Source organism: Lagenorhynchus albirostris, chromosome 8 (genome assembly GCF_949774975.1).
Source record: "Lagenorhynchus albirostris chromosome 8, mLagAlb1.1, whole genome shotgun sequence".
In the NCBI taxonomy this organism is placed as follows: domain Eukaryota; kingdom Metazoa; phylum Chordata; class Mammalia; order Artiodactyla; family Delphinidae; genus Lagenorhynchus; species Lagenorhynchus albirostris.
Window position 1 is genome coordinate 1,825,076 of NC_083102.1, and position 576,716 is coordinate 2,401,791.

The 576,716-nt window shown below is 49.9% G+C and overlaps 1 protein-coding gene and 1 pseudogene across 1 annotated transcript; one reads left to right on the forward strand and one right to left on the reverse strand.

The window, feature by feature from the left end:
• Positions 1-473,507: 473,507 nt before the first annotated feature.
• On the reverse strand, positions 473,508-474,510 carry LOC132524047 (actin-related protein 3-like; annotated as a pseudogene).
• An 86,862-nt stretch (positions 474,511-561,372) lies between these two features.
• On the forward strand, positions 561,373-570,573 carry SHH (sonic hedgehog signaling molecule). The gene is made up of 3 exons (XM_060155870.1): positions 561,373-561,681; positions 566,841-567,102; positions 569,759-570,573. The coding sequence occupies exons 1-3, from the start codon at positions 561,373-561,375 to the stop codon at positions 570,571-570,573; spliced, it is 1,386 nt and encodes a 461-aa protein (XP_060011853.1).
• Positions 570,574-576,716: the final 6,143 nt, after the last annotated feature.

The following is a 576,716-nucleotide window of genomic DNA, read 5'->3' on the forward strand; positions in this document are numbered from 1 at the left end:
CATGAATGGGATTAGCACCGCTATAAAAAAAGCACCACAGAGCTCACTTCCTCCTTCTTCCATGTGAACACACAGGGAAAAGGCACCAGCTATGAACCAGGAAGCGGGTCCTCACCAGACACTGAGTGTGCTGACGCCTTGGTGTTAGATTTCCAGCCTCTAAAACCACGAGCAATACATTTCTGTTCTTTATAAGCTGCCCAGTCTGTGGTATTTCATTACAGCAACCTGCTATATTAGACTTTGTTTGATGTTCAAGTTTTAATTTTGTGGGTAGGGCCAGAACATTCTCTTCAGAAAGGGCTTGACTCCAGGGAGGCAGGACAGAGGTGTCTGCACTGGAGGTAGACTGAGGTATGTCTTGGAAGACTCCCAAAGACCTGCCGAACTTCCTGTGAGAGACTTTGAAATTCCAGCATTAGATACATTGGAAGTTTTCCATAATTTGCTATTGAAATGTAAAAAAAGAAAAAGAAAAACCTCAGAGAAATAGCACTGACATCTGCTAGGACCTCCAGAGGGACTAGAGCAGACAGAGGGGTGGGGATATCAGCTACTGGAGGGGAAGGACAGAGAGCCCACATAGACCTGTTTTACACCTCCCTCTCCATCTGAAGGGCATAGAGAGTCTTAAGCCACTTCTAAACTGAGAATATCACGCATGGGAGCTGTAAAATCAGAGACTTGGCTAGCTCTGTCTTTTTTTGGAGAAGTTAGAAGTCTTTCCTAGGTTAATTTCAGTTGTCTCTGTAATGTATGTAGGAAGTAGACTGTCATGGTGTGTTCACCCCATTCTATAGTTGAGAAAATCAAGACAAAAAAATGAAATGACCCTGACGTATCTTGACTTCTCCGACATTCTCTCCACTAGGTGACGCTGTCTCGTCACATGTTCAAAATCTAGTGCCTCAAAAGAAAACAACAGTAGAAAAAAGAATAAAGCACCCAGGGAAAGGAGAAATACTAAGGTGTTTTGGAGTACAGCGTAATGCATTTTGGGCAGATTAGGAGAATTACCTGCTAATGAGGGGAATTCCAGTCCTGCCCAGGAAACATCTTTCACAACCTACGTTTATGTTTGGTCTCGGATGAAGTTTTGTTTTGTTGTCAGAGCGTGTTATAATGCCATTGCCAACTGTAACGAGGTTAGCTCGTGATCTGCAAACTTTGATGGTGGATGAGTCTTTCTGATGGGAGGACAAAGAAAAAGAAATTCAGAAAATCGTCAGCACACATGATGAAGGTCAATGGCATAGCATTCCCTAAATGGCTCAAGAGGATTTGGAGCAGAAATATCTTGGTAGGTCTTAAATGATTCATAAAGAGTTCATAGGAAAATCAGAAATTTGAGACTCATTGCTTTAAATGAAAATCTCTTTTCCTACTAAATCAACTGCTGGAGAGTTTTTTCTCTAGACTATTTTTAGCTCCTAGAAGTAGTGAATTCTTTATTTCACCCTGTTATTAGGTTGTTTGATTTTTAAAAAAATGCATTTTCCAGTTTTTTAAAATCAAATCACAACTGACTTCTTACTGTCTCTAGCCTTATGTAGAAAAGGCTGTTCGGGTGGCCCTGGTTTTGTGAATGCTGGGCTATTAGGAGCTCCTTAAATTGAGTTGAAGGCAGGGAGGTCCAGTTGGAGGCCGGGCTGCCGTTATTTTTGTCTGCTCTTCCTAAGAGGATGTGGTGTCATTCCACGTAATGGAAACCACGTGGTGGCGTGGCAGTGGAGGAAGCAGGCTCCCAGGGGCTGTTTGCCCTTGCTGACCCCCTTTCCCAGGGTGTGGCTGCACGGCCGGCGTGTCTGAGAGTCCTGTGTGACAGACGCGTCGCCGTGCTGAGGACATCATGATGGAAGGGTGACCGTGCGGGGGACCCTGGGTGCCTGAGGTGAGCCATTGGAAGACGTTAGACTGTGGCAGTGACGGCTTCATCGTCTTGGGTTCGGGTTAGTAAGGCCTGTGGTGCTACGTCTTTAAATATTGAAACCGTCTTATCTGCAGTGAAGTGCTGAGAACACGGTCGATTGTTTGATGAAACCTCTTCCTTATTTCCCTCATCAGCCTCTTGCGGGCTGGGGTCCTGGCAGAAGCAGGATGCAAATGCAGAGACGTCAATGAATGGGTTAGTGAAGTGGGGCTGAGTTCAGGGGACAAACCCGGGACGTTGTAGCACCCAGAGACCTGTCCCAGCAGGGAGCCGGTAGCCAGGGCCAGGAGGGGCGCTGGCTGTCTGGGGGAGGCGCCTTCCCGCGGCTACTTCGGCATCTGTCTCCCGAGTCTCCCAGGACTCAGCCAGAAGCCAGAAGCCACAAGCCACGAGGGCGGGGGATGCATTTCTGTGATGTCGTGGACGGCACAGAGTGGAGCAGAGGAGGGTGGAGGGCTGCTGGGCAGTGTGGGAGAGAGTGTCCAAGGTTACGGAGCCGACGGGTGCCGACAGTGTCACGGATGGCATGCTGCACAGTGTGGACGGCTGTCTGGGACCCTGTGTGGTCGCATCCTTTGTATATTTCCCTCCACCGTCTAACCACTTCTGTTCTGCCTGCAGAAGCAGTTCTCAACTTCAAAAGACTTTACCTGAGCTTTGAGACCTCTTCCTGCTCTGAAATCTATGACATTCTGAAACTCCAGTCCCAAAGCACTTAAAAATAAGGTCTCTCTAGGGGATTAAGAGGTACAAACTATTAGGTATAAAATAAGCTACAAGGATACATTGTGGAACGTGAGGGAGATAGCTAATATTGTCTAATAACTATAAATGGAGCCCTTCAAAAATTTTTTTCTTTTCTTTTTTTCTTTTCTTTCACATCTTTATTGGAGTAGACATGCTTTTACAATGTTATGTTAGTTTCTACTGTACAACGAAGTGAATCAGCTATATGTATACATAGATCCCCATATCTCCTCCCTCTCGAGTCTCCCTCCCACCCTTCCTATCCCACCCCTCCAGGTGGTCACAAAGCACCGAGCTGATCTCCTTGTGCTATGCGGCTGCTTCCCACTAGCCATCTATTTTACACTTGGTAGTGTATATATGTCCATGCCACTGTCTCAATTCATTCCAGCTTCCCCTTCCCCCACTGTGCCCTCAAGTCCATTCTCTATGTCTGCGTCTTTGTTCCTGCCCTGCCACTAGGTTCATCAGTACCGCTTTTTAAAATTCTGTACGTATGTGTTAGCATACGGTATTTGTTTTTCTCTTTCTGACTGACTTCACTCTGTATGACAGATTCTAGGTCCATCCACCTCACTACAAATAACTCAATTTCGTTTCTTTTTATGGCTGAGTAATATCCCATTGTATATATGTGCCACATCTTCTTTATCCATTAATCTGTCGAGGGACACTTAGGTTGCTTCCATGTCCTGGCTATTGTAAATAGTGCTGCAATGAACATTGTGGTACATGACCCTTTTTGAGTTATGGTTTTCTCAGGGTATATGCCCAGTAGTGGGATTGCTGGGTTGTATGGTAGTTCTATTTTTAGTTTTTTAAGGAACCTCCATACTGTTCTCCATAGTGGCTGTATCAATTTACATTCCCACCAACAGTGCAAGAGGGTTCCCTTTTCTTCACACCCTATCCAACATTTATTCTTTGTAGATTTTTTGATGGTGGCCATTCTGACTGGTGTGAGGTGATACCTCATTGTTGTTTTGATTTGCATTTCTCTAATGATTAGAGATGTTGAGCATCCTTTCATGTGTTTGTTGGCCATCTGTACGTCTTCTTTGGAGAAATGTCTAATTAGGTCTTCTGCCCATTTTTGGATTGGGTTGTTTTTTTGATATTGAGCTGCATGAGCTGCTTGTATATTTTGTTTAAAGGATTAAACAAAAGATTAATCCTTTGTCAGTTGCTTCATTTGCAAATATTTTCTCCCATTCTGAGGGTTGTCTTTTCATCTTGTTTATGGTTTCCTTTGCTGTGCAAAAGCTTTTAAGTTTCATTAGGTCCCATTTGTTTATTTTTGTTTTTATTTCCCTTACTCTAGGAGGTGGGTCAAAAAGGATCTTGCTGTGATTTATGTCATAGAGTGTTCTGCCTATGTTTTCCTCTAAGAGTTTTATAGTGTCTGGCCTTACATTTAGGTATTTAATCCATTTTGAGTTTATTTTTTATGTATCGTGTTAGGGTGTGTTCTAATTTCATTCTTTTACATGTTGCTGTCCACTTTTTCCCGGCACCACTTATTGAAGAGCCTGTCTTTTCTCCATTGTATATTCTTGCCTCCTTTGTCAAAGATAAGGTGACCATATGTGTGTGGGTTTATCTCTGGGCTTTCTATCCTGTTCCATTGATCTCTATTTCTGTTTCTGTGCCAGTACCATACTGTCTTGATGACTGTAACTTTGTAGTATAATCTGAAGTCAGGGAACCTGATTCCTCCAGCTCTGTTTTTCTTTCTCAAGATTTTTTTGTGTTTCCATACAAATTGTAAAATTTCTTGTTCTAGTTCTGTGAAAAATGCCATTGGTAATTTGATAGGGGTTGCATTGAAGCTGTAGATTGCTTTGGGTAATATAGTCATTTTCACAATATTGATTCTTCCAATCCAGGAGCATGGTATATCTCTCCATCTGTTTATGTTATCTTTGATTTCTTTCATCAGTGTTTTATAGTTTTCTGAGTTCAGGTCTTTTTGCCTCCTTAGGTAGGTTTATTCCTAGGTATTTTATTCTTTTTGCTGCAAGGGTAAATGGGATTGTTTCCTTAATTTCTTTCTGATCTTTCATTGTTAGTGTATAGGAATGGAAGCCCTTAAAAATTATGAATCACTCACTCTACTGTACACCTGTAACTTACATAATAAAAAAATAAGGTCTATCATGTCATTGGTCTGAAAGGCACACGTGCTCAGTGTTGACTCTTTGCATGGCAATCAGATGAATAGAGTCTTCATGTGGCTTGTGGCCACTCTCAACACTGCCTTCTGAAACCAAGATGGCAGCAAAGATCATTAAAGAGGAAATTATTCCCATCTAGAAAACTGTCAGGATTTTTTTTTTCTTAAGGGCTGAATTATTGAGACATGAAAATTAAAATTATAGTTTATTTTGGAAGTATTGAAAAATTTTTTGTTCTCTCATGAACTTAGGAGTATTAATCAGAAGAGAATCTCTTACAAGTACCTCTAATGAGAGGAGAGAGTGAATTCAACCTGATAATTTAAAAATCTAGAAAGTCCTTGGAGAGAGCCTGATTGGTGAAGGTGGGAATGGGGACCCTCGGTCAGCAAAGCCCAGGCCCTGGCTCACAGGGTCCGTTTTGGGTAAGTTTGTCCAGTGCAGCACGTGGTGCGGGATGGCCCCCTCTTCCCAGTCCCCTCCTTCCGTCTCCAGTGTCTGAGGCCCCACGCTATTTGCTGACTTGGGCTGTGGCTGTTTGCTTTCAGACATGGACAGTGTCATTTGGTCATTTGGTCGGGATAGGAGAACTTGTTTTCCGGCACATTTTGGAGGAGAGCAGACAGAGATTTCTGCCCCTTGGGGGTGGTGGGGAGTGTGCTAAGGACTTAGTGGAGATGCCCGCCCACACGTTCCTGACTACAGCTTTATGTAGAAACACTCATTTTCCCAGTGTGACCTCCTCTGTAAACAGCAGGGTCTTCCTCGACCACTCCTTTTCCCTCATCAGCTCCTGTTCCAGAATCCCAGGAGCAGAAGCCCAGCTTCCGAGTCTCACCATGAAGTCCTGTCCTATCCAGCACTTGGGCACACACATCCCAATCCACCCACTGTAGTGCAGTGTTTACTGACAATTTTTTCTGCTTTTCCACCTTTATCACTAACCCAGTGAGCTGTGAATGATTCCTGGACCTGTGGTTCAAACCCTACTCTCAAGAATCCAGAGCTTTCTGTGTCCCAGTTTCCCTCTAGGGAAGAGAAGTTCAGCTGGCCCACATCAGCCTGTTACGGCTGAACGGTGCCCCCAGATGCAGACGCTGGGTCCTGGCCCCAGTACTTCATGATGCGATTCCACTTGGAGACAGGCCTTCACAGAGATGCTTAAGTGCCATGAGGCGAATCCCCTGTGACTGGTGTCCTCGAAGAAGAGGACATGACAGCTGGGCTGGACGTGCGAAGAGGCGGCCGTGTGGAGAGGCAGCAGGAAGGTAGCCATCTGCAAGCCACAGAGAGAGGCCTCTGAGGAGCCCTCTCCTGCCCTGGCCTCCAGAACAGTGAGAAACGAGGTTCAGGTACATACACGGCCCAGCCCAGTCTGTGGTGATTGGGGAGGGTGGGGGGCCCAAGCAGACTGACCGCCAGCATGAGTGATGTGGCGTGTGGACCCTGGCAACTGGCCATTCTTGGGACGTACCCAAGCCCATTCATTTACTCATTCTTTCCACAAGTGTCTGCTGTACCCAGCACAGGGTACATGCAGTGACCATCACAGCATGTAGACCTTCCTGGGACTGAAACAAAGGAAACACATTTTTAAACTCAGTATTTTTAGTGATTCAGTCACCTCAGGTAGCATATAATATGGACTCGTAATTAACCATATTTCATGAAAAAGAAATTGATCTTAAGTCATCCATTATTACTGTTTAAAATTACTATTTTATATGGAGGTTCCTTAAGAAACTAAAAACGGAGCTATCATGTGATCCAGCAATCCCACTTCTGGGCATAAATCCAGAGAAAAACATGGTTTGAAAGGATACATGCACCCCCATGTTCATAGCAGCACTGTTTACAATAGCCAGGACATGGAAGCAACCTGAATGTCCATTGACAGGTGAACGGATCAAGGAGATGCAGTGCACATGTACAGTGGAATATCACTCAGCCATAAAAAGGAATGAAATAATGCCATTTTCAGCAACACGGATGGACCTAGAGACTATCATACTAAGTGAAGTAAGTCAAACAGAGAAAGACAAATATTATATGGGGACTCTAAAAAAAATGATACAAATGAACTTATTTACAAAACAGAAACAGACTCACAGACTTAGAGAACGAACTTACGGTTACCAAGGGGGAAGGGTGGGAGGAGGGATAGTTAGGGAGTTTGGGATTGACATGTACTCACTGCTACATTTAAAATGGGTAACCACCGGGGACCTACTGTATAGCACAGGGAAAAACAGTAAAATGAAATTACTGTTTAAAAAATAAAATGGCATACAGCTGTATACATATATTCTTCACTTTAAACCAGTAAAGACAAAGGTAATGGGTCTCTTTTTCTTGGTCACCGGTCGTAAGCATAAATAGTAACAAGTAAGTATGAGAAGGCAGCAGAAGCTTCTAGCGCTCTTCCTGCTCCCAGTTACCCCCCGGCGCCGCTCTGGCCCAGGCGGGGAGAGGCGCCAGGCCTGCTGCCTGTGCGCACGCGCCACACAGCACCGCCGCAGAGCACACGCAGCACAGCCACGCCCTTCGTACACACACTCGCACGCACGCGCACCGTGGCCTTTTGCTCGATGAGGCAGTAGCTTCAGGCGGAGATGGACCTGGGGCGTGCGTCTGCAGCCAGCGGCGGGGAGCTCTGGGTGTGTCCCTGGGATCGCGAACTGCTAAGCGGGCAGGACACTAGTGTCCCGGAGCGGTTGTGGTTCCTGCCGCCCGTGTTGCGTGGAGTTTTCCGGTTAGTCCCTTGGGTGGAGCAGGCAGCGAGGCCGAGACGACGCGAACCCTGGTTCTCAGCGGCTTCGTCAGGCAGCGGCAGCGCCTGCGGATGGGCTTGTGCAGCCGGGGGCCCAGAGCGGAGCGGGAAACGAGGGGAGGCCGTGGCGAGTCTGAGGTTAAGAGTGAAAGTTTTGAACAAGCAGGGAAGGCAGAGGCTGTGGCCGGAGGGCAAGGCTGGCCCTGTTTGCCTTGGCAGCCCCTCTGAGAGCTGCTGGCATGTCAGCCTCAAGGGCAGGCCTTTGTCTGGTTGGACGGGCTGCTTCCTCAAGGCAGGGGTGGCCAGCGGAGGCGCTGTTCTATCTGGACCCCAGCGGCATTGTTCTTCGTTTCTCCTGCAACGCATTGAGTACTGATAACGTAGGGAACTTAGACGCGTGCGTTTTCCTTCCTGCCGCCCAGCAAACACTACGAAGTTCACTAGGTCTTGGGATCCACTTCCATGGTTTATACGTAATGATACCTGGAGGATGTGTGCGAATTAAACATTATGAATGGCTTACTTTATTTTTTGTTGTATTTATCATAAAAAATTCCAAGTATAAAAAAGAATACTAGGGTAATGGAAATGCCTGGACGGCCACCACCTACTTTCAGCAGTTGTTAACATGTTGACGTAACATTTTTGCTGAAGCATCGTAAGGTAAATTATAGATGCTCTGGACATCAGGGCACTTAATCCTCCAGAGCCTCAGCGTATATCCTTCCAAAACAAGGCTATTTTCCTGTGTAAACACAATGCCATTATCACGCCAAACAAGATTAACCATCACCATCAGATATTCAGGCTGTGTTCGCACTTGCCAACTGCCCCCTCAATCTGACGGATCACTTTCGCTCTGTCTCTAGCAGTCTGGGCCTCATTTTTTCCCTTTTACTTGCTAAATAATTATAATGATACCCGTATTTCCTATCTTAAAGGGAACATTGTGAGAATATGAGAAAACAGTTATGAGTCCCCTTGAAAACTGAATGCACTTTACTGACTTCAGGCGTTATTTTTATGTGGAAATGGGGTTCCTCAGAGGTAAAGAAGGTAGGGCTGTCCACATGAATCCTCACTCCATCAGATTTCATATAATTTGAGAGAAGCCTTTGTGTTTGGGGGTCGAACAGGCACCCCCGTGATCTCACAGAAAGCGGTCCCCAGTGTAGGAAGGGCATAGAAATGGAAGCCGGGGAGAAAAGTCACACCTTATGGACGCTGGCTGGAGGTGTGGTCTGGTAACCGTTACCCTCAATGAGCCCCTGGTTCTGGGGGGCGTCAGAGCCCCCCACGGCCCTCCCGGTCCCCCCAGTTTTGCCTCCATCACTTCTCGAGCCCACAGTGACCCCTTCAGCTTAGCTCCAGTTTCTGTGGCTTAACTCAGAAATGCGACATTTGCTGGAACCATTTTTCTTGTGAAATCTGGTACACCTCGAATGCTGTATTTTGACATGTTCTGGGCTTCTGATCTCTGCAACTAAATTTTAGCCCCCAAAGGCGAGAGGTAGTGTCGTACGCCCTTTTTATGGCACAGAAAGCTGACGTAATGCTTGGAATATCTGGTAGTCGCAGATCATAATTGTTGCTCAATAACTGAGAAAACCTTCTTCTTCCCTTTTGAATAGTAAGTAAGGCATCAGGAGGAATGCCAGTTGATAATTTTGATTAATTTACTGCTTAAAAGGAAGTCTGGGGCTTTTTCAGGGTAAAATTTATGGCATAAGGCACCTGGCTTCTCCTGCTGCTGTTTTTCTGGGAAATATCTTGCATCCTTTACTTCCTTGAAGAATTTGACGTTAGATCAAAAATCAGAGACATTAAGGCCAGGGGACAGCAGTCTTCGGGGAACACCTCCCACTGGCATAATTTCAGAGGAAGAGGAGCCCAGCCGGGTAGAAAGGCAATATTCAGGACAAAACCAAGGGCTTTTAATGATTAGCTCAGCCTTGCCGTGCACTTAAGACAAAATGAACACACCTCCACACCTTGGTAACACCTTTTCCTTGTTTCTAACACCCTTTCCTGATGCTTTAATCTTGTGTCACTCATCACCCGCTATCATTAACGTTTATTGAGTGCTAAACCCGAGAGGCAGTCTCTCTCTGTGTGTGTGTGTGTGTGTGTGTGTGTGTGTGTGTGTGTGTGTGTGTGTGTGGTGATTAAGGGCATGGGTTGGGTTTGAATCTCTGTCTGCTGCTTTCTTACTGACCTTGGGCAGTCTTAAGGCTCACTTTCCTAGCTTGGAAAATGGGGATGATAGTAGTCCTTCTGTCGTAGAAACGTTTAGTGCGGTGCCGGCCACATAGTAAGCGCTCAGTAAGCCACAGCAGTTTTTGATGTGAATAGATGGGTGATTGATACGGTGCCTCCAGGATTTCAGTAAGTGTGGCAGTAAAGAGGCTATGTACGGAGACTACTTATACACAGTTAATTCTGTGTCCAGAAATAATGATAAAATACACGTGGCTCAGTGGAGACTGCAAGGCACACTGTTTAAGGAGGACCAGATGGGGAAGCAGGAGACCTGCCCTCCAGCCCTGGGACTGCCACAGATACCCCGTTCCTTGCTCCATCTCAGTGGAGACAGATTCCACTTGATGAGGGGTTCCCAACTGTCTCCTTTAAAGCATCAAGCCTTTAAGATGCTCCACGGAAAAGGAATCTCAAATAAATTTGGGAAACAGTGAACATTTTATCTCCCACTTGGAGAAGCACAGTGTCTTTAATGCTCTGAATTACCGTTAATTTGGTTAAACTCAGAATTTCCTGTAATGATTTGTCTATTGATCCCCCCCCCCACTTTTTAGTTTTTATGATGTCCTTTAACATTCTGTGAACCTAATGTTTCAGAAAAATGCTTAGAAAATGTTGTATTAGATGATCCTCCAGGTGCCTTTGAAAAGTCTATTTTTAGGTGTAATACAAGGTTGACATTTACCCTTCATCTCTGTAATAGTTCCTTTTCTGACTTTCTCATGCTTGAATACCCTTCTCACTGCTACTCCTCCTCTGTAACCTCAGACTAAGCTGTTTCTAGAAACATGGAGTTGTACCATCCTTCAATCTACCATTCAGATTTTGCAAAAGTATTGTACTGTCAGGCCCTCTAAGTCAAACTGTGTATAATAAAGTAGAATTTTGAAGCTATTATGATAAATACATGGAATTATTAATATTCCATGAAGGAGGTGAAATTGGGACACAAAACTAGCACCAGTAAACCAAGCCTGTCAATTGAAAACCCACTTGTAAAGCCTGGTACATGGCCATTTAGAGCAACAGTGGGTGATGATGAGTAATAAGTAATACTTATTTTGTTTTTAAGAGTCAGAATTTCAAGGGGGAAAAAGGCAACAAATCTAGTTATTAATAACTTCCTTTAGTTGGAGACACAGTTTTTAATGTCAAGATTCAACCTTATTTAGTCATCTGGAGAGATTCAGGGGCCACCAGAGCCTATTTGGGATCAGAATGATCCACATTTTTACAAAACGTAAAGCGAGGGGAGCTGACATAAGGAAGCTTAACCATGGAGTCCAGTGTTGCCATAAAACCTTGTTTATCCAGAGCTTGGGGGTGTGCCCCTCCCCACCTGCTGGTGGCGCAGGCACTGACCAGGCCCTGTATTCTTTTTCTTCCTTAGTTTTGAAAGTCCTTGTCAGACATATGAACTCTGCTGTTATTTTTGTTAAAGGAATCAGTAGCTGGTGGGGGAGATTCAATCTTTCTTGTGTGACTAAAAATCTTGCCGTTTGTCCGGGTCATGATTCTGAAAGCAGATTTCGTTTTGTGCGTGAGGTTGCCATAGAGGCTGGACAGTCGGGCCATGGGGACAGAGTCCTCATTCGGCCACTAAGTGGGTGAGTGACCCAAAGCTCCATTTGCCTGAATGGAAGATGGAGAGCATAAAAGGACCCATTTAATAGTGTCGCTGAGAGTCTCTATGGGGCAGGCAGGTAAAGCTCTTACCTCAACGTTTAGCACATGGTACTTGGGAAAGGTTAGTTCTACTTCTTATTATGAACTCAGATATTATGATGTCCGTACATTCCAAAGCACTTGAGAGATTCAATGCAGTCTCTATCAAAATTCCAGTGGCATTCTTCACAGAAATAGAACAGAGAACCCTAAACTTTGTATGAAACCACAAAGGATTCTGAATAGCCAAAGCAATCTTGAGAAAGAAAAACAAAGCTGGAGGCATCACATTCCCTGATTTCAGACAATATTACAAAGCCACAGTAATTAAAACAGAATGGTATTGGCATAAAAACAGACATGTAGATCACTGGAACAGAACAGAGCCCAGAAACGAACCCATGCGTATACGGTCAGTTAATTTACAACAAAGGAGTCAATAACATACAATGGGGGTAAAGATGGTCTCTTCAATAAATAGTATTGGGAAAACTTGAAGCCACATGTAGAAGAATGAAACTGGACCACTGTCTTACACCATACATAAAAATTAACTCAAAATGGGTTAAAGACTTGAATGTAAGACCTGAAACTGTTTAAAACTCTTAGAAGAAAGCATAGGTGGTAAACTCCTTGACATTGGTGTCATTAGGGTGACCCTGATCCAACATGACTGTTGCCCTTATAAAAAGGACACAGAGGCAGCCCTGCAGAGAGGACACCACATGGTGATGAGGATGTTCCCCTACAAGCCAGGGAGAGAGCTGGGAGCAGATGGTCCCCTTGGTGTCAGGGGACCAAGCCCCTGGCACCTGGCCTCCGGGACCAGGAGACAATCGGTTTCTGTTGTTTGAGCTACGAAGTTCGTGGCATTTAGTGATGGCGGCCTTACAGTCACCTAACATCCTCTGCATTTCTATGTGGAGTTTTGGTTTCCGTGGCTCCTGATGTGACTTGCTTTCCCGGCCGCTTGCCGAGTCCTCTTCATCCCCCTGTGGTTTTGCCTTTGGTGTTTCTGCTGCAGGGTTGCCCTCCCTTTGCTTCTTCACCAATCCAAGCGCTGTTCAACCTGGGTCTCAGTGCAAGAGCCACTTTCTCTGTGCAGCTGCTCTTCACACTGCTACCTCATCCATCCATCCATCCGTCCGTCCATCCATCCATCCGTCCGTCCATCCATCCATCCAGTGTTTCCCTTGGTTGCCACCCGGCCGCAGCCCTGCAGAGTTCGGGCTCAGCCCTTCCTTCCCTCTTTTTGTTGGGGGTCTGCTCTGTGTGGTGCAGGGAGCCCCACTCCTTGTGTTCACTGGTTGCCCCCCGACCCGACGTATAGTCAGTGAAACACGTAACAAATGGCTCGAATGGAATAGAGGAGTTCGCTAATGACAAGAAACGAGGGGCATTATTTTAGAAGAAAATACATACTGCCTAATTTACGTGTTGTCGGGTTACGTGCTTTCTGCTTCACGTGTCGGGTTGACCTTAAAGCAAGCTCTTTAGGCATGGTGCCTAGAAAAGGCAGGCCACTGACTGTGTGTTCCTAACTTCTGATTCTGTACCTGCAGGTGGTGGGATGGTGTCTCCATCATTTCCATGCAGGTTTACCTGGAGAGGTGAAGTGTAGTGAGTCAGCAGTGAGAGGCCCCGGCTTTATCTTTCTAAGGTGTGACATAAACTGTTGTGATCATTGTTGACGTCACCGTAACAGGGTCTGGTCTCTTCCCTTTTCTGTGGCACTGCTGTGACCACATCTCCCCCACCTCTGACATTTTTATTACAGAAAATAGGTCACTGGCTCTTTCTACTTATAGGGGATTTGCTACTAATACTGCTAGGAGACGGGCAGTAGGATCACACAGTTGATGTGTTTGTGGCTGTCTCACAATGACAGTGACGCCTCACAATGTCTGATGTTATGCTTCTCTGTGTGTCCTTAGCAGATGTGTTTTCTTTGGGGGCCTTTGCTTCTCCATTTTTGAGGAGGAAGCGCATGTCTCCTGTCTTTTCTTCCACCATATTTGCATCTTTCTCATTTTCTCTGCTCTTCCTTCTAATTTACTCAAGTTGAGGAGGTCCTGAGTAGTTGCTGGGTGTGAGCCAGGCGCTCTCTGAGGCTTTTATAAGATTCTTATGACTATTTGTGATTAAGCTGAGCCAGACACATATAAATGAACTAATTAATGGAAAGTGCGTGAAATGCTATAATCCAGCCCTAAAACTGCACGGTGTCACCTCCACTGAAACCAGGAAGGCAGAAAGTGGTGAGAACTTTCTGGTAATAGAAGAAATAAACAAGAATGCTTAAATTCAGCTTCTCTCATTTTGGCCCTGGAGTTTGGATGTGGGGAGAAGATTGTTATCGTTGTAATTTACATTCCCCCATCCTGGTGGGGAGAAGGCAAATCCAGGTGGGGTTCGTCCAGGTCTCGTGAGGCTGTTTGCTGTGTACCACGGAGGGGGCGTGGCTTCCAGGGCTCCACGTGGACCTGCCTCTGCTGGAGCCGCGTTGACAGGAGGTGCTAGCAGTCCACGGGCTGCGCCTGGTGCTCTCCGCCTCTGCCTCGTGGTGACGGTCTCCTCGGCCGTCAGGCACTTGCCCAGGCGGGGCTCAGGCACAGGTGTAAATGCCGAGCAGCATTTAAGCTGGATGTGCACGATTTTACTTCACGCGTTCACAGCCCGCCGTGGCTGTGTGTAGAGACGGCCTTGTCCTTGGAAGAGCCCTTGCAAATCACCCTGTCTCTCGGGGCCTCTTTTCCTCACCTGGGAAAAGCCCTTCTTTGCATTTTCCATGTTATTTTGTAATATTTTTTTTACACGCCCATCTTTTCCACTGGGGTGTGAGCACCTTGAAGGCATAGTGCGTGTGCCTGGCACAGCACCTTGCACGGAAGAGATGCTGAGAAACGTTTCTTAAAAGGATGCATTGAGGCATTTGACCAACCGCAAAGCATCATCTGAAGGTCAAATGAGATAACGTGTTTGAAGGCATTTGAAATTTTAAAGACGTTTACGACTCACTGGTGTTTATTGAGCACTTACTGTGTGCCACATCCTGTCCCAAACACTGTACATTATTCATTCGCTAAGATTTATTAATACAGTGACCACCTATTTCACTTTGAAAAGAAATAGCAAAAACGCAAGGAGTAATTTTTTTTTTGGAAATTCTAACTTTCTACAAATGCGATTGTCATAAGTAATGATACCTAAACCCTGTCAGGGTTGAATGAGGTCCTGAGAGATTTGGCGCAGCTGTCTTTATTGTAATACATATTTTGCATATTTGTTAACTTTTCTCAATTTATACTTTCTTGCTCTTTGCAGTATTTATTCCTCCTGGAAATAATTTTTATTTGACAGTCTTTGCTAAAGTAATGGATTTGTTAGTGGACTTCTTTCCATCTTTATTTCTTGAGATTAAAAAAAATACTTAAAGAACCTTCATGGTTGTTGATTCCTTGGAAAGTCAGTGCTGTCAAAAGGTTAAGGCATATTGTTGGATATTGGGCGGGGGAAGCACAAGTTGAACAATAGGTACAAGGTAAAGAGATGCTCCTGCGAGGAGCCAACAGGCTTTATTCGAATAGTCTCCGTCCCTGTTCCCCGACAAGCTGTCTTGAAGGGATGGGACAATTAATAGCACAGGGAATGAAATTCTACTTCCCAACAGAATGATTTACTGGTGTCAAGATACTTTACAAGGGCACAGAACTGCTTTTATTTATAACCCTATCACTTGGCAGATAATAAACACTGCTGATATATTTCTGCTCTTAGATTGACATTTTTGTTTTTAACTAGGATGGAGAAGAATGAGTTTGTCTAAAGATAGGACTGTATAGTATTAGCGGTCATATCTTTGCGTTTTCCTCCAGTATAAACTATTTGGTACTTGTAGCTTTGTGTCTGACTTCTGGCTTTTCTTTAGTGACACCATTTGGCCAGTTATCAAAGAAAACTCTGCTATGATTTCTTTTTTAAAGGTGAATGTAATGAGGACTTTGATTTTGAATATAAGGTCAAAAAATGTCAAGTACAGATCATCAAATTAAAAGTAACTAAATCAATAGCATTAGGAGGCTAAAAATACTTGTACTCAATACTGGAAAACTAATAGGCCTGTGAAGGCATAAGATTAAAAAAAGGTAACATAATGGAATAAATTTCAAGTAATTCAAGGCACAGATAGAAGGGGAAGGAGCGAAGAGGAGGCAAATCTTGCATTTAAGATAGAAGCTAAATAAGGGCAATGTGTCAGCACACCCTAACTTTTCTTTGTGACAAGGCTGGGACATGTATCAGAGGAAGTTATCAGTGTAAGTAGCGAACACTGAAACTTTTTTCTGTATCGTTAATAGTAGGCAACTTAACAACCTCATTCCCCAAACTGAGTGTGATTTCCATCAGAGCTCCTCTGTAGAGGTCAGCTATTGTCTGACCCATAATGCTTTCTAGGTCCAGATGGAATTCTCTCTCTCTCTCTCTCTCTCTCTCTCTCTCTCTCTCTCCCTCTCTCTCTCTCTCTCACACACACACACACACACACACACACACACACACACACACACACACACACACACACACATATTTTGTCGTGGGAGAGTCAGCCCTCCCTTCTCTCACCCTAGCCTCTTCGGGCCAAGGGCTTGAGAGCCTGTAGTGAATGTTTAGGAGCGGTCTCTGGGTCTACACATGAGTGCAGCCCAGCTCTTAGTCTTCCTTTCCTCATCTGTAAAATGGGAATGTTACTTCCCCGGGTTGTGTTTTCTTTCCTTTTATTCTTTCTCTCTCCCTTCCTCCCTCCCTTTCCTCCTTCCTTGCTTCTGCTCTAGGCCTTTATTTAATTAAATTAATTGATTAATTAATTGAGATATAGTTGATTTACAATATTATTTTAGTTTCAGGTATACAACATGGTGATTCAAAATTTTTATAGATTATATTCCATTTAAAGTTATTATAAAATATTGGCTAGATATCCTTGTGCTATACAATAGATCCTTGTAGCTTATTTCTTCTGTACCTAGTAGTTTGTACTACTTAATCCCTTACCCCTCTCATGTCCTTCCCCGCTTCCCTCTCCCATCTGGTAACCACTAGTTTGTTCTCTATATCCGTGAATGTGTTTGTTTTGTTATACTCATTCATTTGTTTTATTTTTAAAATTCCACATATAGGTGATAACGTACAGTGTTTGTCTTTCTCTGTCTGACTTATTTCACTTAGCATAATACCCTTCAAGTCCATCCATGTTGTTGCAAATGGCAGAATCTTCCTTTTTTATGGCTGAGTAGTATTCCACCGTGCTTGCGTGCATGTGTGTATCACATCTTTGTTGTCTGTTGACGAACATGTATTTTCTTCATTGAGGTGAAATTCACGTGACATAAAAGTGCCCATTTTAAAGTGCACAATCCAGTGACATTTACTATATTCATGTGGTTTTACAACCATCACCTCTATCTAGTTCCAGAATATTTTCATCACTGCGAAAGGAAACTCTGTATCCACTAAGGAGTCACTCCCTGTTCCCGCAACTCTCAGCCCCTGGCAACCACCACCATTTCTGCTTTGGAGTCATACAATATGTGACCTTTTGTGCCTGGCTTCTTTCAGTTAGCATACTGTTTTCATCCATGTTGTACCGTGTCAGTACTTCATTCTTTTCTGTGGCCGAGTAATACTCCATTGTATGGGTGTAGCACATTTTGTTTGTGCCTTCATCAGTTGGTGGACATTTGGGTCATTTCCACCTTTTGGCTGTCGTGAATGGTGTGGCTGTGAACTGGTGTACAAGGATTTTATTTGAGTCCCTGTTTTCAGTTCTTTTGGGTACATACCTAGGAAGAGAATTGCTGAGGCACATGGTAACTCTATATTTAGCTTTGGGAAATTGCTAACTGACTTTCTACAGCAGCTGAACCATTTTACATCTTCTCCAGCAATGCGTGAGGGTGCTTTCAAAGATTTTTGAATGGAAGTTTGAGATAATTACATCTGTTTTGGGGACAGATTCAGAGGAAAAAAGGCTGGAGAGAGGGAATTTGAAGGTGATCTACTAGCTGGGGTGCTTCTGCTTGGGGTTCATTCCTTTTAAAGGCTCCCACCCATGTCTGTGGAACAAGAAGAAAAGAATTGCCCAGGAAGAGGGTTAATTTTAACTAAATTACCTCCTACTGAGCAAGGGTGAGTGTCCTTCCCTCAAGCCGTTGTCCTGGCTGTCGCTCCCCAGCCCGTCTCTTCTGAGGATTCACCTCCACTCGTTTTCTGTCCGGCTGCTGCAGCGAGCTCGCCAGTGGCCACCTTCCTGTGCTCTGTCCTTGTGGATCCCCAGGAGTCTGTTTGCATTTCTGCCTCTCCACCCTGGGACTCCTGGTGGTCGGTAACTCAGTGGCCACTGACCTGTTGTCCCGACTCTGGGCTCTCCTCTGCGTGTGCTCTGCTCTCCAGGGCAGTAACTGTTGGGAATGGACTGTAGTGGACTCAGCCTGGGTCCAAAGAACAAGAGGTGTGTGTGTGCTTGACTAAGGCAGTGGCGGCAGTGGAGGGGAGGAGGGGTTCGGGGGTGTGGAGAGCCACAGAAAATGTCTGCTTTAGTTCGTCTTTATCTCTAGGGCACAAAATGGACATAATCCTGGGGTGATAGCCACAGCTGTGTGGGGTCATCCTGGCCCATCTTGTCACAGTCTCAGAGACAGTGCTTACCCCCCCAATGGAGATGGCCAACTAAGGGGTAGAGTTTGGTAACACACACACCATGCATCCTACATATCACAGTGCCCTCGTGGGGAGGGACGGCGTGGCCTGGTGAGCGAGCAAACGTTGGATCGTTCATGGTAACGGGCACTCAGCCTCAAACCATTGTGTGAGCCAAGGTTCTTAGTTGACAACGAAACTATGACTATTTAAGATTAAAAAAAAAGGATTTATTGGAAGGATATGGAAGTTCCCAAGTTTGACTGAAGGTTGAAAAGCAGACTTGGAAGGGACAGAGGCCCAGGGGCCCAGGGGTCTGAGCAGAGGAGCCCCAGAGCAGCCCCAGGCAGGGCCCGCCTCAGTGGTAACTGGGCTGGCTGGGCTGGGACGCGGCCCCTGTCTTACCCACACGCAGAACTCCCAGAAAGAGCGCTCAGCTGGCCGGCCAGCAGGGGTGGTCACACACCCAGCCTCTGCCTGGACTGGAGTGGGAAGGGGGCGTCTAGCCCTCCTGTCTACATCGTCCTCCAGGTGCCAGAGGAGGTGGGGTGCGTAGAGCAGGGCAGGAAGGTAGACAGGGAAACATGACGACTGTCCACTGTGTGAGATTTACAATTTCCTTACAACGTGCTGCACTTCGGAGATTAGTCCGCCCGAGCGTCTGGCGGCTCCCCTTTGCGAGAGGTAACAGTCTTGATTTATGAAATGGGCACAGATCACTCCCCTTTCAATGACCTCTCACGAAGATTGACACTTTGGTCGGATAGAGAGGACAATTACAGGTCTTGGTTTTAAAGTTCTGTCGGTGGATATAGATTTGTAGGAAAAAGCAAGTTAGGAAGTGGGGATGGTTTTTAAAAATAGGATCCTGTAATTGAGACTGCTTGGTAATGTCAGTGTCAGTTCTGGTAGTCTACCCTAAGGCAGTGTCGAATAGAATTATAAACAAAATGTGTTAATGATAAAAAGTGAAACGAACAACAGATGGACAAAAATAAGGATTCAGAGTTTGGTTGTTCAGACCCTAAATGGCTTAATGTTATGCTTAGTAAATTGATGCTAAGAGAAAAGTCTTGTTAAGATGACACTCTCTGCGGGGTTCTGCTTATCTAGCTGTTACAGCAAAAGGCCTCAGGACGCATCTGGTTCAGATAGCTGCCGGTGACGGTGACAGTGCCAGGGGGTGACGACACGGAACGTGGTGAAGGCGCCGAAGGGCTGGGTGGGAACGAGGAGCCTGCACAGGGGAAGGAGAGCAGCAGGTGTTAATGGAAGAGCACAAATAATAATAACCACGTTATTAGCGGGGCATTTACTGAGCACGTGCTGTGTGCCAGGCACTGCTCTAAACCTTTCCCGTGTATTATAACACATAAGTACTATTACTGTCCCCATTTCTTAGAGGGAGACTGAGGCAGGGACCGAGTAACTTCCTGAGGTTATACAACTAGGAGGTGTAAGAGCTGCAGTTTGTGGGCACCCAGGGCTTGCGACCTGAGCCGCTAGCCTGCCCCTCCACCAGACGTAGCACGTCCACTGTGGGTTCTAAGGGACCTCCTGCACGCGTGGTCTGGCGGGAGCGTCTCTCAGGGTAAGAGGATGCTCTTGGGTTGAGCCTGTCTGATTCTTTCTGGGTTACTGAGTTTCTCCTTGTCTGGTGTGGCTGCTGACCCCGCCGGCGTTTTTATTGGTGGGCTCGCCCTCGGGGACTCACGCCCGTTCTTCCCATTGCTCATGGTGGCTTTTGTGGGGCACGAGCTCTAATAATCATCAGACCCCTTTCAGCACTCAGGTGTTTGAAGACTTGAACTCGCTTTTCAGTTTCCTAAACCGGCTGTGTCAAGCATTTGCACTAGCTTTTCTTCCTCTAAATCATTTCATAAACAAAAATAATACCCTGGCATCTATTTCTTGGGAAAACAAATGTGATGGAAACAAAATTGTTGTTAATTCTGGGAAAACATCTGAGGTCCCACCTTAATGAAAGTTGCATGGAAGAGGCAGAGTGGGGAGATCTGAGGAACCTACTTCTGTGTTCTCAACGCTGTTCATCTACGTTCTCCTTGTCTTTGGAGACCACAACAGTCTTTTAATTTGATGCAGTAGGTCCTCCCTATTTTGTCTTGAAGACTGTGCTGGGAGCTGTAAGGGCTACACACTTAAGCACTGCCCTCCTCTTCAAGGACTTTATAATCTTCTTAGAAGTAGAAAATTCTCGTGCCTGAGATATTCACGTGTGTGAGAAGAGTAGTAGAGACAGTAAATGTCTGGACTTTGAGAGGATGGGAAAGCACCCTAATGGAGGGAGGTATTGATCTGGCCCTTGCAGGATGGGAACGGTTTGGAGAGTGAGCGAGCAGGCAGATGGACAGCACAGGAAAGGAGCCGCATGGGGGGAGGGGTGCCGAGGATACCTGGAAAAACCCCAAGTGAGGACACATCCTGCCTTATAGGAAAAGGGCTTTCCAGGCTCCGAAGATTGATAGGACGTATGACTCTAGCGTTAATGGGTTGAATGGGAGGCCAGCTGCTAAACAAGGGAAGCAGCATGTGCACGATAGTCTGCCGCTGTGATTCACAGATGAGACACACCAGAGAGGCGGCAGCAGGCGTGGGAGGAGAGGAAGCAGCAAACAGAAGAGACACAGCACAGGGTCACCGGCCACAGAGGTGAAGGTGAGGCACTTTCACTCAGAAACGGTGGTTGTTTGCTTTCGGTGTGTATAGAACTGTCTTCGTGATGCTGAGATGTGAAAAAGTGAGTAAGATGGACCTCATGTGTCTTTGCAGCCGCATCTTTGGGGTGAGGTAAATACACAGGAAGTGTGAGTTTCCGGCTGTGGGTGACCAGCTGGTAGAGGTGGCGAAGACGGTTGATGCAGATGGCTTGGGAGGGAGGATGCTGTCGAGTGCTGGCCGTTCTAAGCTCCGTGTGATCGGGGCTAGGAAATGGATGGAGATGTAAGGCTGAAGGGTGGGTGCTGTGAAACTGTGAGTGGGTCAGTTCTTTGATCAAAAATTCATAGGAAGCCAAGCTGAAAGGCTGAACACTGCGCAGGTTCCAGCTCTGGGCTGGAGCAGAAAGTGGGCCAGAAGCAGAGGGAAGGAAGTTTGGAGAGGCTGGAGGTGTCTCAGGAATGAACGTGGCCATCAGGGTCATGCTGGTCAAGGGGAAGGGGGCTGAGAAAAGACCTTGAACTTTGACAGCTAGGAGGTCAATCATAACCAGCTTATGGGAGCTTTCGGAGGGGAAGCAGATGACAAAATGAACATTTGTTTACCAGCTACCATGTTAGCTGAAGGTTTATAAATTTTATTGATATTTTCAAAGAATCATTTCTTGGTTTCATTGATTTTTATCCATCACTTGACTGTTTTCCATTACATTGATTTCTGCACAATCTTAGTATCTCTTTCTTTCGTAAGAAACCCAAAGTAATTTGCGTTTTATTTGTTCTTATTTTTCTAGCTTCTTAAAGTGGAATTTCATGTCACTAATTATAGACTTTATTACAGACTTTCTTATTTTCTAATATAAACTTCTAGTGATGAATTTCCCTGTAAGCACTACATTAGCTACATCTCACAAATTTTGATCTGTTGTGTTTTCGTTTTCATTCTGTTTAAGCTACATTTTTCCTTATGATTTCTTCTTTGACCTGTTGGTTATTTATAAGTATCTTGTATACTTTCTACATGTTTGGGGATTTACCAGAATATTTTTCTATTATCAATTTAAGATATAATTCCACTGTGGTCAGAGAACAAATTCTTTATGATTTTGGTCTTTTAAAATTTGTTGAGACCTGCTTTATGGCTCAGCATATGGTCTGTCCTGGTGAATGTTCTGTGAGTGTTTGAAACAAATGTGTATTTTGCTGTTGCTGGGTGGGAGTGTTTTATAGTTGTCAGTTGTTTGATAGTGTTGTTTAAATCTTCTATATCCTTACTGTTTTTCTGCTACTTGATCTATGAATTATAGAGAAAAAACTAATAAAATCTTTAGTTGTGACCTATCTCTTCTTTCATTCCTGTTAGTTTTTGTTTCGTGTGTTTTGGAGCTCTATTGCTAGGTGCATATATACCTAAATTACTATGTATTTCTTTTGTATTGAGCATCTCATCATTATGAAATGTGCTTCTTTGTCTTGAGTAATATTCTTTTTTAAAAAAAGTTTTTTAATTAATTTTTTTTTTTGTCTGCTTTGGGTCTTTGTTGTGGCATGCGGGATCTTTGTTGTGGTGTGTGGGCTTCTCTCTAGTTGTGGCACATGGGCTCCAGAGTGCGTGGGCTTTGTAGTTTGTGGCACACGGGCTCTCTAGCTGAGGCGTGCGGGCTCAGTAGTTGTGGCGCACGGGCTTAGTTGCCCCGTGGCATGTGGGATCTTACTTCCCCAGTCAGGGATCGAACCCTCGTCCCCTGCATCACAAGGCGGATTCTTTACCACTGGACCACGAGGGAAGTCCCTTGAGTAATGTTCTTTAGTTTTAAAACTATTTGGTATGAACACAGTCGCTCCAGCTCTCTCACGTGTAAAGTTTGCATATTTTTTTCACTTTTACCGTCTTTGTATCTCTGAATCTAAAGTGTGTCTCACGTAGACAGTGTATCATTAGATTTTGCTTTTAAATCCAATCTGGACATAGCTGCCTTTTTATTGGAGTGATCAGTAAATTTATATTTAATGTAATTATTGATATGGTTGGATCATGTCCGCCATTTTGTTCTCCTGTTCTTCCTTCTTTTGTGTTAAATATTTAAATAGAGCACTTTAATATACTTATTGATTTCTTACCTATATTTCTTTGTGTGCTTTTCCTTCTTTTTTATTATTTTGTGGTTGCTCTAGGGGTTACATGGTTATCTTAAACTTATTACAGTCTACTTCAAATTAACAATGACTTTCTTCTGGTAAAGTATAGGTACTTTGCATTGGTATAACATATAGAATTAAATATATATATACACGTATATACACATACATATAAACCTACCCACACATTCTATATGTTAAAGTCTATCAACACATATTATAATTTTTGCTTTAAACACTCTTCAAAAATAATGAATGAAAGAAAAAATGTTTTTGTATATTTATACACATATTTGCCATTTCTGATGTGCATCATTCTTTCCTGTGGATCTGAGTTACCGTCTGGTGTCATTTTCTTTCATCCCAGAGGACTTCCTTTATCACTGCTTGTAGTGCTGTTTTTTTTCTTTTTGTTTGTTTTGCTTTGTTTTGTTTTTTGGCCGTGCTGTGCGGCATGCAGGATATTAGTTCCCCAACCATCCAGGGATCGAACCTGCGCCCCCTACATTGGGAGCATGGAATCTTAACCACTGGACCACCAGGGAAGTCCCTGTAGTGCAGTTTCGATAACAACAAATTCTTTTGGTTTTGTATACCTGGAAACATCTTTATTTCAACACCATTTGTGAAAGATAGTTTAACTGGGTATAGAACTCTCAGTTGAGAGTTTTATTCTATTTGTACTTTGAATATCATTCCAGTATCTTCTGGCCTCCATCGTTTGTGATGAGAAATTGGCTTTAAATTGTATCTTTACTCTTCTGTGTGTGGTGTACCATTTTTCTTTTGTTGCTCTCAAGATTTTCCTTTTATCTTTGGCTTTCAGCAGTTTGACTATTGTGTGTCTAGGTTTTCTTGTTGTTTATTCTACTTGGGTTTGATGAACTTCTTGGATCTCTAAGTTAATGTTTTCACCAAATTTGGGAAGTTTTTGTACAATATTTTAAGTAAATTTTCTTCCTTTTCTCTCTCTACTTCTGGAACTCCAAATGCATGTATGTTGGTACACATAGTATTGTTCCACAGGCTGTGAGGTGTTATTCATTTGTCTTCCGTCTTTTTTCTATCTGTTCTTTGGATTGAATAATTCCTACTGATCTGTCTTCAAGTTTACTGAATATTTTCTTCTGCCACCTCATATCTGCTATTGAGTCTCTCTGGTGAAACTTTACTTTTAGTTATTGTAATTTTCAGCTCAAGCATTTCTGTTTGGCTCTATTTTATAGTTTCCAACTTTTTTTCCCATTCCTTCTCTATTCACTCATGCTTAGCACGTTTTCCTTCAGTTTTTTGAACCTGTTTTCCTTTGATTCTTTGAACATATTTATAGCTTCTTAAAAGATCTTAGTTAAATTACACTTCTGGTCCCCTGGGAGTCTACTTTCTGTTGATTGCTCTTTTTCTACCTTGAGTATGGGTTATGTTTTTTTATTTTTTGCATATATTGTAATTTGTATTTGAAAACCGGAAGTTTAGATAGTATCTTGGCGTGACAGTGGTTCTGGTTTGTTCTCTGAGGGTGCAGGCAAGTAGCCTGCCTGGGCTCACACTGCAGAATGTCTCCCTTGCAATGTACAGCCGCGAATATCTCTAGTCAGCTTTTTGTTTTGTTTTGTTTTTTATACTTTTTTAAAAAAAATTATTTATTTTATTTATTTATTTTTGGGTGCATTGGGTCTTCGTTGCTGCATGTGGGCTTTCTCTAGTTGCAGCAAGCGGGGGCCACTCTTTGTTGTGGTGTGCGGGCCTCTCATTGGGGTGGCCTTTCTTGTTGCAGAGCACGGGCTCTAGGCACGCGGGCTTCGGTAGTTGTAGCCCGCGGGCTTCAGCAGTTGTAGCCCGCAGGCTCAGTAATTGTGGCTCGCAGGCTCTAGAGTGCAGGCTCAGTAGTTGTGGCGCATGGGCTTAGTTGCTCCATGGCAGGTGGGATCTTCCTGGACCAGGGCTTGAACCTGTCTCCCCCATATTGGCAGGTGGATTCTTAACCACGGCGCCACCAGGGAAGTCTTGTTTTGTTTTTGTTTTTCTGGCCTGGCTCCCTAGAGGTCTCCCTGTGCCTGCATGGTTTAGCAATCAGTGACCATCTGAGTGGAGGCTGTGCTCTGCCGTTCAGGACACTGGGGATTCGTGTCTCTGCCACCTGGACTGCATATGGATTGCAGAATGCATGCAAAGGCACAGCAGCTCACAGAGGTCCCACGTGTGTGATTTTTACAGGTGCCCCTGGGACCTCCCACCTGCATGTTTATTTTATTTTATCTTAATTTAATTTAATTCAATTCAATTCAATTCTATTCTATTTTTGTTTTTTTCCTCAGGCTCTGTGGAAGGAGCACAGACTCTATTTTCTTCAATATATTTTTTTAATTGAAGTACAGTTGATTTACAGTGTTGTGTTAATTTTTGCTGTATAGCAAAGTGATTCAGTTATACATATATATACATCTTCCTTCATATTCTTTGCCGTTATGGTTATTGAATACTGAATGTAGGATACAGGGTGTTGAATATAGCTCCCTGTGCTCTACAGTAGGACCTTGTTGTTTATCCATCCTCTTTCTACTAGTTTACATCTGCTGACCCCAACCTCCCACGCCGTCCCTCCCCGCCTCCCCCTGCATCTGTAGTTTAACAGTCAGCTTGTGTGAGTGTATCTCAGCTGTCTCCTGGCTTGTTTGCTTCCACAGTACCCCACCCCTGCCCCGCCCCTTGCTTTTCTAGCTGCTTTGCCACACACCTGCACCAAGTCCACCCCTTCTGACCATGAAGCTGCAGGTCTTCCCCACCTGATCTGGGGAGGAGGAGGGGTGGGAATGCCCCAGGGCAGGAAGGCCACAGACTCACCATCCTCACCTGCTGCAGGTAGGTTTCTCCAAGTAAACAGCCCCCAGGTAGTCACTCACCCTGGGTTGTTTTCAGCGTCCTGGTGCTAGAAGGGGACAGTGGGATCTGGAAGAGAGTTCAGAGCAGGAGAGAACAGGTGGGAGGGATGTAGTTGGTAGTTGAGCTCACGGGACAGCTGAGACTCACAGAAACTCCCAACTGAGTTGTTACAAATTAAAAAGGTGACGCTGGGGGACTTCCCTGGTGTCGCGGTGGTTAAGAATCTGCCTGCCAGTGCAGGTGACACGGGTAAGAGTCCTGGTCCGGGAAGATCCCACATGCCGTGGAGCAACTAAGCCTGTGCACCACAACTACTGAGCCTGTGCTGTAGAGCCCGCGAGCCACAGCTACTGAGCCCATGTGCCATAACTGCTGAAGTCCGTGCGCCTAGAGCCCGTGCTCTGCAACAAGAGAAGCCACCGCAATGAGAAGCCCGCGCACGGCAATGAAGAGTAGCCCCCGCTCGCCGCAACTAGAGAAAAGCCCACACAGCAGTGAAGACCCAACGCGGCAATCAATCAATCAATCAATTAATAAAAAATAAAGATAAAAAGGTGGCTCCAGGAGAGCAATAACAGTAGCTGTTGGGGCAGAGGGGCAGCTTGCGTATTGTTGAGGATGGCGAGCTGTGTGCGCAGTGTTGCAGGCAGAGAGGAGGGTTCCTGCGGAGGGTTCCTGCATATGGGAAGACAGTCCTGAGTCATGTCCGGGTTTCCTGAATATTATTCCATCTGCGGCTCAGCAGCTTTTGTTCTGGGTGGATCCTGGCCACAGAGGAGATCCTCCAAGCGCTGCCTGGGCTCACACCTTGCTGCCCTGGTGCAGGGAACTGGCGTGCTGCGGTGTGTAGGGATGAGCACGTTGGCGCTCCCCCCTCTGTGAAAGCTGGTTTTTTTTTTTTAATGTTTTTGATTAAGTTTTTTTTTTTTTTTTTCTGGCTGCACCATGTGGTATGCGGGAGCTTAGTTCCCTGACCAGGGATCGAACCCGAGCCCCCTGCAGTGGAAGCGTGGAGTCTTAACCACTGGACCGCCAGGGAAGTCCCAAGCTCACTTTTCTCTTGAAAGGAGGAGGGGAGACTGGGTATTAGTTTTTTTTCCTAAGTCTCTGGATGTAGCTGTGTAGACAGTGGACAAGGAAGAATGTGATTGGCCCAACTGGACCTGTTGAGCTGGAGTAGGAAACCACATGGCATGGTACAGCAGTAGAAAAGTGAACTATTACGAGGGTGTCGATGGTGATGACACACACACTTGCGTGCAGGTGGGTGAGTTTGTGAGCCGGTGGGCAGTGAAGGAGGTGGCCACCAGCCACGTGACCTTGGGTCAGTCATTCTCATCTCAGCCCAGCAGTTTCCTCATCGCCCCAAAGAGACCAGACTTGAAATACCTAAAGACCTGTGTCGATACGTACTTAGTAATGATTCTAGCGGTCTGGTTGGGAATATTTATTTGAACATACTTCTAGATTCTTGTACTAATAGCCTCTTTGATGTATGTGCAAAGGAAAGGCTGCCTCAGCCTTAGATATTTTTGTTACATTTGTGATCAAAGCTTGAGATTTAAGCGAAGCCTTTTGGCAGTGTTCAAGATGCCGCCTTCTTAGGCTCCCTTCCTGCCTCTAATGATGGGCATTATACTACTGTTGTGGTTCAGTCCCAGCCAAGCTTATCTGGAGGTGGCCGCAGTCACCAGGTGGGAGGACTTGAAAGGCTCACCTGCTCAAAGTTACCTTCCACTTGTCTGTGCTCTGGTGCCTGGAATTCCACCCTGAAGAGCTGCTTCCATAGGGTTAAGGGGTTATATTTTCAGGATTCGTTTTTAAAAACTTGAATGCTTCCTGGAAGTGATGACGAATTGCACCCCTGGCACTGTAACGGGGATTCTTTCCTTTCACACCTTTTTGCCCCCTGGGGTGAGGACAGGGGCAGGTGCAGGAGGACGTCTGTCTGTCAGAGCAACTGCCAAGGTCTTACAGCTGGTGCAGCTGCGTCCCGGGACCCTTCCCTGGACTCGCCCCAGATACACTTGCCGGCTCAGTCTTCTTTTTATAGTCAGTGATCTTTCAGCTACAGACACCAGAAGCCCATTCAAGCTAGCTTTTGTTAAAATGGGAAGGGTGCTTATTTTCAGGAACTGGAGAAGCCAGAGATGGGACATGAAGAACAGTGGGGTCTCGGGTCAGCTGGGAGTGGAGACCAAATGAGCAATCCGGGGTTAAGCCACTGCTGCTGTTGTCGCGTCTTGGTTGCATCCCTGTCATTTCATGTACTGGCTTCCCCGGCTTAAACATGGGTCAGGTGTGGCCGGCCACCTCCAGTCCGGAAGCTCTCCCGGTGCCCTTCACTCCCTGCCTGATTCCTTCTTTATCTCTTGGCTCAAATTTCTGAGAAATCTCCTGACTGACTCAGCTCGGCTTGGTTTGGGAAGCGCGTCTGCACCAGGTGATGCTTTCAGTAGCTGTGCCAGGGAGGATGGGGTCCCGGGATCCGTTGCCCTCCCGCCCCTCCCCCCAGACTAGGAGGGGATTCCCAGAGATGCAGGAGGGGGGCGCAGGCAGTAGTGGGTGTCTCTAATGCCCGTTGAGACTGTTCTGATCATGGCATTCATTTGCACAAAAACTTCAAAAAAAGTCCCCATTTCTTCCAAGACTCTCCACGATCTGGCCCTCTGTCTGTCTAAGCTCATTTTCCCAGTTTCCTCTTTCACACAGCACTGTGTCCGCCACCCTGGCCCCTCTGCTGCTCCCATCACGCCCAGCCCGTTCCTGCACAGGACATTTGCACCTGCCGTTTCCCACGCTTGGCTCTCTTCCCTCTGTTACCTGTGTGCGTCCTGTCCCCAGATAGGATGTGATGGGAAGGGCACATCACCTCTGGGGCAGTCTTCTCAAAACGCATGAGCCCAGCCTGATCCACGAGGGTGAGATCAGACAACTCCCGCTGAGGCCACGAGGATCCAGGAGCCGTGCTGAGGGTGCAGTGCGGGTGCCGCGTGGGGTCCTGGGACAGAGGAGGACACTGCTGGGAAAACCAAGGACACCTGAACCAGAGTCCGGAGTCTACTGGCGAGAGCAACGCTGGATTCTTAGCTGTGGCAGATGCCCCCCTGCTAACGGAGAGGAAGCCGGGCAGAGGGTCCCTGTGTTAGCTGTGCAACTTATCTCTAAATCTAAAACTAATCTAAAGTTCTGTTTTAGAAAAGTACAAGTTTCCACTTCCTTGGCATTCCTTTTGCCTCCCCCCTCCTATCTGTTTTTCTACAGCATTTATCCTAATCTGAGTCTGATCTGTTTCACTAGTTTCATCACTGTCTCACCCTGTTAGAATGTGAGCTCCTGAGGAAGGGGCTTTGCCAGTGCTGGGTCCCCAGGATAGGAGCAGTGCCTGGTGTGTAATCAGTGCTCAGGAAATACAGGTTGAATGCACGAGTCAAGTCTGCGTTTCTTCGTCTGGTGTCGGGGCTCTCAGCTCGCTCACCCACCCGCGTTTCCAGGCGTGTTTGCCGCTGCCGCGTGCTGGACTGTTGTCCCCAGATGCTCGTCCTGTCCACCTTGTCCGGCAACTTGCTGCTTCTGCCAGCAGAGCCCTCTTTCCTCACGTCAGCTCATCCAATTGTCTCGTCCATTTCTGGATCAGATGTCACCTCCAGGGAAGCTGCCCATAGCCCCCGGACACAGAAGGGTTCCTGTCCTCTTGGGCTCGCAGCACCTCACCTGGGTGCCCTGGCGCTCACCCCATCCCCCCGCCTGGTGCGCCTCCTGCTGCCCAACTTCCTCCGCTGGGCGAGCCGAGGGCAGCGATGCTCTCACTCACTCTGTGTCCCCGTGGCCTGGACACGTGGTGAGCAGCCAGTGGGCATCTGCTGAGTGGAGAGAGCCGGGGGCTGACTGACTAAAGATGGAAGGACTGGGAGAGTCCATGACAGAGGCACCTGTGCTGGTCAGTTACCACGGGGCTTCTGGGGAGAGACGGCCAAGGGCAGGTTGGCAAGTGGTCTGTGTGTTGAACGTTAAACATTCGTAAATAGTGGATACTCACTGAAAACCTAGGAATCTGGATAAGCATTTAAAAAAGAGAAGGTAATACAGGTTACCGCATGCCTTGAAGAGGCCAGAGAGCAGGGTGCTAAAGAAGGTGCAAGGTGAGGGAGGGTCGGGGCGAGAAGCACCCGGGGCACCTGGCTTTCTTTCCGAGGCTGTGCCACACGTGTGGAAACGTGGCAGCAGAAGGTGCACAGTGAGGCCGGGGCCACAGGCTGCCTGCAGCGCCGGGGCCACGTCCGTGTCCACGGGTGATGGCCACACACAGTCTCTGCAGAGCACACGGGCCACGCCAGCTCTGAGCGTCACACGACTGTCCCAGGCGCGGGTCCTGCCTGCAAGGGGAGCACCTGAGTGGAGTGGGGAGCAGCCTGCTGCCCAGCCATGTGGAGACCCCTGTTCCTCCCCAGATCCAGGCCAGTGAGGGTGGGAGACAAGGAGAGGCATGGAGGGGCCGGTCCAGGTGGCCTTGTCGTGAGAGTGTGAACGTGGAGGCGGCTTCGCATTTTGGTGGCAGGAGGCTCTGCTTTGCGGGCGCAGCTGCCGGGACAGAGGTGGAGGGAAAGCCCGCCCGTGTGCCCAGCGCCCCGCAGGCCCCTGGAGCCCCTCAAATCTGCGCCTGTAGCGGAATCGAGAGGAACAAGAACTGTTGGAGGGACACAGAATTGCTGAAGAAATGCAAGCTTTGGACCAGGGGCCAGGCTGCTGCAGACTGAGCCCACCGCCTGGCCCTGGAACGGGGGCCCGTGAGCCCCACCGGCACAGCACAGATTCGGGGCGTGGAGATGCTCCTGGCGTTGTTTGAATGAAGGGCCAGCGGCAGGGACAGAGAGGGGACCTGGCGATGTGACCTCCACTCCGAGTGCTGGCCACACGGCCTGCAGTGGTCATAGGTGTTTGTCCCAGTCCCTTTGCCCTCCATGACCCCGGGAGCCCCCGCGGTAACCAGGGAGGGAAACACAGAGGATGTGGCTGGTCAGATTCCAGGTTGGCTAGAATTAGGGCTGCCGGGTAAAATCCACGATGCCCGCTTATATTTGAGTTTCAGATTCAGCTGATAACACCTTCAGTGTAGGTACATTGATGAAATATTGGGAACACACTTACAGCAAAAAGCGGCGCCATTGGGGGCTTGTATTAACCCCAGGGAGAAGGTGGCTCTCGAGAACTCGGAATGTGGTCGGATCCCACATGCACTAGTTGTCTCACACGGATGGATTCCTTTTCCCTGGTTAAAGATGCGAACCCTCACCTTCAGCTAGTCTTCCCGCCAGCGCTAGCTGCTGGGCACTGGTTAAGGGAGCTGGGAGCACGGCTGACCCACTAGGGCAGTGCCTCTCTCTGTGGGGGGATTGGCCGGGTTAGGGTGACCCAGGTGGTGGCAGAAGACAAAAAATGCCAGGGACAGGGTGTCTGGACCTCGGTTCCCATTGTTTCTGGTCATCTCGTCAGTTCCAGCCACGGTGCCCCACGAAGTTCCGGCTTCTGACCTGGAGCCTTTTGAGAATTGTTGAGCAGAGAGAGGACCAGTGATTCAGGCCCTCCTCATGACCCCTGCATCTTCCATGCTGGAAGGAAGCCTGCGATGGCACTGAGCCCCCTTCTCTGCAGGCGGGCAGTTGAGGCCGAGGAGGTCAAATGAAGACCTTGGTTAAGAAGCTCCCCCTCCTTCTCTGCCCCTTCCCATCTCCTTGCTTCTAGCGACGGGTCAGTGCTTGAAGGCTTGGAGCTCTGTGAGCACAGCCAGAGTCTAGCTTCCTTGGGGGCTGGGAGCTCCATTCATAAACATACCTGTAGCAAAAAACTGTTGCTTCAGAAAGGTATAAGGCAGTGTGGGCAACAGGAGAAACTCGGGGGCGCCTGCAGCTGCAGCTGACGTTTGAAAAAAGGGTGTGGCTTTTGTTATAACACGAAGTGTTGATATCGCCTTGGGCAATAGAGGGCCAAAGAAATTAGCTCCTTGGAAGTTACTAAGTTAGACAAAGGTAAACAAATTAATTGGGCCCTGACCTTCCCACTTCCCCACTCCTGAGGAGCTGACAACTACGTGGGGAGCCTGTAAGATTCATAAGTCTCCTAAGATCTCAGGGTAGGCAAGGCCTCAGAGGAAGAGGCACGTGGTCTGACCTCGAGTCTGCCTTTGCTCGGGCGTTTCTTTTGATGGGAATCTGGAATCCGTCCTTCACTTTCCAGAGCAGCCCTGTTGGTTCCCAGGCTGTAGTAGGAGATCAGCTGAATTCCGTTCAGGGGCAGCTCACTCATTGCTGGCAAGTCAGGTGAGGAAACATCATTACCTGATCCATTCTTCATTCACACGTAGTCTGAGCTGACAGATTCTGCAAATTCCTGTTGTTGGCAGTAAAGCATCCCTTTCGTATCTGCAGGAACCCAAACTGGCGCGTCTCTGGTGTGCTCCCTAAGATTTCACCCAGAAAAGCCATTTGGTAGGACTTTGCTTCATCGCGTCTTTTTCCTCTTTTAACACCATAGTTGAAAACGTAGGGGCGACGTGCGTGAGGCTTTTTGCTGGGAAGGAGAACCCGTGGTTGATGGGATGGCACAGACTAAGAAGGGCTGTGTTCTTTATTTATTTTTTAAATTCAAGGCATTTTCTGTATTTTTAAAGTTGAAGAATAGTTGATATACTATGTTGTGTTAATTTTTGCTGTACAGCAAAGTGATATATATATATATATAGTTTTTTATATCCTTTTCCATTATGGTTTATCCCACGACATTGAATTTAGCTGCCCACGCTCTACAGTAGCATCTTGTTCTTTGTTCATTCTCTATGTAATAGTTCGCGTCTGCTGACCCCAGACTCCCAGTCCATCACCCCCACCCACGCCGCCCGCCGGGGCTGTGCTATCTTGGATGTGTTGCCTGTTTGAAAAATAAAAGCATATTTTCTCCAGCCTGCCGCTGTTTGCGTATGCATTTCCTTGACAAAATAACAGGATTATTGGAAACACCATCTCTTTGCATTGTTTGCTTGCTTCGCTCAGAAAGGTGGGGAGTCCGTGGGATCTGGACCACAGATCCAGATCCAGCCGGAAGACACAGTTCTGTTTACTGGACACATTTGCTTTGACTTGGGAAGGGTCACTCTTCCTCAGGAGCCTTGCAGTTGGGCACCTAGCATGGGGCATAAACCCGGGGTCAGAAATAACAGAAATAGAAAAGATGGCTGATGGGCTCCAGGGGAGATACAGAAAAGGTCAACATTTATAGAAGTTTTGACTCTGACATGGGGAGTGTGGGCCTTGGGGACCAGCTTGAGGCCAAGATTTATCCAATAGCCACGACTCTCTGCTCTCTTCATTAACTGTGAGATGAAAACTAAATTCTCACCTTGGAGCAGATGCTTTCTAGAGGCCGGGAAGCAGCCGTCCTCTCTGGTGGCCTCGTGCATTGACATCACCCTTAACCTCCAGGTGTCAGAAAGCTAGCTCACATCAATTCTTTTTTATCGATTGATAGAAATGAAAGCAGTCAGAATGCACCTGGAGTTTTAGAAGCTTCCAAACTGTTCTGACACAAGGAGGGAATACATTCTTTCCATCTTCCTCCCAAATGATCTTCAGGAAAAATTGACAGTTTTTTGAGCTTCCTGTCATATGAGGAGTCAACCTTATTAACTTCTTACTTATTCATTTTGGTACAGTTGGGGTTTCTTTTTGAAATCAGAGTTAATCTGAGAGTTTAATTGGGATGTTTTACGGGCAACACACAAGATGTGAAGCCGGCATTACCGAGTGTCAGTTTCCTTTTCACAGTTGACCCTTTGGAGCCAGTGAGCACGTTGGTAAAGTGTGCACTGACCACTCTACACGGTGGGATGGGCAGGCAGAGGGCGCTGCTTGCTCTGAGCTCTTCCATCTCTGAAGAGGCGGCAGGACGTTCTGGCGGAGGGGAGCCGGTGGGCCCCCCAGGGCCTGCCATTCACAGCAGAAGACGGTTCATCCATGGAGGGGGACGCCGGGCACTTTCAAACAGTGCAGCTTTTCTAACGGTAGTTGAAAATGATAATACAGTGCTGTAACGTAGTGCTGTAGCATCTTTTTATTAAAATCACTGTGCTCTTTCGGAATGAAGGAAGCTTCATCAGGGAAATATTAATGGGAAATGGGTTAGGTCTGGAAATTTTGGGTAAACACTCTCTACTTTTGAAACGACCTTAGGAATCATCATGATTGGAATGTTGGTGGAGAAGAAAGTCAAGCAGACACCTTTCTGTTTGTTCAGCAGAGTCTTTGGATTTGATATGTGTGTATATGGAAATGATCACCCCAGTAAGTCAACATTGATCACCTCTCAGTTATGGGGTTTTCTTGGGATGACAACTTCTCAGGTTTACCCTGTTAGCAAGTTTCAAATAGACAATCCAGTGTTGCTGTGGTGTCCAAAGACCTTATGTTTAGATGTAGTGAAATCCCATGCAAACCTGTGTTGTTTGGGACAGCGTTTCCAGAAGATTGGCAAGCAGTTAAAAATATATGGAAAGGGTCACAGACTAGAGAACAAACGTACGGGCACCAGTGGGGAAGGGTCGGGGGGAGGGATAGTTAGGGAGTGTGGGATTGACAGGTACACACTGCTCTATTTAAAAGGATAACCAACAAGGACCTACTGTACAGCACAGGGAACTCTGCTCAGTATCACGTAACAACCTAAATGGGAGAAGAATTTGAAAAAGCATAGATACATGTATATGTATAACTGAATCACTTTGCTGTACACCTGAAACTGACATGACATTGTTAATCACCTATACTCCACTATAAAATAAAAATTTACAAAACACACGTAAAGAATTATGAGTAAGGCGCAGACGCTGTGTGTGTGTGTGTGTGTGTGTGTGTGTGTGTGTGTGTGTGTGTGTGTGTGTGTGTGTGTGTGTGTGTGTGTGTGTGTGTGTGTGTGTGTGTGTGCATGTGCGCGCGCGCGCGTGTGTTTCCCGGCGGGCATGCCCTGCACTTTCCAGGCAGGATATCGCGCCCGTGCGTGATCTGGGGCGAGAGAGCCGGCAGACGTACCAGCAAGCGTCCACCTGCTCTGTCCGGGATGTCTTTCTCAAGTGAGTTCAGCTTACCTCTTCTCCTCGTCGTTTCCCTTTGCTTAATTGCAGGTGATGATTCAAAAAAGCCTTCACCTGTTTTTCACCCGGCTTTCATCTTTCACAGACAAAGCAGGCTGGGGCTTGGGCCTTGATCTGTGGCGTGCTTAGGGCCTGGGTATTAAAGGGGCTGCATCACCCTCAGGCTTTTAAGGTTTTTTTTCCTGGGTTAAATTGATGAGCATGTATAATAAATTGAAGCTTTGTTGTTTGGCAGATTTTTAAAAATTTGTTATTCTTTTATCAGTTCAGAGACTGGGGAGGGGGTGTAGCATCTTGCCTCCCACTTCTCAGATCTGCCTTGAGATTTGTAATTGACTCAGATGGGCTTTGATATTACAAATATTTTTGTATGTTTCTGCTCTCAAATAATAACCCTAAATCCAAGTATCGGAGTGTCTGGGTAAGTGACGTTTAAAGTCATAGCAGAGTCTGTGCTGGGTCTAGCGGACCTTTTCTGCGTCTCTCTGCAGAGCTGTCAGACCCCAAAGTGAGCGGTCAGACCTACCTGTGCTGACCTTCTCATGTGACCCTCTGGGCACATGGGATACACCCGATAAATTCTCTGCTGGATATTGGGAGTTCACTTATCCCAGTCTGCACTTTCCTTCTGTTTGTTAGTTTCTTTGGAGTTTCATTTTGTTCGAAGAAGGAGGGGAAGAATTCCGTGAATATCTATATCCTTAGGCCCGCCTGCCTTTGAGAAGCGCTGCAGATCAGAAGGGCAGAACATACATGACACCCAAACTGTTAGGTCTGCGAACCGTCAGTTTCAGACAAGCTTGTCTGGGATTGTAAACATACTGTGTAAGCACAGGTTGTGTAGCTCCTGGGCTCTCTGTGAAAATGGGGTCATTTAAAGGGTGCTGTTAAATATCACTGCCACGGCATGGCCAAGCACAAGGTAACGTGTGAGTGTGTGTGTGTGTGTGTGTGTGTGTGTTGATATATTCATTGCGGGGTGGGAGGAGGGAGCAGACAGCAGACACTTTCTTCTTCCTTTTATTCCGACGGGGTGCCGTGCTCGGCAGTGGGTGGGGAGGTCACAGAACACACGCGGGGGTGGTGTTGGCGTGGTGTTCAGTCTCGCTGTTTTCCTGGGGTTCAGGTGATTGAACTCTGCCTGTACTTGCTGAAGCGCTCAGCTCCTGCCTCATTCTTTGTAAACACAGCCGAGCTCCCTCGCCCCCGCCCTGTGGCTCACTTCTAGTTTCATTCACTACTACAGTTCAGCCTAATCGTACCTCTTGGAAAGAATATGAGAAAGTTATGCTGTGTTACTCCATCAGATTTAATAAGTTTGGATGCTTTCCAAGTACTAGGCATTAATCACACTTAAACCCAGGCCTCAATAGTTCATCCACCCGGAGTATTCATGTCAGAGACATAAAACAATCTGCTTTAATGCCCACAGTTTTCTTTAAAATTGAGCACTTGCCTTGTGTTAATGAAACTTGCTTTGTATTGAGGGGCTGGGACGAGGACGGGGGTGGGGATTTTTATGTCGTGTAAAGCATTTCATGGCAAATTTTCCTTCCCTGTCTCAAAGCTTTGCAGGAATGATTATGTGTATATATATATACACACACACGTGTAAACGAAGCTTAGCCGTGTCCAGAGTGTGGTTTCCATCAAAGAGATGGAGAGCAGCGTGGTCCTTACCATTACGCAGCCCTCCCTGATCTCAGGGTTTCCGTTCCGGGATTACGATGGAACTGGACACAGATATTTGCTTGCTAGCAGGTGGGTGTGATGCTCGTTGACCGGACCGCTTGCCGTGAGAGTAGGGGGACTGCAGGGAGACAAACGAAAGTAAGAGAACTTCCTTCATCACCACCGTGTATTTGGTCTGTTTCTGCGGTTGCTTTGGCTGGAGTCCGTGTAGTCTACTGACTCTCCTCCACCCTGATGACGAGGACGCTTTCTAATGGCTGGAGTCCGTGTAGTCTACTGTGTCTCCTCCACCCTGATGACGAGGACGCTTTCTAAACCATCTTTCCTCGCTTGTTTTGGCGTGGAAGTCTTCGTGCTGTAGCAGAGTTATTTTAGTATTGAATCAGCGACAGAAGTTTTCATTTGTTGGTATTTCGCTGATGATTCTGCCATGTCCTTAGGAGAGATTGGCCCCAGTGGACCAAGTACACCTAGGAGCCTAAAGTCCGCCGGGGGGCGGCCCTTATTGGTATTGGGTGGGCTCCTCAGTTGCGTTTGATTCTCAGTCTATAGAGGGTGGTCACTGTGGAGTGTCTGCAGGCTTTGAAGCAGAAACACCTGTCAGCCAACACGTGTATCTAGACCGTGTGCTCGGTGCTTGATTACTTCAGGAAATGCAGGAGGAATCACCCCTGTGCAGGCTCTGCTCCCGATGGTTTAAAGTCTCCGTATGGAGAGAAGGCCCGTGTGTTCCCCATCACACAACACGGAGGGGGCAGCTAATGCCAGAGTCGTGTGATGCAGACAATGGTTTCAGAGATGTTCTGAGAAGGGGCCGACCCGCTCACCAGGCGATGCTGGCTGCCAGCGGGTGAGGGAAGGAAGCTGGGCCTCAGCCCTGTCTGACGCAACAGGCCCCATTCCTTCTACTTGGTTCAGGATTGCCTGACCCCTGCACACATCTCACGATGGTCCTCAACTGGAGGATATTTTGGAAGCCTGTGTGTGCATATGGTATTTCATTGGGTGAAAACTACACATGCAAGATGTTTCAGCTTCAATCTGACAACAGAATAAACTTTCTGGACTAAAGCAAAACAGAACAAGCAAGCAAACACCCACACAACAAATTAAAAAATCCTAGTGTAATAGGAGACAGTTTATAATTGCATAGCAAGTAATTACCTTGAGACAGATGAGATAGCTGGGGAGTTGCTCTTGTCTGTCTTTGTCATAGTCTGTGCTGACAAGGAGTCTGTATTTAGAAAATGGGGCTCCCATCTCAATGGAACTTGTTGGTTTCAAATTGTGTGAACATCCGAAATTAACACCAGCCTTGGTTTTAATGTTCAGAGTTTAGAATATGTTTAATTGGGGTTGACTTTATCTGCTGCTCATGTATAAATACATCCCTACGTGTTTGTATGTTTACAAATTCAGCATTTATTTGGGGTATCTACGCAGTCAGCATTGCAACGCTGATGTTGGCAGGTAGCACTTGTTTCTTAGGAAGTTTATAATTTCATGTGGCACTTGTGACCTTTCCTGGAAAATATCTTAATCCATATGACATCATACTGTGAAATAAGCTGTATTATGACTCATTCCTTAAACAGTACTTAGCAAAATGCTGATAGAATGCCTGTTAGGATCCAGGCCCTCTTGTGGGTGTTAGGGACAGAGCAGAGAGGGGGACAGACCGAGTTCCTGCTCTCACAGAGCTTGCGTGTTCCTGGGGAGGGGAAGACAGAAGAGGGGAACACAGGAGGAATCACTGTAGGTCAGGATGGACGGGAAGAAATGCACGTCGGGTAAGAAGACAGGAACCGTGGTTGGGGGGGGTCAGAGAAGACCCCGCTGGTACAGGGCACTAGAGCAGAGACCTGAACGCAGTGAGGGAGCGAGCCTTGGAGATGTCTGAGGAAAAGAAGTTTCTAGAAAAAACAGCAGGTGCAAAAGCCTCGACGTCAGAATGTGCTTGATGTATTCGGGGAACATCCCTTGTCCTCTCACAGCACCATCTGTATAAAAGCATTTTAGCTTAATCAAGGTTTTCAAGTAAAAATAGATTGCTTCCCTAACCAGACTTATAACTATTTGAGAGCTGAAACTATATCTTAAATACATCTTGGGGATTCCCTGGTGGCGCAGTGGTTAAGAAGCCACCTGTCAATGCAGGGGACACGGGTTCGAGCCCTGGTCCAGGAAGATCCCACATGCTACGGAGTAGCTAAGCCCATGCACCACAACTACCGAGCCTGTGCTCTAGAGCCTGCGAGCCACAACTACTGAGCCCACGTGCCACAACTACTGAAACCTGTGTGCCTAGAGCCTGTGCTCTGCAACAAGAGAAGCCACCACAATGAGAAGCCCGTGCCCTGCAACAGAGAGTAGCCCCCGCTCACCACAACTAGAGAAAAGCCCACACGCAGCAATGAAGACCCAACACAGCCCTGCCCAAAACAAACAAACAAACAAACAAACAAAATATATATATCTCGTACCTTCATCGTGTTTAGCCCAGTGGTGAACCCATAACAAGTGCTTGACAAATGCATGTTAGATTTAATGGACTCGGTGATTAAAATATTAATATTAATATTAGCTGAAATGTAAGGGATATTTAGTCGATATGGAACATTTTTCCAAGAAAGAGAAAAAATTCAGCTCTCTCAACCTTTCTTCTTCAGTCGCCTTTCCATTAAGATGTTATGTAGCCTCATCAGGCTCAAATTAATAATTGAACGCTGTCCCAGGAAGTGGCCCAGTCCTGGATATTGGGTAGAATGTTTCTTCCTGTAGAATGTCTGCCCTTTGAGACTCTGCAGTGAAGTGGAGTTGAATGGGCTGCTACAGCTTCCTCATGCGGCACAGGGACACGGTACGGATTTCGGAAGTTAATTCTGAGTTCACTGTCATTTCTATCAAAGGCACATTTGGCTTTATCCCAGAGGTGTGCTCCAGCAACAGTGCATCTGATGATTGGGGCGAACTCAAGGTGCTTCACATGCATTTGGGGAGTTTGTGTTTAGAGGACGTCTACGGTAAATCATTGGTAAAGCAAAGAATGCTCGTGTGACTATCACAGCCCTCGTTATGTAGGTGCAGTCCCGGCGCACGCGTGCGTGTGTTTCTCTGTATTACACAGTTAAAACGTGTAGAAGAATATTCCAGAAGGGCAGTCAGTGCAAAGGCCCTGACGTGGAGGGTCCTTGGAACGATCCGTGAATGCCAGGAAGACCCTGTATCGTATTCACTATTGTAGTCAACGTACAGCAGACGCTGTCGGCACAGATCTCTAGTGCCTGAAGCTGGGCCCTGAGTGATGGGAGGACCGGAGCTGAGTCACAGAACTTGACACTATCGTGATGTGTCGTGCTGTTCCCGGGATTGAAGGACACGTGGGGGACGCAGGTCACTGAGGAGGAGAACAAGAAAAGGCACAGGGAGTCGTCTTCTGTCCTTGTCTGAGTTCCCCTGAGTGCAGCCGTGAGACGAGGATTTGGACGTGGAGGATGAGAGGACCCTTGCGAGGGAGGAGGCCACCAAGCTGGACCAGCCTCGTCATTTGCCGGGCCTGGCACGAAACGGAAACGCAGAGCCCCTTGTTCAAAAGGGATGGAAAATTCAAGACAGTCACAGCAGAGCATGAAGCCAGGGGCCCATCTGAGTGAGGGGCTGTGCGCAAGGCTGGGGCACAGACGGTGCAGCCACGGAGAAGCTGGCCTCGCGCGGGTCGTGTTTGCGGGTGGGCGTCCGCCGTTGGCAGCTGGGCACGTGGTGTGGACGCCTCAGGGCCGTCTCCTGAGGAGCGGCTATGTTCACAGCTCCGCTTCCACAGGGGCTGAGGTTGTCTCGGGGGTGTCGTCCCACTGCGTTCCTGGCCTACCCCGTGGACATGGGCGAGCACAGTCAGGGGCTAAGGAGCGTCATCAGACAGACAGCTGCAGGCAGGGCTCTCGGGGGTGGGCGGACGGTGGCACCCAAAGCGCCTGCTGTGCAGGCTTGGCTCCACCAGCCGCCGAAGAGGCAGCTTTCACAGAGGATGTGCTCACGACGCCCTTCTTCTCCAGGACCAGCCTTCAGGCTGAGGGCACATGTGGCCAGTGTGGCACTGGGGGCGCAGGGTGGGCTCTGCCGGAGGGTGAGCCGCAGGAGGACCTGTACTTCAGCCCAGACGCCGCGGAGGCCGTGGTGATGGCGAGGATGCTCACGTGGATCCAGGTCGCTGAGGAAAGCCTTGGAAGGGAAAGTCTGTACGGACAGAACAAGCTCACCACGTGAGCGGGAGATAGACTGCTGCGGTCCTGGTCCCCGGGTGTGGTCCTCTTGGGGACATTATAAATGCCCCGCTCCCAGTTTCATTAACATACAACCGCTATTGAATAGCGTTCGCATAGTACTTAGGAAATTTGTAACCCAGTCCCGCCAGGCCTCCAGGACCTCCGCTCGGAATGTTCGTTGCCTCTGTCTCTCCTGATTCCCCTGGGGGCTGGGCCAGTGCTGCGTGTCCCCACCGATCCGTCCCTGGGCTCCCAGGAAGAGATGGTCTCCAAGGTCCCTCCCTCATCGCAGCCCTGTGGCTGAGCTGTACAAAGGGCGCTGCGAGCAGAGCTCCGCGTCCCTCCAGGTGAGGCGCTCAGGAACAGGTGTGCTCATCCCTGGTGTCCTCCCTCCACGCGCCCTGGAACCGGGTTATAGAACCCGTGTACCAAACCCTCTCTCAGGTGTGAAGCCTCTCTCGTAGGGCTCTTAATACCTAAGCTGCCCTGTCCCTTTATTAGCATCAAAGATTCCACACACGTGCTCTACACAAGTGTTTGGTGTCCATTCACCAAACACTTACCGAGACCCCCCAGGTGCCAGGCATTGCTCCCGGCGGCAGGGATTCTGGGATGAACGCGACAGAGCACACCAGCCCTCACGGAACTCGTATTCCACCGGGGAGACAGATAATCAGCAAATGAACAACAGACGGACTGCTGAGGACCAGGAGCGGTGCCGTGGGGGAGGCGAAAGGCGCGCTGGGGAGACGGAGCTATTCGGGCTGATTTAGGTGGGAGGTTTAGGGAGCCCGTGTGGTGAGACACCGTGTGAACTTAGATCTCAGTGGCGGGAAGGAGTGAGCCGTGCCAAGGCCAGGGGCGGAGTGGTCAGGTGCAGATGGAAACATTTGCATGTCTGAAGGATGGGACACAGCCAGTGTGTCTTGTAGTGTGGAGGGAAAGAAAGGAACCAAGGATGTTCTTGGTTTTTTGCCCTTGAGCCCCTGGGTGGGTGGTCGTGTTGACTACGGATGGGGAATATTGAGGGAAGAACATTGAAGCCAAGGGATTGGGTGGGAGAAAGTGGGGACAGATATGGGTAAATGACGACGCTCTTAATGGAATTTCCACTGGGACTCATTAGTCTGTAGGTTTAATAAGTACATTTGGGAACATCACTGATGATTACCCAAATCAGAAGTACAATTCAGAAGTACAGTTCTCGGGACTTCCCTGGTGGCACAGTGGTTAAGAATCCGCCTGCCAATACAGGGGATACGGGTTCGAGCCCCGGTCCAGGAGGATCTCACATGCCGCAGAGTAACTAAACCCGTGCGCCACAACTACTGAGCCTGGGCTCTAGAGCCTGTGAACCACAACTACTGAGCCCACATGCCACAACTACTGAAGCCCGTGTGCCTAGAGCCCGTGCTCCACAACAAGAGAAGCCACCGCAATGAGAAGCCCGCACACCGCAACTAGAGAAATCCTGCGTGCAGCAACAAAGACCCAATGCGGCCAAAATAAATAAAAAAATAAATAAATTTATTTAAAAAAAAAGTACAATTCTGAACAAAGGGAAAATTTGCTTTTGGGGAGAAAATGTTTTATGCTGTCTTAGGCCCAAATTCTATACTAGAGCAGCATTCACAGTTTTCTAATTTCTAAAGACTTAGGAAAAGTCTTTATTTTCTTGGAGGCAGCTGTGTGATACATACACTTAGGTAGGAAGCATAAACTTTTAAATTTGTGCAATTGATGGAAAAGTTACACATTCAGAGTTGCTGTTTTAAAATATAGCCTGTAACCATTACCTAGGAAGGCACCCTTGCTTCACTTCAGTGTAAATTTACAACTGTTCCGTGTACTCAATAAAATGACATCTTTTTTAAAATAATCCTGCATGTGAAGATATGTTACAGCCTGAAGACAAGATATTCTTACTAATCTTGGCCAGAGTCAGATTTTCCCAGTGAGCGGCTTAAATTTGGTAAGAACGTTAAAACAGGACTAAGAAAAACAGAGGATAACCAGCCCCATGACCTAGAGCAAGGGCTGGCCGTCCAGGCTGCATGAGTGAAGAAACTGTAAATGTCGGTGTGAGTCTCCTTTTCTACACACTTGCAGCCTCTGTAGAAGATACGGGAGACTGATGCTTCCTTTGGGGAACAGCGAGGTGTGGGGAGAGGATGGCATCTCCAGAGCTCGCACTTAGCAGCCAAGACTCATTTGGATACCTTGACATATATCCCCTGCAAGTGGTACCGTCATGGCCCAGGGTCCCAAATTGTGTTGGCCACTAGGCTTGTCTGTCCTTTAAAGCCTGTCTTGGGTCATTTCTCCTTCTCTTACATCACTGTTCCCTTCTGATTCGTTGTTCTAACACCGATTGCTTCAACTAATAGAAAAAAACTGTCAAGAATCTTTTAAGACATTTCATAGAATTTATGTATCCACCATCAACCTTTGACCTGATAGACAGAAATTGTTAACTGGGCAAGTTGAATGTTCTTAATATTGATTTAAGCTTTTAAATGGTTTTTCAGATGTTTTATCCTAATGCCATCGTGAGAATCAGGAGGGCAAAATGATTTTCTAATTTATCAAATCCCTGTATTAAATGGTGTGAACCAATGTTGAGACCTAGCCCCTTTTATATTTCACTCGCATTTTAATATCTGTACTTTTAGACAAATTGGGTGCCTTTCCTGTATGCTGATGATCAGAGACCTCGATTCATTTTCTGGAGTGGTGTCAAGAAGCCCTGGATTTGGCAAATTATGGCCAACAGTATCATCTAAATTATAATTTTGCCCAAACTCAAATAACCATTTTTGATAGTTTTCCTTTGGCACTTACATGGATGATATCAGATACTTCTATTGAAAGATACATGTGACTTATTCAGTGGTTCATTTTTAATGTAATCTGTTGGTACCTACAATACAAGAAGGGATTAAAGTTACACAGTGGAATATATGGGAATTTGGTAATACCAAGGCAAATAACCCAGATCATGGCTTGTTTGGTGTAGAACTCCATGGCTTCAGGAAAGCACTCAGGCAGAGACAAATCCTGCGTCTGCCTAGGGTTCTTCCTCCCTCTCACATCCCTGCGTTATTCGCCAGTGGACAGGTTAGCTTCCTTTGCCTCTTCAAGAAAACAGCCTTTGCTAGCTACATGGCTAAAACTCTCTCAGTTTCCACAGCCTTCCCTCCAGCCCTTAGGGAAGTGCTTGTCACGTGCACTAGCCCCACTGTTAGCGCCACTTTTAAAAATAGATAAGGCGACGTGGCCTGAACCACATCAACTGGACTCTTAGAGAAGGAAATGTGCAGAATTGTGCTTCCACGTTGTGCCCACAAGGCCAATAAAGACACAGCCACATGTAACTTAAATCTGCATTTTAAAGAAAATGTTCGTTGATGGCGTTGTTTAGAATCACATTGGTTGGGACCAGGAAAAGCTCTATTTTCACATGAATTGCTGTATTGATATTAAATAAGGATAATGTAACTCAGCTCTGGCTTGACAGACAGGAAGTCCATCCATCCATCCATCCTCCCATCCATCCATCTATCCATCCATCCATCCATCCACCCACCCATCTATCCACCCATCCATCCACCCATCCATCCACCCATCTATCCACCCATCCATCCACCCAACCATCTACCCACCCATCTATCCATCCATCCATTCATCCACCCACCCATCTATCCACCCATCCATCCACCCATCCATCCACCCACCCATCTATCCACCCACCCATCCATCCCCCCATCTATCCATCCATCCATCCATCATCCATCCACCCATCTATCCACCCATCCATCCACCCATCCATCCACCCATCCATCCATCCATCCATCCATCCATCCATTTATCCATCTACCCACCCACCCACCCATCTATCCATCCATCCATGTAGGTAGGTAGATATATAGTGACCACTCTTACCTACTGCCAGTCTTTACTACTTGACTTTCATCTTTTTCTCAGTGTTGGTGGATTTTGGTTTTATTATGTCTGTACTGTTGTAAACCGTCTGAAATCCTATTTGGAGATAGTCTATATGTGAAAGAGAACCCATTAGTGCTAAGCGTTTAAGGTTGGTAAGGGTACAATATGCTAATACGCTCCATGAAAATATATTTGAATTTTGGTTTAAGCCTCTAATGTGTTAAATTCAAGTGAATGACTAATGTTGGGAATTTCAAGCCCTGATGGTAAGTGGTGGGCCGTAGGGGAAGGAGTCCTGCCTTTCTCCGTGTGGATAACCTACTATAAGTAAGGCTAGTCATGTATGTTCGTGGGTCATGCATGATTTTAGTTACCTAGATATAACTAGTTAAAGCTGGGCTGCTGATACAAGTATGTGGTACCTGATAAAAGAGTTTCTAAATTAAATCCCAAATCCAGCCTTTGTGAGCCTGTTACTGTGTGAAACTTTACTCTCGTTACCGTCTCACTGATTTGACCCGTAAAGGATTGACAGGCACGTCCTTCGTTTTTATTCAGACAATATTTATTGAGTCTGTACTGTGTGCATAACACTTAGCATGTGGTAGGAATATAGCTGCAAACAAAATGTATGCTGCCCTTGCCCTCCTGCGCCTACAGAAGTAATTAAGAGAAAGCTTCACTCGTTCCTATCACTATGGAGACGGGAAGGATGCTGTGTAGCAGTGCCAGGTGCCTTCCTAGCCTCAGAGGCCTGTTGAGGAAGCGCAGATCTGGGTGGTGTTTGTGTCGACTCTGGACTGACCCTCTGTGCAGTGAGACGCCGGGAGGGCTGTGTTCCAGGAAGGGCTCTCGGGGCCCCTCCCTGCAGTCCTTCTCGGCGGCGTGGTTGTCCTCCCACGTGGAGAGCCCCCTGCCCAGCCTCTCCACCCCGACCCCCTCCTTCAGGCCCAGCACCGTCCCATCTCCCGGGAACCTTGGCTGCAGCGTCAGCCCCACGTGAGCATCACCATGGCTTTCCCTGCTAACATTCCCTACTAGCATTTTCTCTTCAAGTAAACAGTTATTTTCTTGATATTTGGAGTAAAGATCTAAAAACAGGGCCCTAAAATATTCCATAAATACTTACCTAAGGAAAACTCTCATTATTTGAAAAAAATGGTACTTATGTAGCACAACTTCTTGGCAGAAAATCCAGATAAGCAAATAAGAGAAAATAAAATTCACCCCCAACTCCATTATCAAGATATGAATTCTTTAATGTTTAGATGTAATAAAAACCTAAATAACCTTCCAGGCTTTTGTCTCTCACCTAACTATTACTATAATTATTATATATATAATATGAAATTATATATATATAAATGTGTGTTTATACATATGCATATATATCCCCACATAACACATTATAAACTACAGCACTTTAAAAAATTTTGCTTAATAACATATGATTAGCACTTTTGCACGTTAATTGTATTTTTCTACAGCATTGTAGAGTTTGTTTCTTGTTTATCTTCCGGCTTCACTGAGATGTAACTGACACACAGTGCTGTGTAAGTGTGAGGTGTGCAGCATGACGATTCGACTCACATACGTCATGAAATGGTGACCGCAGTAAGTGTAGTGAGCATCTATCATCTCAAATAGAATCAAAATTAAGACATAGAAAGAAATTTTTTCCTTGTGATGAGAAGTGTCAGGATTTACCCCCTTAACAATTCTCCTCTATAACACACAGCAGTGTTAATTCTGTTTCTCATGTTGTGTATCACATCCCTGTGACACTCAGTATCCCAGGACTCATTTATGTTATAACTGGAAGTTTGTACCTTTGGACGGCCTTCATCCAATTTCCTCTCCCCACACCCCCTGCCTCTGGTTACCACAAATCTGATTTTTTTTCTATGAGTTTGTTTTTGAAGTATAATTGACCTGCAACACTATGTTGTTTCAGTTACACAACGTAGTGATTCAGTATTTCTGTATATTTTAAAATGATCACCACGATATTTACCATTTTGTTTCTTTTGATGATAAACATGCCTATGGAAAATTTTCTGAAGATTAAGAAGTTTTAAGAAGGAAATCAAGAGCGTTCATTATTTGACCATATTCATGCGTAGTTTTTAATATCCAAGTAGTATTTATTTCACCTCATGACTAGACCGTGATTTAGCCAAACAGTTACCTATTGATGGACATCAGCATTGTTTTCATTTTTATCTATAAAAAACAATGCAGAGGTGAACAGCCTTGTGGTTAAATCTTCACATGCATCCTAAACTATTTCCCGAAAACAAATTCTTGGAAGTAAAGATGCAATGTTAAAGAATGTGCCCCGGTGCTTTGTGACCACCTAGAAGGGGTGGGATAGGGAGGGTGGGAGGGAGACGCAAGAGGGAGGGGATATGGGGATATATGTATATGTATGGCTGATTCCCTTTGTTATAAAGCAGAAACTAACACACCATTGTAAAGCAATTATACTCCAATAAAGATGTTTAAAAAAAAAAGAATGTGCCCAACATAAATGCTCATTTTGAAACATTTCAAATTTCCTCTGTCAGGTTTTCCATCAGACCGTTTCGTCAATGCACATTCTCATCAGTACTTTACGAGCATTCTTATACTCTACACCGTTGGGGTTGTCTTTTTTAAAAAAACTATTATTATTTTTTTCTGATTACCAAAAAACATATTTATAAAAAACTCATTTGCTCTCCCAGCTCAGTACCTTGGAGGGTCCAAGGCACAAAGATGTTCAACTCTTGGGACCGGGTAGATGGATGTGGGTGGAGCCTGGCTCCACACACAGCTGGTTCTGGAAGGACAGATAACCTTGCCACGTGTGAGTGCCCTGCTTTCCGGCCTTCTTACTGAGAACCCCAGGTACTGAGTATCCTGGATGAAGGGACGTATTTTATGAGTCTCTCTCCTCCTTCAAGCACAGTAGAGACCCTGAGTTTCAAATATCAGTTCAGATTCATCCGACAAGTGCAGAGCCATCTGTACTTCTTGGTATCCCCGATGTCACCTGGCTCTCCGTGGGCCCTGCCCAGCGAGGTCCACACTGAGACACAGCCATGGCACCAACAGCTGGCCCTTGCGGAGAAGCAGCATCTTGGTTCCATCAGTGTGAGGGATGCTGGGTCAGTAACTCGTCTCAGGGCTACTCGACTGTCAATATCGAAGTCGAGATTTTAATCCAACTCGTAGCTGAAAACAACTACCTGTGTCTGTGGATTGAGGAGCCCGTCAACCTGATCCTGCCCAGGTAGGTGGAGGGGTCACAGCACAGTTAGTGATGCAGCATGTGCACTGCAGGCATGCTTCTCAGGTGCCTTAGTCAAGTAGAAGGAAACTTGAAGGACCTATCACACCAGGAGGCCTGCACATTCTGAGTAGATTGATGAGAGAGGAACACTGAATTATTTGCACAGTGGGAAATGTGCTTGAAGAAAAGGAATGGAAATAGGATTATATTCTTAACTGGTTGGACCCCAGTGTTCCTATAGGACCGACACCTCTTCTCTCCTTGGTTACAATGCTGTAAACATAAGAAGAAAGTGACTTTGAATCAGATTGACCTGCATCTCGTTCATTTGGTTTTCTTGTCATATGTCTTTTTCTCCATTGTGCTTCCTGACTTTTGACAACTCAGTGGTTCTCAATCGTAGCTGCAGTTAGAACCATTTGGGATTTTTCTTGAAATTCCAAAACTGAGGTTGCACCCCTGTCCCACGAAATCAGACCTGCTGGGGGTAGGACTCTGGCATCAGCATTTAAAACCCCTCAGATGATTCGAATCTAGCCAGGATCGAGAACAGCTGGCCTCCACACTTTCCTTATTTTACTGAGTCAGTGTGTTCCAGCAAAGTTGGTCGTAATGTGAATTTTGGGAAAAAAGCCTCTAACCTTTTTATTATGAAACTCAGCTTGTGTAGCTACAAAAAATAGCACCCACTAAACTGAGGTGACCATCTTTGGTAAATTAAGGGGTAAATTTGGTGATGTTCTAAATGTTTTCACTGTACTTTGCGACCTTAGAGGCGTCACCCATACCTGGGATTTTCTGTTACCATCCACCTCTTGTGTTTCTCAACCACAGAGTTTTCTCTTAGTTAAGTATTTACTGACAGGCATCGGAAGCCCTGTGTTTTCCCTCCTTCTTTTATCTCCTGTGCTTCCATGGAATAAAGCCACAATGTCCTGCCTCATTGGCTTCTACTGTCTTACCCTTAGGCATGATTTACGGTAGCCTGAATTCTGGATCTAAGAGTCCATGAAATGGATCGGTGGTGTCTCAGTCATCAATCCATTGGCAGTTGACCTTTGAGATCCCTTTAGCAGCCCTCCTGCCTGTGGGATGGAGGAAAGGTGATGGGAATTGCTGGGGTACCTTGGCCCTGGAGCAGCTGCTGGGGTCATCTGCATGGTCTCTGCGCTTGGTAACTGCGGACACCAAGGTCTAGAGAGGCCAAAAAACTTGTCCAACTTCATAAATCAGCCAATTTTGTTACTTGAGAGTGGATATAATAAAGTATTGATGGCAGAAGGTTTTGAAATTGAACTGAAATGAGGTTTCTGGATTACCTGTGGACTTCAATTACCTGATGCATCTCTTTCTCACTGTGGGACAGGTATTCTGTGATTGTATATAATAAAGGCTCTTTCTGAAATGGGCTTGACCCAGAGAAAAATGGCAAAAATGAGTAGCACAGTAATGAACTTTCTGTTTTTTATAGATCAAAATCCAATTTTAGACTTTGGTATCACTATAGCAACATGCTATTTCTAGCTTATTATTATTGCATTTTTGCTCTAATTTTAAGCCTCAGTTTGGAGAAGAAATTTGATAAATTGGAAATTTTAGGCTTGAAAGGAGGAGCTTGAATGAGACAGAATAGCGATTTACAAGTAGTAACCTCAATCACCTGAGGGGGAATCAGCAATGCAACGAGGGGGAAAATAAATACGGAAGCGATTATTCATGTTATAAAATGACTCTTGACTTTACTGAAGGGTAGCCATCTGTGCTTCCCAGACTGGGGTACCTTGTATGCCGGGGGCACTTAGCGAATCCGAAGGAGGAGGTAGCTGACATTTATTGACGCATACTGTGGAAGGCTCTGCTCCATCTCATCTCAACTCCCTCTTTTAGTGTCTTCCCAGCCTCCTGGGGGCGCTCTCAGGCTCCCTGATGTTTTTGAGTCGAGCGTACCCTGCCTCAGCTGTGTGTGTGGTCTTTCACGCATTTCCTTGGGGTTTTTCCTCTTCTTTGCAGAGTGCTTGTCTCACCACTGTATCTAGAGTCACCTTGTGCCCACTCCTTCCAACACTTCTCCTGTGCTCACGTCTCCAGGAGTGACATCACCAGCCAGGTGCACGAGCCTGAAGCCCAGGGCTCCTCCCTGACACGCCCCGTAGCTGAGACGTTCCCAAGTCCTCTTCCTCTCACTCCCAAAGACCCACAGATCTGTCCACCTCTGACCATTACCTTAGTCTGAGCTCTTAGCATCTCTTACTTAACCCCGTTACCTCCCAGCTGCCTGGCCCACTTGTATCCTGATGGCTCTTGGAATGAGAAGGAGACTTCGTTGTTACTGCAGTTAGCTGCTGTCTACTCATTTTCATAGCTGCATGATATTCCTTTGTGTGAATTTGTCACTATTTATTCTCCAGGTGAGGACATTTGAGTTGTTTCTAGTCTTGTGAACTGTTCTGCTATTAACATTTTTGTATATTTTTCTTCAGGTACATGCATGAGGGTTTCTCTGGGATAGACGCCCAGGAGGGGAATTGCTGGGTTGTAGTGTGTCCAAATGCTCAATTTCACAAAATAATAGCAGATTGCTTTCCAAAGAGGTGTGTCAGTTTGTACTCTGTGACCCCTTGATCCATAGGCTGTCTGAGCTGTGGTGGTGTCAGAATTCTTAAATTTTATTAATGCAGTGGGCATAGAACGGTATCTCACTGTGTTCTTAGTTTACACTGAGCCGATTACTAGTGAGATGAAATATCTTTTCAAGTGTTTATTGGATTTTCTTTGTATCTCTTCTTTGGTTAATAATGGCTTTGTTTCTTCCTTTCCAATTCTTGTGACTTTAATGTACTTTAACTTCCTTACGGTGCTGGCTCTAATCACCAATACAGAGTTGAATTAAAGCAGCAGTTGGTGGCCATCCTACTCTTCATCAGGTTTTAAGGGAATGCTTCTTCCAGTGCTTTCCGATGAAGAATTATGTTCATGGTAGATATTTTATACACGACCTTGACCAGATTAAAGAAGTTTCCTTCTGTTCCTAGCTTGGATGGTGTTTAATTATATCAAATGTGTTTTCTCTAACTTCTGAGATAACCATATGATATTCTGATGATATAGTGTATGAAGTGTATGGGTTTTCTAATATTAAAATACTCTTCCATTTCTGAAATAAATCAAACTTGGCCATGACATGCTGTATTTCCTTATTCAGTGTTGGATCTGGTTTACTGAAATTCTGTTCGGGATTTGGGTTATATATTCGTGAATGAGGTTGGTCTTGTCTAAATTTGACTTTAAGTTTATACCACCCTCAGGAAGTAAGATGGGGGTGTCCTGCTCTTTCATTCCCTGGAAGAATAAAATTGCATGCAAATGGATTGATCCGTTTCCCGAAATTTTTTTAGAACTCACTTGGAAAAACCACCTTGTTTTGTGTTTTCTTTCTGGGAAAATCCTTAACTACTGCTTTGGTTTCCTTTATAATAAAAAGATTCTTCAGGAATTCTGTTTATTTTTGAGTTATTGTACGTTATAAAGCATTTATCCATTTGTCCACGTTTTCACATTTTTTGGTATTAAGTTATCTTAATAATTATATCTGGCATCATGCCCCCCCCTTTATGACTAATATTACTTAGTTGTGTGTTTGTCTTTTTTCTTGATCAATTTCTCCAGAAGTTTGCCTATTACTCTCCCCAAAGAACCAAATTTTAGCTTTGTGGATGGTCTTCAGATTTCTGGGTTTGGGAACGAAGCCCCATGAGTGATTAGAACCTTTATGGGGTCTGCTGGGTTTTCACGCAGTGGCAGAGAGCGTGTGCTGAGTGGCTTTGAAGGGACAGAAATAAAAACGCTTCCTTTCACACGCTGTGCGTCCTTCTTGTTCAGTCCGCAGTCACGAGGGCCTCCTCGCCGGCTCACAAAGCAGCAGGATCACGAGATGTATTGAAACATGGGGTTTCCTTAGAAGGAGCGCGTACTGCAGGGCAGTGAACTTACGGGATGTCTTAGCTTCTAGGTGAGATCCAGTCTGGAAACACCAGCAGGTTATTCAGAATTTACAGTGGTCAGTATGTGGGGGTGTTGGAGCGGGTTAAGGTATCGTTAAGGGGGTGGGGAGGTGACAGGTAACCTTTTGAGGCTGACGGTGGCGTTGACAGTCTTTCTCATACCATATCCTGAAGGCAAAGACGAGGCTTAAATGGGTCGTCTGTATGCTTAACATGCTGTTTCGTCTTGTCTTGTCCATTAAATAAGTTGAGTTCACTAAGTATCCTCTCTCCCCGCCGCCTTCATTTCTAAGGGAGCTTTCACTATGGTGTCTATTATCAGAAACTTAGCTCAGCATTGAGAGAGTATCGTGAGTCCAAATGGTTGGGGATCCTAGACTTATGCACGCACAGTGGAAAACTGTGTAACCTTTTAGCTACATACAGCCCAAGTTGATTTCAAAAGCCTCCCATCATGACTTCATTCCCTAAGTTAGGAGAGTTTGGAACTGCTGAGTAAATGACAGCGAGAGGTTGTGAGGGGAGCCGCCCAGGGCATCCTCCGTGCTCTGAGGACATCGCCAGGTAGTCACGCAGGTTCTGTTTACCTTGGAGTGTCTTATTGCCTAGAGGTTTCTCCTCTGGCTTCTTATACGATTATTTGTAAGGATACTTTGCCAGAGAGTGAATTAGCCAACATGTAACTAGACTCTTCTTCACCTTTCTTGGAGCCTCGTGTCCTGGGACAGGTATGTGGGCTGTTCCGTTTCGTTTGGGATTTCCCTTTTGAGCAATTCTTCAAGCCTGGCAACTTTCAGAATAACATCTCCTAGACACACGTGCACACACACACACACACACACACACACACACACATTTTTGTGACATTGCAAGTGCTCAGTGTTTGGCCACGTACTCAGTGATCTCATACGTGTTTCAGGAAACCAGTTCCTTCCTCCCTCTTCCTTCCTTCCTTGTTTTCCTTCTTCTCTGTCTTTTTCTCCTTCTTTCCTCCCCATCTCCGTTTCCCCTTCTCTTTCTCTTTAAGTGGACCTGCCATTATGCCTCTACTTGCCCAGACAGTCTCATTTAAAATATCGTCAGTAATGCCTGCACATCATTATTTAATCTTGGGCGATGTTGCTAAATCTTCTGCTCCATGGAAGATGTTAGCTGATGTTATAATGCTAATGACACAGGCTGCCTCTCTTAAAAACAATTATAGATCAATAAATTATGGGGTGAATTAGAAAATAATTGACTACAGTGTTCCTTTAAGTATTGATGAGAATTGATTTAATTTATAGGACTGTTTTTTTCCTCTTTTCATAACTATTGAGTAAAGCATCAGTACCAGTCATGAAGGCATGTGCTCCATTCTGTTTGGGGGGGTGTTGTGAAGTGCACCCTGTTTGCCAGGCACCATTCCTGGTCTGGAAGGGGCGGCTGGAGGGTCGTTGCATCCGTTTCAGTGTTCTGACCAGTTCGGTGATCGCTGCTAGACCAGGCACACACCAAGGCCCCAGAACAGGAAAAACACAGCGTTCACGTCACAGGACAGCGGGCAAATGTAGCCAACATCTAGAGTCAGAGCCCAGCCCAGAGCAGACTCGTTGATATCAGTACATGCAAAGGTTCTTTTTGGAAGATACAGCACCTCTAGTTTAAAGAAACGCACTTATTCTCCGTAGGAAGGTGAGAGCAGACTTTCTCCCTTGGAGTTTAGCGCTCACTGGCCTCTGCTGATGCGAGTGGGAGGAAGCGGGGCCAGTGCAGGACCAGAGCCCCCCTCCTTCCAGAGCATCAAAGCCGAGACCCCGAAGCCCTCACCCTTCCCCGAGGGCAGCTTGCTCGCCGCGGGCGTCTCTTCCCGGAGGAGAGAGGCCCCGTGTTCTGCAGGCCTGGGCTTTGAGGGCGGTCTGGGCCCCTGTCCCACCCCCAGTGCACGGGACAGGCCACTGGGGTTTGGGCGCAATAACCCAGGCTGGGTCTGTACTGTGTGTATGACTTGTAACTAGCGTGCGTGATTAGGTTTTCACACGTCTATTTGGCATTGACATTGTGGGGTGACTACACTAATGACATCTTCTGTGTAGCACGGGGAGTGTCTCCCCTCAGGGCAGTTCTGGAGGGGCTCTAGGGAGCTGACCACCTGATGGGTGCTCTGAACTTGATGAAATCCCTGAATTCCCAAGCACAGGCTGTAAGAAGAAGGCTGGATTATGTCTAGCCCTCATCCGTTACAAACTAAATACATTTTTCCTTTTTTATGTCTTCACATGACATAACACTCATCATCTTAAAGTGAATAATTCAGTGACATTTAGTACATTCACGCTATCGTACGACCATCACCTCTATCTAGTTCTGAAACATTTTCTTCATCCCCAAAGGAAAGCCCGAACCCACAGGCACTCACTGCTCCCTCATCCCCCCTCCCAGACCCTGGGAACCAGCGACCTGCTTTCTGTCTCTAGACATTACCCGTTCTGGACACTTCACATAAGTGGCTTCATACTGTATGGGACCTCGTGGGTGGCTTCTTTCACCTGGAGAATGTTGTGAAGATTCCCCCATGCTTTGGTAGGAGTCCTTCATTCCTTTTTTTTTTTTTTTTTTTTTTTTTTTTCGCGGTACGTGGGCCTCTCACTGTTGTAGCCTCTCCTGTTGCGGAGCACAGGCTCCGGCCGCGCAGGCTCAGCGGCCATGGCTCACGGGCCCAGCCGCTCCGCGGCATGTGGGATCTTCCCGGACCGGGGCACGAACCCGTGTCCCCTGCATCGGCAGGCGGACTCTCAACCACTGCGCCACCAGGGAAGCCCCTTCATTCCTTTTTATGGCCGAATAATATTCCATTGTACGGATAGACCACATCTGTATAAGGTCAGCTGTTGATGGACATTTAGGTGGTTTGCCAGACTTTTGGCTACTGTGAATAATGCTGCTATGAGCATATGTGTGCAAACATTTGTTTGAGTCTCTGTTTTCACTGCTTTTGGGTTCATACCTAGAAGTGGGATTGATGAGTCATACGGTCATTCTATGTTTAACTTTCTGAGGAACCGTCAGACTTTTCCAGAGCAGCTGCACCATCTTATATCCCCACCAGCAGTGTATAAAGGTTCCAGTTTCTCTGCATCCCTCCTGGAGGTCACCTGCGTCCAAGGCCGGGCGGTGGTTGGGCTCCCAGTCGGGAGACCAAGGGCCTGCGGCCCGAGTGCTGGCCTGGCCGGGATGTGGGCAAAGCGCCAAGATCTCAGTGAGCCTTAAAATCTTCTCCCACTTTCTGAAATCTATGAATTCATCATTTAAAGGGTTGCCGCCAAATCTGAGATATTCTCATCCTTTGTGTTGTCCTCATTTCCATTCTAGAGAAAGTTCATCCCGACCCGACTCTTCCTTCACAGAAGATAACTGTAGCCGGAATTTAGAGTTGGATAAAATGGGATCAGTTTCTAGATTGATTCATAATTAAGATCAAAAAAGCAGTAATTGCTCACCCATCCTGTCTGTGGATTTGGTTAGGTTTCTCAAAAGGGAGGGTGAGACGCGTTTCTCAGACAAGGCGGGGCAAGCCGTCTAGGCCACGGGGCAGAATTTCTGGGGCTGGAGACCCCTCAGCTCCTTCCCCGAGCTGTTCTTCAGACCCTCGGAGAGGCATGTCGACTGCAGGCCCACCGCTGGATGGAGCTTTAAGTCACAGAGAAGCACAAGGGATGCAAAGTTAAACATGAGGTCGTCTTACCGCTGGGTTGGGTGGAGTTCGGGAACTCTCCACGGTGGCCACGGTGAACCTTCCTCCCGTCGGTGCCTTTTCTTAATAAGTCGCTCTGCGGGCGAAGGGGGGAAGAGGGATAAGTGGTCTTTACTGAAAGCAGCGCGTCCTGTCACTCCCCTGCCGCCCACCGCTCACTCGTGGGGCGATGCTGGGGGAGGAGACTGGCCTCTGGGGAGGGCAGACCTGGGTTGCTCTCCCCAGAGGAGAGCCTGGGTTTCCGCGCTGCCAGGCGCCCTTCAGAGTCAGACCTCATTTCCCCTCCTTGTGCACCTCGTCTAGCGAAACGGGGCAGTGCGAGCAGTGAAGCTGGGACAGGGCTTCTTGGAGAGGAAGGGGGGGTCAGGATGCTTCCGTCTTCGGGGGGTGGTGACGGGCCCCGGAGGACACGAGGCCTGCACGTGGGCGGTGGGGGCCGTGGCCGTGGCCGGAGTGGGCGTCCTGAGATCGGCACCACCCCCCTGCCTGCCCTCCCCTGCCCTGGCCCTTCTCATGGTCCCCGCCTCTGTGCGCACGTCCTTCCCTGTCTCTCCTTTCCCCGTCCATCAGCGTTTCCAGAGCCCGGGCCGGCACAGTGCCCTGCCCCTGCCCTTGGAGCCTGCGGCCCAGGTGGGGACACAGCAGCAAGGCCACCATGTGATGGGGGTGGAGGAGGGGCTGCAGGGGGCGGGGCGGGGCCCGCTGAGGGGCTTGGAGGCTTCGGGAGGAGCCGCTCTCGTCCCAGATGAGTCTGCCCAGAAGGGCCAGTGGAGTAAGGGGACAGGCATTCCAGAAAGACAGTACAAAGCCAGGGAAACAGGGACGGCCCCGTCATGTCCTGAGGACATCAAGTCTGCTTTTCTCCTAAGGGTGTCCCAAGAGACAGCTGAGCTTGGGAGGCGGCAGGTGGGAGGTGATGCCCCTGCCGAGAGTTTGGGCTGCGGCCACACGGAGACAGCAGACGTGCTGGGGGAAGCGCAGAAGGGCTTCCTTTGCTTGCTTTATCCCCATTTCTGAGTCTGTGTTTGACCATGACCCTGCTAGTGCAGTGACCCATCGCCACGGGGGGGGGGGTGTCAGCGTGGCTCGCTTGAGTGGTCTGACCACTGTCTCCCAGGGAGCGTGAGCTGGGATGGCCGAGCACCAGGACGGCTCCGTGGTCGGCGCATTTCCCTGGAGGGATGTTTACGTTCTGGGAAGCAGAGGTGAACTCAACTCTGAGGTCTTTGCACTTTTCTTTCCCGGATTATTTTGACTCTCCAAGTCCATTGTAGATCTATGACTTCAAATTTTCCTCCCAGGAGGAGGAAGAGGAAAATACTCCCTCAGTAGCAGTGTTTGATTGAGAAAGCGCCAATTTGCGCTTTGCATTTCACGACGAAGACACCTCACCAGCATCCCCACTTGGAAAACGCCTTTATTCCTTAAAAACAGACGCATATGGAAAGAGTTAGTAAAAGTTATATATTGCAAGAACTCATTCAGTGCTGATGTTAACCGAACTTAACGTATACCCGCTCAAAATGAGATCATTGTCAACGGAATAATTTCCAAGTTTATTTTCAGACTGTATTTGTTTTTAGTAGCACTTTAGGATTTAATGTGATGAAAGACAACTGTCGTGTGTTTTAAATTTTCATCCTTCTAGCTAACAAAGGGAATGCCTACTACACGTTTGATTGAGCCGTCTTTCTCTCTGTCGACACCAGATGGCGCCATGGTGCAGGGCCTTAAAACGAATTTATTTGAAAAATGAATTTGGGAATTACAGCTGCTAGTATTCTAGGTTCAATAGATTTTGTTTAGTGTTTCAAACTGTGCATAAGAGAGTCAAAGACTGTATTTCGTATTTTTGTCAGTCTCCATTCTCATCTGTTGTTATAGTAGAAAGACTCTTCCCTCCCAGATCTTGATTTTCACGGGAGGTGTGGGGAAAGCAGCTTTACACACAGGCTGTGCTGGGCAGAATTCCGATGGCTTTGCCCCTCCGCCTTTCCATTTTTCTCTTCTGTTCTTCCCTTCTACCTGTAGAAAAGTGATCTACTAAGAGTAACTTATACTACAATTTCAGTGGCTTATTTCACTAGAGGAATAGGTGCAAAGAATAATGTTTGCAGCAAAGGATTGAATTGCTAAGGAAGTTCGGGCTCTCAGTGACAAACCAGTTCAGAAAATTTGGTCAGGATTCACGTGCTCTCACCCCAACCTTACCAGTGTTCTTTTTATCTGGATACAGAATCAGAATGAAAACGTATGTCATTTAGCGTGATAAGTACATTTTGCCCAAGGCATCTTATTTCACAAGAACACTATAACTAAGAATGGCCCCCATGACTTTACAATGAATGAAAAACGTTTTGAAGCATTGATTTGAAGTCTGCGAGGAACCGTGTAAAAAATGGAACAGGAAAAGACATCTGAATATCCAGGAACGCTATAATTGATGTATTTAAATCTTAAAACACTATTTATCATTGTCACTAATGCGGATATAATATATACCGCTGATGCTTCAAACGAACAGGGTAAATTCCACCGCTGAAATTACAGCTTCTAGTGCGCGCGTTCTTTCAGCTTATCCTTTATTTTTATAAAAATATTCCTCTTGCTGAACATATATTTTGAGATTAAGAAGCGCCTTTTCTCTCTCATAGGAGACTGTTTCTCACCCCTCAGTTCTTAAAGCAGATGCGCTTCAGAAAGATTATTCTGCGGCACGCGGGGAACGGGGTGACGGAGAGGCAGGGGGGACCGGGAGGCAGCTCCCTCCCTCCAGCCGTTCATTCAGGGGATGTCTAATGAGCACCTACTATGCGCCAGACAATGGGGTGCAGCAGTCAACAATGAGGAAGGGGAGACCCCTCCATTCATGGGTGCTGAAGGGCTGAATTAGGGGCAGAGAAGAGGCAAGGGAGACTTCGGAGGTAGGTGTACAGAACGCGATGGTCTTCGGGGGACAGAGGGCAGGGAGGTCCCCATGGGTTTCTCTCTTCCATAGGGTTTACAGCCCTAAAGAAAAAGGTGAGTCACATGTACGTGGGTGGAGCCCTTCTAATTCTCTTCATTTCTTCCCATCTCAACTCCTGGCACCATTGGACACAGGTGTTTCCGGGATGCCCTGCACCCACCCTCATCTCGAAGTTAGTCAAGGGTAGGATTACTATTAATAATTTTAAAAATTGCAGGCAGGCACTGGAATTAAGAGTCAAGAAAAGCGAGTTCAAATACTGATGGGTTTCCACAATGGGAATATTATGTAAATGAACTTGTATATTAATTACGTTCATATAGACACCGTATCTTTAACATGACAAAGCCTTAAGGCATTAATTTCTGGTGCCTCTTCTCCCTCCAATTACAGTGGGATAAAGGCCTGCATTTTTCGTGGTATGGGGAGGGAAGTAAGCTCCCTATTATGTTACTTGATGTTTAGTGACGCTGTCAGTCATTCAGGGAGTATTGATGGTGGCCGTGTTTGTACTGAGGTCTCCTCTGCGTGGCACAGTCCCTACCCTAAGGGATCTTGTCACCTGTGCTGCCTGCCAGCTCTGAGACCTTGCCAGTCCCTACGCCCTGCACCTCATCCGTAGAGATACGTGAGGACCTTGAGGGGCTCTGGGCACATAGTAGGAACTTAATTCGTATTAGTTCCCTTCACTCATAAGCAGGTCACAGGCCAGTTACGGACAAAAGACAAATACCAGTGACAGAGGCTTGCACTCCGTTCCCACCTGTCAGGGTGAGAACAGCTCCTGGAAGGGCATCCCAAGTCAGGTTTCAGCTTCTTTTCGGCGTTGTCCTTTCTTGCAGGCCTCTGAGGACACGGGTGTTGGTTTGTAAAGCTTCTGACACTGAGAGCCAGCTCGTCCTGGCTCTAGGGGCCGGCAGTGATGAGTGATGGCCAAAGAGGGTTGGCTTTTTCTCAGTGAAGTGCAGAGGTGAAGGGGAGAAGACAGAAACGGCCTCGCATCGCAGGAGGAATTTGGCCGTCCTGTGTTTATGGTGTCCTGAGTTGGTGTTTTCCTAAGTTTTGGGGAAGGAGAGAGAGCAGGCTGCGTGCTCCGGCCCCTCCTCTGCGTTCTCCCGTCCCGCTGCCCCGCTCTGTCCCTAGTCTCCTAGTTCAGGTGTGCAGATGAATCTCTGAGAAACGTTATCGCGGGGCTGACTTCCAGCCCGAGCGCGTGGTCCTGTGACCTCAGGGTGACAAAGATTCTGGACTTTGATTCAGGCATCCTGGAGGCTCGTTTTCTGTTCATTTCCACCCCAAAACCACAGAAGACAGAGTAAGTCAGGACGTGAGTCTTCTCAGCAGAAGCTCACCCTCCTTTTGCGAAGCCAGGGGCAGGACAGAGCTGTGCACGTGTGGGCGGTGCACGCAGTGAGTGCTGCGGGGTTGCAGGGTAGGACCTCCAGGCGCCGGGAGCGGGACTCAGGGACGGGCCCTTTGACTCGCCTGTGACCGGGCAGGCCTGGGGTCGTCTTTCATGACTTAGCCCATCTGTTGAGTCCTGGGTTATGAAATGGATTTTGTGTTGGGTCACGTGGGCGGTGTTGTGTCAGACGTGTCCCCTGGCTGGGAGGCTGCGCGGAGGGCGCAAGAGCCTCGTCCTCACGGCTGCTCTTGTCCAGCACGCACTGACAGACAGGCTCTGTAAGGTGCATGTGGCGACGGGAATGCAATCAGGCCGCGATGGAGAGGACGCTTCGGGGTGGTCCTGCAGATTCTCACCGTCGCGGCGGTTCGCTGGGACCTATGTTTTAGGCGTCACTCCATCCCTAGGAAAAGGTTTCCTATAGTGGCGCGAACCTGTGTCTTAGTAAACAGTCCATCTCGGGTGATCCCAAGGCAAACTGCTTCGTCTCGATCAGGAAGGACTCAGCTTTGAGAGTCAGCCTTCATCTTTGTTCCCTTTGTGTGCTGGGAGGGGCGGGAGAATGGCCGATTGTTGCTGAGTTCCGAGATTCTTCTCTTTGAGCATCAGTGACGCCTGACTTTGCCCAGCCTCTTGCCACTTCAAGAATTCCAACCATTCCAGGCAGGAAAACCCACTTCAACTCCTAAGCTACAAACAACAAAGACACACAAAAAGCTGCCCTCGGAACTTAGAGAAAGAAGGTATTTGCGTGATGCCCTTCTTTCCCTCCTCGGGGTATGAAGTATTTAATTTTGATTACTAATCGATGGTCGGCACTTAGGGACCAGTTTCATCTCTTGCCTTGTAGACCAGGCAGCAGCAGTTCATTTGTCATAATAAAATTTCATCGTAGGAGAAACTGTAGAATGTTTTTTTGTTTGATTCACGTAGGGGATTTAGTCCATATAATGAGTCTCGTTATGAACGGGCTTAGATAACATACGCAGTGGCCGCTTTTTGTCTCAGAGATGGTAGGAATAGTAAAACGTGGTCACCACTAAATTATGTCACGGACTGAAGTCGACTTTTACCATTAATTGGATCTAGGCCCTCTGACCTTTCTGCAGGAAGCAAACTAAAGGTATAATTTTTATAAGGGTGAGCTTTCTGTACTTCTAGTAATTTTTTCCAAAAACACTGAAATAATTTCTGGACAGTGAAAGAACTCTGACTTTACTGCTCGTGAAATAGATACAGTTTGGCTTTCAGGGTTGTCACCTTCTCTTTCTCTCACTGTCACTCCCCTGCCCTGCCCCGTTCTCCAGCTGAGGATCATACAGGTAAATGAACTCAAAGCTAACTCACATTTAGGAACGAACATCTAATTCAGTCAAATTTAGATTTCAGCCAATATAGTTTTTAAAATGATCTCATTCAGATACTTTCCTCAGATGTCAAGCCAAATAGAAGGCAAACCAACATTTGACAAAACTGAGAGTGTATCTTCAATGGTATTTTTTTTTCTTCTGAGACTAAATACTTTATATCAGATTTATAAAAACGCTGGAACTGAAATATTGAAAGCAGGCTAAAAAAATCAAAAGCTCCCAATGGGCTTTTGAGCTCACGCAGCCTGGATTAGGCAGGAGGAAGCGGCACACAGGGCTAAGCCTGTTTGCTTCATTATTGTTATTGTTTGGGTTCTGTTTTTCATGGTCTTTTCTCCACATATTGGTTGGGCCACTATTGTTCTTACCAGCTCTACTAAACACTGTGAGTTGGTTCAAGATTTTTTTTTTATCATTTTCTAATTGATGTTTGTAAGTCAACTGATAGATAGTTTGCTTCATACCTGCCACCATCATGATATAAAGACCAGGCCAACTTTTCTGAGTCTAAAAATCTGATGACCTGGTCAAATGCTACATATATAAGAAGTGCTCAGTTAAGTATTGGTGATGGGTTAAGACCAACGAGTATGTGGAAGCTGAGATCTGCAGAACACCTGGTGTTCCCTAGCCTCTCGCCACTTTGGGAATTCCAGCGGCTCCAGGTTGGAACGTAGGAAGAGTAGACGCCTTCCAGGTGCCCTGAGCCACATCCTACGCTATGGGAACAGCCTGGCAACACGGATCAGTTAATTGTTCAGTTATCTTTAGTATTTATAAATTTAGATGAAATCACCAAATAGTTTGACCTTCAGATATGAAATCAGTGTCTTGAGATAATAGCGTAGAATCCTCTCGCTTAGGACGGCTGCGTCGATGGTTGGAGATAATCACTTTGTTTTGCAGTTAAATAATATACAGAAAAGTATGTGCCTCTATACACTGATCTACATGTATTTTATGAAGTAATTTCAAAGACACAGATGCATCTTCTTATATGCCCTACTTGTGCAGCCGTGGAAAGATAATTAGCAACAAATATGAAGTATTTTGTAAGTAAAGACACGAGATAAGCAATTACTCATGCTTCTGCTGAACTGTCAGAGGTTGTTTGGAAGTAAGGTCAGCACGATGCTGGCTACGTGGCTGAGTGGTTTATTTGAAGCAGAGATGTGTGATCTTTGAATGAAGTTATTAATGATGTGACAGAAATCTTGAAAAAACACCCATTACAATGAGAAACTATCATCAAAGCCTTGTACTAACAAGTTGGCTGCCGAGACGAAGCTTTGGGGAACATATTATGCTTGTATATTATGCTTTTGCCAGTATTCGCTGCAACAATAAAAAACGGGAAAAGCAATCACTTCGTTAACCATCTCTGTTGTTTCTGCTAGAACTTTATCGCGATAATGTATTCCACAGCTAGTGGTTTTCCTAATTAGGTTAGAACTTGGTTTTCTTAGTTTGCGTTGAATAGGTATACATACGGATCGTGCTAGCGAATTAGCAAAGGATTTCATCTAACGCTCACTTTCACTCCTACCACCTGGATAACACGGGGGCCCTGATGGGGAGGGAGCGGCCAGGGGCGTGGGGCTGGCCTGAGGACCCGGAAGGTCAGGGCAACTTATGCAAGTACGCGGTGGGGAAGGCCGCGCTCGGGGAAGGCGACAGTTCTCGCGGTCCTGGTGCGCTTCAGCAGTATCCTGGCTCCTACGTCTCCCCAAATGAATAGATTCTGGGCAGTTTACGAAGGAAGGGGCCACCCTTTTTAACAAAGAGAAAGCCGTCTCGCAGGAGCTGAAGCCAAACTCCGTCATCACAGTCATGGGCCACAGTGAAGAGCCGGTGGGCAGTTGGCTAACAGGCTGGTTCTGGGGAGGTGTCCGCCTTGGTCCTTGGGGCTCAGGGGGAGTCATGGCTCCACCTCCTGCAGACACCAAGTCCCGGGCCAAGAGCCACTGTTCTTATGTTCTCAGATAATCAGATTATGCAGGTAATAAAAGCTTTGCTCCTTTGGAAAACAATTTGAGAGCAGTGTTTTTCGTAGCAGATTGGAATGAAGTGCTGTCCTGTTGTTTTCAGTTTACTGCATGGAAACCACTTCTTGGCTCTGCGAGTCTCCAGTGATCGAGAGCCGTGTTGTGAGGGGAGCTTCCTCGTGCTCTGTGTCTCCCGGTTAATTTTGGTTGCCAGATACTTACCTGTGCTCCTCGGACTGAGTGAGCTGATGTTCTGTTCCCCATCAACTTAGAACGAAGAAGCCTGGGGAAGCAAAATTCCGACTTGGCCACATCCGTTTACCTCCCCGAATATAAATACCCAGAAACGAGGCACTTCTGGGCAAAAAGACACTGCTCTTTTGTGGGTTTTTTTGCAGCACGTTGTGCTCCCTGAAGCTACGAAATATTCCCCCATTGTCTGTGTGAAGCTCTGTCTGTCTCCTGGGTGTCTACCTGTGTCTGTCCCGCATCACGTGTGGAAAAGAAGCAGGGTCCCCCAGACTGTCAACGTGATAAAGCAGCAGCCTGGGTCTGAAGGGAGATCATCGGAGCTTATTCTGATTAAAAGGAAACAAAGTATTTTAAGTGGCTGGTGGGCGAGGGGAGTCAGGGACGCCAGGGTATCTGATAGGTGGGGCCTCAGCCGGCGCTGACAGCTGAGGTTTTAGCAGAAAATGCTGCAGAGTAAAGAATGCTCTTCTCTCCCAAACATCAGCTATTGTTTGAATATTATCGACTTTTCAAGAGGGGTTTTCGAATGTGTGCAGACTTCAAATATGTAGTGCTTCTGAGCTCAGCTTTTTGAAGCCGGTGAAATCTAGTGCGACAACCAGAGTTGGACATTTTATTACAAAAATAACCTACAGGGAAAGTGTAAAGTGAAGGTGGTGTTCTTACAACCACTGCTAAATGGAAAATTTGTTAAAGCCTCTTTAGCAGATGCACACGCACACGTGCACACGCACTCAGACACGTGGACACACACACACACGCATTTCTGATAAAGTCATTGTGATACAGAAATTTATAGTAAGTATGGTGAATAGAGATTGAGTTGTGTAAAGCTGATTTCTGCCTAGTTTTCTCTGTGCTTTATACTCACATAGACCATATGGAATTTTTTAAACATCATCTTCGCATAAAGGAAGAAAATGGGTATACCCACATTTAGAGTTTTAGAAAGAGCTGATAGTTTAAGAAAAGGACTTCTCAAGCTTGACCCATTCGTTCATTCACTCACCCAGATACAAGAGGTGGGTGTGTTCAGGCACTGTTCTGGGCTTTGGGGACAAAAGAGAAGAGACCAGATCTATGCCTTAATGGGATTTAAATTCTCATTTGAGGAGAAAGATAATGAATAAGCAAATAAGTAGAATATGTCAGAGGTGCTAAGTGCTGTGGAGAAAATGAAGAGGGTGTGTGTGCTGGTTGGGTGGGTGGGGTCTCGGCGGTGGGTGGGGTCTCAGAGGTGGGTCGGGTCTCGGCAGTGGGTGGGGTCACGGTGGTGGTGGTGGGGTCTTGGCAGCGGGCGGGGTCTTGGCGGTTGGTGGGGGCATGCAGAGTGGAGTCCTGGGCTGCACGCTGGCCTCTGCTGAGGTGACAGGCCCTGGGGCACCTGGGCCGGGGACAGCAGGGTGGCCGTGGGGGACGATGGGGAGTGACTTGGGGCACAAAGTTGTGAGATGACGAGATGGGAGCCATTGGAGGGTTTTGTGCAGAGGACAGGCACCCTGTGATTCATGTTTGAAAACCGTTACTCTGTCTTCTCTTTTTTTATTGTGGTCAAACACACATAACATAAATTTACCTTTTTAGCCGTGTTTACGTGGACACTGGCATTGAGCACGTTTACACTGTTGAGCAGCCATCGCCACCATCATCCCCAGAACTTCTCATCTTTCCCAACTGAGACTCTGTCCCCGTTAAGGCTCCCGCCCTCCCGCAGCCCCTGGCCCCCGCACCCTACTCTGTCTCTATGAACGTGACAGCTCCGCCCCTCCTATGAGGGAAATCACACAGTACTTGTCTTTTTGGCTTATTTCACTGAGCATGATGTCCTCAGGTTCCTCCATGTGTAGCCGTGACAGGATGTCCTTCCTGTTTGGGGCTGCGTGATAGCCCTCTGCGTGTGGCCCGCATGTTGTCCATCCCTTAGTCTGAGGCTGGATGTCGGCATTGTTTCCACCTTCTGGCGGCTGTTGTGAATAACTCGGCTGTGAACGTGGTTGTGCAAAGACCCGACTGTCTCTGTGCTTTCAGTTTTTCCGTATCTATACTCAGAGGGGAGTGCTTGGGTCACAGGGTAATTCTATGTTTAGTCCTTGATGGGCTGTTTCCACCAGCAGAGCCCCAGGGTTCCAACTTCTCTGCATCCTCACCAGCACTTGTTATTTTCTGTTTCTTGGTAACCTGACTTCTCTTTGAGTCTAGATCGCAGAGCCCAGGGCAGAAGCATACACATACCCAGGGGAGCGCTGACAGTGGCTGCACCAGCATGGCTGCACAGTGACTGTATCCAGGTGTGCTTTGCAGGTAAAGTCACATGTGTTGCTGATGGATTAGATGTTGGGTGTGAGAGAAAGAGGGATGTCACGGAGGACCCTGATGTTTTTGGCCTGAGCAGCCGGCAGGAGGGCATTTCCCTTTGCTGAGATGGCTGTCAGAGGTGTTTCAGGGTGGAGAAAGAAATGGGGTGTAAGTCATCTTCTTGTATGCACACGACTAGGAAAAGCCATGGCGTGATTTGTGTATTTCTGATCAAATCCTGAGCTGTCAGATGTAACGCTGACGTCTAGAAGGTACCGTGTGCAACACAACACGGAAACGTTGGAGTTGTCACCCAGCAGTGGCTCAGAAAAGGGCCCTGACCTGGAACCGCAGCCTGCCTTTCACCACCCTTGTTCCCTGGAGCCTGTCCCCTTCTCCTGCCAGTCTCTCCCATCCCTGGGGTGGCCCATGGCTCCCTGAGGCCAGGGTCTGCCTCTGTGGGTAGCACTCCTTTCTCTGTAGTCGTCATGGTTTCCCACCCACCCGCGGTGATTTCTGTCTCATCATCTCAGCTTTCCGCCGGTAGCCATTGATACTTGGTTATTTAAGCTCTTAGCCTAAGGATGTGATGAATGTTACTGTGTTGCCCTTTCAGATCTGAAGTTTATCTCCAGCCCCAGAGTGTTAGGTGTCAGTATCATGGGAATAGTAGGGACCAGTGGAGGGCACAGGTACCTGTCCAAAGGCTCTTGTCCTCCTGCAGTCTGGGTTCTCCTATTGCCAGAGCCATACCCCTCCCCCGACCCCAACTTCCCCGCCCTCCCCCATCCACGCTCCAGTCTGGTTTCGGCTGTGTTCTGGTTTAGACGACATCGTGACAAAACCCAGTTGTCGGCCGCTTATTCCCCTTCCACCTGTGAAACTCTCTGCAGTCCTCGAGGAGCCTTGCAGGACCTGCCCCTCCGTAACATCTTATCTGGTCACTGCAACCTGTATTAATTTCCTCCTTTTCTTAAACCTCATAGCATTTTATTTTTGCCGGTTTCAAGCCATTTGGGCACATAATCATATTTCTGTGCGGGAATGTCTTGATCTCAACTGAACGGTCAAAGCATCTGGGGACGGGCACAGTTTCTCTGGTTTGTTTTGTCTCCCTGTCATTTTCCAGCTCAGTGGGGGGCAGATTAGGACGTGCCCAGTAAATACTTGAGGGGATAAAGGGTCTCCTTCCGCACACATCACACACTAGGTGTCTCAGACTTTCTTTCACATAAATATATGGTTTATTGTGAGATGAGTGATACAAGGAGCTAGCTGACTCGGCACCATGGCCTGTTATGTTTGGTGACGGTGGTCCCTGTCTCTGTAAGTAGATCAGTCTGATATCAGTAGGAGTGTTTGAATTTGGAGACACAGAACTCAAGCCGGGATGTTCTGATTTGGTCACGTGCTCGTGTGGACGTCTAGCCATGGACTAGACCTCAGAGCGATCTAAATTTGTTAGAATATACACAAAACGCCATTGTCCCAGGTGCCTTGAACACAGGCACGTTGTAAGCCGTCTGTATTCAAGACGATCCCAGACATTTCCATGTCGACGTCTCCTCTCACGCTGCACGTGGCACCGTCCAGACCTTCTCTTTGTGGGAAGTGCTCTCAGGATCCCGATGGTGCCGTCCTGTCTCATCGTGGGGTTGAGCACTGTTGTGTCGTGTTTACTCTCAACGTTCTAGTTCAGGGTTTGGGCTTTTCTTAATTCATCTGATGACGTTCAATCAGCTAGAAGAATATCGAAACACTTGTTTCATTACAGTCTAAGTCCTTGAAGGTGGCAAAGCCATTTTCTATACCATAGGACCCAGCATAGAGCTGAGTTCGTAACAGGCACCGTCCTGTTTCCTGAAAGAGTAAAGGAATGCTGTTGGTGTCAGGCTGCCCCAAAACTCCCAGCCTGGAGCTTGGCAGGTAGAAATGTCTTCTGTGGTTACCAAGGCAGGTAACTACTCAGGAGGAATTTCTTTCAAACGTCTTCTAGTCTCCTGGAAATTCTATACACTCATAGTCACCCGCCAGGGATCACATTCAAGCCAAAAGTCATCCTATGCGGCTGAATAGAATTCCGCAAGTTTTATTTAGTAACCTCCCTTTACAAAGCGATTTTTTTTTCTAAGTGGGAAACAAAACCAGAATTCTAACTCTGCGTTAAACCTAAGCAAACAGTGGGGAACACAATGGGTTACGCAGCTGTAACTGGAGAGAGGCCCCGCCCTGAGCAAACGCGGAGGAGAGGCCGTCTTTGATGCCCTCTCCTCCGTGGGCCCCGCCCCGCCGGGATGCCGGCTCCTCCGCGCCGCGCCCGCCGCATCTGTGAACTTCAAAGCTGAGCCCGCACCTCCAGCCCAGCCCCGCCCAGACCCCGGGAGCGGGCGAGCGCGCGCCCAGCCGCGTTCGCGCCCGAGATGCAGCAGCAATTTGTCCCTGCTGCTGTGACTTTGAACTCGGTATCTCAGGTTTCTCTCTGTGTCACTGGCTTTGAACTTCAATTCCTCACTGCCTGAATTATCTCTTTACAACTGCACCTCGATACCTGCCAGAGGGCCTCACATTCCAGGCCCTCACCTGCCTGGGCTCAGCCGCCACCTCCCGCTCTGAGCCTCGTCTGTTCTCGTCACCTCCATCAAGACCTGGGGTCTTGCCGTGTTTGGAGCACTTGCTAACAGTCCCCGTGCATCTCCGCTGCCTTGGAGGCGTCTTTCGGTTGAAGACGTGCGGGCAGGGCAGAAGCAGGAAAAGATGGAGCCGGGGAAGCCGGCAGCATCCCTGGGGCTTTGCTGGAACTCCGGGTCCCCTCTTGAACCATCCCCCGGAGGAGGACGCCAGGTCCCTCCCTTTCGAGCCCCAGTGCTTTTCCATCACTGCCTGTTCGCTCCTTTCCTGACCGACCTCCAGTCATCTGACCAGCTGGTTAGTGGCCGACCACCACTTCCGTAACCTGAGCGCTTCCTAAGTTGCAGTGTGCTTTCAGGCCTGGCGCTTCGTCTAGCGACAGCTCTGGCCACAGAGATTCCAGGACGGAAAATCATTTTGGTGGCCTTTGGTCCTTTCAGATCGCAGGCACACAGGGCCCACCTGCGTTTCCTCTGTGATGAGATGCACTCATCTATGTCGAGAGCTTTAATTACCAAAATGAGAGAGATAAGCGTCACTACAGCTTGTGCATGAAACCAGAATGAACAGATATCTAGATTTTTCTCCTGAGAACCCCAGAAATTTTACCTGCAAACCAAGAGGTAACCACGATCATAGAAGTCTTGAGTGAGATGTGGTCCTGGCCCTCATTGTACAGATGAGGAAGGTGAACGCCCAGGGCCAGAGCCAGGCCCTGCGTGTTTCTAGTTGTGACCTCAGCCCTTGTGAGCGAACAGGTCTGGGGCCCCCGCGGATGGGGGGGGGGTGCCACTCTGCCCTTAACCTCCTCTCACCCCCGGCCATTTCATCTCCTCTGTGGACCTTACTCTGGGCATGTGGTCACTAGAATGTGATCTGCCCCAGGGTGGAGGCCTTGTCTTGTCCACTGAGGTCCCTGGGCCTTTGGGTCACACCTGCCCCGTCCCGTCCTCAGCTCTCTGTGTGTGTGTCGGATGCCTGACTGGGTTCTCTGAACACATTCTGAGCTTTCTGACTCCGTGGCTTTAAATGGGATATTTTCTTGCTAAGAATTCTTACTTCTACCCAACTTTCCAAAACCTATCCCATTCTTGAAGTTCCAGCTCAGATTTTCTTTTGTGAAATCTTTCTGAAATGTTCCTCTCCTTCCTCTGAATTCCTATGGTGTCTCTGCGTATTGTTATTGAAATGTGGTTTCCTTAGTTTTCTAAGCATATTATGAGCATCCGCAAAAATGTCTCTTGTTCCGGCTCAATGATTGGTCTTGTCAATGGAGGTTTAAACAAGTGTCTTTGTGTGTGTGTTTTTTTTTAAACATCTTTATTGGAGTATAATTGCTTTACAATGGTGCGTTAGTTTCTGCTTTATAACAAAGTGAATCAGTTATACATATACATATGTTCCCATATCTCTTCCCTCTTGCGTCTCCCTCCCTTCCACCCTCCCTATCCCACCCCTCTAGGTGGTCACAAAGCACAGAGCTGATCTCCCTGTGCTATGCGGCTGCTTCCCACTAGCTGCCTATTTTACGTTTGGTAGTGTGTATATGTCCATGCCACTCTCTCACTTTGTCACAGCAGTGTCTTTGTGTTGGAGGCCGTAGGGTCTAGTTTCAGGGTGGATGTCCTGATGTCCTGAGTCATTGGTCCACAAAATAGACACTTTCCCCAGTGGGGCAGGTGCTTGGCTTGGGGACAGACCCAGTGGCAGCCGTCGCCGGAATTTGGGCAGGCAGAGAGGACTAATTCAGTTCCTGAAAGGCAGTAATTATGAGGCTAGGGGCCGGCAGACGTCTCAGCATTGGTGGCTTTGGCAAACAGTGGTACGATGCCGAGAAAGGGCGTCATTACGAAGAAGAGGCAGGACGGGCATCTCAGGGGCCACCAGGAGCAGAACCACGATGCTCTCGGCAGCCAGGCTGGAGGTGCACGGAGGGCAGCTAAACGCCCTGAGCCGTGGCACAGTGGGACTTGGGATGGTGAGCCAGTCAGATCATTGTGCAACAATTTTCTGATTCTTCTATTTGTAATATTGTAATTTCGGTCCTCATGCATTTTGCAACCATCTCTTTCTTAAAAGACATGGGCTCTTGGATTAAACTCTTAGAGCAACATGGACGTTGTCTGTGGCATGTCAGCTTTATTTGCAGGTCACCACACAGAATTCTGGTTGGATGGTTAGTGGCTCCGCGGGCCCCAGGTCCTGGGAGGGAGGGGCTGTCTGGCACCCCCTGAACTCACAGCTGAAGGTCCAGTGGGCTCCTCTCGCTTCTGTGGGAAGACCGGGGCCTTGGGAGGGTCGGAGCGTTGTCCGAGATCTCAACTAATGCTTATTAATTTGCTGATGGATTTCCATGGTCCGGCTCCACGTTCCCATTCACGCTTCTCTCCCACTCTTGCTTCCTCTGCCCTCCCCGCCTACAGCCCCCTCTCAGGTCCCCCCTCCCCCTCCCCCCTCTTCCCCTCCCCCTCCCTCCTGCCACGTAAGCTTGGCTTCCAGATTCCCCAGCTCCCCAGACCCGTTTCTTCTTTCCCCTCCAAGTCTTCATTTGCGCTGTCTCCTGTCTCAGAATGCCTCTCCTCCTCCCGTCCAGATCTCCATCATTCCTTAAAGGTCTGGTTCATGTCACCTGCCCCCTACATTAAGTTTTGTTTCATCCCGCATGGACCTAGCGCTTTTTGTCCCTCCTCCGGCTCCTACGGTGAGGACCGCGCAGTTGTTCCTGCACTTTCCAGCGAAAACACCTCCTTCTCGAGGCGGAGACCACATCTTCCTCTGCACCTCGCCCCGCGCTCCCACCCGTGGCCGACTAGCCCTGCGGGGCGACCTGCTCTGTAAAGTACAAGATTCAGACTTGTAGTTTCACGTCCCCTTGCAAAAGGGACAGGGCAGCCCATCTCTTTTTGAGACTCCTGAATCTTTTTGGCCGCGTTCTTACGTACAGGCACCCCCAGCCTCGTCCGGGCAGCACCCCTCGGGCTCGCTGGGCGATTCGGCGGCTCCTCTTCCGTTCCCTCTTCACTCCTTGGCCTCCTGTCGAACTGTGCGTCTGTGGGCTCAGCCCTCACTGCCACTAGTGATGTGGGTTTGTGACATGGAACCGAGAGCACAGCGCCATCTAAGCTGATAATACATGGCACGTGTGAGCCCGTAGCTAACCCAGGAGCTGATGAGGTTTCCGCCATCGTGAACCAGGATCTAAAGCAGGAGCGTGTGGGAGCTCAGACTGGAGACCTCTAGCTTTGGTGTTTGTTACGTTGAAGGGAAGGTTCTTGACGGGCACTCAGCCCCACCAGCACCGTCTTGCCTGTCGTGTTCTGTGTGTTTAAAAGCCGTTTCTCAGTTTCGGTTTAGTCCTCAGTGCCACCTGCTGTTGTGGGCAGGACGGCTGTGACTGTCCCAGCTCCAGGAGGGCGGGGAGCTCGGCTTGAGGGCGCGAGCTTGCGCCAGGTGGCCCTGGGGCCAGAGCTGGGAGCCAGGCTTTCGGGGTGGTTGGCCTTCCAGAACCTGCAGGAGGGGCACAGGCCCTGGCACCCAGCCTCGGCTGCTGTCACCAGGGCAGCCTGACCCGCCCCCGTCGGTCACTCGGCAGCGTGGGATAGCCACACAGGCCCAGGGTCGTGATCGTAGTGGGGACCACAGACGACCCCATCTCTCCCATTTGGGGAGCCACTTCACACGCTCCGCGGGGCGGACGGCCCTGCTCGGACTGACTCACAAGGTTTCCGTTTCAGCCTCTGGATCGTGCTGTTGCCGTTGTTATGCCCCCAACACCCCCACGGCATTTAAAGCACTTCACACGCGTTTAAGCGTCACCACACGTGCATATATACACACAGAGCCCCCGCGGACACGCAGTCGTATCGAGAACGTTCTGCTCGGGTTTCCACCGCCTCGCGTTAGCTACTCTTCCATGTTTGTGAAGGGATAACACAGTGTATAAGCTGTAATTCCTCCGGGTCATTCCCCTGTCCTGCGTGTAGATCGGCAGTGGCAGCGCTGTCCTCCCTGATGGGTCTGTTTCCCCAAATAGATCTTTAAAATCTGTGGCTGAATCTTTCTGTCAAGCAGGGGACCTCACAGCAGCTCGCTCAGTTGTACAGCACTTTAATGTGACCCGAAGTACAGGACGTCAGAGCACGAGGCTTCTCCCTCATGTTTATTTCATCATCGTGACCGTTAGGAGACGGATTTGTTTTCGGCGCCTGAGCGCACACACACGGGGCCAGCTGTGCCCTCACCGCCCTGTTGGTGGCGGGAAGGCGCGGTGCCGGGTGCACTGAGAACGCAGAGCGGGGCCGGAGGGAGGAGGCCCAGTGGGTGAGGACGGACCTCTGGGAGAGACGGATGGGGGGCGGATTCTGAGCCCTGCCATCAGTCAGCCTGCTCTTGCCCTCGGCAGGGCGCTTTCCCACACTAAGCCTCAGTTTCCCCGCCTGTGCCGTGGGACAACAGGGCCACCCGCGTGCCTTCCGCAGGGCGGGCACCCCTGAGCCAAGTGGGTGACAGGGCTGCCCCGTCCTTCCCCTGCACAGCAGGCTCCCCGGGTGCACGGCGGCCGCTCTGTTCAGCCACGTCCCCGCTGGGGCCTCGTGAGACTTTTCTAGGGCAAATGTAGTTGTCAGTCCTTTCACCTGCTTTACTCACTGACGTCTGGACCCAGGGCCCCTGAAAGTGTGTTTCCAGATCCTCAGATTCTGGAGCACTGTGGATTCATTTTAGGATTTCTGAAGTGATTTTCTTGGATCCAGTGAGATCTGAGTCACAGTCCAAAGGAGAGTCTGATCCTGAGTTGTCTGCAGTTAAAGAAGAGCTCGAGGACCATATGATCCTGCAGTCCCACTCCTGGGCGTATATCCAGAGAAAACGATAATATTCAAGAAGATACATGCCCCCCAGTGTTCATAGCAGCACTGTTTACAATAGCCACGACGTGGAAGCAACCTGAATTTCCATTGACAGATGAATGGATAAAGGAGATGTGGTGCATATATACAACGGAATGTTACTCAGCCATAGAAAGGAATGAAATTGTGCCATTTGCAGCAACGTGGATGGACCTAGAGACTGTCATACAGAGTGAAGTGAGTCAGACAGAGAACGACAAATATCATATGATATTGCCTTATATGTGGAATCTAAAAAACGGCTACAGGGGCTTCCCCGGTGGCTCAGTGGTTAGGACTCCGCCTGACAATGCAGGGGACATGGGTTCGAGCCCTGGCCCGGGAAGATCTCACATGCCGTGGAATGGCTAGGCCCACGTGCCACAGCTGCTGAGCCTGCGTGCCTAGAGCCCGTGCTCCACAACAAGAGAACCCACCGCAATGAGAAGCCCGCTCGCCACAGCTAGAGAAAAGACCGTGTGCAGCAACAAAGACCCAGTGCAACCAAAATTAAAATAAATAAAATAAATAAATTTATAAAAGTTTACTTTAAAAAAAAGTTTTAAAGGGCTACAAATGAACTTGTCTACAAAACAGAAAGAGAGTCACGGATGTAGAAAATAAACTTATGGTTACCGGGGGATAGGTGGGGGGAAGGGATGAATTGGGAGATTGGGATTGACATATACACACGACTATATATAAAATAGATAACTAACAAGGACCTACTGTGTAGCACAGGGAACTCTACTCAATACTCTGTAATGACCTACATGGGAAAAGAATCTAAACAATAGCGGATATGTGTATATGTCTAACTGATTCACTTTGCTGCACAGCAGAAACTAACACAACATTGTAAAGCAACCATACTCCAATAAAAAGTAAAAAAAAAAAAAGAAGACCCTGAGGAATGTGCTTGACCACCGCTTCAATCTGCTGGGAAGGACTGAGGCCTTCCGTCCAGCGCTGGGCCGTCCAGGGGGTCAGCAAAACCGAGGCTCCATGATTGAGAAAGAAAACACTGTCTTGGGAAGAAGTGGGTTTTTTTAAGCTTTGAAGTAACTGTCGTGAGAACAACCAGAACTTGCTGAACTTCTTTATTTTGCAGAATAATAGTGTTTTGATTGAATGAAATATGGGGGCACAGCTATCTTTCTGGGAGCTTACGGCCCCCGAAGGTCTTCATTTGGTCCTGAGTTAACACCGTCCTTAAAAATCAGCCCAAGTGAGGCTGTCTCCACATATGCAACACAGAAGAAAGGAAATTCTGGACACATGAGGGTGGACGTGACTGTTTGACCTTTTCACCCTGATGACAGCATAAGGTAATAGAGCACAGAGGGGTGTTAAAAAGGGTCCCCAGCTAGGGAAGCAGAGAACAGAAGAAGCGGTGTGGGGAAGGAACAGCATCTGAGCACAGACCCCGCGGCCTGGCCCCCGTCTGCTCTCGCATCGACTCACTTCTCGCCCTTCAGGGCTGGGGGGAGAAGACCTTCCACACACACCTTACGAGCTGAACTAAGGATAAACGCGAGGGAAACACGGATATGGTGGAGTTTCTACTCTGTGCAAATTAAGGATACACTTTCTAAAATCACAAGAAGTTGTAGAACTAAAAAAGAAACTAGCCTGAATTTGAGTTCATTCTTGCCTTCAAAAAACCATACCATCTGTTGCTAAATAAATAGATAACATAATCTGAGCCATAACGACGGTCACAGAGTACTGGATAAAGGAGGAAGTGATCCACGTTCACATGACTGAAAGGCCATCAGCGTTTTCGCAAAATCTCGGTGTCTGTGGGAAGCTCACAAAATATGGAGGTGTGAGAGGTTTTCCTATGGTGTGAGGGGCTCGACGTTTAGTTGGGCAAGTTGATAACCAACAACCAACAACCGCTCGTTCATTTAGGCGACTGCCAATGGAAACTGAGTGTCCGTGGTTCTCGACGGACGTGGCGACTTCTGCCCCTCCCCTGAGCCAGGGACTGCGTTGGTCACAGGAGCTCCTTGCTACCTGGTCCCTTTCGTGCTTCTGGAAGAAGGTCCGCGTCAGGAATGACGGAGCGCGAGGCTTTTCCAGCCGCTTTGGCGTTCGTCTAAGCGACTGGCCCACGTTAAGACCTTGACCTCTTAGATGATGCCCTTTGGGGCTCTTGCACCCAAGGGAGGGTCCCCGCTCTCACCTGCATTTGCGTGGCTGCAGTGTTTCTCGTGGATGGCGCACAGACGGCGCATGGGAAATGCTCCAGACACAGACCGTCTCCCCAGACCGTACAGATCTACTGCTGTGGTGACAAACACTGGCCAACGAGAGAAATACCTGCAGCCTTAGGTAAGCCGGCTCGGCGCATCTTCCATCCTCCCTCCGCCTCCCTCTTCCTCGGGAGGTCCGCTCGGCGAAGGATGCTCTCCCACTTGGGGCTGTCTGGAGGATGGGCAGGACGATCCTCTCTCAGTTGCCCGCAGCTTCCAGTGAACAGTCCCAATTGTTTCTGACTTGAGGCCTTCCTTTCACGCTTCTCTCTTGGCCAAGGGGCCTGCCCCACCCCTTCCGACCACCCAGCCCAGGAGCTGCTCTGGGTGCTTCCTGGACACCCCCCAACCCATACCCCAAGTTTCCTCTCCCGTCAGTTACTGGGACCGTTACACACTCCCCTTGCGCCGCCACGTGGCTGTTGGCTGGCCACACCTTCCCCATTGTCATTCTAGCTCCTGGAGTTCGGTTTATGCCTCTGCTTCAGTGTTCACTGTGTGCAGAGCAAGGGCTCAAAAACCTGTGCTCATGGTTGTTTCTAGAAGGATTCTCCAAGATTTATTTAGTGACATGTGCTAGAAACAGATGTCAGGGAATCTGTGCACAGGCCTGTGATCTCTCTCTCTCTCTCTCTCTCTCTCTCTCCCTCCCTCTCCCTCTCCTTTTCTCTCCTCTGTCCCTCTCCCTCGTCCCTGAGTGTATATTCGTTTAGCCTTTTAAGGGAGTTTTAGGTAATCAGAAATTCCCCTTGTCCACCGGCATCGCTCATGCTTCAAACTACTTAAAATGCCAGCGCACTGAGTCCCCACCACTGCTCCGCAACGTAATATTTATTGGTGGTTGTGTTCCAGCGTGTCTGGGCAGTGAGGACCAGAAGCCCATAGGGCAGAGAAGGGCTGTTCTCTGGCTATGTATCTACTATCGGGAGAGCTCAGCAGTCATTGAGGAGGCAGGTCAGGGAGCACTTTGCGTGGTGGAATGTGGTGGAGGGTCCCTGGGGGAGCTTCGGGGGTTGGGGGAGCCTCCAACAGGTGAAGACGGGACCTGTGGGTCGAGACCAGTGTCCAGTAGGACCCACGTGTGTGAGACCAGGGCGGAGAGACCAAGTGCAGGAGCCTCTGGGGGAGCTTCAGAGACCTGAGGACTGGAACCTAACACACGTACGTGAGGCGCCCTGGAGGAGTCATGGTTTACGTAGTCCCGTGGAGAATTCAGAATGCATCATGACCAAGCACACCTTCTCCCAGGAGAGCGGGGGTGTCTCATCAGTAGAAATTTCTCCTCTTACTTCACTACACAGTAGACCAATGGAGAAGAATCATTTGATGACTGCAGTTGCTGCAGAAACACATTTGATGAAGTTCGACGTCTACTTATGAAGACACTTCTCAGAAACAAGGAACATATATAAAGAAACTCCCTTAGCTTTACAAGGTCTGTACAGACAGACGTGGACAGCAAGCGTGTGGCTCGTGGAGGAGGGTAGATTATTGTGATTAGGATCTAGACGTGGATGACTGTCATCCCTGTTAACTTCCAGCATCTCCCCAATCAAAGAAATAGGACAAGTCAAATAAATACAAGGATATACGGTATAGAGTGTGAGAAGAGAGACAAAACTGTCATTTTTTCATATGATATGATTATCTATACAGAAAACCTAGCAGAATCAATGAATGAATTATTAAAACCATACAGGGTCTAGTAAAGAAGCTGGATTCAGAATTAACCTACGGTTCTCAGTTGTGTTTTTCCTCATCAACAGCGAACAGCTGGATTATATAATATACATAAGGCACCGTTCAGAATAGCAGCACAGCTATTCAGGATCTAGAAGTTAACCTGACAGAGAATGCATAAGACCTTTATAAGACAATTTAAAAACTCTATCATGGAACACAAAAGGGGATTTTAATTAATGGAAAGATGTTCTGGTTTCATGGATGGGACAAGTTAACATTGTCGAGATGTCAGTTCGTCCCAAAGTAATCATTAATTTCAATGTAACTCCAATAAAAAGTCCAGCAAGGTTTCTTTCAGGAACACAAGAAATGGATTTATTTGGGAATATAAAGGTCCTTGAATATCCTAGAAACTTTTGTGAAAGAAGATCCAAAGGTGGAAAATCCCTTACCGCATATTGAGGGCACTAAAGGGCCAGAGCAGACACAGGACAGAAGCAAACCTAATGCAAGAAAAACCAGGAAAGTGACCAGAGGCGACGGCCAGCAGAGCATCAGGAAGTCTCACTGATGGTGAGAAATGACGGTACCTGGCGTGGGTGGGCGGGGCCTTGGCGGCACAACGCTGTGGTCAGTGTCTCGGGGGCCCGGGGTACGTGAGGGCCTGATCTCCCCTGAGGGACGGAGCCCTTCGCCCTCCTGTCCAGGCTCCCGGGAAAGAACGTAGAGATTGGGGTGGGCGCACGGTGCTACGGGCTGAGCCCATGCTTCCAGGTCATTCCCCGTGTGTTTTAGTGTGAACGTGGCCTGTCCCTCTGCAAATGGAGGGGGTGCCCCTCCTCAGCCACTTTAATTCCTGGGAGAGGGGCGGGCACAGCGCCGTCAATTTCAGCTGAAGTTCATTCCCAAGTCCCCGAGGGAGCCAAGTCTTCCTGTAGCTCTTTATGACAGTTTACAACGTGTTGCATAAATTGAAAATCTCATCTAAATAATCCCCTTCTATCCTCGCTGCTTCTACCCTTTAAATATCTGATGATGTGTATCTTGTCTTCACTTAGTCCACGATTAGGAAAGCTGTACAACACTTAGTGGCCTTAATCTTTCTTCCTAAATCAATCCTTGAAACCAGCCTCTTAATAGTGTTGTTGCTCTGTTCTTCTCTGAACCTCTTCCAAATGGTCTTTCTTGTAGCAAGCTGCCTGGCTGAGTGAGCTGGAAGCAGCGTCGTTCAGAGCGCAGACTCACTCGCGTACCCCGCCAGCCTGATGATGCTTGGGCCCACGCCTCCTAAAACAGCCTTCTCCGCCTGCCCCATCTCTAGCTGTAGCTGCAGCTGCAGCTAGACCCGCTCTTCTCTGTCAACTCTATTTTCTCATGCAGGGTTATCGCTTTCTAAATACCTTCCCAGCATGCTAGAGGCTGACATTCAAATCAGGAGGAGGAAAAGTTCAGGCATTACAAAGGGAAACTTCCTTCACTTTCTTTCCGGTGTCTGAGAATGTAGCGTCCTTTCTCTTTTTCCCTGACAGTAACTGTGTTTTACATGAAGATATCCCTTTGTATTTTCCCAAGAGTTTTCACATAAGATCCTCCCAATACCTCTGCAAGATGGGCAGTGTCCGACAGTCCCCTCTGATAGGTGTTGTAACCCGAGGCCCAGAAGGAGGATGGGTTGGCTGCTTCCGGTCACCTGCTGTCCTGTCTGACCGCGCGTCTCACGGGGTTGTCTGCTTTCAAGTTTGCAGCAGCGCTCAGCTTGGACCTCCTTCCCGTTTGAGTCTGTTCTTAGGCTCTCTCCTTAAAAGAAACCTTAAAATCATGCCTGTGGTAGACACACTACAGTTTGACAACCTTTCATCGTGTCGCCATCTACCTTGTCACTGCAGGCTTTCTGCACAGCTGCTACATACACAGCTCGTTTACATGTTATAAATGCGAGCGTGGGTTACCACGTGGGTTGCCACGCCAGCTTTTACCACACGCGTTATGCTGATTAGTTCTGACGTGCGACCAGGGCTAGCTTCCAGTTCCCAAGCAGCTGACTGCAGAAATCCGCCCTGCATACAAAGAGCTGTTGGGCGGGAAGCGAAAGTAAAGGTCGGACCGCCCTGGACCATTGCGTTGTTGAACGCTGCACAAATCCAGGGGGCACTCTTCTCCCAGACCGCTACGTGAGTGGCAGCCCCTGGAGTGCCGCCGCACTGCGCAGCCTGCACCTTTGTGAGCAGAAATGCTGGCAAGGGCAGGGGTCCTCCCCAACCCCAGGAGGTGGAGGAACTTTACAGCCCCCACTGCCTACAGGGTAGAATTTCAGAGAGTGGCATTTGAGGCAACGTCCAGACGAGCTTCAGTTTGCATTTTAAGCGTTGTCTTCTTCCGCCTTCCGTTCCAACAGAAACGTGGGCGATCCCCCAGTCGTTCTCACAAGCTTGTCTTTTGTTCTAAATGTCCCCTCCCTCTGCAGCCCAGGGCCACTTCCTCTGAAACATCCCTCCACCCCCCACTGCCGTCCCATTGGAGTCTTCGTGGAGTGAGTTGCTTTCGTCCTTCTTTTCTGTTCACTCACAGCTGTATCATTGCACGAATCACTGGTGTCAGTGGTGAGCTGTCTGTGTGTTTGTCTTCCCAACAGGGCCTTGAGCTGCTCGAGGACCCGCCCAGCTTTCATCCTCCTCTTTTCAGTGCGGGGTGTGTGCAGGGCGGGCCCGCAGCACCTTGTGGAATGGACATTTGGAAAGATGATAGCTCTTCTCTTATCCCTCTGAGCTCTTCTCTCTTACCTTTGCTCCACATTCACGAAATCCGATCTTGGGGAAATAATGCAACTAACTCCAAACTATTACAAGAAAAATTTCAAACGTTGAGTCCCTAATATATGCCCATTCCATGGGGAAAAACCCCCTTTATTTCTTGTTCTCCAGGCGTTTGGAGAGGCAAGACCGGCCTGCTCTGCAGGAACAGTGGGTCAGCAGTAATGTTATCTGTCAGTGGCTGTGACTGGACGCCGGTCAAGGGGATTGCCATTTTGTTAGGCTCCTTGAAAGATACAAAAGACACAGCGGTAAAGGCTCTGAAGCTTTTAAGGATCCCGAGAAAGAGTCTTGTGGGTTGAACGGGGCTCCTGCCCACCCAGAAGCTGTGATGGGACCTTATTTGGAAAAAAAGGTTTTTGTAGATGTCATTAAGTTCAGAACCTCAAGGTGCGATCATCCTGGGTTAACCGGGTGGGCTTTAAACCCAAGGGCACAGGCACAGAGGCGCCAGAGGAGGGCCCTGTGAAGACAGAGGCAGAGGTTAGACGGCTGAGTCTGCGAGCCCAGGAGCGGCCACGGGAAGGAGGCGAGGCCTGGGGCAGATTCTCCCCTGGGTCCTCCAGAAGGAACCAGCCCTGCTGACGCCTTGATTTCAGAGTTCTGTGCTCCAGAACTGGGAGAGAGTAAAGTCTGGTTGTTAAGCCCTCCAGTCTGCACTACTTTGTCACAGCAGCCCTGGGACGCTAATCCAGTGTGGCTCCACGATAGGATGACGGGACGCGTGCTTCTCCGAGAGGTGCCCTAACTCGCTTCAGTCCAGTCCGGGGGACGTGGAAGGGCTCCTTCTGGCCATTGCCTGATCTGTTTCTGCTGTTGTTATCAGCCACGAGCAGTTTAATTGTAGGCAGGAGCGGGGAGGGAAGAGCACGGGGCACTCCTTGCTGGGGAACCAGCTTTGTGTGAAGCGCACGCCGGCGGCCGTGGGCAAGGGGAGTGTGCATCCTGGCCACCCCGGAAAGAGCGGGGTGCTAACACCACGTCCCTCACAAGTTTTGGTCCACTGGACCCTCATTGTGTTGAGTGGTTCTAGCTCAGATAATTGTCCTCCACCTTTGACTGGATCCTGGAGCGTCTCTGAGACAGAAGGTAGAAGCAGCGTCTACCTTCCAGTTACCGTGGCTGTTACGTGCCCTGTTGGAAGCCCTGGGGTGTCTATTAGGATAAAAACTCTCTTCGGACCGTCACAGTCCCGTCTGAAGAGCTCTGACTCTGTCCCCGTCCGCTGACGGAGTAAGATGAAGGCGCCGAGGCTGCTTATGTGGCACCTTGGGGTCTCTACGTGACGAGGGGACTCGACGCCTAGTTCTGACGCCGGAGCTCTTTCCCACCACGCGCTACGTTCGCTGCAGGTTTCAACGTGGTGACTATGAGCGGCCTTGGAATCAGTCGTCCTGTGACCGTTGAGCAGAATGAACACAGACGCATCTTTTCAGCTCGCACGATCTAGATCACAGTGGGGATTCGCCGGTGCGCACACGCCCGCCGGTTCTAGGATGCTCCGCCGTCGCGGTATTTTGTTAGTTTCATCATCCAGACGAAGTGCATTTCTGAGCCTGAACCTTGACCGCGTCACGCTTCACGGAGGGACACAAACCAGGCAGGTCATTCTTGCAGCCTCTGGAAGCCCCTGGATCAGGACTCATTAGTCATTATGGTTTTTGAGATTGTTCATTTTTCTGTTTTTTTTTTTTTTGCGGTACGCGGGCCTCTCACTGCTGTGGCCCCTCCCGTTGCGGGGCACAGGCTCCGGACGCGCAGGCTCAGCGGCCATGGCTCACGGGCCCAGCCGCTCCGCGGCGTGTGGGATCCTCCCGGACCGGGGCACGAACCCGTGTCCCCTGCATCGGCAGGCGGACTCTCAACCACTGCAACACCAGGGAAGCCCCCTTTTTCTGTATTACTAAGGATAAGGTTCATTTAGTTGTGACTGTCAGGATCATGTTCTTCTCCTCTCTGTGTACCGTTGTTTTCTGATCTAACACATCGAGATCTCGGGGTAGGACGGATATTACTATCCCAGTTATTGTGAAGAAATTCGGATTGAGTTTCAGAACATGAAGCGGTACTGGAAGTACGCGCTGGCTGGGGAGATGCCATGGGTTCCGGCGGGGAGCAGAGGCCGGATGGATGTGACCCCAGCGGCCCCACGGCAGCCCGCGGGCCACGCCTGCCTTCTCCCTGGGGTGTGGAGGTGGCTTGGGGAGAGGAGGGGTACCAAGGGGAGTTGGCGATAGGACCTGGCTTTAACGGGACTCACGGCGTAATGAACGAGCAGGGGCACAATTGCAATTGTAATACAAGTTCAAATGCGGCGACTTTCATGGAGGAGATAGAAATAAAAATAAATAAAAATAAAGTACCCAGGGCTTCCCTGAGCCGTGGCCGCTGAGCCTGCGCGTCCGGAGCCTGTGCTCCGCAACGGGAGAGGCCACAACAGTGAGAGGCCCGCGTACCGGAAAAAAAAAAAAAAAAAAAAAAAGTACAGTGGGAGCTAAGTCGGGGGAGCGACTCCTTCCGTGGGGAGGACCCAGAAGCCTCTGCTGCGCGGCTTTGAGCTGCGGCTTTGTTACTGACTTCCAGAAGCCAATAAATTTCATAATCTTAATTTTCTAGATGTTTTCAAAGCATGGAGCCTGTTCAACTCCCTCAGAGTTTAACTTAAAAAGCAATTAGCAAATTAAGATTTAGAAACTCCTTGCGTGTGACACAGCGAACTGCATGGGGCTGTTTGTTTTGTTTCCCTCTGGCAGTGGTGGAGCTCGGTAAAGGTTATGCTGTCTCTTCACACAAAAACTGAGGAAAAAAGACAAAAAGCTTTTTGCCTTGTGTTGCTGTAATAAGCTCCCTGTCTTTTTAATTGCTTGGCATTTGTAACCACTGCTTATAGTGCTACAGAGGAAAATACTATGATTGCTAAGAACGTGTGAGGGAAAGAAAGGAAGGAAGGGAGGGAGGGAAAAGAAGAGAAGAAAAAGAAAAGAAAAGAAAAAGAAAGGAAAAGGAAAACAAAGGGCAAGCAAGCTAAGAGAGCCATCTTAGAAATGAGATCATCTCTTCACATGTGCAACTGAATGATTTCTTTCGTTTGAAGTGATGTAAAAGCAAGTAATTATTGTTATTCCTAATATCCTAACAGCAATTTTAAAGCAGGGGCTCTGGAGAAGTAAATGGGGTGCTAGTACTTAAGGAGCCCGTGTGTGATAGGTCACTGGTGATAAGCTATATTGGGGCCGTTACATAATTTGATCAGGTGGCCGGGAAATGTGTCAGCGACGTCACTTGCATTTCTGTGTTTGTTTGCTTGGTGCTTGAGTTCCTCACCCTGGGAAATGGAAGCAGTTTGCAGAAAGGCACATGGCTGTGGGAGAGCTTCACCCGGGTGTTCTGGAAGGCTCCATCACAGGAGCGAGAATCAGAGGTTTCCCCTGCAGCCAATGAGGCTGCACCTCTGCTCAGGCCCTGGAAATGCTAAGCGGGTAATTAACAAATCATAAGGCACAGGTGTGCCGGGTGAAGTTTGGTAAATTGCTTTTGATCTAAATTGAGCTGCTTTGGGGATTTAACTTCTTAGACAAAAAGGGCATAAATAAATAATCAGGATTTTGAGGTTGGAGCTTGCCAGCAAGTTCTAAAATGCCTCAGTGCACTTGAGGAGGTGAGGCGGCGTGGGGGGAGGCTTGGAGGCCAGCCCCTAGCTCGCCTGTCGGGCTGTGATGTCCATTCACCTGATGAGCTTAGAGCTGCGGCCTGGCAGCACGTCCGGGGTGATTGTAGACGGAGCGTTCGCAGCAGGAGTTGCTCTCAAGTGGCTGCAGTTTCACTGCTAGTCGCCCAAGAGAGGAAAAGGCAAGAGACGCGGGCTTCTCAGCGGTCGGCCGGGGGTCCCGCTGATTACGGGGTGGTGGTGGGGTGTGCACCAGCCGGAGGGAGGCCCTCGTCCCGAGCACCAGGCATGAGGCCCGTGTCTGCACGGCTCACACCGCCCCGCTGCAGGGTTGGGAAGGGCGAGGCCTCGGCCCTCTGGGGCAGGACCTTGGCGGGACACAGACTTCCGCCTTCCGGACATTCGCAGACTTTTCTCCTCCCTTTGCCGGGCCCGGGGGCTGCCCTCGGTGGGCTCTGACTTCTCCTGAGCTCGAGCAGTGGTGGAGCTGGAAAGGGACCAGTGGCAGATACGGGCTCCCTCCCTGCCAGGCTGTGGCTGTTGGGATCCGCTGTCCTCCCAGGGCCAGTGGTCTTTGGTAGTGGGCCTGCCCCACCCTTAGACCCCAACAACCAGACGGCCCCCCTGTGTGAATCCGTGGGTGCTTCAACGCCACGGTCGGGGACCCCATGGCCGCGAGGCTGCAGGGCTCCGGTGCCCCCTGTGCTCGGCCGCTCCTTTCACCGTGGGATCTTCTCCTCGCTGCGGCTGCGTTGACACCACAGGCGGCCTTATCGAGGCTGTCGTGAATTGTCCTAGAAAAGTCTAAACCCCCGGTGCTGCTGCAGTGGCCTTCGTGGTCCTAGTTAGAAAACACAGGAGCTTTTCGAGGTAGTAATAACTCCCTTTGCTTCAGCTCGCTGGGGTTGGATGTAACGTGGGGTTAGGTATCGATCCCCTTGGTGGGTTTGTTTGCTCATTCCCCCGCTGGGCCCTTCAGCAGGAAGTGGAGCCGTGCTCAGCAGAGAGGATGCAAAGGGCTGAGACAGACATTCCCGCCAGTGACTAGACACTAATCAAATAATCTCACTAGAATGTAAGCACAGCCTGTGTTACCTGCCGTGATGGAGGGGCAGGGCACGTGAGGGCATAGAGAAGGGGCGTGAACAGGAGCTCAGGGCGAGCAGTCTGCGGGGTAGGAGCAGTCTGTGCAAAGGCCCTGAGGCGCAAGTCTGTGCTGGAGGACGGAGGCCAGCGCATCTGGACCGTGGAGGGTCGGGAGACACGGGCTGTGGGGTCTGTGGAGGCTCACGCAGGAGCGGGGCGGGTGTGGAACTGACCTGGGCGGTCTTGGAAAGACCTTAGAGGGCTTGGGCATGAGGGTGGCCGGCTCGGATCGTAGTGGTAAGATCACTGTGGTTACTGGGTGGAGAATGGGAGTGTGGGTGGGTGTCTCGGATCGGGGTGGGGGAGGGGGGCTGATGGGAAATGTACGGCCGTGGAGACCTTTACTGGGAAAATCTGGCAGACCTTTGATGGCAGCTTGAATTTCAGTTTGGGCTGCAGTGGAGGGGTGGTCGGGGAGGGGCACCAGTGTCGTCAGCTGAGGCAGGGTCTTCGGAGGAGGCCAGGGTGGGCAGGAGTCGTCACTTATTTCCGGAGCCTTCCGGATGCCCCCTCCGTCACTGTTGATGCTGACCCTGAAATTGTGGGTAGTTCCGCTGAGCTGGGAGCTGCGGGCATGCAGAACTGGTCTGGGGATCTTACTGAGTTGTTCATAAGCGTTTTCAGACGTGAAACAATAGGCAGAAATACGACCAGATAAGGCCTGTCATTGCTAGACCTGCACCAGTGACTGTTGAGGGAGGTCAGGAAAGGAGAAAGCGGCGTGAACCCCAGTGTCCGAGCAGGCACCCTTTCTGTGGGGAGGAGATCTCCCTGCTGTGGGCGTGGTGTCACTAGGGCCCCGGGCTCTTCCTCCTTCTCCAGGGGACAGCAGAGGGCGGCAGGGGTGAGGCTCAGGGGCAGGGCTTGTGACAGCCCCATGGTTAATTCCCAGAGCCAGCATCACTGGGCGACAGTGGTCAGGTACCCCCCCTAATGTTTAGAGGGCTGGACATGTTATTTTATTTTTATATCTTTATTGGAGTACAACTGCTTTACAATGGTGTGTTAGTCTCTGCTGTATAACAAAGTGAATCAGCTATACATATACATATGTTCCCATATCTCTTCCTTCTTGTGTCTCCCTCCCACCCTCCCTATCCCACCCCCCTAGGCGGTCAGAAAGCACTGAGCTGACCTCCCTGTGCTATGCTGCTGCTTCCCACTAGCTGTCTGTTTTACGTTTGGTCGTGTATATATGTCTATGCCTCTCTCTCGCTTCGCCCCAGCTTCCCCTTCCCCTACCCCGTGTCCTCAAGTCCATTCTCTATGTCTGCGGAGAGCTGGACATTTTAATCAGCAATTTTTGTTTGTTTTCTTCCCCAACTATGTCTGGGGAAGGGGAGCACACTTTCCCTTCAGCTGACTGGGGGATGGGACACTTGGGGAGGCACTGAGACAGTTCCCTCCAGCGGGGGTTTCCATGTGCCAAGACCCCCATTCCTCTCTCCGTTTCCCTCCTGTCACCCGTCGTCCAGCGTGAGGACTTGCACGCGGCTGACAGTTGACCCCACTGCTGCCCCTCGGCCCCTGAGGTCACTATGGCGGGTCGCCCATTGTCAGCCTTTCCGTCTCCACCTTTATCTCCAGCCGGTCAGCAGGCCTGACCTCCACCCAATGTCCAGCTTTGGCTCGGGAAAGCAGCTCTGCTGATGTGTGCCATGGCTGGTACCCGAGGCCTGCACCAGGTGGCCGGGCTCGGGCCAGAGAATGGGGAGGAAGGATGCTCTAGCCTGTGGTTCCCGGGGTCTGCTGCACTGGGATAAGGAACGGTCGGCTGTCGGGGGACCCAGGTGGGTGGCCTGGGGAGGGCTCTCACGCCAGCTGAGTGAGCAGTGTGGGAGGAGAGTCCTGACCTGGTGGCAGGGCTGAGCCCAGAGGTCGGGAAGCAAGAACGCGCCAACCGGGAGTCAGGAAAGCCGGAGCTGTGACCCCAGAGGTTCTCACGCCGCGTCTGCTCCCTCTGGACTCTCAGGTCCGCACAGAGCGTTCTTACCTTTTAAAAAACCCACTACCTGTGCGCCAGTTACGCCTGGATAGAGCGTTGGGAAGTGCCGTGGCAGGTGGGGAGGTGCTGCCAGGAGCCCTGGACGGAACCACTCAGGTGTCCATCTCACAGGCTGGTTCCTAGTGACTCCGTCTCTCCAGAGCCTGCGAGGTGCTTGCTCCTGTCCAGCCTTCCCCTGCGGGGGCCGCGCTTGGAACCCTGCCTTCTTCAGCCTTATCCATTTTCTCTGAGTTTTGTCAAGAAGTACCTGCTATATAGACCAAGGCTTCAATGCATCTGAAAGTTTAGTGGTCGAAAGAACTTACCAGCAACTTCTTTAACGTAAAGAATCTTTTTCCAAAATGGATGACCCCTGCTTTTCAGCATTTCCCTTCTTCATATGATTTGTTTCATGAATGTATATTATGCTGACATTATATACTATATATTTATGGATTATTATATTTTATAGTTACTATTACATGTATTTCAAAGCAAAGCAGAGGATGGTTACAGTGTTATAATTTTCAAGCAATACTGAGAGCTAATGTAATGGGCTTACGGCAGAGCTGTGTGCTTTTGAGGCAGGTAAACCTTAGACGGTTGTCTAAACGGACCTGAGTTGCTGTTCTACACACTCAGGCACTTGAAGGTCCCATGGAAGGTCAGGGGGACTCATTGTGTGATTTTTAAGGATTGATGTACCTTATATTTTGTTTTAAATTTCAGGGAACTCTGCACTGACTCCTGAAAGTGTGATGTCTGTATGTTTACATTTCAAGGCATTTTGTTTTAGGAACTTTAATCCAATCCCTGAATTTCTGTATCTCAAATGTACCGGGAATCAGCCAGGTAAAGTTACTTTTCCTTAAATAACGGTTAAAAGATAGTGTCAGTCGTGAGCGTGGTGAGCGCTCATCATCCACCTTTTCTTCCCTTGCACGGCACTCACAGGCAGAGCTCTTTTGTTTGATCATTACCTGGGCACGTTTGCTGTACGATGAAAACAAATGATGCCTGATCCCCATCCAGATGGCGTCAGGAGAAGAGGTTCATTTTCATCTTCTGTTTCCCAAATGAAGCTCTAAATCTAATTCGATCTTGGAAGGAAGTAACTGTGATACGGTTTCTGTAAGCGAAGGGCCTCTCGTTTAAATAACGTTCGTATTTGTCTACATGTGTGATTTACAGTAAGTGATGAAATGCTTTGTGGCTGCCACGCTGCACGCCTAAGGGATCCTTTGCATGGAGCACTTTGAGCAAGATCTAAACCATTCTAGACACAGAAAAACGTAATCGTTATCACATTTAATCGTGTAATAGCAAACCCCATAGCACAGGACCCTGCGTGGGCTGCCGTTCACGTAATGGAGGCTCGAGAAGTATTTGCAGAATAAAGGAGCTCATGCTCACCCGTCACCTGCATCACGATAGAGCAGCTGTTTCATGAAAGTTCAGCTTCTTCATGTTGGTTTTCAGGGGGGAGTCTTGAAGGGAAAACTCCTAGCTGTTACCCGTGTCAGTCTCTGAAAAAGAAGGGTCCACCCAGACCAGTGCGGGATATGGGAAGGTGGCTGTTGTGATGGGCGTGGCCTGAAGGGATGGAGGGCGTGGCTGGCCGGTGGGAAGTGACTCAGGCTGCTGGAATGTCACACTTGTCTGTTCCCCAGTCGTGTCTGAAGGATTTTTCTACTTTTAATGGAATGAGTTACCTCACTCAGGGCCTCACGCTACACCTTCGGATGGATTTACAGAACATCCGGCATCCTGAAACAAGACGTCTGCCTGAGCAGTTTCTCCATGAATGTGTGTATATATTTATTTATAAATGTAAAAACAGATTTCCGTGAAATTTTCTGTGTAATGAGAAGTTCAGATGTTAACGCAGGCGCACACGAAGAGGTCCACCGTCCAAGCAGCTGGTTCCACTGGCCATGGCGATGGTGGGCCTCATTCGATGTGCTCTGAGCTCTCAGGAGGGAGTGTGTGTGTGTGTGTGTGTGTGTGTGTGTGTGTCTGTGTGTGTGTGTGTGTGTGTGTGTGTGTGTGTGTGTGTGGCTGATTACGAATGATTAAGGTGGCAACATGGTGACAAATATTGAGCAACTGTCACTGCGTTTAAAGACAGTAACCGTCTCTCAGACATCTCAGAACTAAGCCTTCTTGTTTGTCAGGAGTGCCCCGCTTCCTCTCCTTCCACTTCTCCAAGTGGCCAGACTGAACCCTCTTACCCAATGACTTCTCTGCTCTGAGGTCGTTTGTAAATATTTGAGAGAGTCAGACTGAAGACCAAAAATACAACTTAGTCCTGCTCTCGGGTTTTTCTGAGCTCCCTGCCTTTGGGGGATGGCACGGTAATTAGGACAAAGGGATATTTGAGATTACACCTTAAATAAACTGGGGCAGAACTCCTTTAAGCGTCGCCAGTTATTTTTATCTCCGAGGCAGAACGCACCAATATCAGTGTTGAGCCTAAGTAGGCTTTTACCTAATGTAGGAAAAAGAAAGGTGGGGAGACAGCTTGCCCAGAGGCCAAGTCAGGAGAGGGCTACAGGTGTCCCCTGCACCCTGGGGACATAGAACAGTGACCACGCTCAACTGAGGACTCTGGGGACATCAGAGGATTGGGTTTCTCCTGTGTTGAGAGGCCCCTGACCTCTTAGGGGCCCCATCCCTATTTGCTCACTTCCCCCCCCCCCCGCTTTCAGGGTGAATGGAACTGTTGGGTCCAGGATGGTGGAAAGAAGACCCATCTGGGAATTAAGCTGCTGGGTGTGTGCCCCTAGGTCCCTGGAACCCCCTGTGTGAACCTGAGTGATACCTTTTCTCTTCCCGGCTTTCGGTCCCCACATCCTCCCTCCCTGAGTTCAGGTGGGAGGCCTGTGCCGCCTCCGGGCTTACGGGAGAATGGCCGCATCCTATGCTCCTGGGTTCCCAGGGTCTTGCCTACAAAACTTCTTTGAGCTGAAGGAGAAGATGTTCTAGAACAGCAAGATTTCTCGGGGATGCTGAGTTAGATTTTTTTCTGGAAGGGAGCACCTAGTCTGGGCGATGGCCTGTAAGGATGGCCTTTGTAGGGGTTTTGCTCACTCGAGAAAAGCAAAACAGAGCAAAACAGAAAAAGGAGGTAAGGATGGAACCGGAGAACTGAATATGGGTCTTTTTTTTCCTTGTTTCAAAAATGAAATTTTAATAGGTGTTGGCGCCGATCTGTAGATTACTCACAGCTTTGTCACCTTGAGCACGTTAGACAGCCTTCTGACTCCCAGTTTCCTCATCTATAAAAAGGGACGATGATTATCCCTCATTTCCAGCAGGTTATTATGTCCGAGGCACCGAATGTAGCCCTAGTTCACGGTGAACACGCACGACCTGGTCACTATTCGTTTTTTTTTTTAAATTGAAGTATAGTTGCTTTACAGTGTTGTGTTTCAGGTGTACAGCGAAGTGATTCAGTTATACATGCGTGTGCGCGCGCGCGCACACACACACACACACACACACACATCTTCTTTCTGAGAGTCTTTTATTATAGGTTATTACAAGATACTGAATATAGTCCCCTGTGCTCTACAGTAGGTCTTTGTTGGTTATCTATTTTATATGTAGTGTGTGTATCTGCTAATCCAAACTCCTGATTTATCCCTCCCTCTCCCTTCCCCTTTGGTAACCATAGGTTGTCTTCTATGTCTGTGAGTCTGTTTCTGTTTTGTAAATAAGTTCATTTTTTTTAGATTCCACATAAAAGTGATGTCATATAATTTTGGTCTTTGTCTGACTTACTTCACTCAGTATGATCACGTCTAGTCCATCCGTGTTGCTGCAAATGGCATTTCATTCTATTTTTTATCAGTGAGTAATATTCCATTGTATGTATGTACCACACCTTCTTTATCCATTCCTCTGTCGATGGACACTTAGGTTGCTTCCATGTCCTGGCTATTGTGAATAGAGCTGCAGTGAACCTTGGGGTGCATGTGTCTTTTCAAATGAGAGTTTTGCCTTTTCTGGATATATACACCCAGGAGTAGGATTGCAGTATCATATGGTAGGTCTATTTTCAGTTTTTTAAGGAACCCCCATACTGTTCTCCACAGTGGCTGCACCAATTTACATTCTCACCAACGGTGTAGGAGGGCTCCCTTTTCTCCACCGTATCCAGCATTTATTATTTGCAGACTTTTTCTGACTGGAGTGAGGTGATACCTCACTCTAGTTTTTTTTTTTTTGTTTTTTTTTTTGCGGTACACGGGCCTCTCACTGTTGTGGCCTCTCCTGTTGCGGAGCACAGGCTCCGGACGCTCAGGCTCAGCGGCCATGGCTCACGGGCCCAGCCGCTCCGTGGCATATGGGATCTTTCCGGACGGGGGCACGAACCCGCATCCCCTGTATCGGCAGGCGGACTCTCAACCGCTGTGCCAACAGGGAAGCCCCCTCACTGTAGTTTTGATTTGCATTTCTCTGATAATTAGTGATGTTGAGCACCTTTTCATGTGCCTGTTGCCATTTGTACGTCTTCTTTGGAGAAATGTCTATTTAGGTCTTCTGCCCAATTTATGATTGGGTTGTTTGTTTTTTTGATATTGAGTTGTATGAGCTGTTTGTGTATTTTGGAAATTAAGCCCTTGCTGGTTGTATTGTTTGCAGATATTTTCTCCCAGTCCATAGGTTGTCTTTTTGTATTCTTTTGCTGTGCAAAAGCTTATAAGTTTTTTTTAAAATTAATTTTTATTGGAGTATAATTACTTTACAATGTTGTGTTAGTTTCTACTGTACAGCAAAATGCATCAGCTATACATATACATATATCCCCTCTTTTTTGGATTTCCTTCCCATTTAGGCCACCACAGTGCATTAAGTAGGGTTCCCTGTGCTAAACAGTAGGTTCTGATTTGATACCATGTGTAAAATAGAGAACTAATCAAAAGCTTTTAAGTTTGATTAGGTCCCATTTGTTTATTTTTTCTTTTATTTCTTTTGCCTTGGTCACTATTAGTTTTTATTGTTGTAACGATATCCTAAAGGGGTAGCAGTCTCTTTTTTTGTTTTATGTTTAATTTTTTAAAAATGTTTATTGGGATATAGTTGATTTATGTTGTGTTAGTTTCTGCTGTACAGCAAAGTGAATCAGTTGTACGTATACTTGTATCCACTCTTTCTAAAATTCTTTTCCCATATAGGTCTTTACAAGAGTATTGAGAAGAGCTCCCTGCGCTATACAGTAGGGCCTTATTAGCCATCTGTATTATATATCTAGTAGTCTCTTAATTAACTTTTCTCTTAAATATTTTTGCAAGACAGTGATGAAGATGATGGAATTTTGAAGGCAATTATCTTCCTGGCAAACACGTGTCACATTTTGCTCTGACTTGGAGCTAAGAGTTAAGGGCTGCATATAATCTAATGTAACTCTCCTCCTCTCTAGTGAAATACCTGGTTGTTCATCTCTAACTGGCTTTTGCTCTGAGATGTTATTTTTTCCTCCCGATTGTTATTTTAAGGTTGGGCTAAGGTATGCTAGGCCACTTCTGCCATTAGTTATCTACTATGAAAACAGAAAATAATTTCAGGCACGTGGTAGTTCTAGATGATGTGTGTGTACATGCGTGTGCATGTGTTAACGTGTGTGTTTAAGTGTGTCTGTGTGTGTTTGGCTGATTACGAATGATTGTAAAAGCCAGAAGTGCCCTGTTTCCATCCATCCACCCATCACCCACGTGTCCATCTATCCACCATCCGCATCGCCCACCCGTCCCTACGTCAGCCCTCACATTCCCCGTGTCTCTGCCTTGCCCGTGGGCCTTGGATTAGGTTACCCCCTCCACCAGGAAGACCCCACGCTGCTTCCCGGCCCCGGAACTGCACATCATTAACGCCTCACACTTTGGATCTCACTCAGACATCACTTCCTCAGGGAAGCCTTCCAGATCCCAGACCATAATTTCACCTGGTAACGTGGAGTTGTCAACCAGCCAGACACTGTCTTCTCCAAACCTGCCCTCCACCACCTCTGTACCTGCACAGCACCGTTAGCATCAGGGGATGAGCTCCACGACTGAACTCCGGTCTAGAATGATTTTAACTTTTCTCTTGGCTCTGAGCAGCTGTGTGGTGCCCAGGCCTCTCCCACTCAGGCCAGCAGCTAATGAGCTGCCGTGTGGCCTCACGATGTTGGCGTCTCTTCTCTGTGGGACGCTCAGTCATCGACCCTGATTGACCTTGGGCTTTGCAGACTGTTTCCTCTGCCAGGAATGACCTGTCCTCCCACCCCACCCCCGACTGACCGTGTCTGCTCCTCCAAAGGTTACCCATCCCGGAAGGCCCAGCCCGGATGCTGCGTGAGGCCGTCCTGCCTCCCCGCAGCCAGGCTCCTCTCCCTTTCTGAGCCGCGTCTGACGTGGCCCATCCGTTCCTAGTGGCGCTCGCCCTCGTCTTGCTGCACCTCTAGGACAGCGACCCGCTGCAGGGAACCGATGGTCTTACTCATCTTTAGGTGCTGAACTTCGTCCCTAATTGAATTTTTGAGTTCAGTGCATGTTTTTCTGTTCTTTTCCCATTTAGTTATGTTTGGAGTCACTGTATTATCTCCTGTGTTGGGTTAGGTTTTGTATCCCACGTGGACCAGTCACCTGATTCCTCACTGCTTTGCAGCCAGGCCCACCCTGCACAGCCATGAGCAGGGGTAGGGAGTGGCCTGAGCGGCCCTGACGCCCTGACAGGCGTTCCCCTCGCAGTGCCCCTTAACAGACAGGCGTTCCCCTCGCGGTGCCCCTTAACAGACAGGCGTTCCCCTCGCGGTGCCCCTTAACAGACAGGCGTTCCCCTCGCGGTGCCCCTTAACAGACAGGCGTTCCCCTCGCGGTGCCCCTTAACAGACAGGCGTTCCCCTCGCGGTGCCCCTTAACAGACAGGCGTTCCCCTCGCGGTGCCCCTTAACAGACAGGCGTTCCCCTCGCGGTGCCCCTTAACAGACAGGCGTTCCCCTCGCGGTGCCCCTTAACAGACAGGCGTTCCCCTCGCGGTGCCCCTTAACAGACAGGCGTTCCCCTCGCGGTGCCCCTTAACAGACAGGCGTTCCGTGGAGCTGCCACAGTAAACCTCCCGCCCCCGTCTTGGCAATTAACCTGGGATGTTGATCGGTTTGCTAGTAAGCCCCTCAGTGATTTCAGCCTTTTCTCAGCGACAGGGAGGAGAGAGGGACCATTTTGGAGCAAGGGCCAATTTGGGATCAACCCACAGCCCGGGGGCAGCGTGGGGTGCCGGCCAGGAAAGGTCCCTGGGGAGAGAGGACCCCGCAGACACTGGGAGGGGGCGTCAGAGGGCCGTCCGTCCGCCCTGGCCGGCGCCCAGCTTGGCGGCCACTTGGAGCACCTGTTGATCGCTGCGCGTTTACGTAGCGTGCTGCCGTCCCGACGAGGGGCCAGCACGTGGCTCGGCGTGCGCGAGGAGCTCCGCGTTGCTCTGGGGCTGCAGGGACGGGCTGCAGGCGCTTGCTGCTGGGGGGTCAGGAGAGCGGGCACACATGGGGCTGCTGGCCTGGACCCGGGAGGCGGCCCATCGCTCGGCGAGCCTGTCTTAACGAGTGATGGCTGTGTCCGGAGCTGCGCTGGGTTTGCTCCGACACACAAGAGGCGAAGGTGCCCGGAAAGGAGCTGGGCGTGGCCTCCAGAGGCCGGGGAGGAAAGAGCAAACCCTCTTCAAGGCGGGCTTGAGGCCCCTGTGCCAGGGGAGCCGCACGGCGGCTGCGGGGCTGGGGTGCCCGAGCGGCCCTGTTCTCCTCCCCGGCACGTGCTCCCACCTTCTGCGTGAGGCGCGGCATCAGCCGCCGCCTGGCCATCCTCGCTTCTCATCAGAGGACCCACCCTTCCCCCAGGGAACGGCGCCGCCGGCCTGTCCCGGGCGCCCTCCCCGCCCCCCTCCAGAGGGGCTGCTTCCTGCCCCCGCCTGCAGCCACTTCCCTTATGGGACGGTCTCCTTCTTGCTCTCTCTGAAGGTTTCTCCTCTTCTCTGATGCTTCTGACCACACTTCAAAGTGCACCATCTCAGATGGCCTCTGCTTCGCCCCGGGTCCCCGTCACCTGCACGTCCATGTCTCCGTGGGCTCCCACCACCCAGTTCCCCACGTGGTCTGCCGTTGCTGAGCTGTCCCTCGCTGCTGGGACACTCCCAGGCCACTCTGACCAGCTCCGCCCCGCTTCCCCGGGAGTCGGTCCTCGTCCCGTCCTGTGTGGCCATTGCCCCCTCCTGAGACCTGAGCTCCGTCCCCTCCCCTCCACCCAGTGGCTCTGCTTTGGGAATAGCTTTGGTCTCTTTCAGCTCCTTCCTGCACGTCAGGGTTCCCAGCTTCTGTTCTGGGCTTTTGGCTGTCCCTCCGTACAGGCTGTCTCAAGGCCACACCGTCACTTCTGACACCTCCCGGGTGGGTGTCCCCAGCTGGACCTCTCTCTGCGCCCAGACTCACCTGTCGTCTGATGGACACCTTTCTTTGGATATCCCACAGGTGTCAAACCTCCCAAAGTGAACCGCTTCCTTGTGTTCCGCTGTGTAGTCACCCGTCCCAGTGACTGGGGTGTCTGCCCAGCTCCAGGAGCGGACAGGGGCAGCCCCTATCAGTGACCAGCCCCGTGCGCCCTGGGGAGGGGAACTGGTTCCCACATCAGGGCACCGTGGCAGGAGCACGTGTGAGGGCAGAAGAGGGCTGGGGGCGCTGCCGGGGGCCTCGGAAGCTAGGCCAGGGGCTGGAGAGAGGGGGTGTAACACGGTGCACGCTTTAGAAGGACCCCTCTGGCTTTTGACTGGCGAGGCCACTGCGGTGGCCTGTGGCGGGGACAGTCTTCTGCAGGACGTGGCAGGGCCGGGGGCGGGGGAGACAGCAGTGCAAGCTGAGTGTCAAGGCGGGCTGTGCAGGGTGGCCGTTTGTCCCTCCCAGCCGGTGCTGTCATAGAGGACGTGGGCCCTTATTCCATGCTGCCCGTCTGCCAGCGTGGTCAGCAGAGGGCACTGGGGAGGCTGGGGGTGATGGGGTGGGACGTCCTGACGCGGGAGTGACCCAGCAGGGTCTGGCAGCACCGGAAATGCCTCCAGTGCGCGTGGCGTGTGGGCAGCTTTCCTGGCGCCGGTTTCCTGCAGCGCGGACAGCTCCTCCGTGCCGCCTTCTGCGGACCCGGGGCTTCGCCGGGGCCTGGCCCTGCAGGGCACCAGCAGCCTCCCTTGGTGCCCTCCTTGGCCAGTTTTGCGGCCGAGCTCCCCCAGGAGACCCCTTGCTGTGATCAGCTTCCTGGGCGCCCTGCACGGGGGCTCTCTGCAACTAACTTCTGCCAGCGGGGCATCACAGAGGCTGGGCTGAGTGAGCCGCGGGCGGCCTCTGCAGGCGCGTCGGGATCCCAGCCCCGGGGAGGGGCTGCTCCTGGGCTGCTCGTTTCCTGTGTGCTTTGGGGTTCTTCTGAGCGTTCGTTGGCAAGTCCCTCATCACCCCGATTCCCTGTTAGAGCAGGCTGCTTCAGGCTGGGCTTTCCCTGCGGAGATGACTGTAGGTCTTCTCTCCTGCTCAGACCCTGACTGTTCGTATTGTTCCTGCTGTTCTCTGTTGGTGGAAGCGGCCTTGAGCCCTCCTCCCCTTTGCGGGGGGCCAGATGTTCGCACCCACCTGCTGACACCACCCCGGGCTCGAGGCAGGCATTCTCAGGCTTAATCTGAGCACTGGAGAGGCTGCGATATCCTGTGCCTGTAAGAAGGTGGGAAGTCAGAAAAGCCCTAAGTCAACATGTGCTCATTACTAGGCGTCTTCTGGAAGTTTTCGTTTTGTAGCTAACGTAATAGTGGCTTTAATTTTGGAAATTTCGGGTCATGGACGGGAAGATGTACCATGGCAGACAGCTGTGGAGCACATTATTTGTCAAGAAGACCTTTTAGCAAACCTCAGATTTCACCGTGGTCGACAAGACAAGAGTTGTCTCTGATTTCAGTCCGTAAATCTCTTTGCGGGTACTGGCTTCGGAATCCTGCTCTGTTAGAGCTGATTAGTCTAGGTATTAATAAGATACTAATAGCCGTTCTTTTCCGAGCATCTTCCTGTGTGCCAAGGACTGTGAGCCCCGTTTTCATGAATGGTCTTGAGAGGTTACCCCACACGGGGTGAGGCTGCCCCAGGTCTCAGACGAGGAAGCCTGGGATCACGCGGCCAGCGATGGCCAGAGGCGGGATTCGCACTCAGAGTCCAGCAGCCGAATCATCGGCTCCCTCGCCTTCCATCCAAGGGACCTGGAGGGTTTCTCTTGCCCCGCGTAACCCTGCAGGTGTCTTGGGACAGCAGTCACATCCTCTCCAAGTCTGCCCTTGTCTGCCCTTGGTTCAGTGGTTCCCGGAATGGCGGTTTCTAGCGCTTTACCCTTCTGATTATCCTTTTATGGTGAATTCTGGCTTGTCAATGCTTTTCATCCATGGTGCCCATTGGACAGAATGCTTCGAAACAGTCTGGGTGCTGTGAAGTTATTGAAATAGTTCTTAAGGAGATATGTATGTATTTCATCAGAGAGCTGAAATACAGGCAATACAGACAGTTGATCCGTCTATGGCATCTGGAGATACACGGGCAGACAGTTAGCCGTGTTAGAGAATCACCTTCCCTTCCTGTGGGTAGTGGTCTTGGTTTGGGGGCTGTAACTAAAATATCATGGGCTGGGCAGCTTAAACAGAAAACCATGTTCCTCACAGTTCTGGAAGCTGGGCAGTCCAGGATCAAGACACCAGCAGCTTCGGAGCCTGGAGGGAGCCCCCCTCCCGGTTCGTAGATGGCCGTTTTCTCACCTTTTCCTCGTGTGGTAGAGAGACTTTCTTAGAAGCGCCCTAACGCCATCAGGAGGCCTCCACCCTGGTGACCTAATCAGCCGTGAAAGGCCCTACCTCCTAACGCTGCCACATTGAGGATTAGGGTTTCAGCATATGAATTCGGAGCGCGCGCGCGCGCGTGTGTGTGTGTGTGTATGTGTGTGTGTGTGTGACAGAAATTCAGCTCGTGGCCGTCACCTCTGATAAAGAATAAAGAAGATAATAAAATCTAATGCAAATGCTGATTAGCACTTTTAACACAAGCGAAGGGCAGTTAATTATTGTGCTTTTGTCCTCAGTTTACACATTAGCTCTAGTAATGCTTGGGAAATACTCTTCATCCTGCTGTGTTAGGATGCTGGTTTGGGCAGCTGCGGTGTCTCGTGTGTGCTAGTTGACCACGAGTGCCTTGGACCACGGGTCTCTGTTTTATGATCTCTAAGTGGTGCAGTGTTGCTATGATCGTGACGTCAGATTCCTCTCATCCTCTTCCCCTTTGCCCTCCTATTTCCAAGAGTTTGCAGTCCGCACACCACCACCACACGTGAAATACAGCTGTGAGCCTTGAAGGTGCTGTCTAATAGGAACTGCAGAATGGTTCTGGTTGAACGCGGCAGAGTTGATTCTGGTCGTGGGAGAGAGCTGGCCCGGGCTGGGATGAGTGGGCATCTCCACAGGACAGGAACATGGAGCTTACCAAAAAGCTCTGCCCACTGAAAGCGATTTGTAATTATCCACCTTCCTGGGATGTCGAAACTTTCCCACAATGAAGCACCCAGACCATCTGGGTTTAGCCTTTGCTTCCAGAAGAGTTCTGTAGAATTCACGGGTGTTCTTTGGTATATTACCTCCTTAATCCAGAGTCACTGTCACACTAGTTTGTCACTCTAATTGACTGCTTCTTAATTAGGTCCTAAAAAAGGGTGCGTGTAAGTCAGTCACTTTCTGACCAGGCAGCGGCCCCCGGGCGTGAGGAGGGTTGTGATGTTGGAGGGGAGGCTGGGGGTAGTCATCGCTTGTAATACACTGCAGCCCTAGCCTTGGCTGGGGATGTAGGTTTCATACAGATGTACACACGCGTAAGAGCACACGCGTGCACACGCGCACACACGTGTGCGCACACAGCGCTTCTGAACTCATGCTACGGAAGACTTCCGGCACCAGGAGACTTACAACAGCAACGGACACGGAAACAGGAGGAAACCAGGCTTCGGAAGAGCACTGAGTTCAGCTGTGATCATGCCGAGTTTCTGTGGCAGGGGGACACCCAGTGGAGCTGTCCAGAGGCTGCTGTGTGTCTGGGATGCTCAGGAGGGAGACCTGGGTGCGGGCTTACATCCGAGCAGCTCGGGGTGGAGATGGCAGTCAATGCCTTGGTGTAGTTGAGGAGAGAGTCCCGTATGGAGGGATAAAGATGGGAAAGTATCAGCTCAGCCTGCAGACGAGGGCTTGAGAAGAGCAGAGAGGAAGACAGGCGGCCTGAGTGACATCAGATCACGTGTCCCCTGAGACCACCCAGTTCTGCCATTCTCAGTATTTGGGGACATTAAATCTCTCACTCAGAGCTTCCGTGAGAAAAGAGATGAGATCCAGCCAATTTGAGAGGGTCGGGGGGCTGAGGCCCGGACCCCTGGACTTTTGGTCTCCCCATCACCCCCGTGGGCCCTGAGAACCCATCTCCCATCTCCGGTCCCCCCTGGACAGGGTGTGCACCCCTCCCTGCCCTGGGGACGGCTGACTGCGCTCTGCTTCGCTAGCAAGCCGTCCTCGCGGGGAGCTGGCCTCCCTCTCGTGGGAGATGCTGCTTGTGGGCGGATTCGGTTCAGCCTCACGGGAAGGTCTGTGAACTCCATCGTCGGTGGGTAGCACGATCCCAGCAGTTGTCATGGTTTCATTTCAGGTTAATTTCTCGTAGGCATATCTGAGATGTGGGAGCGACAAAAGCGCATCCGACTCCCAGCTGTGCAGGTGACCGTGTGGCAGATACCTGGTGTGCTGCAAACTGTGCCTGGTTCCTTCTTCCCACGAGGGACTTTATCGTCACCTCTCTGTAGCCTTGCACTCCTTGGAAAGTGGGAGTGAGGTGGTCCCCAGCTGGGGAGGACAGTGTCCCCGGGAGGGAGCGCAAAACATTCCCGGGAGGTGTTGAAGACCCCGCGTTTCTAAGGACGGTCACTTTAAAACGGGACTCAGACCTCGTCATTCTTCTTCGTAAAAGACCTAAGGGCGGTTCCGTGGCGCTTACAGCGAAATCCCAGCCCCCAGTACCGTCTGTGCTCTGAGCTGCCCTCTGCCACTCTGCTGCCTCAGCGTGTCCTGTTCCCTCTTCTGTGGCCTTTCTTTTCTATTTTATTTTACTGTGGTAAGGACACTGCCCTCTTAACACATGTGAAGTGTCCACACGCTGCTGTCGGCGTGGGTGCCGGGCTGGGCAGCAGGTCTCTGTTCCTGCTGGACAGACACGTGCTGCCTCTGCCTCTGTCCCGGCCCCTGGCCCCCCAACTCCACCGCTTGGTTCTGTGAGCGTGACCATTTTAGGCACCTCAAATAAGTGGAATCACGCAGTATTTGTTTTTCTGTGGCTGCCTTATTTCAGTGAGCTTCACATGCTCAACTTTCATCCATGTTGTTGCCTATATAGCAGGATTTCTTTCTGTTTAAAGGCTGAGTAATAGTCCATTGTATACGTACAGCACGTTCTCTTTATTCATTAATTCATCGACGGGCGTTTAGGTTGTTTCCGTATCTTGGCTACTGTGAATAGTGCTGCAATGAACACGAGAGAGCAGATAACTTTTTAGGATCCCAGTGTCAGTTCTTTTGGGTGAATATCCGGAAGTGGGATTGCTGGATCCTGTGGTAGCTCTGTTTTTAAATTGTTGAGGAACCGCCACACTGTTCTCCACGGTGACTGTGCCCTTTTGCATTCCCGCCAGCAGTGTTTGAGTGTTGTCTTTTCTCCACACTCTTGCCAACCCTTCTGCCTTGTTTTCTGTGTTCTGACCAGCAGATGCATCTCACCCTTCCCTGCACTTTCTGTTCCCCGGGTCAGCTCTCTTCCCTGTTTCTTTGTGCTGTTAATTTCCTTTCCTCCTTTGAGTCACTTTCTCAGGAAGGACTTTTCTGAAACCCTGTCTGTCATGGTCTCCACCCCTTCTTTGTCTTTGATATCTACGACAATACCTCTAGCAAAGTATTCCCGGCCTGATTCCTAGAAAGGATTCAACGAATATGTTTTGGATGAACTAGTTAATCAGACATTTTGCGCTTCGAAGTTGGAATAGGTTCTGTCATTAGCTGCATGGGTGGCCTCGCTGTAGATTCCGAGATCACGGGCTGGTTGATTCTCTACAGGGGCGTCCGAGGACTTGTAATTCTTCATTTGAAACTTTAATAATAATAAAAAATAGTTTAATCTTCATTGCCAGAGGTGGCAGGCAAGGGGATAGTCCTCACGATGAAGTGGTGGATACCTTAAGTAGTCACTGCTTGGACAGAAATCTGTCTTTGCAATGGACAAGCTTAAATTGTAGGTAGCCATTTATATTAATGGAATTCAAGGATAAGTATATTAAATAAACTGGCCTGCAGCTCCCTGGGATGACCCTGCTGGGGCTCCTAGATTGATGGAGAGACAGGAAGGCAAACGTCTACACAGTGTTTGGATCACTCGGCCAGGCCTGAATTTCGAGAAGGGCTTGGCGGGATTCCTTTTGCAGCTACAGCTCTCTAAGTGCAGGGCTGCCTCGGCCCCCGCTGTGAGCGTTCTGGGTGAAATCCAAGTGTCTGCACGTCCATCTGAGTCGGTCCATGGGGACTCTGCGAGGCAGGAGAGAAATTTTAAGAAAAGATTATCTTTAGCTACCAGTAGATCACAGACGTCTATCTCAGCGTTAGTGGAATTCATAGCCAGCTGACGTTTGCTGTTGTTGGTTAAGGCCTGTGTTTCTTACAGTGTAATTCTTGACTGAGTGAAACCACTTAGTTGACGCATCCGTGTTGGTCCAAAGCTGCTTAGGTTTTTGGATAAATTGAAGTTTTATTGTACCACTACTAGTAGATGGATGAAGAGGACCTGTGAGCATTCGAGTTTTACTTGTTCAATTCGGGGAGCAGGGATTGCCAGGGATGGGGAGGATATTGTGATCTGTAAAGTTCGGGCAAGGCTCTTGGGTATCTAGCCTAAGATTAATAAGGAAAGTGGAGGCTGTGTAATAAAATGAGCACAGACTAATTTTTCAGAGATCTGGGCTCCAATTCTAGGTCCACCCAGGTTTTGTTACCCTGGACCCATCACCCATCATGTGTATGATTAATTTCTTTGTCTACAAATTGAAGATATTTGATAGACAGCCTCATAGTCATAAATAGACCCAAAGCTGCCAAACGCTGTCGTATCTCAGCTTCACGTTTGACACTGAGCTTCCTGGAATGCAAGATAAAAATGAAGACAGGGTGAGAATCAAAATTCCCCTCACCAGAAAGGAAGAAACAGTTGAGTTCCTGGGGAGAAACAAACCTTTTCCGAGAACTGGATGTGAAAAATAGTTACCCTGGACTTCTTGTGTCAGGCCCTGAGGGTTAGCTCTCAGCATCCTCCACCACAAATGCAGCAAGAAGTTTCTTAATTATTTATACCCTTACTTGCTCTGCGAAGGATTTGGAGTGACAGTTTTCATAAAGCAGTTTCTTGTAGTGACCCTTGGAAAAACACACTGCTCTGGGAGCCGGGTCTGTGAGACACCAAGTGACAAGGCCCAAACACCCCATCTTCTGGGGCCCGAGTCCTCGGAGGGGAAAATCCTGCTCCCCCCGCCCCCCGACCCCATGGGGTGACCTGTGACTCACAAAGTGGAATTATAAAGTGCTAAAAAATGTCCCTGGTCACTATTGTTTATCCACTAAGTTGTGACACAACAACAAAAATAATATGAAAACTATCTTACGACTTTTCCTACAAATACCTACTTCTTGAGTTTTATGAAAAGAGATGAAGATGTGACAAATCTTGCCACAGTTCCTGAAGCCACTGAGAGAACCAAAAGTGTGGCATTCCCTTCCCACCACTTCCTATTATTGATCCTGGGAATTCCGTGCAAAATTCCAGGATCTGGAATTCCAGGGACTGTCTCTGCTGAAATGAGACTGGGAGCATATTTCCCCGATATTCCACTTATTGTCACTTTCTACGTTTGAAGAAGGGAGAAAATTCTATTTACGATATTTTATTTTCAAGGTCTGTGATCAGGATGTAACTCCCTCTAGGAAGTAAGCATCAGGACGGCAGGGTTATTTGTTCAGTTTTCCGTCAGCACATAGAACAGAGCTCAGTCAATGCTTGTAGAACAAGTGAGTGACAAAATCTGTAACGCAGAGTAAACACCAGTGGAGTATTTGAGAGAAGGGTCGTCAGAGACCTGTGATTAGCATTATTATGAGAGCAGAGATGCCAAGGTGAAAACCAAAGGAAATGGTGAAGGGGTAACTTACTTAAATCCTACCTGGGGCCCCCAGAAAGCTGGTACCACGCAGCTACTGACACCTGGGGTTAATGTTACTTCCCAGTTTTGCAGGAATACCGTCATAAAATTTTAACGTTTTGGTAAATGTCTCAGGAAGACTGTCTTTACAAGTATGGAAACTTAAAATTCATGCTTTTGTAAAAACCATTTCAGTCCTTCAGGTGCCGCTTTGGGTGACGGGTGAGTGACCGTTCGCCCAATGTTTTGTCACCGACTTAGCTCGATGCCAGTGGCCTCGGATGTGACTGCCCCCCCTTCCTAGCTCCGGCCAGCGTCTGGCGGGGACAGTGAGTTGGTGCTGACGCCAGGCGCCGCCCCTCTTCAGATTCAGCCCCAAGTCTGCCTCAGTGGCTGCATCCGAGACCTCTGTAGGGAACGGGATGCTTTTCGGAGTGACATTGCTGTCGAGCTCTGCCTGCAGGAGCACCTGTGGGTGGGGACCCGTGTGTGTGCCGTCGGCCCTGCGTCGAGGCAGCTGTCGCCCGCTGTCAGGAGGCCGTGTCCCAGGCCCACCTGTGCCCACCGAGTGTCATCTTGGCCTGTCCGCTCAGTCCGGACCTCAGTTTCCCGGTCTGCAGCCCGGCAGTAAGTGGGGCGTCACGCAAACAGTCCGTGTGCTGAAGGCTGCGTTTCTCAAGCCTTCCCAGCGGCTGGTTGCCGCGTGGTGAACTCAGATCGCACGCGTTTGGGAAACATTTGACTAAACGCAGCGAAGTCGCAGGCCGTCCCGGAAACGGCAGCCTGTTCACGCGTGTCCTGACCCCGAAGGAGGACTAGTTCCTGTCCCCAGCACACCTGCCAGGGGGCCTCATCTCCCCGATGCCGGTGATGCTGACACCTGCGAGCCTGCTCGTCTCAGGCACCCCGTTGGCTTCGATGTTCGCACGTGTGCGGCGAGGCCGTTCCGCTTCTCAGGGGTGAACAGCTTTGCACGGCCAGCCGCTCTTGGTGAGTTTCTTCCCACCCCGGGCACGTTTGGGAAGAGCTGGTCTACACCGTGTGCTGCGCTTGTGGTGACGCGTGAGGGCCGAGCGTCAGGCCTTCTGCTCTGAGGGGCACTCAGTTTGCTCCCTTTGTTCCCGTCAGGGTCTTCAAGGTGGGGATCGCGTGACCGAATGGTCTCGCACGGGCTGTTTCCTGGGGGTAGGCTTGTCCATGAGGGGGTGGGCTCGTGCGTGTGTGGCCTACGGGACTGGCCCTGCCATCCAGGGATGCTGGCCGTGGCTCCTGGGGGGTTTCTAGACAACTGAGAGCCAGCAGATGGGATTTGCATTTGGCCTTCTGGGTGAGTGTGGCCCTTCCATGATGGGTGCTGTCCAGGCGTGACCTCAGGTGGCACCTTTGTGGCTCTGTTACCAGCTGGTCTGGAGGCTGTTCTACACAGAGTGGAGGTGATGGGCACCGGCGTTACCTGCAGATGCAGTGGGGCCCGTGGACGCACCCCTGTCCACTTTCTTGGGAGATTCTGAACTGTTCAGTGCCTTGGACCTGGGGCTGTCTGCGTGGGCCAGAGCCACCTGGGGAGACGTCATGGCCTCGTCACCTCCAGCTTGCTACCTCGACACAGATGAGCGCCCATGTGAGCTCCCGAGGGCTTCTCCACTGCCCCCTCCCCCGGCCTGTCCTTGGGGACACCAGGCACACGGGAGGTGCCCTCCGTGGGGAGCAGGGGAGCAGGGCAGGGGAGGTCCTCTCTCAGCAGCCCAGATGGGAGGTCATGGCGGCTCCTTGCTAAGTCCAGTGATGGAGAGAGGATTGCGTCCGGGCCAGTGTGTGCCCGATGGCCGGGCAGTGCCAGGTTTGGACCAAGTTCCTTCCCACCGTAGCTACGTGGGCCTCCCTGTAGGTCAGCCCTTGGCCCTGGTTCTGAACTCGCGTCCCGCAGGGAGCGTAGCCTTTCTGCCTGATGGGCCTTCAGAGTCGAGAACGTGGTCATCGTGCCTGCCTTGGTTTGCGCTTGGTTTGAATTTTTCACACTATTAACATTTACAGCTTCCTCACCAGTTTTATATATTTTTTTAAAGACTCAGTATTTTTAGAGCGGTTTTAGGTTCCCAGCAAAATTGAAAGGAATGTACAGTAGCTCCCGCCTGCCACGGCCAAGCCTCCCCATGAGCAGCATCCCCTCCGGATGGTCCATTTGCTACATCAGTGGAGCCGCACGGACACGTGGTTGCCACTCGGAGCCTGTTTGCGTCAGGGTCACTCTTGGTGCTGCACGGTCTGCGGGTTTGGACCAGTGTGCGATGACCTGTGTCCACCACTGTGACATCGTATGGAGCTGTTTGCGTCAGGGTCACTCTTGGTGCTGCACGGTCTGCGGGTTTGGACCAGTGTGGGATGACCCGTGTCCACCACTGTGGCATCACATGGAGTATTTACCCTGCTCTAAAACTCCGCGTTGTTCTTACAGCACGGTTTCAAAACCCCTGGATAGCTCAGTGACCTCCTTTGCACTTTCGACGCTGACACTGTTGCACAGTCTGGACCAAACGGGGCTCCTGGTGGAGGTGGCCAGTGACAGCCCCGGGGCCATGCCCGTCCTGGTCTGCACAGAGCAGTGCGTGCGTACACGCCAGCCAGCCGCTTCTTTGCGGCCACTTTGCATCCTGCTTTGTCCGTTGATCCGCTCAGCCCGCATTTGTTAAGTGCCTCCTGCGTGTTAGTTGCTGAGGATTTGATGCTAAGCAGAAAAAGCCCCGCCTCGAGGTGAAGGAAGGTTCCAGTCTGTCATCTAATGGACCGTGTTTAAATGCTGTCATTCAAAATCTTCTCAGTTGGTATTGTTATTTTTTTAAACACAAACTGCTATCCTCAGTTTTTCCTAATTCTGCAGTTGAGCTTTTGAAGTAGAGGACTTTTTATATGAAGTTAGTTTCAGCTGTTTAGCTCTTTTCTTTTAAAGCCTGTCAAGTATTTATAACTTACGTATTGTATCTCCTCAGTTTTTTCACGTGGACACTTGATGGACACAGTTTCTAAGAGTTTCCTCAGATTGTTGGTGCAGGTGTCCATCCGGACAGGGTCACCTCCAGAGCCCTGTGTCAGGCCACTGGAGACTTCCTTCCAAGAGGACGTTAGTCAACACGGGAATCTTTCACATGGTTCAGTCCAGTATTTACGTATTGTATGGGATTTCTTCCCAGGAGCTTGGTTTAGAGTAGGAATTGATCTGATGGTGGTTTACTATAGTTAGAAGCCCAGTTTTTTGTGCAAATTGCTCTTCTGGTTAGTATATTGTGATAAGATTTCGGTCTAATCAGTGGTCCTCTTAAGCGTCTTTCAATAAATATACCATGTTTTGCTCAAGAAAGAGGAGGGAGGCTGTGCTCACTGTTAATGGCCATGAAGGCGGTGACTTTTGCTCTCTCCCTGCAAAGCCCTCCCTTCTTTCATACAGTCTGAAATTTGTAGGAAACCAGAAATCCTTAAATGTGGCATGTTGAGAAACCAGAATTAGGTGTCCGAAGGGGGATTCTCTTATACGAGATTAATTCCAAAGATGCAGATGTTAATGGGGAAACGAAATCACTGAGACAAAGTTTAGATACTTTCCAGTTACAACTGAGCTGGGGAAATGAAGACCTGGGTGCAATGTGAAGGCACATGATCTATGCATTTTCGCAGCCTCAGGGCTGGATTTGGGAATACGCCCAGAGAAGTTAGTAGGGAATTGAAAATGATTTCAGGGTCTGACAAGGCCCCACCCTTGTTGGGTCTGCGTGGCTGGGCCTTGGACCAGGAACAGCTCAGACAATGAGACTGGCTCATACGTTTCTTAATGAAAAGCGTTCAGCTGAACAGAAGTACAGACTCACGACGTTCTCACCTTGCCTGACCTGTGTGTGTATACAGTCCTGAACTGCACGGCTTCATTTTCTGAGCTGACTTCCAAGGCTGTGTGCACGTGAGGGACGGGGGGAAGGAAGCAGAAAAAATACTCAAAAGCCTGGAGCAAGGCCCTCGGTGGGGCTGAGTCTTATATTTTAGAGGTAAAGAGGCTCTTATGTATTTTCCCCCCTAGCTTTAGTTGAGAATTACGGCTGCACAGTTTGCCAGAAGTAGTATTACTCTGCATTAAGGTTAACTTACAGCTCAGAGATGGCCTTTGAGCTTTATAATAAGTATATTCGTGCAGAGTCGCTCCCTCCGGGCCAGTTGCCCTTTGCACTGTTCGTTTCCTTCACTAACATGTATGATATTTACAATCATATATTTACTTATGTGTTTACTTTGTTCATCTTTCTTCCCCATTAGACTATGAATTTCTTTTTTTTAAAAAAATATTTATGTATTTATTTATGTGGCTGTGCTCTGTCCTAGTTGCGTCAGGCAGGATCTAGTTCCCCAGGGATGGAACCCACTCCCTCTGCATTGTAAGAGCGGAGTCTTACCCACTGGACCACCAGGGAAGTCCCTAGACTGTGAATTTCTTGATATCAGGGATTATCCCTAGTTTCATACGTCTTGGCCCCCAGCAGAGGGGCGGACACATAGTAGGCACTTAGCTTTAAAAAATATATATAAACACGTATCTTTTATTTTATTATTTATTTATTTATTTATTTGCGGTACGCGGGCCTCTCACTGTTGTGGCCTCTCCCGCTGCGGAGCACAGGCTCCGGACGCGCAGGCTCAGCGGCCATGGCTCACGGGCCCAGCCGCTCCGCGGCATGTGGGATCTTCCCGGACTGGGGCACAAACCCGCGTCCCCTGCATTGGCAGGCGGACTCTCAACCACTGCGCCACCAGGGAAGCCCCAATTTTTTTAAATTAATTTTTTTTGGCGTATCGTTGCTTTACAGTGTTGTGTTAGTTTCTTCTGTACAGCAAAGTGAATCATTTATACGTGCACATATATCCCTTCTTTTTTAGATTTCCTTCCCATTTGGGTCACCACAGAGCACTGAGTAGAGTTCCCTGTGCTGTGGCGTAGGTTCTCATTAGCTATCTATTTTATACATAGTAGAGCATATATGTCAGTCCCAATCTCCCAGTTCAGCCCCCCCTCCCTTCCCCCCTTGGTATCCATAAGTTTGTTCTCTACATCTGTGTCTCTGTTTCTGCTTTGCAAATAAGTAGGCCCTTAACTTTAAGCCAACGTTGAAATTAAAGTCATGTGAAGATGTGAAGTTTAAACTTCTTGTCCTGTCTCCAAAATGATGCCAAGAAGTCATCCTTATGTATCCCCTGGGGGGCTGGATTGGGTCCTCTTTAGGTCCCTACACTGGATAGTCTAAAACCAGCATGGGTTCAGGACTTAGGACCTCGCTTGTGGTCCTCGGTGCTGTGGAGACCACAGGAGAAGACGGGGTCCCATCGGGAAGGAGCTGTGGTCTAGTTTTGAAGGGTCCAGACCTACTCCTACAAGCTGATGAGTGATCATTACTAGACAGTGCATGCCCCCCAGGACAGCAGGACTTGAGGAGAGAGAAGAGATCATTTTGACTTGGGAGATGGTTGGTTATAAACCGGCCCCAGACAAGCCCGATTTCCGGGCGTGTGCCCAGTCACCCTCCTCGTCAGTGCTGTCTTCAGATGGCTTGCAGAAGGCACGCAGTGAAGGGCGTGTTGACAGGGTTTAGGTGCACTTGGTCGGGAGGGTGGGACCACGTAGGAAAGGAGCCACACGCTCCGTGTGTTCAGATCAGCTGCGGCCCTGCTGGCAGTGCTTGGCTCACTGCCCAGCTTTGGGCCCCCCTTTCGAAGAAGAATAAACGTGGATCACAGGAGCAAACAGTCTTTTGAACTTCAGCTTTGTATTTCTGTGCTTCCCTCACAAGTCCAGGACAGTATGGCTTTAGTGACAGATAGTGGCTGCTCGGTGCCCACGGGTCCTGGGGGGACCCTTTAGCTCGTGCATTTGCCTGGGGCCATTATGGTCTATGCTCCAGAGCCCGTGGGAGGCCCTGCTGGCCCACCTGCCTTACACACAGACTTGACTTTCTTGGCAGTGGCCTGTCAGTGGAGCATCATGTCGTCATAGGTCCTGAGTCTCCAGGCAGCAGTGGCTGGCGTGTCACACACACACACATACAGACACCTATACAAGATTCCCCAACTCTCTCTTCATTTCTATCAGAATCTTCATTCCTACTGAAATGTTTATACTATATTCTGTGGCTGTGGCTGCATCTTCTGATTAGCTGCACCTAAACCAGACAGACTGGGATTGATTGGAATTTGGAAAGACCAGAACTGACGGTGGCTGGAGAGGCTGGCAGGTAAGCAGCTTCGAGGAGGTCAGTCGCAGATAGAAGGACAGTCACTGGGCTGCCTTAGCCCCCGGGAGGATTTGCAAGGATGCGGTAAGATTCCATCAGAGAGCGGGCCAGCGGGCAGGTGCATGACAGAGCCAGGCAAGACCCCGTTACTAGGACTGGGGCTCCTGACAGGGGCGCGACATCAGGAGCAAGACACAGGAGGAGCCCGTCTCCCTGAGCCAAGCTGCCAGGCTGGCCCGGGCCGGGTCGTGAGCCCCAGGCAGTCTGTGCTAAGCCAGGTGAGGTCAGACTGTCCCAGTTCCCTGGGCTGCAGGTGGGGTCCACGTGGCTGCAGCCAGGAAGGAAGTGCATTAGGGCCAGAGGACACCGTGTCCCCAGTGTTAGTGACGAGAATCAGTTTAAAGTGTTAGCGGCTTTAGGCGTATTTGCAGTTCCAAAGGGAATGGCTTTTAAGTTAAAGGGATAAATCCAGGGCCAGAGGAGGCCGTTTTGGATGGTGTGGTGTCCCCCACCTAGGGCCCGTAACAGGGTCTCATTCTGCCCAGTCACAGCGCTGCCCGACATTGGGGGCACAAATTCCTCTAAAGCATTGGTCCAAAATTACAGTCGCCTGCAAGTAAAAATGCTCACCCTGGTCCGGTTTTTGTGAAGTTGGTGAAATGAGCCTGTGCTCCCACAGCGGCAGTGGCTCCTTGTTCGTTGAGGGAATGATTATTAGTGAACACTGGGACAGTTTCCTTGTTCTAGGGGGATACAAATAATACAGGATATTCAAAGGTTTGTCCTTTTATAGTTGAGGAGACATATGAAAAGTGAAAAGAAGACAGCCAACGATTAGTCAGAGACTGGAGGTTTACGAAGCATCTACTGTGCTGTTCTAGGCACTCACACAAGAGTGAAGCGTAAAGCACGGTCCCTGGACTCTGCCCCCCCGGAGGAGGAGACAGGCAGGGAGCCAGGTGCGCACTGGCAGCCGCTCACGCACGTGTGCAGCGGCTCGTCAGCTTGAGTCGGTTTATTCATTGCTTCGCCAGTGTCACAAATATTTATTGAGCACCTACTGTGTACTGGGCATTGGGAACACAGCAGTGGACAAGCCAGGAAAATTCTCCTCCTGGAGAATTTGTTGTCATGTAATGAGGAACATGTACATGTCATGTACATTTGTTGTCATGTAATGAGGAAGACAGTCAACGAAAGAATAAGTAAAGGGTGTGTTAGGTGCTGTTTAAAGTTAGGGTGTGTTTGGGAGCTGCGGGTGCAGTTTGAAACAGGCACTATTTTTCTGTGAAGTCAAAGATGAGGTTGTTCCCTGAAAGCTTGGATTGAGAAAGGATTTCCGTCGAGAGGGTGAGGTAGGGAAGAGCCATCGATGAAAATGCGAGAGGGACTGTCCCGGGGGAGCTGAGTAGGACTGCGGCGGCCCTGAGCATTCATCAGAGGCCAGCGGTCGCGCGTTTGGAATGGGCGGTGTTGGCCACCCTGAGGGCTTTTCTGCAGCCCCTTTCAGCCGCTCTGGGGCAGGTACAGCATAAGCAGAGAGCTGGACTCACCCCGAGTCAGGGATTTTCCAGGTGAGCACAATTTGAATTAATTAATTAAAAGAGAAGGACAAGAGAGGTGAGGGTATTAGTGAAAGTTGTGCTAAAGCTCGGACTCAAAGCTGGGAAAGGTGGGATTGGGGACACGCACAGGGACAAGGGTCAACACGCAGGTTGGAGAGTCGTGGAGCCTGAGAGCAGGAGGAGCGGGCGGACAGTAGGTGCCGAGGCTCATGGACAGAATGTTTGAAGCTGAGACGTGGGAGGTGGCACTGTCCTTGGTGACAGCGAGGTCTAGACTGTGACCTCTTGAGGGGGGTCTAGCACTGGTGGAGGACGTGATGGTTAGAGCTAAGAGGGTCAAGGAAGTAAAAGTTCAGAATGTTAGGTGGATCGCTTAAAGCAAGAATTCTTTACTGGGGGGTTGCCTCTCTCCCCCACCCGCGCCCTGGGATGTCAATAACGTCTGGGGGCGTTTTTGGTCGTCAGTGCCGGGAGGTCGAAGCTAGGGAGGCTGCTCGACAGCCCACATAGGACCGCCTTCCAGCGAAGTACTGGCCCCAAATGTCAGCGTGCGTGGCTGCCGAGAAGTTGTGGCCTCAGGTGGCACTGAAGTGCCCAGGCCTGAGTCTGGGGCCATGGCAGGTGGGGAGGCCCGAGGTGGGTGTGGAATCAACCTTGAAAGAGGGAGAGGGGCTGCAAGGGCAGGAAAGGATCACAAAGTTTGATCCTGAGTCCCTGAATCAGTCTTTTTTGCTTTTTTAAAGAAGAGAGGAGAGGGACTTCCCTGGTGGTCCAGTGGTCAAGAATCCACCTTCCAGGGGATGTGGGTTTGATCCCTGGTCGGGGAACTAAGATCCCTGTTGCCGTGGGGCAACTAAGCCCACGTGGGGCAACTAAGCCCGTGCGCCACAACTACTGAGCTCGCACACCTCAACCAGAGCCCATGTGCCGCAAACTACAGAGCCCACGTGCTCTGGAGCCCACGCGCCACAACTAGACAAGAGAAAACCTGCACGCCACAACTAGAGAGAATCCTGCGCTCCACAGTGAAGACCCTGTACTGCAATGAAAGCTCCTGCATACTGCAGCTAAGACCCGACGCAGCCAAAAAATAAATAAAATAAATATTTTTTTTAAAAAAAAGAGAGGAGAGCAGTTTGGAGGTGGCAGTGAGGGCAGGAGGGTTGCGTGAGGGGTGGGGCATGAGCAGTCCAGGGGCCCAGCCAGGTGTGATCAGAGCAGGAAGACACGTCCAGGGCGGGTGGGGAGCCTGTGACGCCGAGGAGGACCCCCCGGGGACGGGAGGGAAGAGGTTGGGAGGAGGGGTGGGCATGTGGGGTCAGACCCGAGGAGGCCCTGGGTCTCGGGGGAGAAGCACCCACTGGGACTTACTGTTAGAAAACGATGACTCGGGTGAAGCCAAAGCACGATGAGATGGGTCCCGAGATCTTGGAGGCTGTGGGGATGGGGACCTTGGGCAGCTGGTTTATTCCCAGAGGATGGAGTGACCTCAGGCTCGGGGGTGGTCTCACCCCGCACAGAAGTGCTGTGTCAACCTGCAGTAGATGATCCGATGGTGGCTTTGAGGGAGAATGCTTCCCCTCTGAACCAACTTTGAAAACCTAATGGACTTCTCATAACTGCCTCCACTGTTTCTCGTGAGCCACTTATGACACGCCTTTGGAGAAGACATTCTAATGTATACATATGTAGAATAGTGACTCTCTGGAATCCCTGAGCAGTGGGAAAAGCATGGTGGTGCTGGCAGAGGTAGGTGATGATGGCAAAACAGGTGTTTTTAAAGCTTTCTTAAAGTACTAAAGCACCAGACATTTAGAGGTCCTCAGGGCCCTCACTATTCCCTTAACTTTATTATATTTTAAAGACATTATTGTGAAATATACATAGGGAAAAATGCATTAAGTGTGAACGTAATTTAATAGATAATTATGAACAAAAACATGGGTATCCACCATCCCTCCCAGACTGCCTCCCTCCCCTCCCAAGTACTTTAGCATTTGTGGTTATAATTTTCTTGCTTTTCTTGATAGTTTCACCACCTCTGTGTACATCCCTAAACCGTGTAGTATAAACAGGTCTGTTTTCCACTTTGCAGTAATTGGGTCACGAGGTCTCTATTCTTCATATCTTGCTTCTCTTGCCCACCGTTATTTAGTGAAGCTCACCCATACATTGCATGTCATTATAGTTTGTTTATTTTCATTTCTGTGTAGTTTTATTCTCATTTCTGTGTACTTTTCCATTGTCTACACACAACGAAATATATTTATCCATCCTTCTGTTGATTGCTGTTTGGTCGTTTCTGGGTTTTGGCTAGTACACAGAAACGCTGCAGTGAACATTCTTTTACATGGGTCTTGCTGCAAAACGCGTGAGATTATTTAAGGAATAAATAAAGAATGGATTGTGGGATTGAAGAATCTCTATACATTCAACATTATAGGTTGAATATATATTTATTTCCCTAAATGCTGTAGCAGTTTTCACGTCCCAGCAGTGATGAAAGTTTCAAATACTCCACGTGTCCCCAACACATCATATTGTCCATCTGGTGGTATTTCATCCTGTTTCTTTTTCTTCTGTATTTTCCTGAATTGTTACTATATTATTTTCATCCAGATACACGGCAATGATAGCTAGCTTCCTTTTAAATCTCAGAATGAAATTTAAGCATTTTCCCCTCATTTTAAGTTTATATTACCCTACAGGGAAAAAAAGGAAGGCCGACCTTCTATGAAGTGTGGACACTCTTCCATGATCAGCTGGGCCAGAAAGTGGTCAGCTCTCTCCCAAGTCTAGGCACTAGGAAAGATACCAGGTTACCATACTGTTAATACAGTAGGGCAGTAAAAGGGGTGGCTGGTTCTAATCCAGCTAAGGAAAGGCAGCAAGGAAGGGACATTTTGTTCCAGAAACAGATTTTCTGAAGTTCGTCAGTTTTTTAATTTTCCCAAGCGAATTTTAGGAGGGGAAACAATCTTAATACCAGCTTAATATGTAGCTTAATGCCTATGGGAGGTGATTGTGGTCACCTTCTGAGGAGGGGAGTGGCAAGTTTAAATGAATTCTCAGGTGGTACTTTTCAATTTACTGCTCTGCTTGGCTCCAGAGTCCGAGAGAAACTCTCCATATGCAATCCCGACACGGTCCGGTCAGCTGGGCTTCCTCAAAGTGCTGTAGGAACGTCTGCTGGGGAACTTAAGGTAGAGAACTATCTCAGGCTGGTTCAGGTCAGAGTTACCAGGTTTATCATAAGGCAAGACTCAAAATACAATGTGTGGAAGTTCAAGTTTGTGGTGATGGCAGAGTAGCTTATCCGATTAACTCTCCCACAGATAATCGTTACAAAAGCCGAACAAAATATACTAATAAAAACTTTTGATGTCAATGGAGGGAAACCGATAACAGGCAGAAGCTGGAGAGGAGTCTGCTCTTAAAATGCAGGCCCCAGAGGTGGCAGAATTTTTGAGTTCACACCTCTTTGCCTCGGGGTCCTCCCCAGCCCCCAGTATGTGGTGAGGACAGCAGGAACCTGCAGGTTTCTGGGCTGAGGGACTCTCGGCTGGCAGATATCTGGAAAGTTAGACGGGAAACGGTGAAAGAGAGGTGCCCCACACTGGTGTACACAGCCCACCCCATCAGCAGCTGGCTGCTGAACTGTGCTGTGTGTCGTGGGCCCCGCAGACACTGGTGAAAAAGAAGCATCTGGAATCCAATATAATTAAACGGAGATTTTATGGAGTTTGAGCCCTGCCAAATTAACTGCTTGCTGAAATAAAAATTGTATGCTCTCCAGAGGAGCATACAATAATCCAGAGACTCTACAGTGTTTCATCTGTAATGACTTGTGTTTAATAATAATTTTTAAAAAACTAGACATGTGAAGAAATAAGACAGTGTGACTCATACTTAAGAAAAAAGAAGTGGCAAATAACAACCAACCCCAAGTGAACCGTACGTTGCAGTGAGCATACAAACACTTTAAAGCACCTAAGTGTGGAAAAGAAAGGAAAATAAATGCATCATAGATAAATAGTTGGGAGCTGGTAAGTAGAAGGTATAGGCCTTTAATATTCAGTAATGGAATTGAAATATTCACAGAGTTGACTTAACAGAAGAATGAAGATGGCAGAAGAATCAGTGAACTTGAAAATAGATCAATAGAAACGATCAATTCTGAAGAACAGAAAAAGCATTGAAGAAAATGAACAGAGTCTCCAAAGCCTATCGTTAGCTATCAGGTAGTCTAATATATCTGTAATTAGAGTCCCAAAAAAGACAAGAAAGATATTGGAACAGAAAAATATATTTGAAGAAGTAATAGTTAACAGCGTCCTGAATTTCATTAGAGACATCAAGTTACAAATCCCAGAAACTCAAAGATTCCAAGTAGGAATAAAAGAAAAAAGAAAGAAAAAAAAAAAAACCCCAAACCACACATCGAGGCACATCATAGTAAAGTTGCTGAAATCCAAATATATGAAACTTGAAAAAGCAGTTAGTGAAAAATGGCATGTTACAGAAGGCAAACGACTATACTAATTACAGAGATTTCTTCCCAGAGACAGTAGAGACCAGAGACAATGGAATGACGAGGCAGTGAGGGCTTCCCTGGTGGCGCAGTGGTTGAGAGTCCGCCTGCCGATGCAGGGGACACGGGTTCGTGCCCCGGTCCGGGAAGCTCCCACGTGCCGCAGAGCGGCTGGGCCCGTGAGCCATGGCTGCTGAGCCGGCGCGTCTGGAGCCTGCGCTCCGCAACGGGAGAGGCCACAACAGTGAGAGGCCTGCATACCGCAAAAAAAAAAAAAAAAAAAAAAAAAAAAAAAGAGGTAGTGAGAAAAGTCTGTCAACCTAGAATTCTATATCCAGGAAACTAGTCTTCAACACAGAGCAAAGAGGCATTCCAGGCTGGGCTTCCCTGTTCAGTGGCCACTGGTAGAAGCTATTGAACACTTGAATATGATTAGTCTGAGATATATATATCTCACATTGTAAATAGATGTATATTATATAAATAGATGTATATTATGTGAATAGATGTATATTATATATACCTATATACCAATAATATAGGTGTATTATATAGGTGTATATTATATAGGTATATAATATATAGAGATATAAGATAATATATAATATATATAAACAGACTTTGAGACAAAGCATACTAATGAAGGGCTGTCAGCAAGACATAATCATGAACAATTTGTCTAAGCTTAGTAACAGAGATTCAAAATACCTGCATCAAAAAGTGGGAGAAGAGAGATAAATACACAATAGTAAAACTGTGTTGTCACTAATCTATAAAGCAACTAGACAAAAAGAGTCAGTAAAGACATAGTATCTCAATTATAAATCATGATTATAAATCTATGTATTTATAAATTTATCCATTTAAATAATAAATCTAAATTATAGGATCTAAGTGACTTAATTGAAATTTATGGAAACTCTACTCAACACTGCAGAATTTACATTATTTTCAAGCATACATGGAATGCTTATCACAATAATTCATATGCTGGACCATAAAACAACACTTAATCAACTTTAAAAGATTGAAATATTACAGAATGTGTCTTATGGCAACAGTGGAATTGCATTTGAAATCAATAAGAATAAGAGCTCCTGAAAAGCCCCAAATATTTTTATGTTAAATGATGAACTTAAGAAAAAATATATGTCAAAGAAGAAATCACAATGAAAAAGAGGAGTAATTCAAACTGAATGAAAATAAAAATAGTATGTATCAAATTTTATGAAATGTAGTTAAAGCAGTGCTCAGAGGGAAATTTATAACTCCAAAATGCTTATTTTAGAAAGGGAGTGATTTAAATCAATGATCTAATTTTCCACTTCAAGAAACTAGAAAAAAAATGGGCACATGAAACCAAAAGTAACTGGAAGGAAATGATAGAGCAAGAAGCAGAAATAAATAAATCAGGAACAGCCCATAACAACTGGGAACATAACAATGCCCCATTAGGTCTTTTGAAAATGTTAACAAAATCCATAAACCCCTGGCAAAAATAGTTCAGCAAAAAAGAAAACATAAATGAATAATATCAGTAATGAAAGGAGGGAGATCATTACAGAACCTATAGGCATCAAAAGCATAATAAGGAAATACTATAAACAAGTTTATGTAATAAATTTGATAGATTCATTGTCAGTTTGTCAGTAAATGAAAACGGACAAATTTCTCAGCTTATCAAAAATGACACAAGGTGAAAGGAAAAATTCAAGTAAGTTTAATCTATTGAAGACCTTAAACTTTCTATCAAAATAACTTCCCACAAAGAAAACTCTAGGCCCAGATGGCTTCACTGAAGAATTCTTTCAAATATATAAGGAAGAAAAATTACCAATCCTATAATCATCTTTTAGAAAATAAAGAAAGGAAAAATTTCAACTCATTTAATGAGGGCAGCATAATTGTGATACCCAAACCTGACAAAGGAGTCACAGAAAAAGAAAATTATAGACCAATATCTTTTAAGAACGTCAATGCTGAAATCTTTAACAAAATGTTAGCACGTTGAATCCAACAACACATGAAAAGGATACATCATGACCAAGTGGGCTTTATCCTTGAATGTAAAGTTGGTTTAACGTTTGAAAATCATAGACCATAGAAATTGAAAATCATAGAAATTGAATAAAAAATAAAGTAATTGGTTCATTTCCATAGACGCAGAAAAAGCATTTGGTATAAATTAAGAGCTGTTCTAGACAAAAACTCTCAGGAAACTAGTTATAGAAGGGAACTTCCTCAATCTGATAAAAGGCATCTACTAAAACCTTCAGGGAACATAATACTTAATGTTGAGACACTGAATGCTTTTTTCTAAGATTGGGAACAAGGCAAGGATACCTGTTATCATCACTTCCATTCAACTTTGTACTAGAGGTCCTACCCAGTGCAGAAAGATAAGAAGAAGAAATAGAGATGAAGAAGTAAAACTGCCCCGTCCCAGACAACCTGATTATTTACCCAGAAAATCCGAAGTTATTGACAACAACCACCACAACAGTAGCGTATTAGGACAAATATGTACGTTTAACAAAGTCTCAGGGTAAAGGGCAATGTTCAGAAATACAGTTGAATGTCTATATATCAGCAGCAATCAGTTGAAAAGTAAAATAAAAAATTCACGTGTAATAGCATCAAAAAAGCATAAAATACTTAGAAATAAAGTTAACAAAAGACATACAACATATGTACACTGAAACTACAGAACTTTGCTGAGAGAAGATAGGGAGTACTTCAATAAATGAAGAGATGTATACCATGTTCATGAAAGGTTGCAAGGCTCAGTGTTGTTAAGTTGTCTCTCATCTCCAACTTGATCTATATTTTCAGCACAATCCCAATCTTATACCATAAAAATTTAAATAGTTGATTCTAACATTGGTATAGAAGCATAAGAAAGATAGACCAGCCCCAAAATTGTGAGAGAGCTTATGATACTTGACATCATGACTTATTAGAAAGTCCAGCAATCAAACATTATAGATGTTTGATTCAATCAAACAATATTCAAAGGGAAAATTTTGATTAGACTTCATTTAAAAAAACTCCTTCCTGTTCATTAAAAATATAGCTTAAAAAAGGGAATGAGCAGATTTAGACTGGGAGAAAATATGCTCAATACATGTAAGGTGACAAAGGACTTGTACCAAGAATATAATTCTTATACTCAATAACAAAAAGAAAACAACTTATTTTTAAAAATAGGCAAAAGACTTGAACAGTCACTTCACCAAGGAAGATAGACACTGGTCAAATGAGCCCTTAAAGAAGCACTCGACATCGCAGTCATCAGAAAGATGCAAATTAAAATCACGAGGATACAACACGACATACTCATTAGCATGACTACGATTAAAAGAGAACAACTGGAATTCCAGTTTGTTTCTGGTTGGTAAGTAAAGTGGTAAAACCACTTTGGAAAATGTTTAACAGTTCCTTATAAAATTAAACATGTAACCTTTGATTTGGTAACTGCATTCATGTTTTTATAAAAAATAAAAAAATAAGGCTTCCCAGGTGGCGCAGTGGTTAAGAGTCCACCTGCTAATGCAGGGGGCACGGGTTTGAGCCCTGGTCCGGGAAGATCCCATGTGCCGTGGAGCAACTAAGCCCGTGTGCCACAACTACTGAGCCTGCGCTCTAGAGCCCGCGAGCCACAGCTGCTGAGACCGCATGCCACAACTACTGAAGCCCACATGCCTAGAGCCCGTGCTCCGCAGCAAGAGAAGCCACCACAATGAGAAGACTGCGCACCGCAGCGAAGAGTAGCCCCCGCTCGCTGCAACTAGAGAAAGCCCGTGTGCAGCAACAAAGACCCAATGCAGCCAAAAATAAAAAATAAATAAAACTTAAAACAACAACAACAACAAACCAACCAAACAAGAAAAGAAAACATACATCTGAAAGATTTGCATCCTTGTGTTCATAGAACTGCTCACGATTGTCAAAAACTGGAAACGACTCAAATGGCCACCAGGGGGTGAAAGGACAAGCAGATTGTGGTATATTCACCCAGTGGGATGCCACCGGCCAGCAAGGAGGAATAAGCCATGGCCAAGTCAACCACGTGGGTGACTCTCACAGACGTTAAGCTGAAAAAAGAAGCCACCCCTCACCCCCTCCAACACAACACATTCTGTATGTCTCCATTTGTGTGATGTCCACATCCTGGCTACACTAATGCATGGTGAGCTACGTTGGAACCCTGACTGATTACCTCTGGGAGGTGGGACAGGAGGCAACCTTCTGACAAGGTGGAGGTGTTCTTTATCCTGATAGGGTGTGGGCTTCACAGGTGCATCAATTTGCCAACATTATTCAGTTAAGATTCGTGCATTTCAGTATATTTAAATGTATGCCCCACAGAGCTGTTAAAATGTGCTAAGAATTGAGTGGGGTCTTGAGAGCGGGTGGAGGTCAGTGAAACAAGGACGGTGGATGTTGGTAATTGTTGAACTGGGTGATGGGGTCTCGAGAGTCTGACACACAGTCCTGCATGCGTGTCTGCAGTGGTCCAGGCAGGAGGTGGTGATGTCGCTGGCCTCCCAGTCTCTTTGTTCAGGTTTGATCGCTACCAGATCTTGGTGGTAGTGTTAAGGCAGGTCCTGGGAGGTACCCAGAGTGTGGGATCACAGCCTGCACCTGCACACGTGGGGCGCTGAGAGAGAAAGCCTCACAGTAGGCGGGGCAGCCCTGAGCACCCTGACAGAGAACCGTGGACGGACGTGTGGAACTTCTGCTCCACCTCCAGCTCTGGGCCAGCTCACCGAGAAGCTTGCATCTCCAGTGACAGTGTGGAGTCAAGACAACATAGGTCCTGACGTAGGTGCTGAGTGAAGAGGAGGGTAGAGTTCCAGGCCTGCCGGCGTCCCGGAGCCGATGGGGTTTTAACAGTCCCCTTTCTACAGCCCCACACTCAGGCCATGCAAAAGGAAAAGAAACAGGCCCAAAGGTGCTGGGTGTCTATGCCCAGATGTCCGTATTGTGACCCGTGGATGTGGCATGTGGGGAAGCAGTGGGCAGTTTGATTGGCAGCAGCACAGTGGCCGTGTACTGTCATTGCGGTGCATGAATTAAGAGCAAAGGCCGACCGCAGCTGCTGAGAAGGGGGCTGTTTGCTCCATTGTCTTTTAAAAGAGTTTTTATTGAATTATAGTTGATTTACAATGTCGTGTCAGTTTAAGATGTACAGCAGTCTTTCAGATATATCTATGATATGTTCTTTTATACCTTCTCTTCCAATATAGGTTATTCCAAGATATTGAGTAGAGCTCACTGTGCTGTACAGAAGGTCCTTGTTGTTTATCTACGCTCCATTGTCTTTTGATTTCTAAAACTTCAGGGATGCTGACAGCCAGAGGGGCAATGCTATATAATAGGAAGAATCCCCGGTTCACAGTCTGGAGAATTGTGTTGGAGCTCCGCTCCACTGTTGATTAGCTAAGTTGTGGTTCTTTTTTAACTGTACTTACCGATGCCATCATGACCCCAATTGCTGACATGACGTGATTTGTTAAGTTGGATCTTTGTGTTCACTGGAGTAATTGCTGAGTGTCTGTTAGGCAGCTGAAAAGATCGCCAAAGCCTCGTGGTGGTCATTTTTGAAAACAGACTTTTATTGGCTAGAAAGTTCAGACGATGAGTCCGCCTGTACACCGGACTCAGGTGGGCCCCAGGAGATCCTGCATCTGCACAAATCCGAGTTTCAGAAACGTTCAGATAATTGACACTTGTCATTCTAACTCTCTGGGTCTTTGCTCAAGTCTGTCTCTGCTTGGCCTCTCTGATCCACTGTTCTCACCTGTATTCTGTTCTTTCTTAAATGCCAAGTTCAGATTCTGCCCCCTCTGTGCAGGCCTCACTGGTGATCTGGTGTAAAATAAATAATAATTATAGATATAATAAAACTACAGTAACACTTTAAAATGCGTGTGAATGTGCCATTCTTCTTGGCCGTTCCTTTCTGTGATCTCTCCCCAGTTCTTCAAGGGATACATACCTTTTTGGTTGGAGGCCTGGGATTGTTCCAGCAGGAGTGGAAAGAAACAAAGGACGTTGACTGTCAACTGGTGACGTCCCAAATGGATTTTTATGATGTCAAAATAATCATGAATCCTAGGCTTTGTTAAGAAAGGAAATCTTTCCTAAGGTCCCTTATTCGCACTAACCTACTGAGAGCTAGGTCTGTGGGGAGGACTTCGTGTCCGAGGCAGAGAAAACCCAGGGCAGGTGGCAAGGAGGTGAACAGCTGACTCCTTCTGACCTTGTGGGAAGAAGAGAGAGAGGGGGTGATGGTGAGAGCAGGCAGAAGACGTTCCATCCTGACTCGTCCCCACAGAGCGAAGGTCACAGAAGGACGGTGTGGGGAGGAAAGGTCGAGAGCTGGGCGTCCACCGCACCCTCTCCTAGGAGGCCTGGCGCCGCAGCCCAGATGGGTCCTGCTGAAGCCATGCAGAGGTGCTGGCTGGGCCAGTGTGTGGGCAGAGGCCAGGGCTTGGGACAAAGGGGACCTGTTTGCCTGGGGATTCCATGCCTGGGGTCTGACGGCCAGCCCCGGGGCCCCTGACGGCACTGGTCACAGCTCAGCAGTGGCCAGCCCAGCACGCAGGCTGGAGCATCTGCAGGACGGGGCCAGCAGTGGTCCAGAGAGGGCCCAAGCGACCAGCAGCCTTTAATTCGCGTCACCGTCAGGTCACAGAAACCCCAGACACCTTGGCAATAAGATTTACGCCCAAGAGACAATTAACACGGATCAGACTGAGGTGAGACGTCTCGGACTGCTTTAACCTGCTGTCCTCCTCTCACCCCTTCCCCGGCCGGAGCCCAGGCGCCCACCTCCCCCCACCTGCTCCTTCCCACAGGGATGAGCGGATTCCCAGGGAAGCGCAGCCAGAGCCTGACGTCGGTGTCGGCCTCCTCGGGATTCAGTTCGTGCTTGTTTACCCGCGTGTTCTCATCACGCCCCACGTTTCCCTGCAGGATGTGCAGGCTTCTCGGGGTGCGGCATTTTCCTGTGTCTAGTGGGCGCACCCCAGCAATTGGCATGATGCCACACGAATAAATGCCCAGTGGTATAGTAGCTGATGGAAGCGCCGCGCAGGGAGGTGGCTCAGCTCCGTGTGTCTGAGGGGTCTGCCCCAACCTGGACCCCGCTGCTCTCTCAGAAGTGCGGCCCATTAAACCATGCCGGGTTTGTAGTTCTTTCATACATTGTTCATTGTTTAATGAAGGAACAGTATTTGTCTTTAATGATGCTGATGTGCAGTGTGTCTCTCCTCGTTTTCATGAAGCAGCTGATTTATTTAAATATTTCCAGGTGTCTTGTATTCTAAATATATCTCTGTCACATTTTAGATACGAAACACATCTATGAAACAGAAACAGACTCACAGACGTAGAGAACAGACTTGTGGTTGCCAAGGAGGGGGGCCGTGGGGAGGGAAGGAGTGGGAGTTTGGGGTGAGCAGATGCGAGCTATCATACATGCGATGGACAGACGATGGGGTCCCACTGTACAGCACAGGGAACTATATTCAATATCCTGGGATAAACCATATGGAAAAGGATATGAAAAAGAATATATGTAGGTATAACTGAGTCACTTTGCGGTGCAGCAGAAGTTAAGCACAGCATTGTAAATCAACTATACGTCAATAAAATTTAAAAGATAACTAAATAACTAAATAAAAAAAACCAAAATAGATCTCTGAAGCAAACCGCTGTCGCAGTATTCGATGACGTTTGAAATGGAGAGGCCATTTCAGTGAAATAGCTCGTGCATCCGTCTGCTGGAAAAGGCTCAGGGCTTTAAATGCTCACCCTTCTCAATGGAAAGTGGACCGTCATATCCAGAAGATGTCGGCATTCTTCTTTTGGAAGTCGAAGCCATTTCAGAGAGGCATTTCTGTAATTAAGAAATGAAATAAGCATGAGTGGGGCTCTTTCAGAGGTTCTAGGTACAATTAGAAGACACCTAATCGTCCATCACTCACCCTGATTAAAGCCATTGTCGCTGTGCCCTTCCTCGCCAGGGTGAGAAACAGGTGCTGGGCCCAGATGCAGCCGCACTGCTCCCCGCTGAGGCTCCTTGCCGAGGCCACGTTCACCACCAACCAGCGGGAAACAGCTGCTGGCCTGCGTCTGGGGGGCCCACTGCCTCCCATCCCCGGGACCTGCAGGAAAAAAGTTCCGGCATCCGGTATCACTTACCCAGGAGTGCGGATCCTCAACTTGCACTACGCAGGTTGAAACGTACCAAGTCACCCCTTTTAAAGTTACAACCCTTCAGAAAAGGAGACAAAAAATTTGAAATGTGTTCACTGGAACAAAAATGGTCCCTTTAAAAATTTATTTGCAGCTGTGCCCAGATATGATGGGTTTATCACATCACCGTGGGGCTGGTAAACACCGCACCCTGTAGAGAGCCAGACACGCCCTCGCTGGCCGCATCACTTCGTGGCAGGGCTTCTGTCAAAGCCCCATAAACTGAATCACCGACCACAGGTGAGGCTCTGTGTTTTACATGGCGCCTTGGTCCTTGTTTTTCCACCTGTTAAAATGAAAGATTCTTGGAATATCATAGGTGTAAGATTTGTTTATGATGCAAATAGAAGGATGCCCTTTCATCTCTCAACGGCTTTGATGTCGTGATACAAAGCTTTTAGTGCCACCTCCTCCCAGACATGCACCCAAGATGTTATCTGGTCCACAAACTTGGGCGCCTAGTATAAATACGCGGGAACCAATTACAAGACATTTCTGCTTTCAGTACTTTTTATGAGGAATTTGTCCACTTCTAAATTAATAGAAAGATGAAAAGAGTTTGTTGATACGTTTTTCTTGAAGGTTTTAGAATTAAGGGAAGCTTGTTAAGATGGGAAAATAAAAGCACCTCAGCGTTTATTTACTACTGAGACTTTACGGTGGTCAAGCCCTCAGTAATCTGGGGTACCTACCTGAGTAGTCCTCCGCTGCATGTAGGCATCTCTGCACATAGAAATGTGAGTTTCTTTCTCTTCGGTTTGGATAAGACAGGTATTTCTCATTTTAATAAATATTGAATTAAGAAGCCCGGTTTTTCTCTCTTCCACAGTCTTGGGTTTTAACTTTGGTTAGAATCTCCCCAAATTTTAAAAGTGTGGGTGCCTGGACCCCACCCCAGTCTACTTAAATGAAAAAAAATCTCTCAGGCTTGGGCTTGGGATGGCCTTTTCTAAGGCTCCTGGGTCAACCTAATGTATAACCAGGACAGATCCACTGAGTCCCATTATGTTTTAATGTTATTTTATTCATTTAAAAATATGCTCATTATTCAAATACATCTGAGCACATAAGCATCAAGAAACCTGAATTTCCCAAGCTAGAAAAATTGGAAACAGTAGCTGTTGTATTCGCTTTTGTTCATTAGAGAAACTTTGAATAAGAAACTTAAAGTTGTGTGAAAACTGTACACATACACTGAAATGTACTTCAGTCTCTGTTGAAATGGCTGGTAACATGTATGACCAAAAGAAGGATTTTTAGAGAGAGAATATTGCAAGACAGACAGAATCCCGAGACTGGGCAAAGCCCATAACATTCAAACTCCCAGGAAATCTGCTCTCAAACTTTCTTCTCATTCATTTTAAAAATCTAGAAATAATCTTCTTTAAATGTTCGTTTCTCCAGAATTAAAACAGGCAGGAGGTTCACGTAGCTAGTTAAAGTCTAAGTTATTGAAAATAATGCCGATACTAGAACATCCAGAACGGGTGTCTCATGGCTACTTTGGGGGTCAGGAGAGACGTAAGCTTCTCCCTTAAACTTGCTGAATTTGTGAGATCACAGATCTTTCTCTGCAGACTGCTGCCCCCGCACACACCGCGCCAGACCCAAGAGGGGTCTTTCAGATCATTTCCGAATGATGCAGTTACATCGTTGGGTGTAATTTCCGTGCCGAGTATATCTTATTATATTCTCATTTTGTAAAAGCTGGCCTTCTGCATATATATGTTCTTTTTTTACTGACCAGAATGTTTAATTAATTAGAATACCCCATCTTACCATCCTCCTGCATAATGAGAGTTTACTGTACAGCTATTTTTGGTCGCCTGAAACAGTGGAAAGCTATTCACAGTGATGAGTACCTGAATCTGCTGATTGTAGACATGAGTAATTCACAATATCCCATCAGTGGTGATGGGGAGAAGACAAGCTAATTGGCCCACTTGAAGGCTAGAGCTCCCCAAAGAGGGCTGTCTTTCATGGCTCAAGTTCCATTAATCAGCGGGTCCTCGTTGAGCTCCTGCTGTGTGCCGCGCATGCAGTTGGAGATGAGGGGCGCAAGGCAGAAATCAAGGCCCACGGCCTGGGCATCTTTTGATTCAGTTGGAGGCAAGACGCTTCCAGTAAAAAAGATTGCGTTTTTGAAAATGATCGCATTATATCCTCATGAAAGGAAGGGCTCACTTGCCTAGGGTGGGCAAAATGAATAGAAGAATAAGGAATAAGATACAACTGCGTGCGCTGAACCCCGAACAGAGAATGACAAGGTGCAGGGCTGATCAAAGCGTTGCTAACACAGACGGTGAGATGGGCCTTCAGGAACAGGCACCTGAGAGGTGCTGGTGTCTCTGGTGAGGTGGAGGCTGCCAGGGCCTGGTTTCAAGCTCCTGGGCTCTTGTCCTGTGTTTGTCTGGGTTTCCTGTTTGCACTGAGACTTTGCTCCAGGAACACGGAACGGCTGAGTTAGGAAAACGGACCTTTCAGCCCCGCGAGATTTGCATCCCGAAGTCAGACACCATCGAAGGTCAGGGTCTGGCTGGGGCCCGCGCCGAGGGTGCTAGCTGCTTCAGTTGGAGGAGCTGTGACCGCAGCTGGGGAGACTGGCTGCTGGGCAGACCCGTCACGTTCCAAACGTGCGACTTTATTTGCGTTTTTGTCCACTTACAGGTCCCGCTAAAGTCAAAATAATGTCCTTTATTGAGTTTCTCCTGTCACCGTCTGAGATGCGTTTCTCTGACCCCTGGGCGGGCAGTGTGCCGTGGGCATGCACGGACAGGGTGCCGGGGGCAGGCGGCATGGGAGGTACCCGGGCGACCAGGGTGCGTCCCCCAGGCTCGCACCTGACTGCCTTCATGACCCAGAAGCTTCACAAAGCCTGAGGCCTGACCAGGACTCGAAGGCGGGAGAGAGGAGGAGACGTCGGGGGCCTCGTTTGGACATCGCCTGAGGAACGTGGTGTCCGCTGGCGTTTGTGCAAACAGCTCTCTTTAGAGGTGCATCTGCATGGCATCAGTGTCCGTCCACAAACGTGACAACGAGAAGTCCACACCTGCAGCGTGTGTGTGGTTTGTGTTGTGTACCCTTCAAGGTTTTGGCGGGGAGAAAGGGACTGGAGCAAGCCTGGGGAGGGGTCGGTGGTACCCTCACCCCTAATCACGGTCTATGGGGTCGCCTCTGACTACGTGTCCTAGGTTCCCGAATCCTGTTTGCACCGACTTTGCACTAAAGCAGTAAGAGTTGGACTCAACCTAATGGCAGGTTTTAAGAAGATCAGAATAAAGGCAACATGAGGCAGAGACGGTTTCAAATAACCCTGGGCAGTCCACACGGGAGCTTCCACTGGGAGGAAACGGTTCTGCCGAAAAGGGCTCCGCCGGCTCCGCGAGGGCCTCTCATTTTTGAATTCAGCATCACAGTGCGATATGTCACTCCTTCTTTTATTTCATCCCCACTTAGCTCTCCCACTCGGGCTCGGTTCACATACTTTGATTTGATTAACAAATTTTGCTCTTGGATTTTAGAGGCATTATTGAATCCATGCTGGTGCCAAAATAGCCATCCTAGGTTTCTCTGTTGGGTTTTTGGTGTCACTTCAGCTCTCTCTTGTCATCTTATATTCCTACTGGGACAGCACCTGAGCTGTCACCAACACTGCCCTTGCAGGGGCTTAGCTTGCAGCAGGCGAGACTTGAGTTAGACCCACGCAGTACAGGCAGCCCTTTTATCTTAGATACACGGTGTCCCTGAGAACCTGTCAAGGTGCCGGGCGGTCCAGAGAGAAACGTACCTGCTCTCACGGACAGTTTAGAATTTAGCGTGAGATTTTGTCTGTCTGATTTTGCCCGTTCAGGCAAACTGCCGAGGGTCACACGTAGAAGCATCAGATAATCATGAGAAAGACTTACAGGCAGTGTTGGATCAAAAGTGAAAAGTGTAGCCGAAAGCAGGTACTGCTTGTGCTGTGGCATAAAATAGCGTTGTTAGAAATGAATGCTTCCTCTGGGATACTGTTGGAGGGGCAGGTGGGCCTCCATGATGTAGGATACTCCGTCTGTTTGCTAATATTGGACATTACATCTGTAAGCATCTTTTGACTCATTTTCTGGGTTTGGGGGCGGGGCGCCAGCAGAGAACACTGTCTCACCTGAGAGATCAAAGTGCTTCATATTTTGAAAGCTTTTACTACAGTTTCCAAAGTGACCTTCAGAACGGCTACACCTAGACTCACAGCGTGTGACACTTTCTGTTTCCCCAAACACCTGACAAAGGTGGGTTTTAATCTTTGCCACCTTGATAGGGAAAAAGGCAATCTTGTTGTCTTAATTTTTTCTTTGAATTAACCTGTCTCAGAATATTAGATTGGATATTATATCTCTTCTTGTTAAAGTATTTCTTTGTGCCAATTGCCACTTTGGCCATAGTTTTCCTATTGGTTATAGTTGCACGTATTTTAAAATTTTTAATTTTTTAAAATCAAAATTTTAAATGTTGATAGTTTTCCTTTTCATTGTATTTATGATGTCTTTCAATTTGCAGAAATTGTAAGCTGTCATGTAATAACATCTACCAAGGTTTTCCCTTATGATTTTTTTCTCTTGCTGCTCTGCTTATATAAGTAACCTTTACCTCAAGGTTAAAAACAGGTTTAAAAAAACAAAATATGGTTTCTTTTAGTTTATTTTTAATTATATCTTCTTTATTTTAGCTTAGTCTTTCTAGTTTATTTCTCTTTTAGTTTATTTAGTCTAGTATTGTACAGTTTATTTTTATGCAAAGTTTAAAATGAGGTCCTAACTTTATTTCTTTCCAAATAGTTAATGAGTTTTCTCTGTATCATGTTTAAAACTCTCTCCTTTCCCCAGTGATTCTGAACACCACCCTGGTCAGAGCCTATGTTCTTATTCCCACGAGGACTGCATTGCCCAAAGCATGCTCCTCAGGCCATGGTTGTGAGAGGTTTTAAGAGAAGTTATGTTTGTAAAAAGCATGCCCATTCGAATAGTTTTTGGAAGCTCTGTTTAAGCGACATTCACCAGACTTCTTTATGGTAGGAGTTCTCAGAACGTTAATGTGCTCACGTGTACTGGGTGACAGCAGCTGCTGCTGAGAACTCACTGACTGATCACTGTGCACGGGTTCTGACTCCCTGTGTGTTGATTTATGTAATTCATCGTGCTGTGAAGTTGGTGCAATTGTTACCCCGAGTGACAGACCAGAAACAAGCTCCGACTTTCCGATGGCAGCGACGTTTCTAAAACGGGCCGAGCATCAGACCCCCCACGTGTTCACTCATGTCTCGAGCGGTGCCTTTGTGGACTCGTTCTGGCCACTCTTCTTCCTGTCGGCTCCTGTCTGCATCATCCTGCCACTGTGTTCTTTTTAGCTCTGGCCGTGCAAGTTTTACCTTGAAGTTTTCAGTTAGATTAATTCTTTTTGCCAGATTATGCTTTAATATAACGGTTAGACTCATTTGTCTAATTGTACAAATAGCAAGCAAGCAAACTGATAAAACTCTTTAAAGTTGTGAATAAAATGGCAAGAGGCTCGCGAGTTAATCTGAGGAAAGGCGATAGTGTTACAGTCCTCGGTTTAACAGATGTGATGCAGATGCTTTTCTTTCCATTTCTTCAAGTCTCCTGTTTCTCGGGTTTTAAAATTTTCTTCATATGTGTCTGGGACATTTCCCAAGATTTTGTGTGTTTCTAGATAATTTCTATTTTGATACAGTTTTTTGTTAAGTGAGACCTTTTCTCCATTATATTTTTTTAAAGTACAGAAAACAAAGATGCAAAAAGCAGCCATAAATGGAACTGGCAAATACGAGAGTGATCAAATACCAGTTATGACAATAAATACAAATGGGTTAAAATTTTGAATGAAAAGTCAAACCTCTTATCCTGGTTCAGAAAGAAAAACAAACAATATGATACATGTGAAACACAGACCTAAACAAAAAGTCAGAGGGGGTGGGCAAAGACACGTCAAGAGAACACACACACACAGAGGGTAGGCATGACGTTAATACTGAAAGGTCATTAAAAGCAAAAATCATTATGTGAGACTGAAGTGTTTGTCCTATATTTATAAAAGTGCAATAATTAACACTGTTTTAGTAATCACCTTTAATGCCTGATAAAATAGTGAAGGATATACAATAAATATGTAAGCAGAATATAAGAATATACATAGAACATAAGTAGAAAGAGTAGAAATTTTTTCTTATATTATCTTTAACAAGCTTTCTTGTTTTACTTTTTGTGGTTAGTTCTACAATCTCTATGTAACTAATTTATATACACAGTGTGAAGTAATAATCAAGGCTTTTAAAAAATAGGTCTGATTGTCCGAACTCTTTCTATTAGGGAGAATAACTTCTCACTGTTTAGCAGCACATTTGTATTAAACAAAGCGACTCAATTTAGGGGTCTATTTCTGGCTCTCATTTCTGTTCTAATCATCAATTTGTTTATAGTTTCACCAATACTACCCCATTAATTACTGTAACTTTCAAAGATCTTATATTTAGTAGAACATGTCTCCTGCCTTCAAGAGTATCTTGGCTATTCTTGCCTATTTGAGTTTTCATAAAGTTTTAGAATCAGCTTGCCAAGGTTCTTTAAAAAAAAGTCTCTTGATTTTGATTAGGACTGCACTTACTGTATAGATTAATTTTGGTGAATTAGTATCTTTACCGTATATAATCTTTCAATCCATGAATACTTTATATACTTCCATTTATTTAGTTCTCCTCTTACTTATAATAATGTTTTATATTTTTCTGCAGAGAGGTCTTGCATATCTCCTGTAAGATTCATTCATAGTTACAGATATTATTTGATGCTATTGTAAATGGTTTTCGTTTATACTCTCCTAAAGTAGAGCCTGAGACGAGAATATGAGCATAGGTAGTTAGAAGGGAATTCTGAGAATCAGACCAGCAAGAGTGGGGCAGGAGAGAGAGGAAAGCCCCTAGAGTAGGTGTTAGTGGGTGGCTAGGACTCAGTCTCACAGAAGAGAGGACAGGTCCTGTCCTTCCCACTGAAGAACAGGCTGGGGCATTTGCCAACAGTTCAGTGGTCGAGGGTCGCCTCCAGGGGTGTTACCGCTCCTGCGCGTCTGAGTGTCTGTTCACAGACTGAAAAGACTTCTGCGGCTGGCTTCAGACCCCACAGTGTGTGCCTGACGTGGGACCTGGGGATGTGCATGGAACTGTCCACCACAGCTGTGCTGAAATCAGGCTGGCCCGAAGGATGCATCCCAGGGCACTGCAAAATCTGCCGTATTATTATTTTTTAAAATGATTTCTGTTTGCTGTTGGCGGAAAGATATCCAGTTGATTTTTATATAGTGACCACAATCTCGTAACCCTCCTAAATTCACTTTTTAAAAAAAATTTAATTATTTTTGTGTTGGGTCTTCGTTGCTGCACGTGGGCTTTCTCTAGTTGCAGTGAGCAGGGGCCACTCTTCGTGGGGTGCCCGGGCTTCTCGTTGCGGTGGCTTCTGTTGTTGTGGAGCATGGGCTCTAGGCGCACGGGCTTCAGTAGCTGTGGCTCACGGGCTCAGTAGTTGTGGCTCGTGGGCTTTAGAGCGCAGGCTCAGTAGCTGTGGTGCACGGGCTTAGTTGCTCTGCGGCATGTGGGATCTTCCCGGACTAGAGCTCAAACCCGTGTCCTCTGCATTGGCAGGTGGGTTCTTAACCACTGTGCCACCAGGTAAGTCCAGATTCACTTATTAATGCTAATAATTTGTCTATCGATTCTCTTGGATTTTATACTTACAAATTTGCATCATCTGTGAATAACGACAATTTTATTTCTTGTATACCAATCCTTACACCGTTTACTTCTTTTTATTGCAGTATCTAGGCCTTCCAGTGCAGTGCTGAACAGAAGCTATGAGGCCAGGTAGCATCCCCTATCTTGTAGAGAAAACTTGAAGATTTCACAGTTAAAAGTAGGGCGTCTGGGGTACATTTCTTGAAGATATTCTTTATCAGACGGAGAGCATAGTTTTCTAGAAGGTTTTGATCGTAAGTGAATATTGAATTTTACCATTTTTTAATTCTATAGAGATACTTTTTCTCGTTTCCTACTTTTTGTGGTGAATTACTTCGGAATACATTGCTATTCAGTTATTACCAAAAGGTCTTTGCAAGAAATGGCATTGATGGAGAAATCAAATACTTTGTGCATCCATTACACTAAAGAATGCTGAGGACCATGGTTTTAAGGAAGAGGTTCTTAATTTTACTGTTATTTTTCTTATTGGTTGATTGCTGGATTGCCCACAGGCCTCTGGTAAAGCCTCTGGGCCCCTTCTCAGAATAAAGTTTCTCAGTGCATAAAAATAAAATATCCAGGATTTCAGGGGAAACAAATTATGTTGAAATATGTTGTTTCAAAGGAAACAAGTAGTAAAAATGTAAAACAAATTGGTGGCGTAGTAATGTATGTACTTTTCGAGCAACATGTTAAATTACCAGACCTAGGGGCAGGCTTCATAACCACTACGGTTCTGAAGTCGCACTGAGCCTGAATGGCATTCTGCGATGTCTTCAGCAGTGGTCACGGGATGTGAATTTTTCTGTGATTTCGCTGGTAATTGGTTTGCTTGCCTAAGAGGTCAGTAAAACAGAAGACGTAGTTTTTCCATAAGTTTGCATGCCCTGACTTCTCCCTGGGGACCCTGTGGGCACTGTTAGCCCCAGGTGAAGAATTCCTGCCCTGGAGTACAAATCCTGCCCGGGTGGCGCCCGGCCGCGGGAGAGCCGTGCTGTGACGCTTCCCCCTGGAAGCCCTCGCACCCACTCCCACCGCATCCTCGGGAAAGCTGTGCTCCATCCCAGCGTGAGCGGCTCCCCTCACCCTTCACCGCTGCTGCTCCGCCCCGAGCCCCTGCCATCCTCTGTCAGCAGACGTGCTCACGGTTCCTTACACACCAGTTGCATTTTGCCCATGTATACTGGCTTGCGGATCTGCCAGCCGCCTCCCCTGCTGGACTGTCAGGCTGTTCTGTTCTCTGGTGTGTATCCATTGCTAGCCTGGTACCGATACATGGGAAGGGGCCATCCATGTGTGTAGAAGGAATAAAGCGGCTCCTTTCTGAGTGCACTTTAGCAACGGAGGCCAGTGCAAGAGGAAGCCCAGCAAACTCAAGGTTGAGAGGCTGTCGCCAGTCGTGTGGTCTGCACCCCTGTCTGGATGGGTCCTGCAGGAGGTAGGTCTCCGACTCAGGGCCTGAAGAGCCGAGCTGCACTGCATCTTGTTCGTCTCCGCTGTGCTTTCGTTCTGACACCAGGAACCACAACCATTGCTGCCTGTTCACTTCATCTGCTAGAAAACCAGACCCCGAGCGCGGCCCCATCAGAGCCCACGCGGGACTTGGGTGCGTGCTGAACGTTGCAGGGATAGTTCTCGTTTGTCTTGTTTTCCTGTCTCCCTTCTTCTTCAGTCTAATGGTAGCACTCACTGAGAAAAATTACGTTATTGTATTGTGCTCACTTCTTTTTTTATTTTTTTTTTTGCGGTACGCGGGCCTCTCACTGCCGGGGCCCCTCCCGCTGCGGATCACAGGCTCCAGACGCGCAGGCTCAGCGGCCATGGCTCACGGGCCCAGCCGCTCGGCGGCACGTGGGATCTTCCCGGACCGGGGCACGAACCCGTGTCCCCTGCATCGGCAGGTGGACTCTCAACCACTGCGCCACCAAGGAAGCCCTGTGCTCACTTCTAAAAGCTCCATCTAATCATTTTCTTTTTAAGTAATGTGTGTTTTTCTGTGTCTAATTGGGATGGAGAGTAGGGGAAACAGACAGGTGGGCCCTTCTTTTCCTGCCTGGCAGGACCACACCCTCTGCCAGGCCCTCTGCGGCCCACCCTGACCCTGATGATAACAGGCAGAAGTGGTCACGTGGCTGCACAGTCCACAGTGGACGGGATCAGGGCAGCCCCAGGACGGAGGCCGGGAGGCGGGCAGCGTGTCTGTGCAGAGCCCTCATTGCCGGGGGGGCAGCCCCTCCCGCTGGTTCCAGTGGAGCCCGGCGCTTCATCTTCTGGGAGCATGGAGGCCTGAGGCGGGCTGGCTGGTGCCCCCTGCGGTGAAAGCCACTCCTTGTGCAGGCGGATCAGTTAAACACATCCCAGGTTTTAAGGGAAGGTGGGTGCAGAGTCCATGAAGCCGCCTGCTGGCCGATGGCCTGCTGACTTCTGTTTCTGACCATGGACTCCACTCTCTGCACCCTGTGTCCCATTCGTAAGTTCTGCTGGGTGGCAGCTTTTATAAAGGCGGTTTTGGGGGGAAGCTTTTCATGAGATCTCAGAGCCTCTGGGCCCTGCCTTTCAGCTTCCAGGTTGGAAACCGGCTCCCCTGTTAATGATCACAGATGGGATTTTCTTGGGCCAGACCTCACTGCATGGGGTAAGCCCCGTGCTCGGTGAACAGGATGGATGTGAACGTGTTCTGTGGTCCTTAGAGGATCTGGTTCTCTTCTGCAGAGGAGATAGAGAATAGCATACAGTTTTTGTGATTTCTTTGGTAGAAGAATTACACATTTTTTGGTGCCGTCTCTGTAATAAGGTATGTTACCGTTCAAGCACAGCGTTGCTTTGGCACAGTTAACATCGTACGTAAGTAGCTGTGATGTTTTCTGAGGCAGCTGCTTTAAACGTGCTTCACAATTCCTTCCACATGAAGAAAAAGAAAGCGATTTTTGCCCCCCGTTTTAGAATTTCATTCCGTTGCAGAGGACTTTGGGCTTGGAGTGAGACACACGCCAAAACCTCTGTAGTCCATTTGAATTCCGAACATGCTTGTAGATCCCCAGGTCTTCTGAAAACTGGGGCTCTCACCTCGGAAGCACCCGGCTGTTGTCTCAGATGCGAACGCCAGAGCTCACCTTACATTCATCCTTTCATTTGGCCCAAGCAAAAGGAGACTCGTGTCTGATAGCGGGTACTTCCTGGTTCAGATGGGCACTTCCGTTGCGAGTTACAAAACCATTTTGATTTTGTGAAAGTCCGTTAAGTGCTGGCAACTGATAAATATTGCTTGATGTCATTACCGTCGACACCTGCTGTCGGTGGGGGGTCAGTCTGCCGAGAAGGGACACATTCGTCCAAATTAATCGGAGGGAAGGAATGAAAGGCAGCTGCTCGCAGTGCGGGGGCCCCTGGATGAGCTACACTTGGCTATCGTCCATCCCTCCCTCTCCTGCCCCCAGCAGTGCACAGCCCTGAGCCTCTGAGACCACCTGGCCCCGGGCAGGTAGAGAGCATCAGGGCAGGTGTGCTGACGGTCACGCAGCTGTTGTCACCGACGGTGACGACTGACCTCTGCTGAGGCATTGGGGTTTACTGAAGGGAGACATTGGTCTTCTTCTATAGCTTTCAACATCACCTAGACATTTTCTTGAGAAGTTGATGGAAAAGTAGCCACCTCCCAGTCCTTGCAATGGGGGCTTGGGTCCAGCCGACTCCAAGGGTCAGATCTGGGGAGGAGGCCGGAGTCATGGCGTCAGACATCCTGTGGGCTGGGTTCTCTGCTTTGCTCCCTTTCAGAAAGCTTGGCATCTGCAGAGGATGGGGAGAACCAGATATGTATTCTAACTTCTGGGAAAAAGTCATTCACAGGACATGACCCGGTAGGGCAGAGGTAGCACTGACCTTTATTCAAAAACAGAGCCAGTTGGGCTGTTGGGAATAAGAGAAGCACAGTCCTACGTACAAAATAAATAACAAACGAGTACCTACCGCACAGCACAGGGAAGTATACTCCATATTCTGTAATAACCAATAAGGGAAAAGAATCTGAAAAAGAATATACATATATATATATATATATATATATGTATAACTGAACCACTGTGCTATAACCTGAAACTAACATGACATTGTAAATCAACTGTACTTCAATTAAAAAAAAAAACAGCCGCTATTAGAGATGAGTTCCAATAAAATTAAAATATTAGGGGTGAGAACGAACTTAGAAATCATCTGGTTCAAGTGTCCCCGAGACCCACAGGAGTCCAGACAGGCAGGAGCTCACATTGTTCCCAGCGCAGCAGGACGGCCAAGCACCTGCTCCCCCGAGCCAGGTGTCTTGGAAGCTGCCGCTGGGCAAGCTGGCTGGGCTTGCTGCCAGCGTGGAGACCCAGGAAATCCCGTAAGAAGCCCCGGAGCCTCACACTGACCCTGTGGATCGGAGCCAGGAGAGTGGGCCAGGGATGAGCGTCAGAGACAGAGCTGGGGGACCTTTCCTGTTAGGAGGGGGATGGGCACCGCGTAGCCAGTGATGCGGAGTGAGATATGCACGGATAGATAGCAAACCGGGACTCTGTCCAGCACCCAGACCAGGGTCTGCTCGCGGCCACAAAGCCGAGCTCCTCTCTCCAGGCTGCGCGGCACGAGGCCACTACGTGAGCCAATTGACAAGCTCCCTGAGACCCCAAGGACACGGGCCCCCAGGAACGAACACTGTCGACTGGCTGGGGGCCCCGCGCTGAGGTCAGAGAGACCCTGGCTGTGCGTCCCAGCGCTCTCTCTCATTTGCTGTTCACATATTCGATTTAACCTCCCTACGCTTGTTTGTCCTTATTCCTTATCTAAAATGTGGGGATAATCACAGTATCTTGTATAACATTATACCAGGTAGTTCCTGGAAAATGCTTATTAGCACAATACCTGGCATCTTATTTGCAGCAACTGTTAGCTGTGATGAAGTGAATAACGGGGAAGGTAACCACACGAGCAGTACGATGGTCTAAGGATGTGACCCACAGCGGCGTAACCACAGCCCCACTGAGTGGCAGCATCTGCTCCGTGCACAGCCAGCTCCGGGCTGTCTTAGCCTTCCTCAGTATTTCATGCTTATGGGATTGGCGTGCCAGGCATTTCCACACCACCTAAAGCTGAGTGCCAGACGAAACGTAAGCACAGGGACGAGGAGGGGGGACCTCAGGCCGCGGGGGCTGAGGCAGGCTGGGGTCTTGCCTCCCTCTGCTCCACAGGCTCTGGAGGAGAGGGGCTGGGGGCTCCCGGAGGTGGCAGTGAGTGGGGTGGGCCCCGGAGCTGCTCTGGCTTTCACAGGGGAGTCTCTCCTGCAGACGTGTGTCAGCACCGTGTGAGGCAGAGTAGGGCCTCTGACTTCCGGAGGCCACTAGCCGGGAGCTGGTGGCTTGTGGTCTGAGCACAGGCTCCCGTGAGCAAAGGATGTCCCCTGGGCCGCCAGCACCACCGCACTGCCTTGGCCAGATGAGTCCATTCTGTGGTTTCATCGGTAGGTCCAGTGTTTGGTGCTGAAACGTACTTACAAAACTAGAGTACCGAAGGTGGTGACAGTGGGCGAAGTTTTTTTTTTTTTAATTTTACTGGAGTACAGTTGCTCTACAATGTTGTGATTGTTTCAGGTGTACAGCAAAGTGCTTCGCTTATACCTGTATGTATGTCCACTCTTTTCCAGCTTCTTTACCCGTATAGGTTATTACAGGGTACTGAGTAGGGTTCCCTGTGCTAAACCGACAGTATATTCCAGCTGTGCCACATCCCCAAGCACAAGTGGATTCAGAGCTCGCCCCTCGGCCTGCCGGGAGCACACGGTGGCCTAGGGGCCTCTGGTCCCTGTGTGTCTCTGCCGGTGTGCTGGGCGGGGACGAGCCGGGAGTTGCTCCCATGGGGCCTGCGGGTGGATTTCTCCATGTCGTCATCACGGAAAGGTGGTCGTCGGTCGGCGGCGACGTCTAAGGGAAGCAGGTGATTGCAGGACAAATGACCTTTCGTAGATCATGGGCTACGATGAACAGTGGCTCCTCAGAGAGGAGCCCGACACGCCGGGCCTGTCGCCTCCCGGGCAAGGTGACAGCTGAGGGCGTCTGGAAGGGCAGCTCGGTCAGTTCTGAGCGTTTTCTGTTCAAGTGGTTCAGAAGGCCAGTGCATATGCCTTATTCCCGAGAATGAGAAATCCACCTCCTCTCCTCCTGGAATGCGCAGCAGGGGCCCCCCAGACCCCCCCCACTCTCCTCTGCTCCCGAACACGTCTTACAGCCGGTTTGCAGGGAGAGACACTTGTAACGAGAGCCAGGCCGTTGCTTGTGAAGATGCCCACTTGGTAGTTTCATTTCATGAAATACTCGACTTTCTTTGTTGTCCTGGGAACCCCAGATCATCCGGGATCTAGGACTCAAGGTATGAGAAAATGCCCGTGCAGGGAGGGGTGGGATTCGCTGGACGGAGAGCTTGGGACCGCTTCCTGAGTGACCTCAGCACCTCCGAGCACCTCAGAACACTCGGCGGCAGGTCCTTTACATCGTCCAGACCATCAGATATCTTGCCAGGGAATTTTACAGTCCTTAACCATTCTCCTTCTGAAGGCGGCTGGTGGGTTAAAGGATCCCTCTGGCTTTGGGGGCGTCTTTTAAAAGCACGAGCAAATTGCATGGTTATTATTGGTAAGATTTTTCTTCCAGAGTTTAGCCTCATTCCTGGAATGCTGGATAGAAAGCTGAAGTGCTTTTTCTCTGATGATGATTAAACACAACTTAGGGGAACACAGGGCACAAAAGACGCGGGGCTCTGACTCACCCTGCGTCCTGTTGAGCGGCCTGGGCCATCCTGGCGCTCTCCTGCCTCTTCCCTTAGGATCGAATACTTTCTGCTCATTTGAAGAATGGTGGTGTCACCTCAACTTGTTCAGATGTCTGAGAGCTAAAAGCTACCTCTTGAACCTGCAGTCCTTTAAAATTTACGGAGGAACATGCTACGTCAGGCTCAACGAGACTGGCCCCACGTAAAGTCAATACTTGCCTAAAAGCAAACACAATCTTCGAATACAAGGTTGAAGCAAAAGAATGCCATCCCCCAGCCCCTCCCCCGACCACTTGTCTCCCTTCGGAGCCTGTGATGGTGCCCGGCCACGCTCCCCCTGCCCGGTGCGGGTCAGAGGTGTGTCATAGCAGACACCGGAGTTAATATTAAACTCCAAATTAATAGCTTAGAATAACTATTACATGCTTCTAGTGCCAATTCATTTGATAGCCGTTTCTCTCCCTCCTTTTACAAGGCGGGGAAATGCAGTGCATAGTTTCCTGTGGCGAGTTCTCAGGGGGGGCCTTTGTGCGCTCCAGTCGCCACCGACTGACTGTCCTGACACGTGTGATCCCCTCGAATTCTGCCCTGGGACGATGTCGGGGGGAGCCCTGCAAGCAGGGCTGTTAGACAGTGCGTTGAACATGCTCCTCGTTGTAAGATTTATGCTAGCTTATGCTAGAATAACAATGATGCCATGGTATTTGTTTGAAAATGAAAGGATTATATGGTCTTTGTAAAATGAGGAATTTAGTTTTGGGGAGAGGCAGTGAAAGGGTGATTTATTTTTTGTTGATGTTCCTGTGAATCCTTTGATATGTCGACTTCTGTCACTGAGTATTAGGACACTTGTAATTTCTTGAATCAGCCAAGATGAAATACACACGGCCTCAAATAATCTATGTCAAAAACTCAACCGCGCAACATAAATGCCGGCGCTTATTGTACGGTTAGAACGGGTATGGGCTATTTGGTCTCTAAAAACCTGCAGGTAATTAAATTTTGTGTTTTAGCGGGGGAAAGAGCCACAGTTCTCCCTGTGTTGTCCAGTGGTGAGAGACCTGTTTCCCTTACGTACAGTTTTTTTTCAGGAAGAGACAATAAAAGAAGTTACTCCTCTGAGTTTTGATCAGTTTCCTGGGAAGCTGGTCCTGCTTCCAGGACGACAGGCACCCTCTCCAATCCGTGCTTGCAAGTCTGGAATTTTCATCTGGGATCATTTGCAAGGAGAGGGATGGCTTGGGTTTCGGGGTGTGATAACAGTGGCCTCATCCGCGTTTGCTTTCCTCCTGACCTATCCATGGGAGACGGCCTGGGACCCTGCACATGTGAACCGTGTGTTTCCTCTTCCACGTCTGGCCACTGCTGCACTGAGTTCCCGAGAGCAGGGCCGCTGGCTCTGTTTCCCTCATCACTTTATCCCCCTGTATGTGCCTGGGTCTTCGTGGACCATTAGATGTATGAATGCAAACCACGCCCGTACAGATGAGGATTCTTGGCCTGAGAGGGGAGATGACTTCCCAGAGGCCACCCAGCTGCCCAGCAGCGGACCTGGGTCTCAGACTCAGATTTCTGGACTCTGGGTTCAAAATCTTTAAAGAATGTGGTATATTTATACTCGCTGATGGCTTGCTGACGCCATCGCTTTTCCTTCAACAAGTAAACAAACTACTTCAAAACAAAACCCAACTTGGCTGTAATTCCCACTGGTAACAACAACTCAGGTTCCCTGGGAAACTTAGTGTGTATACTTTTTTATTACTGATGGTGTCAATTGGCATTTCTCTCTTATACGTCGTATTTTCTCTTTCTCTTCTTGTCTGTGGTGCTGTCACGTGACAAACTGACTTCAAAGAATGCTTTCTATGAAAAATTAGAAACAAAACCATGTTGTTATACGTTCAGCTGAAAGAATAATAGCTAGTTTAGAAGCTAAGGAAGGCCCTGGCTCTTGTTAATAGAAAGCCTGGGGTGCGTGGAGAGCGTGCGAGGGCAGCGGGTGGCAGGGGTGAGTGACCCGGCGCTGCCCGGTCACTGTCCCCGCAGGACCCTGGCTGGTCCTGGCTCTGGTCCGTAGTGGCTCACGAGAGCCGTGCTGGGTCCGGGAGCGCTTTGTTCTTGGAAGCCGCGTGGTCTCACATCATTCCCGACTCGGGGGTCCTTCCCTGCAGCCTTGAAGGCCTGGCCTGGCTTTACTCAAAGGTGAAGCTGGGGGCCCGGCTCCGTGTTAGGACAACATCTCTCTCAGAGATGCGTATTGTCGTTGGAAACGGAAGTGCATTACTGAACCATCTGGGAATCGGAGACGACAGGAAGTGGGGTCCTGTGTTTCCCGCTATTAATTATGCATCGGATCGGCTGGCGTGGCCGGGCTGGGACGAGCACGGGGAGAGGAGAGCCCGGGTCCCCTTCCCTGGCCCGGGGGCAACAGCTGCGTGGTTTTGTGGGTTCCTGGTCTCGGTTTACTCATCTCTAAATGGAGGGTGCTGGTGGACACGGGGAGAGTTAGGGAAGGAGTGAGAAAGTGGCGTGAACTCTTGAAAACCTCCAGGAGCTGAGCCACGTGGGGTGTTTTCTCTTTAAAGTGATGGTCTAAACTCTTCACTTTCTGGTCCCCAGCCCCTTCATTCCTGCGTCCCACGCGACTCTGTGTCCCCAGCCCCTTCACCCAAAAGCTGCTTCTCCTCCATGGAACCACCCGTGTCCTAACCACGCTTGTCCTGCAGAGCAAAGTGGAGGTCAGGGAGTGACCGGTCCAGTCTTGAAAGGACAGCTGTGTCAGTAGGCAGAGTCCTTTCCGTCATCTGTCTCTTGTGCAGACACATGCGCACACACACACTCTCAGACACACATACACAGACACACAAAGACACACACACACAGACACAGACACAAGCACACACAGACACAGACACAGACACAAGCACACACGTATACAGAGACAGACACGCAGACACACACTCAGACACATAGACATACACACACTCACAGACACATACAACCAGACACACATACACACATAAACACACACACACACTCACAGACACACACAGATACACTCACAGACACACACACAGACACACATGCATGCACATGTACACACACATGCATGCACTCACACATACACAGATATACACCTCACACACTCAGACTCACAGACATACACATACAGAGACATGCACACAGACACACACACTCACATACACACACTCACACACAGATACACACATTCACAGACACAGACACACTCAGACACATACACAGACACATAGGCATACACACATACATAGACACACAGACATACACACACTCAGACACAGACACATTCACACAGATATACACTCAGACACACTGACGTACACACATACATAGACACACACAGGCACACAGACACACACAGATACACACACAGAGTCACACGCATGTGTGCCCCTTTCATTTATTTTAGGTGTTTTCCTGAACCCAGCCATTCTCTCCTCTTCACCTTTTTCCGTCTGGCCTGATTGTGGACAAAATGAAGCAGAAAGTATTTTTATTTTCCTCTGAGTAAGCTGAGAGAGGCTGTAATTTATTTATAAGAGGGACTTCACTCAAAAGGAAAAAGGAAGGCAGAGAAAAGTTCAAAATGCAGACGCCTGCTGTCACAGTGACGCTGACACCTGGGTGCCGAGGACACACATCCCAGAGCGTAGCCGGTGGGAAGACGCTCCGCACGCTCACACTGATATCTTGCTTTCGTCCTGTGAGAGTGCCGTTTCTAGTTTCTTGGGTGAGATCATCGGAGCACGCTTTAAAGCCCTCGAGGGGCTGCACTTGATCTCCAAAGAGCTGCGGGGCCTTGAACGCGGGTCCCTGGGGGGGAAGCCTTTTCCTGAGCTCACCCACCAGGCATCTGCCTGTGTGCTCCCAAGGCAGGCGCGGCCTCAGACCTCCGGGCTCATACTGTTCGCCTCTTCCCTCTTTGCACTTAAAAATTTACTCAGAATTTATTAAGAGATTCCAGTTTAGAATTAGCTATGGAAAGATGGCATTTTTCCATCTCAGTCTCTTAAAAATCACCGCAAAGATGCAAGAAGAATAAGAATAAAAATGCAAATGCCCTCCTTACAATAAAATGAGGAGACATCTATAAGCCTGAAACACAATATGTGGGGGAAGGTTGCCAAGGAGAGAGAAGGTCAGAGAGAGGCCCAGGAGGACTTCTGGGGGGGGCACCCAGCTGCAGGCATCGGGACGTGCAGACAGAGCCCCTCTCCAGGGGGAGGGTCCTCTCCCCTGGGGAAAACCAACAATCAGATGATGAGCTGGCAGCAGGAGCTCCCTGGGTTCAGTGTGGCATGAAGGCTCGAGAATCAGAGAAGCCAGAGCTGGATTCAGGAGTTACGCAGTCAGCTGTATTTGTGAAAGAAGTGTGTGTGTGTGTGTGTGTGTGTGTGTGTGTGTGTGTGTGTGTGTGTGTGTGTGTGTCAGTGTGTTGCTGAGCCTGAGGCAGGGTGGAGAGAAACTCTGCATCAGGAGCTGCCCTGCACTGCTGCCTTCATTGGCTGGAGCAAAGTAAACCTAAATGAATCTATTCATACAGGTAACACTGGACAAAAGGAGAATTCCCGTTTGCTTAGAGCATGACCTTGGATTCTCCACCAGTGTAACTTCATCAAATGGCTCAGAGGAAGAAACCTCCTCATTCAGTGACAAATGATCATTTAAAAGGTCTATTTTAAAATGCCAAAGGGAAACGTATTAAATTAACAGGATGAACAGATGGCAAATGAAAGCTCCTGTTTGAAATATATTGCCTAGAGGTAAGCGACAATCATGACCAAATCTACCATCATGAATTTTTAAAACCGATAAGGCAGTTTACCTCAATAAAACAAGAGCACAAATACAAACTATAAGAGCTCATGAAAAAAAAAGGTCTAGGGCTTCCCTGGTGGCGCAGTGGTTGAGAGTCCGCCTGCCGACGCAGGGGACACGGGTTCATGCCCCGGTCCGGGAGGATCCCACATGCTGCGGAGCGGCTGGGCCCGTGAGCCATGGCCGCTGAGCCTGCACGTCCGAAGCCTGTGCTCCGCAATGGGAGAGGCCACAACAGTGAGAGGCCCGCGTACCAGAAAAAAAAGAAAAGGTCTAACAGTGAGCAGGTAAAGGTCACTGTAGGTTGCCAGACTTAGGAAAGACTTGAGTAAAACTACCATATGGTCCAGCAGGCCCACTTCTGGGTGTGTGTCCAAAGGAAATTAAATAGGACACCACAGGAGTGCCCACACCACCATGTTCACGGCAGCACTATTCACAGTAGCCACAGAGAAACACCCTAAGCGTCCCCTGGGAGATGAACAGACCAAGAGGATTCAGCATATACACAACTGTCATCATCTTTTTTTTTTTTTAACACCTTTATTGGAGTATAATTGCTTTACAATGGTGTGTTAGTTTCTGCTTTATAACAAAATGAATCAGTTATATATATACACATATGTTCCCATATCTCTTCCCTCTTGCGTCTCCCTCCCTCCCACCCTCCCTATCCCACCCCTCCAGGCGGTCACAAAGCACTGAGCTGATCTCCCTGTGCTATGCGGCTGTTCCCACTAGCTATCTACCTTACGTTTGGTCGTGTATATATGTCCATGCCTCTCTCTCGCTTTGTCACAGCTTTCCCTTCCCCCTCCCCATATCCTCAAGTCCATTCTCTAGTAGGTCTGTGTCTTTATTCCTGTCTTACCCCTAGGTTCTTCATGACATTTTTTTTTCTTAGATTCCATATATATGTGTTAGCATACGGTATTTGTCTTTCTCTTTCTGACTTACTTCACTCTGTATGACAGACTCTAGGTCTATCCACCTCATTACAAATAGCTCAATTTCGTTTCTTTTTATGGCTGAGTAATATTCCATTGTATATATGTGCCACATCTTCTTTATCCATTCATCCGATGATGGGCACTTAGGTTGTTTCCATCTCCTGGCTATTGTAAATAGAGCTGCAATGAACATTGTGGTACATGACTCTTTTTGAATTATGGTTTTCTCAGGGTATATGCCCAGTAGTGGGATTGCTGGGTCATATGGTAGTTCTATTTGTAGTTTTTAAGGAACCTCCATACTGTTCTCCACAGTGGCTGTACCAATTCACATTCCCACCAGCAGTGCAAGAGGGTTCCCTTTTCTCCACACCCTCTCCAGCATTTATTGTTTCTAGATTTTTTGATGATGGCCATTCTGACTGGTGTGATGTGATACCTCATTGTACTTTTGATTTGCATTTCTCTAACGATTAGTGATGTTGAGCATTCTTTCATGTATTTGTTGGCAGACTGTATATCTTCTTTGGAGAAATGTCTATTTAGGTCTTCTGCCCATTTTTGGATTGAGTTGTTTGTTTTTGTGATATTGAGCTGCATGAGCTGCTTATAAATTTTGGAGATTAATCCTTTGTCCGTTGCTTCATTTGCAAATATTTTCTCCCATTCTGAGGGCTGTCTTTTGGTCTTGTTTATGGTTTCCTTTGCTGTGCAAAAGCTTTGAAGTTTCATTGGGTCCCATTTGTTTATTTTTGTTTTTATTTCCATAACTGTCATCATCTTGATTCATTGGGAACTGGGGCTGTGTCTTCCGTCACCTCTGTCCCTCTGAACGGGGCACACACAGGGTTCCACAAGTCCCTTACATTGTCTCTAAATGGATTCAAAGCCTAGGGTTTTACAAAGGTGGTTATGTCCCTTTTCTCCTTCTGTTTAACTCCGAAGTCCTGCTTCACCGATGAAGACGCACCGTCACCAGCATCGTGATCTCTGCTTCGTCACGACCCCGGCAGCCTCTCTTCCACGCGGCTCACGCCTGCCCTGCCCCTGTACTCGCGCTGTCTTCCGCTGCGTGACGTGTCGCTGCCTTATCTTAGGTGACGCAGATTTTACACCTCTTCCCAGCATCAGCTGACGTCTCGTGCCCTTTTTGTTTTTGCTCCTCTACGTCTTTCAGTGACTTTGCCAAATCCTAATCTCTTCTTTTTCAGATTTCCTATTTAGGACATTGATCTCCAAATCCTTTTGATTTTGATAATGATGAATTCCAGTATCTCTTCTGATGTATTCTAAACCACACCTGAAGTCAGGCTGAGTAGAGTTAGGGCTCAGTAACTGTCTTTTTATTCATTGATTGACACACTGGAGGGTATTGCAAAGGGGCAAGCAGGAAGCACCGTTGCCTAGCTTGTCAATAATACGTGCTAATGTGATCTGTGCATAACTGTGTGTAATTACTTTGCAGGTGTTTAACAATCTGTACTGTGGGTGCATTTCCAGAATTGCTGCAGTGTGCCCGTAATTGATTTAGGGGATCTGCAGGTTAAAATATTGGTGGTTTAAGAAGGATGGAAACTTGAGTGGTAGTAGATTAATAATTGCTGTACAAATGAAAGCAGAGATGAGTTTTTAAGCTTTTGGTAAGGGGAACGGTAATGATTCTCTGTGAAGTATAGTCCCGAGAAAAGAGGGGTCACCTTCCCTGAAACACCCTTTCCATCCTTAATGCTTTATGCCTTTTCTCTGTAAAACAGTCACCTCGTGGCGGCGTCTCTTCCACAGACATGGGGTTGTTTTCCCAAAAGCTGAGCCAATCTCTGCCTAACTGATAAATTACAACAGAAAATTAAGATGGAGAGGAAAGAACTTAGTTTGGCAATTGAAATTATTACCTAATGCAGACTACCGTCCTTCTGACGCCCCATCCCCTCTGCCTGCTGGCTCTGCCTGGGCATCCTGCATGACGCCCCTAGCGCTAGACTGGAGATGAGAGGAAGGTTTTTTAAAGCAGAAGCAACAAAGATGTTAGAGATTTTCTTATATTGTTCAGGGAAAAGATGCCTGATGTCGGCAAAAGTGGATTCAAAGTCTGGGGTTTTCCAACAGCTGTCGCGTCCCTTTTCTCCTCCTAGTAACTCCTGGTCCACCTCGTCAATAAAGACTTCCTCAGGGTCACTAAGACCCAGGAGAGACTTTATTAAGGAATTAAAACTCCTTAGTTTTCTCGAAGAAGGAATTGAGGCCTTGGGAAAGGTTACTGGAACTGCCCGAGGCCTACAGCCAATACCTATCATCCTCTTCCTGCCTGGCCACCTGTCTGGATACTCAGTTCATCTGCGCCTTTAACTGCCACTTGCCTGCCTTTGGCCACTTCATGTGTTTTTATTTCCGCCATTACATCCGCATCGTGGTGTGCTGCTGGATAGCAAATGGGGCTCGATGCTGGTGGAATGTCCAAGAATATGAGTGAAGTACCAGTCGGCGAACAGCCCTCGGGTTTAGCTCTCCGAGGGAGGCCCAGTTACAGCTGCGACCGTGGGCTGCTGCGTTCGCAACTTGCCCTTGGGCCCTTTCCTTTTCTTTGTATCAGTAAACATGGTCTTTAGCTTGGAGTTACTGGGAACGTCAGGCTTGGGAAGCGCTCTGCGTGTCTGTTTTTATCGTGCCCGTGAAGTCACTTCTCCGTGTGTAGGACCAGGAGGCTGCCTCTCCGGGGCGGGCTAGACGGCGGTCCCCTGCTGAGCCTCAGGGAGCGCCGCAGTGACAATTAGGGGAGATCATCGAAGCTCTCCCGGGCTCTGCTTTCTCTGTACGTTGAAGAAATGGGCCCAGACATCTGCAGTGGCCCTTCCAGGTCCGACATATGGCCCTTACCCTTTAGGAAAGGACCATTACACCTTCGTTCTATGCTTGGACCCAGAACACACGGGGGGGATCGCGTGAAGGTTTGGTGAAGGGCCTGCGGGGCTGCCATCCCCTCCCTTGTGAGAGGCCCCCGACCCTCAAGGGTGTAGCTGGGAGGGGTCGCCACAGTCACCGTGGGGAGCAGACCTCTTGTGGGAGCATTTCTGCCGGGCTCTGCAGCCAGGGGCTTAGGCTGCCCGGGGTCATCTGAATGAAGGGTCTTGCGGGCAGCTCCTCACCCAGAAAAGCACCCTTGGAGAAGGCTGCCCTGCGGGTGTCGGCACCCCGGGCTTCCCCGGCTCCCTCTGGAGGCTCGCCACTAAATGGGTGCTTTCTCAGGCTGCAGTGCCCTCTGGGGCACGCATGTCAGGGGAAGGGGCGGCTGCAGGAGTGAGGGGGCCTGACCTGTGCGGGCATCCCGGGGGTGGGGGACGCAGGAAGGCCTGCAGCTGCCCCGTGGGGATTTGGTCACCTGGACCTCCTGCCGCCTGGGGCCAGCGGGGATGGAGCTATCCGCTTCGGGAACTTCCTTCTCTGGGAACTAACACCCTATTTGTCATTCAACCTTGGTTTCTTAGCTCAGCGCAGAGAACATTAGGACTTAGCTGTCCACACCTGCGGTTCCTAAGACGTGGGTGTCCATCTGGTTCCTGGCCGTTGCCCTGTCCACACCTCTCAGCCCACAGACGGGAGGCGAAGCCCAGAGAGATGGCGTATCGGCTGGGGCCTGGGCTCCTGTCGCTCCAGTGCCTCCTGTCCTAATAGACGTCTTTCCCCACCTGCTCTGCCACCCGCTGCTTTGCCCAGAATCTGTAGAAGTGGAGGGGTTCAGCTTCATCTACAGTCTTACGGATCCCTGAGGGGACCCGTGGTCACAGGCCAGCGCTGGTGTCGGCCGGGGTCCAGGGCTTTGGTCCTCACTCCGCCACCATCGGTTACACGACCTCAGGGACTTGTCTTAATTGCTCTGTGTGTCAGCTTCCTCATCAGTGATGTGTGAAAAATACCCACCTGAGGGGGTTACTTGTAAGGATGGAGTTGGAAAGATGTGAAGCTGGTGGCCCAGGGACAGCTGTGGTCCCCGCTCAGGGGCGCTCGCCCATTTCACTGTGGCTGCTACAGGGGTCCTTTCGGAGGGAAGCCTGGGCACCGCACTGAGACCGGGGTGGAAAGTCAGAGAAGAATCCCAGTGTAGACAAGGAGATCAGTTCAATCACACACTTGTTCACGGGCACCAACCGTGCGCCCAGGACTCTCGGCAGAGCTGGGGGAGTCGAGAATCGGCGTGGTCCTCGCCCCGAGAGGTTCGCCAAGGCTGGCCTGGTGAAGCCAGGTGGGAGGGGCCTGGGGGGGCAGGGCAGGAGTGAAAGCTCGGCAGACCCCCGTTTGGCGGCGACCTTTCCTGTGGGAGCGAGGGGGCTGTCGCGTGAAGGTGCCGATGACGCGTCTCTTCCAGGAGGGGCTGTGACGCCCGGATGTGCGGGTCTTCTGTGCCCGGCGAGGCACCTCGGGCCGCCTGGTCTCCGGGCAGGTCCCCTAGGCTTCCTGGCATCAAAGTTGGGCGGGAGGGGCCGGCCAGACGGCGGTAAGCACCGCCCCTCCAACCCCGTGCTTTGTAAGTGCCACGTCCTGCCTGCCGAGGACCTGGTAGCTGAAGTGACCACGTGCTCCGGTGGCTCTGCGCCTTCAGCGGCCCTCGTGGGAGGGTCTGCAGGGGCTGGTGACTCGTCTGGGAGGGCTGGCCTGAGTGTGATTTACTTCATTGGTCTGCACTGAATTTGCATGCCTGAGAGGGGTCCATTCCCGTGTGTAATTGTGAAATTCTCTGGGAAGTACCATCTGCCGATGGTTAGCAGACACTCCCTTTCTCTGGGCACATAATTCCACGTCTGAACACAGCCCCTAGCGCCGGGCGTGAGGAAAAGAACCAGCGGTTACCCAGCACTGACGGGTGCAAGGTCTGCTCAGATGCACCTGTGATGCCGGTCAACCTTCACGCTCTGTCAAGAGTCTTTAGTTTTTCCAACTATTAATGAAGAAATTGATATTCTTAACTTGCAAAACAATGACTCCAACACAAATGATCCCAAATCCAGGCCCTGCCCGTCTCCATGCGGTCGGGTGACCTCCAGATCTCGGCTCGGACTGGGCTACCTCTGTACCTTGACTCTCTCCATCCACCACTTCCTAAACCGCCCTGCCCCCAGGGCTCGTTTCTGGGGGTCCTCGCCTTCTCCCTGTCCCATTCCCTCGTCCCATTGGGAAACCAAAGTGCATGGCTCCAGGCTGGGGCCACTTCCAGACATCCTCCTGCAGTGCCCACGCCCAGACTTGCCGTAATAGTGGTACTCACACCTCACACCTGAGCGGTGCTTTCTGGTTCACAAAAGCCCTGTCGATGCTCTTACCTAATTTGAGTCTCGCAACAATCCCAAGACAGGCATTTTATCCTCATTTTACAGCAAGGAAACCGAAGCGGGTGGCGGCCGGTGGGAGGGGAGCCCATATCTTGGCTCCGAGCTCAGAGCTCTTTCCCTGGGATCCTCGGGGACACCCTTGGGAGAAGCCCCGCGCCGCCACAGCCTTCCTGGACGGTCCTCCCCCAGATGTGAGCAAGGGGACAGGTGTTTCTCAGACTCCACGAGACGCATCGCAGGAGAACCTGGGATGACCTGCGGCCAGCTAGGGCTGGGGCTGGGGGCAGGCCCCGGGGGGAGACGCGGGATGGATTCTCTCCATCCCCAGCTCCTCCCTGCTGCTGCTGATTCCTGTCTCCGCTCTGCCCAGGGCTCCTGAAACCAAATACTTCCTGATGTGTTTCCTTAAATAGTAACGCATCACATAAGGTTCTAATGTGCTTCCCCAAGGAGCTCACACGTTCCCAGGGATGACTTGCTATTAGGAACGATTCCCCTGTTAGGGAATTTTTCCTTTCCCTTCGAGCCTTCTGGGATAAAATGCATAGAATAATGCCTGGCAACCGAGCAAGCACTTAATTAAAATAGTTGTGGGGTGCTTGATTAATTAATTAGTAATGTAGCCACACACATTTGAGAAAAATGGCAGTGCTGTTGGAGGTCTGATACAAAGGGGTTCAGGTACTGCTTTCCTTTTCGGAGCTCTCTTGCAGGTGGCAAAGCAGAGCGGGAGAGGTAGGTCAGTGGAACAATATTTTGGGACTGCCACTGGGAACGTTTTTGCTTGTTGCTTTTTCCTTGCTATAGTAGTTCAAGTGGACGAGCGTATTATTGGAAAACCTCTTAATAATGCCTGAGCCGATTCAAAGAAATGGAGAAAAGCGATGAATGCAAAAGTGATGCAGAAACATCTATTGTTAACTGAGGTGTGTGCGCTGGCTCAGGGGCCAGTCCCAGGGTCTCTGGCCTCGGTAGGATGTGTGGGTCAGTGGCTCTGACCAAAGGTGACGAATCTTAAGCTGGTGATGCCACGAGCAGCGGCTCGGGGGACGGTCACCTCCGTCTGATGGAGGCTGGCCTGTCACTGGGAGGTCCAGGCGGCAGAGGAGATCGGGAAGCGCAAGTCTCAGTCTGAGGGTCAGAGCAGCATCTGAAAACGGCAGCAGGGTCAGGGGCCGGGGCTGGACAGCTCGTGCAGCTGCGGTTCTAGGACCCGGGAGAGGTCCAGCCCCAACCCCTGACCCTGCTGCCGTTTTCAGATGCTGCTCTGACCCTCGGGCTGAGGCTTGCGCTTCCCGGTGGGGAAGGGGCGGGGTTTCCTCCTCATCTGAGTCGTCAGAATTCACCGGGGAAGGAAACTGCGCCAGGTGGAAGTAGGACGCCCGGGACTTACTGAAAGACACGTTAGGGATTTGTGTCCTGAGCCCGGGCCTTATTCATGTTGTCACCCTTACGGCCAGAGCACCTCTTAGTCTGACCTCATTCCCACGAGAGCTAATGGCTCCAAAGAGAGTCTCACTAAAGAGACTGAAGTTGTGTTCACGCAAGTTCTTGCCAAAGGGCCTGATGTTGGTTGGAAAGGAGCCGTTGTGGTATTCAGAAGTGTCCTTTCTATATTGCCACATATTTTAATCCATAAAAGTCGAATTCCTTGTTAAAGTAGTGGAATTGAAATAAAGACATGTACTTCCCACGTGGGTCAAGCCTTATTTTCCCACCAAAACCAAGCTTTGCCTTTGAACTGGGAGAAAACAAATCAATCAGAGCAAACCACCACCACCACCAGCGGCGTCAAGAACAAGGGCAGCAGTGACACCAGTGACCGCTGACGGGCCGTATATGCTTCCGTCTGTGGGGTTTAGGGCTAAACTGCGAAGTGATGCAGGAGACCCCAAACTGGACCCAGAGTCCCGCGTTTTTCCACCTTGTGTCCAGGGAGCTGCTCCCGGCCTCTGTGCTGTGGCCCACGAGGACGACACGGGACGCTCCAGCGGCCCTGCTGTGTTCCCAGCAGCGTCTGTGCTTCCCACCCGGCCATCAGGATGGGCCCAACGACAGTCGCCGTGACGGATCCTTCCGCTGACGCCTTTTGATGTCTCTGCCGCGGCTGCTGTCACTTCTCATGCTGTAGCCTCCCTCAGCAGTACAGCTGAGCGAGCTGTACGTGGGATTGCCTGAACCCAGGGGCCACGGACCCCACATTCCTCACGGCTCGTGACCCGCCGGACCGCTTGATGGTGTCGGTGGCTCCGGAAAGTGTGTGCAGGCGTGGCGTCGCTCCCAGGTCCCTGGGGCTCTGTGGCCGCTTTGTGGACAGTGGGGACTGCTCTTCCCCGGGAGGCCCCTTCATCGTGGGTCATTTCTCTGTTCGGAAGCCCCCATCCTGGGACTCTGGCAGCAGAATTAACAGCACGTGGCACTTTACTCCAGCAGGGAGGCTTCCTGTTATTTTTAAAGATTTATTTTACTGAAGTAGAGTTGATTTATAGTGTCGTGTTAATTTCCGCTGTACAGCAGAGTGACTCAGTGATACGTGTACATACATTCTTTTTATATACGTATATATGTTTATACCTTTACATATATATGTATACTTTCTTTCGCATATTCTTTTCCACTGTGGTTCATCACAGGACACTGAATATAGTTCCCTGTGTTACACAGTGGGACCTTGCTGTTTATCCGTCCATTCTGTGTATAAGTTTTAGGACCGGCACAGCTACCGTGTCTGAGATGCACATAGTTAGAGACAGAAGCGTGGCAGGAGACACATCCGACGTTCCTGCCATGGCTTTTCTGCACCTGCGCTTCAGCCTGTCCCTCTCTTGGTGACCGACGATGGTGGCCAGCCCCCGTGCCTCTTCAGGTTCTGCCCGTCCTTGGAGGCTTCCCTCCCTCCAGCCCTGGGACACCTCCTCCGGGGTCCTCAGCCCTCAAGCTTTTCTTCCCAACTCCAGGCACTCCTAGAGTCTGGACGTTTCCTAGGATAAGGCTGGAGTACGTCATGCATTACCTTTCTGGACATAATCATCAGGGAAATGCAAATCAAAACCACAACGAGATCTCACCTCACACCTGTTGGGGTGGCCGTTATTTTAAAAGGTTAAGTGTTGGTGAGGGTGCGGAGAAAAGGAAATCTTCGTGCACACCTGTTGGTGGGAATGTAAATTGGTGCAGTCACTATGGAAAACAGTATGGAGGTTCCTCAAAAAGTTAAAAATAGAACTGCCATATGATCCGGCCGTCTCTCTCCTGAGTATTTACCCAAAGGAAATGAAATCAGAACCTCAGAGAGATACCTGCTCTGCTTTGCTCACCGCAGCCTTGTTCACGATAGTCGAGATATGGAAACAACCTGTGTGTCCGTCCATCAGCAGATGCATGGATAAAGACATTGTGTTTGCACTGAATGATGAAGGACTTCATTCTTCATCAGGGTATCTGGAAAATGAAGCTGCATTTGGGGTACATTACAGATAGGAAATTATCCATCCATGGTGTGTACAAAGCTCATTTAGAGAACTTTTCCCCAGCTATTACCAGATACTCCAAATGACCAGTGTTTAGTGCTTTACCACTCTAAAAGGCTAGATGTGAAATCTGACAGAATCTATCTATATATGCCAAATAATATTCCATTATATATCTTATGTGTATCTAAAATGGAATATTATTCAGCTTTTAAAATGGAAAGAGATTCTGCCATTAGTGGCAACATGCACGAACCTGCAGGACATGATGCTGAGCGAAACAAACCGGACGGAGAAAGACAGAACCTGCACGACCTCGCTTCCATTTGGGATCCAAAGACGTCAAAGACACAGAGGCAGAGAGTAGAGCAGTGGTTGCCAGGGGTGGGGGGCGTGGAAGTGGGGAGAGACTGGCCTCGGGGTTACGGGGTCCGGGGGGCTGACGCGGAGCCTGGGGACTGCAGTGAGTGACACCGTGCTGATGCTGGGAACTGGGTGAAGGGGTGCGTTTCGTGCGCTCGCATCCCACGCGCAAGGTAACTGTGTGAGGAGACGGGTGTGTCAGTCGCCTTGACTGCAGTCATCATTTCACAAATCATCGTGTTGTACACCTTCAATATATACAATTCTTATAAAAAGAAATTCCGGTGAAATGAACCAAATGGCATCCTTGATCCCATCGCCGTGGGAGCGTGGTGCCCGCCAAGTCAGGGTCGCGTGAGCACGAGTTGGTGGCTGGCCTGCTTGGCCGCCCGCCCTGAGCTGCCCCCGCTTCAGTGCAGGGAGTGGGGACCAAGGCTGACTTTGTGGATGGGCAGGAGGCGGGAACACACACGTGCGCCCGCTCCGTTTCGCGGCTTAGCCGCGGGGGCTCCGATGGGGGCCGGCCAAGGCTGGGCCGTGGAGGAGGCAGGGCTCCCCCCCCCCGAGACCCGCACTGCACACCTGCTGCCCCCGGGCCTGGCGCCCAGCGTCCTCCGGGTTGGAGGCCTTGCTGACCGGGGCCCCTGGGCTGGAAGGAGGCTGGGAAGGCTGGCTGGGCCGTGGAGATTTTCCACTGCAGCGTTCGGTGGTGATTGTGTTTGCTCTAGAAATAACCTTGTATCCTGCTCCCGCCTGAGGAGATGTGGGTAAAGCCCTGACCGAGCTGGAGGCTCGGCAGAGGCTTTTCTATTTTTAGGTGCTATTTTATGACTCAGGTTTTGACTTCCTGGAAATGATGTCATCTGAAAAGTTGCCCGAAATTGGAATCTTCCAATTCTCAACCCATTTGTTTATTGACTGATGGAATAGTCTCAGGGCAGGAAATCCTACCCTAATTTATGATTGATCTTCAATCAACATCAGCTCCTAACACATTAGAAATCTCTCTGCCTGGTCCCTTTGACAAGTAATTAACAAACGATAGCAAAGGCTCATTCTCAAAAGTCATTTAAAGGAAACGCGGAGAGAGGCATTTTGTAAGCAGAGTTCTTAGCCTGTTTAGCAGGGCTCCTGGAGGAAGGGTCCCACAGATGTAGCTTTTCAAATCAAGTTCAATGAATAAATAATCAGCACGTTTCTGCGGTGTTCTCTCTAGTCCTGGAGTTGCAGTCGCTCGTTCCATGGTTTAGTGGGTACCTCAGCAAGTCCCCTGTCCCCATCCACTCTGGGCTGCAGTCTCTGGTTTCTTCTTGCAAGCCCAGCCGCATGGAGTTCCCCAGACCCTCTTCGGGGGCAGGAGGCGTGTGCGAGAGGCTTCAGCGCCCCTGGTCTTTGTCCTGCAACCCCCCAGCTTGCACCTGTCCCCGTCTCCCGATGCCCAGGCCTGCTCCCCGAAGCCCGCCTGGGTGCAGGGGGGTGAGTATTTCTCTGTCACTAGCTGTCGGGGCCGGTTCTTTTCCTGAGCATTTTGTAGTAGGATGATTGGTCACCCGGCGTCTCTGGCTGTTTGGGATTTTGGTGGTACCTCCTCCCTGGTGGGTCATCCCTGAGTGTTGATGACGGCTTAAGCCACACCTGAATTCCGTACAAGGCACGGGTATCCGCCGCTTTTCCAAAGTTCGCCTTATGCTGCTTTGCTTTTGCGAAAAGGCCCACATTCGTACCAGTTTTCACTAACCAAAAGAAATCTGAAGATTTTCACTTTTACAAAAAAAAAAAAAAGGAAAATCTTGTTCAGCTCAGCGTGTTTGGCAGCGAGCGTGACAGGCGCAGCGCCCACCGCAGCAGTGAGAGCGGCCCCGCCAGGCTCCTTCCCAGAACCACACTCAGCATCTCAGCGTCAAGCCGCCACTGTGAGCTGTGAGCCGTGTCTGTGAGCCTCTGGGCTTCGTCTCGATTGATTTTGTGCGTCCACGAGCAGGATGGTTTCCTAGGATGCTCTGCTTTCGTGGAGCGGGGGAACCTGTACTCCCCCCAGGGTGATGTTTTCAGCTGGGTCCTTTCCCCATCGGCCCACGATGCTGGGATCTTGGAGAGTCGGCGTGTGTCTTCCCTGCGTCCCGCGGGTGGAGGGAGGTGTTGGGTGTAGCCCACCTTCCCCCACCAGGGGTTCCACCTCCAGGCTGCCCCCCTGACCCCCTGCCCCCCCCTCTTGTCCAGGAAGTCCCACCGCCCGGGAACAAGGGAAACCCGGGGTTGGCGAGAGGAGGCGTCTTGCTCTGCCTCCTCCTGGCTGGAAAGCAGCATGGGGACAGAGTGAGGGTCCACTTTGGCCTGGTTTTCAAGATCCAGTTTCCACTTCTTCAATGTGAAGCGTTAGGTAGGGGGTTAATGTCTCTGGGCTCGCACTTGCCGAGGCCTCAAACACGTGAGTGGCTGTAATCGGCATCAGTATTTCCATCGTAGGTGTTATCTCTTAAGGCGCCTTATCCTTGACGCCTTCCTCCCCGTCCCCCCCGGTCTGGGTGGCCTTCTCTCTGCGGTCCCACAGCACCTCTGCCATCGTGGACATCTCGCCCAATGAAACCATCGCGTACACGTGTCTGTCTCCCGGGCGAGTGGAGGACAGGGGCCCCTCCTGCCTGCCTGTGAGATCGTAGAACTTGGGAAAGTGTCTGGTGCATAGCGGGTTCTCAGTAGATATTGAAGAGTTAGAGGAGATGTGATTAATACGGGCACTGCGCACGCGCACCCAGCTGCCCTTTGTTTGCAGGGAATGCTCTTCCCTCGGCTTGAATCTCGAGCGCTGAAGGCATCCCTGTAACCTCTCTGCATTGCACCAGTATCTTGTTATCTTTTTATCTTAAGTGTAACCCCCTCTGCTGTTTGAAGTAACAGACACATCTGTCACTAAAACCTGGGTGTGGCTATAAAGAGCGGACGTTTACGGCGCTAGCCCTCCATTTTCAGATCTCAGGTCTCATTACCTTTGATGATTAGGAAAGTCGTCCGTAGCGATATTTTAATTTGATTAAAGGTGCCGTGCCGTCTCCCCCAGGGTCTCCTGAGAAAACTCGTAGGCAGATGGGAAGTAATGGAGTCACTTCCTCTCGCCCCCCCTCGCACTCCCCTCGCCCGGAGTTCGCCCTCTGGATCTTCAGCCCTTGCACGTCTGCAGGGCACCCCTTCCTGACTTGGGGGATCGGCAGTGCAGGCGGCAGCGGGATGAAGTGAGAGAGGGGCCCGCGGGGCAGGTCTGTCCACGAGTGATGGGCAGGATGGGGGGCAGTCGGAGAGGAAGCAGAATGGTCAAGTGGAGCGACTGGCCCCCATCCAGGCCCCGTTGCTTTCTCACGTCTCAGGACCCCAAGCCAGGCACACACAGCCCGCCTGGTTCTCTTATCTGCCGTCAGAATCCCGGGGGCTGCTCTCCTTTTGTGGGAGCACCGACCCAGTCCATCTGTCCTGGGGACTCTTCCTGCCAAAGTCTGATTAGTTCTTTCCCAGAACCAATCAAAGGGAAACATAAAGTGAGGCCAACATACAATTTAATAAAAAAAATAGCAGTGGTTAACTCAGAGGAGGAGGTGCCTCACAGAATGCCAGGCCTAAGAACATGGTTAAAGGAGAAGCATGACTTTCAAAAAGAAAAACAGAAATGGCATTACTACTATTTCTCTTTTAAAAAATCTATAAAATAACATTGTACAAAAAACTGCTTCCTTTAGGAATGCGTGAACAGTCCCCATGGATAAAAAGTCTTATTTCCAGGCGTCCAGTTTATTAGTTAATTTCAAAATGACCCAATTACACGCCCGTTAGATTCAAGGCCGTGAGCTGGCCTCATGCAGGTGAAAAAGACACCATTTCTCATAGACTGAAATTTGGGGTAAATCAGGAGAGTGAGAGGATCTCCAAGTCATATGGTCAGTGTCCCATGCGATGCAGGGTCACTTCTGTGATAACTTAGGCAAGTGGCCACGTCTCCTTCCCCCCCCTCCATCCCTGCTGGGCACTGACCACTTGGTAATGGACTCATTGCCTCTGTGACCCCCTCGGGTATGCTGTACCTGTCCCTACGGCACCAAAACGTGTCTTCTTTTATTTCCACTTAATGGTTCTTTTGGCTCTTTCTCTTGGAGTTACACGGGAGGCAGCTTGGAATTTTGGAGAAAGTCAGTGTGGCTCTCCATCCCTCTAAGTTTCCTTCAGCCATTCTTTCTTTTCTTCATTCATAATTTGTTTTTAATTTGGCTTTCCAGCATTTACCCCCCCCCCACATGCCACTGTTTTCTTTTCTTCTCTCTCTTTTTTTTTGCTTTTAACACTGTTATTGGAGTATAACTGCTTTACAATGGTGTGTTAGTTTGTGCTGTATAACAAAGTGAATCAGCTATACGTATACATACATCCCCATATCTCCTTCGGCCGTTCTTATGAGCGATGAATATTTTGCATTATGCAAGTGACTTGGATTTGGAGTCAGACTCGGCACTGGCCACTTACTAGCTGTATGAGGTTGGATACATTTGTTAACAATTTGAGGTTAATTATGAGCTTGTATTTTCTCACTGGTAGAACAGGGACGGAAATGCCATCTCATGAGATTGTTCTGAAAATAAGACGATTCCGTGAGCATGCCAGCGCGTATCCAGCGCGTCTTCGCGCATCATGAGTGTTTGTCATCGATGGCGGGATGAGTGGCCTCGGTCTTCCCTCCGTCTCATTGGTTCCACTCTGGACCCGGCCTAGTTGCTCATTGGCTTCTTTAAAATAAATATTCCCGTGTGAGTGTGGCACCTTGAATGTCAGTCTGGGAAGAGGAGTGCTGGCTTATTTCATGGCTTTCTCTGCACTGTTACCTGTGCAACCTGACTGGATGTATCCTAAGCAGCCTTACGTCATGCAGTACACGCGTGTCGTAGGAGAGGCTCCTCGAATTTGTCATCCGACCCAGACCCTCAGGTTTGTGTTTGTTTCTGGCAAAGCCGGGCGTCCTGCCCCGGTAGCTGCCAGTTGCTTGGTAGGGCCAAGGGCAGGGTCTCCCTCTCCCTGCAGCTGAGCTGCAGGCATGCCGTGCTCCCAGGCACCCGTCTCAGGCTTTTGAGGTACGGTTGAATCTTGATTCACGGTTTATTTTATTGCTGCCGCCCCTACTTTTGTGTGTCGTCTGCAGTTCGGTTAAGCATATGTTATTTTAAAATTTGAGGCTAATCTGGCGGCAGTATCTTTTCTTCATCGATTACCGGCATGGACCAGCATTAAGGATTGCAGAGCCGGCGCCCCACACCTCCCCTTAAATGTGCTTTTGGTTGAAGAATATGACCTCCCAGCCTAGAGGAGGAATTTTCTTCCGTCAAGGACATGCCATCTATTTCTATTTCATCCAGTTTCCAAATACACTAAAATGGAACATGGGTTAATGCAGAGTCTTGCCTTCTACCACCTTCCTCCAGAATGATTAAAATCCATGTACTCCTTGCAGTAGATTTACGGTTCAACCAGCTGGGAGTCCATCTAGCAATACTGCCGTCCATCTCATCCTGTGTCACCACGGTGGAGAGCTTCGCAGATACACCAGCCATCCAGATGCAAGAGATGAACAGTCACGGTGGCTGTGAACACGTCCTGAGAGCATCGTACTAAGTGATGTCCCTAAGTCATCATAAGGACCCTATATGTTAAGTACAGTTACTGTCCTTACCTTACAGGTGGGAAAACTGGGGCTTGGAGAGGTTCAGGAACTTTCCCCAGATCACAGACTAGAAAGTAGAGGAGCTGGATTTGAACGCAGGCGGCCTGGCCGTCTTAACCACTACTTTCTCCTGGATTGGTTTTCAATTTCAGCAGTTGTATGACTTGTTTCAGTAATAATTCTTGACCTTATCACAGAGCTCAATTTTTTTCTGGAGAAGTTAAACTAAGGGATAGATGATATCTTTGGGGAATGGCGTGGGAATACCTTTGCTACAAAGAGGGCTACAGACAAATGTTACTTTATTCATTCCAATCTAAGTTTGCCCCTTTGGTTTTCTTCCATCCAGCGGCAGTTAACACTTTCATGTACAATATTATCCAAATTATGACACATACTCTTTTAAAATTAAAGACCAAATAAGTAAAAAAGATTTTATTTGCTGCCTTTCTGGACTCGTTACGCCTTCAGCCTGGTCTCCTGTACATTAAAACAGTCCCCGGAGGCAGATAACGTGGATATTCTCATCCACCATATAGTTAGAGGCAGTCATCACTGAACTTTGAAACAATGACCTTGAACCGCACTGCAGCATCTTCAAAAAAGTCATTTAAAATCCATTCACCAAGCCTTGTTCACTGAGCAGTGACACGGAGAGGAATGAAGAGACTGTTCCTGTTAATTCTGGGTAAACGTTGTATGTTGCTCATTAGACTGTTTCTTTGCCCAGTATCCCTGTTCAGCAATACTCTCCTACTTTCTAGGTCTACGAATCTGGTTATTATTTTATGATCTTCAGAAATATATGAGAATATGAGCATATTGTATGAAAATCTACTTCAGTAGAAAAGATCATTATTTCCTAGGGTCCCATCTCAATTTATCAGATCTTGACTACCCAAGATGCTTTCGAGTCCTTCACATTGGATCCTGTTTTATACCAAAGGTTGCATGAATTTTAAACCCTTCAACAAACTGGTTTTGATCAGAGAGGATGTCAAGTACTCTAAGCCATGAAAGAGCTACTGGCATTTTCTTAACATTCCTTAAATAGTGATAATTACCCAAGACGCGGCGAGACCTCCAGCACACGGGAAGTGGTCCTCCAAACGGAGCAGCGAGAAAAGGCCAACAAGACCAAAAACCTTTAGAACAAGGAAACGGACGCGAGCCCAGCAGAGCGGGCTGTGGGTCCCGGGTACAAGTCACTCTGCCTCCCGGCCTCCGTCCCCATTTGTGTCATTGCCCTTCATCCTCAAGAATGCCGCAGCCACTGCTGACGTGTCGTTTCCTGGGCCAAGATGTCCATTTAGCGTGTCCTCAGAGTGCATCTCCGCCGTGCCTGCTCGTGGTGTGAGGCTGAGGGATGGCTCACGTTGCAAGCTGTGTTCCGAGCTCTGGATTATTCTGGGAAGGTGTCCTGCAAAGTGCACTACGGGAGAATCCACCCGGTGTCAGCCAGAGGCATGGCCATTAGAGTATGGGAAATTCATTTTTCTTTCGGGGATCTCAAAATACTTGACCTTGTTCTTGAGTTTCCCAAAGCAAGCACGCTTTGTCTCCCAGCTTTGAAAATCAACGGCAGTACCTCTGGTTAGCCTAGAATGTAGCAGCTTAAGAAAAAAGCTCTCTCATCTTCTGCATACGTCATACATCTGTCCTCAAGGCCCCAAGTTCATACCCGTGAAGATGGTACACGGTCTCTCCCCACGGGGATGGAAGCAGAGAACGGCGTTCCAGGTGCGGTGGCTCTAAGGCACCTGGTCACCAGAATAAATTCTTCGGAAAACACGACCGACGGGTGGCAGAAATGCACACGCGGGCATCGTGGTGTGGTTTTGGAGCTATGTGAGACCAACGGAGGAAGGTTCATGACTTCTCACAGAATGCCCTGAGGTGACGACTAGATGGAGTGAAAGGGACGTCCTCAGAGGTGATCCTGGGAATCTAAGATCACTCGTGGGGACAAGAGGCTGCAAAGCCCAGGATTTCAACGCGACAGTGGATGGAAGGCAGCCCACGACCGAGAAATCAGAAGATGGAGCAGGGCTGGGGGTGATGAAGGGCCTGGACCCAGAGCCCTAGTGTGGACTTGAGAATCTGACTGCCAAGCTGTGGAAGCAACTTAAGTGTGTGCTGATGGATGGGTGGGTGGATGGATAAGTAGATGGGTGTACATCACACGCATGTACACATGTGTGTACACACATATATACATGTGTGTATATCACATATACATGGGCAAACCTGCAGGACATTATGCCACGTTGAGTAAACCAGACAAAGACAGAAACTGCACGATTTCGTTTATATATGGGATCTAAAGAAGTCAGCTACGTAGAGGGAGAGAGTAGAACAGTGGTTGCCAGGGTGGGGGTGGGTGGAAATGGGGAGAGACTGGCCCCGGGGTATGGGGTGGCAGTCGTGTAGAGGAGTAGGTCTAGAGGGCTGACGCGGAGCCTGGGGACTGCAGTGAGTGACACCATGCTGATGCTGGGAACTGGGTGAAGGGGTGCGTTTCATGTGCTCTCATCACACATGCGAGAGAGAACTGGGTGAGGAGACGGGTGTGTCAGTCGTCTTGACCGCAGTCATCGTTTCACTGTGAAAATGTGTATCAAGTCATCGTGTTGTGCACCTTCACTATATACATTTTTTGTTGGAAAAAAACACTGTTCTCCAGACTTGTAGTTGTCAAGGGGGAGGGGAGAGGCGGAGGGATGGATGGGGAGTTTGGCATTAGCAGTTGCAAACTATTATATAGAGAATGGCTAAACAACAAGGTCCTACTGTAGAGCCCAGGGAGCTATATTCAATATCCTGTGATAAAACATAATGGAAAAGAAAAAACAAAACCAGAACAAAGCACTGTTCTCAACTTCAACCCAAAAAACAGGATTTCAGTGACACCAAACCTACCTATTCAAAATCCACACCTTTAAATATGACAGTCTATATAATGGTACTTTTCTCAATATGTTATAATAGGTTATTTCAATGTTTATGAATATATTGTCGATCTTGTTGACTTGAAAGGGGAAACAATAAATCCGTGGGACTAAACGTATTCAGCAGTTACTGTTCAGCCAGCAGTTCTGGGGTCTGGGCGTCGCATACCGCCGCTGCAGCCCTGCCCCTGTAGCCGGAGCTGGAGCAGAGCTCGTGGCGGCGGGAGACGTGCGCTAATGGCCTGCAGCACAGACCCGGACCTCAGAGCAGTCAAGGAGCCGACTCTGGGCAGGCAACGGACAGCTCACTGAAAACCAGACACACACAGGCCAAGCATGTGCAGAGTTAAAGCGATTTAAAAAGACCAAAATCATTGCTTTGACACCTTTGGCAAACACAAAGTCACAACGTACACTGTAAATAGTAGTATTTTAAAGAGAGTCAGGTGAGGAGGAACACACAGACAAAAGAAGCATTATTGGCATTTCCAGCACCCAGTCACTGACCGTGAGACCCCCTTTGAAAGGTGTCAGAATTCTGGGCACGCCCCCAAATGCCGGCCCGCGGAAGCACAGCAAGCGTGAGAACCGGGAATGCCAAAGCGAGCCCTCTCTGTGGCTGGGCTGCTCCTCAGTCATCGATCCTTCCTGTGACGATGCAGAAATGGCTGCCTGGAGACTGCAAAGGAGAGGGAGGCATCGAAACGGAGGGTTGTTAAACCAGAAGACACGGGGGGAAGGTCTAACCGATGGACATGTTCGCATGCTTCTAAGATAGCTGTTTAGTAAGAACTCAGACCTCATAGGTCCTGCCTAAGTTTTTGACAGCTGGGAGGTCAACCAACTAAAATTCGAAACAGAAGACCTTGACCATCGACCAGCAAAGCACGCGTTGGTGGGGATTTAGTATCACGGGAACCCCTTCTCCGTTACGGACCTGTTGTCCACCTGTGAAAATCGAATTCTCTCCTGGATTCCTGGAAATCACTTTTATGAAAACATTTCATGGGATATTTTTTACTTTAGTTCAGTTTAGGACAACATTTTCTACACGTCAACACTGTGATGAGATTGGGTGAGGCAGACGTGGAGTGGGGGTGAGGGGTGGCCCAGCCGCGTGGCCTGGTTCTTTCAATAGGAGGGGTGAGTTCATGGCCTGGGGTGCCACACGATTCTGGGAGCACACAGGAGATGGGGGGCACCTAGCCTGGGGGTGCTACCTGGGGGCCATAGGAAGGATCCCCAGGGGATGCAGGCCAGTTCCCAAGGGCAAGTTGAGGTTCACGGGTCACTGGGAGCAGGATGTGTACGTGTGCGTGTGTGTGTGTCTGTGGGTGCGTGTGTGCCTGTGTTGCCAAGTGGAGAGGGACTGGATGAGACTCAGGCCCAGGGATGGCATGTCCAGCAGTGAGAGGTGGGCAGTGCCAAGAAACGAAGCCAGGATGGGGCCGGGCACTTGAGCCTGGCCTCTGGGTGCCCAGGAGTCTTTGAAGGACGGTTTTTACATGGGGACTGACAAGACCAAAGTGGTATTTGAGTAGCTCGTTCTGACGGGTAAATATTAAGGATAATAAGGCTAGAGAGAAAGAGGGAGAGAAAAAGAGAGACAGACAGACAGACAGACCTTGATGAGCTGACTGGCTGGTGATGGCAGGGTCATCCTCGGTCAGAGCACTTATTGTCTGCGATTTTTATCGTTTTGAGAGAAGTCCTGCAGATAACTTTCCTAAATCATTAGACTGGAACCATTTTTTTTAACCCACCCTCTGAATATTAAGCAGTTATTTACTTTTGTTCCTATGACTTGAAAAAAATATTTGACTGTGAAGGACTTAAAGACCTCGAAATCTTGTCCAAAATGCAGGTGTGAACTGTGCCATTTCCTCGTCGGTTAGTGTTCCCCACTGTTCCAGAGAATGCTGCAGCTCCCTCCCATTTCTATAAAGTACATTTTTTTTTTTTTTTTTTTTTTTTTTTTGCGGTACGCGGGCCTCTCACTGTTGTGGCCTCTCCCGTTGCGGAGCACAGGCTCCGGACGCGCAGGCTCAGCGGCCACGGCCCACGGGCCCAGCCGCTCCGCGGCACGTGGGATCCTCCCGGACCGGGGCACGAACCCGCGTCCCCTGCATTGGCAGGCGGACTCCCAACCACTGCGCCACCAGGGAAGCCCCATGTTGTTTTTAATTAAGAAAAATTTCAAACATAGAGACAAGTAAAGAGAATAGAATAGTAAATGCTGAAATACCTATGATCCGCATTGCTGTGTTTTCTTCAGCTGTTTTTCTGCGGCAACATTTTGGAGCAAATTGAGACATACTGATAATTTATCCCTAATTTCTTCAATATGCATCTCTAAAATATAGGGACAGTTTTCCTCATACCCACAGTGACAAAGACCTACCACAATTAATAATAACTCCCCGGTACCGTCTGTTATCTGATCTATACGAACCTTTCCAGTGGCCCCAGTATGTGTTTTACGGCTGGTTTGCCCAAGTCAGGATGCAGTCAGGGGCATCAGACTGGGGTCCACTCTGCAGCAGTCCCCTCCGCCATTTTCTCCAGTGGCATCATAATAGGTATGATTTCATTTGCAAAGGTAAGGGACCACCACGTGGATAAGATCGTCCACTCCCATCACAGCTATAACCAGACCACCACTAAACAGCAGCTGACCGATGAGTTCTGTTTTCTCTCTCCTCCCCTCTGATGGGGACCAAGCAGGCATGTATGTCTCACAGGCAACAAGGAAGGCTGCACGGGAGTCTAGAGCCTAAATGGCCCAGAAAACACGACCAATAGCTGCTCTTTGTGCTAAGAGATCAATTAGGGCTAAAGGACGTAAAACATAGAAAAGATGAACATACCCAAAGTAACGTAGGTAACACAGGATGGAAATTATATTTTAGCATATTTAAAAGAAATTGGCATAAATTTAGGAATTTATTAAGTGAACTAATATAATATGTTAAACTGAGTTTAATTATTCACTAATTATTAATAATATTAAAGAACCATTAATTATTAAATATTAAATTATTTTAATCTGACAGTTAAAATTAATTTAATTTTAATATTAAATAATAATAATACATTACTTTAGATATAAATCAGTATACATTTAGGAATTAGCATGGACTTTAGGATTTGTAAGGCTCTTGTCCTAGATGATGTAAGTTTGTCAGTTAAAATGTTTACGTATAGCCAGATTTTCTGTGTTCTCAGCTGAGATTTTGGACTTTTTGGGTTTTCTTCTCATCAGATTTACATGCCCCTTTTATTGCCCAAGGAACTTTTCAGACTTGATTGAATTATAGTGATCCTTTTAATATTAAGAAGCAGAAAATCAACAAGCTGTGGTATTGTTAAGGGGTCAGTTCTTCCCAACTTAGTCTACAGACTCAACAATCCCAATTGAAATCCCAGCATGTTGTTTTTTTTGGGTGTCAACAAACTGATTCTCAAGTTTGTGTGGAGGGGTGAAAGACCGGAACAACCAGAACAATGTTGAAGGAAAACAAAGTCAGGGGAGTGAGGCTACCAGACTCCCGAAGTGTCTCGTAGTTTGAATTGTCATGTCTTTTAAATAGGTGATTCAAAGGGCTGTACATCTGTGATGTGATCATTACCGCCATCATCTTTGTGATTGTCTGGAGGCAAAATACATACACGTGTATAGTGACATGTGATGATCCCATCTCTCCTTCTATAATAAAGTTCCACTTGAGAAGTGTGACCTTTAATACAAAAATTCTCCTTCTGACAAATTTGGGAGTTCCCATCCATTCTCTGAAATGAAGTGTTCCTTACAACGTTCATAACACGTACCTGACCTTGTTCTTGAGACTTGGTCGTTGGTTTTAATGGTCGCACTGACCCAAAATTAGGAACTGATGACAGAGCTAAGAACACCATTTGGATCTCAAAGATTTGGTTCAGTTTCCTTTACCAAAGTTTCTCAAGATACTATAATTAGGGAAAAAGCATGAAATGTTAGCATTCTTATTAGTAAGAGACACACTGAGATTCTATTTCAACGTTCACTTCTCTAAATGTTGGTGTTTCCACTGGGACACGATTTAGACCCTTGTTGCCTCCTGAGGACAGTGGGCTCCATGTCCAGACACCTGGTCCTGGTCCCACCTCCACCACTGGTCAAATGCATCACCGTCCGCCTGGGGTCCAACTCCACTTCTCCACACGAGGGAGGGGCTCACCAGCTGGCCTGAAGGTCCCTTTCTGACCTCCACGTCCATTTGTGAATATTCACAGATGACTTCATTTCACTTGCGTTTCATTTTCCCCCAAATTCCCCTTTCATGTTTCACTTCAGAGGGTTGTACACCTCAGTCCGGAGACCTGCACCCTCTCGCGTTTTCAGGCATACGTGGAGCAAGTCGGAAATCCTTGCAGAGCTGGATACGAAAGCGATGACCGCTCATCACCACAGAGAACCCCAGAGAACATGAGTCCCATTCTTGCTACAAGTAAGTGACAACTTAGGAGGGAAGAAGTGACCATCTTAGATGGAGTCACCAGGATGAGGATGGATGACGGAAGGTTAGAAGACAAGAGCGATGACGAAACTAGACACCGTGACCGACCGGCACGCACTGGGTGCCAGGAGACGCCGAGGCTGCTTCCATCCCTGCCGCTCACCTGGAGCCTTCATCCTGCTGGGTGAAACTCCGACCTACACCTTCTGTCCAGGGTTAGTCAAGGTCAAGTGAAGGGCGTGGGCAGGCACTCTGACAGCCCTGCGCCACGGTTACTGCGAATGGCGCTCAGATGGCCCACGGACTCCTCGCCACTGGAACACCCTTTGGTATCACAGGATATCAGTCATATGTGGAATCTAATTTTTAAAACAATGACACAAATGAAGTTATTTACAAAACAGAAACAGACTTACAGACATAGAAGACACACTTACGGTTACCAAAGGGGAAAGGTGGGGGGGGAGAGAGAAATCAGGAGCTTGGGATGAACATACATACAGACCCTACTATATATAAGATAGACAACCATCAAGGGCCTCCTGCATACACAGGAAGCTCAGCGTTCTGTGATAACCTTCATGAGAAAAGACTCTGAAAAAGAATGAATATATGTATATATAACTGCATCATTTTGCTGTACACCCGAAACTAACACAACATTGTAAATCAGCTCTACTCCAATAAAACTTTAAAAAACAAAAAGAAAATTAACAGAGCAAAGGAGTCTTTCCTGAACCTTTGGTTTGGGGCATCCCTCCCCCCACCCCAGGCTCACCGGCCACTGGATGTGTGGCCTCGGCTGCGGGACCTTAGCTCTCTGAGCCCATCTGGGGTCAGATCGGCAGGGTGGTTCCTCAGAACTTGCAGCCTCCAGCAGCTTCACTGTGTGCAAAGAAGAAGGCGTTTGGATCGCTGCATGGCTTTTTTGTTTCCTTCCCGGAGCCGGAACAGTTACACGTTACCCAGTGTCACTGTGTGCCGGGACTTCCAAACATCACTTTCCGTCAGCTGCGGCACGTTTAACACCCCCGGTGTTTCAGGAGACAGCTAACTTCTGTGTCTTAAAAAAGATTTAATCAAGACGTGCGTGTTCAGACTCGCTCTGCGGCACTTGTGTCTGCAGCTGGCCGCGCGGGACCCAGGCCTGGGACCGCGTGCTCAGGGGTTTGCTTTCCTCCGCCTGCTACGCATGGCTTTAACTCTTCATTCATTGCCGACTTTCTCAGATCACCTTTAAACACAGTTTACTATATGGAGACCCAGGTAACCCATTAACTGTGCTTTAATCCTCTGGAAACACCAGCTCAGTCCCACAGCAGCTCAGAGATGGGTGATGGCGCCTTGTGCCGGGCAAGGTTGGTTGTGTTGTTTTGTACCCGCCTCTGGGTCCTCAGAACGCCCGCCGTGGAAATACCCTTCGGTCTGCAAGCAGTTAAGATCCTATCTCTTTTCGAATTCATCGTTACAGAAGAGAGAAGTAATTTCAGGGACACCGTTAGCAGCAGGCCCGAAACATCCTTATTAACTTTTTCTTCTTTCGCGGCCCATCTTTTATCGGGCTCTATCTGCATGCAGCATCTGGCCCTGCGGCTGCCAATACATTTTCATAACAATAATAATGCGTTGCACTTTTCGAGCGCCCTTTCATCCCCGGAGCCCAGAGCACTTTGCACACGTTAATTAATGAAGGTCCGGGCGGCACCCTTTGAGGCGGCGAGCCCATGTGGCGCAAGCTGATTCCAGTGGTTCTCCAAGGCTCGCCCACTCTTGAGCTGGAGCAAAGCCCCCAACAAACGCTCCCCTGCTGCAGGGTTCAGCTGAGTCTGGGATGAAAGCAGAGCTTCCCCCGCTGGGAACTTTCCGGCCTGGACCATGCGGCCCCTCCCCTCCGCGTCGGGTCCCGAGGGTGACGGAGCCCGGCTCCGCCCGCTGACCTCCTGGAAGCTTCTCCTGACGTGGGACTCGCCTCAGGGAGGTGAGACCAGAGCCAATTCTGCGGCCACCGCCTAGAGTGGAGGAGGGAAAGAAGAGGCATCCACTTCTTCAAGTCCTGCCGTTGCTGAGGGCGGGCGGAGAAGAAGCTCGGCACCGCCAGGGGCCGGTGGCACCCAGGGCGGGAGCCTCACACGGAAAACCTGCAAGTTCACGCGTTCACGCTTCCCACGCGTACTGAGCGAAGGTCTGCTCCAGGCCAGGCCCCTGGAGGCCCATGAGCGGGAGCCGAAGTAACAGGCTCTGAGCCTGGCTGCCTTTGGCCTCATCGCGTGTGGGGACATACACCCGGGGTGAAGGTGCCTGCTCTGAATCGCGGGACTGGGCGACGATGGAGGGAGAGGGGCCGGGTTAGGGGGCTCTGGCCCAGGAGACCAGGCTGAAAGGAGGAGGGCGTCATCCCAGAGTTCTCTGGGGCAGGTCGATGAGAAGGTCGGCTGCTGGCAGGGGGTCCTTGTGATGATTTGCTTCTCATGACACTTTTCCTGGGAATCCACTTAGGAAAGTCTATGCAGAACTAAAATGGAGTGAGCACGCCTCTTCATGGCTGATGGCCTTTGTTTCAATTTGTCTGAGGGTAGTTAGAGCCGCATGGCTTATTGGGTACAAGTCTAGTCGTCCCTGAGAGAGAGGAAATAGGTCCCAGGCCGGCTGCTCTGAGACGGCATCCCTGCACGACCTCCAGGGCCCCGGACACCTCAGGCTACCTGCTCAGTCTAACCTTCCCAGGATGGACGCAGGACCCCAGAAGGAGAGGAGGCATCTTCCAAGGGGCTGATGTGTGTGTTTGAGAGGTGTGTGTGTGTATGTGAGAGAGAGAGAGAGAGAGAATGAGTGTGCCTGTGTGCGTGCGGGTGTGTCTGTGCACACGAGTGCGTCTGAGCGTGAGTGTCTGAGTGGCGGTCCTGGCCGTGTATGGAGCTGAGCCAGGTCCTTCTGGGGGCACTGGCTCAGCACCGCACGCCTTTCTCAGAAGTCCGGAGGGACCCTGCGGCCACGTTTCTGGGTTCTGAGGAGATGGCGGCCAGACTGCACCCCAGCCTCCGCCTGGATGTGCCTGTTCTGGGCTTTGCTCTGACTTCCGCCTCCTGAAGAACCTCCGCGTGGCAGTGGCTGGACGGCCCTGGTGTGTGCTGCTCCGCGGGTGCCGGAGTTTGCTGTGCTCTCGGACCGCCCAGAGGGACTGCAGACACCCCGCGCCCACGGCCCGCCACGACATCAGAGCAGAGTCCTGGTGGGGGCCCGGGATCCGTGCTGTGGAAACCCCTCAGGTAATTCCCGTGTGTGGCTAAATTTGAGAACCCATGCTCCGGATGGTTTTGCATCCTTGAGTGAAGACGTCCTTCATGCTGAAAACATCTACTTTTCAGCCACAGCTACACTTTCAGACTTTTTCTTGTGACTCAGATGAAATGCTCTCCTGGGCTTGTTTCAGTTGTCTAGACTCGTTGGGCTACAGCAACTACAGTGACAAGGACGCATGAGTGAAATCCCAAGGCTGCTTCCTGGGATGGACCTTGATCCACGGAAAGCCGGCGACATTTTCCTTTCTCTCGTGGATGTTCTCCTGTAGCGCCCCCTGTAGCCAAATCGGGGTTCACACTGTTTGTGTCACGTCTAGGGATATTTTGACAGTGTCCATTTCAGAATGGCATGATCTTCCCAGAGCATAGTTTCTTGGATTATCTTTCCAAAAATCTGTGAAAGAGAAGAGAAAAAAAGGGATGCCTTTCATGTTTTCCTTCTAACACGAAGTCTGCCTCTTACCTGAACCTCATGAGCAATTCGCCATGTGTGTGTTTTGGGGAAGCATCTCGTTATGGAGACAGGCCCTCCTAACTCATCCCGTCCGGAGTCAGTTCCCCTGAGAGATTCACGTGCGCTGAGCCAGCGGCCCACACGCCCACCCTCAGCAGGCCAGGTGTACTGACTGGATAGGATCAACCCGAGGGTCAGGATGGGTGGTCCACACAAAGCTTGCCTTGTCTCTTCAGCGCTCCAACCGGCTGAGCTGACTGGGCCTGTGCTGCCTTTGCACAAAGCCTGAGAATAGTTGTGTCTCTTCTGGGCTTGCAAATAAAGAGATGGACGCCCAGAGAAGGCTGCAGTGGGCAGGTAGACACCTCCCGTTCAGGTTAGCCTCCAGAAAGCCCCTGGAGTTCAGATGTTTATGGGGAACTTGGAGGTACCTCCATGCCCCGATTCTGGGAGACCAGCCAGGGATCTGGGTGGGTATGAAATTCCAGCTGGAATGTTCCCCGCGTGTACCACTTTCACCCACTGGCGCTCTCTGCCCCGGGTGGACTGGGAAAATGAGAAAGCACCTCCAGATGGGTCCGAGCTTCCTCCTGCCATCTCCTGAGCCAGGACAGAGCACACGTGGTGACAGGTGAGAGGAGGGGAGGAGGTCCAGTGGGTGGCCCGATGGACAGCCGGCGTCTAGCTCCAGTTCCCAGGATGCCGGTGTCGGGTGATGAGAAGCGTGAGGGAAACTCGGTTTTGCCTTTGCCCCCAACTAGTTATTTTGAGCACGTTAACTTATTTTTTTGTGAGATTGTTTCTTCATTTGTGAAATGAGAACTAAAAATTGTCTGGTGGGTTATGGTAATGTCCAAAAAAACGATGACTCTTAAAGAGTTCGGAAGACCATATAAAGAGAACACTACTTTTTCATGTGATCTGTAAAAACACATCATTCTCATACGTTTGGCCCACTAGTCAAGTAGAACAGTGACGGGTTAAGATCAAATTAGCTTCCCAGATGCTTTTGCAATAAGAAGTTGCAGGTTTGAGCGACAGGGCAAGTGGGAGCTTCATTGTTAAGATATTTATTGATTTTTAAATAGATTTTTATGTGGGTCTTGGTATGTGCCTGCCATATTTTAATTCAGATTTTAATTTTAATTCATTTATGATTTTAGTAGACATTGACCATATTTCAGTCCCACACCTCCCAAACTCTTCTCCCTTCCCGTCCCACGACGTGTCATTAGTTAAACTGTTCTTCTTCAGAAGCTGTTTTCTGAAAGGGCCTATACGCTCTACAGGAAATAGGACATGTAGAACCGTTTTTAAATGATGTTTCACTCAGCCTGAGATTCTTGGGCAGCTGAGAGGCCAGCCTGCGTTAGAGATGGAGAACATTTTACCCCTTCCCCCACTGTAGAGGTGTTTGCGTTTAATAAGGACCCAGGAGACCTAAAGCCATGGTCCAATGGAGTAGATGTCTGGCGGCACAACTTTAAGAACGTACAGGAAGTGCTTTTGGTCTATTTTGGGGTTATATTTGGAGTTTTGGTCTCCTTTTTCCTTGGCCATTGTTTATTGAGATATAACTTATACAGTTAAATTTACCCGTTAAATGTACAGTTAGGTGAGTTTTGACAGATGTATACAGTCATGTAATCACAATGACCACAACCAGTATAGAAAACCCTTCTATCACCTCCCAGATTTCCTCGTGCCTTTTGCAATAAATTCCCTTTTCCTCTCCCAAGACCCTGGGACCATGGATCTGATCTCCGTCCCTCTAGTTTATCTCCTCTAAAATGTTCTATTAATAGCATCTTACACTATGTAGGCTTTTTAAAAATTGAGGTGTAGTTCATTTACAATGTTGTGTTCGTTTCAAGTGTACAGCAAAGTGATTCAGTTTTTTATATATATATATATATATATATATATATATATATAATTCTTTCTCAGATTCTTTTCCCTTACAGGTTATCACAAAATATTGAGTATATTTACTTGTGCTATACAGTAGGTCCTTGTTGGTTATTTATTTTATATATAGTAGTGACTGTATGTTAATTGCAAACTCCTAATTTATCCCTCCCCTCCTTCCCCCTTTGACAACTATAAGTTTGTTTTCTATGTGAGTCTTATTTCTGTTTTGTAAATAAGTTCACTTGTACCATTGTTTTAAGATTCCACACATAAGCGAGATTATATGGCATTTGCCTTTCTCTGTCTGGCTTACTTCACTTTGTATGGTCATCTCTAAGTCCGTCCATGTTGCTGCAAATGGCATGATTTCGTTCTTTTTTATGGCTGAGTAGTATTCCATTGTGTCTACACACCATATCTTCTTTATCTGTTCATCTGTCAATGGACATTTAGGTTGCTTCCATGTCCTGGCTGTTGTAAGTAGTGCTACTATGAATATGGGGGCGCATGTATATTTTCAAATTATGGTTTTCTCCAGATATATGCCCCTGTGTGTCCCTTAATCTCTGAGTAGTATTCTGTTGTATCATATATAATTCATTTATCCATTCAGCAGTTCATCCATTCACTTTGGGGCTGCTGTGAGTTAGGCTAGTAGAGACGTTCAGGCATGGGTCTTTGTGTGAAGGTACGCTTTCATTTCTCTTGGGGAGATACCTGGGATGGGATTGTATGGTAAGTTTATGTTTAACTCTATAAGAAAATGTCCACCTGTCTCCCAGAGTAGCGGTGCCGCTTGCACTCCCTCCAGAAATGGTGAAAGTTCCACTTTCCTGCATTTGCGAGAGTCCTACTCACTCTAGCACGCGTGTGCTGCTGTCTCATCAGGGTTCTAGTTGCGTTTTCCTAATGAAAAACGGCGCAGAGCGCTTCTTCATGGGCTTATTTGCTGTCTGTACATCTTCTTCAGCCAAGTGTCTGCTCACATCTTTTGCCCAGTCTTTTAAAAATGAGATTGTTGTTTCATTATTGAATCGTGAGTTTCTTATAGAGTCTGGCTCAAGCTCTTCACAGATACTTGTTTTGCAAATATTCTCTCCCCATTGGTGGCTTCCCTTTCATTTCCTTAATAGTCTTTCAAAGAGCACATTGTTAACTTTTGATGAACTCCAATTTATCTCTGTTTGTTGATTTAGCATTTCTTTAATTTCTCTCAGCAAAAATCTTTCCCCAAAATTTGTACCATGAAGAGTGCCAATTTCCTCACTTCACTGGCATGATTGAGTATTATTTTAAAATTTCACTGTTTAATTGGCAGAGAATGCTATCACATTACTATCTTCCATTGAATTTATTTTCTGATTAGCAAAATTGAATGTGCTTCCTGTTTTCTGGCCGCTAGTCTCTCTCCTGGGAATCTCTTGTTCCTGACCTTCACTCATTTTTCTGCAGGGGTCTCCATGCTTTATTTTACTGATTTTAACAGAACTTCCAAAAAGTGTTAACATATTAATGGTGAGAAGGGATGACTTGTTAGGCCCCTGTTTTAATGAGGGCAACTTTGTTATTTTCTTATTAAGTAGTTACTATTAAAGTTTCAAATATTAAAATTTTAAAAATGTTCTTTTAAAAAATTGAAACCAGGAATGCTTATTAAAGCTTGCCCTTTGGGTACATAACCTAATATTACACCATCGTATCCTGTGATACTTACAATACGATCATGATGAGAAATACTTTTCATCTACTCATGAAATAAATATCTGGTGTGACAAAAATTAAGCATTTCTGGAAAAAAAAAAAAGGGGCTTCCCTGGTGGCACAGTGGTTGAGGGTCCGCCTGCCGATGCAGGGGACACGGGTTTGTGCCCCGGTCCAGGAGGATCCCACATGCCGCGGAGCGGCTGGGCCCGTGAGCCATGGCTGCTAAGCCTGCGCGTCTGGAGCCTGTGCTCCGCAACAGGAGAGGCCGCAGCCGTGAGAGGCCCGCGTACCGCAAAAAAAAACAAAACAAAAAAAAGAATTTCTGTATCTCAACATGTGACATGCATCACTAAAAAAGAAAATCCATATGCTTACCTCAGGAGATGCAGAAAAAGTTTTGACAACATTCAAGACCCATTCATGATTTAAAAAGAAATCTCAGCACAGTGAATAGACAGCTCTGCCTCAATCTGCTAAAGGGCATCTGTGAAGACTCGACAGCTGACGCCACACCCACGGTGAAAGGTTGGATGCTTTTTCTCGTAGATTGGGACGAGGGCTGGTGTGCTTTCCCACAAGTCCCACTCAACATTGTACCGGAGATTGTAACCTGTGGAATAAATAGACAAAAATTAATAAAATTCACACGTACCAGGATGGAAGACATAAAACTGTTTAGTCACATATGACATGATCATCTGTGTAGCAAAAAACAAAAGAATCTACAAAAAATTACCAGAACTAATAAATTTACAAAGGTCAGAACACAAACAATTGTATTTGTGTATGCTAGCGCTGAACATCTGGAAGTTGAAATAAAAAATAACAGCATTTACAACAGCATCAAGATTTAGGGTTACACCTTAGAAAAGAAGTGCAAGTGCTGTAGGCTGAAAACTACACAGCATCGAATAAATTATATACAGAACAACAATGTCCTCGCGCCCTCAGCCAGTCAAACTGCCCAAACCTTCCCTCAGCTGTGTCTCCTGGGCCACTGACGGTCCGCTTCCTTCTCCCGTGTTCTGGGTTCCGCAGAGCAGAGCTGAGCTGACACCTCGGGTGCCCTGGGGCCCTGGTGACGTGGGCGGGGCTGGGCTCTGCCACGGAGCGCCCGGTGCCGGCGGGCTACCCCTCCTGTCCAGCTCCCTCCGGCTGCTGGGTGGGGGTGGGATGCCGCCTCTGAGTTTACAAAGGAGCAGATGTGAACGTTTGCACTTGGGAAACTTTGGACAGGGCCACATAAATTCCCTGCCCCACGTGTCTTGTAAAAATGTACGAAAATTCATTCTTTTCTTTCCTCGTTTACTCAAGATGTTCAGAAGCTGCCACTCCCCAGTGAGATTGATCTCAGCGGACCCTCTGTGAACGCCAGACCCCTCCACATGGCCACAGCTGTGCCCCCAAAACAGATGGCATCGCCCCTGAGTCCAGACAGGCAGCTTTTCCGCAGAGAGCCCTGCCGCCCGCAGCTGCCGTCACGCTTCCGCATGTGGCTCCCCGGCCACCCTGTCCTCCACCAGATGACGTGGGTGGGCGTGGTCCACGGGAACGTGACGAGGGCCACACGTGGCTGTAAATCAGTAGTAGCCACCATAAACCTAAGAAGTGGAATTATTTTAATAATATATTCTATCCAGCCCAACATATTAGCTAAAAGATCATTGCAGTGTGCAGTCGTCATGGACATTATGATTATTGTACATCTTTCTATCCGTGTAAGTCTTTGGGATCTAGGCGTGCAGCACACCCCAGCTTGGATGAGCCACAGTTCAGGGGTCCCGTGGCTTCCTGTGGCCACAGCCACCATGGTAGATGGGCCTGGCCTGACTCTTAAATCTCAAAGAATTGATGTAAGTTGTTGACCATATAGTCACAGACTAATGGAGAGACAAACGTGTCCCCAAGCTCGGAGGCTGGAGTCTGGGAAGCCCGTGAGGTTGTCACAAAAAAAAATGAACAAAGGGGAAGGTTTTGAAATAAAGATAACGAGGTAAGAGATTAGGGCCGCTGCCTGAAACTGAGCTGGGAGCTTATCCTCGTCTGTTTAGAGGAAAGTTTAAAGTTGTGTCCGTCAGGTACGTGGTAGTGAAAATGAGGGCTCTCGGCGCCGGCTCTGATGAAAGAAGAAAGGGAAGAGCTCAGCGCCTCGAGCTGGTGAGAAGAGGCCAACAGGAGGAGAGGAAAGTGAGACGGCCGCCGCCCGCTGCCTAACTGCGCCCTCACTCCTGCTGGCCGGGCCTGGCCCCTTGTGATGCAGGAGCGACCAGGCCGCGGGGGCACACACCGCACAGCACAGCACAGGTCACGGTCAGCTCCCACAGCGCAGAGGGAAAGCCGCGCGATGGCGTGTGTCGCCCCGACCGCTGCGGTGGGAGACCCACCTCGTGGTATCGTGTAAGGACCGAATCAGGTCATTTGTGTGAGGGGTTCAGAACAGACACACTGTTCAGTTGCTCTCACTCTTTGACGGGCAGGCGCTTACACCGCGTCTCAGGATAACTGATTGTCAGGTGGAGCTGATCCCAAGCAGCTCCGGAGCCTGTCCGAGCCCCTCCACCACCCCAGGATGGGGCGTGCTGCCCTGAACAAGACAGGGAAGCTGTGACTGGGTAGTGTTCCCCAAGCCCCACATCCTTCCCGCACACCCGTGTGAAACAGCTGCAGAGCATCACCCCGGGTGGCGCACAGCACGGGGACTCCCGGGGTCACAGCGAGCAGGAAAGGGACGGACTCTTCGGCGGGCATCGCGTCACTTACTCGTCACCGTGAGACTCTCGGGGCTTGTCCCCAGCTTTGATGGGTAGACTCTGCTCTGGACCACCCAGCTGCCCGCACCCCAGCTCTGGCATGGTTCCCGGTCACGGCACACTCAGCACGTTTGGAGCAGAGCTCACAATGCCCTTGCCCTCACCATCCTTTCTCCAGGGCTTCAAGCCACCTTCTGTCTACGCTGCGTGCTCCAGACAGAGGCCTGGGACTCGCCCTGGACACCGTCCCTCCCCTCCCCTCCCCCTCCCCCCAACCAAGGGAATCAGCCTCCAGGTGCCATTCACCTGCCCAGAGATGGGTGCTTCCTCCTTCCTCTGACCTTGACTGCTTCACACCATGACATCCCCCTCATGGCTGTGTGCCCTGTAATCACTCCCCCGCCTGTGGTCCAGAGGGAGAACTTCAGAACCCTTCCTTGGCTTCCTGTCGACTTAATGCTCGTCCAGGGCAGCCATTACTCCCTCAGTCTCGTCTCGAAGGCCTCCGCATCCTTGGACTCTGCCCCGTTGGCCGTATTTCTCATCTCAGTTTCTCGAAAAATGTTTTTTGTTTTTTTGTTTTTTTGTTTTTTTTTCTGCGGTACGCGGGCCTCTCACTGCCGGGGCCCCTCGCGCTGCGGAGCACAGGCTCCGGACGCGCAGGCTCAGCGGCCATGGCTCACGGGTCCAGCCGCTCCGCGGCATGTGGGATCTTCCCGGACCGGGGCACGAGCCCGCGTCCCCCGCATCGGCAGGCGGACCTTCAACCACTGCGCCTCCAGCGAAGCCCCGAAAAATGTTTTTGACTTCTTGCGCCAGAACTTTTCCACGTGCCCTTTCCCCTGCTTGGCTCTGTTAACCCCCCCTCACCCCACCCCTCCAACACACACATCTGCCTCCATCCTACACCCTCCTGTGTCCAGCAGAAGCCCCTCCCGCAGGCCTGGCCTGGCTGGGCTCTCCCCGCCCCCATACAGGTCTTCCTTCCGCCCTTGGGGTTACATCCCGACAAACCCATGGAGAGTTGAAAATAACGTCAAAAATGCATATGATACGGCTAACCTACGGCACATCACAGCTTAGCCCAGACCACCTTAGATATGCTCAGAGCACTGACATTAGCCGATAGTGGGCAAAATCCTCTAACACGAAGCCCACGTTATATTAAAGTGTCGAATAGCTCGTGTCATTTACCGGGTCCTGCACTGAAGGAAACACAGCATGGCTGTCCGTGTATCGGTGGTTCCCCGTGATCGCGGGGCTGACTGGGAGCCGACTTCTGCCGACCCTGCCCAGCATCACGAGCGATTATTGGACTGTGAGTCACCGCCTGGGAGAAGATGGAGATTCACAAGTCCAAGTACAGTTTCTACTGAGTGCATATCGCTTTCGCTCCATTGTAAAGTTGAAAAATCCTAAGACGAACCAGCGTAAGTTGGGGACATCTGTACAGGTAACTGCTCCCTGCCACATTCTCGTGATCACACTTCTCATCACGTAGGTTCAGGGGACCACGTGCCTGGGGTCTTTGCCCTCCCAAGGCCGTGAGCACCAGCAGGCAGGACCGGCATCCCCTTCACCATCGCCGGGTGCCTGCCAGGTGACAGGTGCCGGCGGAACAGCCAGCACATGACTCTCGTTTATTTTACTGGGAGAAGTTTCACGACAGCTGTAAGAGGGAGGATGCGTAAGGAGGGAAGCGAGACCGGAGCTGGGACGGAGGGGATGTGGGCAGGTGGAGACCGCTGTGGAGGAGGGAGAGGGTTTAACTGAGGCGGTCTGGGGGCGGGATTGGCGGTGATGTGGGCCCCGGGCTAGGCCAGCCTGCGCCAACAGCGTCAATTGTATGGTTGTGGAGAACAAGAGTGACTGTTCTGTCTGTGGTCACCGTGAAGGTTCTTGAGAGGCAAAAGAGAAACTGGGTCATCTTGTGTTAGAAAATGAAATCTGAAGAATTTTTAGTAGGGCGGGGGTCTTTCTTTTTTAAAGTGGAATCTGGCTTTAGATCTGTCAGCACGTTTTTAAAAGGCACCGGCAGGCTCCTTGCCCAGCTCGGGGTCCACTCACGGGGGCCTGGGGGGCTGTCCTTCCCACTAGCACTTTGTCAACAGTTCATCGCCATAGAAACAGAACTTGGTCACTGTAAGTTCACATGACCAGGAAAATCAACCTGCACGATAATTTTTAAAGATCTAAGTTCTTACTTCTGTCAGTACTGGGATAAGATTTACTGAACGTTGTCTTCATGGAGAGCAAGCAGGCAGCTTCTGTAAAGTTTACTGTGTCCTTTGTTCTCTTTAAATTCAGGAGAACTTAGCTCTTGAATGTTTTTTATGAGCGTTAGGACATTGGGAAGGCGGCTTTGAAGGGGTGATTGGAAAGTTTGGGTCTGAGGTCCTGTGTGTCACTCTAGCTGGCTGCCCAGAACTTCAGTTTTCTCATCCCTCAAATGAAAATGAAAACATACCTGTGCTACTATTCCTCCCATCTGACAGGAGATTCATTCCTAGTTTTCGTAAATTTTCATTTGAAAATGTTGAAAGTTCTTGAAAAACACTACAGAGAATCCCAGAGTGGAGGTGTCAGCTGTGTATTGCAAATTCAAACGTGGCCAGGATTTTAGGGCTCTTAAGAGGGCCTAGTTACCCCCACGGGAGAGATATTGGTTCCACAGAGACACTTGGAGGCCGAGCATCTCTGAAATGTCTCAGGCAGCTGTTGGATGGCAAAGACATTTCCTCGAGCCGAGGAGGAATCCAGGAACCGGGACCGTACTGGCTTCCGGGGCTGGTGGGTTCGGGGTGGAGAGCCGGCTGGGAGCCGGCAGGCCTGTTCTGGCTGAGGCTCACCCCGGCCCCAGGAGGTCTGTGCTAGGGGCTGGGGGAGGGAAGCTGTAACAGAGGGGGAACTATGGACCTAGAGATGATCATACGAAATGAAGTAAGTCAGAAAGAGAAAGACCAATGCCGTGTGATATCACTTACAGGAGGAATCTAAACTGTGACACACATGAACTGATCAACAGAACCAAAACAGACTCACAGACGTAGAGAACAGACTTATGTTTCCCAAAGGGGAAAGGGCTGTTGTGGGCGGGAGGGATGAATGAGGAGTTTGGGATTAGCGGATACAAACTTTTATATATAAAAGAGAGAAACAACAAGGACCTACTGTATAGCACAGGGAACTATATTCACTATCTTGTAATAACCTATAATGGAGAAGAATCTGAAAAAGAATATACATACGTGTGTGTGTGTGTATATATATATATATATATATACACAAATATATAACTGAATCACTGTGCTGTACACCTGAAATTAACACAGCCCTGTAAACCAACTATATTCCAATTTAAAATAAAAGAAGGAACGCAGTTGAGGCACCATCTCAGCAGAGGTGCCGGGAAGAGCAGAGTCCAGGGCTGTGCATGTGTCGGGTGTAAGAAAGTCGTTTACCTGAGATGGAAGCCGCGGCCCGGCCACAGCCAACAGGAAGCAGGGCCGGGGCTGCTGACCCAGGACCCCATGGGGAGGGGTCTGGGGTTCAGAAAACCCAGAGGAAATCCCAGCCAGGGAACCCTCCAACCAGACGTCACACATTGGAGCTTCGCTTGTCAACAGCTTTGCTCGTGAGTGTGGCGTGGGAAGCCATTGCCACACTGTCATCGCGCACCGTTGCTCAGCGGGGCCCGTGCCTGCCCCCCTCTTGCACGGTTGTAGCAAAACACCATGTCTCCCCAATAAGGGGTTAACAATTGCTGATCAGTCACTGCTCTGAGTGTCTGAAATGCCTGTATTCAAGGAGTGAATGCAGTTACACTGTCTTCTCCAATCCTCATTTGGTAGACAACATCATTGCTATTAATAATTGGAACTGAAAGAAGTTGAATGAAGTCTCACTCGATTAAAACTATACATTCAAAACAAAACAAAACAAAAACAAAAAAACACCATGTCTTGTGGAGGTTTTGGAGCCAACATCCCTGGCAGGCAGCTCACCTCAACTCCCCAACCTGGAAATGAATCTCTGTTTGGCACGGGTATACAGAAACACATTTGTTTTGTTACTTGCGTTGCTGTTGTGTTCGTCTTAAATGTGCTGTCCTAGCAATTCTCCTTAATTTAAGAGCATGAAAAATGTAATAGGTGAGTTATAGAGGAAAATACATACTAAAACCCCAATTTTACCAACAATAGATTTGTTTGTTCTTGGCGTCTTTGGCCAAGAAGCAGCAAGGAACAATTCCTGCTCTTGCTAATTATCACAGACATTTCATAGCGGGCTGACTTAGCCCACAGCAGTTTCCCTGTAGGGTTTCAATACTCCCTAAAACTGTGTGGTGACTGCAGCACTTGTTTTAGGGCAGGCGCCCACGTACAGAAGGCTTTCCTCAGTCGCTCTTCCGCACCTTGACAGCCCCCAAGCAGCTCTGATGTCCATCAGAGTGTCTCCTTCAACTGTTTCTTCAGTTCGCTTTTTGCTTTCAAGACGTACTTCCCAGCCAAACCCAGAGCAGGAACGTAAGAAAAGGAGTCTCTCTAAAGTGGCCAAAGGGATTGTGTGCAAAAGCTGCGAGTTTTCCTTTTTGTGTGAAAGGAGTTGGTGGATCTGGTGGGGAGTGAAGTGTGGACCCTCCTTACCGGCTTGCATTGCTGCTGCCCCTCCCCCGCCCCCTCTGATGGTCTTCTCCAGTCCAGGGAGGCCCCAAATTTTTCTCTAGCTTTTGTTTGCTAAAGGGAGGTTCAGGGCTTATGTAGAAATCGGCACCTAAATCTAAACTAGTTGCTGAGCCCGCGAGAGCGAGGTCAGCCTCCTGGCTTTGCTGTGACCGTCGCTCTTGTAATCCCAAGACGTCGAATGCTTTTCTTAATGCAGACGCGGGCTGGGAGACGGACCTTTTACAAACTAAGTGCCCTGCTAAGCTTCTGAGTGTTTTCACAAGACTCCTCAGGGAATGTGGTGCTACGGCAGCCTGAGCGCCTCTGGGTTTTGTGGGCCTTTGGTTTTGTCCAGCTCCCCTCCCTGAGCCTGCAGGCTTGTTGCTGGGGATTACCTCACAATAGAGTGGGGTCAGTACAGGTGATCCCCAAGTGTGGTGTCCTTGCTGAAAATCATGACACAGCAGTTAGGAAAGGTGACTGCTTCTAATAGTGACATTCCAGTGGACGGGAAGGCCCCGTCTGGACTTGCTTTCTCCATGGGACAGCAGTCCTGCTAGCCATCCTGCAATGAAGGCCAATGTGATGTTGGTGATTTAGGTGGTGGCCTGTCCTGAATGATCACTACATCCTACAGAGGAGCCGGGAATCTTATCTTTCAGAGAGGCGTCTGGGCTGCCAGCTTTTGGAGTAGCTTTTTGCTTGGGACAGCGGCATGGCCTTGGGCGTAAATATGGCAGTGGTCTCCATTGGTACCCATTGGTATCCATTGGTGTCTGATGGTGTCTTACGGTACCTGTTGGTAAGAGGCCCATGGGGCCAACTGGGAGTGGACGTGTAATATTGTGTGTGGTGGGGGGAAGGTTCAGTGCTTATGGACACCTCTGTGGAAGGTGTCTGGGGCCACCCTTCTTCTGCACTTTGCTGCTTCATACCTCTACGTAAACAGACCAGAGAGACCTGATTTGATTGAAAGTTACATACGGGAGAGTTTACAGCTGCTAAACATGGAGCTATAAGAACGGAGGGGACATTTGGCACAGGAAGCGTCGGTGAGCTACATACTGAACCAGCAGATCTGGGTTCAAATGCTGCTCTGCCGCATTCCGTTACTTGAACTTCAAAAAAAAATCATTTAATGCAATTTAATAAGTACTTTTTGAATGCCTACTTTGTGTAAACTCCTGAGTTATTGGCTGGGAGAAACAAAGATAAGAAGTCAAAGCCTCCCTCCCCCCAGGAAAAGCATAAGAGAATAGGATGGAAGATACAGTTTGTGGACAGATGCTCAGAGGATGGTGAGGGGCGTGGCTGTATGACTGAATCTCACAGTTGCAGGGTAGAAGAAGCCTTTAAGCGATCAAGGCTGTGAAGTATTTGGGAAGCACAGAAAGGGAGTGATTAATTCTGAAGAGGGGGTTGTGGATGGCTTCACAGGGGAGAATCATTTGACTTGGACCTTAAGAAGAGAATGGTGAATAGTTTGAAATAGCTGGAGTGTCGGGGTGCTGGGAGGGTCATTTCAATTTCTCTAGATGGAGGTGCTGGTCTCACAGATTCCATATTTCTACATAGAAAGGAACAGACAAGCATCTTCTGATATTAGGGCATCTGGAAAATTCTGCTCCTGGCAAGACTTCAGAAAAATTTGGGACTAAAGCAAATACTAGTTTGTATTAGAAAACCTAAGATTGTGAAGACTTTGTTTCTGAAGACGAAGACCGCCTTCAGTTTTCGCTGGGGTGTACGTTGGCTGGCTCGCCAAGCTTGACGTTTCCACAGTGCCTTCGGAATACGGCATCCATTTCAGGTTGTGGATTCATCGCTTGAACAATCTGATAGGAACATTCATCGCACAGAATCTATTTCAAAATTAACAATAATGCACACCCACGCACACATTTGACATTTAACTTGAAGACACAGTAACTCGCTTTATACTGCTGGCCATTTAGACACTCATTTTTGAGAGCTCACTCAACCAAAGCCTGTAGATCAGGAAAGACCTCTTCCAAGTTTTCAAAGTGTTTTGGCATGTCCACACGGACGTCTCCGAATGTGATATTCTGGGGTCCAGGCCCCACCCCATCTCCCAAATTACATCAGCTGATTGAGAGTGTAGGAATTTGCAAGTTTTGGTTTCATGCGGGGGAGCTACCTCTCTATTGGACATAAATTCTTTCAGAGTTTTTGTCACTCAAGGCCCTGAACTTTGTAATCAAGTTCGAAGGCATTCACAAACACTTAAATTCAAGGGCTTCTTTAGGGAGAACCTTATTATCACCTTATTTATTTTTACTTGCATACAAATATATGATAGATAGAATCAAGGCTCCAAACATAGTTTTATATCACCAAAGAGAAATGTTAATAAATTAGTTGGGGGTGAGGGGACCCTGTCGAACTCCATTGTAAAGACCTACCTCTCATCTCTCACGGTGGGTCAGGGCCCAGGGCCGGCAGAGGTTTGGGCCCGGTGCTCTACACACGTCGTACAATTCAACACTCAAACAACCAACGAGGTAGTTATTGGCAACCTATTTTACAGATGAGCAAACCGAGGCTTGGGCAGACGAGGTAGTTTACTCCAAGGGGCCAGTGAGGGTAATGGGATAAGACGAGAGATCTGAGCTCCTTTCCTGCACACCCGCTTCCCTCCATCTGGCATGTCCCCTCTCCCCTCCACTTGTGGGGTTCTCCTCATTTTCCCGGGGTTCCTGTTAGGACACAGCCTCCTCCGGAAGCTCTCCTTGACCCTCTAGGAGAAGTTAGAAGCTTGTTCGTGTCCTTTTCTCCTTGTATCACTTTTCAGCCTCGATGTTGGTGGTTCTTCAACTCCAGTCTGTGCTGAGCCCTTTTAAGACCTACTGTCTCAGCAACCAGCAAACGTGCGATGCACCGTTAACAACTACGGTTCCCCACGCTGTGCGTTACCTCCCAGCACTGGCTGGTTTTATCGCTGGGAGTTTGTGCCTTTTGACCCCCTTCACCCACTCTTCCACCCGCCACCCCTGCTTCTGGTAACCGCCAATTTGTTCTCCGTATCTATGAGCTCTTTTTCTGTTGTTTTCTGTTTTGATTCCACATAAAGTTGTGTTTGTCTTTCTGTCTGACTTTTTTCACTCAGCGTAACGCCCTCAGGGTCCATCCACGTTGCTGCAGATGGCAGGATATGATCAGTACAGGTCTGCATGGCCCCGTGAGCACAGGCTTCTTGGGGTCCTGCATAACTTGTAAGAATGTGAAGGGGTCCAGTGACCAAAGTGCTGGAGGAGGGATGTTTCAGAGCCCTGCCCACCCACGTGGACACTGCGCCCGTGCGGGCATGGGTGGGCCGGTCCTGCCCAATGTGCATCCGCCCTGGAGCACCAGGCTCACTCCTATACTTAATTAGGAGGAAAAGCATCTTTCAAGCAAGTGAGGGCGCCTGGCTCCAGACCCATGCTCATCCCACACGTCATTCGGCCCTGTCACTTTCAGAGGCGCTGCAGTCAGGGGCGCTTTGGGTCCTGACCACCAGCACACGCCTCTCCCTCTCCCGTAACCCCTGACCCTCAGCCGACCTGCTGTTGGCTTTCAAGCTCCCGTGGGAGGAGCAGAGGCCGTGGCCATGGTCAGCGCAGGAGACCCTCGCCTGCGTTCCCGCTGGGTTTCTAGAATGTGCCCAGGGTTCCCCTGCAGGTCTGCCTGAGAAAACAGCATCCCGGGGCGCCACGCGGCTAATTCCCTTGGATTTTGTCTTTTCAATTGCATCCTATGAACATCAGCAATAGAGCCACGTTTGCATTAAACCGAAAACCCCCCTTACTTTCGAAAACAATACTTGTGGGGTTTTCTCTTTGACTTAAGCATGTACTTTGTTTCTGACACTTTTAAAAGGGTCTTCAAGATCAAAGATTTTCCTACACACCTGTTCCAACATTATTTTCAATGGCTATTGACCCATTCTTTGAGATTTTTATTTTATGCAGGTGCTTTTTCTTTTCCCTTAGATTATAGCATTAACCTGAACAAAACCAGAGTATATGCATTCATGTGGGTCTGTACACGCACGGACGCATGGTACATAGTGTTGGAGACCACATTTCCAGAGACCGGAGCAGTAAATCCCTGCTGCGACCATGCTGAGCACTAAATGCTCCTTTGATGGTCTTTTATTAACAGTAAAATGAATAACTCTGAGGGGATTAACGCCAAAAAGAAGGAAACAAACATATTAAGAAATGTCTGTCTCGTGAAAAATGCATCTGGACATTGGTCACCGTCCCTGTCTGAGCTTTCTTTCATTACAGTCAAAGAAAAAAGCCAATTTTTAGAATCTTGGCGCCCTTCAAGAGCCTTTGATTAAAGAAAAATCAAACAGGTTGGTCACCACGTAGCGTGAAATGCGCCAACACGATGGTCCACCAGCACAGGTTCTAAACGCAGACATGGGGCTACTGTGAATCACAACAGAAAACAAACTCACACTTTTACTCCTGGGATGAGGGGCTATGTTTATATACATTATATGTCTGTACTGGCCCTCGGTATGGATTTTTCACGCTTAAGCTCAATTTTGTTCACTTGAAACAAGGGCTTCCGAGCCAGCTGCTTTCGGAAGCTGGCCTTTCAGGTCCCTCCGCTGCGTCTGGAACCAGGCCTGTAACTCTGTGCGATTCTCCAGCTCTTGGTTTTTCATAAGAGTCCAGAAACCGCCATGTTGGGCCAGATACGAAGAGCACACGTGCCTGGTCTGGGGGCACAGGAGCGAGAGAAGGTGGTGGAGGAAGGCTGCCCTCTGCCCCGGGAACCGGCTCTGCACGGTCTGGGCTCCACGGAGTTGAAACTTCAGTTTCCTTCCGTCTTCTGCGTACGTGCATTCACGGTCATGGGCTTCACTCTGGCGCTTCGCGCAGCCTGAAAATGCACGTATAGGCTGTCTTTCCCCATGACTTGAGTTTTCAGAGTGTAGAAATCACATCTCCAGTGCCGCCTTCTTCTTTGACGTACAAGATGCTGTCCGTAATTAATGTACACAAGCTGAGGGGTTTGGAGACAAGGATACACCATGAAAGCGTCACCAGTCTATGCTAAAGCCTATCCGTCGCCTCCAGAAGTTTCCTCCGGCCCTCGTTTTGATGATTATTGCTCTGTCTTTAGGATTCTCCTTTCCATTCCTTTGGAGAGAGGCCCAGAAGTGGGGCCGTGGGTCAGGTGTGTTTCTGTGTTCTCCAGGGCCGTCTTGATCTCAGCATTGGTGTTAAAGGCCGTGGGTTGTGTCAGCCTGAGTGAGCTGGCCTGCATCCCCCAGAAGGCCGCTCCTTGCGTAGTTCTGGGCTGTGAGGCCCGTTGAGTCGTCGTTCTGTGTGATATTTGGAGGTGGCGGCTGGCAGGGGCTTCTTTCAATGTTAGACTCGGGGCAGCAGGGGGAGGCCGTGCGGTGGCCCCTACTCCGGTGCTCACGGCTGGCTGCCCGGCTGGTGCGGCAGCCCTGGCTCCAGGAAACCTCCGTCAGCCTCCGTCCTTTACCTCTAGGCAGACGGCACCTGCTTCTCCTGCAGTCACCCCATTATGAACTTGGAGGCGTTCATCTTTTTATTGGTTCGTTTAAAATTTCTTCCCTCCTCTGCTTTGGCATTTCTTGGTTGGAAAGCTCCCTCCCCATCTCCTTCCCTCCCCATCTCTCTCTCTCTCTTTGTCTCTCCATCTCTGTCTCCCCTCCTTCAACTCTCTTTCTTTTTTCCTCTCTGCTTCTCTATCTCACCTCCTTCCAATCCCCTGCTACTTCTTAATAACTCCATTATTTTTTTACTATTTCCTACTTCTGTTGTTTCCTGAGGCCCAGGGACCATGTCCCACATGTGGACCCACAGAGCTCCACCTCCGGCAGGGATGGCTCCATGGTCTCTGTCCACAAAGCTACACGAGGACCTAGGGAAACAGGCCGGGGCGCCACAAAATCCCACCGCCCCTGCCCCTCTCCCAGCAACAAGCCTTAGGGCTCACTCAGATTTCTGGACGTTTATAGAAGCAGAAAACCGTTAACGCTACATGTAGAAACAATCACCTCTTCTGTAAGTGCCTCACAAGACGTTGCAGTCTTCCTTTCCTCCAGTAGCCTCAGTAGCAGGCAGGGCTTTGGGCCCCATTTTACAGATGCGGGCCTCTGGTTAGTCAGGATGGCGACTTCCCCGTGACCCAGAGGAGCGCTGGAGCTGGAACTCAGCCAGGTCTGGCTCCTTGGACCGCGCTTCTTCACCCTGGACCGTCCAGGCTCACACAGCCATGGTGGGGATGCCGCTGCTTCACCCTGGACCGTCCAGGCTCCCACAGCCGTGGTGGGGATGCCGCTGCCTCACCCCTGGACCGTCCAGGCTCCCACAGCCGTGGTGGGGATGCCGACGTTGCTGTGGGCCTTTCTTGCCTCCATGTCTCGTCACACACCTGATTTCACAGCCTGAGCTTTGTGTTTTACTGACCTGGGATCCTCCACCATTAAGAGTCTTATCTGATTGATGTTGGCACAGAGAGGTTGAGGGTGTGGCCCGTGGTCACACAGCTCACTGGTGACCAACTGGGGCAGAGCCCGGCCCCGGCACCCCACCCTTTGCCTGTCCCACACGACCACTCTGCCCTTATCCGGAGGGCTTTCTGACAGCCTCCTTTCTGGACACCAGCCCATTAAACTATGAAAGCGAGAGAATGTTTCTCTATGCCCATCAGAACCCAGGCCCTGTTGTGGACCGTGACCCCCAGATGTAATTACGTCCTCGTCCACATGTCCTCACCAGCTAAGTTTTGATGAAGACATCATTTTTAATGGCATTCCTAGAGTCGCAGTGAGTGGAGGAGTGTGTTTAAATACGGAGAGGGGTCACTGAGTGAAATGGTTCGCCTCCAGAGTCAGGTCTTAGGACCCAGCCTCGCTGGGACAGAAGGAAGCAGCACATGGAAAGGCGTTTGGGTTTGTCAAGGTAGGGCTGGCGGTTGAGGGGGGCTTGACCGTCACCAACACAAGCATCCCCGTGGCGCTTCTCCCCGGCACGAAGCCAGCGGAGGTGGGCTTTCTGCCCACGGCGGAGCCATTCTGCCCGGTTCAGCCAGCGTCCTGGTCCTGTTGTTGAGTTTGCCGTCTCGCTCAGCTGATGGGAGAAGGGACTTCATAATTTCTTGGAACAGGACGACACATTGATCAGATTGTTCCGGCCGATTCCACCCCACAGTGTGCTTCAGAAGAGCGTTACTTTGTGCCAGTGAAGTTCTGAGGCAGTGAGTTCACTGCTTCTTCCTTTGCACTTCAGAGCTGCTTTCTTGGCGGTGGAGCACCACTTCTAACGACTAGAGACGGTCCTTCAACTCCAGGGAATTATTTGGGGAAAAAAAAAATGCAAGTTGCCTGCCTTGTCACTGCTTTTGGGACCGTGGAATTTTAACTGCAACCCTTTCGATAAATATAGTTTCTTCTTTGCTGCCAGAACGGATTTAAGTTTTTCTGCCAAAGTCAGTACGGCTTCATCAGTGAGCAAACACTGAGCCCCGTCTGGATGCAAAACGTGGGGTTGACGTTTGGGGGCTGACGTGCAAAGTGTAACAACAACAGCGAACGCTGGTGACACTTGTCTTCGCAAAGCTCTGTCCTCATTTCATTTGATCTTCCCGGCAGCTGTGCGCTTAGGTTTCTTGACGGCAGAGTCGGTGTCAGACTCATCCTTTTATCCCTCTAGCCGTGCGCATCGTGCCGGCACTGGACGTGGACCCAGGGAAGGAATGACACCCTGGTTTGCAGAGGGGAGCACGGGGCACAGGCGGCTCATGGATCAGCCTAACCGTGTCCAGGAACCAGGGCTCCGTGCCGGTCCTGCCCCCGCAGAACTTGCTCTCTAGAGCGGGCAGTGGCCAGTGACACTGAGAGGCCGCTGGGGCGTGGGGACTACAAGCTCCGCCCACTCCGGGGCCGCTCCGCCTGCCCTGGGCTCTGCATGTCCCCCCGTCCATCATCTCATGTTCTGTGGATGTGCTCGGTGGGGGACACTCTCTTAGAGGGAAAAGATGCATCCCCCAAAGAAGGAAGCACATCTCCTACTCTTTTCCTTATTGTTTTCCCATCAGCGGCTGAGGGAGAGCTCGGGGCCAGCCCGAGCCTCACTTCTGTCTCCTGGGGTCCGCCCGCAGCAGGGGCGCCTGCAGCCTCGCTAGCGCGGGCTCTCCAGGCTGCTGGGCGCTCTCCGAGGCCGCCCAGCCTCCACCGTGGCCGCATTTCTTGTCCAGCTCCGTGTCTCCTGGGCAGGGACCTGGTGCCTGGCCCTGCGTTAGTAGATTCAGGCACGAATATGTTGCTTCTCAAAAGGGCAGGAATCAGAGAGATTCCGGAAGAGCAGAGCAAAGGGCATCGGGAATAAGGAGAACAAAGAGAGATTCTCCGGAGGGCAGATGCGAGGCTTTGGGCAGGGCTGGACCCAGCTGGCTCTCATGGCCTTGATAACCCTCCTGAGCTCACAGGCCTGACGGATAATCAAGGCCTCATTATGCCGGGTGGCGGGGAGAGGGTAATGTTTTCAGAGGGCGGCTGCTTAGAGAACAATTTCTGTCACCCGGCCTCCCGCGCGTCAGGCCTGCCCGCCTCCGCACCTCGCTGCTGATTTGGAGATAAATTATGCTGATTGCTCCCCGTGTGAGGGAATCCATCATCATTCCCCTCTGCCTCCGTCTCGGCTGCCCTGTGATTGCTCCCGGCCGGTCTCCAAGGAGCCGCCCTCTCCCTCGGGGTGTTCACGAGACCCCGGCCTCCATGACCCCCGAGGGGCTGGGGGCGCCTTGGTGGGGTGTCTTCTGACCCCGGGAAGTCTTCTTCCTCTGCCTGGTGACCCCGAGTCAGCCCTTCTCTGAAGTTCCCAGGGAACCTGCCCACTGATTTCAGACGGTTGACCCCAGCGGCCCGGGTCCATCAGGCCGAGGGTGATTTTCGTTTTCCGTTTGCATTTTTGTTGCTCCCAGAACTTTCTACGCCAATAGTTCTGAGATGGAGAATCAGATCCAAGACCGCTCCCTACTCTGTCTCCCTGCTCTCCTTTCCTTCGGGCCTCATGTTTGCATTACGGAAAAAGAAGTGAACTTTCCAGGCCGTGGAGGGTTTCCTCTGTATGGGAATGCTGAGGTCAGCGGCGGGAAACACCTCCTTTTACACGGTAGAGACCCTGGGTTAGGATGAGGCTTCAAATCTGGGGTGGCCGAAGACGTTTATTCCATTAAAGAAAAAGGGTAAGGTGAGATAATAGCCACAAGAACACTTGGAGAAATGGAAAGTTCTGAATGAAAGTGTGTTAGGGATTCTCAATAGGGGACTCACTCAAAATTGTATGCAAGCTTTTGTGGGTGTCTGCGCTCAGCATTTCTCTGGAGTCGGGGCTTATAGCTTTCTTTCTTTTGTTTTTTACTTTTAAGTTTCTTTTATTTTTTTAAATTGAAATATATTTGACCTGTAACATTGTGCAAATTTAAGATGTACATGTTTTATTTTTTGTTTGTTTTATTATTTTATGTTATTTTTTTAATTGAAGTAGAGTTGATTGACAGTGTTGTATAACCTAGTTACAGGTGTACGGCAAAGTGATTGAGTCAGATATATTCTTTTGCCTTATAGGTTATTACAAAATATGGAGTATAGTTCCCTGTGCTATACAGTAGGTCCTTGATGATTGTCTATTTTATGTATAGTAATATGTATGTGTTAATTCCAACTTCCTAATTTATTCCTCACTCCTTTTCCCCTTTGGTAACCTTAAGTGTGTTTTCTATGTCTGTGAGTCTGTTTCCGTTTTGTATGTAAGTTCATTTGTATCATTTTTTTTTAGATTTCACATATACGTGACATCATATATTTGTCTTTCTTGTCTGGCTTACTTCATTCGGTATCATAATCTCTAGGTCCATCCATGTTGCTGCAAATGGCATTATTTCACCGCTTTCATCAGATTCTCAGACTGATCTGTGATCACTGAATAACTAGCCAAGCAACTCACTAATAGATAAATGAAAATAAATCGCTGAGAATCACAAGTCTGTGGCATTGCTCTTATCCTGTTATTGCTTAGAAGCACTGCCACTCTTGTGTCCATTCAAACATCAAAATCTGATGCCTTGTCCTGATTTTCCTGATGAACTGGAGGAACGTGGGACCGGAATCTGGTTTCCCCGTCTCCGTGCAGGACGTTTTTATTCTGAGCCTCCCTGTGACCCCGTGGGGACCGTGGCGCCGAGCCTCCTGCAGGGTTGTGTGCTGTGCGTGTCATTCCCATACTGTTCACGGGTCAGTCCTGAGCCAGCCGGCCGGGGACACAAGCTTCCTCGCCGTCAAGGTCTGCTCTGTACTTCTCGCCTTCTCCTCAGCATCGAGCTCCGTCGGGGTCACCAGCTGCTGGCAGACTCGGCACCCTTCCCTGCTGCTACCCTGAGCTTTACATCAAGACTGCAAGAACTCCACTGATTTAAAAAAAGCACGGCTCTTGTGATCGACATGTAATGTACATACGTAAGTCGGCAACTATAGGAGTTTAGAGATAAGTACACACCCGTGAAACCATCACCACAATCGACGCCGTAAACATACCTATCACCTCCAAAAGTTTTCTCCCGCCTTCTTTATTTATTATTACTTTTTGGTGGCAAGAACACTGAAGATAAGACCTGCCCTCTTAGCAGCTGCCCCTCCATGTCGGCCCAGAGGGAGCTGGGAGGGCACACACGGTCCCAGAGGCAGCATCCGCAAACGTGGCGGGAGCCCCCAGGCAGGTCCCAGAACCACGTGGGAGGGGCCCAGACATCGCAGGTGGGGTCTGGACTGTGCGGTGTGAGCTGCACAGTGCGGGCGCGCGCCCTCAGGTCTCTGCTACTCCCCCCGTGCGTCTATTTACCAAATTATCATTCAGCCCCTCTTCACCTACTCTGTGCCTTCCTGTCACAGAGCTCCGCCTCCACCCACTGCTCTCCCACCCTCCTCTCTCCCTCCCACCCAAGCCTGCTCTGAGCTGGGGATGGACCGCAGTGTTTCCACCTGGCTTAGCTTCAAAGGACGTGTTTGGCTTTCAGACGGAAGATTCTCACTCCCAGCTCTGGGCTGGACCAGAGAGGCAGGGAAGGATGCTCCCTCCTCCTCAGATTCCCGCATCCCCTCAGGGAGACACACAGGCAGCCCCCCCCCCCCCCCCCGGCCAGGAAAGTCCTCGGGTTCTAGGGGAGGGACAGGCTGTGTCGGCAGCGACCTTGCTGGGAGAAAGGTGCGGGAGGGATGCTGGAGGCCACAGAAGGGGTGACAGTCGCACCGGATTGTGTGAAATAGATTTTGCCTTTTTCACGCTGTGTGTCTCCAAAGGTGCTGGGTGCTCACGCGCACCAGGTGGGCCAGTCCTTGCTTTCCTTTGGGGGGACGAGGCCCAGAGCTGCACGGCTGCCTCTCCCCCCTCTCACTGCCCAGTCCCTTTTGCTCACAAGCGCTCACGATGTGTTGGGCGCTGCTGCACCCAGTGCTCTGAGTCGGACCCTGGGCCACAGCACCAGCGCCCGCGCCTGCCCTTCCTCGCTGGGTCTGATCAACGCTGCCTCTCTTCAGAGTTTCTGTGCCCTTGTCTTACCTCCCTCCACGCAGCAGGTTCCTTGAGGGTGGCGGTCTCCTTAATCACCTTGAACTTCAGGGGCTGCAAAGACTCTTCCATATAATAGGCCTCGACCGCACCACGTGTGTGGAGCCAGAAGGAGCATCTGAAAGGGGGTGACGGTGACCCGCCTGCAGGCCCAGGGCACGAGTGGTGACCGGAGGGCCACACGTGCACCTGCGAGCGCCAGTCCGCCCCTTCCTAGGGGCCCTGGGTTTTGTGGCCTTAAGTTACCTTGGACACTGTTCTTATGTTCAGTAGAGTAGCTCTGAGGTTGAGCATTTTCTCTTAAAAATTGTCTGTAAAGCCTGTACTATAGAATTGGAATTGGAGATGTTAGTATAAACTCGTGTTTTTTTGTATACTTGGGTGCATAGCTAGTCAGCTAGACAGGGGAATAGGTACGTAGGTATCTGCGTATGTATTTATCAAAATTTAATTTTCATTGGCTTTTTAAGAGCAATTTAAGGTTCACAGAAGAATTGAGGGGATGGTACAGAGAGTCCCACATACCCCTGCCCCACACGCACACAGCCTCCCCGCCATCACCATCCCTCAGCAGGTGGTACTCCTGCTACAGTTGATGAACCGACACTGACATGGCATCATCACCCGAGGTCCATAGTTTACATCAGGGGTCATTCCTGGTGGCTTTGGACGAACGTGTAATGACATGTAGCCACCATCATGGCATCATATGGTGTATTTTCCTTTTCTTTTTCTTTAACATTTTTATTGGAGTATAATTGCTTTACAATGGTGTGTTAGTTTCTGCTGTATAACAAAGTGAATCAGTTATACGTATACATATATCCCCATTTCTCCTCCCTTTTGCGTCTCCCTCCCACCCTCCCTATCCCACCCCTCTAGGTGGTCACAAAGCACCGAGCTGATCTCCCTGTGCCATGTGGCTGCTTCCCACTAGCTATCTACTTTACGTTTGGTAGTGTATATATGTCCATGCCTCTCTCTCACTTCGTCCCAGCTTACCCTTCCCCCTCCCCGTGTCCTCAAGTCCATTCCCTATGTCTGTGTCTTTATTCCTGTCCTGCCCCTAAGTTCTTCAGAACCATTTTTTTTTTTAGATTCCATATATATGTGTTAGCATACGGTATTTGTTTTTCTCTTTCTGACTTACTTCACTCTGTATGACTGTCTCTGGGTCCATCCACCTCACTACAAATAACTCAATTTCGTTTTCTTTTTATGGCTGAGTAATATTCCATTGTATATATGTGCCACATCTTCTTTATCCACTCATCTGTTGATGGACACTTAGGTTGCTTGCATGTCCTGGCTATTGTAAATAGAGCTGCAATGAACATTTTGGTACATGACTCTTTTTGAATTATGGTTTTTCTCAGGGTATGTGCCCAGTAGTGGGATTGCTAGGTCGTATGGTAGTTCTATTTGTAGTTTTTTAAGGAACCTCCATACTGTTCTCCATAGTGGCTGTATCAATTTACATTCCCACCAAGAGTGCAAGAGGGTTCCCTTTTCTCCACACCCTCTCCAGCATTTATTGTTTCTGGATTTTTTGATGATGGCCATTCTGACTGGTGTGACATGATACCCCACTGTAGTTGTGATTTACATTTCTCTAATGATTAGTGATGTTGAGCATCCTTTCATGTGTTTGTTGGCAATCTGTATATCTTCTTTGGAGAAACGTGTATTTAGGTCTTCTGCCCAGTATTGGATTGGGTTATTTGTTTTTTTGATATTGAGCTGCGTGAGCTGCTTGTATATTTTGGAGATTAATCCTTTGTCAGTTGCTTTGTTTGCAAATATTTTCTCCCATGCTGAGGGTTGTCTTTAGTCTTGTTTATGGTTTTCTTTGCTGTGCAAAAGCTTTGAAGTTTCATTAGGTCCCATTTGTTTATTTTTGTTTTTATTTCCATTTCTCTAGGAGGTGGGTCAAAAAGGATCTTGCTGTGATTTATGTCATTGAGTGCTCTGCCTATGTTTTCCTCTAAGAGTTTGATAGTGTCTGGCTTTACATTTAGGTCTTTAATCCATTTTGAGTTTATTTTCGTGTATGGTGTTAGGGAGAGTTCTAATGTCATTCTTTTACATGTAGCTGTCCAGTTTCCCCAGCACCACTTACTGAAGAGGCTGTCTTTTCTCCATTGTATATTCTTGCCTCCTTTATCAAAGATAAGGTGACCATATGTGTGTGGGTTTATCTCTGGGCTTTCTATCCTGTTCCATTGATCTATATTTCTGTTTTTGTGCCAGTGCCATACTGTCTTGATGACTGTAGCTTTGTAGTATACTTTGAAGTCAGGGAGCCTGATTCCTCCAGCTGTGTTTTTCCTTCTCAAGATTGCTTTGGCTATTCGGAGTCTTTTGTGTTTCCATACAAGCTGTGAAATGTTTTGTTCTAGTTCTGTGAAAAATGCTGTTGGTAGCCTGATAGGGATTGCATTGAATCTGTCGGTTGCTTTGGGTAGTATAGTCATTTTCACAATGTTGATTCTTCCAATCCAAGAACATGGTATACCTCTCCATTTGTTTGTATCATCTTTAGTTTCTTTCATCAGTGTCTTATCGTTTTCTGCATACAGGTCTTTTGTCTCCTTAGGTAGATTTATTCCTAGGTATTTTATTCTTTTTGTTGCAGTGGTAAATGGGAGTGTTTCCTTAATTTCTCTTTCAGATTTTTCATCATTAGTGTAGAGGAATGCAAGAGATTTCTGTGCATTAATTTTGTATCCTGCTACTTTACCACATTCATTGATTAGCTCTAGTAGTTTTCTGGTAGCATCTTTAGAATTCTCTATGTATAGTATCATGTCATCTGCAAACAGTGACAGTTTTACTTCTTCTTTTCTGATTTGGATTTCTTTTATATCTTTTTCTTCTATGATTACTGTGGCTAAAACTTCCAAAACTATGTTGAATAACAGTAGTGAGAGTGGGCAACCTTGTCTTGTTCCTGATCTTAGTGGAAATGTTTTCAGTTTTTCACCATTGAGGACGATGTTGGCTGTGGGTTTGTCATATATGGCCTTTACTGTGTTGAGGTAAGTTCCCTCTATGCCTACTTTCTGGAGGGTTTTTATCATAAATGGGTGTTGAATTTTGTCGAAAGCTTTTTCTTCATCTATTGCGATGATCAGATGGTTTTTATCCTTCAGTCTGTTAATATGGTGTATCACGTTGATTGATTTGCGTATATTGAAGAATCCTTGCATTCCTTGGATTAACCCCACTTGATCATGGTGTATGAGCCTTTTAATGTGCTGCTGGATTCTGTTTGCTAGTATTTTGTTGAGGATTTTTGCATCTATGTTCATCAGTGATATTGGCCTGTAGTTTTCTTTCTTTGTGACATCCTTGTCTGGTTTTGGTATCAGGGTGATGGTGGCCTCGTAGAATAAGTTTGGGAGTGTTCCTCCCTCTGCTATATTTTGGAAGAGTTTGAGAAGGATAGGTGTTAGCTCTTCTCTAAATGTTTGATAGAATTCTCCTGTGAAGCCATCTGGTTTGTTGGTGCTGAATTCCCTTAGCTCTTGCTTGTCTGTAAAGGTTTTGATTTCTCTGTCAGATCTGAATGAGATCCTTGCTGGGTAGAGTAATCTTGGTTGTCTGTTTTTCCCTTTCATCACTTTAAGTATATCCTGCCACTCCCTTCTGGCTTGCAGAGTTTCTGCTGAAAGATCAGCTGTTAACCTTATGGGGGTTCCCTTGTATGTCATTTGTTGCTTTTCCCTTGCTGCTTTTAATATTTTTTCTTTGTATTTTATTTTTGATAGTTTGATTAATATGTGTCTTGGCGTATTTCTCCTTGGATTTATCCTGTACGGGACTCTCTGTGCTTCCTGGACTTGATTAACTATTTCCTTTCCCATATTAGGGAAGTTTTCAACTATAATCTCTTCAGATATTTTCTCAGTCCCTTTTTTTCCCTCTTCTTCTTCTGGGACCCCTATAATTCAAATGTTGGTGCGTTTAAGGTTGTCCCAGCGATCTCTGAGACTGTCCTCAATTCTTTTCATTCTTTTTTCTTTTTTCTGCTCTGCAGTAGTTATTTCTACTATTTTATCTTCCAGGTCACTTACCCATTCTTCTGCCTTAGTTATTCTGCTATTGATTCCTTCTAGAGAATTTTAAATTTTATTTACTGTGTTGTTCATCATTGTTTGTTTGCTCTTTAGTTCTTCTAGGTCCTTGTTAAATGTTTCTTGTATTTTCTCCATTCTATTTCCAAGATTTTGGATCATCTTTCGTGTCATTACTCTGAATTCTTTTTCAGGTAGACTGCCTGTTTCCTCTTCATTTGTTTGGTCTGGTGAGTTTTTACCTTGCTCCGTCATCTGCTGTGTATTTCTCTGTCTTCTCATTTTGCTTAACTTACTGGGTTTGGGGTCTCCTTCTCTCATGCTGCAGGTTCATAGTTCCCGTTGTTTTTGGTGTCTGTCCCCAGTGTGTACGGTTGGTTCAGTGGGTTGTGTAGGCTTCCTGGTGGAGGGGACTGGTGCCTGTGTTGTGGTGGATGAGGCTGGATCTTGTCTCTCTGGTGGGCAGGACCACGTCTGGTGGTGTGTTGTGGGGTGTCTGTGAACTTATTATGATTTTAGGCAGCCTCTGTGCTAATGGGTGGGGTTGTGTTCCTGTCTTGCTAGTTGTTTGGCATGGGGCGTCCAGCACTGTAGCTTGCTGGTCGTTGAGTGGAGCTGGGTCTTAATGTTGAGATGGAGATCTCTGGGGGAGCTTTCTCCCTCTGATTTTTCATGGGGCTGGGAGGTCTCTGGTGGACCAATGTCCTGAACTCGGCTCTCCCACCTCAGAGGCTCAGGCCTGACACCCAGCCGGAGTACCAAGACCCTGTCAGCCACATGGCTCAGAAGAAAAGCGAGAAGAAAAAAAGAAAGAAAGAAAAGAAAGTTATTAAAATTAAAAAAATGATTACAAATAAAAAAGTAACAAAAAAGAAAGAAGAGAGCAACCAAACCAAAAAACAAATCCACCAATGATAACAAGTGCTAAAAACTGTACTAAAGGAAAAAAAAGAAAACGAACAGACAGAACCCTAGGACAAATGGTAAAAGCAAAGCTCTTCAGACAGACTCACACACTCACAAAAAGAGAAAAAGGAAAAAAGTATATGTATTAAAAAAAGGGAAGAGAGCAACCAAATCAATAAACAAATCTTCCAATGATAATAAGCTCTAAATGCTAAACTAAGATAAACATAAAACCAGAAACAGATTAGACGCAGAAAGCAAACCCCAAGTCTACAGTTGCTCCCAAAGTCCACCTCCTCGATTTGGGATGACTCGTTGTCTATTCATGTATTCCACAGATGCAGGTACATCACGTTGATTGTGGAGATTTAATCCGCTGCCCCTGAGGCTGCTGGGAGAGATTTCCCTTTCTCTTCTTTGTTCGCACGGCTCCCGGGGCTCAGCTTTGGATTTGGCCCCGCCTCTGCGTGTAGGTCGCTGGAGGGCGTCTGTTCTTCGCTCAGACAGGATGGGGTTAAAGGAGCCGCTGATTCGGGGGCTCTGGCTCATTCAGGAGGGGCGGGGGGGGAGGGACACGGAGTTGAGGGCGGGCCTGCGGCGGCAGAGGCCGCCGTGACGTTGCAGCAGCCTGAGGCCCGCCGTGCGTTCTCCCGGGGAAGTTGTCCCTGGATCCCGGGACCCTGGCGGTGGCGGGCTGCACTGGCTCCCCGGAAGGGGGGTGTGGAGAGTGACCTGTGCTCGCACACAGGCTTCTTGGGGGCGGCAGCAGCAGCCTTAGCGTCTCCCGCCCGTCTCTGGGGTCCGCGCTGTTAGCTGCGGCTCGCGCCCGTCTCTGGAGCTCCTTTAAGCGGCGCTCGTAATCCCCTCTCCTCGCGCACCACGAGACACAGAGGCAAGAAAAAGCCTTTCATCTCTTCGGCAGCTCCAGAGTTTTCCCCGGACTCCCTCCCGGCCAGCCGTGGCGCACCAACCCCCTGCAGGCTGTGTTCACGCCGCCAGCCCCCGTCCTCTCCCTGCGCTCCGACCGAAGCCCGAGCCTCAGCCCCCAGCCCCGCCCGCCCCGGCGGGGGAGCAGACGAGCCTCTCGGGCTGGTGAGCGCCGGTCGGTGCCGATCCTCTGTGCGGGAATCTCTCCGCTTTGCCCTCCGCACCCCTGTGGCTGCGCTCTCCTCTGTGGCTCCGACACATCCCCACCCGCCAGTGAAGGGGCTTCCTAGTGTGCGGAAACTTTTCCTCCTTCACGGCTCCCTCCCCGAGGGGCAGGTCCCGTCCCTATCCTTTTGTCTCTGTTTATTCTTTTTTCTTTTGCCCTACCCAGGTACGTGGGGAGTTTCTTGTCTTTTGGGAAGTCTGAGGCCTTCTGCCAGCGTTCAGTAGGTGTTCTGCAGGAGTTGTGCCCCATGTAGATGTATTTCTGATGTATCTGTGTGGAGGAAGGTGATCTCCACGTCTTACTCCTCCACCATCTTGAAGGTCCCCATATGGTGTGTTTTCACTGCCCTAAGTATCCTCTGTGCTCTGCCTGTTCATCCCTCGCCTTTGCCCCCCAAACCCTGGCAACCACTGATATTTTTCCTGTCTCCATAATTTTGCCCTTTCTAGAATGTCATATGGTTGGAATCATACAGTCTGGGGCCTTTCCAGATTGACTTCTTTCACTTTTAATATACACTTAAGTTTCCCCCATGTCTTTTCACAGCTTGAAAGCTTACTTCTTGTTGGTGCTGAATAACATTCCACTGTCTGGATGGGATGCACCACGGTTTCTTTATCCACTCACCTATGGAAGGGCACTTTAGTTCCTTCCAGGTTTTGGCAATTGTGAATAAAGCTGCAGGTTTTGTGTGGACGTAAGTTTTTCGACTCCTTTGGATAAATAGCACGGAGCGCAGTTGCTGGACCATATCTTGAAAGTTTGTTTAGTTTTCTAAGAATCTGCCCAGCTATCGACCACAGTGGCTGCACCATGTGCGTCCCTACCAGCGGTGAGCGTTCCTGCTGCCCCACATCCTCGCCAGCATTTGGTGTTGTCAGTGCCCTGGATTTTGGCTGTTCTCCTCCTTTGGGGTGCTTCTTCCCCCGACCACAGATAGTTTCTTCACATGCATGTGACGATCAGTCGTTGGCTGAAATCTTTGAAGGGGACCCTCTGCAGATCTCCGGAGCTCTTTCTGTGCAGCTCTCTCCTCTCCAGGACTCCAGCCCTCTCGGCTTCCCCAGGTTCCAGCTCTGATTCCTCAATTCAGGGAGCTGCCTGGGTTCCTTCTTCCTGTACTGCAGCCCAGAGCTTTCTGGATGCAGTAAGCTGGGGCAGTAGCGGGTGTCACCTCATTTGGTTCTCATTTCTAAGGAGTCAGTGCTTTTCACTGTCTGATGCCCTGTGTCTTAAGAACTGTTGTTTCCTTTATTTTGTCCAGTTTCTTCATTGCTTCATGCAGGAAGGTAAACCCGGTCCTTGTTCGTCCATCCTCACTGGAAGCAGAAGTCTTAAAATTGGTTTTGGTAGAATTGACTGTTATTTCAAAAGAGAAATGAAGATGGTGGTTTGGGGTTACTTTTTCTGATGCTCGCATGATCTTTCCCCACTCGTGCTGTGTGTGTAAGAAGAAAAAGCAGACCTAGAACAGGAGACAAAGAACCTGAGATCTTAGAACCTGCTCTGCCCCTTCTCACCTGTGGCCTCAGGTGTGTTGGCACGCTGCCCGGTCAACCTCTTATGCCTAACATGGGGTGCAGGAGTGGAGGACGCTTAGGTCCTTTCCTGTTCTCACAATCCATGGTGTTATTTGGAGAATTTTGCCTAGATTGTGCGAAAGCAGGCATTTGCTAGGTACTTATTAAAGAGTCTGATGTGTACTCAGCATAGAGCTGAGCCTGACGTGTTACCCCCAAAGTTATATAATGTGGCCTCTGCAAAGAAAAATGTGAGAGCGTAGCTGGAGATGCAAAACTAGTTCACAAGGAATAATGAGCAAGTCATCTCATTTTGGGCCGCCAGTCACTGCAGGGTCCATAAGCGTTTGGAAGATAGGTCATTTTGAATTGGAAAAGTTGTAGTGACTCTTACAGAGGATGTAGAAGTTATCCTTCAAGACTTCCAAGAATTCGTGAGTGATGGATGGTCCTTGAACAGGGGCACATCCCCGGCTGTGGGTGGTAGCAGGAGCCCAGGGTCCGTGCAGGAGACAAGAGGGACCCGGTGCTCTGGGACGCGGCTGTTTACCGAAGGCAGTGTCCCGCTCCGTGCGCACTTGTGTCATTGACAAAAACAAGACTTAAGTTCTTCGATCAGCAGTTCACTCTTTTTCTTTGTTGGAAGCCCACTTTTTAGAAGGCCCTGAACAGCACATGGTATGGCCATCTAGCTGACACTGAGAGGGAGCCAGGGAAAGCTTCCTGGAAGAAGTGACATAGAAAAGAAAAGGTGGAGGATGAATGGGAGTTAGGGGCAGGGGGAGGGGAGGTATCCGCTGGGGAAATGAAACAGCGTGTGCAGCGTCCAGGGCCGAGGCACTTATGAAAACTGGAGGCGAGTCAGTGGATCATATATCAGAGTCCGTGAGGTCACACAGCGAGAGCTGAGGCCAGGGGTCTCAGGGCCCCGTGGACCCCTATGAGGTCCATGGAATGGAGAAGGAATGGAGAGCCATTGAAGGGGAGCCTGGCACCATCAGATCTGTGCTCTAGAAGGAGAATTCTGGCTTCGATGGAGTGAGCAGGTTGGGAAAGAGATGGACAGGAGGGCAGGATGGTCGGTCAGGACACTGAGGCCGAGGTCCAGGAGCGGGCCTGGGGGCCGGGTGAGGGCAGCAGGGAGGACACTAGTTCCCGGGGAGCGGGGGGCCAGCCTGGGGCAGGGGGAGGCGGGCTGTGGGTTTCTTTCCACTCAGCTCCCCAACGAGCATCGGGGCGCAGGGGCGTCGGCGGCAGCCTGGGTACCGGCCTCGGCTGACCCTGGGCTGTAACTTCACCCGAGTCCCTGAGCGCTGATAAACGGAGATCAGGAGAGCACCGCGCTGGGGCTAAGGCGTGAGGATCAAACGGCCCGATCTCTGCAGGGAACTCGTCACGGGGTGAGCAGTACACCAGGCATCTGATCACACATCAGATCCCACCTGCCCTCAGTCCCCGGGGCCGGTCCTCCACCCTACAAGACTGTCGTCTGCGGGAGCTGGCTGTGCACGCGAGCCTGGGATTGGGGCCGGGGGGCTTCAGGAGGAGGTGTGACAAGGAGAGGCAGGGGCCCGGCCACGCCAGGGCCGGCCCTTCAAAGGGGGCGGAGCTGGGTCGCGGAGCAGAGGCGTCCAGCCTGGTGGCCTGTGTCCTGCAGCTGCTGTGACAAACCCCCGCACGCTTGGTGGCTCAGAGCATCACGCGTTCAACGTCACATGGTTCTGTAAAGTCCTGCACGGCCTCGCAGGGCTACAGTCAGGGTGCCAGGACAGACTCGCTCCTCTCGGGGGTGTGGGCCGTGGGAGAGGCCGCTTCCCTGCCTTTCTGGGGGCGGGGCTCCCCCACCCCTTAGTGCACACACCACCCGACCCCCGCCCCTGCAGGCCTCTCCCACGTCGAGGACTCTCGTGGCGACACTGGGCTGCCGAGGCATGCCAGGATAATCCCCCTAATTTAAGGCCACCTGAGCAACCCCCTTGATCCCATCTGCTACCTTGACTCCTGTTCGCCAGGGGCCCTAACATCTTCCCAGATCCTAGAGTCACAGATTCTCTGGGGAGGGAGGACTATTCCTGTTATCCCAGCGGGAACAGGCTGCCAAGAGGTCAAGTAAAATCGATGCTCGCCTGAATTGGGAAGAAGAGAGACGCCTGGGGAACTGAACTCAGTGAGGGCGAGGCCAGCGAGAAACGGGTGCAAGGAACAGAGGCAGGTGGCAAAGTGGAGAGGTCCGCTCGGGACGCTGCCGCGGGTGGCTCGGCCGTAAACAGAGGCAGGTGGCAAGGTGCAAAGGTCCTCTCGGGACGCTGTCGAAAATGGCTCGGCCGTGAGGGCAGGTGACCGTCTCCAGGTGTGAAGGGTCGGGTGTCCAGGTGCGAGGCGGGCTCTGGTCAGTGTCTGAGTTTGGATGCCGCCTCCACACTGGGGCCTCAGCTGCGTGCACAGGGTGGGCGAGATGCTGGCCTTTCCCAGAGAGCCGCTGGGCAGCGGCAAACGAGAGCAGGGACGTGAAAGCAGTTTGTGACGTTCCAGATGAGTGTGAGATGTCATTCTGGTGTCTTACCCGGAAGAGTATATTTTCATACCCAGGGACCTTGGGGGTTCCTGATACTTTGGCTCGTGCCCAGTAAAAGGAGGCGTTTACTGACAGCTGTCCCGTCCTCAGCATTTGTATCAAAAGTGCTCTCAAATATGCTTTCCTAGGGGACCATCAGAGTTACGAGAATGCCGAGGCCCGTTCTCTTACCAATATTTAGGAATCTTTTCCTATATTCATTTCTTAATTCTTGATCTCATAGAAACCACTATAGCCTCCACTATCAAAACCCCCGCTGTTGGTGTCTCCTAAAATTAACACCGAAATTGTTCCGAGGTTCACTGGCTGTAAGCAAGACAGCACCGTGGTTTCTTTATTAGGTCGCTTCAAAGTCCTACAGTGACTTCACGATCCTCTTTCTGTTTTTAATGGAGCCACCAAGTCCTGATTTTCCTTTCTTCATCTCTGAGTTGTCTTGGTTGTCATGATTGGAAATCCTTTGTTATTATTTAGGTTAACAAGGCTGCGGGGCCTCTCCTTGCCCTTTGCCTCCCCCTCCGTGGGAGAACGAGAGGGTTGAACGCAGCTTCCTGTGTCCCCAAAGATCACTGTCGCTTGCCATGTTGTCCCAACCATTGCTCAGAGGATGCTTTCCAAATGGAATAATGAATGATTCAGGATTTATCGTGTTTTAAAAATACGGTACAGTGTTTTAGTTTCACATGGTAAATTATTAGATGTTTAGGTGGGAATGCCTCGTTGGGAGCTAGGCCTAAAATAAGTTCGCAAAACGTTCACTAAAATGATGATTTCCGTGAAGTTTTGGTCTGGGACAGAGCCTGTTGGCTGGCTGCAGGAATAAGGGCGATGCGAAAGGATCTAACAAAGGAATTACCATTGGCAAACCACGACTAAAAACCCTTGAATAGGACGTTCACTGTGCGTTGACGGCTGTGGTAGGAAGGGCAGAATTTCAGCCTCTCTGTCTAGCGGTTTCAACTACATTTCTGAATGTAGCTGTGAAGTTGAAGGGAAAGACCTTTGGGTTATGGGATATCTCGGTTGAACTAATTATAACTCTGTGTAGATCCTTAGCAATTCATCATTGAGAAGAATCATGAGATTTTATTAAACACATTCTAACATAATAAATACCTTGCTAAGGAAAAACCACTTAGAATGAAGTCTGTAATAGGGCTGAGAAAAGCAGGGTGACCTGAAGTCAGGTACCATATTCTCTCCCATATCCTTCACCCGTTAGTCGGACCACGACTGATAAATAAACGCTAAGGCATCACCGGTTACCTCCTAAACGTCCAATACTGATTTCCTGACTTTGTAGACTTTCTATTCTAATCTCTCAGCCAGGCCACGGTCATGGGCTATGACAGCATTTCAGTGGGGAGTATAAGATGTGGAATGATTTCTTCCCCTAGTCATTTCTTGGCCTTTAGGGAGCAGGGAACACAGGGAAAAGAAAGAGAAGATGAAATAAATGAGGGAGATATAATTGTCCCTTTCATTATAAGAATTCCACCTAATTTCTACTTCCCAGGAGTACAGAGTAAGTAGCTTTTCCTCCTTATTTAAAAAAAGAATTAATTTGATTTCTATAATTGGAACACTTTCTGTCTGCTGATTACCAACTGGAATCAGGATTCATGAATAAAAGTTTAGAATGACAATTCAAGAGAATCATGTCAAATAATTAAGTTATCTGCAATAGAAAAAAGCAAGTCTGGATATGATGAGGAATAAACGGGGCTGTGGGCCTTTCTTGCAAACTCGGCCCTGGGGATGTAACATGAGATACGGGGTGATGGACAATCTCGAGATGCTCAACCGCTGACAAGAACGTTGTCTCAGGTGGGAACACGGTGGGCATGTCAGGCGTGAGGGGTGAGGCCCAAGACGGTCAGGAACTACAGGTGGGAGGGGGATTGGCAGTGTCCTTCTCGGTGTGTCCCCACCTCTCCCCTACCTTGCTCTGAGTGGGTCATTTCCAGCATGACACTGTTGTGTCAGGAAAGCTACAGAGCCAGCCAGAGGGAGTGAATCATCATCAGACAGAGTGGACACTGGCTGGGGGTCCAGCCGTCAGCAGTGAAATGGCCTGTTGGCCGGTCCACCCCAAGTGGTCTCTCCACCCCCTTAGCCAATGCAAGCGTTAGGTGCAGCTGCCCCTGAGAAGAACAGGTGTGGCGGTCCCCACAGCCAAGCTGCTGGGAGGAAAATGCAGGTCTAGAAACAAAAACACAAGACACACACACACGCACACACACGCACGCACGCACACACGCACACACACACACAGAGTTGGAAGACTAACCCTACCCAATCTCAAGGATTATTATTATAAAACTACAGTAATGAAAACATGTATTAGACTAAAGGTAGAAGATAGATCAATGTATAAGGATAGAGAATCCCAAAATAAACACACCCACATATATATATCGAAAACTGATTTTGGGGAAAGTTCAAAAGGCAATGCAGTGGAGAAAGGATAACCCTTCAGCAAATGATGCTGGAAAAATTGGATATGCAAGAAAAAGGAAACCCACCCCTACCTCACACCATCTGCAAAAATTGACTCCAAGGAGTCATAACCAGTGTAAAAGTAAAAACTGTAAAATTCCTAGAAGAAAAATTAGAGAGATAATTGTGACATTGACTAGACAAAGATTTCTTAGAAATGACACCAAAAGGATGATCCATAAAAGAACAGATTGATAAATTGGACTTCCTCAAAATGAAAAACTTCTCCAGAGATACCGGTTAAGAGAAGGACAAACAAGTCACAGTCTGGGAGAGAATTTTGCAGAGCATGTATCTGATGAAAGACTTGTATCTTGAATATATAAAGAACTCCCAGACTCAACATTAAGAAAATAAGCAACACAGTTTTAAAAAAGGGAAAAGATTTGAACACTTTACAAAAGAAGATATACAAGTGACAAATAAGCACCGGGAAAGAGGCTCGAGCGTTAGGGAAATGCCAGTTACAGCCGTGATGAGACACTATCATCTGATGCTGTGTCTACCAGACTGGCTCAAATTTAAGCGACTGACCGCGCTCAGTGAGGAGGAAGGGACTGGGACTCTTACACTGGTGGTGTGGGTGTAAACGGTACAACACCCTGGAAAAGAGTTTGGCAGTTTTAAAAAGAGTTAAACATCTAGCTACTCGCTTTTAAGTATTAGCCCAAGACGAAAGGAAACATGCTTCTATGCGAAGACTTGTAAATGTTTATTCATAGCAGCTTTACTCGTAATAGGTAAAAACTAGAAGCCACCAACAGGTACATCAACAACCTAATGGATAAACAAATTGTGGATTTCAAGCAATGGAATGTCCCTCAGTGAGAAAAGGAACGTTAATGATACACACAACAGATGGATGAAGCTTGAAATAATTATGCAAGTAAAGAAGCCCACCAGAAAAGAGCAGATGCTGTGTGGTCCTGCGACGCGGTACTCTGTGAAGCGTAAGGTACTCAATCTTCTATGAGACGACAGAACACCCAGTGGTCCCCACCTCCTGGTGTTCACACTTCTGTGGAGTCTCACCTTGTGTGTGGCTGGACCTAGCAATTCACTCCTACTGAGTAGACTTGGCCCCTGTGGTGGGCTCTCACCTCCTCAGAAGGTTGCATAGACATTGGGCCTTCTGTCTCGGGCCCCCTCTCACTCACCACTTGCTCTGAGGGGCTTGAGCTGCCTGGCCGTGAGTTGCAGGGGCAAGGAACTGATTCTCTGTCCCACAGCCACTGAGGACCTGAGGCCTGGCCACAGCTACATGAAGGGGCTTGGAACTAAATTCTCTGTCCTCTGGCCGTGAGATGATGGAGGTACCAGCTGACACCTCGCTCACACCTTCGGAGAGACTCTGAGCCCTTGGCCTCAGCTAAACTGTGTCAGCATTCCTGGCATTCAGACACTGTGAGATAAAAAATGCTGGTTGTTTTAAGCTGTTAAATTTTGGGATAGATTGTTACACAGCAGTAGATAACTAATACACTATGCGAAGTATAAGTATAGGTATAAAGAATGTTATGTTTCTCATCTCGAACAGGGGAAGACATAAAAGACAATGCTATTGATAAGCTATAAACATTTCATAGGAAAAACAGACAGATGCTAGGTGCTAACAATTTGTGGGTAGTAGTAACAAAAATAAAAATAGAAAAAATCACTTTCAAACCAGTAGAATTAATGTCTATATCCAAGACAAAACAGAAAAAGAGAAAGAAAATTTAAAAGAAAGCTTTATAAATGGAAAATGTACAATAAGATGAAATAAGTTGCTTAATATCACAGTATTTGACATAAATGTAAACAGTTTAAACTCACTGATCAAAAGAAGAAAGGCTCTCAAATTCTGAAACCAACAGATGAGACCCAGAATTATGTAATTAGCAAGACTGCATTTAAAAGGGTCAGAAAGGCTGGAAATACAGCAAAAAGAGATGATCTATACCACAGAAAGGTAAAAGTAAAGGGATCCAGAGTAGCAGTTTTAAATTTGCATAAATTATAACTTAAAGGAAATTGTGAAAAAGAGCAAAGATAGAAGTACTCATAAAAGTCACTTTGCCTTCCTTGGGCCAGAGTCAGGGAAGGGGCAGAGAGGGATGGAGGGCGTGCCTGGGAGCCTCTGACTCCTGGGGAGGAGAGGGATAGAGGGAAGATGGTTCCCTTAATAGAAAACCAACGGGGGGGGGGCAGGAATCAGGGGAAATAGATACATTAACAAATGTTCTTTTTTAGTGCACATCTCTCAGAAACTGATGGGACAAGCACACGCAAACGTATAGCTACGTCCAGTAATGGTGGACCGGGTCATCCCAGCCAAAACTTATGCTGGGAACAATAGTAACTGCACACACACACTGCACACGGACACACATAGGAATGCTCGCACACGCACACACACACATGCGCACACCACATGTGTGCACACCCACACACGTACAGACACACACAGGGATGCACACTCGTGCATATACACAGGCAGACACACATCTGGAAATGACTAGAAAGTTGACGAGTGGTGACGTCCTGGCTCAGGGTCCCGGGTCACCTGAGGGGGGCAGGTGATTCCAGAGTCTCGGGCTGCGTGGACTCCTGGGGAATTGGCTGATTCTCCGGCGCAGCTGAGAGGCTGCATGGCTGTGTGTGCGCGTGCGCAGAGGTGGCGGCTCTGTAGGGCTGGGGGACAGGCCTGCCAGGGGACCCAGTGAGTCGCTTCGTGTTCTGGTCCTGAAAATCTGCACCTTGGGAGTGCAGTGACTAAACGACTAACCTATTTCAAGTTCAGTTTTGCGTGTCGTGTGACGTAAGGTTTGAAGTTTCTTTTTGTGGCAGATGACAGCTGTTATTTCATTGTTGGAAAGACTAGGCTTGCCCCCACTGGATTACGTTGGAAATTTTGTACACTTGGCCACGTGTGCAGGCTGACTTCTGATGCTGCCCTGTTCCACTGCTCCATGGTCTGTCCTGTGCCCAAACCCAACTGTGCTGTAGCCTCATGGTAAGTCTCGGAGGCAGGTGGCTTGAGTCCTCTACGCTAGTTATTTTTTGCAATTGTTTTGACTGTTCTAAGTCCTTTGCTGTCCTGTATACACTTTAGAATCAACATGTCAAATGCGAAGTAAAAGCTTATAGGGATTTTTATTGGAATGCCGCGAAATCTATTGATCAGTTTGGGGAGAATTAACATCGAAACCATTTTGAGTCTCTTCTGATACACAAACATGGTGTATTTCGTCATTTATTTAGGCTTTGGTGTAAATTCCTTAAGATGTTCTACAAAGACGAGCACATCCTCTTCAAATAAAGACAGTTTTTCTTATTCCTTTTCACATGGTTTACCTTTTCTGCAAACCCCCGTTGAATGAAAGCGGCAAGGTTCTCAGTCACAGGGGAAAGATTTTTATCTTTTGCTGTTGAGATTGGTGTTAGCTGTTGGGATAGTTAATGCTATCAAATTAGTGCTTTAACTAACTTCATCCCACAAAAATTTTGTTATGTTGTGTTTTCATTTTCGTTCAAACTGTTTTCTAATTCCTCCTGTTAATTCTTTTTGACACACATGTTATGTAGAAGTATGTTGTTTAATTTCGAAATATTTCAGGATGTTCCCAAATATTTCTGCCAATATTTTATGTTTAATTCTGCTGTAGTCAGAAGACATACTTTGCTCTGTTACGATCCTGTTAAACTTTATGAGGCTTATTTTATGGCCCAGAACATGGGCTATTTGGTAAATATTCCATGTTCACTTAAAATGAATGTTTTTCTGCTCTTGTTGGGTGTCCTCCTAAAACCATTAGGTCAAGATGGTTGGTAGGGCTTTTTAAATCGCCTCTTTCCAAATACATGACATTGAGGGTTAGGATTTCAACACATGGATTTTGGGGGATGTAAACGTTCAGTCCACTGTGAGCTTCAGTTGAAAGGCAGAAATATGTGAGCGGATTAAAAAATCAGATAGCAGCCAACAGAATGCTGCTCACGAGTGACACGTGTGCACATAAGGAGGCGGGAAGGTTGAAAGTAAAATGATGGAAAAACATATAATTTACGGACACTAGCCCCACAGTTCCCGAACTGGGCCTTGAGGTATCCTGTATGCCAGAGAAAGCCCAGAGGGACGACATGGGATATTTTACATTTTGAAGGAACACAGCAAAATGTGTCAGGCCCTGCACCAATTACCAGCTCAAGGTACTTCCCGGTTCCAGCGTCAGATCTCTATGTTTTTTATGATGATGTCGTACCTTTGTGAGGCTGACATTTCAGCAGTTGCTGGGATAAAAAGCAAGTGCTGTGCAGAGATCCTTGTGGTCCTGGCAGTGAAGGGGGTGATGTTCTTTCTGATTCCAGGTGCTGAGAGGCTGTGTGGCGCCCGGCAGGTGCCAAGTGCTTAAGACAAATGTTTGTCAAGTCTTTGGGGCCTATTTAATAAATGGAACAACTTAGTTTTATTTTGTCTTAACATTTTTTATCTTGACACAATTACTGAGACGCTGAGAAAATTTGGGAACCTAAACAAATAGACAAACAAAAAAGGGGTGAACTTATGTTAATATCAAAGTAGAAATCAGATTAAAAAGTTTACTAGAGATACACAGGTTGCTTCATGATGGTAAAAAGTTCAAGTCACCTGGAAGATATAAAAATTCTAAGAGAGCCTCAGTTGTAGGAAGCACAGACTGACAAATTGACATGGAGAAAGTCAAAATTACAACCATATGGGGAATTTGAAAAATCTCTCTCTCATTATCTGATAAAACACCTTATTAAATTATTAAAAATACTTATTTAAGCTGTGAGACCAGTAAGGGTTAAAGCATTTCTACAGTTAGCAAACTGGACTCATGGATATATTTTAAAACTACACCCAGGGGACTTCCCTGGCGGTCCAGTGGTTAGGGCTCCGTGCTTCCACTGCAGAGGGCACGGGTTCGATCCCTGGCCGGGGAACTAAGTGAGATCTTGCATACCGCACGGCGCAGCCAAAAAAATAATAATAATAAAATAAAATAAAATAAGAACTACACCCAGTGACTGCAGAGTGCATGTTATTTTCCAACACGTGAAAAGCATTTATAAAAATTAACCATATTCTGGCCATAAGACAAGGATGTCTCAACATATTTCAATGAATTAAAATCATACAGGGTGTATATTTTGACCATAATTTACTTAAACCAAAACCCAATAGTAATAGATAACTAGAAAAAAACCCTACACATTCATTTGAAAATTAAGGAATAAACTTCCAAATAATTATGGGTCAAAGGAAAAGTCATGATGGAAATTAGAAAATATTTTGAATTGGATGATAAAAATGCAATATATCAACACCCGTAGGATTCAGTTAAAGCTTTGCTTAGAGAAAATGTACAGGTTTTCATGCATTTTTCAGAGGAAAAAAAGGCTTAGCAACTGGGAGATGACAGCAAGTTAAACTTAAAGAAAGTAGAATGATGGAAAAGACAACACAAATCAATGAACTTGGAGATGAACAGAGAAAATCAAAGAAGTCAAAAGTTGGATCTTTGCAAAGATGTGAATGTCAGTCAACCTCTGGCACGTTTAATCAGAGAAAAAGAGAGAGAGAAAAATTAACGGTGCCTAAAGTGAAGACCCCATATCTCCAGATCCTTTAGACTTTAACAAAACAATAAATGTATTTAAAGAAAAGTATTTATTTATGTTAATAAATTTCTAAAAGTAGGTGAAGTAGAAAAATTATTAGAAAAGTAAAACATCAAAAATTGTCTCATAAAGTATAAAAATATGAATAGTTCCATAAGTATTAAAGAAATTTAAAAAGTTTAAAAACCTGTCTCTGAAAATTTGGGGATGATTAGTTGCGTTGGTAAATTGTACCAGATACTTAAGGAGGAAATGGTGTCAATATTACACACACTCTTCTAGAGAATAGAAAACCTGGGGACTTCCCACTTTTCCAGCAGTGTGACCTTAAACAAATTGCTTCACGTACCTGTGTCTCCATGAAGGTAATGACCCGATCAGGTCGTATGGACAGCGAAGCACTTGGTATTTCTGAAGAGTCTGAGACACGTCTTGGCACAGGGTAAGCAGGTGCCAATGTCGTTAAATAAGCTAACTTGTTGGATAACAAGATTATCAACTAACTAGTCTGTATTAACTTGTCTAGTGACCTGCTGAGTGCTCTGAGTTCCGTACGGGGCTGACGTCCCCCCGAGAGCTACCTGGGCGAGGAACTATAGGGCAAGCTGAGATCAGGACCGTTGTCATAGCTCAGCTTGGGGTTCCCTGAGCCCCTCCCACTTAAAGCGTGAATTTGAACTCCGCGGAAACACAAGAAGGCAAGCCTCTGATAAAGCGTTCTTGGGGGAGAAAATGTTCCTATCCAAAGCCAAGTTCATCCGTACCCGCACCAGGTGTGGCCCTGCAAGGCTCTTCTCCCCACACCCGTTCTCCTCTCTTCCTTAGAGGGTGAAACCGATGACAGGCTCGCGGGCCCCTTGCCGACTGGTTGGTTCTGGTTGGATGTAGCCAGTGGAAGGACTGGTGGGAGACCAGAGGGCAAGAGGGGAAGGGTGTCCGAGCATCCCGCCGGCCCCTCCGCTCCCGGGGCGCTGCTGCCGAGGGCCGGGCCCTCCTGCACCTGTGGTCTCTGCTGGGGGAAGGCTCCTCCCGTGGCTCTGTCCCCCCACCCCGGGCTCCCACTGTCGCTGACACTCGACCTCCTCCTCTCAGGCTGGTCCCCTCAACGCCCCGCCCCCCCGTACCTCTGTGCATCATTCCCCCCTTGCATTTACTGCATCCCTGCCAGGGAGGGGTCCGGACGGGTGCACTCAGCCTCGTGGTAGTCCCGTTCTTCCGGGGGTGAAGGGCTCCTTCCAGCTTAGCTCTCTGCCTTTCAGCATCGCGTTGCTTGGCCTCTGACGACTCCTTTGCTTTCTTGTTAGTTCAGCTCTGCATTTAAAAAGACGCTTGTGCTATTTTATCCAGAATTTCTAAATGTCTTGTCCCGAAAAGTTTCATCAGGATGTCTAGTCTGCCATACTCTCTAAAGGCAGATGTAGCCCAGGGATTTCCGATATTATTATATTGGGGGGGGGGGCGCTGCTCTTCAAACAAAATCTTATATAGATTCTTACTGTATACCATAAGAGTCTTAATATAGAGACACAGTAAGGAAAAGTGCGGTGCCTCTATCGCAAAAGAAATGGTACTGCCTGGATTTGTTTGTCTCTCCCCGTCTCCCTAATGAGGAACTCACGCCCCTGGAACTCTGTGCAGCTCAGTTTGCTGCCCCTTTGCTAGCTCCGTCCCGACTTTAGTAATACACGTAAGGAGTTACTTGCTTTAAAATGCTCTGTTGGTTGATGGTAGATTTAGAAAGAACCAGGTCTCCTTGTGGCTAAATTAAAGCATTTTGCATTACATTTCATACTGACATAAACGTGACACAATAAAGATAGCAGATGAGAGCAGTTTACAGGTAAGCACTGAATTGCAATTGTTGGCCTAAATGTTAGAACCTATGGATCATAAAGACTTTGCTTTCAAACATACGCCTGGGACCTGAAATTAATTCAAGGGTCAGCTTCAAGCTGGGGCTTGAGATCCCCACATTTTTCCTACATCGAGTAAAAAAAGTCTTTTCCTGTTATATGTCTTCAGCCCTAGGCACTGGCTTACGATCTGGTAGAGTGATAGGTTATAGAGCATGGCCGTTATGCTTTAGGAAGAAGCTTCTAGTGCCCAAATTGATCTTCTGTTTCCTTACAAACTGTGTATCCCAGAGATATAGATGACAGGCTTGAATGAAATAGGTCAACAGTACTTAAGGTAAGTAATACTTTAATCAATTTTAAGATAATTTCTGATGGCTAGTACATAATGGTAATATACTACTTTTAAAATTTCCTTCTAAAGTGGTGTAGACATTTAAAAACCCTGTTGTATAAATTGCTTTTGAAAGACACAATTACCCGTTCTACCTTCCCTCAGTGGATGTGTTTATTGAAGTAGGCCATAGCAGAGTTTTTATATTTACTGTGATTATTGTCGCTCTCTAGGTACCTTGTGAATTCCCATATCCTGGGGACGTATGGGTGACCTACATAGTCTTCATGGCTCTAGCGCTACGGAAGGAAGTCGCCTGCTTTTGTGACTGACGGTTTTGAAATTGGCAATATATTCTTAATGCCCAGTGAATGTCTTATTTAAATTCACACTGATTTTTCGTAAGTCCATATTGTAATATCCCAAGGGCAGGAAAAGAAACAAAACTGAAAAAAAAAAAAGTGGGTGAACAACGAGCCACAGTTACGAAGCACGTGACTCCTGACCCGCTCTTTCTAGTCAGCGGTGGACTGGGCAGCGTGTGGGGGCAGAGGGCAGTAGGAGGCGCCGTCTGTCTCACGGGGTGATGGAGTAGCAGACCGTCCGTTCTGACAGCTTGTGTTCTGCAGCACCGAGTCCCACGTAGAGCGCAAATGCCCCCAGTACGCCATCTCCGCAGAATCACAGGGTGATGGAGCCAGGAGAGGCCTCCAAGGACACGTGGTCCAGGCATGACAAACGGGTTTCGTCTGGTGTCACCGACTGACTGATCGGACAGTTAAGATAAACCAGAGCGATGGCTCAGTTAGCAACGTCTGCCACCGCCCAGGGCCAGGGGTGGGACCTGAAACAGATGCTGCTTAGTCCAACCCCCTTGTTTCCTAGATGGGGCAGCGGACACCAGGGAGGCTGCTGGCTCAGGGCCATCACCCTGTAGTTAAGGCAGCTCCAAAACTCAGGCTCCTGGTTCTTAATTCAGGCTCGTGCTGACACACCACGATGCTTCCTTAATCTGGAGGGTCAGATACCTTCAATTAAATGTGGTTTTTAAGTTGTACGTATTTTGATGGTAGGCGAATCCATGCATTAGTTTTCAATCCTTCTATCATTTCAGTTTGTGGCAACCAAGTGTTCTGTCTCTATCCAATGTCATCTCAGTGCAGGTCTTCTGTGTATTAAAAAAAAAGTAACTGTTTTTGTGAATTCAGCATTTAATTTGCTGGGCACATGACTCACCCTCAATCAAACTGAACATCCTATCTCTGAAAAAAATTAATTTCCTGATCCTTCTTCAAGTAAATGAAAATATCAACTAAAGGGTAAATATAAAATGTTGATCATTTTTTTCTGGATATTAAAATGGAGTTGTCCTTTACCTACAACATACATAGCCATTATTTTTCTGAAAAATCATCTCTAAAGAATCCAAAGTGTGCATCCCACCCAGAGAGACTCAGGGGTCCTTGTTCACAAGGAGACGTGGCTTGGAGGGCTTACTGCAGCTTCGTTCATTATGGCAAAAACTGGAACCCGCATAAAGGTCCTTTACCAAGAGTGTAGACAGAAAAACTCAGGGCTTACTCATGTAACTGAAGGTGACATAACAGTTAAAATGAGTGAACTGGAATTATATTTATGAATGTAAATAAACGTAAGTAGAAACACTATTTTACTGAATTGAAAACTTTTACCTCTAGTCTGATGACATTTATATGAAGTTAAAAACCCATGCAACCATCTTCTGTAACACTTACGGATGTTCATGGGTGCTCACCATGCATTTCTTTATCTTTGTCTATTTGAAATGTGAATCTAAAAATGATGCTTACGACAATGAAAACTAAACCCGGTTTAGTTCAACCAAAAAATAAAAAAGATTTCACTGGTGATGGCGAAAACATATTCTCAATTATCAGATTCGAATTTTACTGGATTTTGACATACCCTACTTGCCCTTTCTCATCAGAATGCAAGTGTATTGTATGGTGCATGTCAAAAGTCAAAGAGTTTTTACACTAAAGGTAATTAATAGGCTTTGCTCCTTTTAAGGCAAAAGTAGCTGTTTCTCTATTTGCTTTGCATTTGGTAGAATCTGCGGAGGTACCTGTGTTGGTGAGGAAGCTGGGTTCGTGGTGCCGGGTAGGTCAGCATCGAGGGCAGTAGGGGTTGTCCCGGGGGCTCTTCCACCCGGGATGGCCAGCAAGAGCCCAGCTGTGCACAGAACTAACTTCCAGGGCTGCATCCCTCAAAACCCAAGTATTAGCATCCCCACGTCACCACGGATGCCTTCCGCATCTTGTCCCCGGATCTAACGACTTGCACAACACCCTGCATCTCAGCCAATCTTTTTTCACTCTCAGGGTACTTTCTTCTAGGCTGATGGCCTGATCTCCATCTCCCCCACCACCAATCTCTCCCACCAACGCCCACCCCCGACGGTCCAACTTAGATTCCCGTCGACAACGCAGACTCAACATTTCCAGAAGGAATTGATTTTTCCCTCCGCTCAGGTCTGCATGGCATCCTGATCTCTCTCCGCATGTCTCTCCAGTTCCCAGAGATCCCAGAGCTCAGGGCTGTCTGGTCTTCAGGGCTCCTGCTGTACCGCCCCGTATGCCGCCAGTTAGTGCCTTGGTGAGGTCTGATGCCCAGACCTTCATTCCGCACCGTGACCACTCTTACTACTTCAGGCCCGTGAACGGCTTCTCGGTCGCTGTGCCACATGTGTTTCCTCTCACGTCCTTCGCTTGCACACCAGTGACAGGGGATCCCCTTCAACTCCACTTCCATCCTGTTCCTCCAACCAGTGGATTCTGCACCAGACAAAGACCAGCTTTCTCAGTCATTCTTCATCCAAACCCGTCTTGTTAGCCGTTGTCCACCCTTCTCCAGCAGGAATCCTGTATTTCTACCAATTTCGCTACTCCTGTTTCTTAGAAGTCAATACCAATAGTTGGATACTTATGATAAACTGCATGTATTGCCTTTGAATTTGCATAGCTCTTCTCTCCCATTGGGTCATGAGTTTCTAAAATGTGTGCAGTAGTTCTTTTTATTTTTTGTTTCCTGAATAGTCACTTGCCGTACATCTTTTGGGCACTCAAAAAGAAATGAATAAGTTAAAATAGAGTCTTGTGCATCTGAAAAACATTTTCATTTCAATAACTGTAAATAATCAAATCAAAAAATCCTGTCAGTTTTCCTTGCAGGATTTGTTTTCTTTTATTGCAACAATGCTTGATAATATTGGGTTGGGGGTAGGAAATTGAGCCCACATTCTGGTTATGCTTGAGAAGTATGCCTAGAAATGAATAGGTTATTTAAGTTATGAAAAACAGATGTGATTTTGACTGTGTTAAACCAGAACTATTGAAAATGAAATACTCATCAAGTTGGTTACTTTTCATGCTTTACATATTATGGAAACCAACCCTTTAACAAGTGAATTCAAGGACTCTCTAGATGTGTATGCACGTGTGTGTGTGTCTGTGCATGTGTGGTGTGTGATCTATGTGCATGTCTGTGTGTGCGTGTGTGTGTAATCTTGTACATTCATTGGTAATTGCCACGTGACCCCAACACGATGGATGAGTTTATGATAATCATAAAGAAATTCTTGTGACCAACAAAGCTACAGGGTCTGAAACTAAAAACATCATGGGACCAGCATTAGTCTGAATTTGGTCTCTGCAATATCTGTGATAGATTTTATAATAACTGTGACGATTAAAAACTTCAATTTCATATCAAGACAGAGTAACCTAAAAGCAGATCATTATCTTAATGTTTTCTAATACATAGATTAATTACATTTTTAATTCGAGTTCCCATAATGGAGATGCAGATTATCTCTCCATGAATGAGGGTGGATTACGTGATGCCCACAGATTTGCTTAGTGTTTCCAACGTGCAACCCGACCAGATCAAACGAACGTGGGGACGGTCACGTGACCTGGTGTTTGTGTGTCCATCTGCATATTCTTCAGCTGAGGGTGAATGTGACTTGCAGGATAACAAAGGGTCTTAGAGAATCTTTAATTTCATATTCTAACTAGTTAGCCCTATTTGTTTGCTTTGAGTCACTCATTTCAATAAGGTGAAAACTTGCGTTAATCCCCCATTCATCAGTTGCCTGGATGCGTGCGAAATAGATCATGTGGACAAAACAAAGCCCTGCCAGACGCAATCTGCCATTGTCCCCTAAGCTGCTTCGAGGGGACTCTTCACAGGTACCAAGAAGCCACTCCAGCCACTTCACATAGTTTTGAAGATCCTCTCCTTTTTTCCCCCGCATAGCACATGACTCAGCACAGAAGAAAAGCCCAAAGCAGGCATCAGATGAAGGAGAAGCTGAAGGAGGCCGACCTCGTTTTCCACACACAGAGAGACAATTGGCTCTGCAATCGTTTTGGAGAGCTGAGTTCAGTGAATAAATTGTGACATGGGAAAAACTGAAAAGGACAACAGTTTCCTGGCCCGCACAGAATCATTACCTTGGGTTGGCATTTTTCATGAAGACCAATTGATAAAACAGGACAAAAATGTTTTTCCCCATTAATTGCTTTCAAACACTGTCCTGCTAAACACCCAATTAAAAGGTAGAAGTGTGGTCCTCTGTTTGCTTCTAATGACCGTGCAAGAGAGGCCGGGGGCGGATGGAGAGAAGGGACGGCAGAGGGAGAAAAGAAATAATGGAAGAGTCTAGCATTTTCTTTTATGGGTTGTAGAATAAAAAGATCAATGGAGAAGGTTTATCACGTCTTTAGCCTACAACAGCCTCCTGAAAGACAAGGGCCTTTGAAACACTACACAAGCCACATAACTCTTCTGAAAGGGAGTCATTCTTTGGGACTCCATTGGAACTGACATGTCTAAACACGTTTGCACATCCCACCAAATATCTGGATTGATTTGTGCGCAAGGAAATACACGGTCAGCTCAAAACACCTTAAATCTGCCACTTACAGAGTAATCTCAAATTGTGACATTCTAAACGTCGTTTAAATCACAAGTATAAGGCATAGTAAAGTAAACAGAGCTGGCTGTGTTTTGACCGCATCAGGGCTTCTCACCTGGGAAGAGACCAAGTGGGTTCATGTTATAGTTGGAGCTGCTTGGGGTGAGTTTAGTTGGGGCTGGGCTGTGGAGGAGGGGGAGGGGTGCAGGGGGAGGGGAGAGAAGGAATCTAAGACCTATCGGTGCATCGTGGTTACAGACTCCGTCTTTTCCTCTCTCACCCATCCCTCACTTTCTCCCATATTTTTCCCTCCCAAGTCCTATTTCTATACCCATCTTTTAGCCTGTGGGATTTGGTGAACGAAGACAGTAAAAAACGCTCCTGGCTTTGTACGGCATCAAACAAATGGGGGCTGGGAGGGGCCTGAGGTGACTTCAGGGATGCACTGAGTCTCTATTTCTATGGATTCTCTTGGGTTAGCTTTCAGAAATTTGATCAGAACAGAACAGATATTAAGCGCAACTCTTTAACGTTATCGTTTGCAGCAAGCGCACACCACCTGGTGAAGCAGACTGGGCAGCTGGATGGGATGGCCGAGTGAGCCCAGGCCCAGTTAGGTCTCCTGTGACATGGCCGGCCCATGGGGATGCAGTACTGCTTGTAGATTTTGTATCATGTTTTAGCCAGCGAATTACAATTCTAGTAACAATAACTAACGTGTCTGGAGCACTTACTATGTGCCCGTGTTGTGTCAAACATTTTTCATTTATGAGTTCATTGATCCATGCAGAAGTCTCTGAGGCAAGTACTAACATCACCCCACGATCTGGGGGACCCCGAGTCTAAACTAGCATGCTCACGTACACTCGGCTAAAAAGTGCTGGACTTGGATGTGCGTTGCTTTGCTTCACCTTCGTGTGGGAATCTTCCTTCTGAACTGAGAGTTTGCCTGAGGTCACCGCCATCTCAGTAATTTACTCCTAGAAGATCTGATGGATGACACTGTCCTTGAAGATGATGTGGTTATCAGAAACATGGTGAGGCAAAGTCAGTTCTGGATTTTCCCGTGTTAAACATACAGGACAGGAAGGAGGTTGGCAGGGTTGACCCTGCTTTACAGACAGAACACCTTTTTCCTAATAAAAGTCCAATGCCTCCAAGGGGGTACAAACAGCCAAAGTGAGGCTGACTGTACTTTCTGCTAGGATTCATCTTCATTCAAGATACCGTAAAAGTAGTTGGAATTGATTAACGGCAGCATCTATAGAACGGGATTCATAGCAACACTGGATTTGATTGTTTCTGCAGGACTTCTAGAAACAAGATGAGCAATTGCCCAGTGAATCAGGGCTCTGTGGGGAGTTGTAAGTCACATTTAATCCACACAGATGGTACAACTTTCCACTTACTACTTAGATCATTTAGACAAACGCAGGCTTCAGAAATACACTGAATTATCGTGATGAGTATAAACCCAGGCCTGACCTTGGGAAGGGGTGTGGTTTAGGGACAGGGACCACCTCCCAACACTGGTCCAGCTACTGTCAGTGTAACCTCTGGCTTTCCGGGAGCTTTCCTTCCAAGAATATTTGTGAGGTGCCACCCTAGCCTTTTAAAAAATGTAACGGCCAAACAAACAATCAGACAGAATTCTGCTTAGAAAACTGGATGTCCTCATAGCTTCTGTGCCAACTTCGGTGGGGGGATAGAAAAAATATCCAACTACTAAAATAAAAAACGAGCAAGAAAGACCAGGATTAAGAATTCCACCTGGGGCTTCCCTGGTGGCGCAGTGGTTGAGAGTCTGCCTTCTGATGAAGGGGACGCGGGTTCGTGCCCCGGTCCGGGAAGATCCCACATGCCGCAGAGCGGCTGGGCCCGTGAGCCATGGCCGCTGAGCCTGTGCGTCCGGAGCCTGTGCTCCACAACGGGAGAGGCCACAACAGTGAGAGGCCCGCATACCGCAAAAAAGAAAAAAAAAAAAAAAGAAAAAAAAAAAAAAAAAAGAATTCCACCTGGCCACTTCTCTCGTTTTGAATCTGAGGTGGTGGAGTCCATACATTTGAAGGTAAAAAAAAGTAGGAAATGGAATAAATAGTTTCTGGCCTCAAGTATCATTCACATGTTTCTTGCAAGGGGAATGTAGTTAAAATTGCAGTCACCTTATTTTCATTAGTCAAAGGGGTTTAAGGATAGCTGCCTTATTAGGTTGCTGAGTTAGATGCTGTTGCTTATGCAAAGGTTTACTGTGAGGACCCTCACCTCCAAGACTCCACCGGGCAGGTTGTCATGGGTGCAGAGAAAGCTGTATCGCTCTCTCCTCCACTTTCAGCCTCAAAAGTAAACTAAACGATAATAAGAAAATGTTATTTCACTGATTACTGGTAAATTCTGAATTACACTTGGTATCACTCAGCATTTTCCTTCTTACTAAACACAGTGGGTTCATGGAAGTTACCTGCAGAACTTAAATGCATGTTGCCTCACTCTTTGAGATGATTAATGGATGAAAGGGCACAAATGTAATTCTGGACAGAGACAATTAGTTTCTAATGAACAGTGGCAAAAATCAGCTTGCTCTGAATGTACTATCAAAAGACAAATACAGGGACTTCCCTGGTGGCACAGTGGTTAAGAATCCACCTGCCAGTGCAGGGGACACGGGTTCGAGCCCTGGTCTGGGAAGATCCCGCATGCTGCGGAGCAACTAAGCCCGTGCGCCACAACCACTGAGCCTGTGCTCTAGAGCCCACAAGCCACAACTACTGAGCCCGCGTGCTGCAACTACTGAAGCCCACGTGCCACAACTGCTGAGCCTGCACTCTAGAGCCCGTGCTCTGCAACAAGAGAAGCCCCCGCTTGCCACAACAAGAGAAAGGCCACACGCAGCAACAAAGACCCAACTCAGCCAAAAATAAATTAATTGGTTAATTTTTAAAAACCACAAATACAAAAAAAAATTAAAAAATAAAAAAACCCCACAAATACAAAATAAGAGGCCTCAAAAGACAAATATAAGTGTGAAGTTAAGAGACTGGGATTGTCGTATACACAGTACTGTATATAAAATAAACAAGGACCTGCTGTACAGCACAGGGAACTCTACTCAATACTCTGTAATAACCTACATGGGAGAAGCATCTGAAAAAGAATGGATATATGTATATATAACTGAATCAGTTTGCTGTACACCTGAAACTAACACAACATTGTAAATCAACTATCCTCCAATAAAAATGAAAACAAAACAAAAAAACAAATGTGAAATAAAAGATACCCATAGAAACAGGTCTCTGGACTTTGATCACACGCAGGTTTCCAAGTGGAATTTTGACCTGCTCTTGGAGGTTGACATTCCGTAGAAAGTGGCATGTAAGTCCATCTTTCCTCCATTTACAAGGTGACACACAGCTGAGCATCTGTCATATGCACAGCCCACAAGGGTTACAAAATAAAGAATAAAATGAAACAACATGAAAGCTACGATCTGTGGAATCGTGGTTACTACTGGGTGGGAGACACTGAAAGGAAGGCGGTATTAGGGAGACCTCTGCTGCAGGAAATGTTCTGCATCTTGGTCTGGGTTATTGTGAAAAGAGCGTTGACGTATGTAAGAGTCGCTGAGCTGGACACTTCAGATTTGTCCAAACATCATGCATGAGACTAAACTCTATGGGGAGGGCTGGACAGCTGGGTCGATGGGTTCCACGGAAGCTGGACCTTTGCTCTGGAGCCTGGTGTCACTCACCTGGTCTGGCTTTGAGCTCTGCCCTGCGCGAGCGGGCCCCATGCTACCAGGACAAGGTACAGCCCTTCACGTGAGCGCTTTTCCTCCCTGGGAGGATGAGGTGGTCTTTGGTAAGGAAAGGGCGAACGTGATTTAGAAGGATTGAGGAAATGTAGTGAGTGGCTCTGAACCAGGTCCTGGGAGTGGGGACGGACCCTAATGAGCACACAGTAAATAGAAAAAGCATCAGTAGGATTTGCTGACAGACTCGGTAAGGTGGGGATGACCGGCAGCCTTGGAGAATGACATTGGTGAACGCCTACTCCACTGGCGAAGTGTTACGGAGTTTAAATCACAAATACTGAAATGCACGCGCCATGTTTTACTTCTTCTTGGAAATGTAAATTCCATGTTTAAAGTAATTTCCCCTTGTTTTGACCTTAATTAAAATATCCTTTGTTTTTGGTTTTGTTTGTTTTATGTCTCATATGAGGTTAAAAAAAGAAAACAGAACAGGTCTGTAAAATCCCGTGGAAACATGTGTCTGAAAGAAGTGCTGTTTGGGTTATCCCAAGGTGAATGGTTTAGAGCCTTTCCTTGGGGTATATCATGGTCCCGAGCGGGGAAGTGAGTCTGGGGCATTGGCACCTGAGCGGGGGTGATGGTGGAGGGATGGTATAGTGTCAGCCCAATAAAAGGATGAAATCCACTGGTGTCCTGACCGGTCTTGGGGTTCGCGCCAGCAATGGTTGTTCTGTCCTGTGCTGAACTCCCCAGCACAGCATAATTTTAAAACCCTCAGAGCATTTGGATCCTAGCTGGTGGACAAAGGAAATCAAATTAGATAAGATCATAATAGAAGAAAAACCAGTATTTAAAGGAAATTGCTAAGGCTTGGCTCACAAGTACATCACGAACACCAATTCCATTACTTTCTCAATTATTTTCTGAGAAATGGTGGACTTTCCTTTAAATTACCTGAAATCAGTGCCATGTTCCAAACGCATCTTAAGAGCAAGCCGGTCAACAATACATGCATTTTTAAAGACCTCATTAAAGTAACTATCTATTAAGGCCCACAGTTCAGAAATAAATTTAGGAACTAAATTAACGGGAGAAGCAGAGTGAGGGGAAAGGAGATAATTACCGTGACGTGTCACAGAGAGTGTTATTTAATTAACCATAATAATAAGAATTATGTGCTCTTCCGCATTTGCAATTTCTTAGCTATTTAGTTTGCCATGAAACATTAAAAAGGAAATAAAAGAGGAACAAAAGAATAGTTGAGTATAGAGCATTATAACGAACATGTTGATGCCTCTTTCCCATTACCAAATTGATCGATATTGGAATCCACTGTTCCCGCAGTTATTTTATGTACTCGTTAAAGGGTCCATCCTCTTGCATCCTTAAAATCAAGAGAGAGATACCCGGGCACTGGAGTGCTTATGTGGTGATGGGAGTGGAGGGGGTGGGTAGGACTGTCTACAGTTTAGAGAGGTCCTCGCCAGTCCTGTGTGCTCACGAGTAAAATTTGAAAAGTGGCAGATTCATGAAAATAATTTCCATTTTATTTCTACCTCTTAGACTTGCTCCTGGGACTTGGGGTGGGCTGGGCCTTACGTAACCAAAGTCCCCTCATCTCTTTCTCTCTGCCCGTGGCTGCTGGAGATCACTGAACTCAAAGTCAGAAAGAGAAGAACATAGACCCTTGGATGGATTGGTTACATTTCAGTATTATTTATAAGCTATTGGCCAAAAAGGAGGCAGATGCTTTCTTATTGAATAAAAATACTTTCATATAAACATGAAATCCCTTATTAAAATTAAAATGTTCATCTTCACACATTATTTGTAATTCAGTTACTTTAATTTAAACACGTGTTCCCATAAAAACAACATTATAAATGCTGAAGAGTTTCTAGAGTAGCCCACAAGGCGTATTTAAACTGCAAATGCGGCTTCAATACGTTGGCTGCTGGGGAAAATATTAGAAATTATGATGAGAGCACCACTAATTAAAAAAAAAAATCCTCTGAACTCTGATACCGTCACTTTTTCTTCTGCTGTTGCCTAAAAATAGATTGTTTAGTGGAAGAAAGAAGGTAGATACGTTCTTTGGGAAGGGAATTTCTGAACGTTTAAAATGCTTTGGAGATTGAAAGCACTAACTCTTTATTATATATAATTTAATTTTAAAAACTTGGAGCTCTTTTCCCTTTTGGCAGGCATGCCACTCTATCATTACTAAGCTCCATTTGTCAAGAATGTGTCAGTTCCAAGCATCACGTTCCCCACTCTTAGAAAGATGACCTCCTTTGAGACTGACGTCTGATCACAGTGCTTTCCGTCACTTCTGTTGTCCTGGTCTAACAAATATCTTGTGTCCCCTTGTGTTGACTGAAGATGTTGACACCTTTCCGAGGACGTCTCCCCCTTCCGCTGGTCCTGCTGTTCATTCCCTGAACAGGTGCTGTGGCTTCACTGAGCCCGCGACCTTCAACTCCAGTCTCCTTTAGGCCCATCCTCGTGGGGACCTCTCAGAGATCCTGTTCCTGGTCTTCCACATTCTTCCTGCCAATCAGTCATTTTAGCCTGATCTCCACTGTGTGAAGTGCCTGAACAAACATTAATGTCTATTAAACCTTCTTATATATCTAAAAACTATTTTTATTGAATAGGGAATAATCTGGAAAAATGAATCTACCCCTCATCCCCAATATATTTTTGTTTTTAATTTTTATTTTGATCAAAGTAACCTATGTATTTATTTTTTAAATTAAGAAATAATTTTATTGAAGTATAGTTGATTTACAACCTTGTGCCAATATATACATTCTTTTTTAAACATTCTTTTCCACTATTGTTTATCCCAGTAGAAACAACCTGTGTATTTATTATTAAAAGTGAAAACATATTACTATAAAACAAGGAAAACAGCATTCAAGTTCTACCCTCCATCCCCCTGCCCCTAAGACAACAAATTTCACATTTTTCTATATTTATCACACATTCCTTCTCAAACTTTCCTTCAGCTGTAACACTCTCAACCTGATTGAATGCGTCAGGAAGTCCATCAGTTCTGTTATCTCCTGGCTTCCTCTGTCTCTTGCTCCAAGAGGGTCCAGTACCTCTGGGCCTGCTCCATTGTCATCATTTCGGAACTTGAATTCATCAGTGTGCTCCCCTCACTGGAGAAGGACTTTCTGTTGCCTGGATTCCACCACTTTCCTTCATTAGATTCCTCTCTTGTTGTGCGGGAGCACACCCTCAAGTAACTCCCTGAGAAAGAGTAAGTTGTTCGAGGATTCCTGTACCAGAATATGTCTTTATTTCACTCTCACTTTTGGTTGTTCCGAAGGGCGTAAGTTTTAGTCTGAAAATAAATTCCCTCCAATATTTTGCCCCACTGGCTTCTGGCTTCCAGGGCTGCTGTTGAGAAGTTAGATTCAGGATACTTTGCTTAGGACTGTGCTCTCTTAGAGGATTTTAGGGTTTTCTCTTTATTCCCAGCTACTGCCTCTATTAAAAATCATCTGGGATTTTAGTTCTAGGGTTGGTTGGTTTGTTTTTACACTATGCACTTACTTTCTTAACAATCAGCTCTTAACAACTGCCTTTCCATTTTCCAGCCATGCTCTCAGCAATTAAGCATATGTCCTTAGGTTTTCTGAGCAATTTTGTTTGTTACTCTTTCTGTATCCTGTTATCTTGTGCATTTTCCTTTTATTTTTGTTGTCATTTTTTGCTGGAACATATTTGCTATCAGTTCCTTCAGAAAGATTTAACTATTGGTGGATTTTCTGAATCAGAGTCTGCAAATATCTTTGTTTTGTCTTTGTGCTTTGTATTAAATTTTAACTAGGTATCAAATTCTAGGTTTCAGATAGTTATCCTAATAAAATGTAAAGACATTATTTCCTCCTCATCGATCAGGGCTTGTCAATCACAAATTTCACACCAGTCTGATCAGTGCACCTTTGGAAGTAAGCTGGTTGCTTCCTGAATCTATGTCTTTTGTTTTCAAATCTTGATGATCAGAAATCTTACTAAGTTGTGTCTGTGTGTGACAACGCCCAGCAACCTGTGGGCTCTTTCAGTGTGAAGGGCTCTTTCCCTTCAGTGTGAAGATTCGAGCCTTTATTCCTACAGTGAGTCTCCTGGTGTTTCTTTGCTCACGTCCTCCTCTGTCCGACAGTGGCTGAAGGCTGTGCCTCTCTTACCCGCTTGTATGAACCTTGCTCTGACATGGTTGCTCTTTCCTCTGCACTTCCGTGCACACACCCCCCACTTCCAGCCCACCCCCTGCCAGCCTCCAGTTCACAACACGTCCTTCATCTGCCTCTTCCTGCTACGGAACCTTCTACTGAGATTTTTGTTTGTTTGTACAATCATATTTTTAATTCATAAGATATTTGCTAAATTATTTTTCCTATCATTTGCTCTATTTGTATGCATGAAATATCCTCTCCAATCTCTCTGAATGTCTTAATTATCAGTGTTTTGTTTCACTTTCCTCCATTACTATAACAGCTCTTTTTCCTTAAAGAGATATTTTTGTTTTTGTGATGAGCTGGGTGCCTTCCTTCACGTCACTGGTTTTCTCCAACGTTGCTGTTTCTCTCCTCCATGTGGGTCGGCTGTCTGGACTAGGGTGTGGGCCGAAGGGGTTTGCACGTGGGAGGGCATGTCTCAGCCAGCAGGAATCAGTTCTGCTTGCAGAGGGCACAGGGGCTCTGGCTCGGAGAGAGCGGGAGGGGAGGATGGGAGTGAAAGCAGTGAGCATCCTCAGGGCGTGGGGATCCTGGGAAACACCCGTCCTCACGACGGCTGCGGCTTTCCCCGGGCGCGGCTCACTTCTCGGGCCCCAGAGCCTACCACCGGGGTCTTCCCTGCCAGGACCCACCCTTTAAAACCATCTGCGGCATTTGCCTCGCTGAAGCGCCAGGCCAGCTGGTCTGAGAGCCAGCGCTGCCTCGCCCTGCCCCCGCCCCGCCCCACGGTGAACGCACCAGCAACATCTCCGCGGTGTCGGCGGACTCCTCCCTCCTGCAGCCCTCATGGCCTCTGCTTCTGGCTCTTTTAAGTTCTGCTGGGCAGACTCACTTCTCAAAATGTTCTTTCTTTCACCTGCGTGGGAACGCTGGTTCCCTGGTGGTTTCATCCTCGATCTGGTTCCATTTGTTGGATGTCTCCCAGCTATTCCTTACGGCCCAGGTCTGCTGGTGGAAACCCTTTTCAACTTAAGTCTTCTTCTGTTGTCATTTCAATAGGATTTGAGGAAGCATGGAAAGTGAACACACACTTATTCAGCCATCTCAACAAAAGCTTTGCTTTTCTTTTTCTCCGTATCAACTTGCCTCCTGGCCAAACCTGCTTTAAGACCTTTATAAACATCTCACACTTGGGGGCAATCCCACCATCTCCAGCCTGCTGTCATGTGTGCCAACAACGACCCACTTGGTGTGGCTCAAATAGCCTTTGAATTAACCACCTGCCTCATGACCCACTCCACATCTTACAATTCTGGGCTTGTGTTTTTATTAAGATCTGTCGTGGCAGTCGGTCACCTTTCTCCTGTGTTGAGGTGTGGTCATCCTGAAGTAGGGTGGCCCCCAGTCCACTGTGCCTGGTGTCCTTATAAGAAGAGGGGAATTTGGACACAGATGCTCGGGGAGAAGCCCGCGTGATGACAGAGGCGGAAATTGGAGGGCTGAGACTAAACACTTAACACAGTACAGGCGTAGTTTTCCCTCTCAGCTCAGTCCGTGGTGTGTGAGGGGTGGAGAGGGGATGTGTGTCTAGAGGGAGGGGAGCAAGCCTCTGCCCCGTGGAATCGCTAGGGGGCTCAGGCTCCTTCCTTTTGGTGGCACTGCCGTATTCGAGGGCTCCTTCTCCCCTACTAGCTAGCAGATAGGAAAAGGAAGGGGGGAGAGGATCCCTTAGAAGATTTTTAGCAGCCAGGCTTGGAACTGGAGGCCACCCAATTTCTTTCTTTCTCAGGGAAGAGTACACATATATGTAAGTCCATGGATAGTTTGGCGGCTTCTGTATATTGTGGGTCATCTTTCTGTACTTTCTACTCAGCGTTCCTAAGGACCAGCTTCCATCCTCAGCTTACCTCATGGTGAAAGGTGGCTGCTGGGACTCCAGCCATCATATTTGTGTTGCAAGCCACGGAAAGGAGCAGAAGCAGAATGCCTGAAGAGCTGTTCCTCCAGCTGAGTTGGCTTCCCGTAATCATCTTCCTAGAAGTTTCACTCAACACTTCTACTTACATCTCATTGGACTTATTTGTAGAGCTACACCCGGCTCCTAAGGAGGCAGAAAAATGTGACGCTTATAGCAGGTGGTCGCCCGTCTTGCTAAAATTAGGGGCTGTTGGAAGAAGGAGAATAAACGTTGGGAGGCAACCAGCAGCCTGAGCTTCAGCAGCAAAACAACTTCTACTTTCACGGGAAGTAGAATAAGCTGTTTGTCTGGACGTCAACTTAATCTGACTTAGCTTCCTACTCCCGTGGTAAACTTGCTTAACTTTTAAGTGGTTTAATCATTATCAGTCAGTACATCAGTAAAAATAACTCATGGAATAAGTTTTGAATAAATTGGAGCAACCAGAAGGTTCTTAGTGAGTGCAGACAGCCCTGTGCATTTGTGAACCCTCTTTCCCAGGGAGCTGGCGTAGTGTTCTGGGGTCAGTGGCTGCAGAACTTGTATCAAAGCCCAAGTTATAAAAAAACTTTTTAATTCCTTGAAATGTTATCAAATAAAATCAATTCATTATAAACATTACAAAATACTGTGTTGGGTTCAAAGTGTAATTTTCCTCCTTTTTAACTTGCTCTTCATTAGCTTTAAGTTTTAGAAGTTGTGGATTTTTTTTTTTTTTCATTTTGTGATCGGAAGTGTCTGGCTGTCTTGTTTTTTTTGTTTTGCTTTGTTTTGTTTTTGCTGTACGCGGGCCTCTCACTGCTGTGGCCTCTCCCGTTGCGGAGCACAGGCTCAGCGGCCATGGCTCACGGGCCCAGCCGCTCCGCGGCATGTGGGATCTTCCCAGACCAGGGCACGAACCCACGTCCCCTGCATCGGCAGGCGGACTCTCAACCACTGCGCCACCAGGGAAGCCTAGAAGTTGTGGATTTTTTATTAGTTTTTTAAAATATAAAAGTAGTACATGTTGTCTAGATAAAATCAGAAGAGAAAAATATAAAGGAAAAAGTGAGTGTCACCTCTTGCTCTATTAACCATCACGTCCTTTATTAAGCACTTCTTGGGCACCTTGTCAAGTGAGCGTGTGTGTGTGTGCATGTTATCATTTCTCTAAACATAGAAATATAAGCCTTATTGTGCACCTTGCCCTTTGGGTCTGTGAATCACCTTGGCTGTCCCTCCATGGCAGTTCACACAGATTTGCCCCATCCATCCAGAGAGTCCTAAGAGATTCCACTGCAGGACTGTATCATGGGGGATTTAAATAGTTTCCATGGGAGACCCCTGTTTCTAATATTTCGCTATTGCACATAATGCTGTCATAACCAGACACAGACACACCCGGGCCTGTTTGTGTGAGCTTATCTGTAGGCAAAATTCTTAGTGAAGAAAGTGTTGGGTGCAATGCTGCACACATTTGTGATTTTATAAATGATGGTAAAGTTCTCTCCCAAGGTTATTGGCTCTAAACTATTATATCCCACCACCGTGCATGAGTTTACCCCATGTTCTTATTAATGCTGCATGTTGCTAAGTTTTAACCTTTGTCAATCTGATAGGTAAACATTTTTGCCTGAAAGAACGTAGTTGGCCATCTTTAGAAAACGAGGCAAAGGACATGAATAATCAATTCTCAAAAGAAAAGAAATGCAAATAGCCATGCACTCAGAGTTCTAAGGTCAAAATGGACGTGCACATCCATCTGGTATCATTCCTCGTTGTAGGAATCACACTGTTAACACCCCTGATGGCTGCGTGTCCAGCCGTCACTGACTTCCCCAAAGGTGGCAGATGTGTCTCTGAGCCCATCCTGTCATTGACTAAATTTGACTCTCTTAAAGTTACTGCTGGGGCTTCCCTGGTGGCGCAGTGGTTGAGAGTCCGCCTGCCGGTGTGGGGGACAGGGGTTCGTGCCCTGGTCCGGGAAGATCCCACATGCCGCGGAGCGGCTGGGCCCGTGAGCCATGGCCGCTGAGCCTGCGCGTCCGGAGCCTGTGCTCCGCAGCAGGAGAGACCACAACAGTGAGAGAGGCCCGTGTACCGCAAAAAAAAAAAAAAAAAAAAAAGTTACTGCTTATTTTGAACAACAACAAAAAACATAACATACACGTTGTACAGCATAAACATATTTCATAAATGTCTTTTACCTTGAAGAGATTAGGCTTATGTATTGCATTTTTCAAAATTTTGAGTAGCTTGATTTCTGTATATCAAGGCTAGAGAGAAAATTGCCAGGAAGCACATCACAGCTAGGCACTAAAATGGAGCTTATAAAAGAGGACGGCAACTTCGGGTTCTAGAAGAAAAACAAAGTCAAGGAGTGTTTTACATAAATTTATGGGCACTCCCAAATTAATTATTCAGGGGAAGTCAAGGACGATCAAAAAATGTCTTCACTTTTTGAGGTTCCTGTAATGAGAGTAAAATGTGTGCAAATCAAAATCAACAATAAATATTTATGGCTGTGCTAAGACAGGTCGAGGAGAGAGAAGGAGAGAAGGTGTGAATGCTGGGCCAGCACGTGTTGTGGTGTGGACACCAGCTCTGCATCCCCACCGGCCGCTATCAGAGTGGGAGGGGAGAGGAGAGGAGGGGTGTTGTGTATTGTGAGTGGGTTCTCTAGAGAGAACCTCCAGAGAGTCTGCAAGCAGGGAGTGAATTAGGAGTGGTTCCAGGACCCCCACCTGTCGGAGGAGGGAGGCTGAACCCACTGGAGATCTGAGACTGGGATGGTCCTTGAGAGCTGGTACTGGCTGGGGCCGGGACTGTGGGCTTTGTTCCTGGCTGGCTGTGGGAGGCAGGTTGTCTCGGGAAGGATGACCTTGGATGAAGCAATCCTAGGAACTTCCCCTCAGCTGAGGAAGCAGGCCTTCCCATCCCGAGGGGTCTGGACGTTGCAACCACATCCCCGATGGGATAGTGGCCACCAGGAGGAAGAGGGGAACCAGGGAGCAGACACTGCACTTAAACATCCCTTCCTGTCCACGGAATGTAACATCATTCGGGAAAATCTGTTCTCGGAACTGAGAGAAACGTGTGTGTGTAAGAAAACGATACTAATGTACTAGAAACTTCATCTTTTTGTAATTAATTTTTATTGGAGTAGAGTCGCTTTACAACGTTGTGTTAGTTTCTGCTGTACAGCAAAGTGAATCAGTTACACGTATACGTACGTCCACTCTGCTTTAGACAACCTTCATCTCATCATGGAAGCTGCATGCTTAGGAAGGCTCCTCCCGATCTGGCTTGGCCAGGTCCGGGCTCCAGCTTCACCAGTTACGAGCTGAGTGACCTTGGGCGTTTCTCCTTCCTCAACTGTAAAATGTGGAAAATAGGAGAACTCACCTCCTAGGGTCATGGTAAGGACGGACTGAGTGAACATCTGCACAGCCTTCAACCCAGAGCCCGACACGGGCAGCTGCTCTTCACAGACGTTCTATCTGTTCTCGTCAGGCTACCTCCCACCTCCCCCCACCCCTTCCTCTCTGAGACTTTGTCTCAGTGAAGGATAGGGTGTCAGTCCCCACCATTCCCATTGGAATCTGGGCAGGGATGTGTCTGGAGAAGGGCCTTGCTTCCCGGTACGGATTGTCTCGACCTTTCTCACGCCCACTTGCATTTCCAGGTGGTCCTGTCGTTGGACATCACCTTCCGTAAGCGAAAAAACCACTCCGGAAGTTAGGGGTGACAGCCGCTCTTGGTAAGTCACCCAGCAGGTGCCCCTGCCAGCCCTCTCCCAGTGACAGAACGTGGACATTTGTCCAGAGCTGCTGGAGACCTCTCGTTTCCAGGAGACAAGTCCTGGTCGGTCTGAGCCGGGGCTTCTCAGTCTGCACAGTTGTCATCTGGGGCCTGATGACTCTCCTTCATGGGGCTGTCCTGTGTGGTGAAGGGTGTTTGACCATCCCTGGCCTCTGCGCACTAGACGCAAACGGCACCCGTTCCCCCATTGCGACAACCAAAAATGTCTCCGGACATCGCCTGCTGACCGGGCTTGAGAACCACGCTCAAGGCGGTCCTGGACCTCCCGGCTGCTGCGTACCCGCTCTCCAGTCCTGCCTGGATGCGTGATGGGGCCAGTGGAGAGCGTCCCCGAGGCTTCAGGGGCACGTGGCAAAAATGAGTGCCCTTGTTAGGAGAGACCTTCCCTCCTTCCGACCTTGGGTGTGTGTGTAAGGAAGGGAACTCGGTGCCTGGAGCAGCTCCGTGCGGCCGGTGGTGGAGGGGAGGTTGTGGGATGCTCGGAGGACACGCCGAGCTCTGGACCAACCGTGGACATTTCTGCCCCCTTTCCTCTTATTACATCACATAGTACTGTCAGCAGAGAAGCCACTGCGACTGGCATTGGCAGCCAACGTTATTCTTAACAGACACAAAGAGTTTCCTTGGTTTTCATCCTAGAAGTGTCGGGGGTCGTCAAATCCCTCAGAACTCATGAACAAGCCCATCTCCTCTCTACACCCAACATGATTTTATAGATAATTACGTTCTGCCATTGACTTTACCTTCTAGGGTTGAAATGCTCCATTTTAAAAAACATTTTAGGTTTTCTCTAAAGGGGTGAGACGTCCCTGGCTATATGGTCAGGGTCTTCTGTGCTCTGGTTGTGTAGTGGTCTTAACCCTCTGTGACACATCCGTGAAGGTGTAAGTTAATTACCCCGTCATTCAAAGGTGAGGGACCGTCTCCCTGCTCTCCGGGGGTTTTCATGGAAGCACCTGCTCTCCCTGGCCCTGTCTGTGTGTGAGCTTCCTTCACTGAAGCTTTGCCTGCCGGCCTGCCTTTTTTTCAGAATTGTCACTGGGCTCCATGGCTGGAAGGAACCAGGCAGATCAGCGGGTTCTCTTTCCCTGCTGAACAGAGCGGGAAATGGAGCCAAGGCTGTTGAGCTGCCTGAGGGCCCAGCTTCCGGGAGGGGGCTTCCCCTCAGCGCCTTTGCATCTCTGCCCATTGTCTCTCGTCTCAGAATCCTTGCCCCGGCCCAGGTCTCTCCATCTGCGTATCACGTCCTAAATCATCCACTCAGCGATGTCACCCAGTCACTGTAGGTGCTGGACCAGGGCCGTGTCGGGCACAGAGAATAATCCCCGCCGCCCGAGCTCTCAGGTCACCTGCCGAATCAGCCTGCCAGCGAGGTCCCCTGAGGGCTGGACCGCTCTGGTCCAGCTGTCACGATCGAGGGCCAACACTCACCCCAGGGGGCCTCTCACTCCCCTGATGGGCCTTGGACGCCCGCTGTGGGATAAAATGGAGCCTTGCAGAATGCGCTTCCTCTTGGAACCTGTGCTGTGTGGTCTGTCCGTCCCAGGTGCTTTCACCTGCAGGAGGTGCACATCCTCAGGGCGCAGAGGCGGTGCGAACCGGGTGGCTCTTCTTCTCACGTAGCAGATGAGGAGGTTAACGCCTAAGTCAGAGGCCAGGCGCCAGGTGCCAGTGAAGTGCCGGGAACCTGGGTCCAGGTCTGGACTTGGTGTGTTCCCGCCAGCGACCTGAACTGTGGCAAGGATTCCTGCTTCTCCCTTTCCCAAAATAATGTGGTGAGCGTGAACTTGACCGTCTGGCTGGTATCTTTACACTCTCAGCTTCTTATTTTGGAAGGTTCCTAATTTCCGGTCTGCAGATAACATCCCTCGTATGGAAATGGCACAGGAATCCCTCCTTCTGCAGCCCCAGGCCTGATATAGACTCGTCATCTCTGTGAATAGACGGCTAAGTGCTGGTTTGCTTTCACAGAATGAAACGGGGACGCGAGAGAAACGCGCGTGCAGCACATGAATATCAATCACTTCTATTATGATCCTCACGCTTGGGAAGAACGTCTTGACAAATCAACAAAAGCGTGTTTCTCCTCTCAGGGGACCAGCATAGATTTGGAAACCAGAGCAAGCCGCAAATGTATCTCTTAGTTCAATAAGCGCAGAATAGCTTTGTTATGGTAGTTTTAATTTCCATTTTTTCAACTTGTTATTATATGTCTCTTGTATGGATAAAAATGACAGTCTCGAGGGACGCCGGCGTTTCCCTGGGCCCGCTCGCTGTCTGCACTTGCACAGCGGTTCTCGCGAGAAGCCCGTCCTCTGTGTCCTTTGACGGTTTTCAAGGTCCCTGGTGAGCAGTTTCCCGGGCACCAGGCCTTCAGCCAGTGCACTGATCTCAGCGGCCAAAATCTTATACCACCGCCACCTCACCTGCAGCTTCGGAACACCACTTCTGATGATTATTGAACTTTCATCATAAAATACAAACCTTATTGGAAGATGATGGAAAATCCGATGCTCTGGAGTTCCTCATTGACACTTTCCTGGAAACTGTAATGGGGAAGTCACAGAAACAGCAGAGGGGGAGGGCATTCATAAATCTGGATTTCTCGTGGGAGATGGTAGTTGCCAAGATAGACCGCCGAGCTGGGGAGTGACCTGGGGGGAGGCGAGGGGCGGGTCAGGAGGGAAGGAGAGGAGTTCTGGGAGGCGGAGTGGGGGAGGATCTGGAGAAGACAGCGCCAGAGATTGGCTACTGCTGTCGATTATTTTCCTTGATATTGGTTCGCTGTAGATGTAATTAGTTAAGTTATAATGAGGTCGTTAGGGTGGGCCCTGACCCAAAATGACTGGTGTCCTCACAAACGGGGGAAATTTGGACACAGACAGGGACAGAAGGACAGCGTCATGGGAGGGTGAAGGTTGGGATGGGAGTGACGCTTCGACAGTCCACGGAACCTCAAAGATGCCAGCCAACCCCCTGAAGTTAGGGGAGAGGCGTGGAACGAGGCTTCTTCGCAGCCTCGGAGGAAACCAGCCCTGTCCACATGCTGACCTCTGGCCTCCAGAACTGGGAGGCCACGGGCGTCTGTCGCCGTGGGTCACCCTCTTTGCGGTGCTTTGTGACGGACACAGCCTGTGCGCCTGGTCACCTAGAAGTCAGTGCTCAGCTCTTCTGGTTTTAGCCCGACGTCAGCCCAGCCTCACTTTCCCAGCCCACTGTGTCCCAGGCCCCGCAGGCAACTCCGTGGCCGAAGGCCTGCCACCAGCGCCCCAGGGCCGTGCCTCTGCTGAGTCCCCCGCCTGCCAGCCTGTTCCCACCACCATAGTTTCGGCCTGTTGAACTTGTACCCTGTCTCTGAGCTGAATTGTCCATGTCTGGCTTTTGAAATTAGAGCTAAAATATCCACTTTTAGGCACTTTTCCAGAATGGGTTTCTCCTTTCCTCGTCCCTCATTGATTTTCTCTCCCGCCGCACTTGCTTGTTTTCCAGCAGAGCCGTTTCCCTATCTGTGTCTCCCCCACTCGCTGGTGTCTGGTGGAGGTGGGGCTGTCTCGTCACATCGCTGTGTTTCTGTAATTCCTCACGTGACGGCCAGCGCTCGGTCCACTTAGTACCTTCGTTGCATTGGATTTCGGACTTCTGGGGACTCGGACTTTCATCTGCTCCACTTACAGTATCTATATGACCCTTTCGGGCTTGTCCAGACCCACCTTCACTTAAGTGACCTCCTTCCAGGTCAAGGGCGTCTTCGTGGTTCTCTGTTCTGGGACGGAGCCTCTCTGTGACCTCTGTGCGGGAGGCCCTGTTGCCTAGATCACCAGCGTGCCTGATGACCCAGCGGCGCTGAGCCAGCCGGGTCCTGCCTTCTCTCACAGGCAAACCACACCGTGGGCTGGAGCCGGAGCACGGCTCCTCCCAAGTCCCAAACAGCCAAATGCGACCGAGTGGCCACTGGCCAGTGACGCAGAAACGGCGCCGATGAACTTCGTTCCGGAGAGTGGGGGAGAGCAGTGTGGGCTGTTGCCACGGTGTGGCGCCGCTGAGCTCAGTGTGGGCCAGCAGGGCAGGCGTGGGAGTTATGTGGGGACTTCGGGTCGTCTGTGTCCTGACATCACTAACTCAGCACCTTGATGGACCCCCGATTTCCCTTCATCCTTTTTCTCCAGGTCCCCTCTGGATGTCTCTATTCTCTGTCTGGATTTGATGTCTCTATTCAAATCCCTATGTGTTCACAGTTACTGAAATGCTGTCTCTCCTGAATTCCAAACCTGACCTTTCTTTCTATTGGAAACATCCACATGAGCGTCCCACAAGCATCTCAAATAAACTATCGGCGAACCCGGACTCATCATCTTTCTCCCAAATACTTCAGGACCTCCCGGGTCTCTGTCACGATTCAAGACATCACTTTATTCGCCCCTCAAGAGATCTCAGGTCAGGGACTTTCCTGACGGCCCAGTGGTTAGCACTCTGCGCTTCCACTGCAGGGGGCGTGGGTCCCATCCCTGGTCAGGGAACTAAGATTCCGCATGCCATGCGACCCAGCCAAAAAACAAACAAACAACACCAAAAAAAAGAGAGGAAGAGAGATCTCAGGTCAGATTTCACTCCTGCCTCTATTCTCCTCCCACAGAAGCCTGTGGATTCTGCGAAAAATGCGTCTGGGGTCCATTCTCTCCCTCCCGTGTCCATCACCTACTCTGGGTCCTAGAGTATTTCAGTAGCTTTCCAGTTTGCCTCTTTCTTACAAAACGGCCCCTCTCTAGTTTACCCATCACTCTGATAACAGAGCTGTCCGTTAAGAATATAATCTGATTATGTCACTCTTATGGTAGAAAACCTCTGATGGGCCCTGACTGTCTATAAAGTCACGACCCCCGACTCTGGCAAGAAGTCTTGCCTTCTCGGCTGGCCCTCTGCCCACCTCGCTCGCCTGACGCTAGGGCCAGGGCTCCGGAATCACTGAGCTGATGACTCTGCAGCCCCTGGCCTTCTCAGTGCCCTTATAGGGCTAGTTCTTCTTCCCCAAATGACCCATGTCTTCAACACGGCAAGATTTGCCCTTTGTCAAGATCTCAAATCTTAGAGCCTCGACACTTGTTTGTTTTGCTGATTTTTTTTTTTTCTGTCTTGAAATCCTGTGGATAACACCAACGTTTGCCCAACCTCCTAGAAAACCAGAGGCTCACAGGCAGCGCCCACCACACGTAGCCCCTGACCGACCATCCTCACTGAGACCTGGCCGGGCCAAGTGCTCGTCAGTGTTTGCTGAGACCTTGGCAGTGGAAGCCACAGGGCTAGCTTCCTGTGTGTGAGATGATCTCAGACACTTTGCTCTCCGAGTCTTGAAGCTACTTTTTACAGTTTTTTCTCTTTTCTTACTGTTAACCTGTTGGTAGATGATCTATCTTATGGTCTGCCCCGGCCCTGCCTTCTTTCCTAATTCACTGTAGTTCTGTTGTAATGGAGGAAACAGGACAATGAACCTTGTTTTGTTTCTCGGTAGATGAAATTGTGGAGGGTCTGAATAAAGCCTGTGAAAGCTTCTCTTACAGTCAAGTGTGTGAACTTGGGGCAGGGAATCTCCGACCTCAGCTTTGCTTGCCCGGGGGCTGTCTTCGCTTCCTTGGAGTTCTCAGCGACTTGAGCTAGTTGAGGTTTCTGGATCATGGCCCTCTATCATTATAGAGTAGATGCCCTTAAAACTTTCAAATTAGCGTTATGACCGTGTTAAAGTTATAAGGAATCCCTGGCAGTTTTCAACACTTGGGAAATGTGAAAAGGTAAATAAAAAAGCAGAAATAGGAATTGAATATTCTAAATTAACCTTAAGGTCAGTCAATCCAGGAAAATGACTATGAATGGAAATTACAGAAAGATTGTGTAAGAATATTTGTAATTAAATTTACAGTGAAGTCAGGAAAGTCTAGTCACTGAATTAATGACACATGCAGTTTTGTAAACATATTGTTGTCAGCAATGTGGTCCCCAAGTGACTGTTCACACTCCCCGTTAGAGGATTTTGTATTCCTGAGAGATGTGCGGAGTCTTCCTGCAGGTGGGATAAGCCCCCTAGCCCACTGGGCCAGTGGCATGTAGGTGGGAGTTGGTGGGCTTTGGACATCTTGCTCTTGCCCAGGTGATAAGAACCATGTGTCCCAGGATGGGGTGGGGTGGGGCTGCTCCTTCAGGTTGGATCCCAGAATGAAAAGGCATAGGAAAGAGCCACAACAGCCAACACAACCTAAGGAAGACAAGTCACTGAGATCTGGGGGCTGTTTGTTCTTGCAGCAAAGCTGACTAATACAAGCACTGAAGAATATTCATCGAGCAACCTGTCAACCTGTCTTAGGAGCTGGGGTCTAGCTTAGCCTCTAAGCTTCCTGACTTCCGGTGCGCGAATATTATAGGAAGGGTTGGAGCCATGAAGTTGAGTTTCTCAAATGAATAAATTATCATTATATGGTAGTTCGCAAAAGTACCATAAAACCTGAATTAAATAGTACCCTGGAGGTGCTCTAATCTTCCCACTGCTATGTTCTTTCCATAGAAGTTCAAGATTGTCTCTTAGCCTCTCTTAACTGTCTTCAAAAACACGGAGCACGTCACACGGCAGGGCAGATGCTTCATCAAGGGGCCACCCCAATTTGCGGAAAGTCCCAGACTGAGGGGAGCAGTTAACTCTGAGTCCTAAGAGCGTGCACTTTGGTGTCAGGCCCGATGTGTTTGTTTTCCGTGGCGGTGTAACAAACGACCACACACCACGCCGCTGAAAACGGCACACATTTTTGATCTCACTGTTTCTGCCGGTCGGGAGTCTGGGCTCAGCTCAGCTGGACACTGCTCTGGGCCTCAGGAGGCTGCACTCAAGGGTCGGGGCCAGGCTGAGGGTCTCATGTGGGGCATGGGGTCCTGCCCAAGATCACGTGATTGGTGGCAGGATTCACTTCCTCTCAGTTGTGGGACTCTGGGCACTTTGCTTCTTTAAGGTCAGTCAGAGGCTCCCTGACTTCAAGTTACCTCTTCAGGGTCAGCCTGGGTTCACCAGGTCAGGCCAGTCCCACCCGGGACAGTCTCCCTCTGGCAGCTGGATTGGGGCCTTAATTACATCTGCCCTGTCCCATCTCCTTTGCCACAAAAGAAAACCTAATCCCAGAGGGACGCCCATCATGGTCACCGGCCTCCCCGCAGTGGAGGAGAGCAGACCACATGGGGCGTGTACACCGGGGCAGGAGTCGTGAGCTGTCTCAGAATTCTCCCAGCACTGACTGACCTCTGGGCGCTCTGGGCCATCAAGTTAGTGTTGCTAGCTTACCTACGTGCCTCTCTGCACTTTCGTTTCTAAAACAGAGATGAAGGTAACCGTACCTTATTATGGGGCTGTTACGAATGAGCATGTGGTAAACGTTACTGGGAATCCCATCAGTGCCTTCTCGTCAGCCCCCGGGAGCCACCTTTCCCCAAGTCCTCCACATCCCTGACGTCACCTTCCTGCTCTCTGGAAGGTGTTTCTTGGGGCCCCACATGCCAGACCCATCAGGCAGTCTTTGTGGACCTGTTCCATGTTTTCTAGATGGAACACGAGGTTTGGGCTGGGATGCGCTCGCACAGACGTGGGTTCTCGGTGGGGCTGCAGGAGAAGCGGTGCCGGGGGGGGGGTGGTCGGTGTTAGGCTGTGGTCCCTAAACCTCCAGGTGTGCATCACGTGAACTGCTCAGTGAGGGCTTCCTGGCAGCAGCCAGGTAACTGCTAGACGCCTTTGAGTACGATGCCCCAGGTGAGCAGCACGGGGCTCCGTCACCACCGGCTGAGCAGGGAGCCCTTCATAATTCAGCTGGTGGTGGGGGGGGGGGGCGGCGTGCACCCCAGGCTGCGGGGAGGGCCCTGACAGCTGGGGGTTTTCTTCCTCCCCAAGTTCACTCAGAGACCTCAACAAACCACGGGGAAGAGACACGTGCTCTGAGCCTTGATAATCTTACATTAATTTGATTTTTCCAAGACCTTATGGAACACGGGCTATATTTAGTTCCAGGAGCCCCCCAGGAAAGTGATGGCTTTTAACATTTTAATCTTTAGGAAGTGAAACGGGTCCTGAGCAAGGTGAGATGGTGTTGACACTTCTTCTTTGGGGGCTGAGGGTGCAGGGGTGGCCGTGCTCGTGTCAGCTGGGCATCTTTTATAGGATTCTGCGTGCTCCTTTACCTAGAGGAATAGTATTACACGTCCCTGTGCAAAGGCAGAGGCTCTGGTTGCCATGGCAATAGCCAATCTGAGGGAGCTGTGACCTAAATCATGACTGAGGAAAAGAGTCCCTTGTCAGTATCAGCGCAGTTACAGCCCCAGCGGATTAGGCTGGGTGGCGTGGCTTACCCAAAATGAACTCTTTCACCTCAGGAAGAGTGAAACCGTGCTCTCCTCCCTGCAGAAACTTTTCCGGGACGTGGGTACTGAACGCTGTGCTGCCACCGCATCCAGGAACAGGGAGCGATGACGCAGCGCTTTCTCAGTGCATGTGCGGACCAGCGTCTCGTGGACATTTGGGGCTGAGAACCCGGCCTGTTCCTCGGGTGGAGGCTGTTCCCACGTGGGCCCCGACAGACGGTCATCAGGGAGCCAGTGTCCCCCCTCGTCAGGTGTGTCCGCTAGTCACACAGACACACACGGGGCCAGGCGCTCGCCCTCGAGGAGCAGAGCGGCTCTCGGGGATGGGGGCCGATTCTGAGCCTGGGCGGAGGGAGTGACGTGACCGTGACCTCAGCTGGGGTCAGGGGCCAGCGGGAGGCCGGACAGACAGAGCCGCCTCCCATCCGCTCTTCCCTGTGCGCAGGAAGAGCCCCGTTTGGCGGCCCCCACCCTGCGCTTGGCATGAACTAACTCCCATCCTCCGGGGGGAGCAGATGGAGACATGTGGACAAGTGGGCTGAAGCCACAGTGGCTCCCTGGGCCAGCCAGCGTCCCAAGGGCCCCCCACGCCCCGGACATGCTGTGGGCAGGGCTGAGTGTCCGCGACAATTAGGGATCCTCGTGCTCCTGGGGAGCCAGGTGAGGTCCGGCTGCTGCAGGGCTGACGCCTGTCCCCCGGTGCCCAGGAACCAGGGATCCGGCCTCGCGCGGCCCCAGGGCAGCATCCCGGGGCGCACTTCCTGCCCCCCACCCCCCGTTTGGGGTTTGCTATGAAAGCAAGGTCACCGTCTCCAATGATTTTCTCCTTACCTCCCCCCAGCAAAATGCGAGTTTCCGTTTTGTTTTGTCTTTTCCCTGGTGAGTGTGAAGCAGGTGTGCTGTCCCCCAGCCCAGCCCCCATCCCGGCCCTCGCCCTCCTCCGAGTGTCCCCATCAGGTGTTCCCTGGGGAACCGGAGGGCAGCTCAGAGACTCCAGGCTATGCCTTTCCTACCAGATGAATAGACAGGTCTGTAGATTCAACAACTTCACACATAAACGTAGCATTTTATTGTGGCCCAAACGTTCCGAGTAAGAAGTGAACCTCTCCCGCCAAGGGGTCAGGCGCTGTTAACTGGAGGTGAGTGGGGAGTCGATTTGGGGAAGGGGCACCGGGTCCCGGAGTCGCTCTCCTCCCTGAGCTTGTCTCCATGGTGATCTTCAAAGGGCCCTTGGCCGGTTCTCTGTCGTCCCACCTGGACAGACTGGCTCACGGGGGCTCCGCTGCTCCAGACGGTGCCAACATGCCCACCCTGAGTGCCCAGGTGGCCTGGTCTGTTTATGTGTGAAGTTGTCAAGGGACCTGAGAGCGGCTGAAGCCTGCGTTTGAATGGTCCTTCCAAGCCAGGTGCCATGATTCTTATTTCTGGTTGCCTTCCTTGTTTTTTTGTATTTCAGTTTTATGAAGTTGTAAATATAAGTTAACCCAGTGACATGTTAACTCATGTGCCAAAAGGTTCCCAGACAAAGTGGCCGATCGGGGTGGGTCCCGAGAGGCTCTGGTCAGTGGCCCCAGCATAGCGGGAGGGGGTCAGGGCAGGAGCTCAAAAGCCGCAGGATGGGCTCCGGGCTACGTGCCGCCTCCCCTACGTGCAGCTGCTGTTTTCACGATGTGAGGACACCCTGGGAAGGCCTTGGGCCTGTCCACGCGGGAAGACGGGCTGGGGCTCAAGGGCACCCTGGCCGTATTGCTGCCCCCTGCACCGCCCGAGAGCCCCTTTCCGGGTGTTCCTTCACACTGCCACCCCTCTGTGTCCCCCTTGCTCATCGATGAATTGGGGGTGATAATAGTTATATGCCCTGTCGTGGGCTGTCATGGAGACTAAATGCTTTCACACTTGTAGAGCACATTAGCTATTTACTAGTAGTACTAATAGCTAACGCAGTGCCTATGTTAGGGTTAGCCGTGGTTAGCACGCGGGTTCGTGAGTACTAGCAATGGTGTTGATGCTAGTGTGCGTTAATATTAGCATTAGCTCTTAGTATTAATATAGTTAATATTAATTAGTTAATATAAATTAGTATTACTATAGTTTCAGCATAGGCCTTAGTATTAGTGTTAGCTATTGGGATTACTTTGGGTATAGCATCAACACCAGTATCAGGTACGGGCACCAGGATGAGCATTGGTGAGAGCATTAGCGTGAACGTTACTACTAGTTATAAGGGTCAATGTCGGCATGAACATTAGCTGTCAGTATGCGCGTACACAGTAGTATTACATCGGTACCACTACCAGCATTAGTGTTAGTATTGGTGTTAGCATCTCCATCAGTGTCAGCGTGAACATTTGTATTCCGGCATTGTAGAGCAGGGAGCCCGCCTGGGATGTCAGAGCCGCTGGAAACATGTCTGTGTTTATTGTCTGTCGATGGGCGAGTCATTCAGGGGATGGTCGCAGTGGATAGAGACCCGAATCCCCTTTCCTGAGGCCCTTCCCGCTGGGCCACCCTGCCTCTGTCTGACTTTCTCCTTCGTTTTCCCTGCCTTCCGCCCACAACATTCTCCTGAAGGGCCCTGCGAGCTCCCCTGGGACCAGCATTAGCACCCCGGCAACGTCTGCAAGGCAGAAACCCAAGTGTTTTCTTTCCTGTCCTCTCGCAGACCCCCTGGCCCTGTCGGCGGTGGTCGTACCTTCCTCAGACCCCTCCCCCATGCCTGGCAGGCTGAGGCCACTCCTGGTGCCAGGCCCTCTCCCTCCCCACGCGTGATGGTGTGGACCCTCGTGCGAACCTCCCCTGTGTGGCGGGAACCTCGCACGCCCCTCTGTCCGGGGGCCTTCTGCCCCCCCCGGGCCCACGTCCATCTCGGAGGGTCTCCCTGCCCCGATCCACCCCTTCCCTTCCCCATCTGCATTGTGGTCGCACCGCGCTGCTTCCCCAGCGCCGTCCCCTTTGTCGTTTGCATTCTGCCGCAGTCTGTAATCAGTGCGGGCTTTAGCATCTCTCATTACCAGCTCTTGAAGGGATTCTTCAGACTCAGCAAGAACAGCCGCCTGGTCCCCGGCCAGCATCTGCTTCCTCGGGCTCAGGAAAGGCGTGTTTGCATTCGCCCGCTGCTCTTGGACTGTGTGGCTCTCCCCTCACCTGAACCACTAGGGCACCTGTCTGGGTTCCGGGTCTCCTGGTGGAAGATTGGAGCTCTGTCGCCCAGTCCCTCCCCAGTCCTCCTTGTGATGTGGGCCACAGAGTATGGGGCTGGGGACAAGGGACATGGGGACATGTCCTCATGTAACTAAAACCCCACATTTCCCCAAAAACGGCAGATCATTTTTAATTGAAAAATGCTTTAAGGAATATGTGTGCGTCGTGTCTGCGTGGGTGCAGGTGTGCACGCACACTCGCGTTTCTGGATAAGGGGAAGCGTCAGGGCAGGACACAGAAATATGTCATAGATCTTACACAATCTTTAGGTCAGGGTCAGAGATTGAGTTCTGATGCACTAACAGCCAAAATAGAAAGAGACGGTGGCATTTTCCCAGGTTCCCCTTTTCTGAGGCCAGCGTCACCCCAGCTGCTCAGTGAAGGAGAGGTTGTCAGGGACCTTTCCCTGGGGCTGGGGAGAGGGCGCCGAATGCCGGCCTGCCTTCCCATGCCCACCCCCAATGCCAGCGTCATCATACAACCGCCTATTTGGTTTGCACAGGGTTGTCACCGCACCCACAAAGGGACAGGGACAGAGTGCAACAGAATTCAGTAAAAGCAATTCTAAAGGGGAGAAGGAAGGTGGAGAGGGGGCAGCACTCTGTGGTTTGGGCTTAATGGAGGGATAACAGGGAAACATCTGGAATGGACAGGGTCACCCAGCCCGTCCCACCCGCAGCGGGTCCAGCCGCCGGGTGTCCTGACCTCGTGCCTGAAGAGCCTTCCAGCTCCATCCCAGCGCCCCCTCAAGCCCACACCTGCCCGTCCATCGACCTGTGACAACGTACTGAAGACACAGATGATGCCACCTTCTAGTTTTATCCTTGGCCACCAGGAACATTTACAGTCCGTTCAAAAGCTTTAGTTTACCCGTGTTTTCACTCGTGTTCACAGCTACCTTGAAACAATCACAGAAACCTTATAGGGGCTTTACTGGGGGCATGATTTTCTCATTCATCTGCCTCATCTGCGACTAAGTGAAAAGCAAGAGTGGTCCAGAGACTTCCTGAGGGAAGCCACAGTGACTGCTCTTCCCATCACACAGGACGGTGGTTTGGCTCAAGAGGGCAGATACCTGGAAAGCAAAGACACAGAGACTTCGTGAGGGGCCCCAGGGGTTGCGTCAGCAAGCATTCTCTCAATAGAAAGGAAGTTCATTTAGCTTGAGAGACAGATGTCAGAATAGCAAACGGGGAGAAGTTATAAAAAATACAACCTCCCCCCGTCCCCCCTACGGAGGTAGGACTCTGCTCGAGGTGCCCTGTCACTCAGAGATCTGTCCTAAATTTACAGAAAATGTAGGACAGAAGAGGGTGTTTGTTATTCCTCCAAGGTGGGTCCCAGCTGCTTTGGCCAACAATTGATTACGACATGCATGTGACCGTCACTTAGTGGAGGGGCCGCTCAGCCCCACTTAAAAGCAAGCTTGACTTGAACCCAGTCCAGGGTTGGTTATGTTCCGTGACACAGTGATTTGATTAGGCCGCACTCGTCCAGAATCTCTGAACACTCAACCAGGATGCAGAACCTCCTGCCGCCAGAAATTCTGATGGACTCACTTCTCAAAAATAGCTTAATTTGTATTTTGAGCGTTTTTAAAGTAGCATATGCCTAGGTACAGAATTTTAAATTATGAAAAATAGAGAGTGAAAAGAATTTCCCCTTCTACTCCTGACCCCCGTCACCTGGTCCCCTCCCTGGAACTGTGTTGTTGGACCCTTCCACGTACGTGGGCACACGGGCGTGCGCGCACACACACACTCTTTTTTCCCCATATATGTATACTTCTTTTTTTTCAGCTTCTTTTTCCTTACAGGTTATTGTAAAATGTTCAGTGTAGTTCCCTGTGCTCTAGGTACAAGGCTTTCAAGTCTCAGATCTTTTCAGCTCCGTGCAACCTCCCACGTGGCTCTGCTCTCCCCATTCCCTTATGTGATCTCATGACCGTCCATCCCCGTAGGACCTTGTTTATATATTTTACATATAGTAGTGTGTGTATCTGTTAATCCCAAGCTCCTAATTTGTCCTTCCCCCCCCAACCCCCTTTCCCCTTTGGTAACCATAAGTTTGTTTTCTATGTCTGTGAGTCTGTTTTTGTTTTGTAAATAAGTTCATTTGTATCTTTTGTTTTTAGATTTCACATATAAGTGATATCATATGATACTTCTTTTTCTGACTTACTTCCCTCAGTATGATAATCTCTAGTTCCATCCATGTTGCTGCAGATGGCATTATTTCATTCTTTTCTTATGGCTGAGTAATATTCCAATGTATATATGCACCACACCTTCTTCATCCATTCATCTGTCGATGGACATTTAGGTTGCTTCCATGTCTTGGCTATTGTAAATAGTGCTGCTGTGAACACTGGGGTGCATGTGTCTTTTCGAATTAGAGTTTCCTCTGGATATATGCCCAGGAGTGGGATTGCAGGATCATATGGTAGCTCTATTTTTAGTTTTTTAAGGAACGTCTATACTGTTCTCTATAGTGTGTATATAAACATAAATTTATATATACTTCTCTACCAATATGTCCTGCAGATTTTCTTAGATGGTAGCATTAACAATTAATTAACAATTATAGAGACTTCCTTGGTGGTCCAGTGGTTAAGACTCTGCGCTCCTGATGCAGGGGGCATGGGTTCGATCCCTGGTCGGGGAACTAAGACCCCGTATACAGCAGCCAAAAAAAAAAAAAAAAGATTAACAATTATAACGGAACTTTGTTTCATATAAGGCATCTAAGGCTGTGTCATTCTCCTAAACATCGGCACAGTGTTTCACTGCATAGCTGTAACGTTTGCTGAACCTGTGTCCTATGCTGGTCTCAATGTTTTGCAGTTAAAATCAGTGCTGAATTGAGGAGATTTGTATATATGCCATTCTCGTGTGAAGGATAAATTCCTAGAAGTGGAATTGCTGGGTGAAATGTGTAAGAGAATTTAATGTTTATAGATACTATCACGTTTTCTCCCCTGGACGCTGTATCCATTTACGCTGTGACTGTGGTGACAGTCGCAGACGGGCCTGTTTCCCCATCTTCCACCAACCTAATATGTGATCAGGTGCTTTGCTCTTTGCCGAACTGACAGGCCTTAAAAATTATTTCATTATATTCTTAATTCACATTTCCCTTCCTCTGAGTGATACCGGGTTTCTTTTAACATGCATAAGAGCTCTTTGGATTTTTTTTTTCTGCATGTTTAAAAAAAGGACCATTTTTTTCTATTGTGTTGTTGGTTTTTTTTCTATTGTGTTCTTTGACTTTTTCTTTTTGAAAAAACTTTGTAGATCAAAAATTATCTTTTTCTATGATATGTTCCACAAATATTTTCTACTTCCCTAGTTTGTCTTTTGACTGTATTTTTAAATTTTCCTTCCAAAGATCATTTTTTTAATATTTGTTGAGTAGGATTTCCCACTTTCTATGGTTTCTGAATTTTGTGTCACAGTTAGAAAGGCCTTCCATACTCTGAGATTGAAAACATTCACCCCGTGTTTCCTTATAATAGTTTTATAGTTTGGGTTTTACTTGTAACACTTTTTATCATTTTGGAACTTATATTTGTGTGAGGAGTGAGAAGCGCTCTCTAACTTTCTTTTCTTTCCAGATGGCAACCCAGTCACCGCAACACTGGAGAAATTCTACCTTTGCTCTTCATTAAATTCTTCATATATTTGGTCCTGCTAGTGGACTTTTATTCCGTTACATTGACCTGTTTATCTATTTATGTTCCAATATAATACAGTTTGAATAGCTGCAGCTGTACAGGGGTTATAGCATCTAAAAAGATGAGTTCTCACCCCTTCCTCTTCTGCAGAATAGTCCTGGTAATTTTTGCAGGTTTTCTCCTTTTTTTCTTTTTCAACGTGAACTGGATCTGCCTGGTATTTTTTGCCCATCCTTTTACTTTCAAGATTTCCGAATCACTGTTGCAGGTGTGCTTCCGTGGTGTCATCTTTTCCTTTAAATACAGGAGTTCATCGTATTTGTTTTGCTTAACCCACGGGGATGCCTAGTTTAGGTCGTGCTTTGGGTATTTATCACATCTTCGCTTTGTTAACCTTTTGCGGTACGGCATTGCTTGCCTAGCTTTTGTGCGACATTTCAGATGTAGAGTCAGGATTTGCTTTATTCCTGGGAAGTTAAGTTACATCTGGAAATATTTTTATGTTCTGTTACTTGACTTCTCTTCGTGGGGACCAGTGTGCGTGTGTCAAGAGGGCTCCCTTGTCCTTCTTTCAAGTCTCAGATCTTTTCAGCTCCGTGCAACGTCCCACGTGGCTCTGCTCTCCCCGTTCCCTTGTGTGATCTCACGGCCGTCCGTCCCGTTGAGCTGCTCCCCACCGGGCTTCCTGTCTGGGCCGGTTCTGTTCTCTGCTTTGTGCCTCCGGCACCTCCAGCTCCTGACGCATGCCTGGGGTCATGACCATGAACTTCAAGGGCCGTCCCACAACCCTACCGTGTTTTCCTGATCGCTCCACCCTCCCGCTGCCCTGGACGACTCCTTGGCCTTTTCTTCCTTTATCTCGAACCCTCCTCCCCGCTCCCAACACTGCAGCCCAGCCTAAGGGGATCTGTACGCATATAACCACCTTCTCCCTGAGATTTGGGGTCACACGTCCTGCCTCCTACCCAAGGTCAACCCCCTGCTTGTACGCGAAAGCCCTTCTCCCCTGCTCAGCCACAGAGCCACTGCCCCACCTCTGTTCTCCATCAGCGTTTTTCATCCCTCGTAGGATCTTTGCCATCAGCATATGCAGCCATATATGCTCTTCCCTCTTGCATCCTAACAAGAAAATCCCTTTACCCCACATAGCCTTCAGCGGCTGCCACTCTGCTCTCACCTATAGCAGAACTCTGCAAAACACTTTCCTCGCCTTGTCCTAATCTTCCTTTTCTCCCACTTTCTTTTAAATCCACTCTAATCCGCCTTCTGCCCTTCCCCCATTCCAGGGACGCTGCTCTTCCTTATGGCAACAACCGTCTCCAAACTGCCGAGTCCTCAGATTCCCTTGATAGTTTCTATTCATCTTTTGGTGCCTGAAAGTTGCCTTTTCCCAGAATCACTCTGGTCCATTTCTCCTGCATGTACATTTGTTCTCTTAGTGACCTCACTGGGTCCCATGGCTTTAGTACTACATGCTGAAGATGATAAAAATCATGTCTGAAACCCATATGCCTACCCCAAGTGTCCCCTGTGGTCTGTGTTCCCCACATCACCACTTGTGTGTCCGGCAGGCACGTCGTGCAAACACGGCGGCCCAGAGGCCTGACCGCCCCTCACTCCTGAGTCGCCTCCCTTCTGCTGTCTCCCCACTCAGAAATGGCAAGTCCATCCTTCCAGATGCTCAGGCCCAAACCCTTACAATCACCTCTGACTTCAGTCTTTCTCATCCCACGTGCACTCAGTCCACAGCGCTTGTCAGCTGTACTTTCCAGGTATATATGGAACACTCCTTAACACTCCTGATACTACCACTGGGCCCATCCAACATCCTTCCGTACCGAACGGAGCAATCATGTGTCTGGAAATCCCAGTCAGCGGAGTCTGTGCAGAGGTGACGCTCTGTGTGAGCCCCTTCTGTGGTGTCTTGTTCATGGCGACTCCCTCCTTGTGCGTTTTTGAGTGTGAGCTCACATATATTGGGATTTCATCTGTGGGCATTTTCTGAGGCCTGGTGTCAAGGTTGGTCTCTCAGTGGCTTCTTCAGACGCCTGGATGTGTTACGGAGTCCAGGTCACAGTCAGCCAGAACCTTGGCTTGAGATTTCATGGACCGTCTTGGTCATGTGAATTTGAAATGCAAACCTGAGAATGTCTGAGGATGGCTTTTGGTTTTGAAAACTCATGGGAGATATTTTCGCCCCCTCCTGCACGAGATGGAAAATGTCGAGTCTTACAGGAGGTACTTTTCCTAATTCATCTGAAGTCGTTTGGTAAAAGGACAGTAAACGTTTGTGGGAGTAGCTCCTCCTAAATCCCCTGCTTCAGCTTGTCCCTCATCCTCCAAGCTCCTCAAGAGGCCTTTGGAACCGAAGGTCAGGTTCATCTGGTTTGTCGAATCCCCTCAAAGCAGAATTGGCTTCTGTCTTAGTCCTACTTTTTTGTCAGTCCTGAAAAACCCGGAAGTCAACATCTGTTGTCCTCCTCACTGGACCCCTCCAGCCTGCCTGGGACCCCTCCTACCCTGCTTCCTCTGTGGCCCAGTAAAGCCATTTTTCGGGGTTGCAGTGGACTCTCCTGGACACCGAGCTGACCCTGTGACCCTGTCCGCTCTTGCATTTCTTCTCTGCCTCAGTCGAATCCTTGAGTTAGCTCTCGTCTCCTGATTCTTCCCTGGTTTCTCTCTGTGGCCACGCGTGATCAGAGCGTCGTGCTTCACAGGCAATCCCAGTCACAGCGCAGGAAGGCCTGAACTTGAGTTCTCAGCGACACATGCCAGCGCGAGCCAAGCTCCGCGGGAGGATGGGCGCAGCCACGTGAGCGCGCAGACGGAGCGCCAACGAGGGTCCGTTGGAGGGTCTTCCGTGCAGGTTTACATATACTTACGGGATTTCAGAAAACACAAGGAGGATCCAAGGACTGTCTCGTAATCGTGCAGAAACAGCGGACCTGTGCTCGACGGTCCAAAGAGCAGCGACCTGCGACGCACCTCAGGGAGACGCCAGGATTTATAACTCACCTCCCAGTTGCCAGTGCTTTTCCAGAACGTCGCAGGATAGTTGAAGACAGAGAAGATATTGATCATGCTTTTTTAAAAAAAAGATAAGGCAAAAAATACAAGAAAAAGAACAAACTATATTTTAAAAGCCGGTTGTATTGTGAAATCGGGTGCTTTTCCTTTGGGGGGGGGTTGCCTTGCACAGTTTAGGTTCTGTGGGACATATTTCTGCTGTCGGCAGGCCTCTAAGGATTGCTCTGTTTAGACAACTGTATTTACATTATTGGAGTTCCAGTAATATAGGAACACCTGAAAATGAGTAAGCAGAAGCCTGTTGTTTTCACTACTTTTGTATATTTTGAAGCGAAGTTCTCAGACGCGATTCTTCTGTAGCCTGAATTTCATGATCTGTAGATGAGGGAATGAGCTGTCAGGTCAAACTGTTGTCGCCTTCTGCACCAGCTCCCCTTCCCAGCTGGACCAGAAGAGCCTGGCCGTGGAACCCTGGGCTTATGAAAAGGGCATCATTCCTCCAAGATTCCAGCAGGCCCAGCCCCCAGTGAATCAGGAGGGACTGAATCTCTTTGGTGTCTTTCAACTCCTCTCTGTCTGCTTTGCATCTGCCTTCTCACCTTTGCTGCATATCTTGCTGACCAATATTTTCCTCATATTCTACACGATGGTCTGAGCCTTTGTCAGAATCCCTGATGGCTAGAAGAGGTTTGAGCTGAGCGTCCTCTCCTTTCTTTGCCTCTAGTGGTATAAATAAGACAAGAGGTAACCTATTTGCAAGTACCAGGCAAAATAGAGGATTCTGAGAAATTGAGGGACCCATAAATTGGGTAAATGATTAACAAGATTGGGTAAATGATTAACAGATATGAACGGATGAGAAATGTCTTGGTTTCAATAGAGGCATTCTCCTCTTTGTCAACAGTGGAAACCGGGGTTCAATATTTATTGCTGAGCATGTCACACTTACACCGAGAAGTTCCTCCCTCTGAAAAGTAATCATGTTGAAAAGTGTAAAGATTCATTACAGTCACAGGCTCTGGTCAGTTTGAGCGCGTTAATCATCTATTGCTGTGTAACAAATTACCACCGAATTAGTGGCTTGAAAGCGCAGCACTTGCCGTCTCGCAGTTCCTGTGGGGCAGGAGTCCGGGCCCAGCTGAGCTGGTCTGATACGGGGCCTCACGAGGCTGTGGTCGAGGAGCTGCGTGGGACCGCGTCTCATCCGAAGGCTCCCCTGGGCACGATCACTCCCGGCCTCCCCGTCCTGGTTGCTGGTGGGATTCAGCTCCTCCGGGCTGTCGTGACGGCTTTTCCACTTGCTTTACTGAAGCCTCGCAGCTGACAGGGAGAGGACGCCGCCAGGGTGGAAGTCGCAGTCTTTTGTAATCTAATCACACAAGTGACATCCCGTTCGTTTTGCCTTATTTTATTTAGTAAAAGCCAGTCGCTAGGTGCAGCCCGCACTCCAGGGCAAGAGATTCCACAAGGGCATGAACGGGGGGCTGGGCCACCAAAGACCATGTTTGAAAGTTGCTGCCCCACCAGGATCCGCCTGCCTCTCACCCTTCAGAGGAGAACAGAACCCCGCCAGGCTCTCCTGCTGTTCAGCAGTCTTCATCTGGTCTTGGCGACGGAGGAGTTGCCTATACCCTGTGCTTGCATTCGAACCCTCACATGAGAGCAGAGACACTCGAGGGCTTTTCCTGAGAACCTCTGTGAGCCCAGGAGCGGTTCTGAAGGCAGCAAGAGACTAGGGAGGTCGGAGGCCAGCCTCAGAGGAAGCCTGGGATGCTCTGTCACAATTAGAGACAGATTCGAAAAGCCTTGAGACAAATGCTGTCAGCCTGGGCACATGGCTGGGGATTTTATGTCCTCCAGTAATCCCTGTAAAATCCTGTATCTTTAATTATCCAACCCACAGAAACTCTTAAAATAGATGATTAAGTGGGAGATAATTAATGACTTTCCATGCAGACCTGCACGCTTGCCAGTGGAAATCAGCGGCTAGAAAGTTGCCCCAGCGCTTGTGCTGGCTGGAGAGTCTCCCCCTAATCTTCTAGAAGCCTTGGGAGCCTCCCGCCACTGAGCTACCCAGGTGCCCAGGCGCCTTGCATCTGCTTCACACCTTCCTGGGCACCGCTATTTGGCTTCATAGGTTGACCTCCCCCAGGAAAGGCTTCGACGCTTCCGTGGCTCTGAGCTGACAGTCACCACTCAGCGGACAGAAAACAATGACACCAGGGGTGGAAGTGGAAGCACCGTTACTGAGGTGTCTGCCAGGGAGCAAAGGCCGGAGGTCAGGGGGCGTGTTGGGGGAGCGTCTTGTTGCCCACAACCCAGAAGACACCTGAAAGCAAATTTTTCCACTGATAATAACTTTGCTTTAGACTTCGAGAGCGAGCTTTCGCCTGTGAGAAGATTAGCCTACTTCTCTACTTCTTATCCAATGGAAAGGAAATGTGTGTGTGTGTGTGTGTGTGTGTGTGTGTGTGCGGGAGCGTGCATGTGCGTGTGTGTGTGTGTATGTGTGTGAGAGAGACAGAGAGAGAGAGAGAGAGAGAGAGAGGAGAAAAAGTGAGGCTACAAGAGAAAATGTTCTCGCCCTGCACCGTCTTGCCTCGGAACTAGCAGCCTGATGGTGGAGTCACTCAGAACCCCCGTGTTCCTGACCGGCGGCCCTGACACACCTTCCTGATGAGCTGGCTTCCAAAGGGGCAACAAACACGGCACAGCTGAACACGTCACTATTACGATTACAGGCAAATGCATCAGTGACCAGGAAAATGGCGTGTCTGCATGTCTGTCTCCAGAACAGTTGCTTTTACATTCGTAGATTTTATCCTCAGTGGGACCCTCTCACTCCACAGAAGGCAAGAAAAAGAGAAGAGCTCACGGGTGATGAATCAGCAAGTTACACTCCGATAAGCCTCCACCCTCGGGAGGTGGATAATTACTCTCTGAGACTTGGTTAATCAATGGACAGTCGTTGACTTACGCACTGCCGTGGTGATTCCATTTCTAATGGGCCCTAAATTAAGATTAAGTCACGTTGTGATTGGCTGACCTGTCCTTTCCCTGCGGTTAAAACTGGTCAAACGCTTCACCTCTGTGTTTTATTTATTTATCTATGTATTTTATATTGGAGTATAGTTGATTTACAATGTCGTGTTCGTTTCAGGTGCACAGCAAAGTGATACATATATTATTTTCAAAACAGAAACAGACTCACAGACTTCAAAAGCAAACGTAGGGTTGCCAGATGGGAAAGGAGGGGGAGAGGGATAAATCAGGAGATGGGGATTAACATACACACACTCCTGTACATAAAATAGATCATCAACAAGGACCTACTGTGTGGCACAGGGAACTCTACTCAATACTCTGTAATCACCTCTGTGTTTTGAATAGCATCTGTGGGATGTGGTTGCCTTGGTGTCTGACGCTTCCCTTGCTCTGGCCCAGCGTCCTTCACCAGGTCAGTGAGCTGGAGGGAGTCTGGCCTGGCCTCTCCCCCACAGCCCCCAGTCCCCCAGCATTTAAGCCGCTTGGCAGCAGAGACATGTGCCCCCGGCCAGGCTGCGGCCGTGCAGACGCAGAGGGAACTCAGACCCAGCGCTTCCTCCTTTCTGTTCACACCTCACAGCTCGCCAGCTGCAAGTCGAGATGAGGCCTGAGCCAGGGGACCAGTGTAGGGGCGGCCAGGGGGACCCAGCAGGTCCTGGACCCACAGCAGGTCCAGGCGGGGGCCGGTGCTGGCCTTCAGGTGGAAGGTGGAGCTGGGCCTCTTCACCCCGCCTCCCCGGGGAGTCGAGCGCTTGTAACATGCAGGGTGCTGGGCTTAGGAGAGGTAAGTTTCAGCCCTCAAAGTGGTCTGGTAGGCAGGGGGCTGACAGCGGTCCCCATAGTGCTTAGGAGATGCTCTCTGGGACATCGCTGTGTCTTGGACAGGCCTGTCTCCGGGATGGTACCACTGGGCAGTGCCATTTAGCCAGTGGATTTGTTTCTTAGATCCACCAGCACCTACAGACCGGGTGGCTTCAGCAAGGAGGGTTATTGTCTCCCAGTCCTGGAGGCTGGAATCTGAGATCCAGACGTGGGCAGGGCTGGCTTCTCCTCGGCCACTTTCCCCGTGTCCTCACGTGGCCGACCCTCTTCTTACAAGGGCACTAGTTCTGTTGGATTGGGACGCACCCTCATGACCTCATTTAACCTTAACCAACTCGGTAAAGGTTCTATCTCCAAATACAGCCGCATTCTAAGACAACAGGGGTTAGGGCTCCAGCATGTGAATTTAGGGGAAGGGGACACTCCTCAGCCCCTAGCAGCAGGGTTTTAAGAATGATAGGATTTTAGGCAGGAAGGAGGAAGTCACGTTTCTGGAGCCGCAGGAGAAAGTGAGCAGGGTGGGGCGACGCAGGATGTGTTTGGGGGCCGAGGGGTACCGCCGGCAGGGCTGCCTGGCCCCAAACCCAGCCCCGTGGCTCCCATTCCACCTCCAGCCGGGACGAGCCTCCCTTGGCCTCTGATAAGGAGAGAGGTTTTCTCTCGCTCACCAGGGCGTCTTTCAGAGGGAAGCCTTAATAAATAGGTTCAATGTGGTTTGATACCCATTTAGAGAAAGATACTGAAACAAAAATTAAAGGTAAAACATTTAGTATATCAACATATAATCTGTTTGCAACTTAGGCTAATGACAGTCTTTAAACCTGTCATTTTTAGGCCGAAGGCAATACCGACATTAAAAAGGGGAAGACGATCAATGCAGGTGTTTCCTTCAACAGGACGGTACCACATTTCAAAGGACACGTAAACCATGGGATCTGCGCCCACTAGACAGACCAGTTTGTACGAAGAAATCCAATGATGCTTTCACAAACTCAGCACTTTCTGCTTGCACTGTGAGTCCGTCCATCTCATCCTCTCTGAGCCCTAAAAGGGCTCAGACTTTTAAAACGTTGTGTGCTAACAGCTCACAGCTTCAAGAGTTTGTGCTCCTGTGGAAAGTATAGCAAATACACGTCTTTTGGGGCCGTGGACAAGCCCAGGGACGAGGAGCCCTGCTCTGCGTATAGCACCTCCTCCAGTCCAGACCCGAGGATCCTTTTGGAAGCGCGCTGGTTAATCCCACACACGCGTGTGCACAGGTCACACACATCGGGTGAGCTGTCACCTATGCTGTGCGTGTGCCTACAATTTCTAGGTTATCTTGGCCTCGTTTCTCCAGCAATTGAAATGATGAAGATTAAAATGTCAAAGCTCCCACTGACGAGTTGTTCTCAGTGGTGCACATCGCTCATCTGTTTTGACAGTCTTTACCTGTTAATAGTGATTAATGGAAAGCCTCCCAGAAATGGAAGTGTGTCAGTTTTATCCCGTGCTTTAGAGCCGAGAGCCTCAGCTCGCGGCAGCTTTAACGTGGCTCTCAGGAAAGCATCACCGATCCTACTATTGTCGAGGTCCCTGAAGGGCAGGGTGGAGAAGGGCTGGATTCATCGGCCTCGACCATGACCCCCGGGCCCCCATGCCCTGCGGACTTCAGACTTGAGAGGAGGGGGAGGGAGGGGAGAGGCTCCGTGAGAAGCAACGCAGGAGCCAGAAGGAGGGAAGGAAGGAAACGCCTGAAATAAGGAAAGGATGCCAGCTGTGTATTTTGGAAATGAGTTCTGAACAGACTGAAGTCCTGGACTGTAATTCAGGTTACACTGTAGGTTAGCGCAAGGTTCCAGAGCCATCCGGCCTGTTCTCCTGGAGCTGTTTTATCCCTTCACATCAGGCCTTTCTTGGCAAAACTGAGTTCCCATGGAGCCCCCCATCCTGCCCGGTTCGAGGCTGTCCTCATGGCACCCCTGAGGGATGCTTCCCTTCTTGAAGGTCTGGTTTGGTGAGCTCACGCCCGAGATAACTCTGTTAGGATGCTTCCTCCTGGATGTTGTCCAGTTCTCTCTCCTTGTATGTCTACCACACAAAAAAGAACAGGAAAGTGTCCTAAAAGTACGTGAAGACAACTCTTCTGCTTTCCCCCAGCTCCCTCGGCGTCGGCTGGGGCTCCGGATCGGGGTCGTGGCAGCCGCCAGAGCTGCAGCCGTTCCCCAACTTACCCTGGAGGGAGCAGCAAGAGCCCCGGGGGCTCAAGGTGGATACAGTGAAATCGCACCGCTCAGCACATCAGTCACAGCTTATGCAGAAATCGTTAACAAACAGACTCTCCGGCCGGCTTCTCTGGCGAAGGAATGGCCCCGAGAGCCGACCCTCCTGAGGCCCGAGGTGGCAGGTGCTGCTGTGTCCATCCCCGTGTCCATTCCAGACCCTCTGTGCTCTATTAGTGAAAAGGATGAACAGAATGGACTAAATGAAGACTGCAGTGAGAGGATTTTAAGGAAACATAGGAGGTATAAAAGTCATTGGACTTCCAAACAAATGAAACCAAGGAGAAATAGCGGGTCAGCCCTCCCGGGGCCCTCAGCTGTATTCCGTTGGGATGCGCTCTGTTCGTGGAGGGGCCCCTCTTCCAGGAGGAAGTGTGACGGCACAGGGTTCACAGGCACAGAGGATGGAGCTTGGAGGAGACCTTCCAGCCCCGTGTGGACCACGCAGCGCAGTGGGAGCGGGCGCCCCTGGGGCCCTTGCCTGGGGCCGGTCGGAGTGCATCCCATGCTCTGACAGCTGTGGATCTGCAGAGGTAGAAATAGGACAACAGGAACAGCACCGGAAGGAGCGTGAGATACACACAACCGGCGACGCAGAAGTCCTGATGGACTCGCCAGAAACAGTTCACCTCTCAGGGTTTAAATGTATGCATTTATGAGGACTTGAAATAAGCCAAGCGTTGAGAGTAGGACTAGCCTCGGTTTGAAGGCTGTCTCCCCCATCACTGACCGTGACCTTGAGCCAGTTAAGACTCTGGAGCTCAGTTGTTCATTAAAAAAATGGGGATAATCATAGCGACCAGCCAGGGTGCTGGAAGGATCTAAACAGACGAGTTCCGTAAAACACTACACACAGGCTAACAGCATGTAGCCTTTGTGTTCTATAGTTGCTGAAATGAGAGGATAAAAGAGAAAATATGCAGATAAAACTATAAAATCAGATACACTCATCTGCCACAAGCCCATGTCGTTGAAACACTTAGCATAAGTTGCAGAATATTTATCAAATATGTAAATGATACAGAATTAACATGTTGCATATTAATCCAGTCTCAACAAGATTGCAAGAGCTTTTAAGGTTGCCAGGTCTTCACGCACTAATTCCACTTTTAGCAGTTTAAGAAAATAGTCGGAGGTTCACAGAATAATTTATGAACAGGGTGTTCGTTGCAGATTAGTTAGTGCTATGTGACAGGTAGAGAAATCTAAATGTCCAACGATAAGGACTTTGTTAAGTAAGTTGTGATATGTCTCTAAAAACTATGTTCATTTAAACAAGAGTATTTAATGATGTGGGAACATATTCACTGTATATTATCAAGTAAATAATATATCGTTTAACACATCTGTTATATGTTTTGTGTGCTTTCGCCTCAGAGAGAAAAAGAGAGAAATTAAGAGAACGATCCTGCAGTATCGCGGGAGTTATTACTACTGGGATATTGCGGGTCATTTTCATCTCCTTGTTTCTACTTTTCTCTATTCCTCAAATTTCCTATTAGAAATAGAGGGAAACTGTTCAACATCTCAGCAGTCTGTAACAGTGACTAAACAGAACAGGAGACCATACTGTATTCTGAAGTTGGGTCCAAAAAAGTTTAACTCTGTACCAAAAAGGTTAAAAAGTTAAGAGGAAAAATCTATTGAAAAATTATTTTGCAAGAGATTTTATTTTAACAGTCTGTGACCTCAATGTGAGTTTCAATGAGACTTAAATTCTCCCCAAAATATTTTTTTAAAGTCTATTCTCTCTTATTCATTTTGTAAGACTGAGGCAGTTCAGAACACGTCTAAAGAATTGTAGCAGTTCTGGTGACCACATCTTAGGAGGAACATTGATAAGCTAGACGGTCCCTCAATGGAGAAACCAGGATGGAGACGGTTCTGGAAAACGTGCGGGAGAAATAGTTGAACGATATGCATTGAGAAGGTGTGTAGAGGATGTGAAAGGTGCCTTTGAGTGTCTGAAGGCTGTCGTTGGACAAAGGGTCAGACTTCTTAGGTATGAATCCAGAGGGAAGACCCAGCACCAAGGGTGATGGAAAGTGAGGTGGAAGCAGACTTCTGAGCGTGAGGTCAGGGGGGACATCTGGAGCAACTGGGACCAACCTGTGCTGGAGGAGAGCTTGGATCTCTCACCAACAGGTGTGTGATGACTTTGCAGGCTGAACATTCCTTATTCCCTGTGTCAACCAGTGTCCAGAGCCTTTACCACCTTTACTACATTGGCTGGCCGGGCTGAGTTTGCCGATGCACTTACCTGGGCATTCTTACCACATGGCGGTTTGGCCGCGTGGATACAGCTCTAGTAGGAGAGGAATATTGAAAAGGGGACCATGTTGTAGCCATGGGAAGACGGTCCTTATCGTCAAGGTCAGGCAGCCTGGGAACGGGCCACTTAGGATGTATTCAGTTAAGACACAAACCAAAATTGTATGGTAATTAGTAAAAATAAAGAGTTGATTGGCAGTCTGTCTAGAAAAAAATATGAAACTAATAATATGAAAATACTTATTCTTCTCTTCTAGTTAATAAAACATGTTCTAATTTTAATTATAGGCTAGTTTTAAAAAATGAATCAAGTGTTGATTATGTCGTAATCTTCCTGACGAAGTTACATAGTAGCATGATGTAACACTGGCTACTTCACAGTTGGATTTCATAACACTGTCAAAAGAGAATCACTTTTTTTTTTAACACATTTATTGGAGTATATTTGCTTTACAATGGTGTGTTAGTTTCTGCTGTATAGCGAAGTGAATCAGCTATACATATACATATATCCCCATATCCCCTCCCTCTTGCATCTCCCTCCCACCCTCCCTATCCCATCCCTCTAGGTGGTCACAAAGCACTGAGCTGATCTCCCTGTGCTATGCAGTGGCTTCCCACTAGCTATCTGTTTTACGTTTGGTAGTGTATACATGTCCATGCCACTCTCTCACTATGTCAGCATACCCTTTGCCTTTCCCGTGTCCTCAAGTCCATTCTCTACGTCTGTGTCTTTATTCCTGTCCTGCCCCTAGTTTCTTCAGAACCATTTTTTTTTTTAGATTCCACATATATGTGTTAGCATAGGGTATATATTTTTTCTCTTTCTGACTTACTTCACTCTGTATGACAGACTCTAGGTCCATTCACCTCACTACAAATAACTCAATTTCATTCCTTTTTCTGGCTGAGTAATACTCCATTGTATATATGTGCCACATCTTCTTTATCCATTCATCTGTCAGTGGACACTTGGGTTGCTTCCATGTCCTGGCTATTGTAAACAGAGCTGCAATGAACATGTGGTACATGACCCTTTTTGAATTATGGTTTTCTCAGGGTATATGCCCAGTGGTGGGATTGCTGGGTCGTAGGGTAGTTCTATTTTTAGTTTTTTAAGGAACCTCCATACTGTGAATGTAAATTGAGAATCACTGTTGAGCACACAAAACAAAAAGAATGAAGAGCAGCTTCAACTTCCACAAGAGATTTTTTTAAAACTTTGTGTTTAAATCATTCTCTTTCACAGGCGTATTTTATTGCCATCTTTTATAGTTTCTTCTTTCTGGTTGTTAATTGGTTGGGCTCCACAATGTCCTCATTTGTGAGGTGTGTGGATTTGCTTATGTGGATAGAGCTCCTGTGAGGTGTGTGGATTTGCTTATGATGTGCTTAGAACTCCCACATCCCTTCAACTGACTTGAAATCCATCATTTTGTCTCATACTTTCAACGTCTCCTTGGAACTGACCTGCATTGGACTTGCCCCGTCTTCTTGGGTGTTGCGACATCAGACCATCACTGACCAACTGGCCAAGGAGACTTTGACCTTGTGGGCAGAACAGTGGAGACCAAATATTGTAGGCGTTAAGCTCTTTTTTTTTTTTTAATTTAGTTTAATTTATTTATTTTTTATACAGTAGGTTCTTATTAGTTATCTATTTTATACATATTAGTGCATACATGTCAATCCCAGTCTCCCAGTTCATCCCACCCACCCAGCCACTTTCCCCCCTTGGTGTCCATACGTTTGTTCTCTACATCTGTGTCTCTATTTCTGCCTTGCAGACTGGTTCATCTGTACCATTTTGCTAGATTCCACATACATGCGTTAATATACGATATTTGTTTTTCTCTTTTTGACTTACTTCACTCTGTATGATGGTCTCTAGGTCCATCCACGTCTCTACAAATGACCCAATTTCCTTCCTTTTTATGGCTGAGTAATATTCCATTGTATATATGGACCACATCTTCTTTATCCACTCGTCTGTTGGTGGACACTTGGGTTGCTTCCATGACCTGGCTATTGTCAGTAGTGCTGCAGTGAGCATTGGGGTGCGTGTGTCTTTTTGAACTGTGGTTTTCTCTGGTGTAGGTGTTAAGCTCTTAATGAGGGTTTTAGTCCTCGGATGATTCCTCTTTCTGTCTGAAATCTTATAGATTCAGGAACCTCAGGTGCTGAGGTTGGGGTGACGAGACCTCCAAGGGACTCAGAGACAGACAGAGACCTAGTGTGCAGGAGACCCGAACCATCAATGCGAGTGCCAAAAACAGCCTCCAGTGGGGACTCACTCTTTGATACTTGAAACCCTGGGGGCCAGATGAGTTTCAAAGCTCGGAGGATCCAGGGTTTCGCAAGGTAATAAGGTGCGCATAATGAATATTATGCAACCAGCCCAGGAGATGTGGAGAAGTACCCTAGAATCAAGCGCATGACGACTTCTGCAGGGAAAGATGAATATTCACATTAAGTGGAATAAATGAGGACTAAAAATAGCCGCCTGTCACTTCAGGACAAGTTTCACCATCAAATGAGTATGAAAAACGTTTGGTGTTCAGGGTGTTTGGGGTCTGAGGTCAGGCTTGGCGTCAGGGCTGGTGGACCACACTGCATCTGAGGGCATCAGCAGGAGAGGACCCTGGACCTGTTCCTGTTTATGCAGGGGGTGGTAGAGCTGCATTCAAATCTGGGTTTTCTGCGTCTGGACCCGTGGCCTTTCTCCGTGATGGCCAAGCTACACAGGCCAGCCCATTCCTGTCTTGGTGGGAGGCACTCAGCAGAGCTCTGGAGGGCCACCGAGAAGACCCCCAAACACAACTGCAGCTTTGGGAAATGTGACCAATGAGGAAAAGCCCCTTGTGTGTGTCTCTTAGTAATTCAACCAATTCTGAACTCCTCTAATATGGAAATGTTTATCTTCTGATTTCTCCATGGGGCTTAGTGTAAAATGCTGAGCTGTGTTGGAGGTTATCAGTCAGTATTTCTGGGGTGAAGGTATAGCTGAGTTTTACTGGTTGGGAGAGAAAGCAGGGGAGAATTCTAACACAGAGGGCTTCCTACCTGAGAATAGAGACGAGGGTCACCCACGTGTCCAGGGAGAAAATGAGGTAGGAAAGGCCTGAAAACAGAGAGAAGAATTCTCTATTAAAAAAAAAGAGAGTTGTTGAAGATTTGAAGGGACTGAGTCAGACGTGGTGTCTTACCTCTCAAAAGGATTTTCTTCAACTTTGGGGCCACACTGTGTCAGCCATTCAGAGAAAAGAAACCGGAAAACAAGTCATCCATCCAAGAAGCATTTGTCCCGTGCCTAGGAGGTCCTCACACGTCTTCCCTCTGTCCTCGGAAACACGCCCTGGGGCCTGGGGGTGGGAGGGGGGATGGTAAGGGAGGCCCTTATTTGTATCACTGGCCAATTTCCAAGATGTAAATCCTCTACCACGACCAATTTCAGGCTACTGAAGGCTTACAACCAGCTCCCCAAATTCCTGGATATTTAACAATTAGCTCTCTCTGGCCAGCATCACAGGGGCTCCCCTAGAAAGTCTCGATTTTAACGAGGTGTTGGCTGAACCCAGAAAACACAGGGGAGCGACCCCTGAAGACACGACCTCCTCTCTTAGATTCACAGTCTGCACACACAAAACGTCTATATGAACGTGCCGGCTAAATTTGCTCTCCCCAAAATGACTCTGATGTTTTACTCTATGGTCCACTTAATAAATGCTTATTAAGAAAATGCATGAGTAAATCCCAACAGTGATACAATGAACATGCAAATCCCAGCTTGTATTTTCACAGATCTTTAGTTTTTAAAGCACTTATATAATTATTAGATCATTTACACCCTAATCGCTCTACGAAATGGATAAAGCAGTTATTTATCATAATCCTCTGCAGATAAGAAAATCGAGACAGAAAGATTAAATGATGCAACTGAGATCACGCAGCTAATGAATTCCAGCATCAAGCATGGATTTCGGCTTTTCTGTTTCCCCCGATCCTTCCCCTATACCTACCTCCCCACCAACGGCCCAAATAAGTCATTCTCAAGAGTAAATTTCACCTGAATTTTCATCAGAAAATACCTTTTCCTTCCAAAGCAAATACTTTCTGAGATCCTCCAGATTGAGACGAATTTCACACCTGGGACTTTCCGGAAACAAAAGCGTCGCCCTTGGCGATCCTAAGCTGGAGAACCGGCCTCTGTATCTCACGGGCCGGGCCGTTCCTGCCCCAGCACCTTCTCATCCCCCTCCTGCCCCTGGGCAACCTGCCATCAGTAGCTCTGTCCCCCAGCCGCTCACATCACAACCTCTGGCCACAGCACGTGGTCCAGTCCCGGCTGGGGGAGAAGGGGGGGTACTCATCCCGCCAGACCCCAGTTCCAGGGCCCCCTACGTCCCTGCCCGCAAACGCACATCAGTCCCAACATCATCAGGTTCAGGCCCCGCTAGCCAGCTCCAGGGTCCCCTCCAGCGTCCTGCCAGTTGTTCACAGGGTCCCAACCCCACCAAACAGGGCCTTCAGAGGCAGCCTGGCTCCAGTGTGTGGGGTGGAAAACGGGGAATTTGAAATATTTGCTTTCAGGGTAATCTTGGAAGTAGCAGACTATTTTTCAACTACTAAAAACTGAACTTGTAGACTGGAATTTTCTTGGGCGAGTTCAGGGTACGTCTTCCGGGACTAGACTCTTGAATTGGCAGGTGCCCTGCAGTGGAGGTGGGCTGCGATCCCTCAGGGGCTTCTGTCACGCGGCTCCCGGTCCAGCGGGCACCCCCATGGGGGCGGCCCCGGAGAAGGGGCGGCTGCCTGCCTAGTCTTTCCTCAGTGGCACGAATTCAGAAAAAGGGGTTAAACCCCAAAGGCCTAGAAGCCCTCCTGGGGGAAGTGGGCCGTGGGCCCAGTGGAGACAGAGGGCGAGGGCCTGGCTCTGGGTTCCGAGGACCTGCGTTCAAATCCTGGCTCTTCTTTCGTCAACTTGGTGGACGACCCTCCCTAAATCTGCTTTTCCTGATAACAAGAGAATCAACCCAACAAGAGGTTTACGTAACTTTTTCGCCTATTTCATTATTTCTGCAGGCAGGGCTTGATAGAAAAGCAGAATTCAGACCAGAATTCAGAATGAGTGGTGGAGGACTCTGGGAGTGTGCCGAAGGGGCCTTGGATGTGTCCAGCAGCCAGACAGGTCAAAGACCAGCGGAAGAAGAGCCCATGGGAAAGCGGGAGGCCTGGTTACGGGGGTCCTTGCTGCCCGGCCCAGGAACTCTTTTCCTCCTGAAGCGAGTAAGGAACTGCAGAAGATTTTTGAGCAGACGAATAAGCATCATGAATTCGGCAGGTTACCACAGTCTAAAATAACCACTGCAGGGAATTCCCTGGCGGTCCAGTGGTCAGGACCCTACGCTCTCACTGCTGGGGCCCCGGTTCGATCCCTGGTCGGGGAACTAAGATTCTGCATGCTGCGCGGGGCGGCCAAAAAATTGAAAAATGCAATAAAATAACCACTGCAGACTCCAGCGTGTTCAGGGTTTGAGGCTGTGTCATTTAAGCGTTTCAGCGTGAACAAGAGTCATATATGCTCTTTATCGTTCATTTTTATTACAGCCTGTAACTCGCCTGTCCCACGTGTGCAGTCGTACTATAACTCAAGGTTGTGTGTTTAGCACGATGTTTCTTTTCTTTATAACAGGTACCCACCAACCCTTGTGAAAATCTGCAAACCCACTGTTAGTGAATTTTCTCCCCTGGCCATGGGTTACAGCCACACCTAATATGGGATTCAGAATGCAGCGCTGAAGAGAGCAGCTTCCAAAAGCAAACTTCCTGGGCTGAATCCTTCTGTCCTCACATGCCGTGAGGACAGCTCAGGTTAAGGCAGTGAAGCTTCCTCAGCGTGTTTCCTCATCTGTAAGATGAGGATCTTGACAGCACCGGGCCTGGGTTGCTCTGAGGGTTAAAGCGGTAACGCGGGCCCCCAGCCCTGGGTGGGCTCTTCCCCTCACCGTGACCAGCATCATCAGAAGCCTTGGTTGGTCAGGGTGCAGGGAATGGATTCCTCAAACCAGTTACTATTCCCGACGGGGCTGAGAAATACAGAATGAGCCAGGTTTAAGGCTGAAATTGATCATTGCGGGAGGGTTAACAGTGAATCATTCTAGATGTTTTAATCACCATTTTAACACACTCAGAGCTGGTGTGTAAATCCAGACTAAACCAGAGAGAGCTTGTGCTGTGGTAGAGATTCATCCTGAAATTCAACGACACATGGTGAAAGCAGTAAAAGCCTGCATCTCTCCGTACCTTATGGTCCTTATTTAATGAAATGCCACTTCTTCCCTGTCACTTCTTCCAGTCTTTTGCCTGGGGTATTGAATGCTTTTCTAACAGATTATCAAGTCACTGTTTGGCATCTATGCGTGAAGGGTGCACATGACGTAGCTTTTAGACTCACTACCTCTCTGCGCTGTGTCTGTGGTTACTAGACTCTTAACACTGAATTGGGATGGAAATGTTTGATTTTGAACTAGTGAAGGACTGTAAAAAATGTCCCCCTCCAGTCCAGCGTTGTGTGTGTGCCAATGACATTTAAAGCAACAGGTCTGAGTTCAAGCACATGTGCAGGTTTTGATGCCTAACTGTTAAAATAGCAAAGCAGACATCACACCCAAGTGCCCGGAGCCCTGGCCCGCCCACCAAGCAGGGCAGAGTGCTGGGATTCTGGGCGGGGTAGAGTGACACCAACTTTCGTTCACCTTTAATGATTTGGTGATGTATTAATAATTGTGGTCGTTTGGGGTTGCTATTTATTAGTGATTTGGTTTGGTTATTAACAATGGCCAGAATCAGAGATGAATGGCTTCTTCTTTCTTTTGGACCTAAGCTAAAATAATAGCCAACTACAACTTTCTTTTTCGATATTTGAAAATGCAAATATTTTGCGGGTCTGTTAAGATTCCTTGCTCTTACTGGGGAAGGTACTACATGGAGCTAAATTAATGCGTTGAACTTGGTTCAGGTTCATTTTCCGTGGAGTCCACTGTGGAGTCATGCAGTTGAATTCGAATTTCTGAGAACATCATTATTTACTAACATTTTGGATATTAGAGATGTCCTAAGTTAAGTGCTCTTCATGCAGCATCCAATTAATAACTTTGCTTCTTTGTAAATATTAAGTCCTTATTGAGAAGAATCTGAAGCTTCTGAAATTTTAGATAAATACCGTAAGTTATTCAACTTCATACTTTAAGTCTGGAGATGAGCTAGTAAATACGGGTGATTGGGCCCGTGTCTCCTGTCTCTCCGGCACAAAGGGCACTGTAAGTCGTCACTTAACTTCCCCAGGATACAGACGGGAGTACCTCCCAGAGAAAGGAAGGAGACTCCACTCTTCATGCCCTCGGAAACGTTCTGGTTACTCATGAGTTAACTGACAGGCCCATAAATAAATTATGGATGCATTTTTAGACCACTTTGCTAAGAACAAGAATGGCAGAAAATATCACAAGGCTGTCACATCATATTAAAGCTCAACCACTCGCCACATTCTGCGGGGAAAACTGACAAACTATACGTTTGTCCCGTATTAAAACATATTTTACTGATTGGCTGGTGGGAAAAGAGATTTATCCACGACTGTTGTCTTCGCCATGACGCTGCGTCCCCCCCGAATGGCTCGCTCTTTATATGCTATGTACGGTGCAGTTGGGAACATATTTCACAGACATAAATATCGTCCATTAGGGCCTTTAAAAGTGAAGATAGTATCATTTTTAATGTGGATTCCATTATGGAGAAAGCTGCCCAGGATGGGGAGCCGTGTCTAGGCACCATCTGCTCGTCCTGGCCGGGGTCCCCCCGCCACTTCTAATGCGCCCGCCGCCCCACCCCCGCGGAGCCCCAGCCTTCGGGTGCCTCGCTGTGGAAGCCAGGCCACGTGTCTGCGCGATTGCACAAAGGAAGTGATTTAGGACATTACAGGCCAAGAAGAGGAGGGAAAAAATCAATATCCATCCCCATCAGAGAGAAGTCTTGTCACCACGGCTGTGAACTAGAACCGTCCTTCCCCCGGCCTCCTCCATCTCCACTGTGAATCCCACAGGAAAGCAATCCCTTTCCCCGAAACCCATTGTGCACCTAAAACAGCTAAACCGCCGTGAAAACAGAACCCCCGAAATACCGCAGGTTCACCGGGTCTGTGTAAACCTCCCCTATCAGCCTTTCTGCCTGAGCCATTTATTCACTCACAAACACACAGATACTCACCAAGCACCTACTACTGTGTGACGGGCGTTGTCCCCGAGTCCTTGCTCCACCGAGACTTCTACTTGGAAAATGGTTCTTTCCCCAGCAACCTCACACTGCAAGTACAGGCCAGCGTGCGACAGGGCTTTTAAGACCTCAGAAACAAAAGGCAAATTTTCAGTGTCTCTGAACAGACGCTCCAATTCGGTCATTCACTCTTCCATTTATTCAACCGTGTTTGTTGTTGTGTCTCGACCCTCGAAAAGCCTCTCGGTAGGAAAGACCTTCCCACAGATCCTGTTCCCTTGCCAGTTACAATGTCACAGCAGATCCTGGGTGGATATAGGAGGAAACAGCCCTGAGAACACAAGTATTCTGAACCATGGGAAGGGCCTGGGCAGGAAGGGTGATGGGCAAGCCTTCGTTCCTGTAGGACAGGTGCCAGGAGAGGAGTCTAGAAGAGGTAAGTGCTGTCAGAGTCCTGATTGGGTCGGATACAAGTGGCTCAGTGCTTCGTGTCCCTGGCTGGGAAGACCCCTGCCTGGGGGCACGAGACAGAGACAGAGTAGCTGGAACCAGGGCTCAGATCTAGGATCCGGGGTAGTACAGGACCAGACCTGGAATTCGGGTAAAAATATGGAACATTTCCCCCAAACTTAGGCAAAAGATGCAGAAACCTAGCACTAGAAGAGTCCTGGGGTTGGGCAGACAGGGACTGGCCCAGCCAGACAGGTGCTAGGACAGGTCTTCACTTCTTTCGTGTTTCTTCTCTCCCCATCTTCCAGCCATAGACAACAAGAGTGTTACTTCCAGAAAATGCAACATAGCGATCTGTATCAGAGACTTGGTTTTTCCCTCCGTTCTTGGCCTTTTTCCAAAGATAAGGAAGAAAAGCTGCCCCCCAGAAATTCTCCCTGAAGGACCAGCCAAAGGCTCAGAGAATCAGGTCTGGTAAGTTTTGGTTCCAAATGCGTTCCCTTGGCCGCTGCTACAGAGAAAGTAAGGCGTCGCCGCCCGCAAGGGTGGATTTGAGGTCTGGAAGTCGTCTGTTTACACTTTGGGGACCTAGGAGGATGTCAGCGATCCTACCGAGGCTGCTCTTTTCATGGTCCACCTAAAAAGGGCTTCCCTGAAAGCAGACGAAGAATCCGGAAGTGTGGTTGGACTAAGCGCTTCTCCGCCAGACCCCATCTGGCCATCCCGAGTACCGTTTCTTACTGATGTCTCTGGGCACAGTCAGGAATTAGGGTCGCCATGAACTGTCTGGATTAGCCGCACTAGAGTTAAGGATGAAAGACCAGTACCTCAGGAAACCTCCCTCTTCCTGTCTCTGCCATTCTGAAGGCCGTGGCTCTCTGTCCGAGGGCAGTGCCCAGCGTGTTGCTTTAGGTTCTGTTCTGCAAGCCATAGAAATGGCCTCTGATGAACTCGGCCAACGTGGGGAAACCTGAATTCCCAATCCTCAGGAGAGGCCGGGTCGGGGCCTCTGCGGGACTCTCTGCAGTGAGAGTTCACGGTCAGTTCCTGGGGCTCCTCTCAAGGGCCACCATCAGATGCTCATGTGCGCTCACCTTACAGGTGCCCAGGAGACAAACTCCCTGCCCAGTTTTCAGCTCGTGCTCACGCAATGGACTCACCTGTTGACCAGGGGTTTAAGATACTGTGATTAAGCTGGTCAGTTGCACGTGCCCACTACCCTGTGGGCAGGAAGCAGGATGTTTGCTTAATGAAGCCGGGAGGCGTGGCTGGCTGCTCAGGTGGGAGCCCCTTGTATCGTCCTCTTGGCCACCAGCACAATTTACACTCACTTCTTCCTTCTGGGGCTGCCTGTAACGTAATGCAGCTCCCCTGCGAACAGTGGCCAGTGTGCTCACTTTCTAACGAACGGAAGAAAAATCGAGTCACACACAACTGTCTGCCCTGCCACTGATGCCATGGGGTCATGGCTCTGAGTCTAGGATCTCTGGGCGATGGGCAGTGCACCGTCATCCTAACTCAGTCCTGCCACCCTGCCATTTGGCAATTCATGGAATAAAGGACAATTTTTCCCAACATCAATACATGCTATACTTTTTTATAGGAAACAGAAAGAGGAACTACCTTTTAAGTCATATGAAATGGTAAGAGGAGGGACTCACGAAGCCTCGTGGCCATGGCTGGTCGGCAGGCTGGTACCCAGGGCATCCATTCTCCTCACCCAGGTCTCCAGCTGCTGCCGTGTGCTGGGGTGCTTTTCTGGGCAGGTGACCCCAGCATTGACTTCTGTAGGGTCTGGGTCTCTGTTTTTTCTACATAGGACGGTATCACCGAACGTGTTAATACAGGGAGGGATCCCACGGAATTCCCATATTCCACCCACATCCCTCACCTCCATTTTGAAGCAGAAATCTTCCTTCTCCTGTTTTCCAAGTTAATCTTTAATGACCTGATGGTCTAGTTGCAGACGCAGCTTCCAGTTCATTGGGGAAAATCGTGGAGCCTGGAATTCAAGTCCTCTGCTGGACACTGGGTGCTCTGGAAACTAGAAACCAAGTGTGAGAACTTCCCAGTAGACTTGATCTTGAGACGGGCATCTCCTTTTCCAACACTGTGCCCCGTAGTGGCAAAAGAGGGCGAGAGGGAGGTGCTGGAGGAAAATCAGTCCCTGTGGGAGGATGCCCTGGATGGGGGTGGCTCGTGACACCGTATCACAGTCTCCTTTCATAAAATCCAGATTCTCAGGCTCCTTCCTAAGGAAAGGCCTGAGGTGTGGACTCTGTGTGTCTCTGGACAGGAAGGACTGACACCCTTGTCCGAGGGTGTCAGAGGAAACCACCTACAGCAGCAGTGTAGGTCCCGAAGTGACCTTTCCCAAGGGGGCCCCGGGGGGACACCTCCACAAGTGGGGCCTCTGTAGAGAGGTGGGAAGGAGAGGTCGGAACCCAGACACAAGGGCCGGCTGGAAAATGACCTCAAGACGAACCCACTGTCTTCTAAAGCAGAGTGTCGGTGTCCAGTGCAACCCTGGAATCAGAATGTCCTGGGGACAAATGGAAGAGAAGCAAAGGCGAGGGACAGTGGAGGGACCCTGTCCCAGGAGGCGTCGGTGGAGGAGAGTCTGGTTCCAGTCTCTCTGTGCCACTTTCTTTTTTATTGAAGTACAATTGATTTGCAGTGTTGTGTTAATTTCTGCTCTACAGCAAGGTGACTCAGTTATACACATATATACATTCTTTTTAGTTTCTTTTCCATTATGTTTTACAGGATAGTGAATATAGTTCCCTGTGCTATATGGTAGGACCTTGCTGTTTACCCATTCTGTATATAATAGTTTGCATCTGCTCATCCCAAACTCCCAGTCCATCCCTTCCGCCACTTGGCCACTTTCTTGAGGAGCAAATGCCAAGTATGTGCGGCTCACACCCCGATGAGCCCAGCGGGCTGGCCTGGAACACACCGTGGATTTAGGGGTGAAATTAGATCACGTAGGCAGCAACCCATCCTGCCTTTGTCTGAATCCGGTGGGGTTTTCACAAAACCCATTGGTCACTGTTACAGTGTTACCCCTGGACCCGTGCATGTGCGCACAGGCATGCGATTGGCCAGAGTAGGGACTGGATTTCGGGACAGTGAGTGGGGATGGTGTCTGGTGATGGGGGAGTGTGTTTAATCCTCAGACAGGACAGTGAGCTTCTCAAACAATAACCCTCCTGGATGCTGTGTGTTCCAGTCACCATGGAAATCACTGATCTGTAAGGCGGCCACGGCGACGCCCTTCGTGCTCTCCACGTTTGCCTGCGTTCCAACAATTGCCTTACGTTCAGGAGAAACGTGTAGGGAAAACAAAATAAGAGTATCTACTAGACACGTTGACTTTGGGCATTTAAACAATAAACACACTGCTATGAAGAAGAAGGTAAATTTGGAACCGAAGCCATTTTTCTTTGCTTACATAGAATCGAGTGGCTCCGGTACCACAGACGAGTAGACCAGAACCTGCGCTGTACCTTTTGGATTTCACGTGTTAGAAGCAGCTGAAATCAAAGGCCCTCAGAAATCTTGTTGATGTGTAACTTAATTGTCTTTTGAGCTAGAACACCGACCCAGGTGGGTTCTATGCCGGTTTTGATTCCCCAAGTAATTTGAACCCTCAGGAAATCACTCTTCAACTGCCCTCTTTATTCCTTCTGAGAGTCAGGTGGCTTGTTTGATTAGTTTCAATGCGTATTGTATTCAGAGACTTGGAAGCAATTTGAAATACATTCTGGGTCTTCAGAAGCGAAGGAGTTAGAAAATATGAAATCAGGGTTTGTCCACAGCCTAAGGGGCTGCAAACCAGGGGAGCAGGCTGTTGGGAGAGCTTGCCTGGGAGCCAGAAGGGCGACACTAGGGCGATAGAGCCTGTTGGGAAATGCAGGGAAGATGCCCGGCCCGGGCAGAGGTAACGTGAACTGATAGACCAGGCACTCACCATACGTGGCTCACTCTACCAGGAAACCCACTCAGGATTGAATTCCACGTGGATCGGGGGCTCGTTACAAAGAAGTGGCCGTGTTGTTGGTGACAGGACTTCTGAGGTCGGGGTGCTCGGGCAGACGGGGCTTGTTCAGCGTTTACTGCCAGGTCTGCCCTGCGCGCTGCGTGTGTGGGGTGATTTGCACTCTCTCCCCCGGAAAGGATGCCGAGCTCCGGGTTCACGTCCAGCTTGGGGCTGGGTGACCGCTGCGGGCATGTGGTGGCCTCGGCCAGCTTCTCGGGTGCCCTGCGTACAGACGGAGATGCTCCCAGAGACGGGGTGTTTGAGAAATACCTGTGGGTCCACTTCCAAACAGCCTTCTTCCCGAGCTCTCTGGGAAGGGAGGGTGCTTTTGAGTCAGGAAAGGCTGGGGGGTGAGGTCGAGGCTGCGATGAATTGTGGCTCCGTGAGCCCAGGTGAGGAGTGAGGTCAGGAACCTCTGCATCTGTCGGTCTGTGAGACGTGATCATTCCCACCAAGCAGGCCAGGTCAATCCTCATGAAGTCCCTCTTTGCGGGTGGGGGGCCCTCCGTGGGTGCCCCCTCTTCCCAGAGTGACAGCACCTCCCCTGCAGGCCTCCAGAAACTTCCTCATGTGTCCCCGGGAAGACCAGCCCAAGGGGTCCGGGTTAAGACTGAAGCCAGAGGAGGTTCTCACTCCTTCCAGGACCCACCCAACTGATCCGAACGCAAGGAAAAGCAAACGAAACCCAGACAAAAGATGGAGAAACTTTCTCCCGGCCAGGCCTCACTTCGTGCCTCATGTGGCGGCTCAAGACTGATGTTTGTCTTTCTTTTGCATCCAGAGACGGGGTGGCGCTGTCAGACGGGCAGGGAAAGCAATGTCCCCCAGGAAGCCCGGCCAGTCTCCCGAAACCCTCCCTCCTGGGGCCCTTCCCTGTCTGTGCTCCTAGCCCAGGTGGTTCGAGACTCAGAGGAACGTTTCTACCCGTCTGACCTCCAAATACCAAACTTCAGAAGGGTGACTTCCCACAGCTCACGGTGTTGGTCTCGGGCGCTAAGTTGAGCCCTAAATCCTAGGGATCAACAGGTAGACGAATGAAGCAGCGTTTTACAGAGCGGCGTGAGGACTTAGAGCGATACTCTCCTTTCATCTCCCAGGGATAACTGGTGTTATGTTTTCCCCTTCCTGAGAATTGAGCAAAGGAGTTGGGGTGCTGTGTGTTTCACAGGGGAAAAAAGAGAAACAATTACAGACTGAAATAATCCCAGTAAACAATTATTTGACAAAATTATGAATATACGTAGATTTTCAAGTCACATATCATAAGATTATTAAAGTGCTGGAATTTTGAATAGTAAAACAGACAATGGACGATATTCAAACTTCAGGTAAATAGAAACAATCATTTTCTCTTGCAGTGGCAAATAGTTCAGTAAATACATGGGAACACTGAGACACTCCCATGAAAAACATTAATTAAGTAAATGCCGTTCGGAGAGGGTGTGGGCAGGACACAGAGAAGCACGCCTGCCTCTCAGCAGCCCTGCGAGCTCCGCGTTGAAGAGAGATTCAGAATCTGAACAACAGTAGATGCATGTATATGTACAACTGCATCCCTTTGCTGGACACCTGAAACTAATGCAACATTGGTAATCAACTAGACTCCGATATAAAATAAAAATTAAAAAATAAAAGCTTTAAAAAATCATAAAGACGGATTCACATTGTCTGTCTAAATAGATATGTTGGCGGTGCCTGGTCTTCCTGCTTGGAAGGTCCTGGGTCCCCCTAAGGCAGCAGAGATCCGATGAGAGAGAGGGATTCCCGAGGTGGCAGAATATTCCAGAAGGGAGATGGATGGGAAGGGGATGCTCTGAACAGGTGGGGTCTAGAAGGGTGTGTTGGAGTCAGGTGGGCTGCCCTCCAGCTTCTGTAAAACACCAGAATAGATTCCCCTAACCTTTGGTATAGAGCACCTGCCCCTAGAGGAAAAAGAATAATTCCTTTCTCTTGATACAACATTCTCTCTGACTCTCTTCCTTCCCAGCTGGAAGTTTGTCTTCTCTTGGGCCAGCCCTGCCCAAGTGATGCTTCCCATCAGGAGCCTGACCGAGGCTCAGAACCCTCTCTCCCTGGCTTGCACTGCATTCACTGTCTTGAGCTAAGGTGACCACTATGGTGCCCGTGACTCATTTGTAGCCGCGTATTTTTTCCCTGCAGTCAGCGGCACCCTGGATGTCTTACAGGCTGGAGCGCACCCTGACGGGCCGGCGAGGGGAGGCTTGGCCCCGAGGGCATCACAGCTCTGCACACGCTGCGTCGTTCCTCCTTGCAGGACTGGCCTGGCACATGTTTCTAAAACATCCACAGTAGCCACACGTGTGGCTTTCATTGTTTGTGTTTTTATCCCCTTAATTGACATTTTAGTCAATTAGAAGCTACCTGTAAGAGGGGGTTGCTACAGTCATCCGCAAGTCGATGGATTTTACCTTGAAATTGACCCTCTGCTGAGGAGCCACTTCATAATGTCACCCCTTTCCGACCAACCCAGATCTTTATTCCCGTGATGTGCTGCTTCCCTGGTACTCTCCTCTCTTTGTTATCAATCCCCAAGAATTCTCACTGGAATCTGTGGCGATCAGGATCTGTGTTACCCTGTGGGTGTCACCACCGGGAGCATCTCCCGGGGAACCCACAGAGCTCGGCGGGCTTGCGTCGCCCTGAGCCCCGAGTGTGACCAGAGGCGAGGCAACTGTCGCTCACGAGGGGCTCTGTCAGCTCCCCCCAGACCTCTCCATCAGGCTCCGGGAAACCATTTCCTCTGGATTCCAGCTCTTGCCGGGTGTAATCGAAGGCCTTTGGTGCTGTCAGAGGTAACGTCTGATGAGTAGACGGATGGAGAAAGTAATTAACAAATATCTGTCGACTGGCCACATGATGGGATCACTTGATTATCTTTGCAGCACTGGCCGTGGCTGGAGCTGGCCTGCAGGGCTCGTGAGACCCCACGGTCAAGTGTTCAGGAGTTTTAACACCGCAGAAATGGGCGAATGCTACGAATCAAGCCCCCCCCGCCCCACACCTCCGCCCCAGCCCCAGCCCATTTCACCTGCACGTCACTGCGACACCACAGTGGCATCACGGTGTGCTGCGGATCTCAGGTGACACCAAGTCTGTCAGTCCCGACTCCAGCAGGGTGGGGTTGTGAGGGTTTGATGGGCATGATTTGATCTATGCAACGTCCAGGTAAAAGCAAGCTGTGTAATAGCAGGCCTCTGCTTCCTGTCTTCTGTATCAGCCTCTCTTTCAGCCAGCTTCCTGAAGGTGTTAACTCTGGGATCAAAGGTGGGAAGCAAACGCCCTCTTTCATCTTCTGAGTTTCAGGGGCCCTGCGTTCCCACCGTGCGTTAATATGCCCCTGTTTATCTTTGCTCTTTGGCCTCGAATGGATAACAAGCATTTTCTTGAGACAATCCTCCAGGAAGGGATTTGGTACCCTGTTTCAGAGCCAGGTAGCACGCACGCACTAATAGATATATAGTCATCACAGAGTCTTTGAGAATTCTTAGGGTTCCTTAACATCCTCGAATTTTGTTGATTAGATCCAGTTAATTAAATCAAATAATTCTGGTCCTTCTCCCTAAATTGTCAGATATTTCAAATAGACACATTATTTTGAACTAAAGTGTCTAGATTTGCTTCCCTTGCCCACACAGTTTTTCCTGTTAAGACTATGTTTGTCCTTTATCACCTCTTCCGTATAATTTTCTGGACTAACTTCCCGCAAGACAAAAGCCCTCTGGAGTTGTCCTTGGTCCCTAGAGCCTTGCTGTCTTGTTTTTTGTCTCCTCTGGAAAGTCGGAAGAAATTCCTCTTTAAACAATTTTAGATTAGTTAAAGGAAAAACCACCATTTTCTATTTATAACTCCATAGCTCACCAGCATATCAAACTATGCCTGAACCAATAAATGTCACTGGGGGACCAGTTGCCAACCCCAGACCAGAACTGCCTGATGGATGAAGGAACAGACTAGAGGCCCTGCCTCATTGGCTCAAGTCACCAGGCAAGTGCCAGGGGCCCGAATCACTGCCTGCTCACCTGCCTGGACCCAGTGCTCACCTGCCTGGACCCAGTGCACACCTGCCTGGACCCAGTGCACACCTGCCTGGACCCAGCCCGCTGTCCTGAGCAGCTCAGACAAGTGTGAGGAGATGTAGCTAAGCTTTCTTGCCTTGAGGATAACCTTTTGATGCATTGCTGGTAGGAAAATTAACACGGGAGTTCACCGAGTACAGTGGGGTCCTGATGTGGGGTCCGAAGGAGCTGCAGCGACCAGAGGCAAAGGCAGACGGTCACCCCGGCCAGGGGCACACGTGCGCCGGGTCTGCTCATTGGACGTTGCAGTGACCGCAGGGCAGAGTCCTGACAAAGGATGAGCGTCGTAAAGGCTGAGGGGGACTCAGCCGCCTGCAAACAAGTCCTAAGTGGTTTCAGGAAAAAATGAAATCGAGTAACTCAGACACGTTTGCTGTGGTCTTCTTTCCCCAACAACAGAGGCAAAATAAAGGAACGGCAACCATCCGTCCACAGAGAAGAGTTGCGCCTGCGACTGGGGGGTTCCAGAGGATGAGCTCTAGGAAGGGAGAGGATGGGGGCCTGTCTGCACCGCACTGGAGACTCGGGACACAGCATCACTGGGGCCCAGGACAATTTATGGGCCTTTGGACGTCCCTCAGTTTTATAAGGCACTTGACATTCATGACAAGATGCAGAATGCCATCCACACGCTACCAAAATAGAATAAGACACAGTCTCAAATGATGTCAATTCCCAGCCATCCCCCAGGAGGTAGTAGAGTGACCATCCGTCAGATCACCCCAGTGAGGAAGAAGCAATGTGCACACGCGGAGACGTACCTTGAATGTAACTGTGCAGAGCTTGTCAGCAGCAAACAAGGGAAGCAAGGTGACGATCTAAGGAGCCTCTCGTGACCTGAGACGCACACCCAGCTGCTGCCTTTGGCGTGCAGCCTTTTATGAAGGACCCGCTATTTCTTGCAGGTGACTTACTTAGAAATTAAGGCTCTATGACACTTCCTCTTCTGGTCTTTTGTACCCTGCATTTTCTGAAACCGTAGTTCTTGAACTCAGGTTGCAGCAAAATTACCGGAGGAGCTTGTTAAAACCACAGATACTCAGGGACATCTTGCTGGAGAATCTGATTCACAGGGTGAGGGTGGCCTCGGCATCTCCATGTTCACCAGGCCTCTTGGCAAGCCCCACGTCGGTGGTTAAGAGACCACGTGTTGAGAAACATGGCTCTGGGATGCAGGGGTTTGAGTGGCCGTGATGGGAGACGTTGCAGGTCAGGTTTTCCGGAGTGGAGATGGGAGGGCATGTCTGTGGGAGGGGTTGGAGGAGAGCAGGTGGGCAGAGGAAGGTGGGGGGGCACTCAGCCAGCCCCCAGGGGAGCTGGAGTGGGGAGGCCCCTGTGAGTTGGAGGCGGGGACTGCATCACGTGAAGGTGCCACATCGATCTATCGAGGCTCCTGGAAGGAGCTGTGACCGTGAGCAGGGTAACTTTACTCACCGAGACAATTCCCAACATGACAACGTGAGGACTGTCTGTAGGCAGCGCTCCCCAAAGCTGGGGACCAGGGTCTTCATCCTGGTGTAGACCTGGGCAGCACACTCAGATCCACTGCAGCCAAGGGGGTTGCATCTGGAATTCCTGCTTGGCCACATTTTGTTCCTCCCCGGGGTTTCCTTCTTTCCTTCTCTTCAGCTTCTCTTAGACTCACATTTTCTTAGTTTAAAATACAGCCCCCCCTTTTCCCCCACAAAACCTTTCTGCACCACCTTCATCTCATGATCAACTGCAAATAAGCATACTTATTTCTCCTGCGATGTCCTCCATCATGAGTGGTGTGTGCCTTACTCATCACTGATATCACAAGTATTTATTTGTCCTCAGTACGATCCCATTTTTCTCAAGTAAAGAACTCAAGTCATTAGGGTCCAGACCTGAATTCTGTATGAGGAAATGGAAAGTCTGTTCCTTTTAGGAATAAGGCAGGAGTAGACGCATCCCTGAGAAGCTGTAGGACTTGGGCTGACCTGGGCAAACCCCATCCCGAGAGCAGACAATGAGGAGGGCGCTGGTGAGGCATCCCTGACACACTGTGGTCCCAGGAGATTGAATTGGCAACTGGTCTAATGAGTCACCTTATGGCAAATCCAGCTTGAGTCACTGACAGAAATAATAAAAGGAGGCATATGTGGATTCAATTAAGCGTAGGGGAACCCTGATGGGCACACACAGGAGAGGCTGAGAATTAATAACTCGTGAGCATGCCAACAAGGAAAACAGGAACTAAAAGCAGATTAGTGAGCAGTGATTTGTGTTAGAAAGGAAAACTCGTGGTTCTGGATGTTTGCACATCTCACGGCTTTCCTGGTGTCCTCCAGCATCACTCTCTTTGGTCCCTGCATCCAATCAGCACGCACCACCTGGGCACGTACCGCGGGGCCTCGATCCGGGACTGCGAATACTAGAAATAGGAAAGGTGGAATCCGAGAAAACGTTAGGAGAAAACTCAGTGCCCACGTCTGGGGAACCGGTGTTGCTTAGACCTTGAAAACTACCTTTACGTGATCTTAGAACATCCTTGGGGTGCAGACAGTGGAGTTGGTTCTACATGTTCATCCCATAGATGAGGAAGCTAGAGCATCCCTCATTTACCGATACGTGGCTTCCTTGTCACATATGTCCTTCCCGAAAGGACCAGGACAGACGGCATGATTCCTGATGCTATGTCCCCACAGCGCCGGGCTGCCTTCCTAGGGGATCCTGGAAGTTAAACCTCCTGGGAGTTGTCAGTGAGACGTAATTCCTGTGGCCACGGTAGGCCTGGGTCCCATTCAAGTTCCTACAGGAGAGAATGTGTAAGTAACTTCATCCCTATACCCCTAGTGAGCACTGAGCATCGCCAGCCTTGGATTATTATTTCTTGTTTGTAGATGTGTCCTAAATGCTCAACTATATCGTGAGTCCGAAGGAGCAGAGGGGCGTGACTTGTCTCCCACCCGGGTCAGCCCTTGTACCATGGGTGCTTGGTGGTCATCACAAGCGGAGTTAACATGTCTTAATAACATGTCCGCACACAGAATCAGCAATGTTGTTAATGGTTGTAATAAACACATACTTGGGAGCTGTGGTCATCGTCATGCAATCAGGGGTGCTCAGCCAGAAGGCGACCCTTGAAAGGCCAGTGGTTTCCACAGGCAATTGTCCAAATAAAGACATAATCAGTCTGGAAGAGCCATGTACATATTTTCAACAGATTTCGGATGAAAAGAGACAAAAGAAAAGGTGGAGTGAGCGTGCGTGCGTGTGTATTGCGTGTGTGTGCACGGGTACCTGCTCGCCTCTGTGGTTTCCAACAGAAACTTTGCAAGTCTGATCTGCTTAGTTTAGGTTTTTCTTTTTTTTAACATCTTTATTGGCTTAGTTTAGGTTTTGACTGTTGTTGAACTCAACAATGCTTCCGTACTCCGCTCCTTCTGATGTTTTCACTCTTGCACTCTTTCCAATCCTATGTTACATGTTGGCTGCGAGATAACCGAAAAGGTTAAGTTTGCAGTGATCCACGATTATGGAGAACCAAGGCTTCCACGGCAAAGTAACAAGATTAATACCTTTTTGACAGAATTTAATAATATGGTTTTATAATATTTAATTTTGTTCAGAAAATATCTCTCAGTAGGAAGCCTTTTTTCCTTTACTTACCTAAACATTATTCCTTTAAAACAATTTCCTGGCACAGAGAATTTATTATGTAGACTTGTGACCTTGTTCCTACAGGCCTTGTGGGGAGGGGTGGATTAACTGCGAGTTAATTTGGACATTCAGCTGCATTTGACAAGCGGAGTTGTCAGCCTACTATAAATAAGGGCAGTTACATCTGGATTTATCTTATTTTAAGGACAACTGACGGAGGGGAACTTTGTTTTAGTCTCAGATAACAAGACTTCTCTCCACTTCCGTTTCCTTTGCATTGAGGTTGGACACAGTTAGCCATGTTAATTGGTCTCCCCCGTGGGTTTCAACAGTCACACTACATGACAGAGCATTTCTGCTAAATGACCTAATTACTCGCTTTAACACCCCAAACAGTGATTTACAGCCATTAGGAAATTCCTGGTGGAATCTTCTTGCTAAAATCCTGGTGGTAAAACCAGTGAACATAAATTGGTTCTGTTGAATCTATTCCGGTGAGGCTGGAGTGGGTTCTTACTAAAGAGGAAAGAGGGAAGGGATTCAGCTACCTCCAAATAGTGATATTGGTGGGTCACACAGTCTTTCATCAATACGTAAAAATGATTTCTTCCGAATGATCTAAACAGAACGTTCTCAGAAAAATTGCACAAAACGGAAACGACAATTTCTCGGTTCTCCATTGGCAAGAGTCCTCGCTCCCCCTCTCCCCCCACCCCCGGTACCCAGTGCACAGGAGGAAGTGACACAGTAGGTACCAGTGCCTGAGGGGCCGTCCTGGAGATGGCAGGCAGGGGCAGGGGGACCCGGGCTCAAACTCTGAGCTGGTCGTCACTGAATCTGGTACTTGGGTGAGACCCAAATCCTACATTCCTTCCCCACCCATCTTTCCTCCCGAATTGCTGGTCCACACATACCCCACTGGACAGGTCCAGATGTGGTCATTTCGGAGGGAAAACTCCTGTGAAGACGGCAGAGCTGGGGAGAAAAAGATAACAGAGAGGCCGGTAGTGTTGGGGTGATAAGACCGGGGCACAGCTCACCTGTAAGGAAGGATCCTAGGGTGGGTCACTCTGCACTGGGGGCTGACTCACTGCATTGTCCCTCCCGGGTGCCGGGCGCTGTGTCATCCTCACAGGGCCTCCCTGAGTTAAGGTCTGTCAGCACCCACATTTAACCGAAGGGCCACCAGAAGAGGTCCTGCAAGTAGGAAGTGACAGGACTAGTTTTTATTCCAAGAAGAGTAAAATAAATATGGAAAATCAATAAACAAACTCATCTAGTCGTTTCGGTATTTGAACTCCAGCCCTTTCAGAGGGTCCTTGTGATGTAGGGTGGTGGCCGCTGTGCTGAGCCCCCAGGCCCCCTGCACAAGCCAGACACAACCTCCGCCAGCCTCTCTCACTGGTCAATGCGGTGCCGGCTCACGGCCTGAGCGGGTAGACGTGGTGGCAGTGTGGGTGCCTCCACCTGCTGCTGACATCAGCCTCGGCGACAGGGACCTGTAACTCTGTGTTTCCTGGACACAACCAACGTTGGCACAGTGTATGTCATCCCCTCAAGGTGTTGACTGTAGCTAAGGAACAGCAGAGGGAAGATCGGGCATAAATCCTTGACACGCAATTCCTTCCTCCTGCTCAGACAGAAAAATAAGTTGCTACCCTCAGTGACCCTTCATCTGATGATTAAATAATTAAGACTTTGCCATTTAAAACCTACGGCTGAGCTCCCACCTGGGTAACGTTATATAACCCTACTACTGCATGACCGCTGTGATTTACGACTCCAGAGACCTTGCGTTGAGCAGCATTTTGTAGTTCATGAAAGAGCGTTAACTAATTATCTCCATGGTTTACGAAGCGGACTCCCGAACGTCCTGGGGGTTTTGCAGGCGTGTCCTAGAGTTTCGAGGGTAAAGGAGCGTCCAGGGCAGGGTTTTAGGAATCCCACCCGTCTTCAGCCTAACTGGATCTGCTTTATGTGTTGGACTTCCTCGTGAGGTTTTCTCTGAAGAGTGTGGATTCCTTGATGAGTCCAACTTTCATGATTCACGTGGGGACGGAAGACGGAGCCCCCCACCCCCGCCGGACTCGACAGAGGAACCCCTCGTATCTGAAGTGTCTCTTAGCCTCTGCACTGCCCACGCCAGGTGGCTTCTCCACATTGTCCTGCTGGTCGTTTTCCAGTGAACTTAGACAATGGCCTGCCCCCAATCCTTCAGGATATCATCATACTGCTCACTTTTATGTGACCCTTATCTCCCTGGTGCTGTGTTCTGAACACGCATGCCCTGAAGCAGCAGCCGGCTGGGGTGAGTGCAGAGGATACAGCAAAGCAAAATGACAGTCACAGCTCTCTTGAAGGCAGTTTTGGGCATTGTATAATGTCCTATTGCTCGAAGCAAACTACTTTTTCTTTTTTTAAATTGAAGCATAGTTGATTTACAATGTTGTGTTAATTTCTGCTGTACAGCAAAGGGATTCAGTTACATATACATCCTTCTTCATGTTCTTTTCCACTATGGTTTATCACAGGATATTGAATATAGCTCCCTATGCTATGCAATAAGTCCTCGTTTTCGATCCATTCTCTGTATAATCGTTTGCATCTGTTAATCCCAAATTCCCAATCAATCCCTCCCCTTCCCTCCCTCCCCCTTGGCAACCGCAAATCTGCTCTCTATGTCTGTGAGTCTGTTTCTGTTTCATAGATGAGTTCATTTGTGCCATATTTTAGATTCCACATATAAGTGACATCATATGATATTTGTCTTTCTCTTTCTGACTTACTTCACTTTGTATGATAATCTCTAGGTCCATCCATGTTGCTGCAGATGGCATTATTTCATTCTTTTTTATGGCTGAGTAGTAGTCCACTGTGTGTGTATGTATTTATGGACGCTTACGATGCTTCCATGTCTTGACTGTTGTGAATAGCGCTGCTAAGAACATTGCGGTGTGCATATATTTTTGAATTATAGGTTTTTATAGATATATGTCCAGGAGTGGAATTGCTGGATCATAAGGTAACTCTACTTTTAGTTTTTTTTTGAGGAACCTTCATACTTAGCGGCTGCACCAAGTTACATTCTTACTGACAGTAAACTACTTGTATTGTTAATAGAAAAGAGCACATGCATCTAAGGTAATTCCATCGCTGGACAATTTTTATCAGTGATGATTAATGAGTCGTGGTCATGATCACAGTAATACAAGTTACCTTTAAGAACATAAATGTATGAGATTAGATCACTCCCTAACACCATACACAAAAATAAACTCAAAATGGATTAAAGACCTAAATGTAAGGCCAGAAACCATCGAACTCTTAGAGGAAAACATAGGCAGAACACTCTATGACATAAATCACAGCAAGATCCTTTTTGACCCACCTCCTAGAGAAATGGAAATAAAAACAGAAATAAACAAATGGGACCTAATGAAACTTCAAAGCTTCTGCACAGCAAAGGAAACCATAAACAAGACCAAAAGACAACCCTCAGAATGGGAGAAAATATTTGCAAATGAAGCAACGGACAAAGGATTAATCTCCAAAATTTATAAGCAGCTCATGGAGCTCAATAACAAAAAAACAAACAACCCAATCCAAAAATGGGCAGAAGACCTAAACAGACATTTCTCCAAAGAAGATATACAGACTGCCAACAAACACATGAAAGAATGCTCAACATCATTAATCATTAGAGAAATGCAAATCAAAACTACAATGTGATATCATATCACACCAGTCATAATGGCCATCATCAAAAAATCTAGAAACAATAAATGCTGGAGAGGGTGTGGAGAAAAGGGAACACTCTTGCACTGCTGGTGGGAATGTGAATTGGTACAGCCACTCTGGAGAACCGTATGGAGGTTCCTTAAAAAACTACAAATAGAACTACCATATGACCCAGCAATCCCACTACTGGGCACATACCCTGAGAAAACCATAATTCAAAAAGAGTCATGTACCAAAATGTTCATTGCAGCTCTGTTTACAATAGTCCGGAGATGGAAACAACCTAAGTGTCCATCATCGGATGAATGGATAAAGAAGATGTGGCACATATATACGATGGAATATTACTCAGCCATAAAAAGAAATGAAATTGAGCTATTTGTAATGAGGTGGATGGACCTAGAGTCTGTCATACAGAGTGAAGTAAGTCAGAAAGAGAAAGACAAGTACCGTATGCTAACACATATATATGGCATTTAAGGGAAAAAAATGTCATGAAGAACCTAGGGGTAAGACAGGAATAAAGACACAGACCTACTAGAGAATGGACTTGAGGATATGGGGAAGGGGGAAGGGTAAGCTGTGACAAAGTGAGAGAGTGGCATGGACATGTATACACTACCAAACGTAAAATAGATAGCTAGTGGGAAGCAGCCGCATAGCACGGGGAGATCAGCTCGGTGCTTTGTGACCACCTGGAGGGGTGGGATAGGGAGGGTGGGAGGGAGGAGACGCAAGAGGGAGGAGATATGGGAACATATGTATATGTATAACTGATTCACTTTGTTATAAAGCAGAAACTAATACACCATTGTAAAGCAATTGTACTCCAATAAAGATGTAAAAAAAAAAAACATAAATGCTCTTTGTTAGGGGTATTAATAACAGTACTGGCAGCATCATGATCTATTTAATGCTTACCATGTACCAAGCACTGTTCTAATCGGTTTGTTGTAATAACTCTTTTAATCTTCACGACAACTCTTTGAGATCAGTGCTACTAATAACTCCATTTTGTAGGTGAGAAAATGGAGGCACAGAAGTAAAGGAATTTGCCCAAATCCCCACGGCTAAGAAGTGACAGAGCCTGGGGTCTACCCAGACCATCTGCCTAGCCTCTGCCATGATCATAGATCATGATATCATGATTGTAATACAGCAGAGAACCTTGCTAATATTTAACGGACCATCTGTTTTTATCTGAAGAACAGGGAATTCCAGGATAAAAGAAAAGAATGCTGGTCTCCCTAGCTTTTTTGTTGTTTTTTTTGTTTTGTTTTGTTTTGTGGTATACGGGCCTCTCACTGCTGTGGCCTCTCCCACTGCGGAGCACAGGCTCCGGATGCGCAGGCTCAGCGGCCATGGCTCACGGGCCCAGCCGCTCTGCGGCATGTGGGATCTTCCCGGACCGGGGCACGAACCCGTGTCCCCTGAATCGGCAGGCGGACTCTCAACCACTGTGCCACCAGGGAAGCCCTTTTTTTTTTTTTTTTTTGGTCTCCCTAGTTTTAACTACTTGTACATCTCCTTTAAAGGGAAATTTTGGCCAAAGGAATATGTTCTATAAAGATCAAGTCTTAGCCTTCTCTTATGTTCTGTTGTTAAAGACCAGCATCTGGCTGGGACCTGCAGCATTTGCCTGAGGAGGTTTCTTGAAGGCCCAGGGCCATGGGAGGCAAGGCCACAACATGTGGGAGCCACTGTCCCTAGTCACACACAGCAGTGTGACAGTGGCGGACTTGGGCCCTGTCATGTATGTGGAACAAAGAGATTGGACGGAGCTCTCTTGTACTGACTGATTTCCTGTAGATGGTACAGGAGATCCCCGGGCCTGTGGTATCGTGGTGTGTATTGGGAGGTTTGCAGTAAACGGTATCCACACAAGCAGCTGGTTCTGCAGTGAAGCCGCTATACCTGCAGCCCCCATCCCACAGCAGGAGTAGCCAGTGGTGACCCCAACTTCTATGCAAACATCCGTGTGTGTTTTCGTGTCTATTTGTCAAGCTCACTGGACTGTGAGCTCCTCGGGGCAGGGACCCTCCGTGTGGTTTCCGTGTGGTTTTCGTCTTTCACAGGCACAGAGTCCCCGGCACAGGGTGGATGCCCAGTAAATAATTCCTAGGAAAATGGATCAGTGAGTGGAAGTGGGGAGGGAGGAGATCCCTGGGATTTAGGGGAACACCCTTACGGATGAGTGATGTGAGCTCTAAAGGGAATATATATGGCTGTATTGATCCAAGGCTTCCCATAGGGAAGGTGAACTTCTTCATACAGATTCCTTCAACCAGCAGGCACTACAGGGATTTTAAGATTTTAATCCCCCTTTAATATTTCCTTCCACAATTTTAAGAGTGCTCTAGGGCATCCTAAGGGTGGCTAACCAAACGTGAACGGAACACTCACAAGGGCTCCTAGGGAGGGATTTCCACTCTAGCTGTTGTGTAACCGCTGGTGTGAGACCCCTCCCACTAAGGACAACTATAAAACCTGTGGGCAGGCATCAGGGGGCCAACGAGGGCAGCGAGACTGGGGGGCCTAGGACCTGACAAGGTTTTGGCGAACCCAACAGGGACCACCAGGTCAATGCCGGGGCATTAGGGATCCTGCCCGAGGTAGAAATGGCCGGTCATCAGCAGGAGACTTCCAAGGGAGGGCATGTCGAGGTGGGCCCCAAAGACACTGCGCTAGCTGCTGCCAACCAGTGCACTCACTTGAGAAGAAGGGCAAGTCCTTGTTTGAAGGGTGGTCTGAGCAGCACACTTCCACGGCTTCCATGGAGGCGGTACAGGAAGGTATCATGTGTATGGAACTGGAGTCCCAGAGGATGGGAGAAGAAAGAATAGGGGCAGAAGCAATATTTGAAGAGATACTGGCCAATAATTTTCCACAATTCTTGAAAGATGACAAGTCACACATTCATGGAGCCCTAAAAAGTATTATCAGGACAAAAACAATCGCAACGACACCAAGTGTATCACAGTCAAACTACTAAACACTGGGGACAAAAATAAATCTTAATAGAAACCAGAGAAAGTAAGCATACCCTTCAAACAAGCAACATAAAGATTATAAATGACTTTCCAACAGAAACAATGGAACCTGGAAGACAATGGAGGGGCATTTTGAAAGGGGTGTGTTGTGCTGTCCCATATCTGCATCTGGGTGGCAGTCACACAGGTCTGAGAAGTTGGTAAAAATGTACTGAGCTGTATCTTTAACATGTGAGTACTTTCCTGTAGGCACGTGATACTTCAATAAAACTGTCTACCAAAAAAGGATTGTGTCAACATATTCAAAGAAAGAGCAAATGCAAAACATGATCTTGTTTACAGTTTTGAAAGCTACTTTGGATCCTGTGTTTAGAACTTCTTGTAAAGGAGAAAAGGTATAAGCTGGGACCACTTAGGAGGCTATTGTAATAGCACAGGTAGACTAGGGAGGTTGTAGTAATAAAAAAGGAGAGAAGCGGAAAAATACCAGATAATTGTGCAGGACAGTTCATAAGTAGCTGGATGTAGAGGATGAAGGCAAGAATGAAGTTAAGGATGATTCCTAGAGTTTTGGCTTCAGCCACTGGATGGTGGTACCATTTACTGAGATGGTGATTGATTACTTTGAGGAATTTGCACGGAAAATAAAGGATCCCATTTTTGACATGTGTTATTTCAAATATTAGACGCCTCACTGGAGACGGAATATCAGTTTAGATCTTGTCATTTTATTGGATAACTTTTCATTTTAATTTCTATTTAATTACGCATATATGCATATATACACACCATATGTAATTTCTGTAAATGCCAAAATGTGACTATCTAGTATATACTTTCACCGACTGCAGTCTTTCTTTTCCTTCTTCTTCTTAAGTTTGACTCCTTAGTGCCCTTTTAGTGTCAACGCTCGGTTATCCCCAGGTAATTGCATCAGCAGCCAGGTCGGTGTCCTCACATCCTGTAATCTGTGTTCTGGATCATCAAAGAGGGCCGGTGATCGTTGCTTGTTTTGCAAAGGTTAGGTTATGTTATTCAGACTTTTCGCCACGCCTCAGAAATTCCTCGTGGAAATCTTACCAAGTGGCCCCGTTGGGCTTCAGTTTATTGTATTTAATAGCTGCCCTCTATTCCATGGGGTGGGTACTCTCTCTAATTTAACAATTCCTCTATTAATGGGCATTTCTACTTTTTTCTACTACACTGCTGAAATAAACATTCTAGAGTACATGTCCCAAATGCCAAAGATTTTATTCCATGAGAGGTTTTCAGGGGAGAATTTCCAGGTCAAAGAGCGCATGTATTTTTAACCTTAATGGATGTTTTTGCCATATAGCGTTTTCTTCCTCCAAAACCCTGTAACGCTTTGCAGTTCCTCTAACAGTGTATGAGTACTCTTTTCCCCATATCACTGCTAATTCTTTCTAAGTGTTTGCCAGTATAACGGATGTAAAAATTCCTTACTGTCATTTTAATATTTTCTCACCATTAATAAACTTGGATATATTTTCATATATTTTGCCACTTGAATATGCTGTTCTGTGAATTGCCTATTCATATCTTTTAACATTTTTCTATTGGTTAGTCTTTATTTTTTTATTTAACTTTTTAAATCTATTTTTATTTACTGTCTTCATCAGAGGTCATTTTATACTATGGATATTAACTCATTATCATCTGAGGTACGAATATATATTTTCAAATCTATTATTTGTATATAGACTCTGTTTATGATAATTTTTTTTTTTTTTTTTTTTTTTTGCCATACGCGGGCCTCTCACTGTTGTGGCCTCTCCCGTTGCGGAGCACAGGCTCCGGACGCGCAAGCTCAGCGGCCATGGCTCACGGGCCCAGTCGCTCCGCGGCACGTGGGATCTTCCCGGACCGGGGCACAAACCCGTGTCCCCTGCATCGGCAGGCGGACTCTCGACCACTGCGCCACCAGGGAAGCCCTATCATAAATTTTGAGCTTTTATTATTGTATACGTAACTTATTATGGCTATGTTTTCTTTTTTAGGTTTTGAGTTTCTACTCTTCCCAATACCTTTCCAGTATCTCAACCCTAGATTTTATTTGTCGTGGCCTAAATTTTCTTACTAGAGTTTTATCTTTTACATTTAATCCCTTCATTCTTCTAGAACCTACTTTTTATATTGGATAATGTTGTCTCTAATTCTTCCGTATGGATCACCAGTTGTGTCAGCATCATTTATCAAACAGTCCATTATTTTTCCACTGGTACGAGCTATCAACTTTGTCCCATATTAAATTCTTACATATACTGTGATAATTTTCAAGATTCACTATTCAGTGCCACTGTTCTCTTTATTTACTTATATACCAATACCATAGTGATTTCATTTCAGTGGATCTGTGTTATGTTCTGATATGCAGTGATGCAAAGGTGTCTCTCCCTATTCTTACTTTCCATAATTTTCTTGACTTTTTCTGGGTCCTTATTCTTTCATATAGATGTTAATATCATTTTAGCCGACTAAAACCTTTGCATTGTGCTTGGAATTACTTTAAATTTGCATTACATTCATTTGGGGAGAATTACCATTTTTATGGTAATATTTTCCCATCTAAGAACGTGATTACTATTTTATTGGTCCAGATTTGGTTTTATGTCCTTCGATAAGATTTTATAGACTTTATCTTATGGGTATTGTGCCTTTCTTATTACATTTATTCCTAAGTATTTTATAGTGTTTGTCACGATTGTGAATATAGTTTTTTTTTTCTTTTATTCTCATTTTCATTTTTAGGTTCTTATTGTTAGAGTGAAGAAAAACTATTAATTTTTGTATATTTACATATGTATGCCAAGATACTAAAATTTCAAATAAACTTTAATAGTTTTTTGTTTTAATAGAGGCTCTTTGGGTCCCCAGTAGACAGTCAATCCTCAGCAACCAGATATGGTTTCATTTCTGTTTTTTCTCTGTGTTTATACAAGGTAGTTTACTTTCTTGACTTACTGAATTCACTAAAAATGTTAAAGTGTAGTTCTCTTATAGACATCCCTTTCTAGTTCCTGATTTTAATTTAAATGATTTTAATATTTTACCATTTAGGGAAATATTTGCTGTTCGGTTTTATCAAATAATCTATATTTATACTTTTTCCTCCTTTCTCTTTTGTGGAAAGTTTTTATTAGGAATTACTGCTATATTTTTCAAATACCTTTTAAGTCTCTGTCAATAGGATAATTTGTTGAGGTAAAGGCCTATTTTGATAGCCAGAATTCTTTATATCAATCTATTCTTGTGTTCTGCCTGGTCATGGTGTATTTTTCTCCTAATACAATGCTAATATTTTATTCATAATTTTTGCCCTTATGTTTTTAAGTGACATTAGTCTATACGTTTTATATTTTTATTGGGTTTTGTATGAAAAGTTATGCTCCTTCATAAAATAAGTTTTCTGTGTCCCGAAATAGCTTAAATAACATTAATATCACACGTTTGTCAACTTTTAATTCAACCCCTATGTGGTAATCTGTTATTGCTTCTGAGTTCTGTAGTCAAAATATGACCCAGGGTCAGTTAAGATGAAATTGTAACCATTGGCACAAAGACACTTTAATGTCCTCTGTGTTAAATGATGCCTGATTTTTGCAATGGGAGGCGTCATAGGAAAAAACCCCCATGATAATCAACTTCATAAACCGTTTCTTAAACTGCCACGTGTTTTTTGTGTGCAGTGGGCTGTGGGGGGCAGAGGGCCCGATCGGAAGCGGTAGGCTCGTTTCTGGTACTGATGTCATCTGTCCTCATTGCACGGCCTGGAATCCTAGTGCCTCAGTCCCCTTATTTAAAGGGGAATAAAAAAGCTACCTTGGGCTTCCCTGGTGACGCAGTGGTTGAGATTCCGCCTGCCGATGCAGGGGACACGGGTTCGTGCCCCGGTCCGGGAAGATCCCACATGCCGCGGAGCGGCTGGGCCCATGAGCCATGGCCATTGGGCCTGCACGTCCGGAGCCTGTGCTCCGCAACGGGAGAGGCCACAACGGTGAGAGGCCCGCGTACCGCAAAAAAAAAAAAAAAAAAAAGCTACCTTACATCCTGCTTCGGAGGCCCAAGGACTGGATACAGAAATGACTGTTAACCGTCCTCAAACACCATTAAAACCAAGCAGAACTTGGCTCCAGTGAAACTTTTTTTTTTAAACGCCTTTCTGGCCCCCCGGGGAAAACCATTTCTTTGTAACCAGTAACTTCATCCATCTCTATTGGGGGTTTTAGACATTTGGGACATCTTTGTCGGTGGTGATGTGTACAAGACAGGTGAAAAGGGGGAAACGGCAAGTCCTCTTTCGTTATTCCTCTTTTATGTATGTCCAGTATCTGCATTTTTTAAGGTGGTTTTGAATTGGAAGGTCAGCTCCACAGTGATGGTTTTATTAAAATGTTCCATGGTCTGTACATATTCTAACGGTGGCTATTTCTGCGTTAGACTTCCATGTAGTTTCAGTCCTCTGGGTCTCAGCTTACCACCCAACAGTTTAAAGGCCAAGCGTAATGTAGACGCAGTAATCACGCTTCTTCAGTGGCACTCAATCTGCCTCCATCACCGCTTCTAAGAGAGCTGCCTTCCCCCTAATGGCACATTTCAGACGCCATTTTGCCATATTCTCACCCAGCCTACTCAAGGCCAACGTTCAGAAAATGGCTTCGGGGTTTCCTGCTGAATATTTGGAGTTGTAAGCGGATGGGGAGACAGAAAAATGTGTGGCGTTCTTCACCTCAAGAAAGTTCACGCGGAAATGTGATGAGTGATTTTCTCTTAAAATTGGACCCATGGAGGGGCACCTAGTGATTCTCCGATGCTCAGGGCTCGCCCCTGCTGAGGCAGAGGACGCAGCGACCCACAGATAACTGGACGTGGGTTACTGGGAAAGAGGGAAGGGAAAGCTGGCCCTGTGGGCGCGTGTCTTTGCGAGGCTGCCCACACTTTCCCTTTAGAGGTCAGATGGGCAGAAGCTGACAGGGAGCGTTGGCACCGGGGCGTATGTAAGGCAGATCTGTGTCCGCTTTTATAAAAGCGGGTTTTCTCTGTATGTGGGCTCTGCCTTCTCAACTGCTGGCTCTCAAAGCAAGATGCAGCTTTAATCTACAACGTGATGCTGTGTATCCTCTACTTCTGGACCGCGTCAGCTCTCCTGAGCACTGATGCTCATGGCTGTTTGGTGGTGGGGGTGGAAATCTAGCAGGGCTTTGGGTCCAGGACACTGGTTTGCCATTGATTAGATTATCCTGTGAATTGAATGACTTACAGGATCTACACCCCAAAAGCAGGTGCTATGTGTGTCACCGCTGACGGTGGCCACGAGACAGCAAACAGAGCAGCTGAGCCGGGTATGTTATTCGTTGCCATGTCTTCACAGCATCAAAACCACCAGAGGGACATGGACACCAGTAAACTCAGAAAACCACAGATGCTGTGCAGAAGTTGGACTCACAAGAAGACCAATGGACCCTATGACGGCACCTTTTGAGTCGATAGCCTGGTTGTTTTGGAAATATGTCACCCTATCTTGCAAATACTGTGGGGCCCGACCCTGGCATTTTATAAAACTCCAGTGACAGGCCAGTGTGGGAGGTCATGCTTCCTTCCACAGCAAGGAGCCAACGGATGTGGCTGGAGGTTGTCTCGATCAAGACTCTGCAGGAATCGCTGTTCGCCTTGCGTCCTTCACTCCTTCTATTTTGGCGTATCTATCGTCCTGGCCTTGTGGAGCCCAGGCCCCTCTGGTTCCCCACTGGGGCATGGCCCCCAGGCCCCAGAACCTTTACCTGACCTTTCGTTCAATGTCAAAAATGCCCTACTCTATATCCTGTTTCCGCGGAGTCTTGGCAGGAAATAGTACTGCTGGTTTCTGATAAACTCACTCCCAAGGGGGTTTAACATGCTCCTTCCCAGGTGGTCTTATCCTTGTAGAAAGAACTTCTAGAAACATCCATGCCTTTGCCCCAGGGCAAAGTCTCCTATTATGGGACTCCTTGAAACACTGATAGGTTACCTGGGAAGGCGGTTTGGACTTGGCCCTCGCCCTGGACGTCACATTCCTGAGAGTGACAGCCCTGTCACCTCTGTGTCAAACCCTGGACTCAGCTGACAGGAGCAGGGAAGGCTCTGAGCACGGCCGAGGACCGGGGAGAAGGACCGTTTCTTCACCCCTCCCGCCCCCAGGAGCTCGCTCTGAACAGGGAGGGACCTAACGGTCCAGTTAAACTGCCGGCAGAGGCCTTCAAGCCTGTTGGAACTCATGCTCCATTTTCCCCGAGTGATGCAAACAGCCGTCTCCCTGGGCTTCGTGTGTCTGCACACGGATGCATCCTTTCTCTCCTTCCCTCTTCTCCTCTCTCTCTCTGTGCTTCTCTCCTCTTTCCTCCCCTCCCCTCCCGTGACCTCACATTCCAAATCAAACCCGACTGCAATAAAGGATAAAGGACTGCCACTTCCGAGTGGGGAGCAGGGCGTGTCTGAAACCCCCCGTCTGCTCACAAAGGGCAAGGTAGTCAAAGCTCGCTCCCTTTCAAGAAACCTGGCCGCCGCCCGCGGCCCTCATCCTGTCCCCGAATTAGAGATCATAGACATCCCGAACAAAACTGGCAGAGCCACGCCGGCCGTGAAATACACATCCCCTAATTGCTAATGTTTCCTTTTTGATAACTAAAAAGACGGTGCACATTAAATAGAAGGAGATTTAATTTCTCGTTTAAATACAGCTGCTGCGATTCTTGTGTACCACACAGCTGGTGCGAGGCTGGCGCAGGGCCACGGCCGAGAGGCTCCGTCACGTCTGCGCCCATTGTCTTTCTGACACACGCACGCAGAACATCTTGGCGTGTTTGGGAAATATTTTTATTCATTTTCAGGTCTGCACCGCATCACAGAGGGACGCGCCTCGCCAGCCCCACACCTCCAAGCTTTTTGCACCTGCCAACCCGCTTGCTTTCCCTCCCTCTGGCAACGTTCTTTCTGCAGAGGAAAATCACTCGTTTTAGCCTTTCTTTTCCCATTCTGGGCAGGGGCAGGCCCGATTGAGTCTGCCTAATATTTCTTAGGCTTGTGATAAAAACCATTTTTTTTTTTTTTAAAGAAAAGGACCGATCACATGTTTTTATTTTGAAAACCACGAGAGCAAAATTTCGGGTTGGCGTCTTAAAGGGACGTTGCCCATCCGGGGGGGTCGTCCGGGGGAGTGTCTCGGGGGCTGGAGAGGAAGAGAGATTGCTGCCAACTGGGGTGTCATTGCCGGTTCATCTCAGAGTGAAAGTAATCTTAGAAGATGCAGGACAAAATTAGGAAGATTAAAGTCTTCAAGGACGTTCTGACCACTTACTTTAATTTAGGAGCGCTCCTCCAGGACTGAAATAGTTCCTGCTCGTGTTCAATAAAGGAGAATTGTTGCCGTCGGGCCCTCACGGGGTCCTCCTGTCTGAGGACTCTCCTCTTGGGAGGGTTTAACCGTCAGAAGCGCGCAGACGTGCTGGGCTTGGCACACTCCTCTGACTCCACGGTGTGAAGACAGACGGCTCAGTCCCACCTCCCGCTGCCCCGGGAGATCAGCCTCAGCCTGTTTCCTGGAGACCCGCCCAGACCCCTAAACACAGCGCCGCACCCTCACCCCCGCTGGGCTCTGCAGAAGCCCAGAAGCTGGCGGGGCGGGATGCGGCGGGCGGTTCCTGCGTCGGCCTTCCCAAAGCGGCTGGCAGAGTGCAGGGAAGAGGAGGCAGCGGCCTGAGGAAGAGCCCGTGCCGGTGACGTGGAGACCTTGGCCCCGTCACCTCGCTGCCGGGGGCTACCGTAGCCAGGGACCGCTGATGGGCGGTTTAAATAGAAGTTTGTCCCTTCACAGTCCCAGAGATCCAGGTGAGGGCAGGGCTGGGTCCTCCCGAGGCCTCCCCTCAGTGTGTAGACGCCGTCTTCTCCCTGTGTCCTCACGCGGTCGTCCCTCTGTGCTTGTCTGTGTCCTGGTCTCTTCTTACAAGGACACCAGTCACGCTGGATCAGGGCCCACCCATGCCCTCATTTAGCTTCATCACCTCCTTAAAGGCCCATCTCTGAATACAGTCACAGTTTGAAGGACCCCAACATATGAATCTGGGGGACACGACTCAGCCCACAGCGCGAGCTGAGCCCATCAGGAGCTGCGTGTAGCAGCGAGCTTCCAGACGGAGTGTGTGTCCAGCCCATCCCAGGGCCTTAGACACGTCCCGCGTCCCAGGTCCTCAGGACACAGCCTCCCTGACTGATGACATGACCAGCTCTCCCAATGAATGGATTTAACCCACGGCAAGAGGAGTGGAGGGGAGATGGCTGAGCAGAGCCCTGGATGTGTACCTCAGACCCAACTAATCATGTCCTTGGGAACATGGCTGTCTGTCTGTGAAAGGGAGGGGCGGGGCTGAGTGATCTCCAAGGTCACCCCATGGTGACCTGACTCAGGAAGAAACACAGCATCGGCAAACTAGAGCCGAGGGCCACATCCGGCCCCTGACCCGTCTTTGCAAATAAAGTTTTATTGGAATGCAGTCACACTCACTTAGATATTATTTTGCTGCTATCATGGCAGAACTGAGTAGCTCTGACCAAGACTGTGTGGAACACACGGAGCCTAAAATATTTCCCACTGGCCCTTTATAGCAAACGTCTGACATGGAGAACAGACTTGTGGTTGCCAAGGCAGGGCCGGGGCCTTGGAGGGGGAAATAGGGGAGGGATGGATTGGGAGTTCGGGATTAGCAGATGCAGACTATTATATATAGAATGGATGGACAACAAGGTCCTACTGTAGAGCACAGGGAGCTATATTCAATATCCTGTGACAAACCATCATGGAAGAGAATATAAAAAAGAATATATATACATGTATGTATAACCGAGTCATTTTGCTGTACAGCAGAAATGAACACAACATTGTAAACCAACTATATTTCAATAGAGTAAATTCAAAAAAAAAAAGAGGGCTTCCCTGGTGGCGCAGTGGTCGAGAGTCCGCCTGCCGATGCAGGGGACGCGGGTTCGTGCCCCGGTCCGGGAGGATCCCACATGCCGTGGAGCGGCTGGACCCGTGAGCCATGGCCGCTGAGCCTGCACATCCGGAGCCTGTGCTCCGCATCGGGAGAGGCCGCAGCAGTGAGAGGCCCGTGTACCGCCAAAAAAAAAAAAGAAAGAAAACATCTGACAATCCCTGCATTTAGAGCAAAAATTGGTCAGTTATTGGGTTTTCTTGGGAAGGTGGCAGTCTGGCAAAACTAACTTATGAAAATTCCGTGGGATGTCCATTCATTTGCTGTAACGTGCAACGTGTGTTTCAGTCTGTATGGTTGAGGTTGAACTTTCGGGGGCCACAGGCCGTCAGTCGTGATCTCGGAGACCCACACCACGCATCATCTCCCCACCCCCATCCACCAACCAATAGCAATGAAACCCAGCGCCAGTGGCAAAACCTAACCTTTATTTAACTTCTTTTTTTTTTTTTTTTTTGCACGTTGTGTGCAGACGGCACCGGCCAGGCGCCGGGGAGCAGGTGTCCCCAGAGCCCACTCAGCCCCAGGTACCTTGGAGGTCCTCCAACTTCAGACGGAAGCTGTGGCCCCGCCTGTCGCTGCATCTCCGGCCTGGAGGTCAGGCGGTCCGTCCGCCTCGTGTGTCTACCCCGGGCCTCTCTCCTTTCACGGCTCTGTTGATATTCGCCCCCTCCTGCCGTGCCGTCGGCTCCGAAAAGGCAGGAGTGGCGCTGGCCGCGTCCACGTTGACACTGATTCTTGCTGAGCGCCCACCGTGTGCCCAGGACAGAGACCAGGGCACTGCGCGTCTTGGGCCTCGTGCCCCCAGACACCCGAGAGAGGCTGTCCTCTCTAGAACGTGCTCACTCCCCTCGGGGCCTGAGATGGGCAGGGCTGGTGCCCACTTCCCGGAGGAGGGAGGGGAGGGGCCGTGGTCATCGGGGCGCGACGCAGGCTCCCACGAGAGGGAGGCCTGTGTGACCGGAGGGGAGGGAGGGCAGCCGGGTCCGGGGGACAGAGATTCACAGAAAGGAAGCTCTCTTCCCTAGGGGCTGAGGGGTACCTGCACCCCGACATCTAAGCGCTCCTGCCGTGCATCTGGGGACACCCCAGCCTCTCAGCTCCAAGCCTCAGCACCTGCAAGTACACGAGGGCTGAGGCCACAGCTGGCTGTGGTGGCCCCTGGTGACCAGCGCTAGGCACCCTGTGGTACCCAGGAAAGCTGCTAGGGGCTTCTGATCACAGGAGACACGTGTTGTCTTTTCTTTTTCTTGTGTCTATGCGAGATGACGGTAGTTCACTAAGCTTATTGTGCTCGTCATTTCACAATATACACAAGTCAAACCATCATGCTGTACATCTGAAGTCTATACAGGGACTTATGTCAGTTATTTCTCCATTAAACTGGGAAGAAAAGAAGAAAGAAAAGGCCTCCCGCCCAGGCCGATGCAGCCGGGGCGTAGGGCTCGCCCACCGGGGTGTGGCCGCATTCAGCTCCGTTTCCAGCGCCCTTTACAGGAGCATCCCACGCGGCGAGGGTGGGCGTGGACCCCCGGGGACACGGCAGAGAGGAGGGAGTGAGGGGAAGCTCGGAGCCCTCAGCGCACGCCTGCACACGCCTGCACACGCCTGCACACGCCGGCACACGCCTGCACGCGCTCTGACCTGGACTGGAGCCTCCACGGGCGCAGCTGGGGACCCGCTCGGCTGCAGAGGCGACGCGCGCCCAGCTCCACTGCCCCCGCCCTGCCCGTGGGCCCCCCACGCCAAGCGTGTTCCCCTCCAGGAGAAGCGCTCCCGAGAGGGTTCCAGAGCGTCCGGGTTTCCCTGTGGTTTGAGGGCTTCTTGCTCGCTTCAGTGCTAGGAAGGAGTTCAACCCTCTCTGCGGTGGTAGGTGAAGCAGGCCTTGTGGTCTGGACGACGCACCCGGGGGGCCTGTTGCTCCAGGCCGGGCGTGAGGCCCCCGATTCCCCTGGGCACCTGCCACGTTCTCTCTGCTCGCCCCGCCCGTCCAGAGGGCCCCCTCCCAGGACACCCCAGCCCCTGGCCTTCGCGTCCCCGTCACCCCCTCTCTCTGTCTCTGTGTCCCCGGGGTCTCCCTGGTCACACCCCCTCCTGGCAAATCAAACATGATGCTCTTGGCTGGGTGTTTGTGGGGTCCTGACAGACTTTTGGGGGGCCGACAGAGGAGCCACGTCAGGGCTTTCTGGGGGGAGGGCCTTCAGGAAACAGCTCTCGGGGGGCTGGTCCAGCCTCACTGCTTCGGCCACGCCCCCTGCGGCTTTGGGCTCTGCGTGTCCACACAGCCCCGGGCTAGCCACTGTCCCGTCTGCTCCGTGACACCAGCATGGAGGGGCTTGTCTTTGGCAGCGGGGCAGTCGAGGCAGGGGAGCGGGGCTTGAGCTGGTGGACATGTAGCCACCTGCCATGAGGTTGGGCGCTGGCCACGGGTGGGGTCTGGATTCAAGGAGGAGATCTCGGGAGTCCCTCTTCCGTCTAGAGTCCCTCAGCATTGGTCCATCTGTCCCACAGACACGTACTGAGCCCCCCTCACGAGCAGACGCCATGCAAAGTGTTGCGGGCACAGTGCCAACAAGAAAGGCAGGCCTGGCCCGCTCAGGAGCGGACACATGGGCACACGCGCGTGCACACACACACACACACACACTGACGCTAAACATAAAAACATATAAACAGGAGAGAGATGAAGTGCTCAGCCTCTGTTGTGGGCGGCCTTGTCCCAGCCCACGGGCACCCCGGGAGGGTCTGAAGGAGTCCTCACAACAGCCCCTCATTCCCCACCGGGTCTGCCCCACTCGGGACCCTGGCGGGTGTGCTCCGCACCGCAGACACTGGAAACGGGGGCATCAGGTCCAGGAAAACCCAGCGTTTCCTGTGTGTCTGTAACTCACCTGGAAAACCAGTTTGCTTCTGGCTGTAGGGGCCACGTGGCAAGAGCTGTGGGGTTCTGGAGGCCCCCATGCCCAGCCCTTCCAACCCCGGCCTGACCCGGGCTAGACGTGCAGTCATCTCCGCTTGGGTGAAGGCTGGTGGGGGGCCTGGAGGTGCAGCCGCCCAGCAGTGCTGGGGGGGAGGTCATGTCACTGTTACCAGCTGTTAGGGCCCGGCCTGGACCACACTTCTCAAACGAACCGCACACAGGGATGCCCGCGGAGACAGTCTGACCGCCAGGGGCTCTCGAGGGAGAGAGGCGGGCTGGGGTCCGGGCAGGCCCAGGTGGCTGTGTGCTTGCAGGTGGGCGGCAGTGGATGGAGGGCGAGAGGCCGCGAGGGAACAGCCAGCAGAAAACAGCTGTTGCTGGAATCCACCTGGAATCTTCCGACCTGCCTGTCCTGTAGCTACAGGCGGACGAGGGAGGGGCCTCTTGGTTTGCTGGGAGGCGTGGTTTTCAGCATGTTTTCCTCCATCCTGGGGGGCAGAAGCTCCGCTTGGCCTCCATAGATCCCGAGGCTAGGAGAAGCAGGGGTTCTTCCTCTTGCGAGGTCAGTAGGAATCCCCGACCTGAATTCTTTCATGAACTGCTTTTTCCGTTGGAGCACCTGGAGCGTTAATTGCGCTGCAACATAAGCTTGCCTGTGTGGGTCGTCTGCGGAGGGCTTGGGCCCTTCTGTTCCGCTGGCTGCTGGCCGCCTGCCCCATCACTCAGGTGGCTCTCCCTGGCCACTGCAGCCCACCTAAGCCTCAGAATTCCAAGTGGGGCCTGTTCACGGCACTGATTATTGGGCAAGATCATCTTGACCTAAAATACCAGTTATATTTTTATGTGTTTAGTTCTCTCCCCGGATCAATGACAAATACTTTGAAGGTGCAGATCCCAGCGAGTGAACCACGTGTGTTCCCAGGACCCAAGCCGAGGCCTGGCTTAGCGTGAGAGCTCCGGGTGGATTTATTGACCACCTGAGTCACTGATAGATCCGGATGCACTATTAGTAAAGCAGATCGTCTCCGCCCACTGGAAAAGCTGAAATCTCACAGGGCGGCTCTCAAGCCTTGGCCTTTGCCCTGTCATCGCAGCCCATCTGATACTGCTGGAAGCTGTACCAGCACCGGCCCTCATAACGGACAGTGGGGGCTGGAACGGTCTCTCGAGGGGCCTGATGTTCAGAGCGATGGTTGTGCGGGTCTAGGGACTGGGAAGACGGTCCAGCCCAGCCTAGGAGTCAGCCGAGAGGAGCGGTGGGCACTGGAGGAGCCTGATCATGGGGTGGGGTCCTCCAGTGGGAGGACGGATCAGTCTTCAGGAAACGTGCGATCAGGGTGTCCGAGAATAGAGAAATGTGGGGCAGACATGAGCTGGCCGCTGTAGGGCCAGCCCAGATGGCTTTTCACTTCTGGCATTCAATTCCCTTTCCTCCCCTGAAACGTGACAAAGAAAATCCATTTCTGGGCCCGCAATCCTGGGAAATCACCTGAGGACCTTAAGTAGCGCCCTCAGAGGCACGGGATGGGACCGGCCACGTGGCCGAGGAGAGCTGAACAGGGCTCGGCGCTGGGACTGCCCTCCTGACAAGCAGTTCATCAGGCAGCGTCCTCGCGCCCCTGCCGGGTGGGGGGGGTCGCTCACGACCGGGGGAGTTGGTTATTTCCTCCCCCCTCCCGAGGCATCGTCCTCACCATCACTAGAGGGATAATAATAACATAGACCGATTTCCATGAATACTTAGGGCAGAATGTAATTTGTTATAATAGACGGAAAGGCACACGAATGTGTCACGTCCGTGTTTTTCAAGTTCTCGAAAGCATTCCTCTGGCCCGTGTCGCTTCTGAAGTAATTTCAGCCCTCTTGCTGTTTCCACTTTGCGGGGAGTTCTTCTGCAGCTTGTGCCACAGTCAATATCCAAACGTGGGGTGGATGTTTCCCAGTTCTAACAACTTACCCCAGAACGGACTTCGCGAAGCAAGCCCCCCGCCCCACAGATGACTGCCTGCGCTCCCCGCTGGGGCTCGAGGGGCCCGGGTGCCTCCCCACCTCTTTCCCCTCCTCCACTCACGCTGCCCATGATCTGTCATGGCAGGGACGGGGAGCCTTTGCGGCCTGCCAGGCAGCTACCGCAGACTCTGCACAGTCTGCCCCTCTGGGGATGAAGGATGCTGTACTGAGTCCGACCTCGGGGCCCACTGGCTTTTTGGTTGCAGCCAGCATCCTGGGTCCAGGCCTTTGAGGCAGAGCCCCTGGCCAGACCGGCGTGCTTCCCGCTGGCCTGACCCTGCCTTGCTGAGTTCCAGCAGGCGTCGCTGGACCCCGGTTACTGTGCGCCCACCCTTTCTACAGCAAAGAAGGAGCCCAAACCGCCAGCGTGGAGGCGGCAAGGACACAGCGCGTGTCCCCTGCCCTGGTCACGCCCAGGTTCTCTGTCAGTCCAGGTCTTCAAGCCTCGAGGTCTCAGCCACCTCCTCTTTGACCCAGGTCTTTCCCACTCTGGTGGCCTTCCCGCACGGGGGTCAGCATGGTCAGGGCAGACAGCGAGGCGGCCGGGCCCAGCAGGTGGACACTCCCCGGGCACGACTGTCCTCGGGGTTTGCCGTCATCCTCCCCTCCTGGTGTTTCACCCAAGCCCACCGCCCGCCTTGGGTGACCACGGAATTCCAGAGGCTCCAGTTTCCTTCTGAGACATTCCACTCGACAGGACAACTCGGTCTTGTGTGGATGTTATGTTTTGTGCTTCACATGTGTTTAGCTCCTTCTTAAGGTTCTGAAGGGTCCTGTAGAGTCAGGGAGAAATGAGATCAGGTGTCAGCAGAGGTTTGTGGAGATCTTTCAGCTGCTCTTAAAAGATGGGCAGCATTTAGATAACAAGAAACCAGGACAGAGGGTTTCAGGTGGAAGGGCGCGCAGAGCTCACCGGACCACAGGAGCAAAGCTTTAAGGTGCCTCAGACACACATCCCGTGGCCCTCCAGTGCTCACCTAGTGAAGGTTGAACCCGTGACACGAATGATGTCCCCCACCTGACAAGCCATGACGACTGCCCCATCGGATGGAGAGAAATAGAGGACGGAGAGATTAAACTTCCTGGGCGGCCCTTGTTTATCGCCGTCAGATCAATATTCCATAAACATGGGGGTCCTCACGTCATGGTCCTTCCTGCAAAGAGGCTGTGGTCCCACTGTCCATGGCATGAGACCCGTGTTTCTGAGCGCATCACCCAAAGGCCAAGCAGGTCGGTCCACTCCCTGCCGCTGCCCACTGGCTGGGCCACATCGTGCCACCTTCCCGGGTCCAGCTGAACCCCAGGCTCCTCCCCGAAGACTTGGTGACACCACAGCCCGGCCTTCTCACCCTCTTGTGAAATGTAGATTTTCCCTGGGGCCGTTAATTACGCCTGGGCTCAGGAGATGTGTTCTAGTGAGAAGGTTTGTTTAGACCATCTCATCTTGGATACAGTTTCAGGTTATTTAGGGACAATTTTGTTCACCCTGTGCCCTCAGCCTGAAGCCCCCCGCTTCCTCCTTTCCTTCAAACCAGGTTTCTCGTGCTTCGGAAACGCGGCTCAGAGCTCCCTTCTCTCGGGAGCTGCAGCCGTTCACCGGCTCCCACCAGGGCCGTCCGGAGCGCTGACTTCCTCCGGCTTCTCGCCTGCTGGCGCCTTGGGGGTGACAGTGTGGGACTTCTCCCGAGCTCAGTGGTCCTCGTGTCCTGGGAGACGGCTCCCGCGGGGAGGCCCGGCCGCGCACAACGGGGATGGGAGTCAGGAGCCCGCTGCTAACCTGGACAAGCCCAGACAGACGCCGCCCTCCAAGCTCCCGTTCTCTGCCTGATGAACGATTAGCTGGGCTGCTTGTCCCACAGATCCACTGGGGCAACATGCTCGTTAACCCAACTTTGGATAAGCTCTGTCCGCTTCCCGGGCCCCCGGACTTTGGGCCACCCCTAGCCCAGGCCAGCACGGGCCCTTCCTGAAGAGTGTCTCCTGGAAACCAGGCTGGACCCAGGCGAAGCATCCTCTGCTCTGCCTCCCACGTGGCCGTCCCTTTCCAAGGGGGACTCTCCTTCCCGAGTCTGGACTTATCCTCCTCTGCCAGGTGGGTGGAAGCATGGGGACGTGGGTGGAGGGGTCCCCTCCCCGCTCCTCCCATAGCTCCTCCGGGGGGTTGGGGGACCACACTGAGCGCTACACCCCACTGCACCTCCCAGGAGCATCAGGAGTGAAACACCCTGACATGCAGGCCACGTGCTTTCACATCACCAGCCTCCCAACTCTGCTGATCTGTTCGCCCGGGTGAACGCGTTCTGGGAACAACCAAAAGGAGAGCCAGTGTAATACCAACGCTGAGGGGGAGGCGCGGCCCGCTCTAGGTCCCCAGGCACCTCCATCCTGGAGAAGCAGGGGGTCATCGGGCGGTGGCCTGGAGAGCCTGCCCCAAGGGAGCCAGCGATGTGGAGGGATGCTCTGAACTGAGGAGATGTGCATCCGTGTGCCGTGGCTGCGTTTCTCTGTGTTTCTCTCTTCCAGGGCCCCACTGACCATCTCTTCTGTCACATCGTCTTCAAATAGTTCCGTCTTTCTTCCCCCTCGAGCTGCCGTCTGCCAGGCCTGACGGGGAGCCGCTCCGGGCGGCTGACGAGGCAGGCAGCGTTCTCACCTTCTAAGGCCGAGCAGAGGCGGAAGGCTCTATTTATAATTTGGGGGATTTTTGAAATCATAAAACTCTTTCATTAGAAAATGCCTCAAGCCTTCAGACACGGCAATCAAACACAGCAAAATCCGGCGTCGTTTAAGAAGGACCTGTGCTTTTAAAAAAAACATTATCAAAGAGCTGAAGTCTATACTCTGTAATAACCTATATGGGGAAAGAATCTGAAAAAGAATAAATACATTATATGTATAACTAAATCACTTTGCTGTACACCTGAAACTAACACAACATTGTAAATCAACTGTTCTCCAATATAAAATTTAAAAATTTTTTTTAAAAGAGCTTAAGTCTAAACGATGTTCGTTGAAGGAGTGCGTTGACCACATTGATGACTAAGAGGTGCAAACATTCTTATTAATAGGAAACACGAGAACGTTTCATCACTGTGTATTATTTAATGCCCTAATGTCAGAGTCCTCCTTGAGGTGATACTATTTTTTGACACTAGTTTATACATGTGTTTTAATGCCTCTATAAGCAACAATTTACAAATCAACCAGACATCTACTGTATGGGACGATTCAGGATTTTTGCCTTTGAAATCCCCTCGGGAGACTTGAGAATCCAGTTTGTTGTGTCTTTCTTTAAGACTTGAAATAAACTAACATGGAGCTGAAACATGCTAAGGTTGATCTGCAGCTTCTTTTGCAAGATGGGTTTTTATGTTCCACTCACAGGCATCTCTGCTTTGCCTCTTAAACTCTGTAAAAATAGTCCAAAGTTTCAAGTAGAACAGTTCCAATCTTTGTTGCTTAAGAGGTCACACACTTCCGTGAAGTTGGTGGGTACCCGCTGTGTCCTTGTGGGTCCCTGGGGAGAAGAACGCGTCTCGTGGACACAGGAACACTCCCCACGGTGCCTCGGCCACGTTTAGCTCCAGGGTAACATTTGCGGTCGAGCAGTGTGGTATCATAAGAGCTCAAGAAACTCTTGCAGTGGGCGTGGGGACAGGCTGGTGATGAAGGAAGTATTCCAAGCTGCTTGCAACCCAAATGCAGGACTCTCCAAAGCAGACAAGATAAACACATGGATTTGATGGGTACTTGATGTTTTAATAGCATGCCTGAAAAATCAGCGCCAGAAAGTATGATATCTGAAACAGTACGAACGCAGCACAGATTGCCATCGTCATGAAAATGTGTAACAAAGTAATGAGTAATCCATCACATTAAAGAAATGCTTCCAGGTCCTATTACGTGAAATTATTTCATGAGTCGGCCCAAGGACTCGGCAGCCCAGTGTCCCCCCATCTGGTGTGTTACCTCCAGCCTCTCAGGGCTGCTGGACACTCAGAATGTGGCAGGTCCACGCCAAGACGTGCTTAGGGGCCTCTGAAGACTTAGTAAAAGAGTGTAAAGCATATCATTGAGGATTTGTTAATGTTGATTATATGCTGAAACGCGATATTTTGGATGGTTAGGTTAAAAATATATCGTATTAAAATTAATTGCCCCTGTTCCCTTTTTACTTTCACAGGTGTGGCTCCTGGGAAGTACACAAGCCATGTGTGGTCGTGTTGATAGCGCCTCTTCTCTTCCTCCTGGGCAGCGTTGATCTAGAATATAGGTAAGTGAACGGATGTCAATACACGGCATTTTGTAGGTGGTTGTCCCAGGGTTGAAAACAGAGGTAGGTGCTCTAAGATTTCATATCAGAGGGAGGATCCTGGGGCCTGGGTGGGCACCTTCCCGGGGAAGATACTTCTTTTCAACTTTAAGAATGACGACAGTGGACGCAAATGGCCTGGAAGTGGAAGGATGGTCCAAGAATGGGATTTGTGTGGGAGCCACTGCTCAGCGAAGGATGACACAGATTTGCTAATAATAGCAAAATCTGACTTCCCACTAGGTACCCACCAGGCACTGTGCTCCAGCACCAGAGTCGTTTAGTCCTTGCGGTGCCTGATAAGTTACCCGCCGGGGTTCTCCCATTTCACAGGGAAGGACACAGGGTCCCTCCAGGTAAAGGAACTGCTGGCCTGAGTCACGCCGATAGGAAGGCGGGATATGACTTAGGCCGTCTGAGTCCAGAGCTGAGGCTCTCAGCCGCTGAGCCCTGAAATGCTCCGTACTCATCGTGTAAAGACGTGTCACCCTCTCCCAGCTGGACTCCAAGCCCGGCAAGAGCAGGGCTGTGTGGGTTTGTGTGTCCCAGCAGGAGGTGTGGCCACGCGGGCACAGGTGGGCTGAGATGCCTGCTCCAGCCGAGGTGCCAGATGGGCATCTCTCCTTGCTTGGTTCTGGCCACCCTGGCGTCCAAGCATCTCTCCGTCCCCATTGTGCATCCCTCCTCCTAGCAGGATCAGGAGACAGTCAGCCTGTAAAATGCCCAGGGCAGCTTCTCAGGGAGCCAGCGTGGAAGCTATCGGGTCTGGGGCTGGTGAGTGGCAGAATTACAGCAGGCAGGTCTGTCCATTCGTGGCAGACAGGGTGTTGTCCTCTTCCTGCGGCCTCCCCCAGGGGCTGGGGTCACAGATGCGGGGCCCTGCGAGGTCAAGTCTTCAAGGACCCAACTCTCCGTAATGAAGTCATGAGCCTAAGAGTGTGACAGGGGCAGCCATGGAGGGGAGGAGGGGGGCGTCCTTGCCCTGCCAGGCCTGCTGGTCACAGGGTGCCCAGACCCCCCCTCTTCTCGCTGAGTCCCCTCCCCACTGGCTGTCGCTGAATCAGACACCTGTCCAACTACTCCCAGAAACAAGAGCCCATTAGGAAAGGGGTTACCTGGAGCACTTCATAGGCAGCATTTGATGAGGGTCGAGTTCATAGCTAACGGGATCTCCCAGGCAGCCTTTCCCAGCCCAAACAGCGCTATAGACGGCCAGCCATCTGGACTCCTTATCCTGGACCCCAGGACTTAAAGCAAGTGGGGAGTGAGACAGAGAAGGACCCATCCTCGCACAGCTGCACCGTCTTCTTGGAGGACAGCTGTCCGTGAAGGCATCCTTGGGTCACTGGCCAGGCCAGCTTCTTGCATAAAACTGAGCACGTTGATGACTGAAGGTGCAAGTGACGCTGGGAAGGAAATGACGTAGTGACGGGACCCAAGAAGAAGAACGCAGGGCTCCAACTTCCGGCTGAGTTTTCCTCTCACTCCAGGATCGATGTCCGTCTGCCCGGAAAACCTCCACCTGGCACATCCAGATGAAGTCTGACCTGGAAGTAGTTCTAGCAAGGTCAAGGTTCAAGGTCATTTGGACTTTCTCACCTTCTCAGTCTCATTCTTTAAACAAAACAAAACAAAACACTGCCTCTCTGGTGACTGAGCCGGCTGGGCCCTGAGTCCCAGCTGAGAAGGCTGTGAATGCTCCCCCTGGGCTGCCGTTTGGATAACGTGTCCTCAGCGCACCAAGACCCCAAGTGCTGTATGGCCCATTCCTCCTCCTTGTCACTGGAAGGCCTCTACTGGGATGACAAAGGCTCCCTGGTCTTAGGGACACACTGTGCCCTCATTATCTATTAGTGCCTCATCTTAGAGTGATTAATCAAATGAATTAGTGCTTCCCCTGGCAGCACCCCCGGGATGTAGATGAGATACAATCACTAGTGTGAGACTCTCAGGAAACTCCAAAGTAGAGTCCTACAGTGCGATGGGGAAGGAGACGTGTTCCCCAGAGGATAAAGGAGGGCAGTGAGTTACTGTGGTGCTGGTGCTGGTGGTGGGGATGGGGGTGGCGGTGATGGTGGTGGTGGTGGTGGTGGTGGTGGTGATGGTGGTGCTGGTGGTGGTGGTTGTGGTGATGGTGGTGGTGGTGGGGGTGGGGGTGGTGGTGGTGATGGTGGTGGTGATGGTGGTGGTGGTGGTGATGGTGATGGTGGTGGTGGTAGTGGTGGTGGTGCTGGTGGTGGTGGTGGTGATGGTGATGGTGGTGGTGCTGGTGGTGATGGTGGTGGTGCTGGTGGTGCTGGTGGTGGTGGTCCCAAACACCACCTACTGAGCTCAGCATTGATTCTCACTAAGTGCAGACACTGTCCTAGGTATGTTACTCCGTGCAATTCCTCCACCTTCACTGGAAGCAGTTACTCTTGGCTTCATTTTACAGACGGGGAAGTAAGGCTTAGCCAGGTAGGTCTTGTGCCAAAGGCTGCAGCCGGGAAGTGGCTGAGCTGGACTGGACCTGAGTCTGAATCATCCCAAAGCCCTTCCTCTAAGCAGAGCTGCCTCCCTCCACCACTGAGGTCTGGGGAACAGGGTGCAGAGGTGGACGTGGCCTTGAAGATGGTCTGTCCGGAGCGAGCTCTTGGCGGAGCCAGGGCAATCCCGAGAGCCGTCTTGGTTCCTCTGCTTACCCTCCCCATCGCACCTGCCAGGTCTCTTCCTCTTCATGGGATCTCCTTGCCCAGCTGTGGAAGGAGGTGATAATATCTACCCAGAGGGTATGGCGGCAGCTCCTCTATTATTGCACATAAACTGATGAAAGACCCGCACCAGTTCAAAGGCTGCAGAACTGTATAATTACTCTTTTAAGCACAACACCTTTTAGAAGCTCGGAATCAGCTTTCTCTCTGAAATGCATGTTTCTCCTCAGATGTGTGCTTTCTGTAGAATAGGAACTTGGAAGCTGGCGTTCGCTCTGCCAGCAACTGCAGGGTCCTCCGGGGATTGCTAAGTTGGCTGGAATCTTGTGGGAAATTGTCAGCAGAGCCTCGGCCTGCAGGGCGGCGCTTTCCGGTTCTGGCGGCCCTGCCCCGCTTGGTAGGGTACCCTGTGCCCTTCAAAGCCTGATGCCCAGAGCTTGAATACGAAGTGTAATCCCAACTCACCCTGGGACCGGGAGCCCATCGTTTCATGCCTTTGGCCCTTACTCTCCTCAGCTGAGACACAAGAAGTGCTGCCTGGGGGTCGCCATCCCGAGGCCCCTCCAGCCTCAGCCCAGCATCTGGGGCTCTAACTGGGCTGCCAGACCTGCCCGTTCTCAGCCCACGAGCAAGCAGCCGTCAGGCAGAGAGCTGCCAATGGATGAAACTGTCCCTTGAGTTAAAAAAAAAAAACTATTAAAGATAATTCCATGCAACCCCTCCCTGCCACACACACAATTTGACTTGTGGAAGCAGAGTTGCTGAGAATCTACTGAAAAAATAGCCTCACCAGCAAATACGGTTGCCGGAGGCTTTGCCCCTACCTTCAGTAGGCATCACAGAGACGTGTAGACCAGAATAAAGGCGCAGGGAGGAATTACCCAGGGCAGAGAGAACTGGCGGGTTTCCCTACCATAGAATATTGGTACCCACATACTACACGCTTCCTTAAGGTTCTAGCTCCTGGGTTTTTATGGGTAAACTCTACTCCTTTCTTCCTCTGCTCTCTCTTGGGGGCGGGGGTGGGGATACAAGGAAATGACGGAAGTGACCGTTTTCCTGGAGTGGGATGGCCCAAGCCCCAGTGGAAGGATGATGGGCTGGGGCGGAGGTGACGACACGTTTCCAGATCATGATTAGCCTTTGTCTGTCTTCGCTTCACCCAGACAACCATCGCCACCTCCAGGTGTGCAGGGGAACCAGGCAAATGGGAAGTCCATCAGTCGACCCCTCTGTGTCACTGTGCTTGGTGATGGCAAAGCAAATGGCTGAGCTCCACCTCCAGCCCCCAGCTGGACTGGGGGACGGGCTGGGGCATGATGGCGCTGGTAGCATCTCCAGTTTCCTCCGGATGCACTGGGTCTTTGGACAGCACACGAAGAAGCTGGGGGCCCCGCCATACCTGGGCTGCTCCTTCGTCCACCAGCCAGCCGCTCATCCAGCTTTCCCCAGCCTCCTGTGTCTGCCAACATCTGCCCCTGAGGGCACAGGCTCCCGCCCCGGGGGTGACACCCTCAGAACACAGCCAGGGACCAGGCTCCAGGTGCTGGAGAAGGCGGGGGTGAGGATGGTGTAAGGATACCGATGAGTTTGTTCTTGCTGCTGGGGTAAGGGAAGGTTCCAGCAGGCAACGCCATCTCCAGTGGGTCTTGAAGGAGGACGTGGAATTTTCCAGGCGGACGAGGCTGGATCTGTCCCAGGCAGGAGCATCTGACGTGGACCATCCTCTGTGCTGCGGCTGGGCCCAGGATTGGGGAGCGAGGCGTGAGGGCGGGAGAGAGAAGAAGGGGAGGAGACCCAGAGCTGGTGAGTCACTGGCACCAAGTGGAGGCGGCGGTGTCCTGGGAGCTTGGGGCGGAGGGCACAGAGCAGGAGGGGACTGTACAGGAATAGTGGGGGCGTGAGAGGAGCTGGGTGGGGTGCACCTGGAGAGCCGCGGCGAGGCCCTTGCGGGTGGGGCGATACCACGGCCACCAGCGGATGCCCGGACGGGGTGTCTGCCGCTGGCTGGGATGAGGCTGGGGTTCCGCTGTTTGTCAGGAAGCCATGAGCTGTGTCTTGAAGGCAGCAGCCTTCAGAGCCTGAGGCTGACTGAACCCCGAAATTCTATCCCCTGAGGCACAGGAAGGCCACTTGCTGAAGATTGGAGGGGCGGCCGGCTGGGATCCAGGCCTCTTAACCCCCAACCTCCAGCTCTTTGGGTCAGATTCTAGAGGGCCAAGGTAAGGATTTGAGATATTTAATTTTTACCAATAATAGGTTCTATTTATTGACTAGTTTCTGGGTGTCATACCTTATGCTAAGCCCTATATGGTGCAGACAATGGTAATAAGAAAACCGATGGTAACACAACACTTATGAGGACTTAAGACGTGTCAGGCACCATTAAAAGCACTTTTCATGCATTACCTCATTTTCTGAGGCAGGTACTATTATTATCCCTATTTTTACAGGCGGCACAACTGAGGCACAGAGAGGCGAGGGCTCTCCCACTGCCATTCATCCCAAGGTGACTGAGCCGGTGTCTCCCAGATGCGGAATCTGCACGCTTACTTAGTGTGTTACAGTCTGTGCCTTGTGTGTCTTCTTATATGACATTATAATGTAGTGTATGCTTTGCGCTTATTCCTGCTAATTCCACCCCGCCTTATGAGATGGTCACTGTTACCCCAGTTTACGAGCCAAGCAGACGGAGTCCCAGAGCTGAGCTGCTTGACAAGATGCCCCCCTAGTGAGGGACGGAGCTGCGGGATTCGGGTCTGACCTCACAGACCCCACGTCCAGAGTCTGCCCGTTCTGGGCTTCTGTGGGACACACTGCGGGAGCCACTGGAGATTTCTAGCTGGGGAGTAAGATGTTCAAAATAACATTTTGGCAGTCCTTATCTACCCGCACTGTGCCAGGGAGATGCACACCCCTGCCTCCCATCAGCCTCTGGGCAAATCTACGATAAACAACAGGAAACTAGGAAGACGGCTGCCCTTCACCGAGCCCTATAGCCCTGGGTCAAAAGTGCCCAGGATCCAGTGAAAAGATTCTGCAACAACCCTCTGATTATTACTATCGGTATAATAATCATCTCTATGAACAAGAGCAATAGCTGTAATCACAGACTTGCAAATGCTGTTGATGTTTTGCTTGCTATATCTCCTTTCATCTCAGGATATCAAAGTATCTTGCAAATTAATTAAGCCCTGGGAAATAAACATCATGACGTCACTGTTAGGAAAAGGGGAACTGAGGTACCTTGAGCTCAGGTACTTTGTGATGGACCCCCTCCCCGACCCAGAGGCAACAATCAAATGAAAAGGTGATAGTTCCCCCTAAATGTTATTTTCTTCAAAGGTCTCTGGCTCAAAATATTTGTATTAAATTCCTATAGGCGTCTATTTTGTATCGACCACTGTGGGTACTAGGCTACGTGAGCTAATCTGAAAGAAATGTACAGATTGATGCTTCCTGCCCTCTGATGGAGGGAGAAATTACATGAACTGTGTGGTCACTTACGAAGCTATTGTCAAAGAGCCAGAGAGCAGACCTCCCCTGTGGCAGGACACAGAGAGATGGTGCCTTCAGACGAGGCTGCATGTGCGTCAGGAGAAGGGCAGAGAGGAGAGAGCTTTCCAGGTAAAGGAGAGAACAAGCCTGGCACATGGAAGACTCGAGAGACACAGTCTTGACCCAGGGGTGATGAGCACAGGTGCTGTCAGCCTGGAAGTTCTTGACTTTGAGCCATGAAATCCAGACATGATGCCACAGGTCATGGGCCACTGTGGTTACCTGGGTGCCCCGAGATGTGCACCAGGAAGGAGACGGTGAGCCGGGTCAGTGGACGTGGCTGGCATGGCAGCCCCGCTGCTGGCGGGCAGTGGGGAGCCAGCGAGTGTTCAACACCAACTAAGAGGGCATCTGCTGTTCGATGTCACCCCACCTGCAATTACAAACGATGCCCACGATCTAAACAACCCACAACGGAAAAAGATCTTTTGTTCTAAATGATTGCTGTGGTTCCTGCTGACTTTTGATGTTACATATGGAAGCTTCGAACGAGTGTGTTTTATTATGGATTCTTTATTAAGCGTTTTATTGACATGAAGGTTAATTTGGAGAACCCCCAGTTAGACTCAGCTGCCGGCGTGCATGTAGAGGGCAGCTTGCGACGGTTCGACGTGTTTTGAGTTCACTTTGGGGAAAGTCCACGTCTCCGAAGCCTGTCTTTAAGTAGCAGATTCAAACTAAACGATCACAAAGCGGAAGGCTCAGAACTTGAGTTTCTGTATTTCCAGGCGACCACTTGGTGTGTTTAATTTGTATTTAAAATTTAAAACAGTGGAACAGATTGCAAACGGCTGAGGTATAATATTTTTGTTGGGCAAGTACAAATTTTCTTTCGTACACGAAATACTTCACTGAATTTGAATAGTATCCTTACAATTGAAATTTATTCTTTTAGGAAACGTTGCTTACTTTGACTCTAAGAACAAATCAAGAAAATAATCACTGCTGGTTATTATATGATTATTTGTGAGAATATTGTATGGAAGAGGGAGATGGTAGAAATGATCTATTCTGGGGCTCACAGTACACAAAGTGTGCCGTGCCCCAGCCAACGGCCGCAGAGACGGACGGAGAAGGAGCTGGGGCAGGACGTGGCGTTCACCAGCACGTTCAGGGCCGCGAGAAGGGAGAAAGGGTGTAATTGCATCTGCTTTATCGATAAAGGTATCCACAGAGAGAAAGCGGAGGGAAAGGCTTTCCTTTGTATCCTCACGTACAGTCTAGAAATTACGTTCTGAAATGTATTGTTTCATAGCTGTTCTTTCATGAGCCTCTGTCTCTCCAAAGATACACATTCCACCGCAGAACTTGCATTGTCAGTTTTCCTGGTATCTCCCCGCCGTGCCTAGGACAGTGCTGGACATGAGCACCTGGCGGCCTTCATCGCGTTTCCGTGGAGACTTCTTCGCAATCGACGGCAGTTTCTTCTCAAGGCCCTTCCTTCTCCCTGGAGAGAGTCTCCTCATGTCACGGCCAAGGACTCGGCTGGATGGCGCTCATCAGACCGTTCCGCGGCTGTTTGCTGCCCTGCCACGTGCTCACGGTGCTAACCCGCTGGGAGAGGGTGAAGGGGAGAGAGGGCACAGCCCCAGCCAGGAGGGACTGATGGTCTCCCGGGAGGTGGAGCCACAGACAACACGGTGTCAAAATGTGCTTCTCAGACTGTGAGTCCGGGAAGGCTTCAGGGAGGTGGTGAGCTCCTGGATGGGGCTTGAAGAGAGGGATGGATCTGGAAAGGAGTAGAGAACAGAGGGGGAATGGGAGGGACCCAAGTGTGGGTAACGTCAGAACCTGTAAAAAAGGCAAGGGTCCAAAAGTTGATCCCCAGGAGCCCGGACCCATCCTTCACCTAAGTGATGCTTACTTTGTTGGGTCCTTACTGCAGACGCTCAGGTGGACCCTAAGTGCTTAGATGACCCAGAAATGGGGACTCGGGGGGAGAGGGGCATCTGTAAGGGGGACATTGCACCCCTGTCTGGGGCGGTCATCCCGGAACCCCCAGCTCTGCCTACACATGGTTTAGAGATGGGGGAGTTCTACCCTTGTTCACACCCACACTTGGGGTGGGAGCTGGGGAGACTCGGGGTGTGCGCTGAACGACACAGGGCAGAAGCCGGGACGGGGAGCTGGCCGGGCCCTCCTGGCCCGCCCAGGTCATCCAAGCCACACGGGTGGTCCCTCAAGGGGCTTGGGACCAAGTCCTGGAGGTACCAGCCAGCCTCTCCTTATGGAAAGAGCACAGTTTCATAGAGTGATTAAGGCTTTTCCCTTAACAAACGCAGAAATCCCGTAGCCTGGGGCAAACCTGAGCTGCAAGTTCACTTAGCTGCCTCTGCGTCCTCTCCCGCACTGGCCCGCACCCCTCTGCCCCGGCGTGGTCTGCTCTCCCGCTGGGCACTTCCCACATCCAGGCTGTGAGTCCCCCCGGCCATCTCCACTTTCAGCTCCACCAGCAAACGTGTGGATGGTGCCCAGATGAGCTCCTCGCCAAGCACCAGGGGCCTCCGTCACTTTCAAAAGAATCTCGTGGCCATCAAAGGGTGCCCAAGACCACAGGAAAGGTGGGGTAGGGGAAACCGAGAGCTGGAGGAGCTCACATCCTGGGGAGCGGATTTTCCCTGTGCCCCCTCCAGTCACGCACACGCGCTCAAACACACACGGCAAGCGGCCCATCCCCGAGCTGGGGGTGCAGCGTTCTCTCCCTCCACCCACCTGGCGAGAGCTGCACCCTCCCGCGGCGTGGCTGTCGGATCCCACACAGCGGAGGCCATGCCAGCGTCCTGGAGGTGGGGTCCTCCTGGCCGACCATCTCTCTGTGCTCCCCAGCCAAGGGCAGAGCGGGGCGGCCAGCTGGTCCCCTCAGCTGGCTTGCCTGCCGATAGCATCGACCCTGCTTGTTTTTCCATTTTAATAAGCGGTGCTACAGGTAAGAGGCGGCAGCCTGACGGTATGGAAGGCATATTTCAAAGCCAAATGCTGTGCTGTTGTTTTGGGTTGTCTTACAACGATCAAAACAGCCCCAAATCATGGTAATCCCAGTCTTATCTAGTGATCAGATGGAAGCAAAACTCAGTGATCAGACAAGCAGCTGATGGGCACAGAGTCCGCGAGGGGAGCTGCGTTCCCTCCCGTGGCCTGGGAACGACTCCAGCCACGCCAGGGAGACCACCGTCCTCCGCCCCTGGCACTCTGCTGCCAACCACGACGCCTCTGGGCATCTCAGGCCAGATCCTAGCATTTGACTGCCCCTACGGAGATGAGAGTAGAGATGTTTCTTTCTGCAAGGTTCCCACAGTTCCAGCCGGAGGCTGAACGGAAGTCATCCACCCAGGCTCTAGGGGCTGTGCTGGGCCTTGGTTTATCCATTCAAGGTGTCTCTCCCGGGGTCCTGGAGGGTAGAGCTGGCTTCAGGGATGCGCTCTGATGACCAGAGTGGACGTTGCTTTGCTTCTTGTAGCACATGATGGCACAACTTGCGTGCTCTGAGACAGCACGTGGGACCTTTGTCCTCCAGAGGGAGGACAGGAACTCTCAGAGGCCATCAGATGGTCCCCTCCCCTTCCTTTCAGCAGGTGAAGGTCTAAGGGTCCGTCCACATCACCATTCATACTACTGATAACAGCCGCAGTGCAAAATTACATTTGTATATAAATCGTAAAAATTAAATAAATTGTGTAAAATGTACATTTAATTTTTCAGAACCCTTTCCTTAAAGATCTCTAAGAAATAAGACTCCACGGTGAGTCCATTGAAAGCTGGGATAGGAATCTAAGTACTTCAGTTAGTGATGATCTACAGTGAACGGAACACGGAGGAGGAAACACCTTGGAGAGAGTGAGGGGTACCGCAGGCTCTGTCCCTGTGAGCCCTGGATGCTGTGCAAAGCCACAGTCCAGTAAAGCCTCTTCCGGGGACCCCAGGGCAGAAGCTACTGACGATCTAATGATGGCCTTGCACATAGTAGGTTGTCAATAAACACGCCTAAACCGGGTGAACAACTAAACAAGGGTACAAGCTTATTGCCACTCATTCTGGGGCTGAGCCCCAGAAAACAGAAGGCCTGCAGGAGAGCAGTGGGGCTTGCAAGTGCGGGGCCGGGAGGAATCCTCGCGTCCTGGGTCTGGCGTCAGGCAGAACTGCTCTAACTCCTGATGTTTCTCCCCAAACCTCCACCGCCGCCTGCCCTCTGGTCACCTGGTACTGTCTCAGGAGCACAGACGTGATTTTAAGACTACATACGTCTATGGACCGGTGGCTACAATGAGGGTCCATGAATCAGGGCAGGCAGCAGAGGACGCTACCTGCAGGTTAAGGCAATCGCTAAGCAACACCTCGCCCTCGTTCTAGACGCCCATCTAGACAGGAAATTCTACATGGCCCCATGCAGCCAGCCGTGCGGCAATGCCAACGAATACAGAGGTATTTTGACGCACGTGACAACTGCCGCCTCCCCATGGGGCACGAAGGGGCTCTGTCCTGGCATCACTGGCCCCTGAAAGCCCTCAGGCCAAGGCCATGCAAATCCTCAAAACGGAAACGTTCCCTGATTCCTTAGCCCACAGTCGGCCAGTGAAGAGCTGAAATCAGCCCCTCAGAGCAGCCCTGGCGGGAGCACGAGCCCCAGGCACGGGCGACGCTGCCGACAGGGGAGTGGGGACGGGTCCAGGGGGAGGGGCTCAGCCTGAGACGGAGCTGAGGTGGGTGTGCGGCAGTGGGACCCCGGGCTGATGACCAGCGAGGAGGGGCTGGCGGGGGAGGGCAGCCCCCTCCCCGGGGCAGCACCCCCGGCCTAGAGCAGGGAGCCCACGTCAAGCAGACACTAGAGCCGCTGCTCTCAAGAAATCAGTTGATTTCCCCTCTGTTGGACCCAAGCAGAGACGCCCACACGGCAGTGCAGGCCTGTCTGGCGCTCTGCCCAGCAATCACTTGTCGGCAGTTCACCTCGGGCTCCAGTGCGAGGCTCAGATCCCCAGGGCCAAGTCTGTCTCGCGTGCGCTCCCTCCGGCGTGCCCATCCCCACCCCACGGGGCACGGGTTTCACCCAGCCTCCGGGGAGGTACAGGTCCTGGGACAGAAGAGGAAAGGACGGTGGGACGACCTCACTTTTGTCTCCACGGGCTTCTAGTCACAGCCCTTTCCGCAGTGAGGGCCTGTGGGACAGCCCTGTTCACTTCCAGTCCAACTGCACACCTGCACCGTCTATACCTGCACTGTGTCCACACCTGCACTGTCCACACCTGTACTGGGTCCACACCTGCACTGTCTACACTTACACTGTCTACACCTGCACTGAATCCACACCTGCACTGGGTCCCCATCTGCCTGGATCCACACCTGCACTGTGCAGGGTATTACAGGGGTTGCAGGTGCCTGTACCTGGGCCCACCCTGGAGGAGCTTGCAGTTCTCTTGAGGATTTTAAAGTTACACCTGTCAATCCTGCCTCTTGTAATTCTTTATGATTCCCGTACAAAGAATGGTTTTTGTATTTTTAAATGGCTGAAAAAAATCAAATAAAAAAAATACTTCATGACACATGAAAGTTATATAAAATTTAATGATCAGGGTCCATAAATGAAGTTCAATTGTAACACAGCTCTCCTCGTTCCCTCGTGGGTGGTGTCTGGCTTCTTGGCCTGACTGCGGCAGAACTGAGCAGTGATGGCAGAGACGCTATGTCCACGGGGCCTAAGATACTTGCTACTGTGTCCTTTATAGAAAAAGACCCCAAGTAAACTTTGAAGTCCATGGAGGCAAGACTGAGAAAGTCCCAGCCAACACGGTGTCCCATGGCCTCCCCTGGACTTCGCCTCAGTGGGCACTTTCAATATGACAGATGAAAGAATAAATACCAAAACTCCTCGACGGAACAAATCTTAAACTTCTCTAGGAGTGTATTTTATACACTAGGGGATTCCGGTGATCCGTTTGTAGGTTTTTTCCCTCAGTATTTCCCTTCAGTGGTTCCAAAACCAAAAGCCTTGGGACAGTCCCTCCTCCTCCAGGAAGCCATCCTGGACTTCCATCTTGCATGGATCCCTCTTCACCCGATTCTGTGCTGTCTTCAGTGCCTTGGACTTCTGAACAGAGCCTCTCCTGGGTTCATTGACTTGTAGAAAGGTTCTTTTATTTGGGACACCCAAAGCTCCTGCATCTTCTTCTAGGGCAAGGCCTGGGGGAATCTGTGCGTGACTTGTGTGGTTTCCCTTCCATGAATCTCTTCCCCTTTTGTGAGTGGATGTCCTTCACTCGGTATCAACAGACGCCATTATGATGCTGTGTTCCAAGGTGAACATTCGTGAACTTTCTTACAACCTAGAGTAGCAGTCCTCAGCTGACCTTCCTCTCACTAGGACATGAGCTCCTATACTTTGCCATCTTGTTTTACCCCAGGGTTGTATCCTGTTAGCCAACCTAGATGTCTTTCTGGACCAGGATTCTAAACGTCCGGGTGGAGTTCACAGCTGGACCCCAGGGAACAGAGTGTAAGATGGTAAACGTGCGGGCTTCACACATAGAACACACAACAGGTGAGCGAGCGCAGCCTGACAGGTAACGCGTAGCCCCGTGATGGAGCACAGTTCAGAGGTTGGCCCTACTACTTCTTCCCTAGTAGTCCTAAGCAGGAATAAAAATACCGACTTCTTCGAATTAGAATAAGAATTATATGGGGATATGTACGGAAAGTGCATAAGCCCCAGCTTGTAGTGACTGTGCAATAAATGTTCTTCCCTGTGCTCCACAGGGCAGGGAGCGGGGTTTTCTCTTTTTGTTTTATTGCTGTAGCTCCCAGCACAGGGTTGTGTGGGGTAAGAACCATTGTCCAATGATAATCAGTAATGAAAACAGGTAGCTACTTCCTGGGAATCTATTGGTCGACTGCTCTGAAATGAACAGACAATAGAAATAGGGTTGTTAGACTTCAAAACTAAAAATAAAGGTGTTCCAGTTAAATTGAAATTTGAATATGTGGGATATTCATATACTAAAAAAAGTATTCATTGTTAATCCAAAATTCAAATTTAACTGAAGATCCTCTGTTTACCCAGAAACCGTAAATGGAAGGGGTTTCTGAGTCACGTTCATGGGCAAGTAGAGCTAGAGAGCAGGTGTAGGAGGTTCTCCTTCCTGCCCATGAGAAGGGCCTGGGAGATGAGGACCTACCAGATTGATCGTAATAAGCAACTCATTCTTTTTCATGGGGATTTGCCTCAGTCTGTTGACCAAGATCTGAAGCCTCTACTCAGGAAGACTCGGGGATGCACGTGAGCTTGAGGAAAGGCCAGGAAGCTGGCTGGCTTCACCTGACATATAGTCCTAACTCCCCAGAGCGATTCCACCAGAAACTAGAAAAAGCCTATGCTTGTTCTTCAAGGCGTTTGAAGGTAAATTGAACTGAATTTTAGGCATTTTTCTTCCTCAAATTTGAGACGTCTTATCCATGTGGTAATAAGGTTTCTAATTACATGTCTGATCTGATGTGAACTTATTGCATCTTATCAAAAATGCATAAACTTCCTAAGCCTTCATGTAGGCAAATTTCACAGTTTGCTTTTCCTTTAGTTATGCTTTAAGGAATACTTTTGAAAACCAAGCTCTTTTTCTCCCTTATTGACAAATGACACCTTTCTTATTAACGAAGTGGTTCTTAAGTCTTCCTACTCAATCATCAAAATCTCTATTATTATAATTTATCATCTTCCTTATCATTTCTCACACTGCTTTGCATGCAGCAAAAACAGCTCAGAGTTAGCACCACCAATTAAAAGGTAAAACAAGCCCGAAGAATTCTTTCTTAGTAATAAGTGATCCATTAAATACTGCTGAAGCTGTTCTTCTTGTAAAACGTATGTCAACATAATCTCAAATACTTTTTGTAAAGTACCGGTAGTAAGACATTAAAAATGACAAAAATGTCTTTAATCTATAAAAAATGTAATCACCTGAGATCATTTGCTGCACAAGGAAATAAATATTGCCCAGACTGCTCTATGCAACCAGCAGCTATTCTGAGGGGCAGGAAGACAATTACTTTCTAGTAGACCATCAATAGGAGTTGTATCATCTCTTCTCCCTTCAACAAAGAGGAGTGAATCTCATGATCCGTAACTCGTGAAGGATGTCGCAACATACCTCCTTCTTTGGGGAAAAACAAACAAACACACTGTATTTTAGAAGCTGAAATATATCCACTAGTCAGTCAATTCACAGACACAGAGAACAGACTTGCGGTTGCCAAGGAGGACGGGGAGACAGGGAGGGATGGATGGGGAGTTTGGGGTCAGCAGATGCAAACTGTTACATATAGGATGGATAAACAACAAGGTCCTGCTGTAGAGCACAGGGAACCATATTCAATATCCTGTGACAAACCATCATGGAAAAGGATATGAAAAAGAATGTATATATATGTATAATGGAATCACTTTGCTGTACAGAAGAAATTAACACAACATTGTAAACCAACTATACTTCAGTAAAATAAATGTTTAAAGAAAGAAGTGCTTTAAAGAGCCAGAGAGAGAGAAAGAGATGTGGGGACACAGTGCTTTACAGTTTGGAGGTCCAAGTCTTCCTACGTCCCAATCAAATACAAAGACAATAATTATGCGAATAGAGTCTCAGGTCAATCAACACGTCTGTCCATCACTCCACAGGTGCTCACTCAGTACCGTGGGAGGAGAGATGCATGTACGTGGGAACCAGTAGAATATGAACATACAGCCAGTCTGGGGCAGCTGAAAGAGAACAGGAAACACTGACTGAGGAAAGGGAACAGGGCTGTGTTGGCCAGAGCGCTGAGGACCACAGCTCTCCAGTTCCGCTGTTGTTTCCACGCACAGGGAGCTGGGACGATAAATAGTAGGGTTTCTTGTGAGGTTCATCTGAATAATAAAATAAAGTCTCCTGGAGATGCATGGAGAATTTGTTGATTCTGCATCGGAGGGTCGGTCGTAATTCAGCCTGCGGGGTTTTTAGGGACCGTGTGTTCAGGTCTTGGTTCACCCCAGCACAGCTAAGACACCCAAAAGCTACTGTAGCTCATGTCAGCGATTTTCAAAGGTTTTTTAAATTGCGGTAAAAAATACATATAATATTTATCATCTTAACCGTTTTATGGGTACAGTTCAGTAGTGTGAAGTATGTTCACGTTGTTGTGAAACAGATCTCCAGTGTAGGATCGGTCACTCGAAGGTCTCCACAGAGCAGAGCAAGCTCTGCCCTTGGTACAGCATGTAAACCAACTACTTCCATGAGGGCTCATCATCCTGACCGTTTTTCTGGAACTCGTTTTGAAGTCTTGTCTTTTTCTCTCTGCAACTCCCAGCCCCACGCACATCCTTTTCCTCCCAGGGATGTTAAACTCTGATCTCTTCAAAACCCTTCTCTATAAAAAGGCAATAGTTGACTCAGCAATTCCACTCCTGGGTGTATACCCCAAAAAACCCCAGAGCTCTAATCCCAAAAGATACAAGCACCCCAGTGTTCATAGCAGCACTATGTACAATAGTCAAGACATGGAAGTTACCTAAATGTCCATTGACAGATGAATGGGTAAAGAAGATGTAGTACATATATATACAGTGGAATACTACTCAGCCATAAAAAAGAATGAAATTTTGCCATTTGCAACAATATGGATGGACTTAGAGGGTATTATGCTAAGTGAAATAAGTCAGACAGAGAAAGACAAATACTGTATGATATCACTTATATGTGGAATCTAAAAAATACAACAAATTAGCAAGTATAACAAAAAAGAAGCAGACTCACAGATCTAGAGAACAAACTAGTGGTTACCAGTGGGGAGAGGGAAGGCGGGAGGGGCAACAGACGGACAGGGGCTAAGAGGTACAACTACTATGTATAATATAAGCTACAAGGGAATTCCCTGGCAGCCCAGTGGGTAGGACTCGGTGCTTTCATTTCCGGGGCCCGGGTTCAATTCCTGACCAGGGAGCTAAGATCCCACAAAATGCAGTGTGGCCAAAACATTAAAAAATAAAAAATAATATAAGCAAAAAGGATATATTGTGCAACCCAGGGAATATGGTCAATATGTTATAATAACTATAAATGGAGTATAACCTTTAAAAATTGTGAAGCACTATATGTATGCCTGTAACTTACATAATATACATCAACTCTACTTCAATTAAAAAAAGAAAGAAACCCATAATGGAATTACAATGGGGGAAAAAAAGGTGATACTGTTAACAGTTTATGATAATATCACCTTGGGGATTCAAATTTTAACCAGGCAGTTTTAAGCTAAAGGAATGAAGCTGTTAAAACAAGTCCAGGCGGTAGCAAACAGACAGGTGGGGATCCGAGGGTCAGGTGGGCTGTCCAGTCCTCCAAGCTGATATGCCTGGTGCACAGGCAATGTCCAGGCTGGCCACGCAGGGAAGAAGCAACAAAGCAAGGGGTATTGCACACGGCTCATCTGTGGAGCCTGCCTGCCCACAGCCATTCTGCCCGTACCTTGTTCTCTGTGATTCTGGCAACTTCTGGGCGCTTCACGGGTCCACACCTATCTCACGAGCCAGCCTGTGACTTTACACTGTTTGGCTTGGAGCCATGAGATAACCCGGGAACTTCAACTTTCTCTTCTGGGAATCAGACTTGGCAGAGTGAGGACTGTGTGCAAGCCCAACTAGTGAGAAGAAACCAGGAATATGGAGAAGAAGCATGCCAGTTAAGACAGACACATGGAGGTATCTGGAGCAAGGGGGAGATGGCGATGAGGACAGAAACAGAGATGGAGACAGAGACAGAGATGGAGATGGATATTACATGGAGAGAGAGACGGAGACGGGGATGGAGATGGGGATGGAGATGGAGATGGGGATGGAGACAGAGACGGAGAGAACTCCCGGATGGGACCAAAGATTCCCAGAGGCTACTGCTGGTCTCCACCCCCAGTTCTTGTTTCTGAGGAATTGCTGGGGTTTGCTCCATCAGGATCTCAGGAAGATTCATTCCACCGACTCTCCCACAGTCACCACCTTCACACGCCCACTCTCATTCCTGAGGTCACTTTCGATATGTCTCTTGAAAGCTAAAGAACCCTAAAACAGCTGCTCTACAGGAAGTCCCCAACCAACTAGAAATGTCACTGGGGGCCAACTGAACTGAAGGATTTGTTCCCATTTTGGATAAAAATCTTTGCAAAATTCCAAATTCCACCCCCCCACACACACCTTTTTTTTGCTTTACAGAAGAATCTAGTGGCTAAAATTGAATACCTTAGATTGAATAGTTCAAAACATGAATATTTGACCATCTTTGATGACAAAAAACAGCAGTTTATTATGAGTACCTAACAATTTCTGTAACACAGGACCTTAAAGACCTTGGATCACCATCTATGATTTCAACTCTCGTTATGAAATATTGGGGCGTGGCTAATCTTAGATGAAGACCTGAGAAGTTTGCCGTGCTGAGGGAGGCTTCTGCAGGGGTCAGGGAGAAGGGGGAGGCTAGAAACAGTCGTAGGACCATTTTCTTCGGACAAATGCTTTGTATGAACCAACTTCTTTGTCATTTCAGAGCCGGGAAAAATATAGCTTGGACTTTTGGTGAATTGCGTTCCTACTAACGAAGCTTTGGCTGTGCCGGCTGGAGCAGTAACAAGGTGTGGCCCTCTGGTCACCATTCAAGTCAAACCTCCTCTGAGACTTGACAGTTGTCCCTTGCCCAACGCCCCCAATTCAGGGTCCCAGGGATCCAAATAAGCAAATTCACCTCCCCAGCGAGTTCTTCCCATGGGATGGGATGTGTCACTCCAGTCCTTCTTTTAATGTCCAACCATGAATCCTTTTTTACATCTGTAGTTTAATTAGGGCATTTAATATCACCTAATCCTCTGTCCAAATGCACTGCCATCCTTTCCACCACACCACACACACACACACACACACACACACACACACACACACACACACACACACACACACACACACACACACACACACACACACACACACACACACACACACACACACACACACACACACACACACACACACACACACTGGACGGGGTCCCTGTGCCCGGAAGGGGCCGTAAGGAATTTTCAGTTGTGTGTTCGTTTTGCTAAGGGCAGTTTTATTGAAAGTGACTTTAAACAGTTTCGGCCTTCTTGTCAGTAGGGTTTTCAATGACTTGTATAAATGGTAGAAAAACTAATAGGCTGAAGTTCAAATGCAGTAGAACTGATAAAGATTTATGTTTTGTTTTGGAGTTCCAGTGATTCTTTTCTTTGAAGACTGGAAAAAGGACACATTTCTCTACTTCTTGTGAACCAGGGAAACCCCCGTGTTCACAGAGGGCGATCAGGTTGGGAGCCACACGGAGGCATGAAATAACATTTTCTCTGCGTCTTTGAAGCTCTTACTGTTCCAACTAGCAGTGCAGCTTGACTGTGCTCCTTACTTCCTTTTTTCTTTTAAGAATCCTACGCAGGGGTGAGCCTCAGCCAGGAGAGTCAGGGCGCCGACCCACTAGGGCAGACCCAGGATGGATCCTGGATCCGAGGGTACGGACGGGAGTCAGCACAGCTCACAGATCACGTCTCAGCTGAATATAGGCTCGTTCCTGACACCTTCCCGGGTCCCAGCTCAAAACTCAGCTCGCCTTTTCCTCCTCCCCTTCCTCCCTGCCCCCCGAGCCCTGTCTGCGAGCCCCCATTGCCTTTGGAACAATGAACAAAAGCAAGAACAATCCCAGAGCCCCTTGCCTCTGTCTTCCACATGCCTCCTGCGTCTTGTTTCCGTGGTCTCCCCGACCCCGCAACAGCAGAGAACCCCAGCCTGTGCTCCGTGCACCAGACCCAAGGCAGGGCCTTGGAGGACGCCTCTGCACCCAGACCTGGACCCGCCCGCCCTCTGCTGATGCGGGTCTCGACTCCAACCTTCCTGCTCCTCCGCTCCATGCATTTGGATCAGGGTCACCCCTCCTGGGCCAGCGCGGTTCCCACTCCCCCCACCCACCCCTTCCACGGTGATTCCTCCCCGAGCATTTCCAGGACCACCGACACGGCACGGAGCCTGAACTGTCCTGGGGAGTTGGTGACGCTTTTAGTGCAACACGCCTTACACCCCTAATGAAACTGCCTGCTGCTCTTGGGGAGACATAGGGTCTTCTTCCCCCCAGGCCAAGGCCAAGGGGAATTCTCCATCAAAGAGAGCTGATGGCAGGAGGCACAGTAGCACAAAGGACACCTTCAGGCCACTTTTACTGATGCACGAAATACCTGCACACATGGAACTATCATGAGAACGTCTCGTGACCTTCCACGTGCCACACGCAGCAAGACAGGAACCCAAACGCAAAACCCGATCAGCTGTGTGGGTTCGTGCAGTGACGTTTTCCAAGGAGTGAAGGAAATTGGAAGCAGCATGGAAACCCCATCCTCCTTAAGCATCAACCTAGAAATGGAACTGAAACAAAAGCATTATTAAAAATGTACACAAGATCCTACAGTACACACTTCGCCATCGATGCATTTTTACGTAACGTCGTGTCTCTCTCTGTTATATGTACCTTTGCTTCTAGATAAATGATTGCAATGCAGTAGTGAAAATCTACCAGGATGAATGTGAGGCAAATGTCATGGCTTGAAATACTGGGATGGAAGACATGTAATATTTATTTCCATGTCACGGTGTTCAGAGTGGACATTTTCTAAATCTGAGGGTGAGCATTTGAGGATTATAAGTGAACAGGAAACACCCACTGCAAAGAGCAAGTTAAGAAAGTCAACTGTACACGTGTACACGCCCTGGGGGCTGTAGGAGGAGATCGGGGGCTTCAGCTGAGGACTGAAAAGCCTTGCCTGACTCTTTGCTCATCAGGAACTCCTGCCTTTCACATCCAGTTGGGGTGTTCCATTCTAAGAGGCTCTTGATAAGTTACAGTGTCCCCAGGGGTGACTGGATGGTGAGAGGCTGTGCACTGTATCGTCAGTAAGTGTGTTCCAAGGGCTAATGCGTTTTCTTGGTCCTGAAGAAAAGCAGATAACTGTGGTCTTCGTAGGACTTTGTCAGAAATGTTCTGAGCTGCCTCCAAGGCTAGAGTGCCGGGATCCAGGACTACTGGAAGGAAGAGACAAGAAGGAGGGTTCGGATGAGAGCTTTGCAGCAACAGAACTGGACACCTCATGAGGGAAGGTGGGCAGAGGGAGGGCCACGTTCCCAGGGATGCTGAGTAGAAGTCGGGCAACGAGCTGGTGGAGATGCAGAGGAGAACCCAGGGCGGGGCTGACCCCTGGGGCCCCTCCTGCCCCGGGAGGATAAAATCGAGTGTGACAAGGACGTGGGAAGTAGGGATGGAGGATCCCATCATTCCCTGCCAGAGAGGCGCTCACCCCCAACAGGGAAAGGCCAGGCTAGGTGGTCCTCTACCAGCGGGGGACCGTGAGCCAGGGGAAGTGTCTGGGGCACAGTCTCATCTGCATGATGGCATTCCCGCTCCCCTAACCCCCCCCAGCCCCCTGCAGGTCCCCAGGCCCTGCTCCCTCAAGGCCTCCCTCCCAGACCAGGCCGTGAGGCATGAGGGACCCCTGACAGTCCCAGACTGGAGGTGTCAGGCCACAGAGGAGGCTTGGGCTGGGTGTGCCCACATTGCCCACCCTTTCCCCAGGTAGATGTTTGTCAAGAACATTCCAGAAAACGGGGTCTTTTCCAGCAATGCTGAGCCCCTGCAGAGGTGAGAAAATACCACACCTCCCACGTAACCGGACAACGCTGACTTCCCCTTACTCGCTTTGGGAAGAAAGGTGCTCAGTTACAGGTCTGACGTGTAATGACCTTGAAGTAGAAATGACGGGATTGGAGACATGGCACAGGGGTGCAAGAAGACAGGGCACCAGGACAGTGGGAGTTTGTATGAGCTCTTCCACTAACTGGAAGAGCCATCTTGAACAAGTCAGTCCCAGAATTATAAAAATCTAGAAGGTTCAGCTCAGAAAATCATCCAGGTCTTAAATTTTCTGTTTATGTATTTGCTCTGTCTTTATACTGTACTTTGAATCATAGAAGCTAAGGGTTGGGAGAATCTAATCATGAAATGTTGTACCTGCTATGCTGTGAAAACCTTTCTACAGTAAGGGTAAGAAGCAACATTTAGACACTTTTAATTTTCTATTAAAATCTGTGTGGCCAGGATGGGTGAGTTAAAGGAATTCATTTGTTAAATGAGACAAGTGGCCCTGGGAGAGTGTTTTCTCTTTCCTCCATATTCCACAAACTCCACAAAGTCTAGAAAATTGTTATTTGGAATAGACTTAAAAGTTTGGTTTTTACATTACATTATTTCAGGTCCATCACATTTTGTCTGCAACTTATTCTAATTTTCTTTCACTATTTCAATCATCCACTTACAAAACCGGATATGGCCATGACATAAAGAGGTTCAGTGTTTATATAAAATGTGCGTTGCTGGGTAATCAATGCATACTCTAGAATGCTGTTACATTTTTAATAGAACTTTTGTTTTAGTTGAGTCTTTAAGCTGATTAGTGAGGATGGTGGGATTTTAATTGGGGTCCTCATTTTCTTTTGGTCTTTGGAAGACATCGCTTTTTTTTCCATCCCACATAGCTAATCAGTCATGAAAATCTTCCCAGGACGAGTTTTGTTCTTCCTTTATTCAGAGAGAGAATTCTCCAGTTCTGGTCGAGGCAGGTTAGCGTTCCGTACAAAAGATATCTTAATGATGTCAAAATAACGTATGCATTTCTCACCTTTGGACCGGAGAAAACGGAAGAAGATCTTTTTTTTTTTTTTTAATAGCCGATCTTTGCAAAGTATTCAGCCCTAACTTCATTATAAGCTGGACTCGTCCAAACCCTTACAAGTGTGGGTGCCTTTGACAGACCCTCCTGCCTGGGCCTCAGAGTGGCGGTGCGAATGGGGCTCTCCACCACAGCAGGAATGCATTTATGATCATGCATTGCTTAAGTCTGTTTTTATTTCTCGTTTTATGGAAAATGCAGCGGTAATCCCTTTAGAATTCCCCACAGCTTAAATCTCAGAGACCGTTCACGGCCGCCTCTTAATGTCTCAAGGGTCCTTCAAGTCACATAAGCCCCATATTCAACAGGTAAAGCCCACTTTGTTCTATAGACATGGCTGGAAATAATGTGAAATTAAAGATTTAATCTTCTGGGGGCAACTCAGCCTTTCCGTAGTCCGTCACAAAGAAACTAAAAAGTCCAGCACCTTTTCAGTGAGGAGAAAAGTCTTTGATTGGCAGGGCCTGCGGCATTGATCCCCAAAACTATGTTGCTAAAAATTTTATTAATACAATTAGGCAGAGAGGCTGCTGCAGTCTTAAATGTTGGGGGAGATTTCATTTCACGTTGAAATTTGCTTCTATTATTAACCTAATTGATGGGATTTATGTGCAGGGCAGAGGGGGAAAAAAGGAATCAAGCTCTGGTGACAAATTAAGTACCTTTTTTTTTTTTGCTCAAGGAAAACTCACTCAACTCCACCAACACAAATTAGAAGGGGCAGTCAAAGCAACACTGATATGAGAGGAAGGAATTAGATGAGCAGAGATTGCACTGGCCTGAATGTGCTCTTTGTGAGTTCCATCACCGTGCACTGTCAGACTGTTGAGTGGAATACTCTCTAGCCAGTCTAGAATATGAATTAGTTTTCCATACTGAGTTTTCATTTTGGAAACGTAATGGAAAAACATCAAGAAATATGTGCTACTTAGTTTCTGGAACGCTGTCTGACACCCTCACTCTTTAGCATTTTATCCAAACGTCCTGACAGCGAGCCCAGGGCCTGCCTGGGTTGCACAGTCCCTTGGTTCCTGGACGTGGCCTGTCTTGCACTGTTTCTGCAGGGAGCAGGTCTGCCTCTGTGCTGTCCTTAGGGACCCCCAGGAATAAACCTTTCTCTTTCTTTTTACAGAAAAATCAGAGAGCCCCGGGTAGGTTGAGGTAGAGACTTCTGATGAGGTAGAGGAATTTTCAGGGGCCGAGACCATCTGGGGTCCCCCGAGGCCGGGCAGCCAGGCTGCGGACGCGTGAACATCCAGCACCGGCAGAGCTGGCCCAGGATTCAGGCCACCAGAACCCAGAAGCCCTCAGCCATCTGCAAGGTCACATGCCTGGGGAGGCTAGTTTACGTGAGGACCCAGAGACAACAAGCACACGGCAGCAAGAGCACTTCAAAAACAGCACAAATCAACTGAAAACCTGAAGTAATTTGAGCAGATCTCTAATGATTAAAAAAATGGATTTACTATTGCAAAAATAATGAGTAGAAGAAAATGGAGAAAAAGCAGAGCATCTAAATTAGATTCTTTATAAAAAAACAAAAAAGGTGAGAGATTTTACAAAAATTCAGTTTGCCTTCCCTGGTGTCCCAACATGTCCAGATCCCTGGGCCTGGGAACCCCTGAGACTGTGCCCCTGTGGTCACAACCGAAACAGCTCTGTTGAGCAGACCCTGCCCTGGGGAGAGCGGGAGGTGCTGGGATCGTTAGAGACCTCCCTCATCTGGACCCTGAAATCACGAGAATTTGGCACAAGTTCATGGAAAGCTTCAGATGCAAGTATTTTTACTCTGAACGCCTGCAGTGATGCTCTAGTCCACGGAGATTGGCCACAGTGGTTTGATCCGGGGGCTCCGTCCCCTTCTCTGGGCTCTAAGTGACATGTACTACTCAGAAACGACTTACATGATTGGTGTTTGGATTTAAATCCTGAATGCTAAATCCAAACAAGGGTCTACACAGCCACAGGCCCTTTACAGAGCAGTGGCTTCGAGACAGGCTGGGACCTGGGACCTGGGACCTGGGGCCCTTTGCCTGTAGAGCCTGCACCTGGACACACGTCTCCTCGGGCTACAAGATACAAAGAAATTATAAGGGATTTTTTAAAATGGAATATTACTCAGCCATAAAAAGGAACGAAATTGGGTCCTCTGTAGAGATGTGGATGGACCTAGAGACTGTCATACAGAGTGAAGTAAGTCAGAAAGAGAAAAGCAAATATCATAGATTAACTCATATACGTGGAATCTAGAAAAATGGTACAGATGAACCGGTTTGTAAGGCAGAAATAGAGACACAGACGTAGAGAACAGACGTATGGACACCAAGGGGGGAAACTGGGAGTAAGATGAGTTGGGAGATTGGGATTGACATACATACACTAGCATGTATAAAATAGGTGACTAATAAGAACCTGCTGTATAGCACAGGTTGTGTTAGTAGAAACTAACGCAACATTGTAAAACAACTATACCCCAATAAAAAAAAAAATAAAGTTCTAAAAAAAAAAATAAACTATAAGGGACTAAAAATAAGTGCATGAATTGTGCAGTCGGGGCAAATTACGGACCGTGAGATACAAAGAGACTGAAAAAACCAACTGCCACTTCTGAAGAGCCGGGAGCAAAAGCAGGGTACTGAGCGCGGCCCCCCACTCGGCACCTCCAAAGGAGTGGGCAGACCACCTAAGCCACCCCTCAGGCCCGACCCCTGGACACACCCCTACCCTCATCCCGTATAGGGAACAAGCTCGCCCCCTCAGGGAGCGAGTGAACAAGGGAACCTGTTGCTTGTTTTCTCTCCCCCACCGCAGCAGGGGCCCCAATAAAGCCGGGCCTGAATTTCTTGTCTGGCCTCTGATCAGTTTCTATTGATTAAGGAACGAAGAACCCTGGTCGGTAACAGCCTCACACGCACTGGATGCTGGTTCCACCAACCAGTTACCAAGCACAGCGAGGGACACAGTCCATTTCAGCAAACGTGTACTGATGGCCATTTCAGTCAACTGCTTCGTAACAAACCACATCCCGAACGCCAAGCACAGAGACACAATAAACCGTGTATGATTTCTCGCCATTTTGTGGTCTGGACTCTGGGCCCACCTGGGTGACCCCGATGCTCATGCAGCCAATGAAAGCTCAAGGAGGACCTTACCTTTGGCAGTCCAGCCCGAAGCCGGCTGGTGCAGCTGGGATGGATCCAGCCCTGCTCACCCTCCCTGCTCCGCCGGGAGGCCCGCCCCACAAGCTTGGGGCTTGTGTTAGCTTCCCAGGGCCGCTGTAACACAGCACCACGAGCTGAGTGGTTGAAAGCGGCAGAAATTCACTCTCTCACAGTTCTGGAAGCTGGAAGTAGGAGATCAAGGTGTCAGCTAAGCCGTGCTCTGTCCTCCAGCTTCTGGTGGGCCCTGGAGAGCCCTGCAGTTCCTGCATTTGCATCTGCATCACTCCAGTCTCTGCCTCTTTTGTCACTTGGTCATCTTCCCTCTATGCGTCTGTATCTCTCCTCTTCTTATAAGGACACCAGTCAAATTGGGTTAAGGGTCCACCTGACTCCTGTACGACCCCATCATAACTTATATCTTAGCTATATCTACAAAATGCTATTTCCAAATGAAGTCACATGCTCAGGTGCCAGGGGTTAGCACTCAACCCTGTGTCTTTGGGGACCCCATGCCACCATGCACAGTGGCCTTGGGACGGGGGGACAGCACACAAGGCCACAGCCCACAGGAAGGAACATTGCAAGGGCAGAAAAGCAGCCACTGCTCAGAGGCCAGGCCCACAGAGGGCCCAGCACTGCTTCCACCACCAGCCAGCCCACATCCCAGGGAGACAGACCTCTCATGGGCAGGGGAGGGGCAAAGGACGTGCTCCCATTTCTTATCTCCACCATCTCCTACTGCAGGGCAGGCATTGGAGATACAAATATCAAAAAGTCTCAACCACTGACCTCGGAGGATTCCCAGTGTCTGGTTAAGTGGATGCTCTCCAACCGTCTGTGTCCAGCTACTTCAATTTGAGCATCTTAATGACCAATAAATGATGGATCCCACCATGCTTTTCATTTTCAAAATGTGTTAGAATTGTGTTGATACAATCTCGGTAATTCAATAAATGCCAGGTGTGGGGAATAGCACAGAAGACCAGGCCTCTCTCCTTGAGAAGCTTAAACAACACAAAGGGACGGGGTCCAGCACATGTGAATGCCTCTTCAGCAAACACCATCAGACGGTCTGCTGGGGACGCCAGGGATATAGAAGAAATCAGTGATGTCTGTCAGCCTCACGCCGTCCACCACATTATCGGCATGACAATCAAAAGCATTACAAAGCCAACTTACAATAAAATCTATAGTAAAGTACCAAACTGACAAAGTAAGACGCCAAAATATGTAATCCAGACCATAAGTATTCCATCCAGTCAGTGACGCAAGCACACGTGCATGAAAATGACGACAGTCAACAGAACACACACCGTGCCTGTCAGTGCTGAGAGCATGTTGAATCCTCCCACATCTCATTCTGGCTGGAAATGTGGAAGTGTCATAGAAATAATCACAAATAATCCCTTGTGTCTGTAATATACAAAATACAAAACAACTGTTGAAAATGAAAAAATTGCCTTAACCAACTACAATATCTCATTTATGACGCATCATCAGAAAATGAAGTTTACGATATAAGTGAATTATCCAGGCACCAAAGTTTACCCAATTTACAAAGAGGAGGGGGTGCAGTGGGAGGGAGTTGCATCGCTTGGGCACATCAGACTTGGGGGTACCAGAGTAATTTCCTCAGTGGTTTCTGGAAAAAAATAAGATGCTGAAACTCAGCGTCTTATTCTTTGCTCACAACCTTCTCCCAAAAGATTTATTACCGATATAGAGCAGTAACAAATGAGAATGAGAATTTTCATCATTTGGCTAAACAAAAGCTATCCCTGTGGTAAACTGGCTTCTCTCTCTCTCAGAAAAATAAGAATGGAAGGGAACTTCCTCAAATTGGTAAAGCACATCTACAAAAAACCTTACAGCTTTTATTGTACTTAGTGATAAAAGATTAAATGCTTTCTTTCTAAGATTCTGAACAAAGCAAGGATGTCCGCTCTCACCAACTTTATTCAACACAGTGGAATTCAACACAGCTGGAAGTTGTAGCCACTGCAATAAGGCAAGAGAAGGAAATAAAAGGCATACAATAGGGCTTCCCTGGTGGCACAGTTGTTGAGAGTCCGCCTGCCGATGCAGGGGACACGGGTTCGTGCCCCGGTCCGGGAAGATCCCACGTGCCGCGGAGCGGGTGGGCCCATGAGCTATGGCCGCTGAGCCTGCGCATCCAGAGCCTGTGCTCTGCAATGGGAGGGGCCCCAGCAGTGAGAGGCCTGCGTACAGCAAAAAAAAAAAAAAAAAGCCATACAATATTTGTACTCCCATGTTCATAGCATTGTTATTCACAATAGCTAACATATGGAAGCAATCCAAGTAAAATGTTATATGATCATACAATGGTATAGTATTCAGCCTTAAAAAGGTGGGAAGTTCTGACATCTGCTACAACACAGATAAAACTTGAAGACATTATGCTCAGTGAAATGAGTAAGTCACAAAAGGACAAATACTGCATGTTTCTACTTATATGAAGTAGGTATTTAGAGCAGTCAAAATCATAGAGACAGAAAGTAGAATTGTGATTGTTAGGGCCTGGGGAGAGGGAGTGGGGGGTTATTGTTTAATGGGTATAGGGTTTCAGTTTTACAAGATTAAATGTTATGAAGATGAATGTATTTAATATCACTGACCTTAAAAATGGTTAAGATGGTAAATTTTATGTTATGACATTTTACTTCAATTAAAAAAATTTTAAGGCATACTGATTGGAAAGGAAAAAATAAGACTGCACCTATTTAGAGATGATATGATTATATACATATGAAATCCAAGGTATATCAAACAGCTCCTAGAACTAATAAGTGTGTTCAGAAAGTTCACAGCATACAAGATAAGCATTCAAAATCAGTTGTATTTCTACATACTAGCAATGAATACATGAACACCAATATTGAAAATTCCGTGCTGAAGATGGCAGTGTGGGAAGATGCCGAGTTAGCATCTCCCCACAACTAGGGCAACTGCTGGCCTCTGATGGGGGACCCTGAAGCCCAAGGAGATGGGAGACACTTCCAAGTGAACTGCCGGGCATCGGGTGAAACTCCTGTGGTGGGAGCTCCGAGTCTGAACCACTGGACTAACAGAGAACCTCAGACCCCAGGGAATATTCATCAGAGTGAGGGCTCATAGAGGTTCTCATCTCAGCAACAAGACCCAGCTCTACCCAACAGCCTACAAACTCCAGTGTTGGAAGCCTCAGGCCAAACAACAAATAAGACAGGAACAAAATCCCACTCATAAAAAAATTTTTTAAATGAGATAGCAAAAAAATATGTCACAGATGAAGGAGCAAGGTAAAAACCTACAAGACCAAATAAATGAAGAGGAAATAGGCAGTCTACCTGAAAAAGAATTCAGAGTAATGCTAGTAAAGATGATCCAGACTCTCGGAAATAGAATGGAGCCATGGATTGAGAAAATACAAGAAATATTTAACAAAGATCTAGAAGAACTAAAGAACAAACAAACAGAGATGAACAACACAATAATTGAAATGAAAAAATACACTAGAAGGAATCAATAACAGAATAACTAAGGCAGAAGAATGAATAAGTGAGCTGGAAGACAAGATGGTGGAAATAACTGCTAAGGAGCAGAATAAAGAAAAAAGACTGAAAAGAACTGAGGACAGTCTCAGAGAGCTCTGGGACAACACTAAACACACCAACATTCAAATTATAGGGGTCCCAGAAGAAGAAGAGAAAAAGAAAGGGTCTGAGAAAATATTTGAAGAGATTATAGTCGAAAACTTCCCTAACATGGGAAAGGAAATAGTCACTCAAGTCCAGGAAGCACAGAGAGTCCTATACAGGATAAACCCTAGGAAAAACACACCAAGACACATATTAATCAAACTAACAAAATTAAATTCAAAGAAAAAATATTAAAAGCAGCAAGGGAAAAAGAAAAAATAACATACAAAAGAATCCCCATAAGGTTATCAGCTGATTTTGCAGCAGAAACTCTGTGGGCCAGAAGGGAGTGGCAGGATATTCTTAAAGTGATGAAAGAGAAAAACCTACAACCAAGATTACTCTAACCAGCAAGGATCTCATTCAGATTCGATGGAGAAATCAAAAGCTTTTCAGACAAGCAAAAGCTAAGAGAATTCAGCACCACCAAACCAGCTTTACAACAAATGCTAAGAAATTTCTCTAGGTGGGAAACACAAGAGAAGAAAAAGACCCACAAAAACAAACTCAAAACAATTTAAAAAATGGTAATAGGAACATACATATCGATAATAACCTTGAATATAAATGGATTAAACGCCCCAACCAAAAGACACAGACTGGCTGAATGGATACAAAAACAAGACCCATAAATATGCTGTTTACAAGAGACCCACTTCAGACCCAGGGACACATACAGACTGAAATTGAGGAGATGGAAAAAGATATTCCATAAAAATGGAAATCAAAATAAAGCTGGAGTAGCAATACTCATATCAGATAAAATAGACTTTAAAATAAAGACTGGTACAAGAGATAAGGAGGGACACTACATAATGATCAAAGGATCAATCCAAGAAGAAGATATAACAATTATAAATGTTTATGCACCCGACATAGGAGCACCTCAATACATAAGGCAAATGCTAACAACCATGAAAGGAGAAATCAACAGTAACACAATAATAGTAGGGGACTTTAACACCCCACTTACACCAATGGACAGATCATCCAAACAGAAAATAAATAAGGAAACACAAGCTTTAAATGGCACAATAGATCAGATAGATTTAACTGATATTTATAGAACATTCCAACCAAAAGTGGCAGAATACACTTTCTTCTCAAGTGCACATGGAACTTTCTCCAGGATAGATTACATCTTGGGTCACAAATCAAGCCTTGGAAAATTTAAGAAAATTGAAATCATATCAAGCATCTTTTCTGACCACAATGCTATGAGATTGGAAATCAATTACAGGAAAAAAACTGTAAAAAACACATATACATGGAGGCTAAACAATGCACTACTAAATAACCAAGAGATCACTGAAGAAATCAAAGAAGAAATTTAAAAATACATAGAAACAAATGACAATGAAAACACCATGTTTTCACCATGGTGAAAACACCCAAAACATATGAGACGCAGCAAAAGCAGTTCTAAGAGGAAATTCACTCTCACCTAAAGAAACAAGAAAATCTCAAATAAACAGTCTAACCCTATACTTAAAATAACTAGAGAAAGAAGAACAAAGAAAACCCAAAGTCAGTAGAAGGAAAGAAATCATGAAAATCAGAGCAGAAATAAATGAAATAGAAATGAAGAAAACAATAGCAAAGATCAATAAAACTAAAAGCTGGCTCTTTGAGAAGATAAACAAAATTGATAAACCCTCAGCAGATTCATCAAGAAAAAAAGTGAGAGGACACAAATCAATAAAATTAGAAATGAAAAAGGAGAAATCACAACTGACACTGCAGAAATACAAAGGATTATAAGAGACTATTACTAACAACAATATGCCAATAAAATGAACAACCACAAAGAAATGGACAAAGTCTTGGAAAGGTACAATTTTCCAAGACTGAACCAGGAAGAATTAGAAAATATAAACAGACCTATCACAAGCAATGAACTTGAAACTGTAATTAAAAATCTTCTAGCAAACAAAAGTCCAGGACCAGATGGTGAATAGTGAATTTTATCAAACACTTAGAGAAGAGCTAACACCAATCTTTCTCAAACTCTTCCAAAAATTGCAGAGGGAGAAACACTCCCAAATTCATTCTACGAAGCCACCATCACTCTGATACCAAAACCAGAAAAAGATATCACAAAAAAAGAAAATTACAGACCAATATCACTGATGAACATAGGTGCAGAAATCCTGAACAAAATACTAGCAAACAGAATCCAGAAGCACATTAAAAGGATCATACACCATGATCAAGTGGGATTTATCCCAGGGATGCAAGGATTCTTCAATATATGCAAATCAATCAATGTGATACACCACATTAACAAATTAAGGAATGAAAACCATATGATCATCTCAATAGATGCAGAAGAAGATTTTGACAAAATCCAACACCGATTTATGATAAAAACTCTCCAGAAAATGGGCATAGAGGGAACCTACCTCAATATAATAAAGGCCATATATGACAAACCCACAGCAAGCATCATACTCAATGGTGAAAAACTGAAAGCATTTCCACTACGATCAGGAACAAGACAAGGATGTCTACTCTTGCCACCCTTATTCAACATAGTTTTGGAAGTCCTAGCCAAGGCAATCAGAGAAGAAAAAGAAATAAAAGGAATCTAAATTGGAAAAGAAGAAGTAAAACCCTCACTGTTTTCCGATGACTTGATAATATACATAGAAAATCCGAAAGATGCCACCAGAAAACTACTAGAACTAATCAATGAATTTGGTAAGGTTGCAGGATACAAAATTAATGCACAGAAATCTCTGGTATTCCTATACACCAACAACAAAAAATCAAAAAGAGAAATTAAGGAAACACTCCCATTTACCATTGCAACAAAAAGAATAAAATACCTGGGAATAAACCTGCCTAAGGAAGTGAAAGACTTGTGCTCAGAAAACTATAAAACACTAATGAAAGAAATCAAAGATGATGTAAACAGATGGAGAAATATACCATGTTCTTGCATTGGAAGAATCAATATTGTGAAAATGACTATACTACCCATAGCAGTCTACAGATTCAGTGCAGTCCCTTTCAAACTACCAATGACATTTTTCACAAAATTAGAACAAAAAAGTTTACAATTCATATGGAAACACAAAAGACCCTAATAGCCAAAGCAATTTTGAGAAAGAAAAACGGAGTTGGAGGACTCAGCCTCCCCAACTTTAAACTATACCACAAAGCTACAGTAATCAAGACAGTATAGTACTGGCACAAAAACAGAAATATAGATCAATGGAACAGGATAGAAAGCCCAGAGATAAACCCACGCACATATGGGCACCTACTTTATGACAAAGGAGGAAAGAACATACAATGAAGAAAAGACAGCCTCTTCAATAAGTGGTGCTGGGGAAACTGGACAGCTACATGTAAAAGAATGAAATTAGAACACTACCTAACACTATGCACAAAAATAAACTCCAAATGGATTAAAGACTTAAATGTAAGACCAGACACTATAAAACTCTTAGAGGAAAACATAGGAAAAACACTCTTTGACATAAACAACAGCAAGATCTTTTTTGATCCACTTCCTAGAATAATGGAAATAAAAACTAAAATAAACAGAGGGACATAATTAAACTGAAAAGCTTTTGCACAGCAAAGGAAACCATAAACAAGACAAAAAGACAACCCTCAGAATGGAAGAAAATATTTGCAAATGAAACAACAGACAAATATTAATCTCCAAAATATTCAAACAGCTCATGGAACTCAATATCAAAAAAACAAACAACCCAGTTAAAAAATGGGCAGAAGACCTAAATAGACATTTCACCAAAGAGGACATATAGATGGCCAAGAGGCACGTGAAAAGACGCTCAACATTACTAATTATTAGAGAAATGCAAATCAAAACTACAATGAGATATCACCTCACACTGGTCAGAATGGCCATTATCAAAAAATCTAGAAACAATAAATGCTGGAAAGGGTGTGGTGAAAAGGGAACCCTCCTGCACTGTTGGTGGGAATGTAAGTTGATACAACCACTATGGAGAACAGTATGGAGGTTCCTTAAAAAACTAAAAATAGAACTACCATATGACCCAGCAATCCCACTATTGGGCATATACCCTGAGAAAACCATAATTCAAAAAGAGACATGCACCACAATGTTCACTGCAACACTATTTACAATAGCCAGGACATGGAAGCAACCTAAGTGTCCATCAACAGATGAATGGGTAAAGAAGATGTGGCACATATATACAATGGAATATTACTCAACCATAAAAAGAAACGAAATTGAGTTATTTGTAGTGAGGTGGATGGACCTAGGGTCTGTCATACAGAGTGAAGTAAGTCAGAAAGAGAAAAACAAATACTGTATGCTAACGCATATATATGGAATCTTAAAAAAAATGGTACTGATGAACTTAGTTGCAAGGAAGGCAGGAATAAAGATGTAGACATAGAGAATGGACTTGAGGACACAGGGTGGGAGGGGGAAGCTGGGGCGAAGTAAGAGTAGCATCGACATATATACACTACTGAATGTAAAATAATTAGCTAGTGGGAAGCAGCAGCATAGCACAGGGAGATCAGCTCGGTGCTTTGCAGTGACCTAGAAGGGTTAGATAGGGAGGATGGGAGGGAGGCTCAAGAGGGAGGGGATATGGGGACACATGTATGCATATGGCTGATTCTCTTTGTTGTGCAACAGAAACTAACACAGCATTGTGAAGCAATTATACTCCAATAAAGATCTATTTAAAAAGAAAACACAGTATGGTACTGGCCTAATGATAGACATATAGATCGATGGAATGGAATTGAGTTTCCAGAAATAAACTCATGCATTTATGGCCAATTGAAAAAAAAAATACAGTGCCACTTACAATTGCTCAAAAAATGAAATTCTTAGGAGGAAATCTAACAATACGTGCACAGGACTTGTATGCTGAAAGGCATATCATGTTCATGGATTGGAAGACTCAACATAGTGAAGATGTCAACTTTCCCCAAGTTGATATAAGGTTTTGAACAATCCCTATCAAAATCACAGCAAGATTTTTTGTAGATACAGCAAGATTATTCTAAAATTTACATAAATATGCAAATGAACTAAAATAGCTAAGACATTTTTGAAAAAGAAGACTAAAGCGGAAAGAATCAGTCTACTGATTTCAAGCCTTATTATATAGCTATAACATAAGCTATACAACTGTGTGGTGTTGGCACAGAGACAAACACATAGATCAATGGGACAGAAGAGAGAACCCAGGAATAGACCCACATAAATATGCCCAACTGATTTTTGACAAAGGTGTAAAAGCAATTGAATTGAGGAAGGATGGCCTTTTCTACAAATAGTGCTAGAGCAGTTGGTTGTCCATGGGCAAAAAAAAAAAATCAACTGAATTCTCATACTTTACACAAAAATGAATCATGAGGTTTGATGAAAACTGTAAAACTATAAAACTTTAGAGAAAAGTGGAAAAGATCTTCAGGATCTAGGCCAGGGCAGGATATTCTTAGACTTAACACCAAAATCATAATCCGTAAAACAAAAAATTGATCGATGGGACTTCATGTAAATGAAGACTTTTTGCTCCGCGGAAGAGTCCGTCAAGGGGATGGAAAGACAAGCTACAGAAAAGGAGAAAATAGTTGCAAACCACCCCTCTGACAAAGGACTGGTATCTAGTATACACTCCTGAGCATGTGTTGTACAGCATGGTGACTATAGTTAACAACACTGGACCGTATATCTGAAAGTTGCTAAGAGAGAAGATCTTAAAAGTTCTCATAAGAAAAAAAATTATGTAACTATGTAAGGTGACAGATCTTATCTAGAGTTATTGTAGTGATCATTCTGTAATATGTACGAATATTGAATCATTATGTTGTACATCTGAAACTAATATAATATGTCAATTATATCTCAATTTTAAAAGTGAAAAAAAAAGTAGAATATATAAAAGACTGTCAAAACCCAACAGAAAAAAAAAAACCCTAAACTAAACTGAACAAAAACCAAACAAACCAGCAAAGGCACATTTCACTAAAGAGGACATACAGTTGGCAAATAGGCCCAGGAAAAAGTGTTCGACATATCAGCCATTAGGAAAATATAAATTACAACCACAATGAGATACCACTACACATCTATCAGAATGGCTAAAATAAAAAATAGTGACAACACCAAATGTTGGCAAGCATGTGCAGAACTGATGAGATCACACAAAAACCTGTGCACAAATGTTTCTAGCAGCTTCATTCATAATAATTTCAAACTGGAAACACCTCTGTGTCCTTCAGCAGATGAATGGTTAAACAAATGATGGTCCTTCCACACCACGGAAACTCCTAGTAACAAAAGAAACCATTGATGCGTACAAAAACCTGAATGACTCTGCAGAGAATTATGCTAAGTAAAAAAGTCAATCCCAGAAGGTAATACTGTATGATCTTGTATATACGACCTTCTCGAAGTGACAAAATTATAGAGATGGAGACTAGATTAGTGGTTGCCAGGGGTTAAGAAGAAGGTGGGGTTGGAGGAAAACGGGCTTGGCTGTAAAGGGCAATGCAAAGATTCCCGTTGGGATGTCAATGTTCTGAACTTGACTGTGTTTTGCCAACAGCCTGGCTGTGACATTGCACCTTAGCTGTACCACTGGCACCATTGGGGGAACCGGGTGAAGGGTACACAGGATCTCTCTGTCTTATTTCTGCCTGTGCATCTACAATTATCTCAAACAAGAAGTTTGATTAAAACAAAGGCTTTGTAGCACAGCGATGGAACATGGGTCCAAAGTTCTTGAGGTTCAGAAGTTGGCAGAGGTGACCTCCGTTGGGCTCATAGGGTAATAGGTTAAGTTCCCCCACAGCAATGTCATGCACTGTGCTGAGCTGTGGTTTACAGGCAGCCACAGGCCTGGAGACAGGCAAATACAGACACCAATGTGGACCAGAACCTGAGACAAGCCACCTGAGTCCCAGTAACCAGTTCTGTGATAGCTAGTCCCAAGGTCACCTCATGGCAGGAGCTCGAGCCACCATGATGTGAGCTGGGCTGGACTAGGAACCTAGGAGGCTGTGTGGGAGCAATGGAAAAGCCACAGACAGACAGACCGAAGGGAGTGCCGAGGCAAAAGAAGAGACTGGGCAGGAAAGGGAGTCTCCCACTCAAGACGAGACTGGGAACAAAACGAGCATACCTGGAGAAGACTAATGGAAAAACAGCAAACGCAGTCAACCATCGTAGCATGAATTCACTCCAGAGGAAAGGAAAATAATAGGACCATCTCAAAAAGACTTTGAGATAAATGAAGCCATAAGAGCCTGAAATTAAATAACAGGTGAATACAGGAAAAAATCATGGATATTAACAATACAGTCATTAAAAACAATAAACTCTGTAAGTGGAATGTCTCTAGACTAGGCACAAAGAGAATAGTGGACTTAAGTTCTTCCGTTAGAACTCAAGAATTCACCCAGAGCACAGAACAGAAAGCCACAAAATAAAGCACATGAAAGGCAGGAACGACATGTAGCATTAGAATTTTCAACTTAGGTCAGATAGGAATTCCCAGAGAGAAGAATAAATGGGGAAGAAGCAGTATTTGAGGAGAAAATGGTAGGAAATTTTCCAGACTTGCAAAAGACATTAGCTTCCACATGGAAAATGCCCTCAGAAAACAAAGAAGCTTAAATAAAAATAAGTTCACATTGAAAGATATCATAATGAAAGTATAAAATAGCAATAATAAGAATTAACATCGTATACATGATAGGCAATATTTCACCTATGTATGTAGGGAAAGCATAGAGAATAAAGAGTCTAGCGCCTTAAAAGATGCTAGAGAGAACATAGAGATTATTACCAAATAAAACAATAATTATAACAACAGCAAACAATCGGCAACAAAAGATACCAGAAGACCTTGATGGGTGCCTTCAAAATGCTGAAGTGAACAGCTCTTAGCCTAGAATTCTGTCCTGGAGCATCTGGTGATCTGCCTCACTGCAGGTGGACAACCGTAAAGGGGAGGGCAAGCTGCAGGGGGCCCAGTCCCCACACACTCAATTACGGGGCCTCCCTGGCCACTGTCAGCATGTGCCTGATTTGCCCCTGCCACCGACCAGAGCCTGAACCCAGAGCAAGTCTGTGATTGGCTCAAACTAAATTGTTAGGACCAGACCTGTTTGGTGCTTATCCCAGAAAACAGCTATGTTGTAACAGCAGAGTCTCGTTCCTTTGCTCTGCCCCCAGTGCCCTTCTAGCGCCCCTCCCTACAAATGTCCGGTATCCATCCTTTGGGTTTTAGGCACAGAGATGAGTCATCTCAGAGCTGCCCTCAACTCTAGTGGGAATTAGGCAAAGCTTAGGGGCCTTTGATGCAGGAGATGGAAGAGGGCAACCTCTGTCGTTGTGACCACGGAGGTGACGCCTGGTTCTCCCAGAGGCTTTCTGGGATGGCCGTTACTGTGGTCTACACACCCGGAGTGGAGTTAGAGGACAGTGTCTTTGGCAAATTTCCTGTACAATTGTTGCTTTTCTCTGTGTGGATTTTCTAGGCAGTGGTTGGTTTTTCTTCATTTGCTATCAAAACTTGGACTTGAACACAAATCCAGGAAAAGTTCACGGGAAGTTGTCCTGATTGAGGGATTCAGAAGAGGATACTGAGGATACTAGGATTTTAAAATGTTGGCTACTAACGTTCATCCCTGTCATCCCTGTCCGCTAAGTTTCTGATTCAGGATTAGATCAGACGAGTAGGGGGTGTGGAAAACTCCAAATCCACACTCAGAGACTATGAAAACTCAGCCCACTGTGAAGGCAGCCACAGCACACGAATGATTTCAGATGCCTTTAGAACGCTGAGTTGCAGAGACTGGAAGAAAATGTAGTGCTCTGGGGGAGTGGTTAGAAAATGGGCAGAATCCATGAATCCTTGAAGGAGCAAAGATTCTATGTTTAGAATCTAAATCAACCCAAAATAATAAAAAAAAGTGGTACATATATACAGTGGAATATTACTCAGCCATTAAAAATAATGAAATAATGCCATTTGCAGCAACATAGATGGACCTGAAGATTAAGAAAATGGGCAGAATCCATGAATCCTTGAAGGAGCAAAGATTCTATGTTTAGAATCTAAATCAACCCAAAATAATAAAAAAAAGTGGTACATATATACAGTGGAATATTACTCAGCCATTAAAAATAATGAAATAATGCCATTTGCAGCAACATAGATGGACCTGGAGATTATCATACTAAGTGAAGTAAGTCAGACAGAGAAAGACAAATATAAGATATCGCTTATATGCGGAGTCTAAAAAAATGATACAAATGAACTTATTTACAAAATAGAAACAGTCTTAGAGAACGAACTTATGGTTACCAGGGGGAGGGGTGGGAGAGGAGGGATAGACTGGGAGTTTGGGATTGACGCGTACACACTGCTGTATTTAAAATAAAATGCCTTTCCATGAAAAAAAAAATCAACCTGTAAGAGCCATTGTCATTCTAAGACGCTTAGTCATTCTTAGAACCAGCTTCCCTACGACAAAAAAAACTGACTACATGTTAACAGAAAAACACTGAAAATAACAAAACAGAGGTGCTGTGACTTCATTGTTTTGCGGTGGGGAGGCCACCTGGGTGAGTCTCCTACAACGGCAGGATCAAAACAGGGCGTCTCCTCCTTCAAATCCCAAAATAACATTTTGAACAGGAATCAGCCTTTCAGGCTAGCCACGAATACCTATGTAAACCACAATAGAGCTGAAATATTGTACTTCTACGTTTATTTTTATATTTATTTCTACATTTGACATGAAGACATTGTGAAGATAAACTATGAATATGAAAAAGTTCTCTATGCCTCCGTGAGCTTGCCTGAGAACTTAACCAGAGCTACTATTTTCCATGAGAACATGTTCTCTAAATTACAAAAACTGACATGCAAATAAACGTTGGGCGCTTAACAGATTTATAATTTAGAGATCTGTGTAACGATTTTGGTCACAAAGTCATTGACGGATGCAAAGAGTAGAACCCATTGGCTCACCTGACAAATGAACAGAAGCACTTGTAATTAACTGTCATCCACAGTAACTGTTGCTTAAGCATCGCTCTGTTTGGGTTTCGCACACGTTTCTGGTGACAGAGCCGTGAAGGATGATAACCGGGCATTGCTCCGTCTTCACGCCTAAAGCGAGTGCAGTGCATGTAGATTCCCCCGACGCTCTGACCCCGATGCCCCTGGGGAAATACTGAAAAAAGATGTTGATCGGAGGTTGTCTCTGTCCTCTCTGCAGCGAATCAGGTAAGAGACGGACAAAAGTTCCCTACAGCTTGACTCGGTGTCAAGGAGATCCCCGGAGTCTGGCTTCTCATCCCGCAGGGTTTGCTCAGGCCAGGGCTGCAGGCGAGGAGTCTGACTCATTTCCAGCCCAGGCTGCCTGCTTGCGACCCCAAGCCCAGGGTCATCCGCCCTAAGGAGACAGACGCCCATCCCGGTTTGTGCTGTTTGGCCTGGCTCCTGGTCACACCAGGTGGCAGTCAGTATGCAACCTTCAAGGCCAGGCCTGAGTACAAAATGACAAGAGCCCAGACTCTAGGAATGAGGACAAGAGCAGAGGGACCAGTGTCAGCGATTTACAGCGGGACTTTGCTCTCCCACCTGGGGAGATGGCGCTTTCAGAGACAATGCAAAAGGGAAGGAAATTTATCGAGAAATGTAAAAGCAAAGGCAAACAGGACAGAGCCAGGCAAGGCCACCCCTGTTTGAAGAAGGGTAACATCCTACATAGATGCAGATTTAACTCCTCTCTCTTTTAGGTGCCCCCCGTCCCCCTCTTGGCCTACTTCCCTTTTTCTCGTTGCCCCTCCTCCTGTCTTCTCCATTCCTCCCACCAGACCTGCCCCCCACCCCCCAAACTCCCCTAGCTCTCATTTCCAGGACCCAACCTGGAGCAAGGTATTTTTATTTCTTAATTCATTCCAAGGTATAGACACCTGCCATGTTACTTTTCCAAAAAATATTTTCATTTCAAAGAGAACACACAAAAGCAAAGGAATGAGTTACTAATGGTGAAATTTAAAGGCTCAATGGTGAACTTTTGGACAGGAAGATGTTCCTTTCCCACCATCCTCTTGTTGTTCCAGGTGGGTGAAGGTCTAGCTCATGTCCCCGATGAAGCCAGCCTCCCCATGACACACCAGTTTTTGTTTTGTTTTGTTTTGTACCATTTTCAAGCAAAGTTTATTTCAGTTCATATTATAAACCTAATACATGAAATTGGTTTTGTTTAATTTTTAGTTAAAAATTTTAATTTATATTGGAGTATGGTTGATTTGCAATATTGAGCACACCAGTGTTTGCAGCTTATGTCAAGGCAGAAAGCATCTTCTCCATCTAAGAGACCCTGATGCAGGCAGGGATGTCGAGCCCGTCATGCACCATTATTTTAATCAGCCACTCATCTAATAGTATGGTCTCTCTTCCTCTCTCCGGCAGCAAATTAGCTGAGGGATCCACCAGCTGTGTTAGCTGTAGGAGCGCAGTTACCATGACGCACCCAGGCAGCCAGTTTTACCTTCCTGCCAAGCGGCCGAGGCTCTGTCCCCATCACACACATTGCGCTTCGCATGCTGCCCTGGGAAGCCCAGGTCCTATCTGCCCCACTCATAGTGACATCACAGTTAAAACGCCTGGCGTTGGGTGGTGTACCCTGAGCGAACCTTCCTGGGGTCCTCTCACTGGCTAACACTGGATCCTCTGAAGTACCAAGAGGTCAGCAGCAAAGGCACTTTCATCCTCCTTCTGTGAATGAGGAAAACAGAGCACAGAGGCTGTGACGTGCCCAAGGTCACACATCTCCATGGCACTCTCGTCACGGCTGTTTAAACAAGTGCTCTTCCGTGCCACCTGGCCGAAGCTGCCCACCTCCCACTGGTCTTTTTTGAATTAAAACAATTGCTAGTAGTTTTCTGGTAGCATCTTTAGGATTCTCTATGTATAGTACCATGTCACTGGCAAACAGTGACAGCTTTACTTCTTCTTTTCCACGTTGGATTCCTTTTATTTCTTTTTCTTCTCTGATTGCCATGGCTGGGACTCCCAAAACTATGTTGAAGGAAAGTGGCAGGAGTGGACAACCTTGTCCTGTTCCTGATCTTAGAGGAAATGCTTTCAGCTTTTCACCGTTGAGAATGACGTTAGCTGTGGGTTTGTCATATGTGGCCTCTATTATGTTGAGGTAGGTTCCCTCTATGCCCACTTTCTGGAGAGGTTTTATCATAAATGGGTGTTGGATTTTGTCAAGAGCTTTTTCCGCATCTACTGAGATGATCGTATGGTTTCTAGTCTCCAATCTGCTGATGTGCTGTGTCACGCTGATCTGTGGACACTGAACAATCCTTGCATCCCTGGGGAAAAAAATACTGTCAAAAAATAATAATTGCTAAGTTGAGGCTCTGGTTATTGGAAATTGGTACTGGAGAAAAGATTTCTTGTTGTCAGGGTACAACGGAGCTTTCGCAGTAATAAAGAAACTCTGACAAGATCCAGTCTGAGAGGGTCCCCAGGATTCCTGCACCCCTCCATGAACACAAGGCTGAGGGGTGCGGGGTGAGGATGGTGGACAATTTTACGGCCCTGGGATGTTTTAAAAAAACCCAGAGTTTCTAGAAATCAGACATTTAAAAAATCCAATGCCACCAAATAGCCCATTGAAAAGAAGACATTCAGCAGAGCCATTGGCTAATGCTTACGTGCTTTCATCCAAGAAACGATCCCCCCGTGGGACCAGGCTGTAGGTGTCTGGAGGCGAGACAGGCTGCGTCCCCGTCAGAGGCCCTTCCTGTTTCTCCAGGGATGGGTGGCGTGGACCTTGGCGTGGCCGGCACCTGGTGGGCTCGGGGTGTCTGGAGCCCTGGCCACAAACCTGCACTGGGGGTCGCAGTGGCCACAGGCCTCGGAATCACACTCCACCCATTCCTGTGGCGTTGAGGTCACGTCTCTTGTTTCCGTCTCCATCCTCTCCCCTGGGGTGGAGGGTGACACCTGTTCTGTGCTCGCTCCCTCGACCCGTTGGACTTGGCTCCTGCCCCTGGTGCTGGGACAGCGTCTCAACGGCTCAGTGGGCCGTGCTCGTCCGCCTCACTCACTGACACCCTCACGTGCAGCTAATGCGACCTCATCGCCGAGAGCAGGTAAGTGACGGTGGGTCAGGGGGTGGAGAGGAGGTGGCAGAACAGGCCAGCATAGGGGGCTGTTTACAGGCAGCCCATCACTAGGACGAGGAACAGCTCTGCCCAGGTCTAGTGGGTGACTCTGTGTGACATGAGGAAGGTGGGAGGCAAAGAAGGACTCCAGAGGGACAGGGACATGTCAGAGGAGCAGTGGGTGCCCCAGATAGGCCGTGCGTCCTCCAAGGGGAGACTGGCCCACCATCCAGTTTTGGCCTCCTTGGGCCCAGTGAGGGCATCACTTGGTTCCCTGGGACACAATTACCCACACTTAGGAGTAGATTCCTTCCAGCCTCTTCTCCAAAGGTCACTGTGGACAGAGGGGCCCTCACTTCCAAAATTCTCCAAGACGCTGTAGAGAAACAAGAATGTTTCTGCACAGCGCTCACATAAAAGAACTACTTTGGAGAAATGCATGTTAGAGGAGATTCCCGTTTTACTCACCAGTCAGTGAGTATGACGGTGACCTTCTAGATTCACGTCAAGGAAACTCCCCAGCTCAGGAGAAATTATAAAAAGGCAAGAGTAGCCCTTTCTGACAACGTTATCTAAACGAGACTTGGTGACAGACTCCTTCCAGCCCAGGGAGATGCGGTGGACGGGAAGACTTCCTTGTCATCAGCGTCACCAACAAACAGCATTCTGTTACACGGCGTGGTTGCCTGGCGACAGGTGCTGCATGTTTCAAGTATCTTATCTGTCGTCTCTGCCCCTACTGTCTGGGCCCTGCTGGGGGTTTGTCTCCACCAGTGACATTTTAGGATGGATAAATTCTAACCAATAAGGCTGCTTGGGTTCAGGCTCCTTAATGCCGGGCAGTGTTTTCCTAAGCACACAGGCACCGAGTCAAGAAATCACCAGACCCCGTGTTTGCACGTTGACCTGTGCAAAGCCCCAGACCACCTCCGTGGGGGAGGGAGCAGAGGGCTGGAGGGGAAATGCTCCTCTTGTAGCGTCTTCTTCCACTTGCCCCTCTGGTCCTGCAGTCACAGGTCCGTCCTTGCAGGAAGAGTGGCTCAAGATGGAGGTGAGCTCAAACCAGCGGGATTCAGACCCGAATACGCTCTGTGTCCCCTGTGGCCCCGTTTCCCTGTGGGAAGTACCTGGATCTGACCTGGAGCTTTTGGTTACCATGGTATCAGAGGCCGCCAGTGGAGGGGGTGGAGGTGGGCTCCCCAGCGTGTTTGCCTTTTCTTATAGAAAAAGCTTGGAAATAACTAGATTGTGGAGGGGTGACGGCCAGTGCAGAAGAGAAGCATCGGGGCCCCAGAGAAGGACCAGGGAAAGCTGAGTTGCCCAAACGCCCATCTTGAATTGCTCCGTGGCCAGCTGCCCGTCTCCAAAGAGCCCTGCCATGCTGCCTAGGCTGACGGGTGAAGCCGGGCAGAGAGATAAACCAGAACCACTGGAGGGCTTCCACTGGGCACAAAGGTTAAAACTGAGAGCTAAGACAGGAGACGGGTCATCCCCCATCCACACCCTTGAACGTTTTATCTGAAGTCCGTACCCTCTGTGACAAGAAGTGTGGCTACCAGTGTAGAGGCTGAGTGATCCTGGGCTTCTGAGAGGAGCCCCCCAATTCAGGAGGAGAAACAGACCGGTGGCAGCGCCTCCTTAACCCCCTGGGGCCCACCTCATGAACGAACACAGGCTCCCTTCAGGAACCATGGAGGTGCTGATGCTTCGGGGTGATGAGAAGCCAGACTTGGGGCCGGCACATCCCAGGACGGCTTCCACTCAGGCCCTTCAACGTGAAAACGTCCCCCAATTTGTCTGAAGGTTGTTCTGACTCCAGAAAGGAATCGGCGTCTCGTGGAAGCTTGAAATGCACAGTTAGAATCACATGCTATCTCGGACCACCTCTGACCTCTCTGGTCCATCACGTGTCCCGGGTCCATTAACAGGACGGGTGCACGGCAGGTGCTAGATGTGCACGGGTCAAACGGATGGACGGGCTTGCAGAGCAAGCCCCGGGGCCCCGAGCTGCGCTCAGGACCAGCACGGCCTTCCTCCCGGGACAGTTTCTACCCTGGGACATGGTCATTCTAGGACCCCGAAGCCTTCTCTTCTCCAGACCCCGTACCTCCAGCGTCTGCCCCCTGCGTACCAGATTCTGTCTGTCAAGGCTTTGGTTTCATCTGGGGCTCCTTTCTGCTCGTGTTCAAGTTCTCTGGACCAAGACGAAATAGAAGTTTCTGACTCATAAGAAGCTGATGGAGGGAAAGGCCTCTCTCACAGGCCTTACTCGCCATGGTCCCCGCTCGACACCTCCAGGAACCCGACTTGTCTCCACGGCTCCATCAGCCCCGCTCGCCCCCAACCCGTCTCCATCCTCCCCACCTGAGCTGATGCACCAGCCATTCCCAGGTCCAGGGGCCCCGTGTGTTCCCACCTCTCCTGCCCTTACCCAGCCCAAATCCCCTCTTTCGCCTTTTCTAGATTACTGAGCAGAGGATCTAGTCAGGAAAACAAAACCCACTCCCGATTTTAACAGAAAAGTCAAGTAAAGAATTGACTACCGTGGGAGCTGATTGAACAGGACCGGCGGGCTGAAAAGGCAGGAGGGGGGCAGTGGGGTTGCAGGTGCAGGAAGCAGCTCCCGCCGGACAGAGGGGACAGAGGGGACGAGAATCGGGGATTCACGGGGAGGAACTGGCAGAACAGGCTGAGGCCTCGGAGGAGAGGCCCAGCCAGTGCTGAAGACAAAAGACATGAGAGCCAGTGCTGTTGGTTTCTGGGGTGATGCCGACAGGAATAGGAAGCAACGAGCACGGCATACTTCTCCTCCGGCCTGCAGGCTCCCCCTGGTCCCCTCCCCGGGCTGCTTCTTGCAAGGACCCAGCTGGCCAAGGAGACTGGCGCTGGCCGTCCTCCCCACATCCCAGGGCCGAGTCTGGAGGTGAAGCGAAGACAAGAGCCTTGGTACCTGGGATGTCTGACTTGTGATGTTTTTCATCATTTTCTTCAGAAACAGGCACTGCGATGCCTACAACCCTTGGAACCCTCCCTTCCAAGTTCAGGCCGAGCTGCGGTGGGTACTGCCGGCCCCCTGCCTCAGGCTTCCCCCGGCCCCAGGGCGTCCCCCCATCTCATGGACCCCACTCCTCACCTTGTGTTTCCTGAGGTCTCCTTCCAAAACCACCTGCCCGCAGGCCCTTCCTCAGGGCCTGCTCTACCCATTGTCCAGAGGCCCCTTTGCCTGGAGTCCAGCAGTATCACACGCAGATCACACGAGCCAGTGGCCTGCGGTAAGGTTTTCCTGGCAGACGCAGTCTCGCAGGGCTCTTGAGGGAATTTTCAGGTTGGTGGGTTTGGGGAACTTACTGGCTTGCGTTCGTAATTTCAGCCTGTGTAATTATTATTCTGAATCTCACTGCTTCTCTGCTTCTGTCTCCAAGTCACTGCCTCACTGTCGCTCAGATGAGGCCATGTAGCAATTCAGAAAGAAGACGGTCTGTGCGTCACCTCACACGGCCAGGATCTGTCTAATCGAGAAACAAAAGATGGGACAAATGAAAAATCTCTGTATGTCCCCTCCCAGCCTTCCTGCCTTGACATTTGTTTATTTCATGTCACCTCTGCCCTGCCTGGCCGACCCCCACCCCCGCTTTAAATGCACCATTATCCACAGGATGTATTCTCACAGCAACTCCAGATCAAGGTTTCAGGATGTTTTTAATGCAAAGGGCCTGTGTCTACCAGCACCTGCTCACAAAAATAATAAAATGCTCAAGCCACCTGAGCCCAGAATAAATTTGAATCTGAGATAACAACTCCTTGACTTTCTTCCACGGAATAGTTTCGCCATCTATGCCCTTTTTCCTCCATGTAGTGAAAATAGTTGTGAGCTCAAGAAGCAAAAGTCTCATCAGAGATAAAATGAGAAAGACAAATTCATACGATATTGCTTATATGCGGAGTCTAAAAATGTGGCACAGGGCTTCCCTGGTGGCGCAGTGGTTGAGAGTCCACCTGCCGATACAGGGGACGCGGGTTCGTGCCCCGGTCCGGGAAGATCCCACATGCCGCAGAGCGGCTGGGCCCGTGAGCCATGGCCGCGGAGCCTGCGCGTCCGGAGCCTGTGCTCCGCAACGGGAGAGGCCACAACAGTGAGAGGCCCGCGTACCGCAAAAAAAAAAAAAAAAAAAAAAAAATGGTGCAAATGAACTCTGCAAAACAGAAATAGAGTTACAGATGTTAAAAAAAATGTGGCTATAGGAGACGGGGGGGAAGGGAGGAGGAGGGATAAATTGGGAGATTGGGATTGACATCTACACGCTCCTATACATAAAATAGATGACTAATCAGGATCTACTGTATAGCACTCAGTACTCTGTAATGACCCGTACAGGTGAATGAATGTAAAAAAGAGCAGATATATGTATAGGTATTAACTGATTCACTTCACTGTACAGCAGAAACTTACACAACATCATAAATCAACTATACTCCATAAAAATTCTTAGAATAAAATAAGAGATAAAGTAGATAAAAGCACCACTTCCTCTTTCACAGTCTGACACTTTCCTGGAGGAACAGGATCCTTCCACACGTTTGCTGCATCTCCGTAAAGAGGCATTGCTCTACAGTGGACTCGAGGAAATGCAGGCCATCGCTGATGTGTTGAGAACTGGTTTTGGACAAGGGAAGTGATGACAACAGTGTGTCTCTTCCCTGAGCTCAATAGATGTGTCTGCAGCAATCAATTGCAGGTCTGGGCACCACATTTGAGGCCGCTGTCCACTGAGCCCAGGCGTCCAGGAACCACGCCGGATAAAGAGTGAAGGGAGTGAGCAAGGATGCTTTGACCTGGAGGAACACATGAATGAGCAGAGACCCAGAGGACCAGTCTCAGTGTCGGGGAGGGACGTGTCCATTGTCGCCCAGATCAGAGCTAGGACCAGGGGGAGACAGATCCTGGCTCACGTCAGGAAGAATCTCCAGCAGCTGGAGCTAGAAATGGAATCACAAGATCTCAAGCAGACACCGTCTAGACTGGCCTCTGAATTTCCTACGGATTAGACTCCAGACCACCTCTAGATGTGCCTCTAAAGCCTTCCTGCCTCTGACAATATCTCAGCTGGCTGGGTCCCCCATCCAAATTCAGTCCCTCACCAACCTTATTAGCTGTTGCCTAGTATCTTCCTCCACCTTAAGGGCTTGGAAAGTAATTCTGTATTTATTTTTTTAGTAGTTCACCTTCAGTGTAATTTTTTTAAAATTCAGCGTTAGAGGACTATTACCATTTTGTATTTTATTTTCATTTCCTTCTACTTTTTAGTGTCACATCCAAATCTTGAAATCTCAAACATGACTAATAGGCCTAATGGTTTTCCAAAGCTTAGGGTTTATTGAGTTCTATTTTTCTAATTTGCCTGTAATGGAACCTTATGGAAGATAGTTAGACACAATTAATTTGCTTTAGAATTCAAATATATTTTCAGCTCATGACATAAGCTCTTTCCAAAAAGAATTTGGAGAAGGGGTTCGAGATGGAGGCCTTGTTGAATGTTTTCTAAAAGGTTTGCCTCTCTGTCTCTTGGTAAAAGGATCTGGTGAGGGGAACTGAAACTTTAAGACATCACTGTAGCTCTGATCTCACCCTACGACGAGGCAGGCTAATGGTCTAGGATTAGAGGTTGAAAAAAGAAGATTTAGGTGTTGTGTAGGATAATTTGTAGAATTCTTATATAGAGGAGTTTGCTCATCTGCCTTTCAATACTTGACATTTGTCTCTTATTTAGAGCGGGGTACAAGAAAACTGGGGAAACCTGGCTAATTACTTGCTTGGGTTTATTGGTTCTCTGTTAATGGAACTTCTATACAGAAGACACGAGTCTTTATTTTCAAAGGCGAAGATAGATGTCAAAATCTGTGTGGATCGAAATAGATAAATTGACAATGACGACCATTCCCGGTTACATAGTCATACAAACTGTCATTAATGTCGTAATATTGGCCACTGTCTGACCGGAATAAACCGTAGTACTGGTCTGCCATTTTTTCTGGTTTCTCTTTGATCTTTTCTTCCTGCAGTAATGACCTTCTGCCCCACGCCCTTCCATTCTGGAAAAGGCCTGATATCAGTCGCTGATATACACATAATGAGGATAAATCATTCTGTTCCCCACTTTGGAGAATTTGTATATTATGCCTTCAGTCACATTGTGGAAAAGAGGGCTTAGTTGGAGAAAGTCGGGCATCAGAGAGCAAAAAGGGAGAGGAATCCGTTTCAGGATGCAAGGATGAACGTGGATGTCCCTGAAGTCGCACTGTCTTTTTGCAAATCTGTTTCAGTGACTTAAGGCCCCCCCAGCATTCCAATAATATTCTCTATTTTCTGCTGGCTGAGAATCCAATTCCCAAGAGCAAGGTCACTTTTTGAAGTTGAGTTTCATCTCTGCTTTGATGAATGGATGTATTTGAATGAACAGAACGTTCTGTCCCGCTGCTAAAGATAAAATATATAGATAGCATTTTTAAAGGCTGTAGAGCAGAGACCCTACCAACACAGACATTTAGTTTGCTTTAATCGTGGCTATTTTAATGCATATTGGTGGTTCAGATCCATAAAGACTCCATGATATAATGCAATTGTGCTAAAAAAAAATCCAGCTTTATAAATTGGAGAAATTAATCAAATTAAAATAGTCTTGAAAAAGCGTTCAGTGGGATTCCATCCAAGTGGTGGACAAGATCTTGGCCTTTTAGATGGCAGACTGCCCGAACCCCTTCCTAGCTACATTCTGTGTGGTTGCTGATCAAGGCCACTCATCCAAGCTCAGTAGAGCTGCGTCAGTGCCTTAGTTAGGAAACAACTTGTAACTCTAATAATACTAATAATGCTAATTTGAAAAGTTCAAGATTAAAGGGCAGTGGTGTTGACCTTAAGTCATCTTTTGATAATAGATTTGACTTTTAGAGACAGCCGGGGTTGTAAACCAATGAAAAGGAAATATTGTTTCCCTTACAAATACGATAGAAGAAAATGGAAACTCATTGTCTTACTGCATTTATTTGATTGCTCATAAGATTCAAGGGGGTTTTTTCAGACCTTTATTGACCATGTATTTCTTTTTGGGAGAATTGTCTTTTTATGACAAGGACTCATAATGTCCTTAAAAAAGGCTCAAAATTTGTCATACGTGTTTCATTGACTTCAGCAGTTGTGTTTGTGTTTTAGTTTTCCAACATAAAAATACCTTTATTGTTTTCATGAGCCATAAAAGTTATACATGTTCATTGCAAAAAGAGAGAAAGAAAATAAGAGAAAAAGAAAGGAATCGAACGTACAGAAAAATAAGAGGATGAAGGCTAAATTCATCCAAAATTACATCACCAGAGAAAACCACTAATAACATGTTGGTAAATATTTTTCCGGACATTTTTATGTGAATTAGAATTTTATCCAAAGACATTATTGTATGCATTTTGTTACGTAACCTTTTAGTTACTAAAGTATATATCATGGATCTTTTGGTCAATACCAATAAATATAGACAAATATCATTTGAAGCTATCTCCTGTTACTCCAGTCCAAATATGCACTAAATCACGAATATGTTTTATTGTTCGACTTTTAAGTTGTTCCCAATTTTTGGCCATATTATAAACAATAAGTGGAAAACTTTAACCATCCATTTTGGTATACTTTTCTGGCAATCTCCTATAGAGAAACTCTTAGAAGTGGAATTGCTAGAGGCTAATTTTAAATTCAGACACGTTTTATCAAACTGTCTCAAACGTTTGTATAAATAGCACTCTCACCCACAGTATATGACAGTATCTTTTGCCCCATACTTTCTCCAACCTCCAAGTTTTTCAAACTTTTAATTCTCTTCTAAAGCGAAGAAAACAACACGAATCTATTGTCTCATAGTTCTGCGAATCAGAAGTCCTAAAATCAAGGTGTTGGCCGGGCTGCATTTCTTCTGGAGGCTCAGGGCACTGTCCGGCTTCTAGCGACCATCTGCATTCCATGGGTCCTTGTCTCTTCTTCCGTCTTCAAAGCCCAATACAGCATCTTTAAATCAAGCTCTCTCTCTCTCTCTCTCTGTTCTGAATGTATAAAATGTTGCCACAGGTCTTACTCATTTTCTTATTCATTTCATGGAGAATCATATTTTAAGATCTATTTCTGCTGCTGTCCATAAGTCTGTCATCCTAATTGCTGCAAAACTCTCCGTATCGTGCATTCATCACACACATCACTAAAGAGCAAGTAGATGATTTGCTTTTATTTTATATTTTTACCGCTGGAAATTTTTCCTATTATATTTCCAAATTTGTTCTTTTTATCCTGTATGTAAGCTCTCATATTTGTAGATTATATCTAGCAAACTCACTTATCTCATTCATTAGTTCTAGCAGGGTCTTAGCTGATAATTTTGAGCTTTTTGAAAATATTTGGTTCATTTATAAGTAATACTAATGTGTTTTCTGCTTTTTCTACTAGTTTGCTAGTGCTGAACAAAGTACCACAGATCGAGTGGCTTAAACAGAAGAACTGTAGCATCTCACACTTGTGGAGGCTGGAGGTCCAAGATCACAATGTCAGCAGGGCTGGTCCCTTCTGAGGCTGTGAGGGAGCATATGCCCCAGGGTCTCTCCTACCTTCTGGTGTCTTGCTGTCAATCTTGTGTGTTTCTTGGATTGAAGAAGCATTACTCCGATCTCTGTCTTCATCTTTAAATGGCGTCCTCCCTCTGCGCATGTCTGTCTATGCATCCAAACTTACCCTTTGAAAAAGGACATCAGTCATATTGGATTAGGGTCCATGCTAATGGTTTCACATTAACATGATCATCTGCACAGACCCTATTTTCAAATAAGATCACATCTTGCGATGTAGGGGTTAGATTTCAAAATATGTATTTTGGGGAGACACAGTTCAACCCATTTACTTTCCAATATTTATAGCTTCGATTCACTTTCTTACTGCACTGCTTCATCTTGAACTTTAATAATAATTGTTAATAATACAACAGCCATATTTCTAGTGCTATTATTATTGCATTATATTAGTAGGTATTAATGCCTACTATATTATATTAGTAGGTACTAGTATTATTTGTATAATTATTCTTGTTAATGGGACTATCTCACTATAAATTATGGTTTCAGATATTGCTTTCAGATAGATCTGTTTCAGAGGTCAGAGATAGAGTCCTAGTTTTCTCAGAGGGTTTTCTTTTTCTTTTAATCAAGAATGGATGTTCTAATCAGTGCATTTGCAACATCTGCTGAGTTTATGATTCAAAGTTTTGAGTATCTGTATGTTGAATTAATTAACATTTAACCTAAAATAGAACAAAATAATATTGCATTACAAGAAATAAACTATAACTTGGGCTTTATGTGTTATTCTTTCAATATAGTGCTAAATTAATGTTTACTAGTATTTGACTTAAGATTTTTGCATCTACTTATATGAGCAAAATTGGTTATAGGATTTAGTGTGTGCTATTTTTTGTAGTTAATTTTTGAGCATCCACAATATGCCAAGAAATGCACGAAGTAATATTGAAGGTATCATATTATTTAACTCATATTTTCTCCCATTTTATAGATTTAATTAAAGACCTCATTACAGTCATCCCTCGGTATCTGCAGGGCGTTGGTTTAGGAGCCCCAAGGGTACGGAAATCCGCGGATGCTCATTGGCCCTCTGTATCCAAGGTTCCGCATCCGCAGATTCAACCAACCACAGATCGCGTGGTACCGTATGTATTTACTGAAAAACAATCCGCGTGTAAGGGCGACCCGCGCAGTTCAAGCCTGTGCTGCTCAAGGATCATCTGTACTTGTGCAAGGGTATAGCTGGTCGGTGCAGTTTTCCTTTATCCTTGTTTAGATTTACCACGGTTTCCTCTATTCTTTTCCTTTTTCTCTCCCTCCTTCCGTCCATCCCTTCCTTCCTCTCTCTCTCTTTCTTTTTTCCTTTTTTTTGGTTTTACTTTTTCTTCCCTCTTCCTACCATCCTTTTTGCATGATTCCATTATGTTTTAGCATTTCCTTCTTTTTCTTTTCTTTTTGTATCCATATGTTGTAGTCGTAGAATACAACCTGTATACACCCAGCTTTTCCAGTTTGAGGTTTTATTTATGGCATAATACTTGATGCATTTTAGCTGATTTTCCATGGACATTTCAAAAAGTTATATTTTCTCTAGGGTATTAATTTCTATATTAAATCATTCTTAATTTCTTTATCAAATCTCTCTATATGTTTCTTTAAAATTTGCTTCATCTGGCAAAAACAGAAATACTGAATATAGGGTTTCCTATTACATTTTGTTTCTGTCAACATCTCTTGAACTACTAACATTAATTTACCTATTTAAGATATGGGGACATATGTATATGTATAACTGATTCACTTTGTTATAAAGCAGAAACTAACACACCATTGTAAAGCAATTATACTCCAATAAAGGTGTTTTAAAAAAAAGGGCATTAAACCCTTAAAGAAAAATAAATAAATAAATAAAATCTTTGCCCTTTTTAAAAAAATTTATAAATAAATAAATGGGAAGGAAATCCAAAAAGGAGGGGATATATGTATATGTATAGCTGATTCACTTTGTTGTATGGTAGAAATGAACACAACATTGTAAAGCAACTATACTCCAATACAAATTAATGTAAAAAATATATCTAGACAGCTGTCTGAGTAAATAAACCAAAATAAAATCTGAAAAAAAATTTTTTAAATAAATAAAGACAGTGCTTAAATTCAATGCTGAAAAGTTCATAACAATTATATATCTCTGTTGTGAATGGTACCCATTATAATCTAAAATTATTGTCTTGGTCCTTTCAATACTTTTTCTTTGAAGCCTGCAGTGCCTGGTAATTCTGTGATCTCTTCTTTCTATGTACATGTACACAATTCATCTTTTGAATCCTTTTCTGTCACTTCATTTTATGTGCTTGTAAATAGCATATTTGGATTTATAACTCAATCTAGGGGCAGTTATTTAACTGAAAGTTAAGAGTTATTTATGTGGGACTGGTCCCTGCATGCTGGCCTCCTAGAAAAGGACCAGCGTCCTGCAAAGCTCGGTGGAAGGCAGCCTGCAGCCTCAGGCTTGGATCCTATAGCCCCCATCATGCCAGGGCAGGTCCAGTGCCGCTCCAACAGTGAAGCCGCGCTGTCAGGAAGGGAACCATGGCCCAGCTTCTCCGAGTCACTTTGCTGGAGGAGGCCCATTCCTGATAACACCAGAGAGGGGCCGGGGTTCCAAACCAGGCAGCTTCTGCGCCCCACAGTCCAAGGGTAGGATCCCTCCTGGAGTCGCCTACTCCCTGCGTATCTGCTGTCGCTCCTGTGTTTGCGGCTTCCTCCAAAGGTGCAGCTCCTTCCGGCAGACCTGGTGTGCTAGCTGCTTGGTCATTTACCTCCATTTGCCCAACAATTACTTGCTTATTATTTTCTGGGATAGTTTCAGCCCCTGTTACGCGTGGCATCCTGTGCTCTGCCACCCTGGCCACCTGGACCCTTGACAGTCTCCTTTATTAAGAGCATGACCCCAAATCAAAAGACAGCTGAGGACCCAAAATAACACGGCGTCACTTAGGTGTCGTGAACTGTCCTAGGCCTCAGAGGTTCAAAAGGACAGAATGGAATCCAAATGCCTTAGACCAGGAACAAAATGCTCCGTGGCTTAGCCCTCACTTCCTTTCCGATTCCATCCGCCCATGTTTCCCCTCTTGCCCATGATCCGGTTATACTGGCTTCTTTCGATTTCAAATACTCTGCCAGTGTTCGTCCCCCTGGCATTTGCACGAGCTGTTCTCCAACTGCCACGTTCCTGTCCTGGATTTTAGCACCAAAGCTTCCTCTTATTCAGAACTCCCGCCTCACCAAGTTCAGCTGCCGCAGTGCCTCTGGCCACACCATCTGAAGAAGACCTTCACCTTCTATCTGTCACCCAACTTTAATTCTCTGTAGACTTACCTGAAGTATTCTCGCTCTGTCTTGTGCTCTCTTCTTATCTGGCCCCCGACCAGAATGAATGGGGACACGTGTCCTGTCACACTTGGTGGCCCCGCTGTGGTCCCCAAAGAGGCTCAACTCAAGGCTCCTTTCTCACCTACACTGGGTTCCACGTGGCAACATGGCTCCACCGTTCTGTGGACCCATATGCTCACCAGGACATAAGAGAGAGAACAGGGAATGTTCTTGGGCTTTCACTTCCTCGACCAGAAACTGACAGGCATCCCTTCCGCTCCTGTTTCCGTGACCAGAGTGACTCAGTCCTGTGAAGGATTCAGGGAGTGTGATCACCTGGCCCCCAGCGCAGCTCCGTGCGGCCAGTACCCATCACCTGTGCTCAACACAGACTAGGTGCTCAACTCAGAGATGCTGACGGACGAGGTCTCTCCTTCCAGAAGCCTGTGGTCCACCGAGAAACGCATGGGGCGTGTGAGTGCATGGAAGAGGTTTCCTAACAAAGACGACGCGATGTGCGGCATGGAAGTCCGCTTGGGGTGCCGTACGGAGCAAAATGGGGTGGTACCCACCGAGCTGAGTCTTAGAAGAGCAGAAATGGGTCACAGGAGATCAGAGGCAAAGCAGCTTCGAGGGAGAGGGTAAGTGTGAGCAGACAGGAGAGCCCCCAAACTCCAGGGCTGCCGTGTGTTCCTACTCGGTGGTGGGGACCTGCTGAAACGTCTCAGAGGAAGAGAGCGACATTCTGCGGTCTCAGCGGCTGTCTGATGGGTGGGTGGTAAGAACGGACGGGAAGCGTGGTGGAAGGACGGAGGCCTGTGATTTGGCTGGAGCAACAATCCAAGCAAGTGAATGAGGGAAGAATTTAGGGACAAAAATCCACAGGTCTCGGCCATTACGGTTCTGGCTGGCGTCGTGACGGGTACAGTTCCCAAGGCAGAGAGTGCCGAGCCTGGAGCAGGCCCTCGCGGGTGCCCATCATGATGCTACGTCTTATTCTCAGAAGGTCCCCCCGAAGCCACAGCCGCTGAGACCTCCTGTGACTGTACGTGCTAGTGTCAGGAGCTGGTCTGATGGCTGCTACACGTACAGCAGGAAGATTTCTATTCCATGGGCTCAATATTCTTTAATGGTGAATAAGGAAATAAACTCTCCATCAGCTGCAGAAAACAGCTGGCAGAGGGTGCGTCCTCTAGAGGTCCATCTAGCTGAGTTTTCACCGTATCGATTCTGGTTTATTTGTCTAAAAAATAAGACACGGCTACTTTTCGGCTGGAACTCCTAGCTCATCATTTGAAATTAAAATTCTCTGAACTTCTCCAAAACCCATTTAGCAGACAGGGCGCCAGGTCTGGATGCCTTATTTCTAGGTTGCTGAATAACCAAAAATTCGATCCAAGGTGGCCTGGCCTGAGCCTCCGGGCCAGCCGTGTCCCGGGCTGACCTGTCTCATCCTGTGACAAGTGCTGAGGTAGCCGGAGCCTGTCCTTAGGCTCGTGTGAAAGCATGAGGGACAGCGGAAGGGGGGCGGGGGGAGGGGACCAGCAGTGCACCAACCAACCTATTATGTCTACAGACGCGGGTCAAAGGGCACAGCCAGAGGCCTTAGGAGAACCCAAGTTCTTTAAGTCAGAGACGTAAGAAATAAAGCTGGGAGAGTTGTACACCTGCTGGGATGGGGCAGGTCAATTTTCTCATTCTGGTGTGCAGAATTCTAGGACCGAGGCTGGTTACCCTGTGCCCGCTCCCTCTTGGAGAAGCCCGCCTTATGGACAGCCCTCCTGGATGAGAGCAGAGAGGAATGCCCAGCTGAGGCAGGTGCCTGTGGTCTCGGCTTGAGCTGTTACTGGGGACAGTGGGCGGGGGGGTTGGGGGGGAATCTCATCAATTAGCCAAGGCAACTGCTTGCTACATCCAAAGCAGGCCAAATTAATTACAGAAGAAGTTTTAACCTTAAAAGGAAATCCCACTCCATCTTCCACCTGATAGGATTGAATGGGGGCTGAGGGGGGCAGGCCCGAAGGAAGGAAGGGAGGTTACAAGCAGCTGGATCTGAAGTCCCTTCTCTGAAGGCATTCCTGGACACGGGATGCATCTGCCCAATCAGAATCCTCGGCCTCCCCCGGGGAACACTCTCCCCAAGAGCATCCTTTACCAGATGTCGCGTCCTGAAGCCTAAGGTCATTTAGGTCAGGGTGCCCTGCAGCCTAGAATGGGTGGGCAGCACAGCTGAGACCAGAGCCCAGGCCTCTGCCCTACCCTCAGCCTCCCCCTGGGGACTCCTTCCCTGCATTCAGAAGAAAAGGACTGTGTCTGGTCCCATGGCTACTTCACTGCCTGTCAGGAAGATGGGTTACTGCTCACATTTTCCACATTCACACAATATTTAGATTTTTGAAATCGAAATGTTTTCCTACAACCATCCTATTTCCAGATCTCATTAAAAAGATAAAACTGAAAAGCCGTGAGATCCAGCTACAGGTCCATTTCCTCTTTGCTTATCTTTTTCTCTGACTTAATATATTTTAAGGAAGGGTTTTTTCAGGCGACAGCATTTGCACCTGGGGGAATTATGGCTTTAACTTTCTTTGTAAAAAGAAGATCAAGAATTGTTGCCAAAATAAATTCTTCTCTATTCTTCTTTTCCTCCCTGTCTCCCAAAAGAAATTAGCAGTCTCATTCTCTCCCCCGACATTATCCTTAAAAAAATACTATTGTGTTCGCTCCAGAACTAAGGGCAGTGCAGTGCCTGCCACTTCTTTCTTGTGGTTGTCTGCAGAGGAGCCCGGCTTTGTGCTAAGACCAGAGCCTCTCAAGCATTTATTAAGTGATGCTCGAAGGCACCAGGATCTCCGCTTTCTTTCTGCTCACTCGGGAGAGATCAGGCCGCCACAAAATACACAACAAAGCGAGACGCAGCCTTCCAGCCTTGCACGCGGTACATCAGGATCGCTAACTCCCTCCCCTTCCCAAAAGGCCGTAACTAGTGGGAGGTCGTACAGAAACGGCACGCTGCGGGTATTTGGTTTCCACCTGAGCTCTTCGGATAACCAGCCCACAGACCCTGTGCCGGTCCCTCAAGTGCTCTGTGCCTCAGTTTCCCCATCTGTAAGGTGGTGGGGACAGCTGCACCGGTAGAATGCGTGGAGACTGTGTCATCCCTGAGGTCTCCCTGAGCTCTGAAATGTCCTGATTTTTCCCTGTAAGTCTCTCAGTGAGAAAACAGAGCGGGTGTCAGGATGAAGCTGTACATTGTTCCCAAAAGAAACATAAAATGCGCCCAAATGAAAATTCCTATAATCAAAAGAGAATTGGATGAGGAATCCGGAGACCCTGGTCCCTTTTCTGGTTGCCACATCCAAGGCCACGTGGCTTCAGATCCTCCTTGGGCCACGGTTTCCTTGTCTGCAAAGTGGGCGCAAGGGCCAGAGGCCGCCTCCGAGGTTCCCTCCAAGCTGGAGGTTTCCTGACTCATCCTAAGAAAACACCCAGAGCACATACTCTTAACACAGTGAAAGCCTGCCAGGGAGGGTGAAGGTGAAACTGTCATGGACGCTAATTTTAAGGGCAGAGTGGAGTTTTGCCAAAGACAATTTCTAGAACAAATATTCTAGAGTGAGTCACATGTTGTCTTTTTCCTTTCAGGGCTGGTCTCGGTCTTAGGCAAGGAGGAAACAGCCCACGTGGTGCAATTTTTGGCACCAAGGAAACCCTTCCCGGCCAGCACAGGGCCTCTGAAACCCTGTCTCAGGCTCAGCCCTCCTTCCCAAGCTCTCATCCTGTTACAAAGGCTAGCACCTTTGGAAGAGGGGAAGGTGGACCTTATGCTTTGAAATGTATTTTCAGCTGGCTGTAACTAAAGGTCAGATTTTTCCATTGAGAAGGTTCGGTGGAGGGAGAGGCCACTCCCAAAGGCCATGGAGGGATCTCGAGGTCCCTAGAGGACAGGGGACCTTGACTTTCTTCCCTCCACTCTCACCTCCCCATGCGTGGGCCTCCTCACGACTTCCCTCGGCCTTGGTTGTGTGTCCACAGGGCGCACCCTCACCTCCCTGGGGTCGGGGGTCACAGCCCTACACTGACCACTGAGGGCAGCAGCCCGTCCCCTGCAGTGCTCTGATGGCCTGTGTCCACCCTGTCTCTCCACCCCCCCCAGCCGCCGTCATCTACTATCCTGTATATTTAACTACAGGTCTGGGTTCGGGAAAATGCCAATGCCATGAGGCATGCGTGTCTTCCTCTGTCCTAGGATGGCCTTGAGTGTCTGGAGGGGCACCGGACACACCAGGTACGGTGGACACATCAGGTACGCCCACAGACTTGCTGGCTACCAGGATGGGACCTTGAGAGAAGCAATATAAATAATTAAACGGCAGGAGCCCTCTTCCACGGGCTTCCTCTAAGTCACAAAGTACAAAGTAAGTGTCTTAGCTCAAGAGCCAGTGTCAGTCAAAGCCCCCCTCCCTCTCCAGACGTATTTCTGCAAACCCCTCACCCGGGGTGACCCGGGTCTTCCAGCTGCTGCCCCACGGGAGCCCTGGGCCCTCATCCCTCTGTCTCCAGCTGCAAACACCCGGGAATCCTTCAGGTCGTGGCTTCACGACTTCCGAGCCCCGAGCCATTCGTGGGAACGGCCACCAGGCCTTCCACCCCCAGCACAGCCGCGGCCGCGGGCTCCTGCAGCCCCTATGCCATCGAGGAGGACGAGCTGGGACGTGTGGCCAAGTCCAACCGTAGATTACCTGGCCGAGGCCCCCATACACCTGTTTGCTCTTTGGGGTGCCACCCCCAAAACAGAAAAAAACTGGGCCTCGCTTAGAAAATGGCACGGAGGAGGGACAGTGAAGGTGACTCATCAGAAAACTGGATTCTCCATGTCGCCCCAAGTCGGGCCAGCTTACAACTCTGGGCAGAGTCACAATGACAAAAGGGCCCCTTGAGAGGTACAGGTAATTAAGTCCTAAGCGCTTCTTGGGGACAACCTGGCCTGGACAAAGGGCTTCTGGTGAACTGAATTTGTTTTTCTTGTGTTTCAGAAGTGTGAGAAGTTTCAAAGGCAAAGTTACCTCATCTCAGAGACACAACAATAGACTCGCCTGCGGAGGGCTCCGTCTGGGTGGGGGCGGGCTCGCCAGCGCTTCCGCTGTTTGGTTTGTGCGGGGTCTGTTTGAAGGGGAGCGTTTTGAAAGCACCTCCGTCTTTGTCAAGGGAGCGATTCCTGGGCAGAGCGCTGGAGAAACGAAAACAACATTTAATTTAGAGACAAGCCAGGTACAAGCAGTGGCTTCAAAGGGTGTTTGCACAAAGCGGTGATGATTTCAAAGGCCCGCGGGAGGGAAAGCCGCTTGTTTTCGGAGGTCTTTTCAAGGCCTGCCTTACAACCGCCTGGCAACTTTATTTGTTCAACTGTTGGCGGTGACGCGGGAGGGACAGTTTGCGGCATCTGGCCTTGCTCGAGGCCACACCCTCGGATTCACACAGGCAGGTCCACGGCCGACGGTCCACACGGCGGGGCCTGGCTCAGCCCCTCCCGGGCTCTTGCCGTCTGTTCGTCCGCCCGCCCCCTCCTTCCTGTGTCCCCCGTGGACTGGCGTTGACCAAGCCCCCGAGACAGGAAGTTGCCCGGGGAACAAATAGCTGCTGTGGGGCTGCTTGGGGAGCTGCCTCGGGGACCCGCAGTGACGGGAGGACGGCCCAGAGGTGGGGCTGGGCATCACGTGCTGCCCGGCGGTGACCGATGACAGGGATGCTGACGGCGCCGGGCCTGGGCTCTCCCACCGTTTGTCCGGCTTTTTCACGGGGTCTCCCTCCCGAAGGACAGCCTCCTGGCGTGTCTATTTTGGGGACCAACAGGGCTGCGAGCACTTGGAGTCCAGACACATTGGAAAACCATGGTCCCCTCCCTGAATGGAAAATGGGAGCAGAGAGGGCCCGGGGCCAGGGCAGCCAGTGGAGGCCGCGTGAGCGGGGAGCCGGGGAGACGCTGATTCCCACCTCCCTGCCTTTCCGTCCTCCCGTCTCCTGGTCCAGCCGGCTGCAAGCAGAAGAGGGAGGCCGGGGGTGCAGGGGCCCAGAGCCCAGGGCGGGGCCCAGGGCCTGCACGTGCCCCGGGGCAACACCTGTCTGGAGCCCTGGGCTCCGTCTGTCTCCCGGCCAGCTCCAAGGCTGGTTTGTGGTCAAGGTCTCGGAAGTGCACCGCACACCTGCCACCCCCTCCGCCTGGCTCGCCGCAGGGCACTCTCCCGTCACATGGCCATCCAGGAAGCAGGTAGGCCCGAGTTGCGCTGGCCGCGCAGAGTCACCATCATTCAGTGAAGGGCCAACCGTCGAAGAGCAGGATAGGAGCCTGGGGACCAGTGATGGGACCGGAGATGGAGCCCCAGGCTGCTGTCAGTCAGGTCAGGGAGAAGGACAGCTCACGTGTCACGGTCCCAGAGGAGCGTAGAGCCCGCTGAGTCCCCGTTAGCGGTTGGAAGGCTCCTCTGTGGCCTGGCGTCCCGGCTCTCAGGGCCCCGCCCTCCCCGCCTGGCCTGCAGCTTGGCGTCCCCCGCCCCCTGCGCGGCGGCCGGAGGGGCAGGAGGCAGCCCCGTCCCTCTCCCACCCACGTCTCCCTCCGTCTGACCGAGCCGGGCCCCCGGGCGGTTCCCTTTACCTTATCTTAGATCTGATCTATTTTTAGAATTGTGCTTCAGTCCTCTGTGCTGAGCCATGGTCCCCAACGTGGCACAGAGCTCCCCCGACCCTACAACTCCAGCCCCACATGCCCGATGCCTGGGTCAGGACAGAGCCCGGTCACTCGGAGCCAGGAAGGGCTGAGCCGCCACTTCCCAGGGGCCCCCTCCCCGGAGCAGTCCTCTCATCTCCTCGTCCTGTGCGCCCGGCCCCCTCCTCTGTGCTGCCCCTCCCACCATCCCTCCTGCATCTCATTTCTGGCCCAGATGCCCTTCCGGCCCACCAGGTAACCTGAGAAAAGGACCTCGGTGCTCGTGAGCAGACACCTTCTCCACCCTGAGCCCCAGGAGGGAGGGTTGCTGGGATTCCCCAGGGGGTTCAGGACAGGCCTCTGGTCCAGAGACACTTCCGCTCCCCACTCACCCATCCAACAAGTCTCCCCAGGGGCCTCACGCTCATTCAGCCTGCAAGCCCCTGACCAGCTACTCGACGGCTGGAGAAGACAGGCCTTCAGATGTGGGTTCCTTCTTTAGGAAGGGAGTGCAAGCAGACAGGACGCTCTCTCAACACAGCGAGGGTGGCCATGGGAAAAGAGGGGTCTCACCTCTGGGACCTAAGGTCACGGGCCCGCCGCGGGGAGCACCGGCTTTGCAGAGGGAGGGGAGGTCTTGCGTCCCTTGGCTGTGGCCCCTCCTGCCTGCTGAAGCCTGAGCTCCGGGCGCCCAGGGCTCGTTTTCTGCTGGCTGTCGTCACTCCACTCAGAGCCTCATTTGTACCAAGCCTGCTTTTATTTTTTTAAATAGCTCTATTGAGACATAATCCGCATACCATACAGTTTCCGCACTGAAAGTGTCCAATCCAGTGGCTCTAGTGTATTCGCAGTTGTGCACAATCAAATTCAGGGCACGGTCACCCTCCAGAAAGAAGCCCTGGTGTCCCCGTGAGCGCTCACTCCCCATCTCGCCCGCAGCCCACGCAACCGCTCAGCTCCGTCTGCCTCTGTGGATTTGCCCATTCTGGACGTTTCTTATCAACACAATCATCATACGAAGCTTCGTGTGTCTGACGTCTTTCCCGGAGCCTGATGCGCTCAAGGTTCCTTTGTGTTGTCGCGTGTGCTGGACCTCACGTGAGGCTGCTATTTGGAATACAGCCTTGGTGACGGTTCACGGGCCCTCTCGGTTATCCGTGTGGGGTCATCTGTCAGGTCCCCGAAGGAGGGGTGGCCCCAAGGGACAGAGTGGGCAGGGCTCCCCTGCAGTCCTGGGCAGCGAGCTGCCTGTCCCTTTGCCCGTGGCCCACCGCGTGTCACGGCACTCTGCCCAACACGCTGACACAAGTAGCACTTCCTCAGAGTGGAGCTGAGAAGGGGGACGAAAGTCACAGTAGGAGAACTTGTGGAAGGCAAGGTGGGGATCCTGGCCGCTGCTGTGTGATGACCTGAAGGACCTAAAGGATGACCTAAAGGATGTTCAGAGAAGAGAAAAGAATCTGACCCCTTTCTCAGACACTTTCTGGGATGCCCAGGAGGAGGGTGCGTGGTCCTCAAGGGCCCTGGTGACCATCCTCTCTCTCTCCCCACATTGGTCTTAATTCTCCTGGGTCGGAAACGATGTGGTACTTCAGCTGCTTAGTTCTGGACTGTGTGATGTATTGCAGGTAGACTGGAGGGCAATTCGAGGTGTGGCACTAGAAGAAAAGAAGTAACAAAGGACACGAGAGGGACGGCCATTTGTCTCTCATCTTCCCAGCCTCCTTCTCTCTAGCCTCCCGGACAACAGCCGAGTGACGCGAGTGGACCAAGAAGGTGGAGAAACCACGAAGCAGAAGGAGGGGCCAGAGAGGGCAGGCAGGGAGAGAGACAGAACCTCTCACCAGAGCTGGTCTCGGGGACGCGGTTAACTGGCAAAGACCATCCTCAGTAAGTGGACCAACATGCGGGAGAGTGTTCCTAAGCTGCTATAGACCTCGCGGGGAAGACCCCAGCTTTACGGGGGCTACGGCTTATGGAGTTTGGGGTGCCCTTTAAAAAAATAATGCGAACTCTAAATACAAAATTAAATAGGATGTGAATCTTTATATAGAAGGAGAAAAGAATCACAATCAATTACAAGTTTTTAGACATTAACAAATACAACAGACACCAGGAAATTTTAAAACAAATGAGGTTTTTTAAATTAACTCTGCCACACACCTTCATAACAGCTTTTCCTACAACTTTTGGCCACACACCTTGGGGTCGCCTCTTCTTTTTTTTTTATTTTGGCAGCTTGCAGGGTCTTAGTTCCCCGACCAGAGATCGAACCCACACCCTCAGCAGTGCAAGCACAGAGTCCTAACCACTGGGCCGCCAGGGCAGTCCCAGGGTCGCCTCTTCTAACAGGGTTATGGCAGCAGCCCTCGTGTGTCCGCCCTGTGTTTGTACAAATTGTTTTTCTGTATGTTGCTTTCATCTTCTGCTTTTTTGTTTCTTATTTAAGGAGGTTCTTTTTCTAGCTCTTCTGTTGTGATTTTTATCGTTTTTATTTTTGGACATCAAGATGCTTCATCGTTGTGACCTCCGAGCTTTTATTTACTCGGGGGTAGAATGAGAGGTTTTGACATTTTGAAGCATTGCCCATCTTCTCTCTTTCCACTTGTGTTTGTATCTTCCACTGGGATCATTCCTTCCCATTATATTCTATTTTTATTACAGTCAACATGAAAAAATACAAAATTTAAAGGAAATTAAGGCGTACACAAGAGCAATCCTAAGGCACTTTAGAAGTGCTGCCATGCTCCATTGAGCTGTTTAATTAAGTAATTAAATTTCTTATTGACTTATTTATGAGTATGTTTATGATTTTTGTCACGGGAACGCATTTCTTTAAGCCGTTCCACCATTCTGGCCGCAGTCGTTTATGCCATTCTGTTGGGAACAGGCAGAATAAGTCAGTGAGGTGTGTCAGATATGCTATGATGAGATACAGGTAAGTTTACGTAAATAGAACAGAATACTTGAAACATCAGATCCAAAGCTAGATCAACGGACTGGTCATTCGTTCAACAGCTATTAACTGAGCTACCAATATGTTCAAGGTGCAGAATAAATGGAACTAAATCACTCCAGGAAGTATATTAAGATACATTTTGTAGTAAAAGGGAAGGGGAAGTCTTTTCAATAAAGATATTGGGAAAATTCACTATTTGGGGGAAATTCTTATTTATCCAGTGGTGTGCTGGAGCTAGAGCCTTCCGTTCTCTACACTCAGTGATGGTTTGAAATCAGCCAGATGGGAGGATTTACACCACAGAAATCGGCAAATGTTACTAAGCAAGGCTTTTTTTGCCCAAAGAGACAGTGATTAAACCTCTGGCAGCTCACCGCTGCCTTCTGTCATATACCAACATTAACGTCAGATGAAGTAAAAGTGAAATTTAAAAGTAAAAAGTGAAACCTTAAACAAGATAGAAAAACATACATGAGTATTTAACCAAGCTCTGTAGGAAATCGATGGAAGGAAATTCAGAGTAGTGGACCCACAGACTTTTCAAACATGGGAATTAATAATATATAGACATAAAAAATAAAAAACAAAAATTTTAGATGACAAACTGGGAAAATATTTATATATAATAACAGATAATTAATCCTTTAATATAGGAAGGCTTTTTATATCAATAAGTGATATACAATATCCCACCAGAAAAATAAAGGGACAAGAAAAGGTAAATTCAAAAAAAAAAAGGAAAATATATAATAAATATTAAAAAATTCAATTGCAGCAACAAAGAAATGAAAATGAAACATTGATGACTTGCCATTTTTCTAATCCAAAAGAAGCTATTTTAAAATCGTGGTATTCAGCCCTGGTGTGGGTGCAATTAAATTGAGGCTCAGATATTGCTGAGAGAGAAAATCTGCTAAGCAACTGGACAATATATATCAAGAGTCTTGAAAGTGTTTTTTTTTTTACCCTTTGATGCACTAATTAGAAGTCTAGACTAAAGAAAAAAAATTAAGCTATACAAATGCCTGTGTAGAAAGGTGTTTATTGTAGTATTACTCAGAATAGTGGTTCACATAACGTGATTTAAATGTCAAACAATAGAAGTACACCTAAATAAATGCTGGGTTTTACATGGTTGGAGTGCTATACTGCCATTATAAATATGCTTTGAAACCTGTAGCACTGGGGGGGATGGAATTCATGATACAATTTAAGTTTTAAAAAAGATACAAAAGTATATGCCTCTTTATCCAAGTTATTGAAACATACACTAAAAGGCACACAGGAGAAGAGGAATTATCAAAATTAGGTTAATGTTAACCATCTCTGGACTGGAGATTTTGGGGTGATGTGTGTCTTCTTTGTAAAAATCTCATTATCGATATGCCAGTCATTACAGACACAAGCCAGGAGCCCTTGTACTCTGGGTGGAAGAGCCAGTTGGGAAGCTGATTTTAGCTCTAGACCAGTGCTGTCGAATAGAAGAGAATGTGGGTCAAACCTGTAACTTCAAATTTTCTAGTAGACACACTAACAAAAAGAAACGGAAGCAGGTGAAATTAATTTTCATTAGATGTTTTTGTAACAGATCTTTGAGCCCCTGCGGGCATCTTGTCCTTATAGTGCGTGTCCAGTCGGACAGACTCAGTGGCCACCTGTGGCCAGTGGTGGCCATCCCAGACACCTGCCCCCAGAAACACATGACATCTGTTCATCCTACCTCGCGGTCAAGGTCTGGCATCCCAAAATAGGAACCCACATCGTAAGAGTTCCCCGTGGTTTCACAGTCAACTCCTCAGGTGGTCAAGAACAGCTCTGTGACCTGCAGTTTAGACATTGGGAGGCTAAACGTCCTTACAGCGGGGCAAGGAAGGTGTGTTTTCTTGAACTTGGTTGCTAAACATTTAGAAGTGAAAATGCCACTCCTTCTAGTTTGTCTGCACCAGGTACAGAAGTGAAGGTGAGCTGGTGTATCTTAGACATTCAGCCAGCTGTGGGGCCTCAAGGTGTTAACTTGAGGGGCTTTTTAGAGATATTTAGCGACTGCCACTTCCGTCCTAATTTTGAAAGATATTTACAAGCTACAATTTCCCGAATTCTGTAATTATGAAAGCCACACAAGTTAACATTGATTTAATGTATCTTGTAATCAGGTTCGTGGAAACTGTTCTTTTGTTAACCTAGTGCAGCTTATTTTCATCCTTTTGGGGATCTTTGGCATAATGACTTCTGATATTATTGATGAATTCCATTTGTATTTTAACTTTTGGACACTGTGACTCCATATTTGGTCACATCATCTCTGCTTTGAACAAGAAACAACGAGCCCCGGTTTTGACCAGGCTTTAACGGCCATGAAGGACATTACGGTACATTTCTGTGTGTCAGTGTCGCTGCTGACCTCCTTTTACCTTTGTGTCACATTCATCTTAATCTCATCACTGATTTTACATTATGCAACATTTCATTTCAGCTGCCTTGAATCCTTTTTGGAATGAGTCAGGATTTTAATTAATTAACTGACTCCATTTTGGTATCATCAAAAAGTGAAACTGTGAGTACCTATTAAGCATGCTGAAATATATTATAGTCCATAAGTTTCATTTCTGAAAAACGGCAACGTTCCCCATGAGTCGTGCTGATGGAAAATGATGGGTTCAAGATCCTTAAAACATCCAGTAGGATGAAGGCCGTTGACCAATGGGTGGTACACATGTATCTGGCGTCTACAAGGATTTCTCCATCCTTGCTTGACGTCCTCATAGCTAAAGGTATGTTGCACTGTTTTCTACCTCGTAACTGCTATGCTGGTTTAGAAAGAACCTTGCCTGATTCGAGCAAATTGTCTCTTCAGTAACGTGCTGGTCCTTGGAAATTCTCCCATCCACCACCAGAAGACTTCATGGTGTTGATTTCAATGTGTTCTTTTTTTAACTCAAAACACTTTGGACAAGAAATAAAAGAATAATTCGTTGGAAGTTATAATAACAACGCTCTTTATTAAGCAATTCCTACATCGAGGCCATTTGTTGATATTAACTGTCTGGTGAGTAGAGCGGCTTGCCCCATCATTATATGCAGTTCTACTGACTTATTCACGGAAAATAAATTAAATGAAATAAAGGAGTACAGCTTTAGCTAACAGACAACTTAGAAAAGCTCAAACCTTTGGCCAAAGAGTTTGGTCTAAACGCAGAACACAGTTCACTTGATACAGATGGAACTGCTACAGTGCAAAGAGAGGAATCTTCCATGACAATGTTCAACTTGATGGAGATACATTTTACTAATTGGGGGTATCAGATTCCATGATGAATACGGTGACTTTCCTTCCACTCATGCACCTCGCTCTTCTAAGTTAATGAGTTCTTTATCCGACAACAGTCAACAAACATTTGTGGAGCGCGTCACGTCAACAACAGAGAGCTTAGCAGGTCAGGGGACCTGTCCAGGGCAGCCAGCTTTCTCGGCACTCCTGACGTCTTGGGCTGGCTCCCTCTTTGTTGGGGGCAGAGGCGGTCATGTGCATCACAGATGGTTCAGCAGCATCCCTGCCTCTACCCACTCCAGGCCAGTGGCCCAGTGGCCAGGCGTGACAACTAGAAATGTCTCCAGACATTCCAGAGCTCCCCTGGAAGGCCGAATGGCCCCCAGTACAGAAGCACAGGTCTAGCAGGGGTCAGATAAGTCAATAGTAGATTCCTAGATGCTGGTGTTAGGATGACGTCTAGTGCTGGGGGAGCAACCAGGAGGGCTTCCCAATCCGATGGGGTGGACGGGTAGGAGGAAGGCTTCCTGGCTGGTGATGCTTGCATGGAGTCCTAGAAGGTGTCGTTAGATGGGCCAATGGGGTTAGGGTCTGTGGAGGGTGTCAGAGGCCAAGCGGTGAGAGGGGAGAAGGACGGGCTGAGAAGGGGGCACACCTGTGCATTAGAGCAGGAAGGAGATACATAGGGTTTTCTTTTGAGTCTCTGTCATGTTCACGTGTAGGCACAGACTAACCAGGCTTCAGATGTAGAAGGTCTCCCCAGACCCAACAAACACAGGCTCCTGTAAGCGGTGAGGAAGCTTTGGTTTCTACGTTCCTCAAAGGAGAACTCTACGCCCCAGGCCTGTTTAAAAGATCACAAGGTTGTGTCCACCTAGAGGGGTGGGATAAGGAGGGTGGGAGGGAGACTCAAGAGGGAGGAGAAATGGGGGTATATGTATACGTACGTATAGCTGATACACTTTGTTATAAAGCAGAAACTAACACACCATTGTAAAGCAATTATACTCCAATAAAGATGTTAAAAAAAAAAGAAGGGCTTCCCTGGTGGCGCAGCAGTTAAGAATCTGCCTGCCAATGCGGGGGACACGGGTTCGTGTCCTGGTCCGGGAAGATCCCACATGCCGCGGAGCGGCTGGGCCCGTGAGCCATGGCCGCTGAGCCTGCGCGTCCGGAGCCTGTGCTCCGCAACGGGAGAGGCCACGGCAGTGAGGGGCCCGCATACAGAAAAAAAAGATCATGGAGGACAATGTACGTGCAGCGTGGCCCCTGACCTACATCAGCTGTTCAGCGATGTGACTTCTCTCTGCCCTTTGGAACTGACAAGTGAGCCTTATTCAACCTGAGTGATCACTCAGGAATTTTATTCTCTTCAATGCCACCTCATTGAAAATAAACAAACAAATAAGAATATAAATGTCTTGAAGAGCCAAACTAACGATGAAATTCAGGTGAAAACAACACAATTACACCTGCAGGTAGGAGACGTCAGCCTCCTGAGGTAGCACAGCTGGGCACCTGTCCTGGGAGCAGCTGAGGTCACCGGGCTCATGTACAGGTGGGAGCAGGGGAAGGTGTCCCCATCGTCCAGGTCCTGCCATCCCACAGGGCGGCGAGAACAGACAGGAGGAGGGGCGCCCAGGCGGGTGAGGAGTTATCCAGGTGTTAGTGCCACGAATTGTGAGAATAATGGGTGCTGCGCCCAGGTTCAGCCTGCCCTGTGTTAGGCAGTTGTGTAAGGAAAGCAGGGTCCACAAAAACAACCGCAAAACAGGAGTGACGTGGGCTTGGGGCCAGTGTCAAGAGCGTGCTCTCCCCTGAGCAAGTAACTCCTGGCATTCGGAGCTCCTGCAACAACGGATTAATCCTTCCCAAACATTCTTCACCTCCAACGTCTGCTTCAGACAGACACGGGCATCCCCGGCGTTACTCAAAACCTATTACCTTCCAGAGAGGAAAATGCTGTGAGAGGTGATGGGAGAACCACGCTGTCGTGGAATCTGCCTGCTCTATTTTTGCCCGGGGTGAAATAGATCCCTGTGTCAGTCACAGATAATTACAGCCTGGAATATTACATGAAAATTAAAATGTGTAAAATGTCTCTCTCGTTTCAAATACATGTCAGAAACTACATAGCCACCTCGGTGACTAGACTTTGGGATCAGATGGAAGCAGATACTTTATTTCTGCCTGAAGACAAGCCCACGAGCGCTGCCTTTGCGTGGAGATGCTGGAAGGCTTCCCGAGGATCCACACTTGGTACGAGGAGGGAGTAGCGCAGAGGATGGAGTTTACACCCTGGCAGCTTCCGCACAATGGCTTCAAAAGCAGCACGTTCTAATTCAGGACACAGGACAGCTGACTGCTTCGAGAAGAGCTGCCATTCCACGGAATAGAAATCCTCTCCTTCTTGACCTGTGTGCGGGGATCGATACAGTCAACCACACATCTGGAAGATTAAGCCGCAACACACCGTGGTGTCCCCAAAGCTGAAATGAAAACCGTTTTCTGAACTCCACTTCAGCCTGTGAGTGAGGACCATCTCCAAATCGCTATTTCTGGCTGGGCTCCCAGGCCAGAGGGTCCTTCTCCTTGAGGGACGGAGCCTCTCCTAGAAACTCTTATTCCTTATTCTAATGGATGCAAATTAGAATGTGAATTTTTTAATTGAAGTCTAGTTGATTTACAATGTTGTTAGTTTCTGCTGTACAGCAAAGTGATTCAGTTACACATATATATACATAGCCTTTTTCGTATTCTTTTCCATTATGGTTTATTAAAGGATATTGAATATAGTTCCCAGTGCTACACAGTAGGACCTTGTCGCTAAAATGTGGATTTTTCTGGAGGAGGAGAGGCAACCCGCTGGAGAAGAACAGACACAGGTGTGGGGAGCCGGGGCTGTTGACTCGACGTCCAGGCGTGTCAGTGAAGCTCTGGACCAGTGACCTAGCGAGAAGGACCACGGTGCCGGGTCTCATAAAACAGGGCTTGAACTATTGTTCCTCCAGCTCTAATAGGCCACCATTCTAGGGGTCTTTGCCGTCAGTCACTTTTGCCTTATAGCCTCAAATGTTCCTACAGCAACTCTGATGCTAGGAGAGAGGGGGACCGAATTCACCAGGTGAGAAGGGGGATGATGCAAGGGGAGGGGTGCAGCCCCAATGTCTTATGCTTTGGAGTTTCGCCCAGGGTGATCCCCATTTTTAGCCACAATTCCTCCCCACTCCCCAAAATATGTACCTATATACAGATATATACATAGAGAGAGAGAGAGAGAAATATATCTAGAATTATCCAGATAGATAGATATGATAGATGGATAGATGATAGATGGATGGATGCATAGATAAATAGATAGATGGATAGATAGATAAAGATGATAGAATGATGGATGGAGATTAGATAGAGAGAGAGATCAATAGATAGATATAGACAGAAATGATAGATGGATGTATATATAGAGATGATAGAGAAGATAGATATGATAGATGGACAGATGATGGATAGATTGATATATAGACAGATGATAGATAGATGATTGATGGATGGACAGGTAGATATATAGAGAAATAGGGATGATAGAAAGATGGATAGATGGAGATGATTGATACTTGGATGGATGGATAGATAGATATAGAAATGATAGATGGATGGATGGATATATAGAGAAATAGATAATAGATAGATGGATAGATGATTGATGAATGGATAGATAGATGATAGATACATAAATGGATCATGGATGGATGGATAGAGCTTAAATGAAAGAGGCTTTCAAATGTTGAGACTGGGCAAGGAGGTTTCAGACCCTCATGGAGAATTCTATGCTTCCTTTCATTTAACACCTGTCACAAATAAAAACCGTTTATTTCGTTTCCTGGCATTCACTGTCAGAAATCAAATGTTGAGTTGCCAGCCTCTGTTCGCCTGGAGAGGGGTCACCCTGACCCTGCAGAATTTGCACCACTGCTCTCATGCTGGTCTTTAGTTTGTTGGTGGCAGAACGCGGGTTGGACCACTGGGTGGGAAGAAGGTTCAGGGAAGCAGACTTTGCTGACAAACAGAGCTCCCCACCTGTGGAATCTGCTGCTTCAGAACACAGTGAATTGTCAACCTCGGGAGAAATTCCTGCAGGGCTGCCCTTCCAAGGACCATCGTCTGGGAGTCTGAGATGTGGGACGGAGGGGGGCCCACCCCAGCTCTAAGAGCACTTCTGAGACGGGGTTCTAGTGTCTTAATGGTTCTGTGGCTTCTTTGGTTAACAAGGTCTTGACCACTAGTTCTACTGCTTCATAGCCAAACTGGAGGGCTCTAAACAATCTGTAGACGCAAGGATGAACGGACGGGTAAGGCACCAAAAATGACCAGAGAAATGAACTGGAGAATCAGAGAGAATCACAGAAGCTGAGCAAAGAGCCTGGCAGAGTTCTGTTATTCCAAAAAACAAAAACAAAGTAATTGGATATTTTTGCTGGAGCCTGGAATGCATGAGAACAAAAGAAGTCTTCCCACTAGTGTCAGCCTGGTCCCCGGAGGAATGACGAGGGTCTCAGAAACAACTGTCACAAACATGACTCAAGGGCAGGCAAAGCCTCACTCCAGCAGTTCTGGAACTTTCTGCGAGCAGAACAGCCAGTTCAAGAAGTAAATTTGTAGCCACAAAATATATGAAGGGAGAGTGTAGGCAAATGTGACCTGGCTGTTCCCCATCTGCGCAGAAGGAGAGTGAAGGGAAATATTCAAACCTCAGCGAGAGGTTCAGTTAGAGAAGAGACCCACACTCGTCAGTGAGAGCTGGAAATAGAGCCCCAGCAGACCCTGTGGGCTTCCAATCCTCACCTTTCACCCCGGGGGGTTAAGGAAGCCAGAGGGACCCATGGCTGCTCTGACCCCAGGGGCAGAACGTGACCATGACCTTCACCCACACTCTTGGACCACGTTCCCTAACTTCTTTCAAATATTCATGTCTAACCTAAGACCATGAACTCAAACTAAGAACAATTTTTGAGGTCACAGATATTTTATTTTGGCTTCAATTTGGTGATTGTAGAGAAACAGAGAGATTCAAGTTTTCAATTACTCCCTGGATTTTCAGGCTTAAATTTCAGAAACACCCATTCAGACATATATATCTTAGACATTCTTTTAAAATGCACCACACATTCTGGGTTTTAATTTACAGGTATATGTAGTTAACGTCTCCTGGACGTCTACGTACTGTCTTTTGGGACAAGCCTACTCAGAAAATCACTGGTTTGGCGCTGAATCCCGCGAGTACCTCCACTTCCTTCTGCAAACTCCACCAAAGATGACACAGGCTATTTTCACGCAACGTCGATGGTACATGATTGGTAGTTTCAACTGCGTGGAGAAAAGAACATTCCTATCCCTAGACCAAAACCGGTCTAAAGAATGAAAATCCAACGTACCCTAATTGGTTTAAAACCTCAACGCCAGCATAATAAGGAAAATGTTTTTCGTGGGAATGCCATTTGGCTTTAAACTCACCTGAGCTCCCTTACAAATGTCAAAAGGACGGGGCTTCCGTTTCTGTAAGTGGACAGGGGAGAATCTCTGGGACAGGCCTGCTCCTTTGTTCAAGATTCCATGTCACACTCGCCAGAGTTTCAAATGACATAGATATTGCTCAAAGGAGCCTTGAATCAACAGCACAGAAGAAATTGTGAAAGAACAACCATAATCATTTCTCTTGTTCTCTCCATTAACATGTTCAAATGTCAAAAGAAAACTAGCTATAGCAATACGCAGGTTAGCGCTTTCTTTGTTAATTAGGAACTTAAATACATGTGTCAATCTGCCTTAAGTGTCCGCGGTTATACAGTGAATGGTTTTGGGTTCTGCAAATCTAGGGTTGTCAACCCATTCGACAGACGGCCTCAGAGCAATGAGGTATCTTGACCAATTACAGAGCAAGTTAGCCTCAGAACTAGGACTGAAGGAAGGACTCCCAACTTCAGCCCACTATCTCCTCTCCCGGGCCATGCAGACCTCGGATGCAAGGGACCGGGTATGAGAACACTCAGCAGACCCTGATGGCTGGGGTCACCTGTCCTAACCTCTGGGTCTCTTGGGTGCAGTCACAACCCGACTGCCTGGATCTGCGCCCTGGCTGGTATCAAGCATGGATTGTACAGAGCTGACAGCAGCTGTCAGAGCTCCTGGTAAAACTTCCAACTCAGGAAGAAACCCTGGGGTCCTTTCTCTCCGGATCTCTACGGGGTGGAATAAGTATAATTCTCACAAAGCCTACAGCACAATATCCTACAGGGTCAGGCCAGATAGGAATGTGTCACGACACGTTCTGGGTAATTCCTTCTTGTCTTGGAAAATTGTACAAGGCATATTTAGTTCATTGCATCCCGGTAGCTTCCCACGTGAACCCAGTCAGTCTGATGCCAGGTTCTTTACTCCTCAGTCACCTGTACTGGCCCTGTGGGGTTCTGCCATATCCTCTGATCATCTCTCCTCCTAATTTCTGGTGGCTGCAAGTTTCAAACTATAAGGGAGCTTGGGATGGAGCCTGACAGCGCCAGTGCAGGGAAGCAAATGAACGAGGCGGGGCTGACGCGCAACTGACGGGGCTCAGATCCCACTGCTCACAACCTGTGCTACCTTGAGAGGTTTTCTCAAGGGGGCCTCAGTTTTCTCATCCGTAGAATAAGTATGACAAGGGAATCTGTGTTAACTGGTCAGTGTGACAATTAAATCAGATAGACACTGTAACACACTCAGAATGATGCATATTACATACTAACCACACAAAAGATGTTAACTATTTACATGATTGTGGGGAGGTTTTTTTCCTCAAAAAGCTTTTATTCTTGGAGGGGAAGGATAAATTAGGAATTTATCACCAGATACACACTACTATATGTAAAACAGATAAGCAACAAGGACGTACTGTATAGCACAGGGAACTGTATTCAATATCTTGTAGTAACCTGTAATGGAAAAGAATCTGAAAAAGAATATGTGTGTGTATATATATATATATATATATATATATATATATATATATATACACACACACACACACACATTATATATATATGTACATATAACTGAATCACTTGGCTGTACACCTGAACATTGTAAATCAACTATACTTCAATAAAAAAATAGTTTTTTAAAAAAGTGTTTTATTCTTACGAGGAAGACAAAATTAATGCATGAAACAATGAGAGAACAACGTGGGAAAGGACATGAAGTAAATGACAAAATTGTGACATGCACCACGGATGCTTTATGGATCAGAGGAACAGAGGGACTGGCTGGGTGCGAGGGGGAATGGGGGTTGGGGTGTTCCCCCGACGGAGCAACACTTGTAAGAGTGTCATCTTATGAATGAAGAAGTGAAGGCATGAGCTCTCATAAGAGGTGTAAAAACGTGACCGAAGGAGGTGACCCTGAGTCCAGATCTCAGAGGAAGGTCTTGACAGAGGGGAGAAGAGAGAGAGGCACAGTCCAACCAAGGGCAAAGTTCTGCCAGGGTGGGAGGGGGCATTCAAGGAGACTCTGGGCCCAGAAGCTTCCATAGGAAGAAGCTGCTGTAGGAAGCATACAGGTCTGCTCCACTTTTCACAGACGTAGAAGATTATGAGATTCCAAAACTACCAAATGACGACGAAAGGGTCTATAGAGAGTCGCTCTGACAGCTGGGCGGGGGGTGGGGGTGGTTCTTGCACAAAAGAGCAGACTCAGGAACTCCACTAGCATCCTGGAGTGGAGAGCTCCACAGACTGCATCTCCCCAGGAGGCTGAACAAGAGAGCAGTCTGTATTTCAGTAAAAGGCAGTAAAAGCAGACAGACTTAGAGATGACCAAGGATTTGTGTTTCTAATATTTGAGGATAGAACAGGCTGATTTGCACTGAAAGGAAGAGGAATTTCCTGCCCCCTCTGCCAGCCTTCGGGGCAGGACTCACCCCACTGGCTGTCGACACTGCAAAGCCCGGGTGATGCAGGAAAGGCGCAGCCGTGGTGCGTGACTGCCCTCACACTCTGATGCCAAGGGGACCAGAGCGCCAGGGAAAGTGGAGTTCCTCCTCGGAAAATGGGCGGCTCCATCATTAAGTCCAGAGGGCTTCCCCAAGGTCAGAAGCGGGGTTTCCGGTGTGAGCGTCTCGGGGGGAGAACTGTGCCGGTGGGGACAGGAAAAGGCCCAAAAGATGAAGTGATGCTGAGAAAAAGCGACCCGCCCTTCAGTAACAGATAGCTGGTTATGTAGGGGCTGCCGGAAGGTTTGTCTCCACTTCTTATATGAACCCCCTTTTACTAACCCCTGTGATTCTGGGTTTTCCGCAGAGCTTTACTCCACGAGGTCATTAAGGCAACAAAGGCGTGGAACGTGCACCCTTGTTCTCAGGATGCAGAAACTAACCAGAGCAGCCCGGGTGTCCCTCAAAGTCCCACAGCCAGGGCCCTCCACGCTGGAACCAGAGCTGGCTCCAGGTTCAGTGCTTTCCGTGGCCCGAGACCATCAGGAAAATCTCAGGAAGGAGGAGATTTCTTTGAAAAAGACAAATATTATTTTCTTCACCTAGCTTCTCTGTTGTAAAGATAAATTGCTTGTTTTTTTCAGTAGGAATATGGCCTTGAAATATACACGCAGGTGAGAAATCTATTCAAGGATCACTCAGATCGGATTCGGGTAAATGAATGGCATCACGGTCACAAACAGTAGCTACACCTGCTTTATTTTCTAAATTCTCAAAGAAGACGTATGGTGAGGATGACACAGTATCCTTGCAGAGCACTTAGAACAAGCTGGTAGGACGCGTGCACGTGAGGGATGCCAGCAGTTGCTCTTAATAATCCCGCCACGGGTGGGAGATTCCAAGTGTAGGTGCGCTTCCCTCCCACATAGGTTAAGACGGTGGCTGGAGCTGGACAAGGCGAGGGGCCCGGTGTGAACACCGTGATCAGTGCCGCCATGGCTGTGCCCCAGACCCTGGCCAGTCCAGCGGTCCCCCTGCCCCGCCGTCTGGGCTGCAACTTTCCCTGCATCACCCGATCCGCAAGTTAGACTGGGAAAGCTAAGCTATTTCATCTAAAAAGTGGAGTTCGTTTGAGTTTGCTTATAAGACTGGGCCAGGTTCTCTGTAAACCAGGCCAGGGGTGTTCATCAAAGCTGATCGGAAGTTGAAATGGGCCCAGTTCACTTCCCTGCTCTCGGCCTTCTTTCTGCGGCTATCTCCTCTTCCCGTGGAGCGTCTTTGCATTGGGTTCCGTCCATCTTTACTGCTCTTTCTTCCCAGTGAGGAGTTTGGATCTAATCTCCAACCTCTGGGCCTTCCGGAAGGAGCTTGAGTCCTTCACTGGTGTCCTCCTGGGAGCTGCCTTAAAGGAAATACACCTGGTAGACATAGACAAGTCCCACCAATATGTGAACAGCTGGCGTTTCTGTGGGTATTATCCTTCTCCATTTGCATCTCTCAGGATGATGTGAGAGAGATTAGCATCTCTATAAGAATGAGCTTGCAAGAGGGAGGAGATATGGGAACATGTGTATATGTATAACTGATTCGCTTTGTTATAAAGCAGAAACTAACACACCATTGTAAAGCAATTATACTCCAATAAAGATGAGAAAAAAAAAAAAAGAATGAGATTACAGACAGGTAAGCAGCAGAGGTATTTTAGAAGGGGAAGCTCTCCCACTGTTCCCACTGCCCAGGCATCCAGACCTGCAACCTGGCCGGGTAATTAAGTCTTCCAGGTCTGCAGTGCCCACGACAGGAGCCACTGACCACCTGTGACTGGGTAAGGTCCTATTTAAACTCATTTAAATGAGGGAATTCCCTGGTGATCCAGTGGTTAGGACTCTGTGCTTTCACTGTCAAGAGTGCGGGTTCCATCCCTGGTCAGGAAACTAAGATCCCACAAGCCATTTGGCCAAAAAAAAAAAAAAAAAAATTCATTTAAATGAAACAGAATTTGAGTTTTTCAGTCACACCAGCCCCATTTCAATAGTTGTGTGGCCAGTGGCTACCATATTGAAGAGACACAGAATGTTTCCATCATCACAGGAAATTCTATTGGACCAATAAGGACTATCGACTCCATAAATTGGAGTCTGCTTCGTACGTCGATGTAGAAGCGTGCTGATGGAGTTAGGGCCCCGGGTGGCCCCACGGGAGTTTATTTCCACCAGCAGCTGCTGTCACAGCGTTGCTGCCCCACGTCCTTGTGGCAATGACTCAGTCACCTCCGCGGGTCCCCCAGATGCCGGTGGGCACAGCCAGGGGGCCCAGACCGTTTAATGAAATGGCAAACCAAATGCCGCGCCCTTAAGGAGACTTGTCAGAGGCCACTAATCTCCCGAAGTCGATCTGTCAGTCCGAGGTTGTTTTGTCTGCGGGGAGGTGTGGGTGGAGCCTCCAGGACCTGAAAGGCCAGCCGCTAACAAAAGCCCCGAGACAGCTCCACTCCCCGCTTCATTCCGCCTGGACCGAGGCTTTGGTTCATTACCCGTGAAACGTTTTGCTACCAGAGAACGAGTGACGTACAGCAAATAAGCCGAGAGCGCTGGCCTCGCTTGTGTTGACAGGAGAGAAGCTCCGGGCTGAGGCCTCCTGCCCAGGCATTCCGACCGCAGCGGGGCCACATTTTTGTGACATGAGGGCCAGGGCCACCAAACTCCTGGAGTCTGGTTTTTAGTTCTAAGTATTTTAGCATCGTGACCTGATGTGTCTTTCCCTTTGCAGCTAGGTGACCACGGGACACCAGCCATTTGGTTAAACTTGGAAGGGGCTCAGGAAACCATCTGATTTGGCCCTTTCTATCCCTGGAGGTCAGGGGTCATGACACCCGTAAGCAAACCAAGGTTTGGAGCATCTCAGTGACTCCCGCAAGGTCGCCTAGCGCACGGTTTTGAGTTCAGGAGCTACAACCTGCCATCCAGGTAGGGGACCACTCTCCCTCCCTGTACCTCGAAGAGGAAGTATTTCCCGGGGACATTCCCGGCTTCCTCGGTCTAAAGGAGAGGGCAGGACCGTCAGAGAGGTTCAAGAGGCCACCCGAGCCCACACGCCTCACGCCCTCTTTCCCAAGTTCACATTAACAGGGAACTACAAGGGGTGCCATTATATACCAGAAATCGCTGATCAGCTGCTGGAAAATAGGACCCACGAGCACCCAGCCTGACAAGGAGAGAAGAGAGGAAACCACAGAGTGTGGACACCGGGGACAACTGCACGTCACCCGAAGGGAGGTCTCTGTAAGGTCCACACCCAAAAGGAGTCAAAATGTCAGAAGAAGGCTGGGCCCTGGGACTACCGAGATCACTCATATGGTAACTGCACGGGAGTAGCTTCGTGGCCCCCACTGGAATTTAGTGGGAAGCAGCTTCCTTTTTCTCAGGTCAACTCCAGGACCAGCTCCCGAAGGAATAGGGAGATCTGTGGGGGAAGATGATACTGAGAGTGAATCAGAGCAGAGCCTGACACGCCCAGCCCCCCGCGGGAAGGGGAGGTGGGCAGCTGTGCCTGGGAATGAAACACTCGTCTGTTTTCACCGAAGACAGCGGCCACTGTGCAGTGGGGAGGCTACCGGGCTGTGGACCCACACAATGGAAACGAGGCCCGAGAGAAGGAATGCCTTCACTCACAGACGTGAGCCCCAGGACCAAGAGGGGCAACATGGACCCCCAGAAACTCACCAGGAGAAGACAGAGATAAGCCAGGGGCTGAAAAGGAACTTTAGCAAACTCTCGTTTGCATTTTCCTAGGGAGACGAGAGAAGACAGTGTCCCTAAAATAACAGGCTCCTGTTAGAAAGAGAGACAGAAATCAAAAGGGAAAAAGAAACAGAAACTATTTTAATGGAATAAAACATTCTGTGGATGGCCTGAATATTTGAGCATGGCAGGAGAGTAAATGTATGCAGCAGGAGATGAAACATCTCCCGGAACACTGGGGGAAAAAAGAACAAGAGAAAGATGGAAAATACGAAAGAAAACTTAGCGGCACAGAGAGCAGACCAAGAAGCCTAACGTCTATCTGATGGGCATTCCAAAACGAGTGGGAAGAACAAAGTCACCGGGGGCTCCAGAGCCCACAGGAAGGCCACAGCATCAGCATCAAACGTGGCCATGAAGAGTTGAGCAGGGTGAATTCTTCAAAGACCATGCCTACATTCTGCCTTTGAAATAGACAACCTCTAAGAATAAAAATGCTGCCCAAAGGCTTCCAGCAATATTGAGAAAGGAGAACAAGATATCATCGGACTTCTTATCTCGATGAGAATAAGACGAGAAGAAGGCATCACCGAACTTAACATGATAGAATAAGACATCGTCGAACTTCTTATCACGATGCTGAGGGAATGCCAAGATCAATACCTTCAGTGCCCACCAGACCTTGAACTTGAAATTCTTTCCATAGCCAAACTACTAATCAAATGGGAGAGGAAATACAGGCATTTTCAAAATTCAGAAAATTTACCTTTAGGAAAAAATTGGGGCGGGGAGAGTTACTTTACAAAATGAGACGAGATTGAACGAGAGAGATACAAGACTGAGTAACCAGGGGGCGCGGCAGAAATGGATCAGAGGGGACTTGATGGAAAATTTTTAAAGATTCATCACATTTTGATGCTTAGAAAAGTGTCAAAAATGAGTGGCATTTACATAATCTTAATCCTGGGAGTGTTATCTATTGCTGTTCAATTATTACAGACATCTTGTCATCAGATCCGTATGCTTACAAAAAGCACAGTAAATGTGGCCAGACTTAACAAAGGAAAAATGATCACGGAAGCACCAGAGTCGGAGGCATAAAAGCTGAGCAGAGTGGGAAGAAGGGAACTGTCCTGAGTTCCTCGATTCTCAGAGCAAGGAGTTGTTACTGCTATAAATCAGGGGATGGAGGTTCTAATAAAACCATAAACAACAGGTGAAACAGGCAAAAGTAATAACAAAACCAACACAAGTTGGAAGGAGGTTGGAGGTATTACAATAATTGTAAAGAACATTGACAAGCCCCTCACCTAACTTCCAGTGACCACCAAACCACATTCACTAAGAACCCCACATCCCGTTCACTATGAATTAACCCACCCCGTACACTATAAAGCAACCCACACCCTGTTCACTATGCACAAACCCCACACCCCTTTCACCATGCACCAACCACACCCCGCGTTCACTACGCACTGACATCACACCCAGTTCACTATGCAGCGACCTCCCCCTCCACGCCCCACTGTGTCTTTCCATGTCGCTCACCACCTTGCCATATACAAATACTATGCTCACTTTTATGTGCACTGACTACTGTCTGTTCCGTCCCCTCCCACTCTTTGCCTGATATTCCTGTGTTCCTGGGACACAGTCTGGCAGGTGGTTGGCATCCAAGCAATATTTTTGCTGATTGGACGATCCCTTGTGTCCTCCATGAGCTGATTTCTTTGGCCAGCAGAATGCAGTCGGAAGATTAGCTTGACCTGGGTAGGATGAGTACAAACGTCTCCCTCCCTGGGACATGAGAAGGACCCAGATAGGCTGAACGTGGGGACTGTGTCCAGAATGAATGACAGAGTGTCCTTAGCAGCAGTGCAAGTGTGTGGGGTGCTTGTGTGTCTCGCTTGTTTTTACAGTCAGGTGAAACGTCTGGAAGTAAGCATATAGGGCTCTTAACAGAAGCTCTCTCTAAGATGTGAGATTAGAAAGGGTGTAGAGAAAGAAGTTTCGCACATCTTAACTCTGGTTATTTTTTACAATTAGCAGGAATCACACTTAAAATAACTTGTTTTTAAAAGTATGTTTTTGGGAGGAGGGCTGAAAGCCACTGATCTAAGTCCAAATCACCCCATTTCCTCCTTCAAAGGTTGGGGGTGTATGGAAGTGGGGCATATGTCCAGGTCACCCCCCTTCCTCCTGGATTAAGTTGAGATAAAAACTGAAATCTCTGAATCACCTACAGAGGTATTTCCAGCCCAACCAGAAAGAACTGCGAAAAATCTCTTGAGGGGATCTGTTCTTTCAAGACTGGAAGCCCGTAAAATGGGGGGTTCGGGGAGCCTCAGAGAACTTGGATAAAGCCGGGCATGGGAAACACTGACAGGGTCCGCCTTGCCTAGGACCCCTACTCCGGTCTTTCCGGGCTTTTTCATACCAAGTGGTCCCAGGCAATCATTCAAAGCAACTGCAAATCTTTATATTCCTAGTTCGTGTCTTCTGTTCAGAAAGAAATCGTGTTCGCTAATCTTCTCCATAAACATGTATTACAGTCTTGGGATTCTATCAAACCATGTACACAAAGTAATTATAGAAAGAATAGTGCATTATTTGCATATCTAGTATTTAAAGGGTTACTTATGTAATTATTGAATGTAACTTAGAATAAGCTGTTTGATTCCCTTTCATCGTGCGCCAAACATTGGGCTTTGAAAGGAATGTCTTTAAACTTCAGTAATATAAAGGCACATGGTAATGTTAAGTTACAACTCCAGCTTGAGTCAGACATGAAAGTATTTATGACTGGGATTCTATGAGCAAGTTCACTTTAGACGCTTTTTTTTTTTTTTAAGAAGGCAAGTATCTATTTCTCTTGGTAGACACAAGGATATTATCTCAATTAGAAATTCTTGTGCTCCGTGCTTTTAGACAGCATCCAGGCCCCCTGAACGTTTGTTGTCTTAAGCTCCCAGCATAGCAAACCTCACCGTGCTGCCTGCACCTGAAACAAGTAAAAGCAGTTCCTTTCCCATCTGCCCGGAGACATTTACCTTCTGAAACGCGCACAGAAAGGGGAGGGGGAGGGAAGAGAAAAGGGGGAAATGAAGGAGGCAGAGAAAAACTCGCACCAGTGGGTCCTGGTGCAAAGCACCGCACGTGAAAGAGAAACATGAATCAAACGTTGTTTTCTCCTGATGAAAAAACATATCGGGTCTCAGCTTTTTTCACACCGGAGGCCAGGTGATCAGCATTTGTTCTGTCAAAAGCCTTTTCCGTGACAATGTGACTGTGACTGGAAAGGTCCCCGGGCCATGTATCAAAAGGGTATTTGTAGAACTGCTTACCAAGTTCACTCGGCAAGAGCCGGGTTAGTTCAGAAATCACCTCCACTGTCCATTTCGTGACACCGAGAAGCTGGATTTGGGGTCCGGGCGATAGCTGACATTCACACACACACACACACACACACACACACGCACACGCACACGCACACGCACACGCATACATGCACAGCTCTATTTTAAAGTTTTCAACAAGAAGTTAAATCTAAGCGCCAAAGAGAGGTGCAGGTTGAAAGGGATTCAACCTCAACTTTGATGTAAACATCCCAACCTTTTGGAGGGCAGCCATATCTTTGATCCTACACAAACTCTTAAGAATCAAATGTCTTGAATCCTGATCAGTTGAAGTATAACAAATTTTACAGTTATTTCCAGTTCAAGTTCGCTTGCAGGTGATTAATAGCAGGATAAAATGACAAGTAGCAGTCTCAAGAATTCCTCGAGCTGACAAAGACACTTAAATAAATTCAATTAGTCCCAGTGTGTTGAAAAACTTGAAGCGATTTCCATGACATTCGTTTGACATCTGGTAATAACCTTTAATATTTTCAAAGTATTTTCTCTTCCTTTTCAGATTTGCCAGGGAGCTTTCTGTGCCCTCGGCTGTGATGCCTCCTGATGTATGGCCTCCCTTTCGACAAGTATGAAATCGGGTGTCACAAAAAGAACACAGAGCAGGAGGCCGGATGCCTTGAGTTCTAGACTCGCCACTAACGGTACAGCTTTCAGCAAGTTCCTTTGCCCGTAAAATGAAAGGGTGAAACTAGACAGGTTCTAAGATTCCTTGCAGCCCTAACATTTTTAAATGCTTTATCACCCAGCAAGTCAAGCCTTGTCTCCATTGTGGATTTTAATCCTGGCTGCACTCTCCAAGGGGGATGGGGTCGGCGGGGGGGGGGGGACCATTTTCAAAAACAAAAACAAAAGCACCCTACCTTGGCCCCCAGCAGATATGCTGGGTGGGTCCTGGACATTAAGATGTTTGATGATTCTAGGGTACAGCCAAGATTGAGAAGCACAGGCTTAGAAGGTAAGAGAGGTATTATTATTAGAATTACGGAATCAAGAAACTGATCAAGTCAGGAAGCAACCGTTTCTCTGTCATGCCCTGGGGAGCCGGCGCGGGCCTCTGAGAGATGCAGTGCACCCCGTGAGCAGAGTTTAGGATCCAGTGGAAATTGGCCTGGCAGGTACCCGTTTACAGTGCAAACTGATTCATATCTCATTTTTGGAGAGAGGGAGAGCACTAAGCCATTGAGAGGAAAAATTACCCAAAGTTTAAAATGACAGAACTCTGGTGTCCCACTGTCCACACGGGGTCCACGGACCGAGACACCAGCATCACCCAGAGCTCGCTGGAAATGCGGGCTCTCAGACCCCACCCCAGACACACTGAATACTAATTTTCTTTGTAACAGAGTCCCCAGGTGACAGCCACGCACATTAAAGTCTGAGAAACTCCGCTCTACAAAAGCCATATGGCCGAGCGACTTGCCCAGAGAATTATGAATATGTACAGCAAAACCCTATTAGCGTCAATTCCGAGGGGCAAAGAAATAATCCATCTTTAAGTGGGGAAAATAGCACAGGATGTCAGCCCTGAAACTGGGTCGACTTTGCAGGGACTTTGAGATTTGAATTCTGCAAGGAGGGATCTGGGAAGCTTTCCACGGCAGGACTTCCACAGCGCTACGTATGTGAAGCTGTCTCTTCCATGGACCCTGAGCCACCCCTGAAGAAGCTATTACAAAGCGCCGAGCTGTCTCAAGCCCGCAGGGACCTGTAAGTGAGCGCAGGGCCAGCTCTGCAGCCTGCAGGGCACACAGATGCAGCCAGCCCCACGCAGAGCGCTGCGGCTCAGAGGACCTGCGCACAGAAAACACGGGCCCTCACTGAGCGCTGCCAAAGGGCTGAGGTCACCGCTCAGTCCAGGAAGATGCTGCAGCCCGAGGGCATTTGGAAGGTGCTGATTCAGGCTTCAGAGCTGGTTGCCTCCCCCAGGTCCAAGCCAACAGACCCTCCGGCAGGAGGTGGCGGCCCCGCTGATGCACCCACAATTGTCCTCTGGATGGGGGGAGAGGCAGGAGTCCTTGCATCCCAGCCAGGATGGGGTGAGTGCATCTGGGACAGGGTAGCAGGGAGGCTGCATGGAGAAGGCGGAGACTGGGAAGGACCAGCACGGGGAAGACGGGCCCAGAAAGCGGAGGTGTCCAGAGCCCCGGGGCACCACAATCAGGGAGGAAGGGGGCCAAGGGGAAGCCGCCCAAGCAGACTGCAGCCTGGAGGACAAGTGCGCCTGGCCTGGGAGCTGGAACAGCCAGCAATGGAGCCTCGTGCCCTGGGCCTTGGATGGGACAGGAGCAGGTGGCAGGGTTGCACCCCTAGGAGAGGGGCCCAGGGCCCCAAAGGACGCTGGAGGTCTGGCCTAGGAGACTGAACTCCACGGATCCTGCTCCGCTTCCATGTGTGTCCCAACCCTAGACAGATACCAAGGGCAGGTTTCCTACCACACCCAGCCCACCTCCCCCAGCAGTCATTTAACAGGCCATGGTTGGCTGGGAAGGGACATGGCATCCTTCTCTTTCCAGCCATTGGGATGTCTTCATGGGCAGTGAGGGATGGGAAGGGGATCAGGTCCCACCTCTACAGTCAGGCGTCCCTAGAAAGACCCCAACTCATCACAGAGCATGTGTGGGCAACGCAAGAGCTGAGGAACTACAGCACCTGCCTGGTCTCTACCCCAAGCCACCCCTGGGGACCCCCGCAAACGCACACACACAGATGCACGTGTGCAAATGTGCACAGGAGCACACGTGCATACACATACACCCATGTACACAGACACGTGTGTACACACAGGTACATACACGCACACCTGCCCAGGATACACACGCATACACACACACCTGTACGCACACAGACACACACTTTACGTGTGTGCACACACACAGCACCAGGACGCTGCCCCAGGCCGGCGCCGGCTCTCCCGAGAGCTGACCAAGGGGCATTTGGTTACACACAGAACCCAGAGAACTGGCATCTCAGATGTGACCCCAAGTACACACAGGGAAGGGCTGGCCATGTGGGTTAGGTGAGGGGCCTGGGGCAGGGTGAGGCCACCAGCAGGACCCAGAGCTGGCGGGATCCTCACGGCCACACCCCACGTCCGAGAGTCTCAAATACAAACCTGAGCGGGCCCAGCGCTCCCGGCGGCCAGGAAGGGGGCAGTTGGTCCCCAGATGGGCCAACATACAGGGACTGACCAGCGCTCTTGGCTGGAGTCAAGGACACAGACCCTCCCGGAGGCCAGGCTCCAGTGGGAGGTGGGGGGCCGGCCCGGGGACCCTGGGGGCAGGAGGTGGGTGTGGTCTGGACGGGAGGGAGCTGCGGGCATCGGCCTGAGGTCCACAGACCCAGGCCCTCCCTCAGCGCGCAGCCAGCCTCCCCGGCGGCCCGTTTTGCTACCTCAGCAGGCCTCGGCCTTGGTCTCTAAGATGGACACGCCCACAGCTGCCTCGCAGGGCTGAAGGCCAGATTGCGGGAGATGAGGGATCAAAACACGGGGCCTGGAACATGCAACACGTCAGTTGCGGCCCCTGCAATTGTGTTGTGTTATTAATGGAAAGGAGGACCAAGGAGGGGGACGGGTTGGTGGGGCAGAACTGCCGGGTGGGGTTGGGAGATTCCAGCTGGGAAATTCCAGAGCCTGCCCCCAAACAGGGCGTTAGAACCTGCCTTGAAGGAAGCCAGCGGGCAGAAGGGCCTCTCAGATCTGGGTCCAGCTCTGATGCCAGCTCCGGCCTCTGACACTCAAAGGACCCCCGTTTTCACATCTCTGATTTCAAAAAGGCTGAACCGAACTGCACAAGTTCTGTAAGGCCCCTTCCTACTCTGAGACGTTATAAAATTACAGCGTTCTAATTATCTCTGTCTTCCCTGAGAGCTCAGGTGAGGGATACCATGCCACGGATGCCTTAATAGACCCTTCAGAGCCTGTCTTAGAAGAACAAAGATCAGTTTAACTGATTTAATAAGGAAAGAAAAACATAGCGAGCTGGAATTACTGATGCTCCCTTTTCACCTCTTGCCAAGATTGACTTGAATTTGTACGAAAGAAACATGTTACTGATTGCATAAAATACACCGTACCTGCTTCCCCTTTATTTTCTCAATTAGGTGTAGAAAACATAGAGAAGTCTTGAAATCATAAGTCTGTGAAAGGGTCATTGGGTTTGTGTAAAAACTGATTGATGGCAAGCATTGAAACAGGAATAATTAGATGTGCTTGAGTTGGATGTCGCTGTGAATAGCTGGGATGTTTGTCACGTGGTGGCGTTAAACGAACCTGGGTTGTGTTGGGCACGGATTTTAAATAAAAGTCATCATTGCTGAACCATCACCTTGTTTCCTTCCCCACCCGCACCTGCCCTGCGCTCCCAAGAGACAAAGTCGCCAACTCCCCAGGCACCAACGGGACTCGGTCGCCTGGCGTCCTCTGGGTGCCGAGAAGAAGCGAGAGGAGAGGCAGCCCCCAGGCCTCGCACAGAGACGAGGCCCCCTGGACCACTCTTAACGCCCACGGAGGAGGAACCAAGCATCTGGGGGGCGAGTCCACGTTTCTGAGGCAGCCGTGGCACTAATTAGTCATCGAGTGATGATGGGACTTTAATTAACCAGCTGCCTGAGGCGGGGAGGCCTCAGTCAGGACAGGAGCCTCGCTGCCCGGGCCTGATGGGAACCTCGAGGGCTGGCGAGACTTCGCTGCTTTACGAAGAGAAAACGGTTTTCGTGGGGAGAAGGGCAAGGCCCCTAGGTGGCTGTGTCGAGCGCAGACACTGCAGAGCCCCCTTCTCCTGGCAGAAGCGCCCCACACGTACATTGTTAGTCGCTGGGACCGCCTTCAGGGGAAGCTATGGCATACAAAGCAGAAATAAATATTTGTGGTGGGAAATCAGGAAAGTGCAAAGAATCAGGCTTTGAAAAACGAACAAAACAGAACCAAAAGGATCTGGTTGGTAATCACCTGAGGGGTTAAAGAAGAACGTTTCATGGCCCAGCAAAAATATAGGCCACACCTTGTTCTGCTGACATGTATGTTGGTTCATTAGGTTACCTTCACCTGGTTTTTAACATTCCTAACTTTTTTAATACGCTTTGCAATGATTTCACAGAGAGGAAGAAATCCATCATTTCCCCATGTCTGCTTCCTTCATCTGGCTCACGAATGGGTGCTAAACCCCAGCGTCAGCTTTGACAGAAACAGATTCAAATATTCGGACAGGAAGGCCGTGCAGCACAGATTTCAGGCGGGACGGAGACGTCCGTGGAGTCACAGACTTCAGACCTGGGGCTTTAGCAGTTCTGTGCCCAGCTGCAGCGGGAACCCAGGTGTACCTGTGGCAATGCTTGGGACTCTAAGTGACCCACACCCGACGTGAAGGCAGTTTAGGGTTTTGCGTAAGTGGAAAGTCTCCAGGCAGCCCTGGCTCCCGCTGGGCTGGACCTAGTTGCTCCAGTTTAGGTGCTCAGCCTGCAGCATTGGGGGTGCAGCTCCTACAGGTGCCCCCAGAGACCCCCCATGGCCAGGGCACCCAGTGGCACCTGGTCCCCTCCCCCATCGTCATCCCCCACAGGCAGAGAGCGGAGCATCTCTTCCTTCTGGTCTCGCCAGCGTGAGCCCAGGAAGTCTCTTCTCAGAACCTCAGCACCTGGACCCTCGCTTCCCACCGTCTCCTTCTGCGAGGTCTTTGTGGCCCAGGTTGGGGGACACTGCCAAGGCAAGCCCATGACACCCTGCAGGCGGTCAGTCCCCCCAGACCCTCTCAACGCTTCAAAACACTGCAGGGCTCGTATTTGAAATGCTGACATTTTCATCTGCGGTCACTTCGTATTCCCCTTCTCCCCATGACCCTCCAAACTCAGGGAGGAAACCGTGCACTGAGCGATTCTGTGGCTCCCTGCTGCCCAGGGACCCCAAGGGGACAGGAAACAAGCCCCACCCAGCGAGGGAGGTGGGCAGGGAAGCACCGGCAGCTCCCAGCCCAGCCCCCCCAGGTCCACAGCGTCCCGTGGCGCCCCTGTGCTCCACCCCCCCGCCTCTTGGTCCCGTCTCGGTTGAATTTCATACCAACCTGGGGGCTCTATAAAGAAAGGTGGTAAAGAGCACACCCTCTGCCCTCTGGTGTGAGGGTCCCTGTCCTGATGCTTCCAAGCTGGGGGCCCCTGGCAGGCTCACGCAAATGCCCCATGCCTCAGCTTACCCACCTGTAAAATGTGCTAACAACAGTCCCCTCCTTAACCCATGCCTCAGCCCGGCACAAACTGAGCTCTAAATAATGTTGGTCCACGTGGGGACTTAGATCCGGAAATCACTGTTTCACAGGCAAAGAAAATCTGCAGTATTTCCTATAAAAGCGGGTTTATAGTCTATGCCTCCTACACCTGGCACCGTGCCGAGTGACCCAGGGGGCCTCAGACCCATGGGTCAGTCGCATCCCCAGTGCACCAGGGAAAGCAATCCCGGTGGCCTAACTGTAAGGAACGTCTTCTGGGCGAGCCACCTGCAGAAGAGACCCCTGACAATTTACAGTCACAGGCAGGCCTGCAGACAGGAAGAAAATAAGCCTGAAGGCGGAGACGGGGCTGTGGCGATGAGTGGACGTGAACTACGCCTATACCGGGGCCGGCACCGCTTTCGGCTGGTTTAGGATGTGAGCTTGACGTGCGGAAAGCACTCGCGGTGCTTCCGGGAAAAGCTGAAGATGGCGACTGCTGCATTCCTGAAGGAGCCGACGCTACTCAGAGGGCAGGCTACGAGCGGCCCGGAAACGAGATCCATGTCTCTTGTACCCCCAGGAAACAGCAGTTCCCACAGGAAGCAGGAGAGGCCCTGCAGCGTCCTCCCTGTGCAGCAGTGGGGCAGCGGGAGCCGCGCTCTCGTCTGAGGGCAAACACAGCGTGCGCTCCTCCCTGCCGCGTCTGAGATGAGAGGCGAACGGCTGGGCTGGGAGAGGCGTAAGGGGAGCACGTGGTCAGTGCAGTGGCCTCCCAAAGGTCACCTCTGGCTCCCCTGCTGCCAGTGCCCAAGCGGACAACCTACTGGGCACGTGGCCGCAGTGTCTGCAGGAGGTGTCTGCAAAAGGGCTCTGGTGTGCTGGGGGCATGGAGGGCAGGAGGGGCTGCAGGACGGTGGGAAGACCTGGGGTGACCGCCTCTGGCCCCATAGAGAAGGTTGAGCTCATGGACTTCTGGGTGGAAAGTGGAGGGTGAGACCACCAGATCTGGAGGAACCTGGGGGTGTGGCCCCTGCTACCAACACAGGTGATGATGGACACGCCTCCCTCTGCAGGTCCCCGGCGCCGAGGTGTCGCATCAAGGACAACACACTCCTCAGAGAGTTGCTGGTCACACCAGCTCGAGGGAAAGTGCAAGCAGGGTCCTGTGTTAAGGGCAGATTTGAGGTGAATTTCTTTCATCTTTCCTAAGTTGGATGCCCACCTTAGCCCGTGATTCTCAAACATCATCAAGGCAGACATGGACACCAAAATACTCAAGACCAAAAAGCACTGTTTTTGTAGACGTTAAACTTTTATTAGACCTGGCATCCGGGCATCGAGAAATGAAAATTATTCTAAGGCTTTACTAGCATGAAATGAAAGATATACGGGAAAGACTCTGTTACTTGCTTCTGTTTGAAGGATTAAAAAGGAGGAGAAAAATGATGTGAGTTGGAGTAACCCAGATGGGATTGGAAATGGGAGAACTGAAGCCAGGTGTTCAAAACTGAGCTGGGATGAGGACAGCAGGACATCTGTGATGATCCCTTCTTAAAACATGAGAAAACACAACTGTGCCTATTATTAAAAAAAACATAGGGCACAAGTGGGGAACAAAACTCTGGAGGTTTAGTTGTAAGATTTGCAAGAAAGAAAGAAAGGAAAACTTCCTTTATTTTACTTTGAAACGGGGAAGCAAACTCACCCATCCCTTCCCAACTAGCATCATACAAAATGTGTCAGATGAAGGAAGGAAACACATCCCCCCCGTCTCTGCAGGAAAGCAGGTTCCAAATCCAGTAAGATATCTAGTCAATCAGCACATGTCAAGGATCGTCCAGTGTTCACAGCAGTTCCTGAGCCACTGCTTGTGCACCAGTGGCCTCCCAGGGGCGGGGGACAGTCTCCTGCCGGTGCACGTGCACCTACGGAAAGAACTGCTTCCCCGAGCAATGTTTACCTCACTCTAGGTGATGTCCTCTGCCATGTTCCTTCCATCTTCTTCTGTTTCATCTTTTATAGAAGCGCTGGTCATGCTCTACCAAACTGATTTCAAAACCCACTAATGGTTCTCAGCCCAGAGTTTTAAAAGCAGTGCTATAGAAGGTGCAGAAAAGAAAGATACTGGCTCTTCTAGTGGAGGGTGAGAGGCTGGTGAGACACGGCCAGCGAGTGATCCTGCAAACGCGCTAGCAGCGGCCCATCTGCACCCCTGTCCTGAGCGGTTATTAACAGCCCCTTCCAGCCTCGCTACGCATCCAGGTACAGGTGACCACGACGCACCCACTGAACTAGAAGCCAGACCCGGGGCCAGAGGCTGCACACAGGCGGCCTCCCCCAGGGCCTGCAGGGGCAGGGGTTACTCACCTTGCAGGAGCTGAACCAGCTGAGTCTCTTGAGCTCGCCCACCCCTGAGTGCAGCCCTGAGCAGCCCTCAGGAGGCAGGATGAGTGTAGGGGTGCTGGGGGGGACTGACCGGGTGGCACCCAGCAGGAGCAAGGTGAGGGGTCTGTGCACAGGGAGAGGCCCAGCTCGCCCGAGCCCTTCTGCCTGGCACGCGGCACACAGTAGGTGCTCAGGAAATACCGTAGGGCACACGAGCATCTCCCCAGGGCTCAGTGAGACAGGAGGATGTGGTGACCCGGGGAGAAAGGGCTGGCTGTCTCGCCCAGGAGCCCTCACGCTTCCGGGCTGGGTGGGCTTGGGGACTCTGTCCCCTCACCCCACGCCTCCCCCTCCCATTGGCCCCGTGTGGCCACCACCCCACGGAGGTGGGGAGCCCTGCAGCCTGGCAGGGGCTCCGCTTCAAAGGGCCTGGCTCGTCGGGACTTCCCGGGAGTGTGAGGCCCACAGGCGGGGCGAGCGGCCAGGGGAGCTCCAGGGGGCAGGAGCCCAGGGCAGCCCGAGGCCCCCTAAGCTGCCACCAGGGCCGGAGTGACACAAAGATGCCCCAAGGAGATGCCATTGCAGGGAGGCGGGGGGTGAGGACCTGGACCTGCCCCCTCACCTCGTCCATTCATTCATTCACTCATTCCCTCACTCACTCACTCATTCATTCAGTCAGTCATTCCCTCCCTCATTCATTCATTCACTCATTCATTCATTCACTCACTCATTCATTCCCTCACACATTCATTCATTTGCTCACTCATTCCTTTACTCATTTATTCATTCCCTCATTCACTCACTCATTCCCTCACTCACTCACTCACTCATTCATTCCCTCACTCATTCAGTCAGTCATTCCCTCATTCATTCATTTATTTGCTCACTCATTCCCTCACTCACTCATTCCCTCACTCACTCATTCAGTCAGTCATTCATTCACTCACTCACTCATTCATTCACTCACTCACTCATTTATTCATTCCCTCATTCGCTCACTCATTCATTCATTCGCTCATTCATTCATTCACTGAACAGACCTTTCGCGCCCCCATGTCCTGGTTGCCCCCAGCCCCCTGAGAGACGCCTTCCAGAGAACTTTTCTCCAGCTGTCATCCTGCTTATGGCCGCATCGCCTTCAGGAGCAGCAGTTCTGACCGTGTCTGGACGTCAGGACGAAGCCTGTCCGGTGCTGCGACCAGGCCCCCTCGAGCCGTCACAGGCAGCCACCTGCCTGCTCACCGCACATCCTGCTGTCATGTTGGCTTCTCTCTTCAGCTGTGTTCTGGGAGCCCACGGTCCCCTGTCCCTGCGGGGCCAGCGCCCTGACACCGCTCAGCTGGGGGACCAGAAGGGAGCCTCCGGAGCCCAAGGGCGAGAGCCTGGCGCCAGGCAGCCCCAGAGGCTGAGGGTAAGGGGCCAGTGGACCCCCGCGGGGGACTGGGGCAGCCTGACCCAGGGAACAGACCAAAGCAAACCGTGTCTGCAGCACAGACACCCTGAAGCCCTGCAGGCCTTACAGACCAGGAAGAATGTTGCTCCCTCTGATGGGCTGTGTCCCCTCTCCTCTGAACGTCCCACGAGCCCAGCTGTCAGATAGCTAAACGGAACCTTCCAGGTTGCAGTGAGTGGAGGGCAGACGGCACGTGGAATTAGAGGCCTGGGATCCAACCAGGTCCCCTGGGCTGCCTCTGTGTCCCCCTCTGCATGGATGCTGGCGGGAAAGCGTTGCCTGAGACCTCGTGTGTGAAGTGAGAGGAGACTGAGAGAGTCAGGCTGCGTCTGGGCCGACCTTGACCTTGACCTTGACGATGGGCTGGGTCAGGGGAGTCCGGGTCATCCCAGCTTCTTAAACTCAGCACCTGAAGAAAAGAGGAGAAGCACAGGAAGAGCAGAACTTTCCCATCAGGTCTCGGCACAGTTTTTATCTTATTTTAAAAAATCGTTCAGAACATCGTGTTCAAAGTGTTTCATGCACAGGGCACTGAAGTGGTCTCTTCTTCAACGAGGAAATGAAGCCTGAAGCTCTTCCACCGTGGGACAAACAGCTGGCCTGCGTCTCCTCGTGGGGAGGGGGCTCTGCTTGTGGTCCTGCAGCTGCACGGGTACTTCTGGGCCCGGAGGCCAGGCCCGCGGGATGAGCCCCAGGATAGGTGCAAGGACAGGCTGCCAGAGAAGCCCGGGAAGAAAATCACTCTAAAAGCTGGGGGGTGGAGCTGAGGGTGAAACAGGAATGCCTGTGGTGATGCCTTCCAAACCGAGGGCAGGGGTCTTCCCTGCCCATCACAGCCCCCCAGACCCCTCTCGCTTCCCAGCCCCTCCACACTCTCCTGCCTGTAAAATTAGCACCTATGTCCAGAGCTGCAGGGCCCCTCTCCCCGAGGCGGGCCTTCTCCTTCTCCTCCCCGTGGGAAGCCCTCACTTCCTCCCAGCCCCACGGACCCCTCCTTCCCACCACCGCAGGCATGGAGGCCACCACCAGCACTCCACCAGGCCGGACCACACAGCCACGCGGTGACTCGCCCGCTGCAGGTGTCAGTACGGCCTGGGGTGCACCGAGATAGCAGGGGCCTTGGCCCCATTTCTGTGTCATCAGGAGACTTCAACGCAGGCCGTGAGCCCTCGCTGGGGCAGAAGTAGGGGCTGCGCTAAGCGTTACACACACAGCAGTCACTATGGCGCTATTGTTCCCCTTTACAGGTAGGGAGATGGAGGCCAGCACTAGGACCCTCATGAGGTCTGCCTCTGCGCTCGGTAGCCAGCCGGCTCCCCACGGCCCTAAGCAAGCTCCCCAAAGCTCTGCAGGAGCGCTGGGCCAAATCCACGTGACCGGCAGCCCCAGGGATTGCCGAGTCGTCGTGCATGAATACCGGAAGTACTTTTTCGTAAGTTGTCCTAAATGTCCACGTGTATAGGAAGAGTAAGGCAATTGTGGTCCCCAATTGAATGCAATGGGAGGTGACCACAGGGAGTGATGTTCACTTATCACGTTGGCAGAAAATTTTAAAAATATAAAATGCCACTGTTGCGAAGGATGGAGAGAAATAGGCACCTCACGAACCACCAACAGAGGCAAAACATCATTATTTACAATCTGGGGCCCAGCTGACAATACGTACAAGACACATAAACTATTCATATGCGATGGCACAATCCTTCACGTCTAGGAACTTACCCGTAGATCCTAAAGAAATACTCACGTTACGATGGCAAAGGTGTTCACTGCAGCCTTGTTAATAACAGTGGACAGCAAAAGATCTTCTGATACCGTGCTCTACAATAGGAAACTGTGTCGGTAATCATCACACAGGCAGGCGATGAGATACCAAGAAGGCATTAAAATGACGTAGAACACTTGATAATATGAAAACTGGGAGTGATAAAATTAAATTACAAAGTGATTGCAATATGATCTCAAACACAATTCCTACAATGTGTATTATCCAAAGGAGAGACGGAAAAGTGTTCAAAGAATATTTCCTAGTCACGGGTTACAGGCTTATTTTTTTTTCTTATTTGATGGTTTTAACTTGAATTTTAATTTTCTAACTTTTCTGCAGTGACACTGTTTATCTATGGCATGCCTACTCTGTGCAAAGCACTCTTCTGAGTTTTCAGAAGAGACCAAGGCAGTCAAACCTGATTTAAGGAGAAAGACGATGGTACATCAAAAAAATTTTAAAAACAAGTGAGATTTTTTTTTTTTTTTTTTTTTTTTTTTTTTTTTTTTGCGGTACGCGGGCCTCTCACTGTTGTGGTGGCCTCTCCCGCTGCGGAGCACAGGCTCCGGACGCGCAGGCCCAGCGGCCATGGCGCACGGGCCCAGCCGCTCCACGGCATGTGGGATCCTCCTGGACCGGGGCACGAACCCGTGTCCCCTGCATCGGCAGGCGGACTCTCAACCACTGCGCCACCAGGGAAGCCCAACAAGTGAGATTTTTGAAGAGTGACATGAACTAATTAAACAGAGCGATATGTAGAGAGCGGGGATGGGTGGGGAGGTACAGCCAACCGGGGCAGTGGGAAGAGACCCACTGCCAAGGAGGAAACATTTCATCCAGCTCCAGAATGAAACCTGAATGATAATAAAAAGCCCACAACCCGAACAACCAGGACCAGAGCATCCCGGGGAGAGGGGAGGAAGAGGGGGAAGCCTGGGAGGAGCCTGAGATCCGAATACCAGCACGTGCCTCTCAGGGGCTTCCGTGACCAGAGCACGGGTGGGGTCAGGGCAGCTGCCCAGAAGATGCCACGCCCCTCGCGCTGACCGTGTCCTTGCTGTGGAGTGGCTGCTCGGCCGAGGTCCCAGCCGTCCAGACCCTCCTGTTCCCCAGGGGGCCGTGGGGCTGGCTCTTGGCACGGAGCGTGGGCACGGTGGAGCGTGGCACTCCCACCCAGGTGGACCAGGATGTGTGTGGTTCCTCCAACACTTCCTCCCCGTCTTCCGACTGACATGGGGGCTCCTGAGGCTGAGGAAGCAGGGGCCGCAGGAGGAAGGGGTGGGCTGGGAGCACGTGCACCGCACACGTAGAGGCCGGACCTTAAACCCCCGCTGCGGGGAGATGTCGGTCCAGCGGTGCGCAGGTTGCTTCTCGCAAGGTGAGTGAGCTCCGGAGATTTAATGTTCAGCAACGAGGCTGCAGTTAACGGTGTCGTATCGCGTGCTTCAAATCTGCTGAGAGGGTAGCGCTTAACTGTTATCCCCACAAAAAAAAAAAGACAGAAAGAAAGAAGATGGTAACTACATGACGGGATGGATCTGTTACTTCGCTTGATCGCGGTGAAGATTTCACGATGTACACACGTATAAAATCATCAAGTTGTGCACCCGGAATAGAGACCGTTTTTAACTGTCCATTATAAATCGTCAGCAATAAATTTCCACGGGGTCGAGCCCCTGGGATTTCGAGGCCGTGTTCTGTACAACAGCTAGTTGGTGGTACCCTAATTCCTAATCAATAGCAGAGGTCAGCGGTCACCACAGCACCAGAGAATGGACGGGCTCCAGGAACCAGAGAACACCCTCCAAGCTTCATCAATCGGATTAAAGACCCCAACTCTCTGGCGTCATCATGAATGAAAAAGCAAATGACATGTCCAACCCCAGCTGGCTGAACGTGTGGCTGAAACTAATACTGGTAAAATCTATTAGGCTGGAAAGGAGAACGAGGAGAGATAAATCAGGTGCTAATTACAGGCTGCCGCAGAGAGCGGCGGGCGAGCGGAGCCCTGCCTGGTGGCGCACCTTGGCGGGGAGAGTCCGTCACACCTGCGGGCCCCCATCCCTGGCTCGCTCGCAAGGCTATTACCTTAATTATGGAGGGAGGACTCGGGGTTTCCTTGAAATATAAATGAACGTGTCCCATCTAATTATTAAATGTGAGAGCAGTTCAACCGTTTTCTCAAGACCGTTAGTGCTCAGAGGGAGAAAGTGCTTTGCTGTTCTTTATTAATTCTGACTTCATTGGCTGAACTAGAGCCAAGTACCTGGGCGAGGAGAGAGTGGTGCAAACACCAGAGTGGCTGTGACACTTACACGTCCCTGCGGAGGGCGAGCGGGAAGACAGTGACCCTCACTCCGGATCTGGACTTCCAAGCTTAACACCAAGCACCCTGGGAATAAGAAGAATATGAAGGTCCAGATAGAATAGAAGAAGAATAGGAGAAGAACAGATACCGTTTATTAAGCACTTACTACGTGCAAAGTACCGTGCTAAGCACTTCGCATGTGATCTTCTTCATCCCCAGCAGCACAAGGAGGTCGAGGTCATTTATTGACGAGAAACCAGAGGCTGTGAGGGATCAATCATTTGCCCAAATTGCACAGCAGAAGCAAGATGCGAACAAAGGTCTGTGTGACTCCAAACTCTGTACTGTCACCACTCCACCCAGTATCCTGACCAGGGTCCAGAGAACGCGTGTTCTGTGACACATTAATACTCCTTGAAACATAGGAAAACACTGTAGGAAACACGGTTTAAACAGGTTTCTCTATGCAGGGCTTTTCAGAGCCTTTACGATGCAAAGATGCATTTTGAATCCACAAGCAGAGGGTGTGCTGCTTCTCCCAGGTGTGCTGGACCAGGTACTTGGTTCGTCTCCATGACAACACAGCCCGGATTCTGCCTCACACAGAGGATGCCCAGGAGTAAGGGCAGGAGGAAGTCTGCAGCCTTCACTCGGACCTCCTCACGATTGGACTCGAGGCGCTAAAGCTCAGGAAAGGCCCAGGGGCTGTGTGCATCGCCCTGGCTGAGCCTGACCTGGCATCTCTCAGCTGAGTCCCTCCCCAGGGACAGAGGGGCCTGAGCTCCCAGCGCGGCCACTTACAAGATGCGACCTCAGCGTCTGTGGGCCACGAGCCACAGCGGCGTCCCCGGTGGGATGGCTGTAAGAACAGATTGAGCTGGTTCGAGTGTGGCCTCCCAACACGGCCACTGTCATTTCACGTCACTAACCGGCCTCAGGTCGGCTCTTTCTGTGGCCTCAGCTTTCCCGCGGGGCATCTTTCCTGTGTGTGTTTATGATTTCTGCTATTTTCTCACCTTTCAGCCCAGAGACACCAACGTCAGGAGAATCGCCGTGAGCCAGGGGCCACGAGGATGCATTCTGATTCCTCTTGGTCCCCGATGTGGCCAGGGTGGACCCCACGTCCCTGCACGTGCCACGTCTCCAGCCCAGAGGGTGAAGGCCCACCTGCAGGCTCCTCCTGCCGCCTTCCTGCCTGAGCTGCTTGGAGACCCTCAGCCACTCACTCCAGGGCAGGGAAGACGAGGGGCGGAGATGCACGAGTCCAAGGGGACCAGCTCCCCCCACGGGTCCGACACAGGGACTGTGACGTGTCCTTGACGTTTCGCCGGGATAAGTGGTTCTGTCTCACTCAAGGGTCTGGGCTTTCTTGTGTGATTTTGTAAAATGGTTCGAGACAGGTGTAGGGGCAGCGCCAAAAACAAAGGTGTCAGTCATGGAATAAGGGCAGCTCCTACAGGGAATTTTAACCGTTCACACGCTCAAGCAGAAAAAATCAAGCGAACATCCGCAAACATGCAGTTCTCAGAAATAAATGCTTTGGGTGAGATGCTGTCATTCAGCTCAGATCTAAGAACGCGGGCTGTGCAGGGGCCCTGGAGAAGGCTTTCCCTTCTTCCAGAATATTCGAGTGAGGCCACCTGGAACCCCGCCTCTGCCTTCTTTGTATTCGGAGGTCAAACCCGCCTTGTGGCCTTGCTCCTGCCTGCCTGCCTGCAGCTCCCACTTGTGCGTATGTATAAAGCACAGGGAAGATGCTCCTTCACTGGGCCGGGTTCAGACTTCCTGTCCAGAAGCAGCGGTCACTCTGGACACCACGCAAAATCTGTCCCGTCCCAAGGCTCCCCACACCCTCACCTCTGTCTTCTGATCCCAACAGCTGAGACCCCGGGTCGCAGACACCTTCCAGCCACCCGACCCCCTCCTCCAGGGCCTGGGGATCACGTCTAGGCAGAAAGTGGTCCAGACTTGGGGGGCCCGCAGCTTTCCTCAAGCCCCGAGGCCCACCCCGTGTCCCCAGCTCCATCAGCAAGGGTGGCCTCCTGGTTACAGAGAGTCACGAAGGAGCTTTCCTTGGACACAGAAAAGTCTTCAAAGGGAGAGTTTGGGGAGGAGAAGGGAGAGCCCTGAGGGGGGCCTCACCCTGGGGCAGCTGTCACCCCACATTTTCCCATGGGCCTGGCTGGATGCTCGGACGCAGACAGCCTACCCCCGGCCCCCAGCCAGGGGAGAGTCTGCCCGACCCACAGCCCAAAGACCTGCCTCGAAGGCTCATAGGAGAAAGGGTCCCCATGTCCCTGAGTGACAGCCGAAGGAGCAACACAGAGGGAAGGGGGGAGAGGCCACAGTTGCTGGGTCCCTGCCTCCTGGGAGCCTGCCGCCCACCCCGGCTGTGCAGGGCAGGGTGGAGGGACCCAGGCAGGCCAGCTGAGGACAGGCCAGGACACCTGCCCCGAAAGGCCCCGGCCCCTGCATGCCAGGATCAAGGTTCCATTTGCCGCCCAACTCATCCATTATTAACCGTGATGACCATGATACCTTCTACGGGGCTTTTCATCTCCAAACCACTTTAAGCTCAACGGTTTAATCTGAACGTCAGCGTCCCTGCCCTTTACACGCAGGGTCCTTTTCTGCGCTGACAGCGTGATTCGTGAAAACCACATGGAATCCAAGAAGCTGGGTCCTTTGGCGGGGAAAAGAAAACTCGTATAATGCAAGATTGCTTTATTTCCAAAGTCAAAGTCATTACCTAAAGGTAAACTAAGGGAAGGTCTTACTAGTTGTGTGTTTTTTTCTTTTTTTTCAAGTAAGGAACGTGATTTACTCGTGTAATTAAAACGAAAGCGCCACACTTCCCCAACCTTCAAAACAAACAACCAAAAAAAATCGCCGTTGTGAAAATATCCTCCCGTGCGCACAGACTGTGCCCAGTCAGCGTCCAGATTTTAAAGCAGCAGCAGTTCTATTTGTGACCAAAGTTTCTTCTCCTGGAGGGGAGCTCATCCCGACCGCACCGGCCTTCCTTCAATAAGCGCATCCCCGCGGCCACCTGCACCCAAGCCTTCTCCCCTCTGCTGCCTCCTAGACCGAGCGTCCAGGGGACCCACGTGCTGGGACACCGGCGGGCTGCCGGGACCCACGTGGTTCTATGTGGGGCGCCCAGGGAAGGATCCGGGCAGCTGAGGCCTGGAGGGGCGGGGGGGAGGGGGACGTGTCCTTTCCCTGTTCAGGGAGGGCTGGGAGGGTGGCCCTGCTTATAGAACACCCTTGGGTCGACCTGTTCCCTCGCTGTGGCCCAGTCACTCTGTCCAAATTTCGCAGTGACGGCCCTCAGACTCTGCGTCCCTTTGGGGTGAAGCTGGCAGACACCTGCCGTAGGAGATGCTCATCTCAGATGCTCGGGGTAGGGAAACCTTTCTGCTGGACAGCATCTCGATACAAGGTGTTTTTGGAAAACTATAAAACAGTCACTTTCCTCTCATTGTCGTTGGTCTGGATAGCACGCACTTCATGTGCACGCGGGGATTGCGCTTTTCCTCCGAGAATCAGGCGTGGGTCCCCAGGAAGCCATCTTGTAACCAGGCGAGGGTCCCCCTGGACGAGCCCCTAGCACCATCCCACATGATGTGAAGGCGGCCACTCAGCCCAGCCGTCGGAGCCCCCATGGCTCAGGCTCTCCAAGATTCACAGCTCACCTGAGACCCCAGGCTCTTTCTCCAGGTGCCTCTCACGTCCTGAGGACCCACGTCCCCACATGAGTTCTTCCGCAGCAAGATGCAAACACTTCAAGGTCAAACCATCAGACTGTCATCCCTAAACTGCTAATGCCTTCCTCCCCCGGGGCGGGGGTCCTGACTGAGGCTGGCCTCCGGGTCTGGTCCCGGTGTATGTCCCAAGGTTGGTGGCATCTTATCCACCCTACCCACCCGCTGTGGCCTGGGTTTTCGGCTTCCTGCCTCTTCCCATTCTCCTGGAGCCCAGGAAAGAGGATGGGGCTGGGTCAGCTCTGTCCCACCAGTGGGCAGACCTGGGGAAGATGCATCCCTGGGCCTGGGCATTTCCATTTGGAGGGTGGAGGGCAGTTGGGTAGATTTCGCAGACCCCTTCCATTCTCATCCCCAGGTAACCCCACCTCTAAGCGTTGCTGACCTTCCTAGCAAGTCACTTCCCCCACCCTCCTTACCCCTCCGCCCACCCACCCACGGCAGGTTCTAGGTGCACCTGGTTTTGGGAGATGTCCTGAGGGCGGTCCAGGAGATGAACAGACTGGGACAGAAGCGCCGGCCCCCTGATGCAGCAGTGCGCACCGGGGCTCTGCCAGTGGCCGGCAGAGCGGGTGGGGGGATGGAGATCCAGGTCTGACCAGGCCAGGGGCATCAGAGCACACACTGGACGTGCCCCTAAATGGAGGCCAAGGGAAAGTCTGGGTCCAGGTGGACCCAAGGCCACATCCAAGATGCACAGCTCAGCACACGGCCGAGGTCTGTCTTCCTGTTCAGGCAAGTGACTGTTCCAGAGCCGGGATGGGTCAAGGACGTGTAGCCCAGAGAGGACCCCGAGCCCCGGAGGAGCTGCCGTTCACTGGGGCCTGTGACACAGCGGGTCCCGCCCATCATGCCTCCAAGTGGTGTGAGAGTGAGGGGAGTACACGGAGGCCCTGGTGACTCAGCACAGCGGCCATAGCTCACAGGACGGTGAGAGGTGGCGTGGGGACCCAGACGCAGCTGGGCGCCTGGTGCCCACGCTGAGAGCGACCCCTGCCTCGTGAGGGCACCGCCCGAGTCTCCTGGGTTGCCTGTGCTCCCTGGGAAGGCTCCAGGGGAGGGCCTTGCTGCCTCTTCCAGCTCCGGTGCTGCCAGCACCGTGGCGTGTGGACACCACCATCCAGTCTCTGCCTTCGGGGTCACGTGGGCTCCTCTCTGCGTGTCTCTTCCCCTCGCCATCCCCCCGCCCCCGTCTCTGGCCTCTTCTAACAAGGACACCAGTCCTGCTGGATTCGGGCCCACGCTTCCCCGGCGTGACCTCATCTCAGTTACACCTGTGAAAACCTTGTTTCCAAGCAAGGTCACATCCACAGATGTGGAGTCAAGACTTCGACACGTTCTGGGGGACACAGTCCAGCCCACGTCAGGCACGAAGCAGAACTTCAGGTTCCACCAAGCAGCGGGCCACGGGTGCCCATCGTCAAGGCCAGAGCCTGGAAACCCAGCTCCGGTGACCGGAGTGCCCAGGAGGGCCGGTCTCTGGGGACAAGAGGGGAATTCGGTCACTGAGGCAGGCATGGCCACCCAGGGCGGGACGCTGATGCAGGAGCCGACATCAGGGCCAGCAGAGGGGCGAGGCCGGCTGAGCTGGGAGCTGTCCCAGCCACTCCAGTCGCTGTGCCCAGGCGGGAGCTGGATTCTGGGGCCCAGAGGAATCTGCTGGGGCGGTGAGGTGGTGGGAGCTGGCTGTGCTGGCAGAAAACTGGGAGATGGGAGGCTGCCAGGTCACTACCTGAGGGCTGCCCTTTAGAGCTAAGAGCATCTCCCGTACAGTAAGAACAGAGATAACTACTCAATTAACTGAAAGTGAACTCTGCCGCATCCACGTGACGGACAGTTATCTCGTTATAAAGCCCACGTAATAGCACAGGCCTGCTGGTGACGCAAGTGAAGACGTCCTACGGTCACGCCCTGGGCGGCTGCAGAGTTTGAACCTCTGCATATGGGGAAGGAGGTTTGAGGGGTTGTTTTTGAGACTGGGGTGACTTTTCCCCTACATTTCTCTTCTCTTCCAAGTTGATATCAGTGAATACGGTCTGATGATAAGACACACTTTATTTTAAAGTCCTCAGTTAAATGACATGATTAGAGAATAGGAAATTCTATTACTTCCAATGAGCAGAAACTCCTTCGTGTTGCGCTCTCGCCGTCCATCTTTCTAAGATGGTGCACGTGTTTTCCTGCAGAAGAAACCACAGCCGTCCTCCTGGGATGTTTAGGGAGCTTGTCAGACACCGGTGGTCTATCTGCAGGCGCTGTAGCAAACGGGGCCCCAGGAGGCCCACTGGGAAGTCTTCGAATGGCGTGTTCTGGAGAGCTCAGATGATGTGCTCTTCTAGGCGGACGTGAAGGAAACTGGCAGGTGTCCCACCCAGGTCAGCTTGTCTGAGTCAAGAGCGCACGCCCTCTGCCCATGGAAGACCCCAACGTGGAGGAGGGCCCTGGGCTCCCCCCTGCCTCTCGTGGATGCGATGGGCAGGCATGCTGGGTCAAAGCAGGCACGTATTTCTGGTTTTTAAAGTCTGCCGCCACCCGCTCATTGGCGTCTGTTCCAGAGAATTGCAAACTTAAGAAACCATCTAATTTCATCATGAGTTTGTTCCAAGAAAGGGCACCTTCCCACAGACAAATGTGCGTCTCTGGCGAGCGGGGGCATGCAGGCGTTTGCGGGGCACGCTCGCGCCCTCCTGCAGGAGCTGGACCTCTCCTCCTGCCGCATCTGTTCCCCAGGTACTTTTCTTTCAGGGTGTAAATTTAAGATGGTTATTACTTTTCCAAGCATTTATTGCATTCATTGCTCAAATGTTATCAGAAGAAATCCATTTTCTTTATAAAACGAAAGCAAATCCTCCCTTTTATATTTGCTCAACAGAAAATGTATTTTACAATAGTAGCTGCGCGTGGCGCAGGCTGGACACTTTATTGAACTTCTCAAAGTCTGAGAGGACACGCAGGGCGATTTACTAGCTCAGCGAGGTGGTGCTCACAGTGACGACTGCCCACACTTGGTATTTGCCAGACGCTGTGCGTTGCCTCCTTGAATCCTTAAGACAACTCAGACCTTGAGAAGTTAAATCAAATGCCTCAGTTCCACCGGGAAACAAACTCTAGCATAAAATAATTTTCTGTTGCACAAACCTGAACTTAAGGGTCAGCATCTGACTAGGCGAGGAGGTATTAATAGCTAGGGTAGTAGCCAAAACTCAGTGTATACAGAGTGGGGTGTCGCTTGTTCGAAAGAAAAATTAACTGACATACTGGAAAGCAACTTGATTCCCAGTTGAGGAATTTCCTCTTATCCCAGGAGCCACAAAGGGAGTTGGGTAGGGTTATTAAAAAGTTAAAAGAGTAAGAATCTGCTGTTACTCCAGGATATAAAATGAGTCACTCCTTTGATTTAACACAGGAGTAGGGATCTGCCATGTAACATGTGTGTTGAAGACAGCCTGAGTGAATAGGGTGTGTTTTTTATGCTTGACAAGAAGGAGGAGAAATAGGATTTGGAAAAGGGACAGTGGCTTGTGAAAGTCCTATGTTCAGTTTAATGCAACTTAAAATGTTATTCATTTATGGTTTTCTCTAGATGCTAGACTTATGGATTTCCTTCTATCTACTTTTTTCTCTATGTTCTAACAATTAATAATGAGCATGTGTTAACCGTGTAATTTTTAAGGGTCGTTTATTCAGTTAAGGAGGTTGGAACTTGGGAATAAAAATACCCTCAGGAAATCAAGCCTTGAAATGTACAGATGAGTCACAACAGAAGGACTCACGGTCCCCTAAAGAGACAGCAGTTCCGTGGCCAGGACGTAACGGGCAACGGAGGGCCAGCCCCTCTACCACAGCAACAGGCTCTGTGGGGAGGGGCCGTTGCCTCCAGGCCACCTGCTGCTTCGGGGGGTGCAGTTTCAGAACAAGACACACCCTCGAGACCACCGCAGCTGGCCGTGCCCACCCCGACACCCCCCACCCTGAAGAAGGGGGCCCAGGGTAAGGGGACGTCGGGAGGTTTCTGCTCCGCCCTGAGAAGGCTCTGCTAGCAGGTCCCCACCAGGCCACCTGGGCTTCCCCAGGACGACAGGGTGGGAGGCCGTCACAGTCTTTCTGGTCCGCATTCCAGCTCCCTTCCCGAGCTCTGTCTGCCCAAACCATCTGTCACTCAGCCACCAGCTTCTCCCCTTTCCCCTGTCTTGTCCGCCTCCAGCCCCCGTGAGACGGGGAGCAAACCCCAAAGCCCACCTCTCTGCTGTGCACGCCCGGAGTCTCTATCAGGGTCTGGGGCCGATGCCCTGATAGCCTCCGTACCCAGTTCACTATCAGGGCAGCCAGGCTGAGTGAACAGCAAGGGGAAAACCCTTCCAAGGGTGACCTTTGAACGTGTCAACCCCTTCACAGAAAGAAATCGTCACAGACCCAAAGGGATATTTCCTGAGAACATGGTGAGTGCTGAGCACTGGCCACTGGCTAATCCTTCAGCTGAATAGTAGCCGTTAGCGTTCTGCTGTCCTCGGCTAGCGAGGCAGACATGTGACTCCATAGAGTACGCACACGTGCACACTCACACGTGGCGTTCCGTCTCAGCAGTGACACACACACGTACAAATACACACACACTCACACATAGCGTTCTATCTCACCATTAACACACATATATAAATACACACACACACATAGCGTTCCGTCTCAGCAGTAACACACACACGTACAAATACACACACACACACAGCATTCTATCTCACCATTAACATATATAAATACACACATACAAATACACACACATGCACACTCACACATAGCGTTCTGTCTCAGCAGTAACACACACACGTACAAATACACACACACACACAAACACACATAGCGTTCTATCTCACCATTAACACACATATATAAACACACACACACACACACACACAAATAAACATAGCGTTCTGTCTCAGCAGTAACACACACATATATAAATACACACACACACAAACACACAATGTTCTGTCTCAGGAGTAACACACACACACCAACCGGCAGGCTATCTTTGTCTGAAGTACCAAGAACCCGGCACCACACGTGAACATTAACCGCTTCCCTGAACACTTTCCTGTCCCCTAACACATGGCCCCCAGCACCCACCCCAGACAGAGTGGGCCTGACAGGCATCCTGGGAGCCCTGCGACTGTGGACGGCGGGGCCGAGCCTACGAAACCGCGCGTAACAACCATTTCCTTTGACTTAAAAAGGAAACAGGCATCTCAGACTCGACATTTTCCTAATCACATGATTTGAGGAGGAAAAATATTCCCCAGGGACTGAAAGTTCAGAAAATGACTTCCTCCAGGGGAAGTGAGCGATGACTTCACTGGAAGGTGGACTTTGGTGTTAATTAGTTGTTTTTTGATCTCATGCTGTCAGTGACAGAGGGGAATTAACTGTGCTTAAGTCTCAGGCTGCTGAGAACCAAAACACTCCGCAAGGAAGATTCCACCCAATTAACATGAAACTTTGAGCCAATTACATAGGCAATAAAATAGATGCCGCCACTCAAGGCAGCCAGTCGAGCCCCAGAGCTGAAGAGAGAGGAAGGCGGGGGGCAGACCAGCTCAGGTGGCCTGTCCTCTCCCTTCGTCAAAGTCATGGACAGAGAAGGTCACTTCCCAGCTCCTGTGACATGCCCCCCCAAAGAGCGATGCCTGGGGCCACTGAGTGGTCACAAGGGTGCCTCTCAGATTCCGATCATCCGGTTATCAATACACAGATAAGTAAACCCATAGCGAATCGGCTAGTTCATCAGTCCGCCGGTCAGTTGTCACCAGGACACACGCCCTCCCCGGCCTTCATTCTGGTACCATCGTTTTGTGGTTATTCTCCCTGCTCAACAAAAGTTACTGCAAGGTCGCACACGTGCCCTATTTTACTACTAGAAACAAACGATCACAAAGTCCGAGCGGTTGGGGGCTCGTTTGTCCTTCTCCGAGAGCACCCACCTTGCCTCTGCTCGCTGCTTAAAAGACTGATCTGTAATTCAGAAAATCCCTCCATCCGGCAAGGTGGGCCGGCTTTACGTTAAGCGCCGTTTTAAAGAAGAATGAAAAGCAAACTGTCAATTCCAAAGTAATGAAGGCAATTGGCAAATTTGAGTTCACAGATTCACCCTAATTGTCACCATCAGTGAAGAGCTTGTTAATGTGCCCTTTATCCTTTGAAGAATGTCAGGGAAAAAGAAGGCTTGGCAAAAAGTCGAAAATCAAACAAGGTCCAAATATTTTGCATTCCCCGGTGTTCCTAACTCCGGAGCGGACAAAGCCCTGGAAATTGTTTCTGAACAATGATGGAGAAGTGCAGCTACAAGCAAGGAGCCTAAAATGCTAAGAGCCCTCTGGTCACCAAATACGGAAAACAGTGCTGCAGACAGTCACTCCAGTGCGACCCAAGGTCTTCACTGGAGACCCAAAGAGACCTGGCTAGAAACATTTAAGAGAAAAGGAAAGATTGGGGTGTATCTTTTAAGTATTAGCTATCCATGATTTTGCCCTGATTATTGAATTTTTCTGAGTGTGTTTCCTTCATCAAAAAGAAGGTAAGATGTAGAAACTCTTGCACATACCAGGTCCAAGATTCCTCCCCTCACCCCTCAGCCAGGATCCGTGCCCCGCTTCTCTACTGCACCTGCAACCCTGGCACCTGTGTGTCACTCCGAACCCCAGCGGCAGGTCAGCCTCATCCCCACGGTCAGAGGGGACCTCATTCACCTGGCTCTGAATCTACCGCCTGCTTGGGCACCGCCGGGCACAGTCAGGGGAGAGGAAGGAGAGATGCACGTATTGAAGGCCACGTGTGAAAGGTCTGGGCTCGGAACTGACGGCACAGGGTTTGTGAAGAGTGTGTCCTTAATCCAATTTTACAGAAGAGGAAGTTCAAACTCTAAGAAAGTTCAGGCACCCAGTCAGTGCTGCAGCTGGGATTAGAATCCGGGATTCTTCATCAAACGCCATGCGTGGCTCTCTCCACCGGACACGTGTCCAGGCTCATGTGTTCATTCCAAGGCAGGAGCAACAACGAGTGAAGGTGCTGTGTCCTGACAGCCCCTGAGGATAGAGGCGGGTCGAAGCTTTATATAAATATTTTTAACTTAAATATATGTGTACACTGCCTATATAAGTATATGTGTATATACATGAGGTTAAATATATATAAAGAGAGGTCAGTGCCATTGGGCCTGATTCTCATCTTCTGAAACTGTCCGGGAACAATGCCACCCCGTGACAGAAGGGTGAGCATTTGGCCCATTACCAAGAAATCGCCTACTTTTATCCTTGAGACTAGGAAGGGACAAAAGTGCTGACACAGGGAGCTAGCTGCCAGGAAGCCCCCTCTTGAAGGCCTTCCTTCGTGGGGGACCAGGACGCCAGACGACTCCCAGCAGGATGTATGGCGGCCGCCCAGCGCCTGCCTTGTCCAGCCTCAGGACTCCTCCAGTCCGCACACGGGGTCTCTGGGCTGCGAGCATTGGGGGCCTGGGACGGGCCACTGTCCCAACCAGCCATGGAACTTGGGGAAAATCTCTTCCCAGCTGGGACCCAGTTTTCCCATCTGAAACATCTCTTCCATCTTCCCCAAGTTTGAAAGGATGTGTTTGGAGGCCAGAAGTTGTAACTTGACTCAGTCAAAATATCCATTGATTCAAATCCGGGACCTTCAGACGTCGGGATTGCCAGCTAAAATACAGGATGCCCGGTGTAAGTGTACCAAATACAATATTCGGGACACACTAAAATTGCATTTGTTGTTTATCTGAAATTCTCACTCACCTGGGCTCCCTGGAATTTTACTTGTTAAATCAGGGAACCCTGCCTGGGCCAAATCCAACCTGCTGCCTGCTTTTTAAAAAAAGTTTTATAGGAACAGCCATGGGCATTCATTCGCCAGGGTCTACAGCTGCTTGGGCAGGAAGACGGTGGAGGTGAGTAGCTGTGACAAAGACCACCTCACCTGCAGAGCCTAAAATATTTACTATGTGGCCCTTCACCGAAAAAAAAACAAAAAAAAAAGGTGTTTTCCAACCCCTGATTTAGATGATGTACAAAGTTGACCCAAATAGTTTGTCATCCGAAACCCATAATTTGACATGTTAGTAGGTTTGTGTACTTATCAGTTATTTAATATGTTTCTTTGCCCCACAGATGACAAACTCCTGGCACTACTATCTCATACAACATCAGAACACTGGCAGTCCTCAACACTGCACACACCGATCATATAGACAGTCAACACGTACTGTTAAGTTTGTACACCCTTCTCCAGAGGCCCGGTATGCACGTGAGGGTGAGTGGATGAACGCTGTCTGTGGACCTCTAAGCTGGAGCACCAGTGCCCACAGCTAACCTAAGAGATGCGAGCCCAGGAGTTTGCCTGAATCTCCATTTCAGCCTGTCCTGAGGCAGGTTAAGATGGTACCCTTTGGATCGGGAATACGATACAGGACACCGCATTCAAGACAATGGTCTTTCTTGTAAACAGAATAAAGTCCTCAGGAAAGACTTAGCACATCGGTTCCCAGCAAGGACTGCCCAACTTGTCACTTTGTTCCATTAAGCAAATATTTTTCATGGGCAGAGGCTGACGCATTTCATTTCCAGGACAAAGGAAACATCCGGCGGATTTCTTGAGGTCTCATGCCGGAGCCAACATCTTAAGCCCAGAATCACATGTACTCCTCTGTCCTGCCTTAAACCCTCTATTGAAATCTTTCCCAAGAGCTTTGAAAGGGGCCGCTCGCTCATCTCGCAAAGAAACCCCAAGATGGGCCCTTATTCCTCCGTTTCAAAGGAAGAACGAGAAGCTTCTTAAGTCTCACAAAGGAGACAAGAAGCAGCGATCTCTCCAGCTGACAAGTGCAGCTGAGGGTGTGAGGAAGGAATCTGAGAAGACCCTGAAGACGGGGGCGAGTGAAAACAGGAGAAGCTGAGGCAGCTCAGGGCCGGGGCCCAACATGGCGCCTCCCCGGCAGCATCCGCAGTGTTTGCACAGGGCATCACCTGGGCCAGAAGAGATGAGCTCTGTGGATAAGTGTCCACTAACGTGAGTGGCTTTCCAAATACTAGTGCTTGTCTGACCAGCTCCAAAGCAGAATTTTGAAGGTGTCTCTGTGGAGCAATGGGTAGCGCATTGGACTTCCAAAAGCAGAATCTTGAGCCTTTCTAGGAGTCAGGTTAGGTCCAATGGCAGAGCTCCGGGCTGGGCTCAGAAAGGCACAAATCCACCTGTGTCTACAGCAGCCAGGTGAGATGCAGGAAGGAGCCCTGGAATTCACAGAGGGCTTTGAGAAGTCACAGTACTCCACCAGTGTTTATTTCCACCCCAAATTCCCTTTCTTCTCCTCTTTGCAGTCCTAACTCACTCTCGACTGCAGGAAACCCAAACCTGCAAAGTCATTCTTATGCAGAAAATGATCCACTTTATGATGGCGTCTGTGCTTCGTGGCAGCACAGTGGACACTTGTAATGTCTTTAAAACAAGACGACTTTTCCGTGCCCTTTTCAAGGACCAGGCTGTTCTACAAATAGCGCGCTCTTCTCTGGCTCTGCTATTTCACGTCTGAGTGAGGGGGTTTGCTCGATCCACAGTGGCCTAAGCAGGGGCCATGGAGCTAAAGTGTTATATTTGTTTTCTCTCCATAGCTCACCAAACATACCATGGAGGCTCTGTTCTTTGTTCAATGCATGACTAAAGGCCCTTTGACGGCACGAGGAAGACACTTTGCATTCTTGTGACTTCCTTTTTTCTAGGTGGAGTGTCCAGAAAATTAGAGTGGGAGTCAGAAAACCTGGGTTCTGACCTTAGATCTGCCACTGGGCAGCTCTCTGACCTCTGGTAGTTTAACTCCCCCCCTCTCTCGGCCACTGTTTTCTTGCTTATAAGATGAGAGTTGAACTCCACCTGGGCTGGCTGGCCTGATTGACTAGGGCCATAACTGGTTGGTGACGTTTCCCACAGGGCCGTGGAGAACAGCCCCACGTGCGTGCACCGTGTGTGCTGGCCTTGGGCTCTCGGAGGCCCTGACAGACAGGGCATTCTAGGCGGTCACGGCCAAGAGGTCAGAGTGTAAGTGCCCCAAGCTCCCCTCCTTCCCGCAGTCAATCACGGTGACCCAAAGCAGGGCTTCTCAGACTTCTCTGTGCACATGGGGATCTCATCAAAATGCAAGTCCAGCGCAGTACCTGTGAAATGGGAGCCACGATCCTGCATTTCTAAGAAGCTCTCAGGTAAGGCTCGTGCTGCTGGTCCGGGGACCACACTTTGAGTAGCAACGATCTAACCCATGGAAAAGACAAGACAGCATTGTTACGAAGGACTTTGGTCTCAGTCATGGGTCAGTCACTGTGCTTTTTGAAACAGTTTGCTCCAACCGATTAGAGACATAGAGGCCAAGATCAAGTGGTCAGACTTCCTTGATTCACTCCTCCAAGTCACTCTCCACCAGCTATCCCTCAGGAAGGGGAGGGGGGGCCCAGGCACCGCATGGGGAGGTGAGAGGATGAGGGTGAACCAGGCTATGTTCACAATTGCAAAGTAGGTGCAGGGGACAGCAGCCTCTGCTCAGGGTCCGGGGGACAGCTTCAGTCAGCACCCAGGACATACGGAGTGGCCCTTGGAGCAGAGCCCCAGCTACTCCAGCTTTAGCGTGCTTCACTGGGCAATTCAAGAACCCAGTTCAATCCACGAGGCTCCGTGGAGTCTCCACGTGCTTGCTTCCTTTGAGACATCTTGAGCCCAAGTTAAGAAGCTTGCGACTGGCACTTGCGTATTCCCACCAGAGAACTCCAGCCCTGCTAGGGGTTGGCTTCCTTGACCTTCAAGGGGAAGGTCTCACCTGTTTATTTAGGCTTGTGCCCGAGAGAGCAAAAATAACCACAGGTGTTGAAGCTGCCACGAGGGGCGGTCCATTGCAAGACGTTGGTACAACAGAAGATGTGTCAGTAGGTTTTTTGTTGGTGGTGGTCTTCAAGGGTGGAATTGAGTTCAGGTCGCAGAAGCAGCGGAACTGTCCTGAAATTGGGAGACCATTTTCTCAAAACTCTTAACAATTACTTGAGAGCGTGTTAAATGTCGAGCACCAGGCTAGCCACATTCCATCTTGTTTTTGAGAAGGCCCTAAGTGATCATTTGTCACAGGGATGTCCAGTAGTCACTGGAAGAAATGTCCCATGCCTAGGGTTGTCAGGTAAAGTACAGGATGCCCAATTAAATTTGAATTTCAGATTTAAGAAGCGATAACATTTCAGCACTTCCCAAATATTGCAAGGGCATTCATTGTTTATCTGAAATTCAAATTTAGCTGGGTAGCCCATATTTTTATTTTCTTCAGTCTGGCTGCCCTTTCCGTGACCTAAGTAACACGTTTAAATTTAGACCAGAGCCCAGAAAGCCCATCTGTCTGAGGTAGGATGGGAAAGCCAAAACTGTGGTGGGTTCCCCCAAGGCAGAAGGTTAAAATGGCAAGAAGGTTTGATGTGAAGCTACTGTTTAGCATTGATACATATGTCTCTGTTTGGAAGTACTAAGAAAACCTCCAAATATCTTTATTCAAATGACTCACTTCTTAGACATTGAGGAGAAACAGTTATCAAAAAATAGAAACAAAATGTTTGGAGGGAAATAGAAAATCCTATTCACTCTACAGACGAGAAAGTACGTGTGGGTTTTCAGTTGTGCTGTTTTCCATCAGGCAGCACAGTTTGCATCCCCAGCGTTATCCATCCGGTCTCCTGAACCTGAACCTGAACACTGGGTCATCTTACTCACCAGCCCACTCACTCACCTGTCCAATTATTGACGACGGGCGGAGAGTTTATTCATCAACACCCAAGGTCACCATCCCTCCTCAGTGCCCAGACACTCCCGCTGCTTTGGGTTAAGCCCTCAGTGACTCTGTCCCGATACCTGCTCCAGACCCACGCATCTCCAGCTGGCCTCTCTTGAATCCACCTTCCACCTCCTACTGAATGATCTTCCCGAAACACAGATCCAGTCCTAGCCTTCCCTGGGGGTATCTGACCCCAGCTGACCTTTCCCCACATCTCCCCACCTGATGGAGCCAAGAGGCCGTCCCCCTACACACGCCTCTTGGCATGATCATGTCAAATTCCTGCAGCTCCCTAAACACATCGTATTCATGCGTGCCTCCATGCCCCTTGCCCAGACGATTCCCTCCCCTGAGGCATCATCCCTTTCATCTTTGCCCAAATACTCATATGAGTTCCACAGGGGAACGCCCAGGTCAACTTCGCTGGGTCTCCTCTGGGTCCCTATGCACCCCCGCCATAGCCCTTAAAGCACTGTGGTCAAATGCTGGTCATCGTTCTTCCTCCTAGACAGTGAGCTCCTTGGGGACAGGACTTGACTTTTTCACTGTTATAACCCAGTACCAAAAAAGCTTTGTACCTGATGAACTGTAGAGGCTAAATAAATGTGCAGAATGTGGGGGAGCCTTCAGCCGCCAAGATGGCCCAGTCTACACCCCCAGGATCTTGCACTAGTGCAGTCTCCTCCCACTTTGAATCAAGACTGGCCCTGCGTGACCAAGAATGTGGTGCAGATGACAGAGTGAGACCCTCACAGCAGGGTCATCGAAGGCATTGGGGAGCAGCCCCACTAGATCTCCTGGATCACTCACCAGGGGAAGAAGCCACACGCAGTGAAGATACCAACCAGCCCCACGGAGAAGGCCATGCGCAGAGCATCTGAAGAGAACCAGCAACGAATTGCCAGCTGTGTGATGGGGCCACCTGGGAGGTGGGTCCTCCAGCTGCAGCCTGGCTCTCAGATGAGACTGCACCCCAGACACCATCTGACTGCACCTGTGTGAGAGATTTCAAGGGAGAACTGCTCAGGTAGGTCCTTCCCAAATACCAGACCAAGAGTGATGGTGAGAGATAAAAAATGATTGTTGTTTTAAGTCTTAATTTTTGTGACAATGCAGCATTAGATAATAAGAACAAATGCACACACACACATATATTGATATAAAATAATTATACTGATTTTGTGTAATGCATCCAAGGTCATTTGTTCATTCATTTGTTGAAAAGTCTTTTACTGAACACCAACCATGAGCTAAGCATGGTGCCTCGAGGAAAGACAGAGGTGAAAAGATAAGACCCCCGTCCTCAAGGATTTGGAGGCACATTCAAATTAACGTTTAGATTATTCGGTGAGACACAGTGCTTGACTTTCCAGTAAGACACATCCGACTGAATCTTTTATCCTTTAAGAACTAATAAATGAAGCACATTGAAAACTCGAGTTAATTGCTTTACAGTCATTTAACTTTTTTATTTGTTTACGTATTCAAAAATAGCGTCATCCAGCTTTGTAAACTTTCTCATCAGAGTTAGCTGCAAATGACTTAGGCATTTCCGAAATCCAACTGTACCTTCAAAAGTGAAGTTTTGCCCACATTAAGGCTAATCCAAAGAAATGCCAGTCATTTCCAAAAGAGACCTTCCAAGAACGACCTGAGCATTTGCCCACTTGCTGCAACGGGGGGTCAGCGTATGGGCTACTCAAGAGAACCCTGTAAAGAGCCATTGTAAAAGGTCCCCTCTGAGGGATAATTTCTATGCCTGTGAAAAAGCCCCAGGACATCATTTACCGCCTCTGGTGTATTTTAGCGCAACACAGCTGCATCGGCCTCATCTAGCAAGCATGCATCTGGTTCAACAGATTCTGCTGAGCATTTACTATGTGTCAATGAACCAGCACTGGGACGCAAAGCAAGGGGAAAAGAGGCTGCTCGCCCTCCAGGATCTTGAGTTCTCCTTGAGGAAATAAAGTGCGAACATGAAACAACTTATGACCAAAATAAGATGTAAAATCTACAGAGAAGGCAGGGCTGGGAGAAGCTATTTGGACGTCTTCGTGTTTGAGGTAATGAGAGGCAGAGATGAGCAGCAAATGCTCCAGAGAGAACTGCCAGCCAACTTCAGGCTATTATTTCAAGGACCTCAAGCTTTTCAAGACGGCTCTGACGGCCCCGAAACATCTCCCGGGGCACCGGGGTAAGACCGTTCACGGGAACTTGATGGGATGCAAATATGTGAAGTTTTCTATTTATAGGAAACCACGTGGTATGAAGAAGCAGGCAGGCACCGGGGTTTGGGAGCCCTGAATTCCAACTCAAGGTTTGCTGCCAACATTTGGGCAAGTTACCGGGATGTTATGAAACTCCAACAAGATAAAAGATGTGAAATGCTTTACAAAGTTGAAATGCTCCACGGTAATCCCAGGACAGAGAGCCTGCAATGCCCTAAACACAGCGACCCAAGTGAATGAGCACATCGGCTGGCAGGGAGCTCGGGTTTTTAAGGCCTGAGATGTAAGGTGGTTCCGTTTCAAGAGGGGAGGGGGAGCTTAGCTTGGAGGGCTGTCCGAGACGGGGAGGTTCAGGGAGGGCTTTATGAGTTTTTGTAAAGTACTGGAATGTGACACAAAAGGGAGAGGAGGTTTCCGACGGGGGGGGGGGGGCTTGAAAGATACACGACTCATTTCACCAGGGTCTCAAATGTGCCCAGGGCCGTTCCTGACCAGTTTGCTGTCCCTTTAGCTGAAGAGGGCTCAGCCATGGAGATGGCGCTCCAGGTAAGCATCACGTCAGCAACACCTGTAAGGTATCCAATGTGCCTTCCTGCCTTATCCATAACTGCCGGCTTCAAACTGCTGGGAGCGCAAGGTGGCTGGGGACTCCCCCATCACCCCACATGAGACCCTTCAAAGATCTACACTGGTGGGAGCGCCTTTTGTACCAAATGTGCCATCACCTGAGCCTTACCCACCTGACCTGACCTGCGGAACGAAGTCTTCCTCCAGCACCTGCCACCCCCCCTTCCAGGAGTGCAGTGTCCTCTGTTTCTGTCTCTTTCTTCCTCCTTTTCTTCTCCTCAGTCAGAGAATCTCCTGGCTCACCCACACGCTGGAAAGGAGCTAATCAATTCACACGAGATGCACGTGGCAAATGATAACTTAATAAATTCTGTTTCCTAAGGATGTGTTAGTAGGGCCTAATCCCTTTATCCACGGAAGTGTAAAGCAAGAAGGAACTTCTCCAAGCACCTGGCCGGCGCCACAGAGGATGCTGCGAACAGAGGGTTTCCTTCCTGCCCACCTGCATCACCCGAAAGCCAGGTTTGCCATGCTCTCCCACCCGAAAGCCAGGTTTGCCATGCTCTCCCACCCGAAAGCCAGGTTTGCCATGCTCTCCCACCCGAAAGCCAGGTTTGCCATGCTCTCCCACCCGAAAGCCAGGTTTGCCATGCTCTCCCACCCGAAAGCCAGGTTTGCCATGCTCTCCCACCCGAAAGCCAGGTTTGCCATGCTCTCCCACCCGAAAGCCAGGTTTGCCATGCTCTCCCACCCGAAAGCAGGTGTCAGCACTTGGGAGCCACACTCCCCTGTCCTCACCGCGACGCCCAGCTTAACAGCAGCGGCCCGGACCCAGTAACACCCACGCGAAAGGCGCTTCTTCTGGATGGAATGTGAGGGGGCCACGCGTTCAGATTCCTCTGGAGGACAGGGTCCAACCTCTAGAAGGCTGAGCCCAAATGCTTTCTCATCTTTCCTGCCAGCTTCTGCGTTTTACATAGGAGGACATCATGGTCCCCAGAGAGAGCATCCTTTCCCTACCTTTGGAAAAGATCAAAAGTCCGTGCTTTCATCTCATAACCCTCAATCTAGCCAACTAAATCCCCAATTAGCAATTCAAAAGGATTAATTTGCACTCTTTCCTGCTACTGAGCGGTTCGGAGCATCGTATTTTTGTCGCCACTTAAAGAGAAGCAGCTGGATTTCCGCAGAAGAGGATGACATTTTAGAGGGGTTTGCCCCCCTGATACGGTGATGAGCGGAACATTCTATCACAGAGCGTCCGACAGAGAGAACTTTGAAGATGGCCCCATGGGTCCCACCATCTCACTTTCTAGATGAGACCGTGGAGGCCATTGGGAAAGCTGACGTCCCCCAGCCACCTGACCAGCCGAGCAGAGCCCACGAGGATCCAGAAGGCTGACTCCATCCCCCAGGTCCACGTTATTGTTCCACGGCAGTTACAGAGTTCACTGATAGAAGAAGAGACGTTGCAGGACTTCCCTGGTTGCCTAATGGTTAGGACTCCACACTTTCACTGCAGTGGCCCGGGTTCAATCCCTGGTCAGGGAAGACCCCACAAGCCGTGCAGTGTGGCCAAAAAAAAACAACAACAGGGGCTTCCCTGGTGGCGCAGTGGTTGAGAGTCCGCTTGCCAATGCAGGGGACACGGGTTCGCGCCCCGGTCCGGGAGGATCCCACATGCCGCGGAGCGGCTAGGCCCGTGAGCCATGGCCGCTGAGCCTGCGCGTCCGGAGCCTGTGCTCCGCAATGGGAGAGGCCACAACAGTGAGAGGCCCGCGTACCGCAAAAAAAAAAAAAAAAAAAAAAAAAAAAAACAACAACAACAAAGAGACATTACATTAGCTTCACCTTCTAAGAGAATTTTAGAGCCATTATATTTTCTTAAATAAACTCTTTATTTGGGAATGATTTTTGATTTCTAGAGAAAGCCGCCAAGATAGTCCAGGAAGTCCCCCTGTGCCCCTCACACAGTGTCCCCAACGTGACCCATGGTACGAGGGTCAGAACCAGCTGGGGACGTCAGCGCGGTTCTATTAACAGACTCTGATTCCACGTGTTTTTCCACTGACGTCCTCCTCCTGTTGCAGGTCCAGTCCAGGATCCCACAGGCCATTATATTTTAGCATTCTAAAACCTATAAAGAGACCAAAGACCTTCCCTGCCCAAACCACATCACACCTTCACGGTATTAGCGTAGGCGGCCGATGACTAATTAGCTGATTCATTCATTAGGATCCGAGACACACTTCTTAATCACAGTGATCATTTGTTTCAAGAAAGCTGCTCTTACTTCATTAGCGACTGTTCCTAAAAGACAATGTGTTTGGAGTCTATATACCCTGCTTGTCACATCATGGGCAATAGTCAATACTTCTGTATACTGACACTTTTAATCAAGGCGAAATCTAACCAGAGGTAACAGTTGAGTTTCATAATAGGACCATGAACAGAACCCTGAATTTTCTCAGCGCTCCTTCTGGCTGCAGTGGGGAGAGAACAAAGACGCAGAACCGCAGGCATGTGGAGACGGATTTATGTGTTGAGTCTCATGCTTTCTTTCCTGTATCATTAGGCCAGCATTACAAGAACAAGCGAGATGATGATCTAGAGTCTATTTTGATGTGAAGTCTGAGACAAACGATATAAAAATACACCTGCAAGTTCAAATGTAATTTTTTAATGCATTTTACTAGAACCAAGACAGAAAGTCTTTTCTGACACAAAGAATTCATCTTAGCAGTAACAGCTATGTGAACAAAAACCTTTCCTTCCGGCAGCATTGATACAAAGAAATTAATAAGGTGTAGAGTAAGGGGGCCATCTGTGAGCACTGGGTTTGTCACATCACCCGCCAATCATACCAGACAGTAGCTGCTGACTTCTCCTGGGTTCCTGTTTCCACTTAATACAGAGACAAATCACTGTGGGGGTGGAGGACGCAGGTCGGCATGAAATGGCTGGTGAAGGGTGTGTTAGCCCTCCTGAGAAGGAGCATTTGCGTGGCTGGTAGCATCTCAGAAGCTCTCCTGGGTCAGGCAAAGTGACAGCATCACAACACATCAGCCCCTGCTTCAAACAGGAAGATTTTAAATAACTTCACTAGCGCTGACTTTTTAAACACCAATGTGGCCCTGCCATTAGAAAAACATCACACTGATAGCACAAGAGGGGCAAGGCAACCCAAGAAGAATTACTTTTGTGGTCAAACACAAAGAGAGGACCAAGCTGTACTAGTGTAAAGTTATCCGCTCAAATGTCCGGCTCAGACAGAGTTCAGTTTTGTACTGAGATGGCCAAAAAGTTCACCCAGGCTTTTCCGTAAGATGTTATGGAAAAACCTGAATGAACTTTTTGGCCCACCCAATATTTAGAATCACGAAATCTCATCAACCAGAAAGACCTTAAAGGCCACCCAGTCCAACCTCTCAGCGAGGACACCACTCCAAACAGATAACCTGCTGGACTCCACATAAAATACTCCAGCAACAGACAACTCACCGTCTTCTTCTCATTCCATTCCTTCACATTTTTCCCCAAGAAATACGTATTAATCATCTGTACCACTACTAGCAATAAGGGCAGCATTTATATATATCACAGGGCTCACTGCCCCTCCGGCCATCAGTCCAGGGCTATGGTTTTTCCCTAGGAGGGACGGGCCACCAGCATTTCTCATTTCCCCCAACTCTGTGTTGTAGAAGCTGTATTCTAGGCAAGAGCAGCTGAGAGGTCTGGAGACTCCTTCTTCCACCCAGATCTCACCCACAGCTCAGAAATCCTGGCTCAGGACCAGCACAAAAGACCATGGGCCCCTGACCACCCTCACCCTCGCATACTTATGGGGTAGAGATTCCATGCCAGGAGGGGCAAGCCAAGAACATCAGAGGCCAACACGCCCACCCAATAGCCTGCTTGTAAGGCAGGGATGTTACCTGAGAGAAGCAGGCACCATCCCCTCCCCTAGGTCCAGAGAGGGATGCAAAGGTCTCGCCCAGGAGGTAGAGAAAGGCCTGAAAAACAGATAGCGCTGAGCTCTCCCAAAGAAAACGGATTTATTTGGAACAGAAAGTGAGGAAGTTCAACCTAAGGGTGCTGTCAAAAACAATGGAAATGTCGGTGGTGAGAAATTAAGAGGAGGCTGGTAGCACCATGAATACAAGACGAGCTGTAAACCAGCTAGAAGTTTACCAGAGAGAACCAGTGGAAGAGGCAGCTAAGAGGAGCCTTCCTGGGGTTGGAACAAGACAGGACTGGACCCAGAGACTAGCTTTGCAAAGGGGCATGAATTTAATTGAATCTGACCGTGGAGCAATTTATGCCCAGGGGCCTTGTCAAAAACAATAGAGCAATGAGCCAGCGTTAGTGGAGGCTAACAGCTGAGTGTGATACCAAGAGAGAAAGACAACTTAACAGAGAGGCAATCAGAGAGAGTCTGGCTGAAACCAGTCATCCCAGGATGGCTGGACACATGCCAAGACTGTGCCCTCAGGGGAGTGACATCAGAGGCTTCACCCTGTGAGGGTAACAGGCTTGACTGAAAGAGTCCAGCCCAGTTACCAAAAAACAAGCAAACAATAACAAGCCCTGCAGATGGATGAATCAGTACCCAGAGTTGCTACAATCTATTATCTAATATGTCAAATTTTCAACAAAAATTATGAGACATGCAAAGGAACAGGAAAGCATGACCCATATACAGGGGGGGAAAAATCAGACAACAGAAACTGCTTTTGAAAGGGCTCAGATGTCAGACTTAACAAAGACTTCAAAAGAGCTATTATAGGTATGTTCAAAGAAGTAAAGAAAACTGTGCTTAAAGAAGTAAAGGAAGGTATAATGACAATGTGTCATCAAATAGAGGCTATCAATAAAGAAATGAAAATTATTTTTAAAAAAGAACCAAATGGAAATTCTGGAATTGAAAAGTACAATGACCAAGGTGAAAAATCCACTGGAGGGGCTCAATAGTAGATTGGAGCTGACAAAATAAAGCATCAGTGAACTTGAAGGCATAGATAGTTTGGAATCTAAAGAGGAAAGAAGGAAGAAAGTGAGTGGAGCCTTAGAGAAATGTGGGACACATATAACACGTACCAATATGTGCATAATGGGAGTGTAAGGAGGAGAGGAGTCAAAGAAAGGAGCAGAAAGCATATTCAAAGAAACAATAGCTAAAGACTTCCCAAACTTGATTTTAAAAAATGTTAATCTGCACATCTAAGAAACTCAACAACAACAAAGGAAACTCCACAATCTCAATGAGATACACAAACAGCAACATCATAGTTAAAACGCTGAAAGACAAAGAGAATCTTGAAGTCAGCAAGAGAAAAATGACTCATCACACACAGAGGAACTCCGGTAAGATTAACAGCTAACTTTTTCTTAGAAACAATGGAGGCCAGAGGCAGTGGATGACAGTAAAGTGCTGGAGGAAAAAAACTATCACTGAGACTCTTATATCTAGCAAAACTGTCTTTGAAAAAGGAAAGTGAAATAGACATTTCTAGATAAACAAAAATAGAGGGATTAGTTGCTAGTAGACCCAGCTTACCGAAAACTGCTAAAGGAAGTTCTTCAGACTAAAAACAAGTGAGACCAGATGGCGATTAGAATTCACAAGGAAAAACAAGAGTGCTGGTAAAGTAATGACAGGCATATCTTGTTGTATTGCCCTTTGCTTTGTTGCACTTCACAGATATTGTGTTTTTTACAAATTAAAGGTTTGTGGCAACCCTGCAGCAAGCAAGTATATAAGCACAATTTTTCCAACAGCATTGGCTCACTTTGTGTCTCTTTATCACATTTTGGTAATTCTTACAATATTTCAACCTTTTTCATTATTCTTATATTTGTTGTAGTGATCTGAGATCAGTGGTCATTGATGTTACTACTGTAGTTGTTTGGGGGAGCCAGGAACTACACCCTTACATGATGGCAAACTTAATTGATAAATGTTGTGGGTGTTCTGACTGCTCCACCAACTGGCCATTCTCCTGTCTTTCTCCCTCTCCTCAGGCAGCCCTATTCCCTGAGATACAACAATATTGAAATTAGGCCAGTTAATAACCCTGCAATGGCCTCTAAGTTTTCAAGTGAGGGAAGAGTTGTACATCTCTCACTTTAAATCAAAAGCTAGAAATGAGAAAGGCTTAGGCTTAGTGAGGAAGACGTGTGGAAAGCTGACAGTCTGAAAGCTAGGCCTCTTGTGCCAAACAGTTAACCAAGTTGTAAGTGCAAAGGAAAAGTTCTTGAAGGAAATTAAAAGTGCTGCTCCAGTGAGCACATGAACTGGAAGAAAACAAAATAGACTTATTGCCGATGTGGAGAAAGTTCAAGTGGTCTGGATAGAAGATCAAGCCAGCCACAACGTTGCCTTGAGCCAACGTCTAATCCAGGCAAGGCCCTAACTCTCTTCAATTCTATGAAGGCTGAGACAGGTGAGGAAGCTGCAGAAGAAAATGTTGAAGCCAGCAGAGGTTGGTTCATGAAGTTTAAGGAAAGAAGCCGTCTTGATAGCATAAAAGTAAAAGGGGAAGCAGCGAGTGCTGGTGTAGAAGCTGTAGCAAGTGATCCAGAAGATGTGGCCAAGTGATCCAGAAGATGAGGCCAAGATAATGAATGAATGTGGCATCACTAAACAACATATTTTCAATGTAGGTGAAACAGCCTTCTGTTGGAAAAAGATGCCATCTAGGACTTTCATACTAAAGAGGAGGAGTCCATGCCTGGCTTTAAACCTTCAAAGGTCAGGCTGACTCCCCTGTTAGGGGCTAATGCAGCTGGTGTCTTTAAGTTGAAGACAGTGCTCATTTACCATCTAAAAATCCTAGGGCCCTTAGGATTATGCTAAGTCTAATATGCCAGTGCTCTCAACAAAGCCTGGATGACAGCACATATGTTTACAACATAATTTACTAAATATTTTAAGCCCACTTTTGAGAACTACTACTTGGAAAAAAGACTCCTTTCAAAATATTACTGCTCATTGACAGCACACCTGGTCACCCAAGAGCTCTGATAGAGATGTGAAATGAGATTAGTGTTTTCACAACTGCCAACACATCCATTCTGCAGCCCATGGATTAAGGACTAATTTCAACTTTCAATTCATATTATTTAAGAAACATATTTCATAAGGCTATAGTCATCATAGATAGTGAGTCTTCTGATAGATCTGGGAAAAGAAAGTGGAAAGCGCTCTGGAAAGGATTCACCATTCTAAATGTCATTATAAACATTTATGATTCATGAGAAGAGGTCAAAATATTAACATTAACAGGAGTTTGGAAGTTGTTGATTCCAACCTTCATGGATGACTTTGAGTAGAGGGATTAACTGCAGATGTGGTAGAAATAGAAGGAGAACTAGAATTAGAAATGGAGCCTGAAGATATTACTGAATTTCTGTAATCTCATGCGAAAACTTTAACAGACGTGGAGTTGCTTCTTATAGATGAGCAAAGAAAGTGGTTTCTTGGGATGGAATCTACTCCTGTGAAGATACTGTGAAGATTGTTGAAATGACAATAAAGGATTTAGACTATTACATAAACTTAGTTGATAAAGCAGTGGCAGGGTTTGAGAAGATTGACCCCAATTTTGAAGGAAGTTCTGTTGTAAGTAAAATGCTGTCAAGCAGCATTGCATGCTACAGAGAAATAATTCATGAAAGGAGGAGTCAGTGCAGCAAACTTCATGGCTGTCTTATTTTGAGAAATTGCCAGAGTCACCCCAACCTTCAGCAACCACCACCCTGATCAGTCAACAGCCATCAACACTGAGGCAAGACCCTCCAGCAGCAAAAATATATCTACTCACTTAAGGCTCGGAGGATGATTAACATTTTCTAGAAATAAAGTATTTTAAATTAAAGTATGTACATTGTTTTTCTTTAGACATAATGCTATTACACACTTAGTAGACTACAGTATAGTATAATCATAACTTTCATGTGCACTGGGAAACCAAAAAATTCATGTGACTCACTTTATTGTGATATTCATTTTATTGCAATTGTTTGGAACCAAACCTGTAATATCTCCAAGGTGTGCCTGTATGTAGTTATAAAAAACAATATAATTACATATATCTTCTCATTTCTTCTCTTAACCAATTTAAAAAGCAATTATATAAAGTAGTATGTATGTAAGTACATCTGGAAGCCTGTAACGTGGTATGTATGTCAATAACAGCACAAAGGAGATGAGTGGCAGTAAAGGTTTGCTGGGGTAAGAAAATTACACCAGATGGTAACTTGAATCTCCAGCAATAAATTAAGAGAATGAGAAATGGTAAATAAGAAGATTAATATAACAAACACCAAAAATACATGCCTGCATGCCTTTCTTCTACAAGCTTCTTTAAAAGATATACAACTATATAAAATAATAATTATAATAATGTATTCCTGGGTTTGTAACATATATAGCTATAATATGTATAACAATAGCACAAAAGGGAGCTTTGTAGCAGTAACATCTCAATATCTCAGTGAATTTTTAGTATAAACCTGAAGTAGATTCTAAGTTAAGATGCATATTGTGAGCATAGAGCGATTACTAACAAAACAATTTATAAATATATGGTGAAAATTATTATAGAATTTACAATGTTATGCTAAAAACTATCCACTCAATTCAGAAGAAAGCACTAAAGGAGAACTAGAGGAATAAAAAGAACACAAGGCCTATAGAAAAAAAGTCAAAATTGTAGGCATAAATCTAACCATATCAATGTCAACACTAAATGTGAATGGATTAACAATCTAATCAAAAGACAGAGACTGTCTAACTGGATTAAAAATCCAAAGACCTAACTATTCTGTCTTCAGGAGATACATATTAGCTTCAAGATACAAGTAGGTTAAAAGTAAAAGGATGGAAATACATATATAATGCAATCAATAATCATAAAAATCTAGGGTGGCTTTACTAACATCATATCAAAAAAAACTAAAACAATAAATTTACTAAACATAATGAGGGTTATTTTCTAGTGAAGAAAAGATTGATCCATCAGGAATAGAACAATTATCAACTTTAAGACTTATCAACTTTAGAACAATTATCAATTAGATAGAACAATAGAACAATTATCAACTTTAACATTATACTTTAACATTTAAACTTTAACATTATACTGGAGTTTCCGTGCAGGGCAATTAAGTGAGGGACAGAGAAAGATAGAGGGAGAGAGAGGGAAGGAAAAGGAAGGAAAGAAGGGAGCTATGGAGGAAGAAGGGGAGGAGGGAGGAAGGGAGGAAGGAAGGAAGGAAGGAAGGAAGGAAGGAAGGAAGGAAGGAAGGAGGAAGGAAGGGAGGGAAGACTTCCATCCTGGAAAAGAAGTAAAACTATCTTCACAGATTACATGATCTTATATATACAAAATCATAATGAATCCACTAAAAAAGTATTAGAACTAATGAACAAGTTCAGCAAAGTTGCAGAATGTAGAATCAATACTCAAAAATCTATTGTATTTCTATACACTAACAATGAACAATCTGAAAATGGAATTAAGAAAGCAATTCCACTTATAATGGCATTAAAAGAATAAAATACATAGGAAGAAAGTTAACAAGAGAAGTATAAAACTTGTACCCCCCAAACTACAAAACATTGTTCAAAGAAACTAAAGATCTAAATAAATGGAAAGTCATCTATGATCATGGATTGGAAGACTTAATTTTGTTAAGATGGCAACACTCCCCAAATTGATCTACAGTTTTAACACAATTCCTATATATATCCCAGATGCCATTTTTACAGAAATTAAACATGCTGATCCTAAAATTCACATGACAATGAAAGAGACCCATAATAGTCCAAACAATCTCGAAAGAGAATAAAGTCAGAAAACACACTTCCTGATTTAAACTTATTACAAAGCTACAGTAACCAAGAGAGTGTGGTACAGGCATAAGGACAGATATATAGATCAATAATTTAGAGTCCAGAAATAAACCCTCACATCTATGATCGATCAATTTTTGACAAGGATTCCAAGATAATTCAATGGGGAAAGAATTGCCTTCTGGGGCCACTGGACATCCACATGCAAAAGAATGAACTTGGACCCCAACCTCACACCATATACAGAAGTTAACTTGGAATGGATCATAAACGTAATTGTAAAAGCTAAAACTGTAAAACTCTTAGAAGAAAATATTGGAGTAAATCTTTACGACCGTAAACTAGAAATCGTGTTCTTAGGTATGACACCAAAACTCAAGCAACAAAAGGAAAAATGGACAACTTGGATTTCATAAAAACGGAAAACTTCTTTGTTTCAAAGGACACCACCAAGAAAGCGAAAAACACAATCATAGAATGAGAGAAGAAGTTTGAAAGTTGTATATCTGGTAAGAGACTGATATCTAGAATCTCATACAAGACAATGGTAAAAAGACAACCTATTGAAAATGAATGAAGAATCTTCGGAATAGACATTTCTCCAGAGAAGATATTCAAATGGCCAATAAGCACATGTAAAGCCTTTCAACCTCCCTGCTAGCCATTAGGGAAATGCAAATCAAAACTGCAATGAAGTTCATACCCACTAGGATGGCCATAATCACAAAGGCAGATGACAACAAGTGTTGACATGTTGATGGGAGATGGGGTAACTTGCAGCCCTCATGCATGCTGGTGAAAAGGTAAATGTGCAGCCACTTTGGAAAAGTTAAGCAGCCCCTCAATGTCAAACAGAGTTACCCTACGGCCCTGAAACTCCCCTCCTAGGTATATAATCAAGAGACGTGAAAACATGATGACACAAACACTTGTACCTGAATGTTCATAGCAGCATTATTGATCATAGCCAGAAAGTGGGAAAAACCTGAATGTCTATCAACTGACAAATGGATAAACAAATGTGATCTGTCCATACAATGAAACAATATCAGCAATAAAAAGGATCAAACAGTAACTTGATGAACCTGGAAAACATGGTGCTAAGTGAGAGAAGGCAGTCACAAAAGACCACATATTATAATATTCGATTGACATGAAAAATCCAAAATAGGGAGATCTGTAGAGACAGTGTACTAGTGGTTGCCTATGGCTAGGAGGTTGGAAAGAAATGAGGTGTGACCGCCTATGGGGATGGACTTCCTTTTGGAGGGGATGGTGAAAATGTCCTAAAGTTAACTGTAGTGACGGTTGCACAACTCTGTGAATATGCTGAAAACATTGAATCATTCCATTTAAATCGTCAAACTGTATGGTATGTGAATAATATCCTATGAAAGCTGTTTTTCTTTTTTAAAAACTACATACAGAAGCAAATGTGAGAATCCAGCTATCTCGTTTCAAGCCAGACATTAAAGACATTTGTAGAAATGTAAATCAATGCCACTCTTCTCATTAAAATTTTTGCATTTCGGAAAATAGAGTTATTTCTATCAAAATATGTTATTTATGTACTGGGTTTCTTGTTGTTACTTTTAAATGAGTTAATAACTTCTTTAAAATTCATTCATAAATAATAAGATTAATTTCTTCCATTTTTAATTTCCTCCATAATAAGCAAAGTCTCTTTGGGCTCCTCGATCGTTTTCAAGCGTGTAAAGGAGTCCTGTTGGAAAAGGTTCGAGAACTGCAGAGCTGGAGAAGGATGTGAAGCAGCAAGATGAGGGCACCAGAGAGAGAGGCAGGAGTGAAGACGACAGAAGGGACTGGCCAGTGTTCCTGGGGGGTGAGGGACAGAGCTGGCGCAGCGGCAGCGTAGAGGCGCTCAGAGGAGCCGGATCGCCCCAGGTGCGCGCGAGATCCGCCTTCTCTTGTGCAGCAAGGAGGCCGGGAGAGAGCGGAGGTGGAGGCGCTGAGGAACGGAGGGACCAGGTCTGCAGGGCAGTGCAAGGGCCCCGGGAGGTCGACACTCCCCAGCTCCCCGGGCATCCGGCTGCTGGCCGTTCCTCCTCACGGGCAGCCAGGGCTGGGCGCAGAGCAGGTGGGATGTTCTGGCCGTGGAGGCTGCTCCCCCAACACAGGCGGTGAGCGAGACATTCCTGAAAGCGCCCTCTGGGACCAACCTGTCCCAGACAGACATGAAGATGTTTCAGCTGAGCGTGAGCACCACCACCTGCAGCGGGCAAACCAGCCCCAGAAACCAGGGCCACTCTCCTCCCTGCGCCAGCGGCCAGCCAGGGACGCGGGATGCTCACGGCCACGGCAGCCGTACCGCCTGCTGGGGAGCACCTGCGGGCCGCCCGCCACAGGCAGGACAGTTAACCTCTCCGGTCTCAGTTTCCTTAGGTGAAGTGACGCTGCTTCACGGAGTCAGGTGGGCTCCCGCAGAACAGCACAGAAGACGGACGTGACCCCAGCGAGCCTCGTCGTGGCTCGTCCTGACTGACCACCTGCCCTGTCGGCCGTTCTCGCGCCTCGATTGTCCTTGCTGGAAGCACCGCCTGTGAGGCATGGGTTCATCCACAACTCATCCCGTCCCTGACTTAGGGACAAGGGACCCACGACACAGAGAGCGCACATTCTGACAGCGTCTTAGGGAAGCCACTTGATCCTCGGCCCTGGGAGGACAGGCATCCAGGGAGCTGTTTGAGCCTTGTGTCCAGCGGAGCATCACTGAACAGCCGCACCTGTGCAGGTTTCCTCCGCGGGCATCCACAGCTCGTTTCCCGGAGCTGGGCCGTATCTGACTCGCTGATGCTGCCAGGAGGAGAGCGGGGCCTCCACTGCCGCAGCTGCATGGGGACTCGCCAGGCCTGGGAGGAGACGCATCCCCATCCCAGGGCCCAGAAGGGCAGCACGAGTAGTATTTCGGCTACTGTAGCTCCGTGCACGTGCCCCGTACTGCCTCTCACCTCCGAGCATCTAAAAATATGTTTGCTTCTAATTTCCAAAAAGTAACAACTGTGAAAACTGAGGGCAGCCAGCAGCAGGGGGAGACCCGGCTTCTCGCTCAGCCCCGCCCAAGGCCGCGTATGGGGGGCACCTCACCTCCCTGGGCCTCACGTTCTGCAGAGTAAAGGGCTTCGGGAAATGACTTCTCAGGGCCCGTCAGACGAGGGACACTTCTGCGCTCCCCCGTCCCCGGGAGCTTGGGTGTGGCGCGAAGGGGCCATCCCGCTGTCCCCCAGCAGACAGCTGATAGGCAAAGGCGCGAGCACTCAGTGTCATCAACCAGTCACTGTTTGTGCACCTTAAAGGGCACATCCTCCATGCCAGCACTGCTGTCTGCCTGGATTACAGGCTCTACCCTCCCCCCCACTTGCTGGCCACCCACCTCCCTCTCTCCTGACCTGGGAGCAGCAGGGATCTGAGGCGGGGAGGAAGTCTGTACTCTCACAATTGCACCGAAAACTGGTTGCCGTCACATTTTGCCAAAATGACTCTAAAAAGACCCTAAAGTTGAAAAATACAAGTGGGCAGCCTAAAGACATCCTGACTCTGGTTCCCTAACAAATTCTCCCTTGGAACGAAAAGCAGCTTGGATGGATGTTTTTGTTTGGGGGAATCTTTTCAGAGAGGAGCAGCAAGGTTGATGCCTCGGGCGGTCCCCGCGTGAGACCGGCTCTCGGTCCCCGCGAGGCGGCCTGAGCACAGGACTCATCTCAGAGCACGGGAAGGCTTCACTTGGGGGCGGGGCAGTCGCAGGGAGAGAGACGTTTGCTGGAGGGTGCGCCCTGGTCCCCTCGGAAAGCCCTCCTCCAGCCCCAAGGCTCCGGCTGACACTTCAGCTCAGAGTCTCTGCAGCTGGACCGGCCCCTCCTCCAGGGACATCTCTGGGCAGCCCCCTTCTCCCCGCCGAATGGCAGGAGGGGGACGGAGAGCTGAGGCTGGGAAGGGTTGGTTTGTTGATCACACCCGCTTGTGCGCACACGGGCCCTCGGGATTTGGCACTGGCTGGGCTTCTTATACATCTAAAGGATACAAATTGGGTTTGAATGGAGCGTTCAAGTGTCCCTACCTTGGCAGGAGGTGGTTTTGCTTTAGGAAGAAGGAAATAATCCTGCTTCTGAAGGCAACGTTGAGGGGTGGTGCTTTTTGATAAGAACATCTATAAAATGAGGAAGAGCACGTGTTCAAGTGCAGGAATCTTCACCTGGAGGTCAGCTGTGAGGTTTCACAGGGCGGGAGGGGCCCTTCCACCTCAGGGAGCAAAGCGGGCGGCACCCTCCCACTGGGCCGCCTTTAAGACATTCTGGGTAATGACAGTGGTGGTGACATCAACTGCCGCTCCTTGAAGGCACTGTGTCAAGTGCACGGCACAAGCGGCTGATTTAATCCTAATGAGGAGCCTGCAAAGCACGCATCGTCATGGCCCCATTTCCCCGACGATGAAGCCAAGGCTTGGCACGCGTAGCTTACCTAAGATTATACAACCAGGAAGCCGCAAAGCTGGCATTCAAACCCAGGTCCGTGGACCCCAAAGCACCAGAGCCTTCACAGTGCCACCCTGGGTCAGCAAATCCTTGTCACCAGCTTAGGAATTCAGGAAGCATTTGCTACTCCTTAAAAATGTGTGAACGTGGTTCACGTGGAAACCTGCCACGGACGTTCACCACAGCCTCGTCTGTCGTGGCCCAGACGGGAACCGACCACCGCATCCTTCCACGGCCAAAGGGTGAGCGGAGCCACTCGACAGGAGGAGGGAGGGGCTGTTGATACACGAGACCACCTAGTGGATAAAAACCTGATCCCAAAGGTGCCATGGGGTCTCTTTCCACTTACACAGCGGCCTCGGAAAGCGAGAGTAGAGAGATGAGCACAGCTGTGAAGTGACGGCGGGGCAGGCAGGGACCTGAACGGGTCCCTGGACTCTGCCGTCCTGACCCTGCAGTGGACACAGCCCACACCTGTGATGAAACTGCACAGAACTACGTGCGTGCGTGTGCGCACACAGGAACACACAGGGCACGTGAGATCTGACGTCCGTTCCGTGCTGCCACGTCGTGCTGTACGTGTTCCCACGGGGGGACCGGGTGCAGGTGTCTGGAGTCTGGCGGCTCTGTGTCATCACTTACGCCTGCGCACAAGGCTACGGTATCTCAAAAAGTTTCCAGTGCCCGAGGGTGCTGGGACTCAGCACCCTCACCTGAGGCGTGTGGCCATGGTTGGTGGGTTTCCATCCCTCAGGCTAGACCATCACCATGTACACGCTATCGTTCAAGCTTTGAGTTTTGCTGGAAGTGCTTTGATGAAGTATTTTGCCTGGTGACTCAAGCAGCTGTGAATTAAAGTGGCACCATTCTCCATATTCTGAATTTTGAGCTGGCTTTTTTCCCTTTGTCTTATACTTTTGCATTGAAATTTTGTACTGAAAAAAAAAAAAGAAGAACGTTTTAAACTATAAAAGGAGCAATTAGTACTTCAGTCCTGAATATGTGACCATCGTAACGATACAAAGTGAGAATTCTAAAAGCAAAGTGTCCCCTTGGTGAAGGGGCAGGGCACGGGAGGGCCGGGGGACCCAGTGTGCTCTCAGCTCACGAGACACAGCCGTCATCGGCTCACACTGGGCTCCCAAAGCAGAGATGGAATCAGACCCTTCGCACAGAAGGAAAGCGTCGTGACGAACGTGGAAATCAGAGCCGTGGATCCGCGCCGGGACACGCAAACACTGGTGGGCAGAGTGGGTCGTCTGAGGCCAGGCTCTGGGGTGAAGCTGCTGCAGGACACGCCGAACGCTGGGCACCAGGCCATCCTCCCCACCCTGGCCTCCACGGCCCCTTCCTCCCGGCCAGGGCTGACTCCGCGTAGGGGGAAAGCAACAGGACAACACAGGAGGCTCCAAACCCAGGGAACCAAGGAGCAGGCAGGCAGGACAAGGACACGTGTTCAGGGGGCCGTGGGCAGCAGGTTGACCCCATGGGGCTCCCTTGGGGCCACAGGGACTCACAGACCTCCAGCGGCCCCAGGGTGGACTTGTGTAAGGTCGTCCTGCCACCCGAGGGCCCCTGGGCGTGGCAGCAGTCCCCAGAAGCAGCCCTGACCAGCCGTCCACAGCCATGGGCACGCTGCACAGCCTGGTTCCTGCCGTGAGCACCGTGGACTGCGGCCCACGCACCCCTGCCCCGTCGCGTTCAGGTTCAAACTTGATTCCACTTCCTCGTTTGACTTCCAGACGCGGCCACCTGCTCCAGAGAGGCTCACCCTGACCTCACACAAGACACACGAGTCTTCATCGGTGGATTCCAGACTCAGCCCTACGCTCACACGTCACACATACGCGCCCGCGCACGGAGCCTGGGTCGGCCGCTGGTTCTTTCCGAGAGGAGACCTGCGTGCACAAAGCTACACTGGGGGAAGGCGGCCCCGGCCCGGGCTTTGGGCCTGAGACAGGCAGAAGCACCCCAGCCCGCGGGCAGCCACAGGGCAGGGCACAGGCAGCCGACTTAGCAGCAGAGACCAGGAGGGCAGGTGAGAGCGCCGCTTGGCAAGGCACGGTGTAATTTAGGCAAAAAGGCATTTTAATGAGTGATTGCGTGAAAGAAGAGAGAGCGCCCTTAATCCCATCATAACAGCTTTAACTGCAAGGGTTTTGAAAGCAAGCTTTAGGGACCGACCGGCTGAGCTGCAGCTCGTCTAGAAATCACAGAGAGGAACGAGGGATAAAGCTACAAAGACGCTGATAAAAGGGGGATGCGAGGAAGTGGCCTCAGGGATGATTACACTCAGACCTGGGGGAACGAGGTGTCCTTGGGCTCCCCAGGAAGCCGGGCAACAGACTGGGAGACACAGAGACAAAAGACCAAGGAGGAGGAGAAGGTGATCACAGAGGACTGGCGTGGATCCTGTCCACCCCACCCGTCGGGGGAAACCAAGAGCAGAGAGGGAAGGGGCTGGAGGCAGAGCCTCACCTGGGGTCCACTCTCTCCAGCTCTGCCAGGTCCAACACACCCAGTCCTTTAGCTGTAACACTTGGCCACGTGGTTCCCTCCACAAATCACTCCTTCCCTGTGTCTTCAGGGAGGGCGAGGACCCCAGATAGAAATCAGCACGTCCCCGGCGTTCAAGGCTCCAGGCACACAGGTGACCATGCCACGCACTCCATCACATAGGACAGATATCTTCACTTTCCACGTGCCGTGCCATGTAAATCCTCGGGCAGCGCGGCTGTACAGAATGACACGAATTCTGGCTCCATCCAAGGATGCCAGCAACCGCACCAGCTCCGGCCTTCAGGGACTCGGGGGCCCTGCCAGAGCACGCGGGCCCAGGCTGGGTTTCCACCGTAGCTGGGTGACCAGGGCCGCTCACCATCCCTGTTATGTGTGCCGGGTGCCTGGCCCCATGCTCGGCCCTGGTGCAGGGGCGGGGAGATAGAAGACGAGGCAGGAGATGGGTGACCCCGTCCACGATCCCCAGGTATGTTACGGCCCTGGTGCAGGGGCGGGGAGATAGAAGACGAGGCAGGAGACGGGTGACCCCGTCCACGATCCCCAGGTAGAGATGGGTGGGTGACAGGAAGGAGGGAAAGGAGGCATCAGGGTGGACTCTGCACCTGGCGGGCCTGATCTGGGAGCCCCAGGAAGTGGCACAGGCATGAAGGAAGGGGGCCTCCTTGTGTTTTGGCTTCCAGACCAGAGCGAGTGCATGTGCAAGTCTCCAGGAAGGATGGGACGGACAGACCTCGTCTGGCAAGTGTGCAGGCCTCCCTCGCAGCCAGGCAGGGCTCCACCACTCATGTCCACACTGCCCGGGTCAAGTGCGTGAGGCCCGATCCGCCAGCCTTGGACTTGGCCCCAGCGACGTGGCGAGGCCACTCCCGCTGGTGCCTCAACCTGCGTGCAGGCTCTGCGACGGGTGAGCTCGCCTGGTGGACACTTGTTGCCTGCACACTCCTGGTGCCCATTGTCCTGTACTAAAGTGTTAGCTTATAAAAGAGATGTTTCTGTGTTCATTGCCTTCAACCTCCTTTCTAAAGAGCACTGAGTGACAGGACTCAGGCGGCCAGAGGAAGAGTCCCAGGACGGGACCCTGCGGGCACGGGCCGGGGCTCACCTCCCCCCAGGGCCCCAGGCAGAGTGTTCAGAACCTCTGGGCCTGCTTCCCTTTCCCCAGCGTGGATTCTAATGCCAATCCTTACAGCAACACCCACCCCTGTCCACAGGGCTGCACTGGCCCCCACATCCCAAGTGGGGGACCGTGGCCCCGGCTCCCCCCTCCGGGAGCCGCCCACCCACTCCCACTCACAGGCCCCTCCGGGCTGCCCTCATCCGGCCCTCACGGCTCAGCCCCCTCCCGCCGCTGAGTCAAGTCCAAACCCCGCTTCTCCTCCAAAGAGCCTTTCATGTGGTTTCCATCTAATCTGCAAACACCTCCCGCCTGTTGTCTCTGCGTCTGTGGACTGTTTCTTCAGCCACCTTTTGAAAAGCCGGGTGCCGAGGAGAGGGCATGCTTCCTGCTGCTGCAGGCGGTGAGTCCACAAGGGCTCCACCACGCACGCCAGGACCCGTGCGCCTCGTGGGCAGAGCCAGCCTCCGGCCTCTCCCCAGGCCAAGAGCTGCCCCAGGCCTCAGTGCTAGAGGCCATGCCCTGTGCCATTGGCTCTCCCGCAAGCCTGCCACACGCACCCAGCCTGGGACCTCAGAACCCGCCTGGGAGCAGGGCTGTTTGTGGTGCAAAGGCCCAGGAGGCTGCACCTTCCAGGCCAGCCTCTCCGTGGGCAGACACGGTATGGGGGGGCCAGCCACGCACACGAGATTCAACTCCATCAGACTCTCCTCCTCCCGCCGGGAGCAGGGCCGCCGCTTCAGGACACTCCCTGTGATGGATTTCAGTGATGCTTAAGGTCTGACAAGTTACACTTGTGGTTTTCAAAAGAAATCATTTTTGTGAGGAACTACCTTTCTTGGCATAAAGTAATTGGAAAGTACCATGGATATCTCAATAAAACACATCAAAAGTAACTTTCTCTGGCTTGTTGTGACACGTCCACTTGTGGTTTCTATCAACTTGAGCTAAACATCAGGTTTTCTCAGACAGAGCAAACCATTAAAATATTCCACAGAAAAAGCAAATAGACATAATTCCTTTTCTGTTTGCCTATGTTTCAAATAAAAGGCAACACTGAAAGAAGCGGCCGGCCCAACTTAAAGCACATTTTCCTGATTCATCCGTTCGCCATAATTATTTGCATAGGATTTAAATGTCTAAGCTCTGAGTCCGACTGATCTTTTTCAAGGCTGGGTTGTGAAGCTGAAACACTCTGAGCCGGTTTCGTATTCACAAAGGCTTGTCCGGTTCGGTGGAGTCTGAGAAAAGTCAGAAGGAACGCGTGTGGGTTTGAGGTCAGGCTGTTGGGGTGGAGACGTAAAGCAGACGTCTTCCTGTAAGAGAGGGGGTGTCCATCACGCTAGCCTAGAGAACTCTGTTCTCCACACCGACCCCCAACCCCGGAGGACAAACCCGCCTCCGGAGGGTGGACACTGGACCCAAACGGAGACAGACCCCATGTCGCAGGGATGTGAGGAGGGCTGATGTGCAGAACCTGGGGCTCCTGGCGGCCAAAGCAAAAATGGAACCTGGCCCACGGGTGTGACTTTCATCTTTGAACAAAAAGAAAACTTACTCGTTTATCTCAAGGCCAGAGGGGGACCCTTCCTCCTGGAGGTGAACTTAAGCAGGATGTGTGACGGGAGTTCTTAGGCAAGGTCGCTGTTTGGTTGGATTGTATCTGTAAGGAGAGACCTAAAGCAAGCAGAAGGACACATTCCTTCCTCAGGCTTTTACAAGGACCTACTGTGCAGCACAGGGAGCTCTGCTCAGTATTCTGTGATAACCCGAATGGGAAAAGAGTTTGTAAAAGAATAGATACATGTATATGTATAACTGAATCGCTGTGCTGTACACCTGAAACTAACGCTACATTGTTAATCAACTAGACTTCAGTATAAAATTAAATAGTTTTTTAAAAGAGGCAAGGTAATTTTTAAATTTAAGCTTTTTCTTTTTTTAAAATGTATTCAACTTATTTATTTTTTTTTATTTAAAAAATAAATTTATTTATTTATTTCGATTTATTTTTGGCTGTGTTGGGTCTTCGTTGCTGCATGGGCTTTCTCTAGCTGCAGCGAGTGGGGGCTACTTTTCGTTGCGGCGCGTGGGCTCAGTAGTTGTGGCGTGTGGGCTCAGGAGTTGTGGCGCATGGGCTTAGTTGCCGTGCGGCATGTGGGATCTTCCCGAACCAGGGCTCAAACCCGTTTCCCCTGCACTGGCAGGCGGACTCTTAACCACTGCACCACCAGGGAAGTCCCTTTTCAACATATTTAAACTGAAAAAATAAAACGATTGAACTGTTTTTTTAAAAAAAATAAAATAGATCATTAAACAGGAAAAAAAAAAGGCAACGACAGCAGCACTGTTTGCAAACAAAGGAAGGTGTGTCACTATCATGTCACTATCATAAGCCTTTCTGGCCCCTCCCTCCCTCGCCCTCGGGAGGGTCTCGTGAGCGGCTCCCCGGAGGGGTGATGCCGCCCCATCACCAGTGCACACGTGGGCTCCCCTGAGCCGGCCCGTCCCAAGGGCCCCGCACTGGGTCCCAGCAGCACCAGGAGGCAGCCTCCGGCCTTATCCCCTTGTGCATATGCAGAAACTGAGGCAGAGGAGAGTGACCCCAAAGGTCAGACAGAGTGACCGGGCCTGGATCCCGGCTCCCACGGCCCAGGAGCCCGGCTCCACAGCAGGGGCTCCCTGCCCCATACACCTGGCTGTGTCTCCAGGAGGGTGCTCTGCCCTCACTGCCCCCACCGCGGAGATTCCCCACAGTAGACACAGCCCCAAACGGCCCTCTGCTGGTTCTTGGCCTTGCATTTGAGTTTCCCTGGTTCTTGACCTTGCACCTGGGCTTCCTTTGGGCACGATGTCAGGATGGGCTGTGTCTTCCGAGGCCAGCTGGAGGAGCTGGCGTGTCTGTGTCCCGTCCTAATGGAGAACGTCTGGGAATTATTCCAAACGCGTGCGGGTTCCCGCTCTGCACAGTGGGTAGGATGAGTTTGGGGCACAAACCCAGCAGGGCCTGCTCTTACCCTCAGGAGCCTACGGTCCCCGGGACATCCAGCAGCAGGTCCATAAGACAGGCTGAAGCTGGGCTCTGGGGAGGCGGTGCAGAGCCGACAGGAGGCACAACCTGGAGATGCCGAGAGGAGGTGGGCCTAAGCGGAGGCGGGGGGCAGACCCCGAGGTCTGTGGGACGGCCAGGGAAGGAGAGGAACCTGAAGGAAAAGGCTGGGGAAGCGCAGGAGCAGGGCAGGGTGCGTCTCAGGTCAGTGTGGACACAGGGCGGCTGGGCAGAGGGGGCAAGACCCGAGGTGACGCGGACGGGACAGCAGCGGCTACTGCGGACACCTGGGTGGGAGGTGGTGGAGGACGCAGGGGGAGGGGGCACACGACAGGTTCTAAAAGGGTGGACTCCCTGGGACCTGGGGATTTGGTGAAAGTGGGAGACTGAGAGACAGAGAAACTGAGAGAGACACAGGGAGAAACAGAGAGACAGACAGGCAGGGACAGAGAGAATGACAGACAGACGGAGAAGTCCAGGCGATGGACCAGGACGGTGCACTCGGGGGACAGAAGAGGAGAGGCTGGCTGTGGAGGGGCACCCAGGACAGGGTGCTGGGCAGGAGAGGGAGCAGAGCAGTGGGCATGCCCATGCCGCCAGGTCAAAGGGCAGGCGATGGGTCGAAACGCCAGGGCAGGGCTATAACCCACGTAACGGCAGCCTTGGGAGCAGGGTCTTCCCAAGGAGTGACCGTTATGATCAAAACCTCATGCGCCGGGCGAGGCCACCCCGCCGCCAGCGTTGCAGCCTGGAGCAAGGGATAGCGCCTCCTGCTTCCTAGGCCAGGGCCCCGAGACTCCGGTCGATGGAGGTTCACCCTGCAAACAACATGCCTTGACCATCAGGCACTGTGCTTGGCGCTGGGGTCTGTTCTCGGGTGAACTGTGCCTCCCCAAATCTGTATGCTCGGGTCCTGACCCCCAGCACCTCAGGATGTGACCCCCGTGGAAACAAAGAAGCTGCAGATGTCATGTCATCAGGGTGGCCTGACTCCAACCTGACTGGCTCCTGACACAAAGGGGAAACGTGGACAAAGAGATGGATGTGTGGCAAGGGGGCTGAGGGAAGACAGACAGTAGGCAACCAATGCCCCCCAAGGAGAGGTTGGACCAGACCCTCCCTCCTGGCCCCAGGAGGAGCCAGCCCTGTGGGCTCCTGGGTCTTGGACTGGCAGCCTCGAGGACAACGGGGAGACGGCTGCATCTGCCGCTGGAGCTGGTGCCTCGGGACGCGGCCCCGGGAACCGGTCGGGCTCCAGCGTGCTCCTGTCCTGGCCTCAGCTGCGTCAGCCTCGGCGGGAGAGGGGCCCCCGCGGAGGTGATGCCCCTTCTGCTGGGAGGGAGGTGACGGAGGCGAGCACCCAGGAGTGGTGCAGACACGGTCGCCATGGGAACCAGGATCCCGACTCCAGGAAGGGATGAGTCGGGGGCCCAAGGCCAGAGCTTGGGGACTTCCGGACAAAGCCCCCACCTTCGCACACTGGGGAGGACTGAAATTTAAAAGCCTTTTAAGGTGGAGGCAGCTGAGTCATTGTGTAACAGCAGACTTGAGGGAGTGCAGACCAATACGGTGGCCAAGCCAAGTGCCCAGTCCGCTGGCGAAGCCTAATTTAGGAACAGCCGCTTACAGGCAGCGGGCGCCTTCCAGCTACAGAATCCTTTCAGAGACGCGACTGATGCCGCCCCGCGCCCCGAGGCCTCTCCAGCCGGTGGATCCAGAGGGCGGCTCCTAATTAGCGGCCACGTGGCCACGCCCTCCCCCAGGGGCCACGCCCTCCCCCAGGGCGCCGCGCTCTTTGTTAGGCATCCTGCGGCCGGAGCAGCAGCCCCCGTGTCAGGACGAGGGCGCCCACCACGGAGGGCGAGTCTGACCCACCCTCCGACCTCGCCTCCGCAGCCTGGAGTGTAAAACGGACATGAAGACGTCCCCCTTGCAGGATGGTGAGAAGGACAGAAACTGGGTTTGGCGGCCGCCAAGAAGCTGCAGCGCACGGTGGGCGCCGCACCGCTGAGACATATCAGTTTTGTTAGTGAGGCTGATCGTGGTTCCACCGTCGCGGACCAGCCCTGGCTGCAGTGGTTTCAACAGCAGTGTTGTGGACACTTGAGAACAAAGGATTTCCAGGGCGTCTCCATTGGGATCCGGTGTCCTACAGACCCAGGAGCTCCGAGAGTAGCCTTGAGTAGCTCTCAGCGGTTTGTGATGACCCGGACAGTGGACCAGAGGTCGGGAGCGATGGGACAGGCCCAAGCGTGCTGATTCTTCATCCGGGAACGGAGGTCATTTTCCTGAAAGGTGTGGTCCCCACTTTGGGCACCCTCTCCACCCTTCCAGGCCCCGTCCGAAGGTCTTGCCCCCAGACTTCTCAGAAGCCCTCCTCTCGTCCCCCTGCCCACGGACCCAGCTTCCGTCTATGATTCCTGTTGGCCTCAGAGTCAACCTGACTTGGCACTGGCTCGTATGCTGACCAAGTGTTTCTCAGAACCGCTGTGAGTGAGGGGGAGATGCTACCACTCCCCTTCAGCTCCTGTGGCCCTGGAAACAGAGCCCAGGTGTCAGGTAAATGTAGAGTGGAAGATGGGTCCCAGCTTCTCGGACATCACAATCTCTAGGGTCAGCAATTAGTAGAAAGAGAAATACAGCGGCATCAGGGTACATAGCGTAACTCCAGCAGTAGATGGATGGGGGCGGGGGGCCTGCATCGTACGGCCGAAGAATCCATCTTTGTTCTTTTGTGTGTTTAGACTCTTCTGAGTCAAATTCTATGTAGAGACATGATTTTAGTTTGGTCCTTTCATTTTGGGCTGCGTGGCGAATGGATGTGTTAGCTCAGAATTTATCACCATAACATACAAAGTGCTAGAAACAAGATGGGGGGATAGCTAAGCCACAGCTAAGAATAGATCTAATTTATGCAAGTTGATTATACTTGTAGCAAGAGTGATAATTAGAGATATTTTGAAGAAAAAAAAAAAAGAGCTCGAAAGTGAAGATAATTGGAAGATTTATTTCTCCTCGGCTCCGAGATAGCAAAGAATGAGATCTTTAATTACATTAATGAGAAAATACTTATTGATAGTCACAAATAATGTCTCCACCAGTTCAGGGAAGCTCGTGGACTATTAGACCTATCGAATCCATTGAAAACCGAAAGAGGTCTTTTAATGATACAGACAAACTCTAAAGGGAATCAGCCCATCAGCTGAGGGTTAGGGAAGCTGCTCCCGCGATTAACTTTGTTAACAGGCAATTGTTAGCAGCCGGGGAAGAAGGTCCCGCAGACCTGGGGGTGGGGGGCGTCTAGGGGTGCTGAGCCCCGCGAGCTTCAGTGGCAGCCCTGTCTCCCTCGTCGTGGGTTTAATGGAAAGTCGGCGGGATGCGGGCGTGGAGTGCGTGACACGGCAAGTGCTTCCCCATTCCTTCCTTCTGGGGTGGCCTCCAAGGGCCTCTTTCAGCTCTAAGAATAAGGATCTATGACCATTCTCCTCACTTCATGTTTGGAAAAGTTGTTTTTTGGCACAAAAGTCGCTGTGAAGAGGCTTCTCAGAGAAAAGACTGGCCAGCTGACCTCTGTGGGCCCTCCCCTCTCCTCCAGCTCCGGGGCTGCCCACGTCCTTCAGCCTGACCCCTCCTGCCTGACCGGGTCTTCCTCCCTCTCCATCTCCCCACGAGCCTTGATCAGCACCTCCCACCCTGTGACCAGAGGCCCTGGGCCCGGGGAAACACAAAAGTCCTTTTGTGGGCCAAGACCTCCAGAAAGCCAAGTTCTCGGTGGCCCCTCTCTGACACGGGCGCCCTGGCTCTGTGAGGGGAGAGACCAGACTTGTCAGCAAGGCCCTCCCGATCTGGACCACCTCTGCTGGCCGTCCCAAGCCTCCACCCCATGCCCCCCCCAGGAGGCATGGTCTCTCATCTCCCTGAGCCTGGCCAACCTGGCCTCAGGCTCAAGACCCCCACAGATGCCAGGCCTTGGGGGTCCCTGGGTTGCCAGTGGCTCCCACGTGTGTAGGGGGCACGTGGCTGACACTTTCCTCGGAGCCCCATTGTCTGGTGGGCCTCTGTTCGTCCTCCTCTCACCACCAGACCCACTCCTGGAGGACTGGATCCTCCCTGGCCCCCGTGGCCTTCCCAGGGACAAGCAAAGAACCGGCACTCCATAAATGCCTGGAACGGATAAACGCACTTTAGCACAAGACAAAATTCTGATGAACCATAAGACACAAACCATGGACAGCATCAACAAGCAGGGTTTCAGGCCATGCGATGAAAAAGGAAGAAACCAGGGTGGGATAGGAGGCGTGTTATCAGCCTTCGCTTCGCACCTTGTTAAGCCCCGGCCCTGGGCTGCGTGAGGCTCAGCCCCCGATTCAGGGATTCACTGCTTCCTGCCCCCCACCCCAGGGCGTCTGATGTCACCTGTGCATCAGGCCACGCCCTTTAGGGTCCAAACAGTCTGGACAGGCCTGTGGTTCTCGTCCATCTTAGTAGGATTTTGTTGACTGTATCCGAATCAGTCCTTTGAGAGAACCAAAAATTAACCTTTCCTGCCCCCTGTCCACCGTTTCTACGATTTGACAGGTTTTATAGATCAGGCCCCACTTTCCAGAACAAACCCAAACAAAACAAGAAAAACTGCGGCCAAGACGACCCCAGACTCCCTATCCAGTGCTCTTTTCAGAACTCCTGACCATTTCTGCCCAATCTAACTTTTCAAAGGACACTTTTTACAGTTTGAATGTACTCACCGACTAAAGGGTTGCAGACATCAGAAAATGCCACTGACCATGAAGAAGCTATTGGCATTGGTTCTCCCTTAAAAAGGGAAGAACGTTTTGCTCCGTCTGGGCACTTGGGATTTTAATACTTAAAAACATTTACAATCTCCAGCAGTGAAACTCTAAGCCAACACCCAGAGGAAGCAGGTGGCGCTTCTAGCAGGGTCTGAGGCCGCCTGGGGTCAGGCAGCCTTTGCTGCAATAAGGCGACAGCACAAAACCTCAGGGCTGAACTCAGCTCATGAGGCCGCAAGTTGAGCTGACCAAGTTGGGCTCTGGTGTATCTGCCGGGGCGGGGGCGGGAAGGGGCCTAGGAGGTTCTGTTGACCTGGGCTGGGGATGGCTGGCTAGCGGCTAACAGAGGAAGCCCCAGAGGGGAGGACCCAGAGGCTTGCCCTGCGCCACCCGCCTCCCCTCCAGCAGGCCAACCCTGGCAGCACCCCAGCGACAGCCAAGGGACCAGAGCACTCTGGTGGGCAAAGTGAGTCACACGACCAGGCCTGGGGTGGGACCCAAATTCCCCAAGGATGACAGAGGGAGGGGCAATGCGCCGGGACCACTGACGTCACCTGGTCGCCTCCCTCCTCAGCCCATCCTCCCCAGTGAGCATCGTCAGGAGGGCTACACAGACTGGCCAACAGCTCCGTGGACCCGAGGAAGGGGCCACTTCCTTCTGACCCCCTCTCCAATGTCCACTCATCCCTGCCTGCCTGTGCAGACAGCCCACCACCCGGCACAGCCCACCGGCCAAAATTACTCCCCCTGGGGAGACACCCTTTACTGGTTGTCTGTTTCACACCTCTGCCTTGTGGAGCTGGTCATCTCACACCCTCTTAGGGATGCTACAGGGACTGAATCCCCCCTATGGGGATTGAATTCCTCCTGTAGGGACTGAATCCCTCCTGTGGGGACTGAATCCCTCGTGGGGGGACTGAATCCCCCCTATTGGGACTGAATCCCCCTATAAGGACTGAATCCTTCCTAAGGGGACTGAATCCCCCCTATGGGGACTGAATCCCCCTATAGGGACTGAATCCCCCCTATGGGGATTGAATTCCTCCTGTAGGGACTGAATCCCCCCTGTGGGGACTGAATCCCCCCAAGGGAACTGAATCCCCCCTAAGGGGACTAAACGCTTCCTAAGGGGACTGAATCCCTCCTATGAGGACTGTGTCCATCCCGCGGGGCCTCACTGCCTAATGATCCTGACTCTGGCCAACCTGACAAGCGGGAACTCACCAGCGTCTTCCCTCAGCACCTCCAAATCTCCATTTCTTCTGCTTCTTGTTTCCACTGGTTTGGCATCTAAGGCCACCTCCCTGTGGGAAGTGCTGAGCTCAGCCCCGGGGACCCAGGGATTAAGGAGCCGTGGTCGCTGCTCCCAAAGCCCAGGGTTGTCTTGGGGATGCTTGACTCACTGATTAATCTTTAATATCCACTTAGCTGTTTTCTGTGGAGTAACCGTGAACAAACTGGGCTCATTACAAAAGAGCAGAATGACAGAATTTCCCACATTTAAAAAGAAGAGCTGAGGGGAGGAAAGCAGGATTGGGGGGGGTGGGGGGTGTTAAAATCCTCCCCCTAATCCTTTGCTTTGGGAAGAGGTGACTTGAAGCTTCTCAGCAGAAAGGCTCTTAAAGGCTCAGGCTTTGGGCCATGCCAAGTTCTCTAAAATTAAGGTGGCTTTCTGAGAAAAGATCATGACTCAGAATTAATCAAGGAAAATCAATCCTATTCTTCCCCACGCCCCAGCCCTCCAACCTGTGGCCTTGAAGGAAGCCTCTGGCCCATCCCAGCCGGGCAAGGCAGAAGCCTGTACACCCAGAATGTGTGGAGATCGAGCACGCGGGGACCGTGGTGGCAATGACGACGCAGCTCACCTGTCCACAGTTCACCTGCGCAGAAGAGGTGCGCAGTCAAGAGCCTTGAGGCAGGAGGGGGAGGAGACACAGAACACAAAGCGCAGGGCACTCTGTCCGGTGGGCGGAGGCTGCGTTCTCGACACTTCATCCTCAATTCTCTGCTGAAGACACAAAGCAGGTTTAGAACACATTTACTTAACGTTTAGATCTATAAAGACACAAAATTCCCACCCTCTTTCAAGACCCCTCTCAACCCCCGTCCCCTGCCCCCCGTGGACCTTTCTCTGTAACTCCAGCCGAAACTGAGAAGCCCCCTGCTCAGTGCCCACAGCCGCCTCCTGGGTCCCCGCGCTCCCTGTTTTCTGCAGTCTGTCTTGGCCGTCGGCAGCGAAATGGTACCAGGGCTGAGCATTTGCCTGCGACAAACATGCCCGAGTCCTGGTGACGGGCCGGCCTCGGGAGTCACAGGGGGGCCTGAGGGCCAGTTCCATCTGCCCTGCTGCCTCCTCTTTCTAGCCACACGAATAAAGCCTCAGGGAGGGGACAGGTCGTCCTCGGGACCCCAGGGAGGAGGAGGGTGGTGCGACCCCACACCTGCCCCAGAGATGGTCCTGACCAAGAGCAGGTGATGAGGCTGTCAGGCCAGACAGAGGGGGGCAATCACAACATCAAAAGAAAAGTGTATACATATTAGACATTGTGCGTGTAAACGTTCTCTAGACTATAAGGTCGGCCCTGATGGGAAGATTTTCCTTTATATTGTTTGATTCCCTTTCAGAGAGTGAAAGGGAAGGAAGACACTTGTGCTGGGTTCTAAGAGTTGTGTTCTAAGAATTGAAATCAAGTAGAAAGAATGGTGACCCTGTGATCCAGCGATCCCACTCCTGGGAACATATGTGGAGAAAACTCTAATTCAAAAAGATATGCACCGCAATGTTCATAGCAGCACTATTTACAGTAGCCAACACGTGGAAGCAACCTAAGTGTCCATGAATAAAAAAATGTGGTACGTATATATACAATGGAACATTACTCAGGCATAAAGACAAGTGAAATAATGCCATTTGCAGTAACATGGATGGACCTAGAAATTACCATACTAAGTGAAGTAAGTCAGAGAGAGAAAGACAAATATACGATATCACTTCTAGATGGAATCTAAAATATGATAGAAATGAATCTATTTACAATCTATTTACAAAACAGAAACAGACTCATAGACATAGAAGGCAAACTTATGGTTACCAAAGGGAAACGCAGGGGAGGGGTAAATTAGGAGTTTGGGATTAACATATACACACGACTATACATAAAAGAGATAAACAACAAGGACCTACTGTATAGCACAGGGAACTATATTCAGTATCTTGTAATAACCTATAATCGAGAAGAATCTGAAAAAGGATATATATGTATGCATGTATAAGTGAATCCTTTTGCTGTACACCTGAAACTAACACAACATTGTAAATCAACTCTACTTCAATTAATTTTTTTTTTTTTTTTTGCGGTATGCGGGCCTCTCACTGTTGTGGCCTCTCCCATTGCGGAGCACAGGCTCCGGACGCACAGGCTCAGCGACCATGGCTCACGGGCCCAGCCGCTCCGCGGCACGTGGAATCCTCCCGGACCGGGGCACGAACCCGTGTCCCCTGCATCGGCAGGCGGACTCTCAACCACTGTGCCACCAGGGAAGCCCTCATTTTATTTTTTAATGGTGACCAGTTCAACTTACTATACACTGTGACGCAGCTTTAGGGAGCAGAGGCAAGAGAGCCGATCCTTCCTGAAGGCTGCGTACATCCTCCCACGTCTCCGAGCTGGAAACTTTCCGGGCCTCGCCCACCCCAGGAGCCCTCGGAAAAGCAGAGAAGGCTGCACCTGTCGCGTAGCATCTGCCAAGGTTCTGAGTCACTCGGCGCCTTACTTTGCCCTTGTGTGAAACAAGACGCAACAGCGCAGCGTCCGGGGCTGACCTGACAAACGCAGCATCCGACACAGCAAGCGCTCAGCAAACAGGAGCGGCTGTGACCGGGCAGGGCTGCGGGGCCGCCTCCCTGGGAGACCTGGTTTTCAGACTCTGTCAGGAAGGATTCCGATGATGTGATGAACAAGGTGAGTGAGGGACTGAGCGAATGGCTGGGCGGGGAGACAGATTTCCTTGTGTATCCAGCCCTGGTTTTTATTTTCATCATTAAACACACACGTGCGTAAGTGCTTGCGGGAGAGGCTCGACTGTCCACGGCCACCCTTAGGACGCTGTGCTCCGGCAGCTCAGCGAGCTCAGCACGGGGCTTCCGTCGGCAGGCAGGTGGCACGTTGGAGCCGCCTGAAGAGCTCCTCACAGACGTTCTGAGTCGGGGGTCTCTGGGAGATGGCAGGAGACTTGGCCGGTGACCTCTGCGCCCAGCCAGCGTGGAAGCTCAGGGGTGGCGCCCAGGCCCACGGCACCCTCTTCCTCCACAACCCCTCAGCCTCCACGGTTCCTTTCTTGGTCTCTTTCCTTCTTCAAGGAGATAACTGTAAGAGGGCAACACTGTATAGAAATTCAGTAGGCAAAGAGATTTGGGGAAGGTGCTAGGGACAGAGGGCAGCAAGAGGGATAAATTACAGAGCTGTTTCACAGCCCCGGCCCCTTTGGCTGGACACCCCCTGGGAAGAGGAAGGGTCCCCCAGCAAGAGCATCGTGAGAAACAGGATGAGACGTCACACCCTCTTCACCTTCTTAGTGTTGTGGGGGCAGCTCAAGCGCTCCTACTCAGAGAAGTATGTCTGGCCCCCAGCCCGGTCGGGGTCCCCCTTCCATGACCACCTGGCCCTGAGCATTTCCTCCAAGCCCTCAGAGTACTTCATAACCACTCGACAGTTCGCTGGTTATCTCTCCCTCCAGAGCACAAGCTCCCCGGGCTCCCCAATGTCCAGCAAGTGACTGACAACTCAACACGACTTTCTAAAAATGAATGAATCAACATTCATGCACCAGCTGAGCGGGAAGAGAGTGAGCGAGTCCCCACCTGCCCTGTGGGTGACCTAGGACGGGCCCCGCCCCAGGTGGACGCCAGCGCACAGCTGGAGAAGGTAGTAGATCTGGGCAGCATTGCGATGATGGCTTTTCTCTCTGGGAACTGTGAGGAAAGAGGACAGTGGCCCTGAGGCCTGGTCACCTCACTCCCAACCTCCCTGAAGCTCGGCCCTGTTCCCCCAGCCATGGGAGGTCCATCGTTGCCAATCACTGAGAATGCTTCAGGGCCTGGAGAGATGGGTTCCTGGGGAAACAGGACTTCAAGACTCAGGAGTGGCTGAGAGCAGGACAGTCACAGAACCTCCCAGGGTCTGGGCCAGGCAGCTCTGACACCGGGGAACAGACTTCTGTCTTAGTTGGGGACCCTGGACTGAGGCAGCGGTGGACTTTCCTAACTGAGGCTCCCAGGAGGTGCAAGACCCAGAAGCCGGAAAAACCCCAAATGGGAAGAGGGCCTCTCATCGACTTAAAGAATGTGCGGCCAACCAATAGAGACTTTGTCCCCGAAGTACAGCCATTGTCTTTGCCCAAAATCCAGCTGGTGTCTTGGAAAGTTCCCATCTGATCTGACCAAGATGAGAGGGGACACCTAGCAGAGGGGTGTCCCCACTGAGGCCAGTGGAGACGGACCTGGGGTGGAGCAGGTCCTGCTGGAGCACAGCGGCCTTGGGGTGACCCCTGGGACCGGTCCCAGGAGGGGCCTCTCTCTGGGGGGATCTGCTGACACAGCCACCTCGGAGCTGCTCCGGGTTTCGGATAAGGTTCTCTGCGTTACAAGCTCACAGAATGGCTGCTGGAACCAGCCCCAAGAGCTGTGGGTGCCACTGATATTCCACCATCTCTCACCTGCCAAACGCCCGGTTCCCCGAAGGTCGCTGGCGGGAATCTGACTCTGCAGCACGGTGCAGCCAGCTTTCCAGCCTTGCTTCCTAACCCCTCATGAAGAGGGGCCTCCGAGGCTAGCAATGTTCATTCCCCCCTCTTCCCTTGCTAAAAGAATCCCAGCCCTTTTCAGGGCAGCATGGTACACAGAATTTTCTTTAAAACCTGCATTTCCCAGTTCCCTTGAGGCTGGCATTGTCATTGTGCCACCAACACAGCCAGGGAGGTAAGAGCAAGAGTAACGGGGATTTCTGGGAAGCTTTGACGTTCCTGGCCCAGGTGGGTCCCTTTCCTCCTCGTGGCTTTTCTCCTTTCCCCCCTCTCTCCCCTCCTCCTTCTAGAGGAAGTAGATGTGAGGCAGGAAGTACAGCATCCACTTTGTGGCCATGAGGCATCCGTGAGGAACAGAGTAGTTAGTAGAAAGGTGGTACTCCAAACGTGATGCCATCACAGAACTGCTGTCCCAGACCCAACTGCCCCCCGCCTGGCAAATTCCCCTGGTTGGTCGCGCTGCTATAACAGGGGCCCTGTTACAGATGCCCAGGCACACTTCCTAACTGATAGAGAAAGGGTATTGTTACCGTCCTGGTAGAGCACACCTCCATACATGAGAATAGCCCATCCTGGGGTTTTAATAAAACTCAATCAGCATTCTACCTAGTTCTTACCACACATCCAGACAGAACGACTTCCGAGAAGGGGCTGACACCTTGCCCTGACGTCAGTCCTACACGAAATCTTTGGGGCCCTACGCAATGGCGGTACAAGCACCCCCATGAAAATAATGAAAGTGCCCAAAAGTGTTGAGACAAAATGTTGTGAGAAATCCGGAAGGAAAGTCAGTGGTGTGGGCCAGGATTATCTAGAAGGTCTTACTGGACAGGGTAAAATTTGTGATGAGACTTTTTAACTAGAAAGGCCAACGTAATTAAGATACAGCGAGTCCCCGTTAGGAGAGGGCACACCTGTGTTTGCCGACTCCATGGGCGCAGTCAACTCAATTTATCCAAAATTCCAACAAACAGAAGAACTAATAAAGATTATTTGCATCTACAGCTGTAGACCTATGCATTGCTAATTGATGTTTATTAAGACATCTTTGGGGAAACAGAAAAACCCCAAAGGACCTTATTATCCAAAGAGTCAATTACTTCCAAATTGTTTGGATGTTAAGTGTAAGTTAGTACATTGTCGCTTCACATTCAGTCTGGGATTTGTGAAATAAATGAAGATGCTATGTGTCTGTTCAGTCAGCTAATTATATTCCCCATAAATTTATCCATACAGAAAATCTGTGACTAGACGGTAATTTGCTTAAATTCAGTCTGCATATTAAATGATCATCTGCTTTTTTTCTCTTTGTTTTTGCTTTCTTTCCTTTTTGTTTTCCTTATTTATATTCAGTTACTGCCTAAAAAATCAGAAAGCGACGGTAATTAATTTCTAATAAGAAATAATATGGATACAGATATCATGCAGGAAGTTAATCTTTTTAGTCTAATTCCACCGAACGCCCTCAGAGCTTATTTCTATAGTCATTAGTCAGGCATTCATGTCAAAGGCAAATCCATTTCTAGAAAAATGGGGAAACACAGATTATTTTAGATCCATTAAAAATGAAAGGACTGTTCAAAATAGCTAATCTAGCGCAGATTTTTTTGTTCAGAGTTTTTGAGAAACCAGATATGATGTAAGTACGGTGTGAAGGGTTAGTTACCCAACCTTTGACCCACTCAACACAAGTCGGCCGCCGTTCATCACACACTCCCAGGCTGTCCTGGGCTTGGGATGTTGGAAAACCACAGCATCTTCACTGGCGGGAGGACAGTCACGAAGAATAGTTACAAGCTCTTGCTACTGTCCCAAAACCAAAAGGATGACGAATATTCCCACCATGACAAAAAAATAAGCATCAAAGCCTTTGACAAAAGGCAAAGGCTTATTTACGCAAATGGGAGACTGAAATGGCTCGGGGAATTTTCCAATACCAAGCTTATGGCAGGAAAGAATACTTGAGCACCAGTTTGGCTTGGAACAATGGAATCCCATAGAATGCCACGAGAGGAGCTCCCGTAATTGGTCCCACTCTTTCACAGCGACCAGTTTCATGGGACTCAGATTTCCAGCCCCAGATCCTGTCGGGCTTTCTTCTGCCACTGCCCACGTGCCGTGTCACAGCTCATGGCGGGAGGGGTGGGCGTCGCAGTTGTAACACAGCAGCTGCAGCTGAGATGTTAGAACTGTGTGTGTGTGTTATCCTGCTTTTGCCTGTTTCTCACCCTAAAGAGCCTAGTTTTGACTTTGTTTCGTTTTTTTTTAATTTAAAAAAATTTTTTTCTCCATAAACTTTAATGACTAGAAAAATAAATGAAAAAATACAAATCTGAACTTTTTCCTTCATAGAGGTTCCTGGGCTTCCTACTGTTTGGTTGATCTTATGCTGGGTGCCCTGCAAGGGCTGTGCGAGGACAGTTTACCTAATAAACAATGTGGCAGTACCAGAGTTAATCCAAGTGGCCCAACTTCTTTGGACAAAGATATTTACATTGTGATTAAGTCAAAGTTGTGGGGAAATTATATTTCTCAGAGAGACAGATAATGTTTGAATTTTCTTGGATGTGGGCGCCTCCAGGGAGCTCAGGGAGATGCAATTAGGAGCACACTTTTGGTCTCACGGATGACCGTGACTGGTCACAAGCTGGACCACCGAGACAGGAGCTGAGTCAACGCAAACAGTCCCACCCCTAGAAAAACAGCTGAAGGCATTTCTGATTCTAAGCCTGGGGGAGAAGCTTGACTTGCTAGCAGATCCAGGAGTTTCCAAAGAGGAAGGCTTTGAGGGAGTACCTCTTACTCAAAACGTATTCCTTCCACCTCAACTTTCACAGCATCTAGAGTTCTACCATTTGGAAACTATCGCTATTAGAGTCATAGATTTTCTCTTTCTAATGAAGATGCTCTTGTACCCAGAGCAGATAATATGAAAACTAATACTTTAGGGGAAATACCTACCCTTAACAGGTAGCTTTTAGAAGGGTTGCAGCAATTGATCACTGGCTAAATGCCTAGAAGGGGGAAAGAAAGAGTGGGAGGTAGGTGGAGAAAGTCATCTGGAAATAATACAATAAGGACATTTAACTCCCAGATAAGTATTTCTGTACCTGATGTTAGGGCATAGGCATGCATATAATCTAAGGGGTCCTACTGGAAAGGCAGGCCCTTTCTGCTGGAATTTTTTTTGTAGATAAGTTCATTTGTATCATTTTTTTATATTCCGCATATAAGAGATATCATATGATATTTGTCTTTCTCTGTCTGACTTAATTCACTCAGTATGATAATTTCCAGGTCCGCCCATGTTGATGCAAATGGCATTATTTCATTCCTTTTTATGGCTGAGTAGTACTACACTGTATATATGTACCACACCTTCTTTATCCATTCATCTGTCAGTGGACATTTAGGCTGCTTCCATGTCTTGGCTATTGTATATTTCATTTTTTTTAATAGTTCTGAATATTTTGCAACAATATACAGTATTACATATTCGATCATAGTCAATGGTTTATTCATTCATTTAGGTTGGAAGTTATTCTCATAATATGTTTAGAGCTGAGTAGGGCATTAAATATCACTTCTTCCAAACTTTTCCTTTTTACATTTGAGAACACTCAGACTCCAAAAGGTGAATTGATTTATTCAAAGTTCTACAACTAGGAAGGATGAAAGTCAAGACTAGAGCCACATCTCCCAAAGTTTGTGGTACTATTTTTTCCACTTTACCACTTTATCTCATTATACTTTAGAGCGCAAGGGATGTAGAGAGTTTGGTTCCCTTCTTCCATGGCTTTAGAGAAACTTCTGAATGAAAGGTTAATCTCAGAGGGGCTCTGGTATGACATAGGTTAGTACATGGTTTTAAATCTACTCTAAAATAAATAATGTTCTGTTCCTCAAAAAATTAAACATAGAACTACCATATGTCCAGCAATTCCACTTCTGGTAGCCGCGTTATTCAGAATAGCCAGGAGGTAGAAACAACCCCAGTGTCTATAGATGGACAAATGGATAAATAAAATGGGACACGTCCATACGATGGAGTATTATTCAGCCTTAAAAAGGAAAGAAGTTCTGACACCTGCTACAACGTGGATAAACCTTGAGGACATCATGCTCAGAGCCATAAGCTGGACACACAAAAACGACAAATGCTGTATGAATCTACGTATATGAAGTCGCTGGAGGCATCAAATTCATAGAGATGGAAAATAGAAGGGCGGTTGCCAGGGGCTGGGGGAGGGGGATGGGGAGGTGTTGTTTGATGGGCACAATGGTTTAATGTTTGCAAGATGAGAAAGTTCTGGAGATCTGTCCAACAACGTGCTAAATACCCTTAACCCTACCGGACTCCACACGTAAAATGGTTAAGATGGTAAATTTTATATTGTATTCTTACCACAATTCAAAAATTGTTTTAAAAGAAGAATCTTCCTTAAATATTACCACTAACTATAATGTGAGTTCAATACGACACAACCTCTAATGCAGGCCACGGGCCTGCAGGCTCAGACAGGCGTTACGAAGTCCATGACTCAGTATTTTATCTGCGGTCACTGCAGAGACAAGAAAACACGATAACAAGGGATCGGAGGCTGTGGGTAATGTGTCTGACTGCAGATCAGGAGAAAGCAGTAATATTCCCTTCTCTTCTCAAATGTCACCAAAAGAAATATTTTTGTCTCACTTTCCCAGTTTCCAAATCTGCTAAGAAGAAATCAGCTCTAAGACCCTTCTCTCTGCTACACAGTAAAGCGGAGACGACTCATTATAGTTTCAGCAAGAAGTCCTCTGGACAGATGGCTTCACCATTTTAATTAAGCATATCTATTAGACTGTTGGAGTTAATACATGTGACATGACAGACGTTTTCTGTGCTCATTTAGAATTTTTAGTCATTTACTGTCTATGTGGTGTCAGAATCGGGGCCCCTTGTGAATTTTATTCTGTTCAGTTTAGCAGTTTATTCATATTTTGTCATTTTAGAGTTATTTCTGAGCAGTCTTCAAGCAGAATGTGTAAAAAGAATATTTTAAAGAAATAAAAAGTGCCTTTCTGTAGGCATGAGGACTAATTTTAGTTGGGATGAACCACTGAGTCAACACTAACCCAACTGTGATGTTTTCTGAGCCTGGCGGTCGTTCCACATGGGGTCTTCTCCGCACATTTTCTTGCCAGACTTAAGTCCTTGTTTGCGATTACATGTCCTGAGCATCTGAGCGGTCCCCTCCCCGGCCCCACTACATAGGATGCTGCCCTCACTCTCCTACACCCTTTGTTGGAAGCTCCAAGGTCTCTGGTCCCCTGACATCAAGCCCAAGCTACCCGGCTCAGTGTCCCAGCTCAGCAAGGGTTTGGCTGTAATCAAGCCAATGAGCCCCAAACCCCCAAACTGACCGAGAAGCGTCCTCGCTCCGTCACACTCCTCTGCACACCACACTGGGGGGCTTCTGTGCCCCCCTTCGATCCTCTCACATCCTCTTCACCCCTTCTAATGCTCATCGAAGCCCAGGTGATGTGCTCCTATGCACCTGCCCAAGAGAAATGGGAAAGTGTCCACACAAAGACTCGTACATGAATGTTCACAGCATCTGATACTCACAACAGCCGCAAGTTGGAAACAATCCACGTGCCCATCCCCTGATGCACGGATGGGTAAAATGAGCACATCCATACAGTGCATCCCTATTCAGCATAAAAAAGCATAAACCGCTGATACTACTTCATGGGGGGACCTCAGAGCACTGTGCTGAGTGAGAGAAGCCAGGCACAAAGATCACAGACCAAATGGGCCCATTTAACTGGACGCCCAGAAAAGGCAGATAGAGAGACAGAGCAGATTAGAGGTTGCAGGGGGGCAGGGGTGGGATGCGGAGCGACTTCAAACGGGCACGGGGGATATTTGGGGCAGATGGAGTAAATGTTCTAAAACTGAATTGTGGTAACGGCGCACAACGCGAAAGTGTCACACGCCGTTGACCTGTGCACTCGGAGTGCGTTCTATGCGTGTAACTTACACTTCGATAAAGTCACTTAAAAATGTTTTCAAACTTAGCTCACATCCTCCTTCCCATGCAGCCACCCTGCCTTGGTGAACGCGAAGCCCTCAGGGATCACACCTTGTTGACACGGCCGTGGAGTTTATCCTCATTTGTGCTGGCCTCGAGCTTTGAGAAGCTTATTTCCGGCCCAATACCGTATGCTAACACATATATATGGAACTTAAGAAAAAAAAATGTCTTGAAGAACCTAGGGGTAAGACAGGAATAAAGACACAGACCTACCAGAGAACGGGCTTGAGGATGTGGGGAGGGGGAAGGGTGAGCTGTGACAAAGCGAGAGAGAGGCATGGACATATATACACGACCAAACGTAAGGTAGATAGCGAGTGGGAAGCAGCTGCATAGCACAGGGAGATCAGCTCAGTGCTTTGTGACCGCCTGGATGGGTGGCATAGGGAGGGTGGGAGGGAGGGAGACGCAAGAGGAAAGAGATATGGGAACATATGTATAACTGATTCACTTTGTTATAAAGCAGAAACTAACACACCATTGTAAAGCAGTTATACTCCAATAAAGATGTAAAAAAAAAAAAAAAACCTTTGAGAACCCTGGGTATCTGAACTCCTGAGTATTTGATTTCATCGCAGTTCACTGGGCCCCTTGTCTGGGGTCAAGGCCCTCCAGAGTTCGACCCCAGGAGACCTTCCCATGCTGCTCTTGGGTGACAGAGAGCTCCGCCCAGGTAGGCGGGCCCCGGCTTTCTCTCCGCATCCAGCGTGAAGCCAGGTGTCCTGAAGCCCAGATGAAACCCCTGCCACCCCTTCCTTAGTGTCCAGCCCAGCACCCACCTGCCGCCAGCTTCTGGGAACAGTCTTCTCACGGGACTCCGTCCCACGTGCTCACGTACAACAGTGGATCGAACCGTGCTCTTTCTTTGCATTCCCACACCCACCTGGCGGAGGGCCCAGCGAATGAGGGAATCCCAATAAATAAGCAACTGATGGCACAGTTGCTAGGCAGCCCCTTGGACCAGCACTTGGTCGGCAGGCATCCCCATCCCAAGGCTTGGACCCTGGAGGTCAACTCCACCGTCCCCACCACCGGCCTGAACTTCTCTGTGATGCCCTCGACGTGGCTCGCCTGCCCTGAGCACCTCCATGGGTGTGAAACTTGCTACCTGTGGAGCAGCCCCTGCAGATTTTGGAGCGCTCCTGCCGAGAGAAAGTTCTCCCCGACCTCGAGCCCACTTTGCTCCTAACCTCCGCCTGCTGGGCAGCTCTGCCCTTGAAGGCCACACAGTAGGAGCTCACCCCATCTTCCTGGAGAGGACTTCCAGCCCCAGAGCTCTCCTTCCTTCAGTGTAAACGTTTACATGCCTGGCCCCGCTGCCCTCACCTGGCTAGGTGAGCACCGCTGTCCACGGGGCTCAAATGAAGATGCTCGTCCTGGAGCACTTTGTCCCCTGTGGCCTGACTCGTCAGAACAGAGCGGGTTATTGACCGCCACGTGCCATCCTGCAGCCTAAGAGCGAATTATCTTTCTGGAGGTGGTACCACACGGCTGGGTCCGTGATCCCCATCACCTAACGCTCTCACCGCTTTGCCACCCTTGCTATTTAGCTCCAGTACTCGTAGAGTCGGAACTCTGGGAATTTCCCAAATTCCAATTTTTCAGAATTTCCCCTGCATCCCTTCATGCACCCCTCAAGAGGTTTGTTCCTTCGTCCCAACCTCATGAGTTCTCATTTTCCCTTTGTGATGGCATCCTGAATCCGTCCTCTCCTAGCTCCTACTCCACATTTAGGGGTGGGGTGACCACATCTCCCAGGTCCTGACTCCCCAGGTGCTGGATTTGGGTACAAACACTGAGAATTGGGTCTCCATGGACTTAAACCAATGGACTGCTATCTGTCTCATGAGAAGAAGCCTGGGACAGGTGAGGTTTTCCATCCCCCATGCTCCAGCCGTCCATGGCGCGTCCACGGGGTGCTCTGTGATGCCGACAGAGCAGACTCACACACGGGTCAGGCGCCGGCTCCAGCCGGGACCCTCACCACAGATGGGGCTTAAACAACAGAAATTTCTCTCTCCCAGTCCTGGAGGCGCGAGATCAAGGTGTAGGCAGGGCTGGCTCCTCCTGAGGCCTCTCTCCTTGGCGTGTAGACAGCCATCTTCTCCCCGTGTCCTCACAGGGTGGTCCCTCTGTGTCTGTGTCCTGATCACCTCCTCTTATAAGGACACCAGTCGCACTGGATCAGGGCCCACCCATAGGCCTCACTGTACCTTAATTACCTCTTGTGAGGGCCCATCTCCAAAATATAGTCACATTCTGAAGTCCTGCCCATTGGGGCTTCAGTGATTGAATTTAGGGGGACACAGCTCAGCCCATAACAACTGGTAAAGACACATCGCTCATTCTTGAGAAACTGCCCACCTTATCCAAATGCACTGATCTGGGCTATCCTACAAACCACGTGTATCTATTTTCTCCATAAATATATGTGTTTGTTCGAATTTCTTTTTTAAAAGAATGTGAGAAAAATCTAGATACAGTTTGTCCACAGCCTTAACCTGATCAAATAATCCTTTTCTAAAAATCATTAGGTAGATTGAGTAGTTAATTAGGTAATTACTTTTATACTTGTGATGGAAATCTGGCCTAACAAACACCAAGTTTAACCTATATATACGATGTGAAATGGAAAACTATTGTGTCCAGAAGAATAGCTTAATTTTCTACTAAATATAGGTACAGAGATTATGATAGCTATGCCCTTGCCAGGTACAAATGGCCCCAGGTTTTATGATAAAATACATTTTCCTATAAATCACATCAGACAAGTGGCTATGAGCCTGCGCTTCTGAGGTCAGGTTCTAGAATATTCTGGGCATCAGCAGTGGGAAAAAATAGAGAGAAAAAAAGACTGCTTCTTAGATAGAATAAGGAAAGAAGGAAGGAAGGAAGGAAGGAAGGAAGGAAGGAAGGAAGGAAGGAAGGAAGGAAGGGAGAGAGAGAGAAAACCAGAGCTTTCAAAGGCTGAGGAGGACAAACAGGGACTTCAGGGCTCAGGAGATGCTTGGGCTGTGGCTTCCCTGCTGACCTGTGTCGTCTGCACGCAGCCGCTCGGCCACTGACGGAGGGGCCCCCTCCTTGGGGCTGCCTATATGACTACGGGACTTAGAAAGCCTCGGGGGCTGGGACAAGCCTCTTCCTCATTCTGCTTTGCAGAATTTCGTCCCTAGTCGTTGGTTTTCTCACCTGAGAGAGACATTCCACTCAACATCCTGGCGGGAATTGTGCATCTGACCCCAGCCTTGGAGGGGACGCCCTGGGTGGCTGAGGAAACAGGCTTGTGTCCCCAGCTTAGGCTGAGGAAAGAAAAAAAAGAGGTGAAATCTCAGCTCGGGAGCTTGGATGCTTTCCAGCAATGACTTGCAGAAATGAAGCTCACACAGATCTATACTACTCGCCCAGAAAGCCTAAAGGCACCTGCTCTGTCCCACATCTAGAATATCTGAGGCCAGCCCATCCTAGCAGAAGAGCCAGGCGTGGAAACCGCAGCTCCTGCTTCGTGCCGCTGGCCAGCATCCTCGACAGCGCTGGAAATGATGGATCCCGTCCTGGCTTTGCAGAACTCACAGCCGGGGCAGTGAGACAAATTAAATATCACGTTTGATTTACGTTTGGGTATGATGGTCGCACACAACTGATAAGGAATGTAGGGAAAGACCAGATTTGAGAGTAGGGTAAGTGTAGTCCAAGACCCGGCCAAGGGGTGGTGATCGAAAAATTGTTCCTTCCAATTTTTTCTAAGCAGACTTAATACTGTGAGTGTCCAAGGGGCTGAGTGTTCCAGGCGAGACTGGACAAGCAAACGTGTCAGGCGGCCCCCGTTTGGTCTCCTGTTACATTAAGATGAGACGAGCCTCCTTCCAGAGCTGAGTAAGCACAGATGACTGTTACCGGGGACAAGTCTGGGTCACCCACCAGGGGCCGAGGCATAACAGAGCACCCATGACATCGGTCCCGCTTTGAATGAGGTAGAGAACCCCAAAAGACACACGGCCTCACAGAACCAGTTGTAGCATCATCTGAAAAGGAAAAGGAAAACCAGAATTTCTTCTTGAGAAATTAGTCCCAAAAGGGAGGGAAAATGGACTAAAATGCAAAAAGAGAAACCAAAATTAAGTCCTTTGAGGTTTTCATGAAAAAATAAAGGGGACCGTCAAAAGTAACCATTTTAATACGACTTAAATGCTTTGTCGCAGCTCTTACACGTGGACCACGCCATTGTGTCATCGGAGCCCCAGAGGGAGGCCAGACATCTACTCTCCATTTGGTAACTGAGGACAGCCTGACCTAGGTGACCAGGCTCAGCAAAAGCAGACCTACAGGATGGACCAGGATCCAGACCCAAAGGTCTTTCTAGAAAGATTTTAGACATGTTTTATAAGACAGAGAAAGAGCATAGAAACAAACTAAGCTTGAACTGTCCTTCGAATAGGGAAGAAAGGGCTTTACAGAGTATTTCACGAGATGATGTGCAAAGAGGTCAGAGAAAGATACCACCTGCAACTTGAAACCAGCTCCCCCTTGCTTAGAAAGAGCAGGGGACTCAGCACTGGCCCTGCGGAGAAGACATCCACCCCCCACCGCCTCCAAGTCCCAGAGAAACCAGAGTCCTGGGTAGAAAGTCAGTAGCTGAATCCACCGTGGTTACTACGTCCCAGGTGCCCGGAGTCCTGCAAGCATTGTCTCGTTGAACTGTCACAGCAAATACGAGGGGCGCCACTTTACAGATGGTATCCGAGTTTTAGGCACGTTAAGCTGCCCACTATCACACAGTCCTGAGACGTGGAGCTGGGCTTTGAACCCAGGCAGCTCCCGGGTGGAGGACGTCCCACCAGAGAGACTGGACGCCCGAGGGTCAAGCTGGGCCTGGGGAGAGGGTGTCAGGCCCCTCTCTAGCTTTCAGGTGTGATGACCAGCCAGGCTAAGCAATAATAGAAGATCACGGGTAACAACACGTGAATGTGGGGGATGAAAGGGTCCCACCAGCGGCCTCAACCCCAGGATCAAGTTCTCACGCGATACCTGGTCCTCGGCCAGAGTTCTGTGGGTGGATGGCCTTCCTGACTCCCCTCCGTCCTCCCCGCCCACATCCCCGCCTTCTGCCATGTCACCTTGAACTCCTATCACTAAAGGGGTTGAGTCTATCTCCCCATCTCTCGAGTCTGACATCAGCATCAGGACGTGCTTTGACGAACATAGTGGTTCTCAAAACGTGGCCCATGGATCCAGGAGGGTCCCCAGGTCCCCTCCAGGGGGCCAATGGTGTAAAACCTTTTTTCTAATAAATCTAAGATGTTTCGTGCCGTTTTCACTGTCTTGAATTTTTGATATTGTGTAGCTGGCTTTGGGTCAGGGTTCCCGGGTCAGAATATCAAAAGAAGTGGGGACCCAGACTGACCCAGCGGCGGATGGACAGCTTCTTGACATCTAAGCCCTGAACGGTTTGAAACCTGCACCCCACCGCCGGGACGGAGGCCTAGATGAAAGCACCGCCATTCCACGGACTCACCTTTCCGACAGGTGTACCTGGTGCCCAGCCTTCACCTGAGCTGCTCAGTGGGTCCATCACAGCCACGCCCCCCACCCCCAGCAGCCAAGGGCAGGGAGACGAGGGGAACCTTTAACTGTCTCTCCTTGGCGCCGCTGCTCTTGGTGACGAGACGCCATCCTGCGAGCGGCTCAGGACCACTCAGGACACCCAGGGCACCGTGCTGCCTGTGTTCCCTGTTCCCCAGCAGCCCCTCCCGCCTGCCGGCCGAGGGGCTGCTCTGTCTCTGGACACAGCGGGCAGCACCGACAGGAAGGCCTGCTCGGCCCCTCGCAACCCAAAGCTCTGACGCAGAGAGCCACCCCCTCTGAGAGCTCCCCCGCCCAGGTGGAGCGACCCTCAGAGGAGCAAAGGCCCAGCACGCTGCATGGGAGGACATCACTGGTGGGCGGGGGGAGGTGGGCACCCGGAGGGATGGCCGGAGCTCAGGACCCCCTCCAAGGGCAGGCCCAGAGGGGCTCCCCAGGGGAGCGCCCAGGCACTGGTGCAGCGGGCTTCTGAGTTTCCAAGGACAGCTTGTGGGAGCAAAGGGCAAAGTCATAAGCAGAGGGCCAGCAGACTAAGGCCCCCCGCACCTGTCTGCCAGGTGATTAAGGATATCAGCGCTCAACTCTAACGTAGAAGTTGCTCATCTAAATCACCCAAGATCCGGGTAGTTTATAAATATGTAGCTCAGATAAGGCACCCACATGTCCACGTGGGAGAAGAGGGGAGTCCGAGGTATTTTTAAGGACTTTCACAACTGTGATGTGCATGTACTTGCCTGGACAAGTCCACATTTACAAACACCTCAATTGACCGCACCACAGCTAGCCACCTGTCGCTCAGCTGCCTTTGGTCACTACCAAGGTCACCTGTCCTGTTGCACGAAGAGGGTTGCAACCAGACCCACGGGTTCAGGCAGGCTGGAGTCCCCAGGCCACTAAGTAAGTCTGTGTGGACTGCAGCCCCTCCCAGCGTCCACAGGGGCTGCCAGGGGCGGCCAGCCACGCGGGGCCACAGCCGGGAGTGTGAGATGCAGACCTGGGTCCACTGTAGCCCAAGCCTCTGGGAAGGTAAAGCCCCAGGTCAAGTCAGGGCCAAGCCCCCGGTCAGCAGGAGGCCCAGCAGCTGCACAGACCTCACCTATGGGAATGGAGGCCCTGGGACAGGCCGGACACCAGGAAAGCGGGCACCAGCATGGGCGCAGGAGCCCCGGCTGCCTGTTAACCAGCTCTGGCTGCAGGGGCCCTTCTCGGCAAGGCCGCTCACAGATGCACTGCTGGCAGGACGGATCCCCGGGTGACCGGCCCTTTCTGCCCCCTCCCACTGTCCCACAGGTCCCTGGGCTGCCTGCCACAGCTGCTCTGGTCCAAACTCTTCCCACCTCGGTTTACCCATTTCCCCTTCTCTCCCCAGTCTCTCTCTAAGATGTCTGAAGAGAAATTATCCAGTAAATATTTGTGAACAGAGCACTGTTCTGGGTACTGGGATACAACCGTGACCAAAACAGATAAAATCCTTGCCAGCCTGGAGCGTCCATGCTAGTGAGAGGTGGAAGATAAACACTGACGAAGAGGCCGTGTGGTCCGTGGGGGATGCAGGAGCGCAGAGGAGGTAGGACGGGAGGTGAAGGGCTGGCCTCTCACTGCGAGGCCTGCACAGGGTCTCGAGGAAGGAGGCTAGGAGGTCAGGAAGCAAGCCAGACAACACCTGAGACCCGCTTCCCAGGAGGAGGACGCAGCACGTGCAAAGGCCCCGGGGCCAGAACGTGCCCGTTTGGCCAAGATACTGAGAAGGACATTGTGGCTGGATGGAGGGAAGAGGAGGGAGCGGGTGTGGACAGAGAAGGGGTGGGCCATGCAGGGCCTGAAGGGCACTGTGGGGACTTTGGCTTTGACCCTGAGTGAGATGGGAGCCTCTGGAGGGTTCTGGGGCTGGGAGAGACCTGGGACTGGGGTTGTAACAGGATCACTCTGGTGGCTGTGCTGGGAGAGCCTGCAAGGGGCACTTCCTCACCTGGGGCACTTTCTCCATCAAGATCACTGCCAAGGCCCCTTAGCCTCCTAGATCTTACAGCTGTTGCTACCAACAGTCCCTCCTCAGCAGGAGGGCGTGATGGGTGACACCTGAGGGCGTCAGTCTCCTGCACTCACCCTGCACGGGGAGAGGCCCATGGGGACAAGGCAGCGATTGAGGTTCCAGGGGTGAAACACCAAGCCCTGGAGCACCTGGGACCCCAGTCAGACGTGAGCGTGTGCATGCCTGTGTGAGTGCACGTGTGTGTGTGTGTGTGTGTGTGTGTGTGAGTGTGTGTGAAGAGAGCTGCCCACCTCCTGCTCCGGGATCTGCAGGTCCCCCTCCCTGTGGCTTTGCTGTGTGACCTGACACAGGCTCCAGCCGCCTCTGATGTGCGGGTACCCTCAGACACCAGCGGGGCATCCAGACGTGAGCAAGGCAGGAACTCCACTCTTCTTGGCCAGTGGGAGGCTCCCCAGGTCACCTGTGCACTGGGGCCAGTCCCAGGCCAGACACAGAGCTTTCCTCCCAGCCTCCATCCTGCACCCGGCCAGGTGCCCATCCTGGCCCGCCTATCCCCAAGCCAACCTGCACAGGGCCAGCCTCAGGACTGTCCTGGCCCATAGCTGCAAGGCCCAGGCAGTGGGCGCCCACCGGGTGGCGTCGGGCAAGGACCCTGTAGCCCCGGCTGCCTTCAGCCGTCTCCTCACCGGCCCCAGGACACAGTCAGTCCTGCTGACCCTACAACACGACACGTGGCCGAGCCGCCGAGGGTCCCGCCCCGACTGCCTGTGCTTCCCAAAAAGGGAAGGGACGGGGCTGCCACTGCAGCCTCCCGCTTGCTCCCTCGGCTCCCACCCTGACTCAGCCGAGCCTCAGTCATCTCACCCGTAAACCGGGCGTTGAGAACGGGACCCGCCCACCCGGAGGTGCGCTGGAGGTTAGAGGAGCGAACGTGCGTAGACCACTTAGGAGAGAGCGCGGCAGACACCGCTCCTGCCGTACCAGCGTCTCTGCTGTCATTATTGTCATTAGCCGTCACTCAGGAAGAAGCCTGCAGAGACTGGGTGGAGGTGACGGTGGCCGTGGCATCAGGGGACACGGGAGGGAGCCTTCGGAACAGCAGAGAGCCGAGGGTGTTACCTGCAGCGGGAGTGGGACCCCAGAAAGTAGCAAGGCAGGAGGACCCCTGGAAGGAGACGCAGTCCAGGGTGGGAGCCCACAGGGGCCACGGTGAGGGTGCCTCCAGGGCCCCCAGCTCCTCCTCTCCCGAGCTGTGCCACCGTGAGCAGGCCCCGAACTTCTCTGAGTCCTGGTGTCCCCGAGAAGGCCTGGCCATCACAGCTCTGCCCCCCAGCTGCCTGGGCGTCAGGGAGGCCTCTGCTCCCTCCAAGCTCAGTGCTGGCAGGACGCACAGCCCGCCCACACGAGGCCACCCCAAGCTGTGATTTGAGAGCAACTAGCGGCCCGCTGGGCCCTTCATCCCCTTCATCCTCTCTACCTTTTTTTTTTTTGCGGTACGCGGGCCTCTCACTGTTGTGGCCTCTCCCGTTGCGGAGCACAGGCTCCGGACGCGCAGGCTCAGTGGCCATGGCTCACGGGCCCAGCCGCTCCGCGGCATGTGGGATCCTCCCGGACCGGGGCACGAACCCGCGTCCCCTGCATCGGCTGACGGATTCTCAACCACTGCGCCACCAGGGAAGCCCATCCTCTCTATCTTTAAAATCCCACCATTATAGCTTTATTCCTTTAGACCCACCTGAACAAGTTGTCAGGTTGCCTAAACGTCCCTAAATGCATCCAACATTGAACCCGGCACAGCCCCCCAAGCCCCTGGTCTCCCACCTGCCCCTGGTCCCTTACCCTGCTTGGACGCACCACCACCCACCCTGTGGTCCAGCTGGAAGCTCTTTCCCCGCTGCCTCCTGCCCCCAATCCATCCAGCTCAGCCAATCTCACGCCCACCTGGACCCAGGGTGTCCCCTCTCATCAGAGACCCCCAAGAAACCTTTTCCTGTTGTCTTAGCCCACACACACTGGCATTTGTCCCAAGCCCAGAAAAAGCAGAGAAGACTGTGTGGGTTTCCCACTCACACCGTCCCGAGTTCCCAGCTGTCAGGTTACCGGGCAAGCAGAGGGTCGGGCTCCAGCCTGTACGTCCACCCTCCCGGCAACACCCAACCCCCAGAACCCTCCAGGCTGGTAATCTTGGGTGGGGCTCGCGGTGTTAGCCCTCTGCCCACTCACACACCTTCTCTCTTCTCCCCCTCAACCTCGAGACTCAGAAACCCTTCCTCAACCAAACCTCGTCCACATTAAGTGGCACCCTGCTCCTAGGAGTGCCCTGGGTAAAACAGCACACTTACCACCTCGACTTCTGTTCACGTGTCTCCCTCCACGGCCCTTCTAGTCCTACGACTCAGAGGTCAGGGCCGAGGTTTCCATATCCCAGTTCGTACAGCCTAGCAGCCCTCGGTTGATATTTACCAGATGAATCAGGGGGAATATGAGCTGGAGCTCATTCATACTAGCATGTAAATGACTGATACCCGTCCTTTCCTGAGAAACGCTCCTGATATGGGGGAGGAGGGGGAAAACCCCAGCATGGCGTGCGAGCGGCGAGCAGGGAGCAGTCCCACCCAGAGAGGGACGGCGAGGCCAGCTTCATTCTGGCGCCCCAAGCGGCTCAGTCAGTGCAGGGAATTATGGACACTTCCGGAGCGGGTGGAGAAGCTGGGCAGCTTGAGAAGTCAGACTGTCTAAGTACAGAAGCCCAGACGTGTCGGGGAGATTCTCACTGCTGCTTGGACCGGCCTCCCGGGACAGTGGCACCCGGTGACCCTGGCAATTCACGCAGACTAATTCACAAAGAGCAGTGAACTTACAGGACCGTCTTCTTAAACCGTTCTGATTGCTGTGAGCATGAAAGTACAACTCAGAGGCTGAGCCTGTGCTGCTCTCCCCGGAAGGATGGGGACCCGCCTGGGAGGTCACAGCCTCGATCCCTCCTGTGGTGACAGGACAGGAAGAAATCAGCCTGTCCCCCTCCTCACGCTGGGCGGACCTCAAGCCCTGGGCTCCAGACGGTTTGTTTCCTTGCTGTCCAGTCCTGTCCACCTGGAGGCAGGGCCTGTGGCCAGAGCTCACCGGCCAGCACTCCCCCAGCCCCCGCCAACCCCAACTCAGGCTCTGCTGCCCAAAGGCCAGTCCAGGAGGCGCCCTGCTCCTTCCTCGCTTCACAGCTCTGGGCACGAGGCTCTTTCTGGTCGTCGTCCCTCCGTCCTTGCAGCACCATCTTCCCTCCTGCCGGTCCCCGCTCCCCAGGCGTCTGTCCCCACCTCCTCACAGACCCCACCGCAGCATCCGTGTGCCCTGCCTCCCCGCCCTAAGAGGCCTTCCCCCAAATAGTCAGGTGCTCCCGGGAGCCCAGTGTTCTAGAGTCTGGGGGACTGCATGGAGATGGCGGTAAGAGCGTTGTTCTTGGAAGCTGGGCTGTCCCTCTGTGAGCTGGAATTCTACAACCGCGGGATGCCAGAAGGACAGACGGATACAGATGACACGTCGTTGAACAGGACAGTCAGATGCCGTGAGGCCGTCTGCGAGGTGTGGCGGTCACTTGGCAAAATCATACTTTGTTTACCTCTATTCACGTAATAAAGTTCATCAAAATGCACTAAACTGTAGACAACTGTGCTACTTAAGATTGTTTCCAATAAACCAGAATTACGATAGATCTGAATGTTGCATGGTATTCAATCAGGTCAAAATCAGTCAAGTCCAGTGAAACTTCTGATGAGGGGGAAAGAGAAGGAGGCTATGGAAGGTACAATAGAGTCTAATAAAGCAGAGATGTCACAATGGGGGAAGCCACAGACGCTGGAATGTATTTTTCTCAAAGCCGGGTTAGGAAAGGATTCTAACGCAGGCGCACACGTGCACACACACACGGGCAGTCTCTTCACACCGCCCCTTGGTGACTGTCCCCTGACATGAAAACACTACTTGGCACATTTAACCCCTCCCCAGTTATGGGGAAATAAGTCCCTGGAAATTAAAATTCGCACAGCAGATAAATGAACGTCTGCCAATTATCTTATTTGCTTAACAAGACAAGCTCCCTCTTTTACGGAAATGGCCGTCTACGGATGAGCCATAACGATCTGTGTGGCTTTCCTGGGGGGGTGGGGAGAATAATACAGTCCCTGGGTGATCTCAGGGAACGCCCTGGGCCTGGGTGATGCCCTGAGGCGTTTGAAATGGGAGAGCCCTCGGGAAGACAAGGGGTGTGCTTAGGGGTAGGGCTGCTGAGATGGGAGGGGTAAAAACAGGGGCCCCCAGGGCTTCCCTGGTGGCGCAGTGGTTGGGAGTCTGCCTGCCAATGCAGGGGACACAGGTTCGAGCCCTGGTCTGGGAGGATCCCACATGCCGCAGAGCAACTGGGCCCGTGAGCCACAACTACTGAGCCTGCACGTCTGGAGCCTGTGCTCCGCAACAAGAGAGGCCGCGATAGTGAGAGGCCCGCGCACCGCGATGAAGAGCGGCCCCCGCTTGCCACAACTAGAGAAAGCCCTCGCACAGAAACAAAGACCCAACACAGCAAAAATTAATTAATTAATTAATAAACTCCTACCCCCAACATCTAAAAAAAAAACCCAAAAAAACAGGGTCCCCCAGATGAGGCAGAGCCCATCCCGTCAGGTCCCTCCCGGTGAGACGCTGTCCTTTCAGTTCCACCAGAACTGCCCTCCTACAGGGACGGCCTTGTTCAGCCCGAGAGCACTGATCTCCCAAGCACGGATCTCCCACCGGTCAGTGGCACCTTCCTGAGGCCAGCGGGGCTGGTGGCCAGCTCTGGGTGTGAGACGCAGAGGCTGTGGTAGGAGCCGGGGCTACTGGCTGGCCACCAGGACCTGGAAGAGGTGAGGAAATTCACCACCCAGCCCGGCCAGCCTGCACCCCCGTCCCTGAGGTCGACGTCGCCAGAGCTCTGCCAGGCATGGCTGAGGCCCCGAGAGCCCCACCCCCTTAATAGCAGGAAGGAGGTTTGCTGTGTGCCCGAGGTCCAGTGCCATTACTCCCACTGAGATGCCAGTGTTTACATGCTGCGTGGTGCTGTAACTCAGTGGGTATTCACCGCCTGGGTCACCTCCAGGCGAAGACTGTTTGTGTTTAGAAAGTGCCCGTGATTCCCCTGTTTGAAGGTGGATGAGTGGAAATCATCAGTTGTATTGGAAGATAAGCCGGCCACGTAGGGAACCCTCGGCTTTGACTAAACGTGGTGGCTGCCCTCCTTCCAAGCCAGGACCAGACACGCTGCACTGCTCTGGCCGTGTCACCCCAACCTCTGCTCTGCGCTGTGCAGTTCTGACCACTCGTGTCACACTGACCACACTCTGTCCCTCTTCTCTCAAGAGACCGTCTGCAATGAAAGGAGAAGAACCGGGCCCGGGGTCGGGGTCCTCACCCTGTGTGACCAGGCGTCCCCGCCCCTCCGCCCACGTCTGTGCAGAGTCCCCAGGATGCCCAGAGGAGGCCAGCTGTATGCAGATGCGTGAGGGCCGCCAGCCAGGCTAGGTGTGGGCTGGTCCACGGCGGCCCTAGGCGCCGTCAGCTGCGGGATGGCTGCGCACCTGACCCCCTCTCTCTCTTCCTCTCCCTCCTGGAACACGTTTGACCACGTCTGCAAAGGTTTGAATCCCATCTGTAAACCCTCCACACAGCTGCATCCCCGCGGCAGGTTCCCGTCCCCGTGGTTGCCGCGGGCAGTGGGCACCACACCTGGGGCCTGAGCAGTAGAGATGCAGGGCCGAGCTCCCCGCAAGACTCTGGGCAGAATTTCCTCACCTCTTGCAGCTCCTGGGGTGCCGCCGGCCTGTGCCTTCCCGGAGCTCCACCCTGGTGTCACACGGCCTTCTCCTCTCCCTACAAGGCGTCATCCTAACCTCCTGATGACATCTGCAAACACCCTATTTCCAAACAAGGTCACGTTCACGGGAACCGGGGGTTAGGACGTCAACATAGCTTTGAGAGGACACAGCTCAACCCACTACACCGAGGAATGACTCCGGGGGCACCTGGGTTCCCACCCTGCAGCCCCATCACGGGAAACGGCAGCTCTGGGGGAGGGACAAGTGGTCCCCTTGCTTCGCTCCAAGCAGGAGCAAGCAGCAGTGACAGCAGCTCGTCCAGGGGCTCGGTTTCCTCATTTGTCCCCCATGTGTTTTCCCCTGTAAACGACAGAGGGATGATGAGAAGCAAACGAAGTAATTCTGGAAAAGGAAGCACAAAACTCCAGGTCAGTAGCTTGTGAGGGGCCGGTCGGAGGGACCCGGCAGGTGTCCTTGCAGCTGTGGCCAGATGTGGACGTGGGGAGGAGAGTGGGAAAGGCCGTGTCCCACTGCCCCCCGCCCAGGGCTCCCCACCCAAAGGTCCAACACTTCTCGGACAGGGCTCCAGCACGTTCCACGGCCCGGAGGCTGGTCTCACTGAAATGAAAATATACCCTGACTGACAATCTGAGTTTTGTGTGTACAGCTTCTTACAGGGGAAGTCATGCCATCCCTGGCCTGACAGTTCCCGAGTGGGCATGGAGTGTGGCGTTCGATGCCCATGTGGGCCTGCAGGGGGACGTACACCTCCCGGCACAGGGCCTGGGCCCGGGGCTAGTAAGGGTCCCTGAGTACCACCTGCTGGCTCGAGCAGGGCAGACGGAGGCAAAGGAAATGTGTGAGAAGAGTCTGGCCTCTTCACCGGCTGCGGTTTTCGTGTGCACATCTAGAAATGTGCTAGTTACACAGCCAAGTCCTAAAGTGGAAGGATCCTGTTCTCAAATTAAAGTAACTCTTCCACGACTAAGGACCCTCATCAGGCCGGTCAGACACGCTGGATGGAAGGCCACGGGGGCACCTGGCGCCTTTGAAGCAAACCGTCAGCGGGATGCGGGCCCCTCGGCCGGCACACCCTGCGGGCGCACCGAGGAAAAAGTTGGGGGCTGGTGCACAGAGGTGGGAGGCGCAGCCCAGGGCCAGATAGGGGCCAAATGGGGGGCTGAACCTCGACCCTCTCCGTCCCCGTCGGAGCAACGAGGGGGGCTCAGTGATGGTGAAAATGTCCTGGCTCTGAGACGTGCGTGGGTCTGCGGTCTCCGCCAGAGAGGAGCGCAGCGGTCAGCCCTCGGCCCCTCGTCCAGGCGGAGGTCTCGGACCACACACGTGGAGTCTTCCTTACATGGCACCGTGAACGGGGAGGTGGCACCTGTGTGCCGGGGCCTGTGGGCTATACAATCGCACTGGAAGCAAGTGTTTATTCCAGTAACACCTGCCACTGGCCTACAGTGCGGGTAAGACTAGTGTGACACGCTGCAGATAAATGCAGTCACGTGCCACCTGTCGCCCTAGACCCTGTCCACACACAGGCCCTGCCGCCCCAGGCTGCAGGCGGAGCCCATCTGCCCCCTCCCCTGGCCTCCCAGCTGGAACCCCCATGCAGGCCTGAAACCCTCTGCAGCTGGCTGCTCAGGAAGATCAGAGGGGAACATACAGGGGAAAGAGCCGGGAAGCTGGGTGCGGCCCTGGGGGGAAGAGGGGAGGAGACGGGCGGACTCAGCCTGGCATCACGGTGGGCACCCAGAGGGCCCTCTGGCTAGCCGCTCTCCTCCCCTGCTCAGCCAGCTCTGATTGCTTACTTTTTTAAAAAAGAAGTGCTTTAATATTTTAACTAGCTAAAGGTCTTTAAAAGACACATTTGTTGATAGTGGTACATCCACGTAACATAATACCAGGGAATAACCAAACCCTGTCATTTTACGTGAAATCTGAAGGGGGGGATTGCAGGACAATGTACATTGTAGATTTTGTTACTTACGCTAAATAATATTTTGTTTATATATAAATATACAATTAAATGTTATATATGTATATACACACATGTGTATGTACGTGCACGTGTGGTACGTACGTGCATGTCTTTGTGAATCCACTGGAAGTTCCAGGATGGAGAGGTCCTAGTTTTGTGAGATGGGAGCGGAGCGAGGGAAAGTTTCCACTTTTATGCCCCGTACTTTTTTTTTTTTTTTTGAAGAAAATAGACTTACTAGTTAACTTATAAAGAGATTAAAGAGCTGAAAACAAGTATTAAAAAGAAATTTGTGCCTTTATTAGAATGGTGTTAGGCTTTCAATATACCAATTTGGGTAATGAAATTGTTCATTTTTTAATAAGAAATGACACTACAGAACTGCAATACTGGTCAAACAGTCTTGTCTTTACTTTTCCTTTAAAGTGAGAAACAGAACGCAAGTGATCAGAAAGCACTAGCAGGCATCAGTTAATCCAAGATACTAGCTTCTTAGTTCCGAAGGCACTTGCAGAGAAAACCATTGCGGGGCACAGGGTATGGGAGCACTTCCACTAACTGGAGTCCCATGAGTGTGTGCGCACGCCAAACCTCATAGGCTACTTTTTGTATTTCTCCTTTACTTGGTCACTTTTTTCCCCACAAATACTAGTTTTTCTTTGACTTTTTTCCTCATAGTATAAAAAGTATGAAATATAAACAAGCTCTTGCATTGCACACTTCAGAGCGTACAATTCAAGCATTACAGAGCTATCGACATACCGATAAATCCCATCAAATCTTGGGTAATTCAATAATATACAAAATACCAGGGCACAGAAAGAACTAAAACCCACTTCTTTTTGTTACACAGAAGATTCAAATATTCAATCTAAAGTAAAACACTTAATCATTTTGGCTCTCCTCTACATTCGCATGTCGATATGCTTATTAAAATATTCCTGTCTAATTATGTTTCGTCTTACTATTTCAAGTTAGGTTTACAACCTCAAAACCAGCCATCCAGACAAAACAGGGAATCGGAAAGATTACTTCTTCCCCACCTCCCTAACCCCAATAACGATGAAGCCAATTCTACGACATGACTCCAAACACTGGATTGTGATGACAAATGCTAGGTCTAATTTCTTGCTAATCCTTTTCGGTGTGGCATACTTGGTAGAACTCAGGTGTGGAAGCCAGCATGGATCCTCCAAACCAAACTGCATATCGCTGCATGTGGTGTGTAATGACGTGTACGTCAATAGGTTTGGCTTCAATCTACCACCACTCAACTCCTCACTTAATTTCAGCCTGGCATCTACAGTTCTTTGCAAATCTCTTTGCAAGCGACGTCCGAAGTCCCTGAACATCGCTGAACCTCCAGAGAGGACAATATTCTTGTAGAGAGGACGTCTGACATCAATAGGATAATTCTGAATTACTTCATCTACAGCTTCTGAGATAGGCTGAGGAAAGTCTGGATTCGCAAACTCTGGATGAAAAGAAATTTCAGGTCCCAAGAACCTCTCATATCCAACATCAATGGAAAATTCTCTCTTGGAGATAGCATTGACTCCAGTATACTGTTTAGTCCACTTTGATCCATCTGTATCATGCTTAAATTCTCTTACTAAATCTGGTCAGACGTAACTATAGCGCTTCTCTACTGCCTTAGCACTTTCCAAGGATTGCTCTGAAGGAATTCCTACTTCTCGATCTCTCAGCAGTTGCTGAATAAAATAGGCTAGATCTCGTCCTGCGATTGGAATGTGCTTAATCTAGCTGCCAACAACATACCCTTCAGCCACAGGGATGACATGAGTGACACCGTCTCCACTGTCTGTCACCGTACCGGTCAACGTCCGTTCTCCTACGTGTCTGGAGGTCCCGGATGCAGCTACCGTGAGAACAGCCTATACAGCAACGTACTAGCCTGGAACACTGAAGGACTCAAACGGTAATTCACAGTATCCTCCCTGTTTTCTGGAGCACTCAGTGGAGGTTCAGTCAAAAGAAGATAACGGCCTTCAGGCTCCGCCCTTAAATATTGCAAGATCACGTGCTCCGTAAACCTTTCCATCGCGTCCCAATCTTCAACGATGCCATGAGGGACTGGCCGCCTTGTTGCATATGTAGGTTGTTCTGCTGCCTCATCACCAGTGGGGAAGTCTAGGTCATCAACACCTTTCATCACCCTCCTCTGAGCTCGATCACCCACTTCTGCTGACTCCTTAATAGCGATACAGGAAGGGATGATAACCGGTGGCTCCCTATTTCCGGCATATCCTAGTTTTGTACACCCCGTGCCACGGTCCACCCCACGGGCCGCCAGCCGTCCGGCCATCTTCCTCCTTGCCTGCGGCTGCCACCGTCTGCTCCGTACCAGCTGGGGCCAGGGATGGGCGGCGAGAGGTAGACGCTACCCGACCAGCCTCGCCGGGCTGCCCTCGCCGTCGGGGGTGGGGGGCGGGGAGCCGGGAAGACAAAGCAGTAGTGAGAGAGCAGCAGCCTCCGCCAGCGGATACCACGTCCTCAAGCCTGGCAGGCAGTCCCCGTGCTGCCCCCCGCGGCCTCCTCCCCCCTCTCTCCCCGCTCCTCACTCCTGTCCCCGCCCTACAACTTCTTCCCCTCCCGCCGCCTTTCCCCGGGAAGCCAAGGTGGCCTTCAATGGCGACGCCCCGGCCAGGCCAGCTATCCCCTGTACTTCTGCAGGGGCCTTGGTTCTTTACTATGAGAATGTACTTCTTTGGTATTTTGTCATCAATAAAACGAATTTTGTGCCCCCCCAAATTACATCGATATTATTTCATATACATTATCTGAAAAAGAAACCCCCACGAGTGGCTGGTATAAGAGGAGCCTGAAAAGCTCACAGACTTGGAGTGGAAATTGGGAAGACCTGTGTGTAGAAAACGTCCGTGGCTTTCCCCCCGCAATCCCATCCCTCAACTGATATCCTAGAAAAATTATCAATGTGCACAAAAGTTGTTGGCAAAAATGTTCTTCCCAGCATTGTCTGGGAATCTACATTTTCCTTTAGAGAAGGATGGACCCACAAAGGTTGGTGTCCTTGCCCCAGGGATCCCACTCCAGCAGGAACCAAAAGAAGAAGAACTAGAACTTCCTGACCCGAAATGGGCACCTGTCAAAACCACAGTGCTGAGGGGAGAAAGCAGGGAGAAGAGATCTGGGCACGAACAGAATGATACCGCTTACATGGAAGTTTTTTAAAAACACGCAAAACACTACTGCCCATTATTTATAAACACGTTTGGACACAGTAAAATGATAAAGGCAGCCATAGGAATGACAAACCCAAATTCAGAATTTGTTCTCCGCTCAGAAAGGGATACCTTGGTACTTCCATTGTATCTGCAAAATTCACCTTCTTTGACTGGGAAGGATGCCCCTTCTATTTTAGTTGTATTGTCATGTCTGAAGTATTCTCTTCTTTTAAAAGTCCTTTCAAGACACAGGACTTATTTCAGTGATCACTTTGCAACATATATAAATGTCGAATCATTACGCTGAAATTAATGTAATGCTGCATGTATGTCAGTTATACTTCAATTTTTTTAAGAAAGGAATACCATTGACGAATTCATCCGGGGAGGGGCCCGGGGCGAGCGTGCGCTGGGATGGAGTCGATACTGATGATGAAAGGTTTGGGTACAGACAGAGGTGATGGTCACACAATATTGTGATGTATTCCATGCTGCTGAGTTGTGCACTGCAAATGGTGAAGGTGATAAATACTGTGTGTGGACATTTTTCCATCATAAACAAAGGAGACGCAGCTGTGCACTTAGGGATGCAAAGTCAGACGCACTCCCCGGTCTTAAGATTCAAAAAACAAAGTCCTAAAGGCCCCACACTCTTCTGGAAGCTGAGACGGAGCATGGAAGCCTCTGCCTGCAGTGACAACCGGTAGACACAGGACCTCGAAGGCGTCCGCCCTGCCCGGCCCTGTGGCGTCCGCTCTCTGAGGACACACATCTGGTCGCATCCAGAAACACACTGCCCATCACCAGCCCTGGGAAGGACTCCAAGCAGTGGTGAGCCCTCCCCATGTGGTCCTGGGTGGAGGTGACACTGGCCGGCTGCACCATCAATGTCACCGGCGGGTGCCTCCCTCCCCACCCGGAAAGAGAAGCCTCTGGAACAGTCAGGCCGCAAAGGAAGAAAGAGGCGGCTGGTGTGTGGGGTGGAGGGGCTCCTCCCTGAGCTGGAACCAGGAGCCAGGCTGGAAATCAGACGGGCGGAGGGATAAATAGGCAGGTCGCGTGGGGAGCTCCCGCACAGTGGCCTGAGAGCTGCCACCTAAGGGCCGCCCCATCAGACCGTCCTCTTGGAGCCCAGACGCCGGCACCTCCCCAGCTGTGCACGCGCTCCAGCTGCCCGCTACGAGCCCTACCTTTACGTAACCGTGGGAGTATTAGTGCACTAACCCTCCAGAGAACTCAGCAAGGTAGGTGTTAACACTTCCCCACTTTACAGAGAAGGAAACCAAGGTCCCCCTCTAGTTTGTGGGGCTCGGGGATGTGAACCCTGACAGCTGCGTTGCAGAGCCCACACCTTTGACCACGGCCAGTGCTGGCTGTCCATAAAAATGTATGGAAATGTATGGAGCAAATTGTGGGCCGAGGCACCATTTCTCCCAAGTTCCCCATTTCTACAAAGATCAGCCTGAGAGAGGGACACACATTAGTTCTCTTCTCCCGTCACTTCCATTCTAACATGTATGTAATTCATGGGCAGTTAGCGTGCAGCCTCCCAGCAAGGCCACAGGAGAAGCCCTTAGATGCTGGAGGAGGGAGGGGGAGGGAGGGTTCAAAGGCAAGGAGGATCGCCCGGCGCCCGGGAACCATCCATGCGCTCGGGAGACGGAGGGTGCTCGTGGGAGGACGATGAAGGGCCTGATGGTCGCAGAGGGTCGGAGGGAACAGGCAGCAGGTGACAGGGATCCCGGGACAATGGAAAGGACCACAGCCCTGCCCCGAAGGAGGCGCTTGGTGGAACTTGCTGAACAAAGGACTGTGTCTGGAAGCTTATATCCAAGATCTGAGCACTCTTGGCATGAGAAGAGCACTAAACTAGCAACCAGAAAACTCAGTCCCTCGTGCCGGTGGGACAGTGACCAGTCGGGTCTCCAGGCCTCTCCGCATCGGGGTGCGGTGGAGCGTGGGGCTCACGAGGGCCCCTCTGACCCTGATGCTCGGCCTTCCTGTGAGTCACTCCAGCCCCAGTGGTTCGTCAGCGGGGCTTCCGGGGAAGCCAGAGAACAATCAGAGGCGAAGGGAGAGACCAGGGCCCGCGGGGTCCGCGCCTGGAGGAGAAGGCCCTGTGACACCCAGCAAAGGGTGACTCAGGCAGTATTTTTCCAGCGTGGCAGCCGGAAACGTCCCCGGCCACACAGCACCTGTATCGAACGGCGTTTGCACGGTGTGGCAGGGTTCAGGTCTTGCCCCTTGTCATGAAAACAAGGAAAATTCCAGGTCAAGTCCAGTCCTGCCTGCAGAGAAGAATCAGGGCTCTCTGGTTCATTTGGTTTGAGTCACCACCGGCATCCTCCAAGAGGTCATGATTCACGGCCACGTTATTTAGGGAAAGAGTCGCAAAGCCATCAGAACGCGCCTTCCTCTGGGCCGCCTCCAGCCCCTGCCTGGCCGTCGCTGGAGCCTTTGTTTCACGGTAATGACACAGCCAAACCTCGGTTATTTGGACAGGACAAAGGGGGGTCACCTATAGCCAGAATACTGCCGCGTTCGATTTGTAGGGCTAAGAGGTAACTCATCACCAGTTCCAGGTGCCTGGGGCTCCTCACAGAGTGGGTTCCAGCTCTGAGCCCCGGCAGGACCGCAAAATGGATTTCTCTGTGTCCCCTGCAAGGCCCGGTCAGACCCTCAGGGCCCCTGAGTCAGGACGGACAGGCTCGGCAGCGAACGCCCCGTCCTTAACCCTGAGCAAACCCACCCACCCTCCTCCGCCCCTACGACAAAGGCTTTATTATTATTGTCTTTCCTTATAACCAGGAGAGTTCAAGCTCGTCCTGATTCTTCCGAAGTCAGACTGCCACCAACTTCCAAAAGAAATGACATTTGAATGAATGTATTTGGGGGAAAACCCAAGAGAAAGAATCCTGAAGGACCGCTTTTGTCTGCTTAAGGGACCGGATGAATAGAAAATCTTCTAACTGTGGCTATCAGACCGAATAAAAGTGAAATAGTCACCGTAAGGGAGCTTCCATTTTATTCTGAGAAGCTTTTTTTTTTTTGAACCCATCATTTGATACCCAAATGGGACAGAACCTGGTTCCATTCATTAAATACTAGGACAACTTGTACTTTTACCACTAAATATTAGCATCTCGAAGCCGACACACTGAGGTGGTGTTGTTTTATATCAAAAGTTCAGTTCCTTCTTAGAAATACAGAAAAAAATGAATAGACTCAACATACAAATATAAAATGTCTATCAAATAAACATCTAAAAATTAAATGTCTTGAGAAAATGTTTGCACCACAGGTAATAAAGGAAGGTGAATACTCACTAAAAAAAAAATCAATGGAAATAACAACTAAGATGATAGAAAATTAGGACAGGAAAGAGAATTGACCAAAAAAAAAAAAAAAGGAAAAAAGAAATACAAGTGGCTCATAAAAGTTAACTTCCTTAGTTTAAAAAGAAATGCCATTAAGACAGAAAGGCAGTGTTTGCCTGACGGACCCAAGGCCTGTGCCCACAGCACTACAGGTGCCCAGGAACAAGGTTCCCGTAAACTTTCTGCAAAATAATTTGATGGCGTTCGCCAAAGACCTTTGAAAACATTTATGTACTTTGGTCCAACACTTCCACTTCTAGAAATCTATCCCAAGGGGTCAACTAAAAAAATGCTAATAAAAACATAATATTCTGTTGACAAAGATGGGTATCAAAAACTTGTTTGTAAATAGAGAAAAATTTAAACCAGACAAGCAAATCCAAGACATAGAATATTATCCAGCCATTACAAAATCCTGTTGCCAAGACTCCTTAATGACCTACATGGGAAAAGAATCTAAAAAAGAGTGGGTATATGTATAGCTGATGCACTTTGCTGAACACCTAAAACTAACACAACATGGTAACTCAACTATACTCCAATAAAAATTTTTAAAAAAAGAATCTCTAAGAGTATAGGGAATTCAGTGGATAACACCTGAAGTAAAAAAAAGGAAGAATACTGTGTTTTAATAGGCTATACGTGTAGCCACTTTAAAATATATCTGAGCGGAAAACCAGAAAGAAACACGGGTGATCAGAGTGGTTGTTACTGTGTCTTTGATTTTTTTCCTTTGTCTCATTTAAAAAATTTTATTACGTTTTCAAAATATTCTATAATCCACACACAGTATTTTTACAATAATTAACATTCTTTTTGAAAGCTCTGCTATGAGGCATTAACCCTCAGTCTCCTAGGCGCTGGTGTTGGGTAGCATCCCGAGAGGAGTGGGTGGTCCTCCAGACTTGGCATCAGGGACACCCCAGAGACACAGGAAGACCCCCAGTCCAGCTCTGCCCTCCATGCCCGGCGGCACCTGCCCACCCCGGCCCTCTCACCCTCTGGAAGCACGGGAGGCACGAATCCATTTGCACCTCTCCCTCTACCGGGCTCTGTGAGGGTGCAGGCGTGACCTGTGGCTGCGCATCCAGCCCCTCGTGTGGTCCCTGGAATGTAGCAAACACTCAGTGGGCAGGTGCTGAATGGACGCGCCGCACGTCGCAGACACGAGATGATTTCCCGTTGACTGAACGTGAGCGAGACCGTGAGGACGAGAAGGGAGCTGGCAGGGGACCGTGGCTCACAGGGCTCGCTGCCACACGCCCAGCGACTGGACAGCACTTCCAGCAGCAACCTCGTGGGTAGGGGGGACACCTCCCTCTTTACCCCACACGCCGGCTTCCGGGGCGGTGGCCTGCCCCTCATCCCACCACAGGATCTGCTTCATTCCAGCGAGGAAGTGAGAATCAGAGTAAACTCCCAAAGTGTCTGGGTCCCCACCTCCCTGGGGCGATGAAACCTCTGGCGTCCCCTCCTGCCCGGCCCTCAGGCTGCTCCACAGGCTGGTTTAGAAACATGCTCTTAGGGCAGGAGCGAGGTCCTGGGACCACGGCAGCTGGGAGCTCCAGCGCCCAGACCCAGACACCCACTACTGCCTTACACGACAAGCTCTTCACAGAGGGCCCATTCCCCCCACCATGAAAAGAAATTTAGACACACAGTCTGATGATAATATTTTGAATCGAGTCTATTCTAGTAAAACCAAGACCATGATTATTAAATTCGTATCCCCCATAAAATTTAGAAAGCAAGAAATAAAAACGCAAGTTCATTTCCTTGGTTGTTAGATCGAGGAAAGGTACAAGCAACAGGCAGGTGTTTTTCTGTAAATAGTTAAATTCACAAAAATCTTGTCACCCTCCGCAGAAATAAGGTAAGACTAGATTATTTGCACCTTGTTGCCATCCCAGAAGGTGCACTTTTCTCAGCAGCGTCGAGTACGACCCTGTACACTGCAGCCTGGTGTTTTGGTGGCTAAGGGCAGCCAAGTGAAGGTATTTGTTTAAGAGGAAGTAACTCAGATCATGTCTTAAATCAGAGTATGTAGCTCCACTGATTTTTTTCACTGTCATAAAATGGACTTGCATTGTTGTCACATAATAAACAAGGGCTCGGGGGCCTGACACTAAGCTCGCTTTTACATCACCATCTAATTCCTTATCCCGGGTGATAGTCAAACAATGCCCGGTCCCCAACCCCGCTGGATCCCACACACCCTTTGTTTAAACACCATGCGGGTCCAAAGCCAAAAGTCAGGAAATGCCAAGTCGGGCGGATTCTGGGTAAGTCCGAGCCTCTAAACGGAGAATCAGAGAAACACAGTGCAGAGTGGAAGCGACACCCACTCTACCTGCGAGTTCCCTGAACTTCCTGGTTTGAGCGAGTTCCCAAAACTAGCACTGGCATGTACTGCTAAGCGCTGAGCAAAGCCGGCTCGGGAAAGATGAGGGAGCGTCCATATTCTCTCCCTTTGATAATGCCTGAAGACTGCTTAGGATTCTTAGGAAAATCGTTTTGCAGATGCTCTGAGGAACGTGATCTGATTACTTCCGTGCTTGAAGGACAATTTCCGGGTGACTTTAGGTAAATAAAAGCAGGTAATGCTGCTCTGGTAAAGGAAGAATAACACCAACGAGCAGGTGTGACCCTACTCATCCCACTTGAACTAGCTGCTTCTATGAGAAGGCAAGAAAAAAAAAACAACAGACACGCTCCTGCCCTCCGGAATTTGCCAGTAACTAGAACCCAGAATGTTTTTAGCAAAAAGCTAGTCCTATGATACCTGCATAGTCACGAAACACCTACTGTGTGCCCGGAATTGTGTCAGGTGCTGGATGCCACAGTGAACTCCCGCGGCCCCCACCCTCCCAGGGCCCACCCACAGGAAGGAGAAAGAGAGGGCTGTAGGCACAGCTCAGCCTCATGGGCACAGCCTGCAGGGAGCGGGGGAGGGCCCCATCTTACGCTTCCGCAAGGTCGTGAAAGTACAACCAATTTCATAACAAAACAGCGATATTACTGCCGTCCAAAACGTCAGCTCTGTGGCGGAAGGGACGTTCGTTTCCTACCACTGCACCTCAGAATTTAGGGGGGCATCTGGCACCCAGCGGGTTCTTAGCAAGTATATGTTGAGTACATAAATACGGTGTCTTGCAAATTACCAGGCTACCTAGGGAATATTTTGAACTATGGGTTTATGCTTATAAAAGGAAAATACCTCAAACATTTCTGGGCTCAAAATAAAAGGGAGGTGGGGAGACAGCCCAAACGGGTCACTGTATCCTGAGTGTATCATAACCATTCCGGCATTTCAGTTAGGATGAAGACGCTACACGTATACTAATTCTAGCATCACAGTGGAAGATTTCTGCGACCCTTTTTCCATTTTTCCTTACGGAAGAACCCATGCTAGTAACAGATTTAACCATCTAGGTATATTAATTCTGTGTTAACCCATAAAAGAAATTGCTCCGGGTGCCCCGCCCATCACCATTTAATACATCAACAGGTCCATTTCAGTGGCCTGAGGTAATGGCCTTTATGAACACTGGCAGGGTCGTGACCACTTAACCAGTGTCATTAAGCGACACCTGGCTCTTCTTATGAAGGAGATTGGTGAACATTTATTTTTTCCAAAGCAACTGACAAAGAAAATATAATATGCATCTTACAGAATATTTGTATCAAAAAAAACACCTCTTCCTGTCGTTTTTCGTGGCTGCGTTATATTTGTCTTCTGGAAAGAGAAGGAAATATTCCTTTACATGGATTTGAGACTACTTAGTGATTCAGTCCCCAGAACCAGGTGCTACCATCGAATGACAGAACTCCTCTAGAAATCGGAGCTGGGGCTGATCTTAGCCAAGCTTCTCCTTTGTGGGTGAGAAAAGCAAGACCCCAATAATGGAAGGGGCGTGCCCCGTCTACCCAAAGCCCAGAGACGAGCCCAGCTGGATGGCTGTCTCCATCAGAACCTTGCAAGGCAACTCCACCTGGAACGTGAAGCGGGATCGGACCCAAGCTCTGCCAGGTCAAAGGAGCCCAGTCGAGGACTTTTCCTGAAGCTGGCGTTTCCAGATCAAGAGCTATGCACGTTTTTAAATAATTTTAAACAAATTCAAATTTACACATATTTTAAATCAAAATCTTAAACCCCGTTGGGCTTTGCTTCAGGCAGGGGGGCTGAGAAAGCCCACTGGCTTTACCGCCCTTCCTGACACAATCGGCTGAGAGGTGGGTCTCGCCCATCCCAGGTTGCGTGACGTCAGCACGCTCGTGAGCCTGTCTTCCTGTGACTCGGGGGCTGTAGGATGACCCTGAGCACGAATGGTGTGTGGGACAGGCCTCCGCGGAGGTTCCTGAGTGAGCCTCTGGGCCTGTTCCCAGCCGTGCGCCCGTGGGTTTGTCAAGGGAGGCTTCTGCTGACACTGAGACCTTACTCCTCCTGCGAGATCAGCTGGCCCAGTAATTACTACTTTTCAAGGTGCTTAGACTTTACTACTGTCAGCTCATTATGCTGCCAACAACCCCATGGGACAGGTTCTATTGTCACCACATTAGTGGATGTTACCGGGTAGAGCCAGGCCGCAGAGCCAGGCCCCAAAGCCTGCCGGGGATCAAAGGACCTCAACATCCCATCACCTTGCTCACCCGGGGCCCGTGTCCCGTGACGGGAGAGCGGGAATGGCCTCTCCCCAGGACGCTGTCCTCAGAGCCCAGGGGATGCACTGAGCGTCCTGTCGGACGTGTCATCCACAAAGTAAAGCTACCTGTTCTTGAAGGTTCTTACAAAGGTACAACCACTTTGGAGGGATATATGTATTGCCTCCCATAAAGTAAGTCTTTTTATTTATCCTAAGTCCCCTTCCTCTCAAATGTCTTCTCTTTTGAGAACTCCAAGATTTGGGTAAACACACTCACATCCTCACCTCCTCCATTCTTCAGGTATCAGAGGTTTTAGCCTTGCTCACCTGCTGTCTCCGACCAAGCCCTCCTCCACTGCAGCCCTTCCCGGAGTGACGGGGCCAGGCTGAGGCCTTCTGCGTGACGAGCCATGCCGGTCCTTCGTGCTTTGTGTTCCAGTGTCGTTTCACAAATCCCTTTCTACCAGGTACCATAACGGGGATACAGGCGGTTTTTCTTTTTCAAGTTTTGTGGTTTTGCTTTTCACAATGAGACCTTAAATGCCCTGGAAGTTTTTATATTCAAAGCGGGGTAGGTGTCTAATTTTATTTTTATATGGGAAGCAAACTGTCCCTGCTCAATTTGTTGGCTATTCCAGCTTCTTCTCCATTCCCTTAGTACTATTTAATGGTTACTAGTTCATGTAAGCATTTATTCTTTAAATAGATGTTATTGGGTGCCTCTTGTGTACCAGGCACTGTTCTAAATATTGGCCATACAGCAGTGAATGAGGCAAACAGACAGACGGCAGCCTTGTTCTCACAGAGTGCAGACTCTAAGGGACCTGGAGCATTTTCCAGGCAGAGAAAGGAGCAAGTACAAAGCCGAGACGCAAAAGCAGCTCACCGTTTGTGGTTGAGACAAACTCAAGAAGACAGTGTGTCTCGGCAAAGTCAATAAGGTGGGAAGACGGTAGATGGCAAGGTGACAAAGGCAGGGCCTCTAGACAAAGGTTAAAAAGTTGGGATTTTGGGCTTCCCTGGGGGCGCCGTGGTTGAGAGTCCGCCTGCCGACGCAGGGGACGCGGGTTCGTGCCCCGGTCCGGGAGGATCCCACACGCCGCGGAGCGGCTGGGCCCGTGAGCCACGGCCGCTGAGCCTGCGCGTCCGGAGCCTGTGCTCCGCAGCGGGAGAGGCCACAGCGGTGAGAGGCCCGCGTACCGCAAAAAAAAAAAAAGTTGGGATTTTTCATAAGTGAAGGAAAACCACCAAGGGTGGCAGCAGGGGTGCCAGTAAGGAAGCTGTTAGCACAGTTGAGGCAGCAGATGATGGTGTGACCTACAGGCATGTAGCGTAGCGGGGGGAGTGGCTGGATTCTAGACCCATTTGGAAGGTCCAGGTGACAAATCTGTGTGTACATGGGAGGAAAGAAGGGTTTTTTATTGGAGCAACTATGTAAACGGTGATGGTATTTTACTGAAATGGGAATCCTGCAGGGGAAGCACATCTGAAGGCAGGAGGAGAGAATGAGGACAAGAGTTCTGTTTCTAAGATATTAAATTTGAAGATCTTCTTGGACATGGAGATGTCTGGCGGGCAGTTGGGTATATGTACCAGGAGCTCGGGAAGGAAGTTAGGTCTGTTCACATAAATGTGGTGTCAGTAGCGTATGGGCGGTTATTAAAGTTGTAGGATTTGATGAGGTCTCCAAGCACACGAGTGCAGTTAAAGAAGAGGAGAAAGCATGAGGAAGAGCACTGGCCTCACGAATAGACTACAGTGGGCAAGTTGGTGATACATTTCCGGGCTTAATTCCATTTTATCTATCTAGTGTTTATCCATGTGCCAAAAAACCACATTGTTTTAATTACTATAATTTTATCACTCTACCTGATTTCTTCGGGTTTGCCCACCTGTGATGTTTGTATGCTGATAAGAAAATCTAATCAAAAGAGAGAATTTGATAACGAAGGAGAAAAGGAAATCACTGTGGGAATAAAATCCATGGGTAGATGAGAAGGGAAGTGATCTATTGCCTTTGCTGTGTAAGGATTGACTTTAGATAGAGGAGGTGTTTATCCTTTCTAACAGACGAAAAGGAAGAATATTTGAATACAGATTTCTATTATACTCCATTTATCTATTTTGATAAAAGTTACCTTCATTTACAAATTAATGCTAAAGAAATTAACACTAGTGCATTGTGTCTGCTCATCCATGAACAAAGTATACCTCTAATTTCTTTTTTTTATCTTGTTGCGTTGGCTAGGAGAGCCAATGCCTTTTACTAAATATTACTGGGGATATTTTATGGGAATATACTCAGTAATTATGTTTGCTATAGCTTTCAGGTTGAGGAAGTTCCTTCTATTCTTGGTTTGCTGAAAATTTTCCATTATGAGTTATTATTGAGTTGTAATAAATGCTTTTCTTCATTTAGTGATATGGTCATATTTTCCCCCTTACTCTGTAATGATGTCACATGAATAGACTTTCTGATGCTGAACCATGCTTGTCTTCCAAAAATAAATTCTACTTTGGATTGCAGTGTTATTATTTTATATAAACTTTTAGCCTTATTTTATTAATATTTTATACTGGATTTCTGCATCTATGTTCATGAGGGAGGTTGAAATTTTGGTTTGCAGATTCATTCAACCTACATGTAGGCTCTCAGCCCTGCTTTAATTTTTAGGACTCCCATAAATCCTAGTTTGCAGCTCGGAGAAGAAAGGCCTGGGAAGAAGAGATGAAACTGTTAAGTGAGAACAGACTGTTGTGGAAAACTGCCCAGTGGTTGTGCCTCTGTATTGACTCTACGTGTCACACGCCTGCTCCCCAGAGTTGTCCTTCGTGCCTATTTGTCCCCAGAGCTCTGGCCCTTGGTGCTGGCATGGACCTCCTGCCATTGAATTCTCAGCCCTGGCTCCTGGGGAACAGTCCTGTCCTGCTGTGACACAACATTTTATGTCGCGAAAACTTTGCTTCTGAGAAGCTTTTCACGTCCTCTAAGACTTTCTAGAGGAGACGAGCTCTACATGATTCTTTTCAAGGTATTTTTGCTCCAGGCTGGTTTTAATCAATATTTTTCCAAGTTTTATAACCATTTATCTAGGAAACTAGAAATAACCACAATAGATTTCCCACCCACTTCCCCTACCCTTGAACTTCTTTTCCTTGGGGTTATCCTGCCTTTCAACTACTGATTTGTCGCCTCTCGGTTTTGCCTTAATCTCTGATAACTATGTGATGAGTATTCAAAGCCAGCCCCCCATTGTCCCTGGTCTTAAAATATCCCTGCTTTATGCCTTCTTAGGATTCACTCTAAATAAAATTTCAAAAATGAAGACAAATGGAAATCCAGCAGTACACTCTGACTCCGTGTGGGAGCGAACACAGCCTACACCAGATTCGTCCACTTACAGGATTTTCTTGACGGCTCAAAAACTCAGGCCTCAGAAGACTGTGCAATTAGCTGCACATGGACCCATTTTCAGATCTTTTTCTGCTCCTGCACCTGGGCCAGCAGCTTTTTCAGCCAATCAGCTCATCATCTAATGACGTGTTCCTCACACAGCAGCCTGGGGGGATGGCGGGGGATGGAATGAACATCTATTATACACCAGGAACTACACTCAGAACATAACAGTTATGGTCCTTTTGTTAACCTCATTGAATAAATAAGGAAAAAGAGTCTTTGAGGAGTAGTCATCCAGCTAGTAAGTGGGGGACCTGGGATTTGAACCCGGCTCCGTAGGACATAAAGGCTGGGCTCTCTCAGTAGAGTGTATGTCATGGTCTTTGCCCTGAGTGAGGATGTTCACCTTGCTGGGCAACAAGCCAACATTTAAAAGGGCTACAAAGCAATGCCCTGCAGCGGATCGGCTGGGAGGTCCACACTCAAAGGCTACTCCCCATCTTTGCACCTTCAGCAAATCTCCCATCTTCTCCAGGCTTCAGTCTCCCAGAATCTAGTTCTGCTGCTCCAGAAGGAGCGGCCAGGACCAAAGGGTAAAAATTACAGGATGCTGCACTGTGTTTTTCAGAGTGGAAGTAGCCAGCAGCCCACTGGGCAGCCTGGAGGTGGTGATGCCCAAGCAGACCTGGAACGACCACAAGTAGCAGAGGGGCAAGCTAAGCTTCCCAAAGCCAGGGCCACAGCACCCGGCTGCCATGAGAGGGTGGAGAGCTGACATCTGCAACTCGCTGTGGGCGGTGTTTCAGGACCTCGGCCAGGCAGGGAGACTTTGGAACCAGGGGGCTTTGAGCGCTTCACTGACCTGGCCCCACAGAGCCCCATCTGTGAGATTGTCCCCCCGGGGCTATGGGTCCCTCACCCCAAGCCCAGCTGCCTCGTCCCTCCTGTAACCCCCTTTTCCCCCTCCGTACTTTAGTCTCAGAGTGGGTGTCTGGCAGCCTCTCATCTATTATTTGTCCTAGTCCTTCAGCCCTCATACTACACCTCTAGACATAAATATTACCCTATCTTACTGATGAGAAAATAGAGGACCAGAGCCTTAAATGGCTGAGCGGCAGCCTAACGGTCAAGGGCAGGAACGCCAGGAATGAATCCCAGCTCCACAGCTCCCAGGTGGGGAGCCTGGGAAAGTTAGATAACCTCTGAGCCCTTCATCCTCACCTATAACATGAGAATAATGATAACAGTACCTTACTTCCTAGGTTGCTGTGAGGATTTAATGCATGAATACACGTTAAGTGTTTAGGACAGTGGCTGGCACAGGTGACACTGCACGAGTGATAATGCTGATTGTAACAATGATGATGGTGACAGTATACAAGTGACGATGATGGCGATGATGGTGGTGATGGTGATGATGGTGATGGTGGTGATGATGGTGATGGTGGTGGTGACTGTGGTGATGATGATGGTGATGATGATGGTGATGATGGTGATGGTGGTGATAATGGATAGTGGTGGTGACTGTGGTGATGATGATGGTGATGATGGTGATGATGATGATGGTGGTGATGATGATGGTGATGGTGGTGATGATGATGGTGGTGATGGTGAGCATCGCACAAGCAGCCCTCATGAGCATCCTCACCATCATTTGCCCAGGTCACAGTAGAATCAGAAGATTTAACTCACGCCTCTGGTTCCTTGTCCAGAACTCTTTCCATTACATCATAGGAAGAGCATCAGGCGAGTCTGATGAAAGGAAGCTGCTTCTTGGTTTGTTGCCTTTTTTAATAGGCTGAAAATATTAAAGGTGATTATTCCAAGGCCTTAGACAGATTCCATCACCGGTCATTCACTTGGTTTCATGTCCTGAAATAGACACTGGATTTCATAGCCTTGGCTCCAACCAATTGATCTGAAAGGGCAAAGCAAGCTGTCCCTAAATCCAAATGATCTCGAAATCCACAGAAAGAAAAAGTCCTCTGCATGGAAATCTTGCTTCTTTTTTCTCTCTTCCCTTAACAAGTCACTGCCATGGTGTCAGGAAGGTCAAACGGGTGCTTGGCTGGAGGACTTCCCAGTGCCTGAAGTGCCTGAGGAAGGACAAAGCCTTGTACCAACCCCGAGGAGGAGCCGCTCAAATACAAACTCCAGAACCCCCCATGCACACACACACACACACGTGCACACACACACGTGCGCACACACACGGGCACACACATGCACATTCTTCTTGAATATTCTGCACCTGAAGCCCCAGGCCCCCCAGGAGCAGCTTGAGAGTGGGAAGAGCACATTGCAGGCAGGAGGGGCCCCTCAGGCAGGGGCACAGAAAAGGGGTCCAGGAACTCCACTCAACCCTTATGCCTTCACAGACGGACCAAGCGCTCGCCCTGCTAATAAAAGGCCCAGGCTTTGCAAAGCCGGCAGGCAGATGGACCAAGCTGAGTTTCCTTTCCAGCGCCCATTTTCACTAGAGCAGAATTTAAGAAACTGCTCCAGACAAAGGCAGCTGACAGCATAACCCTCCTTCCTTCTCTCCCTCCTTGCTGCTCTTTGGGGTGAGGCCAGTTCCCCATGCTCAGCCAGTGGCCGCTGGAGCCCAGGTCAGGTGAGCCTCCTACACGGCTGTCCCTGGCAGAGCTCTGTGGGAGAGGTGAGCGCAGACGCCCCGCCTGGCTGGCACGGGACACGTGGCCATCCTCCAAGCTGACAGACGGGTCAGACTAACAAGACCTGTCTGCACGGTGTCCAGGCTGCCATGTGTCCAGCAGATTCTCCCAGGGACCAGCAAGTTGCTGGGTCAGAAGGTGGAAGGAGGGGCAGAGCAAGTGGCCTGTGAGAGAGGAAAACCCGGCTGTGGCGGCAGGCGACCGGCACCTGCCGGTAGCTTCAGCCACAGTTGGGGCGTGACACTTAGTGGTTCACGGCCTCAGTTTGCTCATACGCAAAATGGGGCTGTTATTAGTCCCCGTAGCCCAGGGTTTTTATAAAGATTAAATGGAATAAGGTGTGTACATGTGCCACACGGCCGTCAGCAAAGGGAAGATGCCCCCTCTATGCCGGCTACTGTGAGTATTTCAATAATGATCAGCCTTAAACCTGCCCATCTTCCCATCTCATGGCTTCTGGTCTAGGAATGGGTGCATAGTACGGACGGAGGAATTTTGGTTTTTCCTGCCAGAGATGAACATATTTATGTTCTAACAGAAAGACGGCAAGAAATCAGGTGTGAGCTGGAGTGATGCCGGGCATGGGGGTCCGTGCAGAGGTGGGTGGGTGGGAACAGGGAGTGGCAGGCAGTCAGGGCATCCAGAGCTCTGAGGGCAGCCGGCCCGTGGAGGCCAGTCTCGCTTAGCCGACCTCAGCAGGGGAGCAGGGTAACAGCTTCCTCCTCTGTGGGGAGCAAAGGGGCTAGGCTGCATGAAGGGCTGGGAAGCATGCGGAGAGGACGGAGCATCCTCAGAAGGTGGGGGGTGGGGTAGGAGTGCGCGTGCCCCGCGTATCTGTTCTTCTCGTTACTCAAAAACGCTTTGTACGTCTGTTTTGAACTAAATCTTCCCTGTGATTAGGGTGGCCATATAAAATCCAGGATGCCAAGTAATTTCATTGAAACAAACAAATACGTGGGGGTATAAGTATATCCCACGCAATACTGGGGACGTACTTATACTTTTAAAAAATCATTGTGGGGCTTCCCTGGTGGCGCAGTGGTTGAGAGTCCGCCTGCCGATGCAGGGGACATGGGTTCGTGCCCCGGTCCGGGAGGATCCCACATGCCGTGGGGCGGCTGGGCCCGTGAGCCATGGCCGCTGCGCCGGCGTGTCCGGAGCCTGTGCTCCGCAACGGGAGAGGCCACAACAGTGAGAGGCCCGCGTACCGCAAAAAAAAAAAAAAAAAAAAAAAAATCATTGTGTATCTGAAACTTGAATTTAACTGAGCATCCAGTATTTTTATTTGCCAAAAATAGCAATTTTACCTGTGGTGGAAATTGACTCATATGGTCAGCGATGGAAGTCCACCACACAAAGCAGGGCCCGGAGGAAACCAGCACTCAGCAAAGGGACTTTCAGAGATTGTGGAGATTGTGACCAAGATTTGCTCCGATCCTCAAAAGTTGGAAAGCGTGACGTAGATATCATGCTCCCTGGGTGTGAAACCCAGGCGTCTGCTGACTCAGTACACAGGGATGGAAACTCGGGAAATCATCGTAAACACATGCAGAGATTTTTTTTTTTTTTTTTTTTGGCTGCGTTGGGTCTTCGTTGTTGCGTGCGGGCTTTCTCTAGTTGTGGCGATCGGGGGCTACTCTTTGTGGCAGTGCGTGGGCTTCTCATTGTGGTGGCTTCTCTTGTTGCAGAGCATGGGCTCTAGGCACATGGGCTTCAGTAGTTGTGGCTTGTGGGCTCTAGAGCTCAGGCTCAGTAGTTGTGGTGCACGGGCTTAGCTGCTCCACGACATGTGGGATCTTCCCGGACCAGGGCTCGAACCTGTGTCTCTTGCATTGGAAGGAGGATTCTTAACCACTGTGCCACCAGGGAAGTCCACGTGCAGAGGTTTTGCAAAAGGTTGGTCCTAGAAATATTTTCATAGTGATGATTAAATCAAATGTTAGTGGTGACTCCTTAGGCAGGTCCAGTTATGGGTGTTCTCTGATTTCTTCTTTTTGTGACTCTGAATTTTCTGATTTAAGTTTAATTAAAAACTAAAACATTTCAATCAGGCCCTCCACGCTGCACTGCAGTTCCGTCTTGGAACCCTGAGGTTGGGCGGTCCTGCTCTCAGCCCACACCATTGCCTCTTCCAGCAGACCCCGCTCCTGCCATGTCTGCGTTTCTTATAGTACCCAACATCACGAAAGATAAAAACTATGAGAATATGGGTTCTCAAATCATTTTGCAGAAAGTAAATCTGCGCCCGGGCGAGCCAACCACTGAGCTTGGTGCATTCATGAGTGCTGCCCCATTTATTCTTCACTTTACAGATGAAAACTTTTACACCAATTAGTGTTAGCTTCTCGAAGGTAAAGCATGAATCTCATTTTGTCCATTCACTCACTTATTCACTCATTCATGGAACAAAAGCTCACCGAGCATCTACTTCAAGCCACTGAGTCTTGCAGATGGAGGACACAGGTAAGGGCCAACGTGTCTCTGCTCTTAGGAAGGTCACATCCAGCTGGGGGTCACTTGAGCCAGTCAGAGAAGGTCACAGTGCTAGAGTAGTGAGCAGACAGAGCCCCAGCAAATCCGAGCCCTCAGGAGGTGGCCTTGGACGTCAGGCCTTCATCTCTTCCTCCCTTTAGTCTGCGTTTACCAAGTGTTTGTTGAAGTCAGGCACTGCTCTGCGTATTTTAAATAAGATGGCCCGGTGACAGCTGAGCTGGGGGGTGACACTTGAGGCAAGACTTGGATGATAAAATGAGGTCTGTTCAGGAAAGAGCTGAGGAAGAGTGTTCTAGACAGAGGGAAGAGCATGTGCAAAGGCCCTGGGGAAGGATTTGGGTTGGCTCATGGAACAGAAAGTTGATCAGTGGGGTTGCTGAGCACTGGGACCAGGGCTTACCAAGTACTGGTCCTTGGTCATGAGAAGGGCCCACTGATGAAACAAGGACGATAAGGACAATAGCAGTGAAGTCTTCCATAAAAATGTGAATTTACTCAGTTTAAAGGACCTGCCTTCATTATGAAGTTGGTCTTTTCGGTATGAAAATGTTCTGTCATTCATAAAAGGATGGTACTAATAATAGTAGGGCTTTTTAAAGTCCCTGACAATAAATAAATAAGTAAAAAGAGAGAGAGACACACACACACACACACACACACACACACACAGCGAGACAGCGACAGAAACAGAAATGCAGAGAGAGAAGCCAGTCCCTGAGGTTATGTGTTCATTGGCTTTGAATTTTCCAGTATAAAGCATCCAAGTCTGGGTAGCACTAATATAATCCAGTGACTTATTGTACAGATGAGGGAATCAAAGCCCAGAGAGGCTAAGAGATGCCCCCAAGATCACACAAGCTCCCCACACAGGTGCCCGATTCTTTTCCCCAGTGTGACTCCCTCCACCTGCTTGCTGTCACCCTATGGTCCATCCTTGACCTGAAACTCACAAACGCAGGGCCCTCCTCTGGCCACCACATGCTCTGGGCCTCGGTCAGAAGAGAATAGACCCCAAATTCCACACGGAGGTCATCTGGGCGCAGGGCAGCCGCTCTTCCTGACTACATAGGCCTTCTTTCAACCTACTCAAGAGTAAGGTCAAATTATAGGTGATTGCCTTGTTAATGTTATCAAAGGTAACTATAATAATTTTGAAAATACAAGAGGTCAAGTTTCCACAAATTAATTAGGTAATTTGTTTCTTCAAGAGCCCTCACCATGAATTACCTATGAAGTAAAGATCTGATGCATTTAATGTTCTCCTGCACCATCAAGCTGAACTGGTAGATTAGTGGTAATTATACATAAACACACTACAGTTCCACAGTACGCTTATTCCCAGGGTCTGACAGTTTACAAACTCCACTGAGATGAGCTCAGTCACACAGACTACCACCCATTTTCCTGATAGTAAAGCCGAGAAAAACAAACAAGAATTATCTGAGTGAGAAACAGTCCTTTGGGACCACTAATAATCCCCAAATCTTTCGTTTATGTATAGAAAACTCCCTGATGCGGGCCTACTAAGTGCTAAAGTGACAGTGACCAGAGACATAGGCATGGTGTCTGTCCTTCAAAGCCCAGGGCTTTCATTTCATCCATCCTTGTTTATTTGGTTACTAGAAGAGGAGGCTATTCAGATTGAAATATCTTTGGGAACGTCTTGCTTGGATACCAATGGCCTCTCTCAACTTCCATGACGAGCCTTCACCAAGAGCCATTTTCAGATGCGGTAAGAAGTTCAGGAGTATTACAGAGAACAACGGTTGGGCTCATTTTTTTTAACAGCTTTATCGGAGTATACGGAATCATTTTTTAAAGCAAGCTGGGATATTTCAAGAAAAAAATCTTTATTCTGCGTCTTATCCCATCTATTTAAGCGGTCAGAAAATGTTTTATTCTTTCAGAAAAACTATATTCCATAGCAGTTCCATGTGCTTTTTTCTAATTAATGTAGATTTTTAGGATCATTCTCCTCTCTGAGCCTACCTTGGATTTGGAGTCAGTCAGATGTGCCTTGACACTCACCGTCCCACTGCTGATGTGATTTCCCGCAAACTACCTAATACTTCCAGACTGTTATTTAACCTGTGAAGTGGGTACACAAGCAGGCACACTACGGGGGTGTCATAAGGGATAGAGGTGATGAACAGAATGCACGTAAACCCCAGGAAATGATGCTCAAACCTGTCCGATTAAATTCATCTCCAACTCACCTCCAGAAATTGGCTCGGATGCCCTTGGGTACCACCTGATTCCCTTGGGTACCACCTGATGCCCTTGGGTACCATCTGATGTCCCTGGGTACCGCCTGATGCCCTTGGGTACCACCTGACGCCCTTGGGTACCACCTGATTCCCTTGGGTACCACCTGATGCCCCTGGGTACCATCTGATGTCCCTGGGTACCACCTGATGCCCTTGGGTACCACCTGACGCCCTTGGGTACCATCTGATGTCCCTGGGTACCACCTGATGCCCTTGGGTACCACCTGATGCCCTTGGGTAACATCTTGCTCCATGACTCCACTTTCTACAGCCATTATCCACAACTACAAGTAACAGAAGTATTGGTAAGTGGCTCTAAAACAAATGGGTTCCCGCTCCCATCCCCTGATTCAGATGTATGTGTGTGTGTATATATATATATACATTTTTAAACCTCCTCTTTTAAAGCACCATCCAGTTTTCTTCTAGAAGTCCAACTGAGGACGTTGAAGAATCAGCAACCATGATTGTTCTACGATGCACACTTTTATTTCTACTTATTTTCCAGAGCACTTGGAAATAATTCTTCTAACTTCAGTGCTCACATAATAACACACCCTTGCCAGGTGGAAGTGGCAGATGAAGCTGCTTTTTCCCTGGTAGAAGAGTGGGGTGTGCGATGTTCAACTTGTCACCTAATTGCTGCAGGCTGTGGTTTTTTAATCCATTAAATAGAGAAATTCATGGAACTGTTGCAAAGGATTAATGAGATAATATTTGTAAAGTGATTGGAGATAATCTGATGAAAAGCACATATAAATACAGAGCATTACTACTAAGTCTCTAAGGAATAATAAAATGTGTAATGACATGCCTGTGGTAATCTATACTTAATTATGTAATTTTCTAATACCCAGAAGGTATACACAGGCAGAGATGAGTAAATTGCATTGTATGGCATTCATTCCATGAGGTCACTGGTCATTAAAGTTTAATCATGTCCCATTAAAAAATAAAGATTTCTGTTTTTACTCTTTCCCAATAATTACTAATATGTTGCCTGTGGTAAGGTATGAAGTCATATCGATTTATTTAAAGAGAGAGAGTTTTTATACGAGGCTTACTCACCTCTCTCCACCCATCCCCTACGCCCACCTGTCGGGACATCTCTGTCTTCAGGGGCAGACGCGGCTAGCTCGTGTGAAAGATGACAAACGACAAGGGACAGAGCACAATTAACTGCAAAGCTGCAGAGCTGAAGCTTTCCGAGTTGGGACCAGAGGAACTTTGGAAGTGGCTTGATGAGGTCAGAGACTTAAGCTCTGCTCCTGTCACCCGGAACCTCCAAGGTGCCGGGGCGTAGTGAGGGTCCTGTGAACATTCCTGAATGAATAAGCTAGCGAATGAATGAATGAGGCCCAGATAAACCCGAAAATGTCTCATGGAGAAGGGGCTTGAGCCAGGCCCTGAGGAGGGTGGGAGTTGACAGCACATCCGGCCAGCAGGCCCAAAGCACCTCAGTGGGGTACGTCTTGGAGCAATACTGTGACGCTTCAGACACCGGCCGGGGGACGTGAAGGCTGATGGAGGCTGATCACGGGGGCCTTAGGGTCTGATGGGTCTTAGCTGTCCCTCCTCTAAAAGTTCTTTGGTTCCAAATTTCAGACTCAAGAAAGACCAAAACTTCCTGGAAACCTGGTATTACCATATCTGCTGCTGCTTCCCTGGCTCCGGAAGGCCGACACACACAGATGCAAGGTCACAGGCCAGGACACACAAAGGCTTCCACATGGAGCCCTGTGGGGTGTCGGTGCTCCCAGATGCGGCGGCGGCGGGCCACGAGTCGGTCCAGGGGCAGATCCAGTGCAGAATGTGCCCGGCGTAGGCAAACAGGCCGTGGGGTTTCTGAGGGTTTCCATCGGCCTCGAGCACAACCTCCCGCGGACAGCTGGCGTGTCCGACAGGTGATGGTGCCTGAGGACCTGGCACGTCACCGTGCGTCTGGCCCTGCCCACCGTGGACCTCGGGAGTCAGATGGAAGCACGAGCACCTGCCTCACCTCCGCTCTGACCCCCACAGTGCCCACAGGCACCTGGAGCTCGCCATAAACAAGCTGTCATGGGAATCAAGAACGAGCGTGAGACGCAAACGGGGCAAGGGTCTGTGGGAAACTGTGGCGACATCACCGAAATGCCCCCAGTCTCAGTCCCGCAAGCCACAGGGTGAGATTACTGGACTAGTTCAGTGGCCCCATCCTGGTCCATGAACCAGGTGTGTCAGCATCATCTGAGACTCTTGTTTCAAATGCTGATGCGGGTGGCGGGGCCTGGCATCGGAGATGGTGTTTCCCGAAATGGATGCGGTCAGCCAGCTCGGAGACCCTGCGCACAAGTCTCCAGAGGCCTCTCCTGCTCTGCAGCCTGAGTTCTAGTCGCCCTGACAGGCGCAGCATTGAACGTGGAGCTCCGTGGCGGGAAGGGATGCAGGCTCCCACCGGTGCTCCCGTTGGCGGCTCGCCGGTCCCTCGACCCTAAAACACCACGCCTCCCATCACCCAGGGCTGTCTTCCAGCTTCTTCCTCCCAGTTTGTAAGAGACCTTATCTACTCTGTTCATACCAAGGTTTACACAGGGTGCCTCGGGAGCCACAGGTCCAACCTGGACCGGGGATGCCGTGGCTTCAGATTTCAGAAGGAAGTACCTGTTCCCCAGAGGACTGGTTCCCTTGGACTTGCTGTGACCTGCGTTGTGCCCCAGACGCAGAAACGGCAGGAAGTGAAACCTGACCTTTTCTCCCTCTTTCCCAGCTTTCCCTCATCTCCCCCCTTCCCTCACATCTCAGCTCGTCTTGGCGTCTAGCCCAATCGCTAAGGACCTATTGTGCGCGGGGCCAGTGCTCGACATGGGACGGATACACAAGCTGTAGGGCAGTCCATTGCATCCAGTCGAGGGAATTATAGATGCAAACTGTTGTATATAGAATATGGATAAACAGCAAGGTCTTACTTAGAGCACAGGGAGCTAGATTCAATATCCTGGGATAAACTATAATGGAAAAAAATATAAGAAAAGGATGTGTATATGTATAGAACCGAGTCACCTTACTACACAGAGAGTGGCACAAAATTGTAACTCAACTCTACTTCACTTAAAAAAATTAAAAATAGGGCTTCCCTGGTGGCGCAGCGGTTGAGAGTCCGCCTGCCGATGCAGGGGACGCGGGTTCGTGCCCCGGTCCGGGAAGCTCCCACACGCCGCGGAGCGGCTGGGCCCGTGAGCCATGGCCGCTGAGCCTGCGCGTCCGGAGCCTGTGCTCCGCAACGGGAGAGGCCACAGCGGTGAGAGGCCCGCGTACCGCAAACAAACAACAACAAAAAAAAATTAAAAATAAAATGATGATCAATTTAGGTTCTTGGCTTCCCTCATGAAAGTAGAAAATCTTCTGGATTTTTCAAGGCTGAGGGGACCCCGGGAATGGTTTGACCCAAGATACCTTTTGACAACGAGGACACCCATAGAAGTCAAGCCCCTGAGGCACCCACCTTCCGCCTGAGGGCTGGGAAGTTTCCCCGCACCCCCCGAAGCAGGACCATCAGGCCAGGCGGGCATACGGGGTCCCACCAACGGCACCCACCCCGCCTGTTAACGCCAGGGGCTGGACTTTGGTCTGGCCCTGCAGCCCAGGACAAACAAAGTGTCTGTCTGGGCATTTGCCTTCTCTCAGGAGAATCGCTGAAAGGCCACAGTACGTCCTCCACAGGACAGAGAGCGATTTTCGAGAGAAAGTAAGTGTGTTCTGACCCACAGCCCAGGAGGAAGGAGCCTCGGATGGAAGTACACGCGTGAGGTTCAGGTTGGGGGCCTCTGCCCCTTACCTTCGGCTGGCTCTGTGGTCCTTGTCACCTTCTGATTCATTTTATCGCAAGTCCTCCCTGGAAAGCCACCACCAAGCAGAAAATGACACAAACCCCAGTGCCCGTGATCACACGGGAGGGCAGGGGGCTTGGGGAACACTTTCCTCGGGCCAGTGGGGCCTTTTCCAACAGCACTGCGTTGAACCCCGAAGCACCCCTCACCCCCACCGGCTTTCCCGTGCTGGCGAGCTCGTGCCTGGGAGTCGCCATGATTTTTTAAACGCGGGGTGGGGCAGGGACTGGGGCCGCCTCCTGTGCCCTACACCACCCCTCTCTGGCCTCCTCTGTCCTGCCCTGGGCCCCGAGGTTGACCCCTGCCCGCGGCGTCCCTGGGTTCCCATTCCCTCTCCTCTGCAGGGGGGTGGCCAGTGGGGAGCAGCTCTGCTAGCTGCTGGGATGCAGGATGGCCACTCCAGGTGTCACCTGAGTCCAAAAGGGATGGGACCCCATGTTCCCTAAAGCCCAATACTCAGCTCCCCGACACATGCCTTCTGCGAGGGGCAGAGTCTGGAACAAGCTAGATAGCGGGACCCTCACCAAGGAGCTGCCCCCCAACACCCACCGGCTCTTCGTCAACCACAAGGCCTCTGCGGCAGCCCGAGGGGACAGCACAGCCTCCAGCCAGCATCCTGCCCCCCCCAGAGCCCCCGCACCCTCCAGCTGTCGTCCCTGGAGCCCGGATACCAACACCGTGGGCAGATAGAGGCTGCTGGAAGGGCAGCCACCGACTGGCACTGATAGCAAAATGCCCTCCAAGTGCGGTCCCCACTGCTCGCCCTGCCCCTGGGCCCCTTCCCCCCTCGGGCCCTTCCCGTAAATTGTCCTCTCCACGCGGCTGGAACTACCGCGGGATGTCTGGGCACCTCGACAGAGCAGGCTGAACCCCCCGGGGCCTGGGGGAAACAAAGGAAACCAGAGGGAGGAAGAGGAAAAGAAGGTCGGAGAGGGGAGGGAAGGGGAGGGAGAGGAAGAGCGGATGCGAGAACAGGAAGAAACACTCAAGACGTGCAGGACTGGACTCCCCTGGTGGCGCGGTGGTTAAGAATCCACCTGCCAATGCAGGGGACTCGGGTTCGATCCCTGGTCCAGGAAGATCCCACATGCCGCCGAGCAACTAAGCCCGTGAGCCACAACTACTGAGCCTGCATGCTGCAACTACTGAAGCCCATGCGCCTAGAACCCATGCTCCACAACAAGAGAAGCCACTACAGTGAGAAGCCCGCGCATCGCAACGAAGAGTAGCCCCCGCTCGCCACAACTAGAGAAAGCCCGAATGCAGCAACAGAGACCCAATGCAGTCCAAAAAAAAAGAGACACGCAGGACTGAGGAGAGGAAAAAAACTGAGCTTCAGAATCCACGCAAGGGAGAGCAGCTTCAGAGGGGACCCTGCAGGGCACACCGAGTTTGTGCTCCAAGACGGGGTGTCACTTGTCCCCCAGAGTTGGCTGGAGATCTGGGAACAGGGCAGGGAACCCCTCCCTCACTCCCTCCTTCCCCCTCTTCAAAGCACTTTGGCTCAAGGTAAAAACGACAAGTAAAATGCCGCTGGCAAACTATCTGGATGAGAATAAGGGTTAATTTTTTTCAAAATTCCGGCTGAGCAAAAAAACCAACAGGAGAAAATGTGCTCTCAGAAAACTTGCTCCACTGCAAGGTTAAAGCCCGAATGGTCATTAAAGAAAGTATTAATCTTGCTGTCGCTGCTTGGCATCTTGTGGCCCATCAGGAGTGTCTGAAGCGCGATAATCGTGCAATCCAGCACTGCAAGGACAAGACGAGAAGAAGCCTCCGTGCCTGATGCCCCACGCCGATGCCGGGTGCTTTTATAGCTGACCGAATCCTGGGCGGAGGGGCTGTGCCCTCCCTCCCTGGACAGACTCTCTAGGCCGGACCCTGTCCACAGAGTAGGGCGCACGCACATCGGGATGCCCCCTCGAGGCTCAGAGGGGAGAGGACTGGGCCCCCAAGACCCTGGCTGCAAGGGACCGAGGTGGCCGGCGGCTGGAGCCGAAGAGCCTGGACTCCACCGACAGGTGGACCCGCCTCCCTCCCCAGCCTCGCAGTCATTGCTTGTGTGACTTGGTCATTCCTGCTGCCCTGAGGCTCTGTCACCCCGTCTGCAGGGCCGACATAAGCAAGCCCACTCCCGGCATCAGGGGAGCCGCGGTGGGCGGGCGGTGCTGAGCCGCGTTCTGCTGCGCTGAGGGTCCGGCGGGTCCGAGTTCTTACCGCCAGGTCATTGTCACCGCCCGTCGAGTCCAGGCGGGAGGAGGGCTGGCCCCATGAGCCCCATGTCGCCGAGGGCCCAGCCACACAGGTGCCCTCCCTCCAACAGCACCCCACCACTGTGTGACCCACCAATCCATCATGAGCAGCAAGGTGGTTTCGGGGGCCTCTGGTCCGTGGCCTGGCTGCCTGTCTGAGTGATGGCGCGCTCGTGGCCCCCTCCACTCAGAGCCGCGGAGGCTCCTTCACGGCCCCTGCCCCCCGCCAGCCCGAGGGGTGCCCTGGGATTCTAGCTGCTTTGGCGACGCCTACCCCACTCCCCCATCCCACGTCCTGCCGCCTGCTTGCTTTTCCTCCACAGCAGGCATCACCATGAATAGGCCACACGTTCTCATTTACATGGGAAAGGATTTTTATCTACTCTGTTCACTTCCTGCACCTCCGTTACCTCCCGCCATGCCTGGAACACAGATGCCCATAAATATTTCAGGCATGAATGAATGAGCCAATCGACCAATCAAAGACCCTTCACAGCCCCTTCCGCCTCACTCTGCTTGGAGCACGAGGCTTTTGGAGCGACCCCGGGTGCCCGGCTGAAGCAGTCACCTTCCTTCCTCACCTGCTACCTGCCGGCTCACCCCGGCCCAGCCAGACTCTGGTCTGCTCTGAAGAGGGTGCAACCAGTTATGGGTCTCCCAGCTGGTCCTGTCCCCAGCCACTGCCGGTCGGTCACGAGCATCAGTCTGGCCACATCAGCCATCAGGTGCCCCCCAGCCTGCCCGGTGCCCACCTCCCAGAGCGCTCGTTTCTTCCCAGGGCCTGTGAGCAGGCGCCCTCAGCACAGAGCCCCCCGCAGGAGCCCTGGACTGAGCCTTGGGGCCGCTGGGGCTTCGCCCAGCCCTGCCACTGACGAGCTGTCTAGAAAGTTCCATCCTCTGGGTTCCCCTCTGGGTGGCCAGCAGGGCGATGCTGAGGGAGAGGGCGAGGTCACCGCCACTCCAGTTGGCTGACCTGTCCTACCAGCACCTCGTTGCCACAGAGCGGCCACCGAGGCGACTTAGGAGTGAAGCCCGCCCTTCCTGGGCTCGCTCAGGGGGCAGCGGGAGATGCAGCTGGGAAGATACCTGGGAAGGAGAGACAGCCATTCTTTCTTCTGGAGGGAAGAGAGCCCTTGCTGTCGCCCTGCTCCCCACGCCCCGGCCGCCGCCGTCCTCTAGGAGGCCAGCTGCTCCGCCTCGGCCCCACAAGGCCCCGTCTGTGTGTGTCTGGGAGCCGGGACCTGCCGCATTCTTCTCCACCGCGTGACATTCCAGCTGTCCCTCTGCGTGTCATGTCGCATGGGGGTGAGACTTTACGCACTGCCTTGCCGTTTATCCACTGCAGCCAGGAGAGGTCAGACAGACCAGATCTAAGACCCACTGGGGCTTCCAGAAACTGGGGGGAGAGCCACCAGGGGGAGGGGCCTCGCTGTCCTCCACACTCTGCGACGCGTCCAGGGGGAGCCGGAGGGCGGCCCTACAGGGTCAGCAGAGCCGGAGCTCGGCCGCCAGCCCAGGCCCCACCGTGAGCCGTGGTTTGAAGGCCTGCTTGTTGCCATGCCGTCTATTTCAGACGCCTACAGGTTTTGAATGGGACAGATGGCAAAGCCAGGAACTGAGAATAGCTGGCATTCGGGGTTCCATTGTCCCGGGAGAAAGTGGGCTCCCATGCCTGGACTCCCAAGTGGTCCTCTCCTGAAGGTCACCGACAACGTGACCGCGCCGGGCGGCCATGGGGTGAGCAATTCTCGGCAAAATGAAAATCCTTTTGTTGTCCGGCCTGGAAGGTCACATGTTGCCCTTTGAGACCGCCTCAACAGCAGGAAGTCCTCCCCCGTAAAGGTGACAGCCTCGGGGGCAGAAGTCAGCCTCGGGCATCCACCAGCAACGCCACGCGGCGCAAAGGCCCGTTATCCCATCACAAGCAAATGCCACCGTGGCCCGGGAACAGTGGCAATAAAGAGGTGCTTGTTTGAAAGGCCACCGACTTGGCTGGGCCTGGGAGGAGAGGTGGCCGCAGGCGGGTGCCAGGCGAGGGGCTTCAGGGGAGCCCGCAAGGCCACCTGGCACCTGCACGGGGCACAACCTAGCCAGCTCTCTTATCGCGGCAGCTGTGTCCTAGACAGTCACCACAAACACTGAATTGTCGGGAACTGGACCATGGCTCCCAAGGAAACGCAGGGCTGGGCTCCTGAGAGCCTCAGGCTACACGTTTTCGCCAACGGATCAGCACATGCCCTTGTTCCGTGTGCTTCTGTTTCAGACACCACGCTGAGTACATACTGTCGGTTCATGCACAGTGAGCCCCAGCCAACAGCCCCGTAACTCGCGCCTGCGTGAACTTGACTCAGCAAGGTGCCCTCCCCGTGGTCAGTGCTGCGTCCTGCGCCCGGGAGCTCTGACCCGCACTTCACTAGGTCTAGCAGCCGTTGCAAACAAGGAAACACCAGCAACACATGCAGAGACGTGGAGAAAGGGCACTGGACAGACCACGAGAAGGACACGTGTTTGCAGAACGGGCAGAAACAAGGGAAGCACCAACCAACGTCACCCCAGCCGTGAACGTGCGTGTCAGGCACCCTGAATCTTCACGGCTCAGCACACGTCCTCACAGGACGGTGGAAGCTCAGGAATGCTGACTTGCGGTGACGCAGAAATGTTGCGAGTAGGCGAGCCGCAAACACCGGACATGGATGGCAAGCGTCGATCATATAAAAGACCTTTGCTCAACCTGAACCTCGGTCCTCAGGGCCAGTCACCCCAACTCGCCACCGCTCAGCAAGAAGGCAAAGCTTACGAGCAGCCTCTCCTGCCCTAACATGTCTTGGGACGGTCCTGTCCGCCGACAGCCACCGCCTGAGAGCAGGCTGCCCTGCTGCCCGTCCCCGGCTCTGCTCGGGGCTGCAGCGCTGGCATCCCGGTGGCGACCGGACAAGAGCAAGCCCAGGAAGACAGCTCCCTGGAATCTCAAACAGGGGGGCCTCACTGGCGAAACAGTATTGTTTTTCTTGTAAATGTTTCAAGGTGCATATCCTTGGTGGTGTCATCCTCTTTCTGTGACCTATTGACGTCTCAGCGTGACCTCTGCGGTCCACCTCCTGCCGACTGCCAGGACCCTGCCACCTGATTCCACAAGAAAGTCTCAACTCTGGCCTCATCCCTCTTCTTCTATCCTTATATTCCTTTTCTCCCTAATTCTCATTATATATATATTCATTGTAGCCTCCTACTTTTGGGGGACGAAGTGGAGGAGAGAGAGGCCAAAAGTTAGAGCAGCCGGTGGCTTCTCAGACACACCGGCTCCCCCTCTAGCTCTCAGAAGGTGGAGGCCTGGTCAGTGCCCTACACTGGGGCAGGGAGTTGGGGGAGCTCTTCCACAGGCTGCCTAAAGAAGGAAAATGCTGGAAGCCAAGTGCGTTACCTGCTACTTTATCTTCACGGTCCGTTAACACCTTTGCAGGCAACAGCGAAAACGAGACAAGGGCAAGACCCCAAGAGACGAGGGACTCGGCAGTGGTGCTGGGTGTCGGGAAGCAGGCTGGGTTCAGCAGGGAAGACAGAAATTGGCCAAAGGCATGTTTTACCAGCTGCACACGGTTCTTAGGACAGACCAAGGTGCCCAGCATTTCAGCAGAGTTTTGTGCACCGTGGGCGGTCAACATCACCTGGAGAGTCCACTTAGAGAGGCGTCGGAAGTCACAAAACCCTAGACCCGTCCCATATGGGCAATATCTGTGCTGTTTGCCAATGAGTTTGAGGTTGATTCTCTCTGCCAACCCCAAGTATGGTTGAACTTCCTTCCTTTCTGGAGGGAAATGTGGTAGCCGTCCCAACAGAAACTCAACTCAACTGCCACCCGCCAAGAATCACGACAGTCCCTGGGTGGCAGGAACCTGCTCTTCCTCTCAGGTCTGGTAGAAGCAAAATCTCTACAAGCGCTGGTAAGGAGAAAAGGAGAAAAGCAGCTGTCATCACTGACCCTGCGTGTTTTCTGGCATTTTGACAAAATGTCGGTGCCCAAACTGAGATCCTCTCAGGAACTGAGATTCTCAACTGTTCCCGGCATGGAGGGCAGAGGGCGCTGCTAAACACATCTGTTTTGGGGGCCTCTCGGGAGAAAGCTGCAGGGCTGGGGGGAGGATAAACAACCCCTAACGTTCCCCTTGGCGGCACAGGTGGCCTCTTTGCCTGTAGATGCCTCCTCAGGGAAGGGTCTGGATCAGCTCTTTTGAAGGAACCTTCTAGAAGAACCCAGCGATGTGCCTGGCCACGGGACGCCACTCAGGCCTTGTGGGCCCTGGGCAACTCTGTCTCAGGAAGCTGGTATCAGAACACACCAAAAAGCCCTATCTGGAGAGCCACCCTTTTCCAGGGGCGCTCGGGGGACCATCGGCTCCTGTACCAGCCTCTGAGCTCCCTCAGATTCTTGTAGTTGTGCTCTGTGTTTGCCGTCTCCTCGAGGCCTCTCTCCCTCCCCCGTCAGCTTTGGCTTAAGGGTCCTTACGAGGTCAACTTCCCACCAGCCTGCCCGCTCCCTCCGCCCCTCCAGTGGTTGTCACAGAAAACAGGCGGAAGGTGAAAGGGAAACGTCCGTTTACAGAGAAGCAAATGTTGGTAAAGCAGCACTTCCACATTAAACAGCTCCCGGAGCAAATAACGCGAGGGTTTCTCCACCCAAACGCAGCTAGATGAGCAGACTCTCGGGTAGAGATGCCCTGAGGAGGGACCTCATGAGAAGGGGGGTCGAGGTGACTGAGGTCCCAACTGGGATGCCCGTGTTTCCTGCTGCGCAGGTCCCTCTGTCTCAGGGGCTCCACACGGCCACGTTATTGCGGGGCAGCGCTGTAGGAAAGCTGGGAAAATGCTCCTCGGCCCCCAAAATCAGCCAGTAGCGAGCGGCCAGGCTGCAGAAATTTTTTAGGGCATAGATTTATTTCTCTCTTTTGTCCAAAGAGGGAGGGGAGGGCGCGGGTGTGCGCAGGCAGACAGGCGCTGTGCCCCTCAGGCCCGCAGGACGAAAACCAAGAGCAGAGAACGTTAGGCCAGGAAACGTCAGTCTACCCTCTGCTGGTTCAGCTGCCCGACACTGGGCGATAGGTGCTGATACCGTGTGGCCAAGGGGGATGCTGCGGTCCCTCCAGTCCCCCGATGGAGAGGCCGGCCCTGGGCCAGCCCCACCTTATGCCCCCCAAGGTCCAGACGAGTGTTGGAATTCGTGAAGGCATCGGGTCCACTCAGACCCGCTCCTGGGAAAGGGGCTAACCAGGCCGAGTGACACGGGATGTCTGGTGAAGGTGGCGGGCTCTTTCCTTCCACCCTCTTCCCCATCACCCTTGCTGGGCTCAGGGCAAGAGTGAGTCTTTGGGTGCTATCACCTGCCTCTGCCCTCACACGGGGAGCACAGGGCGACCCCCACTGACCACGCACACACGGTGTGGCCAGGACTCGCTAGCATGCATTTAAGACGGGCTCAGGGTCCCACCTGGACTTAGTCAGACCATTGATTCTGCACCTGGAGTCCTCTTCTGTTAAATGGAAAGGGCACTACCTACCTCTCCTAGCGATGAAAAATGTGATGACAGTTTACAAAAAGCGGTCAGCACAGAGCGGCCTCAAGGACAGAGGCTGTGTCATGAATAGGCTTCAGGCTTAGGGATTCAAGTTCAAGCCCCAGCCTGGCCTTTAATGGTCTGTGTCTGGTCATTCCTGGATGGAAGGGTTTCCCTAGATACAGGACTTTCAGTGCTACAACTGGGAACATTGGGTAAACTGGGACTAGTTTGTCACCCCAATTAACTTCCCAGCATCCATTTCATCCCTGTAGAGTGGAGGTGATGCCACCTGGTTCAGAGCATCAGGCCTCTTTCTTGTCCACCAAGAGCTTCCCTGATGAAGAGGCACGTTGCCCTTCTCCTGTGTGGTAAATGGGGCCTCCAGAGAATGAGGCCCGCTGGCTGCCAGGGCCTTCCGCTATGAGGCCCTGGGGGCAAGCAGGGCCCCACCATCACTTTTATGTGAACTTCATTCCTCCATGATCTGCTAGAAAAATTCACCCCAATGCTGGCAATGTGTGGGCCTCAAATAGAAGAGTGACAGGATATGAGGGTGTGGGTGGTAACAAATAAGAACCAATCACCAAAAATGCAACATCGCTGACACGACGTACATGGAAACACAGTTTCACATATTTTAAAAGTTGTCCTCCAAGAAAAGCAAAATGAGCGAGCTTTATGACAATCTCTGGCAAAAGGAGAGTTCTTGCACTGCCAGCTTCACTCAGTTAAGTGAATGGCAGAGCTGACTTTAAAGCAAAACTCCACACTCCTAAGGCTGGGACACAGACCTGACCGATGGGGCCCAACCGAGGTGAGGAAGACCCGAAGTGGGGTGCACGGCCACCGGTCTGCACCCCGAACACCGTCAGGGTGTGGGAGACACACCCAGGGCTGACATCTCCTGGGCATGGGCCACAAACTCCAGTGCATCTCTGGGACTCACAGGCAGACCCAGACACAGGGCCCCGGGGAGAAGGCAGACGCCCACCTTCCCCCAGGTGCTTGCATCTAACAGGTGAGACAGGTCCACCTGGGCGCTGTGCCTGTCACACCTGCCTCCCCTCCTGGCTTTCCCAGGCCAGCGCCTGGCTCAGCCCCACCACCTCTCAGCTGTAGGCCCCCTGACTCCCGCTACCACGGGGCCCCTCAGTCTTCCTCTACACCCTTCCTTCTCGCTGCTGCTGGATCCGTCAGTCATCAGACTCTGCCCCATCCCCCCGCTAAACCCCTCAGTGGCCGGCAGAGTCCAGAAACCTTCGTGGTGAGGGGGGGCCTCTCTGAGCTGAACCCGCCTGGGTGTGATGAGCCCAGCCTGGGCTCACGTGTGGTCACAGTCTAGACATGCTATTTACTAGCTACGGGACCTTAAGAAGGTCACTCAATCTGCCCAGAGTCTGCAGACCCTCAGCCCAATCTCCTATCCCGGCCCCCTCTGCCCTTCCAGCTCCTCGTGACAGCCCTGAACAGTGGGAACTGGTGGTTTTCATGCTGCACAAACATTCGACAACTGTATTATTATTAGACTTGCAGACAAAGGGCGACACGCATTAGGCACAGTGAGCGCTATTCATCGTCAGCAGAGGGAGACCAGACCCCCATCACTCGGTGTATCAGTGATGCACACGGATTTCTGGGGACGAGGAGGGGCACAGGCTCATGACAGCTGAGGAAGGCTGCACAGAGGTGGTGGCCCATGAGCTAGAACTTGGGGACACAGACGGACAGAAGAGAGTGGGCAGACAGTGCCGGCAGAGGGGGAAGGACAAGAACACGGCCCCAACCCATCACGGTCTCCAGCAGGTCAGCTGAGAGCCTAAAAGAGCCTCACTTCAAGTACGTAGTAATCAGAACATGCAGCCTCTGGGCAGTCTGATTAGTGGGTACGGGGCAGGCCAGTAGATAGTGCGTGCTTTTAGGATATAAGCTTTAGGGCAGCAAACAAAAATTAGCAATTCCTTCTTCTCGCAAGTAGAAGTGACGTGTAAAGAGTTGCTTCCAAAGACTCCAAAGAGCACAGCGCTGAGTGTCACATTGTGAATTTCTAGTATTTTCCTTCTGAGAATGTGCTGTCGGTGCTGCAGAGACGGGCCAGGTTCTCTGAGGTCACTGGCAGGTGGAGCTGCCTCCAGGGCAGGTGAGGCCCTGGGAGACCCAGGCAGTTGGCACAGGGGACTATGGCCACCCTCCAGGAGCAAAGACTTCTAGTCGACCTTCAGTTTGGGGGTGGGGGTGAGCAGAGGGGGCACCAAAGAGCGAGAGCACAAGGATATACGTACAGATCGAAGGAATAGAATTGACAGCCCAGAAATAAACCCTCACATCTGTGGTCAATTGATTTCGACAAGGGTAGCAAGACAATTTGATGGGGGAAGAACAGAGTTTTCAACAAATGGTGCTGGGAAAACGGGATATCCACAAGCAAAAAAAATGAATTTGGACCCCCTTCCTCCCACCATGTGTAAAAATTAACTCAAAATGTAAGAACTAAAACTATAAACCTCTTGGAACACTTAAGTATAAACCTTCGTGACCCCTGAACAGACAACAGTTTCTTAGATATGACACCAACAGCACCAGGAACCAAAGAAAGGACAGACTCATTGGGGTTCATCCGAATTAAAAACGTTGGTGTTCAAAGAACACTGAAGACAGTAGAAAGAGACTGAACTTGGGGACACAGAGGGACAGAAGAGAGTGAGCAGACAGTGCTGGCAGAGAAAGAAAGCCCACTTTCCTTCGGGTGGAAGTGGGAGAATGAAAGAAAATATTCACCAACCACGTATCTAATAAGGGTCTAGTATCCAGAATTTATATAGAATTCCTGACTCCTTCCTTCCTTCCTTCAAGAATTCGATGTCTGGGATTGATATATATATACTAATATGTATAAAATAGATAACGAATAAGAACATGCTGTATAAAAAATAATTTAATTTAATTTTTTAAAAAAAAGAATGCGATGTCACTCCATGCACACTACTATGTATAAACTAGATCATCATCAAGGACCTACTGTACAGCACAGGGAACTGGAACTCTACTCAACATTCTGTGATAACTTATATGAGAAAAGAATCTAAAAGAAGAATGAATATATGTGTCTGCATAACTGAATCACTGTGCTATACACCTGAAACTAACACAACATTGTAAGTCAACGATACTCCAATAAAATTAAAATAAAATAAAAGAGAATTCGATGTTACTCCTCCTCAGAGAGTCTTCGCTGCGAAACAAGATTCTTGGCACCTAAGCAGGGGAAGGAAGTTTAGCGGCCCCTCAATCTAGCCTCCTCCCCATGATCCAAAGCCCTTCACCAGTCATCCAGTTCCCACCCTAACCAGTGGCGCACCCACCCCACTTCCTCTTGGGGCCCTGCCCAGCAGGGAGCAGGGTCTGGTCGCTGACCTGAGCACCCATCTTCCTAGTTTCCACCTCTCCCACCCCGTGTGCCCTCGCCGGCCCCACTTTTTATCTTTGGGTTCAGGGTACTTTTTCAGGGGTGTTCATAAGACAAGTCTCCCTCCTCACCTGCTTAGTCACCTCCCCCAACACCAAAGAGAAGGAAGAGTGGGGAAGAGAAAAAAAGAAGGGGGAATAGGGGAGAGGAGGGGAGGGGAGGGAAGTCAAAAGGGAAACTCACAACCCAGAGTCCCCGAAGACGGACCCAGGGGGAGGCGGGGGGAATGAGCTCAGAGCTTCCGGAAGGGGAGGGCAGGGCCGTGCGGTCAGCAGTGACTCAGGCCTCTTTGTCCCCCGTCCACAGTGGTGGGACAGAGAATGGGCTCCATGCAGAACAAAGAGATTCTGTGGAGCAGTACCAAACAGAGGGCAGAGCTGGGGAGGGAACACTCAGGAAAGAAAGAAAACCCACGAAGCGTGGGCCGGGACCACCCGGAAGTGCAGACTCATCTAAGGTCTCCCAAAAGGCAAGTGCGAGGCGCAGCAGACAGGGCGCAGATGAGGAGGACAGCCCTGCACCGGGGAGGGCGGGCGCTGAGCGGTGGGCCAGGTGGGAGAGGACCCGACGCCAGGCTCCCCCTCAATCCTGTGGTCAAGACTCCAGCGGAGCCTGGGCTCCGCGTCCATCCCGGCTCCCCTTTCTCTCTCAGAGCCTCGGGCGCTGCCCCCAGAACTGCCGGGCATCTCGCTAGGTTGGTGCCCCCTGTCTCTGGGATCACTCAGGACTCGTAGAGGGGGCAGCCTCTGACAGCTGCTCCCCCACAAGCTCAGGGAGGGCAGATGCCCATCCTGCCTCCCGGATGGTGGGTGGGCACTGGTGCCAGCCCTGCCTCTACGCCACCGCAGGACACTGCAACGTCCAGCCAGGCTCCTGCACCATGACGTTTGCCCCCCCAAGAGCCAGGGTCTGACCCAGCTTCTTAAGCCCAGGTAGTTAGTGCAGGACTGAATCCATCCCAAGAGAATTCTGCCTGCTGCCAGGACCGCACCCCGGGGCCCTCTGAGCGGCCCGCTGCCCTCCCACCCGCGGCCGCCACTCAGCCCGGCGGCCTCAACTCACTCCAGCCGTGAGCGCTTGGCACCATGAAGTGTCACTACGTCAGGACGTCTCTGTGTGAGGGTCGATTCTTTCAGTGGAAGGTTCTTTAAGGTCACTTAGAGCCCTCTCCAAACAAGCGGCATGTTTGCTACACCGTGTTGCTCCACCATAAGAAGAAGGGAGAGACTTTAAACCCAGTTTTCCTGGGACAATTTTGTTACTAATTAGGAAACTTGGGACCCAAGAGCCTGAGCATCTTCAGCTGGAGCCCTGGAGCAGGTGAGGGCTGCGCTGGGGCTCCTCTCCCCTCCATGCGGCCCAAAGGTTGCCCATTTTGAACATGATACCAGCGGGATGCCACTGTTGGCTCTTCCGAATGTTGTTTCGTTTGCTCAACGGAATGTTTTCAAGAATAATCTGTGTTGTTGTATGTAGTTCTAGTGTGTTCATTCTTGCTGCCAGAATGTTCTGTGGCAGTAAGAAGGTGTACACTGTTGAAGGTGCCGAGCCAGGTGAGCAGGAAGGAAGGGAGCCTCTGGGGAGATAGCTGTGTTCTGCTTCTTGTGTTTACCTGGGGTCGTACTGTTATTTACAATGATTTGTTACCCTGTCCGTTAATGACTGTGCACCTCTGCGTGTCTTACATTTCACAATAAAAGGTTTTCAGGAAAAGGGGAGGCACTGTGAATAATGCGTTGGGACCATTATACGCAAAGTGAGGTCACCGTGGGCCACGTGGAGGGCAGAGGAGCCCCAGCGCAGCCCTCACCTGCTCCAGGGCTCCACGTGAAGACGCTCAGCGCTCTTGGGTCCCAAGTTTCCTAATTGGTTACAAAATCGTCCCCGAAACACTGGGTTCCCTAGTCTCTCCTTCTTCCCGTGGTGGGTCTGATTCCTGTAAAGAGCCTTTCATGGGAGACCCTCCCTGCGTGGATTTCCCATCCACCCTGTCCCCCCGGGGAGAGGTCGGGTGCCTCCTCTCCCTCCCCCACCTCCCCCACCTGCCCCACCTTGGGGAGCCATGGCTGGCCTGAAGAGCTCTGGTTTCTCATGAGCAGGCTGTCCCGGGCCGAGAAGGAAGCCACTGCCTCTGGCCTGGAGAGGGGACCTAACGACGGTCTCCTCCAATGCCTTAACCTCACTAATGACAAATGACTCCCATTTAGTTCATGTTTCCGGGATTGCATCTTACTTTGTTTACCATAACAACCACCAGGTGAGATGGGGACGGCCACAACCCTGGTCTTACAGGTGGACAGAGGGAGGCCCTGGCAGGTCAGCAAGCCCACGAGGTCACGTGGCTTGGCAGCCGTAAATCCAGGACTCACACTCAGCTCCCAGAAAAGGGGGGCATAGGCCCACAGAGGTGCGGTGACCCAGCCAGGTGAAAGGTAGTGCTGACACCAGGATGTAGGTGTCGGGAACTTCTGGCATTTTCCCCCAGAAGAGCACCTTAAACTAGTTTATATCCCCGCCTCCAGGAGCCCCTGTTTGACCCCAGCCTCCCACAGTGAGTCCCCGACTCTGCCCCGAGGCCTCGCTTGGTCCTAATCACCTGCAGTCCCGGTTGTCACGTCCTCACTAGTCTCCCAACCAGGCCTGGAAGGAGGCGCCGTAGAGACCAGGACAGTTGCTCAGAAAGGACTGCGGTGGCTCAGCCCACCTTCCAAGGCCAATCCCTGACTCCTGCTCTCTCTGATGGGTGGCCAGCGCCCATGACGAACTGGAAATGGTATCCGTCCCTTCTCCAGGATTCTGGGAGGAAAACCTCGTGATAATGACAATGCTGATTTCTTAATGTAATTGGATCTGACTTCATACGAATCTGTAATTCCATAAGGATGCTTTCTCGAAAGGGGAGGAGCAAGTTGTCTGCCAAGGAGAGGATTTGCAGGTGCTAGCACACAGCATGCAGGGGTGTGTGGGTTCGGGGGCCCCCATAGCTGCCTTGCTGCCCCGGTAGACTTGAGCGGCATGTGGGATAATTTAAGAGAGGTCTGTCTCTTAAAATGCTCCCTGCCCTGCAGCTGAGGAAACAATGGCTCAGGTGGCCTGGAAGAGACCCACTGTCTTCCACATGTTCTGGTGGTGGGAGGTGCTCAGCCCACAGCCCAGGGGAGCCGCACTCCTGTCTAAGTGCTTGGTCGCGAAGACCTGGTGCAAAGCGTGGGTTGAGCTGAGAATTCTCCTAGTGAGCCGATCGTACCCAGAGTCCACGGAAGACATTCCTTCCCACCTGGACTCCCTTCCCAGACACTGTCTCCGAGGGGCAGAAGTCAACACACCTTCCAGTGAGAGAGCAGACACGCCCCCTGACGTGCGTGCGATTGTCGCTCATTCCCTGGGTGTCACTGATACCATCGCCCCCAGCTGGATGTGACCCAGGCAGGATCATCGTCCAGATCGGGGAGCTCTGAGACGCTGTAGGCAAGTGGGGGCCTAGGAAGAACCGTGTGAAGTCACATTCTAAGGAGACCCGGCTCCTACAAAAGCCAAAGCTTAGCCCTTCGAACTGCTCTGATCTCAGACTAACCGAGCTCCTGGGGTCAGGAAGACAGCGTGGGGCTCGTGGACACCAGCGTTTAACTGAGCACTTAAAACGCAATCCGCATGACCAGGGCACTCTTCAGATAGTCCCAACGTATAATCTTTGTCAACAGATAAACTTAAATGCGTGTGAGGCTTCCCTACAAAATTATGGGGATGGTTTTGGGTGGCTTTAGAACCCACCTTGTTGTTTCGCAGTCACGCTACAGGCATACGATTATAGGACGTGCAACTTTCAGGTACAGTGTGCAGGTCAATTGTGGGAAGATCCAGGCTCTCTGCGAAGCAGCCCAGGCTTACTTAGAGGTTGACTGTTGTCTTTACAACCCAACGGATGTCTGTGGCGAGCTTGCAGAGGATGGAAAGCACGCACAGAATGGTGAGCAAATTGCCGTAGCCACAGAAACTCCCAGAGTGGTGAGTAGACGCCCTTGAGAAGCCCATAAGCAGACCTTGGTCCGGGAGGAAGCACCCTTGGTCCAGGTAGCTGCAGCCACAAACTCACTCCCCAGGTTATATTACACCCTTTCTTCATCCTACTGTTATCAGAAGCTGAGAAATCTCACTGAAACGAGTCGGTATGGTGGATTGCTTTCACTAGCACAATTTCCAGGGTATCCACAGGTGCGGCCGCCTCTCGCGATATTCCAGGAGAGAAGATCGGGCTGAGCAGCGGCGAGGGGCGCGTTTCCCAAGGAGGGAGACTCCGCGGCTCCCAGCTCCCCACCTCAGAGATGGGCTCCTGCACAGCTTATGCACAGAGAGATGTCAACCTGCTCAGAAAATCTGAGACTGTTACAAACCTTAAGACGCAGCTAATACTCAAATGACCGGACCAAACATTTTTTTAAAGAGTCTAGATATACAGACTTATATAACTTATATAAACTAAGATGGAATTTATCCAGCATGAATACAAAATCCTAAACTCAAGGTAAGCACGTGGTGTAAGCTGGGGAAGACATAACTTAGTACGTGTGAAAAAGACCCAGTGGATGTTAGAGCCAATGTGACAGGTCTGAAAAATACAATAAAATAGAAATAACACACGTCTGGACTGCCTCGGTAGGATTTAATATTCACACTCTAGGTGGAACCAAATCCAGCCCATTGAGTCCAGACCTGGACACTTTGGAGACCAACCCTGAAGCAAGCTAGACTATGTCCCGAGGAGAGTGCACGGAACAGACCAGAGAAGGTGGGCTTTGTGGGCCACTCCCGAATCTACCGTTTGTTAGCTGTGTTACTTTGGACTGCTGTGCAACCTCTCTGAACCTCTGTTTGCTCATACAAGAAATAAGAATAATGAGACACTTTCTCTAACTGAGATAATCATGTCAATCATAATGCCCATCTCAAAGTAAGCACTCAGCAAATTCGTTAAATGATTGTTACTATCATCATTGTGCTGAAAAAGATATTCCGGCAAAATGAACATGATAGCTCCCTTCAGATATGTATCACATGAGAGATGGGATAGGACCACTGAACTATAGGCAGAGCTGAGGCTGGTGGTGGGAGATGAAGGGAAGGGGGCCGGGCATAAGGATGGGCACCGCTAAAGGAGAGACACCCCCACCTCCAGTTTGATTCTGATGCAGAATTTCTGGATCCCATATTGAGAAACACTGCTTTAAAAGTGTGAAACTTCTGTTCAAAGCATACAACTGTGGAGCAAAACATTCAAGGTGTTACAGAGCAAATACCTGCACTGAAGGGAATTCAGCTCCAACCTCTCCCGACTCCAAGGTCTCTGCGGATCTATCTCACGCTTTCTGCAGCTAAATGACATAATAGGATCCCACGCCTTCCCGATACCCAAATACCCTCTAGGAAGCCTCTTGCCCTCTGGGGGAGCTAGCTAGCTCACCTGAGCCCAAGACCAGTCCACAACTACGGCTGGGGACAGGAGGAGGGGAAGGGAGGCCCCTCCCAAACCCCACACACCCCAGAAGCCCCTCTCCCACCAGGGGGGCCAGCGTTCAGTATCCCCAACACGCGACGTGAGTCAGCAGAACAGAACATCCCCTCTCCAAGGACTCCCAACGGTGATGTCGAGAACACACCTGCAAACTGCTTCTCCAGTCAGGATGTGTGTGCTATAGGCCCAAATAACTGAACTCATGTCAGGTACCAGGTGCCCTCTCATAGAATGTCCTTCCTTCCCTTCAGTCTGCAGAGCCCTTCTTTCAGCCTCATGATACTCCATTTTTTCCTCTGATTATAAAAGTAATACATGCTCATTGTACAAAATATGGAAGATACAGAAAGGTAGCTTTTCATCTCCCTTAATTCCACCAACGAGAGCCAAACAATGGCTATTTTAAGTACTTAATATATACAAAACATTTATTTTACAATATTGGACTTGCAGGATTTCTTACAAGTAGCATCCTTTCTGTCGCTTTTTATTATATGATGCAAATTTTCCAACTCATTAGGTGTTCTTCAGATTTATGTCCATGGTATTACACTACACAGATAGGGCTTGCCGTATTGGACAACCCCCCATTTTAGCCATTTATGTTGTCTCCAATCTTTTGGTATAATTTACAACGTTGAAATAAAAATTATCGTATGCAGCTTTTAAACATTTTTTTTAGGATAAATTCCTAGGAGGGGTTTATTGCTGGGTCCAATGGTTTAAGCATTAAGAATCTTGAAAAAAAGTAGTAAAAGTACCTCCAGAAAATCGTACCCATTTACTCGTATGTGGATATGAGAGTTTTTGTATCACTCAGCCTTTTGCCCGTCCTGGGGTGGTTGTTAGCTCGATATTTTATCTCTGCCAATTTGATCATTAAAAGCTACTAATTTAATTGCACTATGAATTGTTTGATTCCTAGTGGGGCTGAACACTTTTCTTGCTCTCTTCGGCCGTTTGTCTTGCTTCGCTGAATTGTCTGTTGATGCCATTTGCTCCTTTTTCTCCTTGGATGTTCAACTTTTCCTTACAGATCCTTAGAAGCATTTTTATAGTGAAGAATTTTACCTCTTTGTCTGTCATATGTGAATTTTTCCCAGTATATTTTGTTTGCATTTTAACTTGAAATACTATTTTTAATTTGCAAATATTTAAAACTTAATATCATCAAAACATAGCAGTCTTTGCCTTTATAGGGTCCTCTCCTCTCTAAAATCAGATAAATGCTGCTCTGTTTTTTTCCCCTGATTCTCTTTTTCTCACATGGAATTATTTAATCCATGTGAGAAATTATTTGATGTCTGATGGGAAGTAGAACCCGAACTCTTCTCCAAATACCGACATAGTGTCCCAGCACCCTTCAGTGCATAACCCATGCTTTTCCCACTAATGTGAAATGTACCTTTTATTACATACTAGATTATTTTAAAATATTACATCTGTTTCTGTTTTCTTTTTTTTTTTCTTGTTGACCTACTATTTTCCCATTGAGTTAATATTTCTTCACAATACCTTTAATCTAGGACAGCAAATATACCATTAATGTTCTTTTCTAATAATGTTTGTCTATTTCCACTTATTTGTTATTTCTTTAATTTAGAATCACTTGGTCAAGTTCCAAAAATATCCTTACATGATTTTGGTTGCGATTACATTATATTTTTTTATTGAAGTATGGTTGATTTACAGTATTGTGTTGTCTTAGGTGTACAGCAAAAAGTGATTCCGTTTTATACATACATATTTTTCAGATTATTTTCCATTATAGGTTATTATAAGATACTGAATATAGTTCCCTGTGCTATACAGTAAATCTCTGTTGTTTATCTGTTCTACGCATAGTAGTTTGTTGATTCCATACTCCTAATTTATCCCTCCCCCCTTCCTTTCCTTTTTGGTAACCATAAGTCTGTTTTCTATGTCTGTGGGTCTATTTCTGTTGGAGTTACATTATATTTTTAATTAGTTAATTATGGGAAAGCTATATCTTTATAATAATGAGTCTTTACATTTGGGAACATGGCATATCTTTCCATTTTGTCAAATGAAAAAATGTTGGCTTTTTGTTACAGGAGTTCTGCACATTTCTTAAATTTATTCCCAGTTGCTTTATATACTATAATGAATATAATCTTTTCTCCTTTAAAATTTTCCAACTAGTTGTTGCAAACAGGTAGAACACCTATTGGTTAATGTTTTTGCACTGTAACGAGCCAATTTAGTACAAACTATCTAACTAGTTCCAATAGCATTTTCAGTTTATTCTCTTGAGTTTTTTTAGGTGGACAATCAAATCATCTACAAATTGTAATAATTTTTTTCTTTATATTTTGGAGATGTATATTATTTCTCATGTTTTTCTCATCTTATCATAGTGTCTAAAGCTTGTAGATCAGCGTTAAAGTGGGAAATGAGCTCCCTTGCCTCGTTCTTAAGTTTAATAGAGATATATTAATTGTTTTACTCTGATATCTGATGTTAGGTTTTAGTTTAAAAGACAGAATACTTACCAAGTTAAGGAAGAATCATTCTATTCCTAATCTGCTAAAACTTTTTTAAAATCATGAATAGAGTCTCTTAGAAATTTATCAAGATAAACTTTTCTTTCTATCCTTAAGCCTATTGATGCCAAAAATTATACCAACAGTATCCTGTATGAAGCCATCACCTCATTCCTGAAATCAAGGTGTATTATTCTTTCAACATTCTGCTGGATTTGATTAGGTAGTATTTTCTTTACAATTTAGTGCATCTGTATGCATAAGTGAGACTGGTCTGTAATTTTTCACGCTATTTTGGTCAAGATTTATATAAGAATTATGATAACTTAGTAAAATTAATTGGGGAGGTTTTTATTTTGCATGTGGGTGAACAGACATGAAACAACATGAAAACTATCTATTCCAAAGCAATAGTGAGATACCACTTCACACTTATTAGAATGGCCAAAGTCCAGAACATGGACAACACAAATGCGGGCAAGGAGTGGATCAAAGGAAATTCTCATTCATTGCTGGTGGAAATGCAGGATGGTACAACCACTTTATTTGTTTCTTTCTTTCTTTCTTTCTTTTGCTGTGTCTTTAGTATTTATTTATTTTATTTTTATTTTTGGCTGCATTGGGTCTTAGTTGCAGCACACAGGATTTTCACTGAGGCATGCGGGATCTTTCGTTGTGGCACGTGGGTTCTTCATTGTGGTCCGCAGGCTTCTCTCTAGTTGTGGCATGCGGGTTTTCTCTCTCTAGTTGTGGCGCAAGGGCTCCAGGGCACATGGGCTCTGTAGTTGTGGCACGCAGGTTCCAGAGGGCGTGGGCTCTATAGTCTGCAGGCTCTAGTTGAGGTGCAGGAGCTCAGTAGTTGTGGCACGAGGGCTTAGTTGTCCTGTGGCACATGGGATCTTAGTTCCCTGCCCAGGGATCGAACCCGAGTCCCCTGCATTGTAAGGAGGATTCTTTGTCACTGGACTACCAGGGAAGTCCCCATACAACCATATTAGAAGACGATTTGGAAGTTGCTTACAAAACTAAACATACTCTTACCATACAGTCCAGCAATCATGTTCCTTGTTATTTACCCAAAAAAGTTGAAAACATACGTCCACACAGAAACTTGCATGTGAATGTTTATAGCATCTTTATTCTCAATTGCCGAAACCTGGAGGCAGCCAAGGGGTCCTTCAGTAAGTGAGTGGATGAATAAACTGTGGTGCATCTAGGCAATGGACTGTTCCTCAGCATTAAAAAAAAATGAGCTACCAAGCCATAAAAAGACATGGAGGAACCTTAAATGTGTACGACTAAGTGACAGAAGCCGATCTGGAAAGGCTACACACGGTATGATTCCACCTATATGACATTCTGGAAAAGGGAACACTATGGAGACAGCAAAGAGATCAGCGGTTACCAGGGGTTGAGGGGGTGGAATAAATAGATGAGGCACAGAGGATTTTTAGGGCAGTGAAACTACTCCATGTGACGCCATAATGTAGACATGTCCAGACCCACGGAGTGTGCGACACCAAGAGTGAACCGTGACATAAACTGTAGACTTTGGGTGATAATGATGTGTCAGTGTAGATTCATCCTTGGTCAAAAAAAAAAAACAGAAAAATAAGTATCATTCTGATTCTGCTGGGGAATGTTGATAATGGGGAAGGTTACACATGAGTGGGGCAGCGGGTATGTCGGAAAGCCCTGCATCTTCCCTTCAATTTTGCTGTGAGCTAAAACTGCTCTAAAAAATAAAGTCTATTAAAAAAGCATCCCTTCCCTGAAAGTTTAAAAGAATGTGCCCTTAAAACTCCTGTGTCCTGGACTTATGTTTCTGGTTTTGAAGTAATTCTTTGGCAACGTGAACAATTTATTCCAAGGACATCAATCCATCCATGCTTTAAACATCTATTGAGCCTGTTCTGCCAATCTGTACTTTCCCAGAAAATAATCCAATGTAAGAACATCTACAAATTTACAAGCAGAGTGTTACCTTACCACCATATTCCTTCTTCTGTTTACTCCTAATAAATTCAGCTCCATGCTCAAACCTCCTTTTCCATTTCTAATATTATCGATCTGTATTTTCTCTTTTTTATTTGCCTTTTTAGATATCTTTATCATTTCTTCCCAAACAACCGGTTTATGGAGTTACAATCCCTTTGGCTAGTCCTCTATTTGCTAACGCGCTAATTCTTGCGTGTCATTTGTGTTCCCTGCTTTTCTCTCTTTGTATTTGTGCTTATGGTCTTTGCCCCTTTCTTAACTTCTTGAGTATCTAGCACATTTATTTACATTTTTTTCCTGTATGGAATGAACTGAGCACTGTACAGTTTCATGACCACCGTCCTGGCTACCCCCATAGGCTTAATAAGCAGGGCCCCATCCATAGTAAGTGCCATTTTTATTGCCTCTTTACGGCGACTTATTTTATTAAGTGACTCTTAACTTTCAGAAGGTTTAGGGCTGGGGCTAGAACTTTTGGTCAAGTTAGAGGCAGCATTTCATCCCGATCTTAATGGATGAGGAAGGAGGGGAAGGCCGAGAGCACAGCACGAATGAAAAGACAGACATGAGCACGGTCAGGACAGACACACAGCCCAGGGAGCCTTAGTCTCGGCCCCCAAGGATGGAGGGCCCCATGGGGGGGTCTTGCCTCCCAGGCCAGTCCTTACCAGCATTCATGGAGAACTCTGATTAAAACCAGGTGGGTCTCCCTCCCTCTCTCTCTCTCTCTCTCTCTCTCATTCCCTCTCTCCCTCTCCCTGTCTCCCTCACTATATAGATCTATTGCTTCTGAAAAAAAGAAAAGAAAAAGTTTCTTTAAAAATGAAAAAAGCACGGTTTTAAAAATCTCAAAGCAAAGCTCTCGAATCATGGAGATTCCACATAAGAATCTCATCGCCCTCCACACACACACGTACTTGAGGGTCTCAGAATCGTTTTCTCCGCCCAGACAGAGACAGAGAGCACAGACTCGGTGATGGAGGGCCAGAGCTCATGGACGGCCAGGGCCTCCACGCTGCCAGCAGCTGTCCCCACGTGCCTGCCACCACTCACGGCTGCCATGGCGGCACCGTGCACAAAAGTCATACTAGGAAGTAAAGCCCCTTTGAAACAAAGTAAGTCTCGAAGTCTTTCTTTGGACTGCTTCTCACTCCAAATGAGCTTCCGCTGTTGACTGTGGCTTTGTGTGGCCCGGCTCTGACGTGGCAAACTCCTAGCTCGAAGGAGAGGAAGAGGGGCATTAAAGGCATCGCCCACGAAGCAAGCACTTCCCGCATAGCTGAAGGGGAAGACGCCCCCGCACCCATGACCGTGACCCACACCAGCTCTGCGGCTGGGCTCCGATGCTGACACTTGGGCGTCCCATGACATTATGCACCCCACGTAACACCAGCCACCGATGTCCTACCCTGGGCGGTTTAATCATTTCTTGCAAACAATGCAAATGGAAAACAAAGTTATTTTGACCAGCTCGGCGGCTGAAAGGCCTTGGCTGCTTCGTGGCAGACAATAGAAGAAAGACTGCAAACAGAGGGGAAAGAAAACATGATTAAATCACAGAGGTGACATTAAATCAATAGAAGCGGTATGAGATCGATACTCCTTCGCTCCAGGGAACAGCAGTGGGCTTGTGCATATTTTCAGATTTTTCCAAGATTGCTTCCTATTTGAACTGTACAAAGGGAGACTTTGGCGGGGTGGGGATGTGGGAGAAGATGGGGGAACTGCTCTCTTCCTAAATGTCTGATTAGGTTCTTCAAGTATGGTTCTACGTTTCTCACTTGATCCAGCAGTTCAGCCCATCAGTTCCAGCCCTGTGCACATACGAGACGCCAATACCAATAATAGCACGGGCAGCTGGGCAATTACCAGATAAAAGTTACTCTGGGTGAACCAATCGGAAAATGAAGGCGCTGCTATTCACCACTGTGATGACCAGGCTGACGGAAATCCAGGTCAGGCAAACAGTTCCCTTTCCACACACGAGCTCCGCATCACTTAGCATCATGGGTGGACCAGGGCTCACAGAACAGACTCCAAAGCTGCAGAACGGCAAACTCAACGAATCCACGTTTTAGCCAAGGAAGTATCAGCAAAGAGGAAATGTCACACTGAGGAGAGGGTCCCTGGGTTCCAGCACTGGTTCTGAGGCTAACTCGCTGAGGACCTTAAGCCTCTAAGCTCTCTGGGCCTTCCTTCCTTTCATCTCCAAGATGAGCTGCAGAAAAAGATTTTAACATCTTTTTTAACCTCAAAATTCTCGTTCTCTAAAAACTGAACTAAAATTCCCGTGAGTCATTTGTGGCTGCTGATAACCAAACCAGGGGGAGGAAAAGCTACCGGGACATTTTTCAAGCACCCTGGACAAATCATACCTAAGCCATATTAAACTCACCTGAACGAAATGTTTTATCGGTAAAGAAAAACACACACAGCAGAAGCTACACACTGCCATCGATCTGAGCACGGAACGGCGGCAGGATATGGCCGTGGGTTTGCATTTGTTATTAATAGGAAGGCTGAATTTTCAGGACAAAAATAACATTATCCTCGGAACTAAGGAAATGTGAAGCTGTAAATAAAACATAGGCAGTTGCCCGCTGAGAGGAGAGTGCACCTGGTACTCTGCTCTTCAAAAGGTTTCGCTCCTTGGGACTCGGGGACTGTTCTGGTCAAAAATACTCCTGGATTCCAGTCTGGGGGTGGGGAGTTATAATTCAGCAATAGGAAACCTGGGCTGATTGTCCAGAAATTCTGAAAACAGGTTCATGAAAACGGAATGCCTGTCTGTGAGGAGTGGAGGGAAAGAGCACAGGTCCCACCCGTGAGCCGCCCCTGGTAGCCCAGGAGAGGCAGCGGCCAGCAGCCAGCGCTGAGGGCGACGCGGTCTGGCCCCCCGCCTGGGTCATCCGTGCCACGAGGAAGGTCCGGATTCCACATCCAACCGTACAGGAGGTGGAGGTGGGAGGAAAGACAGGAGAGCCAGGTGCCCAGGCCCACAGCCAGAGTCCCATCATCCGAGACCTGAGGCAAGAGCTGCAGCCTCTGAGCCCATCTCCTCCCAGGTAACAGGTGTGCTCACCTGCCTCCCAGGTAACAGGTGTGCTTACCTGCTTCCCTGGTTACTGGAGGCCAGAGACCCCAGAAGGGTGCTGGGAGGTCGACTCACCTCAGACAGATTTGCTTCAGGTCATTCTTGCACCCATTCTTGTCTTTTTTTTTTTTTAACGTTTTTGCATTTTAAGCATTCTAGACCACGCTTGTCCACGGGCACATGTGGCTCATTTTTGCACTTTTAATAATTCTCCAAAATGCAGCATTTTGTGAATGACACGATGCTTAGCCTCCACCTGAGTGATTCTTTTAACTTATTGGCTTTAAGGATGTTTCTTCAAATAATAGCTCCAATTTCATTTTTCTTTTCAGAGTTTGTTATGGGTTGAATTGTGTCCCCCTCAAATTCATACGTTGGAGTCCTAATCTCCAGGACCTCAGAAGGTGATTGCATTTGGAGATGGGGGCCTTTAAAGAGGTGATGAAGGTAAATGAGGGCATAGATGGGCCCTGATCCAGTGTGACCAGTGTCCTTGTAAGAAGAGATCAGGACACAGACAGGCACAGAGGGACGGCCGCGTGAGGACACAGGGAGAAGACATGATCTACACGGCAAGGAGAGAGGCCTCAGAGGAAGCAGCCCTGCCGACACCTTGATCTTGGACTTCCAGTCTACAGGGACCTAACACAGAGTGAGTGAATAAACCCAAACATCCCGGGAAGAGGAAGAGCCATGAGGGACAGGACCGACACGTGAGGTGATTGTAGGTCACCCAGCGCGTTGGAGCTAGACCTCCATGCCAGGCGGCCTCGACTGCCCGGGAAGCAAGCCCCCCAGATGCTCACTGTGCAGCCCAGCTGGGGGTGTGCTTGGCCACCCAGAAGCTCCAGGGAGAGGACCCCAGGAGGAAACAGCATTCCAGGCCGAGGGACACGTTTGCCGTGTTCAGTGGCAGACGGGAGGCGCGTTTGGGCAGAGGGCGCGCCTGGATCAGCCGTGGGGAAGGGAAGACGGTGTGAGGAAGGGGGTCAGAGGTACCACTGGAAAGCTGGGCTCTGGGCACCTCTTCGCACGAAGTGATGCTGCCTGTGCGTGAAGATTGACTAGGTTCCCCTTCACCCGCGTCTGAGAAGACACGGCTGACGAATGCACATTTCTCATTAATTTTTAAAAAAATTTTATGGGTCCTCAAAGTTCTTTCAAGGGAAAGGAGAGTGACTGAGGCCATGCCCAGTCGGGGGAGGCTGGCATTCAGGAAGATAACCTCTGCCTCCAGATGACCTCTGGCCCATGAGCGAGGTGAGACGGGACGGGACTGGCTGGACGACAAGACACTTGAAAGCCCACCTGCCTCCAGGACTGGCCCCCCTCCAGGTCGTAGGAGGACAGCCTGCAGCAGCTGGATGCCTGCATCCCCACCCTGCATCCTGCCCGGCCTGCCCTGTGAGCTCGCCAAACCCCAGCAAAATCACAGCCCTTGGGCTGTGCCTTCCTGCGAACTTTCCCTGCAAAGTCGGTTCATTAATTCGAAGCCAAGGGACCGAGACCGACAGTGGCCCCAGCCGTGCGTGAACAACTCCACAGAATATTTATAAACCAAGTCAGACCTGTGCTTTGAAGAGGGCTGAGGCCCTGGGGACCTCAGGGCCTCAGCCTGGTCCATTTCATGAGCTCAGGGGCCCCACGGTAGGTGAGACCCAGCCTGGGACCCATGAGGCTGCCCCGCCCAGCAAAATCTGGGCCTCTGAGAGCCTCAGAGGAAAACGGGACGCACTCCACCCCCAGGGGTAGTGTCCTTCTTTGGAAAAACTGAATTCAAAGTGAATTCGTGCTACTGATGCCCTGGGGACCACTTACTTTCACAACAGCAGGCAGTGGGGGAATTGCAGAAAGAGCTCCATTCTGAGTCAGAGGGGGCTTGAATGGCTAGTTCATACTTGCCGTTCCTGAGGGCAGGAAACACATCTTTCTTATCTTTGTGTCAACAAGAGCTCCAGGGTGTGTATCCTCCCATGAAGTACGTGCTCATTAAACATTGCTGGATGAATGAGTGAATGAATGAATGAACAAATCCCCGTGATGGGGACGACCGAGCAGATGCTCACCCCTAGAGAGCACGTAGGCAAACGTGTCCTGTGAAGGGCAGATGGCAAGTACTTGTCGCCAGGTATCTGTCGGGGGACTGATTCCAGGACCCCCGTGGATACCAAAATCCAAGGATGCTGCAGTCCCTTATATAAAATGGCATGGTATTTGCGTATAACCTACACACATCCTCCCATACACTTTAAATCACCTCTAGATTATTTTTAATACCTGTACCGTGTAAATGTTGTGTAAACACTTGCCAGCCTGCAGGAAATTCAAGTTTCGCTTTTTAGAACTTTCTGAAATCTTTTTCCAATAAAATTTGCGTTATGGACTGAAATTTGAATTTCATATAAATTTCATGTGTCATGGAATATTTTTCACCTTTTGATTTTTATTTTTTCAACCATTTAAAAATGGAAAAACGACTCAGCTCAACAGTCCCATGAAAACAAGTTGCCAGCCAGGTTTGCGGACCTCTGATCCGGGACGTGGTTGAACGAGATACCGCACCATCCAAGGAATCCTGCAGATGGAGGGAGGCCAGGTCACACTTTTCAGCCACAGAGCTCATCTCAGGAACACAGATCCTAAACCCAGCTGGAAGTTGCCCCTGAAGCCAAAGCCACGGCCAGGGCTGCCCCTCCATCTGCTACCACCCCCTGCAATTAACACGAGCCGAAAATAACTTTCATTTAAAGTTACATGCCTGACATTTTTGACCTTGTTTGTTATACAGCATAACCTTGTCTGTCCTGATTGATACAGCCTCTATACTTTCAAGTTTTCCGCTTTGGAAACTATGTGTTTGTGGCACATTAAGAAAAGTGAGGGTCGTCTCACTCACACTGCTTCTCACGACACCCCCCCCAAACAATACGGTAGCTATGTTTTTAGTTTTAGTTCTCCTCTCGCTCACACTGATAAATTTAGATGATACACTTTATTTCTTCCACCAACTTTAAAGGTATTTCTTGATTTTCTACTCTACAAATCAGGGGGAAGCAAATAAAACTCCCCCCTCCCTCCCCTCCACTGTCTCTGCCACTTTTACCAATTACAGTTGTATTTTTACACTGTCAGGAATACTAACATTGGCGTTCACTTTTGAAGCCATAATTAAGTCTTCTGGGCTTTATTCCTAGCCTGATTACCAAAGAGAAGTAAAAGTTTTTAAACAGTTAAGTTCATTTATATGATGATGACTGTGTAAAGATTGTTCCCTGCAGAAAAGGGTTTTATTCTCTGTGTATCCAATGTCAGGGTCCTCTGCTGACCCAGGGAGACCGTTCCTAGCATCGAGGTTACATGCCAGAGTAAAAGCGGCCATATTCTGAGTTTCTGTGGGAGGTCTCCCGATGGATCGTAAAGGGCCCTGTTCTTAGAAGCCTGCTGCCGGGGCTCTGCCCTGGATGGGAGGGACATGCACAGAGCACAGTATTAGGAGTCTTCCCAGGACAGACTGGGAAATAACTCACACATAGGGAACATCAGACACAGATGCTTTATGTCATCTTTCGGGTCACATAAAACATAGAGAGCACAGCCTGGCAGACCGTCTGGACTGGCGTGAGTTTCCGGATGTGACAACGCTCACGTGCGGGGCGTGTAGGACACCTTCGGCGGTGGGCGAGCTCCTCTGGCCGCCCGACTCCCTCCCTCCCCATGAGCTGGACGGCTCCACGCTCGGCTTGGCCCTCCTCAAGTTCCTGCTCGGCTTCTCCGGCTCTTCTGCCTGAAGATGAGGGGACATGACAGTCCCAGAGGTGGCCCCCTCCCGCCCGGGGAAGCCAGCTGTGGGCAAGTCCTCACCGAGGCCGAGGGGCAACTCCAGGGTCACTGTTGCCCCAGCAACCGCTGCTGTGAGGGCTCCTGGCCTCCCCGGACACGGGTGCCCCAGCCCTCACTCACGCCTCACTCCTGGGCCCACGTCCCAGGTGGGAACTTCCCCCACAACCTGACCCAGGCTCCGCTGTCCACGGCACTCACGCCAGCACGGGGAGTACCAGGCCCGCCCCCCAAGGGGCGGTTTTCTTTCCATGTTTATGGCAAGGCGCTGACATTTTCCGACGCGGGGGACGTGGATGTGGATGACCTCGGGAGCTGCGTCTGGGCGAACAGACGTGAGAGTGGACGCGGTCGTGGGTCGCGGGGCCCCCAGGAGCGGCCCCAGCCGTGCGGGAGGGCAGAGAGCCGCGAACAGTGCCGAGGAGGCCGGGCGGTGGAGGGAGGGACGCGGCCTGCTCAGGGTCCTTGCCGGGATCGAGCCAGGCACCCATGTCCAAGCGCCGGAAACAAGGTCTGAGAGGGACGCCCACCATTCGGCCTCCTCTGAGCCCCGGGAGACAGGCGGGCGAGCCTGCTTCCCACCCAGAGGGAGGGCTGGGAGCCCGGCGGCGGCCACAAGAAGCTCCAGTAGCCGGCTTTCTTCCGGAAGACCAGACCAGATCCCATCACCAGAGTTCCCAGCCGAAGGAGAGAGCCAACAGCCTCCCGGTGTGTCCCCGTCCGCAGAAGACACGCTGGGAAAACCCCGGGAACAGGGCACGAGCAGGACAGATCAGAGGAGAGAGCCGAGGTGCCCGCTACCCCCTCTCTCTCCTTTTAACAGTAGGGTCTCCCTGCCTCTGGCCTCAGTGAGTCCGCATCCCCGCCTCCACTGGAGCTCGGTCTGACCATGCGGTGACCCTCACCAGCGTGACGCGCAGGGAAGGGACATTGCAGCCCTGCCACCACCTTCACGGCGATCACCTTGTCTCCTCGTCGCCTCCTGCCCCCTTCTCTGTGGCCAGGAGGTGATTGCAGACGAGCCCTGGACCAGACAGGGAAGCCACACGTCGGTCCTGGGGCCCCACGTGTCCTCACGGAGCAGAGCCTCTGGGTGGCCACGCGTGAGAGAAATAGCTTCCGTGCTTCTGTAAGCACCACATCTGGGGGTCTCTGCACCTTAGGCTACACCCTTACAAATGGCTAAACCTGGTTATTCGGGGGTCGGGGAGCGGCGCTCACGTGGGCTTGGAACGGAGGGAGGAGGTGAGGGCGGCCGGGCCGAGGCCCAGGGCTGAGAAGGACAGGCTGTTGCCTCGGTATCGGGGCAAAGAGGTGACAGAGGGGGAAGGAAGATGCATTGAGGGGCCTACGGCTGCACGACCAAAAGGACCCCCCTTCCCCAAGGGGACCCCAAAGGGACACCTTGGGGGAGAGCAAGAAAGCACATGTCTAAACCCGTCGGCTTGCAGGGTCACTCTCCCATCCAGTCAGTGAGAAGTTTGCCTTTTCTGCTGGGAAAAGCACAGCCACGGGCCTGAGGGGGACATGGGCTTGGACCGGGGTTGCAGAGGGTGGCCACTGCCCGCGCAACCAAGTTGGGAAAAGTCCAGGAGCTGACAGCACCAGAATCGCTCCTGTTTGAAGGAAGAAGTCCTGGGCGAGCGCCTGGGGTCAAAGGGCGCAGTCAGAGCCGCTATGCCGAGACCCCAGGTGGAGGGGCGAGGCCAGGAGGCCTCAGGCGGAGTCCCCGTGAGCCCTATGTGTCTACGAACCTCCAGCCTCCTAAGGTCACCCCAGTGCATGGCCGTGCTGGGGCGGTGGGTGCAGGACCTGGGCCGTGTCTGGCGATGGCGGGTGACCTGAGGCCCCAGGAGCACAGGTGAAGGGGGACACAGAAGGCCACCCACCAAAACGTGCAGACATGTGGAAAGGGCTTCTGACGGTCATGGTCTGTGGCCAAGCTTAGGCAGCTTGCCAAGGCCGGGTGGGCCCACACCATCGTCCCACCGAGAAGCCATCACCCTGGTGCGCCTGCCTCTCCAATGAGCCCGGCCCCCGTGGTTTCAGGTAAAGACAAGGATCTGAGAAGCGACTTTGCTATATTTCTGGTTGTGTACTCTAAAAGGCTTTTTTTTTTTTTTAATTCTATTTTTTGGCTGTGTTGGGTCTTCATTGCTGCACATGGGCTTTTCCCTCTAGTTGCGGAGAGCGGGAGCTACTCTTCATTGAGGAGCGCAGGATCTAGGCATGCGGGCTTTAGTAGTTGCGGCTCGCGGGCTTAGTTGCACCGCGGCACGTGGGATCTTCCCGGACCAGGGCGCGAACCCGCGTCCCCCGCCTCAGCAGGCAGACTCTCAACCACTGCGCCACCAGGGAAGTCCCTAAAAGACTTTTAAAGGGTGTTTTCTCTCCTCAAAAAGCCCCAGGGTAAAAGAAAAGCACGTCAAAAACCCAAAGAAGAAGGAGCTCAAAAACAGCCGTCACGTCAGAAGAAGGCGCAGGTCAGGCTGAGGAGGCGGCACGTGCGCGTAGGACAAGCCTGGAGCCGCAGCCCAGAGTCAGCGAGCCCGGGAGAGCCGGCCTCGGTGGTGGTCACACAAGGGCTTCCAGGAGGTTCCGGAACCCGTGTGACGGGGAGCAGTCAGCCACGAGAGCACCTGCTCGGTGTCAGCGACCATCCCCCACACGGGCCTGCCAGTCTCACGGAAATGTCACGGAACCCCGAGAGGCAGGGGCTGGCGTCCTACCTCCCAGACGAGGACCCTGATGCACAGAGATCCTAGGTGCCCGGGAGGCATCCGGGGGCGTGGCCTGAGGCCGAGCTCATTTCCCTGCGGGTTTTCTTGCGTCTGCTAAGTCACGGGCTTGTGCAGAGCCGCGGGGAGGATGGAAGGCCGTCGAATGAGGCGTCCCTACTGTCTGAGCCGGGAAGACTGTGCGCCCCTTGAGGGGACAGCCACCGGTCAGAGGTCAGGGTCAGCCCTGCGGAGCAGCAGCCCTCAGCCTTGGGCCAGCTTGGCGCCACCCGGCCCTCAGCCGGGAAGCCGTGCGTGCTGTGCCTTCCAGAAGGGCGGGGTGGCGACCTTTGCATTTTATCATCACGCTGAACTCCAGAGCCATCGGCCAGTGGAAGTTTGCATTTAACTTTTTTTATTACAGACAGAGGTCTAAGGTCCAGGAGTCTGTAACCCTGCAAATCATCATCAGAACGATGGTGGGACAGGGACAAGGAGGGCCATCAGCGGGCGCGTATCGAGTGAGGGGTGTGGGCGGGGCCGAGGCTGAGCACAACAGGGCAAATGTTTGCTCGCCCTCAGAACTGCCTTCTCATGTATAAAGCGTGAGTAATCAAAGCGATCCCGCTGGAACTGCGAGCTGCAGACGGCGGGTGCAGCACTTCTCCTTGGCCTCAGGACAGGGGACTAGATAAGGAAGTTCCACAATCTTCTCGCTGAGTGAACAGCCCCCAGGGTTTCCACGTCCCTGGCATGGTCGTGGTGGGTGCTTTTCCTGTAGATTCTGAATGAAGGTGAGATGTACACTTGCAAATACGTGCACTTGGTGTTTCCTCATGAGCCAGTATCTTAACTATTCAACGTTCCATGAACACCTGTGGGCCAGTCGATAACTGTCTTTCCTGTAAGAACACCTGAACTTGGAAATGTAAGCTGAACGCCTGTGTGCAGCACCTATGTTGGGGTGAGGTCAGAAGAACGGAGGGAGGGGGCCCTGGACTGGGGAGGGGAGAGGAGCCCCTCAGTGAGCCTGAGAAGGTGGTTATTGGTGATGCCACCTGCAGGGCTGGACAGGCCTGGGACCCGTCTTCACCATGTGCACCGGGGACACGTGAGCAGACAGCAGAGTGACATTGAACAACTCACTATGTGTGGGCCTGCGGGGGGCCGCTCTGCAGTGAGATGCACTTACAAAATTGGAGCAATCACTCAGAGCTCGGAGTCCCCGTAAATCCCCGGCAGGGCCACGTGTGGCCGTCATGGCGACATGGCCAGGCCGACCGACGTGGCAGCTTGCCTCTCTGCCTCGCCCTCCTGGCCGGAAGACCCAGAGCTCTGCTGTCCACATCTGGAGTGGCCCCTGGGTCTCCTGTCCCCCGCCCTGCCTGGCCTCCTCCAGGGGGTCCGTGCCAGGGCATACCTGCTCAGAGGGCATGACCACGATCCTAGCTTCTCTACAAGGAAAGCCTGGCAGTGACTGCCCCAAGGGTCCCTTCCACGGTCAGAGAAGACCCAGCTCTTGCTGTTTCTCCAGGCTTTTTGGGGAGCGGCGCCAGGTGCCCCCTGAGACCCGGGCCAGGAGAGGCCCCAGCCCCCATCGGAACCATGGCAGGGGGGCACTTGCTGGGAGCCAGGGCCTCGCTGCCCCCTCGATGGGCACTTGAGAAACGTTCTCAGGGACGGAAGTCTGCCTTGGCAATCCCGCGACGGGGCTGCCGGCCAAATGCTCTCCCAGCAGCGGGGACTGTTTTGCAGGAAAGAGGAAAAATGATTGCACATATGAGCTGACGTCAGCTTTGCCTTTGGAGCTTGAGAGTTGGTAGCAGATGAGGTCATTCCACACTCTGTCTCCTCCTGGCTTCTTCCCTGCCCTGGGAGACGAGGAACCCTAAATCTCAGGGCCTCGGGTCCCAGGGCTCCCCGTGCACAGCGGGCTCCCAGGCTCTGGGGTCTCCGACGTAGAGGTGCTTCGGTGCCCCTGGAAGCACACTGACCAGTTAGACCTCACTCGGTGAGGCTGCCTGGAAGTCACGCCTTCGAATCCTCTGTGTGTTTCCTGGAGCCGCACCCTCCCCGTCCTGAGCGCCTGCGAGGAGGTGCCTGTGAGTCCAGGGTCTCCTTCGCCTTGGGCTCCGTTCTTTGTCACTGATGTCCCGTGACCATTCGGGGACCCGGGGACCAGCCCCTGCAATCACTCCCAGTTCACCCAGGAGGAAGCTGGCCAGCGAGAGAAAAGCGACCCACACAGAATCAGCAGCAAAGACGTCAAACCTCAAATCGGTGGTCCCAGGGGAGAACAAAGGGAGACCAGGTGTCAGGGAGGGAGAGGCCAGGAGCATGAGGCTGGGGCTGCTCAGATGCACAGAAAGAGGCGCTGGGCGGCAGAGCCCACAGAGGAGCCTGGAGACAAGACCGCTGAGTGTCAGGGACCCAAACTCAAATCCCCAGCTGTGTGACCTTGGGTAAATCACTTAACCTCTCTGTGCCTTGTTGTTCTCATCTATAAAATAAAGGTAACAACAACTACTTCAGAGCTGCTGTAAGGATCGAAGAATTGTAACTAATACCTGTTGAGGGCATATTAACACGTGAGGCCCTCAGCTCAGAGGTTTTTGGGGATCACTTTAACCCCTACAAGAACCCTGACACTGGTATTGGGGAAATGTAAGAAGAGGGCTGAAGTAACTGGCCCAAGGCCAAGATGGCTGTAGGACCAACACCCTTCCACCAACCCCGATGGCCCGGCACCATCCTGAAAGGGAGCGCTGACCCCTGCTGAACCTGGGGCAGCAGCTGGGGGGCCGTTCACAGCAGATGCCCACTGTCGTCGCTCGTCCTGCCCATCGGCCTGCCACTCCGCACACTCACACGCGTGTACACACACGTTCTCACACTTGCGCACGTGCACACACACGTCCACTTACAGGTGTGCGCACAGGCACGCACACGCACACGCTCACGTGCGCACATGCCCCGGCCCTGGCACTGCTTTCTGCGACGTGTCAGCCCCTCGTGCACCCCTTACCTGCCTCCTTATCGGTCCGTCCTGCCGACTCTCTCTCCCGTGGGTTGATGCCGGCAGCGAGCGTTCTGGTGCAGACCCAGCTTAGGGGCGGCTCGTGACCGTAGGAAACGTGCAGGGGAGAGAGCTCCGCTAGGGGTCCTTGTGCGCACACCCCCAGGGAGCCGTGCGCCTGCAGACGCTGACACAGAGGGGCCGGGTGGGGCCCAGGAGTCCGAATTCCAGGGCTCAGAGCACACTTGAGGAGAGGGCGTGGGATATCCGGGGGCTGATCCCGACCTCAAGCCTGTGAACTGAAGAGGGCACGGGCAGCAGAGCAGCGTGTGTAAGCTCTCAAGACCGGCGTGCTTTCCCTGCCGACACGAGGGATCTCTGTTGAAATCCCCGGCAGAGACAAGTGCAGACACTGTAGCCATAAGGGACCCAGGGGTGGCGCTCCTTAGCACGGGGGCCGGGCCGACAGGTGGGTCAGGTGGCCTCATCGTGCAGGTGGCCCGGTGGGAGACGCCGCCAGGGTTCGGCGAGTGACGGCGCCCTCCCACGAAAAGAGCCTGGTCTTCGTGCCCAGGGGGCCCAGGTTGGAACCCCAAGGAACTCACAGTGGGAGACGGTGGGCAGTCGTGGGGCAGGTACCCTGGGCGCAGTTTCCTCAGTCATAAAATAAATAGAAGAATGGCGACCAAACAGGGGTGCAGCGAAGATAACACAGCACGTAGAGAGTCAGGCAAAAGAGTCCTTCCCTTTCCCTGGACCGGCTACTTTGGATGCCCTAAGTTTGCTCCAGGATTTGGGCAGGTGTCTAGACGTGGGGGAGGGGAAGCCCCCCAGCCCAGCCTGGCCTTGGCACTGAGTGTGTCTTTGCGTCGCAAGGGGGAGGCTTCGTCTAAGGTGAGGCTCCGGGAGCTCGCTCTGGGTACAGGCATGCCTCCACCCCGGACAGAAAAGGGCCTCCGGATTCAACTAGAGACGGTGCCGGTGCGGAGGCCCCAGACTGAACCTGGACCTTTCTGTCAAATGTTCAGTCAGCCCACGTCAGCCCAAGCGCGTGTTCTCGGACGGCAGAGGCACAGGGGAGTAAAGAGAGGCCGGGACCCAGGCGAGCAGCGGCCGGGATGGAGCCCGAGCCCGTGCACGGGCAGAATCAAGCTGCCCAGCGGGGACACGCCTGGGGTCCAGGGCGGCCAGAGGGACTGTCCCCTGGACGGACCATCCACGCGGGCGGAGTGCAGGGGCACTGGGCCCCCGCCACCCAGAAGCTTTGGTGTGACGGCTGGGTGCCTCTGCCGGCCTGTGAATCTCAGAAACGCAATCAGGCTGCGGAGACTTAGTTACCCCACTTCCTTCAGAGGTTCTCAGACTTAAAAAGTGGAGAAACTGGAATCAGACCCAGCTCTGCGTCCTTCCGGGCACCGGCGCCTCCCTGACGCCCTCCTGGCTCCAGTTCAGGAGTGGGTGCGGGGACGCAGCCTAGGACCTGGGTGAGGGACACCCACAAACTCACGGTTAATCATTGACGGGGAGCCTGGGCTTAGGACGGGCGCGCCGAGGCCGCCCAGCGTGTTCAAGGAAGTAACAGGCGGAGGCCGCAGCCCAGGGGAGGGGGTGTAGCGGGAGCTCAAGAATATTTTTCATTCCTCCCCACATAGAGCAGCCGGGTGAGGGGCCAGCGTGCATTCCTCATCCTGGCCGCGCCGAGCTAGGGATGGACGGCGGCCAGGGACCAGAGTGGACAGCATGAAGGGGGAGGGACGTGGGGTGACCGCCCAGGGCCAGCCAAGTCTCCTGGGGAAACCCTCCAGCCCACGCCCTCAAGAGTCACCCCATGTCACCCCCAAAGTATGTCCAATGCCACTCAGGGGCGAACCCCACGCCATGAGCGCTGAGCCGCTTCTGACCTCTGATGTCCCCCGGGTTTTCTGAGTTGAGGAGAAAGTGCCCAGACGGGGCAGGTGATGGGCGGGCAGAGTGGCCGCGGGGAGGGAGAGGCCAGGAGCATGAGGCTGGGGCTACTCAGATACTCAGAAAGAGGTGCTGGGCGGCAGAGCCCACAGAGGAGCCTGGAGACAAGACCACTGGCGCATTACTCTTCCCACAGACCCCACAGGGCTGCCCTTGCACCGGACCTGACTCCTGCCTCCCCTTCTCCACAGCCCTGTGCCCTCCTGGTTCCCATTGCTGGGGAAATCAACAGCCGGGGCGGCTGCTGGCTGAGTGACGCCCTCTCGCACCACCCACCGTGGCAGGCACGGCACCCTCGAATCACAGGCACTGCTGAGCGCCGACTGAGGACAGGAGTCTTGGGATGAAGCTGAGACAAAGTCAGCCTGGCCCTGCCCTGCCCTTGAGAACAGGACACGGCACAGACCTCTGACCCACGCGCGTGGAAGACCGCGCCTGCCTGCAGGGGCGAAAGAAGAGCTTACACGTGGTCCCCTGAACTGCCAGGACCCTGAGGTCCAAGCCAGCAGTGACCTGGAAGGGGGGACGTGCAGGCCCAGCCCCCCCGGGGGTCGCGGTGAGCACTCCGCCTGGATAAGCTCGAATGTTTTCACCTCCAAGGAAATCTCACACTATCACCGTTCTCTCTGCTCGAGTGAGATTGCAAACAATGGCTCCAGAGCAGAGGGGGGCCTGGCCCTCCGTCTTCCCCACCCCCACAAGTCTGGGCGTTTGCTTGACTCCTTCGGCCCAGAAGGTGCCCGGCCAGGGCTCCAAGCTCGCGCTCCTGCTTTCTCCTCTTCCAACTTCTGGCCTCTGCCTGGCTCGGTGTTGACCGTCCTTCCGGGGAAACTCCTTCCCGGTCCCCAGAGGCCCTCCTCCTCTGACGGTATCGCCGCTTAGCATCCCTGCCCCCTCTGTTTCTGGAGAAGACTGGAAGCTTCGTGCTGCCCATACAAAGGGCCTACACTCCTAGCACCCACGCTGCTTGCCTCCTCTGGGCAGACACGCGGTAGATACTCACTGATGGAGAAGATGGAGAAGACGGAAATGGCTGCGAAGGGTGAGCCGCCAACTTCCGGACCTGCCGCGTCATCTGGTGGAGAAGGGCCGTCCTTCCGAGCAGCTCGTACCCATAAAGGGAAGGGAGAAGGGAAAGGCCCACAGACCATAATTCCTCCCATTTTATGGCAGATAATTTAATATCAAAATGGAAAGTGGATGGAGGTAGAAATGACGGTAATAAATTGTTCCAGCTGCTTTTGTCATCACACCGAGACGGGGCATAACCGTGATGGGACAGGAGGAATCTGTGGATGGGGGATTGGAACTCAGTCTTGCACTTTCAGGGTGAAGTTCTTCAGGGAATAAAAACAAATGCTGTTTCTCACAAGGGAAAGGACCGCAGAGGTAAAGATGCCCGTGAGGGTATATGCCTGCCAGGCTAAGGCCTCCACAGTTCCGCAGGCAGCTTTTTCTCTGGGGCTGTTTTGTCACCCACCCTGAGGCCGCCAGTGAACCACGGGCAGTGCAAAGCCTTCGAGACAGAAGAGTGAAAACCAGTACAGTTTCACTCCTTGTCCAAACAAACGGAACGCCGTTTTGAGGACACACTGGCCTCTGCAGTAGTCACAGCGCAGCCAGGCTGCAGGGAAACACCTGCCCACCTGGCCCGGGATGCAAGGCCTCCATCGCATCCCTGCTGGCAAAGCAGGGGGAGACGGCACATCACGAGCCTTGCAGGGCGGGATGGGGCCTGGTCCCCAGAGCCAGGAATTGTCCAAAATGAAGCAAGGCCAAGCAGGCCAAAATCTGAAGTTATTCCACCCAGAAGCCAGCATGTGCAGATCTAACTTAAAGACTGAAAGTGAGATCAGTTAACGCAGTACGTGGTCAAGAGGGGCAGAAAATTTCACTGTGAGAGTAGCCCAGGGGAAGACCAAGAATGATTCTTGGGCCAAGTGATGGTGTGACTCAGTCCCATTCCTGACGTCCCCGACTCCTTGCATCAAATAGGGACAGCACCAGGTGGAGACAGAGGGATGACAAATAGGGGACCTTGGCCTTAAGACAGGACACATGGCCAGGGCTCCTAAAGGGGTGGGTCCCTGCCCTGCCCCCACCATGGTCCCTGCCCTGCCCCCACTATGAGCCCCTGCCCCGCCCACCATGGTCCCTGCCCCGCCCACCACTGTCCCTGCCCCGCCCCCGTCGTGCATCCCCAACACCGTCGCCCAGAAGCTGGAGCACATTTTCCAGATGTCCTCAGAAGTGACCAGGGCTTGTCCTCTAAGAGCGAATTTCAGTTTTCACAACAACCAGAGATGATCGAAGGCAAATTCAGCCAGTGAGACGGCTGTCCATACGGTCAGACGTCCTGAGGGGACAGCCCTGGGGGGAAAAGCATACACTGGGGTGTATGTAGGCACGTGTGTTAAATGAGAAAAGCGTGTGTTTTTCCTTGCTAGGGGTTTGCACTGTGCGTTCGTGCGTGCATGTGTGTGTGTGTGTGTGTACACGTGTGGGTGTGTCAAACCTTGTTCTGAGGCCCCGTTGAGTTAATAGACTCACAAGCAAGCGCCTGGGGTCTCACCGTTTAAAGGCACCGTGTAGCCCGTCTTCTCCAAGAGGAAATAAACTTGCAAACAGATATGTTTTATAAATCTGGATTATTTATCTCAGCTCTACTTAAACTACAACCTACCCGCACTTGGCTGAAAGGCACATGCGTGTAAAATATGCTTAAAGAGTCTGTGACCTCAGGAATAAAGACGCAGCCGTAGAGAATGGACTTGAGGACACGGGGACGGGGAAGGGTAAGCTGGGATGAATGAGAGAGTGGCACTGACATACACACACTACCAAACGTAAAATAGATAGCTAGTGGGAAGCAGCCGCATAGCACGGGGAGATCAGCTCGGTGCTTTGTGACCAGCTAGAGGGGTGGGAAGGAGACCCAAGAGGGAGGGGATGTGGGGATATATGTATACGTATAGCTGATTCACTTTGTTATACAGCAGAAACTAACACACCATTGTAAAGCAATTATGCTCCAATAAAGATGTTCAAAAAAAAAAAAAAGAGTCTGTGACCTCAAAGGGGAAATCTGGTCACAAATTCCAATAAACGCCCAGTTCTACAAGCCCAGCGGGGCAACCGGCACCAGATTTACAAGGACGGAGGGTGGGTGGTGGCCCTGCTCCAGGAGATGACGTCCCGGAAGCCTTCTCCATCAGACGGCTGACCCTCCACGCCAGAGCAGCTGGGCCAGGGAGTGTGCCACTAACTGAGAGCACAGTCTCGACTGTGCGTATGAGAGTGTTGCAGGGATTGGAAGTCAGCCTGTCTCTTTGAATAGCTGCTCATGAACTTTATCTGAGTTCAGGGAAAAGCAGCCTTCAGGTAAACAGGCACATTTGCCAAGTGGAAATCCCAGCCCTTGTATATTTAGTAAATGAGTGAAGATAAGATTACCTCTTTGACAGCAGGACGGATACAGTCATGGAAACACTCCTGCTGTGCTCACAGCAGGTACCTGCAGAGCAGGCCCCACGCTACAGCTCGCACCTGATGGGCTCCGCCCTTCCGAGACTTCCCGGCCGAAAGTCAGGAATGTTCCCCAGAATCAGTGGTTTTGAGACTGCCGGAGCCCCACAGGGTGTTGAAATTAATGACCCGGTTTAGCATATTTGCATAGCTTCGTCCAGGTTGCTGTCATCTGGATACAGTAAGCAAAGAACTGCTGACTTCAGAGAGGTCTGAGTCACACTGTTGGTTTCCCGTGCCTTTGCTGTAATTTTAAAATAAACCATCCACACTGTGTCTTAGACTAGGCTCCCGGTGCTCCAGTGAAACAAATTCATGCGTCTGACCTGAAATCCTTACGCATAGACTTAATCAGACAGCTGCTCTGCTTCCCAGTGACACTGAGATTCAAGGCCAAGTCTTTCACCTCCCTGCTGCCTGACCTCTCCAGCAAAGAGAGGTGTCTCGAGCCCTTTTCTGTGAAGACATGGCAGTTTTTTTAAGACTATCAAGAAGCATTTATCTTTCTAGTGCAATCACAAGAATTAAAATGTTTTATTCATTGAAATTTGACTTTCTAAGTGTTTAGGTCTACAGTCACAACCATAAGCGTCCATGTCCACAAAAAATAAGTCATTAAAGCAAACATAATTACTTTTGAAGGGATTTCCCTGGTGGCACAGTGGTTAAGAATCCGCCGGCCAGTGCAGGGGACACAGGTTCGAGCCCTGGTCTGGGAAGGTCCCACGTGCTGTGGAGCAACTAAGCCCGCATGCCACAACTACTGAGCCTGTGCTCTAGAGCCTGTGAGCCACAACTACTGAGCCCATGTGCCACAACTACTGAAACCCGTGTGCCTAGAACCCGTGCTCTGCAACAAGAGAAGCCACTGCGATGAGAAGCCCGCTCACCGCAACGGGAGTAGCCCCCGCTCACTGCAACTAGAGAAAGCCTGCGCTCAGCAACGAGACCCAACGCAGCCAAAAAAATAATAAATTTTAAAAAATTTTTTTGAAGTTTTAAACTTAATACTTCTGTTTTGTGTGTTCACCTACTTTTACCATCAAAGTGGGGGCACCCCTAAGGGGGGATGCCAGAGGTTTAAGAAAATGTCATGGGACATCAGTTTAACATTGAAGGAATCATATTCATTAATTTATATTGTTTTCTAATTCAGTTCATTGAACTTTAAACCTTTATTACAGCTAACACTTCAGCAAGCAACCAAAGTTCCTCTAGTTTCCTCAGTTCAATTCATAGAACCACAGTGCTGTTACAGAAGCATCGTTGAGGCTTCCTGGACTACAATTTGCTGTCTCACCTGCTAGCAATTGGAAGCCCTTGTCACTGACCTTGAAATAAAATCCACTCCATCATGGACAACACAAGATGGATAGGGGAATTCTGGTTGTATTTGTGTGTGTGCCAAGACGACACCCATCAGAAACAAAAAGCTGGTCACGGGACAATCAGAATGACAGGGAGATCAGCTTCAGTTCTGTCTAGTTCCCTTTTCTGACCAAATCTCATGATTATTTCCTCACTTACACCCATCCCCCATGCATGACCTGGTCCATGTTCAGACCCATGCGATAGTAGAGGCACATCTTCCCTCTTTACCATTAAGAAAACCTGGCTCAGAGAAGTGACTTTCCCCAGTTCCAGCTCAAGAAGAGCTGGAACAGACCCCTTTCCAAAGCAGAGGAATGGAAGGGGTGTCCCCAGTGCCCTGGTGACAGCCCTATCACTAGGGCTGGAGAAGTTCTGGCCTCTGCCACTCTTGATGGAAAGCAAAATCGAGGAGAGCCGTTATATTGATGATCAGCTAACCAATATTCCTGCAAAAACCTGGCTCTGTAACTGGGTTTTTCTTGGTTAAAAGGGCCACTGTCACGTACATGCAGTAACTCAAAGCCCTTGGCCAGGCGAGGCCCAGGTAGCCAGCGTGAAGAGGGAAACGCGTTCTCCAGTGTAATGGGTCCATGCAGCCGGGGTCATGGCCATTCTGGCTAAGAGCCTATCCCAGTACAGATTAATAACTTCAATTGCTTTCCATTGATGTCTTAATCCAGGAAGATTTGAGAACATCACTTAAAATTCTTCAAGCACTTTACAAGTGTTTATTAAATACCTTTTGTCTGCCTAGAACGGTGCTAGGAGCTGGGGTTGGGGGGATAAAGGGGTGGGATACAGAAGACATAGGCAGAGGTGTTAAAGCTTATGACCCTCCAAGGTCAAGTTCCTAAGAGACCTTGCCCATTCCAGGAAGGCTGTATACCCGGCGGGACTGTAGAGTCTCTTCCCTGGACAGGAAGGGTACAGCCCGCACAGGACATGGACGACACCCTCCTACCACTATAGGAAGCCCAGAGGTCAGCCTCCAGCTACCAGTGGCCAGAGCCCTTGCCAGCCCTCCAGACAGGAGCCCAGCCTCTGATTGGACAACCAAGTCCAAGGACTTCAGATTTCAGAGGAGGAAACGGAGGCCCTTAGAGAGTAGGGTAGTTCCTGCACGCACCTCTCTTCCGCCAATGAGGTCAGCTACAACCACAGATGCTAGAGTTGGGGACCTCAGTGGCATCTCGGCTAGTGCACCCCTGACGTTTTCAGGACCAGAAACCAAGACCCAGAGATGGAAGGGCCCATTGACACATCCTGAGCACAGGACCAAGCTGGGCTCTTCATATCCCCATGTGTAGGGTCTGTGTTCTCACAGGTCTGTGTGCCCCCAAAATTATAGGAAATCATATATAGGAGTAATTTCCTACATATGATTTCTACGCATATAATTTCATATGCAATTTACCGTATATAAGAATTATAAGGAGGGACTTCCCTGGTGGTCCAGTGGCTAAGACTCCAAGCTCCCAACGCAGGGGACCCGGGTTCGATCCCTGGTGAGGGAACTAGATCCTACATGCCGCAACGAAAGATCCCGCGTGCAGCAACAGAGACCTGGTGCAGCCAAAATAAATATTTGAAAAAAAATAGAGTTGTTTTTTTTAAAAAAAAAAAAAAAAAAGCATTATAAGGATTATAGGAAAGAACTCAGACACCTTCCTGGGGTCACAGCATTCACTGTCTTCAGAGGAGAATACACCTGAGGGTAAGCTCTTGCAAGGGTAACCCTGAGCGTGACCACAGGCCTGGGCCACAGTAGGGAGCTGGCCCCTCCCAGCCCCTGAGCAAGTCCTCACCCCGGGTCCCCCTGCTCTGTCTCCTGATCAGGCTCTGGTGGAGCTTCTCCTGGGCACACACGACCACACAGAGTCCACAGATGGTCACAATAGTCAAAAGAAGGAAACTCTAGGGGTTTCCCTGGTGGCGCAGTGGTTGAGAGTCTGCCTGCCGATGCAGGGGACATGGGTTCGTGTCCCGGTCCGGGAAGATTCCACATGCCGCGGAGCGGCTGGGCCCGTGAGCCATGGCCGCTGAGCCTGCGCGTCCGGAGCCTGTGCTCCGCAACGGAAGAGGCCACGACAGTGAGAGGCCCGCGTACCGCAAAAAAAAAAAAAAAAAAGAAGGAAACTCTCAACCAAGCAGGCATAGAGAGAACGCACCTCAACATAAGAAAAGCCACATATGACAAGCCCACAGCTAACATGATACTCAACAGTAAAAAGCTTCCAGCTAAGCTTTCCCTCTAAGATCAGGAACAAGACAGGATGAGGGGGAGAAAGGGTGGGGGGAAGGGATAGTTAGGGAGTTTGGGACCGACATGTACACACGGCTATATTTAAAATGGGTAACCAACAAGGACCTACTGTAAAGCACAGGGAGCTCTGCTGAATGTTATGTGGCAGCCTGGGTGGGAGGGGAGTCTGGGGGAGAATGGATACATGTATATGCATGGCTGAGTTGCTTTGCTGTGCACCTGAAACTATCACAACATTGTTAATTGGCTATACTGCAATATAAAATTAAAAGTTTAAAAAAAAAAACGAACATGACAGGATGCCCACTCTCTCCACTTTTATTCAACATAGCACTGGAAGTTTTAGCCACAGCAATTGGGCAAGAAAAAGAAATAAAGACCTCCAAATCAAAAAGGAAGAAGTAAAATTTTCTCTGTTTGTAAATGACATGGCATTATACATAGAAAATCCTAAAGACTCCACCAAAAAAAGTTGCAGGATACGAAATCAATGTATAAAAATCAATTGTATTTCTATACACTAACAATGTATTATCAGAAAGAGAAATTAAGAAAATAATCCTATTTACTATTTCATCAAAAAGAATAAAATATCTAGAAATAAATTTAACCAAGGAGATGAAAAACCTATACACTGAAAACTGTAGGACGTTGATGAAAGAAATTGAAGATAACACAAATAAATGGAAAGATAGCCTATGCTCATGGACTGGAGGAATTAATATTGTTAAATTGTCTGTACTACCCAAAGCCATCTACAGATTCAATGCAATCCCTTATCAAAATTCCAATGGCATTTTTCACAGAAGTAGAAAAAAATAATTCTAAAATTTGTAGGAAACCATAGAAGATCCCAAATAGCCAAAGCAATACTGAGAAAGAAGAACAAAGTTGTTGGCATCACACTTCCTGATTTCAAACTGTACTACAAAGCTATAGTAATCAAAACAGCATAACAATAGACACATCAACCAATAGAACATAATATAGAGCCCAGAAATAAATCCCTGCATATATGGTCAAGTAATATTTGACAAGAGAACCAAGAATAGTCAATAGTCAAAGGACAGTCTCTTCAATAAATGATGTTGGGAAAACTGGATACGCACATGCAAAAGAATGAAACTGAACCACTATCTTACACCACTCACAAAAGTCAACTCAAAATGGATTAAAGACTTAAATGTAAGACCTGAAACAATAAAACTCCTAGAAGAAAACACAGTGAGTAAACTCCTTGACATTGATTTTTTTGGATTTGACACCAAAAGCAAAGGCAACAAAAGCAAAAATAAACAAGTGGGACTACATCAAACTAAAAATCTCCTACACTGCAAAGGAAACCATCAACAAAATGAAAAGGCAACCTACTGAAGAAGAAAAAAATTGCAAATAATATATCTCTGATAGGGATTTAATATCCAAAATATATGAAGAACCCATACAACTCAATATCAAATAAATAATATGATTAAAAAATGGACAGAGAACCTGAATAGACACTTTTCTGAAAAAGACGTATAGGTGGCCAACGAGTACATGAAAAGATGCTCAACATCACTAATCATCAGGGAAATGCAAGTCAAACCCACAGTGAGATATGAAGTCATGCCTGTTAGGATGGCCGTCATCAAAAAGACAAGAGATAGCAAGTGCTGGAGAGGGTGTGGAGAAAAGGGAGCCCTGGTACGCTGTTGGTGGGAAGGTAAATTGGTGCAGCCACTATAGAAAACACATGGAGGTTCCTTGAAAAACTAAACTAGAACTGCCATTTGATCGAGCAATTCTATTTCTGGGTATTTATCTGAAGAAAAATCACTGTCTCGAAGAGATATGTGCATTCCCGTGTTCACTGGAACACTATTTATAGTAGCAAAGACATGAAAACAACCCGTGTCACTGACAGGTGAATGGATAAAGAAATGTGGCATATATATATATATATATACACATACATATATATATAATACTATATTACTTTATTATTATTATCATTATACTATTCAGCCATTAAAAAAAGGAAATCCTGCCACTTGCAACAACATGGATGGACCTTGAGAGCATTATGCTAAGTTAAATAAGTCAGACAGAGAAAGGGAAATACTGTACAATCTCATTTATATGTGCAATCTCTACACACACACACACACACACACACACACTCCAAACTCATAGATGCAGAGAACAGACTGATGGTTACCAGAGGTTAGGGGTGGGTGCAGGTGATCCAAAGGTACAAACCTCCACTGACAAAATAAGTGAGCCCTGGGGTGTAAGGTAGAACCTGGTGACCACAGTTAACAATATTATGTTGTATATTTGCGGGGCAAAGGCAAATGAAGGGGCAAACAAATGAGGTCTATTCACACAGTGATACATTATCCTCCCGTAAAAAGGAACGAAGCTCTGACACAGACACAACACGGATGAGCCTTAAAAACATCACGTACATGAAAGAGCCAGTCACAGAACGCCACGTGTTCCATGCTCCTTCCCCACGAATGTCCACAACAGCGAACTCAGTAGAAAAGAGAGGAGATTAGCCGCGCGCTGAGCTGGGGAGGGGTGGCGGCGGGGACGACAGGGAATGAGGAGACAGGAAAGTTACAGCTAAAGGTTACTTTTTAAGGTCGTGAAAATGTTCTCAACTTGACTGTGGTGACGGCTGCACACATCCGCGGGTATTCTAGAAACCATTAAATCATACACTTCAAATGGGCGAAGTGTACGGTCTGTGAATTTTATCTCAACAAAGCTGTTTAGAAACAAGCCTCGTAGAGTGGCATGGACATATATACACGACCAAATGTAAAATAGAGAGCTGGTGGGAAGCAGCCGCATAGCACAGGGAGATCAGCTCGGTGCTTTGTGACCACCTAGAGGGGTGGGATAAGGAGGGTGGGAGGGAGACGCAAGAGGGAAGAGATATGGGGATATATGTATATGTATAGCTGATTCACTTTGTTATAAAGCAGAAACTAACATACCATTGTAAAGCAATTATACTCCAATAAAGATGTTAAAAAAAATAAAATAAATAAAATAAAAACAAGCCTCATGAAGTCAGAAAATCTCCAATCGATTCCTGCCGTGGGCTTGAGGACAACCCCCAGCTACCAGCCCGAGGGAGCGCTCTGTCCCCACCCCCAGCTGCCGGGTCCCTGCGGCCTCACGTGCAGTCATCCCCTCCAGTCACCGAGGACCATCCAGCAAATGGTACTTTTCTGAAAACCAAGCGCTCCTTAAAGACCCAGGTGCAGAAGAGCCTGTGGCATTCAGGACGCCAGCTACCAGGTGCCTCTGTCACCCCAGACTTCCCAACAGCGCCACAGGCCCATGAGTCCCCAGAGCTGCGGGGACAGGGTAGGGGCACCACCGACTTTCTGGACAGCAGCCCCCCGGGACCGTCGGGTCCTTCAGGGGAAAGGAGGTGTCCCGGAGCCCTTGACATCCCCGGGCAGCAAAGCTCCTGCCTGGCTCAGGTCGCCGCTGTCCCAGGAGCAGCTCTCCAGGATGGGAGGTCAATCCCCCAGCTGTCACCACCCGAGCCCTGGGGGTGGCCAAGCTCCCATGAGCTCCGCTGAGAAATTCTGACCGAGGGAGAGAGGCTCGGGCTCCCACAGCAGTTGTCAGCGGGACCCAGGTGGCTATGCCTACAAGAGGGTCAAGGACGTCAAATGCCTCAAGACCTTGGAAGCCCTGAGTCTCACCTGGTAAAGAGCAGCGAGGCCTGAGCCCGTCCTACTTCTTGTTGCCCCATACATAGGAGGAGTTTGCCCCTCAGGTCCACCCTCCCAGCGCAGGTCCTGGTGGGTGGGGTGGGGGGACCTCCCGTCTGAAGCTCATCTGCCCACCTCAGGTTGAGAGGGTGCTCACCACTCAGCGGAGACACAAGTGCCCACCTTCCAGGGGGCCAGCCTTCCGGGGAACGCAGGGCTAATTTTCATGCCCAGGTCAAAACTGCTCTCTGCTCTTCGTGGTGGACAGACATGTTTCTGAAAAAGCGCCACACCCTCTCTCTGCTTTATCAGAGCTCACACTGGACTAAATCCACCTCCTCCACGAGCTAGAATCGTCAGTTTCCGCGGCGGCTGAACCCCACCCAGAGCTTCCGGCCGCCGGCTCCCCGAGCCCCTGAGCCTGGTCCAGGGCAGCCAGGGCCTGGTTTTCCCCCGTGTCACTGACACCTGGCCCCTGGGGATGCCAACCTGTAAGAATCTCTGCCCCGTCTTTTGATGTTTTATTTCTAAAGCTGCTGGATGCTTGCAGCCAGACGACCAAGCGGGTGAGGGATTTGTCAAGAGCACGTAGACCCCGGATGAGGGTCAGGAAGCCCATTTTCTGTGTGGGGATGGGTGTGGGCCTAGGGCATCTGTTTGGGGAACCAGAGTCCTGTTTACCATTCTTCTGGTTACTGGGCGTGTTCTAAACAAATGAAACCGCCGTTTAAGGAACTGGGTTCCTTACAGGTGTGTATTTGTGTAGATATCCCATAGTTAGTGTATTTGCAGAAGGCCTGTTGGGTTGTTTCCCGGCATCGCTGGTCACGGATTATGAGAGCTACAAGGAGATCTTCTAATTCGTCGGAGGAAGAGTGAAGGTTCTGTCTTCCTGACAGTGGGCGTATGTGAGGGTTCAAGCTGAGGGGTGGGACCCGTGAGGTCTCCCAGAGGCTCAGGCGTTGCAAGGCTAGGGACATCCCCCACGCCTGGCATCACGGAACAGCACCTCCCAGACCAGGTGTACCATCTTCAAGGGCAGGAGGGCAGCAGAAGGGATGAGGTGCTGGATGCGACCTGCTTCCTCTCCCCCTCCCTCAGGCTCAGTTTGCTTCTCTGTGAAATGGGACTGCCAGTGCCTCCCCCATAAACTGCTGGTAGGCTCCATTAGAGGAAAGGAGGAGCTCTGAGAAGCCTGTGCCCTCCGGAGCACCGGGTGTCCGAACCTCTGCACACACAGCACTTATCATCTGGGGTGCTGCTCTGGCCGCGACTCAGAGCAAAGCCGTTAGCCACGCTGGCTCAGCGCAGAGCCTCCCAGGCCTGGCGGCCTGGGCCAAGCCTCCTCTCCTCCCCTCCTTTGGTGCCTGGAACCCAAGAGGCACTTGAGAAAGAAGTCGTTGAATCCAGCACATGTTAGACTGCCCTCCCCTCTGCTCCCTGCTCCGTGGGAGCCCCACACCCATTTCCTGTGCACCTGGGCCCACAGGAAGGAGGCTCAGGCCACAGCCCCCAAGCGGGATCCAGGAGCAGCGGAGACCCTGGCCCCCCGGCTCAGAGGCCCCGGGGTCGCCAGCCTGGACCCCGCCTCGAGTCCCCGGCTCCCTCGGGCCCTCCCCTCTGACTCGGTTCCAGATCTAGGGCCCATGGAATTCGCAGCTTTGTGTGATGAACACGGCCCCGCTCCGAGGACCCCCTCGACTTATCTTCAGTAGAGGCCCATTCTCAGCAGCACGCGGGGAGCCGGCAGAGAAGCCTGGGCTACAGAACCATGGACAGCTACCCCGGAACCGGCGCCAGAGGCCACGCGAGGGCTTCCCATCCCCAGACACGGCCGGCCTCCCTCTCTGCGGGCCATCCCCTCCCCCTCGGGGGGAGCAGGAGACCAGGCCAGCCGGGCGGCGAGGCCTGGGCCGGGCTGCGGGCGGGGCTGCCTGAGCCCGAATCACGCCCCGGCACCTCTCCCGGGCGGCGTTTCTGTCTGTCGTGCTGTGAGTCAGTCCGTCCACATGATGAGCGTCCAGGAGGGGGGCGCAGCTGCCGACCCCACCTGAGGCCCCCGTACAGCCTCCACCTGCTGGATGCCCCACCAGGTCGTCGGGGGAGGGCGGAGGGCCGGGGGACTGGCTCTCGCACCTCCAGCACCGCTGGGAAAGAGGCCGCCTCCGGCACTGCCAGGGCGACTGCGTCAGGGGGCGGGGGCATCAGAAGGCGGCACGCCAGACGGGGATCCAGCGCGGCTCCCTGCTCACCTGGAGGAGGGGTGGCACTCGGCAGCCGCGGTGAGCGCCTTCCAGTCACCTGGTACAGTGTGTGCTTCACGAGCTCAAGACCCCCAGGTGACGCCCTCCCTGGTGCGTCTAAGCAGACTCAGTAGTGAATAAACGAGGGAGATGCTGTCGCCCGTCCACGTCGCCGTCCCCTCCTCCAGCTATAAAGTCCCTCTTCTGCCTCGCACTCACCCAGTGGGGCTGTCGATCAAAGGGTTCCCTGGGATGAGCGTCCCACCCAGGCTGGGGATCAGAGAGCCTGCACCCTGCACACCCAAGTGGGGGGGGGGAGGGGCGGTGAGCGAGGAAAGCTGGAGGCCGGCCCTTCTGGGGGTGGGGGGGTTGCTAGGAGCTGCCCCCAAATGCACAGCTGCCTGGCAAGGAGCTCAGCAGGGTTGTGACAACGCCACGGATCGAGCAAAGCTGGGGACACAGGACCTGCTGCAAACACACCAGGTACTGAGTAACATTTTTCGAAGGGCCGAAACATACCTGGAAAGGGAATAAAGAGAACGCCTCGGGCGACTCTAAAGAAAAATGTCAGATCCTTACTCTTGTGAAGTGATGTTGCAACAGGCCCAGGGGTGGTCAGACCCGCCGTGGACCCTGGGAGCTGGGTTTCAGCAGCCGCAGTGATAGATAGGAGAGCCGGCCCTGGCGCTGACCCGTGGAAGGGCTTCTCTTGTCGTGAAGAAGCTGAAAGGCAGATGGGGAAGCGCTACCCATCCACTCCAAGAAGAAACACGGCTCTACCCAGGATTCGGGGTCAGGAAACAAACCCTCCCTGGGAGAAACTGGAGATCCCAGCCAGGCCACAGGTGGACACCACCTGCGTGGTGCGTGGTCCCCCAGCGGAGAAATTAATGCTATTAACCCCTGGGGCACAGAAGCAAGAGTGAAACTCCACGTCTTCCTCTCCCGGGGTTTCAACCCTCGTCCTTGGCGCTATGACGGAACCCATCGCCTTTAGAGATTTCTGCCATCACATCTCTTCCCCGATTGAACACTGTGAGGCCGGGGGTTGGTTCTCGCGTTTGTACCAAAGGACATCCTAGCATGTCTTAGCCCATCATAGGAGTCAAGTGCATGTCTGTGGAATGAATAAGCAGATGTGTGGATACATGGTAGAAGGTCAACCAGTGAACAAGCCTTCCTCAGTGTCACCAGCACCACAATTTAAGGGCATGTGTGGTCTCGAACTCCAGGGCTGGCTCACAGACTGGACTCTGAATCTGTGGGACAAGACGAACGTGAAAGCAGAGTTCTGAGCGGAGGGTGAGAGGCGTGTGCTCCAGTCCTGGCTTTGGAACTCTTCAGCCTTTGACGGGAACAAGGCGCTTCAGTCAGATAAGCCTCAGTTGCCTCTAGACTTCAATGATGCTCTCTGGAGATGACATCACATGAGGTTTTTTTTTTCTTTTCCTCTTTTTTGATGAGTCAGAAACTCAAAGGTTTCCTGGGATGTCTGTGGATTGAGCATGGCTCAGAGACAAGGATAATTTTCTAGACCACATTCCGTGCCTGCTTTTGTGGCGGCTGTCTGAGCACTCTGTGTTTTGATTTCTCATCTTTGCTCTCTGAAGGATGATTTATCTGGCTTTCAGAATAGAAGGCTGAAAGGCCTAACTGTGTGTGTGGCTTCGGGGGTTGTTTAGATTTATAAATATTTTAATAGGATTTTTATTTCTTCATAACAAATATCTTAGAAACCTTTGTACCAGGAGCAAATTCGTGGGGGTTTTTTCCTACAAAGCCTAGCTTAAGAGAGAGAGAAAAAAGAAAATGGTCACAATTTTCAAAGTCCCTAAGGAGTATGTGGCAGTCACACCTGGTTTAAACACCCTCCGCTCTGATGGCATCAATTATCCATTATTCCTTACGAGTTCCGCCCCGACCCACGACCTAAGAGGACAGTTGGAAACAGATAGGCCTCATTTTAATTTGACTTCTTAAGGAATGTATTCTTGAGTAAATAAGACATATTAGGTATTTAAACCTCCAGCTGGAGAAATTATAAAGCCAAGTTAGACAACAGAAAATCCCGTAGGTGAGTGATCTAACAGCCCAAACTTATTAGTCATGCTTACCTAGACCAGGGAAGGGAGAGGGGCCCCGTTCTGGAAGCGTGTGGCGAAAGAGGAGGTGGGGCACATGGGGGGAACCGCGACCCTGAAGTCACGGCTCACAGCCACACCTGCTAGCACTGGCTTCCTTCCTTCCAGCATGACTCAGCCATGTGGCTACGGGTCCAGGTACCTCTTTGCAGAAGATTCTTGGTGTACCTCTGACCTAAAGCCAGCTCTTTTCACTCAATCCTTCCTCTTATGCTGATTCTAAGACCTTATAAATCCTTCCCCAGAAAAACCACTTCACTAATCCCAGGTTGTGTCTACCTGGCGCTAAATCTCTCTCTGAAAACTAAGAAAAGAAAGATGATCTATTCCTGAGACTCAGATGTTTGACATTCTGAAGACACGGGCTCCTACGCACATGTCTTTTCTGCACGGTGGGGCTAGAGGATAAAACGTGGAAACAGGCACTGCATATTAACCTAACAGTTAAGCACAGGAATAAATACTGTCTGGCCTTGAACATGTATTATGGCCCTTAGAGCTACCCAGATGATGTTATGATGCTGTGAGCCAAACGATGACAGCAGAATTGAACTATTGCCCAAAAGCAATTACTGATGAGAATTGATTATTTCCACAAAGAAAGGTGACCGATGGATTCGTTGTCCTATCACAGCAGATTTGGGCAAAACTGCATCATTGTTAAAGGGACTGAGCTACCTGACACTAAAAGGGCACAGGGACCGTTAGGACACGAGGATTCCTCCAGATATGGGTCTGTAACCTGGAAATTCACAGAATGTTGAGGCCACCACTGGGCTTTCCAGGCTTGTCCTTGAAAGATCCCATACTTGCCCGTCCCCTTCCGTCAGATGAAATTACGCCATGCCTGTCGTAACACTCTTAAGATGTGAGTCAGTGGCGTTTCACAGCACATCACGCTCCTGCCGTGCCTTTTATTTTCACAGGGAATTGTAAAAAGACAGACCTCACTGAAACGCACAGTAAACTGCTGGGAAATGATATGTGACTGAAGAGTTGAAAGTGGTCGCCGCGCCTTATTGGGTCCGCCTAATTACACGTTTCACTGCCTCCCATACAGAACTGTTGCCTAAGGTGTCTGTGGCCTTTACACCTCCTTCCTTGATAGCAGAAGCCAAATGCCACGCGATCACGTTGGCACGAAATCTTACAAGTGCCTCCAAGTGCATCAGGACCTGCGTCCTGCAGAGGGACGGCTCTCCCAGCCTTCGGGCGGCCACACTTGAAGAGTCCAAGGTGCACATTCTTGACCAATCCGACACAAAAGAGCCCCCGGCCGCCCCACTGCCTCCCACCCCCTCCGCCCTCCCCCAAACAAAGCACCACAAAATTAGGGCATAAATACATCAGGGTAAGAAAGAACACACGTACACAACATCCGACGCCGTCCACCGATGGGAGGAAACAAGAGAATCAGGACAATCGGGCACATACTTGGCCTGCTCCCATGGCCCGGGGGGTTCAGCGGTTACCATGGCGGGACGGGGCCGCAGGGAGGACCCCAGAGGGCAGGCTTTGTCTAGGTGCCGCTCAAACAGAGAGCTGGGATTCAGTCTGCTGGTTTGTGTACTTTGGGGTGAGCCATCCTCACACTGAAAAGGCCGAGAGGAGCGGCGTTGGGTTTGACTTGATCTCATGCCTTTGGGTTTCTCTTGGCATCCCCCCCTCCCTCCCCACCCCATCACCTCCCCCGGGCCATCTCCGCCTTCCCCTCCGTGGAAACAAACAGCGTTGAGCGCTCTCAAGGGAAGACGCCAATCAGGGGTTTCCCTTCTCCGGGGATAAACTGCTGGTAGGAGCATCCCAGATCCCATGGGCAGGAGTCAATGCAGAAGCCAAAAGAAGGCTCTTTACGTGGAAAAGGAAATTAGAGTGCGGTGCAAGGCCCGGGCCCCAGGCGCTCTGGCCGCGCAAGCTTTAAGGTTAGAAGAGTAGAGTCCAGAGCAGCTGAGCACAAACTCACTCCACACCTGAGCTGAACACAGGGAAATGGAAGTGACGGGGCCAAGCCAGCGGCTGAGTGAGGGACTCTGGGCAACGGCACCCGCTCCCTAGACCTCAGCTGCCTCACCTACCAGAGGGAGGCAACGCCCTGGGGTCCGCCCCCGCCTCAGAGTGTCGCTGCGGGGGTCACCGCCCCTTTGAAAACACACCCTTAGCCGGGACAGCCCTCTGAGACACCCCCACCGGCCCTCACAGAGTCGTAGCCCCAACCAGGGATAGAACCCGGGCCCCCTGCAGTGGAGGCGCGGAGTCCTAACCACTGGACCGCCAGGGAAGTCGCCCGGAGGTGGTTTTTAAGAGCGATGGAGGTGCACGGGGCGAGGAAAATGAGCTTCCACGGGAAGCAAGACTATTTAAGTTGACTCAGTTTGATCCAATGTCCTTCTCATCAGACTAAAGAAGTGACCCGGGGCCGCCCCACTCTGTTGAAAACGGTTGAATCACTTGACACCCAACTGCGCGAAACAAGGATCTAGCAGCTACGTCCGTCGGTCTAACCGCGAAACCGCTTGTGTTCAGCTCGGAGCCCACGTCGGGCAGGCGTCAGCTGGGCAGCGCCACTTACTGAGCGAACCCTGCAACCCAAGCCTTCGCCCCATTTCACAGAGGGGGAAATACGCTCAGAGGCACAAATAGTGGACGTCAAAGAGCGTCCAGCCCCAGCTCGGTCCTACCGGCTGCAGAGACGTGGCCTGGACTCGGGCCACACTCCCCGGCCCTCTGGCTGCTCCTGTCAGAGCCCTGGGCTCAAAGGACAACGTGTTGGAATAGGAGAAGGACCTCCACCCCTCGGCCCCTCTGAGGCCAACTCCGAGAGCACAGCCAACGAAGACCGAGGTCCCCAGAGCCCTGTCCAGCAGGAAGGAAGAACCTGGAGCCTGAACTTGAGACCTGAGATCTCTGTTGCTATTGTTAGCTTGCTTTGTTTTGTTGAGTTTCTTTTCCATCAGAGTACATTTCACAGCATGTCACCAGTTGAACTGGCTAATTAATAAGAAACATCTGTCAATTGACAAATATTTATTGAGCATCTTCTGAGCCGAAGCTGCGGGACTTACAGAGATGAATAAGACTCACACCCTGAAGGCTCTTCTGGAAATTAGCAAACGTGTTGAGGATACAAATAGCGACCCCAATGACGGAAGGCAAGTAACAACCCTCAAAGTTAAATATGCATGTGAGCAGTGACACAGAGGCCATCAGCTTGACTCCAAGGGCGTGACACACTGGCGTCCGGGGTCCACAGGTTGAGATGTGGGGAGAACGACGGACTCCATGGAGGGCGAGAGGCCACAGCTGTCCCCGAAGGTGGATGCCGAGCTAGAGGGTGAAAGTGATGGAGAAGTTCACTGGCTGGGCCACGGACTGACCATGGGTCCTGCGGGGACGGCGTGGGTGACCCACACGCAGCAGACAGAAACGCAGGAGAGTAATAAGTCTGGAATCTGCCCCGTCTAAGTTAATCAAAAGAGACATGTATGATTAAAGACCCCAGAACCGTGGGCTGCAGCTCTGGTGGGGGCGGGGTGGGGGGGAATGCCCAGATCAGATGCCAGCTCTTGGTAGGGAGTCCTGTGGCCTCTGTCGCCTCACCTGTGACAGGAGCACGATGCCCCCCGCCCTCAGATCGTAATCACCTCCTTCCAGCCCAGGAGGAAACAAGATCCCAGGTCTTGTTCGTCCTGACCAAGAGTTTACCTGCAGGGGCTGGAGAGAACGTGGCCTCTTACTGAAGAGCTAATGTTTAATCCATGTGTGGTGGGTTCAGCTGGGGCCAAAAAACTTGTTCAAGACCAAGCCGGTACCTGCAAGCGTGGCCTTAGTGGGAACTAGGGTCTTTGCAGGTGGAATTAGTGAACATGGGGCCACACTGGTGTCAGGTGGGCCCCAACCCAGTGACTGGTGTCTTTCTAAGAGGAGGAGAGACCACAGGCACACAGGGAGGGGACGGCCAGGGAGGGGACCGTGGAGGCAGAGGCTGGAGTGACGCATCAGCAAACCGTAAGATGCCAAGGGCTGCGGCAACACCAGAGGCTAAGAGAGAGGCGAGGGAGACACCCTCCCCGGCGGCGCCGTCAGGGAGACATGGCCCTGCCCATCCCTGGAGCTCAGGCCTCTGGCCTCCAGCCTGTGAAACAGTGCATGTCTGTTGTCTTAAGCCCCGGCCTGTGGCGTTTCGTTCCAGCAGCCCCGGGGAATTAGTCCACATCAGGACAACCAGGACAGAGCACAGAATGGTGCTAAAGTAAACACACTCAGAGACCAAGAGGCAAAAGGCAGCCGGTGAGACTTCCAGATGCTCCATCCCGCCCGAGATGCGGGGGCCCTGCCCTGGCAGCTCTGAGGCCACAGGAGGCCCAGGCTGACTTAGCTGTGGGGAATCGTGTTGTCTGCCTGAATCTATGTATCACAATAATCTGTCTGAAAAATAAAACTGAAACCAGCAAAAGCTGCAAAAAGAGGAAAGAAAGGCGCAGCATCCCGCCACAGTGATGGGTCGTGTGTCGGACCACCTCGGCCCCCCACCCTGCAGACGGACAGCCCGACAAGCTGGATACCACTCCCTCCCTGACGGGGCTGATCAAAGGCCCTGGAGACCCACACGCTGTCACGTGGTGAACAGGATGCTGAGTAACAATAACAGAGGACCCGAAGGTGAGGCGGGCTTGGGAAGTCCTGTGTCTGAAAATCTCTGTCGTTCTGAAGCAGCAGTGGTCCCCTCCTGGCGAAGGTCCCAAATCCTAAAACAGAGACATCTCACAGAGAGGCCCGCCCAGGAAGGCTGCTCTCGGTCAAAGGTTTCTCTCATGCTGCACTGTGTTCTTTTCCACAGTCATCTGAGAGATCAATAATTCAAGGAAAGACGCAGACATAGAGAATTGACTTGAGGACACGGGGAGGGGGAAGGGCAAGCTGGGACAAAGTGAGAGAGTGGCCTGGACTTATATACACGACCAAATGTAAAATAGATAGCTAGTGGGAAGCAGCCGCATAGCACAGGGAGATCAGCTCGGTGCTTTGTGACCACCTAGAGGGGTGGGACTGGGAGGGTGGGAGGGAGGGAGACGCAAGAGGGAAGAGATATGGGAACATATGTATATGTATAACTGATTCACTTTGTTATAAAGCAGAAACTAACACACCATTGTAAAGCAATTATACTCCAATAAAAATGTTAAAAAATAAACAAATAGTTCAAGGATTCATAGAAATGATGTCCCTGGGCATATGCCTAACCTGAAACCCACGCTTCTGCCCACAGCTCAGGGGCAGCCCCACGGCCAGCCTGGAAACACAGCGTTGCTGGGTGTCTCTCCTGGGACTCAGGGGTGCAGAACCCGGAGCTTGAAGACAGAGGTCAGTCTGGTCCATGCTGCCCGCTCACTGCTAAGGGGCCTTGGGCACAGTCACCTGCTGCTCATCTGTGCTGGCATCCGCCCGGCAGAGACCTCGAGCCCGCCTCTAGGGCAGGGCCACCCTCTGTCACATCTTCTGCAAGTGCCCGGACAGGAGATCTCACCTCTCTGTACCTCGTTTTCCTCACCTGTGCAATGAGTTGTGGGCATTGATTAACCGAATTTTATCTAAGCACAATGAAAACGTATAATAAACACTGAATAAGCAAATACGATTACCCAAAGTCACAGGTGAGATTTCCCTTGTCACCGAGTGACACTCTGGCTGAGATGCTTGGCAAACACAAGAGGACACCCCCATCAGCCAGGCCCCTGTGCTGTACTCCTCCACCAGGTGAGGGGCCACGGGACCCCGGGGACGGCGCCTCCTTCACCCACAGCGTCCTTCTCCTCCCAGCCCAGCCCCTAGAGGGCCGAGCCCTGTGGTGTGGCATCTGTCTCCCCGGGAAACTCCCCCCCCAGCCAGAGCCACCGGCCACCCTCCCACGGGTTCTTGTTAGCACCCCCCAAATGTTGGGTCCGGGGTCTGTCGAACTGCTGAGGTCCCAGCGGCTTTAGCTAACGTTGTCAAGCCCAAATGTGTGTTCGCACCTCAGTTTCCCCTTCTGCGCCCTATCCCGCCTCCTGATACGCCTGACCCCGCTTCCCAGCCCCCTCCTCTGCCCCTGCCTGGCCCCCTCCACCCGATGCCTCTGTGTTTCCCGCTCTTGGTTGTGCATTTAAGAGGGATGTGGCATCGCCCTCTTTCACGACAGCAAAGAAGGGGGGTGGGGGAGGGGATGCACCTTCTGGAAGCTGCCTGGCCAAGTGGGACCCACAGGGCCTCCCCAACTCCACACGTGGCTGGTGCCCGACATAGCCAAAAGGCCCCGGGAAGCCACCCCAAACAAGAGGTGCATCCTCGGGGAGGGGCCGAGGCGTCCGAGGGACAAACCTAAGGGGCCAGGAGGGGTGCTCACAGCGGGGGAGTAGGGCCAGTTCCGGCTCTCTGTTTCCCGCCGTAGAGAGACTGCTGGACGAGGCAACCGTGGAACCACGGTATTGATGGCCATCATGCAACAGGGCTCAGGAGCGGTCGGGTGACTGGCCAGGAGGGAGAGGGCGGAGGGGGGCAGACCTGGAACCACAAGGGCGCCCCGGCGGCCGGGGCCCGGGAGTCTTGATGCCGGGGACGCTCCCTGGACAGCGGAGGGCAAACACCGAAGCCGCCGCCTGGGGAGCCTCTGCGCTCTCTCTGCTCCTGTAGAGAAATGGCTTCTGTTTCTGCGTGTCAGCACTGCATCCCTTTTTTATTTAAAAGAAAACGTCTGCACAGAAGTTGCCCAGATGATGTAAGCGCTCTGCTTCCTGCCAAGAAGGGTCGCAGCTGCCCTCCTTCAGAGAGGCGGGGACAGCCAGCCAGGGGCTCTACCAGCCCGGCGGACACAGGACGCAGGCAGATGCAGCCCGGAGTCCTCACTCCCTGGACAGGTGCATCTCGTCCGCAGCGCCCACCCCCCCAGAGGCAGGGCTGAGTCCGAGCCGGGCCGCTCCGAGCCCAGCTCTGGCGCCTGCAGACACACACAGCCCCTCGGCCGGGCGGCAGCTTGGGCCCACCGGGCCCTTCCCAAGTGAGGGAGGGAATCGTAAGTCCTCAGGATAGAAGGGGCCTCGATGCCACCTGTGCTCCTGCTTCAAAGAGTGCCTGAGGCCTGGAAGACGCCCAGGTCCTACCCCTAGGCCTGCTGCAGCGTGCAGCAGCCTGCCCATCCCCTGGCAGGCGGGGCCCTCTCTCCGCTCTGCTCTGCTGAGAATGGCTGCCCTGCAAGCGCCAGCCCGCGAGGACGGCATCGCCCCACTGGCCCCTCATGCCAGCATGGCCAGAGCCGCGGGCCTCCCCACCAGTTCCTCCTGCCACTGCCACCGCCACTGCTGCAGCTCTACGGGGCCATGCATGCAGGCGGCGGCAGCTGCGGTGCACCCAGGTGAGGGCTCCGTTGTGAACAGCAGGGCCTTCCCTGGACCCCTCCGGGAAGCCGGAGACTCATCCCCCAGGTCCAGGTCAGCAAGGAACATGGGGTTAGGAGAGCAGCGCTGAAGGACCCCATCCCTCCAAAATTCAGAGGGGCCCTGGCTGGCAATCTCTAGGAGAACCGTAACAACGGAGATTCAATTTGCCAAAACTGGAACAAAACCAGAAAGAAATTGAAACTGGATGATTGGATGGAAAGAGAATGAGTACAAGTATTATCGGGAAGAGAAGTCAAAGTGAGGGATACAGGGAGGAGGGGCTGTAAGATTAGAGCCCAAACCCAGAGACTGGAGTCCGGGTGGGCCCTGGGTGAGTGTGGCAGGCCGCGGCTTCGATGGGGAGGCCAGAGTGCCAGCTATAGGGCCCAGTGGGCACCACGCTGGGAAAAGGGAAATGGGGGACTGCAGAAACTAGTGGGCGACCAGGGGAGGATGACCAAGTTGTCTAGCCCCGCTTTCAGGGCCCTCCCAACCTGGTCTGCACATATTTTTCCCAAACCTGCAGACCCAGAGCCTGAAGGCAGAGTGAGGAGGCCATCTAGCGGTGGGGGCTGGTGGGAAGGCAGGGGCCGGGCCTGGGAGGCGCCTCCTGGGGGTGGGGGCAGAAGACAGGCAGCCACCTGTCCTCAACAGGGATGCTGGTGAAGGATGGAGGTGGGGAGGGATGGAGGGATGGAGGGATGGAGGTGGGGAGGGATGGAGGGATGGAGGGATGGAGGTGGGGAGGGATGGGGGATGGAGGTGGGGAGGGATGGGGGATGGAGGTGGGGAGGGATGGAGGATGGAGGTGGGGAGGAATGGGGGATGGAGGTGAAGAGGGATGGGGGATGGAGGTGGGGTGGGATGGGGGGATGGAGGTGGGGAGGGATGGAGGGATGGAGGTGGGGAGGGATGGAGGTGGGGAGGGATGGAGGGATGGAGGTGGGGGGGATGGAGGGATGGAGGTGGAGAGGGATGGGGGATGGAGGTGCGGAGGGATGGGGGATGGAGGTGCGGAGGAATGGGGGATGGAGGTGGGGAGGGATGGGGGATGCAGGTGGGGAGGGGTGGGGGATGGAGGTGGGGAGGGATGAGGGATGGAGGTGGGGAGGGATGGGAGAATGGAGGTGGGGAGGGATGGGGGATGGAGGTGGGGAGGGATGGGAGAATGGAGGTGGGGAGGGATGGGAGAATGGAGGTGGGGAGGGATGGAGGTGGGGAGGGATTGGGGGATGGAGGTGGGGAGGGATTGGGGGATGGAAGTGGGCAGGGATGGGAGAATGGAGGTGGGCAGGGATGGAGGGATGGAGGTGGAGAGGGATGGGGGTGGAGGTGGGCAGGGATGGGGGATGGAGGTGGGCAGGGATGGGGGATGGAGGTGCGGAGGGATGGGGGATGGAGGTGCGGAGGGATGGGAGGATGGAGGTGGGCAGGGATGGGGGATGGAGGTGGGGAAGGATGGGAGAATGGAGATGGGGAGGGATGGAGGGATGGAGGTGGGGAGGGATGGAGGGATGGAGGTGGGGAGGGATGGGGGATGGAGGTGGGGAAGGGTGGGGGATGGAGGTGGGCAGGGATGGGCAATGGAGGTGGGGAAGGGTATGGAGGGAGGAGGGCAGACAACCATGGGAAAGAAGGGCGGAGCCCAGACAAGTTAGAAATGGCTCCTGAGGTTACCTGGGATGTCGGGCCAGGTCAGGAAGAGGCTGGGGTTTGGAACCTCTGACCCGCACGGGGAGGGGCCCAGATGGTCTGGAGGGGCAAAGGCAAAGAGAGGGAGCCATCTGGCGTCTGGAGGTGGAAGAGGACAGTGTCTGCTGTCTGGGAAGTGGGGAGGGGGCGGGATGAAAGGAAGGGGAAGTGGGGGGAGGGCGAGACCTCAGGCTCAGGGTGGCTCGGCTGACACCCTTGTTACCAGGGCAGTAAACACACGAGCTACAGTTGATCCTTGTCCTGACTCCCCATCGCACCCCAGCCCCACCCGCCCCGGGGAGCAGCCCTCGGAATTCAGAGTGGTGGGTTTACGGTCCATCGTTATTTCATTCTTGAGGGTTGGCCAGCTCCCAGGCAGGCGGCCCTGGCGGGCTCTCGGGGTGTCCAGGGCTGGCCGAGACGGACAGGAGGTGGCTTCGCCCGAGCCTGGGCCCCCTAGGCTGAGGAGGCCTGACGGCCGGGACCTCCCACCTCCTGTCCTGCCTGCTCCCCACCTGGAGGGAGCCGAGCCCCCAAGTCTCGGAGCCACGCAGAGCTCTCTGCAGCTCAGGCTCCGGGTCTGGGGGGTCCCGGCACCTGCGAGATCTCGGGCGGGCATCCCTGCTCATGCGGTGGCCACACGGGCTCCCCGGTCTCCAGCCAGGGGGTTGAGACCCGGTGCTGCGGCCCCTTCGCCTTTGCCTGAGCCGGAAAAGAGGGGAGGAGGGAATCAGGAGGCTGGAGTGTCCCCAGCGCGCCCGGTGGCTTCTCAAGCCCCCATGCCCAGCGGTGTCACAACGCTGGCTGCGTGGCGACCACTTGAGGCAGGCCCACCCTCCTGGGTCCAGGACAGTGTGACCTTGCTGCGTCGGTTCCACTGGGAGGCCTCGAGGAAGTTGGGCTGATGCTTCACAAATCAGAGAATAGAAGAGGCGGGGTGGGGATGCGCTCCTGGCCAGCAGAGGCTTGGAGATGCTCAGTGTCTGCAAAGGCCCAACTACAGCCCCTTTCGATGTCCCCTTCCACGCTCCCCACACCCAGAGGAAAAGTCTGTCTGCACTGGAGCTTACCCAGACTGCGGCAAGTGTCCCATTGTTCTGAGGACCGACCCGGCCTCTCTCGCGCTGGGGTCAAGGGAGAGCGCCTAACTGCACAGAGTGACAGCCGGGTCTCGCTCCGTCCACTCCACACGAAGAACCCTCACTCCCGCGTCCCACTCCAGAGCAGTTGCTGTGTCAGAGTGAGACAGGGAGGGCCCAGAAGGAGGAGGGCATATTCTGCAAAAAGGGGGAATCTCCGATTTTCTTTTCCTGGTCTCAATAAGACTTTTTAAGTTAGTTTGTTTCTCAAAGTGCAGGAATTGGGGGCTCCAGCATCGCCGGCTCTGAGCACCGGGCCCTCTTCTGCACGCCCCTCTTTGACCAGAACGCTGTGCCCCCAGGGCCCTGCCCCACTCGGGCTGCAGCCCCCAGGACCCTGAGGATGGGCCTGCCAAGCTCCAGGGGAAGCCAGCTCGGCGTGATGTGGAAGGAACCTGAATTTCACATCCAGCTCATCCCCTGGCCTGCACTTTGCTCCGATCGATTGAATCATGGGGTTGGTGCGTGTGCACAGCCTTGCCCACTCGCCGCTGCCCCCAGGCACAATGGGCCTCCGCCCACCACGCAGGCACCAGCACCAGCTCCCTCCTCTGAGCTGGGGTGCAGCCCCCAGACCCGCTTGGGCCCAGCCAGCCGGATCGTCCCCTCCGCGCCAGCCCCTGAGCACGCCTCCATTCCACTTCCAGAGAGTTAAAAATAATGCATTAATTGAAACACAATAAAGGAGCAGCATTTTCAAGTTTTTCTAAGGTGCTTAAAGCACTTCAAATAGCACTATGTTACATACAGTCCCGGCCCGGCGTGGCAACTGGAATATTCGGGAGGGGGCACAGGCCCCTCTTTCTTTCAACTGCAGGGAGCCCTGGCCTGCATGATAAAGTCTCTGGGAAAATATTTAGATAAGACCTGGGCAGCTTTGCCCCTCAAACATTTGAGAGGCTATTTGTTTGGTGATGGAAGCTTGGCCGGGGGTGGGGGGGGGTGGCGGTGGGTCTAGATTGTCCTTTAAAAACTTAAGTTGGTTTTAACTGAAGCATCTACCATTCTGGAGAAAGTGAAGGGGGAACGGGAGGTGTGCCCCGGGCAGGGGGTAGCTGACGTTATCCGGAGCAACGTGCCTCCTCTCTCCCTCTCACCTTTGTCTCGGTAAAGATGTTTTTCTCTTTTAACTAGAAGCCTTCAGGTAAAAATAAAGCAGCCACAGGAGAAAAAAATTAGTCTTTTTTAGGGTTAAACATCAGAAGAGAAGCCTGTGCTGCTTCGGCCAATCAGATGCGCCCCTGCCAGCTATAATATAGTACTGAAGGCAGCCTCTCGCACAAGCTCTCAGGCTTGCGACCATTTAAAATCAGACTCTTTTTGTCTTTTGATTGCTGTCTTGAGCCCCAACTCCGATGTGTTCCGTTATCAGCGGCCAGCAGCCTGCCGTTCCAGCCCCCGTCTGGGTGGGGATCGGTGGCGAGTCCCCCGCAGCGGCGGCGGGCAAGGTTATATAGGAAGAGAAAGAGCGAGAGGCAGAGAGCGAGGGCGCCAGCAGCCAGCCGGAGCGAGCGAGGGAGGGAGAGCGCACGGGCACACACACTCGCACACCCGCACCCTCGCGCACTCAGACCTGCTCGGGCCAGCCTTGAGGTCCCCGGGCTCCATGGACGAGATGCTACTGCTGGCGAGATGTCTGCTGGTGGTGCTGGTCTCCTCACTGCTGATGTGCTCGGGGCTTGCGTGCGGACCCGGCCGGGGATTTGGGAAGAGGCGGAACCCAAAAAAACTGACCCCTTTAGCCTACAAGCAGTTCATCCCCAACGTGGCCGAGAAGACCCTAGGGGCCAGTGGAAGATATGAAGGGAAGATCACCAGAAACTCGGAGCGATTTAAGGAACTCACCCCCAATTACAACCCTGACATCATATTTAAGGATGAAGAAAACACTGGAGCGGACCGGCTGATGACTCAGGTAGAAACCCAGCACGGGGCGTGGAATGTGTTGCTTCCAAGGGGTTATGTGTAACCATGCCGTTCAGTCTGTTTGCTCTTCAGGCAGGTAGAAAGCCGATTTTGTCCTCTCCTTCCCCACCCACCTGCCGGCCTACCACCCCTTCCTCTTCCTGGAGGGGAATGGAGGTGAAGGGTCCAGCCGGAGAAGTTTAGGCTGGGGGTGGGCATAAGGACGCTAGGAGATGTGGTCCTTGCATGGCCCTGATTTGATCTGTCCTGCTGGGATGGCCTTCCCATCCTGCCTCAGCTCTGGCTTGTAACTTGGGGAGACCTTCACTTTGGGGGCATCTGTCCTTTCCAAGTTGGGAGTGGGAATGGAGGGAGGGGGCAAGCATCCCCCCCATAAACATAGAGTGGCGTCCAGATCACTGTACAAGTGTAGCCTCGGCGCTTACACGTTTCCCTTCTCCTCTGTGTTTTTCTTTCCCACCACTGCTACCCCCCCCCGCCGCCCCCCACCAAAGACCCTCAACTGGAAAAGCCAGGAGGCCGGGCTGACAAAAGGTCGGGGCTCCAGAGGCGGCTGGGCTAGTCCCTGACCGTATCACATAGCTCCACTGCGATTCCATCGCTGGCACTTGTGCCCATCAGAGTGTGAATGTATCGCTATTTCTTTAAGGATGCCCTCTTATTCTCCCGAGCCCGCGGTACTTGAGGGGAGGGACTTAGAACTTACTGGCATTGCATCACGCTAGTTTTCAACCTGCTTGCATAGGAAATTAGGAGCGACTAGATATTAGCGGGAGGGGGGGCTGGAAAGAAGAACCAAAGCAAAGCACGCATTCCTCTCTCCCTCTCCGCCTCCGTTTGAGACTTCTGGCTGCCAATCTGCCCGTCAATGGCAGACTTTCTGCAACTCCAGGCACGTATAACTGAAGCTAGAAATGGCTTTCCTGGCAAATATAGGTCAACATCTTTTTTATTGCCCTATTAAAATATTCAAGTCCTACCTTTAGGGCCAGGAGCGCACCGCAGCTGACGGAGCGGCGCTGGCGGGGCGCAAGTGCAGGGGAGGCTGGGGGTGGGAGGGACCGAGGAGACACCTCCCGGCCGCTCCGCTCCCCAGCCCGATGCCCGGCCTTGCTGCGGAGCCGAGGAAGGCCAGGGGCATGCGGGGTAGCGGGCTCCAGCTGACGGACGGAGGCGGAGAGGGAGGGGAGGAGAGGGTCCTCGTCCCCGGCTCGCTCGCATCTGCTCCCGACCACCTTAAATCTGGACCGCGAGTGTGGACGCGCGCGCCTGTGCCCGAGAGCAGCGCGAGCCGCAATTAACTCTGCGCAGGCCGCGGGGTGCCCTGCGCGTGCGGCCGGCTGCGGGCGCTTCTCCAGCTCGTCTGGGGCTCCGACCCCCTGGTCACCCTCGGTCCCGGCGGGAGGGCAGGGGCCTTCCCGGGATCCCTCGGCACCGGGGAGAGGGGCGCGAGGCCAGAGAAAGCGGCGGGGGCGGGGACGCCGCAGGTCCCCGAGCCGGAGGGCTCAGCGGCCGCCGCGGTCCGCGCCGGGCCGACGCGGGAGGGAGCGGGTCCCGGCCCGCGCCCTGCCCGGGGCCCCGGGCCTCGCCGCCCCGCCTACAAGTGCGAGCGCGCGGAGCCGCGCACCCGGGCAGACGCATCTCGGCTCCACTTACTCCCGGGTTATCGATCTCGCGGCTCGGGTTTCAGTGCGCGCGGGGCTGGGCTGCGGCCGCCCGCCGGCCCCTCCACGCGCCCGAGCGCGGGCTCGGCCAGGGCTCCCGGCGGCGCTCCGACGGCCCGGCTGCCGAGGCGGCGCGGGCGGGCCCGGAGGGCCCGGGCGGGAGGGAGAAGCCGGTTCCAGGGCGGAGGCGCCTCGCGGGCCTGGGCGCCCGGCCCGAGCCCCCCGCCGGGTCCCTCGCCCCGCCGCCCCCGGCCGCCCCGCCGGGACCTACAGCCGCGCGGCCCGGCGCCCGGCCGCTCTGGCCGCAGCGTGCGCTGGCAGCATTTGAACTTCTGACCTTCTGTCAACTTCCCTCAGACGAACGAAACGAAAACAAATACTTTTTTCCCTGGGCAGTGGCTATTCCCGTTCCCAGCACAAAAGGAGGGGGGAGGGGCAGCCGACGTCGGAGTGGGGTGGGGAGAGCCAAGCCAGGCGTGTACCACGGGCCCCAAAAACGTGCCCTAAAAACCTGGAGGCTGGGGAGGGGGGGTGGCCTGAAAGGCGCCCCCTGCTTTACCCCTTCCCCGTCTTTCCTGCGTCCCCGGTCCTAAGAGTTAAAGTGGGGAAGGCGGGGGACCTGGGAGGTGAGGGCAGGGCCGGGGGAAGGGGAAGCGGCAACGCTTCCCGGGCTCCTGGGGCACCTGCTCCCCCCCCGTCCCCCCACTTAAGATAACCACCTAGACTCTGCTCTCGGGTGCGTGTCCCTCCTCCCCCGTCTCTGCGTGTCTCTGTCTCCCTAATGTGACTGTCGCCCAAGTCCCTCAACCATGGCAAGATCGTCCCCAGTGGAACTTTCAGAGCAGTTCAGGAACGCATGAGCCCCTGGTTAATATTAACTCCGAGAGGGGGAAGCGCAGACAGACACGCTCTCCCCGCAGGCCGCGGTGCCGAGGGGCTCCGAGGGGGCAGGAGGCCGCGAGGGGCCGACCGGCGGGCTGCGCGGGGGACCGGCCCGAGGCGCCACGTTGGGCAGATTTCCGGGTGCGTGGCGGCCCCGGGGAGCGGCGCTCAGGTGTGGGTTTGAAGGGAGGGGCCTGGTTTTCCGGAGGGGGGAGGAGGAGCGGCGAGAGGTGTGTGCGGGGACCCGAGGGGACCCTTCTGAAGTCGGGACACCCCCTCCCCCGCGCTGGGGAAGCCCGTGGGCGTCGGCGGTGACAGTCCCTGCTCGGCTCCCGGGCGCGGAGCGGCTGCGCAGACTGGGGAGGTGGCGCGGGAGCTCGGGCGTGGGGAACAACTTGGCCTCCGCCGACACAAAGCCGGGCCCGTCGGCCCCTCTGGGCTTCACGGTGGCTGCACAGAGGCGGGGTTGATTCGCGGCACACGACCCAGTGAATTGATAACCCGCCCGGGCTTCCCGGGTCTGCCCGCGACGATCCCGCCCGGTCGGGGCGCAGAGACTCTCGCAGCCGCGGGCCGAGGCCGCGTTGCGCCTGGCGGAGCCCGGGCCTGCCTCGGCCCTGGGTTCCTCGCCTGGGGTCTCCATCTCTTGTCCGAGTGGCGCAGCTCAGAACGCTGGGGGATGGTACACGTGCTCCCCTTCCTGCCCTCCCCCTCGCCAGCGGCCCCGGGGGAAGCCACTGAAAGCTTCATCTGCCCCCCGAAAGCAGGGAGCTGGGCTGCGATGGGGGCTCGGGAAGCGAGTGTCTGCGTGTGCGCGTCGGTGGTGTGCGCCTGCGCAGCCGGTTCCACATCCCGGCTCTAAACTGACCCTGGTTTACTGATTGATTTTCATGTAAAACGCATTCAATCCTCAAGATGACCTCACTCAAACTCTGTCCTTCTGACTTTTTTTTTTTAAGAAAACTGTTGGCGGGCCTAGAAACCTGCAAGCGCTGACCTGTTACCAGGACCGCCCCCTAGCCTTCTGCCCTCCCTCCCACCACCACGCGCGCGCGCGCGCACACACACACACACACACACACACACACACACACTTGCTGTATGTCTAACTCTACAACCATATACTGGTTTTTACTGCTGCCAACTACACAGGTCTTTTCCTGTCGCGCAATCGGTCGCATCCCCTTAAAACGCGGCAGCGGCCTTGCCCAGCCCTCCGCCTCCCCCGCGCTCTGTAAGAAAGAGTTCCCCCAGGCTATAATAGGGTCCTTGCTGGGGCCGGCTGGTCATCTCGGTAACCGGGGTCCCCGCCCGGATATCAGCCCTACCCTCTGCAGAAGTCAACTTGGAATTGTCCCCTATCCCTCCTGAGTCTGCCTCTCTGGGGGACGCCCCCATCATGACTTTGTCACCACCTCCCCTTTTTCCAACCCCGCACCAGCCGCAGTATGAACGCCCAGCGAGTCACTGTGCACACAAACACGCAGGTGATTCGACTCTTTCCTGCATCCTTGTCTGAATGGGACCCGAGAATTATATGGGAACTCCCACAGCTTTACCCTGGCTTGAGTCCCGCCTATTCACCGCTTCTTTACTCCTACTGGCAGCTTCCTTGTGGGAGGTGGGGGGAACCCCAAGGGCGGTTTCCAGGAGAAGCCTCCCTAAGGCAAGAGCTCAGAGGCCCCAGGCCTTTCTGGCTCCCCTCCCCCTCCCCTCCCCTCCCCTCCCCCCCTCCACCTCTTAAGTTGGCTCTTCAAACTTGCAGGACACCATTCTGCGCCGGCCAAGAAAACAAGAGGGGGGAGGGGACAGGTTAAGGAAAACAAGGGACACAATCAGACCACAGAAAAGCCGGGAGAAAAGAGTTCCACGGGGAAAAGGAATGTGGCTGTCCAGATAAAGAATGTTTGTCATCCGGCCCTGGTCTTATTGAAAATTATAACTCACCTGGTTGCCTTTCACTTCTGGTTCCCCCACCCCTTCAGCTGCTATCAGGGTCCCACCACCCTCTCTACCTTTGGCTTAATTCTCACCTCAGCTAGGCGCAGGGCAGAGATAAGGCAAGGCTTTTAACTCTGTAAGAAGTATACCGTGTATCTTTCTTTCTACGGCTAAGTTGCACCCGGGGCCTCTCTGAGAGGGAGTTTGTCCCGGGAGTTGGGTGGAGCCTTGCACAGGTGCGGAGCGATGGGGCCACAGAAGCGGGCAGGGGCGTGGAGGGCGGCGTGGAGGAGGACGCGGGCCATAGCCTAGGGTGCTCCTGGAGGCTGCTGCAGTCACTGTCCAAAACCACGCAGTTTACTGATTTCGAAGACAGACATTTCACCTGCCTCTCAGGCCGTGACGGGGGCTCTGCTATTTCAGGTGTGGAGAAAGGCGCTCAAGTCGCCTCCGAGAGGACGTGCCTCCTCCTACGATGCCACCCCCTCCTCCCTAGCCGAGCTCCCCCTCTCCGGAACAGGCCGGCCGGTTCCAGGCCTGGCCTTGTCTCCCTACTTCTGCGCACAGCCCGCATCCTGGGGGGCTGGGCAGAGCAGCCCAGGGGTAGGGTTGGGGCAGGCCCGGACGCTCACGGGCGCTGGGTGCCCCCTTCTCTCCACAGCGGTGCAAGGACAAGTTGAACGCCTTAGCCATCTCCGTGATGAACCAGTGGCCAGGAGTGAAGCTGCGGGTGACAGAGGGCTGGGACGAGGACGGCCACCACTCAGAGGAGTCGCTGCACTACGAGGGCCGTGCAGTGGACATCACCACCTCGGACCGCGACCGCAGCAAGTACGGCATGCTGGCGCGCCTGGCCGTGGAGGCCGGCTTCGACTGGGTCTACTACGAGTCCAAAGCGCACATCCACTGCTCGGTGAAAGCAGGTGAGGGGGCGGGCCCACCCATGCCGACAGCACCCCCCAGCAGCTCCAGATCTGCGCCCCAAAGCCCGGCTCACGGGAAGGAGGAAAGTGGGGAGGAGGGGGGCAGACAGGGAGGGGACTGGGTGATGACTGGTGTCTCTGTGGCGGGAATAGACTCCGTGAGGCCTGTCCCGGTCCCCAGCCGGGAGCTGTCCCTACCTCTGAGGCCACAGAGGCCCACGTTCTCTGAGCCCAGATGCAGAGGGCATCTGGCTTCTTGAGCCTTCCCCCACCGCTGTTTCCGGAGTCCCCGCTGCAGGTGGCAGAGACAGGGAGGAAAGATGGTGGGGCGGGGGGGACTGTCCTGGTGAGAGACTGCAGCCCTGCCCAGTCGGCCAGCTCTGGCCCAGAGCCTCTGTCTCAATAGCGCTTAAGAATGAACTACTCACCACCCGCCACCGGCCCGCACCCGGCACAGGAGACTCTGCCCGGGGTGGAAGCCTGTGGATTCTGAACTAACTTAACTCACTCGGCCTTTGGGAAGAGGCCTGATGGGAGGTAATAAAGCCGGTAGTTACCACTTCCAACATCTGGAGGCCGCAAGCCCAGAAGCATCCGTCCTTATTAGGAAACAGCTGGGCTGCCCTGAGCCACAGGCAGGGCCAGGAAAGCCAAGCCTGCAGCTGGGGCCCCCGCCCTGCTCCGTGAGGCTGACTTCCCTGGGCCTGCAACGCCACACGCTGTTGCTGGCGAGGAACAGCTCCGGAAGGAAGGCGCGCGCGCGCACAGGCCCCAGCTCCACTGAAGCAGGTCTCTCCAACTCTCGGCAGAAGCCGGCGCATTTAGCAAGACAGTTCACAGTGAATTTCGGAGGAACTGCGTCTCCCCCCGCCCCCAGTTTCGCCTGTTTGTCACCTAAACTGTATTTTAATAGCGTATGTTAGTAGAAAAACACTTCCAAGGTGTCGAGGCACACTTTGGAGGTAAGGAAAAGAGTGGCCTCCTGTAACAACAGAAAGAAAAGGTGTGGAAGCCTGGGGAGAAGGTCTGGGCTTAGAGCCCGGGAAAGGGTCTCAGACGCCAGCAGGGCGGGGAGGCGCGCCCCGACTTCGCGGGGCTCCTAAATGGCGGTGCGGCGCGGCGCGCCGCCGGCTCCGGGCCACCCCTGTCCGCGGGGTCCCCCTGGCGGGGGTCCCTCGAGGTCTCCTCGCAAAAGAGCAGCGGTCGTCCGGCCCGGGACCCCGCCGGGGGAGCCGGGCCCGGCGCGCAGAGCCGCTCATTGGCATTCCGCGCACACGGGCCGGGCGCGGGGCGGTGCGTGTCAAGCAGGGTCGTGCGACTCGACGCCTCGGGCTCGCCTGCGTCCCGGGCGCATTCCGGGCGGCTATGTCGGGCCTCCAAAGGCCGGCCCCGCACTTCATGCCGGAGAAAACGATGAGAAGATTAAAAGCCCTCCGTAATTCCAGCAGGAAGATTCTTTCTCGCGATCTCTATTTGCAAAAAGCAGGATCCCGGAGATTGGAATGCAAAGAAGACGGGGACGTCCCCGCCCCTCCTCCACGGCCCCCTGCGCGCCGCCCGACTCCGATTATTGTCCTCGGGACAGTGAGCCTCAGAGAGCGACAGAGGCCGGAGAAAGCGGGTAGTCAAGGGGCCTTGAGAACCCGGCGCTTCCAGAGCTCGGAGCAGGCCCCGCCATTTAAAATTCAAATACACATCTCGAGTGCTTGGAAGAGAGGCCTGGCTGTGCAAATAGTGCTTGTGAGGCCCGGGCTTCTGGAGAGCCCGCGTGTGAATCGCCGGGGGTGCGGCGGGGGGGTTGCACCTGAGCAAATAGGGAGGGGGCGGCCCAGAGCTGGAGAGAGAGGGAGCCGGGAAGGGGTGGGGGGATGGAAGGAGCCCCTCTTCCAAGAGCGCCTCCCATTTGTTGCAGAAATTACAATGACAATGGCGAGCCCTTTATTGGATTTTAATTAGAAGATCCGCACAAGCCCCGATTTTCACACCTCGGCCAATTCTCTGGAATGTTTGTCCAGTTGCTACAACTACTACAGCTATTTTTCAGCCCCGCCCTCGCCCCCAACCGGCCGACACCAACCAGCCGACACCAAGGCTCCCCGCTGGGCGCTGGGGGCGGGCGGGTGGGGCGCGGGGAGCGGCCGAGGGTCCCCGCCGTGCAGCCCGGGTGCGGAGCGCACGAGGGGGCGCCGCGCCCCGCGCCGGAGGCGGGAGCAAAGGAGGGTGCGCCCCGGCGCCCGGGTGAGCTCAAGGAGGCTTCCTGAGGAATCCAAGTGGAGAACAAATACCCTCTGAATTCGTGGCGAGGTTGGGTGTGTGCTGAGCCGGCGGGGGAGGGGGAGGGGCGGGGGAGGGGGGAGGCGAAAGGGAAGGAGTGTAACCGGCCTCCCGCCGGAGACGCCAATCGACCTTTGTCACCGCCAGTCCAATCCTAAGAGAGTCGTTAAGGAATGCGTCTGCGTCTGAATTTGGTCACCGAGGCGGTGGGGACGGGGAGAGGGAGGTCCGCGCGGGACCAGCCCGGCACCTCTCCCCGGAGCCACGCGCTTCCTCGGTCTGGGCGCGCGGGACACCAAGCGTGCGCCCCCCTTCCCAGTCGCGTCTTCCTCTCGGGACTCACCGCCCTGTCTCCTCTTCTCTCCCTTCTCTCCCCCCGCAGAGAACTCGGTGGCGGCCAAATCGGGCGGCTGCTTCCCGGGCTCGGCCACGGTGCACCTGGAGCAGGGCGGCACCAAGCTGGTGAAGGACCTGCGCCCCGGAGACCGCGTGCTGGCTGCCGACGACGAGGGCCGGCTGCTCTACAGCGACTTCCTCACCTTCCTGGACCGCGACCACGGCGCCAAGAAGGTCTTCTACGCGATCGAGACCCGGGAGCCTCGCGAGCGTCTGCTGCTCACCGCCGCGCACCTGCTCTTTGTCGCGCCGCACAACGGCTCGGCCGGCCGGGAGCCCGAGGCGCTGTCGGGCGCCGGGCGGCCGCCTGGGGGCGCGCCGGAGCGCCGGGCGCTCTTCGCCAGCAGCGTGCGCCCTGGCCAGCACGTGTACGTGGTGGCCGAGCGCGGCGGGGATCGGCGGCTCCTGCCGGCCGCCGTGCACAGCGTGACGCTGCGCGAGGAGAGCACGGGCGCGTACGCGCCGCTGACGGCGCAAGGCACCATCCTCATCAACCGGGTGCTGGCGTCGTGCTACGCGGTCATAGAGGAGCACAACTGGGCGCACCGGGCCTTCGCGCCCTACCGCCTGGCGCACGCGCTCCTGGCCGCGCTGGCGCCCTCGCGCACGGACCGCGGCGGGGGCGGGGGCGGCGGCCGCGTGCCCCCGGCCGCGCCAGGTGCGCCGGCTGCGCCAGGTGCGACCGACGCGCCAGGCGCCTCGGGCATCCACTGGTACTCGCAGCTGCTCTACCAAATAGGCACCTGGCTGTTGGACAGCGAGGCCTTGCACCCGCTCGGCATGGCGGTCAAGTCCAGCTGAAGGCCAGGGGGCCGGGGAGGGCACCGGGAGGGGGCGGGGCGGGGCGGGCGGGGGGAGGGGCGAGATACCGCAAATGACACACGGAAAAAGCGCACGAAATGAGACTTTAATTATAATAATAATTAATAATAATAAAAAAGTAGGACAGTCCAAAGTAGACTATAAGGAATCAAAGACCCCGAGAAATTCTGTTGTTGTGTTTAGTTTATATATATATATTTTTGAATTTTTTGATTCCTGTTTAATTTTGGTTATTTTTTCACCTCTCCTGGCTATTTATTTGTTTGGTATGAATAGATGTTTTAAAATAATATGAACCGGACCTTCAAGAGCCTTAAATAGTTTGTTTCTTGGATAATTTATTATCATGTGAACTGTACTCACAGGGGGAAAGATTATTTTGTGAAGCCAAGCGACCCGCTCAGAGTCTATTTTTCTACATGTCCCTCGTCCTGACTTTCAGAAAGCAAAATTCTGTCCTCTCCATTCCTCGTTTGCAACGCTCCTGCTTTTCAGCAAGTGTAAACTAAAACATGCTTCATGGGGGTCCACAAATTATATTTTTATACACAGAATTGTAAATTAGATTTTTGAGAGATCAATACTTAACTGAATTACATTTCATTTTTGAAATAGTGTAAAATATGAAAATATATTATTTTAATTTAACTAGTTTCCGATGTAACAGCCATCTCCTGTTTTGTCTTCTGGGTTGAATATTTGCTTTGTCATCACCATTTTGGCCACATTCTTGGAAGTCAAGACTGTTACACACTCACACACACACATACACTTTTCTTTTCTTGGACAAACTGGAAGAACTCTGTTATTTTTAACTTCAAAGAATTTATTAGAAAATAATATTTTTTAAAAGCGCACATAGTGATGATCCCACAAGGATGGAGCCTGTAGTTTGTACAGAGAAAAACAAAGGATGTTTTTGCATTAATAAATTGAGAAATAACTGCTGTAAATTTACTAAAATGTATTTTTGAATATTTTGTAATAGTTTTATAGAAATAAAATGTGCCACGCACAGCCTGGTTAGTATATAATAACTAAGAATTCCTGTTGCAGCCCTTTTTCTTTCCTTTTTTTGGCTTCTTTGTTTGGGAAACCTAGTGCTGACAGGAGTTCCCAGTATTATATTTAGATGTGTTGCTTATACTGTGAATCCAGATCCACTTACGTAGGTAACCGAATCGACTTGTTTGTTTTCGTCACTGGAGAAACCTCAGCTCTGTTTGTATTTATTGTGTGAAAGTCTTTCTACTCAAAGGATGGCGGTGCCGTGCTGGGTGCCCTTCTGCCCTCACCTCCCCCAGCTTAACCAGCACAGCCTCAGTGGCTGCCTGGAGGAGATGGCCTGGGGCAGTCACCCAGAACTTCCTCCCCAGGCCCCGCGTCACTGGTGGCCGACTTTGTTCCCTCCACTTGGTTGACCCAGGTTGGGGTGCACTGTCCCCCTGGCCTTGCAGGGAGGAGGTCCTAACTGCTTTCTGAAGTCCTGGGGTGCCCTTTTCAGAAGGGTCCCCAAGGAGAGGGCCAGGTGTTGACGGTCTGCAGGAGGATGTGTTCCCTGCCTGCTCTGTGCGACCCGGCCTTCCCTCCTCTCCTGTCACACCCACTAGAGCCTCAGGGTGCCGGGGTCCTCGGGCCACGCTGCTGTCTCCAAGTTGTCTGTCTTGAGTGGTTGTCAGGTGAGGACGTTTGTCCCTAGGTCGCGGTCCTCCTTCTGCGGGCGCCCTGGGGCCAGTGCCCTGTGTTGGCAGGGCCGGAGAGACAGGTCCTCCATGCCTGTTGCTGTGTCATAGGCTCGGCTGCCCTGGGCGCTCACTCTGAGGGCTTTGGTTTAGTGAAGGCTGCTGTCCTGCTCTGCGCTCTGGGCCCACATGCCTCTGAGGCTGAGCTTTGGGAAGGTGGGCCGTGTGGCCTCAGGGCCTCTCAGAAGATTAAACAAGGCGGGCCTGGGTTTAGGGGAACCGAATGGAACTCGACGGCCTCGGACCGGTCTCGGTCCCACCCGGTCAGGGTCTGGAGAAGCTGCTTCTGAGGCTAGGGCTCAGGTCCCTGGGGGGGCTTCTGTGCTGAGGTCTGGTGAGATGTGGCCCTCCAGGAGGCCGGGGGCCCCGATGGGTGGCGCTGGGGCCAGAGCTCACCCTCCGGGCAGGAGTGATCCCTGGTCCCCCTTGGTCTCCTAGGTGGTCAGCAGGGTTACGATCCCTGGTAAGGTTGGTGGTTTCTGTTCTGATGACTGTTCAGGTCTGAGTGTTAAGTCAAACCAGGAGCACGCAGCACACCAGCAGCTCTGGCCAGACTGAGCCCCCGGACTAGTTAGCGGTCAGAGAGGAAGGTCAGGTGTTGGCCTGGCCCGAAGGTCCCTGGCAGCGCCCCCTCCTGGCCGGGCAAAGTTGTGGCACCCTCGCCTGTTTCCCCCCCCTCCCTCCCCACCTTTTAAGACCCTTCGCAGCTTTATAGTGAGAATTCTCTTTTTCACGTCCGCCGCGTAGAGAAAGGAAGTGCAGGGCATCGGGCAGGTGCAGCATGGCTGCCGGACGAGGGCCCACTTCTCCATCTTCAGGGTTGACAGGACCAAGAGTTTGTGCCAAGCGTGTGTGTGGTGTTGCCGCCGGCCTCCCTCGTGACTAATTGCATATCTATTCGTGTCAAACACGCGTACCAGAATGTACTTGAAACTGTTATCTTTGTGCTCTGTTGTTTGAATAATTAAAGAAGTTACAGAGACTTTGTGCCGTGTCTGTTCTGTGGCAAAATTCCCGTCCCATCCTGTCATCGGCAACTCCCGTTTTCTTCCACCAGGTTGTCCCAAATATGTGAAAGAAGAAATGTCACTGAGAGTGCACACTTCGGATCCATCAGGGGTGGTGACGGGCTCTTGCGTGTGGGACAAAGCACGAGGCCCGTCCATCTGAGGAAGCTGCCGGCACGCGGTGGCGTGTGGGGGGGGGAGGGAGGCAGCCCCATCCTCTCCTGGTGGAGACCCTTTGCTGTCAGCATCACATCCACATGGGAAATACTGGGCTGACATGCAAAGAATGCCGGCTGGTTGCAAGATTTGGCAAGAAAGCAACCAAGTGCCTGCCTGGGAGCCAGCTCCAGGGCTGGGGGGCGGGGGGAAGCATCTGGGTGCCCCAGTGACGCAGAAAAGTGGCCGGTCTATCCTTGTGAAAGAACCATCCACTCAAGGGGGCTGAGACGTCCAGGGAAGCGACCTTCATAGTTTCTTATCGGCCAACCATGGCCCCAGGGACAAATCTGGACAGCAGCCCGTTTTTATACAGCCCAGAAGCTGACATTGGTTTTACATTTTAAATGGTTGAAAATAAAACAGCTAAAGAAGAATATTCCATATGTGAAAATTCTATAAAATCTGTAACTCAGCTTCCATCAGCAAGTTCCTCTTGGAATCTTACTCCCCCCACCCCACCCCCAGGCTGGCTCATTCCTCTGCCTGCTGTCCCGGGGGGCCCTTCAGGCTCCCACGGCTCCTGAGAAGCTGCATCAGGGACCACGCAGCCCACAGAGTCTGAAGTATGTACTAGCCGGGTCTTTACAGAGAACGTTCGCCAACCCCCATCTAGGATCTCATGGAAACCCAGCCCGCTGTGGTGGGGCTGGAACGTAGTGGGGTGAGGCCAGCACAGCTCACTCTCTATTGGAATTCAAAGGTGGCTCACATCGCTACTTGCCGGGTAACAAATCCAGCAAGACCTGGTGGTGTGACAGTTGAACCCTATGCTAGCCTGGAGGTAAACAGGAGACACCCACCTGTAAAGACCCACAAGCGAGCGGGGCCAGAAGCCATGCAGGCTTCATCCCAACCCGGTGCAAATCGCCCCCAGGGGGAAATAGGAAGCCCGTGTTTGGAGGGAACCTTCTTGGCTTTTCTTGGCCGAGCCTGATTTTCTCAAAGGAAGAAGAAACTGACAGTAACTCACGTTCTATAAACAAGCTCTGGGCCCACCAAGAAGACAGGGAAACTGCATGAGGCTGGCGTTTTCAATGGGTGTCTTTGGTTTTCAGGACGAGGGCAGCTATGCTTCCAGAAGGGGGAAACTGGTTTAAATAAGAGGCTCAAGACATCTGAAATGATCAATTCGAAGAAATATTATGCTGAAAACCCACGGATTTCCCCCGTACAACTGAACCGGTTCCTGGGTGGAAACTTCCACGTCCCAGGTGACGGCCTGGGTGTTTGCTTCCAGGGGAAGGTGATGCCCTTTCTGCTGGACGCCAAGCCTCATCCCAGTCGGGAAATTCCCTTTCTCCAGATCCCCCCCCCCCCCCCCCCCGCCCAGAAAGGCTCAAGGCTTCCCTTTCTGAGCCTCACAACCAAAAGGCAGCAAAACAAACCCGGTGTCTTTGGAAGGAGCTTTGGGCCCCGGGTCGCTGTGTCTGTCACCCTGCGGGTCCAAGTCATCAGAATCCCAGCCGAAACCCTCCAGCCAGACCCAACAGGCAGGCCACACATGGGCCAAGAAAGCAGGAGCCTGGGCAGAGACGTGGGCGTGGAAGGGGGGCTGTTTCAGAAAGAGCCCCAAAGCGTTGGCATCAGCACGGGACCGCCAGGTGGAGCTGGACCTGAGCGCTCCCCCTGCTGCTGGTGGTGTTACTCCGTGGCCTATGTGGGAGGGCACAGCCAACCTTCCCGAGCCCGGGGCTCTGCGGGTCAGTGCTCCATCGCTGCCAGCATCGGGCGGCCGCCGTCCCTTCCGCGGACGCGCTCCGGCTGGCCCGGCCGGCCCCGTCTCTTGCCTTCCCGGGACGGCGCCCGCCCTCCCGAGCCTGCAGCCGCTCCGCTTCTCGCTGGGACTTCCGGGCAGCCTCCTTCCCCTCGACGCTGCCGCGGGCAGCAGAAGCGCCAAGTGCAGGAGGCGGCTGGGAGCAGAGGGCTGGGCTGCGGACTTGCTGGCTCGGGGTGGCACCATGCCTCTGGTTCCGCCCGCTCGCCGAGAAAGTTTCCCGGGATCCAGCATCACGGAGAGGCAGCCGGGCTGGCAGGAGAAACTCCCCTGAGTGGAGTCAGAGCGCCCTCTGCTGGTCACGGTGGGAAAGTCGGGCCTCGCGCCCAGACAGGGGCCGCCAGCGCGGGCTGATCAACACAAAATATCAAAAGTACCTTCAAAAAGAGGGCAATGGCGGCAGGGCAAGCCCCCAGAGAGGGGTGACGTGTGGGGTCAGAGCCGACAGCACCGCCCTGTCCTGCATCCCCTCCCCACCAGTTGAAGCCCAGCCATCAAATCTGCCCCCTGCACCAGGCCGGGTCAGTGCTCTAAAGCATCGCTTCTTTATTCCGGCCAGTAGTCAAAGAAGGAAGAAGTGAACGGTGACTGTGCTGGGAAAACTGAAGCCTAGAAACGTGTGCTGAGTAGGGCGGCAGGGCACCCTCGAGACTTCCTCTCCCTTAACTGGGGCTGAGGGTCCCCGGGCTGGGAGGCCCCGCATCCGGGCCCAGCTGCAGCCCTTTCCAAGCTGAGGGGTGTGGCCAGGGGTGCGACTTGGCGAGTCCTCCTCCCGAGGGTCGGGGTGGCAGCGTCCGGACGTTCCTGGACCTGTGGACCGTCACTTGGCTTCCGTGGCCTGGAAACAACTTCCCACATCTTGGGGTGAGTGGATGACCTGTGAGAGGCTCTTAGGAAGGACAGGGCCACACACGTGGACAGTATCATGGTGGCCTCTCCTTTACCAAGAGGGAACCGATGGGCTCCCCACTCCCCAGCCCTCTGACTTGGGGGTTAACTCCGCCAGGTCTCCATTCCACCCCAGGGCAGATGAGACAGGGCACCCTGAGGTTCCTTTAAGCTCAGAAATACCCCTGATCTAAGGCTGGATCGCTCCTCTGCCCCGTACTCAGGCCTCACCTGGATTCAGATGAGACTCTGATGGAGTCTGTCTACACACACGGAAAAAGATGACCTTACAGTCTTTGAAAATTCTAGATGAAGGCATCTGAGTCTCTGTGAACCGATGTTTGGGGTCAGCTACAGTGGAGCGCTGATGCCGACACCAGCTGTGTCCTGACCAACAAAGCACGGGGGGGGGGGGGGGCGTGGCTCTTCCCTCGAGAGGCCTTCACGGGGGACCCGTCCCTGTGCTGGACGCCATCCTCAGTGGGAAAGAAC

What these genes read in the sequence shown, in the direction of transcription:
- SHH (XM_060155870.1), top strand. Translation starts at nt 561,373, where the DNA reads ATGGACGAGATGCTACTGCTGGCGAGATGTCTGCTGGTGGTGCTGGTC. An exon ending in CGGACCGGCTGATGACTCAG is followed by an intron (nt 561,682 to 566,840) that starts GTAGAAACCCAG and finishes TTCTCTCCACAG; the next exon opens with CGGTGCAAGGACAAGTTGAA. An exon ending in CCACTGCTCGGTGAAAGCAG is followed by an intron (nt 567,103 to 569,758) that starts GTGAGGGGGCGG and finishes CTCCCCCCGCAG; the next exon opens with AGAACTCGGTGGCGGCCAAA.